The sequence below is a fragment of the Chlorocebus sabaeus genome, chromosome 25, assembly GCF_047675955.1.
Source record: "Chlorocebus sabaeus isolate Y175 chromosome 25, mChlSab1.0.hap1, whole genome shotgun sequence".
NCBI lineage: Eukaryota > Metazoa > Chordata > Mammalia > Primates > Cercopithecidae > Chlorocebus > Chlorocebus sabaeus.
In genome coordinates, this window is record NC_132928.1 from 50,430,446 (window position 1) to 50,857,512 (window position 427,067).

General features: G+C 42.8%; 4 protein-coding genes, 1 long non-coding RNA gene and 4 pseudogenes across 22 annotated transcripts; 4 read left to right on the forward strand and 5 right to left on the reverse strand.

Moving 5' to 3' along the window:
- Positions 1-6,712: 6,712 nt before the first annotated feature.
- On the reverse strand, positions 6,713-73,812 carry SOAT1 (sterol O-acyltransferase 1). 3 transcript variants are annotated; one of them, XM_007989335.3, is made up of 16 exons: positions 73,673-73,812; positions 64,798-64,923; positions 43,870-43,928; positions 31,440-31,591; positions 29,166-29,225; positions 27,154-27,261; positions 25,076-25,358; positions 23,858-23,936; positions 23,070-23,151; positions 22,404-22,449; positions 20,982-21,111; positions 18,398-18,495; positions 17,163-17,261; positions 15,384-15,519; positions 14,377-14,522; positions 6,713-12,065 (listed from the first exon to the last, which is right to left on the reverse strand). In XM_007989335.3, exons 2-16 carry the CDS (start codon positions 64,913-64,915, stop codon positions 12,009-12,011), a joined length of 1,653 nt encoding a protein of 550 aa, XP_007987526.1. In that variant the 5' UTR covers positions 64,916-64,923; positions 73,673-73,812; the 3' UTR covers positions 6,713-12,008. The 3 variants fall into 3 exon arrangements, with proteins under 3 accessions (XP_007987526.1, XP_072867839.1, XP_007987527.1); XM_073011738.1 differs by lacking the exon at positions 73,673-73,812 and adding an exon at positions 65,069-65,089; XM_007989336.3 differs by lacking the exon at positions 43,870-43,928.
- LOC140710312 (large ribosomal subunit protein eL21-like) lies at positions 41,791-42,871 on the forward strand (annotated as a pseudogene).
- Positions 73,813-73,928: 116 nt separating the features above from the next.
- LOC140710279 (uncharacterized) lies at positions 73,929-120,579 on the forward strand. 5 transcript variants are annotated; one of them, XR_012091255.1, is made up of 5 exons: positions 73,929-74,355; positions 86,035-86,138; positions 89,583-89,682; positions 115,188-115,443; positions 119,277-120,579. It is a non-coding gene; the product is annotated as an uncharacterized lncRNA (long non-coding RNA). The 5 variants fall into 5 exon arrangements; XR_012091254.1 differs by having other exon boundaries at positions 115,188-120,579; XR_012091252.1 differs by lacking the exons at positions 115,188-115,443; positions 119,277-120,579 and adding an exon at positions 98,121-99,973.
- An 11,172-nt stretch (positions 120,580-131,751) lies between these two features.
- On the forward strand, positions 131,752-258,864 carry ABL2 (ABL proto-oncogene 2, non-receptor tyrosine kinase). 9 transcript variants are annotated; one of them, XM_037985898.2, is made up of 13 exons: positions 131,752-132,191; positions 223,934-223,996; positions 225,841-226,011; positions 230,804-231,099; positions 235,571-235,843; positions 237,168-237,252; positions 238,703-238,880; positions 239,973-240,157; positions 243,540-243,692; positions 245,834-245,923; positions 248,094-248,267; positions 249,138-249,371; positions 249,681-258,864. In XM_037985898.2, exons 1-13 carry the CDS (start codon positions 132,035-132,037, stop codon positions 250,859-250,861), a joined length of 3,240 nt encoding a protein of 1,079 aa, XP_037841826.1. In that variant the 5' UTR covers positions 131,752-132,034; the 3' UTR covers positions 250,862-258,864. The 9 variants fall into 9 exon arrangements, with proteins under 9 accessions (XP_037841826.1, XP_037841824.1, XP_007987535.1 ...); XM_007989343.3 differs by lacking the exon at positions 131,752-132,191 and adding an exon at positions 217,431-217,582; XM_037985896.2 differs by having other exon boundaries at positions 249,138-258,864.
- LOC103230518 (UDP-GalNAc:beta-1,3-N-acetylgalactosaminyltransferase 1-like) lies at positions 138,777-140,691 on the reverse strand (annotated as a pseudogene).
- Positions 174,998-176,371, reverse strand: LOC119619637 (protein SET pseudogene; annotated as a pseudogene).
- Positions 258,865-261,946: 3,082 nt separating the features above from the next.
- On the reverse strand, positions 261,947-276,197 carry TOR3A (torsin family 3 member A). Of its 3 annotated transcripts, XM_007989346.3 has the most exons (8): positions 275,816-276,181; positions 275,150-275,263; positions 272,023-272,288; positions 269,859-270,037; positions 266,992-267,088; positions 266,110-266,219; positions 263,722-263,846; positions 261,947-262,968 (listed from the first exon to the last, which is right to left on the reverse strand). In XM_007989346.3, exons 1-8 carry the CDS (start codon positions 276,087-276,089, stop codon positions 262,718-262,720), a joined length of 1,416 nt encoding a protein of 471 aa, XP_007987537.2. In that variant the 5' UTR covers positions 276,090-276,181; the 3' UTR covers positions 261,947-262,717. The 3 variants fall into 3 exon arrangements, with proteins under 3 accessions (XP_007987537.2, XP_007987539.2, XP_007987538.2); XM_007989347.3 differs by lacking the exons at positions 261,947-262,968; positions 263,722-263,846 and adding an exon at positions 264,582-266,003 and having other exon boundaries at positions 275,816-276,197; XM_007989348.3 differs by lacking the exons at positions 266,110-266,219; positions 266,992-267,088 and having other exon boundaries at positions 275,816-276,177.
- A 5,468-nt stretch (positions 276,198-281,665) lies between these two features.
- On the reverse strand, positions 281,666-330,858 carry FAM20B (FAM20B glycosaminoglycan xylosylkinase). 2 transcript variants are annotated; one of them, XM_007989349.3, is made up of 8 exons: positions 330,742-330,858; positions 313,202-313,711; positions 307,093-307,179; positions 302,845-302,954; positions 293,692-293,863; positions 293,292-293,483; positions 290,924-290,983; positions 281,666-286,210 (listed from the first exon to the last, which is right to left on the reverse strand). In XM_007989349.3, the coding sequence occupies exons 2-8, from the start codon at positions 313,576-313,578 to the stop codon at positions 285,979-285,981; spliced, it is 1,230 nt and encodes a 409-aa protein (XP_007987540.1). In that variant the 5' UTR covers positions 313,579-313,711; positions 330,742-330,858; the 3' UTR covers positions 281,666-285,978. The 2 variants fall into 2 exon arrangements, with proteins under 2 accessions (XP_007987540.1, XP_007987541.1); XM_007989350.3 differs by lacking the exon at positions 330,742-330,858 and adding an exon at positions 329,923-330,170.
- LOC119619638 (small ribosomal subunit protein eS26 pseudogene) lies at positions 319,736-320,082 on the forward strand (annotated as a pseudogene).
- Positions 330,859-427,067: the final 96,209 nt, after the last annotated feature.

The window sequence follows — 427,067 nt, forward strand, 5'->3', positions numbered from 1 at the left end:
CTGCAACCTCCACCTCCTGGGTTCAAGCAATTCTCCTGCCTCAGCCTCCCAAGTAGCTGGGACTACAGGCACACGCCACCATGCCCGGCTAATTTTGTATTTTGTTTTTTTTGTTTTTGTTTTTGTTTTGTTTTGAGACGGAGTCTCGCTCTGTGGCCCAGGCTGGAGTGCAGTGGTGCGATCTCGGCTCACTGCAACCTCCGCCTCCCGGGTTCAAGCGATTCTCCTGCCTCAGCCTCCTGAGTAGCTGGGACTACAGGCGCGCGCCACCTCGCCCGGCTAATTTTTTATTTTTAGTAGAGATGGGGTTTCACCATGTTGGCCAGGCTGATCTCAAACTCCTGACCTCGTGATGCGCCTGCCTCGGCCCCCCAAAGTGCTGGGGTTATAGGCATGAGCCCCCGCGCCCGGACGCTTTGCATATTTTTCTAAAAACCAGACTCAGGGGGGATGTTGGGTAATAAGAAACTCTGGGTCCCTTATTGGGTAAGCCGTTCAGTGCTTTACATTTCGGTCACGTCTTCGTTGGACCCTTAAAGGCCTCCCTTCAGAGCACAAGGAAGGCCTCCTGGGTCCAGATTTTTCACCCCCTTGGGACCGGGAAGGAGGATTGAAGTTAGGTGGAACCAGCTCAGGCATAATTGTCAGGGCTTCTGGTGTAAAAACCTGACCTCAGGAAAGAATACCATCAGCAGCCTGGCGCGGTGGCGCCTGTAATCCCAGCACTTTGGTAGGCTGAGGCGGGTGGATCACGAGGTCAGGAGTTCGAGATCAGACTGACCAACATGGTGAAACCCCGTCTCTACTAAAAATACAAAAATTAGCCAAGAAAAAAGAATACCGTCAGCGCCTTCGCAGTGAACTGAGGCTCAGTTCGATGAGGAATCGTTTCATTTTTTTTTTTTTTTTTTTTGGAGGGATTTTCACTCTTGTTGCCCAGGCTGGAGTGCAATGGCGCGATCTTGGCTCACTGCAACCTCCATGCAACCTCCGCCTCCCAGGTTCAAGCGATTCTCCTGCCTTAGCCTCCCTAGTAGCTGGGATTACAGGCATGTGCCACCATGCCCGGCTAATTTTGTATTTTTAGTACAGACAGGGTTTCTCCACGTTGGTCAGGCTGGTCTCGAACTCCCGACCTCAGATGATCCGCCAACCTTGGCCTCCCAAAGTGCTGGGATTACAGGCATGAGCCACCGCGCCCGGCCATGGCATCATTTCATATTAAGGCAGAGATTTAGTGCCAAATAATGAACTGCTGGGAGAAGCCCAGCCTCTAGTTGCTTCCAGATGGGGAGGAAACTATCTTACTCAATAACCATATTCCTTAGCACCAAGTACAGTGCCTGGACAAACATGAAAATTGGTTGGACAGTTCTCTTTTGTGTTGACAGAATTGTGCTGTGGTATGGTGATTATGCATAATGTCAGAGGAGTTTGAACCACAGCAACTCCATCTTGAATAGGAGCTGGGTAAAATAAGGCTGAAACCTACTTGGCTGCATTCCCAGATGGTTAAGGCATTCTAAATCACAGGATTAGATAGCAGGTTATAAAGACCTTGCTAATAAAACAGGTCGCAGTAAAGAAGCTGGCTAAAACCCACCAAAACCTACATGGCCACGAGAGTGACCTCTGGTCGTCCTCACTGCTATACTCCCACCAGCGCCATGACAGTTTACAAATACCATGGGAATGTCAGGAAGTTACCCTATATGGTCCAAAAAGGGGAGGAATGAATAATGCACCCCTTGTTCAGCATATCAAGAAAGAACCATAAAAATGGGTAACCAGCAACCCTCAGGGCTGCTCTATGGAGTAGTCATTATTTATTCCTTTATTTTCCTAATGAACTTGCTTTGCACTGTGGACTCGCCCTGAACCCTCTCTTGGGGTCTGAATCTGAACCCCCTTTCCTGTAACAATACCATTTACTGAGACTGGAAACAAAGGAGGAAGACAAGATTTGGAGGAGGACTTTGGAGAAGGATCCGTTTAGGACTTGTGGATATGTTAAGTTTGCAGTAAGATTGAGATATCTGGGTGGAAATGAAAAGTAACTATTTGATTATACATTAATACATGGGTCTGAAGCTCTCAGCAAAGGCCTGTGTTAAAGTTGAATGGATAAGGCAGGGCGTGGTGGCTCATGTCTGTAATCCCAGCACTTTGGGAGGCTAAGGTGGGTGGATCATTTGATGTCAGAGACCAGCCTGATCAACATGGTGAAACCCTGTCTCTCTACCAAATACAAATACCAATTACAAAAATTAGCCCGGCGTGGTGGCACATGCCTGTAGTCCCAGCTACTCAGGAGATTGAGACAGGAGAATTGCTTGAAGCCGGGAGGTGGAGTGGTTGCAGCGCCATCACATTCCAGTCTGGGCGACAAGAGTGAAACTCCCTCTCAGAAAAAAAAAAAAAAAAGTTGGATGAGTGGCTGGCTGGGTGTGGTGGCTCATGCCTGAGTAATCTAGCACTTTGAGAGGCTTAGGTTAGAGGATCGCTTGAGGCCAGGAATTCGAGACCAGCTTGGACAACACGGCAAGACCCCATCTCTACAAAACAAAACAAAAAAAGTTGAATAGATGAGGCATAAACAAAAACAGTACTATCACTATCAAAAAATACAATTGCTACTCATAGGGTAACTCCTCTCCTAATTTTTAATTATACCAAGAGAATCTTAAAATGGAGTAATACTATTAAGGTCTTTGATGGAAAATACCATAGCAAAATGTAAGCTGAGTAGGTAAGAATCTTCCTAAACAGAAAACCTCAAAACGTGTAAAAGTGATGGTCAGAGTCAATTTTTTTTTTTTTTTTTTTTGAGATGGAGTCTTGCTGTCGACCAGGCTGGAGTGCAGTGGTGTGATTTTGGCTTACTGCAACCTCTGCCTCCTGGGTTCAAACGATTCTCTGGAGCCTCGGCTTCCTGAATAGCTGGGATTACAGGCACCCGCCACCATGCCCAGCTATTTTTTGTATTTTTAGTAGAGAGGGGATTTCATCACGTTGGCCAGGCTTGTCTCGCACTCCTGACCTCAGGTGATCTGCCCGCTTTGGCCTCCCAAAGCAGTGGGAATACAGGCGTGAGCTACCACGCCTGGCCTATCAATTCGTTTTCTAAGTGCGTGGGCAGGGATTTATACACACATCTGCAGGCACTTAGAACATGCAAAGCTCCCTAAAGGAATCTGCAGGGGAAGTGGGCCAGTGTTTGTATGTAATGTAGCTAAAAAAAGAAGGTACCAATTAGAAACTTTCTTTTTTTTCTTATTATTTTTGACACTCTGCCACTCAGGCTGGAGTCCAGTGGTGCAACCTAGGCTCCCAGATTCAAGCAATTCTCCTGCCTCAGCCTCCCGAATAGCTGGGATTACAGGCACATGCCACCATGCCCTGCTAATTTTTATATTTTTAGTAGACATGGGGTTTCACCATGTTGGCCAGGCTGGTCTCAAACTCCTGACCTCAAGTGATAAGCCCACCTCGGCCTCCCAAAGTGCTGGGATCACAGGTGTGAGCCACCACACGGGGCCTCCAATTAGCAACTTTTAAAAGCAGACACTGAAAAGGAAATCTAGGCATTACTCAGCCAAACACTTTCCAAGGGAAAGAGTAGCTTCTAGTATTGCTTCCACACAAGAAGGGCATCCCTAAAATTGAATGATGTCTGACTTTATCATTCAGTTCACACATGGGCATGCCTGCAGGAAGAAATATGCTTTTGTCTTGTTCATGTGTCTTCAGTGCATACATAGCACAGTATCTGACAAACGCTTATGCAGTCTGTGAAAATCAATTCATCTTTCTCATTGTATACTAAGTTGGGCTTCTACAGAGAGCAAATTCAATGATTATACCAACCTTGAGTATGCTACTGAGTGATTTCTCATAGTAACTTTACCAAGTTATATGTTTTATAAATCAGGTGCATGAATTTGGTTGAGTTCAAATGATAGCCATGCAAGCCTAAAGTGACAAAACTCTAAGCTTTCATAAATTCATCAGAAAAAATTCCAACACTATTGCTTTGCTTCTAGCAGCAATGAACAACAGCCACTGGGTCCAAGAAACAGGGGCCGAGTTAACTTCTGAAAGGATTTCCCCCTTCCCACTCCTTTGGCATTGCAGAGCCAGGTGGGCATAGCTAGGGCAAGAGTAACTAGACAGTATTCCTTGCTATCACATGTGCTTCCACCAACAAAATGTTGCAATGTCAAGTATTCCTCATAATAGGCTCCTATTATGAGTACATTCTTCGGAGAAAGGGTGTCTTCATCTGAGCTGCTCTAACAGAATACCTGGGACTGGGTAATTTATAAAGAAGAGAAATTTGGCTGGGTGCAGTGGCTCATGCCTGTAATCCCAGCACTTTGGTAGGCCGAGGCAGGTTGATCATTTGAGGTCAGGAGTTCAAGACCATACTGGCTGACAAGGTAAAACTCCGTCTCTATTAAAAATACAAAAATTAGGTGGGCATGGTGGCCGGCGCCTGTAATCCCAGCTACTCAGGAAGCTGAGGCAGGAGAATCATGTAAACCTGTGAGGTGGAAGTTGCAGTGAGCCCAGATCGCGCCACACACTCCAGCCTGGGCGACAGAACAAGACACTATCTCCAAAAAATAGGCTCTGCCTGAATAACAGCACATTGGCAATACCTGAATTTTGGAGGAGACATATTCAAACGATAGCAGGGGGAAGCAACCCTATGTTGCTCCAAAACTGTTTCCCTTAGTCTTTTTTTTTTTTTTTTTTTTTTTTGAGACGGAGTCTCGCTTTGTCGCCCAGGCTGGAGTGCAGTGGCGCGATCTCGGCTCACAGCAAGCTCTGCCTCCCGGGTTCACGCCATTCTCCTGCCTCAGCCTCCGAGTAGCTGGGACTACAGGCGCCCGCCACCTCGCCCGGCTAATTTTTTGTATTTTTAGTAGAGACGGGGTTTCACCGTGTTAGCCAGGATGATCTCAATCTCCCGACCTCGTGATCCACCCGCCTCGGCCTCCCAAAGTGCTGGGATTACAGGCGTGAGCCACCGCGCCCGGCGTTTCCCTTAGTCTTAAAAGGCTTATCTCCTAGCCAACCGCTTTTCACCTTTTGTCACGCACGTCCCTGTGAAGAGACCACCAAACAGGCTTTGTGTGAGCAATAAAGCTTTTTAATCACCTGGGTGCAGACGGGCTGAGTCCGAAAAGAGTCAGTGAAGGGAGATAAGGGTGGGGCCGTCTTTTAGGATTTGGGTAGGTAAAGGAAAATTCCAGTCAAAGGGGGGTTGTTCTCTGGCGGGCAGGAGTGGGGGTCACAAGGTGCTCAATGGGGGAGCTTTTTGAGCCAGGATGAGCCAGGAAAAGGACTTTCACAAGATAATGTCATCACTTAAGGCAAGGACCGGCCATTTTCACTTCTTTTGTGGTGGAATGTCGTCAGGTAAGGCGGGGCAGTGTATTTTTCACTTCTTTTGTGATTCTTTCGTTACTTCAGGCCATCTGGGCTATCACAGGGGATGTGACGGTTTGATTCGGGCTCAGAGGCCTAAAGTCCATTTCTACCCATCAGAGGTAGAGCAATGCTTTCTTAGATACCTTCACAGGTTTTTGTTTTTGAGACGGAGTCTCACTCTGTCACCCAGGATGGCGTGCAGAAGCATGATCTCAGCTCACTGTAGCCTCCGCCTCCTGGATTCAAGCAATTCTCATGCCTCTGCCACCTAAGTAGCTGGGATTACAGGTGTGTGCCACCGAGCCCAGCTGATTTTTGTATTTTTAATAGAGACAGGGTTTCACCATGTTGGCCAGGCTGGTCTCAAACACCCAACCTCAAGAGATCCACCTGCCTCAGCCTCCCAGTGCTGGGATTACAGGCATGAGCCACCATGCCCGGCCCCTTCACAGGTTTTAAAAGGCCAAGAGCAAAGGGAATTAAGCAACAAATAACGGCCTCAAGAAAGAGAGGCAGCAGAAGAATCACTGTCACTGCTTTTCTTGAGGCAAGTACAAAGTCACAATTGATTGGTAACCTTTAACACAGTCCCCTTCATTAGCCTGGACAAGAAAGTCCTGGTCAGTTGTTTGCCTTCTCTTTTGGCTATATTCAGCATATAAAGTTGCCTGGTATCAAGATGAACAGCATTTATGAACATGAACCATAGAGTTAATACTGAATACACTTGAAGTTGCTTTTAAAACAGACTTGGTTTCTAGCCAAGTGCAGTGGCTCATGTCTGTAATCCCAGCACTTTGGGAGGCCGAGGCAGGCGAATGACCTGAGGTCAGGAGTTCAAGACCAGCCTGGGCAATATGGTGAAACTCCGTCTCTGCTAAAAAATACAAAAATTAGCCAGACATGGTGACGCGTGGCTGTAATCCTAGCTGCTGGGGAGGCTGAGGCAGGAGAATCACTTGAACCTAGGAGGCGGAGGTTGCAGTAAGCTGAGATCACACCACTGTACTCCGGCCTGGGCAACAGAATGAGACTCTGTCTCAAAGATGTAAAAAAATAAAAAATAAACTAGGTTTCTTCCAAATATATTTACCACATTCGTATGTGCAGTATTTTGCCGTTTTTGTATATTTTTAAATTTAAAAATGTTTAAGTTAATGCTAATACAACTCATACTAAACAAAATATTGGTACTAGTGATCAGACAAGGACTTGCAGGGGGAGGCAGGAATAGGAATTCAGGAAAATAACCTACAAGAATGAATCAGAAAAGACATCTTTATAGAAAAACCTTTAATAACAACTTCAGATTTACATGACCCTTCCGCTGCTCAGAACACTATGGATTAACACACACACTGGAAAGATACAGACACAGGAATCTGCTTGCACTACCCCAAATGGCAGAGTCTTGACTGGGGCTTCAGCTCCTTTCCCAATCCAAAACTGGCACCTTTGCCCATGGAAATTCAAACTGCATCTCTAAATGATGGGGTGCATGAACTGTCTGCTTCAAAGATATTTAAAAACAAATAGGAAGTACAGCTACCATTTCATTAAGCAGCCACCACCACAAAGCATGGTGCAGTATCTACTAGCTTAAAGTTTATCACTCCATTAGGGCTTATTGACAGCAGAAATGTGAATGTAGTCATGTAGAAATAAGGAAGAGAGCACTTAGGAAAAAAATAGTACAGAGTAAGTTTTAGAGTTTTTTAAATTTTAATAATATGCTTGACTAATATAGTCAAAAGGGATATGCACTCGTGAAATTAACCCATTTTCTCAAGTCCAAATTAGCTATTAAAGTCTTTATATTTTACCAAAAACATATAAGGATTTAGTACACTATATAGATTACATAGTTTTCCTACCAACCTAAAGCTTATCAACTTTATTATTGTTACTTTCAACTAGGCATTAAATTTAGGGTGGGAAAGAAGTGATATACTCTACTATGGTAGTTGCATGTTATCCTCTCTTTAAACCGGGCTTATATGTAAGATTTTTTTTTTTTTTTTTTTTTTAAGACAGGGTCTCACTCAGTTGCCCATGGCTCTGAAATGGAGGGAACTGGGACATAAATGTTTTGAGGAATAAAATGGTGTGATCACAGGTCACAAGTCACTGAAGCCTCCATCTCCTGGCTTGAAGCTATCTTCCCACCACAGCCGACTGAGTAGCTGGGACTACAGGCATGCACCATCACGCCCGGCTAATTTTTGTATTTTTTGTAGTGACAGGGTTTTGCCATGTTGTCCAGGCTGGTCTCAAACTTCTGGGCTCAAGCAATCGTCCTGCCTTGGCCTCCCAAAGTATTGGGATTAAAGGCATGAGCCACTACACCCGCTATATGTAACTTTATTTCAACAAAGGGCCCCAACACTGTATTACCTGATAGAAACTTTAATAATGACCAAAAAAAAAAAAAAAAAAAAAAAAGTCAAATCCTTATATAAACTTCACCCAAAACATTCACCTTGGCCAGGCGCATGGCTCATGCCTGGGAGGCTGACACTGGCGGATCATGAGGTCAGGAGTTCGAGACCAGCCTGACCATCATGGTAAAACCCCATCTCAACTAAAAATACAAAAATTAGCCGGGCATGGTGGCAGGCACCTGGAATGCTAGCTACTCGGGAGGCTGAGGCAGAACTGCTTGAACCCAGGAGGCAGAGGTTGCAGTGAGCCGAGATCACACCACTGCACTCCAGCCTGGTGACAGAGCAAGACTTTGTCTCAAAAAACAAACAAACCAACACTTTATTCCTCAGAACATTTATGTCCAGTTCCCTCTATTTCAGAGGCATAAAGCCCAGAGATAAGATACATAAAACAATACCCAGAACAGACCTTTGTGTGTATACAGTGTACGTATACATACCATATGTAGCATGGGTTATGTAGTACTACATAAATTACATGAAATTTTGCATAATATTAGTTAGCAAGTCACTGAAACTTTATTAACAAAAGTATAGGCCTGGCCTGGTGGCTCATGTAATCCCAAACCTTTCAGCAGTGGAAGGTTTGCTTGAGGTGAGGAGTTGGAGACAAGCCTGGGCAATATGGTGAGACCCCATCTCTACAAAAAAATAAATCAATTAGCTGGGTGTGGTGGTAGGCACTTGTAGCTCTAGGTACTCCAGAGCACTATTTGAGTCCAGCAGTTTGAGACTGCAGAAAGCTATGATCACGCTACTACCCTCCAGCCTGGGTGACAGAGTGAGACCCTGTCTCTTTAAAAACAAAAACATAAAAGTATGAGCTATCTTCCATTAAAATATTGATTCTGGAGCCAGGAGCCAGGAGCTGTGGTTCACAACTATAATCCCAGCACTTTGAGAGGCTAAGGCAAATAGATCCCTTGAGTCCAGGAGTTTGAGACCAGCCTGGGCAACATGGTGAAACCCCACCTGTACAAGAGAGAAAAAAAAACTGGCCTGGCAACAGAGCAAGACTCTGTCTCAAAAAAAAAAAAAAAAAAAAAAAAAAAATTAAGGCAGCCTCAGTTTTCTAATTAAATTCTAACATGAGGCAAGCGACTTTACCTGGACAGTTTTAGTACATGAATCTACCAACAAACAAAACAAAACTCCATTTTGCATCATTATCCAAGATTGAGAATAAAAGGATCTAACAAATGTATCCTCATACATAAAGGTACTAGAAGGTCAAGTTAGAGATCTAATGAGAAAGTGAAATACATACTACATGGTTGTTCTGTTGGTTAATATGCCCAAAATAATAGTTACTATCATTATATCTTACAGAAACAAAAGCTTTAAGCTTATTACTTTAAAATAAATCTTCCTGAAACATTAGCAAGAGATTTTAGTTTTTATTTCTTTAAAGAGTATGGGGGTGGTTTCAAGAAAAGACTTGCTAAAAGCAGGCCGGGCGCGGTGGCTCAAGCCTGTAATCCCAGCACTTTGGGAGGCCGAGACGGGCGGATCACGAGGTCAGGAGATCGAGACCATCCTGGCTAACACGGTGAAACCCCGTCTCTACTAAAAAATACAAAAAACTAGCCGGGCGTGGTGGCGGGCGCCTGTAGTCCCAGCTACTCGGGAGGCTGAGGCAGGAGAATGGCGTGAACCCGGGAGGTGGAGCTTGCTGTGAGCTGAGATCTGGCCACTGCACTCCAGCCTGGGCGACAGAGTGAGACTCCGTCTCAAAAAAAAAGAAAAAAAAAAAAAAGCAGCTAGCAATAAGATTGTGGCTATCAAACCAGTTTCTTTCACAGAAAGTGACCATTCCTTGAAGTGCTACTGTTTTTGAAAGTTTCTTAGAACAGTCTCAGCATTCTAAACAGTCTATAGTTCTACATATTTGTTGTCACAATCTTGGGCAGAAAAATCACTAATAACAGGAAACAGAAGCCAGGCACGGTGGCTAACACCTGTATTCCCAGAACTTTGGGAGGCTGAGGCGGGCAGATCACAAGGTCAGGAGTTTGAGACCAGCCTGACCAACATGGTGAAACCCCATCTCTACTAAAAACACAAAAATTAGCCGGGCTTGGTAGCGTGGGCCTGTAATCCCAGCTACTCAGGAGGCTGAGGCAGGAGAATCGCTTGAACCAGGGAGGCAGAGGCTGTAGTGAGCAGAGCTCATGCCACTGCACTCCAGCCTGGGCAACAGAGCAAGACTCTGTCTAAAAACAAACAAACAAACAAACAGGAAGCAGAGAGCTTTTTGAAAAACAGCCTTGATCAATCCAACAAATACAGTATTCAGAAATACTACAGAGCAACAAAGTCTTCTCATAAGAGTCATATTTAAAGTATTTCTTAATAGAAATATAAACCTAAGAATTCCATTCTTTAGATTCAAAAGATTGGCTTGCTCATAACCAGGCCTTAGAGCAGTCTGTTCCCAATATATTTAAAATGCAGTTATAAATTCAAGAGACTGATTCATTTTAATTTTAAGAAAAATGTCAAGAATTACAAGCCATATTAAAGCAAACTAGTTAGGAGGTTATGATTCCATTATAATTACAATACTGTTGTGCAGAACATTACTGTGGGAACATGCAGAATACTTTTTTAAAAATAACCTCCTCTGAGGTGTATTTGTGTCCACTGAAGTTGGATTTAATGTCTAAAAATTACCTAAACTCATCAGTTGTATCGTGAATAAGATATGTGATTAAGCTGGATACTTGTGGTAATTAAGTTGTGACTATTAAGAAATTCTACTTACCTTCTTGTGAGACTCAAACTGACTTTAAAACAATTCTGAACAATACCAAGAGAGCCTCTCAAGTGGCTGTTCCAGGTAACAACAATCATTTAAATAATTCACAAATCTTACTTTGAGTGGAAAGTTGAACTACATGGTCTCTGATACCTCTTCCAATGCTCAATCTTTACAATCATACCTCATACATACAAATAATTTCTACACACATTGTATTAGAAATGGGCATCTTATAAAATGAAAGTATTACATAGTAAGAGTATATTTCCTTGAAACCAATCACGTATTAATTTATTCCACCTAAAAACCTACTACAGTTAAAAGTATAATAACTGAGCAAACGCAGAAGCCAGCTTCTGGATCCTTAATGATCACTTTAATATGAGTGGAAGTGATTAATACTTATGTTACAGACTCACTAGTCTGCAAAATAATTCAAGATAAGTCAATATTTATTAGGCAATAAAATAATTATTCCAAAGGATATTTCTAAATAACTTCAAAGAAGTTATTACCATAAAGTTAAAAAGGAATATCATCCATGTTAAGTTGGTGATAAAATAATTTAAACACATGATTGACTCTACAAATCTTTTTTACAAATTACTTCGGAAGTTATAAGAGGAAATGTTTTTCTTTTTCCTCTGCTATCTCTTATTTTTTCCTTCCTACTTCTGATCCCCTTAATATACAATATTATTGATGTAAACTCAAGAATTCATGGTAAAGGCATCTTTTTGCTTCACAGAAATCATGATCTATAGAGAAAACAAGGTAAAAACTGAGGAAAATTGAACTTTTTTCAAAAAAATTACAAAATAGGATGCATAACATTATCTTTGGAAAACAGACTTTTTTTTCTACTAGAAATAGTAAAAATCGTTCTACATTTTTTCTTCCCCAATTGCATGTTTAATTAGCATACATTCCAACAGTGTGCATGAAAAAAATTCTAAGCCAGAGGTATTTAAGTGATTTCCTCCTAAGTGTTTTGGCTAATTCAGTGGCCAAGAAACAATGATGTTTATTCTCTGATTGGACGGAGTCAAGAAACAAAACAGATATAATTACCAAGGGATAAAGCTGATATGACCCAGCAACAATCTGTCATTACTTCAGCTATTAGTCTGCCTTCTCCCTTGACCCAGCCCCACAAAAAAAGTTCTGCTCTGCTTAAGTGTACAGGACTCCAGTGAACTTCCAACAGTTTTGCTTCAAGTGACCTAAGAATGGAGTAGTGAGTCATCTGTAAAGCCTGGAGTGGTTCAAATAACACAGATAACTTCAGTAGCAACTGGAAACAGCTGGCTCCAAATCAGGGATAATACTCAATCTTCAGTGACAAGGAGGAAACAAAGTCCAAGCTTCTAAAACACGTAACGACAAGTCCAGGAACGTGGCCGGACATAATCCAAAAATGTGGGCTGCAGTGGGGAAAAATAAGAATGGAAAAATAATTTATTTGTGTACAGAATAGAGGAGGTGTGGAGGTAGACAGGGGATGTTAATATGATACATTGTAATCTCTAAAATGCCTCCCACCATTTCAATAACCCTCAAGGTATAAGCAGCTCATTAATTCAAAAGATGTTCAGTACTTTTATCTATAACACAGATTTATTCAATTTAGATGCTTCACATAAAGCTTTTAAAATCCAATAAACTATACACAATTGTGTGGACTTTGACCAGTTTCTAAATAGGCACTATTTCTTTCTGTATCTTTTATTTTAGCACAGCCCTACTTTTAGTACCTTAAAATCTAAATGGTGGTTAAGGATGACAAATATATATATATATATATATATATATATATAAATGACTAATACAAGGTTTAAAATTACTGAACTATCGAAAGGAGGAGCAAATGAAGCACTACAAAAGTTCAGAAATAGGAAAGAGAGTGAAGCAGGCATTTGAAAAATCATCATAGAAGATGTGGCATCCAAATTGGATTTTGATAGGAGAATAAAATCTGATATGTGGAATCCAGGTGACCAGGGACAGTCGAGAGCAATTACTTCAGATGAACAAAGGGGATCAGTATGAAATAAAGAGGGGAGTTGAGGCAGCCTAACAGACATAGGGTACACAGAAAGAGGGGAAGCTTTGGAGAGGAAACTGATTTCATTATGGACATCTTCAGTTACAGATGCCTATGAGAAATACCCAGGAAACATATCAAGAAGGCATCCCCTCCAAACCTGGAAGGTTGTAGGGACTGAATGACCTAGTAGTAGGGCCACCAAATTTAGCAAATGTAAGTACAGGATGCCTAGATGAACTTGAGACAAATAGCTCTATCTGCCATATTTTTTTGTAATTTACTGAAAAAGGCAGAATATAGGACATTTGGGGTGTTCTAAGAAACCCCATACAGGAGGCAGGACAAAAGTATTAAATACAGGACATGCCCTATATACACAAAAAGCCTGGCAATCTTACTTCTTAGGGTGTTTCCATCATGAAATTCTATCCATAACTATAAGCAGTACTTTCAGCTAGTGCTAATAGATTTAATTAACCAGATCACATCAATTAAATTAACCAGAGTGTTTGCTGGAAAATTCCTAAGTCTATATCCTATACTATGTTACTTGAAAATAAAATTCTTAAAAAAAAAAAAAAAGCCATCCTTCTAAAATCTGTACCCATGTATAGCTAAAAACTAAAGTCCTAAGAATAAATGAAACCTGAATATAATTACCCAAAACCAAAAACAAAAATAGAATCAAGAGTAATGGAAGGCATCTCAGTGTTGTCCAAGAGTTTATTTAGAAGGAAGTAAAAAAAAAAAAAAAAAGAGGCCAGGCGCGGAGGCTCAAGCCTGTAATCCCAGCACTTTGGGAGGCCGAGATGGGCAGATCACGAGGTCAGGAGATGAAGACCATCCTGGCTAACACGGTGAAACCCTGTCTCTATTAAAAAATACAAAAAACTAGCTGGGCAAGGTGGTGGTTGTCTGTAGTCTCAGCCACTTGGGAGGCTGAGGCAGGAGAATGGCGTAAACCCAGGAGGCGGAGCTTGCAGTGAGCTGAGATCCGGCCACTGCACTCCAGCCTGGGCGACACAGCGAGACTTCGCCTCAAAAAAAAAAAAAAAAGAAGATATGTTTTAGGTGGTGGTAGTAGGGACATACATCGCATTAGGAAAACCCTGGAGAATACTTAGAAGGGGCTGGCTGGGTGCGGTGCCCCCAGCACTCTGGGAGGCTGAGGTGAGCGGATCATGAGGTCAGGAGATCGAGACCATCCTGGCTAACATGGTGAAACCCCATCTCTACTAAAAATACAAAAAAATAGCGGGCATGGTGGTACGCTCCTGCAATCCCAGCTACTTGGGAGGCTGAGGCAGGAGAATCGCTTGAATCTGGGAGGCAGAGGCTGCAGTGAGCTGAGATAGAGCTACTACACTCCAGCCTGGGCAACAGAGTGAGACTCAGTCTCAAAAAAAAAAAAAAAAAGAAAAAGAAAAAAATTAGAAGGGGCTAAAGAAAAGGCAGTAAAAGAAGAAAACCAAAAACTAGGAGAGTTAAATGTGAAGAAAACTAAACAAAAGGAAAAACTTCAAGTACAGTAAGATCAGATAATAAACGAATGCTTTTACTCCTCATTTCCCTCTCTTTAACACTAATTCATCATACTATCACTACTATCCTCCTCAACATTGCCCACCAACTCTCACAATCAGAGAATAAACAGGTTCTTTTGCACTCCAACCAGATTGGTGACTCACATTTTTCAGAGGACAGTGCTGACGTGCATACCACTCTTGAGAATAAAAGCAGAGTAAGACTCCATTGCCCAAGAAAAGAGAAGTCCACATCATAACATTCCAAATTGGCTTTTTCCGACTATCATTGACAATGAAGTTGAAAGCCACTAAAGATAGAAAGGCAACAAAGAAATATACAGTTATCAGAGGTCAGAAGTTCGAGACCAGCCTGGCCAACACAGTGAAACCCCATCTCTATTAAAAATACAAAAATTAGCCAGGCGTGGTGGTGTGCGCCTGTAATCCCAGCCACTCGGGAGGCTGAGGCAGGAGAATCACTTGAAGCAGAGAGGCAAAGGTTGCAGTGAGCTGAGATCGTACCACTGCCCTCCAGCCTGGGTCATGACAGTGAAACTCTGTCTCAAAAAAAAAAGAAAGAAAGAAAGAAAGAAATACACATAATTTATCAGAAGATGAGGGGCTTCAGATATATCTGCTGTTATCATTGCATAATCACAGTGAACAACAACTGTTTATATATTTTTAAATTCTGGTCACTGTTTCTATAAAGAAAAATAAAGCTTCAGTGTTAAAATCAGTAACTTACAGGAAATCAGTGTTTTCAGAACATGTATATATATATTTCATGGAATTAGAATATTCATATTGCAATTTTTCCCTCTCTACTCACTCAAAAACTTGTCAGTTTTCTAGGGGGTGCATAATCACAATGTTTATGAATGGGAAAGCTGTTTATATAGATAACTTTTATGACCTACCAAATCAGTGTCATCAATGGTCTTCATGAGGTTACCTAGTTCATTTCTCTACTTCAAAGTGTAAACATCTTGAGACAGAGCTGTGTATAATTATTAAAAGTCAATATTCTGATCATCTGATAAACAAGTACTACCTTAAAATGTTACTACTACTATCTCGTTCTCCTACATTGATTTTATAGTTTCCTTTCTATCTGGTTTTCTTTTTTAGCATAGTACCCAGTACTCACAGCACACCAAGATACTTACTTCCAAAGAACATGAAGAGCACAAAGAGCACGGGATAGAAAAAGCTCAAGCAAACAGCCAAGGCATATTCGTGTACTACAGCAGATACAGCAAAGACAGCCAACATGGCAGCAGATTTGAATCTCTTGGAGAAAAACTAAAGAAAAAGGAAAACATTACAAAGTAATTTTTAAAAATTTAAAGCAAGCATGAATTACATAGGATGTAAAATTATATGCCAAAGGCACCTATTATATTTGTACGTAACTTTCTAAGTCTACTCCTTGGATTAATCTAAATCTATTAAAATAATTACAAATCATATATACTTACAAATACCTATTATTTTTCAAATATGAGTCTATTTTCAGAAATATCAATAACTTATGTTTGTAAGTTATTACAACTGACAAAACATAGTTTTCCTATATAAATGAAACATATTGAATTTCAGTCTTTAGAGTAACACTGTATGGTAGATGGGGCAAGTGTCCTCTCCATTTTTACACATAACAAAACTAAGACTTCAGAAGGAGAAGGGACTTGCCTTATCCATATGTGAAACTACACCTGAATGACAGAATTAGCAATCAAATATTAATACAATGCTATTTCCACCATAAGATGCTGTCACTAAGCCAAATGGTGCCCTCACTTAATAAAAACTGTAATCCAGATACCAGTGTTAATCAACCAGGAGATTCAAGATTACATCTCATCAGTCTAAGTTATTCTGCTCTAAAGACTGTCTGAAAGCCAGGTGTCACTGACTGGAGAGATACAAATGCACACAAAGGTGTTTCTCACTGTAAAGTCTTTCTCAGCTGGGCGCGGTAGCTCACGCTTGTAACCCCAGCACTTTGGGGAGGCTGAGGCGGGTGGATCACCTGAGGTCGGGAGTTCCAGACGAGCCTGACCAACAACATAGAGAAATGCCATCTCCACTAAAAATACAAAATTAGCTGGGCTTGGTGGTGGGCGCCTGTAATCCCAGTTACTTGGGAGGCGGAGGCAGGAGAATCACTTGAACCTGGGAGGCAGAGGTTGCAGTGAGCCGAAAACATGCCACTGCACTTCAGCCTGGGCAACAAAAGTGGGGGGGAAAAAAAAAGTGTTCCTCCACCTTTAACCAAGAAAAACTAATGAAAAAGACCATAGCGGGATTATTTGTTGGGAATGAGATTGATAAGAAACTATTTAGGCTGGGCGCGGTGGCTCATGCCTGTAATCCCAGCACTTTGGGAGGCCGAGGCGGGCGGATCACGAGGTCAGGAGATCGAGACCATCCTGGCTAACATGGTGAAACCCCGTCTCTACTAAAAGTACAAAAAATTAGCCGGGCGTGGTGGTGGGTGCCTGTAGTCTCAGCTACTCAGGAGGCTGAGGCAGAAGAATGGCGTGAACCTGGGAGGCAGAGCTTGCAGTGAGCCGAGATCGCGCCACTGCACTCCAGCCTGGGCGACAGAGCGAGACTCCGTCTCAAAAAAAAAAAAAAAGAAACTATCTATTATTGGTGGATCATTTCAACTCCAACCTCCATGCATTCTTACTTTGTTACATAAGATAAAATTCAGAGCAAAAGACACAGTATTAGACCTACTACTGTACACAGTGGTTTCTAAGCAGCACCATTCAAAGCAGGTTTCTACATGTAAATTTCTCAAAAGAAAACTGAAAATACACTATCACCCTTTCCTCATGAACAATTAAATATAACTTCTTCCAGCTATATAATACTCATACTTCCTGAAAAAGAATCTCCATTTCTTAAATAACATTAACTTAAATCTTGCTGCTTACCCAGAGGAAGTCCTTGTAAGCATAGTAATATAGCCAGTCATGGACCACCACATTCCAGGTTCTGTAATAGTTAGAGTATGACGTGGAGTTCCACCAATCCTGAGGGAAAAAGTAAAGGCATAAAACTATACACACACACACACACACACACACACACACACACACACACACACCACCCAAAAGCAACCCCCCCCGCGACTTTCCCAAAGAACACATGTAACAGAAAAACCAAAGTACACTGTGATAAACTGTTGGTTCATACGCTGATGACAGAAAAATCTTCAAAGGCATTTTGGTTATTAGTGTTGAATATGACATGAATTCTCGTACTATGTATGATTTAGTTCCTAGGTTCATACACAACACACAGAATCATTTAAGTCTATGTCCATCTGAACAGCAATCAGTAAGCCCCACCCCCCTTGCCTTGCTAGAATGTCATGAGAAAATTATACGGTCATGAAGACCAGATAGAGTGCTAACACTAGAGAGCTGTTTGGTGGTTACCAGAAATGGCAAAATTACCCAAAGAGTGAGATGGTGGCCACCCCAAAGTCCTGGTATCCCTATATATATTTCTTGCTCCCAATTTTAAGATCAGATGAATGAAATCAGCTATCTAAAATCTGCAATCCGCACTTAATGTTTGAGAAAAAAGTTGGTAGACTTGGAGTGTTGCCAAAAACAACCAAAACTGAAAGACAGCTTTAGGTAGAGTTAAAGAATGCTATGAGCCATTCTGACTCTAATTTTAGAGCTTAATTCCAACTTTAGAAGCATAAGGATACTATCTGAAGCAAAATTAATACCTTTCAAAACAAAACAGGGAAAAATTTCCCTCGTGAACTGCTCAGCTGTCTTAAATGGAATAATTTGCTGAGGTCACTCCTACAGAACTAGACGGTCCATTTCAAATGAATGAACACTCAGGGAAGTCTCATGGTGTGCTCTGAACCAATAGTTTCCTACTGGAATCACCAATATATCCTCGCAGGATCCAGCAGAAACCATGTGCTTATGATAAGGGAGCAGACATTAGAGACAGAAGAAAACACAAGGTTATGCTAGTTATATCTGTAACTGAATTTCAGAGAATATTGGCAAAATTTGTAGAAAATTATTTCACAATGTTCGTGTGAAAGGCTGGTGACATTGGCACCAGCCAATGTCAAAATACTTAATAATGAGGAAGACAAAAAAATGTGAAAAGAAAGCTAAGTCTAAGTATATACTACCTTATAGAACATCCTGTCGCCAAAGCGTAACATCTCAGCAAAGGCATTGAGCCAGCAGTGCAAGAAGGCAAAAAAAGTAAGGAAGAGAATCAGCACACCTAAAAATACGATTAACAATATTAAGTCTTTCCAAATAGCTCACATGCCAAGCAACTAATTATATCATATCATTTTATTTAGCTGGTATTATTTTGTAAAATATAAGTTATTATTCCAGTTTACCCATTCCAGAGATGATATACTTTTGGAGTTAATTATCTTAATTTTAAAAGAGTAACTTCCTTCAAAGTGGGTTCAACAAATGACATTACCTAGTCTGGTTTTTTTTTGTTTTGTTTTTGAGACAGAGTCTCATTCTGTCACCCAGGCTGGAGTGCAATGGAGAGATCTCGGCTCACTGCAACCTCCACCTCCAGGGTTCAAGCAATTCTCCTGCCTCAGCCTCCCGAGTAGCTGGTATTACAGGCACGTGCCACCACACCCGACTAAGTTTTTGCATTTTTAGTAGAGACGGGTTTCACCATGTTGACCAGGCTGGTCTCGATCTCCTGACCTCGTGATCCACCCACCTCGGCCTCCCAAAGTGCTAGGATTACAGGCGTGAGCCACCACGCCCAGCCTACCCAGTTTGATTTTAAGAAATGCCTAGATATATGGCTTAACCTGGTACCCAAGGCCCTTTAAAAATCTGGCCCCTATACCCCCATCTTCAGCAATTGTTTAAAACTGGGGAGAGACTTTGGCCCCTCTCCCCCACAGGACATTTGAAATTCTAGAGACTTTTTAAGAGACAGGGTCTCACTATGTTGCCCAGGCTGAACTTCAACTCACAGGGCTCAAGTGATCCTCCTACCTCAGCCTCCAGGGTAGCTGGGACTACCAGTGCAAGCCACTGCACCAGTGCTGTGACAATTGGAGGAGAGGGGAGTTGTGCCACTGATATCTAGTTGCTAGAGGCCAGGATGCTGCTAAACAGATTATGCTACAATGCAGAAGACTGCCACTCCAAACAAAGAATTAACCAGTCAAAACGTTAACAGTGACACGGTTAACATAGTGACACAGATAACATTCTAAACATATCTCCAATGATTCTACCCTCTAAGTGTTGTAAACATCATCCACAACTGGATTTATGCCATTCCAGAATGCTCTACTCCCTTGCATCCATCCCACTACCTAGAATGACCTTTCCACCAATTCTCTGCCAGGCAAATACCTACCTATTTTTCAATACCCAGTATTAAATGTTCTCTCTAATATGAAACAAAGGCCATAAGCATTTTGTTTATCCTACTTATGTAGTACATATTACAATATATTGTAAAATATCCATTTATATGTCCACCTCTTTCACTCATTTATTAAAAAATATATATTTATAGAGCATCAACTATGTACCAGACAATATGAGAGAGACTGTGATTGGCTATAAAAGACAATCCTTGATCTCAATAACTTTGCAGCTAGTGAGGAAGACACTCAAGTATGTAACACATATTCTGTTTTAGGGACAGATACAGAGTTCATTCAAATAAGTCTTGGGGCCGGTGAGGGTGGGTTACTGTAAGAGGAATTCAAGAGAAGAAAAGAAAGGGAAGGTGATGACACAAAACATTACCAACATTCAATGAGTAAAGAAAAGAGGAAAAGTAAGGGAAACTATAAAAACTCCCAGAGTGTAAAGATAATACATGTCTTGTTCACTTCTGAGTCCTCTGCACCTGGCATAGTACTAGGTACTCATATATCTTTATAATAGACAAAAAAAAAAACGCAATAAATAAATTTAAGAAATCAAGGTATGGCCAGAAAGACAGGAGGAAAATAAGAAATAGTGGTAAAAGGTCGAGCATGGTGGCTCAAGCCTGTAACCCCAGCACTTTGAGAGGCTGAGACAGGAGGATAACTTGAGCCCAGGAGTTTGAGAACAGCCTGGGCAACACAGGGAGACCCTGTCTCTCCAAAAATTAAAAACTTAGCCAGGTGTGGTGGCATGCACCTGTAGTCCCAGCTACTGAGGCGAGACAATCACTTGAGCCCAAGACGTCAAGGCTAGTAAGCCATGATCACACCACTGCATTCAGACTGGGTGACAAAGAGAGACCCGGTTTCCAAAAAAAGAGCAAGAAAATAGTGACAAGAGAGATTTCAAAATGTGGTCAGCAGCACCCAATGCTTCATGGAGGTCAACTTGGATAAGGGTTAAAGTACGTCTTAATCCATCCACTGGATTAGAATATGGAGGTTACTAGTAATTTCAACAAAGGGCATTTAAGTGGCTTGGTGGAATCAGGAGCAAGGTTACAATGAACTGAATAGTGAACAGGAAGACACAGCATGAATGTGGACTGTCCACTGTCAGAGAAGACACAAATTGAGTGAAAGCCAGAAGATGAAAGACTGACCCGAGACTGGAAGAAAGATACCTCACTTATAAAACAGATGCAAAAGAGGTCAAGATGGGTATAAACATATAGAAGTTTAGATGAAAAAGCAGGCAAACCAAAGGTGCTCATAGGCAATAGCTTTCTATTTACCTTGTGAATTTATGCATGACCAAATTAACAAGGACACATGTTACCTGGCAAGATGGAGTTAAATACACATAGGACCAGAACACGAGCGCTGAAGGGCTCCTGTTTGATATTCCGAAACAAAGGGGCACAAAGTCTTTCAAAGATGTAGTACACATAGAAGAAGCAACCAAAGACCTGGAACATAACAGACAGAATTATAATAACGATGGCTTAATAAAATGGAAGGCGATGTTTTTCTCTCCAAAAGAAAGTGCAGATGTGACCCTTAAAGTAACGTTCGCATATGTATTCCATTTAACACTAGTATAGAAGACTGCTATAATCCTTCAGAGATTACTCAAGCCTAGTTTCTACCATCACTTTTCCTAACCCTTTACCAAATGATATTTTTAAAAGAGCTTACTCTTAGAACCTGTTTTTCCTGCTGCTTAAAATCTGTAACATGGTCGGGCACAGTGGCTCACTCCTGTAATCCTACCACTTTGGGAGGCTGAGGCAGGCTGATGACTTGAGGTCAGGAGTTCGAGACCAGCCTGGCCAACATGGTGAAACCCTATCTCTACTAAAAATACAAAAATTAGCCAGGCATGGTGGTAGGCACCTGTAATCCCAGTTACTCAGGAGGCTTATGCAGGAGAATCGCTTGAACCCGGGAGGTGGAGGTTGCAGTGAGCCAAGATTGCATCACTGCACTCCAGCCTAGGTGACAGAGCGGGATTTTGTCTAAAAAAAAAAGAAAAAACCCTTTTAACGAAAGAACTTATTTCATAAATGGGCATTTGATTGAGACAATGATTTAAAATGGGATCTTCCAGGATTAATGACTCTGATGGAGGTGGGAGGAAGAATGGGGAAGAGTCAGACCATACCCACATACATATACACCTCCCCCGAAAAACAGGAAGGGGGAAATTAATGTTTACTGAAATTACCAACTAGAATTACTTTATAAAATAATACATTCTTTTTTTTTTTTTTTTTGAGATGGAGTCTTGCTCTGTTGCCCAGGCTGGAATATAGTGGCGTGATCTCAGCTCACTGTAACCTCCGTACCCCAGGTTCAAGCAATTCTCCTGCCTCAGCCTTCCAAGTAGCTGAGATTACAGGTACGTGCCACCACGCCAGCCTAATTTTTGTATTTTTAGTAGAGATGGGGTTTCACCATGTTGGTCAGGCTGGTCTCGAACTCCTGACCTCGTGATCCGCCCACCTCGGCCACCCAAAGTGCTAGGATTACAGGCACAAGCCACTGCGCCTGGCCTAATGCATTCTTTTATTAAAGAAAATTACTTCTGATGTTGGCAAAACAAACACCATTTAGTATACTGAAAATAGTTTAAAAGACTGCATAATGTCAACAGAAAGCATTCTTAGTTCCCAATTAGATTTAGGTAGATTATATTATTATCATAAATATGAATCCCCATCTCCTAATCAACATACCTTAGACAGTTACAAAAACTTACCTGTGCAAACTGCATAGCGACATAACCCCATCTTACAGTGGGATTCCTGAAAAAGAAAGAAAGAAAAATAAGGTTTCTAAATAAAGTAATTGAACTTGAATAAAGACCCTCACAATTAATGTTTCTTGGTCAGGCGTGGTGGCTCACACCTGTAATCCAAGCACTTTGGAAGGCAGTGACCAGGAGCTCAAGACCAGCGTGGCCAATATGGTGAAACCCCGTCTCTACTAAAAATACAACAAAACTAACTGGGTGTGGTGGCGCACACCTGTAATGCCAGCTACTTGGGACAGAGGCAGGAGAATCACGTGAACCCAGGGGGCAGAGGTTGCAGGAAGCCAACATAGCACCAACATAGCTACGTTGCAGCCTGGGTGACAGAGCAAGACTCCCGTCTCAGAAAAAAAAAAAAATAAATTAATTAATGGTTTTACAAACAGAACATAATTTATGACCATATGAAATACTTGATTATTCTGTCAAGAATTACTATAACCAAATTAAACTTCTCTACTCACCATTTGAGGCTTCCCAGGTCAGACAGAAAATGAAAACTCATTCTATATTTTCTATGTCCCTACATTAACTGGCCCCTGTTTATCTATCCTACCTCACTCATGCCACACTTTTGGTGTTTACCACATTTCTGCTTCATAGTACCATTACCTGGGATAGCTGTCACGGTAGATGAGGGTAGGAGCAAATAAGAAGTACAAATATTGGTTGACTGTAGGTATTGGAACAGTGCCTAGAAAAGGCAAACTATAGTTAGATCAGAGGTTCTTTGATTTTTCACAGCAAAAATAAAGGGGGGGATACAAGGAAGGAAGCACATAACAGGGAAGAATAAAATGACTTATCAGCTCATGTTCTTTTATCCTGACCTCTAAAATGACTTATTCTTGCACGAATTGAATATTACCAATCTCTTTAAACCAAGTTATTCCTGTGACTGAGATAACTTCTAGAGTGTGAAGCAACAATGTGCAAAGAATATGCAGGCACAGGTGTAATGAGGCTATTAACATTCCATAAAAATAATGCAAAGTTACAAAAGATAATCAATTTTTTAAAAATTGTAGGTCCAAGGGCAAAGCAGGAATAGTCAGGAAACAATGAAGTAGTCCTCAAAATCAATATGGATCATATATATTTGAAATAAAACACAATCTCTGCAATGTATGATGTGACACCCCAGTAAACAACAAAGGGTGAAATATCCAGTCAATAATCCTTTAAACTAATGAAATTACACAAAGAAAAGAAAAGAGAGAGGAAGGAAGGAAGGAAGGGAGGGAGGGAGGAAGGGAGGAAGGGAGGGAGGAAGGGAGGGAGAGAGGGAGGGAGGAAGGAAAGAAGGCAGGGAGGAAGGAAGAAAAGAAGGAAAGAAGGGAAGGGAAGGGAATGGGATGGGGGAGGGGAGGAAGAAAGAATGTACAAAAGAAATTACATACTTGATTTCTCCTTAGCTGAATTTAGTACCCGAGGCACGTTCTCTCTGACAAATGAGTGGGCCTTCATTACAAAACGAATCTACAAAAGCAGGAGGAAAAAGATGTCTGTTCAAAGAAAGTCTCCTGCAAGTGTCCTTTCCATTAGTCAAACACATTATAGACAGCCAATAAAGTCAGAAAATCCTGATGAGTGTAGAAACAAATCAAAATAAAACCTTTATTTAGATAGAAATAGTTACATGACAAAACAATGAATCTGACATTTCAAAAGTGAAGTTTTTAATTACGAAAATATTTTATAATTTAAATGACTTTTTTTTTTTTTTTTTTTTTTTTTTGAGATGGAGTCTCGCTCTGTCGCCCGGGCTGGAGTGCAGTGGCCAGATCTCGGCTCACTGCAAGCTCCGCCTCCCGGGTTCACGCCATTCTCCTGCCTCAGCCTCCCAAGTAGCTGGGACTACAGGCGCCCGCCACCACGCCCGGCTAGTTTTTTGTATTTTTTAGTAGAGACGGGGTTTCACCGTGTTAGCCAGGATGGTCTCGATCTCCTGACCTCGTGATCCGCCCGTCTCGGCCTCCCAAAGTGCTGGGATTACAGGCTTGAGCCACCGCGCCGGCCAATTTAAATGACTTTTACAAAAAGTATTCAGGAACAAAATCTTGATGCATCAAAAGTAGTTCAATGTGGCCAGGCCCAGTGGCTCACACCTGTAAACCCGGCACTTTGGGAGGCCAAGGCAGGCAGATCATGAGGTCAGGAGTTTGAGACCAGCCTAGCCAATATGGTGAAACCCCATCTCTACTAAAAATACAAAAATTAGCCAGGTGTGGTGGCAGGCGCCTCTAGTCCCAGCCACTTGGGAGGCTGAGGCTGAAAAATCGCTTGAACCTGGGAGGCGGGGGTTGCAGTGAGCCGAGATCGTGCCACTGCACTCCAGCCTGGGTGACAGAGCAAGATTCTGTCCCAAAAAAAAAAAAAAAAAAAAAGGGTCCAACGTAATTTATTTTATTTATCAAAATTCAGAGAACATGGAAGCTAGAATGAAACTTAAGAGGTGAGAAGATTCTAGTTTAACAATTTTATAGATAACGGCAAAAGGAACAATACATGAAAATTTATCCAAGCTAATACAGCTAAAAATAATAGTATCAGTATGTCATCATCATTATTATTTTAGCTGAGAACAGCATCGCCTTGGGTAACACTTAAAGCCTTACCTGCTCGAATATAATGATGAACCGGGAGGCTGGTGGCAGTGTATATGCTAACACAACGTATGTTGGTCCAAAACCTAGAATTCCAATCTGGAAGACCATGAAAAGAAAGCCATGGAAGAGAGAATTGATCAGCGGATGAGAACTCTTGCTATAGCCAGTGGCCCAACGTTGAAACAGAAAATAGGGAACTGAAAATGTAGACAGGAACATGATCCACCAGGTCCAAACAACGGTAGGAAATTTGCCAAAAGCATAGGACAGGAGGCTGAACTCAAGCACCAGCCTGGGGAGAAAAGGTACAGAAAAAGAACATAGAGGTGAATTTTTAATATACACTGAGTTCATAGACTTTAAAACTTTCAAACACCAAACTTTCAACCTTATGAAACACCACAACATTAATACACTGAAGTCATGGATGTAATAGTTCTGCTAGTTAGAGATCTGCTTCTAACCATCTGCTTTACAATATATATATCAACAATATATGTTCCTTAGAAACAAGTTTTCTAAAAGTCCTAAGATAAATACAGTCTTCAAACTTAAGATATCTAAGATAATTAGACTTTGAACTTCTGAAAGATTAGATTCTCACATTAATTTTTTAACTCTAAAATATCCTATGGAAAATATTCAAAGAGCAATCATTCTTACATACAAAAGATGATTTTTCAGAAGAAATATGTACAATTAAAAAGATCTGTTAATACACTATACCATTGTCTCCAAATTTAATTTTCAAAAAAAGTACATAATTCAATCCATGATTACCACACACAAATTTGAAGCTACAATTTGAGTTTTGAAATTTTATTTTGAGATCGGGTCTCCTTTGTCACCCAGGCTGGAGTGCAGTGGCACAAACACAGTTCCACTGCAGCCTCAACCTCCATGGCTCAAGTGATCCTCCCATCTCATCCTCCTGAGTAGCTGGAACTACAAATGTGTGCCACCATGCCTGGCTAATTTTTAAATTTTTTGCAGAGATGTTGCCCAGGCTGGTCTCGAACTCCTGAGCTCAAGTGATCCTTCTGCCTTGGCCTCCCAAAGTGCTGAGATTACAGGCGTGAGCAACCATGCCTGGCCTACAATTTGACTTTCACATTAAAAAGAAATATCAAATTTTTCAACCTTCAATTTCAATAAGCTACTTGTTTTAAGTAACCATCTTAAATAAAGACAATCAAAAAGTTAATCAATCATATACAGTTATCCCTCCCTATATATAGGGGATTGGTTCCAGGAAAGTATGCAGACACCAAAATCTATACAAATTCAAGTCCCACAGTTGGCCCCGTGGAACCCACAGATATGAAAAATCTGCCATTTTTATATGTGTGTTTCACATCCTGGAATACCCTAGATCCCAATCTGCCTTTGCTTGCAGATGTAGAACCCATGGATACAGAGTGCTAAACATTGATTGAAAAAATTCCAGGCAGATGTGGTGGCTCATGCCTGTAATCCCAGCACTTTGGGAGGCTGAGGCAGGCGATCACCTGAGGTAGGGAGTTCGGGACTAGCCTGACCAACATGGAGAAACCCCGTCTCTACCAAAAAAAAAAAAACAGAAAATGCACCGGGCATGGTGGTGCATGACTGTAATCCCAGCTACTCGGGAGGCTGAGGCAGGAGAATCGCTTGAACCCAGGGGGCGGAGGTTGTGGTGAGCCGAGATAGCGCCATTGCACTCCAGCCTGGGCAACAAGAGTGAAACTCCGTCTCAAAAAAAAAAAAAAACAAAGAAAAGAAAAGAAAAAGCAAAACTTCCGCGTATAAGTGGACATGCACAGTTCAAACCCACGTTGTTCATAAGTCAACTGTGTACAAAGTTCTCCCATTTGGGAAAATTACCTAGAAACTACTGATTATGGTCTATTCAAATAAACCATTTTGAAAATAAAAGTAATGAAACTTCTAATTTTCTCATCAGTTAAACTTTTCAGGACAGAGGAATATCACCCTCAAATCTGCTGCTTTAGGATTTCCTGAAGCAACTTAATCAATTTACCAAAATTTAGTGAAAACCCCTAACTTCTCATGCATCAACTAGCCAGCCATCTTTTTTGTTATCTTACCTTCCTTCATCAATGTAATCTACTACAAGTGTGCTCAGGATAAAGAGAATGAGGAGGGCAATAAACATGTGATATATTGTTCTGATGTGGTCCACTTCAAGCAGCTCACTGTAAATGTAGTTCAAACAAAACAAGTTAATAATCTATATTCAAATTTAAAACACCATATAGTAAAGTCTTTTCCTAAAGCAGTTAACTTAGAGCCATTGAGAAGGTGCTTAATCCACTCTCCAAAAACATCTCAAAAAAGAATGGTCTACATTCTTTAAAACCTACCAGAAATGGATGTTTTCTACGTAAACAAAGGCCATTCACTAGAAACAGGAAACAAACTATTTCAAATGCTAAGAATTTTTTTAATCCTATGCATACATTCTACTCCCTAAATTTAATATATATTAAGTACTATCTGTTTCCAAAATGTTAAAATTGACATGAATTTCTATAATGTTGATCATGATGATGATGATAATAACCAACTACTACCCTACACGTCTATAAAACTCAACCATTTACAAAGATTTTACCTTCTCCTCATTGACTTTTGTATTTAAGACTGGTCTAATTTTCTTATAGAATGTAACAATGATGTAGATGACTTTTCCTAAATAAATCTTTAATATCTGACTAAAACAGGTTTTTTAACTTGTTTTAACTTGTTTTTGGAATGATAATGCTAACCTTCTGAATGCTTTTTAGTAATCTAATATACTACTACTCGCTCTCTGGACTAAGGATCTTCACAGTCTAAAAAAAACTCATCTGAGCCACAGAAAGCATGTTCTATTTCCTTGGTTAAAATTTTTTTTTTTAAGAGGCCGGGCGCGGTGGCTCAAGCCTGTAATCCCAGCACTTTGGGAGGCCGAGACGGGCGGATCACGAGGACAGGAGATCGAGACCATCCTGGCTAACACGGTGAAACCCCATCTCTACTAAAAAATACAAAAAACTAGCCGGGCGCGGTGGCGGGCGCCTGTAGTCCCAACTACTCGGGAGGCTGAGGCAGGAGAATGGCATGGACCCGGGAGGCGGAGCTTGCAGTGAGCTGAGATCCGGCCACTGCACTCCAGCCTGGGCACAGAGCAAGACTCCGTCTCAAAAAACAAAAAACAAAAAACAAAAAACAAAAAACAAAATTTTTTTTTTTAGTTAATGTGTAATTTTGTTTATTTTTCATGTACAAATTCTATCACTAAAATCCTAATTATAATGTTTAAAATAAATTTTCTTTTCCCTTTTATGTGAAAAACCTGCGTTTTCCCCAGATGTAAATTTTAAAAGATTAATTCCTTCAAACTACAGTGTGACAGAACATTGAACACTATACATTACATGCTTAGAAAACACTAAACAGCACATTACATGCTTAGAAAACAGGTCTTCTTATCTACGGGAAGTAGTAAACATCAATTTGACTCACAGAAAGTAACTTTTGATAAGCATAAGATGTCTTTTTAAAGAAAAGTACACTTCTTTTTTTATTGAGACAGTCTTGCTCTGTCACTCAGGCTGGAGTTGCTGGGTGTTGCACCTGTCGCTCAGTCTGGAGTGCAGTGGCACAATCTCGGCCCACTGCAATCTCCACCTTCCTGGGCTCAAGCGATCCTCCTGTCTCAGACTCCTGAGTAGCTGGGATTACAGGTATGCACCACCAAGCCTGGCTAATTTTTTGTAGAGAGAGTCTTGCCATGCTGCCCGAACTGGTCTTTGGCAAACTCCTGGACTCAAGCAATCTGCCTGCCTCAGCCTCCCAAAATGCTAGGATTATAGGTGTGAGTCACAGTGCCAAGCCCAGATAACCATTCGTATCCCTAACTCCTCTTTCGAAACTAGATACAGAACCAGAAGATCAGAAAGGAACAAGAGAGAACATACAACAAAAAACCCACTAATGATATATATAGATACAGAACAAACTCATTACATATCCATATACTAAGCAATGATTCTGTAAGAATAGCTTTTTTAAAAAATTCAAACATATTTAATTAAAAACAACTAAAAATACTCACTCTAAGAGAGATCGCCTTGCAATAAAAATCTTTCCTTGTTCTGGAGGTGCTCTCAAATCCCTGAGAAGAGGAAAAATTAAAACAAGATATAAGTACTTCAAGTATTATAAGAAATCTAATCACACAGATAAGAGAATATACCAATAACACCATCTAACATTAATTGACCAATGACCTTTTCACTACTAGGATTACAGGTGCCTGCCACCATGCCCGGCTAAAACAGATCCAAATATTGTGTTACAGTTTTTATGTATGTTATTTCATTTACTCCCTCTGAACCATGCTGTGAGGTAGGTACATACACAACTCTTAAGAACGGAAAGTTCGCCACCCCCAGCCCCTATGGACTTTGGCAATCACTTTTCCTTCTTGTAGAGAATGGAAAGGTCGCCACACCCAGCCCCTGTGGACTTTGGCAATCACTTTTCCTTCTTGTAGAGATCCCCTGAGGTCATAGACAGGCCTCCAAGCACCCTCTACTCCAGGTCATATATACTGTTATTGATCTGTCCTCTGAAACTGCACTGATGTTTACCATACCCTTCTTGATATCAAAGTACTTCCAGCAACTCCCAACAGCCTCCTGACCTTAAAGGTTGTTGCAAGTTACTAAAAACTCCCATTTTAACATCTTGCTCATCTTCTTTAGGGCTTTTGGTACTACTACCAGCACTTAACTATAATTGGTCAAAACTATTCTCCAGAACATGAGTCTATGCCTCTGAACCGGGACACAACACCGAGAAGAGCATGGAAAGGCAAGTTAACACATACTAGCCTTTGATAGCCTTCACTTGATTATTCTGGATGAACCATCAATTAGAAAAGCATATACTAATGGCACTGTACTTTATTACAAGTATTGTATACAGTGCAATAGAGAGGCACACAGTGATATGGGTTTTTTTTTTTTTTTTTTTTTTTTTGAGTCAGTCTCACTCTGTCGCCCAGGCTGAAGTGCACTGGTATGATCTCAGCTCATTGCAACCTCCTTCCCCCAGGTTAGAGTGATTCTCCTGCCTCAGCCTCCCGAGTAGCTGGGATTATAGGCACTTGCCATGGCACCCGGCTAATTTTTGTATTTTTAGTAGAGACATGGTTTCACCATCTTGGCCAGGCTGGTCTTGAACTCCTGACCTCGTGGTCCACCTGCCTTGGCCTCCCAAAGTGCTGGGATTACAGGCATGAGCCACCGTGCCCAGCCATGATATGATTAAGAGCAAAGACGCTGGAGCCAGACTCTAGGTTCAAATCCCTGCTCTGTAATTTTGGACATTTAATTAAGTACTCTGTGCTTTAGTTTCCTAATCTGTAACATGTGGATAGTTATAGTTATCTGTCTCATAGGATCACTGTTTGGTTTAAATAAATTCATGATGTAGAACACTCAGCAAGTGTTGGCTATGTTGTTTTATTAGTCAGTCTTTTTTTTTTTTTTTTTTTTGGAGACAGGGTCTCTGTCGCCGAGGCTAGAGTGCAGTGGCGCGATCTTGGCTCACTACAACCTCTGCCTCCCAGGTTCAAGCGATTCTCCTGCCTCAGTCTCCTGAGTAGCTAGGACGACAGGCGTGCATCACCACGTCCAGCTAATTGTTGTATTTTTTGGTAGAGACGGGGTTTCACCATGTTGGCCAGCCTGGTCTCAAACTACTGACCTCAAGTGATCTACCCACCTTGCCCTCCCAAAGTGCTGGGATTACAGGTGTGAGGCACTACATCTGACCTTATTAGTCAGTGTGTGTGTGTGTGTGTGTGTGTGTGTGTGTGTGTGTGTGTTTTGGAGACAGACTCTCTCTCTGGAGTGCAGTGGCACAATCTCTGCTCACTGCAACCTCTGCCTCCCGGGCTCAAGTGATCCTCATGCCTCAGCCTCCCGAGTAGCAGCAATTACAGGCGCCCATCACCATGCCCGGCTAATTTTTGTATTTTTTAGTAGAGACAAATGGTTACATAACCATGTTGGCCAGGCCAATCTTGAACTCCTGACCTCAGGTGATTCACCTGCCTCGGCCTTCCAAAGTGCTGGGGTTACAGGCGTGAGCCACTATGCCAGGCATCAGTCTTAAAAGAGGCATGCATGTATGTTATAATTTATACGTAAAGACAAAACTCCACTCTCCTTCAAACGGTTAAAGAACTTTCCCAACGTAACACACAGCCAATAAAAAGTGGCACCAGGGTGTGAACTCAAGCATATTTGCTGCAGTCCATTTTGACCACTAAACTATACTGAGTAACTGTTTACATTAAAAGAAAATAACACACACTTACTTCGCTCTATGGTTGTTTTTCTCTCCTTCAAGAATAGAAAAGGTTGTGAGAGCACACCCACCATTATCTAATGATGCTGATTTTTCAATGAGATTGGTCACAAAATCATCAAAGTGACTGCCAACTTCCTTCATAAAAAATGGCTTCAATTCCTAGAATTTTAAAACAAAGAAAAACATGGGGAACTAATACATGCTTGTGAGTCATTAGCATTTCTCTAAAGGGCTCCCTTAAACAGAGCTGGATCAAAAGAAAGGCACAGTGAGTTCACAGGAGTAAAAGCAAAAAATCAATTGCTGTATCTGACTTGAAGTTTCAGAAACAGCTACCTAAAGAGCAACATAGTGATTTATACCCTTTTAAAATGTATACCCCTTGTAAGCATAAAACAAAATACCTCAGCCTCCCAAGTAGCTATGATCACAGGTGTGCACCACCACTCCCGGCAAATATTTTATTTTTTGTAGAGACAGGGTCTCCCTGTGTTGCCCAGGCTGAACTCTAGGGCTCAAGCGATCCTCCCACCTCAGCTTCCCAAAATGTTAGAATTACAGGCAGGTGCCACTGTGCCTTATCCCCACGTTATAATTACCATGATTCTAAGTTCTTTTTTTTTCTTTTTTCTTTTTGAGATGGAGTTTTCCTCTTGTCGCCCAGGCTGGAGTGCAATGGCATGATCTTGGCTCACCGCAACCTCCACCTCCTGGGTTCAAGCGATTCTCCTGCCTCAGCTTCCCGAGTAGCTGGGATTACAGGCATGCGCCACCACACCTGGCTAATTTTGTATTTTTAGTAGAGATGGGGTTTCTCCATGTTAGTCAGGCTGGTCTCGAACTCCTGACCTCAGGTGATCCGCCTGCCTCGGCCTCCCAAAGTGCTGGGATTATAGGCATGAGCCACCGCGCCCAGCCCAGTATTGTAAATTTCTTTCACAATCTCCCTCATCTATGACCCCTAACCTCTGACACCTCAGATGGTAGAGAATATTACTTATAAGGTAACTATTTTAATATGATCAATTCATGTATTTTCTTTTCTTGAAGTAACATTCATATGTGAGTAGTTTAGGTATCCATATGTGAGATAAAATAACAAACAAAAAAGCCACATTTACTCATTTCTGCTTGCCAACACAATTTCACAAAGTTCTTGACTCCATGACGATACACAGCTTTCCAAATACTTTTAAGACAAAATAAAACACATACTCCTCCACATCTCTTGCCTAAGTTACTATATTCCTTGAAGATAATAACCCAAGCCTTGCCTTTTCCTATAAATAAAATGACAGTAATTATATTTCTATAATCTATAACCAAATATACTCTTACACCAAACCTTAACATATTTCTACTCTAATATAACTTCTAAACAAACGTAATTTTACATATGCGAAACCCCCACCACCTATACATAAACAGTAGACTAAAATACAGTGCCAGAACAGGCTAACAAAACCTCCTATAAGACTACTCCCAGGCAGTAGGCTCTGTCTGCAGTTCTCAATAAGACTTCTAAATATAATACCTTTAATTCTTAAAAAGCTTTTCTTTAGTTGACAATCACGGCGACTATGAAGGGGCTCAAGAATACACTGCCCAGGGTCGTCTGGAGCATTGCAGGGAAGTGGAGGCTTGGTATAGCACAGGCCCTTTGAACCCAGGCCCTTTGAACCCCTCTGGCTCCGCCATGGTTGCAGACGACCGGGTGAGCTTCTGACCTCCCACTTGGTTGACAGTCCTGAATATTATTCAGCTATCTGCTTTCACCACTTGACAAAAAAGTGAGTTCTTCCTTGAAACTTTTTTTTTTTTTTTTGAGATAAGAGTTTCACTCTTGCTGCCCAGGCTGGAGAGCAACAGCACCATCTTAGCTCACCGCAACCTCCGTCTCCCAGGTTTAGGCAATTCTCCTGTCTCAGCCTCCTAAGTAGCTAGGATTATAGGTATGCACCACCACATGCAGCCAATTTTGTACTTTTATTAGAGATGGGGTTTCTCCATGGTGGTCAGGCTGGTCTCGAACCTCAGGTGATTCACCCGCCTCAGCCTCTGAAAGTGCTGGGATTACAGGCGTGAGCCACCGCACCCAGCCTGAAACTTTTATCTTTTTAAATAGAGATGTGGTCTCACCATGTTGGCCAGGCTGGTCTCAAACTCCTGGCCTCAAGTGATGTGCCCACCTCAGGCTCCCAAAGTGCTGGGATTACAGGTGTAAGCCACTGTGCCCAGCCAAGACTGTGTGTGTGTGTGTTTTATAAAGGGGAATATCCTAGTTAAAAGATACTACAAAGAAAAAGATATGTGAGGCTGTCTGATTGGCTAGGTGGTACAGGTGTTTTCCCTTTCAATTTGATTCTATAAACAAAGCTCGGCAGGATAGAAACTATTACACATGGATAACGGTCTAGAACTGAAAACACACAGGATAGCACCTGACACAGTTACCACTCTCCAGGTATTTGTTGTTCCAACCTCTCCCCTTCAGTCTGAGCTAACCTATGAGGAACAATAAAACAATGTACAATGAAAATTGTAATTTAAGCAAATCCTATCATTTAGTGCTTTTATTGTTAACAGATAACTAAACCTACCACATTCCTTTACATGGCATTATAATTACATGCCTAATGTTCATTTCCTAATGCCCTTCTCCTCTTTCTCTGAGGAATTAAAGTTGATAGAAGGTGCTGCCACCGGGGCACAAGGAAGAAAGAACTCTGCTCTGTGGATGCTTACGTTTCCTGAATCTCCTCCTTTCACAGATCCTAGCAGTGATGACAATAACGAGTGACTGCTTATTATTGTTACTCCCTTTGTAAGAGGGAATATTAAGAAATACAGTATAAGAAACAGTCCACTTCTGCCTTCTATCACATGAAACTTGTTAATTAGAACTCAGTATGTGATCACTAATAAATCTGAATAATGATGTCTGGTATCAGTAACTTGAAAATAATGTTGAGGTTATAGGCTTTCTAATTTGCTTATCTTTTCAATCTCATATCTACTGATATTAATTTCATGCAGCCAGTGGACTCTGACAGCCCTCGCACCATGACAGATGGATGGAGAGAAGGAAAGAAGGGAGAAGAGGAAGAGGGGAGGAGGCAGTTAACTAGAAACTAGAAAAGGTGCTTATTTAGGTAATCTAGTAAACTATATTTTACAGCTTAAGGAAACCTTTTGTATTAAATAAGCAGCTGAATTAGATAACCTTTAAGATTCCAAGAATAAGGATCAACCATGATACAAAGACCCTATGGTTGGAACACATAGTTAAAGAAACAAATGATAATGATCAGAGATAAGGCTGGAAAAGCAAGTAGGGACTAGATCATGGACCTTTAAGCCATTTTAAGAATTTATTTTATCCTAAAGACATCTGGAAGCCAATGACATTTTAAGTACAAGATTTATAAACATGTTCAGATTTGCATTTTAGAAAGATAACTCTTCTACCTAAAAAGGCTTCCAGGCAAAGATTACTTTGGACTGAGTACTGAAATGAAAAAAGGTCAGGGTCATTTATGGGTAAATAACTCTTTCAAAGGTACAGAGACATAAAACAATCTTAAAGTATGCTGAAAGAAAAAAGCAAAGTAAACCAATCAGTAAATAATATTTTCAGTGTCTAAAAAAAAAAAATGTAGGTCCCTTGATCACAATTTCTTCAAAAATGGTTTTAAAGAACATTATAGTCTAACTCCACAAGGTCATATTATTGCTAGTCTAAAAATTATTTCTCTGATTTGCTGCCTGTCTTTGCATAGAGAATCTTTTAATCTTGGTGGCATGGTACCAGAAATCTGACCTTTCTGAGCAGAACAAATAACACAATAGAACAGGTAATACAGTGCTTAGGACTTATACTAAATTGACTCCTCAAAAAGGTCTCCTGATAATTCACTCTAAAGTTCTTCTATTCTCCTCTCTTACCGAATCTCATTCTTTTCCTTCATTGCACTTACTTTGAAATTCTATATATTATTACTTTTTGGCATCTCACTGCCTGCCCCCCACCCAACTGATTTTAAACACCATATCTTTTTGTTAACTGATCACTAATTTTGTATTTTTAGTAGAGACAGGGTTTCACAATGTTGCCGAGGCTGGTCTCAAACTCCTGGCCTCAAATGATCTGCCTGCCTTGGCCTCCCAAAGTACTGGGTTTACAGGCGTGAGCCACTGTGCCTGGCCAAAGAACATTTTTAAGGTATCTAATTAAGTCACTGTTCCCCTTGCTCATGCATTTTATATATAGTGTTCTCAGCATGAGAACAGAAAATACAACTTCTTTAAAATCCCAGCACTTAATGTACTACCTGATAGACAAAGAAACCAAGTAGGCATTCATTAAATCGAACTGCTAAACATTCAAGAGTAACAGGACAGGTACCTGTCTACCTTTTGTAAGTGATGAAATCATAAAGCACAATAAACTGACTTTCCCAAAATTCTTCAAAATAGACTAGAGATTCTTACACTTGTGCATTTAAATAAAATGAGGAAAGGCAGAAAGGAAAATATCAGAAAAATGTATGGCCACACTTGCATAGCAAAAAGGTGAAATTTGACCAGTAGATTGGGGCAGCAAAGAAAAACAGACAGCCATAGTAGAAACTGTTATCTGTCAACCCTATCAGTGCCTACCCCTTTCTTAGTACCAGAATCCCTGATTTCTATCTGGGCACATGACTGCTTAGAATAAATAAACTTCCCAGTCTCTCTTTGCACCTAGGTAGCCAATAAGATACAGGTGGAAAAGGTTTGTCAAAGTCCACAGAAAATTTCCTTAACAGACAGCAGATACCTGTTCCTTACTCCCACTCCTTTCCTTCCCTCAATTTTGCCACTTGGAACTCAGATGAAATGACTAGAGCCATTTGGACAACGAAGAGGACCACAGCCTATGAATGTGAAACTGCCTTTGCAAAAGACTATGACAGTGAGACACGTCTAGCATGTCTGACTCCATCATGCTTCTAGCCTCACAGGCTGGCCATCCTCGCTCATTCCTGAGCAGAGGCCAATCTAACTCTGGGAGAAATTCATAGTTCAACTTTGATGTAAGGAGGTAATAGTCCCTCGTTGGGAACTGAAACCACCTTTGTAACACTAAAGAAATGCCACAAGATTAGGATTATGGGAGGGACCTGAACATCTTCTGAGATGTTTTTCTGATCTTTGAATTCTGGCAACTGACTAGCTTACCCCCTAAACCCATGACCGGTCCTGTGACCCCCACCCAGAGGCTGACTCTGTGCATGAGAACTGTTTTCCACACCCCTATGATTTCAACCCCAACTAATCAGCAGCATCCATTCCCTAGACTCCTGCCTGCCAACTTATCCATAAAAACCCAAGCCTCTGAGTTCTCAGAGGCTGGTGTGTATAATAAACTCCTGTCCTTCCATTTGGCTAGCTTTGCATTAAACTCCTTCTCTACTGCATTACCACTGTCTCAGTCCATTGGTTTTGTCTGTGCTGAGGGTAAGAAGAACCCATCAAGCAATTACAAATGGTGAGGTAGGGAACTAGAAGGAACCAAACCAGGGTCCTTGAGGACCATGGAGTCAGTACCAGCTATGGACCTCCTACCTCTGAATTGTAGACATTAGAAAAAGAAATTACTAATCTTGTATAAGCCCCTATTATTTTGTTCACTATTACAGCAAAACCCATTCTTAACTTATACAATAATCAAAGGATTTCTGAGCAGAAAATACTTAGACTTGTCTCTCTAGCAGTCGGCCAATAAATCAATAGATAAGCACTATCCAAAAACTTTTTTTTTTCCTTTTTGAGATGAAGTTATGGTCTGTTACCCAGGCTGGAGTGCAGTGGTGTGATCTCAGCTCACTGCAACCTCCAACTCCTGGGTTCAAGTGATTCTCCTGTTTCCAGAGTACTTGGGACTATAGGCCATGTACCACCAGACCTGGTTAATTTTTTTGTGTTTTTTTTTTTGAGATGGAGTCTAGCTCTGTCGCCCAGGCTGGAGTGCAGTGGCCAGATCTCAGCTCACTGCAAGCTCCGCCTCCCGGGTTCACGCCATTCTCCTGCCTCAGCCTCCCGAGTAGTTGGGACTACAGGCACCCGCCACCTCGCCCGGCTAATTTTCTGTATTTTTTAGTAGAGACGGGGTTTCACCGTGTTAGCCAGGATGGTCTCGATCTCCTGTCCTCGTGATCCGCCCGTCTCGGCCTCCCAAAGTGCTGGGATTACAGGCTTGAGCCACCACGCCCGGTCATTTTTTTTGTATTTTTAGTAAAGACGGGGTTTCACCATGTTGGTTGGGCTGGTCTCTAACTCATGTGATCCCCCAGCCTCAACCTCTCAAAGTGCTGGGATTACAGGTGTGAGCCACCACGCCTGAACCAAAAACTTTTCTAGAAGGTGTTACTTGAATGACTGAAAAAACATGGCGAGAAACTCTTATTTGCAGACATGACACCTGAGTCTTTTTATTTATTTATTTTTTTGAGACAGTTTCACTCTTATTTCCCAGGCTGGAGCGCAATGCCATGATCTCGGCTCACTGCAACCTCTGCCTCCTGGGTTCAAGCGATTCTCCTGCTTCAGCCTCCCCAGTACCTAGGATTATAGGCATGCGTCACCATACCCAGCTAATTTTTGTATCCTGACTCTTACTCATCACAGTTTGATCATTTAATTGCGGGGCAATAGCATAAGGTACTGATGTGAAAAAACAATATTTGAAATGCTATATGAGAAGCAAACAGAATATGTTGCTACAATTTTTTTTTTTTGTTTTTAAGACAAAGTCTGGCTCTATCACCCAGGCTGGAGTGCAGTGGTGCCATCTTGGCTCATTGCAACCTCTACCTTCTGGGCTCAAATGATCCTCTCACCTCAACCTCCTGAGTAGCAGGACTATAGGCACACACAACCATGCCCAGCTAATTTCTCTATTTTTCTATAGACACAGGGTTTTGCCATGTTGTCCAGGCTGGTCTCAAACTCATGAACTCAAGTGATCCACCTACCTTGGCCTCCCAAAGTGCTGGGATTATAGGTATGAGCCAATGCGCCCAGCCCAAAAATGTATTTTTAAGAAGTTGAAATAGAAAGTGATTTTTTTCATCCTTCTAATATTCACATGAGATCTAACATTCCCTCTATAAAGTTGTGTACATTAACAAAAGTTCAACAAACACCAATTAGTAAAGGCATTCCCTTTGCCCGTCTTAACATACTCATTTTTCTCTGAAAACTACTCTCAGAACCGAGGACAGGCATCTAATGTTCAGGCCAGGGCTATACTATATGACCTTGTCCTTCTGGCCAAAATTCAATTATCTCTCTTATAATAAATCTGATGTTCTGAGCTTTGAAAGAAAGTGAGTGGAAACTTTATTATATTGAAATATCTAAAGTATCTAAACTCTTCCTACTAAAATCCTTACTCTTTCCAGAGCTTGAACGTTCATCTTCTCCTAAGATTCTGTGAGATACATTAATATCATTTGAATATATTTTCTTTTATGCCTTCAGGAGTTTGAGACCAGCCTGGGCAACATAGTGAGACCTTGTCTCTATTAAAAACAACAACAACAAAAGCAAAGCTAATTAAACTGTTAATGTAAGTTGGTTGGGGCTTACTCATATGAATCTCCCTTGGACTGTTCTAAGATCTTTTAAAGTCTTGTTACAACACAATTCTAAGGATTTCAAAAGGTCATAATCAGAGTTACACAAGTTTGTATGACCCCACTGGCATTAGATAAAAAGTACATCCTTAAAACTTTTTTTAACAACCATGTTAGACCTTGAAAAGACCTTAAGAGATTCAGTCAGTTCAAACCACTAATTTCAACACACTCACGTCATCACTTCCCTCACTCCTCTTCCCTTTAGACCAAAAGGTTTGCTCAATGCTTGAGGAACTTCTTCACGCCTGTCCTTAATAAGAGCTCCTCTATCTACACATTTACTTTTTCAGAGTTCTTTGTTGGTTGCCCAATTTGGCAAATAATATAGGACACTATATTTAAATTTAAATTTCAGATAAATAACTTCTTAGTCTGTCTCAAATACTGCATGATTACTAAAAAAGTATTCATTGTTTATCTGAAATTCAAATTGGACTGGACATACTGTATTTTACCTGACAACTCTAGTTCTGTGGAGCTGAAACAGCAGCCAATGAGATTTATCGACTATTTCTTTACAATAACAAGCAGTGAATTCTGAAAAAGCTTTAGTCAGCTACACAATTATGACATAAACCTTGAGAGCTAAAAGGGACCTTGGAGACAACTAGTGCAATGCTCTCACTTTAAAGATCAAGGAAAGATGAAGTGACAACCAGGAGGAACATGACACAAATTACAAATGACCAGAAAGATTCCTAACTTTCAGTTTTTAAAAATTATTTGTAAAAACCCACAACAGAAAAGGAATTAGTATGTGAAAAAACAGACCAAGTTCATGGCTCTGAACAATGTTCACCTACTTATCATCTTGAGTCCTTCCATGTTAGTAAATGTCAAATAAAGCAACAACTAAAAAAAGGGAGCAATTAGAGATCTCTTATAAATGGGATAATTTAAGTAAAATTATGTATATAAAGTACGTAGTATAAAAGCTCAGTCTGTAAGAGGACTTCTTATAGTTCCCTTCTCCTACTGGCTCATCTGTTTCCTCAGTCTAAAATACTAAAATATTACAACAGCTTCCAATCAATTCTGACTGTCTCCAAACTCTATATGCCATCCTGAACTTTCACATCAGAACAGTAGTCCTACTATATCTTGTTCAAAAACATTGCAATTGGCTGGGTGCGGTGGCTCACGCCTGTAATCCCTGCACTTTGGGAGGCCGAGGTAGGTGAATCATTTGAGGTCAGGAGTTCCAAGACCAGTCTGGCCAACATGGTGAAAGGCCGCCTCTACTAAAAATACAAAAATTAGCCGGGCATGGTGGCACATGCCTGTAATCCCAGCAGCTGGGGAGGCTTAGGCAGGAGAATCACTTGAACCCAGGAGGCAGAGGTTGCAGTGAGCAGAGATTGCATCACTGCACTCCAGCCTGGGCAATACAGTGAAAACTCTGTCTCAAAAAAAAAAAAAAAAAAGAAAGAAAAAATTACAATTAATAAACAATGGTAAAATAGTCAATCTCATTAGACAGTAAATAATTGACAATTTTAAAACTTCTAAGTCAAATCACCTAAAGTTCACCAAATGACATTTGGTGACTCATTCAGAATAATGTACGGTCTAATACATATAGAGTATATAGTAGGGGTATAAACTAAGTAGTTAGGAATATAGAGTAGAGAGGACATCATTTCAACTGGAGTGTTCAGAAAACTGTAGAAACAGCAAGATTTGACCTAAAATTTGAAGGATATACATTATTTTGATTGGCGGATGGAGAAAGAAGGAATTTCAGATAGAGCTACATGAATGAGGGCATAAAAGTTGAGAAAAAATGCTTTATAATCTAGCCTCAATTTTTCAACTTTTTCTTGCCATTGTGCCCCAATAGAGACACAGATGCCCATTCAGTGCCCTAAAATATGTACAGTGTAAGTTTTCTAACACCATTATCTTTGTTCAGGCCAATACTTCCCTTAACATCAGGGAACAAGTCTTGCACAACTCTGCAACCCTTATGTCACTTGCACAATACACACATTAATACGAGCTAAACCAAGGTCCACCTTTCTTTCAGCTTTTCCCTTACTTCATTCATTACTTTCTTCTTCTAATCCTCCTAAGTGACCAAGCTAAAAGATTTCATAATTTTATTAATATATAAAGCAGACAAGTAGAATATTCTTTAAAAAGTTTTAACGTAAATCCTTGGAATATCCCCCCATTATCTCTCTTCCTGCCACCCCTTTCTACCCCTTTTCCCTAAAACCTCTACTTTCTACCCCAAACTCCCTCTCGCCTTTCGGTTTGTGATTCTGTATGGGAAAAAGTTCTCCTCCCACTTTAGATTTTTCAATAGAGGAATGACAGCAGAGACAGACTTACTTTTCACCTATTTGAAACTTTCCCTCACAAATAGAACATAATAAGGTTTTGTGTTCTTGATAAGAAGGGCAGGAACAAAAGAGGACAAAGGAAGAATTGAAAAGGGAATAACAAAAATGTAGGTATCCTGCCTGACTAGAGAAATAAGAAGGGTCAGAAACACTCTAGTAAACCACAAAAACAAAATTTATTTTAGGCCAAGTGTGGTGGCTCACGCCTGTAATCCCAGCACTTTGGGAGGCCGACGCAGGCAGATCACGAGGTCAGGAGATTGGGACCATCCTGGCTAATGCAGTGAAACCCCATCTCGCCCTTTAGGCCGGAACCACCATCTTCCAGTAATTCACCAAAATATCGAACACAAAGGGAAAGAGGAGAGGCACCCGATGTATGTTCTCCAGGCCTTTTAGAAAACATGGAGTTGCTCCTTTGGCCACGTATATGTGAATCTATAAGAAAGGTGATGTTGTAGACATCAAGGGAATGGGTATTGTACAAAAAGGAATGCCCCACAAGTGTTACCATGGCAAAACTGGAGGAGTCTACAATGTCTACACCCAGCATGCTGTTGGCATTGTTGTCTACAGCCAGCATGCTGTTGGCATTGTTGTAAACAAACAAGTTAAGGGCAAGATTCTTGCCAAGAGAATTAATGTGCATACTGAGCACATTAAGCACTCTAAGAGCCGAGATAGCTTCCTGAAACGCGTGAAGGAAAATGATCAGAAAAAGAAAGAAACCAAAGAGAAAGGTACCTGGTTTCAACTGAAGCGCCAGCCTGCTCCACCCAGAGAAGCACACTTTGTGAGAACCAATGGGAAGGAGCCTGAGCTGCTGGAACCTATTCCCCATGAATTCATGGCATAATACGGGTTAAAGAAAAATAAAACACCTCTGCGCTGAAAAAAAAAGAAAAGAAACCCCATCTCTACTAAAAATTACAAAAAATTAGCCAGGTGTGGTGGCACGTGCCTGTAGTCTCAGCTACTTGGGAGGCTGAGGCAGGAGCATTGCTTGAACCCAGGAGGTGGAGGTTGCAGTGAGCCAAGATCGTGCCACTGCACTCTAGACAGGGTGACAGAGAGAGACTGTCTCAAAAAAAAAAAAAAAAAAAAAAAAAAACCTAGTATGTGTCTATACATTAAATATTTTTATTTTCTTAGCCAAAATTATAAATTAGTCATCAGAAGAAGTTGCATAACAAATCATTAAACAATCTCTTATGATGGAGAAACAAAGCACTAATTGGAAAAGACATTCACCAGAAATGACCTTCATCACTGTAGTGCTGGAGGCTTACACAGGTAACTTAATGGAATTAGGTAAAATAAAGTTTAACACCCTATTAACTGGAGTCTATACCCACAATTTCAAGTGCAGTAAATAAATCTTTTGAGTACCACTTTATAAAGCAGTACCATAAGCGATTACATTGTAGTCATCACAAATATGCCTACAGGATGATGGAAGGAGGACAGCGTAGATCTCTTAATGTTAAGCAAATATGTTCTTTAACAAATTTGCTGTGACAGCATCATCCTTGGACTCAAACAGTACTGATTTCCAACAAATTAGATGAAAGTACAAATACTACGCCCCTGGCCTTGGATGATAACTGAAAAACTAGTTCTGATAATAACAAAGACGTTGACATCAAAGTGAGCTTAAATAATCTGGCATACATTTCATGAAATATGATTACAAAAATATTTCTAAATCGAGATTATTCTATAATTTTATATGTACATATGCATGTAACTAAATAAATAAAACAGGGCTACTTCATCTTCATCACTGGATGTTTATACAGTCAAACTGGCCAATAAATTTTGCAAGTGATCTTCTCCTTGGGAAAACAGGAGTTTGCTTTGGATTTTAAGTCAACTTACATCCAGGTATTGGATCATAACGTTTTTTCAAAAAAATGTTCTTCGCCCTCCACAATTTCCTGAGGGTACTGAGGAATTCTGGTTTGTAGAACTATTTATCCCCACTTCAAATGATTTCATGATTTTTTTTTTCGAGTGGTTATTTCTATTTCCTTGACAGGGAATCTACTTCTAGATTTAGATTCAACATTTATTGGAGGGCTGCTATTTACTGTGAACCATGACAGATACTTTCATAAAGCACTAATAAAGACATTCAATGCTATCAACTATTAACCATGGGTCACTAAAACCAAGATTTGCTGATAAGTGCCAGAAAATGCCAGTGATAGATGAGATGGGAGAGAAAAAGGCAATCTGGATCCTTATGCAGGATGACAAGTCAGCCGATCTTATTTTCTTGTTCCACAGGATAATGGCAACTGATGAATTGCTTAAATAATTATCTGAGCAATTTAGCATTAAAAATGTTACCAAACGAAACTCTATCTAAAACTCTACATTTTTGTTTCTAGAAGAGGGAGTTACTTGCCTCTGCCTCTGCTGTCAACTTTATCTTCTTTGCTATCAACTGTTTTATGTCAATTCGACCTACGGGAAGAAAAAAACATTCCTTTTAAGTTGATGGATACAGCTACCTAGTAGCACTATCTAAATCATAAAGTTGAAAACAAACAAATACAAAAGTAACTGTGTAAACTATAGTACGACCATAAAACATGACAGCATGGTCAAAATAACTAGAAGGAAATTTATACATAAAAATACAAAGAACAAAGCGAGTAAATGTACACACAGTAATTACAACGATGTTAATTATGCAATGCTATAGATCCAATTCTGACAGCATGGGAAATTAGATTCCCTGAATAGATTCTACAATTGAGACCACTAAGATGCTGGGTAAAATATTAAAAACCAAAAACCTTGTAAAAGTTATTGCCAAGCTAGCATAAATCCAGAGGCAAGAGGCAAGAAGGAAGAAAGGAAGGAAAGAAAGAAGGAAGGAAGGAAGGAAGGAAGGAAGGAAGGAAGGAAGGAAGGAAGGAAGGAAGGAAGGAAGGAAGGAAGGAGGGAGGGAGGGAAAGAGGGAGGGAGGGAGGGAGGGAGGAAGGAAGGAAAGTGAAACTGGAATTCTAGGGGACATATGAGAAATCTAAGTATTCTCGCCAAATCCTAGAAACCTTGAGCTTCTACACGGACAGCAACACAGGGTACAGTATTTTTGCAGAATAGTACACACAGAGGACAATACTTTACAAAATGGCAAAGTCTAGGGCCTGCCCAAAATGGGAAGTCTAACAGGATACTGCCACATAAAGCTAGGGACCACACATAAGGCTACAACTTTAGTGTATAAGAAAGAAACCAAAACAGAAGGAAATGTGTCTGTCTCTACTCGATGCTGTGCAGAGAGGGAAAATTTGCCCCAAGAAATCATAACCCCCTCACTAGAGTTTGCAATCTAAACTCACACTATCTATGTGGTCTGAAAAATCTGAGATAAATATGTTCTAAAGCTAATCCAGGTTGGGTCTCCAGGCTACTGGCAGACACAAGTGAAATTCCTCCCTAGAAGATTACAATATCAATCAAGGCTGTACAGAATTCCAACAGATAAAGTTACCATAAAAAGGAGAAGCTCGTTCCAGCTACTCGGGAGGCTGAGGAAGGAGAATCGCTTGAACCTGGGAGGCGGAGGTTGCAGTGAGCCGATATTGCACCACTGCACGCCAGCCTGGATGACAGAGTGAGACTGTCTCAAAAAAAAGAAAAAAAGAAAAAAAAGGAAAATAGTCAAACTTCATAAAACACACTAGGAAACTAGGCAGAATAAATAGGAAACAGCAGAAACAGCCAAGAGATGCAGAACTGAAAAACTAAAGATAATGGAATTGTTACTTTTAGGACAAAAAAAATCAGAATGATTAATATGTTAAGGGAAATAAAAGTGAAACTTGAAAACACAGAAAAGGAAGGCAGGGTGTGGGGGTGCACACTTGTAATCCTAGCGCTTTAGGAGGCTGGTGGGGAGGATTGTTTGTTGCCAGGAGTTCAAGACCAGCCTGGACAACACAGCAAGACCCCATCTCTAAAAAAAAAAAAAAAAAAAGGTTTTAAAATAAGCCAGGCATGGTGGTGCATGCCTGTAGTCCCAGCTACCTGGGAGCCTGAGGTGGGAGGGTCACTTGAACCCAAGAATTTGAGCCTGCAGTAAGCGTGATCACACCACTGCACTCCAACCTGGGCAACAGAGTGAGACCCTGTCTCAAAAAAAAAAGGAAAGAAAAAAAGAAGGAAAACATAAGCAAGAACAAGAAACCATTTAACCAAACAGATTTGAAAAAAACCAACAAGATTTCTCAAAACAAAAAAAATTGAAGTTTCAAATTCAATGGATAAATTAAACAGTAGATCAAACATGTCTGAAGAGAGTACTAGTAAATGGGAATATAGATCAAAGGAAATTATACAGAAGATAGTCCAGAGAAATAGTGACAGAGAATAATAGAGAGGTTAAAAGACATAGAAGAGGTCCAACGAAACAGCCAATTGGAAATGGGAGCCAACCACAGCTGCACTAGAGATGGAGGAAAGTTCCACAACAAATACTTCTGACTTGGAATTTCTGCCTATAATGGAGGAAATCATTATGTTATACAGCCTTAGGGTGAATATGAATGATCATAAAGATATAATGATTCAGGCTAGGCATGATGCCTCACGCCTGAAATCCTCACACTTTGGGAGGCCAAGTGGCAAGGATCAGTTGAGCTTAGGGGTTTGAGACCATCTTGGGCAATGTAGCAAGACCCCATCTCTACAATAAATGTTTTTAAAAATACAATGGTTCAAAAGAAAATCTCAGAGGATATTCAATGTGCCAAGAACAAAGAAAAATGCCATACCTCAACCAGAAATGATTACAAAGGATGACAAAGATTATGTCCAAGAATATGAGTTCATGGCTGGGCATGGGGACTCATGCCTATAATCCCAGCAATTTGGGAGGCCGAGGCGGGCGGATCACCTAAGGTCAGGAATTCGAGACCAGCCTGGCCAACATGGCGAAACCCTACCTCTACTAAAACTATAAAAATTATCCAGGCATGGTGGCAGGCACCTATAATCCCAGCTACTTAGGGGGCTGAGGCAGGGACAATTGCTTGAACCCAGGAGGCAGAGGTTGCAGTGAGATGAGATCGCGCCACTGCATTCCAGCCTGGGAGACAGAACGAGACTCCATCTCAAAAAAAAGAAAAAAAATTTGACAGGCCGTGGTGCTGTGCGCCTATAGTCCCTGACACTTGGGAGGCTGAGGCAGGACAATCGCTTGAACCTGGGAGGTGGAAGCTACAATGAGCAGAGATCATGTCACTGCACTCTAGCTTGGGCAACAGAGCGAGACTCTGTCTCAAAAAAATAAATAAATAAAACGAAAGAAAATAATGTGAATTCATCGACTTTATAATATGTGATGCAAATAAAAGGTGCCATGAAGAAAATGGAATAAAAATTGAACTAAATAAGTCTAAAGACATCCCATATTCATTGACTAGAAGATTTAATATTGTTAATATGGCAATGCTCCCCAATTCTTCCATACATTTAAAGCAATCCTCACCAAAATTTCACCTGGCTTCTTTGCAGAAATTGACAAGCTGATCCTAAAATCATAGAGAAATTCAAGAACACAGAATAGTCATACAAATCATGAAAAAGAAAATAATAAAGCTGGAAAACTCACACTTCCCAATTTTAGAGATAGACACATAGATGATCAATGGAAAAGAACTGAGAGTCCAGAAATAAACATTCACCTTTATGATTATTAATAACTGATTTTCGACAAAGGTGCCAAGAAAAATGCAGAAAGATTCTTCTTTTCAACAAATAGAGCTGGGACAACTGAATAGCCACATGAAAAAGCATGGACCTGGAACTCACACCATATGTAGAAACTAACTCACAAAGGATCAAACACCTAAAAATATAGAAGAAAACAGAGGCCTTGGACTAGACAATGACTTCTTTCTTTTTTTTTTTTTTTTGAGACGGAGTCTTGCTCTGTTTCCCAGGCTGGAGTGCAGTGGCCGGATCTCAGCTCACTGCAAGCTCCGCCTCCCGGGTCCATGCCATTCTCCTGCCTCAGCCTCCCGAGTAGCTGGGACTACAGGCGCCTGCCACCTCGCCTGGCTAGTTTTTTTTGCATTTTTTAGTAGAGACGGGATTTCACCGTGTTAGCCAGGATGGTCTCGATCTCCTGACCTCATGATCCACCCGTCTCGGCCTCCCAAAGTGCTGGGATTACAGGTTTGAGCCACCGTGCCCGGCCGACAATGACTTCTTAAACACCAAAAGAAAGATCAACATTAGAAAATATAGATTAACTATATTGATAGATTCTATCAAAATTTAAGTCACTTTTGTGCTACAAAGAACACCATCAAGAAAGTAAAAAGACAACCCACAGAATGGGAAAAAAATTTGCAAATCTGATTAGGGACTTGTATCCAGAATACATAAAGAACTCTTACAACTCAACATTAAAAAGACAAATAGGCCAGGCATGGTGGCTCACATCTGTAACCATAGCACTTTGGGAGGCCAAGGTGGGAGAATCACTCAAGCCCAGGAGTTTGAGATCAGCCTGGACAATACGGCAAAATCCCTTCTCTACTAAAAATACAAAAGTTAGCTAGGCGTGGAGATGCGCACCTGTAGTCTCGGCTACTTGGGAGGCTAAAGTGAGAGGATCACTTGAACCTATGAGACAGAAGTTGCAGTAAGCCAAGAATGTGCCACTGTACTCCAACCTGGGCTACAGAGCAAGACTGTCTCAAAAATAAGGTAAAATAAAATAAAAAAGTAAAAAGACAAACAGTCTAATTAAAACACAGGCAAAGTAGGCCGGGCGCAGTGGCTTATGCCTGTAATTCCAGCACTTTGGAAGGCCAAGGCAGGCTGACCACCTGAGGTCAGGAGTTCGAGACCAGCCTGACCAATATGGAAAAACCCCGTCTCTACTAAAAATACAAAATTAGCCAGGCATGGTGGCACATGCTTGTAATCCCAGCTACTCAGGAGGCTGAGGCAGGTGAATCGCTTGAACCCAGGAGGCAGAGGTTGCAATGAGCCCAGATCACGCCATAGATCTCCAGCCTGGGTGACAGAGCGAGACTCTGTCTAAAAAAAAAAAAAAAAAAATAGGCAAAGTAACTGAACAGAACAGTTATTTCTCTTTAAAAAAAAATGCCCAATAACCACACGAAAAGACACTCAACATTCCTGGCCATCAGGAAAATTCAGATCGAAACTACAATGAGATATCATTTCACCCCTACTACAATGGCTATAATCAAAAACACAAACAACAACAAATGTTGGCTTGAATGTGGAGAAAGAAACTTCAATTATCCAGGACATTGCTGGTGGAAAGTGTAGTGCTTTGAAAAACAGTCTGGAAGTTCCTCGACAGATTAAACACAGAGCCAATATATGACGTAGTAATTCCACTCCTAGGTATATACACAAGAGAAATAAAAACATGCCCTCTCAAAAAAGAAATACTAATACATGCTATAATACGGGTGAAACATAAACATTTTGCCAAGTGAAAAGAGGAACTCACAAAAGACTACATATTGTATGATCCTATTTACATGACACTGTCCAGAATAGATAACTCTACTGAGACAGACAAAACGCTGGTGGTTGCCTAGAGAGTGAGGCGTGGGGCAAAAATGGAATAACTGCTAATGGGTACAGGGTTTTGGGGAGGTGATGCTAAAAATATTCTAAAATTCATTTCATTCTAATTTCTCTGTTCTGAAATATTCCTTTCTGTATATTAAGTTACAGTAATGTAGTTTCCTGGTGTTTAACTTAACTAACTGCAGTATTCTGACTGAGAATCTTTTTCGTAATTTTATAACAAAAATTGGATTTGAAAGGTATGACAGTATTTTTTTATGAGAAAGTACTGCTCTGTGTAACTCCTGTGTATGGTACATACTGAGCTTTATTATTATTGTCACAGATTTAGAGACAGTTTCTTATTTTCACACTGAATGATGGTACCACTATAATTTTAAAAGCAGTTGGATTAATTGATATCTGCCCTTTTAATAAAATATGGGTAGAGTTTTTTGGGCCTTTTTTTTTTTTTGAGACAGGATCTCACTCTGTCACCTAGGTTGGACTGCAGAGGCACAATCATAGCTCACTGTGGCCTCTTAACACTTGAGCTCAAGTGATCCTCCCGCATCAGCCACCCCGCTAGCTAGGACCATAGATGTGTGCCACCACCATACCCAGCTAATTTTTTTTTTAAGTGTTTTGTAGAGACAGGGTCTCAGTATGTTGCCCTGGCTGGTCTTGACTTGAACTCCTGGCCTCAAGCAATCCTCCTGCCTCAGCCTCCCAAAATGCTGAGATTATAGGCATGTGTCGCCATACCTGGCCCAGGGTAGAGTTAATTTTGAATGCCATCTGCCATTGTTCACAAATGAGCTTGTGAATAATGAGATACTCAGTATCTTTATTCTATCTTTTTAATAAAGTATCAAGTTATCTGTTACATTACGGGAACCAAGAAACATCAAACAGCATTATGCGCAGAGACCTACACAGATAAGCGAATGAAAAAGAATGGAATGAATGCTGAAAAGTGTGACACAGAAAACTACAACGTCTAGCTTGCTATCTTCATTTAAAAAAAAACAAAACCTATGATAATGAACTATCATTTTGGCAGATGAATTTTTAAAATTGAGAATTTGTATTTTCTCATTTACTCTACATGGTAATAGCTTAAGTATTTTTATTTCAGCATTGACAATTGCTATTGTATATTTTGCCTAAAAAGGATGATTAAAAGCCATTCAAATTTATAAAAGCAATTTCCCAGAAAAAATACACTGAACAGAAATATTTACTTTGCCAAAATGAACTTTGGAGGCATATTTGGGTTAATTAAAGCTTAATAACCCCTTCCTTTAAAAACAAACCATAAAAATATAAAAACAAACTCATGCATACTGCTTTATAATCTGCTTTTTTCACTTAATATATTGTAGACATTTTTCCCTGTCATTACATATTCTTCTATATTATTTTCATTGCACTATTACTCTATTTTTATGGTAGAAATATAATTTAATCTTCTATTGGACGTTTCTTTTCATAGTATGTCACTTGAAAAAAGACATGAAGAACAAGAAGGTACAAAATGCATCTAATCAGAGCTCTATAAGGAGAGACAATATTGAGGTGATTATAGCTGAGAATTGGCCAGAACTATTGAAAGATACAAATTCTAGGATAAAGTCAAATAATTCCAAGCACGATAAATAATCTACTTAGGGCCAGGCGTGGTAGCTCACGCCTGCAATCCTAGCACTTCGGGAAGCTGAGGCAGGTGGATCACCTGAGGTCAGGAGTTTGAGACCAGCCTGACCAACATGGAGAAACCCTGTCCCTACTAAAAATACAAAATTAGCCAGGCATGGTGGTGCATGCCTGTAATCCCAGCTACTCGGGAGGATGAGGCAGGAGAATCGCTTGAACACAGGAGGCAGAGGCTGTGGTGAGCTGAGATCACACTCCAGCCTGGGCAACAAGAGTGAAACTCCATCTCAAAAGAAATAATAATAATCATCATCATCATCATCATCTACTTAGACATATCACAGTGAAACTGACTGACGCAGGGGTTAACAAAAACTAAAAGCACCCAGAAAGAATATCAACTACACAAGTACTGCAATTACAATGCGTGCCTGACTTAACATCAGTGGAAGCCAGGAGACAGTGGAATGTCTTCAATTATCGATAGTGGCAGAGTTTATGACTGGGAAGCAGATTAGAGGTCATATAATAACAAGGGTTTTGAGGAAACTAAGAATTTTATGCAGGAAAATACTGAGCTGATATTGGAAGATGGAAAGGATCACATAACAGAGAAATGCAATAAATATGGACAAAAAGTGATGTTGTAAATGGCAAGGAGAATGGAGAGCAGAGGATTAATTTAAGACATTTACAAATTGGTAACTAAGAAATATAAGGGTAAGACAAATGTCCATTTGATTTTTCAGTAAGTTATATGAATATATTTTTAATTTAGTTCTATGACCAGACCATGGTTTCATAAATAAACTATTTCATAAATAAATGAAGACAAAATGTCAAAAAAAAGTCAAAAGAATGCCTAAAAGCTAATATCCACAGTTTTTTTTTTTTTTTTTGAGACAGGTTCTCACTCTGTTGCCCAGGCAAGGGGCAGTGGCTATGGCATGATCATAGCTCACTGTGGCCTGGAACTCCTCGGCTCAAGGGATCCTCCCACCTCAGCCTCCCAAGTAGCTAGGACTATAGGCACATGCCACCACACTCACATGCCACCACGCCCACCTAATTTTTAAAAAAAAAATTTTGTAAAGACAGAGGCTCGCTATGTTGCCCAGGTTGGTCTTGAATTCCTGGCCTCCAGCAATCCTCATGCCTTGGCCTCTGAAATTGTTGGGATTACAAGGATGAGCCACCATCCCCACCCACATCCAATGATTTGAAGAACTATTTACCAGCACTCAACTCAAGGCTTCTCAAGTTCTAAAACACTGACCCTGAAACAATGATAAGCCAGGACTGAGGGTGATGTAATTTCTGAATTATTTGCCTTACCTCTAGTAACACACTAACTGCTAACACTAGGAGTCAGTTATTTGCTATCTGAAACTTAATAGAACCCCACATAAGTCCATAAGGAAAACTATTCAACATTTTTTCCCCTAACTTTCTGATATCTAAAAAAAATCAGACTTGCAATATTTATCTTCATGAAAAAATGCTACCTCTTTTAAAACCTACTATATTTAATGGGCATGTTTAAAATTTATTCCTTGACACATCAAAAATCTTATTTTAACCAGTTTTGATGAAAATTTTTGTAAAATTATGAATGCTTTGCCACCCTAAAAAAAAAAAAAAAAAAACACCAGACTTCAGGTATACTGGCTCACACCTATTATTATCCTAGCATTTTGTGAGGCAGAGACAGGAGGGTCACTTGAAGCCAGGAGTTTGAGACCAGCCTAAGCAACAAAGCAAGACTCCCATTCTCTACAAAAAATAAAACAAAAATGTACTTTACCCTACATAATCTTCAGGACAAGTAAGAGTGATCCACTGTTGTACTATACTATTACAGTGATACCTTTAGCAAAACCGGAAATGTAGAACGCAATCAGGCCCCACTCAGCCCCAGGGAGCTGTGCCTTTCCACCTAGGCTGCTTCCACAGTGTTCTCCCTAACAATCCTACACTTCTATTACTATAGTCGATTTACTGCCAAAGTTACACAGAAGAAAAGAGACAAATAATCAGGCTTGTTAAATTGGTAACTAATTTACTCAATTTATGTACTCATGCATTAAGTAAAAGCCCACTGAGGACCTAATAGATGCGGGGCAAACCCTCCCTTCAGGATCTCAGGAGAAAACTACAAATAGGGAAAAGGACAATATAGAGAAGTGCTGTGGAAGAACGAGGCGTGTAGGAGGCTTTTGCAGAGGAGTCAATATTTGAACTGAGTCTTAAATAATAAAGAAAAATTATGGTGAACAAATGCTAGAAACATTATTCCAGGCAAAGGAATGAAGCTATGAAGACTTGTTGGATTTTTCTGAGGCCTGAAGCTCAGTCAGATGCCTCTAAATGCCATGCTCTCTTTTCTTGACAGTACTGTATTTAATAGGCTTTTGTCTAATGGAAGTTTATCTACTTACTTTCTAGGCCACCAGTTACATTCCTGATCAGTGTTGTCCTATAAACATATAATGTGTGGCTGGGTGCGGTGGCTCACACCTGTAATCCCAGTACTTTGGGAGGTCGAGGCAGGCGGATCACCTGAGGTCGGGTGACCTCATGTGATCATGAGGTCTAACCAACATGGAGACCAGCCTGACCAACATGGAGAAACCCCGTCTCTACTAAAAATACAAAATTAGCCAGGCGTGGTGGAGCATGCCTGTAATCCCGGCTACCTGGGAGGCTGAGGCAAAAGAATCACTTGAACCTGGGAGGCAGAGGTTGCGGTGAGTCGAGATCGCACCACTGCACTCCAGCCTGGGAAACAAGAGCAAAACTCTGTCTAAAAACAAAACAAAACAAAACAAAATATATATATAAATATATATATAAAAATATATATAAAAATATATATAAATATATATATAAAAATATATATAAATATATATATAAATATATATATGTGTGTGTGTGTGTATATATATATAATGTGAATCACCGTGTATAATTTTAAAATGTTTAGGAGCCACATTAAAAAGTAAAAAGAAACAGGAGCAAGTAAGTCTCTGAAATCTGACATATTACAACTATAGTGTTTCTCAATCCAGACTAGCCACATTTCAAGTGCTCAACCAGACTATATTAAACAGTGTACTTCTAGTGGCAGCCATATTGAACAACGTAATTCTAGATCAAGAGTCAGAAAGCTTTTTCCATAAAGGGCAGTATAGTCTGCAACTATGTAACAACTACTCAACTCCACTGTTGCAGCATGAGAAAGCACTACAAACACAAAGGGATGAACATAGCCACGTTTGCCAACTTTGTTCTAGATGGCCAAGTTTACCATAAATCTGGTTGGCAAATACAACGGACAAGTACAGACACGTTATTTTTTATAATACAACACAGCTATGGTGAACACTGATGGTTGCTTCCCAAATAAGGACATGCATGTCACTGCCTTTGCCAAAAACTGACTTAAAAATGGGCCTGAGTATCAGGTAGCAAAGAGATGACCCACTCAAGCTTACTGACTGGGAAAAATTTAAAGAGGTCCTTTTTGTAAGTGTGGTCAGAGTTTAAGAAAACCAACAAAGGATGGTAAGGATGATACGGAATTCTAGGGCTAGTAATAAACATCATGAAAGCTGTTACCATCCTGAGGCCAGAAAGGGCAAAGGGGGAAAAGGGTTAGTGGAACGCAGAGAGAACTCCCTGGAGAGAAATATTAGGCTCAAGCCTGTAATCCCAGCACTTTGGGAGGCCAAGACAGGTGGATCACGAGGTCAGGAAATTGAGACCATCCTGGCTAACACGGTGAAACCCTGTCTCTACTAAAAAATACAAAAAACTAGCCGGGTGAGGTGGCGGGCGCCCGTAGTCCCAGCTACTCGGGAGGCTGAGGCAGGAGAATGGCGTGAACCCGGGAGGCGGAGCTTGCAGTGAGCCGAGATCCGGTCACTGCACTCCAGCCCGGGCGACAGAGCAAGACTCCGTCCCCAAAAAAAAAAAAAAAAAAAAAAAAAGAGAGAAATATTAGAAAGGAGCGATGGTTACCTACCAGGGAGAGAAACTTAGTTACAGACACACCCACCTTACTCTCTGCTCTTAGATCTCCTGAAGTTCCCCACTGGCCAAGCCTACCAGAACCACACAGGGCATTGGAGACTATTGTTGCAGTTCTTAAGGTTAGTCTCCCAGGAAACAAAGTAGGGTAGAAAAGACTGGAGAAGCAAAAGGTAGAGAGCTAGCATAACTTGTAATCTAACTCTGGCCAATGAGACATGAGAAGTCTGTTGGGGAATTTCTAGGGAAGGTTTCATAGCTAAAGAGAAAGACAGGGAAAGAGACAGTTTCTCTTCTGATAGAAGTCATTGTTTTGGTTTTCTAGTTTTCTCAACCAGAACGGACTTACTAACCCTCTGTCATTACTATTTGTCCCTTATCACTACCACCAATTTCCTGGACCCACCAAGCCACACACTGACTCCAGATATTACTATCTGGAGTAAGGCTATCTGCCTTTCCAAATTGACATGCACTACAGAAAAAATTAGGAAAATGGGCCCATTTTAAACTGCTGTTGTCAAGCCTCAGGCAGGCCTGCGATGAAAATATGCAATCTTTGTCTTTGCCTCTTGTGAATTTCTGTGACATTCCTCACAAAAGTGTTTCGAAACCTTTTCCATTTTCAAGTCCCAGCCCCACCAAGTAACTTTTTAGTTGTTCAGTTTTGCTACCAATCCTTAAATGTCTTCTATGTTTCTTAATTTTCGCTGTCTTTCATCCTCTTCTCCAACATTTCTGTGTCAGAGGAAACAGTAGCCCATCTCTTTGTTAAGACTAACCCTGCAAACTGTTATTATCTTGATCTTTCCCTATTCAAAAAGTTCAACCCATTGAGTCAATAATATTGTCCACATTTACATTTCTGAGACAATTTGTTCTTTAAAAATCATGTTTCAGTAATTATGACATGAATGTCATCAATGATATTGAAAATAAAATCTGTGGTTCTCCTAACACTTACTTATCAAGTATTACATATTAAATTTGTTTTTAAAAAATAAGTAACTGGGCCGGGCGCGGTGGCTCAAGCCTGTAATCCCAGCACTTTGGGAGGCCGAGGCGGGCGGATCACGAGGTCAGAAGATCGAGACCATCCTGGCTAACACGGTGAAACCCCGTCTCTACTAAAACTACAAAAAAACTAGCCGGGCGAGGTGGCGGGCGCCTGTAGTCCCAGCTACTCAGGAGGCTGAGGCAGGAGAATGGCATGAACCCGGGAGGCGGAGCTTGCAGTGAGCTGAGATCCGGCCACTGCACTCCAGCCTGGGCGACAGAGCGAGACTCCGTCTCAAAAACAAACAAACAAACAAAAAACAAAAAAAAAAAATAAGTAACTGAACATCAAACCTATGATTTAACAATTTATTACTTAGGTTGAGAATAAATTTTTAAGTGAATTTTTTAAAGTTACATAGTAATAGTAATATAATGGCAACATAACTGAAATTTGAGAAATGATTTTTTTTTTTTTAAAAAAGTCCTTTTGAAGATCACTTAACCCTCATGACATGCTGTACTTTTCCTTCTAATATAAAATGTTCTGAGAAAGAAGTTTACACTTCTTATCTTTGCTTTCTTGCTAGCCAATATTTTCCAGCTATTTCTGCAACTCTTCTTTCCCTGAAGTCATTACGGCCTCCAAATTTCTAAATCCCCATCCTTGTTAAATCTGCTGCAAATTTTAACATATAGTCTTGCTCTGTCACCCAGGCTGGAGTGCAGTGGTGCAATCCCAGCTCACTGTGACCTGTAACTCCTGGGCTCAAGCAATCCTCCCACCTCAGCCTCCTGAGTAGCTTGGGCTACAGGCACATGTTACCATGCCCACCTACTTTTTTTTATTTTTGTAAAGATGGGGTCTTGCTATGTTGCCCAGACTGGTCTTAAACTGCTGGCCTCAAGCAATCCTTCCACCTCAGCCTCCCAAAGTGCTTGGATTATAAGCGTGAGCCACCAATCTGGCCTTATTTCTATTTTTAAAATAAAGAAACTGAGATTCAAAGAAATTAAACATCTTGCACACTGTCACATGGCCAATAAGTAACTGAGCCTGAAGAAATCCATGTCTTCTGACCCCTAGCATTAAAAAAAAAAAAAAAAAAAAAAAAAAAGGCCAGCCAACCTATGTGATTATACTCCTAAAGATGACTAAGGAATACTAATCAGTGACTAATAACCAATTTTCAAGTTTCAGTTCTTTTAACAAATGTTATCTTCATCTACTTGTGGCAAGAACAGAACTAGCTAACGTGTAGGCACTGACTAGTTTATTGCCTAGAAATTCAAACTCATTTTTAAATCCTGATTGCTTTCTAAAAAACTCTCATTGACCATGTCTTAGAACACCTACATTCCAGCTTCACTTTCTTCTCCACAAAGCAATACAAAAGTCACTTGAAAAATCACCTTTATGTCCATAGTATGGTTAGGCTTGGGAGTATTTCTTGAGTAAATCACTTTTCAATCTTAATAATAAAAGGGAAGATAGTAAAATCCAACTGTAATCGTCTATTGCTCCACTGACCACGAAAACTTTACAAAGTTCTCAACTACTCACATGTCTGCACTACTTCAGAAAAATGGAATCTGAGCTAGAAATGTGGATTAGTGTACGTTCATACAGAAACAAAGACTTAATAGTTAATGTTCAAACAACTAGCTAGCCATTTTGGAAAACTAAAAATTTAGATTCCCCAATGATGAATGCATCACTCAAAAATAAATTTCACGTGGATCAAATATGTCACTATAAAACACCACAAAAGTAAACAAAAGTCGTGTTTTCTTTTTTTCATAATCTTGAATGATTTCTAAGCATGATCAAAAAAATCTATAAGCAGCCAGGCATGGTGGCTCATGCCTGTAATCCCAGCACTTTGGGAGGCTGAGGTGGGTGGATCACTTGAGGTCAGCAGTTCGAGACCAGCCTGGCTGACGTGGTGAAACCCTGTCTCTACCAAAAATACAAAAATTAGTGGGGCATGGTGGCACATGCCTGTAATCCCAGTTACTCAGAGGGCTAAGGCAGGAGAACTGCTTGAACCAGGGAGGCAGAGGCTGCAGTGAGCCAAGATCATGCCATTGCACTGCACTCCAGCCTGGGCAACAGAGCGAGATTCCATCTCAAAAAACAAAAACAGGCCGGGCTCGGTGGCTCAAGCCTGTAATCCCAGCACTTTGGGAGGCCGAGACGGGCGAATCACGAGGTCAGGAGATCGAGACCCTCCTGGCTAACACGGTGAAACCCTGTCTCTACTAAAAATACAAAAAAACTAGCCGGGAGAGGTGGCGGGCGCCTGTAGTCCCAGCTACTCCGGAGGCTGAGGCAGGAGAATGGCGTAAACCCGGGAGGCGGAGCTTGCAGTGAGCTGAGATCCGGCCACTGCAGTCCAGCCCGGGCTACAGAGCAAGACTCCGTCTCAAAAAAAAAAACAAAAACAAAACCAAAAAAAAACAAAAACAAACAAAACAAAAAATACACTATACCAATTAAAAGAATATCTGATATATAAAAACAAAACATGGCAAAGCATACATACACAAGCAAAGTCAAAAGACAAATCACTAGTTAGAAAATATTCAAAGTACACAATCAAAGGATTAATTTCTTTAATATAGAAAAAGCTCTTAAAAATAATAACCACCAGATAAGGAATAAACGTGAGCAAAGGATATGAACAGGACTTTTAAAGAAAAAAAACATGGTCAATAAATATGAAAAAATTTCCATACCTCACTTAAAATTCATGAGAACAAATTTATGCTATACGTATACTGTCTTTCACCCATCAAATCGGGAATTTTAAAAGACTGGTAAGATTATTGCAAAGAGTGTGGTGAAACAGTATAGATAGGAATATAAAGTGGCATAACATTTTTTAAAGGAAATTTGATAATATCTAAATTTTAAATGCAAAAGCCCTTTGATCTAGCAATTTCACTTTTAAGAATGTATCCTGGCCAGGTACAGTGGATCACGCCTGTAATCCCAGCACTTTGGGAGGCTGAGGCAGGCGGCGCACTAGGTCAGGAGTTCGAGACCAGCCTGACCAACATGGTGAAACCCTGTCTCTACTAAAAATACAAAAATTAACCAGGCATGGCGGCGTGCCCCTGTAATCCTAGCTACTCAGGAAGCTGAGACAGGAGAATCGCTTGAACCAGGGAGGCGGAGGTTGCAGTGAGCCGAGATCGCGCCACTGCATTCCAGCCTAGGCGACAGAAGGAGACTCCGTCTCAAAAAAAAAAAAAAATGTATCCTATAGGTACACCAGTACAAGTAAGCAATGATGCTGTTTCAATAATGCTCTCTGTAGCACTGTCTGTAATACTGCAACTCTGGAAACAGCCTAAGTGTCCATCAATAAGGGACAAGTTAAATAAACCACCAAGCATCTGTACAGCAGAAATACTACACAGGTATTTAAAAGAATTACATATACTAAATGAAAAGATATCTGAGACTTACAAAGTACAGAAGAAACAAATTGCAGATGAGATCTTAAATATGATCCCACATGTAAAAAAAAATAATGTTATTTGTGGGAGGAAGTATTACTTAATAACTTTCTGTGGTGTTTGAATTTTTTCAATGAGTATTACTTTAAAATTTAAAAAAATTTATATTCACATTTTAGCAATTTGTTTAATAAAACCAAACTTTTTTTTTTTTTTTTTTAAGACAGAGTCTTACTCTGTCACCCAGGCTGGAGTGCAGTGGCACGGTCTCGGCTCACTGCAACCTCCGTCTCCCGGGTTCAAGCAATTCTACTGCCTCAGCCTCCTGAGTAGCTTGAATTACAGGCACCCACCACCATGTCCAGCTGATTTTTGTATTTTTAGTAGAGACAGGGTTTTATCATGTTGGTCAGGCTAGTCTTGAACTCCTGACCTCAAGCGATCCGCCCGCCTCAGCCTCCCAAAGTGCTGGGATTACAGGCGCCAGCTACCGTGCCCAGCCATGTGGGAACTATATTACTCAACTAGAGTAACTTTGGCTTATTTTTCTTTTATCACCACGTCTGTATCAACTGTGTAGGCTAACTATATATGCAAGAAGATAATTTGCCTTATTACCACTGAACTGTTACATCATCATATTATCTTGTTTTAAATCAAGAGAAAATTACTGGTAGGAATATTAGAGGATTTCATGTAGATTATAATTCTCAGTTGATATACAACAGGAGATTATAAAAGCTACCTTAGGAACTGGGACAGAAGAGTTGGCAGCACTGCCAGTAAGATACCTTAATGAACACAGTGCCATACACGCAGAAAGTGCTTTCATATTGGCTATCCTTGACTTTGCATAAAAGGCAACCTAGCCGGGCGCGGTGGCTCAAACCTGTAATCCCAGCACTTTGGGAGGCCGAGACGGGCGGATCACGAGGTCAGGAGATCGAGACCATCCTGGCTAAGCTGGTGAAACCCCGTCTCTACTAAAAAAATACAAAACCTAGCCGGGCGTGGTGGCGGGCGCCTGTAGTCCCAGCTACTCAGCTACTCAGCCCAGGAGGCTGAGGCAGGAGAATGGCGGGAACCCGGGAGGCGGAGCTTGCAGTGAGCTGAGATCGCGCCACTGCACTCCAGCCTGGGTGACAGAGCGAGACTCTGTCTCAAAAAAAAAAAAAAAAAAAGGCAACCTAAGCACTGGCAAGCTGTAAGATTTGTCCAAAATCATTAACACAGGTAGGTCATCAGTCAATGACAACATATACAGTAAGACTTCGAGTCCTTTTTTTTTTTTTTAAAGTCGCAAATCTTTGAGTAGTTAAGACCATTTTTTTTAAGAGATGGGGTCTCACTATGTTGCCTAGGCTGAACTCCAACTCCTAGGCTCAAATGGTCCTCCCAAGCAGCTCAGACTATAGATGCAAGCCACCACATAGAACATGTCGACATGGTATTTCTGAGAACTGACATCACCTTTACAATAAAACCAAAGCCCCTATTAAGCATCCAGAATGCTACAGTAATCAAACACTGACCATTTCTTTTCAGGTATACAATCATTTCTGACCAGCCGTCTGTTTTGGCAAACAGTGTTTTCACTCACAACTGCCAACTGCACAGATGTCTTCATTTTGAGGTATTAAAGGTAGTCTTTCTAAATCCAGAAAACCTAGTCGTCTTTCATTTAACATTAAGTATGCAAGGCACTGTTTTTAGTGCCAGAGGTTTAAAGGGAGTTGACTGAAGAAGGTTGAGATGTGCTGGTTTTGAAAAGGAAATGTCTTTATTATTTTCTACTACAACAATCCTCTCTGCCTTGTCACACTAGCATTTGTGACTCCTTGAAATACTTGGTCTAAGTCAGCATATGGTGGTGCTACTTCTAACGCTTCTGGAACCCTCATTAACAAATACCTTCAGTGTGTGCCATTTCACAATGAATTTAACTAATTTCCACCACCTGAGCAGCAGTAAAAGAAGGAAATACTGCCCCACTCAGCAAATGTATACCAATTACTGCTTGCTATTTGGCACTATCTGCTTCTATGCTTCACATCAAGTCCTTTGACTTGCTTCAATGTGCATGTATCAAATTTAATGCCACTTTTGTCCTCCTGGGCCCACTGGAGGGTCCCCAGCAAGGGCCACTATCCACCGGCTGTCAGGGCAGTTGGCTGGGTACCGAGAGGCTGTTGGAGCCTTATCTTCTTACTTACTTCTGGCCTTTCCAATTTGCTCTATATTCCTATCCATGAAAACCAACCACAAATCCATCTGTACTACCTACCCCTCATCCTCTCTAAAAGCAAACAAACACCACACACACAACACTGTACTGTCTTAAAGTCTTTACAAACACATACCTCTGTGGATTGAAAGCCCTCTCCCAGTCTTCTTATCTCAAAGGCCAAACTCAAAATCTACTTCAGTGAGACTTTCCTCCATTCTAAAGCAAGGGCTCCCCCCACCCCATCAGTCTCTACTTGGTTACTATAACTCACTTAGCTCCTATTTGTAACAAAGGATTGTTTTCTATTTGGGTATCTTATGCACACCAACTTCAAGCTCCCTATTAACAAACCTGGTACACTGTCTTACATTTAGATCAAAGGTGCTTAACTGACACCAGATTATTGATCTGCTGGCTGGAAGGCTATCATCAAAAGACAGATAATAACAAGTCTTGGTGAGGATGTGGAGAAATTGGAACCCTCATACATTGCTGGTGGGAACATAAGGAGTAGCTGGTTTGGAAAAGTATAGCAGTTCCTCAAAAAGTTAAACACACATTTACCATGACTCAGCAACTCAACTCTTACGTATATACCCAAGAGAACTGAAAACATATATTCCATAAGCTTCTACACAAATGTTCATAGCATTATTCATAACAGCCAATAATTGTAAATAACCCCCAAAATAAATATCAACTGACAGATAAGCAAACTGTATCATACTTATACAATGAAATATTATTCAGCCACACACACAAAAAAATGAAGTACTGATACATCTTAAAACACACTGCTCAGGAGGCTGAGGAAGGAAGATCACTTGAGCCCAGGAGATTGAGGCTGCAATGTGCTATAATCATGCCTGTGAACAGCCACTGCACTCCAGCCTGGACAGTAGAGCAAGATCCCGCCTCAAATAAAAAACCCAAACAAACATGGAAAACATTATGCTAAGCTCAAGCAGTCAGACACAAAGGCCACATGTTCTACGAATCCCCTTATAAGAAATGCCCAGATCAGGCAAATCCAAAGTGACAGGAAGTATATTAGTGGTTGCTAGAGGCTAAAAGAGGAATGGGACTTCTTTCCGGGGTGATAAAAATGTTTTGGAATTAAGCAGCAGTGATGGTTCTACAACCTTGTAAATATATTAGCAACCACTGAATTGTAAACTTTAAAATGATGACTTTATTGGTACGCAAATATATTACTAAAAAATTAAAATGAATGGAGACCTGGCATGGTGGCTTATGCCTATAATACCAGCACTTTGGGAGGTCAGGGCAACCAGATCACTTGCCAGAGTTCAAGACCAGCCTGGTCAACATATTGAAGCCCCGACTCTATTAAAATACAAAAATTAGCTGGGTGTGGTGTCACATGACTTTATCCCAGCTACTCGGGAGGCTGAGGCAGGAGGATCACTTGGGCCTGGGAGGTGAAGGTCACAATAAGCCAAGATTGCACCACTCCAGCCTAGGCGACAAAGTGAAACTGTCTCAAAAAAAAAAAAAAAAAAAAAAAATTAGGAGGAATGGAAGGAAAAAGGAAGAGAAGGGGATGCAGAAAAAGGGAAGAAACAAAGAAGGAGGAAGAGGGGAAGAAAAAGTGCTGGGCACGGTGGCTCACGCCTGTAATTCCAGCACTTTGGGAGGCTAAGATTGGTAGATTATCTAAGGTCAAAAGTTCGAGACCAGCCTGACCAACATAGTGAAACCCCATCTCTACTAAAAATACAAAATTATCTGCGCGTGGTGACGCATGCTTGTAATCCCAGCTACTTGGGAGGCTGAAGCAGGAGAATGGCTTGAATCCAGGAGGCAGAGGTTGCAGTGAGCCAATATTGCACCATTGCACTCTACTCTGGGCAACAAGAGCAAAACTGTCTCAAAAAAAGAAGAAAAGAAAAAGGAGAGAAAGAAAGGGCACCTAGACCAGCCTGGGCACGGTGGCTCACGCCCATAATCCCAGAACTTTGGGATTACTCCCAAAGCACTTACTCCCCAAGGTTAACAAATGTTACAATATGCGAAGAAACATTTTCAAATTAGCATTACTTACATTAAACCAAAGAGGTTGTTATACTTCTTGATTTAAGCTAACCAATTCAATTTTTAACACCTGCACTAAAACCTGGCTTGACTAAAACTTAATGAACTAGGACAATAAAGAACACTGAAAATAACAGAAATTAGAAGAATTTAGAATCTTTTCAAAAACTTGGGACGTAAAGAGAATGATCACGTACAGTGACAGAAAGTTTCAATTAAAATAACTTTTCTGTCCGGAGAACTGGAAGGAACAAACAAGTATGAAGTTTCTAATGTGTGAAAATGCAGGCAAGGGAAACAAGCTGGGTTATCACTAAGTCCCTAAATCATGGAAGGAAAATTCTCCCCAGTATTGGCTCATCCTCCTTTGCATAAATTTCACATTTTATATCACAATAAAACTAGCCCATATGCAATATAAATATGTCATATATAGCTAAGAGCCTATCAATAAACCTCATTATGCCAATTCAAGCAGCAATATTTACATTCCTGGTGGGATCCAGCTGTTGATATTTAAGTTTAATTAAATTTAGGTAGAAAAAACCAAAACTGTTTCTTTATGAAAAGAGATGAAATGCCAAAGACAATCTGTCTCAAAAAGTTCCGCACCTATTTGTTAACTAAACAATCCTCAAATTTCAAATCCTTGTTGCAATCAAACCTTTACAAATGTCACTGCAAAAATAAAATACCCTGATGCAATAGATGACATCAATTAGAGTTGTGTTTACAAGTCTATCATTCATAGTTATAAACCTTGACCTTAACAACAAAGGACTATCGTATTCCTCCTCGTAGTCAGGCATTAAGCAAATGTGGACACAAGAATAAAAACTCCCTAACTACTACTCCCCTCCCAAGATTTATAGCTCAGTATTGAACTGGATTAGGCACCCTGCTAATCACTCACATTTTACTCATTGTATCTATTATGAGAGTAGTTAATTATAAGAGTATTACACTGTGATAAATCTAATTATGTGTATAATTTTGGAGGTTTTCTCATTTACTTAACTTGGAGCTCCATAATGGCAAACAAATCCAAACTGATAACTGCTATAGTGCCAGCATCCAGTGGGGGACCTCAGCAATTACTGGTAGGTTAGGTGACTGAATGAATGGTCTCTAAAACACAGCAGATACCAATAGATGTCCACTGAATTCATTAACAAGAAAGGACGTATTTTCTAATTGCTTTGTTACTAGACATATAAAACTCTATCAATACCCATTTACAATAAAGAATGAAAGAGATGGCAATACTTAATCTATAACACTGTATTTGTTCTCTATTTCACTAATTCACCTAAAAAAAAAAAAAAAATTAAGCCTCACCATTACTAGGTGCCTCTAGGGACTCCTTTGCAGGTTTTCTCTGGTCTTCATCTTCCTCAGGATTTTCCCTGGACTTTGACAGCCGGTTTCTTAGAGACATCTTCTCTTCACCCACCATTGTATTGTCTAGGAAAGAAGGTGTAAAAAGCTTTTGTATTAGTCCGTTTTCACATTGCTATAAAGACACTACCTGAGACTGGGTGATTTATAAAGGAAAGAGGTTTAACTGTCTCACAGTTCCGCATGGCTGGAAAGGCCTCAGGAAACTTACAATTATGGCAGAAGACCAAGGGGAGGCAAGGCATGTCTTACGTGGCAGCAGGACAGACAGAGCAAGGAAGTGCTACATTTAAAACCATCAGCTCTCACGGAACTGCCTCATTATCGCGAGAACAGCATGGGGGAAACTGTCCCCATGATCCAACCACCTCCCACCAGGTCCCTCCCTTGACACGTGGCGATTACAGTTAGAGATGAGATTTGTGTGGGGACAGAGGCAAACCATATCAGCTTTGAACTAAGCATCTGGCTTACGTGAATTTCACAATACCACTATATTTAGGATAGGTGAAATTTGATGATATATTCTCTTTCTTTTGCATTAATCACTTCAAAGCATTTTCTGGGTACAAGATACTCAAGATAACAAATTTGAAGAAATCAGGTGCTGTAAAATAATCTGACTGGTTTCAAAACCCCTTTTTAAACATAGACCACACTCTTAAAGAACAATTTAGTTGAAGAAAGCATTAAGTATGTAAAAAAAAAAAAAAAAAAAGGATTAAATAGTAACAGGTAACTACAAAGATGCCACAAGGTGGAGTATGATTTAATAACAAAGTCAATGGTAAAAAAAATACCTTAAGTTCAGAGACAGCAGAGATCAGCAGAAGATGTAAAGGTTTCACAGAAAAGAAGGTATTTTAGACAGTCTTGAAGAATGAGAACTGTGCATTCCACGTGCAAAAAAGGATTAAAACAAGGACCTTATAAGCCCTATTCAGGGAACCATGACTGAACTGAACTACAACAAAAACAAACTTTTAAGTATCTACAAAGTGCAAGGACCCTGCCAGGTGCTTTAAGTTTTCTCATTTGATCTTCATAACAATTCTGGAAAAAAAAAAAATTATCCTTAGTTTTCACATGAGAAAACAATCATTAAAGTAGTTACTAGCAATGTCCTCCACCCAAGTACCAGGAATACACCTGTAGCTAAACAAGCTGAATTCAAAGGAACGCACACCAGAGCCCCAGATACTAGAGTCTCCTTTTCTTCTCATTACAGTAACTTGCCCAAGACCACACAGCTAACGACAGAGCCAGACTTGAACTGGCATTAGTTGGATCCAAACTACAAAGAGCATTAACTACTGGGGGAAAAATGTTGGTAACAGAGAAATGTGATGAGGGAAAAGACTAGAAAGGAGGACAGGAGTCACACTATAAAGGCCTGAGAAATTAGAAATTTTTCAGGAAGGCAGTGGTGAGACACTTTAAGCACTAAAAAACATGATCAAAGTCACAAAGATCAATGTCAAGACAGTACAAGGTTTATTCTAAAGTCATGTGTTTCACTAGCACGGTGGCAAGCAGCTGTAGTCCCAGCTACTTGGGAGGCTGAGGAGGGAGAATCACTTGAACCCAGGAGTTTTGAGTCTGGCGTGGGCAACATAGCAAGACCACATGTCGAAAAACAATTATTTATGTATTTATTTGTTGAGAAGGAGTATCGCTTTGCCCAGGCTGGAGTGCAATGGCGCGATCTCAGCTCACTGCAACCTCTGCCTCCTGGGTTCAGGCGATTCTCCTGTCTCAGCCTCCCGAGTAGCTGTGATTACAGGCGCCTGCCACCCCACGTGGCTAATTTTAGTATTTTAGTAGAGACAGGGTTTCACCATGTTGGTCAGGCTGGTCTTGAACTTCTGACTTCAAATGATCCGCCTGCCTCGGCCTCCCAAAGTGCTGTGATTACAGGCATGAGCCACTGTACCCGGCCAAAAAAACCAATTTTAAATAAAAAGTAAAGCAGTGTTTCACTAAGTGATAAAGTTTTCAAGAGTCTAAAGCAAGAAGAAAACAACTGTGAAATACTCATTACATTATTCTAAAGCTACATATCATTTCTGAGACTACAGTCTTTCCTAATTTTTATATTAAAATATCCTTTTCTGTATAAAAGGATGAAATATAGTACATGGTGAGTTTGGTTGTTTTTCAACTATCCCAACTTGGCAAAGTAAAAATCTGACAAATCTAGATCAGCTTTCTTCTAATTATTTCTGAAATCAAACAAATGAAACAATTGTGGAATAGCAGATGAATATATCAAGTAGAAATGATATCATAAGATCTAATTAAGAGGAACTGAAGGGATAAGTCAGGGCTAATCAATCACAAGACCATGCCCAACTTACAATGGTCCAATTCTGTGTAAAAGCGACAGAGGAAGTCACAAGAGCATCTCTCTCTTCATCAGAAATGATGAGAGAAGTGAGAACTGAAAACTAAACTTTGAGGGACGGCCTCAAAGTAGAAGAAATCAGAGAAGAAAAAGAAAGATGCAAAAGGAACCAAGATGTTTCAGTAAGAGAGGAATTTTACAAGGAATAACGGGATTTTTTTTTTCTGGCCAGATGATCGGGAATTTAAAGTAGATACTCTTTTAAAGAGCATATAGCAAAAGTTTAAAGCATAAAAGACAGTAAAATGAGGCCAGGTGTGGTGGCTCAGGCCTGTAATCCCAGCACTTTGGAAGGCTGAAGTGGGCAGATCATGAAGTCAGGAGATCGAGACCATCCTGGCTAACACAGTAAAACCCCGTCTCTACTAAAAATACAAAAAAAAATTAGCTGGGCGTGGTGGCGGGCGCCTGTAGTCCCAGCTACTTGGGAGGCTGAGGCAGGAGAATGACATGAACCAGGGAGGCAGAGCTTGCAGAGTGAGCTGAGATCACGCTACTGCACTCTAGCTTGGGCAACAGAGCAAGACTCGGTCTCAAATAAATGCCAGATTAAAGTTTATTACCCAAACCCTATGAAACAGTATAGCACAGTGCAGTATTTCTCAAAGTAGAATACTAACAGCTGATTTTTTTAGTGCTTATGTGTTTTACATGTATTATTTTCATCTCAATAGAATCAAGACAGATACTACTGTTATTCCTCAAACATTCTTTGGCCACCAGGGGGTCCCATATACTCTTCCCTGTCTATAGAAAGCGATTTCTCCTCTGCCCTTTTATCTAGCTAACTCCTACTCAAGCCTTCAAAGAATCACGGCTGCAGCAGTAATAGAATTAATACCAACAGTTCTGATTTAATGAGCACCTATTATGCACCGCCAGGCACTGCGCTGCTAAACTTTTTACATTACATTTAATCTTTACAACCTTAGATAAGTATTATATCCTCATTTTACACATGAGTTTAGGGAAGTGATTTAACTGGTCCCGAATCATATAATTCTCCAACAGCAGAAGTAGAATTCAAAACAAAGACTATCAGATTCTACAACCTGCCCTCCTTCCTAATCACTGGACTGCCTCCAACTCACAGCCTCTGAAGTTTCCTTTACCACTGCCTCTCATCTTACCCTCTCTGCGGTCCCACTACACTCTGCACATCCTGTCACATGTTACATTGTCCTATAATCAGACAGCAATACTCTCTGTCTCTTACATTAGGCTTAAGTTCTCAAAGACAGGGATTACATAGTATTTTCTGTAAGACTCCCCCAAATCTAGTGAGGAGTACCTGGAGTACAACAGGCAGGCATTAAGAGAGAAAGCGAATGTATCAGTTAACATGTAACCAATTATTCTAAGCACAAGACAGTCCCTAACTTAGGATGGTTCAACTTAAAGTTTTTCAACTTTATGATGGTGCAAAAGCAACATGCATTCCGTGGAAATCATATTTAGAGTACTCATACAACTATTCTGCTTTTCACTGTCAGTGTAGTATTCAATAAACTACACGTGATAGTGAACGCTTTATTGTAAAATAGTCTGTGTTCAATGACTTTGCCCAACTGTAGGCTAATATTAAGTGTTTGGGGCATACTTAAGGTACACTAGGCTAAAAATACAAAAAAAAAAAAAAAAAAAAATTTAGCCAGGCGTGGTGGCAAGCACCTGTAATCCCATCTACTCAGGAGGCTGAGGCAGGAAAATCGCTTGAACCTAGGAGGCAAAGGTTGCAGTGAGCACAGGTTGTACCACCATACTCCAGCCCGGACAACAGAGTGAGACCCTGTCTCCAAAAAAAGAAATATAAAAAGAGGGTCCTTGGTAATAAGATGAGGAACCATCAAGCTACTTTAGAGGAAACCTTACATCAAAAGCTAAAACAGGGCTGGGTATGGTGGCTCACACCTATAATCCCAGCACTTTGGGAGGCTGAGGTGGGCAGATCACAAGGTCAGGAGATGGAGACCATCCTGGCTAGCCTAGCACGGTGAAAGCTCGTCTCTACTAAAAACACAAAAAATTAGCCAGGCGTGGTGGCAGGCACCTGTAGTCCCAGCTACTCGGGAGGCTGAGGCAGAAGAATCGCTTTAACTTGGAGGCAGAGGTTGCAGTGAACCTCGATCGCGCCATTGCACTCAAGTTAGATCAAGTCACTTCACAACTCAAACCCCTTCAAACATCATAAGTCCTTACCATGATCTAGTAACTCCTGCATTACCTGCCACTCACCACCAACTCCTTAAATACCATCAATTTTTTTTTTTTTTTTTTTTTTTTTTAAAGATAGAGTTTTGCTCTTGTTGGCCAGACTGGAATGCAATGGCACGATCTCAGCTCACTGCAACCTCCACCTCCTGGGTTCAAGCGATTCTCCTGCCTCAGTCTCCAGAGCAGCTGGGGTTACAGGCCACCATACCCAGCTAATTTTGTATTTTTAGTAGAGATGGGGTTTCTCCATGTTGGTCAGGTTGGTCTTGAACTCCCAATCTCAGGTGATCCACCTGCCTCGGCCTCCCAAAGTGCTGGGATTACAGGCGTGAGCCATCGCGCCTGGCCTTTTTTTTTTTTTTTTTTTTTTTTTTTTTTTGAGACGGAGTCACCCTATGTTGCCCAGACTGGAGTGCAGTGGCATGATCTTGGCTCTCTCATTTTCTCTACTCATTACTTTGGCCTTCCACTGTTTCTTAAGCAAGCGCACTGGCTCACGCTTGTAATTCTAGCACTTTGGGAGGCCAACGTGGGTGGATAACGAGGTCAGGAGTTCTAGACCAGCCTGGTCAAGATGATGAAACTCCATCTCTACTAAAAATCTGAAAAATTAGCCAGGGGTGGGGGCGGGTGCCTGTAATCCCAGCCACTCGGGAGGCTAAGGCAGAGAACTGCTTGAACCCAGGAGGTGGAGGTTGCAGTCAGCAAAGATCATGCCACTGCACTCCAGCCTGGGTGACAAAGCTAGATTCCATCTCAAAAAAAAAAAAAAAAAAAAAGAAAGAAAAGGAAAGGAAAGAAGAGGAGGACAGGACATGGGATATTTCACAATTGGGGGACATGAATAGCTACGATTTGATTACATGCACAGTTTTAGGAGGAAGGACAAAGAAATATAGTGGAGTATGCTGCAAGTAAGTTGAGGAAGTGAAAACAGCGATCATAAGACTAGTCTCTCAAGAGGTCTAGCAGTGAAGGAATCGCTAGTGTTTAGGAAGCAGGTAACAAAGTGCTGAGTGCAGGAGGTGTAGCACATGTCTCATTTAACATGTCCATTTTTAAAGATGCAGGAGATTCAGAAATGCTAACAAACTTATTCAAGGCACAGGTAACATAAAGCTAAGTAGACAGCTATTTATACAACACACTGATTGAACAAGAATTTCTTAAGAATCTAATCTGTGCACGCAATTATATTATCATACAGTGTGATAAGCATCTAACTTATCTTAAGCAAGCAAAACAAAAAGAATTGATTTGAGAAACAAATGAACTTGGAAAGACATCTCAACTTTAGCCTGCTCAGTGTTCCCATTAATAAAGCTTTCAAAAGAGCCCATAAATCTGAATCACAAATACTGAGTGCCCACTCCAGGTGAAGAACTTTGCCACATCACCCTTAGATTCAGTGGGGGAAAAGGGACACAACTGTGGATAGAATTTACAATCCAGAGTAAAAAAACTTTCCCTCTGGCACTCAAAGGTTTGCCCTAACACAGCGCTACAACTTTTACATGTCACAGAACTGGGTCATTAAGTAATTAGCAGAACTAAAGAACAGGAACAAATTCTCATTTACATCTGTATGGTTATTATAATCTCTTAACCGATGTGGCAAAAAAAAAAAAAAAGCAAAACAAAGCCATCCTCTTAAAAAAATGAACTTAGCTAGTCTTTGTTAAAAACTTTCTCCATTTTTTTTCCCATAGGAAAAAGGGACTCTTCCCTGGTTAATACAGTAGTTCTCCCATATCCATGGGGGATATGGTCCAAGACTCCCTGTGGATGCCTAGAACGGTGGATAACAGTGAACCCAATACACGTTGTTTTTTCCTACACATACCTATTATAAAGTTTCATCTACAGGCTAGGCACAGTGGCTCATGCCTGTATTCCCAGCACTTTGGGAGGCCGAGGCAGACGGATCACCTGAGGTCAGGAGTTTGAGACCAGTCTGCCCAACACAGTGAAACCCTCCCAGTCTCTACTAAAAATACAAAAATTAGCCAGGGGAGCCGGGCACGGTGGCTCATGCCTGTAATCCCAGAACTTTGGGAGGCTGAGCCGGGGATCACCTGAGGTCGGAAGTTCAAGACCAGCCTGATCAGTAAGATATGACCAGTCTTTACCAAAAAAAAAAAGAAAAAAGAAAAAAGAGAAAGAAAAAAAAATTAGCCACGTGTGGTGGCAGGCGCTTGTAATCACAGCTACTCAGGAGGCTGAGGCAGGAGAATTGCCTAAACCCAGGAGGCGGAGGTTGCGGTGAGCCGAGATCGTGCCATTGCACTCCAGCCTGGGCAACAAAGAGCCAAACTCCATCGTAAAAAAAAAAAAAAATTAGCCGAGCATAGTGGGACACGCCTGTAATCCCAGCTACTTGGGAGGCTGGGGCATGAGAATCATTTGAACCTGGGAGGCAAAGTTTCAATAAGTTAGGCATAGTAAGAGATTAACAATATATTGTATTAAAATTCACTTGGTCTCTCTCGGAATGTCTTATTGTACTCTTGTTTCCCACCTTAGGTAGCTGACACTACAGAAAGCGGCTAAGCGGGGATCACTATATTTCTCATTCAAAAGTTCCTTCCTCTGTCTACCAACTTACTCATTCTTTCATTGGGCCAAGTGCTGGACCAGACCCTGAGAATTAACAGATAGGCTAAACCAGCATCCATGAAATGTACTAGCAGAGGAACAAAGCAACTAATTCATTACAATTAATGATCAACTTATGCTAAGGAGAATAAAGAGTTCGTGGAGGGCTTAATGGGCATGGGGTGATTTCCAGAGGAAGCGATATGTGGGCTGATATATGAGGCAGGTATGAGTTGGAGGGAGGGAGAGAATATAGCATCAGAGGTGGAGGAAACTCCCAAAAGCCAGGAGATAGGAAAGAAAATGTACCTTTCCAGCAACAAAAATAAAGCCAGTGTGGCATGAACCTGGAAAGCCAGAAGGAAGGTGGGCCAAATGAACCAGAGATAGAGTGTGCTCACTCAGTAGGTCTTTATCCTAAAAGACTGCGAAACCTCAGAGGGGTTCTTAGCACATGATTCACTAAAACACGTGCATTTCTAAACGACAATTCAATGCCACAGAGCTCCTTCCAAAACCGATTCTCACACCCAGACAACACACAGACTTCCTTAACAAGTCATTCACTGACACCGCCCAACTTTTAAAAAGCACACACACACACAAAGCTTCAAATTGAATTCTACTTCAAGGAAGAGGAAAACCAAGTACGCTGAAAAAAAAAAAAGTGGTTTAAATAGGTGGCAGTCACTTAAACATTAAAAAGTGACCAACAGGCCAGGTGCGGTGGCTCACGCCTGTAATTCCAGCACTTTGGGAGGCCGAAGCGGGCGGATCACTTGAGGTCAGGAGTTCGAGACCAGCCTGGTCCAACATGGTGAAACCCCGTCTCTACTAAAACTACAAAAATTACCTGGGCGTGGCGGCGCACGCCTGTAATCCCAGCTACTCGGGAGGCTGAGGCAGGAGAATCGCTTGAACCCGGGAAGCGGAGGTTGCAGTAAGCCGAGATTGCGCCACTGCACTCTAGCCTGGCGACTGAGCGAGACTCCGTCTCAAACAAACAAAAATAAGTGACCAACGAACTTAACCTATATATAAATACAGAGAATAAAGTTTATATAGTTGTTTCTCACTTAGAGATGGTCGTTCAATATACATATTTAAATTACATGGCCATTAACACTTAGGGAAAGAAACTTACCTACATCCTAATATTTTAAAATAAAACATGAGCTTGATTAAAGGTTCTGGTGCCCATACAGATTTTCATGTCTTGCTAATGCCATCCTTCCCTTCATACATTTTCTCTAAATCATTAAAAAGCTGACTTCCTGAGTGCATTTTTGGTTTCGCTTTTTAAAGAATAAAACGTCTTCCAATTCCTAACTTTCTTTACTACCGACTTGAGAGATGCCACGAGATTTCGGGAATACCAAACCAGCGTGCAGGGTTTAAAAGACTTCCCGTGACCCGGGCGCCTGACGGTAACTTTCCCGCCCTCTCCTCCCCAACTCCCCTGCACTCGCCGAGCCTCGCCTTCACCGCAGCACAGCCCAGGACAAGGCCGAGTCGGAGCTGCTGCCGCCACCGCTTCCCCGCGGGCTGAGGCCGGTGGACCCAAGCGGGAAGCGAGGAGCGGCGCAGGAGCACCACCGTTACCTGAGGCCCGCGCCCGACAGCGGGGACTTCAGCCAAGAGGGCACAGCCGGGAAGCAGTCACAGAGCGGCCAGCCGGAAGGTCGGCTCCGGGAAGCTCTCCTGGCGCCCAGCGCCCGCAACGTCGCCTGCTGGGCGGCAGAGAAAGATAAAGCGCCGGACAGCCCGGCCCCTACGCCCCCTGCCTCCGAGCTCCGCTGCGTCACGCGCAGGGCCAGCTCCGGCTGAGCATCCTATTGGTGGTCCCGAGGTTGCCAGGCTCCGCCCACCTCCCCGCCCCTTCCCGGGCGCGCGGGTTCCCGGCGCCAGTGCTCTTAGCTGGCCCTGGCACCCTGCCAGGTAAGCTTCTCACCTGGACATCATGACACCAGCGACAACATCTTGCTTGACACTTCCACCCTAGCTGTAGAAGGTGAAGCCAAAACCGGACTGCGACAACTCCCTGCAAGTCCGAAACGGCATCCTGCGTGGTAGCATGGAGCTGCGGGGTCGTTTGGCTCCTAGGCCGACTGGAATAAGCCACTTCTGGAGCTGTGGATCATTGCAGTTTGAACTGACCATCCAGGAACAACGTAGAACTAGCCAGAAGCAAGAATCGCTGACTTATCTACACACCAAGATTCGTGCTTTATCAGGAGATTCCTTAGGCTTTGAAAACCAGCGTCCTTCAGCAACATTCAAACTAGGTAAGGGGACAAAACCTGCACCAAATAATAAAACACACCAAATAATGGGACAACTAAGTAATATTTAAGGACCCTTGAGTCCGGGCGCGGTGACTCACTCCTGTAATCCCAACACTTTGGGAGGCTGAGGTGGCTGGGTCACCTGAGGTTAGGAGTTCGAGACCAGCCTGACTAACATGGTGAAACCCCGTCTCTACTAAATACAAAAAATTACCGGGCGTCGTGGCGCTCGCCTGTAATCCCAGCTATTCGGGAAGCTGAGGCAGGAGGATTGCTTGAACCCGGAAATCGGAGGTTGCAATGAGCCTAGATTATGCCATTGCACTCCAGCCTGGGCAATTAGAGCAAAACTCTTTCTCAAAAAAAGTTTTAAAAACAAAATAAATAGGGCCGGGCACGGTGGCTCACACCTGTAATCCCAACACTTTGGGAGGCCAAGGCGGGTGGATTACGAGGTCAGGAGATCGAGACCATCCTGGCTAACACGGTGAAACCCCGTCTCTACTAAAAATACAAAAAAAAATTAGCCGGGCGTGGTGGTGGGCGCCTGTAGTCCCAGCTACTTGGGAGGCTGAGGCAGGAGAATCGCTTGAACCCGGGAGGTGGAGGTTGCAGTGAGCCAAGATCGTGCCGCTGCACTCCATCCAGCCTGGGCGACAGAGCGAGACTCTGTCTCAAAAATAAAAAAATTTTAAAAAATTAAATAAAGTAAATAAAGGGCCCTCGTGACTTCATAATCAAAAGAAGAATGATGCAGAGAGATTTGGGACAGAGATTAAATACAATAGTTAATCGCTTGGATTTTGTGAAGGCAGAGGTGTAGGTGAATTTAGGGAGGGTAAAGGTAGGTGAAAAGGCAATGATGAGAGGAGCAGAGACTGAAGAGTCGCACTCGCAGCCTGCAAACTAATACTGGCTAGCCTGGCCTGACTAATTGCTTCTTCCCCACCCCTCCCTAGGACAAAAATCTCCGAAGAAATAGATGAGGTTTAACAGAACTGACTACTTCTGTGGTCCTTTAAACAAAGTGGATTTGTACACATTCCCTTGGCCACCCAGCAGGCTGCACTGTTCACTCAAAGCAGAACTGGCCCTCAGTGTCCAGTCGAGTTTAGTACTGGCTGTCATTGGCAGAACTGCTCCATTTGGCCTCTTCTACAACTGTGATTGCCATGTGTGCCAACTAGTTGGTTACAGGGTCTGGTAGACCCCAGCTGCTTCCCCTCCCCACTCCCACTAGTTATAGAGCAGTAGGAACATAGGGACTCATTTCTGTTGGGATTCTGTTCGCTACCTTTTATACACACCAAGATGACCCGCTTTTTCACTGTTTGATTCATTCATTCAAAAAATATTGATAGTATTCTTGGTGCTAGAAATACAACAGTAAATAAACAGAAGAAACCCCTGCACTTAGAGGCTTATGTTCTGCAGGACTAGGTATGAAAGGAAACAAACAGGTGGCTCAAGCCTATAATCCCAGCACTTTGGGAGACTGAGGCAGGAGGATCACTTTGAGGCCAGGAGTACAAGACCAGCCTGAGCAGCATAGTGAAACTCCCTCTCTACAGAATTTAAAAACAACACCAATGACAACAAAATTTGCTGGGAATTGTGGCAGGCCCCTATGGTCCCAGCTACTCGGGATGCTGAGGTGGGAGGATTGCCTGTGGTGGGGGGTGGGGGGTGAGGGACGGAGGATGCAGTGAGCCAAAAAACCAGACCACTGCACTGCAGCGTGGTCGACAGAGTGGGATTCTGTTTCAAACAACAAAAGCTTGTGTTTCTAATGGAGAACATAAATAATAAAACGAATAGATGAGCTAATCACTGGCAGTGATAAGTATTGAGCAGAAAACAAAACAGAATGATCAGGGAAGGACTTTCTGAGGAGACAATTTCGGAGCTAAGACCTAAATGACAAGAGGGAGCCAGCCAAGCCAACCATGGGAAGGAAGAACATTCTAGACAGAGGATAATGGGTGTGAAGGCCCCGATGCTGAACTGTGGCTAATGCTGAAGCGTGGCTGTTTGAGGAACAGGCCAGGAGGCTTCAGCATGTTAAGTAGGGGTTTGAAGTTGAATTTAGAGCATTAAGCAGGAACCTAATCACGTTTGGATTTGTCTGTTAAGTGCAAGGCAAGATAATGAAGGGTTTGGGTTTTTGTTGTTTTGAGATGGGGTCTCACTCTGTTGCCCAGGCTGGAATGCAGTGGTGCAATCAGGGCTCACTGCATCCTCTACTTCCCCAGGCTCACTAAGCCATCCTCCCACCTCAGCCTCCCAAGAAGCTGGGACTACAGGCAGGCGCCACCACACCAGACTAATTTTTGTATTTTTGTAGAGACAAGTTTCGTTGTATTGCCCAGGCTGGTCCTGAACTCCTGGGCTCAAGTGATCCTCCCGCCTCAGCCTCCTGAACTGCTGGGATTATAGGCATGAGCCACTGTGCCCAGTCATTGGTTTATTTATTTTTTTAATCAACCTATTTTATAGAGAATGACTTGAAGGGAACAGAAATGGAACAAAAGGAGCTGAAGAACAATACAAAGTTATTGGGCAAGTTCATGGGGTATTGTGGTGGTACCTGGACTAGGCTGGTTGGTGTGGAAATAGAAATTGAAAGATTTCAGGATATTTTCCTGAGGTGCAGGTATGAAGAAAGGTAGTAAACAAGATGAATCTCAGGTTGTTTCCTTAAGCAATTGAGAGGATGGTGATACCATTTAGTGCAAGGGCAAAGATGATACATGATTGGAGTGACTCCAAAGCCTCTGCTCAGACTCCAAGCCTCTCCCACCACTGCACTGAAAATCTCACATTACTCAATCCTTGGGAATCAAGATTTGGTTAAATGCAAGTGTTGACTTCATCATATTAAAAAAAAAAAATAGGACACTAATAAGTATAAGCCATTTCAAAACAATGAGATAAGTGTTACAATAAAAGGATGTTAAAGGCCAGGCACGGTGGCTAATGCCTGTAATTCCAACACTTTGGGAGGCCAAGGTGGGCAGATCACCTGAGGTCAGGAGTTCGAGACCAGCTTGGCCAACATGGTGACAATCTGTCTCTACTAAAAATACAAAAAAATAGCCAGGTGTGGTGGCAGACGCCTGTAATCCTAGGTACTTGGGAAGCTGAGGCAGGAGAATCTCTTGAACCTGGGAGGCGGAGGTTGCAGTGAGCCGAGATCGCACCACAGCACTCCAGCCTGGGTGACAGAGCAAGACTCCCTCTCAAAAAGAAAAAGAAAAGATGTTAAAAAAAAAAAAAAAAAATTGTTTATTAGCCAGGCACAGTGGCTCACACCTGTAATCCCAGCACTTTGGGAGGCCAAGGTGGGCAGATCACTTTAGGTCATGAGTTCGAGACCAGCCTGGCCAACATGGCGAAACCCCCATCTCTACTAAAAATACAAAAAATTAGCTGGGTGTGGTGGCAGGCATCTATAATCCCAGCTACTTGGGAGGTCGAGGCAGGAGAATCGCTTGAACCCAGGAGGTGGAGGTTGCATTGAGCGGAGATTACATCACTACACTGCAGCCTGGGCAACAGAGGGAGACTCTGTCTCAAAAAAAAAAAAAGTGTCTACACAACACAGTCATTGTGTGGATTAAATGGGTTAATGCCTTCAAAGCTTCACATATATTTTTTTTTTATTTTTTTTATTTTATTTTTATTTATTTATTTATTTATTTATTTATTTATTTGAGACGGAGTCTTGCTCTGTCGCCCAGGCTGGAGTGCGGTGAGGCGATCTCCACTCACTGCAAGCTCCGCCTCCCGGGTTCACGCCATTCTCCTGCCTCAGCCTCCCGTGTAGCTGGGACTACAGGCGCCCGCCACTGCGCCCAGCTAATTTTTGTGTTGTTTTTTTTTTTTAGTAGAGACGGGGTTTCACCGTGTTAGTCAGGATGGTCTCGATCTCCTGATATCGTGATCCGCCCGTCTCGGCCTCCCAAAGTGCTGGGATTACAGGCGTGAGCCACCGCGCCTGGCCTTTTTAAAATTTTTTTTATTTTTTATTTTTTTGAGAGGGAGTGTCGCTCTGTCCCCCAGGCTGGAGTGCAGTGGCGCGATCTCGGCTCACTGCAAGCTCCACCTACCGGGTTCACGCCACTCTCCTGCCTCAGCCTCCTGAGTAGCTGGGACTACAGGCGCCTGCCACCACGCCCGGCTAATTTTTTTTTGTATTTTTAGTAGAGATGGGGTTTCACCATAGTCTGGATCTCCAGACCTTGTGATCCACCCACCTCGGCCTCCCAAAATGCTGGGGTTACAGGTGTGAGCCACCACGCCCGGCAAAGCTTCACATATAGACGCTGGTATATAGAAGTGCTCAACCAGTTTTAATAGTTATTGTTATTTTATTTTTATTCTTAGTTTTGGAGACAGGTTTCTTGCTCCATCACACAGGTTGGAGTGCAATGGCATGATTGTAGCTCATTGCAGCCTCAAACTTCTGCACTCAAACTGTCCTCCTGCAGCAGCCTTCTAACTAGCTGTGATTAAAGGTGTGAGCCATGAGACCTGCCTAACCGCTGTTATTATTGTTTATGTTATGATCTTCTGAATACAGTGGGAGCAGGTTAATGATTATCACAGCTGGCAGTTGGAGGAGAGGGAAGGGAGAATGGAGGAAGGCTAACTGAGCCCAGTTTTCTGAACCAGTAGAGGAGTTTTTTTGTCAGGGTAGGGAGGAGGAACATTCCAAACAAAGGAAAAAAAAATCAAGGTCAAAGGCCACAAGGCAATAAGGAGACAGAACCATCCAGGAGACCTGAAGAAAGTCATAAGTATCATTAAAGGGGCCAGGAGTAAAGCCGGTGTCAGGACTTAAAAAGTTTGTAGACCATGTTGAGACGTTCTGAGCCATACTCTCTTTTTTTTTTTTTTTTTTTTTTTTGATGGGGTGGGGTGTGGACAGGGCCTCACTGTCACCCAGGCAAGGGTGCAAATCTGGACTCATTGCAACCTCTGCCTCCCAGACTCAAGCAATCCTCCCATCTCAGCCTCTCAAGTGGTTGAGACCACAAGCACCCACCACCATGACTGACTAATTTATTTTATTTTATTTTTGAGACGGAGTTTTGCTCTTGTTGCCCAGGCTGGAGTGCAGTGGCGCAATCTCGGCTCACCGCAACTTCTGCCTCCCAGGTTCAAGCAATTCTCCTGCCTCAGCCTCCCAAGTAGCTGGGATTACAGGCATGCGCCACCACACCTGGCTAATTTTGTATTTTTAGTAGAGACAGGGTTTCTCCATGTTGGTCAGGCTAGTCTTGAACTCCTGACCTCAGGTGATCTGCCTGCCTCGGTCTCCCAAAATGCTGAGATTACAGGCGTGAGCCACAGCGCCCGGCTTAACTTTTTTTTTTTTTTGTAGAGACAGGGTCTCACTATATTGCCCAGACGGATTCATATTCTTATAGATAGTGGGGAGCCAGTGAAGGATGTTAAGTAGAGGGGAGTTATGATTTAGGAGACTGTACTGGAGGAGATGCAACTGGAGGTGGAGAGATCAATTAGAAGGGTGATGTGGTAATACAAGTGAGAGATGATAAAAGCCTAAACTAAGGCTGTAGCAAACTAAGGCAGAAAGAAAGAAAGGGACATATTTGAAAGATAGTTAAAGTGACAATTGACAGAATTAGATAGTGTTTGGATGGTGGTGGGGAGGTATTAAGGATGTATCCAGGATTTATGACTTAGCAGTCCGGGTGGGTAGAGTTAATGCTGACCGAGATAAGAAAATACATCCAGGAAAAGGAGCCAGAATAAGCTTTACCTGGGTTAATATTTAAACTGCGTTAGTTCACCTTCTACTAAAACCTGAAAGAATTGAACAAGACGCAATGAACTTTCGTTCTGTTTTGACAATAAAGTAGCTTTCATGTGTTTTCTATCAACAATGCATTCTATTGGCAGAAAATAAAATCAAATACAGAAAAATACAAAGATAAAAGCCATCTAATACTCTATCCAGAGATGCAGCTAAACGTTGCTGTGGAGAAGAAAAAGAACAATGGCTAAGGCCTAGAACTGAGCCCTACTGCCAGAAGGCACTGGGTTCTATAGGGGAGACAAAAAGAGAAACTGAACAAAAATCAAACCAGCCTTTTTAAAACACAAACAAAACATCTCAGCTCTTCAAAGGACCACAACTCCCTTAGGGATACCAAACAGGCAATAAATCTTTACCCCATCCCAAGTATGTATAATTTCGCCATTGGCGTTCACTCAAGCATAGGGAAAACAGATTAATCTGGAGTTAAGGTTTTGTGATTGAGTAAGACAGTGAGGCAAGGGTGTAAACCAGGACACAGACCTTCACTGGAACGTTTCTGAAAACTCTTGAAGGGCTGGAATCCTGTCTTGTTTCTATCCCAAAGCACCTAACGCAATATCTATGGGTTACCCAATAAAGAGATTGAATGAATTAAGAAAGTAACTGAAAGCATGAGGTCCTAGAGTGTGGGTCAACCTCGAAGACAACAGGGGTCTGACACATTCCTCTTCTCAGTGATTCTCTTCCTTCCTTCCTTCCTTCCTTCCTTCCTTCCTCCCTCTTTCTTTCTTTCTTTCTTCTTTCCCTTCCTTCCTTCCTTCCTTCCTTCCTTCCTTCCTTCCTTCCTTCCTTTTTTTTTGAGAAAGAGTTTAGCTCTTTTTGCTCAGGCTGGAGTGCAGTGGTGTGATCTTGGCTCACTGCAACCTCCGCCTCCCGGGTTCAAGTGATTCTCCTGCCTCAGCCTCCTGAGTAGCTGGGATTACAGGCATGTACCACCATGCTTGGCTAATTTTTTGGATTTTTAGTGGAGACAGGGTTTCACTATGTTGGCCAGACTGGTCTCGAACTCCTGACCTCAGGTGATCAACTTGCCTCGGCCTCCCAAAGTGCTGGGATTACAGGCGTGAGCCATGGCGCCCACCTGATCCAGTCATCTTTCAAGCTATATCATCACTTGTTTTTCTGCAAGCAGAAGTCTTTACATACAAGGGAGAGAGCAATCTATGCTGGTTAAGAAAATCCATCTTGCCTACATGAATTTTCTCTAGCTCTAAATAGCAAAGTACATTCTAGGCACCACCAGAGATGTAATGATAGTTCAAAGATGTATGCACATAAGGAAACAGCATCAAGAGTTTCTCAAGCACCACTGGTGAATGGATTCTACCACCTGACTGTCCCACATAGGAATGGAATAGCTGCCACACAGCTGTGCTTGCCAGTGACCTAGTTCATCTTTTCTGACACTACCAGAATTTATTCCCCATGATTCTTTCTCCAACAGGAAGGGGCTAAGATTATTTCTCCAACAGGAAGGGGCTAATTTTCTTTATTAGCCTAATATGTATTGTTTTTATTTCCAAGAGGAAGACAGATGTATTCCTTATTAGATAAATAACACAAGCTTGGCCAGACACGGTGGCTCACGTCTGTAATCCCAGTGCTTTGGGAGGCTAGGTTGGGTGGTTCACTTGAGACCAGGAGTTTGATACCAGCCTGGCCAACATGGCCAAATCCTATCTCTACTAAAAATACAAAACTTAGCCAGGTGTGGTGGCACACGCCTGTAATCCCAGCTACTCAGGAGGCTTGAGGCATGAGAATCACTTGAACCCGCGAGGCAGAGGTTTCAGTGAGTCAACATTATGCCACTGCACTTAAACCTGTGCAAAAGAGCGAGATTCTGCCTCAGAAGACAAACAAACAAATAAACGAAACCACAAGCTTGCTGAAAAATTCAGAAAACATATATAATTATTAAGGAAGAAAATAAAAATGACTCAAAATGAAATAATCACCTTTAACACTTTAACATTTTGGTGTCCATTCTTTCACACAATTCTTTATGCATACAGACACATTCAAATATTGAATTTTTTCACTGAAAATTTTGCATTTGTGAATTTTTCTTAATACACTCTTTTTTTTTTTTTTTTTTTAAGATGGAATCTCGCTCTGTCGCCCAGGCTGGAGTGCAATAGCATGATCTTGGCTCACTGCAACACCTCTGCCTCCCAGGTTCAAGTGATTCTCCTGCCTCAGCCTCCCAAGTAGCTGGGATTACAGGCATCTAAAATCCTGGCTAATTTTTGTATTTTTAGTAGAGACAGAGTTTCACCATGTTGGCCAGGCTCGTCTCAAACTCCTGACCTCAGGTAATCTGCCCGCCTTGGACTCCCAAAGTGCTGGGGTTACAGGCATGAGCCACCACACATGCCAGGCCTACATACTTTATTTTTTAAAGCAGGTTTGTTTTGTTTTGTTTTGTTTTTTGAGACAGAGTCTTGCTCTGTCACCCAGGCTGGAGTGCAATGGCGCGATCTCGGCTCATGTAAGCTCTGCCTCCCGGGTTCAAGCCATTCTCCTACCTCAGCCTCCTGAGTAGCTGGGACTACAGGCACCCGCCACCACGCCTGGCTAAATTTTTTTTTGTATTTTTAGTAGAGACGGGTTTTCACTGTGTTAGCCAGGATGGTCTCTATCTCTGGACCTCTCGATCTCAAGTGAACACCCAACCTAGCCTCCCAAAGCACTGGGATTACAGGCAGGTGTGAGTCATTGCACCTGGCCCAGGTTTTTTTTTTTTTTTTTTTTTTTTTTTTGAGATGGAGTCTGGCTCTATTGCCCAGACTGGAGTGCAGTGGCACGATCTTGGATCACTGCAACCTCTGCCTCCCGGATTCAAGTGATTCTCCTGTCTCAGCCTCTCAAGTAGCTGGGATTACAGGTGTGTGTCACCACACCCAGCTAATTTTTTGTATTTTTAGCAGTGACAGGGTTTCATCACGTTGGCCAGGCTGATCTCGAACTCCTGAACTCAAGTGATCTGCCCGCCTCAGCCTCTCAAAGTGCTGGGATTACAGGCTTGAGCCACCCCACACGGCTTAGAGCAGTTTTAGGTTTATGGGAAAGTTAAGCAGAATGTATATTTACTACCTACCACCATAAGTGTACATATAGCCTCCCCCATTGTCAACATCCCCCACCTGAGTGGTACATTTATTCCAATTGATGAACTTACATGGACACATCATTATCACCCAATGTTCATAGTTTACAGTTCACTCTTGGTATTGATATTATTTTTTAAGGGCTTTATTGGTGACCTATATATTGGTGATCTATTTATTGGTGACCTATCTTGGTGATCTATATATTAATCAGAAGTAATTAATTTATTACCTGGTAAGCAAAATAGAACTTAATTTTGTTTAGCCCAAGTGTATTCCTCTTTCTGAGTTCACAAAGTATGCCTGAGTCAATTTTCTGTGTTTAGTAAACTTTTGTTATAATTTTATGTACTTTAATTACATTCCTTTTAAACCTTCACCATTTGAATATTGAAAATTCCCAGGCTTTCTGGACTATCATACTACAGCTTCTCTTTTGGCCTCCACAACTAATAAATACCTTGTTTGACCATCTTCATATCTTTAGGCAATTATGTTTTCCTTAAGGTTTAGATGATTTGATGCACCATGGTATAGTACAATGGTAGGGTCAAATTTTTCTGTCTGTTTCGTTGTACCTTTCCAATATTGGTTAACCTTGGGGTCCTTTGAGGCCACAGGAAAATATTGAGCTGTTGACAATGACTCTAAGACATGTTTCTAGGATTATAAATTATATCTCAGAGCCCAACTACATTACGAGTACAATTTTCCCTTCAGTGTAACTCACACTTCTCTATGTCGAAGCTCAGTTTTACTCACTCAGCCAGTCTCTTGAGCTTTTTCCCTTTTTTTTCTTAAGGAAGTTGCTCTCTTGGAAAAAAAAAAAAAAAAGTAGTTATCAACATCATGGGGCCGGGCTCACTGACTTATGCCTGTAATTTCAGCACTTTGGGAAGCCAAGGTGGGTAGATCACTTGAGGTTGGGAGTTCAAAACCAGGCCGGCCAACATGGCAAAACCTGTCTTTACTAAAAATACAAAAATTAGCTGGGTGTGGTGGTACATGTCTGTAATCCCAGCTACTTGGGAGGCTGAGGCAGCAGAATTGCTTGAACCTGGGAGGCGGAAGTTACAGTAAGCTGAGATCGCACCACTGTATTCCAGCCTGGGCGACAGAGCGAGACCCTGTCTCAAAAACGACAAAAAAAAAAAAAAAAAAAAAAAAAACCATACTGAGACTAGGTCTCAATATGTTGCCCAGGCTACACTCAAACTCCTGGACTCAAGCACTTCTCCTGCCTCAGCCTCCTGAGTAGCTGAGATTACAGGTATACACTACGGCAACCAGCTCTTTTTTTTTTTTTATTCCTGTCAGATTGGTATTACTCTACAAAGTGATGTGTAAACCCAGTGTTTTTCCTGTGTATTTCCATGTTCACATTATATGTTAAAATGTTGGATGAAATGCAGGCCCAGGGAAACTTACCTTTTGTTTTCTATTTACAACATTTTTTCTTACCTAGGGAAAAGTGATTTTAATAGCTTTTCCTACCGAAGTCTTGCAACAACTTTTCGAAAACAAATTTTTATCTGTGATCCTCCCTTTCCCAGACTTTTTCATTTTAGGATATCCTTTCTATCTTACATACCACTGTCCTAGTTAAGGTTATTTTTGCTTCTCACCTGTAATTTCAGTCACAATTGCACCCTAACAAGTATCCACAACTTTATTATTTCCTCAGCAACCCGAACAGTCTTCCCAGAACAATGCTAGAATTGTGTGATTACCCTACTCAAAAAACTTCTATAGCTCCCTATATCAGAGGAAATTCCCAGGCTTTCTAGACTATCATACTACAGCTTCTCTTTTGGCCTCCACAACTAATAAATACCTTGTTTGACCATCTTCATATCTTTAGGCAATTATGTTTTCCTTACTCAATATCCATTTTCTCTTTTTCTTTAGTAACAGAATTCTGATTTTATTCTGGACAGTAGCGAGTGTGCCTGGTTAGAAGGCCATAGTGGGCCAGGCATGGTGGCTCATGCCTGTAATCCCAGAACTTTGGGAGGCCGAAGTGGGCAGATCACCTGAGGTCAGGAGTTCAAGACCAGCCTGGCCAACATGATGAAACCCCGTCTCTACTAAAAATACAAAAAATGAGCTGGGCATGGTGGCAGACGCCTGTAATCCCAGCTACTCAGGAGGCTGAGGCAGGAGAATTGCTTGAACCTAGGGGGTGGAGGTTGTAGTGAACCGAGATCGTGCCACTGCACTGCAGCCTGGGCAACACAGCAAGACTCCGTCTTAAAAAAAAAAAAAAAGGGCAGGGTGCAGTGGCTCACGCCTGTAATCCCAGCACTTTGGGAGGTCGAGGCAGGCGGATGACAAGGTCAAGAGATCAAGACCATCCTTGCCAACATGGTGAAACCCCATCTCTACTAAAAATACAAAAAAAATTAGCCAGGCATGGTGGTATGCGCCTGTAACCACAGCTACTAAGGAGGCTGAGGCAGGAGAATCGCTTGAACCCAGGAGGCAGAGGTTGCAGTGAGCCAAAATCACGCCACCGCACTCCAGCCTGGCAACAGAGTGAGACTCTATCTCAAAAAAAAACAAAAAAAGCCAGAATGTCTAGCTTTCCCTATAGTGTGAGGTATCCACTGAAATGTAAATAGAATGTATTAGATGGGTTTTCAGGAAAACTGTAAAGGGGGGATAACTCATCTGGGAATTGCATATTTTTGTGTCTCTACCCCTTTTTCTTTATTTGTCTAGGAAATAAATACAATATTTGGATCCCCAGCCACCATTTCAGATCACAAGGAAACTATGAGGATGAAATTAATGACTAAGAAGAGTAGAACAGAAAGAGAGAATGAGTGAGTGGCTGTGGAGTCTTGATGGGAGTGCTGAGTTGTCTATCTCCAGACTGCTTTATACGACACAGAAATAAATTCTAATTTTGTTTACCCATTTATATGACTCTTTCTTTTTCATGTTTTGAGACAGAGCTTACTCTGTAGCCCAGACTGGAGTGCAGTGATACAGTCTCGGCTCACTGCAACCTCCGCCTCCCAGGTTCAAGTGATTCTCCTGCCTCAGCTTACCAAGCAGCTGGGAGTACAGGCTTGCACCATCACATGTGGCTAATTTTTGTATTTTTAGCAGAGACAAGGTTTCACCATGTTGGCCAATCTTGTCTCAAACTCCTGACCTCAGGTAATCCACCCGCCTCGGCCTCCCAAAGTGCTGGGATTACAGGTATGAGCCACCATGCACGCCAGGCCTATACACTTTATTTTTTAGAGCAGTGCTTTTTTTTGTTTGTTTCATTTTTGTTTTTGTTTTGAGATGGAGTCTGGCTCTGTTGCCTAGGCTGGAGTGCAGTGTTGCTATCTCGAGTCACTGCAACCTCTGCCTCCTGGGTTCAAGTGATTCTCCAGCCTCAGCCTCCTGAGTAACTGGGATTACAGGTGCGCATCAGGACACCTGGCTAATTTTTGTATTTTTAGTAGAGACTGGGTTTCTCCATATTGACTAGACTGGTCTCGAACTCCTGACCTCAGGAGATCTGCCCGCCTCGGCCTCCCAAAGTGTTGGGATTACAGGCGTGAGCCACCGCGCCTGGCCTTATATGGCTCTCCTTTTAATGCAACTGGACCTAGCTCTAACGAACACACTAGCTATTACCTGCCGAATTAGGCACAAATTTTTGAGAACAGCATTCAAGACCCTTCTTACTATGGATCTAAAGTCCAAAGATTAAAATACTAAGCAGATATTTCTTCACTTGTATCTTCCACTATACTCATTCATATACAGTCAGAATGAGAATACCATGATTCCTTGACTCTGTGTCTTTGATAATTCTCTTTTTTATCTTGAATGCCCATGATTTGAATCTCGGATAATTCTCTTACCTCATTTGCAGTTTACCTTTACCCTTACATCTCTGCCTGTTGAAATCCAATTCACTTTTAAAGATGTAGTTCAAATGCCAACTCCTTCTCAAAACTCTTGTATTTCCACAAAATTCTTCATTAGCTACCACAACAAAGAGCTCACCTGAGGTCAAAACAAACCCAAAAGAATGGCTTCAAAATCTACTCCTGCCTGAATTTAATTAAACCTGTTTATGGAACAATTTATGTCCCCGAGAATTGTTGAAAACAATAGAGCAATTAGTGGAAAACAGCAGGCAATTAGTGCAGCCTAATAGCTGGATGTGATAACCAATAAAGCATCCAGCTTTAAAGAGAAATCAAGAAAGAGATAGGATGAGAGCTTTGCTGAAATCACTGTATCCCAGGACAGTCCTCCAAGGAGTGACAAAAAGCTTCACACTGCAGGGAAAATAGACTTCACTAAAACAGCTGTGTTCCTAAAATAAATAAATAAATAAATAAATAAATAAATAAATAAAGACAATAACCGTAATAAAAACAAGCTCTGGAGAAGGGTAAAGGGAGTCAGTATCCGGAGTTGCTGTGGACTAAATGTCCAGTTTTCAATAACAACAAAATTATGATACATTAAAAGAAACAGAAAAGTATGACTCTTGTACAAGGAAAACAAACACAAAAACAGGCAACAGATATACCTGTGTGAGGGCCCAGATGTCAGATTTAACAAACAGTTCAAAGAACAAAAGAAAACTATGCTTTAAAAAGTAAAGAGGCTGGGCACAGTGGCTCACGCCTATAATCCCAGCGCTTTGGGAGGCCAAAGCAGGCAGATCACCTGAGGTCAGGAGTTCGAGACCAGCCTGGCCAACATGGCGAAACCCCATCTCTATTAAAAATACAAAAAATAGCCAGGCATGGCGGTGGATGCCTGTAATTCCAGCTACTCAGGAGGCTGAGGCAGGAGAATCGCTTGAACCCAGGAGGCAGAGGTTGCAGTGAGCCAAGATTGTGCCATTGTACTCCAGCCTGGGCAACAGAGCAAAACTCCATTTCAAAAAAAAAAGGATCCTGCATGGTGGCTGATACCTGTAATCCCAGCACCTTGGGAGGCTGAGGCAGGTAGATCACGAGTTCAGGAGATCAAGACCATCCTAGCTAACACAGTGAAACCTCGTCTCGACTAAAAATACAAAAAATTAGTTGGGCGTCATGGTATTCACCTGTAGTCCCAGCTACTCAGGAGGCTGAGGCAGGAGAATTGCTTGAACCTGGGAGGTGGAGGTTGCAGTGAGCTGAGATTGCGCCACTGCACTCCAGCCTGGGCAATGAGCGAGACTCTTTCTCAAAGAAAAAAAAAAAGTAAATGAAGCTATAAGGTCAATGTCTCATCAAATAGAGAATATCAATAAAGCCATATAAAATATTTTTAAGGAGCCAAATGGAAAGTCAATAATTGAAGGTACAATTGAAATGAAAATTTTTCTGGAGAACCTCAACAGTACATTTTAACTGACAGAACAAGTCAAACTTGAAGATGTATCAATAGAGATAATGCAATTCAAAGAACACAAAGGAAGAAAAAAATGCAGAAAAGGAAACAGGGCCTCAGAGAAATGTGAGACACCGTTAAGTGCATCAATGTATGTGTAATGCGAGTACCAGAAGGGGAGGATAAAGGAACAGGAAAAAAATACTTATTCAAAGAAGTGGTGGCTGAAAAATTCCCAGATTTGATGAGAAACATTCATCTAAACATCCAGGAAGCTCAACAAATTCCAGATAGGACAAACTCAGTCAGGTGCGATGGCTCACACCTATAATCCCAGCACTTTGGCAGCTGAGAGGGTGTGTATTGCTTGTGACCAGGAGTTCGAGACCAGCCTGGTCAATATGGTGAAACCCTGTCTCTACTAATATTACAAAAATTAGCCATGCACAGTGGTGCACACCTGTAATCCCAGGTACCCAGGTGGCTGAGGCATAAGAATTACTCGAACCTGGGAGGCGGAGGTTGCAGTGAGCCGAGATCACACCCCTGTCCTCCAGCCTGGTTGATAAAGCAAGACTCAGCCTCAAAAAAAAAAACAAAACTAAACCAAGTAGTACAAACTCAAAAAAATCTACACCTAGACACATCACCATAAAAATGGTGAAAGCCTAAGACAAGGAGAAAATCTTGAAAGTAGTAACTTATTGGGAAACCCAGTAAGATTAACAGCTAACTTCTCATCAGAATCAATGGGGCCAGAAAGCAATGGGATGATGTGTTTCAAGAGCTGAATGAAAGAGAAAAAAAAGACCTGTCAACCAAGAATCTGAGAGCCAGGAATACTATCTTTCAAATATAAGGGCAAAATAAAGACATTCACTGATAAACAAAAAGATAAATTGTTTTCCTTTTTTTTTTTTGGCTAGCAGACCTACCTTACAAGACCTAATAAAGGAAGTTCTTCAGGCTGAAAGCAAGTGGCTCCAGTAATTTGAATTTATGTGAAAAAAACAAAGAGCACTGGTAAAGGTAATTATGTAATTACAAAAAAAAATGTATACTTCTTCTTCTTTCCTCTCTTACTTGATTTAAAAAGCAATTATATAAACCAGTATATATGTTTTGAATTGTTAGAGAAATGTAACATATTTAGCAATAACAACACAAATGAGGTAGGTAGGAGCAAAGCTATAGCAAGATGGTAACTCTGGAATCCACAGGAACTAATAAAGAGAACAAGAAATGGTAAATAGGAAGGTTAATATAACGACTCTATAAATATATACTTGCTCTCTTTTCTTTTCACAGCTTCTTTTTTTTTTTTTTTTTGACAGAGTCTTGCTCTGTCACCCAGGCTGGAGTGCAGTGGCACGATCTCAGCTCACCGAAAGCTCCGCCTCTTGGGTTCACATCATTCTCCTACCTCAGCTTCCCAAGTAGCTGCGACTACAGGCACCTGCCACCAAGCCAGGCTAATTTTTTTTTGTATTTTTAGTAGAGATGGGGTTTCACCATGTTAGTCAGGATGGTCTCGATCTCCTGACCTCATGATCCACCCATCTCAGCCTCCCAAAGTGCTGAGATTACAGGCATGAGCCACTGCTCTCAGCCACATCTTCTTTAATAGAGATAAAATTCTATAAGGTAACAAGTTAATAAAGATTTATAGGTATAAATATATAGCCACATATAGATATAATTGGTATAACAATATTAATACAAAAAGAGAAAGAGGGAATACTACTGTATAGGAACAGTATTTCTTTTTTCTTTTTTTTTTTGAGATAGAGTCTCGCTCTGTTGCCCAGGCTGGAGTGCCATGGTGTGATCTCGGCTCACTGCAGCCTCTGCCTCTGCATCATTCTCCTGCCTCAGCCTCCCGAGTAGCTGGGACTACTAGGCACCTGCCACCATGCCCGGCTAATTTTTTTGTATTTTTTAGTAGAGACAGGGTTCCACCGTGTTAGCCAGGATGGTCTCAATCTCCTGACCTCATGATCCACCTGCCTCAGCCTCCCAAAGTGCTGGGATTATAGGTGTGAGCCACCACGCCCGGCCAGGAATAGTATTTCTTTATCTCATAGGAATTAACTTGGAATAAATCTAAACAAGACTCTGTTCAGTTAAGATGATACGGTAAGCCCAACAGTGAGCACTAAGAAAACACAAATATAAGGCCGGGCGCGGTGGCTCACACCTGTAATCCTAGCACCTTGGGAGGCTGAGGCGTGAGGATCACTTGAGGTCAGGAGTTTGAGACTAGCCTGGCCAACATGGTGAAACCCGTCTCTACCAAAAATACAAAAATTAACTACGCATGGTGGTGCACACCTGTAATCCCAGCTACTCTGGAGGCTGAGGCACGATAATTGCTTGAACTCATAAGGTGGAGGTTGCAGTGAGCTGAAATCGTGCCACTGCACTCCAACCTGGGCGACAGTGAGATTCTGTCAAGGGAGGGGAAAGAGAGGGGAGGGGAGGGAGGGGGCCACACAAAAGCTTGTACAAGAATGTTCACAGCAGCATTATTCATAATAGCCAAAAAGTGGAGATAACCCAAATGTTCATCCACTAATGAATGGATTGTTAAAATGTGGTATATCTATACAATGGGACAGTATTCAGCCATTTAAAAAAACAAACAAACAAACAAACACGAGGTGCTGACATGCTACAACATGGATGAACCTTGAAAATGTGCTAAGTGAAAAAAAAGCTCTTGCAAAGGGAAGTGGAGGGGAGGCGACAGGAGGGGAGGGGAGGGAAATATAGTAAAAAAAAATCAGTAAAGGAATTAAAATGTTACACTAGGAAATATTCACTTTAAAAAAAAAGTAAAGGAGGAAGAGAAGAATAAAAAGACACGAGAGCTGATGGGGCATGGTGGCTCACGCCTGTAATCCCAGCACTTTGGGAGGCCAAGGCAGGCAGATCACGAGGTCAGGCGATCGAGACCATCCTGTTTAACACAGTGAAACCCTGTCTCTACTAAAATACAAAAAATTAGCTGGGCATGGTGGCGGGAGACTGTAGTCCCAGCTACTCGGGAGGCTGAGGCAGGAGAATGATGTGAATGAACCCAGGAGGTGGAGGTTGCCCTGAGCCGAGATCGCGCCACTGCACTCCAGCCTGGGCGACAGAATGAGACTCCATCTCAAAAATAATAATAATAAAAATAAAAAACACATGAGAGATAGAAATAAAAGAAAAAAAAATTTTTTTTTTTTTTTTTTGAAACGGAGTTTCACTCTTGTTGCCCAGGCTATGGTGGAATGGTGTGATCTCGGCTCACTGCAACCTCTGCCTCCCAGGTTCAAGGAATTCTCCTGCCTCAGCCTCCTGAGTAGCTGGGATTACAGGCACCCGCCACCATGCCCGACTAATTTTTTAAATTGTTAGTAGAGATTTCACCATGTTGGCCAGGCTGGTCTGGAACTCCTAACCTCAGGTGATCCACCCACCTCAGCCTCCCAAAGTGCTGGGATTACAGGCGTGAGCCACTGGGCCTGGCCTACAAAAATTTTAATGGCGGCCGGGTGCAGTGGCTCACGCCTGTAATCCCAGCGCTTTGGGAGGCTGAGGTGGGTAGATCACAAGGTCAGGAGATCGAGACCATCCTGGCTAACACAGTGAAACCCTGTCTCTACTAAAAATACAAAAAATTAGCCAGGCGTTTGGCGGGCGCCTGTAGTCCCAGCTATTCAGGAGGCTGAGGCAGGAGATTGGTGTGAACCCGGGAGGCGGAGCTTGCAGTGAGCTTAGTTGGTGCCACTGCACTCCAGCCTGGGTGACAGTGGGAGACTCTGTCCATAAAGAAAAAAAAAATTTAATGTCAGACATAAATCCAACTGTATCAATAATAATAATAAGTGTTAATTGAGCAATCCAATCAAATCCAATCAAAAGGTAGAGATTGTCAGACTGCATTTATGAAAAAGACCCAACTGTACACTGGCTACAGAAGACAGTTTACATTCAAAGATACCATATAGCCGGGCACAGTGGCTCATGCCTGTAATCGCAGCACTTTGGGAGGCAGAGGTGGGTGGATCACCTAAGGTCAGGAGTTCGAGACCAGCATGACCAACATGGTGAAACCCCATCTCTATTAAAAATACAAAATTAGCCAGGCGTGGTGGCATGTGCCTGTAATCCCAGCTACTAGGGAGGCTGAGGCACGAGAATCACTTGAACCTGGGAAACGGAGGTTGCGGTGAGCCAAGATCATGCCAATGAACTCCAGCCTGGTCAACAAGAGTGAAACTCCGTCTCAAAAAAAAAAAAAAAAAAGATACACATAGACTGAAAGTAAAAGAATGGAAAAATACATACAAAGAGCAACCATAAGAAAGCTGGAGTGACTGTACTCATATCAAACAAAACAGACTTTAAGTGAAAAGATATAAAAATGATACAATTACTTTACAAAAGAGTTTGGCAATTAAACATAGAGTTACCATATCACCTAGCAATTCTACTCTTAGGTACATACTCAAGATAAATAGAAACATTAAGGCCGCACAAGAATGTTCACAGCAGCATTATTCATAATAGCCAAAAAGTGAAGACAACCCAAATGTTCATCCACCAATGAATGGATTGTTAAAATGCGGTATATCTCTACAGTGGGATATTATTCAGCCACTAAAAAAAAAAGAAATGCTGACATGTGCTACAACATGGATGAACCTTGAAAATGTGCTAAGTGGAAAAAAGCTCTTGCAAAGGATGACAAATTGTATGATTCCATTCATATGAAATGTCCATAATGGGTAAATCCATACAGACAGAAAGTAGATTGGAAGTTGCCTAGAGCTGGGAAAATTGGTGGGAAAAGGGGAGTGTTTGGAGATACAGAGTTTCTTTTTGGGGGTGATGAAAATGTTCTAAAATTGTGGTAATGTTTGAACAGCTCTGCTTATATACTAAAAAAAGCATTGAATTGTATACTTGAAATGGGTGAACTGTATATTTTGTGAATTATATCTCAATAATGTTAAAAAACAGGCAAAACTTACCTGGTGATAGAGATCTGATTGATGGTTACCTTTTGCAGGGTTATCAGCTTAGAGAACCAACATGAGGGAGCTTGCTGATGTCTTGGACATGTTAAGTGTCTGATCTGGGTGATGATTACGTGGATGTATACAAGTATAAAGTTCTTCAAATTATATACTTAAGATTTGTGTACTTTATGCAATACCTCAGCTGAAAAAAAAAAATTATTTATTTATTTATTTTGACATGGAGTCTCACTGTGTTGTCCAGGCTGGAGTGTAGTGGCTCAATCTCGACTCAGTGCAACCTCTGCCTCCCGGGTTCAAGTAATTTTCCTGTCTTGGCCTCCCTAGTAGCTGGGATTACAGGCATGTGCCATCACACCCGGCTAATTTTTGCATTTTTAGTAGCGATAGGGTTTCACCATGTCTGCAGGCTGGGCTCGAACTCCTGACCTCAGGTGATCCACCCGGCTTGGCCTCCCAAAGTGCTGAGATTATATGCACAAGCCACCACACCTGACCAAAACATTTCAAAATGTCAGATTTAAATAATTTTGACTTAAAATATTGATATTAATTAGTTATAATTTTATTTTCTACTCAGTTTTAATAGATAAAAATATTGTATAAGTAAAATAACTTAAAACATAAAATAAATCTTTTTGAGACAGGGTCTTGCTTTGCTACCCAGGCTGGGGTGCAGTGGCATCATCTCAGCTCACTGTAGCCTCAACCTCCTGGGCTCAAGTGATTCAAGCAATCCTCCCGCCTCAGCCTCCTGAATAGGTGTGACTGACTACAGGCACATACCACCAGGCCCAGATGATTTTTGTATTTTTTGTAGAAATGGGGTTTTGGCATGTTGCCCAGGCTGGTCTCAAACTCCTGGACTCAAGCAATCAGCCGGCCCCAGCCTCCTCAAGTTCTGGGAGCCACCGTGCCTGGCCAGTAGTTTTTATTTTACATTTTTATATTGAGATTCTTATTTTTTTAAAATTTTTTGAGACATCTTGCTCTGTCACCCAGGCTAGAGTGCAGTGACACAATTTTGGCTCACTGCAATTTCCACCTCCCAGGTTCAAGCGATTCTCCTATCTCAGCCTCCCGAGTAGCTGGGATTACAGGCACCCGCCACCACGCCCAGCCAATTTTTGTATTTTTTTTTTTAAGTAGAGACAGGGTTTTGTTATGTTGGCCAGGCTGGTCCGCCTGCCTCAGCCTCCTAAAGTGCTGGGATTATAGGCATGATCCACGGTGTCCGGTCTACATTGACATTCTTAAAGAAAATATATTCAACATATGCAATGTTTGTGTCCTTTATTTATTTGTTTATTTATTTACTTACTTTTTGAGATGGAGTCCTGCTCTGTCACCCAGGCTGGAATGCAGTGGCGCCATCTCGGCTACTGCAACCTCTACATCCCGGGCTCAAGCGACTCTCCTGCCTCCGCCTCTCAAGTAGCTGGGATTCTAGGCGCCTGCCTGCACACCCGGCTAATTTTTGTATTTTTAATAGAGACAAGGTTTATTCATGTTAGCCAGGCTGGTCTCGAACTCCTGACCTCAAGTGAGCCACCTATCTTGGCCTCCCAAAGTGCTGTGATTACAGGCGTGAGTCACTGTGCCTTGCCTGTACCCTTTAAATTTTACTACATCTATAGAATACAGATAAACAAAAACTTTAATGATAATAACATAATTCACAATTTTGTTGAAATGATAGCAAGATAAAAATTATGGAATAAATATAACGATATATAAATTACACTTTAAAAAATTTTATTTCTCATCCACACACCACTGGATTATCAGTGGAACATCTGGACACATGCAATAATATTTAAATTCTGTCGTTTTTCGACATTTCACTTCTCTTTCCAATCATATAAAAACTATAGCTTTACACACATTTTTCTATTTGGTTGCTATGAAAATTTTCTTGTTGAGGTATGAGGCTATATTTTATTTGGTAGTCTGTGTTAATTTGATTTACAACTTTTATAGATTTTAGTATATGGTATGTGGGCCTCAATTTGTTCTTTTGATATGAATCCCAGAAATGTTATTGGTGGGCCTACACATAGCATGTGTGTTCTGCCTTATATTACAGTTTTCTATGTACTTTTTAACCCCCACTTCATTCTCCCACATACACACAAATAAACACACACATACTACTATAAAGCTCCTGAAGAAAAGAGATGGTCTTACCCATTTTAGATTCTCCTGGGTCATGTCTATCACAGTGATCGTAAACACTCAATAAATAGGTTTTGAATATCACGGAATCATGCGTATGGGAAGTGGGATGCACACCTCAAGAAATTTCTCCTAAATAGAATGGATTTAAGAAATCCAACAGGCAGAAATGATAGATATTGAAACTCAAGTCTTTTTTCCTCAGGGCATATAAAGCCCCATAGGCAACAGAAAACAAGGTTAGCCAACCTGCCTCACTATTGGCGCCGTGGATGATTTCTGTAGGTGAGAGGGTCACTGACTCAGAGCTGAGCTGTCCAATGTGTGATAATGAGACATATGTCTTCTTGGCATATCTTTTAGAATGAGAAATAGGAAGACATTAAACTTCATACTTGGAGGTAAAAAGTCCCTCTGTAGAACTGGATAAATTCCTCTTTACAATATTCTAACAGTCCACCTGTTAGTTCCAGTAGAATGGAATCTAATTGTCTAGATTAGATTGTCCAGTAAAAATTCAAGTAACAGTTGTGGTAATTTTAGCAATATAATGAATTGCCATTTATTGGGAAGTTAAGAGTCCCCCATAGGTTGGTTGGACTGAATAAATTCTAAATAACTATATCTATATAAAGCAACAATTAATTTCACCAAATAGCTATGATCCAGATCTTCAAATTTCAGGTCAGGCAGACTTGCACAAACCTAAGATCATCTTCCTTCTGTGAGAAAACAAAATGTAGGTCAAAATTGTGCTGGTACCAGGCAAGAACAAGTTGGCTTCTCACCTACTTCCATCTTATCAAGTACATTTTGTGACTTCAAAGGTTTGTATTGGAGATAATAGCAGGCGGGGGCAAAAGCATGGAAGTCAGAAGAAACAGAATGTCTTCAGGAAATAATAGTAATCAACTTGACTGGGAGACCCAGAGATTTTCAAACTTTTTTTTTTTTTTTTGAAACGGAGTCTCTGTCGCTCAGGCTGGAGTGCAGTGGCCGGATCTCAGCTTACTGCAAGCTCCGCTTCCTGGGTTTACGCCATTCTCCTGCCTCAGCCTCCCAAGTAGCTGGGACCACGGCCACCTGCCACCACGCCCAGCTAGTTTTTTGTATTTTTTTAGTAGAGACGGGGTTTCACCGTGTTAGCCAGGATGGTCTCGATCTCCTGACCTTGTGATCCGCCTGTCTCGGCCTCCCAAAGTGCTGGGATTACAGGCTTGAGCCACTGTGCCTGACTGATTTTCAAACTTTTTTGTCCAAATAGCCTCTATAGAGAAAGGATAAATTTGAATGCCCCACCTGCCAAGGAATGTAGATATTTGGCCCCATGTCCCCACTTAGTCTGTTTTATCTTTTATTTTTATTTTTTTGAGACAGGATCTTACTCTGTTGCCCAGTCTGGAGTGGCACTATCATGGCTCACTGCAGCCTCAGTCTCCTAGGTCCAAGCAATCCTCCCACCTCAGTCTCTTAATTAACAAGGACTAAAAGTGCGCGCCACCATGTTCAGCTAATTTTTTTTTTTGTAGTGATGGGGTCTTGCTATGTTGCCCAGGCTGGTCTTGAACCCCTGGGCTCAAGAAATCATCTTGTCACAGCCTGCCCAAGTGCTGGGATTATAGGCATGAGCCACTGCATCCTGCTTATTTTATCTTTGGAATGGATGTAAATTTTGCATTCTAGTCTATCGTATCAATGGTACTATAAAAAATGTTTAAAGGTCTATCAGTAGAGGAGAATACAAGTTTCCTATTTGTATTCTTGGTTAATAGACTTTCTAGGGGAAAACAGATTCCTGTTGGTTTTACTGGCTCATATATATGACCAACCCTTTTATTTATTTATTTATTTAGAGACAGAGTCTTGCTCTGTTCCTCAAGCTGGAGTGCAGTGGTGCAATCTTGGCTCACTGCAGCCTCTGCCTCCTGGGTTCAAGCAATTATCCTGCCTCAGCCTCCCAAGTAGTAACCTCCCAAAGCACCAGCCACCACACCTGGCTAATTTTTTGTATTTTTTAGTAGAGACAGGTTTTCACCATGTTGGCCAGGCTGGTCTTGAACTCCTGACCTCAGGTGATCCACCCACCTCGGCCTCCCAAAGTGCTGAGATTACAGGCATAAGCTACCATGCCTGGCCCGCCTTTTATATAAATGTGTATTTTTTTCAAATTTTATGAAAATTATCATAAATATAAGGAAGTATGCAACATAAACATATATTTTAAAGATTAATAACAGGACTAAATTTCTCACCATGTCTTCTCACAAGACTTTCAGGATCAAGTAATTCCTGGCCAAGAAACAAAAGCAAAACTGTCTCATTCCCCAGTGGATTTGGATGAAAACTGGTAATCAGCTACAACACCAAAAGGAGACATTGGAGAAGAACCAAGCTGGATCTATAAGAATTTGCACATGGGATGGCACATACATCCATTCAGTATCAAGGTCACTATCATCTGATCATATCAAGCTGGAAACGTCACCACTATCTGGACAGTTGGACATGTTTAATTGCAAAAATTAGTATTGATGAATATGCTCTGCACTACCAGGCTGGTTCAGTAATAAATATGTAAAACCTTTTGTTTGGGGAAAAAAAGAGATTAGCAATAAACTGAACATAACCAACAGCTGACCCCACTTTAAATTAAAGAGGAGAAAAGGTGTTTGCCTACTTGGAATACTATAAACCAGTGCTTCTCAAACTTTAAAATACATACAAACTACCCCGAGTTTCCCCTATCTTGTTAAAATGCAAATTCTGACAAGTGGAACTGAGGTTCTTATTTCTAACAAGCTCCCAGCTGATTTCATTGCTGTTGGTCCTAGGACCATACTTTAAGCAGTAAGGCTATAAAGCAAACAGGCCCTTTAAGTGACTTGTACCTTCCTAAATTTCCCTGCACTCCCTAAAATTTTTTTACATTGCTATTAAGTCTGTAATTCCACCAATTACATTTCTGTAAAATGAGCTGTAGATTTATTCACAACTTAATATTAATTCTTTTAATCTAATAGTTTTCCTCATCATATCCACTGAGTTGGGAACTTCAAGAATGAACATTGGTTTTTATAAAGAAGAAGGAATTTTAATAATGAGGCACTGTGTACTAAAGAGTGAACAAAACAGTGGGCACAAGGGGGTTAGAAGGAGGTGGGTGTTTGGCAGCTTGCAGAGTATTGTGAAAGCAGAGACACCTGGGGTCAGGGCAAAGGCGCTATGAGGAAGTAGGAGGAGGTGAAGAAAGAGAGGTGTGAGGCTACCTGTACAAACATCACAGTTTTAGAAGCCTTGCCTCGGGCCAGGCTGAGGAAATCTAATGATCTCAATAAAAACAGCAAGCCTATTCCTAACTTTTTATAGAAAGGTAGTAAGATCCATGTGTATATCACTAAGGATTATTGTTTTTTCTAAATTTGCTTATGCAGTTGTGAAATTCACATTTTGCTAAATGCACAAGCCAGTTGAAACTGTAGCAGATGTCCTTTAATAAAAATTAAAGATGTCAAGACAGGATTTAGAGCTCAAGGTAAGACCAGTGAATGACACCATAGAATGATAATGCCTAAATCAGTTAGAGGTCTTTGAACAAGCAGATTTAATTGGATTGCTCAGTGTCATTCAGGTAGTTGATGAAATAGCCTGAACTTGAATACCAGGACTCTTGACTCTTCATCAAGTGCTTTTTTTTTCTTCTATCATCAAGTGCTTTTTTAATACCACACACTAGTTCAAAAGTCTAGGTTAACATTTCCCAAAAGGCTTCATATTTTGGTTTCAGTAAGTTCTTTTTAAAAATGTGTGGAAGCAGACTGGGCACGGTGGCTCACGCCTGTAATCCCAGCACTTTGGGAGGCTGAGGCAGCAGTCTGGAGTTCAAGACCAACCTAACCAACATGGAGAAACCCCGTCTCTACTAAATATACAAAAATTAGCCGGGCATCGTGGTACGCGCCTGTAATCCCAGCTACTCAGGAGGCTGAGGCAGGAGAAATCGCTTGAACCCAGGAGGTGGAGGTTGCAGTGAGCCAAGATCATGCCATTGCACTCCAGCCTGGGCAAAAAGAGCGAAACTCTGTCTCAAAAAAATAATAATAAAATAAAAATGTATGGAAGCATTTTTGTGCTTAGTGATCTTATACTTTAATGGTTCAACTAATTTCCTTGTTGCTGTGTTTGGTTTTTGTTTTTGTTTTTTATGGACTTCATCTGACTGGCATGATATATTTTTTTAAGGGATCTGTTTTCATTTCTAGGAGACCCATACAATTTATTGCATATAAAGTCAAAACAGAAATAAATCAATTTATTTTCAGAACATATTCCAGGTGACATCATGAGCATTTGTTTTGAGAAACAATAAACCCTATTCCCCTGTCTCAAAAATAAGCCCAGTTTTCTTTCGAAATTCCTCCACCTACCATGTGCATACTCTGGATTTGGACAACAAAGGCTGGATTTGGACAACAAAGGCAGATGTGAAATAGACAATAGAGCCAAATGAGATAGACCTGTGAGTCCTGACCTGGGACATTACCCCACCTGCCAGCTTTACCTACTTGGCTAGGACACACCTTGAAGCACCTGGAAGGTAAATATTGAACAAACGAAAGATAATACCATGCCATCATGCAGGTCATAAAGCAGTGATATTTATTACCAGAAATGACACAAACTAATATGTTTCCTTCCCAGGCTGTGTCTTACCCTTTATCAAAAATGCATTATGATGTTATACTTCTACACACCAGTGTGAATTTAACTCAATTTATTGCATTTTCTAAAACAGTTTGGATATTATACCTCAATGCTACTCTAACAGTGATGGAAAGACAAGGTCTCCAGTCTTATCTGTTATTGTAGAGGGAAAGAAAGCTTTGTTTTTGTAGAGAGGAGTTTTCTAGAACCCCTGAAATCACAATGGGTAGAGAACAGAATTTTCTGACATCCCAATTATAGTGTCATAGAAGTCTTAGGCAGATTTGTTACTTCATGGGTGCGATCCTTAAGGCGTTATTAAGAGAATTAGAATCTCATAATTAGGATCTCATAACCTTGCAGTTGAATTTACAAAAGAAAACTGCTCACAAAACATTCTTTAGTGTCAATATTAGACTCAACACTTGCATGGATGAATCACAAATGTTTCCCATAATAGCAAATAAAATTATAGAATCAAAGAGATTACCTAATACAAACTTGCATTTGATAGATGAAACAAATCTTTATGTTCTTGTATACTTGATGTCCTGCCATTAATGAAATAAGTAGAATAAAAAACCAAAATATACAGAAACCATAAGAAAGGAAAAGAAGTCTGAGCCCAGGGAAATATCCCAGTTTTGCATTTCATGCTTATTATATCCCTATAATTGTTATCATCCTATAAATTTGCAGGTAATTTTGTAACCATTTAATGCAAAGACTTTTTTTTTTTTTTTTTTTTTTTTGAGACTAAGTCTCACTCTGTCGCCCAGCCCCAAGACTGTTCTCTTTTTTTCTGGAATTTAGCTTCAGCTGAGCTGAAACTTAAAGCTAAATTTGCTACCCAAAACTCAATAGTGACTCACTGTAGTTAAGGAGAGTATAAATAAAGAAAATAATCATAGGCACCTGCAGGTGCTAAGACAATTAAGAGAAACTATAAATGTTATTCACATTGAAATTCATCAGCAACTCAATACAGATGCATGTATTGTTTCTTAAGAAATCACAAAGTAGGCCAGGCATGATGGCTCATGCCTGTAATCCCAGCACTTTGGGAGGCCAAGGCAGGTGGATCACCTGAGGTCAGGAGGTCAAGACCAGCCTGACCAATAGTGAAACTCCATCTCTACTAAAAGTACAAAAATTAGCCAGGCATGGTGGCGCATGCCTGTAATCCCAGCTACTTGGGAGGCTGAGAGGGGAGAATCGCTTAAAGCCCGGAGGCGGAGGTTGCAGTGAGCCAAGGTCACCCCACTGCACCCCAGCCTAGCCAACAAGAGTGAAACTCTGTCTAAAAAAAAAAAAAAAAGAAGTATAGAATGAGTCAGTGTTCAATAAACAGTAGAAAATAACAGATCTAAGGGAAATTTTCTGTGTTTAAAATTTTTACTTTCTTTTTTCCTCATAAAGGATGAAAATCACTTCTTTTTTTTTCTCTTTTATAAATGCTCTCTTTAATTAGTGTTCAGATAGTGTTTATAGTGCTGACAGTCCTACATTTCAGACACGAATTCAAATAGAGAAGAAAAATGCAAAGTTCTTGCCAATTTCTAGATGAAGTTTCAGCAGTTTTACTTTTTAGGTACAATGAAAATGGTTCAAGTTGGCTCAGGAATATATGTTATGCTGATTAAAGATTTACTAGATTTATGATAAAGAATTTCCTTGAATAATTTAAAAGAAAAAGATGCTAATTTCTAGAAAGTATTTTATATTTAGTCGATCAAATCTCTATGTAGCAAAATAATTCGCACTCTCCAACTGTGGCAGATTGTTACAATAATAACTCCTGAAGTATTATGAGTCTCATGAATCCTCGTTTTCATGACCTGTGACATTGCCTCTCCTTCCTTAAAAGGTAGACTCTATTACTCTATGGCCTAGAATCTAGACAGGCCTTGTGATTTGCTTTGACCAATAGAATGTGGCAGAATGATGTCGTGTGAGTGCTGGAGTCTGAGCCTGAAGATTCTTGGCAGCTTCTGCCTTTGCTGTTTTGGAACAAAGTTTAACTGGCTGCTGGTTGCTGAATGATGAGAACCCACATGGAGAGAAAAATCTCAGCCTTGCAATTATCCCCATCAAAGTCAAGGAACAATGAGCCATGATCATGATCTTTAGACTGCATTTTTTGCTAAATGTGAAATATATATCTTGTATAATACACATGTAAATAGAGTAGGTTTTCCCCTGAGATCTTAGAAGAGAATGCCTATAGTATTTAATAAGCCTTGGTATCATTCTATAAAAACAGCAGGAGGTAAAGGTTAACCATGTTGCATCATTATTTAAAATCCTGACCCGGCACACAACGGCTCACACTGGTAATCCCACAGCACTTAGGAGGACTGCGGTGGGAGGATTGCTTTGAGCCCAGGAGGTCAAGATCAAGCTGGGCAACAAAGTGAGACCCCTGTCTCTACAAAAAAAAAAAAAAAAAAATTAGCCAGGCATTGTTGCGTGCAACTATAGTTCCAACTACTCAGGATGCTAAGGTGGGAGGATCCTGATACACAGTGAAGTCTGAGAACCACTGAGCTGAGAAAATAGCTAGTGTTAGCTAGCAAAATACTCAAGTGGGCAGCCCCAAAAGTTGATGAGTCCACTGTTGCTATTTTTTATTTTTTATTTTTTTGTTTTTTTTGAGACAGAGTTTTGCTCTTCTTGCCCAAGCTGGAGTGCAATGGCATGATCCTGGCTGACTGCAACCTCCACCTCCTAGGTTCAAATGATTCTCCTGCCTCAACCTCCTGAGTAGCTGGGATGACAGGGGCGCACCACCATGCCCGGCTAATTTTTTTGTGTTTTTAGTAGAAATGGGGTTTCACCATATTGGCCAGGCTGGTCTTGAACTCCTGACCTCAGATGATCTGCCCACCTTGGCCTCCCAAAGTGCTGGGATTACAGGCGTTAGCCACCATGCCTGGCTAAAAAAAAAAAAAAAAACCTCAACCTTGGACCTGCGTGTGCCTTCTGCCAGGACGTAGGCTATAGGTGTTCTCATCTTTGCTTTTGGAGTCACCTTGTTTTATCCAGAGCCTACTGTTTGGAAAATGCAAGGCATCAAGAATAGTGCACCCTGAGGCACCTGATCTCCAGAGAAGTCAACATCTTTAATTGTTTCCCATCTTCCTCTCGCCCAAAGAATAAAAGGGCAATTAGACTTATTCTGGCAGGCATTGAGATAGTGGGCAGTTTCCTTGCCCCCTGGGGAAGGCTTGCCTAGCATGAGGCTACCCTGTGCAACCTCACAATAATTATAGAAACTCTAGCCTACAAGACTGGTGATGCTCTCACTTGCCTCAAAGTCTTCCCAGACTCATTAGCCAATACTGTGCTTGACAATCACCTGGCTTTTGATTACCTCTTGGCAGAACAAGGTGGGATATGTGTAGTCACTAACTCTTCCTGTTGTACTTTGGTAAATAATTCAACATTAATAGAAAAAGATATTAAATTTATCTATGACCAGGTCAAGTGGTTGCACCAATTAAACAAAAAGGGCACAAATGCTCGGGGAATATGGGAGATCATAAGATATACCATCCCTAATCTCATCAGTTTTTACCCTTCCTGGGCTCTTTAGCTGCCATTCTACTTCTCTTGATTCTGGGCCTTGTCTCTCAAACTGTCTGATCTCTTTTGGTCCAAGTAAATTGAAGCCAGCAGGGCGTGGTGGCTCATGCCTGTAATGCCACCACTTTGCGAGCCTGAGGCAGATGAATCACTTGAGGTCAGGAGTTTGAGACCAGCCTGGGCAATATGGTGAAACCCCATCTCTACTAAAAATACAAAAATTAGCTGGGTGTGGTGGCACACAGCTGTAATCCCAGCTACTTGGGAGGCTGAGACAGAAGAATCACCTGAACCCAGGAGGCAGAAGTTGCAGCAAGCTGAGATCGCTCCACTGCACTCCAGTCTGGGCGACAGAGCGAGACTCCGTCTCAAAAATAAAATAAAAAATAATAAATAAATAAATTGAATTGAAGTCATACAGGGATATAAACAGCTAGATTTGCATCCAGGAGATAACCAGACCTATCTAAAACTAGTTAGGGAAAAATTTCACTCCTCTAATAAGGCCCCATGTAAACACCCAAATTGAGCTTGAAGAAGTTGTAGAAGACAGACCTTCATTCCACAGCACTCCTCAAGAATGAGGACTGAGGCCAGACACAATGGCTCACACCTGTAATCCCAGCATTTTGGGAGGCTGAGGCAGGCAGATCACTTGAGCTTAGGGGTTCGAGACCAGCCTGGGGAACATGGTGAGAACCCCCCCCCAGTCTCTACAAAAAAAAAAAAAAATACAAAAATTAGCTGGGTGTAGTGACATGTGCCTGTGGTCCCAGCTTTGCTGCAGGATGAGGTGGGAGGATCGCTTGAGCCCAGGAGGTTAAGGCTGCAGTGAGCTATGATCATGCCATTGCACTCCAGCCTGGGTGACAGAGCAAGACCCTATTTCAAAAAATAAATAAATAAAATAAAATAAGAAAATAAGAATAAGGAGTGAATGTAGAGAAAAAGGGAGATTTTGTGTTTTTTGTTTTTTTGTTGATTTGGGGAGAAGAGGCCAATGCAATGGCTAGTCTTTATTGGAAAGACAAGACTTTATAGCACATTTGAGTAACTTAACACAGACGCTCCGTGGGCCCCCTGAAGGGGCACCAGCTTGTAACGGGTTCAACAGTCAGGATATCACTGGGTCTTGCCTTTGTGTAGCCAAAACCAGATATGGCACTGTTGTCCTCTTCATAGATGTAGCCCACTATTCACTTATTTGTGATGATGGGGACCAAATTAGGGTGTTCCCTGTGCCTGAAGCTGTCGTTGGGGGTATGATATTGTATGGGTCCAGTCCCTTCCGTGCAGCCATCATGACCTCCCTCTCCAACCCAGCCGCCTTCTTGTCATCAGGAAGAACACCACCTCCAGACGCCATGGAGTAAACCATGGCCACCCCATTGGAATTGCAGGCCCTCAGGGCCTGTGTGGCCAGCACTCCAGGTCTGCAAAGCAGTCGTGAAAGCCATCACACCTGTGACAAGCAGTAGCACTGGGAGATTTGTCACCTGGTATAATGTGTATGTGACATAGCTGAATTCCTACCGTATCCAAACTCTGTTTATCTAAGAAACAGGACGCCTGCAATTAAAAAGTTCCCTTTGTAACCAGACTGACACTGGTTAGAACCAAGATAGCCAACCAAACGACTTCAAAAAGACCTCAGGCTTCATTATAATCTCATTTCCATGCTAAATGACACTCCCACTAGTGCCATGACAGTTGACAATTGCCATGACAATGACCAGAAGAAGCCATAAAAGATCAAAAAAGAAGGCAGCACTATGGTTCTGGGAAGCTCACCACCCATTTCCAGAAAAAAATGTGAATATTTCTCCCCTTGCTTTTAATGTCCAACCCCTTCATTAGAGAAGCCCTATATTTTAGTCCCCTCACCTTTCACTTGTTGAGACATTGATTTGTGAGCCAGGATTCCACTTCTGGATTCCATGGCCATTGAATAAAGCCTGTGCTGGTTGACACTCACTTTTAGTTCCGTATACTGGCTTCATGACACCAAATAGTAAAATACCACATCTTTACAGGGACCAGCTTTGTTGTTAACAAAACTGGCAACCCAGATGGGACACTGGACTAGATTAGGGAAGGCCTATTTGGGAAAGCCCTTTGCCTCCCTGGAGACCTGGCAACTGGCACCTGACAACTGGAACCAGCTTTGTCAGTAACATTGTGAAGATTAAATGTAGACATAAACTCTTAGAACAGTACATGGCACAGGATAGGAATAGTCTGATTTTTAAATTTATTTATTTATTTTTTGAGATGGAGTCTCACTCTGTCACCCAGACTGGAGTGCAGTGGTGTGATCTCGGCTGGGGCCGGCTCAAGTGATTTTCCTGCCTCAGCCTCCCAAGTAGCTGGGATTACAGGTGTGAGCCACCATGCCCAGCTGAATGGTCTGAATTTTTTTTTTTTTTTTTTTTTTTTTTGAGACGGAGTCTCGCTCTGTTTCCCAGGCTGGAGTGCAGTGGCTGGATCTCAGCTCACTGCAAGCTCCGCCTCCCGGTCCACGCCATTCTCCTGCCTCAGCCTCCTGAGTAGCTGGGACTACAGGCGCCCGCCACCTCGCCTGGCTAGTTTTTTTTGTATTTTTTAGTAGAGACGGGGTTTCACTGTGTTAGCCAGGATGGTCTCGATCTCCTGACCTCGTGATCCACCCGTCTGGGCCTCCCAAAGTGCTGGGATTACAGGCTTAAGCCACCGCGCCCGGCTGAATGGTCTGAATTTTAGCCATTATTAGAGATCTGGGAAGCTCTTTTTTCCTCTATGTGTAGAGCAGTTGGCCTACTGAGGAACTCTACCACCAATCAGGCTGTGCTATGACTGAGTTTCTGGAATCAGTCTACCTCTGAATGTGTTCATAGATCTATCTGAAGGACATAGAGTAGCAAGCATGGCTTCTTGCTACACAAAGTATTTTCATTTCATTTCCTATTGCTGCTGTAATGAATTCTGGAGGCTCTAGGGGAGAGCCTGTTTTCTTGCCTTTTCCATCTTCTGTAGGCAACCTGCATTCCTTGGCTTGTAACCCTGCTTTATTCTAGACCTCTCTTTCCATCGTTATATCTCTTCTTCTCATTCTCAATATCCCGCCTCCTCCCATAAGATTTATGTGATTGCTGGGCGCGGTGGATCATGCCTATAATCCTAGCACTTTGGGAGGCCGAGGCAGGCAGGTTGTTTGAACTCAGGAGTTCGAGACCAGCCTGAGCAACATGGTGAAACCATGTCTCTACTAAAATACAAAAAAATCAGCTGGGCGTGGTGACAGGCGCCTGTAATCCCAGCTACTCGGAAGGGAGAGGCAGGAGAATTGCTTGAACCTGGGAGGCAGAAGTTACAGGGAGCTGAGACCACGCCACTGCACTCCAGCCAGGGTGACAGAGTAAGACTCTGCTTCAAAAAAAAAAAAAAAGATTCATGTAATTACTTTGGGCCCACTGGCTAATGCAGGATTATCGCCCCATCTCAAGATCCTTAATTTAGTCATATCTACAAAATCCATTTGACCATGTAAGATAACATATTCTCAGGTTCTGGAGATTATAAGGTGGATATCTTTGATGAGGAAGTGTCATTGCTTACCATGCCGGACAAGGAGTTTATCTTAGTTGTGGTGGACACATTTCTCTGAATCATACAGAGGTCATGTTAGCCATTTTCTCACTGATGCTCTTTTCCCAAAGAATAACAGTGGGAAAGATAAATGCCAGCCTTTGAAAAGACAGAGAGAGAGAGGAGGAGTATACCATTTTTCTTTTGTGAGTGAAGAAATGGTGATAGGAATGGCTACTTTCGGAAAATGTGCAAGGACTATTTAAAACCCTGGAATGTTAAGGGCTTGATGACATAGAAGTCATAGTAGCAACTCCAGCCTCAGCTGGAGTTGCTATGCTTCCAGATCCCACATGACAGTGACAAATGATCGTGTTATAGCAAAACACAAGAACACAAGCTCTGGAGTCAGCCAAGACCCAAATCCTTGCTCTGCTAGCTCCGCTATTTACTAACTGGGTGACCTTGGATGACCTCTTAACTTCTCTAAGTTTTCTTGACTGTAAAATGGGGATAGTACGAGTTCACAGGTTTGTTATTACGATTACATGAGATAATGTGTGCAAAGTGCTTAGCATAGTGTCTGACACAGTAATTACTACTCAATAAATTATTATTATTATAACTGGAATAAATATGAGGAAAGATAAAGTAGAATTGCACCATCTAACACAACAACATATTCTATAATCTCCTATAAATCTCCCCCCCTCCAAAGTCCCACTCATCATAGCAACTACTCTCCCAAATTGCTCTTCTTTCTCTCTTTGGAAACGCCTATCCTTTCTGGGTCTCTTCTCACTTTTGGAATAATTTCTGTCAGGCATCTTCTGTCTAGCTTCTCATTTAGGCTCATTCCATTCTGTTTCTCTGCCCATTTAACTGACAAGTATAACAAAGGCACAATATTGAGTCATATAAATATCCCTTTAAAAGGAGCTGAAATTGATGGACATTTGGGTTGGTTCCAAGTCTTTGTTATTGTGAATAGTGCCGCAATAAACATACTGTGCATGTGTCCTTATAGCAGCATGATTCATAATCCTTTGGGATTATAATGGGATCGCTGGGTCAAATGGTATTTCTAGTTCTAGATCCTTGAGGAATCGCCACACTGTCTTCCACAATGGTTGAACTAGTTGTGCATATCTACCCTAGAACATAAAGTATAATAATAATAAAAAAAAAAAAAAGGAGCTGAAAGTGGCAGAAACAAGTCTGTGAATACTTACCCTGGTCTCTTTTTGTCCTATCAACCTCTGTTTTTGTTTTTTTGTTTTTTTTTTTTTGAGACAGAGTTTCACTTTGTTGGCCAGGCCAGAGTGCAGTGGCATGATCTATCTCGGCTCTCTGCAACCACCGCTTCCTAGGCTCCAGTGATTCTCCTGCCTCAGCCTCCGAGTAGCTGGGATTACAAGCTCCTGCCACCATGCCCGGCTAATTTTTGTATTTTTAGTACAGATGGGGTTTCACCATGTTGGCCAGGATGGTCTTGAACTCCTGACCTCAGGTGATTCGCCCACCTTGGCCTCCCAAAGTGTTGGGATTACAGGCGTAAGACAGCAAGCCTGACCTTTTTTTTGTTTTTGTTTTTGTTTTCCCGAGACGGAGGTTCACTCTGTCACCTAGGTTGGAGTGCAGTGGAGTAATCTTGGCTCACTGCAACTTCTGCCTCCCGGGTTCAAGTGATTCTAGTGCCTCAGCCTCCCAAGTGGCTGGGATTACAGGCACCCACCACCACACCCAGCTAATTTTTGTATTTTTAGTAGAGACGGAATTTCACCACGTTAGCCAGGCTGATCTCGAACTCTGCATCTCAAGTGATCTGCCCACCTCGGCCTCCCAAAATGTAGGCATTACACGACAGTCAACTTCATTTTTTATCCTCATATTCTTTCAGCTTACAACTTTGTTCAGGTGTGCCAAGTGTTTGGAGAACCATATAAATTGAGCTTATTTATGTTCAGTTTGGAATTCTGAAACATTTATTAAACTATTTCATCTATGTCGACTAGGGAAAAATGCATCTGCTCAACAGTGACTGCTCTGGAAAAGTCCTTGTTAGCTACTAGCTACAGGTTTCCCCTATCCAAGGAGGACATCTAGAGGCTAATTGTGATGTGTAGCCTTTCCAGGAATGCTTTCCAAATTTTCTTCACAGATCCAATCATAAATCATAAATCACATATCCAATAAGTCTAACCAGAATCAATATTAAAGTATAGCTAATCTTAAGGGAAGAAACAGACCTAACGAGGTTACATTTATTTTCCAGGCACAGAGAAGTACATTAAGGGTACAGAAGAACTTTTAAATGTGATGAGTGGGGAGAAGAGCTGTAAAGACAATTTGGGGGCTGGGCGCAGTAGCTTATGCCTGTAATCCCAACACTTAGGGAGGACAAGGCGGGTGGATCACTTGAGATCAGGAGTTCGAGACAAGTCTGATCAACATAGTGAAACGCCATCTCTACTAAAAATACAAAAATTAGCTGGGTGTGGTGGTGGGCACCTGTAATCCTGGCTACATGGGAGGCTGAGGCAGGTGAATGGCTTGAACCCGGGAGGCAGAGGTTGCAGTGAGCTGAGATGGAGCCACTGCACTCTAGCCTGCCAGCCTGCCAGCCTGGTCCACAAGAGCGAAACTCCATCTCAAAAAAAAAGAATTTGGGACAGGTGGAGAAATGTGAGCATTGACTGAATGTTGGTTGATGTGATTGAGTTAATGTTGATATTCTTAAGTGCATTAGGACATTGCGCTTCTGCAGGACAGTATTCCTGTTCTTGGGAGATTCAAGCTGGGATATTTAAAAATAATGTAGAAGGACATCTGCAACCTACTTTCAAATGTTTTAACAAAAGGGAGATGTGTGTACACATATGTAGAGAGACAAAGCAGGTGTGGCAAGATGTCAACAGTTGGTAAATCTAAATGGGGAGAAATGTGAGTATTCATTACACTTTTCTACAACTTTACATTTTTTCCAAATGAAAAAAGTTAGAACAGATCGGGAATGGTAGCTCATGCCTATAATCCCAGCGCTTTGGGATGCTGAGGTCCATGGGTCGCCTGAGGTCAGGAGTTCGAGACCAGCCTGGCCAACATGGTGAAACCCTGTCTCTACTAAAAATACAAAAATTAGCCAGGCATGGTGGTGGGGGCCTGTAATCCCAGCTATGTGGGAGGCTGAGGCAGGAGAATGGCTTGAACCCCAGAGGCAGAGGTTGCAGTGAGCCGATACTGCGCCGCTGCACTCCAGCCTGGGCAACTGAATAAGACTCCGTCTAAAAAAAAAAAGAAAATTAGAACATAAAAGCAATAGGCAAAGTCACTTAAAATATTACCTGAATTTGTATCTCAACCGTTGTGACATCTCTTATCCTGTGTTTTGTTCCTGTGTTGAAATTGGACTTTTTTTTTTTTTTTTTTTTTTGGTGACAGAGTCCCGCTCTGTCGCCCAGGTTGCAGTGCAGTGGCACAATCTCAGATCACTGCAACCTCCACCTCTCAAGTTCAAGTGATTCTCTTGCCTCAGCCTCCCAAGTAGCTGGGATAACAGACGCGTGCCACTACACCTGGCTGATTGATTGATTGATTGATTTTTTTTTTTTTTTGAGATGGAGTTTCGCTCTTGTTGCCCAGGCTGGAGTGCAATGGCATGATCTTGGCTCACTGAAACCTCTGCCTCCTGGGTTCAAGCGATTCTCCTGCCTCAGCCTCCTGAGTAGTTGGGATTACAGGTGTGTGCCACCACGCTTGGCTAATTTTGCATTTTTAGTAGGGGTGGGATTTCTCCATGTTGGTCAGGCTGGTCTCAAACACCCAACCTCAGGTGATTCGCCCATCTCAGCCTCCCAATATTTTTTTATTTTTTGAGATGGCGTCTTGCTCTGTGGCCCAAGCTGCAGTGCAGTGGCATGATCTCAGTTCACCGCAACCTCTGCCTCCCCGGTTCAAGCGATCCTCCTGCCTCAACCTCCCGAGTAGCTGGGATTACAGGCACCTACCACCATGGCTGAGTAATTTTTGTATTTTTAGTAGGGGCGGGGTTTCACCACGTTGGCCAGGCTGGTCTCGAACTCCTGATCTCATGATCCACCCGCCTGGGTCTCTCAAATTGCTGGGATTACAGGCGTGAGCCACCGTGCCCAGCTGAAATCGGAGTTCTTATGTCTTCCAATCCCACTGTATTGTAATCACTCACATAGTTATTCTGTGCCCCTTGTATCATTCAGCATACAGCAAACACTCAAAAATATTTGCTGATGGTAGAAAAAAAAAAGTGATAGAAAACTTCACAGCTCCCCACTGTGCCATGCTCCCTCTGGTCTTCCTTAGGGCGGGGAGAATGCTTCCTTCCTGTTTCCCCTTCCTCCAGATTCCTACGTTGGGGGAAACCTTCCCGGCCCTGCTTCTGTGCTCTTAGATCATTTCCCCTTCTTTAGCACTCATTGCACTGTATATTCTAATTGTCAATTTTCTTTGCTGGATTCTCCAGCCACACTACAATTTCCTTGAGGAGAAGGGAATTTTTTCTGCCTTTTTTACAGCTGTTACCTTAGTCCCTGATACAATAGCTGGTACACAGTAAGAGCTTAATATTTAGTGAATGAATGACCAATGCTAGGATGACCAATGTTTTAAAAAGCCAAACTGGCTGGGCACAGTGGCTCACACCTGAAATCCCAGCACTTTGGGAGGCTGAGGCGGGTGGATCACCAGAGGTCTGGGGTTCGAGATCAGCCTGACCAACATGAGAAACCCTGTCTCTACTAAAAATACAAAATTAGCTGGGCATGGTGGCACATGCCTGTAATCCCAGCTACTGAGGAGGCTGAGGCAGGAGAATTGCTTTAACCTGGGAGGTGGAGGTTGCAGTGAGCTGAGATCGCGCCATTGTACTCTAGCCTGGGGAACAAGAGCAAAACGCCGCCTCAAAAAAAAAAAAAAAAAAAAAAAGAGAGAGAGATAAACTGGAATACAGCCATACTGGAAACTCCCCCAAATACATGTATAACTATACACATATATGTTGTTAATTTAGCATAAAATACGAAAATAGTGTTTATTTGATATCAAAGGGGTTTTGATTATTATGGTAAAACAATTTCTTAGAAAGAAGTTCAAAGTCCTCCTTTTCAGGAGGGACTCTATTTATTGAATTAATCTTTATATTATTATTATTATTTTTGAGACAGGGTCTCACTCTATTGCTCTGACTGGAGTGCAGTGGCATGATCATAGCTCACTGCAGCCTCGTTCTGCTGGGCTTAAGCAATCCTCCCACCTCAGCCTCCCAAGGAGGGAGTATAAACATGAGCCACCACACTCAGCTAATTAAAAAAAATTTTTTATAGAGATGGAGTCTCATTATGTTGGCCAGGCTGAACTTGAACTCCTGAGCTCAATGTTCCTCCCACCTCGGCCTCCCAAAGTGCTGGGATTACCAGTGTGAGCCACCATGCCCAACCAATCTTTGTATTCCTTATTACAGTTTTATACTCACTTCTCATTTAATACTCTTATTTTCCTTCCTTCCTTCCTTCCTTCCTTCCTTCCTTCCTTCCTTCCTTCCTTCCTTCCTTCCTTCCTTCCTTCCTTCCTCTCTCTCTTCTTTCCTTCCTCTCTCTCTTTCCTTTTTCTTTCTTTCTTTCTTTGACAGGGTCTCATTCTGTCACCCAGGATGGAGTACAGTGGCGTGATCTCGGCCCACTGCAGCAGTCTCGGCTCACTGAGGCCTTGACTTCCCGAGCTCAGGCCATCCTCCTGCCTCAACACTCCCCACCGGACTACCACTCTATCCCAGAGTAGTTGGGATTACAAGGGAGCGCCACCATGCCTGGCTAATTTTTATATTTTTTTGTAGAGACAGGTTTTCGCCATGTTGCGAAGGCTGTGATACTTTTTCCCGATCAACTTATTACATATACATGTACATAAAAACATTATATATATGTATTGTGTGTATATATACTTTTTAAATTTTTACTTTTTCAAATTCTATTTCTAACTCATTGCTCCTATAAAGGGAACCTACTACGTTTATGGATCTTTACTTATACCTAGCCATTCTAACTTGTTGTATTAATTCTAAAACTCCTTAGTTGAGCATCTCAGATTTTCTAAATACATAGTCATAGCTGCCAGGCATGGTGGCTCACACCTGTGATCCCAGCACTTTGAGAGGCCGAGGCAGGCGGGTCACCTGAGGCAGGGAGTTCGAGGCCAGCCTGATCAACATGGAGAAACCCTGTCTCTACTAAAAATACAAAATTAGCTGGGCGTGGTGGCACACGCTTGTCATCCCAGCTACTCGGGAGGGTGAGGCAGGAGTATCGCTTGAACCCGGGAGGCAGAGGTTGCGGTGAGCCAAGATCAGGCCATTGCACTCTAGCCTGGAGAACAAGAGCAAAACTCCATCTCAAAAATGTATACATATGTTATATAATATATAGATATATATAGATATATTCATAGCTTCAGATAGTTTCCCAATATTTATACCACTTAGTTTTTCTGTTTTATTACATTATCTAGAATAATGGCCTTCAAATTAATGTATGCATCCCTTTGGGTTACACAAAGACTTTGCCAATGCTATATCAACAGGGAAGCTTTAACAGTCTCCAGATACTTAGGTTATGTGCATTCTTTTTCCTAAAGCTGGTGAGCATGTGTCTCCCTTCCTCATACTTGAAAGGTACTTTTTGGTAATGATACTCAGGATTGTAATTAAACTTTCCAATAGTATTCTAGTTATCTAACCAAACTGTCATTTTACAGTGCAAAAAACTCAGTCCCAGTGAGATTTTCTGATGCTTCAAGGGTGATACAGTTCCATGTTACCTTCCTTTAATTTAGTAGAAAAATTTATGCCAGGCTGGCACAGTGGCTCATGCCTATAATCCCAGCACTTTGGGAGGCTGAGGTGGGCGGATCACCTGAGGTCAAAAGTTTGATATCAGACTGGCCAACATGGAAAAACCCCGTCTCTACTAAAAATACAAAAATTAGCGGGGCATGGTGGCACATGCCTGTAATCCCAGCTACTCAGGAGGCTGAGGCAGGAGAACACTTGAACCCAGGAGATGGAGGTTGCAGTGAGCCAAGATTGTGCCACTGTACTCCAGCCTGGGCAACAGAGAGATACTCTGTCTCAAAAAAAAAAAAGAAGAAGAAGAAGAAGAAGAAAAAAGAAAAATTCATACCAATTATGGGTTCAGAAATTATTTTAATGATTCTAATTTTTAAATGGTGACTGTATCAAGAAACTAAAGTTTATTATTAGCATTCAATAGGCCCTTTTTTCCTGCTGCCTAACTTGCCTAACATTTTAGGATTACTTATTTCTTCAACAGTTTCTTCCATTTCTATAATATAGTCCTATATAAGAGATTCCTGTGTATTAACTTAGATTATTATACCTATTCATTCAGGAAACAATTGTGAAACTGATGGTCGATATTCTCTTCTTAAATTTTACAGGTGACTCTTGTTTTGACACCTTTCAGCTGTATTTCAAGTGGGAGTCTTACAGGTGTTGAAGATAGAAGATGAAAGGTGTTTTATGACGTAGGCTCCAAAATCAGAGTCAACTCTGCCATATTCATTGGTCAAAGCAAACCACAGGGCCAGCCCAGATTCAAGGAAGAGAGAAACAGACTGTACACTCTGAAGCACATTGGATGTCATCATGAGTTAGACCTCTCTTTCTCAGGGGAAATGATTTTAAAGCACAGAGGTAATTTGAACCCGTGAAATTGAAGTTGAATTGCAAATAAGTTACAGTTTTCTTTTGTTTTGTTTTATTTTATTTTATTTTATTTTATTTTATTTTATTTTATTTTATTTTATTTTACGAGACAGGGTCTTACTCTGTCCCTACGCTGGAGTGCAGTGGCCCGTTTGCAGCTCACTGCAGTCTCAAATTCCTGGACTCAGATGATCCTCTCACCTCAGCCTCCCAGGTAGCTGGGACTACAGGCACACACCACCATACCCGGCTAACTTTTTGTATTTTTTGTTGAGATAGGGTTTTGCCATGTTGCCCAGGCTGGTTTTGAACTCCTGGGCTCAAGTGATCTGCCCGCCTCAGCCTCTCAAAGTGCTGAGATTACAGGTGTGAGCCATTGCACACAGCCCAAGTTACAGTTTTAGTACTGAAAAAACTTGGCTATCCTTTCCTCCTGGTGATACTTTTTTTTCTTTTCTTTTCTTTTTTTTTTTTTTGAGGCGGAGTTTCACTCTGTCACCCAGGCTGGAGTGCAGTGGCACGATCTTGGCTCACTGCAACCTCTGCCTCCTGGGTTAAAGTGATTCTCCTGAGTCAGCCTCTCAAGTAGCTGGGATTACAGGCGCCCAACACCACACCAGGCTAATTTTTTTGTATTTTTAGTAGAGACGGGGTTTCATCATGTTGGTCAGGGTGGTCTCAAACTCCTGACCTCAAGTGATCCACCTGCCTCGGCCTCCCAAAGTGCTGGGACTACAGGCGTGAGCCACTGTGCCTGGCCTCTTTTTCTTTTTCTTTTTTTTTTTAAGTTCTGAAGCAGGCTTATTTCCAAAAAAAATTGAGTCATTTTTTTCCACTAACATTTTTATTGCAACCTACATGTAACAGTGAGCAACTCAGGGTGTTCCGTTCATACCCTTCCCCCCTTTAAGGCTACTTAGGCCTCTTTAAAGATCATCAAATTGTTTTGGAGAAATGGCGCATACATTTCTGTTTTACTGTAATCCTTTTCTCTATTCTCATCTTCAGTATAATTTGCAAATTATACTTTGAAAATATGATGTTACGCAAGTCAACATTTTAACAACTTTTCTATGGCAGGCAGCAATGATAGTCATCTTAAAGGCACGTGTCTAAATAGACTACCTTCTTCCATTTCTGTCAAAAGTCTCACTGAGTGTTTCTGCATATTTTAAGAAAACTGAAAACTCGCCAGAAACTTTTATTATTGTCTTAGTCTGTTTGAGCTGCTGTGAAAAGATGCCTTAGACTGGGTAATTTATAAACAACGGGGCTGGGCGTGGTGGCTTATGCCAGTAATCCTAGCACTTTGGGAGGCCGAGGTGGGCGGATCACCTGAGGTCAGGGATTTGAGATCAGCGTGGCCAACATGGTGAAACCCCATTTCTACTAAAAATACAAAAATTAGTCAGGTGTAGTGATGGGTGCCTGTAGTCTCAGCTACTTGGGAGGTTGAGGCAGGAGAATCTCTTGAACCTAGGAGGCGGAGGTAGCAGTGAGCCGAGATTGCGCCACTGCACTCCAGCCTGGGCGACAGAGTGAAACTTCGTCTCAAAAAATAAATAAATAAATAAATAAACAAACAAACAGCAGGTATTTACTGCTTACAGCTCTGGAGGCTAGGAAGTCCAAGATTATGGAGCCAGCAGATTTAGTGCCTGGTGAGGGCTCACTCTTGGCTTCACAGATGGCATCTTCTTGCTCTGTCCTCACGTTGCAGAAGAGTCCAGCAGCTTACTCAGGCCCTTTATAAGGTGTTAATCGCATTAATGAGGGCTAGTCTTCATGATCTAATCACTCCCTAAAAGCACCACCTCTTAATACTATTGCACTGGGGATTAGGTTTCAATGTAGGAATTTTGGAGGACACAAACATTCCAGGCACAAGTAAGCAAATCATACATTGTCTTCGTCCATTTTGTACTGCTGTAACAGACTACCACAGACTGGGTAACTTATAATAAACAGAAATTTATTGGCTCACAGTTCTAGAGTCTGGGAAGTTCAAGATCAAGCAGCCAGCCTGTTGGGAGGGCCTCCTTGCTGCTTTGTCCCATGGCAGAAGGTGGCAGGGCAAGGAGCGAGAGTGAGAGAGCGAGAGGGTGCCGAACTTGCTTTTAAAACAAACCCCCTCTTGATAACTAACCCACTCTCACAATAATGACATTAATTACCTCCTATTAGGCCCTGTCTCTCAACACTGTAGCACTGGGGATTAAATTTACAACACATAAGCTTTAGGGGACACATTCAAATCACAGCATTCTGCCCCTGGCCCTCCAAATTCATGTTTTTCTCACAATGCAAAATACATTTTTTCCATCCCAATAGTCCCCAACATCTAACTTTTTCCAGCATCAACTCAAAAATCCAAAGTCCAGAGTCTCATCTAAATCAATATGAGTGGGACTCAGGGCAAGATTGGTCCTGAGGTAAATTCCTCTCCCATTGTGAGCCTGTGAAATTAAAAAACTAAGTGTTTTCAAAATACACTTCAAAATATATTTGTTTGCCAAATACAGGCATAGAATAAACATTCCCCTTCCGAATTGGAGAAATGGGCAAGAAGAAAGGGGTAACTGGTCCCAAGTAAGTCCAGAATCCAACAGGGAAAGCAACATTAATTATTAAAGCTGGGGAATAATCTCCTTTGACTCTATGTCCTGCATCCAGGGCACATGGAGGCAAGGGTTGGGCTCCCAAGGCCTCGGGCGGTAACGCTCATGTATTGGAGTCTTGTACCTGCAGGTTCTCTAATCTGCAATTGTGTACTGGCTCTACAGTCCTTGGGTTTCAAAAAAATTACTTGAAACTTTTTTTTAAATCCGAAGTCCCTAAGACCTAGGAAGAATTTACTGTTGTTGTTGTTTCTGTGACTCAAGGTATCACTTGATAGACTGCAGAAAGTGTGACTGTTGGTGGCTGGGCGCAGTGGCTTATGCCTGTAATCCCAGCACTTTGTGAGGCTGAGGTGGGCGGATCACTTGGAGGTCAGGAGTTCAAGACCAGCCTGGCCAACGTGGTGAAACCCCGTCTCTACTAAAAATACAAAACTTAGCAGGGTGTGGTGGCATGTGCCTTGTAATCCCAGCTACTCTGGAGGCTGAGGCACAAGAATCACTTGAACCCGGGAGGTGGAGGTTGCAGTGAGCCGAGATCGTGCCACTGTACTTCAGCCTGAGCAACAGAGTGAGACTCCATCTCAAAAAAAAAAAAAAAAAAGAAAGTGTGACTGTTGGTAGGACCTGTCAGAATCAGCTCTCTATGAGGGGCCGACTCATCTATCATCAAATTTCCCCTTTTGTTTGCCAAGACATTTAGTTGCAACCTCAGAATCAGGAGATACAAATGTATTCAGTTTCATAGAGCAATCAAGGAATGCGTGCTAATCCATGTTAGTTTTTGTGATATGCCCAAATCAATTCACCAGCAACTGTTTCAGACTGAGCATTGGTGTCTTTTGAGGAGATGCAAAAGTTTTTCATTGATGCAGAAGTACTTACCTTTCTCATTCTGGACTTGTGAGATTTAGTCTTCAAGTTAGTACTTTCACTGGCCAACTCCAAATTATTTCCTGCAAATTATGTGGTATGCTGTTTTGGTTATTTGCGTCTTACATCCTGTTTTATGGGTCCTTCTATCTATATTGCATTAAAACAACACAGTAGCTTAGTCTTGTTTTGCAATGATATCAAGGTAATGCTGGCATAGGTATTGTTAATTGTTCTTTTTCGTTATCTGAACTTTTAGAAAACATGGTCACAAATATTAAAAGTTAAACTAGTACTATCCTGATACAAAACATAATCGTTAATCCACAGGCAAAGTCAAAGACAGAATATTACAAAACATGTAAATAACCCACTTAAACTGCATCCCTTGGAGTAAGGCAACAATGGAAGATCTGTTCTTGTGAACTGCTAATCAGAGTGACCAACATCAGCCTGGGGAACTGAGCGGGTAGCAGCAACCAGCGACTACAGAATTTATGTCGAATCTACTTAACACTAAAGACAGTGTTGCTTTCAGCCTCTATTTTGGGGGACATCAGAAGGCTTTTGCACTGGGACTTTTCCTGTTGCTGGCAAGGGGCTTCCCAGGACCTGGAATTTTCATGCTCGGCCACTCCTTTCACATAATTGCCTTTCTCACTCTATTCAGGTGCTCACACAAGATTGTTGCTCTGTGGGTACACTCTATTCAGCCTACTTGGACTCTAACATTTCTTCCTCCTGGCTGACCGTCCTCGCAACATGGATTCTCCTTTACCCTGTCTAGGCTGTCCCTCTGTAAGTGTAGTGCTTAATACACAAACAAAAAGATATAGACTAGAATATAGCGGTATATCGCAGTAAGAGTAAGGATTATAGGCCAGACACAGTGTCTCACACCTGTAACCCCAGCACTTTGGGAGGCGAGGTGGGAGGATCCCAGGAATTTGAGACCAGCCTGGGCAACATAGGGAGACCCTGTCTTTAAAAAAGTTTAAAAACTGGCCGGGTATGTTGGCTCACGCCTGTAGTCCCAACACTTTGGGAGGCTGAGGTGGGCGGATCACCCTGAGGTCAGGAGTTGGAGACCAGCCTGCCCAACATGGTGAAACCACATCTTTACTAAAAATACAAAAATTAGCCAGAAGGGGTGGCTCACACCTGTAATCCCAGCACTTTGGGAGGTCGAGGTGGGCATATGACCCGAGGTCAGCAGTTCAAGACCAGCCTTGGTAACATGGTGAAACCTCGTCTCTACTAAAAATACAAAAATAGCTGGCCATGGTAGTGCATACCTGTAGTCCTAGCTAGTTGAGAGGCTGAGGCAGGAGGAATTGCTTGAGCCAAGGAGGTCAAAGCTGCAGTGAGCTATGATCACACCACTGCAATCCAGTCTGGGTGACAGAGTAAGACTCTGTCTTAAAAAAAAATAGGGGATTGTTTCCTGAAATCCATTTTTTTTTTTTTTTTTTGAGACAGGGTCTTGTTATTTATCCCAGGCCAGAGTGCAGTGTCACAGTAATGGCTCACTGCAGCCTTGATCTCCTGGGCTCCGGGTATACTCTTACCTCAGACTCCCTAGTAGCTGTGACCACAGGCACACACCATCATGCCCAGCTAATTTTTCATTTTTTTTTTTTTTTTTTTTTTTTAGACGGAGTCTCGCTCTGCCACCCAGGCTGGAGTGCAGTGGCCGGATCTCAGCTCACTGCAAGCTCCGCCTCCCGGGTCCATGCCATTCTCCTGCCTCAGCCTCCCGAGTAGCTGGGACTACAGGCGCCCGCCACCTCGCCCGGCTAATTTTTTGTATTTTTTAGTAGAGATGGGGTTTCACCGTGTCAGCCAGGATGGTCTCGATCTCCTGACCTCGTGATCTGCTCGTCTCGGCCTCCCAAAGTGCTGGGATTACAGGCTTGAGCCACCGCGCCCGGCCTAATTTTTCATTTTTTTGTAGTGATGAGATCTTACTATGTTGCCCAGGGTGGTCTCACACTCCTGGGCTCAAGCAATCCTCCCACCTCAGCCTCCCAAAGTGCTCGGATTATAGGTGTGAGCCAACATGCCCAGCCTCCAAAATTCTTAAAATTTGTTGTGTGTGTGTATATGTGTGTGTTAATAACTGCATTAACTATATTGCAATGTAAAATGTATTTCTTACTGTTGATAAAGGTAAAATAGCATTTGAAAACCAGTATTTATAGTATGATCCCAATTTTGCTTTAAAAAAAAAGTGAACCAACTCTTAACAGGGTGATGAGGACAGAATAAAGAAAAACTTTTACTTTTTTAATCTATGTTCTACATTTCTTTAATTCTTATAACTAAGATACACATTATTTACTTTAAAAAATTAACAAAAATGGGGGCCGGGCACAGTGTCTCAAGCCTGTAATCCCAGCACTTTGGTAGACCCAAGCAGGCGGATCACCTGAGGTCAGGAGTTCAAGACCAGCCTGACCAACATGGTGAAACCCCATCTCTACTAAAAATAAAAAATTAGCTGAGTATGGCGGCGCATGCCTGTAATCCCAGCTATTTGGGAGGCTGAGGCGGGAGAATCGATTGAACCTGGGAGGTGGGAGGTGGAGGTTGCAGGGAGCCAAGATTGCTTTATTGTACTCCAGCCTGGGCAACAAGAGCTAAACTCTGTCGCCAAAAAAAAAAAAAAAAATTAACAAAAATGGGCTGGGCTTGGTGGCTCACACTTGTAGTCTTAGCACTTTGGGAGGTTGAGGCAGGCGGATCACCTGAGGTCAGGAGTTTGAGACCAATCTGGCCAACGTGTTGAAACTCCGTCTCTACTAAAAATACAAAAATTAGCCAGGTGTGATGGCTCACACCTTTCATTCCAGCTACTGGAAAAGCTGAGACAGGAGAATCACTTGAACCCGGAAGGCAAAGGTTGCAGTGAGCCGAGATCTTGCCACTGCACTCCAGCCTGGCAATAGTGAGACCCTGTCTCAAAAACAAACAAACAAACAAACAAACAAAAACCCACAAAGGCCGGGTGCAGTGGCTCACGCCTGCAATCCCAATACTTTGGGAGGCCAAGGCGGGCTGATCACCTGAGGTCAGGAGTTTGAGACCAGCCTGGCCAACATGGTGAAACCCCATCTCTACTAAAAATACAAAAAATTAGCCAGGCCTAGCGGCACACGCCTGTAATCCCAACTACTCAGGAGGCTGAGGCAGGAGAATCGCTTGAACCTGGGAGGCAGAGGTTGCAGTGAGCTGAGATCACGCCACTGCACTCCTGTCTGGGCGACAGAGCAAAATGCAGTCTCCAAAAAAAAAAAAACCCACAAAAATGTAAATGTGTGTATATGTGCACAAAAGAAAAAAATGCTGAAAGGAAAAAAAAGGAAAAACACCAAAAATACTTATATCTGAGTGGTGAGATTATGGATAGCTTTTTCCTTCTTCTTTATAATCTGCTCTTGTAAATTTCCTAAAATGAGAATTTATTACCTGATCATTTTCCATTTAAATTTTCAAAACAAATATTAGTGTGGCATGTACCTGTAGTCCAACTGCTTGGAAGGCTAAGGCAGGAAGATCACTTGAGCCTAAGAGTCTAGGCTGCAATGAACTATAACTGTGTCACTAAACTCCAGCCTGGGTGACGGAGTGAAACACCATCCCTTAAAAAAAAAAATTAAAGAGAAATATGAGGGAGTCCACCTCAGTGACCTCATTTAATTTGATTACTTCTGTAAGAACTCTATTTCCAATATGGTCACACTGTGAAGTATTATGGGTTAGGACTTCCACATATGAGTTTCGTGGAAGGCACAAGTCAGCCCACTCACGACACCAGGTTTCCTCATAGCATGGTGGTCCCAGATGCTAAGAGAGCAAGAGCAAACGCTGCAAGGCCTCCTGAGTCCTCAGTTACAAGACTCTTACAACCTTACTTCCACCATATTCTGTTAGTCAAAGCAAGTCACAAGGCCAGTACAGATTCAAAGGGTTTAAAGTGTGGGGAAATAGATTTTACCTCTTGACAAAAAGATCAGCAAGGCCAGGCGCAGGTGACAGTGCAAGACTCCATCTCAAAAAAAAAAAGACCAGCAAAATATTATGGCCGTGTTTTCAACCTGCCACAGGCTTTTAATGTTTTTTTGTGTGTGTTTTTTTTGAGACAGAGTTTTGCTTTTGTTGCCCAGGCTGGGGTGCAAAGGTGGGATCTCAGCTTACTGCAACCTCCACCTCCCGGGTTCAAGCGATTCTCCTGCCTCAGCTTCCCAAGTAGCTAGGATTATGGGCATGCACCACCACACCTGGATAATTTTGTATTTTTTAGTAGAGACGGGGTTTCACCATGTTGGTCAGGCTGGTCTCGAACTACCGACCTCAAGTGATCCACCTGCCTCGGCCTCCCAAAGTGCTAGGATTACAGGCGTGAGCCACCATGCCTGGCCTTTAATTTTTTTTTTCTTTTTTTATAATTAACTAGCTATATGGCTTTGGGCTATGACAAAAGCGTAGATTCTTAGAAACAGAAGGGACCAGGCCAATCTGAAGTCCCACTACTTAATACATTTCCTCTGCCCTCTGCCACCCCCAGCTCCTCTTCTTTTCCCATGTGATGAGATGTTCCTGGATAAGCTCATCAAGCCTCTGTGCCCTGCTTAGGCTGTTTCCTCTCACTTGAAAGCCAGTACCTCCTCCCCCTGCCCCATCTTTTTATTGAAGTATAGTGTTCATACAGAAAAGTGCATATGCTTACCCACTAAATATGTAGAATTATTATGTTCCAATTAAAAGTAATCTTAACAGAAAAGTATTTATGTGTGTACATTTGACCCCTGAACAACACGGGTTTGAACTACAAGGGTGTAGTTATATGCAGAGTTTTTAAATCAAAGGCTGATGGCTTCAAGGGATGTGAAATATGCATATACATAAGTTAACTTTTTGCATAGGAGGGTTCTGCAGGGCGCACTGGGCAACTTGAGTATGCACGAATTTTGGTATACATGAGGGGTTCTAGAACCAATCCCTCATGTATACAGAGGGACAACTGTGTGTGTGTGTGTCTATACGTGTGTGTATATATATATATGCATGCATACACACACATATAGAAATCACATAAAATATATATCTCTCTCATAAGTTTACTGCTTGACAGATTTTGCAAAGTAAGCACTCCAGGTCATTAGCATCTGAAAGCAGAACATTACCAATACCTCAGAAGCCCTATTCATGTCTGTGTCTAAATTTCTTCGTTTTAAAAGGGCATCAGTTATATTGGATGACTTCACTTTAACTCGATTACTTCTGTAAAGACCCTGTTTCCAAAGAAGTTAACTTTCTGTGGTACTAGGGAGTTAGGGCTTCAACATATCTTTTTGGGGGTCACAATTCAACCCATCGAATGGGTCACGTTAGAATTCAAGACATCCGAGATTTGATGAAATCATGTTTATAATCCATTTTTTGCTTAAGCTAGTTTGAGCTGATTATCTGGTATAATCACAATGTAACCAATACAATCAATACAAATGCTCTGGTGCAACCATGTTCGCTTAATGCGAATTACTTACACATAATTAGTAAACTGGAGAACGGTGTCAGTAGAACAAGTAACTTGTGTTACTTCACTTGGACTTTTCTCAGCATGTTAATGTTTTGAAGTGATATGTAATAAACATCCTCGCAATCAGAGAAAGCTTTTAGCAATTTATGAAGTCTTAAAAAAAACATAATTGAACCCTGCAGAAGTGCCAACTTTATTGTGAATACAAGTGCCTCCCTTCAGTGTATAAGCAACTAGTTTGGTGGCTTCAGAAACCACCAAACTTTCTACTGAGCTCTTTAGAAAGCTGCCAAGAGCAGATGAAGAAGGTGCAAAGACAATGTCCTGTGTTCTCCTTTTAGAGGGTTTTCCAGACCTTCCTCAGGATCCTAGTTTCCTCTCCACTTCGTAAGTGCATCTCTTGTGACTCTGCTTTCTGCCAAAAACGGCAAGCTAAATTTGTTTCTCAATGTTCCCTAAAAGGCAGTGCTCTTCCCATTTTGCTGAGGTAACTCCTACTTATCTCTTACCTCTTCCCCTTTGCCTGCCCCTGGGAGAAGTTCCACATCTTCTCAATTACCTCACCTTCAAACAGTTGTGTGTTTCCACAGCAACCCCTTATCCCCCCCCCCATCAACACTTATTACACGTTATTGTAATTACTTGTTTATGGCTGTCTTCCTCACTAGAGCATAAGCAGGTTGGTCTTATTCACCAGTGTATCTCCAGTAACTAGTACAGTGCCTGGAATACAGAAAGTACTCATTAAATATGAATTAAATCTGCTGGGCATGGTGGCTCATGCCTGTAATCCCAGCACTTTGGGAGGCAGAGGTAAGCAGATCACTCGAGGCCAGGAGTTCAAGACCAGCCTGTCCAACATGGTGGAACCCCATCTCTACTAAAAATACAAAAAATTTAGCCGGGTGTGTTGGTGGGCGCCTGTAATCCCAGCTACTCAGGAGGCTGAGGCAGGAGAATCACTTGAACCTGGGAGGCGGAGGTTTCAGTGAGCCGATATGGTGTCACTGTGCTCTACCTTGGGCCACAGAGCCAGACTCCATCTCAAATAATAATAATAAATAAAATAGAACGTTAGAAATCTTAATTTTCTATCTTTTGATAATTTGGTTGTAGTAATTTGCTAGGGCTGCCATAACAAAGTACCACAGACTGGGTGGCTTAGACAACAGAAATTTATTTTGTTATAGTTCTGGAAGCCAGAAGTCCAAGATCAAGGTTGGTTTCTCCTGAGATCTCTCCTTGGTTTATAGATGGCCACCTTCTCCCTGTGTCTTCGCAAGGTCTTCCCTCTGTGTGTGTCTGTGTCTAGATTTCCTCTTCTTATAAGGACACCAGTCCTATTGGATTAGGGACCATCCTAATGGACTCATTTTAACTTGGTCACTTCTTTAAAGACCCTATCTCCAAAGACAGTCACATTCTGAGGTACTGCAGGTTAGGACTTCAATATTTGAATTTTGTGGTGGGGGGACCCAATTCAGATCATAAGGGCCTTACGGAGGAGAGCTGAGGCACTCCAACCAGCAGCAGCACCAATGGCCAGACATGTGCATTCAGTCATCATGCCCCTCCTAGCCCAGCCAATGCTATTATGTGAACCAAGGTAAGTTCAGCAGAACCGTCCAGCCAATCCATAGAATTGTAAGAAGTAATAAATCACTCCTGTTTTAAGCCACTAGATTTTGAGGGATATTTTGTTATGCAGCAATAGAGAACTGAAACAACACATCTCACATAAATAATAAACTAGGCCCAGGACCACTGCACTACTACAGTTAGTGATAGGCTACATGTTAAATGGATTGTTTAGTCAGCTATTTCATTACCTTTGAAAGGGAAATGAGTACTAATTTATTAATTTTAAATGAATAGATATTATTGCTACTGGTAACATTTATACAGCACTTGGCCAATTGTTTGAAGTAGTCTCTTAATAATTTATAAGGTTTTAAGGTTTTTTTAATCAAAGAAATGTTGCATCATACACTCTTGGGGCTAAAAGGAACAAGAGGTCATTTAATCTGTCTCCCTACTTTCAAAGAGAATGACTAATTCGGTGCCAGCCGGATAAGAATTTTCTAACTCCTCCTCCCCCTCATTATCTCATCCAAAAAGACTTTTACAGTGTCAATCTGTAAATGGAACTGTATTTGGCACTGTACAGGTCTTTAAAGATTTAATGCAACAAAGCAGAGACAAATCACATAAACAAAGTCCAAAGAACTGCATACATAAACCGTTTAAGAAAAATGCTGGCCAGGCAGCAGTGGCTCACACCTGTAATCCCAGCAGTGTGGGAGGCTGAGGCGGGTGGATCACGAGGTGAGGAGTTCAAGACCAGCCTGGCCAAGATGGTGAAACCTTGTCTCTACTAAAAATACAAAAATTAGCAGGGTGTGGTGGTGCACGCCTGTAATCCCAGCTACTTAGGAGGCTGAGGCAGAAGAATTGCTTGAACTTGGGAGGTGGAGGTCGCCGTGAGCCGAGATCATGCCACTGCACTACAGCCTGGGTGACAGAGCGAGACTCCATCTTAAAAAACAAAAAAAAGAAAAAGAAAAATGTTATACATAAAATTACAACAAAAATTTTTTTCTCTCAGTTTATCTACATAAACATTTTCAGCCCAAGTAAATATAAATAGATAAACATAACTATATAAGCATATGCATATATTCAGGAAAATAAAAGATTTGGGGAAACATGATAGCCTTCAAATATGTGAAGGACTTCATGTAGAATGAAGATTAGATTTGTTCTGTGTAGCTACATGGTAGAATTAGAACTGGGGTGAAACAGGTGGAAGTTTCAGGGGAACATTTTTCAGTTTATCTTTAGGAAGAATGTTTTAATAATTAGAACCCTTTGAAAGAAATGGATACCCTCACTGGAATTACTGCAGAGAGGATTCCAGGAGATTAGCCTAGATGACCTCTAAGTTTCTTTCCAACTCTGACACTTGAGTCATGTGTCATAACAAAACATATCTGAGGGATATAGAGAAAGGTAAGTGAATTTTACAACGAAAGAATTGTTACCAGCTGTGGTTGTTTAAGGCCTGTACTGAGTAGAGTCCAAGGAAACTGTTAGGTCTGTATTGATAAGTCTGAGGTTCCCTTATCAAGGAGGCAGGATCTGAATAGAATACTGAAGGGGACAGGAGAATCCTGTAAGGACGTCACCCGAGACTTTTACTAGGGAGAATATAATTATTGCAAAAGTCATAGCTAAAAGGGATACATCTCAGAAATAGGCTAATTGGATAAAGCATGTATGCCCGCCATAGGAGGGGTGGAGGTTGAAGGAACAGGAGATGGAAGAACATTAGGCAATTATAATCCAGGTTATCCTGGAAAATAACTTCGAAACACTAGGTGAAATGTCTATTTTATTTATGTATTTATTTTTGAAACAGAGACTCCCTCTGTCACCCAGGCTCGGGGGTGCAGTGTCGCAGTCTCCTCTCACTGCAACTTCTGCCTCCTGGGCTCAAGCAATTCTCCTGCCTCAGGCTCCGGAGTAGCTGGGATTATAGACGTGTGCCCCCAAGCTCGGCTAGTTTTTGCACCATGTTGGCCTGGCTGGTCCCAAACTCCTGACCTCAAGTGATCTGCCCACCTTGGTCTTCCAAAGTGCTGGGATTACAGACATGAGCCACTGTGCCCGGCCTGTTAGGTGAAAATTTTAGACTTAGACTTTGTACATAATGAAGGAGAGGGAGAACGTGATCAAAGCAATGAGAGAAGTAGTTTCTGTTGAGTGAGTTGCTTGTTGCTAAAGGTGAGGAATCTCTAGGAAGAAAGGGCTAGTAGCAGGAGAAACCAGCACAGAGATGACTTGAGCCTAAGCTAACACTGTGTCTTACATAATGCTGTTTATACAGATGAAGAGAAGAGGTAGATATGAGAGACACTGTAAAACCGTAAAAAGTATGGCAATAGCCTAGAAACGCAGACCGGTGAAGTCAGGGATTAGTGAGGCATTACTCACAGCTCCTTCCTTCTGAAAAGAGTGGTATTGCTCCTGTAATAAGGATGATGAGGATGAAGAATATCTGTGTCTTCAGCACACCTTGTTGCTGTTGGTGATGTGTCTGATCTTGTATGATGGCCTCTGGCCATTGCTCACATGAGGCTGTCCCTGTGCTATGTGCACCATCCCTGCTACTTTCTTTCCCTGATTTCTGCCCCTGCCTGGAGCTCTCAGCTCTCTCAATTCAGTCTGAGACAGAATATTTGGGATTATTTTAGATGTTGAGTTGTTGTGACAGTAACTGCTGCTTATGGTAATGAACCTTAGGTAATTCTCAGGCAAGTCACTTTGGCTTGGTTATACTGAGGTGAAATAGTTTCCTGTACCTAATTAACCAAGTCTCTCTAGTCTATTTCCCTACTCTCTCTATTCTGAAAGTTCTCTTCACTTTAAAAATCAAAGAGTAGAGCTGGGCGCGGTGGCTCACGCCTATAATCCTAGCACTTTGGGAGGCTGAGGTGGGTAGATTGCCTGAGCTCAGGAGTTCGACAACAGCCTGAGCAACAACAGTGAAACCCTGTCTCTACTAAAATACAAAAAATTAGCTGGGCGTGGCGGCGTGCGCCTGTAGTCCCAGCTACTCCGGAGGCTGAGGCAGGAGAATTGCTTGAACCTAGGAGGCGGAGGTTGCAGTGAGCCAAGATGGCGCCACTGTACTCCAGCCTGAGACTCTGTTTCCAAAAAAAAAAAGAAAGAGTAGAAAACGCTGGCAAGATAATGGATGTAAACTAAGTCTCCACTTACATATTTGCTTTAGTCTATATAGGATCTTAAGAATCAACGGTAGATGAAATCTTCATATGTAAAACAAAGGTATTATGTAATACTTCACATATACTTTGAAGGTGTTACCCAGGTAGGTATGACGAATAAAGGGATTGTATGATTCTACATGTTTTTATTGGTTGGCTGGTGTTTTTGTTTTTAGTTATATACAGGGTGGCAGGTAGAGGGGGCTCACCTGAATAAATACTTTATAATTTGTCCCATGATCTAAGTATATATATATATAATTTGAAAAAGTTAGGCTTGTAAAACCTAAAATCATTAAGTTTTTTGTATTAATAGTATATGCATATATGACACCAGTTATATGCCAAATATTGTTTTAAAGTACTGTATATTTCTATAGACTAATTTAATTTTCACAATATTCCTATAAGGTAGATACTATTTGTTATCCTCATCAGTTTACAGATAATGTACTGAGACACAAAAAGGTTATGTGCTTTGCCCAGATCAAATAGTTCATAAGTATCAGGGCCGAGTGATGAACCCAAGCAGTCTGGCTTCAGAGTCCCTGCCCTTAGCCACTGCACTCTACTACAGGCTGAGCATCCCTTATCAGAAATGTTCAGACTACAAGTGTTTCAGATTTGCAAATATTTACATACACATAATGAGATATCTTGGAGATGCGACCCAAGTCTAAACACAAAATTCATTTATTTTTCATATGTACCTTTATAGACATAGCTTGAATGTAATTTAATACAATATTTAAAAAATTTTGTGCATGAAACAAAGTTTATGTTAAGTACTTATGTGTGAAATGTTCCACCTATGGCGTCATATTGGTGCTCAAAAAATTTTGAATTTTGCAGCATTTTGGATTTTGGATTTTCAGATTTGAGATGGTGAACCCATATATTCACCTATTTTTATATAGTATGCATGAATTAGCAGAGAAACCAAACCATTACCCCCAAATTAAAATTTTCTCCCATAATGAAAATCAAACAGTGAACCATATTCTGGCTCTGTGACATCTTTATCCCTTGTGAATGAATTTTTTTCAGTAGTTGCAAACACTGGGAATTAGAAGAAAAGAAAGGTATTTTAAACACAGGGAAATTTTAATCCAAATGGAAAATTCGTATTTTATCCAGTGTTTACACATAGTGTTTCCGGAAGTTCCCATTTTGGACGTAATTTCAGTTATTTCTGGCCACACCCTGGATGGCAATGGAATAATTTCATAGTGCTTTTATAACAGGCAATATCTACGTCAGTGGATGGTTCATCTAAGTTCAACCTCGTTCAGGAAAGATATGCAAAGGAGAGCTTAATCCACCTCTTCTCCCAACCCTACCTTTCCAGTGGTTGTTTTGTTCCTTCTTTGCAGTGGCTCCCGTCCTGTCTAATTTAAGCAAAATTTCAGCAAAAAAATTTTTTTTTTTTTTAACCTCCATTAACTGATACTTTTCATAAAGCAAATTGGGAAGCCAAAAGAATAACAGGAGAATGATCAAGCTTTTTGAGAATTAAAAAATTTGAATTAACATTAAGATGCAAGTAAGCACCGTGGGAGAGGGGCATGGCGAGTCAATTGTATGTAGTATATGTGTGTGTATAAAACACTTCTTTTCTGCCGCATTCACCCTCTTTAGACCGCATAAGCTAACATGAGTAAGTTCTGACTCAGAAACAGGGTCAAAGATGTATATTTTTTCTCCTTTGTCATCAAAAGAAGACCTGACCACGTGCACAGTGTATAAAGGATGCCAGTGGGAAGATTAACTTTACTGTCAGGCATTGTAAGGGAAACAGAAACTCACATGTGGTGAGATAGGAGTTCAAGAGGAATTCATGGTAATATGAGGAATGGGGCTACAACTGCGTCCCCAATGAGACTATAGAAGGCACACAATCCAGGCGAGTGCGATTTAACATCATGAAATAATCTCCAAAAATTAAAATCAAATAAGGTAGCATTTTACTCTCTTCTTGTAAATTTTATACCATTTTAATTTTTACTGGAGGCCTGCGGTGTTTAAAGGGATCCCCCTGGGCATTTTAGAGATCCTCAACTGGATGGCAAGGACCAAATAAATGCCTTGTGCTTTTCTGCCCCACCTGTGCCTGCACCTGAGGGGCGCACGCGGGGGCACTCAGCCCTCGACTCACTGATTTGACAGGTGGAAGTGGGATGGGGAAGGCCGGAGACCGACCAACCCCAAAGGCAGTAGCGTGTGCAGCCGAACGTGGAAGGGGGTCGGCTGAGGCGGATTGAGGGGTGGGATGCCGAGGTGCGGCGACAGGACTCAGAGGACGAAAGACCTGCAGCAGCGGTGGTCGCCAAATAAGGTGGGCACTAGGGGACCCACCCTGCGAAGAGGCGGGGGCGGGGGCGCGGCGCGGCAGGGCGGGGCGGCAGCCGGGAAGCCCTCCTTCCCAGCGGCGGAGGTGACTGGCGGGCGGGGGGCGGGAGACGCTCTGTCCCACGCTTTCCCAGCGCTCGGTGGTTTAAAGATGGCGGCGGCGGCAGCGGCGGCGTTTGGGGCGCGGAGCCGCGGGAGGAGGAGGGAAAAGCAGAATCTGTGAGTCGCCTGGAGGCAGTGCGGCGGCTGCCGTGAGGAGTCCGGGTGCTGAGCCGCCGGCGCCCCAGCCGCTCAGGGCCAGGGTCTGGGCTGGGAGGGAGAGGCCGGAGCAGCGCCAGGAGCCCGAGGCCGGAGTCAAGGAGGAATGTGACCAGGGGTCGGCGGGGGCGCGGGAGTACGCGAGAGCAGGGATGGGGCAGCAGGTGGGCCGCGTCGGGGAGGCTCCAGGGCTCCAGCAGCCTCAGCCCCGCGGGATCCGGGGCAGCAGTGCAGCCAGGCCCTCCGGCCGCAGGCGGGACCCGGCGGGGCGCACCACAGAGACCGGCTTCAATATCTTCACCCAGCATGGTGAGTGTGTCCGGGAGCCGGCGTGAGGGCGTGCGGGAGGCCGGGGGTGGGGTCGGGGCGGGGTGGGGGACGGACGGGCTGCCCGGGGGGTCGGGGGTGGAGGGTGCCTGAGAGTGGGGGCGGAATCTGCTGCCATCTGGTTCAGTCCTGGGAGGCGAGTCACACCCCTCCCCCCTCGCGTCTCCAGCCTGGCTGGCAGATCCCGGGGGCGGAGAAGGAAAGAGAAGTGGGCTTGGGGACCCTGGATGGTCTGTCCTCTACTCTGGGACGGGACTATGCGGCTGGAGAAAGAGAGTGAAGGGCAGCTTCAGGAGAGGAAAGGATGAGGGGCAGTATGAGCTCAGTCCCAGAGGTGGGAGCATAAACTCGCCGTTAGTGAAGGGGAAATGGGTTGTGTCCTAAGGGACTGGGAAATGGGAACCGAATTTCAGGAGATTGTGGCGTAGAAGGTAATGTGTTTACGTCAGGTGATGAGCAGTGTCAGGATAGTGAACTGTGGAGTGCCCAGAAATGCCTTTCTGTAGGAAAAATGAAGATAGCATCTCATCACTTTTGACATGCTTTTGTGGTTTGTTTTGATTTGTATTTCGTTTTTACTAGAAATGAAAGGCTTTGCCAAAGCCTCTGTACTATGCTTCAGAGTAGGACACAGAATTCTGAGATTGCTGGCAAGGGTTAGAGGTTGGTGGGCATGGTTAGGACTTCAGTCAGTATTTTCCCCCTTGGTAGTGTGTGTGTGTTCGCGTGCCCATGTACATACATACATGTATGTATGCTCCCTGTAGTCTGAAACCTATTATTTTGATCTCATTGTCGACGTATTTTTAGAATAGTTGTCTCCAAACTGTTTTTTTTTTTTTTTTGAGTCAGAGTCTCCCTTTAGTGGCCAGGATGGAGTGCAATGGCGGGATCTCGGCTCACTGCAGTCTCCGCCTCCCGGGTTCAAGTGATTCTCCTGCCTCCCGAGTAGCTGGGACTGCAGGTGCGCACCACCACGCCTGGCTAATTTTTGTATTTTTGGTAGAGACGGGGTTTTGTCATGTTGGCCAGGCTGCTCTTGAACTCCTGACCTCAGGTGATCAGCCTGCCTTGGCCTCCCAAAGTGCTGGGATTACGGATGTGAGCCACCTTTCCTGGCCGCAACTCTTTTTTTTTTTTTTTTTTTTTGACACGGAGTCTCATTTCGTGGCCCAGGCTGGAGTGCAGTGGCACGATCTTGGCCCACTGCAACCTCCGCCTCCCAGGTTCAAGCGATTCTTCTGCCTTAGCCTCCTGAGTAGCTGGGATTACAGGCGCCCGCCACCATGCCTGGCTAATGTTTTGTATTTTTAGTAGAGATGGGGTTTCACTATGTTGGCTAGGCTGGTGTGGAACGCCTGACCTCATGATCCACCCGCCTCAGTCTCCCAAAGTGCTGGGATTACAGGCATGAGCCACTGCGCCTGGCCACATGTCTCCTATTAAAGATGTGCTTGAGTGTCTCTTTCAGGTATATGAACACTTTATGAAGGTGATATATGAGCTAATCTTTATTAAAATCACTTCCTAAAACATAGGATGGAAGAATGGATTAGTAGTTTACAGGGAAGAAATCATCCAAGTAAGCTTCACTTTGTGGGAAGTGTTACTATGCATTAAACTTGGCCTAGTAGGCAGTGATGATCCCCTCCTCTACTATCTTATTCGGTATGTAAGATTTTCCAAGAAAGAGGAAGTAGTGAAGAATGGAATAGGAAGACATTTTGAGGATTTGGATCCATAGAGAGGGAGAACAGGTTGGGCAGAAGAAACAACTTGAGCAAGAACATGGGAAAAGATATAATTTGATGATAGGATAGTGAGGAGACATCTGTCAGGAATGAAGCATCATTATGAGTTGGAAGAAAAAGATCATAGAGCAAAAATTGGAAGAGTCGAGTTCTGGTTCTGGCTCCACTTGGCTGGGTGATTTTAGTCACCATCTTTGGGTTTCTTTATCTGTAAAGTGAGGAGGTTGGACTGGATGATCTCTAAGATACTTTCTGATTTTAAGATTTTATGATTCTAATTAAGAAGCAATAGAAAGAAAATTTTGATAGGCTGGATGGGACTGGGTTATGGAAAATCTGGCAGAGAAGTTTATATTCGTTTACCTGATTGGCTAGTGTTTACCTGGAAGACTGCCTTGAGTGGTGGCAGTGGAAATAGGAGGAGTAATTTCAAGGGGCCTTTCATTCATTCAACAAACAAGGGGTTTTTTTGAGCACCTATTACATACTGGGTTGTGGGAATGTTGCTGTGAACGTAACAGAGTCCCTGCCCTTTGGAACTTAAAGGACTTTATGATTTGATAGAGGATGAAAGAAGAGAGATCACTTTGGAGTATTTGTTAAGGGCATGAACTCTGGACCCATTTTTCCTGGATTTGAAACCTTGCTTGGCTGCTTATGAGCTTTGTGACTTGGGACAGGTTATTTAACTTTTTTGTGCCTTGGACTCTTCATTTGTAAAGTGGTGATAATGATAGTATCTAGTATTAAATGAATAGTGGCTGGGCACATAGCATGAGCTAAATGTGTGTTAGCTGCTGCCATTACTAATACTACTGTTATTATTAAAAATAGGGATAATTCAGCTGGGTGCGGTGGCTCATGCCTGTAATCCCAGCACTGTGGGAGGCCGAGGTGGGTGGATCATGCAGTCGGGAGTTCGAGACCAGCCTGAGCAACATGGTGAAACCTTGTCTGTACTAAAAATACAAAAATTAGTCGGGCATGGTGGCACGTGCCTGTAGTACTAGCCACTCAGGAGGCTGAGATAGGAGAATCACTTGAATCCGGGAGGCAGAGGTTGCAGTGAGCCAAGATCATGCCACTGCGCTCCAGCCTAGGCGACACAGCAAGACTCTGTCTCAAAAAAAAAAAAAAAAAAAAGGTAGGGATAATTCAAAGATGACACCAGGATTTAGAACCTGGCTAACTGGAATGATGATGATTCTTTTGACAAGTTTGGAAGTTAGAAACTGATTGAAAAAATGGGAATAGGGCAAGTTTATTGCCAAAGACTAGTATGAAAAGAAAGGAATTAGCAAATAATATAGGAAACAAAGATGAAGTGAGTACTGTTTTTTAGACAGATGAGTTTTAAAACTTTTTTTCTGTAGATCATAGTTTCTTAACCTTGGCGGCATTGATATTTTGGGTTGGCTAATTCTGTGTTGTAGGGGGGTGTCTTGTGCATTGTAGGATGTTTAGCAGCGTCCCTGGACTCTACTCACTAGATGCCAGTAGCACCCTCTTTTTGCCCCTTACTTGTTACAAGTAAAAATGCCTACAGACATTGTTCAATCTCTTGGGGGAGCGGAATTGCCCCTAGTTGAGGACACCACTTAGAAATGTGATAGATTCTGAACTGAATGAATGAATGAACTAGATTCATAAGCTTCTCAGTGGATGTATCATTTGACATTAACATGGTAAATCTAGATGCTCGAATCTAGTGTACAAATTACTGTCTTGAGTTTGCAATATTAAGGTATTAGCACATAATTTCATATATGAACGTTAGATCTGTTGGACTCCTGAGTTTTTTTTTTGTAGGTTTTTTTTGTAGGTTTTTTTTTTTTTTTTGGAGACGGAGTCTGGCTCTGTCATCCAGGCTGGAGTGCAGTGGCCAGATCTCAGCTCACTGCAAGCTCCGCCTCCCGGGTTTATGCCATTCTCCTGCCTCAGCCTCCCGTGTAGCTGGGACTACAGGCACCTGCCACCTCGCCCGGCTAGTTTTTTGTATTTTTTAGTAGAGACGGGGTTTCACCGTGTTAGCCAGGATGGTCTCGATCTCCTGACCTCGTGATTCGCCTGTCTCGGCCTCCCAAAGTGCTGGGATTACAGGCTTGAGCCACCGCTCCCGGCCTTTTGTAGGTTTTAATGTAAGCCAAATAATACATTTAGTTAATCAGTAAAAAGGTACATGCATTATGGAAATGGTTTGTCAGAGTCCAGGACTTTTCTTTCTTTAGCTAAAATGGTTATTTTTCATTGTTAATAATATGTGGGTAAGCTGTGGTGATAATTGGCCTTGCCAAAAGTGATTTTTGTGAATATACTTTAGAAGGAACAAAATAGAGCCATTTTTGGTATGAAAGGAGTGAGTGCTATGTGACTTTTCTGAGCTCTGCTTTTTTTTTTTTTTGTAAACACTTACTTTTTTTTATGTTTTATTTTAGAGAAAGGTCTTGCTCTGCCACCCAGGCTGGAGTGCTGTGCTGCGATCATAGATCACTGCAGCCTTAAACTCCTGGACTCAAGTAATCCTCCTGCCTCAGCCTCCCGAGGAGCTGAGACTACAGGCACATGCTACCACACCTGGGTAATTTTTTGTATTTTTTTTTTTTTTTTTTTTTGTAGAGACGGAGGTCTCACTATGTTGCTCAGCTGGTCTCAAACTCCTAGGCTCAAGTGATACTCTGCCTCAGCCTCCCAAAATGCTGGGATTATAGGTGTGAGCCACTGTGAGAGGCAAGCTCTGCTATTAAACCTTTTTGGTGAGCTGATGTTTTGTGACTAATAATCTGGGGTTGAATACTTACTTGTCTGTAACATACATCTTTTAACAGCTGAATGATTTTACTTCAGCTTCCGTCTCTCATTTTCTAAAAATTCTATTAAAATTTAATATTAGGCTGGGTGCAGTGGCTCACACCTATAATCCCAGCACTTTGGGAGGCTGATGTGGGTGGATCACCTGAGGTCAGGAGTTCGAGATCAGCCTGGCCAGCATGGTGAAACCCCTCCTCTACTAAAAAAATACAAAAATTAGCCAGGTGTGGTGGTGGGCACCTGTAGTCCCAGCTACTTGGGAGGCTGAGGTAGGAGAATCCCCTGAACCCAGGAGGCAGAGTTTGCAGTGAGCTGAGATCGTGCCACTGCACTCCAGCCTGGGCGACGGAGCAAGACTCCCTCTCTAATAAAACAAACGAACAAACAAACAAAAAACCTTAAATTATGAAGTTTGGAATAACAAAAATTTTTCCTTAAACTCATTATATTAAGTGATCTGGTTTATTTATTTATTTATTTGGATCTGTGTTTTTTGTTTGTTTTTTTTTTTTTTGTAGTGAGGTAGGGTCTCACTCTGTTGCCCAAGCTGGAGTGCATTGGCAAGATAATGGCTCACTGCAGCCTGGACCTCCCAGGCTCAAGTGATCCTGTCGCCTCTCAGCCTCGTGAATACCTGGGACTGTAGGTGCATGCCACCATGCCTTTCTCTCTCTGTCTCTTTTTTTTTTTGGTAGAGAGTTTTGCCATGTTGCCCATGCTGGTTTTGAACTCCTGGGCTCAAGTGATCTGCCTGCCTTGTACTCCCAAAGTTCTGGGATTACAGGTGTGAGCTGCCACACCCGGCCAGTAGTTCATGTGGAATGAAGGCTGTCAGCACCCCAGGTTGAAAATGATATTCTGGAAAGGACAGGAAGGCTGTTGCAAGGAATTTTAATTATGGTGACTTAATATAATAACTAAACTTCATTTTTTATTTTTATTTATTTTTATTTTTGAGCACCAATCCTGAAGACTAAACTTTTAAAAAGAAGTCAGCTGTTAGATTTTTATTAACCTCCAAATCTGTGTAAGTTATAGATGTGTAGTGGGGGTCCATATTTTTAGCAAAGTAGTAAGTTGTGATACAGATTCTGTTATCGTAGCCCACTTGGCAGTAAAATTCCAAGTAAAGTGATGAAGTCTGAAGTTTCTCCATAAGGGTCTTCAGCCTGCTTTATTCAGTAGTTCATTTATTTACTTAGGTGGGTTTTTTTTTTTTTTTTGGGAGACAGGGTCTTGCTCTGTTGCCCAGGCTGGAGTGCTGTGGTGTGATGATAGCTCACTGCAGCCTCAAACTCCTGGCTGAAGCCATTCCTGACTCAGCCTTCTGGGAAGCTGGGACTATAGGTGTGTGCCACCATGCCTGGCTAATTTTTAAATTTTTCTGTAGAGATGGGATTTTGCTGTACTGCCCAGGCTGGTCTTGAATTCCTAGGCTCAAGTGATTCTCCCACCTTGGCCTCCAAAGTGCTGGGATTACAGGCATAAGGCCCTGCATCTGGGGCCTCATTTCTTTTTTTTTGTTTGTTTTTTGAGAGGGAGCCTTGCTGTGTCTTCCAGCCTGGAGTGCAGTGGCGCGATCTTGGCTCACTGCAACCTCCGCCTCCTGGATTCAAGCAATTCTCCTGCCTCAGCCTCCAGAGTAGCTGGGATTACAGGCAGCTACCACCACGCCCGGCTAATTTTTGTGTTTTATTAGAGATGGGGTTTCACCATGTTGGTCAGGCTTGTCTTGAACTCCTGGCCTCGAATGATCTGCCCACCTCAGCCTCTCAAAGTGTTGGGATTACAGGCGTAAGCCACTGCGCCTGGCCTGTTTTTTTTTTTGGTGGTGTTGTTTTAAAGGTATGTAATTCCTCTGAATATCATCTTTAAAGGACCTGACTTGATTTTTGTCAAAATAAATCATAAGGTGTAACCAGTCTGTGGGTTCTTCATGAGTTTCAGGCCAGGCACGGTGGCTCACACTGGTAATCCCAGTACTTTGGGAGGCTGAGGCGGGCGGATGACAAGGTCAGGAGATCAAGACCATTCTGGCCAACATGGTGAAACCCTGTCTCTACTAAAAATACAAAAATTAGCTGGACGTGGTGGCATGCACCTGTAATCCCACCTATTCAGGAGGCTGAGAGGCAGGAGAATCACTTGAACCTGGGAGGCAGAGGTTGCAGTGAGCCGAGATCGTGTTACTGCACTCCACCTTGGGCAATGAGCAAAAATCCCATCTCAAAAAAAAAGTTAGACAGGCATGGTGGCGGGCACCTGTAATCCCAGCTACTCGGGAGGCTGAGGCTGGAGAATCACTTGAACCCGGGGGGCGGAGGTTGCAGTGAGCTGAGATCACACCACTGCACTCCAGCCTGGGGGACAGGGCGAGACTCCATATCAAAAAAAAAAAAAAAGAGTTAAGTGTAAGGCAGTACACTGACCTCCCCATGAATTTTTCACGGTACAAACTTTAATACTTTCCGCAGAATATCCTGTTCTTCTAGGCTTTTCATAGAATGTGAAGTTAATGGCATGTGATGTTACTTAGCGTAATCTGCTAAAAAGTGATCGTCTCCTTGGAAGAAAAGCCGTGGGCTGCAATCACACATCCAAATTGACAGACATCTGAATGGATTCTATATAAAAAGAAAAGATTCGTGTCTTCTGGAATATGACTGTCCACTTTTAATAAATTCAAACAGATCCTGACATAAACATCATGGATTTTACGTGACCCATCATTTCATGGATTCTTGGCACCAAATCTCTGGGCATTGTGTAACCCAACCCACTGCAGTAGGGAGGAAACACCTTGAAAGGACACTCCTGGTAGGAAATACGGGGTTTTTTTTGGGCGGGTAAAATCCTCTATGGGAATAATTATCAATTAGAGGATAACCTGTGAAAAACTTCTCTGAGTGGTTTAAGTTTAAAAGATATTACACTGAATTGCCAGTATTGATGAAAACATAAGTGTCTGTCTTCATGATGTAGTTGACAATGGGGCAAAACTCAGTTACCCACCTGAATGCCATAATAGGTTGTTTTTGTGGTTTGTTTGAGACGGAGTCTTGCTCTGTCACCCAGGCTGGAGTGCAGTGGTGCGATCTCGGCTCACTGCAGCCTCCACCTCCTGGGCTCAAGCGATTCTTGTGCCTCAGCCTCCCAAGTAGCTGGGATTACAGGCACATGTCATCACGCCTGGCTAATTTTTGTTTTTTCAGTACAGATGGATTTTCACCTTATTGGCCCGGCTGGTCACAAACTCCTGGCCTCAAGTAATTCACCCTCCTTGACCTCCCAACGTGCTGGGACTACAGATGTGAGCCACTGTGCCCAGCCAGTTTTTAAGGTCAGGTTTTTGTATGTGTCTAAAAACTCTTGTTGGATTACCTCACCATAAAGAAGATGTTAATCCTCTGAGGACAGTGCTAACAGTTTGTCTTCTCTTTTAGCCTGTTGGCCTAATAAGAAAAATGTAAGAACCTCATATCCCCAACGAGACTTTTTTCACCCCAAGGAACTCTAATGGCCTGTCTGACTTTCACATCTGAGGGGTGGGAGGTCACTAGGATAACCAGAATTGGATTTTGATGAGAGTAGTTTGAATGCTCTCAAAGTGTGAAGTAAAAGCCTCATCTGTAAATTAGCTCATACTTGTAAAAGTACGTCCAGTCTACACATTCTGTCACATTGTAGTGGGGAAGACTGAGAGGTACCACATCAGGAGGAGAGTCAGGAGTGGCAGTGGCAGGAGACCCCATGTGAGAGATCTCAGTGGGAAGGGCAGTCTGGAGAGCCAGGGCCATCCATAGCAGCTCGGAAGCTTGTGAACTGCAAGTTCTTCTTGACTGATTTCTTCTGAGTGAAAAGACCTTCAGTTTCACCAGTTGAACATTCAGCAGTATGTAGTTGTCAAAAATAATGCTACTAAAAACCAGACTTTCAGATTGGCTTAAACTTCTGCCATGTACGGCTTATAAAACACACACCTGTAGAATTTCAGAAGAGATTAAAGCACAAGCTGAAGTTTGTTTTCTGCATTCCATGCTTTAGTCAAAACACTCAAGATTTGCTGTGAACTACTCCATAAATAGAAAAAAAGACATGGTTTGGTAATTTCTTCCTTGGTAGTAGATTTTCCTGACAAAGCAACCACCTCCTAAACAAGGCACTCTCCTGTGTAGCACACACCCAGCTCGCAAGTGGCAGGCAGCTGGTGCTCAACGTGCTTTAAACAGAAAACAAAAACCAAACCAGAAAAACCAGCATCCCCCCACCATTGTATGTTTTTATTCTTCTTTGCTTCAGTCTCTTTCAAAATAGGGAATGATGATAATATTTGTGTAGTTTTTAGAGCTTTTGAGGACCTTTATGTCTTTCATCTCATTTGACCTTTACAAATACTCTGAAATAGGTGAAGCAGGTATTAATCTTCCCATTTTGTAGATGAAGAGGAGTTTAGAAAATTAAGTGACTTCTTGAGGTCACATAGCTGTTAAAGGGTAGAGCTGGGACTGATAGTTTTGTCTCCAAGTCTTGCCATAGTGTAGAGATTTAGAGAATGTGGGTTTTAAAATCAGTTATAATTGGATATAAATCCTGCTTTGTGTCTGACATTGGTACATGGTTTATCCCTCACAACAGATTGTTGCAATAATTAAATGATAAAATTGTATGAGACTCTTAAGGAAGTGCCAGGTACTGTGGTGCTCAATAAATATCAGGTTTTTTTGGTCATTATTTACCTCAAGATGATTGTGAAGATTGTATGAGTTGTATGTGAAAATGTTTTGTAAACCTAAGCACTGCCATTGTTACTTGCGATGGCATGCCAAAGCGTAGAATTGCCTTAGCATTTATATTTATTACTTTATTTTCTCTTCTTATTAAGTTACTCTTATTAGAGGATTTTCAGAAAGCAGTAAAAGGTAAGGGAATTTTGGGGATCTGAAATCACAGGAGAATCCAAAATCACTTTAGGTCTACCTTCCTTGTAAGGTAAGTGATACCTTCTCTAGACCATTTGTCTTTGTCTTAGGGATTGGGTGTCAGTATATGTAGTGCATGGTTCTTACAGACATCTTTTTCTTCCGTCAAATAACTTAAACCAGAAACACTGGCCAATGCAAATTTAAAGTCGATAGAGACTTCATTCTAAGTTGGCCCATTTGTTTGCTGGTTAATAGTTAAATGACTTTTTAAAATGACTTTGTTGTAACCTTCTTTATCTGACATCCTTTAAGACCTTTTTTTTTTTTTCTTCTCTGTTTTCTTCTTTTGTTCTCTTCTTTTTTTCTTTTACCTCTGGATGTAAAGTTTCTTCTTAAAAGCTTGTTTAGGACAGGCATGGTAGCTCACGCCTGTAATCCCAGCATTTTGGGAGACCGAAGCAGGTGAATTGCTTTAAGCTCAGGAGTTCAAGACCAGCCTGGGCAACATGGCGAAACCTTGTCTCTACAAAAAATACAAAACCTAGCCAGGTATGCTAGTGTACACCTGTAGTCCCAGCTACTGGGGAGGCTGAGGTGAGAGGATCACTTGAGGCCAGGAGGTTGAGGCTGCAGTGAACCATAATCATGTCACTGCACTCCAGCCTGGGTGACAGAATGAGAACCTGTCTCAAAAAGAAAAAAACTTGTTTAGTACGATTATCTTCTTGAAGTTGTGAGTCAAATGGGCTTTTTCTTAATATGGCACTGCATATATAGAGACTTCAAAATACTTCAGAACCTTTTCAATGTTAACACATGTCTTCTGGACTAGGTAAATATGTAGCTACTTCAAATCATATAGAACAGTTCTGAAACTTGAGTGTGGAGAGCTTGTAAAAGCAGATTGCTGGGTCCCACCTCCAGGTTTTCTGATTTAGGGCTGAGGAGGAGCTCAATAATATGCATTTCTGGCAAATTTTCAGGTGTTATAGGTGCTGCTGGTTGGGGACCATGCTTTGAGAATCCCCTGGTCATGTGAGATTAAGAAGAGTACTTGGCCTGGCATGGTGGCTCACGCCTGTAATCCCAGCACTTTGGGAGGCCAAGGCGGGCGGATCACAATGTCAGGAGATCAAGACCATCTTGGGCAACATGGTGAAACCCCATCTCTACTAAAAATACAAAAATTAACCGGGTGTGGCAGCATGTGCCTGTAGTCCCAGCTACTCGGGTGGTTGAGGCAGGAGAATTGCTTGAACCAGGGGGGCAGAGGCTGCAGTGGGCTGCAATCACACATACCACTACATACACTACGAGATCATACCACTACACTCCAGCCTGGGCAACAGAGCAAGACTCTGTCTTGAAAGAAAAAAAAGAAGAGTACTTGATCAGAGGTGATTCAATGACTGTCAGAAAACAGGATGTAATGTACTCTCTTCAAAGCTAGTTCAGAAATTCATTTGTTCCTAGCCTGTTAGTGTCCACATGCAAGTCACCACAGTCTTACACCATTTTTTTGGTGGTTTATCTCTATAAGTTCATACATTAGAGGTCTCTTGAGAGACACATTTTTGAAAGAATCTGGAGTTACCAGGGAAAGGGGAAGTAGGAAACAGTTCTGCTGATTCATTCTTGAGCAGATTGGGCTTCAGTTCCTGGAAGAATTAGGTAATGAAATAATTGGCATTTATTGAGGGCTGTGTGCCAGTCATGTTCTAAGTACTCAATATCTGTTTTTTCTTTTAAAACTTGTAAAACCCTAGTTGCTCAAATTAAAAAATATTAGAGACCAAAGAAGATGGGATGTCTATTTGTGATTCTATAGTTTTGGTGTATGATGGTGCCTAGTTATCTTTTAGCATATGTGTGTTTATAGTTATACATATGTATGTATACATACACAAAGATTTTTAGGCATTTTTTACCCCATCTGTCTTGACCAGTGATGAGGTTTTCAGACTGGTAGGCCAGGGTTAGATTGTATGTGGCTATGGATTGAGTCTTAGATATATATGATGGTCTAATGAAGGAGAGGTAGGCACTCACCGTACCATTTGGAATCTCGTGGTAATGTTGAACTACTGTCTTAATCTTTAGGCCTAGTGATACTAATATTTTATTTTATTTTATTTTTGAGACGGAGTCTTGCTTTGTTGCTGAGGCTGGAGTGCAATGGCGTGATCAAGGCTCACTGCAACCTCCACCCCCTGGGTTCAAGCGATTCTCCTGCCTGAGCCTCCCGAGTAGCTGGGACCACAGGCGTGCGCCATCACACCTGGCTAATTTTTGTATTTTTAGTAGAGATAGGGTTTCACCATATTGGCCAGGCTAGTCTCGAACTCCTGATCTCAGATGACTCATCCACCTTGGCATCCCAAAGTGCTGGGATTACAGATTACAGGTGTGAGCCACCGCACCCAGCTGAGCCACACGCTGAGCTGCTTTTTTTTTTTTTTTTTGAGACGGAGTCTGGCTCTGTCACCCAGGCTGGAGTGCAATGGTGCTATCTTGGCTCACTGCAATCTCGGCCTCTTGGGTTCAGCCTCGATCTCCTGAGTTCAAGCGATTTTCCTTCCTCAGCCTCCCACAGAGGTGGGATTACAGGTGTGTGCCACCATGCCTGGCTAATTTTTGTATTTTTAGTAGAGACAGGGTGGTTTCACCCCATTGACCAGGCTGGTCTTGAACTCCTGACCTCAAGTGATCCACCCGCCTTGGCCTCCCAAAGTGTTGGCATTACAGGCGTGAGCCACCGCACCTGGCCTCCAATGATCTCATATTAGAATCTATGTAACTGGCCAGGCGAGGTGGCTCATGCCTGTAATCCCCAGCACTCTGGGAGGCCGAGGCAGGTGGATCAGGAGGTCAGGACTTCAAGACCAGCCTGACCAATGTGGTGAAACCCTGTCTCTACTAAAAATACAAAAATTAGCTGGGTGTGGTGGCACACGCCTGTAGTTGCAGCTACTCAGGAGGCTGAGGCAGAAGAATTGCTTGAACCTGGGAGGTGGAGGTTGCAGGCCCAGATCACGCCACTGCACTCCAGCCAAAAAAAGAAGAATCTATGTAACCACATAATATATTTAGCTTATTATTGCAACATGCAACTTATAAAGACCTTTTCCCCCAAGCAATATGGCAGGAGAATTAAAAAAAAATTTTAGCTTAACACTCCAGAGCATTTTCTGTTTTTTTATTCATTTATTCTATACTAATTGCCTATGTTGATGGCTCTGAGAGAATTTTTAGATACAATTTAGACAGAACTGCTATCTAAAAGATTGTTGCTGATCAAATAGATGTTGATGAACATCCTTACGAAACAACTAAAAAGAGATTTGTGTGTCTGTGTTTGTGAGGATTTTTTGTGCAAAAACTCTTGGTTACCAATCATTGCCTTTTTGGATTGAGTGCATAATTTCAGTATGTAAATTTGTTGTCATTATACTAATTAAAACATTCTGTAAGTATTTTCATAAGAAATTCACTCAAATAAATGCATGGATAAATACACATTAAATATATTACTATCCAAACTTTAAACTTAGTTGCTTAAAAATATAAAAACAACACTGAGCCTTTTTCCCACTTTGCTTGTTGCTGTAAATGTGCTGATTCTGCTGTGATAGAACTGCTGGCTTCTCCATAGTGAACTCTGCCAGTATTGGCTTTTGATCCAGCAGAACACTAAAGCTGGGCAGGCCCAGGCCATTTGTATTCTCGGGTTTGCTTTCTAGGGAGAAGTGTTCAGAAACCTTTCACTTCATGCGGATAAGGTCAAAGAAAATGTTCTGGAGCTTAGTATAATATATAATACGTACACATGCAATTTTGTTAACATGTTTCTCTCTGTGTGCTAATTCCAGCAAATTAAAATAACAATACTGAGTTAGGACTGAAGATTACCACTTAGCATTTTGTTTCTAGGTAATTACTAAGAAAACATTAAAAAAAAAACCTGACAATACTAAGAAGTACAATCTGTATCACTCATCTGTTCCTTATAGGAAAGAAAGGTTGATACACAAAAGTTTTTGTTACAGTAGCCTTCTTTTACTTACTTTGAAATTGGCATTTTTCTTTTCTTCTTCTTTTTTTTTTTTTTTTTGAGACAGAGTCTCACTCTGTTGCCCAGGCTGGAGTGCAGTGGCACGATCTCAGCTCACTACAACCTCTGCCTCTGAGTAGCTGGGATTACAGGCGTGTGCCACCACGCCCGGCTGATTTTTGTATTTTTAATAAAGAAAGGGTTATGCCATATTGTCCAGGCTGGTTTCAAACTCCAGGCCTCAAGTGACCCACCCTCCTTCATCTCCCAAAGTTCTAGGATTACAGGCATGAGCCACAGCGCCTGGCCATGCATTTTTCAATTACATAAAAATATACAAAGGTATCTCAAGGTTAAAAAAATAATAATTCAGAAACATATAGACTAGACATGAAAGTACCCTTTGATATTCTTGGCCCAATACATATTCTCTTTTTAGAAGAAACTACTGTTTGTGGTTTGATAGGTGTTTTCCACACCCAGCCATTTCAGAACTTTCTATGTATTTACATATATATGAGTATATATATTAATACTTCTCTTGCTGTTTCATAAATGGCATTATACTGTATGAATTTTCTCCCTAGTTTTTTTTTTTTTTTTTTTCTCGTAGACCGAGTCTTGTTCTGTCGCCCAGGCTGGAATGCAGTGGTACGATCTCTGCTCATTGCAACGTCCACCTCCTGGGTTCAAGCGATTCTCCTGCCTCAGCCTCCCGAGTAGCTGGGACTACAGACACGTGCCACCATACCTGGCTAATTTTTGTAATTTTAGTAGAGAAGGGATTTCACCATGTTAGCCAGGCTGGTCTCAAACACCTGATCTCAGGCAATCCACCCACCACGGTCTCCCCAAGTGCTGGGATTACAGGCATGAGCCACCGTGCCGGACCCCCAGTTTTTGTGTGTGTGTTTGTCTGGAAGATCTTTCTATTCCAGTATTTGTAGATTACTCATCCTTTTTGACAGCTTTATAGTGTCCCATCCTCTAGCCATATATTTAACCACTTTCTTACTGATGAATACTTGTTTATAAGATTATTTAATCTTCTCCATCTTTCCTGTGTTTTTTCTTTGTATTTATAATTTGAATCCATCCAAAGGGTATATATATTTGAGCCTGGAACCAACTTAATGTTTTTCCATCGTATTAATTTATGCATAGTCCATCAGTTCTCCACTGATTTGAAAAGCCATATTTATCATATATTATATTCTCATATATGTAGGTTGTTTTAAAACTCTATTGTTCCATTGATCTTTGTCTCCTCCTGCATATTGTTAATATACTATTTTAATTATTGTAAGCTTGTATAGTGTATATGTATATCTGATTAGTTCCCCATTCATGTTGTTGTTCTTAAAATTTTATTTAGATGTTGCATCTTTTTTTGTTTTTTTTTGAGATGGAGTCTCGCTCTACCCAGGCTGGAGTGCAGTGGCACCATGTCAGCTCACTGCAAGCTCTGCCTCCCAGGTTCATGCCATTCTCCTGCCTCAGCCTCCCGAGTAGCTGGGACTACAGGTGCCTGCCATGCCTGGCTAATTTTTTTGTATTTTCAGTAGAGATGGGGTTCACCGTGTTAGCCAGGATGGTGTCGATCTCCTTACCTCGTGATCCACCCGCCTCGGCCTCCCAAAGCGCTGGGATTATAGGCGTGAGCCACCACACCTGGCCTAGATGTTGCATCGTATATCTTCCAAAGATCTTTAGGATTATGTTGTTAAGATTTAGGAGATTTTGATGGTCATTATGTCAAATTATAGGTTAATTTGGGGGTCAATTGACATTGTTTCATTATTGTGTTCTTTTGGCCAAGAACATGACATCCCTTTGCCAGTCCAGGCAAATATTTTTTTGCCCCTCAGTAAAAGATTTTTCATTTTCTTCATCTTGTTTTTGGACATTACTTGGTAGGTTTATTAGTGGGCATTTTATGATTTTTGTTTTAAGTGTAATCTTTCCTAATTGCTTATTGCTAACATATAGGAAGCCTTGATTTTGTATGTCCATCTTGAGTCTAGGTTTGGTTGCCTTACTTGTATTGCATCTAATAACTTTGTACTGATATTTTTATTTTCTTAAAACTGATATTTCTAGAGAGTTTTGTTTTGTTTTGTTTAAGAGATAGAGCCTTACTCTGTCACCCAGGCTGGAGTACGGTAGCATGATCATAGCTCCCTGCAGCCTCCTGGGCTCAAGCAATCCTCCTGCCTACAGCATGCCAAGGTACTGGGATTACAGGTGTGAGCCACCATGCCTGAACTCTTTTTAGTTATTTTTACCACAATAATACATGCAGGCAGTTTTAGAAGTCAAAGAATATGACAAGGTTTAAAATGGAAAAAAAAATTAGCAGCACCTGTCCATTTCCTCCCTCTGTTGGTACTGTCCAGGATGGCAGCTAGTAGCCGCTGTGGCTTTTTGAGCACTTGAAATGTCCTTTGTCCTAACTGAGAAGTATTGGCCAGGAGTGGTGACTCATGCCTGTAATCCTAGCAGTTTGGAAGGCTGAGGTGGGAGGATCACCTGAGCCCAGGAGTTTGAGACCAGCCTGGTCAATATAGTGAGACCCTTTCTGTATTTAAAAATAAATAAATACAAATAAGCTAATTGAGAAGTACTGTAATAAAATACACATTGTGTTTCAAAAACTCAGTATGGAAAAAATGAATATAAAGTACTGCATTAATTTTTTTATATTGATTACATGTTTTAAATATTTTAGATAACAGACTAATATATATTAAAATTAATTTTTTGAATTTAAATTTTTGATGTAGTTATTAGAAAAGGTAAAATGGCATTTGTAGCTTGCATTATATTTCTTTTTTTTTTTTTTTTTTTGAGACGGAGTTTCACCCTTGTTGCCCAGGCTGGATTGCGATAGTGTGATCTTGGCTCACCACAACCTCCGCTTCCCGGATTCAAGCGATTCTCCTGCCTCAGCCTCCCGAGTAGCTGGGATTACAGGCATGCGCCACCACACCTGGCTAATTTTGTATTTTTGGTAGAGACGGGGTTTCTCCATGTTGGTCAGGCTGATCTTGAGCTCCGGACCTCAGGTGATCCTCTTGCCTCAGCCTCCCAAAGTGCTTGGATTACAGGCATGAGCCACCACGCCCAGCCAGCTTGCATTGTATTTCTCTTTTTTTTTTTGAGATGGAGTTTTGCCCTTGTTGCTCAGGCTGGAGTGCAATGGCGTGATCTTGGCTCACCAGAACCTCCGCCTCCCGAGTTCAAGCAATTCTCCTGCCTCAGCCTCCCGAGTAGCTGAGATTACAGGCATATGCCACCATGCCTGGCTAATTTTGTATTTTTAGTAGAGACAGGGTTTCTCCATGTTGGTCAGGCTGGTCTCAAACTCCTGACTTCAGGTGATCCACCCGCTTTGGCCTCCCAAAGTGCTGTGATTACAGGCATGAGCCACCATGCCCTGCCCAACTTGCATTATATTTCTAATGAACAGTGCTGCTTTAGATGGTAAGCCCTGTGAGAACAGGAACTTGGTCTTGTTCACCCCTGTAGTCCCTGTACCTTTAATGGTGCCAGTCACTCAGTAGTATTTAAATGAATTGATATATTGAACAAGTAGGATGATATGGTTTGGCTCTGTGTCCCCACCCAAATCTCACCTTGAATTGTAATAATCCCCATGTGTCAAGGGTGGGACCAGGTGGAGATAATTGAATCATGGAGGCAGTTTCTCCCATGCTGTTCTCCTGATGGTGAGTTCTCACCAGGTCTGATAGTTTTATAAGGGGCTTTCCCACTTCACTTGGCTATTATCTCTCCTGCTGCCCTGTGAAGAGGTGCTGTCTGCCATGATTTTAAGTTTCTTGAGGCCTCCCCAGCCACGTAGAACTGGGAGTCAATTAAACCTCTTTCCTTTATAAATTATCCAGTCTCTGGTATTTCTTCATAGCAGCGTGAGAATGGACAAATACATAGGGAAAGAGTATTTTCTTCATTGTACACTCAGAGATATTGTACCTGGCATGTTGCAATGCAGATTTTATTCCACGGAGGTGCTTTGAACCAATCTGAATTTTCTTTGCAGTTATTGATTGGTAAACAGTTATTTTAATTTTTTTTTTTTTTTTTGAGAGGGAGTCTTGCTCTGTCACGCAGGCTGTGGTGCCATCTTGGCTCACTGCAACCTCCATTACCCAGGTTCACAGTGTTGAACAGGCTGGTCTCGAACTTCTGCCCTCAATTGATCCACTTACCTCGGCCTTCCAAAGTGCTAGGATTACAGGTGTGAGCCACCATACCTGGCCTAAATTTGGTTTTATTCTCCAGTATATATTTTTCCTTTGATTACTGTATTTTTAGTTTAATTGCACTTATAAACATTTTATTTTTATTTTTTGAGACAGGATCTCACTCTGTTGCTAAGGCTGGGGTGCAGTGGTACAGGCTTACTGCAGCCTTGTCCTCCTAGGCTCAAGTGGTTCTCCCACTTCAGCCCCCTGAATAGCTGGGACTATAGGCACATACCACCCCACCTGGTTAAATTAAAAAAATATTTTTTTAGGGATTGCATCTCCTTTGTTGCCCAGGTATGTCTCAAACTCCTGGGCTCAAAGCAGTTCTCCCACCTCAGCCTCCCAAAGTGCTGGGATAACAGATGTGAGCCACCAGGTCCAGCCTAATTGCACTTTTAAGTCTTAGACTGGAAACTTCTTGAAGTCCCATCTTTATCACTATATGTCTTGTTTTCTGTTTTATTTTGTTCTTTCATTAACCCTGCTATTTGGAAAAATTCTAATGCTTTTATAAGTTCTTTGGTCTAATTGTTTCAAGTCTTCTGTTTTCTGAAATTATTAACTATCTTTAAAGAGAAAAGTCATCTTGGCTATATGCTGTGGTTGTCAAGGTGGCGTCAGCTCTGAGCAAATATTTTTCCAAGCTTCCAAGCTTGAATATTCTTAAGTCTGAGGTCATGGTCATCTGTTTATATTTAAATATCTGGCAGTATATGGAATACTTTTATTTTTGTTTGTTTATTTTTTTTGAGACAGTCTTGCTCTGTTGCCCAGACTGGAGTGCAGTGGTATGATCTCGGCTTACTGCAGCCTCCACCTCCCAGGTTCAAGCAATTCTCCTGCCTTAGCCTCCCGAGTAGCGGGATTACAGGTGCCCGCCGCTATGCCCGGCTCATTTTTTTTGTATTTTGTTGTAGAGGTGGGGTTTCACTGCATTAGCCAGGATGGTCTCGATCTCCTGACCTCGTGATCCGCCTACCTTGGCCTCCCAAAGTGCTGGGATTACAGGCATGTGCCACCACACCTGGCGAAATATTTTTATCCTTTAAAACTTTTCCTCTTAAAGGTTTTTTTTTTTTTTTTGGTGAGATAAAGTCTTGTTCTGTTACTGCTGGAGTGCAGGTGACACGATCTGAGCTTACTGCAATCTCCACCTCCCGTGTTCAAGCGATTCTCCTGCCTCAGCCTACCATGTAGCTAGGTTTACAGGTGTGTACCACCACGCCCAGCTAATTTTTGTATTTTTGGTAGAGACGAGCTTCACCATATTGGCCAGGCTGGTCTCGAACTCCTGACCTCAGGTGATCTGTCCACCTCAGCCTCTCAAAGTGCTGGGATTATAGGTGTGAGCCACCATGCCTGGCCGGTGTTGCTTTTTAAAATCATTTTTTTTTCTCATTTCAAGTATTTGCTTTTAACATATTTCTGTCCTGGTACAGTGGCTCATACCACTTTAGGAGGCTAAGGGGGAAGATTGCTTGAGGCAGGAGTTTGAGACCACCCTGGGCAACATAGCAAGACCCCTGTCTTTAAAGATAAAAGTTAGCTGTGTGCCTGTAGTCCTAGCTACTAGGGAGGCTGAGGTGGGAGGATTGCTGGACCCCAAGAGTTTGAGGTTACAGTGAGGTATGATTGTGCCACTGCACTCCAGTCTGGGTGGCAGAGTGAGACCCTGTCTCTAAAAACAAAAATTAAAAAAATGTTTCTTATTACTTGAAATCTTTGGCTGCAGTTTAAGAGCTGGCCATTTTGGGTCATTTCTCTGAATCTCTGAATTTCTCTGAATCTCCTGCTGGTTTGGTTTTCTTTTTCCTGAGAGTGAGTATTTGTATGAGGGTGTAGGTTGTTTTTAAGATAAAATTTTTGATTTTGGTAGCTAGAGAGACATAGGTATGAAAATTTAGAACTAGAAGAGACTGTAGACGTCATATATTCTAATACACTTGAATTACAGATGGGTCAATGATACTTGGGTAGTTGAAACAAGTTGATTATGGACCCATAGCTTAACAGTAAATGTATGAGGAGAAAAAGTAGTATCTTTTCTTCATCCATTGCTAGGTTCATGGCTGAGACCACTACGGCAAATGACAGATTAATGAGAAGAACATACAGGTTTATTTAAGTTTTATGTGACATGGAGCCTTCAGAAATGAAGACCCAAATAAACAGGGAAACTTGTGTATTTTTATGGTTAGGTTTGATGGAGAGTGGACAGTGTGTAGAAGTCTGATCGGACAAAGGGAGAATGATGTAATGGTAATAACCTAGGGGGAACTTAGCAAGGCTTGTTTGGTCAGATTCTTCTCAATGTCCCTGTGTCTTCAGAGAGAAGGACATTCCTTTCCTCTGAGTAAAGGGAGGGTACCTCTGGAATTGAGGGTCTTATAACCTGCTTCAGAGAAGATCAGGTAATTCTTGTATGGTCTGCTTCAGAGGAAAGGGGCTGGAGGTCAGAGAGACCTCTTCGCTTCTGCTGGTTCCTCAAATGCCAAGGTGCTGTATTTTGGACTAGTGTGCCCTAAACCCAGTCTTAAAGCACAGAACGACTAGAATCTAACCCATTTTTCTAGATTTAGTTTCTAGTTATTTTTTGTTAGTGTCTATTTTTCGCTTTTGGTAGTAGTATTACATTATTGAGCATTTATGTGCCAACATTTCTGTAAACTTTATCTCATTTAATTCTTAGCTGATAAATGATGAAAACAGTTTTTAGAACGAGGCATGTATAACTCCAAAAGTTACACTCTTAACCATTGTGCTTTAGTGGTAGAATGGTTTAGGGACTGGGTGCTTGTGTGTCAGACACTATCCTGCTATCTCATTTAATTCTCAGAACTGCTTTAAGAGCTGAACATACTCTCTGGCTTTACAGACAAGGACATTTGGCTAAGAGAGATTGTCTTCTGCCTTCAGGCCACACAGCTAGTAGGTTGCAGAGCTTGATTATAAGTTTTGTGGTTTCCCAATTCTCTGCTGCATCTAAGGGGAGATATCCCACGTTGATATTCCAGTCCAAAGCCTTCATGATAATATGATAAGAGAAATCAAATATATACATGCAGCCATAAAAAAGAACAAAATAATGGCCTTTGCAGCAACATGGATGCAGCTGGAGGCCATTATCCTAAGTGAATTAATACAGGAACAGAAAACCAAATACCCCATGTTCTCACTACAAGTGGGAGCTGAGCATTGAGTACAAATGGACATAAAGATGGGAATAATAGAAACTGGGAACTACTAGAGGGGAAAGAATGGGAGCGGCAAGGGTTGAAAAACCTGTTGGGCACTGTGCTTACTACTTGGGTGACAGGATTATTCGTACCCCAAACCTTAGTGATGCACAATTTACCCATGTGACAAATCTGCACATGTACACCCTGAACTTAAAAGTTGAAAAAATATATATAACATATACAATTCACTTTATTAAGGGTTAATATAACTGATTTATTTTGAGACTAGTCTTCGTGTACTATTTTTGTGCCTTTCTCAGATATTTTGTAGACATGAGTCTGAAGTAAATATTTATAAAGGCAAAGCAGGTAACTGCTATTACTAGAAAAATACTTATTCAAAAAAAAAAGATATTTAAGAGATTATTAGAATGATTTTCCTGACCTAGTTTTCTTACACTAATAATTTGTGAAGCATTTAAATTTTCTGATTGTTTTCAGTGACAACATTAGAGATGTAATCATTTATAAGCATGCTGTTAATAGCATGGACTCTGGTGACAGTCCATGTGGGTTTAGATCCTGTGTTAAATTTCTGATTTTGGTAGCTTGACATAGGTATAAAAAAATTTACAACCTGAAGAGACCTTAGAAATAATGTATTCCTGGGCAAGTTATTCATTCTCTATGTGTGTCTTTTCTCACCAGTAAAATAGGTATGCTAATAATACCTACCTCATAGAGTTGTGAGAATTAAGGAATTATTACATGTAAAATTATCAGCGAGTGCAGATGAATCTTAAGTACTCAAAAAGTGATAGCCGTTATTACTTTTTAAACATTAATTTTTAGCATTTTTATTGGTTGACATAGGTTTCAGACAATTGTAAATAAATTTAAAAACAATCTAAAAAATGTTGAGGCTGAGATAATTTTGAGACCTTAATACAGGGTAGTATATTGTGTCAGACTTGTTCTGTGCCTAGGCTTAATTAGCAGATTTCTGTGCTTCTGGACTTATAATGTATAGTTGTTTTTTGCTTTAATACTAACATTCTGATTGGGTATGTCCAGCACTTCACTTAGGTAAATCACAATCTTTCCTCTCTCACAAAGGATGCTTTGAAATGATCCTAAAATAGCTTCTTATTCAGATAGATAGAACAGCTAGTGGTAGAGGCCCTAAAAAGAAGAAGAAGAAGAAAAAAAAAAGGAATGGAGAATCAGAGGAGCTAACTTCAGAAGGTAATGGAAGGGACTGTTGTTATATGGGCATACTGGAGATCACGACACTTCATGGACAGGCATCATTGTACAGCTGTGCCTGATGGAAACTGGAGCTGGCAAGCTATTAGAAATTAATACTGCATATTCTGTCTCTCTCAGGAACTGCAAGGTTTGGCATTTCTTTTTCGCTCTGTACATCTGTTCAGTTTTCCTTTCTTCCAGCTGGCTTTTTCAGTTTCAGCTTGTGTGTGGAGTGTAATGGCTGCTCTGCTCCTTTATCAAGAGAATTCTCAATCTATTCTTTCGGCATTTATCCCTGCTGCTAAATGACTTAGTCTTTTTAAAAAAATTTAAATGATTTGTTTGTTTCTTGAAGGGTCAGTACATTTATGTGGTCCAAAATTCAAAAGATGCAGTTTGAAGTCTTCCTTCCACTCCTTTTCCTCAGCCACCCAAATTTTGGCGATCCAAATCACCAGTTCCTTGTGTATACTTTCAGAGATATATTATGCATATGTACCTGTATCCATGTATATTCTCCCCATTCTTTTTTTTCCCCTAGACCAGTGGATGCTATTATATAGCTTATGTTGGAAATTCTTTCATGTCAGTAAATAAAACTCTTGCTTTTTTTTTTTTTTTTTTTAAATGGATGCATGGCGTTTCATTATGTGGATGAATTATATAATTATTTTGTTTTCAATTTTTGCTGTTGTAAACAGTGTCCTAGTACAAACCCTAATATGTGTCATTTTAGACATGTGCTAGTATGGCTGTTGAATAGATGCCTTGAATTTGGAATTGCTTATGGAAAGAGGATGGGGATTTCAGAATAACTATGTATTGAATAAGCTTTTATCCACCTTTTTGTATGCTAAATCCTGTGTGCATTTGATTCTATTTCTGCACTTTATGTTCTCTTAATTTGCCTGTCAAATAATGTGCCGATATCACACTGTTTTAATTGTACTTTTATAATGTACATGTATACATTATAATGTATAATGGTAGTTAAGGGTATAGACTTGAACTAAACTGCCTAGCTTTGAGTCTTGTCTTTACCACTTTCTTAGCTGTGTGACCTTGGGCATGTTATTCAACATCCCTGTAATTCAATGTCCTTATTTGTAAAATAGAGATGATAATGATACCTATCTAATAGAGGGCTGATGCAAGGATTCAATGAGTTAAGCTATATAAAGTGCTTAGAAAAGTGCTTAGCATGTAGTTGGTGCTGTATAAGTATTAGGTCTTTATTTTTTTGCTGTTATCGGCAGGGCTAGTTCCTCTTCATTGCTATTTTTTTCAGAATATTCCTGGCTGTTGTTGTTTACTTATATTCTATTTTAACTTTAGAATCAGTTGGTCTGTGTAATCAGGATAGACTAGGTGATAAGTTAGTACCCACAGTAACAATCCCCCTTACCCGCCCTCCCTCATCTCAGTGGATTAACATATCCAAAGTTCGTCACTTGTAATACATGTTCCATATGGATCAGGAGGTGGGTCTTACCCCCTCAGACCCCCCGAAGGAGGTGGGAGGTGGGCTATGCCCATTTTTTGTCACCCAGAGACCCAGGCTGACAAGAGTCTTCAACCATCATTCTTGAAAGCTGGCAGTTACCATTGCAGAGAGAAACAGTGCTGAGTCAAGTACTGGTGGAAACTTTAAAAGCCAGAAGGGATGTATATCACTCCCTTTTATATCTCACTGGCCAAAGCAAGTCATATGGCCTCATGTAATGCCGGGGGTCATGGAGAAAGTGCAGTTTTGTTATGTGCCTGGGAGGGCAGCTGGAAATATTTGATGAAGAGTTATAATGGGCCGGGCGCAGTGGTTTATGCCTGTAATCCCAGCACTTCGGGAGGCTAAGGTGGGCAGATCACGAGGTCGAAAGTTTGAGACCAGCCTGACCAACATGGTGAAACCCCTTCTGTACTAAAAATATTAAAAATTAGCTGGGCGTGGTGGTACGCACTTGTAATTCCAGCTACTCAGGAGGCTGAGGCAGGAGAATCTCTTGAACCCAGGAGGTGGCGGTTGCAGTGAGCCAAGGTTGCGCCACTGCACCCCAGCCTGGGTGACAGAGTGAGACTCAGTCTCAAAAAAAAAAAAGAGTTGTAAGGACTTTGCTCTGCTGGTTGCTAAATATTTGGGTCACCTGTTATGTTACATGCAGCACTCAGTCCCTTCCTTAGAGACACTACTCATGTTTCTATCTAGTAACTACATTTATCTGAAACTCTAGAATAAGTGATGTTCAGAGTCTATTAATCAGATTCAGAGGTGGTTTCTCTTGGTCCAGACAACTGTGAATGAAACAAAGAAGTTATCAGTTGGTCTAAAAGAATCATCTTAGTTGTTTTGTTTGTTTGTTTTTTTGTTTTGTTTTGTTTTTTGAGACAAGGTCTTGCTCTGTCACCCAGATTAGAGTGCAGTGGCGGGATCTTGGCTCACTGCACTCTGCCTCTCAGGTTCAAGCGATTGTCAAGCCTTAGCCTCCCGAGTAGCTGGGATTGCAGGCATGCGCCACCATGTCCGGTTAATTTTTGTATTTTTTAGTAGAGAGGGGGTTTTGCCATTTTGGCCAGGCTGGTCTTGAACTCCCGGCCTCAAGTGATCTGCCCGCCTAGGCCTCCCAAAGTGCTAGGATTACAGGTGTGAGCCACCAGACCCAGCTCATCTTAGTATTTTTTTAGGTTCCTTGCTAGGTGGTAGGAGTAGAGATGCAGAGGGAACTTTCACTTTTAACTCTACATATATCTATGTTATTTGAATTTTTTTTTGCAGTGAGCAGATAGTATGTAAAAGGAAATATTTTGCCGAGGGTGGTGGCTTATGCCTGTAATCCCAGCACTTTGGGAGGCCGAGGCAGGTGGATCACCTGAGGTCAGGAGTTCGAGACCAGCCTGGCCAACATGACAAAACCCCATCTCTACTAAAAATACAAAAATTAGCTGGGCATGGTAACACCCACCTGTAATCCCAGCTACTTGGGAGGCTGAGGTAGGAGAATTGCTTGAACCTGGGAGGTGGAGGTTGCAGTGAGCTGAGATTGGGCCCCTGTACTCTAGCCTGGGCGACAGAGCGAGACTCCATCTCTAAATAAATAAATAAGTAAATAAATATGTAAATGGAAATATTTTAAAAGCCTAAAATATTTAATTCTCAAATCAACTCTTTCTATTAGATAGGTATCATTATCATCTCCATTTTACAAATAAGGACATTGAATTACTGGGATATTAAGTAACGTGTGCAAGGCCACACACAGCCAAGGAAGTGGTAAAGACAAGAGTCAAAGCTAGGCAGTTTAGCTAAAGTGTACTCCCTTAACCACCATGCTATGCTGCCTGTTATAAAAATACAGTATTTAAAACAGTGTGATACTGGCATGTAATTTGACAAAAGAATTCTCTTATCCCAATTCCATACTAAATGAAATAATGTATAGTATGTGGGGCCAGAGCTGGAACATGAGACCTGAGACCTAATTCTAACCTCTTGCCTACCAAGATGTCTTTCTTAATGCATGGGCTTCTGTGAATAGCTTGTAACAATAAAAATAGAGGGGTTTTTTTTTTTTCTTTCTTATTTGCAATGAACATAGCCATAAAAAAAGACTGTTTACTTTGAGAAGAATGATCTTTGGGATAATAATACTTGAAAGTGAGGGATGATCCAGGAAAGTTACCTGGAGAGGATGACCTCAGTGAGAGGGAAGTCTGTACTGATAGGGAAGGTGATGGTACATACTAACTGGTTTCCAATTTGAAGATCTTTTCTGGAGTACTTGGTTGTATTTTATTTATTTTGATCACTGAGTTTTGAGGAAACAGCTTACAAAGGCAACAGAAGAGAGGAAAACATTCTTTGTGCAAGTATAAAATGTTTATTAAAACACAGATTTTGTTTTGTCTTTAGGAAAAAGAAAAAATATAAGCCATTTATTTACTACATTCTTACTTTACTTCTCTGATGGGAAATGAAAAAAATAATTTTTTCTTTTTACAAATGCAGTATGTTTTGTTATGGGAAAAAAAAAAGCAAAAACTGAAACGAACAAACCCCATACCCACTTTCCTACTGGGAGACAACAATCTAATAAAAGTTCTGGGGTGTGTATCCTTTTAAAGCCTCTTTCGTGTATATCATTTTGTATTGCTAACCAAAACATATACAAGGCAATTTTTTGTTGTCATTTTTCACTCATATATTTTGAATCTTCTGAACTGGAGATCTTAAATTGAAGGAGAAAGGGTTTTTGGTGGTTGGTTTTTGTTTTTATCTCTTTTTAGAACTTACTTCACATTTATTTCTTTTCACACTATTTAACATCCAGTACTTTTGCCTTACAATTTTTATTGTTATTTGTTTCCTCTGTTAGATTCAGTTCCTTGAAGGCGTCTGTATTCTTCATTCTGTTGAGCTCGTATTAAGTTTACATAAGGACAGGACATATGTTAACAGAAGTGATTGTAGGGGAAAAAGGCAGTTATTTCAGGGTACAGATCAATCACTAATTCACTTACAATCCAGTGCTACTTAATTTGCTGGTGTAACCAAAAACTAAGGAAGTACACATTTGTATACAGGTATTTAAGCTCCTTTCCTATTTTTAAGCTGAGGTAAAGTATTCTTGTGATGTTAATTTTTTCTGTGACCCGTTGAATAGAACATACTCAGTCTAAGGCACTGTTAACTATTGAAAACAAAAATGTGTAGGAGGACAGCAAGGTTAATTCCTTTTAAAATGTCGTGAGTTAATTTCTTTTAAGAAGAGGGAAGCGTGGGTTTCCTGTCTAGTTTTTAGGTGGTGATTTTTAAAAGAATGGCACTTCCATAGTGTTAGCAGCTAATCTGTAGATGTGCATATTAATTGGTAATAAGCAGAAGTAAGAGCCACGTTTTTCTTTTCTTTGCTAAAAAAGTATTGTTACCGATTCTGTTATAGTATAGAAGACCAATAATGATATATATGTTAAATTGTATCAAATGATATTTATCCCAGTGTGCTAAGATTAATTTTTTTTTTTTACCATCTTTAAATCTTAAAAGAATTTTTCTCATAGGTATTCTACTTAAGTATAGACAAATAATTTGACCATCCCATAGTGTATCCACCGTATTTGTGGCTTGTAAAAGTTTTAAAAGTTGGGCGTAAGTAGCTGATAAATTACAAAAAAGATACAAATTTCAGTAAGGTAATTTTAATTAAAATGACAGGAAATGGGGGTGCATTTTGAATAGAAAAACATAGAACTCCAAAAACAAGACAAAAAACCATGTTATTTCCAAAGAGAACATCTCAGTTGTGCAGAAAGAATTAACATAGCAGGCCTGATTGAGACTGATAATCCTTAGCGAGGTCTGCTTGCAAAGTTGACCCTTGGCTGGCATCTAGGAACTTGGATTTGGGGAGGTTTCCTACCATTTCCAGAACCAAAAAGAGTGGCCCGTTGTGCCTAAGCTGTTTGTATAAACAATGTGGTTTACACAGAACACCTTTCTGTCTGGGAGTCCGGAATTTTGCTGTATAGTAGGCAGAGGGTGTTTATGTGATCAACCCCTAAGCAGAACCTTGGAGACAGCATTTTACACATGTTGTTATAACTCATTGCTGGAGGAAGTAAGTGTGTCTTGTGTGACTCCACTGGGAGAAGACTTTTGGGCACTTGTGCCTGGTTTTCTCTGGACATTGCCTCATGCACCTTTTTCCTTTGCTGATTTTGCTTTATATCCCTTTGCTATGATAAAGCACAGCCATGAGTACAACTATGTGCTGAGTTTTCTGAGTCCTAGTGAATCATCCAATCTGAGGGTGTTCTTGAAGACTCCCCGCACAATAGTGGATCAGATAAGTTTATAATTGGAATCTACCGTGTGCATGCAAAGTCTCTACAAGGAAGCTCTCAATGGGTAGGTATCATTTTTTGGGTTTAAGTTGTGCCCAAATAGGGTAGGAGATAGAATATGTGAAACTAAAATTAAGTTTGGGATCTGAAGGAGAGAAAAAAAGCCTATTAATTTGTGACTGACAAACTTCTGTTTAACTTTTATCTTTGTGAAACTATATCTTGGTGTCTAGCTATCTGATAAGGTTCTGTACTGTATAGAAATATATTATTCAGGAAGGAGAACTGAAAGTGAGACAACGTAAATGTAACTCAAGAAAGCATTGTGGGCCGGGCACTGTGGCCCATGCCTGTAATCCTAGCACTTTGGGAGGCTGAGGCAGGAGGATTGCTTGAGCCCAGGAGTTTGAGACCAGCTTAGGCAACACAGTGAGACCCTGACTGTACCAAAAATTAAATGTTGGCTGGCATGGAGGTACATGTCTGTAGTCCTAGCTACTCGGGAGGCTGAGGTGAGAGGATTGCTTGAGCCCAGAAGTTCAAGGCTGCAGTGAGCTGTGATCATTGCCACTGCACTCTAGCCTGGGTGACAGAGAGAGACCCTGTGTCCAAAAAAAAAAAAAAAAAAAAAGCATTGTGATGTAGAAAGTGCATGGATTTTGGAACTAGATAGGTTTGTGTTAAAATTATGGTATTAACTGTGTGATTGTTTGAACTAATTATTTCTTCATTTATAAAATGAGGATAATGCCTGTTGCATAGAGTGGTTTGAGAATTAAATTAGATAATGTATATAAAACTTCTACCACTACATCTTTCATATAATAACTCAAAATGTTAGAGTACATTTTCTGGAAGATGTAGAGAGATTGGAGAAGTTTAAAGGGGGAGAAAAAGAGAGAAGGTAAAGTTTGTGTTTCTCTTCTGTTTGTTGTTTGATGTGAGGTTGCATAGGAAAATTAGTGAGAAGAACATTAAGTTAGAGAATGGAATTTTAAATGGATCTCCACAGTCACCCACTGAAACTTTGTACAGTTTAAGAACTAGGAATATCATAAGTACAAAGTCATTAAGAGGATGGGAGAGGCATGGAAACTGTTTCCATACCTTTACAGTGAGGCTGTCATGAATTATTGACACCTGTGTGTTCGTAGGTTTCAGTAACTGATTTAAACACATCCAATCTCTATTCCCTCATCACGAATGCTTCCAGATAATAATGGGATAATTTGCCAGGCGCGGTGGCTCATACCTGTAATCCCAGTACTTTGGGAGGCCAAGGCAGAAGGATCACCTGAGGTCAGGATTTCGAGACCAGCCTGGCCAACATGGCGAAACCCCCATCTCTACTTATAATGCAAACATTAGCTGGACATGGTGGTGCATGCTTGTAATCCCAGCTACTAGGGGGGCTGAGGCAGGAGAATTGCTTGGACCTGGGAGGTGGAGTTTGCAGTCAGCAGAGATTGTGCCACTGCACTCCAGCTTGGGCAACAGAGCAAGACTCCATCTTAAAAAAAAAAAAAAGGATAATTTGGATAATTTTATAGACATGATACCCTATTACCATTCCTAGAATTCATGTTGAGAAAAGATAGTGGCATCTTGAAACCGAATTGTGTGATTCTGGTATATGTGGCTTTTTTTTTTTTTTTGGAGACGGAATCTTGCTCTGTTGCCCAGGCTGGAGTACAGTGGCGTGATCTTGGCTCACTGTAGCCTCTTACCCCGGGTTCCAGCGATTCTCTTGCCTCAACCTCCTGGGTAGCTGGAATTACAGGCGCCTGACACCATGCCTGGCTAATTCTTGTATTTTTAGTTGAGACGGGGGTTTCACCATGTTGACCAGGCTGATCTCAATCTCCTGACCTCAGGTGATCCACCCACCTCGACCTCCCAAAGTGCTGGGATTACAGGCGTGAGCCACCGTGCCCGGCCTAGGTGGGTTTTTTAAAAATAACTTTTTAAATCTTGAAATAGTTTCAGGTTTACAGAAAAGTTGCAAGAATAGCACAAACAAGTCTCATGTACTTTTTGCCTAGATTCCCTAATTGTCAGCATTTTGTCTCATTTATTTTATCGTATTCTCTCCCTTTTTACCTTTCCTTCCTTTTCCTTTTCTTTTAAACTAGGAGTGTGTATCAAAATCACCTGGAAAACTTTTTTTTTGATGCAGGGTTTCACTCTGTCATCCAGGCTGGAGTGCAGTGGCGTGGCATAGCTCGTTGCAGCTTTGACCTCCTCAGGCTCAGGTGACCCTCCCACTTCAGCCTGTCAAGTAGCCGGGACTATAGGCGTCTGCCACCGTGCCCAGCTAATTTTTATATTTTTAGTAGAGACATGGTTTCACCATGTTTCCCAGGCTTGTCTCGAATTGCTGGGCTCAAGTGATCTGCCCACTTCAGCCTCCTAAAGTGCTAGGATTACAGGCGTGAGCCACTGTACCCAGCAGAAAACTTTTTTTTTTTTTGAGACAGTTTCGCTCTCGTCACCCAGGCTGGAATGCAATGGCGTGATCTTGGCTCACTGCAACCTCTACCTCCTGGGTTTAAGCAATTCTTCTGTCTCAGCTTCCCAATTAGCTGGGACTACAGGCACACACCACCATGCCTGGCTAATTTTTGTATTTTTAGTAGAGAAGGGGTTTCACCATATTGATCAAGGTAGTCTCAAACTCTGACCTCAGGTGATCCACCCTCCCTGGACTCCCAAAGTGCTGGGATTACAAGTGTGAGCCACCTTGCCTGGCCTTTTTTGTTTTTTAAATGTGTGTTTTTTTTGAACCAAGCAGGTGTATTCTGGAGGAAAACCAGACACCCTTCCTGCTTAAGAATTAGTTAACTATAATGTATTGGTGAGTTGAGTTTATAGTCTTTTGGTGGGGGTAAAAGGGCCCTCAAAATCGTAGCAGGTTTAGTTGTACGGCCTTGAAGAGTATTTGATTTACTCTTTAGCTTTTTCAATATATATATATTTTTATTATCCCTTGGGTGCCATTGTTGCTATTGAGAAACTGTTGGTATAATTGTCCTTACTGTAGACAATCTGTCATTTCTATCTGGTGGTTAAATTTTTTTTGTCTTTAGTGTCTTGCATTTTCACTGGAAAGTGACTAGGTATAGATTTCTTCTTATCCTACTAGCAATTCTTTGTGCTTCCAGAAACTATAGCAGTTTTTGGAAAAGTCTCAGCAATTATATCTTCAAATATTGCCTCTTTCTCATTTTTCTTTTCTTTCCCTCTTGAATGGTATGTAGATATGTTGGACATTCTATTCTGTCCTCATGTTGCATAACTTCTGTTTGATATATTCAATTTTTGTATCACCATGCTACATTTTGTGTATTCACAGTCCTCTTTAGCTGATCTCATCTGCTATTTAATTCATCCATTGAACTAATTTCAATTATTGTGTCTTTTATTTCTTCAGGTTCTGTTTGATTCTCTGTAAAATCTGATCTTATAAAAAAATGGTGGTAAAATACATATAACATAAAATGTACCATTTTAACCATTTGAAAATTTTTTTTTTTTTTAGACTTGAGTTTCGCTCTTGCTACCCAGGCTGGATTGCAGTGGTGCGATCTTGGCTCACTACAACCTCTACCTCCTGAGTTCAAATGATTCTCCTGCCTCAGCCTCCCGAGTAGCTGGGATTACAGGCACTTGCTACCACACCCGGCTAATTTTTGTATTTCTATTAGAGATAGGGTTTCGCCATATTGGCCAGGCTGGTCTCAAACTCCTGGCCTCAAGTGATCCGCCCACCTCGGCTTCCTGAAGTGCTGGGATTACAAGTGTGAGCCATCGCTCTTTTCATATTGTTGTGTAACCATACATGACCACCGTCCATCTCCAGAACTCTTTTCTTCTTCCACACTGAAGCTCTGCATCTGTTAAACTATAATTCACCGTTTGCCCTTTTCCTCCAGCCCTTGGCAACCACATTTTACTTTCTGCCTTTATGAGTCTGATTACTCTAGGTTCCTCATATAAATGGAATCATATAGTATTTGCCCTTTTGTCACTGGCTCATTTCATTTAACTTAATGTCTTCAAGGTACATCCGTGTTGTAATGTGTGTGAGAATTTCTTTTTTTTTTTTTTTAAGGCTGAATGATATTTAATGGTGTGTATGTAGCCCATTTTCTTTATCCACTCATCTCTTTGTGGACTACTTTGGTTGCTTCCACCTTTTGGCTGTTGTGACTGATGCTGCAGTGAACATGGACATGCAAGTATCTCTGAGTTCCTGCTTTCAATTCTTTTGAATATATATACAGAAGTGGAATTGTTGGATCATACAGTAATTCTATGTTTAATTTTTCTGAGGAATCACCATACTGTCTTCCATAGTGGCTTGACCATTTTATATTCCCACCAATAATGCACAAGGGTTCCAGTTTCTCCATACCCTCACCAACATTTGTTATTTTCTTTGTTTTATAATGCCATTTTCTTCTTACTATCATTGCCTTCTTTTTTTCTTTAAGCATATTAAACACAGCATATTTGTTGCTGAGTAACCGGTTATCCCCAAATTTAGCAGCTTAAAACAAACAACATTTATTCTGAGTGTTAGAAATCTGAGAGTGTTTTAGCTGGGTGTTTCTAGCTCAGGGTTTCTCACAAGGTTCCAGTCATACTGCTAGCTGGAGCCCTTGTATTCTTCAGTGGATTTTAATTATTTACAGAAATATGAAGTGTTTTGTGTGCTGAGTTTTAATTTGTGTGTAAATAGAATGTTGATACCTTAAAAATGGTTTTTTAGAAATCTTTATTCTATGTTAGCATAAATTATATGATAAAAAAAAAAAAATCATTTTCAAGCCTCCTGGCTTGAAACCCCTGGCTCTTTAGAAAAGCACTCTGCTTAGGCCGGGCGCGGTGGCTCAAGCCTGTAATCCCAGCACTTTGGGAGGCCGAGACGGGCGGATCACGAGGTCAGGAGATCGAGACCATCCTGGCTAATACGGTGAAACCCCATCTCTACTAAAAAAATACAAAAAACTAGCCGGGCGAGGTGGCGGGCGCCTGTAGTCCCAGCTACTCGGGAGGCTGAGGCAGGAGAATGGCGTGAACCCAGGAGGCAGAGCTTGCAGTGAGCCGAGATCCAGCCACTGCACTCCAGCCTGGGCGACAGAGCAAGACTCCGTCTCAAAAAAAAAAAAAAAAAAAAAAAAAGAAAAGCACTCTGCTTAATGTTCACGATTTGATTGTTGACATTTAGCTCAGTGAAGTAGTTTAATTTCCATAAAAACTTCCTTTGCCTTAAGTTATGTCATTAGGAAACTATTAAGGATGATTGGTTTTTCAATTACTAAATTCATGCTCATGATTCAAGATTCTTGAAAGAGGTTATTATATTTGAAACACTGGAAATGGTATTTGCCAAAAAAAATGTGTTTCTACCTTGCAGGACCTTCATTGTAGTCAAAATTATGAAATTTATAAAAACTAATGTTAACTCTGTTTTGACTATGGGAAAAAAGTTATTTAGGTGAGATTATAAAAGAGTGAATTTATTATGACAGAGTTTGATTAAGACAAGAAACTGTTCCTCACCAGTCCACTAGGGGATACTCCAGTACTTAGGAAGAAAATCCAGTTTCTGCTGTAACTTAAAATTAGGCCAGGATCGAGACCATCCTGGCTAATAAGGTGAAACCCCGTCTTTACTTAAAAACATACAAAAAATTAGCCAGGCCACGTGGTGGTGGGCGTCTGTAGTCCCAGCTACTCGGGAGGCTGAGGCAGGAGAATGGCGTGAACCTGGGAGGTGGAGCTTGCAGTGAGTTGAGATTGCACCACTGCACTCCAGTCTGGGCGACTGAGTGAGACTCCATCCAAAAAAAAAACCAAAAAACAAAAAACCACAAAAAAACAGGTCAGGCATGGTGGCTCACACCTGTAATCCCAGCATTTTGGGAGGCCAAGGGCGGGCGGATCACTTGAGGTCAGGAGTTCGAGAGTAGCTTGGTGAACATGGTGAAACCCCGTCTCTACTAAAAATACAAAAAATTAGCCGGGCGTGGTGGCGGGCACCTGTAATCCCAGCTATTTGGGAGCTTGAGGCAGGATAATTGCTTGAACCCAGGAGATGGAGGTTGCAAGTGAGTCAGGATCGCGCCGTTACACTCCAGCCTGGGTGACAGAACAAGACTCTGTCTCAAAAAAGAAACAAACAACAACAAAAAATTAAATCCCACTTGCTTACCGGAAAAAAAAAAAAAAAAAAAACAGACATTTAGGGCTGGTTTGAGTTACTGATTTGACGATAATATTCACCTTTAGAAAGAGCCTACTACATTTTTTAAGTTTAGAAATTTTGTATGATTTCATTGGCGACTTTTTCTGGTAGTGTTGCCTCAAATTGACTTCTTTGAGTACTTTAGAAAAACTGATTATTATATTTTTTTCTTGATACATGAAAATTATGGTTCCTTTTTTTTTTTTTGCAAGTTGTGCCCTTTTTTGGAAATTCAGAAAGGCTGATATTTGGTGTGAGTTTGTTATAATTTTCTCCATCATACCATGTATGCTGTTTAAATGTTTAAAAAAAGTATGAAATATGATATGACCTTTAATATAGACAACACAGAAGATAATTCCTTCAGTTACCAAAGATATTTTAAGAGTTTAATGTTATCTTGATTTCTTTCTAGTAATTTAAGTAGTAATTCAAATAGACATAATGCAGTGTGACTTAACGCTTTAAAGAAAAATATGCAAAAAATTCTGTACTTGAAATAGCAAAATTTTAAGAAAATAATTCAGGCTCTTGTATTTATTAGGAAGAAGTTATCAGACTTAATGTTTCAGAACATACTTTGATTAACCAAAATTTATTAATTTACTTTTCCTAACCTAGTTTTAAAATTTTTTCTATGTGATATGATTGTACAATTTTTCTGCATGCCATGTGTTTCATTCTTTTATGTCTAGCACATAAGTAATTAAAGGTTAAGTGAATTGTCAGATTTAACTCAACCTGCTTGAGTTAATGTACTTGATTTTTCTGGTGCTTACAAGTAGAACAAATGGGTGAAGTTGTGTGCCATTATGACAACATGACTTGGAAAATGGAAATTCAGGCGGTGTGGGACAAGAACAGGGATATTTATTTGTCCAGTGAAAATAAAAGTGGTCTAGGATTTATTGAGAGTTTGTTGTAATTTGAGCTTGAGTGATAATTTTATAGGATGTTATGGAGATAACAGTGTTGGTGGAACGGTTGCATTTGACATTCTTTTTTTTTTTTTGCAACGGAGGCTTGCTCTGTTGCCCAGACTGGAGTACAGTGGCACTATCTCGGCTCACTGCATCCTCCGCCTCCCAGGTTCACGCCATTCTCCTGCCTTAGCCTCCTGAGGAGTTGGGACTACAGGCGTCCGCTGCCACGCCTGGCTAATTTTTAAAATATTTTTAGTAGAGACGGGGTTTCACCATGTTAGCCAGGATTGTCTTGATGTCCTGACCTTGTGATCTGCACGCCTCGGCCTCCCAGAGTGCTGGGATTACAGGTGTGAGCCACTGTGCCTGGCCACATTTGACGTTCTCTTATGTTTTTTGGTTTGTCTCTGTCTCCCTAATGAAATGAAATAGGAAACAGCTAGAGAGTGGTGGGATATTAGTAGTTGTGCATTTGGATAGATTGACTAGCATGCTCAAGATGCCAGCTGTATCTACCTTTGGGAGAGTGAGAGCCAAGGTATTCCTGTGGATAGTTTTTCATAGCTAAATCTTAACTACTGAGTATAGGGATTGTTTTTCATAACTAAATCTATAACTACTGAGTATAGAGTCTCTGCTATATACTGTGACTAACCAAGGAGTGAAATATGATTGGTTCAAATATTTTGTTATATTTTGACTATAGGGGAATGGTAAAATGTCACAAAGTATCAGTTACTCTTCTGCTTTATACTCTGTTTGCAATTAAATGTATTTTTATTAAAGAGAATATAAAAGCAAAAGAAAAACCATTTGTAATGCTTTTGCTTAGGTCCAGCCTTAATTTGTATATGACAGTTTCCAGTTGATTGTCAGATTTTCTGTCTCATTTCTGTTGAGTTAGTAATTGCTCCATCTGTCATTTAATAGGACACAGACTGTTTCTTAGTAATTTTTTGAAAACTCTTTAGTGATTTTTAAAAATCTTAACAGAGTGTTGATTATTTAAATGATAGCAGAATATGTGTATGTAATAGTGATTTCAGAGGCTGGGCACGGTGGCTCATGTCTATAATCCCAGCACTTTGGGAGGCCGAGGTGGGTGGATATCACCTGAGATCAGGAGTTCGAGACCAGCCTGGACAACATGGTGAAACCCTGTCTCTACTAAAAATACAAAAAATTAGCCAGGCGTGGTGGCGCATGCCTGTAATCCCACCTACTTGGCAGGATGAGGCAGGAGAATTGCTTGAACCCAGGAGACAGAGGTTGCAGTGAGCCGAGATTGCGCCTTTGCATTCCAGCCTGGGCATTAAGAGCGAAACTCCATCTCAGACAAACAAACAAACAAACAAACAAACGGATTTCATACAGAAAGGTTAAGGTTCTTATACTATCATACAACATCTAATAATTTAATGCAGAAGAGTTGGAAAAGTATCCAGCCTTATTTGATTTTGAAAGTTAAGTGCAATCATCTATTACCTTACAGCTGGCAGAAATCAGTGCTTATTCTTTCTAACTTTGGGTTTATAATCCTCATCCTTTGTGATGTAGTAAGAATTATAAAGTACTGGGAAGACCATTAGTCTAGTATTGGTCCATGAAGGATTTCATTACTGTCATCATTCTGGGTTTTCTTTTCTGAAAGTGACCTTCTTCCTGTGGCCTTGGCAGTTGAGAGGACCACTGTTTTCAAGAGAACTGGGAGTGGCTTCCTATCTAAATAGGGACTAGCTGTGGTTAGAAGGGGAAGTGAGAATTGGCTGGATTGCTGCTTCTACTTTTTCCTACTCAACCCTTCTTCCGCCCAACTCTATTACCAGGCCTAGGACCTTAAATTCTGGATATAATGGACCATATCCTGGAATATTTTGTTATGGGAACTTTGGTGACAGAGTTTCTTATAACAATGAAACTTTATGTGATATTGTGAAATATATATTTGGTCTTTATTCTGTTTCCTGGCCAAAAAAAAAAAAAAAACCTCCTAAAATTCTAGGACTCTCCCTAGTGATTAGAGCGTCTTTTGTATGCTAATGAGATGACTGGAGGCTGGGGACCCCTAGATAGCTTCAGGATGGGGACTGGGGACTGATCTGAAAGACTGAGGAGAGGCTGATAGAAGGTCGGGACTTTCAGCACTCACTCCTCACCCCCTCATCCCACCCCCACCCCCACATCCCACCCCCACCCCCACATCTCTGTGGAGGGAAGAGAGGCTGAAAGTTAACCTCATCAACAATGGCCAGTGATTTAATCAACTATGCCTATGTAATGAAGCCTTCACAAAACCTGAAAGTACTGGGTTCAGAGAGCTTTGGAAGAGCTGAACACATGGAAGTTACTGAAGGACTCCGCTCAGCCACTCTTCTCCCACACCTTGCTCTGTGTATCTTTTTATTTGGCTGTTCATCTGTATCCTTTGTAATATCCTTTATAATATAAATCAGTAAATGTATGTAAAGTGTTTCCCTGAGTTCTGTGAGCCACTCTTGCAAATTAATCTAACCAAGGAAGGGGTTGTGGAAACCCCAGTTTATTGCCAATCAATCAGAAATGGCATCTGAAGTCTAGGACAGTCATGTGGGCCTGAGCCCTGGACTTGTGGAATCTGACACTATCTCTAGGTAGATAGAATTAGAATTGAGTTAAATTGTAAGACACCCAGCTTGTGCGCTGCTTGCTTGGTGTGTGGAGGAAATAACCCCACACATCTGGTGTCAGAAATATTGTGCTGAGTGGTGAGAGTAGGCAAAAACACTTGGGGATTTTGTTTTTCTTATCCTCAGACTCCGCTTACTGTTTGGTGGCTGTGTCACCCTTTATGAATGAACAAATGAATGTAGGTAAGGACTTCCTACTGACAAGGCGATTGCTAATTAAGATGTAATATGATTACATTAAGATAAGATGTAATATGTAATATGATTGTAATATGATACAAGAGTAGGGAACATTTAAGAAAGTAACATTTAACTTCTTGTGCTCTGAGAAATTCCCGGAGAGTCTTATTAAAATACCCTAGAACAGGGCTGGGCGTGGTGGCTCACGCCTGTAATCCCAGCACTTTGGGAGGCCAAGGTGGGCGGATCACCTGAAGTCAGGAGTTTGAGACCAGCTTGGCCAACATGGTGAAAACCCATCTCTATTAAAAATACAAAATTAGCCAGCCGTGGTGTTGCATACCTATATTCCCAGCTACTCGGGAGGCTGAGACAGGAGAATCACTTGAACCTGGGAGACGAAGGTTGCAGTGAGCCCAGATCACACCATTGCACTCCAGCCTGGGCAACAAGAGTGAAACTCTGTGTCAAAACAACAACAACAACAACAAAAAGCACCCGAAAACAACATGAAGATTGTCATGTTTTGGCCATTAGTGTTCCATATCCTGAGAATGCAGAATTAAATTGGAAAGTTAATGTAATTCAGTCATTATTATAACCTGTTAAATTAACATGTTACATTTTGTTTAATTTTGAAAAATTAACTCATTAATATAGTTCAAGATTTAAGGGGTATACATTTAATCTCCCTGTATTTCTCTCCCTTTAGCCTTGTCTTTAGAGGCAATCAATATTCTCAGTTTAAATATACTTCTAACATTTATTATTTAAAGGACTTCTTTGGTGTGTATGAATAAGTAAAGTTGATAACATGGATTCTAGAGTCAGACATTTTAAATTTTCATCTGCTCAACAGTTATTGAGCACCTATGAGGTAGTTTTTTGGCACTGGAAATAACAGCACTGAACAAATCACAACCTTCATGGAAATTACATTATAGTGGGTGGAAACAGGTACTAACTAAATATTGATTTACTATATAATGAGATGATGAGTGGTAGGGAGGAAGATAGTGCTGGGTAAAGGGAGAGAGAGTGATACAGAAGTGCTGTTTTATTTTTTATTTTATTTTATTTTTTTGAGAAAGAGTCTTCCTCTGTTGTCCAGGCTGGAGTGTGGTGGTGTGATCTCAGCTTACTGCAACCTCCACCTCCCGGGTTCAAACAATTCTCCTGCCTCAGCCCCCTGAGTAGCTGGGATTACAGGCGTTTGCCAGCACGCCCCACTATTTTTTTTTTTTTTTTTTTGTATTTTTAGTAGAGATGGGGTTTTGCCATATTGGCCAGGCTGTTCTCCAACTCCTGCCCTTTGGTGATCCACCCATCTTGGCTTCCCACAGTGCTAGGATTACAGGCCTGTGTCACTATGCCCAGTGAATGTGCTGTTTTAGATTAGATGGCTGGGGAAAGCCTCTGATGGGGTAACGTTCGAGCAGATAATTACTGTCTGAAAGAGTCAAACTTGTGACTTTGAGATAAAAATGTTTCAGGAAGAGGACCATCGAGGACAAAAGTCTGGAGACTGTATTTACAGTAGAGATGTATATCCTTCCAGAATGGCAGAAGAGGCTAGACTGGCTGGAGAGGAAAGCTGAAGGAGAATGGTAGGGGATAATATATAAGAGAAAAAAGAAAGTAAAAGAATTGTGTGGGAGTAGTGATGGGGATTGCTGGTGACTGGTTATGTAGGGTTTGTATACCATAATAAGGAAGGAGGATTTTATTCTGAGTGGGATGGGAATCTTTTGCCGAGTTTAGATTTATAGGGTTCAGTCTAGCTGCTCTGTGGAGAGTAAACTCTGGGGGGCAAGGGTGAAAGCAGAGAGATTAGTTATGACTCTGAAATAGCCATAGAGTATACAACACTGTACTAGATACAGTGAGCTTTATCAAATTTAGTTAGTATTATTTTTCCCCTAGATTTGATTTTTACCTCTTGAGGAATGGAGGTAAGAAGTAAAAAGGAATTCATAATGAACATTTATATTTGTAAATGATAACTTTAGGAATTATAGTTAAAACTCTGGAGGGATTCAGATTTGTACAGATCCCATATTTCAAGAAATATGGTAAAATTCCCCAAAGAAACTCCAATACCTTTTATAGTTATATTATAGCATACAATAATTTTTTTTCTTAGGCCTTCCAAAAAAGGGCTGTGTTGCACAGTTTTGACAAATTAAATATTGGGTGCTATTTTTTCCTCTCCATTTTGACTAGATGACATTTTGAATTTGAAACTTCCTTGGTTTCTCCAATGTATATCAAAGTGCTAGAAAGTATTTAAAAGGCAAAATCCTTAGACTTTAAACAGCCTAGTTGCTAGTGATGAAAATAAATGGAATATAAAAATGTCAACTTGGAAAATTTAAACTGATAGAATAATATGTTTGAATTTGCTGGCAAACCTGCTACATCTGGTATTGCAAAAAGGAGGTGGAACATGGGAAATCTGAAATTTGAGGATCTCAGAACTCCTAATACCTAACTGAGTGAATGAAGTCCCTTGAGTCAGAAATGAAATCACATGTAAGAGAGACAGAGAGACCAGACATGGTAAAGATGTAGAAAATGGAAAATCAAAGTGGACACTGCAAAGTATGCTAAAATATAAATGGTAATGGGGCCGGGCGTGGTGGCTCACGATGGTAATCCCAGCACTTTGTGGGGGCAGGCAGATCACTTGCAGTCAGGAGTTCGAGACCAGCCTGGCCAACATGGCGTAGCCCAGTCTCTACTAAAAATACAAAAATTAGCCAGGCATGGTGGCATGCACCTGTGGTGCCAGCTGCTTGGGAGGCTGACGCCCAAGAATTGCTTAAACCTGGCAGGCGGAGGTTGCAGTGAGCCTAGGTTGCACCACTGCACTCCAGTCTGGATGACAGAATGAGACTCTGTAAATAAATAAATAAATAAATAGTATTGGAAGCAGAAGAGAAATGGGAAATGAAAGTTAAAGGGAAAGCCCGCCATATTGACAATACTTTAAATAAATATTTGCTGGATCCAGTCAGGTTTAAGAAAGAAGTTGAGACCAGGCGTGGTGACTCACCCCTTTAATCCCAGCACTTTGGGAGGCTGAGGTGGGTGGATCATCTGAGGTCAGGAATTTGAGACCAGCCTGAGCAACATAGTGAAACCCCGTCTCTACTAAAAATACAAAAAAAAAATAGCTGGGCATGGTGGTGGGCGCCTGTAATACCAGCTACTTGGGAGGCTGAGGCAGGAGAGTCGCTTCAACTCAGGAAGCGGAGATTTCAGTGAGCCAAGATCACGCCATTGCACTCCAGCCTGGGCAACAAGAGTGAAACTCCGTCTCAAAAAAACAAAAAACAAACAGAAAAGAAGTTGAAATGGCTGGTAAACCCATGCACACATGCTCAAAAAGAATTGTGAAATAAGTTCCAAGGCTTGTATATATTACTCATTAAGTAGTTGTAGCCCAGAAGAGGGCATTGCTGATTTTTTTTTTTTTTTTTAAAGACAGAGTCTCCCTCTGTCAACCAGGCTGGAGTGCAGTGGTGCGATCTCACCTCACTGTAACTTCTGCCTCCCAGGTTCAAGCAATTCTCCTGCCTCAGCCTCCCGAGTAGCTGGGATTATAGGCATGCCCCACCATACCCAGCTAATTTTTTTGTATTTTTAGTAGAGACAGGGTTTCATCATGTTGTCCGGGCTGGTCTCAAACTCCTGGCCTTAAATAATCTCCCCACCTGGGCCTCCCAAAGTACTGGGATTACATGTGTGAGGTACTCCACCTGGCCCATTGCTAATTTTCTCTACTCTCAATTTCTATTAATTTGGTTTGCTTGTCTAGGCTTCCTAAAATAGGACTTATAAAAGTAGCTATTAAGTATTTCAAGTTAATGGTTTAGAAGGTAATTTTTTAAATTAAAAAAATAGTATTACAGAAGTAACTTTATCCAGGGAAAGCATTGTATATTATTATTAAATTTTCATTATATCTCTTCATGAGTTTTTATTATTGCTAATAAAATAATGTATGTACAGCCACCTCTTTTAGTCAAAAACAGTATAATGCTACCTTTAACTCAGACTTATGTACTTTTAATTTCTATTTAAAATAAGAAAATGTAATATGACAACCTCACTTTGGGTCATGGAATCATAAGATGTTTGAGCTGGAAAGTTTTTTCCATTGTGAACACATTTAGTTTTATAGCAAAGCAACTTATACAAAGCAACTTGTACACTTTTAACTTTTAAAACTGAGCATCATCTTTCCAGTGAAACAAGAAGAAAAATTTAAAAAATAAACAGGATGAAAATTACAATAGAGAATGTCAATTCCAAATAAGATACTACAGGTTTTGCTGATTCTTCCATTGAGTGGCAGGGCTCAAGTCATCATTAGGAGAGAATTTATTTTAAAAGTATTACCTTAAACTGCAAGGATGTGTGTCAGACATCTCAATTTAACATGCCAAAAGAGAAGCCATGTTGTCAAAATGCCCACTTAACCCACCCAACCATCTCAAATCCACCCTTTGCTGACCTTCTCTAACCCCAGTTTTTAGAGTTTTCTTTCCCCTTTTTAAATAAGAGAAAGTAGACAGATGCATATTGGTAAATGCTAACTGTCCATATTCACATAGAGACACAGTGTACTCTCTGAGTCCAGTATACAGAGAAAGGAGGAAAGGAACTAGAATTCTGTGCACTACCACACAGGGGCCTAGCACCCTCCAGGTTCCAGAAGAGTGAAGGGAGCAGGTTTTTCTTTTTTCCAACAGAGCTCGGTGGTGGTGATTCCATACAGTTTTTGTTCAGACAGGAAGGGATAAAAATGAATTTGGAACAGAAAGGGGTAGAGACTCTTATCCCATAATATTCTGCTCAAAGTATTTACCCCCCAAATAAGTTGAGAACCATGGTGTAGAGAAAAGAGACCTCAAGAGCAGGGCAAGTGAGCCCCAAGAGGGGCAAAAAAATAAAGACTGCAACTTGCTCCCAGGGACTGGAGAAAATTTTAAAAAGGAAGGTTGAATCCATCAATGTTCTATTAGTCATCTTCTCCTTCATCCTACTCTCATTCCTCCCCTTCATCATCATCATCATCTTCTTCCTCATCCCCTTCCTCAGTATCTTCTAATCCTTCCTCCTCCTCCTCCTTCTCCTCCTCCTCTCCCTCTTCTCCTTCTCCTCTCCTCCTCCTCGTTCATCGTCCATATCGGGAACCAAGTGGTACTTTAATGGGATGGGACAAATGTCATCTTTGATGACCTTTCCTAACTCATCAGCACCCACATCAGAATGGTCAGTAAACCAGGTAAAGAAGCTCTCTGGTGCCTCATGCTGCCTCTTCCTGCTGGCTTTATTCTGTGTTTGACTTGAATGTTTCATCACATCCTTTCCAGATTCCATTTGATTTCGGTGGACTTTGAAGATGGAATACCACTCTCATTCAGATGAAGTTCTTTGAAGAGAACTTTATTTTCAAAGGAAGGATTTTCATCAAACTAAAAGTCTATTCTGTAACCTGACTTAGTATCTTCAAATTCTGTCACTTCAGCTTTGGTCAGATAATGCAGTCCCTCTTCGTCCTTCTCCCTAAGCAGCGCAGACACTTGAGGATGGTTGACAAACGTTGTAACCCCAAAACTTGGAATTTTGGCGATAAATTCTCACCTCTTCTGAAAAAAATGGTTGACAGAGTTTATTTTCTGTTCTGCTTTCAAAATCTCCTCCCTCAGTTCGTTAAGCCTGTTTGTTTCATTTTGTACTTCATCAATATGTTCAGTTGCTTCCTGCTGTTCTTTTTCTCTCTTCTTCGGCAAGTCTAGAGAGGCTGATGATGTCTCTTCCAGTCTCAGAACAGGAGATGGTCTTGGTTTCTTCTTTTGAGGCGGGAGTGGAGACTGGCATTTAGGGGCCATGCTGCTAGGAAAGTTCGAGAATCAGACCACAAGTCTCCTTGCTCGTCAGGAGGAAGCTCAGAAAACTCTGAAATAATTTGAGTGATCTTTTCCCCTGCTCCCTAATTTTACAGATGAAGAAATTGAAACACAGTAAAATTCCCATATCTAGTTATGGCAGAGAAAAGACCAGAACTTTGGTCTTCTGGCTTCTGGTTTAGTGCTCTACGTTTTAACTTACGTTTGTATTATACTTTTTTTTTTTTTTTTTTGTGACGGAGTCTTGCTCTGTCGCCCGGGCTGGAGTGCAGTGGCCGGATCTCAGCTTACTGCAAGCTCCGCCTCCCAGGTTTACGCCATTCTCCTGCCTCAGCCTCCCGTGTAGCTGGGACTACAGGCGCCCGCCACCTCGTCCAGCTAGTTTTTTGTATTTTTTAGTAGAGACGGGGTTTCACCGTGTTAGTCAGGATGGTCTCGATCTCCTGACCTCGTGATCCGCCCGTCTCGGCCTCCCAAAGTGCTGGGATTACAGGCTTGAGCCACCGCGCCCGGCCTACTTTTTTTTTTTTTTTTTATCATTTCAGTTTTACATGAACAAAGACAGGAATTATCTTTTTTTGTTAGATTGTTGCTTTGTGATTAATTGACCTGAGGTGAGTGCTTTATGCATACATAGAAAGATGCGCTCTTCTTGTTGAGAAGGTTAACAGCCTTGTGACTGTCTTCCTTTAAGTGAAAATCAACCTGTACTTTCTAGGGATACATATTTATTTAAACTTTCTAATGTTTTTGTGGTTGTTATAAATTTAAGTGGTACAAGTACAGTTTTGTTACGTCGTGGTGAAGTCTGGACTTTTAGTGGGACCATCACCTGAATAAGTCATACACATTAAGTAATTTCTCATCCCTCACCTCCCGCCCCGCCCTCTGAGTCTCCAGTGTCCTATTCTACACGTTATGTCCATGTGTACACATTATTTAGTTTCCACTTTTGAGAACATGCCGTTCTCTATTTGGGAGGCTGAGTAGGAGATCATTTGAGCCCAGGAGATCGAGGCTGCAGTTAGCCGTGATCTTGCCACTGCACTCTGGCCTGGGTGACAGAGTGAGACACTGTCTCAAAAAAAAAAAAACTTAGTTATTTGTTAAATCAAGAGCCCCAGTGATTCTTACCAGCAATACTATGACAGTCCACTTCCAGTTTTCTGTACCTCAAAAAAAAAAAAAATACCGATATCCTAAAATATTTCTAATATCCTAAAATATTCCATAAATCAGATATCCTACAAAGCCAAACTGGTGTTCTTGTTAAAATTAATAAGTCTATAAGCTGTTAACCAAAAAAGTTTCCACTAACACTGCATACTTAACTCTCCTAAATAAATTTAAATATGCAAAATGTTAAATCAAAATAATAAAACAATAAACACAACCATAAAGCTGGCAATTAAGATTAAAAGGTTTATGAGTGTCTATCAAAGGATAAACGGATAAAGAAAATGTAATATCTGTATACAGTGGAATACTATTCAGCTATAAAAATGAATGAAATCATGTCTGTTTTGGCAACATGGGTGGAACTGGAAGCCATTATCTTAAGTGAAACAGCTCAGAAACAGAAAGTCAAATACCCTGGAAGATCCTCTCTGATTAATTTTCTAAGCCAGGTCATTGGCTTAGTAAGAAAGGAAGCTATTAGGAGTTTGAAAAGAGAGGAGAGCATATAATTGTCTAGAAAAGTGGGAAAGCGAATGGACTAGAGAAATATAGTATGATCACCAGGCAGTGTTAAGGGCTCATTTGAGGCTAAAGGTTCTGAGTTAAAAGTGAGGCCAGTCAGCTTGGTTTTGTGCTTTTTTTCTCCAGCCATCTTCACTTTAGGAGTAGGAGAATAGTTGAATTTACCTGGCTTGTGATTCTGCAAAGTGAGTATGTCCAAGTGATAGAGGAGCAAGTGATTATAATGATGGACCATGGAACTTAAGCTGGTAAGGAGAGGAGAGGACTTCACAGTGTGAGGAACAGTGAAAAGATGGTTTGAAGATAGGCCAGGTGCAGTGGCTTACGCCTGTAATCACAGGACTTTGGGAGGCTGAGGCAGGCGGATCACAAGGTCAGGAGATCAAGACCATCCTGGTCAACATAGTGAAACCTCATCTCTACTAAAAATACAAAAGAATAAAAAAATAAAAAAATTAGCCGGGCATGGTGGCACATGCCTATAGTCCCAGCTACTCGGGAGGTTGAGGCAGGAGAATTGCTTGAACCCGGGAGGCAGAAGTTGCAGTGAGCCGAGATCACGCCGTTGCATTCCAACCCGGGCGACAGAGTGAGACTCTGTCTCAAAAATAAAAATAAAATAAAAATTAAGAAAAGATAGTTCAAAGATAGTGGTCAGTAGATGGGAGATCTGGTGGGGTCGCAAGATTATATTAATTTATGTATTAGAAAGGATGAGCTGGAAATATAAAACGGTATTCAAAAAGAGTTGCATGAAATTGAGATTATTGAGTGGGTGCATTAGAGTGTGCTGATTTAGGGTTACATTTGAGTGTGCTGATTTAGGGTTACATTTAGCTCTTTGCTTGTCACAGCAACACCATGATATAGATGGTGTAAGCATCATTAATCTTGTTTCATAGATGAGAAAACTGAAGCTCAGAGAGGTTGGGCAGTTTTCCCAAGGTCACAAAGCTGCTGATAGTTTAGCTATTTAGGACTCAGACCCCATTACTCTGATTCTCAGTGCTCACTCCTCTACCATACTGTATCAGTTTTCTGAAAGTTAGTAACTTATTTCCCTATCTTTACACCTAGATTGCAATCTCAAGTCAAAACTTTTGACAAATATACATTACCAAAATTATTTTCCTCTTCAGAAATCTCCAGACTCTTAATCTTAGGGCAGTGTTGGAGGGGTTTACTGCCACTATTTTTACCTAGCTGATCTTATTGAAAACACACATGTATTAGAGGCTTAAATATGACAGTTTTGTTTAGACTGCCTTTCATAATGGGGCTTAAGGTGGGTGGAGGATAGAGCAAAGAGGAATGTACTGTTCTTTCAGCAGCATGCCTGGACAGACAGCTGTACTGTTAAAATGTGTCCAAATCCACGTGCATTCTTTTTGGTGGCAGTTTGTACCATTGCAAGTCTCAAGGATAGTTGGTTATTGGATGTTGTCCATTTGGGACATGATTCTCTTCTCTCCCCTAATGAAATAATTATCACACTTTTTGCATTTTTGCACATTTAGCTTTGTGGTAGGGGGCGGACTTGGAAGCATTCTTTAAATGTGAAGGAAGAATGGGGGAATTATTATTAAATATACTCTGAACTGATCTTTATCATTTAAATGACAGAATAGAAAAATGTTTCACCTAAATTTCAGACAGTTTTTTTCTTTTAAAAAATTATTTTAAATTGTGATAAAATACACACAACATAAAATTTACTTTGTTATCAGATGTTTTAATATCCTCTAGTATTATTTTGTTGGTATAATATTCTGTTTAAAGTATGAATAGTTCCCTAGTGGTGACCCTTATGCACCTTGACCACAGGAACTCTCTTTCTTCTCTGTTACTTTTCTGTTTCCTACCTACTACTGGTACTGGACCTTTTTATTCCACTAGTGAAGTCTGATGATAGAACATGGGGGTAGAGAGGTGGTAGGCCTTAGCAGCAGAGTCTCATGCAGTATCTGTGAAATATGGGGCATATCAGCTCCTTCCTCTCCTCTGGAGCCTTCATGGCAGCTTCTCAGAGGGAACATATAAGAAAGCCTGAGTCAGGGAGTATACAACTCTGATCTTTTTGCTTCCTTGCTTACTAGCTTTTATTGATTTCTTACCATCTTTAGAGTGAGGTCCAAACTCCTTAACAGAGCATCCAAGGCTTTCATAATTTGGTGCATTCCCAATCTCATACATGCTCCTGAGGCTGTAGCCATGCTAAAGTACAGGTGGGCCTGTAAATATGGCCTGTCTCTGGCATACAGTAGTAGGTCCAGAAGTATTTCCTTTTTTTTTTTTTTTTTTTTTTTTTTTTGAGACAGGGTCTCGCTCTGTCACCCAGGCTGGAGTGCATGGCTCACTGCGGCCTCAACCTCCACCTCCCTAGGCTCAAGTGATCCTCCTGCCTCAGCCTCGCAGGTAGCTGGGACTACAGGCGTGTGCCACCACACCTGGCTAATTTTTATTTTTGTATTTTTAGGAGAGATAAGGTTTCACCATGTTGTGCAGGCTGGTCTTGAACCCCTGACCTCAAGCCATCCTCCTGCTTCGGCCTCCCAAAGTCCTGGGATTACAAGCATAAGCCACTATGCCCAGCCAAGAAATATTTCTTGAATGAATGAATATAGTATTAATACATATCACAGTTGTACTATTTTACATGCTAACCTGCTTTTATTCAATGGCTAATTCTTGAGATTCCTTTAAGACTCAGGCCAAGAATCCTCTTTCAAGAGGCCTTCTCTGCTTTTGTCTATACTAGTAGACACTCTTGCTATATGATACCAGAAACATTCAGGCCATATCTCTGTATTGTAATAGCTGATTTACTTTTTTGTTTTTCCCATATTAGTACATGAGGTTCTTGAGGGCCAGAGACCATGTCTTACTTATCTTAGTACCCCCTGATTCTGGGCCTGTTCTTCCTAGGTACTTTCGATTACAAAAAAATAGATAAGATAGCTGTTGCTCTTGGTTACTAATATTTACATTATATAATGTTATATATTGAATATCCCTGGCTTTTAAATTTTATTTTCTTGCCTTTTCAAGGTCCAAATTGCATAGACACTTGACTTGTGAAATAATCAGTATTCCAATGAGTGTAAATCATGATAGTCATAATTAGTATAATGTGATTGCCTATTTTGGGATTGGGACATTGGGTAGGAAGCTTAGAATTGCAGAGTTAATCCTCATGTGGAGGAATTATCTGAGCACTTTAAATAATTGGACAACATTATATAAGCCTTACCCTTCTAGGTCTGAGCTTTACACATTTTAAACTGGTGACTCATTAAATTGTATTCCTACTTAGGATGTAACTATGGTTAATGTAGTCGTGTTTCCTAATTTCCACTGTTTTATCAATGCTCCTTTTCTTTTATACTCTGACGTCAAAAGTTATGTAATCTGGGTATTCCTCAGATTTAGTGACTTAGTCAGTGGGTATTAACATTATTTGTTCCTGTAAGAAGGCTTTATTTTAGATGTTCTTCTCTTTCTTGAGACAGCGTCTTGCTCTGTCGCCCAGGCTGGAGTGCAGTGGCGTGATCGTGGCTCCTCAGCTCACTGCAACCTCCACCTCCCGGGTTCAAGCAATTCTTATACTTCAGCCTCCTGAGTAGCTGGGATTACAGGCACGCGCCCCCCCCCCCTCCCGCCCCCAGCCCACCACACCCAGCTAATGTTTGTATTTTTAGTAGAGACGGGGTTTTACCATGTTGGCCAGGCTTGTCTCGAACTCCTGGCCTCAAGTGATCCACCTGCCTTGGCCTCCCAAAGTGCTGGGATTACAGGCAGGAGCCACCATGCCCGCCCTATGTTCTTACTTTTTAAAGTCCAGATCTTGATACTTTTGCCTTAAGTTTTTATTCTCTGTGTTCCTAATTTTAGTTATAAGGTCATTTAGTTGAAACAGTGAACGAGGACACTATAAGCTTACTAAAAATGCCTTGGATTTTTGGAGCATGAATCTGCGTACTCTAAAGATTTCTTACACAAACAATTTTTTTTTTTTTTTTTTTTTTTTTGAGGCACAATCTTTCTCTGTCACCCAGTCTGGAATGCAGTGGCGGGATCTCGGCTCACTGCAACCTCCATCTCCCAGGTTCAAGCAAGCAGTCCTCTTACCTTAGCCTCTCAAGTAGCTGAGACTGCAGGTGCATGCTACCACACCCAGCTAATTGTTGTATTTTTAGTACAGACAGGGTTTCACCATGTTGGCCAGGCTGGTCTGGAACTCCTTATCTCAAGTGATCTACACGCCTCAGCCTCCCAAAGTGCTGGGATTACAGGCATGAGCTGCTGCATCTGGCCAGTACAAGCTTTAATACAGTTGTTACTTTCAGTAGAATTTTGGCATGTTGGAATTTGAACCTTTTATTACCAAAATTTGTGTATTCCATTTTATGTAATTATATCCCTGCAGAAATATTAGTGTAGGCATATTTACATAGCACCTTAAATACATAGCAGAATGTTTTACACATACAATGAGTAGGGAGACCAGAGTCTTGGATCCCATATTGTGGGTATTCTGTTAGAAGTCTATCATGCCCAAATGGACCATAATTCATTAAGGAAAAGAAGTTTTAATAGCAGTTTTTCCCTTGATTACTGATGACTGAGGTATGAGAAAGTTCTTATTCTCCAACCAGAAAGCTACTTTTATACTGGTTCCATAACCTCTTAATACGTAGTCTCTCTAACTTTGCAGAAAAGGACTGTCCACTTTTTATTCTTAAGTATTTTAAAAGTTGATTTTGGCGCCTGTGGTTTCCCAGATAGTCCCTGAAATGCTAGATTTACAAAAGAGGTAACTGTTTTACTACCCCCAATTAAATGAATTAATTGCAGTTAAATCCCAGGTTCCTTAATCTACTGTTTCTTGAAGTTTTGTTGGATAAGGAAGGAAACAGTAATAACAACTGACTGCCCTTCTGAATTCTGCTGTTAGTCCCAGGGCAAGATGCTCCCAGAAACAGTCTCCCTGAGGATGACTGTAGTTGAAGGGGGATGGTATGCCACGACTATTCTTGGAACTTGTCTTGGCTGTTTCTGTGCCTCTTTGGCAGAGGCCAGAAGGGCTGGGTTGAATCTCGGGGCATCTTTGGAATAATCAGGATGCTTAGTGTAGAAGCCTGGCTTGCAACCAGGATTCAGTGGTCTGATAGTGCTTGTTGGCTTGTTTTTTGTTTATTTCTCATATTGTTTTTAATCCCTGTTATCCTTGTCAGAAATAGGAACCTGCTCCTCACTTGCTCATCTCTCCTAGGCTAGGGTGTTAAATCTTCCTCTTCTATTGATTCATTCACTCTCTTAAGTATTAGACATCAAAAGCAAAGTTTTATTTCTTAAAAAGTATACCTGTTTATAGTTATCTCAGGATAAGAAAATGTAACAACTCTCAGCTGTGCATGTTGACTCACGCCTGTAATCCCAGCACTTTGGGAGGCCGAGGTGGGCGGATCACCTGAGGTCAGGAGTTCGAGACCAGCCAGACCAACGTGGCGAAACCCCATCTCTACTAAAAATACAAAAATTAGCCAGGCATGGTGGCAGGCACCTGTAGTCCCAGCTACTTGGGAGGCTGAGGCAGGAGAATTGCTTGAACCTGGGAGGCGGAGGTTGCAGTAAGCCAAGATCACACCACTGTACTCCAGCCTGGGTGACAGAATGAGAATCTGTCTGAAGGAAAAAAAAAAAAAGAATATGTAACAGCAGTAAAAACGAATAGTGACTGCTGCTAATAAAAGCCTTATTATTTTTGTTTTCTTGAATAGCACTTGAATATGCCAGATATTTGCCTTCAGCTCCCAAGGTGAGATAATCTTAAATAGAACTTTATAACGACCTTTTATACATATATTTAAAAAGGAGTGATTGATTTTGATCAATTTCTTAGAAACTTAAAAAAAAAAAATTTTGTGGGTACATAATCGGTGTATATATTTATAGGGTATAGAGGATATTTTGATACAGGAATACAGTGTGTAATAGGGTATCCTATTAAACATTGGGAAAGTGGGGTATCTATCACCTCAGGCATTTATTCTTTGTGTCGCAGACAATCCAGTTATACTCTTTTAGTTATTTCAAAATATATGATTAAATTATTAACTAGAGTCACCCTGTTGTGCTATCAAATACTAGATCTTATTCTATTTTTCTTTACCCATTAACCATCCCCCTCCGCCCCAACTAATGAACCTGTGACTGTAGAGACTGTGGCAAGAATGTGTCTACTTGGCCAGGTGTGGTGGCTCGCACCTGTAATCCCAGCGCTTTGGGGGCCAAGGCAGGCGGGTCACTTGAGGTCATGAGTTGAGAGACTAGCCTGGCCAACATGGTGAAACCCTGTCTCTACTAAAAATACAAAAATTAGCTGGGTGTGGTGGCTCACACCTGTAATCCCAGTTACTTGGGAGGCTGAGGCAGGAGAATTGCTTGAGCCCGGGAGATAGAGGTTGTAGTGAGTCGAGATTGTGCCACTACACTCCAGCCTGGGTGACAAAGTGAGACTGTGTCTCAAAAAAAAAAAAAAAAAAAAGAATGTATCTACTTGTCTAGCATGCAGTCTCCTTTGTTAATTTGCTTCATCATTCCCTTTCATCAGCCTTTAGACTCACCACCTAGGGCATGAGCTCACATTCTCATTTATTAGACTTACAAGACAGTGGCATGCCAGACGGTAGTAAAACCTCCCTAGGATATCTGTCTGCTAAGAGACTAAAATTAAGAGCTAGATATTTTCTCCCTTAAGGACATCCATTTAAGGAGAGTGGTTCCCCCACTATCCTACCCTGAAAGTAGCTCATTTATTTCATTTAGGTAACTCAGACTTGTCTGTTGTAATATTCTAATTAAGCCTTCAGATGTTAACTAAGCTTTTATTATTGTGAAACATTCTTGGCAGTGGAAGTCTGGTCTCTGCCAGTTCCAAGTGACTGGTGGTGGCTTTTCTGTTCTGGGCAGGGCAGGAAACAGAGGACCCATTCAAGGGGACCAGGGAAAAGGGTAAAGTTGCTGGCTGAACAACTATCAGCCTGGTCTAACATCTTGCCTCTCTTTATTTTCTCTCTCTGTCATTGACATCTTATTGCTCTTGTGGCTATGTTTGGTACCTTACCTATTTCTGCTAAAAACATAACTAACTCATATCTTTTCTCCTGTTTTTGAAATAAAAAGTGCTGTAAGAAATTTCAGCTGGACATGGTGGCTCATGCCTGTAATCCTAGTACTTTTGGGAGGGTGAAGCAAAAGGATTGCTGGAGGCCAGGAGTTCAGGATCAGCCTGGGCAACATAGCAAGACCTAGTCTGTATTTTAAAATATATTTTTTTAAAAATGAAAAACTCCATTGGGGAAAGGTACTAAAAGGTCAGGGGATAGGCACCCTTTTATATTTCTCTACTTTGTCCTTTTTGCTTAGAACCAATAGAATTTTTTTTTTTTTTTTTTTTTTTTTTTGAGACAGAGTCTCTACTCCGTCGCCCAGGCTGGAGTACAGTGGCACGATCTGGCCTCACTGCAACCTCCACTTCCCAAGTTCAAGTGATTCTTCTGCCTCAACCTTCTGAGTACCTGGGATTACAGGTGTGCGCCACCACTTTGAGGTCTCAAACTCCTGACCTCAAGTGATCCACCCGCCTCAACCTCCCAAAGGGCTGGGATTATAGGCATAAGCCACCACTGTGCTCAGCCCCAATAGAAAATTTGAGGAGTATAAAAAAGCTGTAGAGGTTTTAAGACTGTGCCAGGGCTGAAGTAATATGAAGTAATAGTCATTCATATGTACATACATATATATACATATGTGTATACATGTGTGTATACACACACATATATATATATTTCAAAGTATTAGGCTCCCACGTAGCTGGGATTACAGGCATGCGCCACCATGCCTGGCTAATTTTTTGTATTTTTAGTAGAGATGGGGTTTTTCCATGTTGGTCAGGCTAGTCTCGAACTCCGGATCTCAGGTGATCTGCCTGCCTCGGCCTCCCAAAGTGCTGGGATTACAGGCGTGAGCCACCGTGCCCCAGCCTTACCAATGTATTTGAAACCATTTTCTTTTCTTTTCTTTTCTTTTTTTTTCTTTTTTTTTTTTTTTTTTTGAGACAGAGTCTTGCTCTTTTGCTCAGGCTGGAGTGCAGTGACATGATCTCAGCTCATTGCAGCCTCTGACTCCTGGGTTCAAGTGATTCTCCTGACTCAGTCTCCTGAGTAGCTGGGACTACACGCATGCACCACCACGCCCGCCTAATTTTTGTATTTTTAGTAGAGATGGGGTTTCATCATGTTGGCCAGAATAGTCTCGATTTCCTGACCTCATGATCCTCCCACCTCGGCCTCCCGAAGTGCTGGGATTACAGGCGTGAGCCACTGCACCTGGCCAGAAACCATTTTCTTTTTCTTGCAAGTAACAATATCATACTTCAGGGTTTTCTTGAGAGGGTAGGTGGCATTGTAATTATTCCTTTAAAAAATTTTTATGTTTTGTTTTTACGTAGTCACATCCAGTCAGTGTTCAAATCTCATTCTTTTTCAGCTTTTTAAATTAATATCCAGGTAAGATCTATACATCACAATGATACATTTAATAATTATTATAATACTTAATAATATGTCCAATGGAATTGATCCATTATCTTAATTCTCTTTTGGTCTGTAGATTCTCTGCCTAAAATAATTAGCTTGGTATTGTTTGGAGCAAAGTAAATTGTTATTCTAAAAAGCTATCAAAAGCCTTTCTGGCTGGGCATGTTGGCTCACGCCTGTAATCCCAGCACTTTGGGAGGCCAAGGTGGGCGGATCATGAGGTCAGGAGATCGAGACCATCCTGGCCGACATGGTGAAACCCCCTCTCTACCAAAAATACGAAAGAGCTGGGTGTGGTGGCGCATCCCTGTAACCCCAGCTACTGGAGAGGCTGAGGCAAGAGAATTGCTTGAGCCAGAGAGACGGAGGTTGCAGTTACTGTACTCCAACCTGGTGACAGTGGAGTCTCAAATAAATAAATAAATAAAACAAAATCACAGCCTTTCTGACTTTAATGTTTGTGACTATGTTATTCTAATTGTATGAGCTATTTCCTAAAACATACTTTCAAAATACTTCTTGATAGTGTTGGAAGAATGTATGTGGAATGAAGACTTTTTTGTTAACTTACGGTTTTTGTTTTTGTTTTTGTTTTGAGGCCGAGTTTCACTCTTGTCGCCCCGGCTGGAGTGCAATGCCACGATCTCCGCTCACTACAACCTCTGCCTCCCAGGTTCCAGTGATTCTCCTGCCTCAGCCTCCCGAGTAGCTGGGACTACAGGCATCTGCCACCAAGCCCAGCTAATTTTTGTATTTTTAGTAAAGACAGTATTTCGCCATGTTAGCCAGGCTAGTCTCGAACTCCTGGCCTCAAGTGATCCATCCGCCTCGGCCTCTCAAAGTGCTGGGATTACAAGCGTGAGCCACTGTGCCTGGCCGAACTTATGATTTTTAATAGTTTATACATATTCAGATAGGGCTTACTGAATCCATATTTTACAGTGCAAAGTACCACATAATATTCTGGGTGGACATTTGTCTAACCCTGTTAATTTAGTATCTTCAGAAGAGATTTGCCACTTTTAGACCATATGTTTTTATAAGAGGGATAGAATAGGCTTTCTTGCATAATTTGGGGAATACCAGCAGTGTCTCTTTGCCTACTTGTTAATGCCTAAAATTCTCTTTTTCGGGGAAATTGCTTTTATTTTTAACTCTGTATCCTATTAAGATATAAATATTTCTATGGTCAGGGAGATTAAGAACCATTTTTTGTGCATTAACATCTTAGTACAAGTTATTTATCAGATTATCTTTAAATTCTAAGGCTCTAGAGTACAGACCTTGCCCTGGATGAATAAACACCCTCAACCTTTAGCTCCTATGTAGGTAAAATAAATTGAATTCATTCTCTTTCTCCTGTTACCACTCAGCAATCAAAGATAAAGTCACTTCAGTCTTTAGATTGAAAAAGACTTAGGACAGTGTGCATACACATATACATTTGCGTATGTGTATATACAGAGAGTGGTAGAGGTATCATGAAGGGTTAATAGTAGGACAAATTCAGCAAGAGATCAGTAAAGGAGGGTGCCTGCCAATCAAGGCCTACTTTATAATCTTCCCTAGGGCAAGACCTAATTAAGGAATTTCCTTTTCTCGAAGTGTAGCATATTACCAACTTTTAATTCTAGTCTTTGCTGTTTGAAAATGCTGATAATCTGTTATTTAAGATTTTTAAAGTAAATTTACTTGCTTTGTACTTTGCGTTGAATTATTTTGGGCTCTAGCTCTGTGACTACCTTCAGTAAGGACAAATGTATTTATTTGTGGTATATATTGGGATTTTATTTCCCCTTTTGTTCTTGGGGAAATATTCTAATGAAGAAGAAACATCTTTGACCAATGGTTAAATGGTGGTTAGGTTTGAGTTTTTTTCTCCCATCAATGATTTTATTCTTTTTCAAAAATGAAGAAATAAATTAGGCAAGAGTTTCCTGGATACATGAAAACATGAACATGAAAAGTCAGGCTAGTTGTGCTGGCTCATGTCTGTAATCCCAGCAGTGGAAGGCCAAGGTGGGAGATTGCTTAAGGCAAAGGGTTTGGACAACAGAGTGAGACCCCATCTCTACAAAAAAAACAAAATAATTAGCTGGGCATGGTGGCAAGTGCCTATAGTCCCAACTACTTGGGAGGCTGGGTCGGGAGGATTGCTGGAGCCTCGGAGTTTGAGGCTGCAGTAAGCCATGATCGTGCCACTGTACTCCAACCTGAGCTGTGATGGTGCTACTGCACTGAAGCCTGGGTGACAGTGAGACCCTGTCTCTTTAAAAGAAAGTCATTCTTTGAGGTTTCACAGAGTTCCTTACAGAATTTTATTTATATTTCTTTATACCTACATGTAGCATAATTAATTACATACTATATTTCATAGCAGTGTAAAATGAACTTCTAGCAAAATCTCTAATGCAGATATTAAGCTCCTTGAGAGTTGTCTCTGTATCTTTTGGTTTTGTATTCCGATTAGTATCTAGCTAACAGTAACATCCTGCTATAAGTGGGGTATAAAATGTGGCATATTGTTATTAATAGGTTAGGGAAATCATCAGTGTGATTTTGCACAGACGGCCAGTAGTAATAGAGACAATCACCAGTCGTATCAGAACTTCAGCCTCCTGGTTAGAATAGTTGCTCAGAGTTTTTTCAGTGAATGAGGATTTCTGTTTTTATTAATTATGCTAATACAAATTATTTAAGTTCCCACTTTTCACTTAATTCTTTGTTATTCTCATATACAACTATGTTGGGGATTATTATTATTTTTTTAAGAAAGGTATTATTGCCAGACAAGGTGGCTCACGCCTGTGATCCCAACACTTTGCTCAGGAGTTTGAGAGTAGCCTGGCCAACATGGGGAAACCCTGTCTCTACTGAAAATACAAAAATTAGGCCAGGCGCAGTGGCTCATGCCTGTAATCCCAGCATTTTGGGAGGCTGATGCGGGCAGATCGCCTGAGGTCAGGAGTTTGAGACCAGACTGGCCAACATGGTGAAACCCTCTCTCTACTAAAAATACAAAAATTAGCTGGGCATGGTGGTGGGCGCCTGTAATCCCAGCTACTCAGGAGGCTGAAGCAGGAGAATTGCTTGAACCCTGGAGATGGAGGTTGCAGTGACCTGAGATTGTGCCACTGCACTCCAGCGTGGGTGACAGAGCGAGACTCCGTCTCCAAATAAGTAAATAAATACAAATACAAAAATTAGCCGGGCATGGTGATGTGGGCCTGTAATCCGAGCTACTCGGGAGGCTGAGGCGGGAGAATCGCTTTAACACGGGAGGCGGAGGTTGCAGTGAGCCTAGATTGTGCCACTGCACTCCAGCCTGGGTGACAGAGTAAGACTGTGACTAAAAAAAAATATATATATTCTTTAATGTTTGGTCACAATGACTAAAATAATCTTCCTTTGTTACCAGACTGCCATGGTTTGATTATGTCCCCCAAAGCTTGCGTGTTGGAAACTTAATTGCTATTGAAAAAGTAGTGGGAGGTGGGATCTTTAAGAGGTAACTAGGTCATGAGGGTGGAGCCCTCATGAATGGATTAATCTCGTTATGGGGGAGTGGGTTAGTTATTTCGGGAGTTGGCTCCAGATAAAAGTGTGAGTACTGTTGAGTATGCTTTCTCACCATAAGATGCCTCCTGCCATGGGTTGACCTTCACCAGATGTTGGTGCTATGCCCTTGGACTCCTAGTCTCTAGAACTGTGAGCCAAATAAGCGTGGTTTTTTTTTTTTGGTTGTTATTTTTTGAGACAGAATCTCTCTGTCACCCAGGCTGGCGTGCAGTGTGGTGATGATAGCTCACTGCAGCTTTAAAATCCTGGACTCAAGCTCCTCCCACCTCAGCCTCCTGAGTAGATGGGACTATAGGCACGTGTTACTGTGCCCAGCCAAATTGTTAATGTTTTGTAGAGATGAGATCTTACTTTTTTGCTGTTCAGGCTGGTCTTAAACTCCTGGCCTCAACTCAGCCTCCCAAAGTATTGGGATTACAAGCATGAGCCATTGTGTCAGCCCTATATTCTTTAAAAATTACCCAATCTGTGGCATGATGTTATTGCAGCGAAAATGGATAAAGACATAGGCTTTTCTGTAGAGTTGGATAGAGTTAAAATGTTGTTCTTAAATAATTCAACAAGAACTACCTCAACTTATTTCCTGTATTTGACTTTCCCCACTTATGTTTCTCATGCCTGTTTAATGTCTCCTAGTCTTAACTGTTACTGTTTCCCATAGTGGCGGTATGCCTGGTGAAAGACTAGTAAAACCCCATTTTTGGGCAAAAGGGTTTACTCCTGTTTGTGTTACACTGACATTTCATTTCTATTTTATGATTTTCATTTCTAAATCTCAACTCTCTGAAAGAATTAGGCAAGCAGAAAATAGGAGAAAATTCTAATTCTGGGGTCTTTTTAATACTCTCCAATATTACTAACCATTTCTGTCTAAAGATGCAGGTAGTATCCAGATGAAATTAGACTATATCATTCTCTGTGAGTATTGTGGAGAAATGCAAGTCTTGACTGCAAGGCACTATGAGTTGCTTATCGAATATTTTTGGCATTACTGATATTACTAAATGAACTAGACTTTCATTGAAAATTTAAAGCCTTAGAAATTGGACTACGAAGTCACGCTAGTTAGTGTCATATAGTGGTGTTCTTCATACTTTTTTGTTCACATACTTCCTAAAAGAACTTCTGAAAGCTATGTATGTGGGAAGAGGATGTGACTCTAAAGAGATAGCAAGAGGGACACGTATCTACTCTGTGTCCTGTATAAGCAGGTGGTGAGTCCATAAATCTGTACATGTATTAAAATTCATAGAACTGTACACAAAAAGAAAGAAAATAGCTATCTTCTCTGTTGCACATGCTTTGCAAGAGCATCTAAGAGCTTCGGGTGACATCTAAAACCTTTTTCACTACAACTTAAAAAGTGCTAATTCTATCATTTTTGGTGTGTTATAAATACAGTCAGTCCTTCACATCTCCAGGTTCTGTATCTTGGTTGGATTCAACCAAGCACAGATTGAGAATATTTGAGGGAAAAAAACAATAAAAAGTAAACAGGAAAAAAATAACAAATACAGTATAACAACTATTTATGTAGAATCTACATTGTATTAGATATTATCAGTAATCTAGAGATGATTAAAAGTATACCAGAAGATGTGCATAGGTTATGTGCAAATACCATGCTATTTTATATAAAGTACTTAAAGATCTGTGGATTTTGGTATCTGCTAGGGGTCCCTGTGGAAACTGTGGTACAATTGTAATGACATTTTTAAATGAAACTACTTCCGCATTATTTTAACTGTATCCAGGAACCTGATATTGCAGGAATTTGTTACTTACCATTATCCATTTAAAAATATACATGAACAAGCTCTTCTTTAACAGCTGAAAGTTGTAACTTATCCCTGTTTTCGTTTGGATTTGTATTTCTCTTTTAATTTTGTTGTTGTTGTTGTTGTTTGTTTGTTTGTTTTTGAGATGGAGTCTTGCTCTGTCACCCAGGCTGGAGTGCAGTGGCACAATCTCGGCTCAATGCAACCTCCGCCTCCCGGGTTAAAGTTTCTCCTGCGTCAGTCTCCCGAGTAGCTGGAATTACAGGTGCCTACCACCACACCCCTCAGAGTTTTGTATTTTTTGGTAGAGACTGAGTTTCGCCATGTTGGCCAGTCTGATCTCGAACTCCTGGCCTCAAGTGATCTGCCCACCTTGGTGCCCAGCCTGTATTTATTTCTGTTTTTAAAAAAATGTTTAATTGTTACATATTTTTACATTTCTTGGGTATATGTGATTATTACATGCATAGAATGAGTAATGATTAAGTCAGAGTATTTGGGGTGTCCCTCACCTTAGATAGTTATCATTTCTATATGTTGGGAACGTTTCAAATCCTCTCTTTTAGCTACCTAGAAATGTGAAATACGTTGTTGGTAACTGTAGTCACTCCACTCTGTTATTGAACATTAGAACTTTTAACCTTCTTACAGTAAGTTTATACCCATTAACTAATCTCTCTTCATTCCCACCTCCCACTCTTTACAGCCATCTACAATTTTATATTCTCGCTCCGTGAGATCAACCCTCACATAAAAGTGAGAGCATGTGGTATTTGTCTTTTTGTGCCTGGCTTATTTCACTGAATGTAATGACCCTCAGTTCCATCCATGTTGCTGCAGATGACATGATTTCATTCTTTTTATGGCCAAATAGATTTCCCTTGTGCGTATGTGGTATATACACCATATTTTCTCTATCTATTCGTTGATTTATAGACACTTAGGTTAATTCCATATCTTTCCTGTTATGTATAATGCTGAAACAAACATGTGAATGCAGGTAGTCTTTTGATATACGAATTTCTTTTCCTTTGGATTAATACCTAGCAGTGGGATTGCAGGAACGTATGGTAGTTCTGTTTTTAATTTTTTGAGAAATCTCCAACTGTTTTTCATAGTAGCTGTACTAATTTACATTCCCACCGACAGCATATGAGAGTTCCCTTTTCTCTGCATTCTTACCAGCATCTGTTATTTTTTGTCTTTCTAATAGCAGCCATTCCAAGTGGGGTAATGTAATATTTCATCGTGGTTTTGATTTGCATTTTCCTAATGGTTAGTGATATGGGACATTTTTTCTTTTTCTCTTTCTTCTTTTTTTTTTTTTTGAGATGAAGTCTCGTTCTGTCGCCCAGGCTGGAGTGCAGTGGCTTGATTTTGGCTCACTGCAACCTCCGCCTTCCAGGTTTAAGCAATTCTCCTGCCTCAGCCTCCAGAGTAGCTGGGATTACAGGCAGGCACCACGATGCCCGGCTCATTTTTGTATTTAGTAGAGACGGATTTCACCATGTTAGTCAGGCTGGTCTCGAACTCCTGACCTCGTGATCCACCTGCTTTGGCCTCCCAAAGTGCTGGAATTACAGACGTGAGCCATCGCGCCCTGCCAAGAGCATTTTTTCTTATACCTGTTAGCTATTTGAGAAATGTCTATCCATGTCCTTTTTCACTTTTTTAATGAGTTTTGTTTTGTTTTGTTTTGTTTTTGTTTTTAAGTATTGAGTTGAATTCTTTGTGTATTTTGGGTATTAGTTCCTTGTAAGATGAATAGTTTGCAAATATTTTCTCCCATTCCACAGGTTGTTGCTTAACTCTGTTGATTGTTCCCTTTGCTGTGCAGAAGCTTTTTGGCTTAATGTAGCTCCATTTGTCTATTTTTGTTTTTGCTGTCTGTGTTTTTGAGGTCTTAGCCATAAAATCTTTGCCTAGATCAATGTCCTAAAGCATTTTTCCTATGTTTTCTTCTAGTAGTTTTCTAGTGTCAGGTCTTACGTTTAAAAGTCTTGAATCTGGGCCAGGTGTGCTGGCTCACGCCTATAATCCCAGCACTTAGGGAGGCTGAGGTGGGCAGATCACCTGAGGTCAGGAGTTCGAGACTAATCTGGCCAACATGGTAAAACCCCGGCTCTACTATAAATACAAAAAATTAGCTGGGCATGGTAGCACGTGCCTGTAATCCCAGCTACTTGGGAAGCTGAGGCAGGAGAATCGCTTGAACCCAGGAGGCAGAGGTTGCAGTGAGTCGAGGTCACACCACTACACTCCAGCCTGTGCAACAAGAGTGAAACTCAGTCTGGGGGAAAAAAAAAAAGTCTTGTATCCGGCTGGGATTATATACTGAGGTAGAAAATCATGATTTAGCTATTATCTCAATGATCTAGTGTGTATTGTGTGTGTTTTTGTATTTCCCTGGCATAACTGTCCCCTCCCCCATGATCCAGAAAAGTAAAAGTACGTATTTATCCAGAAGAAGCGCTCTTGTAAATTGCTACTGTTATGTTAATGGCCTCTCATTGCCAACAAAATAAATCTGAACTTCGTAGTGTGACATTCAAGGCTGTCTGAGATCTGGTCCTTGCTTACTTCTCCTACTTTCATATTCTTAGCATATCATTTCATGTACACATACCCTCAGCACAAAAAACAAATGGAAAATCTGGGGCTGTACTAGTTTTTTCTTTAATTTCCAAAACGTATTACGGAGTTTTGTTGTCGTCAGTCACCCTTTACCTGGAATGCCTTCTTCCTCATTCACTTTACCTGCTTCAAATGGTTGATATAAAAATGACTTGCTGGTGCCTTTAAACTGGAGATGGTACATGGAGACACAGATCTCATCCTTCCAGTTTACTGGTACATACCTGGTTCTTGTTACAGTAGTTGGCACACGGTGGATGTTCACTAAATATTTGAATAATTAATATATTGATAAATTATTGATAGTTACGCATTTATAACTTTTACATGCTGTGTCGCAATGTCTACACCATTCACCTCACCTCATCTCATCATGTAGCTATTTTATCATCTCATCATCACTGGAAGAAGGGTGAGTACAGTGCAAGATACATTTGAGACATAGATCACATTTGCCTAACTTCTACTACAATATAAATGGTAATTATTATATTTATTCTATTTTATTGTTAATCTCTTGCCTTAATTTATGAATTAAACTTTATCATAGGCTTATTTATGTAGGAAAAAAGCATAGTATATATAGGGTTTGGTCCTATCCAACGTTTCAGGAATCCACTGGGAATCTTGGAATGTATCTCGTGAGAGCAGGGGGAGACTACTCTACACAGATACATTCGTATATATTTCATGCCCAGAAACTATAGTGTATGAGTAAGCAGTTGTTGCATGCTTCCATAGTCTCAGGGAAACAGCTGACTGCTTGGGTTACAAAGGATTGTATTGTAGATCTTTAGGAATGATCTAGTTTTATTTGCAAGTCCATCCTCAGGAATGTCAGCTCTGAACTTGAAGTCACTGTACCAGGTGCTAGCAACATTGACTTTGGGAATTCCATTAGGGAAAGAGGATTGGCACATTCCTTTCATCCCTTAGATATTTCATTATCTTTTGCCTAAATAACATAGGCAATGGTGTTTTTCTGAAGATGTGAAGATCTTGGAATGCTGAATTCCACGTATTTTATGTGTTTAGGAAGGACCTTTCACCTAAACTTTTGTTACAATTCTGAACAGAAGGTAATTATATCTAAAATAAGTGTGGAAATTTAAAATTCAAGGGAAGCTGCAAAATTCTCATATGTAGTTATTATTGCAATTTAGTGTCCTGTGATAATGACATTCACGACATGACTTTTTATTATTTACATATAACTGGCATGAAAGTGTGCTTCAACACATTTTCTGCTTTTTTTCTCTTAATGTAAAAAATAATCACACAGTAAAATGGATTTTGTTGGTTTATTGTATGGTTCTATGAATTTTAACACATGTAAAATTTGTATAACCCCACAAACAGCGGAACAGTTTCGTCACCCCAAAAGACTGTCTCACGCATTCCCTCTGTAGTCACATATTACCCCCCATTTAATCCTTGGCAGCCACCGATGTGTTCTCCATCACTGGAGTTTTGTCTTTCAGCAGTGTCATATAGCTCGAATCATATAGTATGAGATCTTTTGAGATTGGCTTCTGTGGGAGACTCAGCATAATGCCTTTGAGATTCATCCAACTTGTGTCTATCAGTACTTCATTCCTTTGTATTGTTGAGTGGTATTCCATAGTATGGATGTACCACACTTTGTTTATCCCTTCATTCACTGAAGGACATTTAAGTTGTTTCCAGTTTGGGATAATTTTCTTTTCTTTTTTTGTTTTTTGAGACAGAGTCTCACTCTGTCATCCAGACTGGAGTGCAGTGGCGCAATCACAATTCACTGCAACCTCTGCCTCCTGGGTTCAAGCGATTCTCCTGCCTCAGCCTCTCAAGTCACTGGGATTACAGGTGCCTGCCACAATGCCCAGCTAATTTTTGTATTTTTAGTAGAGACAGGGTTTCACCATGTTGGCCAAGCTGGTCTCGAACTCCTGACCCCAAGTGATCCACCCGCCTCAGCCTCCCAGAGTGTTGGAGTTACAGATGTTAGCCACTGCGCCTGGCCCAGTTTGAGACAATTTTCAATAGAGCTGCCATAAACACTTGTGTTGTTTTTGTGTGAACTTAAGTTTCCATTTCTCCAGTGTAAATACTCAAAAATGGGTTTGCCAGGTCATATGGTGTTTGACTTTATAACAAACTGCCCAACTGCTTTCCAGGGTGGCTACACCATTTTGTATTCCCCTCAGCAACATATAAGAGTTCCAGTTGGTCTGCTTGCTTGTCAGCACTTAATGTCAGTATTTTCTGTCTTAGCCATTCCAATAGGCATATAGTGGTGTCTTATTGTGGTTTTAATTTGTATTTTCTTAATGGCTGTTGAACATCTTTTCATGTGCTTGTTTGCTATTTGTATAAGCTTTTTGTTGAAATGTCTGTTCAAGTTCTCTTCTGGTTTTTAAATGGGTTGTTTTCTTAGAGCCTCAACTCATTTTTGCTTGGGCTTTGCACCAACAGTAATGTTTCTTGTTACCATTCCTTTTCTTATTTTCTTTCCTTTCCACCCCGTCCCATAGGACTCTCTTTGATATTTTTTTCTTATTAAAAAGACAATATTGCAGGACTTCAGAGACAGACTGTTGGCTAGGTTTTAAATGCAGGTTCTGCTGTAATTCACCTTGTGATCTCAGACAAGTTAATTACTTGATAGGATTATTATAAGAATTAGATAAACTTAAATAATGTATATGAAGCGCTTGACATATAGCTGTATTTAAACCTTTCTTTTTTCTCTCAGTTCTTATCTCAAGAGTCCATTCCCTATAATACTAGTTTTCTGAGATGCTTAGTGAAAAGAATATCTGTGAGAAAAGAAATCTGAGATATGTTACATGCTCTAGCTATCTTTTTGTTTTTTATTTTAGACAGAGTCTCTCTCTGTTGCTCAGGCTGGAATGCAGTGGCATGATCTTGGCTCACTGCAACCTCTCCCTCCTGGGTTCAAGCAATTCTCCTGCCTCAGCCTCCCAAGTAGCTGCGATTACAGACATACATCACCATGCCCAGCTAATTTTTTTGTATTTTTAGTAGAGAAGGGATTTCACCATATTGGTCTGGCTGGTCTTCAGCTCCTGACCTCAGGTGATCTGCCCGCCTTGGCCTCCCAAAGTGCTAGGATTACAGGTGTGAGCCACCACGCCCTGCCTCTAGCTATCTTTTGGATGGTTTCTAGGAATGTGAATGTATTAATGGCTTTTATAAGTTAGCCATTTCTTTATTGTTGGACTTGTTATATTCAGCATTTTCCAATGTTATTTGACTGTGGAACACTTGTGACATCTATTTAGCCTACTTTTATGGAACACACTTTGGAAATACTGACTCATTCAGCATGTGTGTTAGTCCATTTTGTGTTGTTATAACAGAATACCTGAGACTGGGTAATTTATAATGAACAGAAGTTCATTTCTCAGAGTTCTGGAGGCTGGGAGGTCCAGGATCAAGGGGCTGGCATCTGTCTTGCTGCATCATGGCAGGAGACATCACCTGGTGGAAGGGGCAAAGAGGGAGAAAGAGAGCACGAGGGGTAGAACTCTCAGCCTCAAGCTATTTTATACTGCCATTAATCCATTTATGAGGGTAGAACCCTCATGTCCTAAACACCTCCCATTAGGCCCCATCTCCCAGCCCTGTTGCACTGAGGATCAAGTTTCTAACATACAAGCTTTGGGGGACATATTCAAACCACAGCAGCATGTTACCTTAGTACGGCACCTGATAAGTACTCGTTATTTCTTTATTGAGAGAGGGTCTCGCTCTGTCATACAGGCTGGAGTACATTAGCACAGTCTCAGCTAACTGCAGCCTTGACCTCCCAGGCTCAAGCAGTCCTCCTGTCTCAGCCTCTAGTGTAGTTTGGACCACAGGCACGCGCCACCACTCCTAGCTAATTTTGTTCATTTTTTGTAGAGATGAGGTCTCACTATGTTTCCCAGGCTGGTCATAAACTCCGGAGATTTTCCCCCCTTGGTCTCCCAAAGTGCCAGGATTACAGGTGTGAGCCACCACACCTGGCCAGGTACTCAGTATTTATCAAACATATTAATGCATGATGTCATTTAGTTTTTAAATCTGTTTTTCCTTTTTTTTTTTCTTTTCTTTTGAGGCAGGGTCTCACTGTTACCCAGGCTAGTCTTGAACTCCTGAGCTCAAGTGATCCTCCTGCCTGAGCCTCCCAAGGAGCTGAAATTACAGATGTGCACCATTGTGCCAGGCTTAAATCTTGTAAATAAGTTTTCAAAAATACTGTAATTCATACCTTGAGATGGGTATGTAGCTTATCAAGCCTTTTGCTTTTTTTAAAGAAAAAAATATTCTCTGTTAATGACCCTTTATCCCTATTTGTATAGGAAGTTCTAGGCATTTTGGTCCCTAGACTGCTATCATCAGTTATCACCTCTGAATGATATTAGAAATGCAGGCTGGGCATGGTGGCTCACACCTGTAATCCCAGCACTTTGGGAGGCCGAGGTGGGAGGATTGCTTGAGGCCAGGTGTTTGAGACCAGCCTTTGCAACAGAGACCCTGTCTCTACAAAAAAATGAAAAAACTAGCCAGGTGTGGTGGCTTGTGCTTGTAGTGATATCTCATTGTGGTTTTAATTTGTATTTTCTTTCTTTTTTTTTTTTTTTTTTTTAAGACGGAGTCTCGCTCTGCCGCCCAGGCTGGAGTGCAGTGGCCGGATCTCAGCTCACTGCAAGCTCTGCCTCCTGGGTTTACACCATTCTCCTGCCTCAGCCTCCCAAGTAGCTGGGACTACAGGCGCCCGCCAGGTCGCCCGGCTAGTTTTTTGTATTTTTTAGTAGAGACGGGATTTCACCGTGTTAGCCAGGATGGTCTCGATCTCCTGACCTCGTGATCCGCCCGTCTCAGCCTCCTAAAGTGCTGGGATTACAGGCTTGAGCCACCGCCCCGGCTATATTTTCTTAATGGCTGTTGAGCATCTTTTTATGACCCCCCACCTCCCCCCTACCTCACCACACAGAATTATTTGGCTCCAAATGTCAATAGTGTTGTGGTTGAAAAACTCTGGATTAAATGATTACATTTGGAAAATTGTAAATCATCGTATATGGTACATAATGTTTGTTTTATTATTAAGAATATAACTAAGATATTTTTAAAAGACTCGTATCTCAGTATGTCAAACATGAATTTTTATCATAAAATATAGCATATAAGGAAGATGAAGGAAATTGGAGCAAATCTGTACAATCTTGGACAAGTTATTTACCTGATAGGATTATTATGAGAATTAGATAATTTAGATATGTATTAATTATATACATACTAATCTAATAATTATACACTTATATTTGTTCCAAAAGTTTGGAATTCCAACTTAAGTGGCATTTTGATATATAGGAATGATGTAGAAGTACATACTTTAAAAAAAGGTTTTATTTTTTATTTTAAAATGTATTTTATTTTTAGAGATGGGGGTCTCACTGTGTTGCCCAGGCTGGTCTTGAACTCCTGGGCTCGGGTGATCCTCCTACCTCAGCCTCCGAAATAATTGGGATAGCAGATGTAAGCCACCACCCCTGGCTGAAGTAGATACTTAATATTTATGAGTATTAATAGTTGTATGAATATTATGTAAGTTATATATAAGTATGGTATATAAGATATATATATAAAAATACAAGTTATATATGTTTTTGTTTTGGTTTTTGAGGTGGAGTCTCACTCTGTCACCCAGGCTGGAGTGCAGTGGTGCCATCTTGGCTCACTGTAACCTCCGCCTCCCGGGTTCAAGCAATTCTCCTGCCTCAGCCTCCCCTGTAGCTGGGTCTACAAGTGCATGCCATCACACCCTGCTAATTTTTGTATTTTTAGTAGAGATGGGGTTTCACCATGTTGGCCAGGCCAGTCTCGAACTCCTGACCTCGGTTCATACGCCTGCCTTGGCCTCCCAAAGTGCTGGGATTACAGGCATGAGGCCCCACACCCAGCCTATATATGTTATATAGGTTATATATACAAGTTATACGTGTAAGTATACAAGTATTTTTATAAGACATCATTTTGTATTAATATAAGCAGTTTCAGGAAAGCCTGTACTTCATTACATCATTTAAACCCATATTATTTGAGAGAGTAACAAAATTCTGTATTAATCTATATTGGTCAAGTATAAATCAATGTAGCAGCCCATGGCTATTAATCAGAATTTTAGGAAGTCTTCAAGGTAATGATAGTTTCAAAAACAACCAAAAATGACACATTTTGAAGTGACAGGCTACCATATTTTCTAGCTCTTTGTTAAACAGATGTATCTCTTAAATTCATGGTCAGAAAATCAACAAATCAGCTGAACCAGAAATCCCATCATAAACAGCTGTTGCTGATAGTTTATGGAATGATGTCAGTATATTTGAGCCAGTATGCTGACTAGGACTACTTATTCCTTCACCAGCAAGCTGTGATAATCTTCATGTGTTCTGTGACTATTTTACTATGTGTTACATTGCTTGTGGAGCAATAGTGTACACCCTCTTTATGAATTGGAAAACTGATTGACCTTAGACCACAGGTTCTAAGGATTACAGATTAAAGAGATTAACTGTACTTAGAGCATGTATTTTATTCACATTAAATTGAATCTAGGTTACATCCAAGTATCCAGTGCAGTCTTATAGTTAGAAAAGGCAGAAACTTCATTGTTAAGGTCTGAAGATAAGGTCTGGTATATACTCCTACCTAATCTTTTCATCTTCATCAATAAAATAAACCAACATTTATAGAGCCCTTGTTTTTATTTTGTTTTATGATCTTTAGTTGTAATTATGCCTTTAATTGTTATGTCATTTCTGTTAGAGTTAGTATTGTTATACTGTTCACTTTTAGATGAGGAAACTGAAGAAGTGGTCTTAACTTGATCACAGATGTAGTAAGTGGTAGAATTAGGATTCAGACCCAGGGACTCTGGCTCTAGCATCTGTGTTCTTAACCACCATGCTCTACTGCTGATTTATACTCATGTAACAGCTGCCATGCAGCTATTATAATTAAATGAATTTCATATTGCTTCACACTTTACATGTGTTAGGTACTCAATAAATGGGAGATGATATTATTATATTCTCATTAAGCACAACTGGAAAGAGTTTTACAAGGCATGACTCTTAACCATCTCTTTAAAAACTAGAAATTACATATTCAAATCAGGAATACATGCTTTAAATTTTCCCCCACATAATAAGAGTAGGGGCTATATTGAGATAATGATTTTTTTCTGTTAATATGCTATATTATATATTGATTTGCATATGTTGAACTAACCTTGCACTCTAGGGACAAATCACAGTTGGTATAGCAAGTAATCTTATTAACCTGCTAGATTTGGTTTGCTAGTATTAAATAATTTATTGAGGACTTTTGCATCTATATTCATAAGGAATATTGTTCCTTTTGTGTGTGTGTGCTACCCTTGTCTGGCTTTATCTTTTCTTAAATTCATTCTTCACCATCCACTCCCTCATCATGGAAAAGGCTGTTAGTCACTCATTTCTAGCCTTAGGTTGGAGGCCGTTTCACTGCATTAAGTGCAGAGAGACAATCAGGTGGTTGTGGGGGTCCCTTAAACTTTCTGGTTTTGATAGTCCAAGACAATTGATCTGTGAAACAGGAGGCAGAATTCCAAATCCTATTCCAGAATTGTATTTCTACACCTTACCACATGGTCTGTTCATCTGCGAAATGGGATAATATAACCTTTTTAGCAGAGTTAACATGAGGATTCATGGTAATATATGTAAAGCACCTGGTTTATATAACCAAGTTTTCAACACCTGTTATGTGTTATTTATCTCCCATTCTCTATCTTCTAAATTGCTCTTGGATATTGTGCTCAAAAGTCCAGAATTTAATTTTTCCTGTTGTGGAGTTAGTATCTCATTGCTTTTCTCTACCTTTTGCCTGTTCTTTCCTGTCCCCAATCCTAGTCCTCACAATCTGGCTAAGCATTCAGGAAGAAATCTGATGTCTGATTTATATCCTTTCCTAGACTCTCCTATAATCTCCTTTTATTTGTGAACACCATATTCCGCCCTTCTGCCATCAAGATAGAATCAGTGGAAATCTAGCAAAACTGAAAAAGAAAATTGAAATGAGCCATAGTTTTGAGATGGTTTAAATACACAAAGTCATTCCTCTTTTAGCCTGGGCCCAGCTATCCTGGTGAAGAAATGCTAGTAGCTCCTACGCTTAAAAAGTCTGTAATTTGGGCCAGGTGCAGTGCCTCATGCCTGTTATCCCAGCACTTTGGGAGACTGATGCAGGAGGATCGCTTGAGGCCACGAGTTTGAGGCTGCAGTGAGCCTTGATTTCACCATTGCACTCCAGCCTGGACAACAGAGGCAGACTCTGTCTAAAAAAAAAAAAAAGATGGTCTTTTGAATAACTTTAAAGGGTCTTTCCTTCCTACCTGATCAATGGGCTAGTGCACTGGAAAGACATTACAGGTTAAGTATCCCTTATTTGAAATCTTGGGACCAAAAATGTTTCGAATTTTGGATGTGTTTCAGATTTTGGAATATTTGCATGCCAGTTCAGTATCCCTATTTTTTTTTTTTTTTGGAGACAGAGTCTTCCTCTGTCACCCAGCCTGGAGTGCAGTGGCATGATGTTGGCTTACTGCAACCTCTGCCTCCTGGGTTCAAGTGATTTTTCCTGCCTCAGCCTCCCGAGTAGCTGAGATTACAGACACACGCCATCACGTCCAGCTAAGTTTTTGTATTTTTAGTAGAGACCAGGGTTTCACCATGTTGGCCAGGCTGGTCTTGAACTCCTGACCTCACGTGATCTGCTTGCCTCAGCCTCCCGAAGTTCTGGGATTATAGGTGTGACCGTGCCCAGACAGTATCCCTAATTTGAATATCGAAAATCCTAAATGCTACAGTGAACATTTTCCTTGAGTGTCATGTCCACAGAAAGTTTCAGATTTTGGAGCATTTTAGGTTTTTGGATTAAGAATACTCAACCTGTATTGGTAGTGGTGGTGGAGTTAAAGCAGAGTTTTTACTGCCCCATGATTTTCACCTCTCATAAATTAAGCCAGTGATAACAGTGAATTTTATTATGCGTCATTCACTGTTTGATACTGACAGAGCATATTTATTTATTTATTTATTTAGAGACAGAATCTCACTCTGTTGCCCAAGCTGGAGTGCAGTGGTGCCATCTCGGCTCACTGCAGCTTCTGTTTCCCTGGTTCACGCAGTTCTCCTGTGTCAACTTTCCAAATGACTTGGACTACAGGTGCCGCCACCATGCCCAGCTAATTTTTTTGTGTTTTTAATAGAGACAGGGTTTCGTCATTTTGACCAGGATGGTCTTTGAACTCCTGGCCTCAAGTGATCCATCCTCCTTGGCTCCCAAAGTGCTGGGATTACAGGTGTGAGTCACCGTGCCTGGCCTAGTAGAGTTTTATTAACTAAAATATGTAATGAAAATTTTCCAGTGCTTTTGTAACTTTTGTGATAGTCTTGCTTGAAGCTGGAGAAAAATGGTGTTCAGCAGTGAAAGCACAGGGACCGAATCCTGAGCATGCTTTTATAGATTATTTGAGCAACAACAAAACTATATTAGTGTGTCCTAAACCAAAATTTTGTAATTTGAAGTATGGTTTTTTCCTTCTTACTTCTAACACTCATTCTGTATGGACGATCAGAATTCTATTGCTTTGGGTAGCCAGTAGCTGCTGAAATAAGAGTAGTGAATAGGTGCTTTGTTTCTCTTGGTTAAGGCAATTTGAATTCAGCCAGCAGGAAATGGCTTGCAGCCATTACCCAAATATATATAGGGAGTGTATATACATATAGACATACCTCTTCTTAAATATTGGAGGACTAGCTCTGCAGGTCTGAAACAAGAAAAACCTGTTTTGTTTTTGTTTTTGTTTTTAACATCATATGAAAAGCTTGTTACATTAGTACATTATCTATAGTGCAGTGACAGGTGTGCTGAAAGAATAAGGTTAGGGAAACTTTATAAGAAATATTTCCTAATGAATAACCACACATACATTGTCTTTTTTGGTGAGATGTTTGTGAGGTGAGCCATATATTGGGGAAGATTTTTGTTCAGTTCATCCTTTTTTCTGAGGAGAAACCAAAGGGAAGGACACTGTCTATTCAATTTTTGGTCTAAATAAGGTACTTCCAAGAAGAGATGGAAATTGTCCACTAGAGAGAAAGTTACATTTTTTTTGGATGGATTCTAAGTTCTGGCATGAGCTGTATAAATTTTTTTTTTTTTAATTGAGATGGAGTCTCGCTCTGTCTCCCAGACTGGAGTGCAGTCAGTGGCCCGATCTTGGCTCATTGCAACCTCCTCCACCTGGGTTCAAGTGATTCTCATGCCTCAGCCTCCCGAGTAGCTGGGACTAAAGGCGCATGCCACCACGCCTGGCTAATTTTTTTGTATTTTTAATAGAGACAGGGTTTCGCCACATTGGCCAGGCTGGTCTCAAACTCCTGATCTCAGGTAATCTGCGTGCCTCGGCCTCCCAAAGTGCTGGGATTACATGTGTGAGCCACTGCGCCCAGCCGAGCTGTATAAATTTTAAAAGCTATTTTCTGAGTCATTGTGTATCCACTTTGGAAAAAGTTGTGATTACTCTGTTGCTGGGAGTAAATGGCAGACATTTCCAGTTTCCTTTGATGAAATGGATTGTTTGGTAAGCACATGCACATCATTCCGATTAGTCTCTAAGGTTTAACTCTTAAATGTCATCACATGTATAGGCAGAGGAATCAAGATCAGCCCACTTTGGGGCCTGGCTGTTTTCAAAGTCTTCACCAGAAGATAAGAAAAGGAGTTTTTCAGTTCTTTTTGTACCACTCTCTATTGCATTAGAGAGGCAGCCTGGTATAGTGAAAAGAGCGTGGGCTTTGGAATTAGAAAAGACCTAGGGTTTCGAATCCTGGTTTCACCAACTAGCTCTGGGACTTGAACAAGTTAATTGACATTTCCAAGTATTTGTAAGTTATGATAATAATGCCTGTCTTTCAGGATAAGACTGTAGGTAATGATGTTATAAATTACAGTATATCAAAAGTACTTGGGGCTGCTATGTGCAAGGTACAGTAATTAAATACAGAGGAAAATCCGTGATTATACTGTCAAATGCTAACAGCTATTTAAAGATGAGTCTTTCCCAAATGTGAATACTGTAATAATTATCTGAGAACAACTATACCTTTAATAAGGCAAATAATAATCTAATAAATAATGAGAAGGGATGCTGTTAAGGAGATGATATTAAGAGGTTCTTTTGGCCAGAACACAAGAATTCCTATGTTCTACCCTAGGTCAGTCCTTCAGCCAGTATTCTGTTTCAAGAATGAAATCTGCACATGGTACTAAGCAAGGCAGAATTACACTTTCTATCATCATCAGCAGTAGGTTTGGCCTCAAGCCCCAGTGAAGAAACATAATTGGTTAGGACCGAATTGGAGATCTTAGCTTTCTAATTGCATGAAAGGGCCATACTTCTAATAAGAGGCAGGAGGAAGACACAGTAGACACAATATGTGGCTCAGTCAGTTTCCGAATATAATAAATTATAGCAAGTCCTCTATTTCCTTGAGGATAGATTCGAAAGACAAGATCCTGATTGATCCTTGTGAGAAGAATGAAGAGCTGGGTGAGGAGAGAGGAGATGTGGAACATCTCTTTCATAGAGACCAACACATAATTAAGTGTAACATTTAAAAATTAAAAACTCCTTGGAATAAATTTCTGAAGTATTTAAACTTCGAAAACTTTGCTATTTGACTTGGGAAACTTGTGGGGATTATTTATACTTTTGGGCAGTTGCTTTTTGGCCATAATGTGATAGATGAATATTGTAGCAGTTCAGGCAAGGAAATAATGAGGAGCTGAATTAAGATAGTGGTACAAAATGAAGAGGAATGGATGGATTTGAGAGACATTTAAGAGGTATGATTCATAGGATATACTTATAGAGCGAATTAGGGAAGAAAGAGGACTCTAGAATGATCTTGATGTTTCTGGGTTGGATGCCTGGATATGCCATTAGCAACAAAACACACACATGTACATGTGCATAAAACAGAAGAGAAATAAACCAGGAGTAGGAACAAAATGGATTTTTGTTGCCTTTAGGATATCCAAAAGTACCTACTTATCCATAGGCTATAGGAATCAAGCAATCTGTTAATCAGGAAAGTGTTCTGGGCTGGTGACATTTGGGAGCTATGGTAGGTTGAAAAGTACCCCCTCAAAAGATCCATGTACTAATCCGTGGAACCTATGAATATTACCTCTCATGGCAAAAATAAAGTTGGGGGTGGGGGAAATTTGTGGTCTTTACATGTGATAGGGAGCTTATCCTGGATTATTGAGTTGAACCCTAAATGCTGCCATCACGTATGACAGAGGGAGATTTCACACATGCATAGGAGAAGGCAATGTGAACCTGGAACAGTGAGAGATTTGAAGATCCTGGCCTTGACGATTGGAGGGATTACAAGCCAAAGAATATTAGCAGCCACTAGAAGCTGGAAGGGGCAAGAAATGGATTCTCCTTGGAGTCTCCCACTGACACCTTTATTTTGTCCCAGTGTTGCTCATTTCAGACTTCTGGCCTCCCAAACTATGAGAGAATGCATTTCTGTCAGGTTAAGCCATCTAGTATATGGTTATAGCAGCTGCGGAAAACTAATACAGGAACCAGTAGCCTAGAGTTTATAATTAAAAGAATTGGGTGTGAATGACTTCACCTAGGGAGGATACATGAAATGAACAGGAAAGAGTAATGAGGTTAGAAATTTCTGTTATCCGGCACCATCCAGAAATGTATTCTTCTGGATTAGAAAGTATTTCAGAAGTTGAGTATAAAATCTTATAATTATTGCCACTCTTTTCATTGATAAAAATGTTTTTGAATGCTAATAACTTTTTTTTTTCTGTAAAATGTTGAGCGATGTTTAGTACTTCTGAATTTGTATCCTTAATGGAAATACCTCACTTACATTCTAGTCTTGTTCTTGCAACTCTTTCTTTGATATCTGGGTGTTACTTTATATTCTTTTTGCTCCAAACCAGAAATTTAATATTTGTTTCCTTTCCTATATTCTTTATTTCCAGATAATTATCAAATCCCTTCTCCAAAATATTTCTTGAATCTGTCTGTTCTCCATTCTGTGGCCAGGCCCTTATCATCTCACCTTAGTTTTCTGCAGCAGACTTTTAGTTATTCTCTGCAACTTCAGGTGGTCTCTGAGAAGTCTTATAGATCAGTATTGTTTAAACAGCACATTGTGCTACTACTACTCACGAACCTAGAATGATTTCTTATTGCTTACTGTGATAAGTCTGAATTCTTTGGTCTGAATGTCAAGATCATGTCATTTGGCCCACATATATTTCACCTTATTTACTTACACACACACACGCACGTACGCACACAAACACATGCAGTCATCTCTCTAATCAGGCCATATTCATCATGCAAAAAACTCAGTGAGCTGGATTAAGGACTGTACCACCTGAGCTCCTCTTCAGGGAGTTGGTTTCTGAAGGTTCACAGGAAATGTAACAAGGTGAAGAAATGATTTACTAAAAATACTCTCAGAGAAAGTATGTAGCTTTGGGAAATATTTTCATAAGCAGTTTGGGCTAGTGTGTGAGACCACCAAAGGACATGCCAAACTGACACCTGAGGTCAGTAATTCTGATTAACTGCAGGGCTTTTAGCTGAGTCAAGACTCCAAGTTAGGGACAAAGGTGAATTCTTCAGAACCGGAGCAGAGGTATAATGTAAACTTCAGGCTTCTCCCTGAGTAAATGTTGAACACACATTGGTATTGTTTTGAAGAAGTATTAATTATTAGCCTACCCAGGTTTCCACATCTTGATCTGGCCTTGAATTTGGACTACCTTTCCCTACCATGTCTTTGTTTATATTGTTTTTTTCTGCTTAGAAAAATGTGCTCTTCCTTTATCTGTAATAGAAGACTTAGAATCCACTAGGTTGATATCTATGGTTATATAATCAGAAAAGGCTCCTACTCTACCAGGAGCAAATGCATCCTGTTTGAACCTTCAAGTGTATGGTTTGGATAGGTATAGAGCATGCATTTTCAACGGGGGTGATAACAACTTAGATATTTACAATGGTTTGTGATACTCCAAAGCTCAATGCTACGCTAAAAAATTTTATCGTTTCAGCATTTAATTTCTCTTGTTAGGGAGAAATTGAATTAAAATCAATGAATTATATTTACTTAAATTTAATTTTATTCCATGGAGTAATGGTTATGAAAAAAAAGGTTGAGAAACATTGATGTAGAAAAAGAGAAAAATGCTGTTATAGCTTTTACTTTTTGTGGCAAGAAGTCTCATGTACTGAATTTTTTAAATGAGTTAATCCTTTTTTTGTCAATTATTAGCAAAGCACTTTGCTGACTTCATTGGAAGCATTCATTCTGTACCTATAGAAACTTGAGAAAAAAATACATAAAAACAGGGTGTATAAATTATAGTAAATATAGTATAGAGGATGTCCCATATGAGTATAACAATTGCTATTTTAGGCAATGGGTGCTTTGAGCTTAGGCAAAGGAAGAGATTACTTGATCTAAAATGACCAGAGGTCAGGTTCAAGGAGAATCTGGGAACTGAAACTATACCTTGAAAGAAATACAGGATTTGAATACACAGAGGGGGAGAATAAGCATAGTTGTGATTAAAATACCATCTTGATTTTTTGTGAATGTGAGCGTATGAGAGGTAGGGAACTATCCTCTTTAACTATAGTCATACCTTGGAGATATTACAAGTTTGGTTTCACACCACTGCAGTGAAGTGAGTAGCACCATAAAATGAGTCAAACAATTTTTTTTTTTTTTTGTTTCCCAGTGCATATAAAAGTCGTGTTTGTGCTATACTGTGGTCTACCAAGTATGTAATTAGCATTATGTCTATTAAAAAAGGACATGCCTTAATTAAAGAATACTTTATTGCTAAAAAATGCTGATGATCATCTAAGACTTTAGCAAGTTGTTTTTTTGGTGGAAGGCCTGGCCCCAACATTGATGGCTGCTGAGATCGGGGTGGTGGTTGCTGAAAGTTGGGAAGTTGGGGTGGCTGTGGCAATTTCTTAAAATAAGACAACAATGAAGTTTACCAAATCCATTGACACTTTCTTTCATGAACGATTTCTCTGTAGAATGCAGTGCTTTTTGATAGCATTTTACCTACAGTAAAACTTCTTTGAAAATTAGAGTCAATCCTCTCAAATCCTGCTGCTGTGAACTAAGTTTATGTAATAGTCTAAATTCTTTGTCATAATTCAACAGTATTCCCAGCATCTTCACCAGGAGTAGATTCCATCTCACGAAACCACTTTCTCTGCCCACTCACAAGAAGCCACTCCTCATCCGTTCAGGTTTTGTCATGAGATTGCAACAATTGAGTCACATCTTCAGACTCCACTTGTAATTCTAGTTCTCTTGCCTTTTCCACCACATCTGCAATGCCTTTCTCCCCTGGAGTCTTGAACTCCTCAAAGTTACGCATGAGGATTGGAATCAGCTTATTCCAAACTCCTCTTAATGTTGCTATTTTGACCTCTTCCCATGAATGATGAATGCTCTTAATGGCATCTAGAATGGTAGATCCTTTCTAAAAGATTCTCAATTTATTTTAACAGATCCATCAGAGAACTCATTATGGCAGCTGTTACTGTACAAAATGTTTTGTTTCATTTTTGAAATGGGGTCTTGCTTTGCTGCCCAGGCTGGAGTGCAGTGTACCATGGCTCACTGCAGTTTTGACCTCCTGGACTCAAGTGATCCTCCCACCTCAGCCTCCCTAATAGTTGGGACTACAGGTGTGTGCCACCATGCCTGGATAATTAAAAAAAAAAAAAAAAAAAAATTTTTTTTTTTTTTTGGGTGTAGATGGGGTCTCATTATGTTGCCCAAGCTGGTCTTGAACTCCTGGCCTAAAGCAGCCCTCCCACCCCAGCCTCCCAAAGTACTGGGATTGCAGGCATGAGATACCATGCCTGGCCCAAAATGTATTTCCTAAGTAATAAGACTTGAAAGTTGAAATTACTTCTTGATTTATGGACTGCAGAATGGATGTCATGTTCACAGGTATGAAAACAACGTTTCATTAAATGTACCAGGTGACCAAGTGCATTATCAATAAGCAGTAATATTTGGAAAGGAATCTTTTTTATTCTAAGCTGTAGGTCTCAACAGTGGGCTTAAAATATTCACTAAACCATGCTGTACATGGATGTGCTCTTATCCAGGCTTCGTTGTTCCATTTATAGAGCGTAAGTGGAGTAGATTTAGTGTAACTCTTAAAGGTCCTAAGATTTTCAAAATGGTAAATGAGCATTGACTTCAGTTTAAAGTCACCAGCAACATTCACCCCTAACCAGAGAATCAACCTGTCCTTGAAGCTAGACATTCTCCTCTCTAGCTATGAAAGTCCTAGATGTCATCTTATTCCAATTGAAGGATGTTTCATCTACACTGAAAATCTGTAGTTTAGTGTGGCCACATTCATCAGTGATCTTAGCTAGATTTTCTTATTTGCTGCAGCTTCTATATCAGCACTTGCTGCTTCACCTTGCACTTTTGTGTTAAGGAGATGGCTTCTTTTCCTCAAATCTCATGAAACAACCTCTGCTAGCTTCAAACTTTTCTTCTGCAGCTTCCTTACCTCTCAGCCTTCACAGAATTGAAGAGAGTTGGGGCCTTGCTTTGGATTAGGCTTTGGTTTAAGGCAATATTGTGGCTGGTTTGCAGACCACTCAGATTTTCTCCATTATCAGCAATAAGGCTGTTGTTTCACTTTCTTAACATGTTTGGGTTTACTAGAGTAGCACTTTTAATTTTCTTCAGGAACTTTTCCTTTGCATTCATAACTTGGCTAACTTGTACGAGAGATATCGTTTTTTAGCCTATCTCAACTTTTGACATTCTGGCCCACTGAACTTATTCCTTTCTACTTTTTGGTTTAAAGTTAGAGACATGCAACTCTTCCTTTCACTGGAACACTTAGAGGCCATTATAAATTGGTCTAATTTCTTTTCTTTTTTACTTTTTTTTTTTTTTTTTCCCCCCAAAACGGAGTCTTGCTCTGTTGCCTAGGTTGGAGTGCGGTGCAGTGATCTCAGCTCACTGCAACCTCTGCCTCCCAGGTTCAAGCAATTCTACTGCCTCAGCCTCCTGAGTAGCTGAGATTACAGGTATGTGCCACCACGCCCAGCTCATTTTTATATTTTCAGTAGAAATGGGGTTTCACCATGTTGGCCAGTCTGGTCTCGAACTCCTGACCTTGTGATCCGTCCACCTCAGCCTCCCAAAGTGCTGAGATTACAGGTGTAAGCCACTGCGCCCAGTTTTGGCCTATTTTTAATATTGTTGTGTCTCAGGGAGTAAGGAGACTTGAGGAGAGGGAGTGAGACAGGGAAACAGCTCATCAGTGGAGTGGTCATGATTAATTTTACTGTCTCATATGGCGCAGTTTGTGGCACCCCAAAACAATGACAGTAGTCAAAGGTCACTAATCACAGATCACCATAATAAATATGATAACAATGAAAAAATTTGAAATATTGTGAGAATTACCACAAGGTGACACAGAAGCATGAAGTGAGCACTTGATGGAAAAATGGTGCTGGCCAGGTGCGGTGGTTCACACCTCTAATACCAGCACTTTGGGAGGCCGAAGTGGGCAGATCACTTTCAGCTAGGAGTTCGAGACCAGCCTGGTCTCGAACGTGGTGAAGCCACTTCTCTACAAAAAAAAACAAAAATTAGCCGGGGGTGGTGGCCCACGTGTGTGGTCCCAGCTACTCAGGAGGCTAAGGCTGGAGGATTGCTTGAACCTGAGAGGTGGAGGTTGCAGTGAGCTGAGATCACACCACTGCACTCCAGCCTGGGCAATAGAGTGAGACTTTGTCTCAAAAAAAAAAGAAAAAGAAAAAGAAAAAAGAAAAGAAAAATGGTGCCGATAGACTTGCTCAATGCAGGGTTGCCACAAACCTTCAATTTGTGAAAAACACAGCATCTGCAAAGCACAGTAAAGCAAAGAATAATAAAACAACATGTACTTATACTATTATTGACTAACCTAAAGAGAGTTAGTCTTGCAAAAGTTGAGGCCCCTCTATTGCTTTTTTAAAAAAAGTTTATAGATTTGGAGGGTACAAGTGCAGTTCTTCCATGGGCATATTGTCTAGTGGTGAAGTCTGGGCTTCTAGTATAACCATCACCTGAATAGCATACATGACGTGGGACCCAATAGGTAGTATTCCACCTTTTACAGTCTCCAAAATATATTATTCCATTCTGTAGGTCCATGTGTACCCATTGTTTAGCTCCACTTACAATGAGAACATAGGGGTTTTGGCTTTCTGTTTTTGAGTCATTTCACTTAGGATAATGACCTCTAGTTCCAACTGTGTTGCTGCAAAATACATGATTTTATTCTTCTTTATGGCTAAGTAGTATTCTGTGGTATATCTGTACCATATTTTAAAAAATCCAGTCATCTATTGATGGGCATTTAGGTTAATTCCATGATTTTGCTATTGTGAATAGTGCTGCAATAAATACATGGAGTGCAAGTGTCTTTTTGATAGAATGATTTCTTTTCCTTTGGGTGGATCCAGTAGTGGGATTGCTGGAAATATAGTTCTACTTGTAGTTCTTTGAGAAATCTCTTTATTTTCCATAGAGGTTGTGCTAACTTACATTTCCACCAACAGTAAATGAGTGTTCCCTTTTCTCTGCGTCCTTGCCAACATCTGTTGGTTTTTTGTTTTTGTTTTTTTTAAATAATGGCCATTTTGACTGGTGCAAGATTATGTCTTACTGTGGTTTTCATTTGCATTTCTTTGATTAGTGATTTGACCATTTATTCATATGTTTGTAAGCCACTTATATGTCGTTTTTTGGAAAATGTCTGTTCATGATCTTTGCCTACTTTTTTTACTTTTTTTTTTTTTTTTTCTAAGACAGGATCTGGCTCTCTCATGTGGGCTGGAGTGCAGTGGCGTGATCTTGGCTCATTACACCCTCAGCCTCCCAGGCTCAGGCCATCTCTGGGCTGATAAGAGTCTATAGTTGTCACCAGTAAAGGAAAATTTGTATCCTGTATTTAGGTAGAAAAGCAAGAGGATATGGGGAGATTTTCCCCTATTCATTACTTTAGGCTCAAAAATAATTTTTATGTCAGAGACATATTTTGCGGTGATACATCTTTTTCCTTTCCTTTTTCCTCATGGCAGAAGGCAAAGGAGAAGCAGGCACCTTCCTCACAGGGTGGCAGGATTTAGTGAGTACAAGCAGAGGAAATGCCAGATGTTTATAAAAATCGTCACATCTTGTGAGACACACTGTCGCGAGAACAGCATGGGGGAAAATGCCCCCATGATCCGATTACCTCCGCCTGGTCCCGCCCTTGACACGTAGGGATTTATGGGGATTACAATTCAACATGAGATTTTGGGTAGGGACACAGCCAAACCATATCACTTGGGTCTCAAACCCAAGATATCTCATTATATATATGCAAATATTCCAAAATCTGAAAAAATTTAAAACCTGAAACATTCAGGTCTCAAGCGTTTTGGATAAGGTATACTCAACCTGTACTACTGCTGCTTCTGAGTGAATTACATGGCCACCTCCCCAGTTACAGTAAAGCCTAAAACCTGGCAGCCTTTGTTTATTTTCTCCTCCTCTCTTATGTTATATCCAAGTAATCTTTAAGCCCTATTGATTCCCTCTTCAAACCATATCGTTAAGTACTTCCACTTTTCTGTGTCTCCACTGCCACCATCCTATTCTTAGCCGACATGATCCCATTGCTGAACTTCTGCATAGTTTTCTGCTTCTCATTTGGTTCTCAATGTAATTCATTTTTTTTTTTTTTTCATGTAATAATGGTCTTTTAAAAAATGGAAATCAGCAGCCTGGCCAACATGGCAAAACCCCGTCTCTGCTAAAAATACAAAAATTAGTCAGGCATGGTGGTGCACACCTTGTAATCCCAGCTACTCAGGAGGCTGAGGCAGGATTATCACTTGAACCTGGGAGGTGGAGGGTGCAGTGAGCCAAGATCATGCCACTGTACTCCAGCCTGGGAGACAGAGCAAGACCCTGTCAAAAAAAAAAAAAAAAAAAAAGATCAGACCATGTGGCCACCCTGCTTAAAACTGGTCACTGGATTTCCATTGTACTTGGAATAGAATCCTAAATCCTTAAGCACTTGATTTGGTCAGCCCCTGTCTACCTTACTTTGTTTCATGCTCATCTTCTGACTTCCTTAACAGTAGCCACACTTCTTATTTCCTGTACATACCAGGTTCTTTTCCTACCTCAGGGTTTTTGCATTGCACTTGCTACATTCTCTACTCAGAATGCCCCCGCTCGTCCTCATCTTTGCTTAGATTCTTCTTTTGCTTCTGGCCTTAGTTTGTCACGTTCATTAAAGTAATGCACTTTCCTACCTCAACCTATTAGAGATTTGAAAAAACTCTTAATTCTCTTTTGAAAAGTACTTATTTTTAAGTAAAAATATGTTATTAACGTAATGGGTTTATTGTTATTTTAGAATTAATATATATTCAAATTTCTCAGTAAAAATTTCAGGTTTAATTTCAAATATGGTAAATACTGATAGCTATAACAAAAGGCCTTTGGAAACCTTAATAATTTTAATTTTTAATTATGACAAAGTATCACAGAATGTACTATTTTAACTATTCCTAGATGTACAGTCCAGTAGGATTAAATATATTCATAATGTTACATAGCTACCCATTTGCAGAACTAGACTTCCAGAACTAGAAAAATTCTAAATATTTCATGTAAGTAGAATTATGTAATATTTGCCTTGATATGTCTTGCTTATTTCACTTAGCATCATATTTTCAAGGCCCATCTACATTGTAGCATATATCAAAATTTCATTCTTTTTATGGCTAAATAATATTTCATTATATGTATAGGCCACCTTTTGTTTATCCATTTATCTCTTCTTTATTCCAAATTATGATATAAGTAATTGAAAATGTAACTACTAATTATTGGTAATTTAAATAGAAGATTTATTGATTAAATAGTAAATCATATAGTATAGAGTCTACATATGGATGTTGAAGGTCCTTTCCCATACATTTTTTTCTATAATCTGGAGAATGAGATATTCAATCTGGTATTTGAAATTCTTAGTCATAATTGTGGTTACCTTTAGTCATCTAACTCTTTATTTGTCCCTTGATGTTGAAACTACTGGCTTTATAAAGGATAATTTTATTGAAAACATAAGCTTTGTTATTTTAAATAGTTAATAATTACCTACATTAAAGTTATTCTTTCTCTAATAAGGTTAAGTTACCATTTTATTTTTCAATTTTCTCTAAGGCTGTTTCCGTCCTGTCATCCCATTATCTTACCCTGTTACTTTTATTGACCTAGAACGGGCTGGTACATATTAGGTGTTTAATAAATATTTATTGAGTGAATGAGTTCTCAGTTACACAATTAAACACCCTTTTTTTTTTGAGACAGAGTCTCACACTGTCGCCCAGGCTGGAGTGCAGTGGCGCGATCTCGACTCACTGCAAGCTCCACCTCCTGGGTTCACACCATTCTCCTGCCTCAGCCTCCCAAGTAGCTGGGACTACAGGTGCCCACCACCATACCCGGCTGATTTTTTGTATTTTTAGTAGAGACAGGGTTTCACCGTGTTAGTCAGGATGGTCTGGATCTCCTGACCTTGTGATCCACCTGCCTCCGCCTCCCAAAGTGCCAGGAGTGCAGACGTGAGCCGCTGTGCCTGGCCTACAAACACTCTTTAATGTTATTTATGTAGATCATACATTAAAGTCATCTATTATTTGTAGGTTTTGCTAGTTTAATTCTCACAAAGTACTATCATTTTTAGGTTTTTAAATTTTATTTAGCTTTGTTCCTGTTTATTAACAAAGATTGGACTTTTTACTTTAAAAACTTTTAACACTCAGGCTGGGCATGGTGGCTCACGCCTGTAATCCCAGCATTTTGGGGGGCTGAGGCAGGTGGATCACGAGGTCAGGAGTTTGAGACCAGCCTGGCCAACATAGTGAAACCCCGTCTCTTCTAAAAATACAAAAAATTAACTGGGCGTAGTGGCGGGCACCTGTAATCCCAGCTACCTGGGAGGCTGAGGCAGGAGAATTACTTGAACCCGGGAGGTAGAGATTGCAGTGAGCCGAGATCACACCTCTGCACTCTAGCCTGGGCGACAGAGCGAGACTCTGTCTCCAAAAAAATAAAAAATAAATAAAAAATAAATAAATAAACTTTTAACACTCAAAGGTTTTCAACACTGTATTGCTATGTTTTTAACCTTTATTACACTGTAGAGCCAAATTATTAGCAAAAGCAGTTATTTCTTGGCTTCTGTGCTCGTGAATCAGATCACAGCTATTTCTTTGACTTTGGCTTTGTGGTTTCTTGAACTATTTAAGTGATGTAAAGATGAGTCTTGTTATGCGTTTCCTTTCTTTTAAAAGTGTATTTCGTGTTTTATTGTAAACAGGTTTTCTCCAAGGAAACTTTTCTCTATAATCTCACCTCATCATCTCCCTATAAAATAGAGATGTATTAATTTCTACATTATTTTATTATTAGGCTGTTTGTTGTACATATGTATGTTGGTTTTTATTTTACTTCTATTTTAAAAGTATTCCCAGAGATTTTGAAGTAACTCCATTCTGACTCAGTCTTTTGTGGATTACTGGAAATGTTCCTTTAGGTCACTCTCCACCCACTTTGGGAATTGTGAATGCTCTACCATTTTATTGGTTCCCTCTTGGCCACTGAGTACATGAGTAAATGTCACATGCATGTGGTATTGCTTGTCAGAGAATGGAATTCTAAGACTTCCTCTTTACACAGAACAGTTTAACTTTTGTGCTTCTGGGCGGAGGTATGGTCCTTGGGACAGTTCTCCTTCCATCTAATAGTTATGGCAGAGATCAGGACACTTCACTTTGCTGCCTGTGCACTGAGGCCTCAGAGTCTGCTCTACCCGACATGACAGGTATGGTTCAGAGTTGATAGTTTCGGGGAGGCTTGATAACCACATTAATCAAGTGTGAATGAAGATTTCACAAAAATTCATCTTACCTACTACTGTTTTTTGTCTTCATTCTTGGTCAGTGAAAGTTTGTATGGTTTCTTGGGAGAATATCTCATAGTAGGATCTCAATAAATACTTACTGAATGGAAGAATGTATGGATAATATGTAATATTTTGTAATAGTAAGATACAGATGTGAAGAACTTAAGCTATATTGAAAACTGTTGAATAATTTACCTTACATAATTTTTAAAAGAAGTTATTAAAACTTACTAGCTTCTTAGAGAATATACAGTCAGATAAAATAGAATTCTGACAAGATAAATGTTTATAAAATACTTGAAAATGCCTAAACTGAAAATTTTTAATATTAATTTCTCCAATTACTACCTGACAAATTTGTAATTAAACTGATAAAAGTTATTGAATGACTAATTGGTGAAAAGTGTTTTTAATACAATTAAACATTAAGCTTAGGAATTTTCTCAGTTTGAGTTTTATTATTTTGGGTTTTAACTTTTTTAATCATGATAATTTACTTTGTACAAGTGGCTATTCTGTTTTGCTTTATTTTTGTTGTAGCCTGCAAATGTAGCAATAGAAAAAAAAAATGCCTTTTCTTAATTGTGATAATATATTTCTGTTACCTAGGTTCTTTACATGAGTGAAAATCAGTCTTCTCTTATCCCATCTTAAGTCTCTGATCTACCTCTATAGCAGTGAATAATGGAAGATTAGTTAACTTGATATCTAAGTTACCTAATTTATAGTAGTCATTTCATTTTGTTCAAAAATAAACCATTCCCAGCCCACACACTTGCATTTGGGTGTGTACAGTACATCTGAATCATCCAGGCATGTCTGTCTTAATCAGTGAGGAAAGTGACATAGACTATAGCTACTGGGTAACACTGTGACACTTACTTGCTCTTCCCACAGGCTTTTGTTTTCTTTTGTTTTTGCCTTTATCCCTTGTTCCCCCTCATTTAGTTCCTTTACTCTTTATGATTCAAAATATGTTCCTTCTTAGCTTCAGAAAAATGTTAGGATGTTTTTCTCTTTGGAAAAGTTTTCCTTTTGTTTGGTGCTAATGGGTAGAATGGTGTTTAAGTGGATATCCTGTGCAGACAGGTTGTGCAGGAAATTGACCTTAAGTTTGAGAACAAAAGAGGAGTGGGAAGAAGGAAGAAAGGAAGGAAATAAGATCTTTTGACTCAACCGGAAAGACTGTAAAACCAGAGATGGGAAGAAGGGAAATGGGGAATAAAAAGGATTATTTTCTAAGTTGTGGTTCTTTTAGTACTTTGGCCTCAAAAATTACTTTTATCCTATAGTTATTACTTTGCATATTTCAGAAATATATTGTTTGGCCTGTATATATCTTTTAAATTTACATAAAATTGTGCTGTAGATCTCATTCTGTTTTCTCCTTTTGTCAGATAACACAACTTTCAGGAAGTTGACTTGTCTTTAAGAGTCCTCTTTTGGATTCAGAGTTCCCCTTTATTATAAACATGTCCTTGAGTATTGACAGTCTGTCACTCTACTGTCATCAGTGCAGAATTCCTATTAATCTAATTTTTTTTTTTAAAAGCAGGGTTTTGTTCCGTTGCCCAGATCAGAGTGCAATGGTGTGATCTTGGCTCACTGCAGCCTCAACCTCCCAGGCTCAGGCAATCCTACCTCAGCCTCCTGGGTAGCTGGGACTACAGTTGTGTGCCAGTATGCCCAGCCAATATTTAATGTTTTCTTTTTTCCTTTTTTTGAGACTGAGTCTTGCTTTGTTACCCAAGTTGGACTGCAGCAGTCTGATCTCAGCTCACTGCAACCTCTGCCTCCCGGGTTCAAGCAGTTCTCCTGCCTCAGCCTCCTGAGTAGTTGGCATTACAGGCTCCTGTCACCACGCCCAGTCAGGGTTTTGCCATGTTGGCCAGGCTAGTCTTGAACTCCTGACCTCAGGTGATCCACCTCGGCCTCCCAAAGTGCTGGGATTACAGGTGCGAGTCACCATACCCGGCCCAATTTTTAAATTTTTTATAGTGATGAAGTCTCATGATGTTGCCCAGGCTGGTCTTGAACTCCTGGCCTCAAGCGATCCTCCCACCTTGGCTTCTCAAAGTGCTGAGTTTATAGGCATGAACTACTGTGCCTGGCCTGTGTTCATCCAGTTTAAATGTTTATCTAATTTTAAATCTGAAACTTTGCCTGACTCCAGAGTTTTGTTAATTCTGTCCTTTCAGAGCATCCTCTGTGAGTATGTTTACATAGTTCATTCATTCAGCAAATCTTTTTTGAGAGCCTGTTATATGTAGGCACTGTTCTGGAGTCACTGTTCAGTGAACAAAACAGACAAAAATCCTAGTCCTCATAAAACTTACATTTTAGCAGGGAGACTTAGATACATGAATATAATAATAAATAAGTAAATTATATGATATGTTTGGTGGTAATAAGAGGTATGGAGGTAAAATAAATCAGGAAAGGAGTCAGTGGGGGATGTGAGAGTGTTATCAAGAATAGATGTACTTTAAAACAGAATAATCAGAGAATGCCATAACAAGAAGGTAACATTTGGTGAAATGTCATGGGGAAGAGTGTTTTAGGCAGAAGGAAAAGCCAGTGCAAAGGTCCTGAGGCAGAAGTGTGCCTGCTTTGTTCAAGCAGTAGCATTGATGTCAGTGGCCAGAATGAGGTAGAAGAATAGTAGCAGGAGATGCTGGGGAAGACCAGTTGTGAAGGACTTTGCAGGGCCTTTAAGGATTTTAGCTTTTACTGTAAAATGGGGAGCCTTTGAAGAGTCTTGAACGGAGGAGTAGCAATCTGACTTATGCTCTGACAGATGGCTGGTATGTTGAGAATAAACAGTAGGGAACAAGCATGGAAGCATGGAAATCAGGAGTCTAGTGAAATAATCTCCTCAGTGGTTCCAACCTTTTTGGCACCAGGGACCAGTTTCATGGAAGTCAGTTTTTTCATAGACCGGGGTGGGGAGTAGTGGTTTCACATGAAACTCTTCCACCTCAGATCATCAGGCATTAGATTATCCTAAGGAGCATTCAACCTAGATGCCTCGCATGAGCAGTTCACAGTAGGTTTCGGCTCCTGTGAGAATCAAATGCCTCCACTAATCTGCCAGGAGGTGCAGCTCAGGAGGTAATGCTTGCTGGCCCACTGCTCACTTGCTGCTGTGTGGCCCTGTTCCTAACAGGCCACAGACCAATACCTGTCTGTGGCCCAGGGGTTGGGGACCTCTTATCTAGATGATAGTGGTCATGAAGTGGTACTGAATGAGAAGTGGTTAGATTCTGGGTATTTTTGAAGGCAGTGCCAATAGAATTTCTGAATGGATTGGATGTCGTATGTGAGAGCAAGAAAGGAGACATAAAGGATTCCATGGTTTTTGGCCTCAACATTTGAAAAGATGGAATTGCCATTAACTGAAATGAGGAATTCTGTGAGAGAAACAAATTTTGAGGGAAGCATGGATGATAGTTTTGCATATTGAGTCCCAATGGTGTTATTACTGATTTCTCATCTTTATACTCTGAAGCCCAGCACAGTGCCTTGCATGTGGTAGTCACTCAAATTGCTAGGGGCTTCTTTTTCCCCAATAAACATTTAAAATAGTTAAACAGGCCGGCCGTGGTGGCTGGTGCTTGTAATCCCAGTACTTTGGGAGGCTGAGACAGGTGGATCGCTTGAGCTAAGGAGTTTGAGACCAGCCTGGACATGGCGAGACCTTGTCTCAATAATAATAATAATAATAAAACAATATCTGACAGCCATTGGAAAACTCTCCTAAACTGGCAACATTTTGGAGCTTGTAAAGCCCCTTGGGTCATTCTCCAGGGCTGTATTCAAAGTAACTGAATTATCAGCATGACTAATATCCAGGCAGGGGGCAGGTTTCATAGTGAGGTTTAATGCTGTGTGCTTAAAACACCCCAGCTGTTTTCAGAAATACAAGAAATCTTAAGTTGCACTGTGGATTCCCTGAGTGTCCATCCTGAGAGCTTGGGCTGTTCCAGATGCAGCAGGCGCTGACATGGGAGGATCTGGTACCACCTGACACCAGAGGGGTTCATGGAGGCGTCAGTTTAATTAATCATTCTTCTTAAACTTGCTGTTGATGTAAGGCACCCGGTCCAGAATTGGCCTCCAGTCAGTGACCCACACCAGCCCCACAGTGCCCATGGCGCCCCTTATGTCCACTGTGGGAATCCAGTTCTTGGCCAGCTCCTGGTTGTGTGAGCCCAGGAAGCTGCTCAATATTGCATCACCGTCCTCACCTTCCGGGTGATCAAATTACTGTTTTGTAAACTTTAATATACTGAGTTTCACAAAGTAAGGTATAACTATATGACATTTGCTGGTTTTGTCCTGATAGAGGTTAAGAGTTGGCTTCTGCTTATTACTATTTCTAACTTGGTCATTGATAGTACCAAAGTTCTTTTTACTGTTGAGTTTTTATCTTATAATTTCAAACAAGGGGAACTTTTCCTGTACTACAAAGAATTAAATATACTTAAACTGTTTGATAATCATTAAACAGAGTATTTATAAAACATTGTAATATGTTACCAGTGTCACTGGCAAAAAAAAATATATATATATATATATAAGTGTGGATTACGGAGTGTTCAGTAATAGATGCTAATAAATATGGATATTTTCTGTACTTTCTTGGCATTTTTTTCACTTAATAAAGGCTTGGCATTGTATAGCCCAGTGGAAATTCTGCTAGAGTAGATAGTTTTTGCATTGGAATAAAGACCTATATGATACATGCAACCAGTTTGAAGAATGTTTTTTGCAATATGGATTTTTGTTGATTTGATCATCCCAAACTGGCTATCTTGGTATAGAATACAGCTGTTCCCATTCACTATAATTCTGTATTTAAATTAGGAACAACATAACTACTTTAACTCTTCATGATGTCAGAACATTTCTTTAAGTTTATCATAGTGTTCTTAATGTAAAACAAAATTGAATTAACTGGAATTTTAAATATATATTCTTTTAGAGAGGGGAATATGAAACTCTGAAACTGTTTGGAGAATTACAGAGCCAAACTACAACAGGAATTTCTGTGTGTATATCATGTAGAAGTTAAGAAGCCTTTTTTTTTTTTTTTTTTTTTTAAAGACAGGGTTTCACTCTGTTACCCAGGCTGGCGTACGGTGGCAATCTCAGCTCACTATAACCTCCACCTCCCAGGCTCAAGCAGTTCTCCTGCCTCACCCTTCTAGGTAGCTGGAATTATAGGCACGTGCCACCAGACCTGGCTAATTTTTCTATTTTTAATAGAGATGGGGTTTTTCACCATGTTGGTCAGGCTGGTCTCAAACTCCTGACCTCAGGTGATCCACCCTCCCTCCTCGGTCTCCCAAAGTGCTGGGATTACAGGCCTGAGCCACCACGCCTGGCCAAAGCCAATTTTAAAGCATTGTTTAATGTGATTTTAAGATTAAGATACATCTTGTTTCCTGTCACTTATATGTTAGTGTAATTTGGGCATTTGTTTAGCTAACAGTTATTAAACATATATTATGTAACTCTTGGTAGGAAAAGAATACCATTCCAGATACAAGGAGCATGTTATGGTGTTTGGGGAACAAACATACGTAGAATGTATTATTAATACAGAGATAAAGATAGAGTATTAAGGCAGCAACTGTGATGCTTTTGACATCACAGAGAGAAGGTGCAGTATCCCCCATTATCCACAGTTTTGCCTTATGGAGTTTCAGTTACTGGCACTCCACCCCAGTCTGAAAGTATTAAGATATTTTGAGGGAAAAAGAGAGATACCACATTCACATACATTTTATTACAATATAATTGTTCTGTTTTATTATTATTGATCTCTTACTGAGCCTAATTTATAAATTAAATTGTATCATGGTTATGTATGTATAGGAAAAACGTAGTATATAGTGAGTTTGGTACTATCCTGATTTTAATCATCCACTGTGGGTCTTGAAACATATTCCTCATGGATAAGGGGAACTACTATAAATTGGAGCTGAGTATTACAAGTAGAAATCAACCAGTCAAAAGAAAAGTGGGGTGAGAACCCATTCCAGTTAGTCTGGACTGTGTGAACCAAAGCCAGAAGGTGAGAAGCAACATGGTGTATATTAAAGTTTACAATCTGAGGTATGGAGTGGGGAGAGGCAAAGCCGGAGGAGTAGGTAGAGATCTGATCATGAAAGGCCTTTGAAGGCCATGAAAAGGAGACTTTAGCTTGATGTTAAACTATTGAAGAAGCTTAAGAAAAGTGACGTGGTCAATTTTTTTCTTAAATAGATCACTTTGCCAGCTGTGTGGAGGATGGATTTGAGGGAGACAAGACTGGAGGCAGTAGTCCAGGTGAGAGATGTTGAGATGTTGTGGATTTGAACTAAAGCATTGGCAGTAGAGATGAAGAACAGGGAATGGATCTGAAAATAAATGGAACCACAAATTCAAGTTTTTTCCTTTCATATATGATAAAGCCGTTTTTTTATTAAAAATAAGTTGGCCTGGCTGGGTGTAGTGGCTCACGCCTGTAATCCCAGCACTTTGGGAGGCCAAGGCGAGAGGATCACAAGGTCAGGTTCAAGACCAGCCTGGCCAACATGGTGAAATCTCCTCTCTACTAAAAATACAATACTTAGCTGGGCTTGGTGGCATGCACCTGTAATCCCAGCTACTCGGGAGGCTGAGGCAATAGAATTGCTTGAACCTGGGAGACAAAGGTTGCAGTGAGCAGAGATTGCACCAGTGCATTCCAGGCTGGGCAACAAAACAGGACTCCATCGCAGTGGGGGAGTGGGGGGTTGGGGGGTGGGCATGGGTGGGGAATAAATCAGCAGGGTGCAGTGGCTCACACCTGTAATCCCAGCACTTTGGGAAGCCGAGGTGGGTGAATCACCTGAGATCAGGAGTTCGAGATCAACCTGGCCAACGTGGTGAAACCCTGTCTCTACTAAAAATACGAGAAAATTAGTTGGGTGTGGTGGCAGGTGCCTGTAATCCCAGCTACTTGGGAGGCTGAGGCAGGAGAATCACCTGAACTCGGGAGGCGGGGGTTTCAGTGAGCAGAGATAATGCCATTGCACTCCAGCCTGGGCAACAAAAGTGAAACTCCATCTCAGAAATAATAATAATAATAATAATAATAATAATAATAATAATAATAATAATAGTAATGGGAGGAAGAGAGACATAAAAATGTTGTTATATGACATAGACATTTGGATAGTTTGTAGACAGGCACTAAAAACAGTCTGATCAAGAAAATCGATACTGGAAAAACTGTGTTTTTTGTGTAATCGATCTGGGCCGTGAGAAACAGGTGATCTTTAAGATGGTACAGGGATCACCTGTGCTGTGTACTATAAATAAATTTAGAAACTGTAAAGTCTTGAGGAAAAAACAGGTCATAAAAGGCTTGGACCACATTGAGTAGAAACTCAATAAATGCCCGATGATAGTAATATTTTCTAGGCTGTTCAATTAAGTTATTGATACTTACAAAAAAATCACTGCTTAGGAAAACAAAATAGTGTTTAAAAATGTCATTCAGGCTGGGTGCTGTCATGTTTCTTTTGTTTTTTTTTAAAACAAAAGATTATTTTTCGCCATGTTGGCCAAAACAAGATTATTTTTCTAAAAGCACTTTTTAAATAATTTTTTCTATACTTAGAGGGCCTGGATTTATATAATATTACCTAATTCTGAAAAATAATCCCTGTTGTCTTTTCTACAGTTTGTTTTCTGTGGAGAGAGAAAGGGAATAAGGGTAGTTTGGGTGGACTTGTAAGAAACTTATAATCATTTCTTCCTTAAAACTACAACCACCACTATAACAAAATATCCTATATGTTTTATAAAGTTAGTAACCATTTCTCTTTGAGATTCTTTTTTCCATTTTGAGAAAACAGCGTTTCCTATTAGTTTATGTCTGATTTTGGTGAGTGCATATAAATCATGGCTAAACTCTCATTTTGTGGTCTTTTCTCTGACTACCTTGTTACATTTTTAACAAGTAAATTGCTTCCTCATGCTTAGGAGAGACAGTGCCTATTTGCTCATTCTTCATAACACTTTATACTGTGCAGTTCTTTCCTACTCTGGAGCCAGCAGCTGAAATACTGTGTATATACTGAATTCAAACAAGTGTTTTGCTGTTGAACTCACCATGAATTCTCTTCCCTTCTTATGTCTTTCAGAAGCTTTGCATCGTCCCTATGGTTGTGATGTTGAACCCCAGGCACTAAATGAAGCTATCAGGTGGAGCTCCAAGGAGAACTTGCTCGGAGCCACCGAGAGTGACCCTAATCTCTTCGTTGCACTTTATGATTTTGTAGCAAGTGGTGATAATACACTCAGCATCACTAAAGGTGAGGTTTCTATGTAACATGCTTTCACTTTTCAGTTTTCATTATTGATTAAGAGATAAAGGGGCCTGGCCAGGCTCGATGGCTCACACCTGTAATTCCAGCACTTTGGGAGACTGAGGTGGGCGGATCACCTGAGATCAGGAGTTTGAGACCAGCCTAGTCAACATTGCAAAACCCTGTCTCTAATAAAAATATGAAAAAAATTAGTTGGGCATGGTAGCACATGCCTGTAGTCCCAGCTACTCGGGAGGCTAAGGCATGAGAATTGCTTGAACTTGGGAATCAGAGGTTGCAGTGAGCTGAGATCACACCACTGCACTCCAGCCTGGGTGACAGAGTGAGACTCCGTCTCAAAAAAAAAAAAAAATTATCCTGAAATACATTTTCCCCCCCAGCAGTGGTTTTCATACATTCAAAAGGCAAGAATAAGCTTAGGCAGACTAGCAAATCAGTTCAGGTACACAAGGATAATGTCCCCATAATCCTATTTCTTTATCATAAAAGTTACTTTTTTTGCCCTTGCCCTCGCTTGCTCTCTCTCTCTCTCTCTCTCTCTCTCTCTCTCACACACACACACACACAAAATCAATAATGGTTGATTTTATTTGGTCATGTTCTTAATCCTATTTCTTTATCATAAAAGTTCCTTTTTTTGCCCTTGCCCTCGCTTGCTCGCGCTCTCGCGCTCTCTCTCTCTCTCTCTCTCTCTCACACACACACACACACACACACATGCAAAAATCAATAATGATTGATTTTATTTTATTTGGTCATGTTCTTAATGTTCCATTTTATAAGAATTTACCATGGAAATAAACTACCACTCTCTTGAATTACTATAATGGAAATCAAATAAACCTTTCCTACCATTCCTTTCACTGATCTATATAAACACAAACAATAGACATTCATGTTGTCTAGGCCAGTGCTACTCAGAAATGGTCCACAACAAGGTAAGATGCTTATGCCAGAATGTGAAACACTAGACTACTATCTTCATGCAGAAAGCCTTGCTCCAAAGGGTTAAAACTGAACTAAATAATAAATAGCGTGCTTAGTGATGTAGTTGGTTTACATTTGGTTGCAGTTCTTAATCTCACTGTGGACTAGTAATGAATGAACAGTCCTCACATATAGACAGTCAAGTTCACAGACAACATTCTGAGTAGCAATGAGGTCTGGCAACACGGCTCATCTTAGCCACAGTTCAATTAGAATAGGTGTGGCCAGGCACGGTGGCTCACGCCTGTAATCTAGCACTTTGGGAAGCCGAGGCTTTCGGATTCTCTGAGCTCAGGAATTCAAGACCAGCCTGGGCAACATGGTGAAACCCTGTCTCTACTAAAATACAAAAGACATTAGCCATGTGTGGCGGCATGTGCCTGTAGTCCCAGCTACTCGGGAGGCTGAGGCAGGGGAATTGAACCCAGGAGGCCGAGGTTGCATTGAGCTGAGATGGTGCCACTGCACTCCAGCCTGGGCGACAAAACAAGATGCCATCTCTTAAAAAAATAAAAACAAAAGAATAGGTGTATAGTGAGTCTAGCCTTCGTGGTAGTTACATTTGCTGGCCAACTGTATATAGAACAGAATTAAAAGTAAAAGTAAAAGTGCATTATCTCCTAGTGTCAGTTTTACTTACTGCTTTTGGATAGTTTTGGGGACAGGATGATATATGTTATGTATGTAGGGGTTGTGTTTATGCAGTTGTAGGAAAATTTTATGTAAAGTTTGAGGATAGAACAAAAGATATCAAAGAATTTTTTTTTTTTTTCTTTGAGATGGAGTCTCACTCCGTTGCCCAGACTGGAGTGCAGTGGTGCTATCTCGGCTCACTGCAAGCTCTGCCTCCCGGGTTCAAGCGATTCTGCTGCCTTAGCCTCTTGAGTAGCTGGGACTACAGGCGTGCACCACCACACCCGGTTAATTTTTGTATTTTTAATAGAGACAGGGTTTCTCCCATGTTGGTCAGGATGGCCTTGAACTCCTGACCTGTAATCCGCCTGCTTCAGCTTCCCAAAGTGCTGGGATTACAGGTGTGAGCCACCACACCCAGCCAGAAAGTTAATATTGTGTGGTAGTCTCTTTGGGCTACAATATACTTGATTTTACCTTTACTGATTCTTCACTGGAGAAATTTGTGAAGTGATGAGTCGGAAATTCTTTCATAGGTACGTTTTCCTGTTGTTTTTTCAAGATAGCCCAGTCATCAAGGAAACATTGATAAAGACTGTTGATTCTTCAGTTATCAGTTATGACTGGCCTTTATCTTATGACCAACAGTGGTTTCTTTTAAAATCCACAGAATGCCAAATTTTTATATCCGGTTCTCACTAATTTAAAATGATGTCATGCTAAAGCTGTTTTATTATTTTAAAAGACAAGAAAATATATTTTAAAAATAAAGGAACACTTTAGTTTTTGATTGAAAATATTTTGCTTGAATTTTTTTTTTTTTTTTTTTTTTTTTTAAGTTCTACCAGCCAAGCATGGTGGCTCATGCCTGTAATCTCAGCACTTTGGGAGGTTGAGGCTGGAGGATTGCTTGAGCCCAGGAGTTCAAAACCAGCCTAGTCAATGTAGTGAGACCCCTATCTTTACAAAATTTTAAAAATTAGCCGGGTGCAGTGGCATGCATCTGTAGACCCAGGTACTTGGGGGGCTGGGGTCTTAGGATCACTTGAGCCTGAGAAATTGAGGTTACAGTGATCTGTGTTTACACTGCTGCACTGCTACGTGGCGACAGAGGGAGACCTGTTTCAAGACAAACAAAAAAGTTCTCCCTAGGATTGCTCTGTCAGTTTGGCCAATGTTTGAATCCATACTAGTCATCCCCCTGTCATTTTCCATGGCAGTCAAAACTTCCAGGGTAGAAAAATGTTCCTGATAACTGACAAAAAAAGAGAACAACAAACAAAAAATCCTGGGGTCTTTGACTGTATCTTCATTGTGATAGTCTGTCATTACCAATTCTTTTTAAGGAAGCAACAATATTTTAAAAATGTGTATAGATATATATACAAAGTAGTTACAGGCTTTATTTTTAGTTCATGTGGACTAATAGAGAAAAGCTACAGAGCAACAGGTTTTCTTCAGTTTTTCCAGCAGGATTCTTTTTTTTCTTCCTGTAAATATGATTGGCGAGTATTTGTCTGTGCACTTACGCATATCCACTGCTACACCAGACTCCTATCTGTATATATGTATATTTTATGTACCCATAGGTGTATATATGTACGTATACTCGTGTTTTTTCCTCGTTATCTCATATCCACATGTCTAAGGTAAGATGGTGTCTAATAGAAAGTTATTCTATGGAAACATTTCTGAAGGCCACTAAAAATGGACAGATGGTTACAAGGATAATTATTTTGAGTTTTCCTAAAAACTTTTCCCTGGTACTTCTGGCTATGTGCTTCTTTTTTTTTTTTTTTTTTGGGCAGTCACTCTCTGTCGCCCAGGTTGGAGTACAGTGGTGCAATCTTGGCTCACTGCAACCTTAGCTTCCTGGGTTCAAGCTATTCTCCTGCCTCAGCCTCCCAAGTAGCTGGGATTATAGGCATGCGCCACCACGCCTGGCTAGTTTTTTGTATTTTTGGTAGAGACAGAGTTTCGCCGTGTCGGCCAGGCTAGTCTCGAACTCCTGACCTTAGGTGATCTGCCTCTCTCGGCCTCCCAAAGTGCTGGGATTACAGGCGTGAGACACCATACTCAGCCATGGCCATGTACTTTTGATTGACTTCGCTTCCTTCTACTTTCTGACACTGAAGAAGTAGATGTGAATGCTATAGGAAGGGTTGCATCTCTTAGAGATAAGAACCTGAGGCACTACAAGGATTCTTTAGATTAACATTTATTTATCACTAGTGATATTTCTTTCACTTTCTCTGTTTTGCCAAAGAAACCTAATTTGTGCTGCAAGTATCGGGGCAAGTTATATGTTGAAGTCTGAGCTTGATGTTCCCAATTTTGATGAAAAAATTAAGAATGTTGAAGTTGACGGCAAAGATATACTGAGTGACTCGGGTTTTGGTTTCCAGCTTTAAGAGTGAGCTTGCCATTCCACGCACTGATTTTAGTGTGGAATGGAAAGGAGTGATTCTTTCTCTGTGGGAACTAGGAAGGAAATAAGAAAACTGTAGCTATTTTTAAACTTGTATTCTGGAAGGGGTTGTGTTTTGGGAATCCTAACTGCCCATTCCCTCACCCCACTAAACAGTTTTCTTGCTGAAAACTCTGTGGTCTGTGTTTTTTTGTTTGTTCATTTTTTGTTTTTGTTTTTGTTTTACATCAGTGGTTTTGTTGCCTTGGTGCCAAGTGAAATTTAGAAGTCACTTTGTATCTCACATGTCTTATCCCTAATCCTTGATGGTTGTTAACATTGAATCATATATAAGATACATTCCTTGATAAACTGTTTTCAGGGAAAGTGAATTTTCTTCTTTTGAAGAGTGAGCACTGTATCCTTTTCCAGCCATTTTAATAACCTGTCTGCCATACATAGAGTTTCCTAAGGGTATTTTTTAAGTTGTATATAGACTTTTAAAACCCTTTAGTAAATGCCAGAAAACTCTTTCTGACCATGCTTGTGTGGTTAAGCTAAAAGTTAAAGAGAGCAATCAGGATATGATGAACAGCCAAGTTTGTTTTCATTATTTAAAAAAAAATTTGGCATAAAAGTTCGAGATTCTTTTTTTTTTTTTAAATGAGTTTAAAGTTTGACAATACACTGCTTCAGTTGAAATAAAGTCTTAACATCGTTTCTTTCATCCTGTGATGACCTTATGGCTAGGTGAAAAGCTACGAGTTCTTGGTTACAACCAGAATGGCGAGTGGAGTGAAGTTCGCTCTAAGAATGGGCAGGGCTGGGTGCCAAGCAACTACATCACCCCAGTGAACAGCCTGGAAAAACACTCCTGGTACCATGGACCTGTGTCACGCAGTGCAGCTGAGTATCTGCTCAGCAGTCTGATCAATGGCAGCTTCCTGGTGCGAGAAAGTGAGAGTAGCCCTGGGCAGCTGTCCATCTCGCTCAGGTACGAGGGACGTGTGTATCACTACAGGATTAACACCACTGCAGATGGCAAGGTAAGACCCGCTGGTCAGCACCTTTAAGCATGGACTGGCTGCTTTGTGAAATAATATTCAACGTGACTGAAGTGAAGTAATAGGTTTTATGTCTGACATGAAATAAAATATTCACTAGCTTTGTGAGTTTGGGCTTTTTGGCATGTTAGAGCTTGTTCTCTTGGAAAGAATATGGTAATAGAAATTTAAAAAACAGTATTATATTAGTATTTTAAAGATAAGCTAGATTTGAAGGTGAAGAATGAAGGGAACTGCTGTATAAGTTAGCTATTCTGATAATCAGTACACAAATACACACCCAGTGCACTGGTATAGAATTTATCAGTTAACATTGTATCATTGAAAATTAGAATATAGGAGGCCGAGACGGGCGGATCACGAGGTCAGGAGATCGAGACCATCCTGGCTAACACGGTGAAACCCCGTCTCTACTAAAAAATACAAAAAACTAGCTGGACGAGGTGGCGGGCGCCTGTAGTCCCAGCTACTCGGGAGGCTGAGGCAGGAGAATAGCGTGAACCCGGGAGGTGGAGCTTGCAGTGAGCTGAGATCCAGCCACTGCACTCCAGCCTGGGCGACAGAGCGAGACTCCGTCTCAACAACAACAACAACAAAAAAGAAAATTAGAATAATATCTACCAGAAAGTTCACAGAGTAAGAATTTAGACTTTTGAGCCTGGTGTCAATCACTAATGTATATTAACTGAAACAGATCATTCAGTCATTGAACAGTTTGTATATTGGGAACACCAGCCATGTTAATTAGGTAGAATGGGTTTGTTACAGTGTGTTTATACATTATAAACTACAGAACATGAGCTTATGTCTGTTGTTTTTCTGTTGAGCAGTAAATTTAGGTTGAATTATTTCTTGTGTTCTCCTCTATGTGATAGGCATGCTGTGGGGGAAGCACAGGCTTTGGAGCAAGCAGTTCTGATTGTGACCTTACATAAGTCTCAGTTTCCCTGTCTGTAATTAGATCCCACTTTATTGGGTTGTTGTAAGGATTAAATGAAGTAATTTCTGTAAGACATAATGACTGATACAAAGTAGGAAGTAAGTAAATTTTTAGTTTTCTTTCACTTTTGCACCACCATATAGACATAGTATGTTTCCTCTTGGCCAAACAGAACAGAATCAGATGTGTAGTAATGTAAGAGTGACTCAGCAGTTCTAGTTATTTACCTAATAGAAATGAGTGCATATGTATGCCAGAAGACATGTATAGGAATGTTCATAGCAGCATTGCTTCTGATAGCCAAAAACTAGAAACACCCACAGATCTAACAACAGTAGAATGGGTTAATAAATTGTGGTATATTCATAAAATGCAATTTCATTCAACAACAGAAATGAACATGGTACTGCTACACACAACACCATCAGGTAAAACTATGGCCCTCCAGCCATCTGCTTTTTCTTGTAAATAACATTTTATTGGAATACAGCCACACTCATTTGTTCATGTATTGTCTATGGTTTCTATTACTAGGCAGCGCTGAGTAGTTCTGACAGACACACTATGGCCACAGCCTAAAATATTTATTATCTGGCCCTTATGAAGAGTTTGCTGGCCCCTACTGTAGATGAATATCAGCTGACTCAACTTCAGCAAAGTTGAAGGATTAGTATTAGCTGGGGGATGAGGATGTGGGGAGTGGGAAGGACTCCTAATAGGTATGAGATGATGAGAATGTTCTAGAGTTAGTGGTGATGGTTGGACAACTTTGAGAATATGCTAAAACCACTAAATTGTATACCTTAAAATGATGAATTTTATGGTATGTGAAATATAATGCAAGTTTTAAAAATTTTAAAGTTTAAATTTTAAAATTTTTAAGTTGGGTGGAAGAAAATAGACATAATACATACTGTGTGATTCTGTTTGTAGTTCAGAAGCAGAGGCCAGGCGCAGTGGCTCATACCTGTAGTTCCAGCACTTTGGGAGGCTGAGACGGGCCTCATCACTGGAGGTCAGGAGGTCAGGAGACCAGCCTGGCCAACATGATGAAACCCTATCTCTACTACAAATACAAAAATTAGCCTGACATGGTGGCGCACGCTGTAATCCCAGTTACTCAGTTACTCAGGAGGCTGAGGCAGGAGAACTGGTTGAACCCGGGAGGCGGAGGTTGCAGTGAGCCAGGATCGTGCCACTGCACTCCAGCCTGGGCAACAGAGCGAGACTCTGTCTCAAAAAAAAAAAAAAGGAAGCAGAAGCTAATCTAAGGTGTTAGAAGTCAGCATAGTGGCTATCTTTGCAAGGGTAAATAGCTGGAGAGCATAAGGGAGGCTTCTGGGGTGCTGGTCATATTATAATTCTTGGTGTGGGTGACGTTTACATGGGTGAGTTTACTTTGTAAAAATTATAAATTTTCCGTTTATGAATTTTATGTATACTTTTATGTGTACACTAAAACAAAAGCTTCTTTCTTTGTTTGTTTGTTTTTGTTTTGAGACGGAGTCTTGCTCTGTTGCCCAGGCTGGAGTGCAGTGGCGCGATCTCGGCTCACTGCAAGCTCCGCCTCCCGCGTTCACGCCATTCTCCTGCCTCAGCCTCCTGAGTAGCTGGGACTACAGGCACCCACCACCATGCCTGGCTAATTTTTTGTATTTTTAGTAGAGATGGCGTTTCACCGTGTTAACCAGGATGGTCTCGATCTTCTGACCTTGTGATCTGTCTGCCTTGGCCTCCCAAAGTGTTGGGATTACAGGCATGAGCCACTGTGCCCGGCCAAAAGTGTCTTTAAAAAAAATAAATAACAGGCTAGGCATGGTGGCTCATGCCTGTAATCCCAACACTTGGGGAGGCCAAGGTGGGTGGATCACTTGAACCCAGGAGTTCAAGACCAGCCTGAGGAACATAGTGAAACCTTGTCTCTACAAAAAATTTTAAAAATGCGCTGGGCATGGTGATATATGTCTGTGGTCCTAGCTACCCGGGAAGCTGAGGCAGGAGGATCACCTGAACCTGGGAGGTCAAGGCTGCAGTGAGTCATGATTATGTCACTGCCCTCCAGGCTGGGCAATTCAGTGAAATCCTTATTTCTCAAAAATAAAAATTAAAGCTCCCTTGGGAGAGAAGGCCAGAGAATTCCCTCTTACTTTATATTTCTTATTGCTTAGCAAATTAACTATGTTGTAAGCAATTCTGTGAAATCCAATGTGGCTTTTTTTGTTTTTTGTTTTTTAAGACGGAGTCTTGCTCTGTCACCTAGGCTAGAATGCAGTGACGTGATCTCAACTCACTGCAACCTCTGCCTCCCAGGTTCAAGCAATCCTCCCACCTTAGCCTCTCAAGTAGCTGGGACTACAGGTGCACACCACCACGCCTAGCTAATTTTTGTATTTTTAGTAGAGAGGGGGTTTCACCATAATGGCCAGGCTGGTTTCAACTCTTGATCTCAAGTGACCCGCCAGCCTCAGCCTCCCAAAGTGCTGGCCACTGGTAAATTGTGGCTCTTTCTTTAATGGCCTAGACACTCAAATGTACATCGTAATTAAAATTATGAAATATTTGAATACTCTTACCAAAAACATCTAAATCAGTGGTTTTTAAGTTATGTTCTTTACAAGAGGGAGGTGATATTTTGTAAATGTTTACAAAAGACCAAGTCCTTGCTTGCTTACTTTGATCAGGGCATCTCTTCTTTACCTATCTTCTGTAGTTGAGTCCACAGTCTTGTGGCTTAAAAATATTTGAAGACTGGCTGGGTATAGTGGCTCACACCTGTAATCCCAGTAATTTGGGAGACTGGGGCAGACAGATCACTTGAGGTTAGGAGTCCCTGACCAGCCTGGCTAACATGGTGAAACCCCGTCTTTACTAAAAATACAAAGAAAAAAATTAGCCAGGTGTGATGGCGCATGCCTGTAATCCCAGGTACTTGGGAGGTTGAGGCAGAAGAATCACTTGAACCCTGGAGGTAGAGGTTGCAGTGAGCTGAGGTTGCGACACTGCACTCCAGCCTGGGCAACAGAGTGAGACTCTGTCTCAAAAAAAAAAAAAAAAAAACCATATATATATATATGAAAATACATATATATATGAAAATATATATATATTTGAAGACCAATGAGCTTGATGATCCAGAGAGAGATCTTGGAAGGTTTTCCCCAAGACTAATTTAGGAAGAATAGGAAAGGCAGATTAAGTAGGATTAAACTGAAGTTCTGTGTTTACCCTTGCAGTCATCATTTAACTATTTAATTTACCTCAATTAAGATAAACTCTTGCTGGGTATAGTGACGCAGTCTGTAATCTCAGCACCTTGGGAGGCCCAGGCAGAAGGATTGCTTGAGGCTGGCGTTTGAGACCTCCCTGGGCAATATAGTGAGACCCTGTCTGCAGAAAAAAAAATTTTTTTTTTTAAAGATAGCCTCCTATCTTCAGGCCAGTGAAATATGGGCTTTAAAAAAACAATTCTTAATCTCTTCTCAAGTTGTTTGGCTTTTCTGCTTTTCTTACCAGGTATATGTGACTGCTGAGAGCCGCTTCAGCACTTTGGCAGAGCTTGTACACCATCACTCCACAGTGGCTGATGGGCTGGTGACAACATTACACTACCCAGCACCCAAGTGTAATAAGCCTACGGTCTATGGTGTGTCCCCCATCCACGACAAATGGGAAATGGAACGAACGGATATTACCATGAAGCACAAACTTGGGGGCGGTCAGTATGGAGAGGTTTACGTTGGTGTCTGGAAGAAATACAGCCTTACAGTTGCTGTGAAAACATTAAAGGTGGGTTGCTGAGAATTACAGTTTTCAGGCATCTTTTTCTTTTGTGCTCAATCACTTGGAAATATGAGCATGCTCTTCTTTAACTTTGGAACACTTTCCACCCACTGGTGCCAAGCACATCAGCAAATTGTGATGATTAACCCTAGTGCCATTGCTGACAATGCAGAGGTAGATTATTCACTGCAATGCAATGAAACCCACATGTGGGAAAGGTCTGTCTCTGGAGGCTGTTGATGTAGATCTTAGTGGGAGGTTAGAAGCAAATTAAAAGTTATAAAAGCAAAATAAGCTCTTTTGCTTCCTGAGATCGACCCCTGCTGGACAGAATTCTTTGTGCCTTGTCTGAGAATCATGGGCCTCTTTCTTGTTCTGTCCTTCCTCTCCCTTATTGTTGTTCCTCCTGTCTCTTTGCAGTTAGATCACTTCTTAACATTCACAGAAATCTTTTTCCTGGTACTACTATATGTCTCCTTTAAACCTCCCAGTATCAAATTATAAGGTTTTCACTCACTTGATTGTCCCAGACCCTCAGTAACTGTCTCTGGTATATCACTCATAAGGGCTATTCTTTAGCTATAAGTAGTAGTCAGTTCTGTTTCTTAAGCATATTCTGAGTGTAAAGCAATATATAAGGCCTTGCTCTCTAAGAAGATTATGATCTAATCAAGAAGATAAGTATGTAAGCAGCTAAGTGCTAGGTCTCCTCATTCAAAGCCTGAGATATCTGGAGAAATAAATTGTGAGAGAACTGAAGTATCCAATACAGGGCTCCTGTGTTTCAGTTGATTATAGGACATGATTGCTGAATTTTGCTTCTCCTGCTAATTTTTACTCCAGGACATTTTTCTTTCTAAGTTGGACTTCTTAAAATAATAATCATTTCGGCTGGGTGTGGTGGCTTACGCCTGTAGTCCCAGCAATTTGGGAAGCCCAGGCAGGCCCATCACCTGAGGTCAGGAGACCGTCCTGGCCAACATGGCAAAACCCCGTCTCTACTAAAAATACAGAAAGTAGCCAGGCATGGTGGTGCATGCCTGTAATCCCAGCTACTTGGGAGCTGAGCCAGGAGAATCGCTTGAACCCAGGAGGCAGAGGTTGCAGTGAGATCGTACCACTTCACCCCAACCTGGGTAACAGAGTGAGACCCTGTCTCAAAAAAATAAATTAAAATAAAAATTATTTCTTGTAATATGCTAAAATATTCAAAAGATACTTCTGTTCACTGTTAAAGCTGAAGCTTTAGGATTGTGAGATGAATCAAATGATTTTAAGTTGGGGGTTTGTCCCTCTCGTTTTCTTCTTTCTTACCTTTCCCTTTTTCCAGGAAGATACCATGGAGGTAGAAGAGTTCCTAAAAGAAGCTGCAGTAATGAAGGAAATCAAGCATCCTAATCTGGTACAACTTTTAGGTGAGGAACCTTGCCTGAACCATAGATATCCTCCAAAAATGCTTGTCCTTTAACCCCTTCTTATCTCCAAATGCCTTCTTTTTTTTTTTTTTTTTTTTTTTTTTTTTTTTTTAAGAGAGAGGGTCTCACTCTGTTGTCCAGGCTGCTGTTGAAGTGATTTTCCCACGTGGGCCTTTCAGTATGTTGGAATTACAGGCATGAGCCACCATGCCCGGCCTTCCCCTGGTCCCCCAGCCCCAAAGCTTTCTTTTCAGTCACCATGGTGGAAGCTGCAGGTTTAAATCCACTTCAATAAGTACTTATTTTAATCAGTAGGTTCCATGTTTTAAAATGGCCCAAGAAGCAGTGGCCTGATTGATTTTAGTATATAAAACTGCTCAGTTTGTACTAATTGCCCCAGATTCAAAGTTCGGAAGTGTTCAAAATGGTACTGAACCAAAAACTCATGTAATGTTTTTGCAAAATAAAGAGACATTGAAGGACTGTTGAAGCAAATTAAAAACTGTGACCACACCCATCAGTTTACCTTTACAAGCAGGAAATGCTGTACTATGTTAGATTGGCTTTTCACTGTTCAGGTCACAAAGAACTCTTTTACTAAGCTCTTTTACTTTTTAAAAATAGGGCCAGATTTTTTTTTTTTTTTTTTTTTTTAGATGGGGGGTGTTTTTTGTTGTGGTTTTTTTTTTTTTTTTTTTTTTTTTTTGATATAGAGTCTTGCTCTGTCACCCTGGCTGGAGTGCAGTGGCATGATCCTGGCTCACTGCAACCTCTGCCTCCCAGGTTCAAGCTATTCTTGTGCCTCAACGTGCATCACCACACCCAGCTAAGTTTTGTAGTAGAGACAGGGTTTTGCTACATTGGCCAGTCAAGTCTTGAACTGCTGGTCTCAAGCGATCTGCCTGCCGCAGCCTCCCAAAGTGCTAGGATTACAGGCGTGTACCACTGCACCCGACCTCTTGTTGGTTTTTTATAAGGAATCTGCCATATATCAGTGAATTCCTTGACTATGGAAATGATGAAAATCATTTTACAAAGCAGTATTACAGGTGGGGCTCACATAGTCTTCAGCTTGTGCACAATTGCTATTACTTTTGAATAAGTATTGTTAGCCTGCAGTTGAGGAGGAGAATCATGCGCCATGTACAAAAGTCTGGACATGTTGGTTTCCTTGGCCTCTTATAGAATTAATACAAGCACGCTGCTTTTGCTCAAACAGACAAATACTCAGAGGCATATGAATTCCCAGAGAAGAATATAGTGGAAGCAAGGACTCCCATATAAACCATCTTCTTAATTTTTGCTTATTAATTTCAGAGAATGTGGTGGTAAAAAGGGAAAGATTACTGCCGAACTGGACCTGAAAAATTGTCAAATTATTCTTGACGAAAGTGGTTTGAAGTGTTTGAATGTACACTAACAAAAACAAGCACTATTCTTCAATTTTTAGGTGTCTGTACTTTGGAGCCACCATTTTACATTGTGACTGAATACATGCCATATGGGAATCTGCTGGATTACCTCCGAGAATGCAACCGAGAAGAGGTGACTGCAGTTGTGCTTCTCTACATGGCCACTCAGATTTCTTCTGCAATGGAGTACTTAGAGAAGAAGAATTTCATCCATAGGTGTGTAAAACTTACCTCTGACTAACCATGAAGCCATCCTGCTTGACATGCAGATAAAAGGAAGAATGTGAGAACCTTCCCAGAAAATTTCAGATGATTCAAGAAAGTAATTTCGTATTTCACAGGGCCCATTATAATGTCACTTCTAACTTGTAAACAAACCTACTGTACTCTGATTAAAGTATTAATAAGGGGCCTTTGCTATTCTCAAAACTGAGAACTCTCTTTGGAAAAAAAAAAAACAAAACATTACAATAGTGATGGGGTCTTGCTATGTTGACCAGGCTAGTCTCAAACTACTGGCCTCAAGTGATCTACCCATCTTAGCCTTCCAAAGTGCTGGGATTATAGGTGTGGGCCACCATGCCTGGCCAGAGAGCTGTCTTTATTTTGCCCAGCACTGTATCCAAGATCCTTTTTCACCATCTAGTGGCTTTTTTTTTCTTTTCTTCCCTTCTTGAGACAGTCTGGCTCCATCGCCCAGGCTGGAATGCAGTGATGCAATCTTAGCTTGCTGCACTCTCTGCCTCCTGGGCTCAAGCCATCCTCCCACCTCAGCCTCCTGAGTAGCTGGGACTATAGGAATGTGCCACCATGCCCGGCTAAGTGTTTTGTTTTGTTTTGTTTTGTTTTTTTGTTTTTTTGTTTTTTTTTGTAGACAGGGTTTCCCCATGTTGCCCGGGCTGGTCCTGCACTCTTGAGCTCAGGAGATACACCCACCTTGGCCTCCCAAAGTGCTAGGATTACAAGCGTGAGCCACCACACCTGGCCTAGTGGCTGAGTTTTTAAAATAGTTTTCTGCCTTAGTAAATAACTTAAAGTCTTGTAGAAAAGCATCTATTGCTCACCTATCCCAGTGTACTTATAAATAGGGACCCATTTTATAAAGCCTGCTTTATTCTGCTTCTTGATGAGTGCTCTACAGTGATATATCGTGGGCTTTCTAAGATGTTAGTGATTGTCGGAAAATACTACCATATTTGTCAGCACTTACTTAACTCTGCCTGTAACACAAAGAACCAAGAAGAGAGTGTTCATGACCATTTTCCTCACCGTCTGAATGGAATCACATTAGGGTTCTCTTTCCCACAGAGATCTTGCAGCTCGTAACTGCCTAGTGGGAGAAAACCATGTGGTAAAAGTGGCTGACTTTGGCTTAAGTAGATTGATGACTGGAGATACTTATACTGCTCATGCTGGAGCCAAATTTCCTATTAAGTGGACAGCACCAGAGAGTCTTGCCTACAATACCTTCTCAATTAAATCTGACGTCTGGGGTAAGGTTGAAAGGGACTTTTTTTTGTGTCATTTTATTTTTTTTTTAAATGCCTTGATTCTTTAGAGCTTCTCTTATGATGTTCAGTGTCCTCTACCTTTACCTGCCATTCTTCTTCAGTTATTCAGCAAGTATTTGTTAAATACCTCCTAGCTGCCAGGACTGTGCTAAGAACTTTGCATAAACAGAAGTATAGGCCTGGTGTGGTGGCTCACGTTTGTAATTACAGCACTTTGGGCCGAGATGGACAGATCACTTGAGGTCAACAGTTCGAGACCAGCCTGGCCAACATGGTGAACTCCCATCTCTACTAACTACAAAAATTAGCCAGGCGTGGTGGCACATACCAGTAATCCCAGCTATTCAGGAGGCTGAAGGCTGAGGCAGGGGAATTGCTTGAACCAGGGAGGCAGAGGTTGCAGTGAGACAAGATGGCACCATTGCACTCCAGCCTGGGCAATAGAGTGAGACTCTGTCTCAAAAAAAAAAAAGTTTAAAGAAGAAAGTTTAGGGCCAGGCACAGTGGCTCATGCCTGTCATCCCAGCAGTTTGGGAAGCCGAGGCAGGTGGATTACCTGAGGTCGGGAGTTCAAGACCAGCTAGACCAACATGGAAAAACCCCGTCTCTGCTAAAAATACAAAATTAGCTGGGTGTGGTGGCGCATGCCTGTAATCCCAGCTACTCAGGAGGCTGAGGCAGGAGAATCACTTGAACCCAGAAGGTGGAGGTTGTGGTGAGCCGAGATCACACCATTGTACTCCAGTCTGGGCAACAAGAACAAATCTCTGTCTCAAACAAAAAAGAGAGAGAGAAAATAAGTTAGTTTTAAAAAAGAAGTCCCTGCCTTCAGAGAGCTCACAGTCTAGATCTCATATTACATTGGAGTGCTGATAATCCTCTCTGTAAAGCATCTTATTTCCACATTAGGTTTGGTTTGTTTTTGTTTGTTTGTTTGTTTTTGAGATGGAGCCTTGCTCTGTTGTCCAGGCTGGAGTGCAGTGGCACAATCTTAGCTCACTGCAACCTCCATCTCTCGGGTTGAAGTGATTCTCCTGCCTCAGCCTCCAGAGTTGCTGGGACTACAGGCATGCATCACCATGCCCAGCTCATTTTTGTCATTATAGTAGAGATGAGGTTTTGCCATGTTGGCCAGGCTGGTCTCGAACTCCTGGCCTCAAATGATCCACCTGCCTTGGCCTCCCGAAGTGTTGGGATTACAAGCATGAGCCGTTGTGCCCAGCCTCACATTAGGTTTTATCACTCATTTACAGAGTACTGTGACACAGAGCTTTGTTTTTTTTTCAAGGGAAGTGTGATGAGGTTTCTGTTGGGGGAACCCACCCCCAGTATTTCACCATAGATTCTTTCTATTTTCCGTAAGTGTTGGCCGGCTGAGAAATAAAGAGAAAGTGTACGAAGAGAGGAATTTTACAGCCGGGCTTCCAGGTGTGACATCACATATCAGTAGGACGGTGATTCCCATCTGAGCTGCAAAACCAGCAAGTTTTATTAAGGATTTCAAAAGGGGAGGGAGTGAGAGAACAGGGAGTAGGTCACAAGATCACATGCTTCAAAGTGCAAAAAGGAGAACAAAGATCACATGCTTCTGAGGAAACAGGACAAGGGCAAATCAGAAACTCCTGATTAAGGGTCCAACAAAGATCACAAGGCAAAGGGCAAAAGCAAAGATCACAAGGCAAAGGGCAAAGAAGAATTACTGATAAGGGTCTATGTTCAGCGGCGCACGTATTGTCTTTATAAACATCTTAACAGAAAACAGGGTTCGAGAGCAGAGAACTGGTCTGACCTCAAATTTACCAGGGTGGGGTTTTTTCCCACTCTAGTAAGCCTGAGGGTACTGCAGGAGACCAGGGCGTATTTCAGTCCTTATCTCAACCGCATAAGACAGATACTCACAGAGTGGCCGTTTATAGACTTCCCCCCAGGAATTCATTCCTTTCCCAGAATATTAATTCTTGCTAGGAAAAGAGTTTAGCAATATCTTCCCTGCTTGCATGTCCGTTTATAGGCTCTCTGCAAGAAGAAAAATATGACTCTATTCTGCCCGACCCCGCAGGCAGTCAGACCTTATAGTTGTCTTCCTTTGTTCCCTAAAATCGCTGTTACTCTGTTTTTTTGCAAGGTGCACTGATTTCATATTGTTCAAACACACATGTTTTACGATCGGTTTGTACAGTTAACACAATAGTGGTCCTGAGGTGACGTACATCCTCAGCTTACGAAGATAACAGGATTAAGAGATTATTAAAGACAGGCATAAGAAATTATAAAAGCATTAATTTTGGGAACTGATAAATGTCCATATTAAAATAAAATCTTCACAATTTATGTTCCTCTGCCGGGGCTCCAGCCAGTCCCTCCATTCGGGGTCCCTGACTTCCTGCAACAGGTTTCATCTAGAATTTGTCTTAACTGATCTGGTTTCTACTGCTCTGAGAAGTAATATGACTTGGCTTCATAGACTGAAAAATCTGGAAATTTGGATTGTGGACCAATAGAAATAATCATAGGATTCTAAGTCACTTTTAACTAGAAATCTCAAATTCAAATAACTGTGACAAAAATCAAATTTTTTTCTGCTCTGAATTTTATCTGATTTTAAGTGAATCTGTTTTTATTTTACTACTCTTATATTAGCTGACTTTAAAACTATTATACTTATTAGATACAATGGTTCTCCCTTATCCTCAGGAGAATACATTCTAAGACCCCCCCTTGGAAGCCTGAAGCCAAGGATAGTGTCAAGCCCTGGGTATATAATCTTTTTTTGATCTGATAACCGAGAGGTCTTCTCAGTGACTAAGGGGTGGGTAGCATCTGTGTTGTGGATATGTTGAGTAAAAGGATGATTTACGTGTGAGGTGGGAAGGAGAAGCATGGCTTGAGATTTCATCATGCAACTCAGGGCAGCATGCAATTTAAATCTTTAGAATTTATTTCTGGAATTTTCTATTTAATATTTTTGGCCCTTGGATGACTGTGAGTAGCTGAAACTATGGGAAGTGAAACCGTGGCATAAGGGGTGACTACTGTATATCAAAAACTTTTCTAAGAATAGTTGAATTATGCCTCAGACTTCTTAAATGGTCATAGTTTATTTTCCCTCATTATAGTAAAGGAAAGCTAAATAAAAATTGGGAAATTTAAATAAAACTGTCTTGAGATTGTCTGCAGCATTCCTGTTGCAAATATTTTAGAAGGACAAGCCGTGCTATAAGAATTGATGAGTATATTATATATTAATGTTGTTGTAGTAGTATGTGAACGTTGCCTAAAATTTGAAAGAGAATCACCTGATTATCTAAAATAAAAAATAAATCAGAGAAGAAACACTAAGTGCTTATTTTAATTCCTTATGCAGCTTTTGGGGTACTGTTGTGGGAAATTGCTACCTATGGAATGTCACCATATCCAGGTATTGACCTGTCTCAGGTCTATGACCTACTAGAAAAAGGATATCGAATGGAACAGCCTGAGGGATGCCCCCCTAAGGTTTATGAACTTATGAGAGCATGTGAGTATTTTTGCATGTTTTAATTTTGAAGGCATAAGCTAGCAGTTCAGAATAGTTAACAGAATTAGAAACATTTATCCTTTCAGTGTTGTTAGATTGAATCTAGCCTCATGACATTTAAAGAATTTATCATTGATCAGGCAGTTGTCATATCATATACCATTGAATCTTACTGGAATCCTAAGCATAGTTGTTATGGCCTAAATATTGACCCAGTTTCTCAGAGACATTTGCATATTTAATAAGATAAGAAATTGAGTTTAGAGATTAAGGTGGGGAGGACTGTTTTCAACTAGATAAAAATGGTTGCTAAAGACTATGAAGAATGCATAAAAATAACCTCTGTGGTGGATAAACAGAAGCATCCAATTGCTTGCAGATGAAAAGGTAGGAAAGTGAGTAGTGAATTAAATTGCAAGGTTTGTTTGTTTGCTTGTTTGTTTTTGTTGGTGTTATTTTTGAAACAGTCTTGCTTTGTTGCCCAGACTGGGGTGCAGTGACACGATTTCAGCTCACTGAAGCCTCTACCTCCTGGGTTCAAGCGATTCTCGTGCCTCAGCCCCTGAGTAGCTGGAACCACAGGCACACACACCATGCCCAGCTAATTTTACTTTTTTTTCTGAGACGGAGTCTCGCTATGTTGCCCATGCTGGAGTGCAGTGGTGCAGTCTCTGCAACCTCCGACCCCTGGGTTCAAGCGATTCTCCTGCCTCAGCCTCCCAAGTAGCTGGGATTACAGGCACCTGCCACCATGCCTGGCTAATTTTTGTATTTTGGGTAGAGATGGGGTTTTACCACGTTGGCCAGGCTGCTCTCGAACTCCTGACCTCAAGTGATGCACCCACCTTAGCCTCCCAAAGTGCTGGGATTACAGGTGTGAGCCACCATGCCCGGCCTAATTTTTGTATTTTCAGTAGAGACAAGGTTTCACCATGTTGACCAGGCTGGTCTCAAACTCTTGGTCTCAACTAATCTGTCCACTTTAGTCTTCCAAAATGCTGGGATTACAGGTGTGGGCCACCGGGCCTGGTCCCAATTGCAGTTGTGTTTAAATGTAAGTCTGTGTTCTTTCCTCATTGAACATTGACGTTCTCTGTTGCACTTTGTCAAAAATGAACTCTGAACTCCTCTTTTTGATATCCTTTTATATTTCTGAATATATACAGTTGATTATTTGTATGGTTAGGCTGAGTTTGAAGACAGGTTTTACTTCTTTTATTTTCAAGTGGAAGAAAACTTGCCATTTTCTAAACCATCTCCCTGTTTCTCCTCATCCTTTTAGTAGAGGGAATAGGAGCTGAGGCTAAATTGAAGCCCCAGCCTTAGAAAGTGGGTTCATGGCCAGGTGTGGTGACTCACACCTGTAATTCTAGCAGTTTGGGAGGCCGAAGTGAGCAGATTGCTTGAGCTCAGGAGTTCAAAAGCAACCTGAGCAATGTGGCAAAATCCTGTCTATATAAAAAATACAGTAGTTTGATATTGCTGTGTGCGCTCACTTTGGCTGGGCGCAGTGGCTCATGCCTGTAATCCCAGCACTTTGGGAGGCTGAGGTGAGTGGATTGCCTGAGGTCAGGAGTTTGAGACCAGCATGGCCAACATGGCGAAACCCCCGTCTCTACTAAAAATATAAAAATTAACCGGACGTGGTGGCATGTGCCTGTAGCCCCAGCTACTCTGGAGGCTGAGGCTGGAGAATCACTTGAACCCAGGAGGCGGAGGTTGCAGTGAGCTGAGATTATGCCACTGCACTCCAGCCTGGGTGACAGAGTGAGACTCCGTCTCAAAAAAAAAAAAAAAATATTATCCAGGTGTGGTGTTGCACACCCATAGTCCCAGCTACTTGGGGAGCTGAGGCAGGAGGATTGTTTGAACCCGGGAGGTCAAGGCTGTAGTGAGCCGAGATCGTGCCACTGCACTCCAGCTGGGTGACAAAGCAAGACCCTGTCTCAAAGAAAAAGGAAAAAGGAATTTAGAAAGTGGGTTCATTATACCTCTGAGTCTAGAGCTATGTTGCTATCATTGTGAACATGCTGTAACTCTAATAAGTATACATCATGATGCATAGAACTCGTTATTAGATATACCACTGGATATTGAACTTCTGCAAGGAGTTTTTAATATTTTCTTCTTCTGTTACACAGGCTGGAAGTGGAGCCCTGCCGATAGGCCCTCTTTTGCTGAAACACACCAAGCTTTTGAAACCATGTTCCATGACTCCAGCATTTCTGAAGGTGAGAATCTGTTGGATTTACTGTTGGTGACTAGTTCTGGGTAGTGGTGGTGGTGGCGATAATGGTAATTACATTTAAAAAATGATCAACTTTTGTAGTTTTGGACTCTGTTTCATGGTATTGAATTAATTTTTGACCTTTATTATTGCTGTGTTGCTATTTTGCTATTTTCAGTGCATCTTTGTATCTCAAAAAATTGAAATTATATTTTAATTAGAAATTTATTCAGCCTCCCTATCAGTAACCTTAGTAAGTGTGGTAGCTCTTTAAGCATCAATACTTAGAATGTAGGGAAGAAAAAAGGAAAAAATAAGTATAAACTACATCTACAAAGCAGAACCAAGTTGTAAAAACGATAACTAGACATTCCATTTCTGGAAATAGATCTTAAAGAGATAATTAAGAATATAAACAAAGATTTAACTACAGGGACATTGCATCAAAGTATAGTTTATAATAGTGAGAAATTATGAACAACTGAAATATCTACTGGATTGTAAATTATTACATCCATATAGCTGAATATTTACAATGATATTCATATATATATGTGTGTGTGTGTGTGTGTGTGTATGCACACATTTTTTTTTTTTTTGAGACAGATTCTCACTCTATCGCCCAGGCTGGAGTTCAGTGGTGTGATGTCGGCTCACTGCAGTCTTCATCTCCCAGGTTCAAGCAATTCTCATGCTTCAGCCTCCCGAGTAGCTGGGATTGCAGGCGCCTTCTACCACGCCTGGCTAATTTTTGTATTTTCAGTAGAGATGGGGTTTTGCCATGTCGGCTAGGCTGAGCTCGAACTCCTGACCTTAAGTGATCCACCCACCTCTGCCTCCCAAAGTGCTGGGATTACAGGTGTGAGCCACGGCTCCCGGCCTTCTTGGATATATTGACATGGAAAGGAGTTAAAGGTTAACTTAACTTAGTAAACGAGGATATCCAGATGTCCAATAACCGTGCTCAACATTACTCATCATAGAGAAATACAAAATAAAACCACAATGAGATACCAATCCACAGCCTACCAGAAAGGCTTAAATTAAAATCAGACTGGCCTGGCACAGTGGCTCACGCCTGTAATCCCAGCACTTTGGGAGGCCTAGGTGGATGGATCACTTGAGATCAGCAGTTGGAGACTAGCCTGGCCAACATGGTGAAACCCTGTCTCTACTAAAAATACAAAAACTAGCCAAGCGTGGTGGGTGCCTATAATCCCAGCTACTTGGGAGGCTGAGGCAGGAGAGTCACTTGAACCCGGGAGATGGAGGTTGCAGTGAGCTGAGATCGCACTGCTGCACTCTAGCCTGGGCAACAGAGCAAGACTCGCTGTCAAAAAAAAAAGACTGGGCACTGTGGCTCACACCTGTAATCCCAGCACTTTGGGAGGCCGAGGCAAGCAGATCACAAGTTCAGGAGTTCAAGACCAGCCTGGCCAACATGATGAAACCCCATCTCTACTAAAGATACAAAGAATAACTGGGTGTGGTGGCTTGCTTCTGTAATCCCAGCTATTCAGGAGGCTGAGGCAGGAGAATCATTTGAACCTGGGAGGCAGAAGTTGCAATGAGCCGAGATCACGCCATTGCACTCCAGCCTGGGCAACAGGGTGAGACTCCATCTCCAAAAAAAAAAAAAAAAAAATCAAGCCAAAAATAATAACATCAAATTTTAGCAAGCATGCAGAGTAACCACAGCTTTCATGTGAAATAGTATTGCCATTGGGGGACAGGTTGGCAGGGCCTAATAAACCTGAATGCACATATACCCTGTGATCCACCAGTTTTCCTACGTTGTGCCAATCAGACGTGCATAACATTGTGAACCAAAAGACACATAGCAGGATGATGCTAGCAACGTATTCATAGTAACTCCAAACTGGAAACAACCTAAACATCCATCAAGAGGAGAACGGGCGGATTGTGGTATATTCACACATTGGCATGTTACACAGCAATGAGAACCCCTGCCACATATAGCAGCATGGACGAATCTACAGAGCCGGTACTGGGCGAAGGAAGCCAGACAAGAGAGTACATACTTTATGATTCCGTGTATGTATTTTAGTACTCTACTTGCCAGTTCTTTCTCAGTTGTGTGCCTTTTCTGAAAAGAACTCCCTTTTTCTGTTATGAAATTGTACTTTTTATCGGTCCCCTTATCTTCCTCACAGAGGTAGCTGAGGAGCTTGGGAGAGCCGCCTCCTCGTCATCTGTTGTTCCGTACCTGCCCCGGCTACCTATACTTCCTTCCAAGACTCGGACACTGAAGAAACAGGTGGAGAACAAGGAGAACATTGAAGGGGCACAGGATGCCACAGAAAATTCTGCTTCCAGTTTAGCACCAGGTATGGGTCTCTCGGCAGGTAGAATCAAAATAGAAACTGCTTTGTTGAAAGAAGCATGGAGTATGAGGCTTTTATGTTCACTTTCATGCCCGTCTTCCTGGAGGGAAGCATGGCGTCTCTTTTACCCACCCACAAAGCCCTTGGCTCCGCATTGCCAGTGTTGGTCGTCCTGATCTATCCATCCAACATACAACTCTGGCTCCAGTTTCATCTCCTTAACCCTGGGTTCCCAAGTAGGTATCATCTTTACAGTTCCATCAAAAACTTCGCTGAACCTGATAGAGGAGAAGAGGTTGTGCGGTGGTTTTTAAAGAAAGGATGAGTGTTGAGGTAATAACCGGCGGGTTATCTCCTCCCTGGCTTTTTTTTTCTTTTATTTTGAGATGGAGTCTCACTCTGTCACCCAGGCTGGAGTGCAGTGACGCAGTCTTGGCTCATTGCAAGCTCCGCCTCCTGGGTTCACACCATTCTCCTGCTTCAACCTCCCGAGTAGCTGGGACTACAAGTGCCTGCCACCACGCCCGGCTAATTTTTTCTATTTTTAGTAGAGACGGGGTTTCACCGTGTTAGCCAGGATGGTCTTGATCTCTTGACCTCCTGATTCTCCTGCCTTGGCCTCCCAAAGTGCTGGGATTACAGGCGTGAGCCGCCGTGCCCGGCCCCCTGTCTCCCCCAATTTTTAAAACTCATATCACGTTTGGAACACCAGTCACTGTGAAATGATAATGTATTTATTATTTATCTCTGAGTCCTGCCAACACCTGACACTTGATAAATGCTGACAAAACTCTTATAATGCTGCCTCGGTAATTCAAATGTGATAGATTCACTTCTTGTCTTCTAAGTTACTGATCGGCCATTTCTCATCAGGATTCGTCAGAGGTGCACAGGCCTCCAGTGGATCCCCAGCACTGCCTCGAAAGCAAAGAGACAAGTCACCCAGCAGCCTCTTGGAAGATGCCAAAGAGACATGCTTCACCAGGGATAGGAAGGGGGGCTTCTTCAGCTCCTTCATGAAAAAGAGAAATGCTCCCACACCCCCCAAACGCAGCAGCTCCTTCCGAGAAATGGAGAATCAGCCCCATAAGAAATACGAACTCACGGGTAACTTCTCATCTGTTGCTTCTCTACAGCATGCTGATGGGTTCTCTTTCACTCCTGCCCAGCAAGAGGCGAATCTGGTGCCACCCAAGTGCTATGGGGGGAGCTTTGCACAGAGGAACCTCTGTAATGACGACGGTGGTGGGGGTGGGGGCAGTGGCACTGCTGGGGGTGGGTGGTCTGGCATCACAGGCTTCTTTACACCACGCTTAATCAAAAAGACACTGGGCTTACGAGCAGGTAAACCCACAGCCAGTGATGACACTTCCAAGCCTTTTCCAAGGTCAAACTCTACATCTTCCATGTCCTCAGGGCTTCCAGAGCAGGATAGGATGGCAATGACCCTTCCCAGGAACTGCCAGAGGTCCAAACTCCAGCTGGAAAGGACAGTGTCCACCTCTTCTCAGCCAGAAGAGAATGTGGACAGGGCCAATGACATGCTTCCAAAAAAATCAGAGGAAGGTGCTGCTCCAAGCAGGGAGAGACCAAAAGCCAAGTTATTGCCCAGAGGAGCCACAGCTCTTCCTCTCAGAACGCCCTCTGGGGATCTAGCCATTACAGAGAAGGACCCTCCAGGGGTGGGAGTGGCTGGAGTGGCAGCTGCCCCCAAGGGCAAAGAGAAGAATGGTGGGGCACGACTTGGGATGGCTGGAGTTCTAGAGGATGGAGAGCAGCCAGGCTGGCCTTCTCCAGCCAAGGCTGCCCCCGTCCTCCCAACCACTCACAACCACAAAGTGCCAGTCCTTATCTCACCCACTCTGAAACACACTCCAGCTGACGTGCAGCTCATTGGCACAGACTCTCAGGGGAATAAATTCAAGCTCTTATCTGAGCATCAGGTCACATCCTCTGGAGACAAGGACCGACCCCGACGGGTAAAACCAAAGTGTGCCCCACCCCCACCACCAGTGATGAGACTACTGCAGCATCCGTCCATCTGCTCAGACCCTACAGAAGAGCCGACTGCCCCGACTGCAGGACAGTCCACGTCAGAAACACAGGAAGGAGGAAAGAAGGCAGCTCTGGGTGCAGTGCCCGTCAGTGGGAAAGCTGGGAAGCCAGTGATGCCTCCACCTCAAGTGCCTCTGCCCACATCGTCCATCTCGCCAGCCAAAATGGCCAACGGCACAGCAGGTACTAAAGTGGCTCTGAGAAAAACCAAACAGGCCGCTGAGAAAATCTCAGCAGACAAAATCAGCAAAGAGGCCCTGCTGGAATGTGCTGACCTACTGTCCAGTGCAATCACGGAACCTGTGCCCAACAGCCAGCTGGTAGACACTGGACACCAGCTGCTCGACTACTGCTCAGGCTACGTGGACTGCATCCCTCAAACTCGCAACAAATTTGCCTTCCGAGAGGCTGTGAGCAAACTGGAACTAAGCCTGCAGGAGCTACAGGTGTCTTCAGCAGCTGCTGGTGTGCCCGGGGCAAACCCTGTCCTTAATAACTTATTGTCATGTGTACAGGAAATCAGTGATGTGGTGCAGAGGTAGCCACTGTTAGCCTGGTGGGAAAATGCACACATTTCTGAGGGGAGAGGGAAAGGGACTTGTTTTCCTGTGTTCTTGTTTTCAGAAAATGAAAGACTCATACTTGAGTGTGTTTATGTGAAGTACCTCAGATCCCTGAGTTCTCACGTTTACAGTTTCATCTCAAAAATAAGAAGCAAACCACATAAGTATAGGAGAGGTAAATTAAGTGGGGGTGAGGCAGTCATGGACAGGGTTGGAAACTGCACTGGAAAATAGGGAACATGTGTATGTCATAAGGAAGGCAATGCAGCCCATCCCTACCTGGGATGCTGGGAGGTGCTAGGCAGGGCTGCTCTCAGCAAGACTGCAGCAGCTGCACCCAGACCTGGGGCTCTGGTAGGTACCAATGGTGATTATGCTCCAATTTACCTAATGAATTTGGTGGGACAGAAGAAAGGAAAGCTGGGAATATACCCAGAGAAATTTTTGTTCAGGACTGTTGGAAGCAGATGTTAGCCTTGCTTGCTTCCACAAGGCCATTGCTGCTGTAATAAGAACTGCAAATCAGAGCACTACAACACAAAACTGGGAAATGTGGCCCTATCTGAATGCCTCTGTCCTGTTTTCCGCTGGTGTATTAGTGCAGGAAGTAAAGAATGCTGGAAAGTTGAAGCAGGGGATTGAAAACCTTCTGAAATCTTACACAGATTAGCAGAAGTCACTTCTCCCAGTCTGGTATATTATTTCATAATGGACCAGGATGGGCTTCCTGCTTGTTGGTGGCTATCTGTAAACCATAAGTACAGGGGTCTCCCTAGTGGTTCTTCTCTTTCTTTTGCTGGGCAGGCTGTCTTCCTTTATTCCTGGTAGCGTTCAGAGCATTAACCAGTGTTGATTTTGAAAACAGTAGTCCCTACAGAGTCTCACAAGGGAATGAATCCTGTTGGGATACAGTTCCCCTGCATACTGACATACCGGCCAAGGGCTTGAGCAGCTGCGTATTTTTCTTTATTAACTAAAATACCAGGGAGATGGTCTTTTCTTGAAACCCGGTGGCCTGTGACTGAGAGGAAAAGCTGTCTTGGTCCTAATGGCTGTTTCTCTACCTTTCCCCTCCCATATCACCTTAAGCCCAATCTAGGTAGAGAATAGGGAGAGGCATTCTCCTCTGTGTGGATTTGAAGTGAATCACCCCCACGTTATTCTCACGTGCTTTTCTTCTCTCACATATTCCTCCCTACCCCCCACCCAATCATTGTGCTTATTTGTACAGATCTTATTGGGAATATTCTTTATTTATTTTGTCATTTCACTTCTATTTTAAGAATGCATAATTGAAGAGTAGTCATTTTCAGGGAGCACCAGTTAGACCCTGGGAACCTAATGACTTAATCCTTAAATATGTTTTGCCCTTGAAAAATAGACCTTTTCCTTCCCTACTGAGTTATAATTGTGGAAGCTAATTAGGATGGCATGGAAGTGAATCTAATGAGTTAGGTATTATTAATGTTCTTGGTATTGGGTCTAATTCCAATTACTGCTTCATTCTCTTTTTAGAGCTTTATGAATACTTCCCCCATCCTCCCCAAGGAGAGCTCAGTACACACGTATTTTTATTTTGTTCTCTCAAAGGAATATTAGCTTAGGAAGATAGGAATTCAACATTGAGCAGTGAGTTTTCTTCCTGGCTCTGTCACTGATACAGTGTCAAACCACAGCCCCATCTCTTAATCTGTTCAATTAAGGTAATAGTGCATGTTCTCAAGGGTGTTGCAAGTAAGTGTACAGCTATCCCTTTGAGAGCGTCTCTGGAAAGCTCTTTCAGTGCAGTGTTGTCATGCTGAATGGTTTTTCATTCTCTTATTTGCTGAGTAGAAAATATTAATGAAATTAAGAATTGCTGCGATTATATTAATTGGGCTGGAATACTAAGGGGGAAACTGTGTTTTGAATTGAGTTTGGCATTTTTGACCAAGAACAAAATTGAGTTTTCATTGGAAAGAAAGGAAACCTTGATTCTTACCATTGCTGCTCCAAAGGAGGCCCAGGTTAAGAAGATTAGAGGAGACAAGCGGTGCTGGGCATTCCTGGCAGGTGTTGGGTGATCCCCGCAGTACGTCGCCTGCAGCTGCAGCACAGGCAGCTAGTGATTGGGTTCATCTCCTTGTAGTGGTTGGAAGAGAACTCAGATGTGAAAACCAGCCGTCCTTTTCCCACCTTCTTTCCTGCCATTCTCGCTCATCATACTTGTCCATAAACTTGAAGAACTCGTTTTAGCAGTTAGCCTTTTAAGGTCGAGGATGGGAAAGCTAAAACTTCAGAATATTATTATGCTGCTTTTTAGGTTTATCCCTGTTGTTGTGGGATGCAAGTTAAGGGATTATAATTGTTTTTCAGGGTTTTTTTGTTCTTTGTTTTTTAAGCAAGGGCTCTATTTTCCCTTGAGAGTTCTGGAAATAAGCCTTGGAGAAACACTACTGAGTGTATTTAGGCTCCCTGGTTTTCTCGCCCAACAACAATCTGAAGGGTAGGGGGTGGGGGCTGTGTCTTACTCAGGGGCAGCACCTAGCTCTGTCTTGCCTGCAGTAGGTGCACAATACATAAATGGAATTGATTTTTGTCAACACTGTCAAGAGTGGCATTGACTGTTGGAGCACACCCCGTCCACATGATGCTTGAACTATGTAACTTCAGGGGTTGAGGGCTCAAGGTTCAGGTTAAAGAGGCACTGTCAACTTACTGTACAAGCATAATTTAGGTTTTTCCTTTTTCTACTTGAAAAGGACCAGCTTAAACACAAACCCTTATGTAAATTAAAAGGTTTGAATCCAAAGCAGAGAAAACTGCTTCTAGAAACTAAAAGTGTGGTTTAATTTTAGCTATTCTAAAAGCAGTGAGAAAAGGCCCACGTACAAGGCATTGACAATTTTCTAACGTGGTTATGCTGTGTATCTGGATGCATGCCTTTGGGCTGCCACTGCTTGATTCCTTTCATGTACAGATAATATTATTTCAGTTTAGATTTCCTACTTTAAAATGCCGTGATTTGTGTTGAATACATCTTGATTGTGCTTTACCTAAAGTATTTTCTTAAAAGGCTTTGTGTAAAATTTAAATGTATATATTTTCCTGTAGACTTCCATCATGATTTTCAGAGATTAGCCTTAAAAAATTTGGCCCTAAGAAACTCATTCAGTGTTTTTCTAGATGACCTCTATACGTAGAGGTCGTTACAGTGGAGATCCTTTACCAGCAGCATTTTAGGATTTAAATTAGATGGAGAGTTTCTTAGGATTCAACTGAAAGTTGGCCAGTAAAATATTTCCCAGGTAATAAAGCATGCTGACTTTGCTAAGGCACTGCCCATTTTTGTTTAACTAAAGTCATGGAGATTTTGAGTTTAAAGGACGCAGTATAGATAGTGGTTTAGTGTTTAGGCTCTAATGCCGGTCTAAAAGGCAAGTCATTTAACCTTGGGAGCCTCAGTTTCCTCATTGTAAAACAGGGATAATAATAGTAACTACCTCAGGGTTGTTGTAAGGATTAAATGAGATGATATTTGTAAGCTACTTAGCTCAAGTGCCTGGCACACAATGAGCACACTCTATAAATGTTAAACTGCTACTACTATTATTAACACCCAGCCTAGGGATGCACAGCAGGATCCCCTAGGGGGAAAAAAAAACCAAACTGACGGAATAGCCCCACTCCACAGAATTCCCGGTGGACTGGGGTCTCGGCCAGTGTATTCTCCAGTGATCTCACCAGGTGTTTCAAACACCCACTGCTATCTGGAAACTATTAGTACCCCAACCCTTTATAGATTAAGAAACTAGCAGAAGATGGTTCAGTAACTTGCCCATTGTCTCAACAGTTAATTAGTGGCAGAGCCAGGACTAGAATTCAAGTCTCTTGACTTTATGGTTGTGGGGTCTTTCCACCATACCTGCTGCCATGTGAGACACTGCAAAAAAGTGGTTCAGAATGACAATCAGCCTGTGTGGTATTGCACACTTTGTAAAGCACATGCTCCTGACACTCTGACCTTAAGGGATTTGAATGTGGAGTAATGGGAACACGAGCAAAGCAAGCACTCAGTAGAATTCAGTCATTTAAAAAATCATATGGGGTCATTCTTTTGGACAGACCTCAGCAACACAGCAATGTGCACTTTGTAGTAAAGAAAACCAACTTGAGTTTTTAAAAAACCTAGTTAGTCCTACATTCCTTTTTCTTAAAAAAAACTTTATTGTTCACATTGTTTTAATAACTATGAGATAATGTATATGAGAGCACTTTGAGAAAATATCAACTGTAATATAACTATAAGGTGGTAGTATTATCTGTTTAAAAGATAAGACAGTTGATTCAATGTGGATGGACCCTGTGGGGGACCTGAAAATGCAGATATGTAAGAATCACCTCTGTCATGTGTCACAGTTAGAAATATGAAACTGCTTAACGAATATGAGCAGGTGTAGCAAGTGTTTTGCTAAAGTTGTAGTTCAGAGCTGAATTACTTCAGGAAACTAGGGACCAACTTTTTGGTTTAATTCCGATCTTTAAAAAGTAAGAATGTGTACTCACTCCAGAACACAGAAGCTCTTCCAGGGACCTTGACTCAAGAAGGATGAGGCCCTCTTCTCCATTTGTCCACTATATGCTTGGCCATTTATCCTAAATGCGGTGGGAGCAGACTTGTTATCTGTTGATGTTGACAGTGTCTTTTTTAACCTATGTCCTGCATAGTTTTGTTAGGTTTACAGGGGGAAGTGGATGGCCATAAAACCAGTGCACTCTGGGAACTACTTTTCTAGGATTTCCTACCAGTTATAAATGACATTGACATTTGTCATCTATCTTTTTTTTTTCTTTTTCTAAAAAGAGTAGCTGAATTTAATTCACCTATTATAAAATACTTGAAAGGAAATTGCATTGGTGGCCACTTTTGAATGATAGTTACATTTCATAATGACCCCTCCTGCTCCCTTCCATTTTGCTACTGATGTCATTGTTATTATCAGGCTGTGCCCCTACCAGGAGTTCATATTGGGTTGATGGGGTTATCTATATTTTTGTTCTTTATTTTTGAGTTTCATCGTCTTGCATTAAATTGTTCCCCCTGGATTTGGGGTTTATCTCTGTGCCCTAAGGATCTGCTATGACCAATCCTCTTTTTGTAGGTGGGTCTCTGGCTTAAGTATTGATAGGCTTCAGCGGTTTGTATCTCTGTCTTAGCTTATATCAAGCCAGTAGTAGCTCACTTCCTTTGTAAATGCCTACTTCAGTCTGGAATCCGTAGGAGTATGTGAGAACTTCTGAAACGTCTCCCACTCTTAACAGTCAGGATATCTGTATCATTTGGATAGAGTTCCGGTTTTCCAACTACTAGACTTTTGCAAGGCTTGCTTTTTATTCCACCCCCGCAGCAAGCCAGTAGTAATCGTTATTGTTACTTGCTCTGTTCAGCACAACTGTGGTTCACTTGAACTTCACTGTCATTCCCTGTGCTCCTCTCTTACTGGGAAGTGTGGTTAGGATTCAGGGCTGTGGGCGGGCTGCGCCTGCTCCGGAGCGCTCACCCCCAGACTCCTAGTCCAGCCTGTCTTTTGGGAAGTTTATTGCAATGTCCACAGGATGAATTTCTGCTTTTCATGCCACCTCTGTGAGGTATGTTTTCTATCTTGAGTATGTACAAGATGATACCTTTTGGCTGGGCTTGGTGACTCATGCCTATAATCGCAGCACTTTGGGAGACCAAGATGGTCGGATCACTTGAGGTCAGGAGTTTGAGACCAGCCTGGCCAACATGGCGAAACCCCATCTCTACTAAAAATGTAAAAATTAGCCAGGTCTGGTAGTACACGCCTGTAATCCCAGTTACTGCCGAGGCTGAGGCAGAAGAATTGCTTGAACCTAGGAGGCGGAGGTTGCAGTGAGCTGAGATTGCGCCGCTGCACTCCAGCCTAAGTGACAGAGTGAGACACATCAAGAAAAAACAAAAACAAGATGATACTTTCATTTCTGACTCAATATCCTAGATCCAAAGGACAGGAAATTAGGGAAGACTTCACCCTGTGGGATCAGGATAACAAGATCCCATACTCCTCCCCAGGTAGGGAGGCCTTGTGGCAGGTCATGATTGAAAGCTGACTTGGAATGGCAGAAGCTGCTGAGAGGCCACCCTTGGAGATTTGTGCCTTCAAAGATAGGTTCCATGAGTCTTACAGAGGAAACACCCGTCAGCTGGGTTGATTTTGCATGATTATTGAACGAGAACTGGTAGACACGACCTTCTCAGGTGGCAGTGGCCAGAGCCTCCATCTGTGAGAATCCCCCACTTGAAGTGGTTTCCTGAGAGTGCTCACTCAGCAATGGCTGCGTTTCTCAAGGCCACCTGCGGGGCCTCACTGGACCCTTCCCTCCAAGTGCACTTACTTCTTCATCCCCATGTACATCTCTAACTTCGAAATTGTTTACCTCTCCTAGAAAAATCTTACCTTTTACCCTGAGCAGAGTAGCAAAGCCCTGTTCATTCAGAGGGAGCAGCTGGCATGTTGAAGGGGAAAGGCCAGGCACAGCACTGTCCTCAGACCACCCCATATCTGGAGCAGAATTGTGATACATGTCATCTGTGTCTGTTCTGGAAGATTCTTTGTTCATCATTGTACTCACATCAGCAGATTTTCAGGGTCCTCCTTGTCACTCCAGGCTACTGAGCTGAACCCTTAGAAGCTGGGGTCTCCGAGCATGCTAAATAACCTTTTAGGACACGCTGGAGGCAAACTGTGGAATGCTAGCAGGCTTTATGAAAGGAAATATAGGGAGTTTGTGTAGTCGGAACTTGCTTAGATTTGCTTCTGAATCTCAGAGCGGGAGTTTTAAATCATGTAATTAGGCACCATCAACTTTAGCTGGAGAATGGGACTTAAATGTTCACATATATGTATACTTAATTTTCAGCAATTACAACACAACAAAAAATATGCAAATTTATTGTTTTAGAAGGTATTGCAGGACTAGGAACGCTTTAGGGTCATCAACAGTAAACCTCAGATACTGTTCTGCGTGATTCAGAAGTACCATACCAGGTATTGTGAGTGGCAAGAAGGCCAGGAGACAGATGCTTCTGGTAGATGAGGGCCAGAGAAACCAGCTCTCCTCCATTTGACAGCAATTTTTCACTGTGGCCACTTGGACTCCATTGTGTTTTGAGAGGAATTTATTGAGATCTTGAGAAATCACCATGATTAGGATGATTGTCAATTAGTATTCAGAAACTAGAAAGGAACAATGAGATACTCGTTGTATGGTTCTTTAGGGCATGTGTTTGAAAACCCTCTCATCTCAGATCTGTATAGCTGGTATGCGTTTGTGTCCGTAAGTGCACATGCACTGCTGTCGTGCCCATGAAGAAAGGGGGAGTAAGTAAAAGAGGAATCACTCAGATCTTTCCTTGGGTGAACAGCGGTGGCGTGGTTGGTGTGTTGACTGTGAACAGGCTGACTTAGCTGTTTATGCATACTCAGAACCCCCATCTCCTCCCAGACTCTGCACTTTTCCTTCTCTGCAGTCTGATTCTCTAATGACTGTCACTGGACAAACCCCAGTTTTATGCTTGCTTAGTAAAAACAAGTTTAAACATTTCATGGTGGTTGACAGAGCTTTGTCCCAAAACATGCGGATTCAGATTCTTTAAAACTCGTTGAACATTTATACCAAAGGTCCCGCCCTGCAGGTGTGTGTGGTGCACAGGGAGGGGGGTTTGGAGCATCGGGCACTGTGTGCATTGCTAAGGGGACATAGTGAGACAACGTGGGATTTAACTAAAAACACATCAGTCGTGGGCCACGCTACCAGTGTTGTCAGGTATTTGTTCTTCATTGTTGTTGTAATATATTTTCCGTTGTTTTTCTAATTTAATTCTCTCCCTCTGTTGTCTGACTGTGAACTGCTAACAGTGTTAAACTTGATGTAAATAAATGAGGCCCTTGAAAGGGACTGCTCTCTCTGTCTTCTCACAAGGTTTGCCAAGTTGTGTTTTGTTTTAAATAAAGGTTGCAATATTTTATTGGCAAAGTAGGCTGGAGATTGGAGTGTTTCTCCCATGATTTCAGTTGACAGGGAATCTAAGCAGCATTTCTTTCTCTCTACGTAATACGGATGTCTATAAGGTAAAGAAGCTGCTTTTAGCAAGCAGCCCTCCGGCACATTCTTTAGAATGTCCTCTGTGGGGGTGAATACTCATCCGTTGATGGATTACATTTTTGGAAGTGAACAAAAGGCATCATCTGGAGTCCAGGCTGCTGTGCATAAGGTGGGTAATGTGTTTGTATGTGTGTCTTCAACATGAAGCAACTGTCAAGTGAAATTTAATTCTCTCAAAATCCATTCTGAGGACAACTCCAAGTAAGTTCTAAGTGTTTTGAGTCAATGTAGCATTTATAGAGTGGGTGTAGAACCCCACAGGATAACGTTCCATTCTGGTTGATGTGGTCTTCAGTTTTTTTTGAATGAGTTACTGCTTTTAGAAGTAACCTTAACTAGGTATGGGTAGAATATACACAAGTTGTGCATACATGAGGCCCAATTAAACTGGCTGGTAAGTAGCAGTTTATACACCTCCTCACATTCCATCTTCAGTCCTTTTCTCCCACTCATTTTTGGTTGTCTAGAAAGTCTTGTTTTTAGAATCTTCCAAGAATCTCTCAATGTGATTTAACTTACAATTTTTTTTTTTTTTTTTTTTTAGATGGAGTTTCCTTTCGTTGCCCAGGCTGGAGTGCAATGGCATGATCTCGGCTCATTGCAACCTCTGCCTCCCGGGTTCAAGCAGTTCTCCTGCCTCAGCCTCCCAAGTAGCTGGGACTACAGGTGCGTGCTACCATGCCCAGCTAATTTTTGTAGTTTTAGTAGAGACAGGCTTTCACCATATTGGCCAGGCTGATCTCGAACTCCTGACCTCAAGTGATCCACCCACCTCGGCCTTCCACAGTGCTGGGATGAGTTCGCCCATTGCCTAGACACAGCCAGTTTATCAAGACAGAAGAGTTGCGATGGTGAAAGAATAATTCACGCAGAGCTGGCTGTGCCAGAGACCGGAGTTTTATTATTACCCAAATCAGTCTCTCAGAAAATGGGGGGGTCAGAGTTTTTAAGGATAATTTGGTGAGTAAAATCATGGGGAATCGAAGCTGTTTTCTTCTGCTGAGTCAGTTCCTAGGTGGGGGCCACAGAACTGGTTGGCAGGTCCAGGTGGGGCCATCTGGTTGTTAGAAATGAAAAACCTGGAAAGACATCAAAAAGGCCAATCTTAGGTTCACAATAGTGACGTTAACCTTCAAGAGTAATTGGGGAAGTTGCAAATCTTACGACCTCCAGAATAATGGCTGGTAAGAATTCCACTTCCTCTCATCTTGGCTTAGTGGCCTTTCATTTATTTTACAAGAACGGTTTAGCCTTTTTGGGAAGGGCTGTTTAAACAAACTATACACAGAAATCCTTCCCAAAGCTAGTTTGGCCTATGCCCAGGAATAAACAAGGACAGTTTAGAGGTTAGCAATAAGATGGGGTCAGTTTGGTCTGATATGTCACTCATAGTTTTCTCAGTTTATGATTTTTGCAAAAGCGGTTTCATAGGCACTTTATAAAAATGAACTCATGTCATCCAGCGACCCTATGAGGTAGGTACGGTTATGCTGGAGTGGACACGGAGGCTAAACTGCTTTCCCGTGGCCTCACAGTGGTAAGTGGTGAAACCATGGCTCCAGCCCTGGCAGTCTGGCTCCGGAGAATGTGTTTGGAACCACTATATTCTGCTGCTTGTCCTGGTTCCCCAGGTGGGAGGTTCAGATCCTCTGTTTATGACGCCAAACGCAGCTGGCCAGTGCTGGAACGGATGCCACCTGTTCTGTCTCTGAGACTTACCCTTTAACAAGTGTGTTCAGTGCGTTTAGAGCCTGGTGTGCAGTAGCATCGGGTGGCTTGCATCTTCTGGGATGCTCGAGACGGAAAACCTGTAGGTAGCTAACACTGGCTCCATCCAATTGTATAGTTAGGCTGAGTCCACTTTTATCCCTTGAGTGGTATGAAACTAAAACCCTTTTATTTCATTGATTTGAATATTTGAGTACCTAATGTGGCTCAGGGTAGGTACTTTCTAACCTTGAGGCAGTTGAGTAAATGAGCACAATAAACTGTTCAATGTGGAAGAGACAGAAGTGTTTCATTTGATAAGAACTAAAGGAGAGAGGGTTGAGGAAGGGTTTTTGTTTTTTGAGATGTAGTTTCACTTGTCACCCAGGCTGGAGTGCAATGGTGCAATCTCAGACCATTGCACCCACCACCTCCCGGGCTCAAGTGATTCTCCTGCCTCAGCCTCCCGAGTAGCTGCGACTATAGGCTCATGCCACCACACCTGGTTAATTTTTTTTAATAGAGATGGGGTTTCACCAGCTTTGCCAGGCTGGTCTTGAACTCCTGATGTCAGATAATCTGTGAGGAAGGCTTAAATTAAGAAAGGACACGAGATGATAAAAGAAAGAAAAGGCTAGGCACAGTGGCTCATGCCTGTAAGCCCAATACTTTGGGAGGCTGAGGCAGGAAGATAGCTCAGGAGTTCCAGACCAGCCTGGGCAACATAGTGAGCCCCTGACTCTGTGTCTGTGTGTGTGTGTGTGTGTGTGTGTGTGTGTATAATATGCAAAAAACAGGGAAAAAAAGACCTGTGTTATTGGGCATGGGAGAAGAACCAAGAAAAGGGGAAAGGCACATAATGAACACTGTGTTTAGGCACAATGCTACATGTCTACACGGTGCCATTTAATCCTCAAAAATGACTGCTTTTCTTTTTACAGCTGAGAGTACAGGAGTGAACATTTTCACATGTAAGAGCAACGTGCTATGGAAGCCTCTTCAGTAGGAGGTTGGCATGACTTGGTTCCACTGATGTGGTCCCAAAGCAAACTGACTAGATGGGCAGACCAGCCACATGCCCTGCTAGCTCCGTGTGTGCCAGCATCCACCCTGTCTCTGCCAGGCCTTATCAGGATTATCAGGTTTGAAATTTTGCTAGGTCTCAGAAACAGTAAGAAAGTAGGCCAAGGATTTTAGAAAAATCAAAAATTTTAATCTTTACATATAACACGTCAAGACCCCCAATTGTCTTTGAAAAGGTTCCCCCCTCCCCCACCAAAATCTGTAGACCACAAGTCTTGGCCTACACTGACCTGATTTGTAAAACACCTTCCTCCGTGTACTTTTCCCTTCAGCCTCAGGCTCTTGGCTGGTTGCTCACAACAGAAGCAGCCCGGCTTTCCTCTGGGAGTACCAATTTGAAAGCCCACCAGCCCGTAAACCTAGAGTGTACTCGCCACACCTGGGTCACAGAACTTCATTCTCCCCAGCTCTCTAACCCAAGGACTCTACAGCCTTTGAGGCCCAACACCCAAGCTCTTCCTTGCAGAAGAGCTGAGATGCTAAGGAGACCATCTGGAGTGTCATAATAAGCCTTTGGGATTTGCTGAGCTCCCACACGCCTGTCTTCAACCACCTGGCCCACTTTCTTCAACCACATTCCACTTTGGAATGCGTGTCTTTAAGGCACCAAGTGATCTTAAGAATGGGGTCTGTTTTTGAATCCAGCAATCCAAGTTCCTATCTCGGTGGGACCTCAAAAAAAAAAGAAAAAAAAAGAAAAAGGATTGGCTCAGCTTCTAATATAAGGCCTGCCTTTTACACACCAGTTGTGTGTTAGTGACTGCTGAATGCCAGTCCACACCCCCTCAAACAGCTCACAGTCCCAAACAGGGTGCTCCTACAGGTCCCAGGGTCCTGTTAGTGGAAGAAAGGGAGCTCCAGGAAGTCTTCCTCTAGCCTTCATGACAGGAAGTAGTTAATCCTCTGAGAAATAGACTTGCAGCCCTGGGAAGAAAAGAGTTGTTCCTCCTTGGGGACATACACCATCATCTGGGCAATTTCATCCAGTGTCTCTTCTGTATACAGGAGCTCCTGGCTCAGGAAGGCATCCCGTGCACACAGCCTCACGTGATGGTACTCCAGTGGCAGGAAGGGGATGAAGTAGTCAATCAGGTTTTCCTTCACAAGACGGCTGTGGCCAAAGCCATTGTCTGAAATCAAGACCAAAGTTACATGGAGTCTGACCTAGGACTGAACTTAGCTGGAATTTAGAGGGGGGTAGGGGGTTGCTGTTTTCTTTTAAACAGGGGCTTGCTCAACCAGGCTGGAGTACAGTGGTGCGATCTGGGCTCCTTGCAGCCTCCACCTCCTGGGTTCAAGGGATCCTCCCATCTCAGCCTGTGAGTAACTGGGACCACAGGCACACACCACACCTGGCTGTTTTTTGTATTTTTTGTAGAGACAGGGTTTCACCATGTTGGCCACGCTGGTCTAGATCTCCTGGACTCAAGTTAGCTGCCCGCCTCAGCCTTCCAAAGTGCTGGGACTACAGGTGTGAGCCACCGCACCTGGCCCCAACTGGAGTTTTAAGGTGCCCCCAAACTGAAGGGCTGGGTGAGGTTGGATCTCTTCTCTCAACTCTAGGAGTGCTGTCTGCAGTATGTGTCAAGAACTCTACAGCTGTGTCTTCTTTAGGTAAAGTCTTGCAGTGAGACTCAGTCTCAGGCTTCAGAGACCACTGCGCCTGTTCTTGGGGCCAGTGCAAACTACTCTTCCAAGTATTTCCAGAAAAGGAGCTCAGGCACTTTTCTTGTGCCTACCCAAGGTTGACAATGTGAGATGATTATGGGCTGCCCTCTGTGTTCCCAAGTACCCTGTCTACCTCATAAACACACATTCCAACAAACAAATTAATTATCACCAGCTGTGGCTCTCACCAGAGGCATACTGAGTCACTTACTGACCTGTGGTCTCCACAATCTCCGCCTGGAGGTGGGGCTCCAGGTGTTCCATCGTAATTTCTTCCCGGGACCATCCAGCCTTGAGCAACTTTAGGACCACCTCATTGATTATATCGCCCCTGAGATTACTGAAAGAGACAAGAGCTTGTTAACCCATTTCTTTATATTTAGCTTCCATATGTTATCTCACTGCTGAAACCAACGCATTGGTGCCTGGAAGAATAGAGGCTGAGGGGCGTGGACCTCTCTCTTCCAGGAGACCTTGTCACAACCTCACAACCTAAAGGTCTGCACAGAAAAGACACTGTCCAGCTTTGCCACCCATTCTCTCTTGTTCCCTTTTGATGCACACTGAGACTGTGCTAAGTGCAGGGAGCATGAAGATGGTAAGATGTGGTTCTTTACTTCTGTGTGGTCTGAGGGGCATCCATGTATTCGGTTCCAGGACCGTGTGGCAAGCGCTAATGGAGGAGTGAGTGAGTTCTAAGGAGAAGGCTTCAGAGGGAGGACGAGGCTTCTGAGCAAATAAAGAACAATTAGTGACCATCAGACACTTGACAAGGAAGGGATGTGTCCAGGCCTGGGTGCGCCAGAGGAGCATAGGCATGAAAGGTTGGCCAAGGCTAGGGTGAGAGGGCCTTTGTCTGCCATGTACATGGACTTAAGCTTATGGACCATGGAGAAGGGATGGAAAGGAGGATTTAAGAATTACTTATGGAGGCACAATTGAAAAACCCTATAACTGATGGATGTGAGAAGTGAAAGGAGGTCATGAAACAACAAGTGTTAGCTTCAAGCTGCTTGCTGTCCCCCTTAACAGAGGTGGAACATGGAAGGGTAGAGATGAAAGCTTGATTTTACACACATTTGAGTGTTTTTTGCTTGCCTGTGATCTCTCTCAGGTTGTGCTATCACTGGGCAACTAGAATTACGGGTGTGAAGCACAGAAAGCAATTTGGGTTAGAGACAGGAGGGAGAAAGGGGATAGGGAGAGAAGAGCAACAGAGGGACAGAGGTGGTGGAGACGTGAACCTCCTCCGCCCTCCCCAGCCCAGGCGTACTTCTCCCCCACCTCACTGAGCTGTCCTCCCTCCCTGGGCTGCAGCCTCCGCCAGCTCCTGAAACCGAGGCCTTGCCCAGCTCCACATCAGTGCACTCGCACTTCCCTGTGCTTTCTCTCTCTTTGGAGACAGTCTCATTGTGTCACCCAGATTGGAGTACAGTCGTGTGATTTTGGTTCACCGCAGCCTCAACCTCCCCAGGCTCAGCTAATCCTCTCACCTCAACCTCCTAAGTAGCTGAGACTGCAGGTACATGCCACCCTACCCAGATTTTTTTTTTTTTTTTTTTTCTTGAGACGGAGTTTCACTCTTGTTGCCCAGGCTGGAGTGCAGTGGCATGATCTCAGTTCACAGCAGCCTCCGGGATTCAAGAGATTCTCCTGCCTCAGCCTCCCAAGTAGCTGGGATTACAGGCACGTGCCACAATGCCCAGCTAATTTTTGTATTTTTAGTAGAGACAGGGTTTCACCATGTTGGCCAGGCTGGTCTTGAACTCCTGCCCTCAGCTGATCTGCCCACCTCAGCCGATCTGCCCACCTCAGCCTCCCAAAGTGCTGGGATGACAGGCGTGCCTGGCGCTATTTAAAAAAATTTTTTGTAGAGACAAGGTCTCACTATGTTCCTCAGGCTGGTCTCGAACTCCTAGGCTCAAGTGTCTCGAACTACCTCAGCCTCCCTTGCATTTTCCTCAGGTCCAGTAGAATGAGGTAGGGTAAAGGACAGGGAAGGCAGGTGGCAGGTTAAGGAGTGGGGAACCAGTATCTCCATCTCTTTCCCTCCTTACCCGGCTCTGAAAGCTCCCATGACACCCACCAGTATATTAACTCACATCTTTGCTCATTCAGCCTGTGACCACACCCTGTTGTTCCACGGGGGCTCCTGGGGAGTGAGGGGAGCTGTGTGGTTCTCTCCCTCCCTGCCTCCACCATTGGGTAGAGGCTAAGGCTGGGCAGGCATCCTTCCCTGCCATGCAGGTAAGCCCGGACTGCCAAGTTGTCCAACTAGGTGCCTCATCGTAGGGGGAGGTGCCAATGTGTTTTTCACAACCAGAATTTACCAGGGGCTGAGAGCTCCCAGCTGGAGGAGCCCGGCAGGAACAAGGGCCAGCTGCAGTGCTTGCTCAAGGTCAGTTGGTCAGCCAGGCTTCCCCCCGAGAAGCAGCTCACAACACTCTTCCACTTGCCGACACCGCCGCTGCTGCAGGCAGGCCTTCCAGGCACATACCTGCGCACACAGGAGCAGCCACCGTTGCGTCAGCTGAGGCAAGAGCCTGCTGCCAGGGTGTTGGCCCATCCTGCATTCCCCCCAGGAGGCAGGTAGCACTGTTTACCTTGGCAGAGGCTGAAGGCAGGATCTGGGATGCCGTGAAACCCCACAGTGATACTCCCTCACCCCGGCCCAGGGGCACGGACTCCAGGGCCTTCTCCATCCTGTAAGGTGCTGATGCGGGTAAAGAGAGGTCCCATCACATGGGGCAGGAAGCTGGGCCTATTTATTTCTGTAACCCCAGTGCTTCACACATATCAGGCACACGGCCTTTAGCAAATAAAGGGACATCTCTGCACATGTGTCTGCACCAGCTCCACCCTTCTCAAGCTCTCCTGTTTTGTCTCACAGCCAAAGTCCCTTTTCTTCCACCACTTTACAGGCTTTCATCTCACCCACCGACCCATAACCTGGGGCCCCTCTCTATGCGCCACCCCTCCCGTCTTCAGGATCGCCACTCCAGCACCAGCATTCTACCTTCAGACAGACACTGTCTTCCCGGAGCACCTCAATTCCCTTCCACAGCCACCTGCGTCACTGGGAAGTCTGGAGGAGCCAGAAGGCACCTCTCTCAACCAGCCCTCTCCCCTGCCTCCAGCCCCTGCCAGCCTTATCCCTAAGACCCCAAAGGAAGGGGGCTTAAGGCCTCACCAGAGAGAGCTGGGGGTTACTGGTAACAAACCCCATGCTAACTGCTCTGTCTTTCCTAAAGAACAGACATAGACTCGATCATCTCTTTGAGCCTTAGTGTCCTCATTTATAAAGTAAGGAATGGACCAATCTAAGCTGTCCTCTCGTTAGTCAACAGGCAGCCAACAGACACTGGGGGCTGGGGCGCAAGGCCCACGACTCCACGAATAATTTCTATTTGTGTAGTTCTATAATTTTTCAAAGTCCTTTCTTTCCTTTTCCTGACAACAGCACAAAGGAAACAGGCTTTAATTACCCTAGTCACTTTACAGCTCCCATGAGAACAGGGCAGCAGCTCTGATCGCAGAGTTCCACGTTCCTGTCCCGCCGCGTGCGCCCATGCTTGCAGCCTTCTATACTTGGCAGAAGTGGGCGAAGTAATGTTACTTTTCTGATGCCCAGCCACCGGCCCCGATTCCCTGGCCCGGATGAAGGACAGGCTCTGAGCACCACATTCAACTCCCTGCTTCAGCTCCCACCTCCTCTCTCCTGCCACCAGGGGGAGGCCAGCAAAACCACTGGCGACTCACTTCAAATGGCAGGTTTAGGATTTATTTCAGATTTAAACTGCGGCTCTTCCTACAGTGTGACTTGGTCACTCTAGCAGTTTGAATCAGCTGTGCTTTTCTCTCATGCCCTAGAATCCTTATTACAAGGGATGATTAATTGAAGCTCATTATAGAGATCAAATCCAGAGACTCCAATATCAACACAGTGTCTCCTCCCAGCCATCGCCAGACTACCTGAGAACCTCAGAGGTTGAGAGGCTGCCGCCCTGGACAGCCTGGGGACACACTATGTCAGCCCAGCCCTCGGCTGGAGGGGGGGCCTCTGGCTCGTAAAGGCTGGGCACAGGCCCACACCAGAGCCACTAGAACCCAAGGCCACATCTTTTTAATCTGTCCTTTACATCCTTGTCAGTTACGCATCCTCCTCCCTGGAGCTCAAAGGCTCCTGGGAGACCTTCCCACCCTGCTGTGGCATGGAGGAGTCTGGCAGGCGGCTTTCCCGCAGGCCCCGCCCCATGCCGCCCACAATCACGTGGCCTCGGACAGTCCACCGAGGCTGGGTCACGGGGAGAAAGGCCAGGCGGCTGGTGAGGGGCTGGAGGGTGCTGCCATCGGGTCGACGGCCAAAATACTACAAAGGCTAACATTTGCCTAGAGACTGCAAGGTCACCGGGTCGCATTAAGCAATCATGGCCCAGGTGAGGTTTTCCAAGCTGAGAAGTGGGTGGGAGAGTCTGTGTGGCTCGCACCACCTGAAGCGGGGAGACCCCTGACGGGGAAAGGGAGGAGGAAGACACTCAGTGCAAGAGAGATCCCTGTGGAAGCGAAAGGGAGGCCCAAGGCTGGGTCACCACGCTTCGCTCCGTGCCGTGGGAAGGACTGGCTTCCACATCGGTGGTTCAGAGGGTCCCCTGACTCCCCAACCCAGGGCTCAAGGGGAGAAACCACAGAGCACCCAGGTGACTCCTCTGTTTGGGCTCATATGCATGTTGCAGCCTCCACCTGACTCCCTATAACAGGAGGAGGGGTGAGCCCGGCTGCCTCCGGAGGTGGGAAATAAATGGTACAGAACGTGGGGATAAAAACTAATTAGAAGAATGTACTGTCCTCACCTCCTGGTTCTGGGCACTCAAATCATGCAAGAGACCTCTCTCTTAAAAGTCACCCTGGGCGCCCCGCTCCCCTCCCACTTTGCAATGCATTCTAAGTCTCCACAGCTTCACCTACAGACCAGGAAGGGCTGCCCGCCACCACACAGAAATCCCAAGTCAGCAATGGTTTAAACCTGTTTCACTTTTTTTTTTTTTTTCCAGAGACAGAGTCTCTCTTGTTGCCCAGGTTAGAGTGCAATGGCATGGTCTCAGCTCACTGCAACCTCTGCCTCCCAGGTTCAAGTGATTCTCCTGCCTCAGCCTCCCTAGTAGCTGGGATTACAGGCGCCTGCCACTACACCCAGCTATTTTTTGTATTTTTAGTAGAGACAGGCTGGTCTCGAACTCCTGACCTCAGGTGATCCACCCGCCTCAGCCTCCCAAAGTGCTGGGATTACAGGCGTGAGTCACCGCACCTGGCCCGTTTCAGTTCTTCTTGTGAATCCACACTGAAACAAGATCTGCCCTCCACAGCTCACCCCTTCACCCCTCCACACTCCCCAAGCTAGGATGAAAATCAGCATCTCCCCACCAACTTCCCCATCCTCACAAAGTGCACCCTGCAGCTTGGGAAAACCCCCAGCAAGCAAGTGCTGGCCTGGGGAAGGCGAGGCCGGAGTGGAGTTGGGAAGGGAGCACTTGGTTTGACTCCTACCGAGGCTCGAGCTATTGTGAAGCCTTCGAATTGGGTCAACAAGGACCCAAACTCAACTTGTAACAGACGCAGGACTCCCCCAGTTGGAGCCTCTGCAAAAAGATGAGGTTGGACAAGTTATTTCTAAGTTGTCTTCCCGCAAAGACATGTCAACAAAAGCACAGGAACCGCAGTGCCGTGATTCAGTGACTGGGTCCGGCGTGGCAGTGTCACAACTGAACTACAGGTACTCAGAGGAAGCATGGGTTTCTCTCAACCTGTATGCCCTGGATTTTAAGCCAGTGATGACTTCTCATGATCGGAGCAGAAATAGACCTTCCAAGGCTGCAGGAAGAAACGGCCGTGTTAGACTTGATGGGAGACTATGCCGTTCTCTAACCAGGCTTGCCTTGGGAATTTGTTTCAAAAAATCTGTCACCCAGATTGGAGTGCAGTGGCCTGATCTCAGCTCACTGCAACCCCCACCTCCTGGGTTCAAGCGATTCTTCCACCTCAGCCTCCCGAGTAGCTGGGACCACACGTCACCACGCCCAGCTAATTTTTGTACTTTTTGTAGAGATGGGGTTTCGCTATGTTGCCCAGGCTGGTCTTGAACTCCTGGACTCAAGGGACCCGGCCACCTTGGCCTCCCAAAGTGCTGGGATTACAGGCGTGAGCCACCACAGCTGGCTGCTGCTTTCTGTACCAGAGTTTGTGCTGTTTTTTCTTGAGGAAAAGGTTCTGAACCTGGGAGCGTGTGGAAGCCTCCACTGCCAGCTAGTATCTTCCCCTCCCCCAGCCCTCCTGCCTACTGTTCCCCAGAACCCACCTGAGAAACAGAAAGATAGTCCATGTAAACTCGGCCCTGTGGCCCTCAGGGGCCCGGCGTTCTAAGTGTGGCTCAAGGACCTCCAGCAGCCCTGGGTGTAGCTTCTCGGCCTCATCGAAGATGAACAGGGTCTGGTGGCAGAGCTGCTGCGTCTCCCGGATCTGGCCCATCAGCTGCTCCTGCATGGGATATAGGGAGCAGCTGGGGAGCTGGCGACCCCTTCCACCTCTGGCCTTGAGGGCGTGGTTTTCCCCGGGCATGTGCAATGGACTCCTTGGGGCTGGGTTTCACCCCCTTGAACCTATCAAATCCAAGCTCTGGGGGAGGGCCTAGGACATTTGCATCTGACCAGCTCTCAGGTGATTCTCAAGCACCCTGAGGGTTGAAAGCTAAACAAGGTGAAGCCAGCCTGGGGACTAGGAGAGAGCCTAGAAAGGAGTGGGGAGAAGCCCTTCTGCCCTTGAGAAGGGGCCCCTGCTCCAGCCCTGCTCTCTCCTCTCCAGGACTAGGTCCCATCCCGGAGCTAATAATGTCCACACTGCCTGCAAAATTTCATTACTTCTACAACAAAAAAATCCAGGCGCAACTTCCCTGTTTAAGCTCGGGGTCTATTCCCAGGGGGTGGGTAGGAGTTGGGCTTTAACACAGGGGTGATGGGCAAGGAGAGGCTCGTGTGCCTAGAAGCAGTCACAGTCCCCTGCCCTGAACTCCCGGGTGCACAGCACCCACGGGCACCCTGGCTGGCCCGAGATCTCAGGGGGGAAGCCTGCTGAAGGACTCACTGGGCCCAACCAACGTCCGACTTCGCTCCTGCAAGGGGCTGTGGAGGGTTCTTTGTCCCAGGCAAGACAGTAAACCCTCAAGTGAAAAGATGGTTCTTTGCAATGTTCATCAAAATGGGCAGGGAATATATTATTCAGGCCCAGTTCCCACCCCAGAGCCCACACTCCTGTCTACTGGGTGCACCTGTGTGGGGGAAAGTGTGAGGTGTAGGGCTGTGCACATACCAGTTTTCAGAGCGGGGAAGCTGGGGCTGCAGCAGTTTTGCCACAGTCTAAGCCAAATAGTTCTTCCTGGAGAGGCCAGCTCAGCCTGCCCCTGCCCTCCAAAGCCATATGGAAACTGCCAGGAGACGTGGGCAGTCTCTGTCCTCAGACACTGACATAATCTTCCCAGGTGAACACATTCCAGATATCAGAACAGAAAGCCAAAGACAGGTGCAGTCATTTCTGTCAGGCTCTTCTGGTATGTTTTCAATACTACAGGGCTCAATTAGTAGAAGAAACCCAAACTGGCAGAACAGCCAAGGAAATTTCTGTCCATCCACTTGCTGTTATATAATAAGCTGATACAGGAAGACGTGGAAAATCATGTAAGATACGATAGGCCTGTTTTGTTTTTTTTTTTTGAGACGGAGTCTCACTCTGTTGTGTAGTGGCCGGATCTCAGCTCACTGCAAGCTCCGCCCCCCAGGTTCACGACATTCTCCTGCCTCAGCCTCCCCAGCAGCTGGGACTACAGGTGCCCGCCACCGCGCCCGGCTAATTTTTTGTATTTTTAGTAGAGACGGTTTCACCGTGTTAGCCAGGATGGTCTCGATCTTCTGACCTTGTGATCTGCCCACCTCAGCCTCCCAAAGTGTTGGGATTACAGGCGTGAGTCACTGTGCCCAGCCAATAGGCCTGTTTTTTAAAAAGGCAGGATATGCCACTCTCTGTCCAATGTAGTTACAATGACAAAGAGCCTGGGGAAACGTTCCGCACCAAAGGCAGCACATAAAATGATAACTCTCCTTAGTTGACAAGGGTGTGCCCATGTGGACAGTCCGATAGTTTTTGCTTTTCTCTGTTCTACACTGCCTGTGACATTTCAATACTTCTACAACAAAAATCGACATGCAGCGTCCCTGCTTAAGTGCAGCGTCCAGCCTCTTGAGTGTGACTGTTCGGGGGACAGAGCGGTGGGGGGTGTTTGGAACGCCAGTCTCCGCCAGATGCTCAGGGCCTCTGTGAGAAGTGGACCGAGTGAGTGGCTCTGTCACAGGTTCTGCCACCTGTCCCCACCTCCCCAGGCTTCTCCAGAGCCCACTTCCTTGCAAGGAAGGGCTGGCAGAAGGGTCTTCCTCCCAGCACAGAGGCCTCACCCGAGCCCTGGTCGGCCTCACCTTGTACAGGTCCACATATTTGCGGTGAGGAAAGTGGAACGTGGCGATGAACATCCTGACACAGTCACTCATCAGCCCATCCCGATACAGGTTCTCCACCAGCATCCGTGCCACGAAGTTCTTGCCTGTGCCAGACCAGCCGTGGAACGACAGAGCAAGGGCCTTGTCTGGCTGGGGCGTCTCTAAGTAGCCCCTCACTGTTCTTAGGACCAGCTGCCGGACCAAATGCTGGCCATGCAGCCGCACGTTCAGGTCCCACTCTAAGCCTAAGGACGAGAAAGAGGCAGTCACAGCAAAAGTCACACACAGGCGCATCCACCACAGCAGCCAACAGCCCAGAAATCAAGCAACTCTGAATCTCTCTCGGTTGGGATCAGTTACTCCTCCTGTTTGGCATAATAAGCAGCCAGAAGGCAGACTTTGTAGCAGAAGGGACGCAAGGACTACTTTCTTTCCTTTTTTTGAGATGAAGTCTTGCTCTGTCACCCAGGCTAGAGTGCAGTGGTGCAATCTCGGCTCCGCCTCCCTGGTTCAAGCGATTCTCCTGCCTCAGTCTCTGGAATGGCTGGGATTACAGGTGCCCACCACCATGGCCGGCTAACTTTTGTATTTTTAGTAGAGATGGGGTTCACCGTGTTGGCTAGGCTTTTCTGGAACTCCTGACCTCATGATCCGCCCGCCTCGTCCTCCCAAAGTGCTGGGATTACAGGCGTGAACCACCATGCGCAGCCTCAAGGACTACTTTTTGAAGAGTTTGGGAAATAAAGATGGGACTTAGGGAGAGAGAGGAATCACCCTTCCTGAAGATCCTGCACATACCCAGAACAGTTGGCACAGACCTGTCTAGGGAGGAATCCTGTCCCCCATGTCCTGAGGCTGCTCCCATCCCTTGGTTTCAGGGCTCCCTGTTTCATGCAGAAGCTTGATTTTATTCATTCTCATTCAATTCAGTCGACACTTGTTGAGAGCAGCTCCAGTGTGCAAAGCCCTCTGCTAGGCCTAACTTCCTCTCAGACATGAGGTTGTAGGATTTGGAGATGGGGCTACCAGGAGCCACAGTGGAGACAGGGAGGGTGTGCTGCCAGCTGTGGGTGAGCACTCCAAATCCAGGATCAATTGGTTGAACACCTCAAGCCAGCCCAGAGCGTGTATTCTGGAGCCTTGGGAGGTCAAGGTCTATGATAAAACATTGAGGGTATCACACATTGCTCCAAAAGTAGTAGTGACACAGAAGAACATTAACATTTGCCGCTTTTTTCTCTGTATTCAGAACTGGGCTAAGTGTTTTATATTTAGTCTTCACAATTCTGCAAGGCAGGCGTTATTATTCCCATTTAAAGTTGAAGAAACTGGCTGGACGAGGTGGCTCACGCCTGTAATCCCAGCACTTTGGGAGGCCGAGGTAGGTGGATCACCTGAGGTCAGGAGTTCAAGATCAGCCTGGTCAACGTGGCAAAACCCCATCTCTACTAAAAATACAAAAATGAGCCAAGCATGGTGGCCTGCGCCTATAATCCCAGCTACTTGGGAGGCTGAGGGAAGAGAATCGCTTGAACCTGGGAGGCGGAGGTTGCAGTAAGCCGAGATCGTGCCACCACACGCCAGCCTGGGTGACAGAGACTGACTTGGTCTCAAAATAAATAAATAAAAGAAATAAAATAAAATACAGCTGAGGAAACGGACACTTGGGAAGGACTCTGCCAGCAAGGAAGAGGCAAGACTAGGAATCCAGTGGAGGGGTCTCTGATTCCCCGGCCACAACAATTTGGATATCCAGGCCCTTGTCGAACAGGCATGTTGAGGGCAGAACGTAGTTGAGGGCAGAAAGTAACTCACTAATTGCCACCTAGGGTCTTATCCAAGTCAGCAGTGATCCAAATTCAGACTTCCTGACCTGTATATACTCCTATCTTCTGTCCTGAGCCAGACCGTGTCCCTAAAAACACTGCGTTATTGGCATTTTGGCCAATTAAGTGACCTAAATATCTAAGGTGGGCCTCATTTATGGAGACTAAAGGAGCTGGGATCAGAACTCTGGGTAAGAAATTGCTCCTGGGGAAAAGAGAGGAAGCTTTTGCAAATGTCTGAATAGGTTTCAGAACATGGGGCCAAAGATGACCTTGTGAGAGTGAAAATGCAAATCAACTGCAATATGCAAATCAAGTCACCCAAACTAATTAGAAAATACTGGTTGCCGGGTGCAGTGGCTCACACCTGTAATCTCAGCACTTTGGGAGGCTGAGGCAGGCAGATCACAAGGTCAGGAGTTCAAGACCAGTCTGGCCAACATGGTGAAACCACGTCTCTACTAAAAATACAGAAATTAGCCAGACGTGGTGGTGGGCACCTGTAATCCCAGCTACTCGGGAGGCTGAGGCAGGAAAATTGCTTGAACCCAGGAGGCGGAGAGTGCAGTGAGCTGAGATCACAGCACTGCACTCCAGTGTGGGTGCAAAGCAAGACTCTGTCTCAAAAAAAAAAAAAAAAAAAAAAAAAAAAAAAAAAAAAAAAAAAAGAGAAAGGGACACTTTTAATCACAACCCAGAATTTCTGATCAGTTCTCTCACTGGATAGTTCCAGCCCCTCTGAGAGGTCCCTGTTTCTGTTTGGAGTGAAACAAGGTGCTCTGGGCCTGACTCTCCTAGAGATCAAAGGAGATGTTGGATTATGAGTTAATCCCTTTGAAACTCTTGGCACAGTGCCTGGTATGTATAACAGATATTAGGTATTCTCTTCTCCTTGGAAACGCTCTCAGGGATGCAGGAGGACATGGTGGGGGTAGGTGACAAATGAGCAGAGGAAACCCTATTTAGACAGAGGACACACGGTGGTAATGATGGGCCTATTCCCTCCTCCCAGCTTAGCTGAGTGTGATGTGTTCCTGGCATTCCCATGGATCCTCAAGATCCACGAAACAGCTCAGTTTGCCTGGGCTATTAAGCTAGAGGCTAAAAAGGGGCTTCCCTGACTCAAGCATTTGGTACTCCTTCAAAACCTCAGACTGTGGCAGTTCCTGCTTGTGGGGAGGTTGGACAGGATGACGAAAGGTCCCTTGCATCTAACCATTTCCCCTGGACTGCGTCCCCTCCCCAGATCCCTAGTCCCTTGAAGCCATGCGGGGTCCAACCTGTAAAGTTGTTGGAGATTCTGCAATCCCCACCGGGGCAGCAGTCTTGGAAGCTGCAGTACCACGTGGTCAGGAGATCCAAGTACCGCTGGCCCAACAGGGGAAGGCGCCAGCCTGGAAAAGAAGAGCTGTGAGACCGAGAGGAGACCATCGGGCGCTCGACAGTGATGCGGCAACGTTGCCACACAATTTGTCAGGGACAGAGCGACACCCAGAACTCAGATTCCAACTCCCAGCCCCAGCTCAGCCCACTGTCGGTCCTCAAGCCCTGCGTCCAAAAGCAGCAAGGGAGACGGCAGTCACCAGGCATGTCCACAGCGGACGTTCCCTAGAGCTGTCAAGAGCAGCACCTTCGAATAACGCCAGGGTGGGCTGGGAGACGGCACAGGCGGTGCGAGCGAGTCTGGAAAGCGCGGGGATCAGGGGCGGCAGGGGACGGGGCAGCCGGGCCCCAGGGGGCGGCACCGGGGATGTGAGTGGGGCCGGGGCGGTGATGGGGCTCCCTGCTCCGCGGAGGCTGCCCCCGCCCACAGCCGGTACCGGCGGCTGAGCGGAGCAGAACTGCGGGCCCTGACGTCTCCCAGGGCAGGAGCGAGGCGACCACAGCCGCGCCCGGATCGCACTCTGCTCCGCAGCGAACGGCGGGCCGCGGGGACGGGGTCTTACCCAGGGGCCTCGCGGCTGCCTCCTCGTCCTCGTCACAGTCGTCGGGCCACACCTGGCAGCTGAAGAGCGTCCAGTACCGCTTGGAGAGGGCGCCGGCCGCCCTGAGCTGCTCCTGCAGGCGCTGGAAGCCCGGCCAGGCCCAGGCCGAGCCCGGGTCGTCGGTTCCCTCCCACGGCCTGGAGGTGCCGCGGGTTTCAGGCGCGCCCGGGAGCAGCAGCAGCAGCAGCAGCAACAGGAGAAAGAGCCAAAGCTGGCGCCACGAGCCGCGAAGCATGGCCGGCCCCAAGCTGCGGGACCCTCTGGCTGCCGGCCTAGCCAGGCTCCCTTAAGCCCGGGGCTGTCGGGCGGGGACTGCACTTCCGAGGCGGGAGTCAACCCGGGATTGGTGTTGCTCTGGCGACCGGCGGGCCGGGCTGAGTGCGCACTGGCAGCCTCCTTACACGTGACCCAGGCGGGAACCCGAAACCCTGGCGGGGGTCCTGAGAGGCAGTCCGGAGACTGACTTCAGGCTAGGTACAACTAACTGCCTTCCTGGAAGCAGTTTATTCTGGGTCGTGATTATGGTTGCAAAGGTGAAATCAGGCTTTGAAATGGCCACTGTCAATCACTCGGCTAGGACTTTCGGACGGACCTGGTGGCCCATCAGAGGCCTACCGAATAAGGACACTCCTGCTCTGCCTCGCGTTTGCAGATCAACTTCTCGCCAACCTGTTAGAGGAAGCCGGGAAACCGTCTCAGCCAGGACCGTTAGGCAGGCCAGGAGAGTCAGCTGAGTGAAGAGGCCCTGGAAACAAGGGCGCAGCTGGGTGCCTGTCTGGCCGAGGTTGCCCTGGCTCCTCCACAGAGGGAAATGAAACCGCAGCAAAACACCAGCAGGTTTCCACAGTTTGGGAGTCCACGAAAAGCAAGAGGAAGCTGATTGACGGGCCCCAGTCTGGAAGTGTTTGGATTTTGGAAACCCCCGAGTCACGGGTAAATCATAAGGCGTCATGTCAATGTAATTATATCTCATAAAAAGGTGAAGTACTGTGTGCACTTTCTTGACTAGGTTTGCAACTTTCAAGTGCTGGGACTGAGTAGCCCATCCGACACCACTGGCAAAAGACTACAGGGCCTCTTTCCCTCAGCGCTCTCTTCTCCATAGCGAGCAGCTTGGAACAAGGCTGTTAGGTTTCAGAAGAGCTTAATGCATTGTTTAAAATCACCTGGCTTACTTCAGCCAATGGCCAAAAAGCCATCTTGTCTTAGGAGAAAACTGCTGTCTAGAGAGATCAGAGGACTTGGCTAATGTCGTATGTTTAGTGGCTTTGAGGTTGGGCCCTCCAGACAGTAAGGTGAATCCGAGCACCATGTGTCACAAATGTCACAGGCAACTTGACTCATCTCTTCACCCCAGTCTCTTAGATCACACCCAGTGCCAGGTCGGCTCCATTCTCAGCAGCACACCAAATTTGCGCCTTTCATTCAAACAGCTACAGAAACTAGACAGGCACCTTTGCGAGGACACGAGGTTGAGATGAAAAGTAAAATGTTCGTAGTGTCTCAGCCATTCGGTGTGATGTCAAAAACTTTTCAGAGAAGCAGCCATGGCACCAGCCCAGCACTGTGTACATTAAGCTTGTGGAGTCCACCAGAGACAATTAACATCACATACACCACAGTGCTTACTGGAAAACCAAACAAATTAGGCCAGGTGCGGTGGCTTACGCTTGTAATCCTAGCACTTTAGAAGGCCGAGGGCGGATCACCCGAAATCAGGAGTTCGAGACCAGCCTGGCCAACATGGCGAAACCCAGTCTCTACTAAAAATACAAAAATTAGCGGAGTGTGATGGCGCGCATCTGTAATCCCTGCTACTCAGGAGGCTGAGGCAGGAGAATGGCTTGAATCCAGGGCGCGGAGGTTGCAGTGAGCCAAGATCGTGCCACTGCACTCCAGCCTGGGTGACAGCGCAAGACTCCATCTCAAAAAAAAAAAAAAATTAACAAATGTCGCTTGAGTCTGAATGGCAGTCTAGTATAGTGATTACCATTTTCTATTTGTGCAACCCTGGGTGTTACTGAACCGTCCCATGCCTGTTTCCTCACCTATAAAAAGGGATAATAAAATAGTCCCCTCATAGGGCTGCTGTGAAGATTAAATGAGCTCAATGAGCACATCATCAACACTCAATATGTGGTCACTTTTATTTTTGTATCTACCCAGCCCTGGAGGAGGCTCTGGGTGGTCTACACAGGAGGTGAGGATGGCTTTAGTTAATACTGGTGAAGTTTATAAGTGAATTTATGGTGAAAAAATTAATAGTAACAATTGTTTATTAAAACAATCCAAGTTTTAAGATTTTGTGGAAACAATTATCTTTGCTTGGAACTTTCATGTAGGGCTACCTCCTCATTTCTGAGATGTTCTGACTTGGATTTAGCATCCCATGGTAAATAAAGTAGGTTAGCTGGGAAGTTCTTCGACAACCGACTTGATTTCAAGACACTTTTATTATTTATTTATTTAGAGACGGAGTCCTGCTCTGTCACCCAGGCTGGAGTGCAGTGGTGCAATCTTGGCTCACTGCAAGCTCTGTCTCCCTGGTGCAAGCGATTCTTCTGCCTCAGCCTCCTGAGTAGCTGGGATTACAGGCGTTCAGCACCACGCCCCGCTAATTTTTTTTTTTTTTTGTATTCTTAGTAGAGACGGGGTTTTGCCATGTTGGCCAGGCTGGTGTTGAACTCCTGGCCTCAAGTGATCTGCCCACCTCAGCCTCCCAAAGTGTTGGGATTACAGGCGTGAGCTACCACGCCCGGCTGACATTTTTCGTTATAAAAAAAAAAAAAAAAATAGAAGTAAACAGTTTTTCACCAGTCAGTCCCATGTAGAAACAATAAATCCAAACACCAGTTTCTAGACAAGTCTCTTATTTCAATAAATACTCCTTTTGGTCTCAGGGCTTGAAGGCTGTGCTCATTTTAAAGGTCTGGGAGCAGTATCGTGGATGATGGGGACATCTAGAGACTGTTGGGAAAACTACAGACAGCTATGATTCTTTAGCAAGCATTATGGTGCTACTCAAGAGTGGTTCCAGAACCCCAACACTGGCATCACCCAGGAGCTTGACAGAAATGCAGAATCTCAGGCCTCAGACATACTGAATCAAAACCTGCACTTTTAAAGTCTTTCTGTGCAGGAAGCCGTGGCTCATGCCTGTAATCCCAGCACTTTGGGAGGCTGAGGCAGGAGGGTCGCTTGAAGCCAGAGTTTGAGACCAGCCTGGGCAACAAGGCTAGATCCCTTGTCTCTCTACCAAAAATAAAAATAAAAAATAAGCTGCATGTGGTGGTGCGCGCCTGTAATCCTAGCTACTTGAGAGGCTGAGGGAGGAGGATCGCTTGAGCTCAGGAGTTTGAGACTGCCAATGAGCTATGATTGTGCCATTGTACTCCAGCCTGCAACGGAGCAAGACTGTCAATCCAAAAAAAAAAAAAAGCCTAAGGCAAAATTGGCACACAACACCTTTATTGATATCATCTGAGTATGACCTAGCCTTACAATAGACATCTTCCCAACCCCGCTGAAGGCAGTCAGAACCATCTGCCTTGGAAACACTCTGGGTCAAAAGCAAGTCTCGGCCTGGCACAGTGACTCATGCCTGTAATCCCAGCACTTTGGGAGGCTGAGGCACTTGAAGTCAAGCATTTGAGACCAATCAGCCTGGCCAATATGGAGAAACCCCATCTCTACTAAAAATATAAAAATTAGCCAGGCGTGGTGGCACGTGACTGTCGTCCCAGCTACTCGGGAGGCTGAGGCAGGAGAATTGCTTGAACCTGGGAAGCGGAGGTTGCAGTGAGCTAAGACCACGCCATTGCTCTCCAGCCTGGGTGTTAGAGCGAGATTCGGTCTCAAAAACAAAACAAAAGCAAGTCTCCATATTTAAATAACCCTGCATGAGAAACAAACATTACAGGAATGTTTCCCAGCTCATCTATGTTCCTTTAACATCTATACAGCACTCCAGGTGGACTGAGAATGTCCTTAAGAGACAGGGCAGACACACATTTCCTAGAACAATGAGAAACCCCTGAAGCAGTATTTCTGGTGACCCAGGTACTGAAAGTACAGGCCCAGAAGGCCCTGTATTCACTAAGCAAATAGTTCTGCATTTCCGGAGTCAGGGGTTCTATACACCCCTCTTGTCAAGCCTGGATCAATCTCCACTTTTTCAATGTAGGTCCTGCCTAATCTAACCCCTCCCAATCCCCACCTCCATGATCCTCTCCTGTTTCTTATTCTCACTGCAATTAATTTATATAATTCCTGAGGGACTTGGTACCTGGCAAGCAGTTTTTTTTTCTGCCAGGTCTAGACTGCAGGCTTTTTGAGGGAAAAAGACAGTCACTACCACGTCAGTAGTATACCACAGCTCACCGCACAATGGCCCAAAGATCTACTGACAACAGACCAAACATCTCACAAACTGTGATTTAATACCATTATTCCTTGGGGCTTATACCTTACAAAACCCTACCCATGGAAATCCAGTGGTTATGACCATTCCTATTTTACAAAATGAAGGCTGCTAAAAATCAGTCTCATAAGCAAACATACTAGGTAAAATTGCCCAGTAACAGAGCCCCACACTCCCTACTCCCAGCTACCTTTTTCAGGCTCTAATACCAGTTGTTCTGATATGCTTGAGAAGCAAATGAATCCTGAACACTAGCCTGGAAAAGAATGTGTATGTGGTGAGTCAGTGAGATACACAGACCAGGCTCTACTAGCCTCCCACATGTATTCACACCCAAATGACAAAAACTAGCACAAATATGCTGCAAATAAAACTTTTTTTTTTTTTTTGAGTTTCCCTCATCGCCCAGGCTGAAGTGCAATGGCATGATCTTGGCTCACTGCAACCTCCGCTTCCGAAAGGTTCAAGCGATTCTCCTGCCTCAACCTTTGAGTAGCTGGGATTATGGGCGCTTGCCATCACACCCAGCTTTTTGTTGTTGTTGTTGTTGAGACTGAGATTGGGCCTCAAAAACAACAAAACAAAAGCAAGTCTCCATATTTAAATAACCCTGCATGAGAAACAAACATTACAGGAATGTTTCCCAGCTCATCTGTTTCGCTCTTGTTGCCCAGGCTGGAGTGCAATCGCGCAATCTCAGCTCACCGCAAACTCCACTTCCCAGGTTCAAGCAAGTCTCCTGCCTCGGCCTCCCGAGTAGCTGTGATTACAGGCATGCGCCACCATGCCCAGCTAATTCTGTATTTTTAGTAGAGAAGGGGTTTCACCATGTTGGCCAGGCTAGTCTCAAACTCCTGACCTCAAGTGACCCACAGGCTTCAGCCTCCAAAAGTGCTGGGATTAAAGACGTGAGCCACGGCGCCTGGCCCAGTAAAAATCTTAAGAGCTTTGTTCAGTTATCTGGTTGAGGTTTATGATGCTGGATTCCATCTGAAAAGTTAAAAATCTAGGTGTCCTAAGAAGTGCTATTAGGGCAACTGGCCTTCTCTTCCTACTTTTTTTGTAGTATGCTGACAAGTGCTTCAGGATTCATAATCCTTTACCTCTAAGGAAGCTGCAAAAATGGAATTAACTATTAAATATATAAAAAGCACCTAAGAATGATCCCATGAAAAATTCTGGTATAGTTACAATCTAGTATGAACCGTTTGAAGACTGGTGAGGAAATCTGCAGGTCTAATCCACCAGGTACTGTGAAACAATCCCTGTGGAAGTTTAAGTGGTCACAAAAGATGTAATCTTCTTCTGTCCCCTAACAAAACAGGAAGGAAACTGAAATAGGAACCACTGGAAATACCCTGAAGGGAGAAAGAAGAGGAAAAGATCAGACATCATATTTATTAAAATCTTTATTCATTTTCTTTTTTCAGAATTGAAACCCATAGAACACATTAGAAATTTAGATGCATATCTGTCTTGTTTGGTATCTTACCAAGTACAATCTCTGTGCAACAGCTCTGAGAGGAAATCCTTGGCAGATCAAAAGAGAGGGTAGTGGCTCCCACACTTTCCATTTAAGCAAATAAATTAGCTTCCGAGTAAGTTGTTCCCAGTTTCACCCAACATTTTGTGTTTATGAGAAACACCTTAGTTCCTAAAAACCTGTGGTAGTCCAGTACCCAGTCCCTCCTACCTTGTCACCACCCAGACTTGAGGAATTGAAGGGAAAAAAACTGGCCTTCCCCTGTAGAATGAGTTTCCCAAAGACAGGTGTGCCTGGCTCACTAGTAGGCCTGGCCCGTGCTGGCACACTAGAGCTGCTCAGTAGGTATTTGCTGATGAATAGTCTTTATGTTAATTAGGGTCCACTCTCAGAGACTGAGAACCTTTCACTAGCTGCAAATCCTTAGCAATTTAAGTCAGTGTTCCCCTTTGTTAAAATAAATATGTTTTTCTTGCTAGAATACATATACGACTATATACATTACATATACCTTTACTCATGTTTCCTGAAGCTCAAACTCACAGGATGAGGCATATAAGATAGCTTACTGACGATGCTGTTTTATCATCATTGAGGTGTGGCCATTTACTGGTCAAAGAATACACGGGTGAAGAAGAAGAAAGGCTGAAGAAATATGGCAGATGGAAAGGGAAGGGAAGGCAAAAGCATTTTCTTTTTTTAGAAAAAAAAGATGGATTTCTTTGGAAGACAATGCTGGCTTTGGATGACATTGAAAAATTGCCATGTATAGGATTCATCTTTCCCAAAATAATATGCAATTAATGTACCTGAATTCTTCCATTTCTTTCTTAAATTTCATTTGACATATTAATCCTGAGTGCAAACAGGGGGCAATGCCTTATTAATACATTCCTGAATAATACTCTGAGCAAATCAGATCCTATGAATTTGTTTTACACAGAAAATTATTTACACCTCCCCCAAACCCACAATGCAGCCTCATACTAAAGAAAGTTTTATAACAAAACCTTTACACTCAGATTTATCCATTCAAACTTTAGAATAAACATTTTGTAACAAGTGGGAGGAGGGCAGGAAATGGCCATGAGTTCGGATTTTCCTAGTTTTGTAGTATTAAAATGTCTCCACATCTACCTTTGGATGTTTGGTAGGCATACCTTACAGCTGATCCAAACCCTGCAACAACTTGATTGTAACAGCCTTAGATTCTAATAAAGTAGGACAGTGTGACAACGCTTAAAAAAAAAATCCACCTCCTTTTTTTTTTCTTCTTTTTTTTAAGACAGAGACAATTCTCCTGCCTCAGCCTCCCGAGTAGCTGGGACTACAGGCGTATGCCACCATGCCCTGCTAATTTTTGCATTTTCAGTAGAGACAGGGTCTCACCATGTTGGTCAGGCTGGTCTCGAACTCCTGGCCTCAGGTGATCTGCCCGACTCGGCCTCCCAAAGTGCTGGAATGACAGGCATGAGTCACTGCACCCGGCCCCGACCTCTTCTTCCAAACAGTGTTTGAAATTTTAGGGCTTTCTGAATTAGAGCTATAAGTTTATGGTTGGTTTTCTCCAAGATTTGCCTAAACATACTTTTCCAGCTTACTGAAATCCTGACTTAGAACAAACATTTATATTCTCAGTGCCATGTCACACCACTCTATTAGCTCAATTCTAACTTTATGGATTAGAGTTCTAAATTTTATGGATGAAAATTCTAAATTTATGATCAGAATGCCTTTTAAGATCACGAGTCTGAAAACAGATGCGAATAAAATGAAATGATACATTTTCTGCAAATGCTTTCAAGAAAGGATTGAGACATTTTCTTTCCTGCCTGCTTTTTTCCTTAGCAGAATCTCTGCCTTCAGTGTTATGAGGTTCCTAGTTTCAGACTTCTTATTCATTTCAGTGTGGCATACTAAAGGCATCATGTATTTGAAAGACCACAAATCCATAACTTAGTTCAACTAAACTTTACAGGGAGAGCAGAGCTGATATCTCTTTCTATTGTCTCCTCCCAGCTGGCTCCTGGAAGCTTGTGGGTGAGCACTAACCAAGGTATTCTCATACTGAGCTATGAATTTCCCTGGACACACAACAGTGAGTAGCCTTAAAACTGAAATCAATGCTTCCTTTGGTTAACACGAATTCTGTGTTTTGTGCTAGTCTCTGTCTTCTTAAATTCAATACACCCTTTTTATAACCCAGCCCATTGTTCTCTTCATCTCAAAATGTACATAAAATGTACAAAAGTTTCCTAATTTCAAAATAGTTATAGGTTACTCAGTTATCTTTCAATGCAAGAAAACTGGGCATAAATTCTAAAGCTGTTTTTGAGAGTGGGTGCCTAAAACTAGTTTCCAATGGCTGGCATTAAATATATTCAACCACACTGTTTAAATATTCGCCTCTGCTTGACAGGAATGAAAAGCTGGAACACACCTTGACAAGATGCAGGAGCAAAGCACATAGCTCTGAGTCCACAGGTGAGCGGGCACATCAGCCCTGTCTTCCTTTGCCCCTGTGTTTTACTGCAACTACTTACACGTCGACATCACTTTGCCAGAACACAAAATGAAAACTGTGCTTTACAAATCTGAAATTTGAGAGTGCTAAGAGGAGAAAGAAGCATAATATAACATCATGCGTTCAGAACTCCAAACAAGACTGAATAATGGAATTAGGATTTGACATAAATCAAACTCTTAAGACTCTTCCTTTTAACCTCCTCAATTTCAAGGCTCAGAAGGCTTAAAATCTTGGCTGGGTATGGTGGCTCATGCCTGTAATCCCAGTACTTTGGGAGGCCGAGGCAGGTGGATCACCTGAGGCCCGGAGTTTGAGATCAGCCTGGCCAACACGGTGAAACCCTGTCTCTACTAAAAATATAAAAATCAGCTGGGCGTGGTGGTGGGCACCTGTAATCCCAGCTACTCTGGAGGCTGAAGCAAGAGAATCGCTTGAACCCAGGAGGCGGAGGTTGCAGTGAGCCGAGCTCATGCAACTGTACTCTAGCCTGGGCAACAGAGTGAGTCTTGGTCTCAAAAAAAAAAAAAAAAGGAGGCGGCGGCGGCTTAAAATCTTTGTTTCCAGTCTTCCATGACCCCAGATCACAAGATAAGTCCAGCCACCAGTAAGGTACACACTCTCACCTGTAGGAGTGTCCCTTTCTTAGGAGAAAGGGGCAAAAAGGTTGCTGATCTCTTGGGAACAGCAGCTTCAGTGACAAAATACCCTAAAGGCAGAGGTGGAAATTCATTTCAGAAGAGAAATGAGGATGACAGAGACCACAGGCTACCTGTTATTCAAGGTATTATTTCAGTTTGCTTTGTTAATTTGGGAAGGACTGCTTTCGGCAAAAGGGGAAAAAATTAGTCTCCTTAGAGAATCATGCTTAGATTGTAATAGCATTTCTCCAGACAACTTTTTGGTTAATTGGGATACAACTATGAGAATGCAGAATTTACTTAGGTGCGAAGTCATGTTTGCTTTTTACACACCTTAAGATCCTAAATACAAGGGAACCTGTTTTTCAATTTCAATCATATGCCCGATTCTGGTTCTACCAGTGGGTCTCTCTCTCTTCTTCCCTCCTCTAAGATCATCAAAACAATACTACCCAACGGCTTAAAAGCCCAAACACCTTTCTGTTTTTGTCCTTCCCTCCAATTCTATCTGAAACATGTATCTCCTCCAACAGAGTGTGCTATTTTGGCTTGATGGAATGCAAGGTTTTATTTGCTACCACTCTGTAGGACAGTAAGCATTCTGATTTAACTAGTTCTGGTAAAAAAAAAAAAAAAAAAAGACACAAGAGATTGCAAAGTGTTTCCACAAAATCCACAGGCATGGAGAAAGGACTGCAAGGTTCAACTCAAAACACACGCTCCAGAGCCAACCCCAGTATTCGTCTATCCAAATGTCACACCTGTTTGTCCTTTGGCATGGGAATTAAGACTGACCAACTATGATGCCCAGTGCTAAAATGGGCAATTGCCGAGGAGGTCAGAAGGCGATTCAGCAGGAATGTCTCTATGCTCTGAAACTTGTGGTCTTTGCTTTAGTTTCCACTACAGAAAACACCAAAGACATCCAAGGCCACCCTGTCCCCTGTCACCAGAACTTGCTGCTGGCCACTTCCAATCCATCTCATACCATTTGGAATTGATTGTGCTGTTTCTCTATCTTTGTAAAAAGAAGTTTCACTTATTTTGTGTCGAGAATTACAAGTGTGAGAGAGGCATCCTGTCTTCCACCAGTACTGTGTCCACCCCAAACTGGTCGGTACACTGCTTCACGGTGGCCAGGACACTCAGGAGCCGCTGATCCACGGCGTCCAGATGAGGATCAGAGAGCACTGGGGAGATGGGGTCATGGGCCATGGCAGATTTTAAGGCAGACTTTAGCACACCATTCTTTAGGTAGTTCAGTCTGTTCCAGGTAGAAACCCGAATGCTGGAAGAAAAAGTTATAGAACAAGGTACTTAAAACCTCTCATTATCAAATGGAATTTGAAAGCCTGCTAGGCAGACAAAAGTAAAAAAAAAATTAGGTAAAATACTTTAAATCATTTTTGTTTTAGAATTACCCCTACATAATGAGTAAGCAACATTACATGTTTTGATATTGTTTCTGTGTAACTAATCAGAGATATATACAGAGATTTACACACATGTTCACCACAGTGCTGTTTGTAACAGGAAAAATGTTAAACAATCTGAATATCTAATTATTGGGAAATAGTTAAATTATGGTTCATCCATTGAAAGGAATACCATGCAGCCATTAAAAACAATTTTGAAAATTTAGTGGAATGGGAAATGCCTATGGTAGGATGCTGGGTGGGGGGAAAAGGTTGGAGGAAAACCCTGTTTCACTTCAAATCTGTAGGAAAACAAAATACACACACATGGATTGGAATGAAGTACACTACAATGTTAACAAGAGGATGTATCCTTAGACGTTAATGGGTACTATAAGCTTCCTTCTTCTTGTATTTCTGAAGTCTAAAACAGTTTCTCCTATGAAAAAATTATTTTAAGGATACCTATCTGCCTTAATTATTTCACCAACTGCTACCCTTTGAATGTCTGTCCCCTCCAAAATACATGTTGAAATTGCCATTGTAACAGTATCAAGGTGGAGTCTTTAAGAGGTCATTAGGCCATGAGTGCTCTGCCCTCATGGGTGGAACTAATGTTGCTATGAAAAGGCAAGTTCAAGACCCGGAGAGGTGGCTCATGCCTGTAATCCCAACACTATGGGAGGCCGAGGTGGGCCCTGAGATTGGGAGTTCAAGACCAGCCTGGCCAACATGGTAAAACCCCATCTCTACTAAAAATGCAAAAATTAGCTGGGCATGGTGGCACGTGCCTTTAATCCCAGCTACTTGGGAGGCTGAGGCACGAGAATCATTTGAACCTGGGAGGTAGAGGTTGCAGTGAGCTGAGATTGCGCCACTGCACTCCAGCCTGGGCAACAGAGTGAGACTCCATCTCAAAAAAAAAAAAAAAAAGGCGACTTCAGCCCCTTGTTGCCCTCTCTCTTTGCCCTTTTGCCTTCTGCCATGTGACATGACGACACAGCAAGAAGTCCCTTGTCAGATGCTGGCACCTTGGTATTTAACGTTCCAGCCTCCAGAACTGTGAACCAATAAATTTCTGTTCATTATAAATTACCCAGTCTGGCCAGGTATGGTGGCTCATGCCTGTAATCCCAGCACTCTGGGAGGCCCAAGGGGGCAGATCACTTGAGGTCAGGAATTCGAGACCAGCCTGGGCCACATGGTGAAACCCCATCTCTACTACAAATACAAAAATTACCCAGGCATGGTGGTGAACGCCTGTAATCCCAGCTACTTGGGAGGCTGAGACAAGAGAATCACTTGAACCTGGGAGGTGGAGGTTGCAGTGAGCCGAGATCGCACCACTGCACTCCAGCCTGGGCAACAGAGCAAGACTCCCTCTCAAAATAAGATAAAATAAAATAAAACAAGTTACCCAGTCTGTGGTATCCTGTTATAGCAGCACAAAACAAACAAGACACCAACTATAGAGTATCTTTTATTTATCTGAGAAGAAAAGTTCTTAGCTCTCTGTGGGCAAAGTAGGAATTACTAGGTATGCAGAAATGTCTGATTCTGTAAAAGGCAGCCTATTGTGCAACAATTTAAAAGCTAAGGAAGACTGTTGCATAAAGCATGCATGGAAGGGACAAACAGGCACAGACGGAGTACAGTTATTTTTTATTCTGAAATATATTACAAATGCCCAGAGCATCAGAGCTTCCTCTGTGACTAAGTTATCACGTTATTTCCTCTCAGCTCCAAATTCACTCTTCAAAATATGCTCTGCTGGCCAGGCACAGTGGCTCACGCCTGTAATCCCAACACTTTGGGAGGCCATGGTGGGCAGATCACCTGAGGTCAGGAGTTCCAGACCAGCCCCACCAACATGGTGAAACCCCATCTCTACTAAAAACACAAAAAATTAGCTGGGCGTGGTGGCGGGCGCCTGTAATCCCAGTTACTCAGGAGGCTGAGGCAGGAGAATCGCCCGAACCCAGGAGACGGAGACTGCAGTGAGCCGAGATCATGCCACTGTACTCCAGCCCGGGCGATAGAGCGAGACTCCATCTCAAAAAACCAAACAAAACCAAAATGTGCTCTGCTACAATGGATGGGATTCATTTAAGCATCTTTCCCCTAAAGCTTTCTCACTAGAGGGCGCTAGGGGCACACTGCAAGGGGAAGGGGCTCTCCAAATGCTTCTGTGGGTCGATAGTGGTGTTGGGGAGGCACAGAGGTCATCCAGTGAAGCCCTGTCTAGCCACATTCTCAGAAAGTGTGGGTCCTTGATGACCTCAAGCCTTAGCCTGGCCTGGGGATAACTCTCCTGAGGTCCTCTCAACATGGAAACCAGAGATTTGAAGGTCATCTGCTCACCCTGGCCCCAATTCCCTCTGAAGGCCCACATGTGTGCCTCACCTGCAGCACAGAAGGTTCCTACTGGATTCTCTCTCTCCCTCTGCATGTCATGACACCAGCTATGGCTTGAATGTACACCCAGCCTGCACTCTGGAGAATTGCTCTGGCTTGTTCAGCACCTGCAAACTAGCAAACTTCTCTGCTATCTGGTGGGTTGAGCTAAACCTTCTCCACTGAAGTCCAAACTCCAGTCACTGGGAGGGGATCCCCTTCCAAGTTTGTCCTTCCTTGGGTACTCTCCCTCAGCCCTAGTTTTCTTTTACAGTCACTCCTGTTATTGGAATTTAATAATTCTTTATATTGGGTTGGGCTCAGTGGCTCACGCCTGTAATGCCAGCACTTTGGGAGGCCAAGGCGGGCAGAGCACAAGGTCAGGAGTTCTAGACTAGCCTGGCCAACATGGTGAAACCCCGTCTCTACTAAAAATACAAAAATTAGCCAGGTGTGGTGACAGGCACCTGTAATCCCAGCTACTTGGGAGGCTGACTCAGGAGAATAGCTTGAACACGGGAGGTGGAGGTTGCAGTGAGCCGAGATCGCTCCACTGTACTCCAGCCTGGGTGACACAGCAAGACTCCGTCTCCAAAAAAAAAAAAAAAAAAACAATTATTTATATTAAACACCTCTGTTTAACACACTGTGTCTTTTTTTATCTCCTGATTGAACCAGACTGATAAAACTACTACCACAAAAACATCTTCAAAGACAAACGCACAATTCTTGATTGTATATATCACTACTTCCCATCATTAATAAAGACAATTAAGGACTGCCTGGGTAAACTGTTACTTTCTACAGAATTTTGTTGTTATTTAAAAAAAGAAAGAAGAGAAAGAGACTAGTTGCTAGGGCAGTCTTATGTGATATGATGTTGCTGGGAGCTGACCAGTATTAAGTGGTGCTTTTGAACTTGCTTTTCTGTGAAGCTAAGCAAGGTGAATCCCAGCTGATTCTTCATGGGCATGCTCTAAAATTACACCAGGATGGTTGGGCGTGGTGGCTCACACCTGTAATCCTAGCACTTTGGAAGGCTGAGGCAGGTGGATCACTTGAGGTCAGTAGTTCCAGATCAGCCTGGCCAACATAGTGAAACCCATCTCTACTGCAAATACAAAAATTAGCTGGGTTTGGTGGCAGGTGCCTGTAGTCCCAGCTACTCGGGAGGCTGAGGCACAAGAATTGCTTGAACCCGAGAGGCAGAGGTTGCCGTAAGCTGAGATTGTGCCATGGCACTCCCACCTGGGTGACAGACGCAGACGCTGTCTCAAATTTAAAAAATAATAATAATAATAAAATAAAATAATTTCAGGAATGATGAAAAGAAGCTTCTTAGACTTTAGCTCATTTTCTTGACTCATTTTTCAATTTCTCTGTTCCCAGTTTTTTTAAAAAACCAATTACTATTTATTTTCTATTTTTTTGAGACAGAGTCTCACTCAGTCACCCAGACTGGAGTGCAATGGCGCAATCTCGGCTCACTGCAACCTCCGCCTCCCAGGTTCAAGCAATTCTCCTGTCTCAGCCTCCTAAGTAGCTGGAATACTGGTGCCTGCCACCATGCCCGGCTCATTTTTGTATTTTTATTAGAGACGGGGTTTCGTCATGTTGGCCAGGCTGGTCTTGAACTCCTGACCTCAGGTGATCCACTCACCTCGGCCTCCCAAATTCCTGGAATTACAGGAGTGAGTTACTGTGCCTGGCCAAAATCAATTATTATTTATGGAAAAAGTTACTTTTGGTTTAATTTCAAACTGAAATATGCGAACCCCAGGTTACGGTATGTGATGGGTGAGTGAGAGGACTTGAAACCACAAGGTAACCAGGTGTAGTAACCAGGGATGCAGATTTTACTCAGTTTGTTTTTTGGTTTTTTTTTTTTTGGCGGTGGGGTGGGGAGTATGGGTGATTATATTCTGCTATTAAACCAAACATAGACATGTATTACTGAATACATACACTCTTCTATTCATACAAAATTTGAGATGAATTCTGAGCTGTGGGTTATCTGCCTTCACTTTTCCCTGATATCCCATTTCAGGATCTCCAGAGGTTCTAGGTTGGAGAAGTATGAAAAGCATGGCTCAGGTATCAGAAAGTCTGAGGGCCAAGAAAATGGATGTACTGTTACCTGAGCCTGGAAAGGAAGGCAATGCAGGCACATGTATTTGCTATGCACAACTTACATGCAACACTGATAGAGAGGGGCAAGAATGCTTCTTTCATCCAGTGAGGGGTTCCCAAAGCTGAAAATTAAATTAAAACTTAAATTAAAAATTAAATTAAAATGGTGGAAGTACCATTCTTTTCTTAGCATCAAAGCAATAGCAAATTCTATATGAAACTCAACTGTGATCCTAGATAATTTCACACTCCAGCAGCTCAAATCACTTAAATTGAAAACAAGCGGGGCATGACCAATTAGACACAGGATCCCTAACAGCCTGTACTAAAATATCTGACAACAAATATACTCATTTACAAGGGACCTTTTCCTGCCAAGATATTAGAAGGTACTGGAGCATAATTATGGTAAACACAGTGTGGAGTTCACAGACCAAAGGGAGAACTTGAAGACCCCTAAGCCTGCAAAGGTTTTAAGGACCAGAGAGAGAAATACAGGCCATTTATATTAGATTCCCACAAACAAGCAGATGACCACTACTTGTAAAAAGAAGTCACACTTGTTCTACTCCCAAATTACCAATATCCTATTCCCTACAAGTAAGTATATGTACCAATTCAAATTGGAAAAACTGTTCACAGAGGCTGAGGAAACTGATTCACAGCAGATGCAAAAATTACCTTAGCAGCAATTCAGAGTTAGAAAAGGAGAACTGATTCTAGAAAACTGTCAACCTTTCCCTCTTTCCAGAGGTTCACCTTAATAGCTGGAGTCTGGTAGTTCTTAGTACAGTGTAGGTCCTCCAGTAATTCAAGGCAAGGGCAACTGCTATTGTCTGAATGTTTGTGTCCCCCTCAAATTCGTAATCCCTGGTGTAACAGTCCAACAATATTAAGAGGTAGGGCCTTTGGGAGATGATTAAGCCATGAGGGAAGAGCCCACATCAACGGGTTTAGTGCCCTTATAAATGAGGTCAGAGGGAGCATGTTCACCTCTTCTGCCATATGAGGACACACAGAAGGCACCATCTGAGGAACAGGCCCTCACCAGACACTGAATCTGCTGGCACCTTCATCTTAAGAGTTCTCAGCCTCTGAAACTAAGCAATACATTTCCAATGCTTATGAATTACCCAGTCCAAGGGATTTTGTATAGCAGCCTGAAAGGACAAAGCAACTATTTTGATATATACCAAGTAACAAATATCACGTGTATCACAGGATGAGTGCTATGTGCTTTGCTGTAATGGGGTAGAGGGAGAGGCAGTGTTTGCTGGTCTTTCATTTTCTGTGGTCGTCACCATCTTTCACGAAGCACAAGGTGCCTGGTGTTCGGTATAAGATGGTGGCATCATTAGCAAATGCTGCCCAAGCACTCTGCTGAGGAGCCATGTCTTAGCTTATTTCCAACAACCAATGTTAACAGTAGTGACCTAGGGCCTGGAAAATTCTGTACTCCAAGGAAGCATTCTATTTAGTAAATATTTATTAAATGCAGCTAAAAGGGTGGCACTATGCCTGTAATCCCAGCACTTTGAGAAGCCGAGGCGAGTGGAGCACTTGAGGTCAGGAGTTCAAGACCAGCCTAGCCAACATGGTGAAACCCCGTCTCTACTAAAAATACAAAATTAGCGGGTGCCTGTAGTCCCAGCTACTCAGGAGACTGAGGCTGGAGAATAGCTTGAACCCGGGAGGCAGAGGTTGCAGTGAGCTGAGATTGTGCCACTGCACTCCAGCCTGGGCAACAGAGCAAGATTCCATCTCAAAAAATTTTTTTTAAAAAGTGTGGCACTAAACTGGCCACCATGGAGAATGCAGAATATGAAATGGAAATACAATGTGCTCTCCAAATAGCTCAGGCCTAAAAAAATAAGGACATTCTATTCATTCAAAATGAATAAACTTTTCTTATTCAAGATAAAAGTAACTTGTCGTTATATATAAAATCCACACTAGGCAACAGCTCTTCTTCCCATGATAGCAAAAGTATGGGCCTAGACTAACATAAAAATAGCAAAACATCCTATCAAATTAATTTTTTAATTGCAGGAACCTTTGGATAGAATAAATTTAATAACAAATTCCACACTCCATTACATCTGTATCTCTCAAGTTTCTAAACACCAAATATCATAGCCAAGAAAGAATGATGTAGGTAGTAACAAATGAATGACCCTGGTTTCCAGTTGTCTGAGAAGAGGCTCATAGAGTCTTAGACTCCTTGGAAAGAATTGCTTTTCCATTTTTTGAAGTACTGAGATCCCTGAGAGTAGAGAGAACGACAGGTACCAACAGCAAAGACTCCAAGTGGAAAAAAGAAGGACGCCACCTATCAATTGTATTCTGGATGTTCTCCAGGATGCTCTGGAAAATGCCCTTCTTTCATACACAGAAACCCCTCCCTGACAAGGACAGTCCTGCTGGTCTCACCTTTTGGCATTATCAAGAAGGATGAGCATACTAGCGCCTTCATCATCTTGAAAGCTCTCATAGTGATGGCGGTCAGCATTGCCAATCAGGTAATCAAAGACAGCTGTGTCAATGATGTCCAAGAGGCGTGGGCCAGAGTCATAAGGGGATGTTTTCTTCACAGCATCACAGTAGCTCTCGTCATACTCCCACCTGGAGACAAGCAGCATCACCAGCACTGAGTGTCAACACTCTACCTGGCACTGTTACATACAAAGAGAAGACAGAGTTCCTACCTACTGGGTTTGCCCCTGACTCCACAGTTCTTTTTACTCTTGGACAGAAGTGCTGGTTCCTTTACAGAATTGGCACCTGGCTAGGCACAGGGGAGAATTAAGTAATGGCTCATAGGAGCATTTACCTGGCCAATTTGCCTTCTCGGTAAGTCCTGCCCCATGGGTGACGGTGTTTCTGCAGAGGCCACACATCTGGAAGCCAAAGTGTGACAGATCCCTCCATTGTGTCTCCATCAGCACAAGCTGGTTCTGTTTCTCGGCAGTAATAGCACTTCCCATAAAAACAAGTATTGTTTCCTACAGGACAGAAAAGAGCCAAATACACTTAAGGAAATAATGAAGACTCCAAATTCTCTCCCAAATAATGCAGAACAGAGTAGCTAAGTAAATAGGCATGGTGAAAACAAAGACCCTGAGTTTACTACATTTCAAACATTTATTTTCCTGGATAGGTAATAAAAAAGCACACAGTATAAAAAAAAATTCAAAAAGTACAAAAGGATATACACCCAAAAGCAAGTTGCCCTTGCCTCCTGTATCCTTTCTACCCAGTCTCTCTCTCTGGCATCAACTACCATCACCAGGATCCTTCAAATTCACTTTGTTTGTTTTGTTTTTGTTGTTCTTGTTTTGAGACGGGGTCTGGCTTTGTCATCCAAGCTGGAGTGCAGTGGCGTGATCTCAGCTCATTGCAACCTCTGCCTCTGGGGCTCAAGACATCCTTCCATCTCAGCCTCCTGAGTAGCTGGAACTATAGGTGTATGCCTCCATGCCCAGCTAATTTTTTATTTTTCTGGTAGAGATGGGGTTTTGCCATGTTGGCCAGGCTGGGCTCAAATTCCTGGACTCAAGTGATCTGCCCACCTCAGCCTCTCAAAATGCTGGGATTATAGGCATGAGCCACCATGTCCGGCCTCTAAACTCACTAATTTTCTTTTTTTTTTTTTTTTTTTTTTTGAGACTGAGTCTTGCTCTGTCACCCAGGCTGGAGTGCAGTGGCACGATCTTGACTCACTGCAACCTCTGCCTCCCAGGTTCAAGCAAGTCTCCCATCTCAGCCTCCTGAGTAGCTGGTATTACAGGCACATGCCACCATGCTTGGCTAATTTTTGTATTTTCAGTAGAGACATGGTTTCACCATTTGGCCAGGCTGGTCTCGAACTCCTCACCTCAGGTGATCCACCCACCTCGGCCTCCCAAAGTGCTGGGATTACAGGTGTGAGCTACCGCGCCTGGCCTGAACTCAACTTTAATTAAAGGAAAGTAACGTCCTCCTCTTCTTCATTAGGACTGAGATCTTGGCCAGAGTGCCCAGGGGAGGGCAAAAAGGTCAGGTACTAGGCCAAGTGTGGCCAAGAGTTTGGTTACATAGAGGGGGAGGTATAGAGGAAGGGGGGAAGTTGAGCAAATAAGTAGACAGACTGAGTGTAACAGTAACCAGGCTTCTCACTAGTGGAGAAGAGAGTTAAACATACAGAAAGAGAGAAAGCCAGGATAAATCCTGCAGTGGTGAATTAGAATTGGAAATACTAGTTTGAATTGATGGGTTTTTTGTTTGTTTGTTTTTTGTTTTGTTTTTTTTGAGATGGAGTCTCTCTCTCTTGCCCAGGCTGGAGTGCAGTGGCGTGATCTCGGCTCACTGAAACCTCTGCCTCCTGGGTTCAAGCAATTCTCCGGCCTCAGCCTCCCGAGTAGCTGGGACTACAGTCGCATGCCACCATGCCAGCTAATTTTTGTATTTTTATTAGAGATGGGGTTTCACCATATTGGACAGGCTGGTCTCGGAACTCCTGACCTCATGATCCACCCGCCTCAGCCTTCCAGAGTGCTGGGATTACAGGCATGAGCCACTGCGCCAGGCCTGAATTGATGGGTTTAATACACAGATACAGAAAAAGATACGCCTGTATCCTTTTAATGTGAAGAAATAGCTGACTTCAGGCCTGGGTTAGGGAAAGTACAAGATGAGCCTGGACCACAGCGTTATGCTAGTTGCAAGAAAGTGCTTGGAGAATGATGGGACCATTCTAAAATGACACAGGAACTAGTTTGTAGAGGTTCCCACTGGCCAAATGTGGAACAGTTTAAGCATCTGAATAATTATAAATGGTAATAAATTGTAGCTCATAGTGAGTTCACGGTGATATAAATAAACACATGAATGTGTGGAGGCGGGGGAGTTCTACCCTTCAACGGAATGACAACTAATAGGTCTAGAAGCAATGATAGAATGAAAAAAATCATTTGAAGGCCAGGAACTGTGGCTCACATATGTAATCCCAGCACTTTGGGAGGCCGAGGGAGAAGGATCACTTGAGACCAGCCTGGACAACACAATGAAACCCTGTCTCTATAAAAATAAAAGTAAAAACATTAGCCAGGCATGGTGGCGCACGCCTGTAGTCAAAGCTACTCAAGAGGCTGAGGTAGAAGGATTGCTTGAGAGCAGGAGGTTGAGGCTGCAGTGGGCCATGATCGTGCCACTGCACTCCAGCCTGGGTGACGGAGACTCTGTCTCAAAAAAAATAAAAATACAAAAATTATCATTTGGTGATATTGCTGAAAGAGAGCATTAAAAAAAAAAATCACCATTTGGCAACTGTCATAATAAGTGAACTCCTGATCACTTGAGGTCAGGAATTTGAGACCAGCCTGGCCAACATGGTGAAACCCCGTTTATACTAAAAATACAAAATTAGCCGGGAGTAGTGGTATGCACCTGTAATTCCAACTACTCGGAAGGCTGAGGCAGGAGAATTGCTGGAACCTGAGAGGCAAAGGTTGCAGTGAGCTGAGATTGCGCCACTGCACTCCAGCCTGAGTGACAGAGCAAAACTCCATCTCGGAAAAAAAAAAAAAAAAAAATTTGAGAGAGAGTATTTACATCTCATGTCACAAAAGACTATCCGCCCTAGGGATGAACTCCTATACAGCGATAAGACCAATGACACAGCAGAAAATGAGCAAAGGATATGCAAAGACAGTTAACAGAAAATACAAATAGCTCTCAAACAAAAAGATGCTACATATGAAATACACAAAATCAAAAGTTTAATAACATATTGTTGGTGAAGCTAGGAGAAAGAGTCACTCTCATATATTTTTATGGGAATATAAACTGGTTAAACATCTATATAGGATAATGTGGCCACACCTATCGCCCTTTGACGTAGCACTCCCATTTCTAGAAATGCTTGCTCATGTGTGAAATAATACGTATGGGTGTTCCCCAACCATTTTGGCACCAGGGACTGGTTTCGTGGAAGACAATTTTCCACAGACAGGGGTTGGGGGCTGGGTGGCAATGGTTTCAGGATGAAACTGCTCCATGTCAGATCATCAGGTATTAGATTCTCATAAGGAACGCGCAGCCTAGATCCTTCACATGCGCAGTTCACAATAGGGCTTGTGCTCCTATGAGAATATAATGCTGCCACTGATCTGACAAGGAGCTGGTGCTGAGGCGGTAATGCTCGCTCACCCCTCACCTCATGCTGTGCGGCCCAGTTCCTACCATGACACAGACTGGTACTATTCCGCAGCCCAGGGGTTGGGGACCCCTGACATATATACAAGGTAATTCTGGGCAACACTGGTTGTAAAAACAAAATACTGGAACAACATATAAGTCCAATAAAATTCTGGTTATATGAATTATGGTAGACCCAAATAATGGAACACTTTGTAGTGTAAAACAACAAGCTCATTGTACATGATACAGATTTCTAGGATGTATTAAGTAAAAAGAGTAAGATGCAAAAGTATGCATAGTGGGCCATATGTTGTATAAAATGGTAGAGATAGATAAAAATATATATTCATACACAAAAAGACATAAGGAAATTACTAATTAGAGGTTGCCACTCAGAGAAAGGGGAAGGAACTGGACGGACAAGAAAATTTTTCATTGAATTTCACAGAATTTTTTTTTTTTTTTTTTTTTTTGAGATACAATCTTGCTCTGTCTCCCCGGGTAGGGTGCAGTGGCATGATCTTGGCTCACTGCAACCTCTGTTTCCCGAGTTCAAGTGATTTTCCTGCATCAGCCTCCCAAGTAGCTGGGATTACAGATGTGCACCACCACACTCGGCTAATTTCTGTATTTTCAGTAGAGACGAAGTTTCACCATGTTGGCCAGGCTGGTCTCAAACTCCTGGCCTCATGTGATCCTCCTGCCTCAGCCTCCCAAAGTGCTGGAGTTACAGGCATGAGCCACCACACCCGGCCTGAATTTCCTTGAATTTTGAATTGTGTGAATCCATTACTGATTCAAAAAAAATTCAAAGCCCTAAAACAAACAAAATATTGCCTGGTATAGGAAACCTGTTTCCTACAGGATAAAATACAAACTCTTGAGTTTGGTAAATAAGAATCTTCATAACTGGAAGGGAGAATGTGGAGTCTGAGGTCAGGTTCCTGGGGTTAACATTTAGACTAGTTTAATCATGAGATTGTAAGACTCTGGGCATGAAATTTAGTCTCTCTAAGCAACTTCTGTAAAATGGAGACAACAATATTACCTCCTCCACCACTAGGTTGTGAAGAGTAAATGAGGCAATCCATGGCGGCAATGCTTAGCACAGTGCCTGACATATTGTCAGACACCAATTGATGCCAGCTACTTATTTTAATAACATGGTTCAATCTACCTTTCCAGAGTTCAATATCCCCATTTCAGTGCCATGAACTGAGGCTTTGAATCTCTATTTCCTGGATTGCCAAACTTTTAAAAACTGGTCTTCTGACCACCTCAGTCTCCATGCTCTCCTTGGGTAAACTACCAACTGTGACAATAAAATATGTGGCTTCAGCCAAGCCTTTTCTCCTAAACTGTAGGCTTTAGCTCCTAAATGATTAGTCTACACTTACTCCTGGATGTTCCTGTCAAGGAAACAAAATATCCAAAATTAAATTCATTATCTTTCTCTGCTCCACCTCCCTAAATATGCTCCTCTCCCTACATTCCTAAAATAGTTAACAGCTCCACTAATCACTTGTCATCCAATCCAGAAACCTAGGAGTCATTCTTAATTTTTTATTCTCTCTCAATTGCTCTCCCAGCCCAAATGTTCACCAAATTCTTTCCATTCCAATTCCTGAATAGCTCTTAAATCTTTCTATTCCCTGTCCCTGCTTTAGTTTTCTTATTACATATGATTTCACAGCACTCCCAGAGTGCTCTCAGCTCTTGATTCTCCCCTTCCCAATGCACCCTTGACAATGCTGCCACAATTTGCTCCTGAAATTCATATCTGATTTTTCCATATTCGAACTCTTTTAATGGCTTTCTAGTGCCTAAAGAGAAAGTCTCAACTCCTAAGCATGGTACACAGGCCCTCCAGTGACACTGTCCTGACCAGCTGTCTTCCTCACTGGCCAGCCCCACACATCCTTTCCTTCAGCTAAACAGCACAGTCTCCTGAGCTTGTTGCATTTCTCTCATTGCTCATCACCTCTGTCCATGCTCTGTCCTCTTCCTGGAACAGGGTCAACTCATAGGGCCTGTAAGCTCGATGGGAACAAAATTACATCTTTATTTTCACTAACTTCTACTAAAAATTAGCATCTCCTTCTATTATGATGGCAGGGAGCAAACCGTCATGTGACTTTGTCTCTACAAGAAATCACAGATTTTTCATATCATACTAGCATTGTTGCAGATAATCTCAAAATACTGTTTATAATCATAGTTTGAAATCACAATAGTGACTAATCTCTGATAGAGCTTATTTAATGTGTTAAACAACAAAGTACATATTACTGTATCTAAACTTGCTTTTTAAAATTTTTGATACTGAAATTATACTTCAATATTATTGGTTTCATTTATAAGTCTATGTATTTTAATTTATGTATGTATTTAAAACCTTTATTTTTAGAAAGGATCCATAAGCTTCTCCAGACTGCCAAAGGTATCTATAGCACAAAAAATGTTAAATACAAACCCAAAATATTCTTTCCCACTGTATCTACCTAAGGGACTGCTATTTTCCCTTTAAGACTTGGTTAAAATATCACCTTCACTAATTAACTGTCATCCTGGCCATAACTTCTAGGCCACCTCCCTATTCCCACTCCCACCCCCACCACCACAGTCCACAGACTCTTTGTACATGTCTGTCTCCCCCATTAGACAAAGATCCTTGAAGATAGGAAGGTCATTCAGTTTTGCATATTCAGCACTTAGCTCAGCGCCTGTCAAACAGAAGTGAAATAAAGTTGTACTGAATAAATAAAGACTATAAACTAATGAAAGATTTTAGAGTCTTAAAATCTGAGTGTGGATCCTGGCTAACAATTAGTAGTTTTGTGACTTTGGGAAAGTCATTAGCCACTTCTAAGCCTCCACTCTCAGGTATAAAATGTGGGCAACACCTCACCTACTTATTGCATGCTATCATCAAAAGGATCAGATAAAGTAACAGTGTGAACATACTTGTGTAGGTTGCTGGGGCTACATAGATTTTAGTTATTCTTGTATTATATACCAACTTACTTAATAATACATTTTAAAAATTGCAACAAGAGAATGAAATGACAAGTTATACATTTGAAGAAAATATTTTCTTTTTCTTTCTTTTTTTTTTTTTTTGAGACAGAGTCTCACTCTGTCACCCAGGGTGGAGTTACAGTGCATGATCTCAGCTCACTGCAACCTCCGCCTCCTGGGTTCAAGCAATTCTCCTGCCTCAGCCTCCCGAGTAGCTGGGATTACAGGTGTGTGTCACCATGCCCAGCTAATTTCTGTGTTTTTAGTAGAGACAGGGTTTCACCATATTGGCCAGGCTGGTCTCGAACTCCTGACCTCAAGTGATCTGCCCACCTCGGCCTCCCAAAGTGCTGGGATTACAGGCATGAGCCACCATGTCCAGCTGGAGAAAGTATTTTCAAAAGACATATCTGACAAAGGACTGTTAGCCATACTATACGAAGAACGCCTAAAACTGCAGTAAGAAAATGACCAACCTAACTTAAATATGAGCCAAAGACCTTAACAGACACCTCAACAAAGATATACAGATGACAGATAAACATATGAAAAGATGCTCTACATTATATGTCATCAGGGAGATGCAAACTAAAACAATGAGATACACCTATTAGAATAGTCAAAATCCAAAATATGACATCAAATGCTGCCAAGGATGAGGAGCAACAGGAACTCTCACTCTTTGCTGGTGGGAATGCAAAATGGTACAGCCACTTTGGAAGACAGTTTGGCAGTTTCTTACAAAACTAAATGTACTCTTAATATAATCCAGAAATCACACTCCTTGGTATTTACCCAAAAGAGCTAAAAACTTATGTCAATACAGAAAGCTATACACAGATGTTTATGGCAGCTTTACTCACAATTACCCAAACATGGAAGCAACCAAGATGCCATTCAATAGGTAAATGGATAAACTGTGGTACATCAGACAATGGAACATTAGTCAGCAATAACAAGAAATGAGAAATCAAGCCATGAAAAGACATGGAGGAACCTTAAATGTATATTATTAAGTGAAAGAAACCACTCTGAAAAAGCTACATACTGTGATTCAACTATGTAACATTCTGGAAAAGGCAAAATTATGCAGACAGTAAAAAGATCAGTAGTTGCAAGCGGATTGGAGAGAGGGGTGGAGAATGATGAATAAGTAGAACATAGAGGATTTTTAGACCAGTGAAAATACTCTGTGTGATACTATAATGATGTATACATGTCATTATACATTTGTCCAAACCCACAGAATGTGCAACACCAAGAGTGAACCGGAATGTAAACTATGGACTTTGGGTGATTATGATGTGTCAACGTGGGCTCATCAATTTTAACAACTGTACCACTGTGATGTGGGATGTTGATAATGGGGGAAACTATGCGTGTAAGGGGCAGGGGTTATTTGGGAAATCTCTGCACCTTCCTCTCAGTTTTGCTGTGAACCTAAAGCTGCTCTAAAAACAATAAAGTCAAAAACACAACAATAACAACAAGGTGATGCTAAGGTCAGATGATTATTAAAAACTTCACCTCCAGTCAAATCCCTCTACCCGCCCTATTACTTTCCAGTCTTTATGCCCTTGTTCTCATTAATATTCCCATTATTTTGCCAATGCCCTTTCCTCTTTGCTGCCTTGGTAACTCATACTGGTTCTTCAATACTCAGTTCAAGTGTTAATAACTCCTCTACAAACCCTCTGCTTTTCCCTTCCCCACACTTCATACAATGTATGAGTTAACCATACGTGAGCCTTTGAAGAGCAGGTACCCTGACTTATTCTTCTTGGACTCTTTCCCTCAATCCCAGCACCCACCAGGAATTCATGTTTGCTAAGCATAAAATTGAACAACCAAAGGTAATTAGAAAATATCTGATACAATATCTAACACTGTATGCTTTTGGTTATCTATAAGAAAAGTACAGCCCAAGCCTTATAAGTTGAAATTCTGAATGATGAATCTGTCATAAGTCCTTTAAATATTCAGTTTTTCCTCATTTTAAATGTAAATCCACTCACTCTAGCAAAAAGCAAGGTGAAGTTCATCTTGCAATGTCTGTTTCAACAGTCACGCCCTAATGCAGAGCACTGTATCACTGAAAAAGAGTCAAGGTGAAGAGGTAGAAACAAGAAACCACAGCCCTTTTGGATTCTTCCCATTCTCATCTTGCTCACAAGTACACGAGTGAGAATTTTAGCTCAGATCTCTTATCTCAGAGTTAAGATAATGGAAAACAGAGGCCAGGGGCAACATAGCCAGTTCTAGGCACGATGAGTTATAGGTTAACCCTTGAAGAAGTAGTAGGCCTGTTGATCTTCCAGGTCCAAATACAACCTTACAAAAGAATTTTTGAGCCTCCCAAAGAGTTGCCTTAAGATTTCCTCAATTCTAAGGAGATGGAGACAGTTCCCAAGAAAACATATATATACACATATGTAAAAACAACTGAGCTAATGATATACAAACAATAACCAATTTAGGCCAAATTCTGAGTTTGAGACTTCATAGCTCTAAGAGAAAGCAGAAGGAAATAATCACCTGCTTTCACTATCACTAAATTACCTCACTTCCTATGTCACAGACAACACAAGAGTACACAGGAAAATTTCAATTTCCTGCCATCTCCTTTAGATTCATTTTCCCAAATAACATGAGAGCTGGTTGTCTGATTTGCTTTTGTATTCCCTTAAGTTCTTTAATTCCTAAAAGTCAGAAACCAGCTTGCTCAACAATGCGCCATTTTAACTTATTAATCACTCCCCTATATAAATGTCCTCTACAATCTTCTTACCTACAGTTAGGAAGGTGCTCAACAGCTGTTCCGTGGCAACAGGTTTAATCTCTGTCCGAAGATTAACAAATCTGCCAACCACCAAGGGGGCTCGGCGGAAACCCAGAATCCTGGTTTGGAAGATTGAAAAACAGAAGAGAAAAATCTTAGGGGATGTTTTTTTAAGTAACAGTCTTAAAAATTACAGTTCATCACGTCAAATGTGTAAAGGGTTTTAGCTAGTAGGTAAATCTAATTTTTTAGAGGCACATATTTTTAGGAATTTAATGTCAAGGTGTGTGTAACTTATTTTAATATACACTTCAGTAAAAAGAATAAGACAAATCTGATAAAATGTGAACAACTGTTAAATCTACAGAGTGGGTATATGGGCTCATTATACTATTCTTTCTACTTTTGTAGGTTAGAAATTTTTTCATAATAAAAATTAAAAATAGATTTTAGGAAAGCATTAGAAAAAAAATGGAACCCAAACTCACATATGGGTTCAAATCTTTAAATAAAACAGCACATTGATTTAAAAAAAAAAAAAAAAGCAGACTGATCTAAAAGGATAAACCCACAGAGCAAATTAAATAAATAATTTGAAGATACCTCTAATAATCTAAAAGGTTGAAAACAATAATTTATTTTAAAAAAATGAAATTTCCTGGCTAAAAAATATACACTGACTGAACAAAAGTTGGAGAGGCAGAATTTGGAACACACAGAAAATTTATAATGAAGAAAATAAAAATCACCTATAATTCCACAACCCCAAAATAATTACAGGTACTGACATTTTGGCATATCAGCATGTTTTCCCTTTAAGTGTGGGTATATAAACACACACTCACACTTCTGTATACACATACAATTGAGATTACATCATAAGCAGTTTTATATCTTGCTTTTTACTCATCATTGTATCATGAACCTTTTCCCAGTCATTTGAAAGCCTTTACAAATGGGTATTGTTTAGGGCTTCTGATTCTGTCCTAAACCCAGTCTTAGAAAAACCACAAAGGCAAGTCAACAGATTTGTCAAAATAACATAGAAATCCAGAGATTCCCCCTGAGGTAAGGGAAGGTGGTTAAATCTGACTGTAATGAAGAAATAGCAACCCAAAGCAGAAAAGTATCAGGATCCACAAATGAAAAAGGTTGGGAAGCATTTTTCGTGTGTGTGTGTTTGTTTGGTTGGCTGGTTGGTTGGTTTTTGAGTCTCACTCTGTTGCCCAGGCCGGAGTGCAGTGGCATGATCATAGCTCCCTACAGCCTGGAACTCCTGGGCTCAAGTGATCCTCTCACCTTAGCCTCCCTGTTAGCCAGGACTACAAACACATGCCTAGATTGGGAAGTATTTTTTTCTCCCCATTGAAAATTGCCAAGCCCAAGAACAACAGCCAGTTTAGCATTGAGGGGCAATGTTACTGTAGCACTTGAGGCTGGCTACAGTGACACTTAACAAAAGTGACAGGAGGATTGGCAAGAGAACATCTTTCAGACTTTGAGGTAGGGAAGGGCTTTTAAATACAAGACTCCCAAAGCACAAGTCACAAACTGAAACATTATAGTTAGTTAACATCAAAAGTACACAAGTACTCTAAGTTAACAAATAGGTGTCCTGCTGTGAAAAGACAAACTTTGCCAGTAATGGGGAAATACAAAATAACAATGAAATAACAATGAAATATCACTTTACATATATATCAACAAAACTTACTGTGTTGGGTAATACAAAACACTGGTACAGAAATGAGGAATTTTATGCCTGTTGGTGTCCAACAAACAGGATGGGGGGGTTGGGGATGAAGAAAAGAGGCAAACAGATAAGGTCTTGGAAAGCCTGATTCTAGTGTGCCATTAAGTGAGGAGTAGGATTTATCCAACTGTACACCACTAGGTCTTAAAAGGGGCAGCAAAAATTCATAGTATTGTACACATGTATCTAAGCTTTTCCATATCAATAGATATTTAGGTTACAACTACTTTTTCACTACCGAAAATGCTACAACTAAGACTGTTGTATATATATCTTTGAGTTTTGTATTCTTTCTCTAGGGTACTTCCTAGAAATGTCTTAGATATGTGTATAAAAAAGCAGTTATTTGTTCAAACGATATAAACATTCCTTAATGTTGATACATTTATCCTTAATTTTGATATACAATGCTAGGGTTCTTAACAAAAAGACTGAAACAATTAACAATGCCATAAGCAGCATATGAATCTCAATGTATTCCTCCCAATAAAGTATTATCTTTTTTTTAAGCTTTGCCATTTTCAACAGGTAAAAACAGTATCTCAACTGAATTTTAAAAAATTTCTGGTGAGGATGTACTTCCCCCTGCCCCCACATATTTATTAGCAATTGATAGTGTTTGTGCTCTTAACCCATTTTCTAACAGAGTTTTAACATACATATATAGATTTGTATAAACACATATTAAGGCTATTAATACTCAGATTATATTAGATTCAAGTGTTTTCTCCGTTTGTTGTTTGCTTTTAAATTTTGTTTGCTGTTTCTTATGTTCATTATTTTATTTAGTCACGACTATTGAATTTGTGATTTTTATGTTACTGCTTTTATGTTTACAAAATCCTAATTCAGAAAAAGACAAACATTTCCTCTTTTTTTTTTTTCTGGTTTCCTTATAAATTCATTTTTAGGGTGAGCGTGGTGACTCATACCTGTAATCCCAGCACTTTGGGAGGCTGAGGTGGGCAGATCACCTCAGGTCAGGAGTTCCAGACCAGCCTGACCAACATGGTGAAACCCCGTGTCTACTAAAAATACAAAAAATTAGCTGGGTGTGGTGGCACGTACCTGTAGTCCCAGCTACTCTGTAGGCTGAGAAAGGAGAATCGCTTGAACCCGGGAGGTGGAGGTTGCAGTAAGCCAAGATCAGGCTATTGCACTTCAGTCTGGAGGACAGAGTGAGACTCTGTCTCAAAAAATTTTTTTATTTATTATTTTATTTTATTTTATTTTATTGAGACAGCATCCCACTCTGTTGCTCAGGTTGGAGTGCAATGGTGTAATCACAGCTCACTGCAGCCTCGACCTCCCAGGCTCAGGCAATCCTTCCTCCTCAGCCTCCCCACTAGTTGAAACTACAGGCACACACCACCACACTCAGCTAATTTTTGTATTTTTTTTTGAGTAGAAACGGGGCTTCACCATGTTGCCCAGGCTGGTCTGGAACTCCTGGGCTCAGGTGATTCACCCACCTCGGCCTCCTAAAGTGTTGGGATTACAGGCATGAGCCACGGCATCAGTCATAAATTAATTTTTTAAAACAAATATTGTGAGCAATTTCTTTTAAAGTTGGCCAATATGGCCTGATGAAAGAGCTGGTCAGCAGAGTAACTGGGATACCAGATAGTTCAGCTGCAAGGTACCTGACTAGTAACCTGCTGGGAAAAAAAAAAAAAAAATAGAATTTTCCTAGTTAACTTACAAACTTATAATTCACATCTATTTTCTTTCTTTCTTTTCTTTTTTAAAGACAGAGCCTCACTCTGTCGCCCAGGCTGGAGTGCAGTGGCACGATCTTGGCTCACTGCAACCTCTGCCTCCCAGGTTCAAGCGATTCTCCTGCCGCAGCCTCCCAGGTAGCTGGGACTACAGGTGCCTGTCACCACGCCCAGCTAATTCTGTGTATTTTAGTAGAGACAGGGTTTCACCATGTTGCCCAGGCTGGTCTTGAACTCCTGAGCTCATGCAATCTGCCCGCCTTGGCCTGCCAAAGTGCTGGGATTACAGGCGTGAGCCACTGCGCCCGGCCCTTTCCTTTTGTAATTATTCTGGTTTTTGAAGCTGTGCATAGTTTGTATAAAGAACAATAAAACTCATAATATATTTCATGCTATATGTTTCCAGCACATGGGGATAAGTCAGCATTACTTACTTAAAACAAATACATAACAAAACAACAGGATGGCTAGGCCCAATTAATGACTAGTTCAATTCAGATATTTAAGTTCAAAGTTTATTTACCAAGAATATCTTCAGTGATGATAATAACAAAGCAGGCCAGAAATGAAATGACCTAAAGAAGCACGGAATTAAAATACTTTAGTATTCCCAGTGCCAACCAAATTATGAGACTCATACAAGTGTAATGGAACTAGTCAATTAGCTATCTAAAAGGGGCAACAAGTTACTTATTAGTGTTGCATCTTTTTGAAGGAGTCTATGAGTCCTCTTCAAGATATTTGAAAGTAAACAAAATGAACATAACCTGCTGTGATCATACGTACCTGTCCAAGTGAAAGGCTGCTACCTCTGCATTGTGTCTATCATAACCGGCATATGGTTCCCCTTCCACCACATAGTCTCGGCTATACCTGCAAAGTGAATAAGAAGCACAGATGTATACATGGATTACACCAGTAACAGGTGACAGCACAAGTGGTAGAATACAAGCTTTAGCAAGCCTGATTCTGCTATAGTCACCTTCTCTGTCAACCCTGAGAACAACTGTGGATTAGCACGAATTGCCAGTAGATGGAGTGAAGATGAGGTAGAGAAGGAAACTAGAATTCTCTATCTACGTCAGCGATCATTCTAAGAACAAAACACGGAAGATGTCATTTTGCCCCACTAAAGGGCTTTTGATGTAGTTTAAGTACAGATACAAGGTAGTTTTCTAGAAGACAAGGACTGTCTTTGTACCACCAGCACAGTGTTATTAAGCATATAGTTGGTGCTTAATAAATATCTACTAAAACGTTTATTAGACTGACCTGAAGAAATGAAGAAAAATGTGTAATTAAAACTTTTGCTGGCCAGGCACGGTGGCTCACACCTGTAATCCCAGCACTTTGGCAGGCCAAGGTGGGTGGATTACTTGAGGTCGGTAGTTCAAGACCAGCCTGGCCAACATGGTGAAACCCTGTCTCTACTAAAAAATACCAAAATTACCCGGGTGTGGTGGTGCATGCCTGTAATCCCAGCTGCTCAGGAGGCTGAGTCAGGAGAATCGCTTGAACCTGGGAGGCAGAGGTTGCAGTGAGCCGAGACTGTGCCACTGCACTCCAGCATGGGCAACGGAGTGAGGCTCTGTCTCAAAAAACAAAAAACTTTTGCTTACCAGAATGGCTGTGGCAAAGCTTATAAGAGAAATTTAAATTTGGAGGAAAATGGTCTGATATAACTCAATCTTTATTAATGGGAAGGTAATGGTGCTTTTGAAAAAAGTTGTTTGAATAACCATTCTTGTTCTTTTTTTTAAGTTTATGATGTACAAGGAGTCCTGGACTGGCAGTGGGAAGTGGGTATGGCTGCCATTACTTGACCGGGTAAGCTTGAGCAAAACCTTTCTCTTCTCTGGGTCTCAGATTCCTTATTTACAATATTAGGGGCTGGACTAAGAAGTAATTTCTAAGGTCTCTTTCATCTCAAACTGCATTCTGATGATTTTCTATCATATGCATGACATAAGCAAAGGATAATGAAGACTGGCATATTTCTTTCTACTAATCATTTTAAAAGATAGAATTTAAATGTGTTAATTGGGAAGAAAAAAAGCACTTAATTCACCTATGTTCTCTACTGGTCTCCTGCATTTCCTGAATGTAAAGGAGACCTTTTAGACTTTACAATGGACCTATAAAATAGAAATCGATTGAGACTGATATGGAGAAGAAAAGTTCCACTAAGGATAGTTGGCTCTCCCATGCTAAAACAGCAATAGGGAAGTGGAAAACAGTATAAAAGGCAGTGAATCTCAACTTAAATGACCTTAGAATATACAGTGAAATCATCTCCACAAAACATATCTTCAAGGCAAAATGATGAAGCATTTGTTAGAAGACAGCCACGTATCACCATCTGGTTGGGCACCAGTTTCTTCTTAGCATGGTCAATATACCCAAACATATTTGTTTGTTTGTTCTTAGTGCAAAGGATTACTTAGGAATAATTTTTAAAAAGGTTTATATTAGCTACCTCTAAATTAAAAGTCAAATTTGAAATACCACTGCAGCAAAAAGCTGACACTATTCAGGTACTGTTCTCTCTACTACAGATGTAGGCTATCCTTGAATACTTTATTTTTAGTACTCCAGGGCAGCCACAGGAAGGTATGTGGTGAAATGCAGTACGTTCCTTTCAGTGAAACATTAGAGAGCTTTCCAATCCATCTAAAGGCTGCTCAGAGTAAAATGCAAAAGCTTAGAGAAATACAGGAACTTCGGGAGTGGGCAGGAGAGGAAAAGACGGCGGGAAGACAAAAGGAGTAAGAATCAAAAGAACTACATTGAAGTCAGGCCTGAATCCTTAGCACATGTTTTGGTTATGTGAAATACAGAACTCTGGATGTCATTTTTCTCACCTGTAAAATGGACAGTTGAACTAGCTGATCTCCAAGGTCCCTTTTAGTACTTCCTAAGATTACTCATTCACTTCTACGTAGCCGCTCCTAGGCCCCTGCCTTCTTGTTCTTTTTCCAACATAACTGCCGTTTTTGCCTGTGAAAATCAATTACTTCTAGAATGGAAATAGCTACATTGAAAAAAAAATTACCCTTACTTACAATGTAAGGCAAAATGTGTAAATAAAAGTGTCACTGTATTCCTATATATATCATCTACCTATGCTGTACACAACTTGTATCTCTGAGAGTAGGACATGGATAACCAGGCTCCAGAAATGTTAAAACCACAAGTGGCTATTAGAGAAAGGACTTAGATTCTCCTCTTACCAGAGAGTGATCCATCTTAAGCCACTGACAGAGCAGCAAAATTCATACAGTAACTGTCAATAAATCATTCCTATCCTTCTGCTGAAGGACATCAGAGTCTGACCAAGGACATTAATCTGCACTTACACCAGGACAAAATAGCCTCTGAAGCCCTAGGGGTCAGTACAGCATTTTGCTGGGTGTTTAGGGACTAGAATCAATTTCTGCAAGCACTTAAACTTACACTCACTTTCCCCAGCCTGCGATAGTTGCTGATATAAAGCAACACAAGTCAGTATGTACACCGACTAAGAAAGTTAACACCTATGGCAGGGGCCGAAAAAAACCTTGCTGAGTCGGAGAGGAGAGTGCCCTGGAGCTGGGAGTGGACACAGGCTGTTTAGGAGATGATGGGGGAGCACGGGGCCAGAGTTTGACAGAAACAAAGAGCAAAGGTAGGATAATGCTGAGCAGAGAGAGGGAGACCAGACAGTCAGGGGCTTGACCTTAGGCTGTGGAGGCTGGGTTTTGTCTGGTGGGCAATGGGAAGTCCCTGGATGGTTTAAAGCTGGGGAACAAAGTGATAATATGAGTCTTCTGGGGAAGAACGGAAGTGGTTTCTAGGATGGTCTGGAGGGAGGTAATGAGAAGGCTGCAGTGGTAGTAAGAGATATAAGATGAAGCAAGAAGTGACTAAGGTTATGCATTTATCTGTTGCTACCTCCCCTACTCATCAGTCTGGCCTCTCCTCCCTCCACTTACATCTTGTCTGAACATTTCAAGCCTATCCTGCAAAGTACCTGGTTTAACACTGCACACTCTTGGGAATATCTGTCTTCTAACACACTTCCTGCTGTCCCATCTCCCCTTCAATTCCCTAGTGTACAAGTGGTGGGTGTGACGAGGATCTCATTTTTTTTTTTTTTTTTTTTGAGATGGAGTTTCGCTCTTGTTGCCCACGCTGGAGTGCAAATGGCACGATCTCAGCTCACTACAACTTCTGCCTCCTGGGTTCAAACGAATCTTCTGCCTCAGCCTCCAGAGTAGCTGGCATTACAGGCACACGCCTGGCTAATTTTTTGTATTTTTAGTAGAAATGGGGTTTCAGCATGTTAGCCAGGCTGGTCTCGAACTCCTGACCTCAGGGGATCCACCCACCTCGGTCTCCCAAAGTGCTGGGATTACAGGTGTGAGCCCCTGCATCCAGCTGGATCTCCTCTTATTTAAACACAAAATGCTCACAACTCATCTCTTTATTTTATTTTATGTTTTTGAGATGGAGTTTTGCTCCTGTTGCCCAGGCTGCAGTGCAATGGCACAATCTCGGCTCACTGCAACCTCTGCCTCCCAGGTTCAAGTCATTCTCCTGCCTCAGCCTCCTGAGTAGCTAGGATTACAGGCACACACCAAATGCCCGGCTAATTTTTTGTATTTTTAGTAGAGATGGGGTTTCGCCATGTTGGCCAGGCTGGTCTCGAACTCCTGACCTCAAGTGATCCGCCCACCTCGGCCTCCCAAAGTGCTGGGATTACAGGCGTGAGCCAGTGTGCCTGGCCATCTCTTTATATGCAAATTTTGTTTTTGTCTTTAGTTTGCCTTTTTCCATCACTCTGTTTATGCTGCTAATCTCTCAGGCCAAGGAGTCAAAGACTACACTTCAAAGCTAAATGCGATTTTTGATGATGGGTGCTCCACGTCATCACTTATGGGAAACAAACAAACTTAAGAGAATTCCATGTGTGTGGCAGAATACAAGCTGCTTACAACTCTAACAAATCTGGGTTCAAACTTCCGTACCACTGATTAATGTGAGATGACCTTGTCAAGTTAGTTACACTCTCTAAACCTCAGTTTCTTATTCTGAAAACAAGAACTGAAACTGTACACAAAGGTTAAACCTTCCTATAAGGGTTTAAAGGATTAACAGATACAAAACTACTTAGTGTAATCCCTGGCAAATAGTGTGCGTTAAACAGAAATTAGATCCCAGGCCCACATAACCACTTCTTTTCTGAGATAGGGTCTCACTCTGTCACCCAGGCTGGAGGGCAGTGGCATGAGCACGGCTTGTTGCAGCCTCAAACTCTCGTACTCAAGCAATCTTCCCGCCCTCCCACCTCGGCCTTCCAAGTAGCTGAGACTACAGGTGCACACCACCACACCTGGCTAATTTTTTATTTTTTATAGAGATGGAGTCTCATTACGTTGCCCAGGCTCAAGTGATCCACCCACCTCGGCCTCCCAAAGTGCTGGGATTACAGGCATGAGCCACCAAGCCCAGCCCCAATCAAATTTTTATTCTCTGAAAGTCTACCACATTTTTTAACTTTCCTAATTTCCACATCACTGACATATATTTCCCAGTTCCAGACCAATAGCGATCCCTTCGATTTCTGGGCTCCCTATACATTCATGCTCTGACTGCCTTTTATTTACTAATAGTTGGGTAAGAAAGGGAGTTGAACTTTGTACATCTTTTCCCTACATTTCTTCTGCCACTCCAGAAAGAAATCTAAAGTCATGTTATAATTTTTTCAAAAGTTCTACTGAGGAATTAAAATAATGTTTAGTACACAAAAGATTTCAGACATTACAAACTTTGGGAATATTCATTGGTAAGTAACTCCTGGCAAAAGAATACCAATCACCATCATGATGTTAACCTAATTCAGATTCATACACTCAGAAAACGTTTTCAGAAAATTAACTATACCCTCCAAGCTGTCTTGTGTAGAGAAATAAATAAATAAATAAATAAATAAAAATAATTATGTCACAGAATTGTCACATAAATTATCTCTGTAGATCCGTAGGAAGTCTAAAGGGATCATGAACGACATACATATTTAGTTACTAAGGTAACTAAAATGGCCCAATTCTTTACTTAAAACAGGTGAAAGAAACAATGAGAGACATATAGAATAGCTGTGGTCTGAAACACTGACACCAAACCCTGGTGAGGATGTGGAGCAACAGGAACTCTCACGCATTGCTGGTAGAAACACAAAATGGTATAGCTACTTTGGAAGATAGTTTAGCAGTTTTTTACAAAATGAAACGTACTCTTACCATGTGGTCCAGCAATTATGCTTCTGGTATCTATCCAAATGAGTTGAAAATTTATGTCCACATAAAAACCTGCACATGGATGTTTATAGCAGCTTAATTCACAATTGCCCCAAACTTGGAAGCAACCAAGATGTCGTTCAGTAAGTGAATGGATAATTAAGCTGTGGTACATCTAGACAATGGAATATTATTCAGTGATAAAAACAAATGAACTATCATGCCACAAAAAGATATGTAAAAACCTTAAATGCACTTTACTAAGTGAAAGAAGCTAATGTGAAAGGGCTTACACACTGTGATTGCAACTATATGACATTCAGGAAAAGGCAAAACTACGGAGACAGTAAAAAGACCAGTGGGTTACCAGGTGTTCTGGGGCAGAGAGGGAAAAATGAGTAGGTAGGACACAGAAGATTTTTAGGGCAGGAAAACTATTCTGTATGATACTATAAACGTAGATTCATGTTAGGTGCTAGAAAAGACTTTAGAGATCTAGTCTACCCCTCTTATTTTATTGAAGAGACTTCCAAGAGAAGATGATAAAATAAATCTTATATAAATCCCAAGTTAAATCAATCAACCAACTAGCACATGCAGTTTCCCAGATGAAAACTTACCGCTTAGGTTTGAAAACAACTTTCTGTCCTCCTTCAAGTATCAGTAAGGCTTTCAGCTGTGTCCCTTTATAACCCACATCAGCTTTAATGATTTTCTTGGTGGCCATGGCATGCATGATTGCCCCCAGCTCTGGTGTCTCTTCAGGGTACACTTCCCGGGGAACCACCCACTGGGCTGCAATCTCCCAGGGAGACTGCAAGGTATGGTCCAGCTTGGGCGCCAGCTCCACCCGCAAGCCAGTCATCATTCGGTGAAAGGCCCTCTGGTCCTCCCGGTTGGCAGCTGATGTATCTAAGTTGTCAATCAGGAAAACTTTGGTGAAGATAAAAATGACAAGGAGAATTGCTAACAGCACGACTCGCTGCTTTAGCTTCATGTTGACCTCTTTTCCTTCTCCCCTGACCCACTCTTGCTCACTTATTAAGGAGAGCTGGTGGTGATGGTTAGCAAGAAGATTCCATGATTATACACATTGGTCCATTTCTTCACCGATGCACCTTCCACAGTTCCTGCAAGCCCAAATACAAAGCAAAATTTGATCAAAAATTCTGTCCTTCCACCACTGAATCTTTTGCAAGCCTCTAATACATGACTCACCCTTTTAGGCTTGCTAACCTTGAGCTCAAGAAGGTTCAATAATTTAAAATTAACTAGTCTGGAGAGGGACCTAAAGATGGCAGCAGCGGCCCATCTGGAGCAGCTGCTGCAAAGAAGCCAGCTGCAGTGGGAGAGGCATGGCCGGGGCTGCACACTCCATGGAGCTGGCAGGAGCTGGGAACAGGCGGGAGCCCTGCCCTCTTCCAAGTTGTTGGAGCAGGGGCCCCATGCTCCTGGGTGCAGCTGCAGCCCCCAGCCACAGCTACACCCACAGGCTCAGAAATGCCACTCCTGCTGCCTGGCCTCTCCCCACTCCCAGCACCCACTCTGGGGTGGAGCAAAATTGTGGCCAAGCCCAGGTGATGCTGTGACCTGGCCAGGTGTACATGTGGTTGGGACAGTGCTGATACACCAGGCCCCTGCTGTCTCAGCCCACTCTGGACTTTGGGCACCAATGAGCATGGGAGGGAGGCCAAGGGAGGAATGAGGACGGCTCAGTGTAGGCCTGCAGGCATCCCTTGCTGTGAACAGCCTGGGCACTGTGGATGACATGAATGGTGGCAGGAGGCAGGCTCCTGGGCAGAAAGGGGTGGGTTCCCGGTGAAGCCCCACCTTCAAGCCAGGGACGGCCTGAGGCATGGGGGCTGGGCTGTCAGTTCTGGTTAAGAGTCCACAGACCAGAGTGAGAACTTACGGTGCTTTTTCTGGGCCCACCCATGGCTACCCATGGGCCAATGAGCACACACTGCCCCTTTTCTGAGCTCATAAAAACCCTGGACTCAGCCAGACTCAAACAGATGTCGGGACAACCTGCATGCAAAAGGGATCTACCCACTATGGGTCTCCTCTCCACTGAGAGCTAGACACTCATCAGAACGACATGGCTGCAGAAAGAGCTACCCACTTTGGGTCTCCAGAGAGCTGTTCTATTGCTCAATGAAGCTCCTCTCCACCTTGCTCACCCCCCAGTTGTCTGCATACTTCATTCTTTCTGGGCATGGGACAAGAACTCAGGACCTACCAAACGGCGGGACTGAAAGAGCTGTAACGCAAACAGGGCTGAAACACACCCCCTGCTCACCATGTGGTAGGTAATCAGAAAGAGAGAAGAGCTGGGGCCCTTTGGGGAGCTCAGACCTAGGGTCTCCCCGAGCCAGGGCTGTGATGCCCTCTTTGGAGTTCTGAAGTTCCTGGTGTCTCCAAGTTTCTGGATGCCCCCATGTTCCCCTTGTCCGGACATGGGCACCCGCAGCAGAAGCTGCATGTGATACTCTGGTCCAGGTGCAGCCTCACACAGAACCGGCAGCTGTGCTTATGCCTGGAAATGCCTACCCCACCACAGCAGCCAGAGTGCCTGGCTGTGTGCAGCGGCCAGACCCCGTGCTAGCTTGCCCACACACCCCTCGCTGCTCTGCACCTGGCTTGCCCTTGGCAGGTATGGGATCCAGGCTGGTAGTACGAGCTGAGCACAGCCTGCAAGACTGAGTGGACAGAACGAGCCCAGTGGGCATGAGCACTATTCAGGCAGAAGGCGCCACGGCCATGGCCACAGAGGTTTCTCACTGGCAAAGTGACACCCCAAGGATCCCATGACACTAATAAGCAAGAACCACATATACTGAAAATTTTAAAGCAAATATTTCTATTTTAATTGGAATGCAAGCCATCTAGGAGCCATGAGGTTGGCTACACATGCCTAATAACCAAAACAATGAGAAAAAAAACACAACAAAAACAAAAGAGCAAGCTATACATAATTGTTTAACTCTCAATTTTTTTTAACTCTCATTAACTTTCAAAATCCATAAAGGATTTTTGCATATCCCAAACCACCAGTATTTGGTAACTTTCCAATTCTCATTCTGGTAAGACAACAATTCCTAAAAATGCCAGAGGGTGCAGAGGAGAGTAATAGCTGTCTCTGAGTCCAAGTACTCAGCGATCCTGGACGTGTCATATCTGTTGCTCATGTATTTAAATACAACCCCAGACACATATTTCTACTTAGTCCTTCACCAATTATTTTTCAAAATTAAAATACCTGCAAACCATTGATAATCAAAACTGCATACATTAAGCAAAAAAAATATTCCCATACCATCTAGCTATTAGCAGAATATAACCAGAAAACTAATAAAGCCTGGTACTATGGCAACAGTACATCTGGAATGGTCAGGCGTATAACAAGGATATTCATGTCACAGACATAAAGAAGTGCTCCTTCTAGCATGGGGCTGACCACACTTTGGACTCCAAATACAAGATTTTTGCAACGGTGTCAAGAACATACAATTCCGTCTCATTTGCATCCTGAGAGGTTGCTTTCTCCTCCATAAGGCCATTTAAAAACATGCACAGGCTTGCTCTGCTCTGTGCCTACAGACAGCACAGCACTGAGGTAAGACAAAGATGACAAGAAGATAACAGGATGTTGCTTCACTCTCCAATTCATTTAACAACTCAAACCATTAATCCAAAAAATAAAACCAATACAAAAAAATAGAGCAAATGATTCAGGCTGAGACACTCCCCCTTAAACATGATACTGCTCCCCTAATAACAGCTGGAAACACAATCAAAAGCAGCCCATCAGAGCAACAATGTATTCTAAAGGCAACACCTTGCAGTGAGTCAGCTGAATGAAGTTTATTCTCAGTGATTAACCACTCCTTTTCTGTTCATTTCATGACGGAAGCAGAAAGTGAGAGTTAATTTCAAATTCCAATTATCCCGCGCCACCTGTTTTGTTTCATCATCATCTCCCAGGGTAGGCAACACTATTAGCTGAAACAAAGGCAATTCAAGTGCATCTAAAATGTAATTGTGATGATATCAAGTTTGGTGTGGAACTCAGTAAAACAGTTCCCTGTGATTACTGATAACAGCAGTGCAAGCAGAGAAGATTTCAGAGATTTTTGCTAGTTCTAATGCAACCTAAACCACACAACTTTTTCAAGTACTTGTTCAACGGTACACTTCTCGGGTTGCAGAGATAAAAGGCAATATGGAAATCTAGTTGTATTGACAATCATTTCCTCAGCACCTCCAGATGCAACTAGCTACAAATGCAATACAATTGTGGCACAAAGGGGTCAGCTTAATAGGCTTTTACTTTCTATAGAACATCCTTCAGGACTAAAGTCTGGTTAACCCATAAATTTTTTTTTTCTTTTTTTTTGAGATGGAGTTTCGCTTTTGTTGCCCAGGCTGGAATGCAATAGTGCAATCTTGGCTCATCACAACCTCTGCCTCCCGGGTTCAAGTGATTCTCCTGCCTCAGCCTCCCAAGTAGCTGGGATTACAGGCATGTGCCACCATGCCTGGCTAATTTTGTATTTTTAGTAGAGACAGGGTTTCTCCATGTTGATCAGGCTGGTCTTGAACTCCCGATCTCAGGTGATCTGCCCGCCTCGGCCTCCCAAAGTGCTGGGATTACAGGCATGAGCCACTGCGCCCGGCCAACTCATAAACTTTTAATGGTATTGCTCATTCATTTAGAATGAAGAAAATCCTCCCCCTCATGCTATATAAATATATCCAAACATTTTGCACAAACGTTAGAGCTGTGGTTTTTTTGTTTTGTTTTTAATCATCGATGCAATAAGAAGTTCTAACAGCTCGAAAATTCAGATAAGGAAAACAGTCCAATTCCACAATCCAAGTTTGTCCTTTTAAGTTTTGAAACTTATTTCAAAACTTCTCCTTTTGAAGAGGCCTCAGAAGAACACATTCATCAATTCAGGGCCACAAACAATTCACTCACTCAGGTTAGAAATTTACATTAAGGGAACTGGCTGGGGGCAGTGCCTCATGCCTGTAATCCCAACACTTTGGGAGGTCGAGGCGGGGGGATCACCTAAGGTCAGGAGTTCAAGACCAGCCTGGACAACACAAAAATTAGCTGGGTGTGGTGGTGAGCACCTGTAATCCCAGCTACTCAAGAGGCTGAGGCAGGAGACAATCGCTTGAACCTGGGAGGCAGAGGTTGCAGTGAGCTGAGACCGTGCCACTGCACTCCTGCCTGGGTGACAGAGCAATGCTCTGTCTCACAAAATACATAAATAAATAAATAAATAAATAAATAAATAAATAGAAAGACAGAAAGAAATCAAGCAAGCAAGCAAGAAAGAGATTTATATTAAGGGAACTGAAGGATTCAATTGTATTATTTCACTATTTACTTCTGCAGAGTCTAAGTGAGGGCAGCTTAAAAAAAAGTGACTAAACAAGTTTTCATGTTTGTGATTATAGTCACCATATCCTGGTAGAATGAGTAACAGTGCAATTTGTCATTGTTCTTTATAACCAACTTTCATTTCCACAGCCACCAACTTCAGTGCTCATCACCTTCCTTTGGACCACAGAAAGAACTGATGCCTGAGCCTCCAGGTTCTCCAATCCAGCCTAAATAATGCAGCCAAAATCATTTTTCAAATCACTCAGTGACCTCTGATTCTAGATTCCTTGGCAAGGCATTAAAGCTGTATCCTAAATAGCTTCCAATCTAGACATCAATCCCATTGTTCCTCTTCTCAGCTTTAGCCATAAGGGATCAACTGAACGTGCCGTGGTCCTCCTCTTGATGTGTAGGTGCCCTTTGGTTCTGTCATTCCTTACACTGTAGTTCCTCAAAATTCCTCTTTCTCTTACCCTTTCTTCCAATCTCCTCCTCATAAAGTCTAAGCCTCCTTTTAAGGCTTATCTCCAAGGCCATCTCTAAGACAATTTTTGGTCCCTCCTCACACTCTTAAAGTCACTTCTCCCTCCTTTCGGCCAGTACTTAACTACATTTGGCTTTGTATAATAGCTTATTGTATATAGTTCTTAATTCTCCTTTCAGAATCTTGGCTCCTTAGAATGATACCCTTCACTCCTTTATATGTGAGAGAGGAGAAAGTATCCAAGACAGGGTTTTCACGACATATAATCTTTCCTTTTTAATTTGGGACAAGGAGCATACTATATTCTGCAAACTGGACTTTTCCAAAGATTCCGCATTTCAGACACTAAGGAAATAAAAGCAAATTCACTGGGTATATTCAAACTATTCACAAAAACCTCACCAACATTCCCAGAAGAATATGCCTGCTCTATATCACACCCTCAGCTCCTCCGATAAATGCTTCAAACAGTGCAACAATGTCCAGTTATATTACGGTCATTTATTTTAATGTTTCTGTTATGCAGAACAGAAACTACTCAAAGAACAAATAAACTCAAGGTAATAACATAACTTTAAAAGTGTTAAATATAAAAAAGGCAGTACAAATGGCATAACTGTAAATAGTTTTCACATGAAAAGCTGGCATAAACTCCCAACCTGGAGTTCTGGAAAGCAGACCTTTATAAGGAATTTTCCTACTGAACCCTGGTTTCAGCCTTAGCGCCATCAGCTACATGAGGCTTGCTACGGAGGTTAATTTACTTATTTACTTTCTTTTTTTATTTTGAGACAGAGTCTCGCTCTATTGCCCAGGCTAGAGTGCAGTGGTGCTATCTCGGCTCACTGCAACCTCCACCTCCTGGGTTCAAGCAATTGTCCTGCCTCAGCCTCCCAAGTAGCTGGGATTACAGGTGTGAGCCACCACACCCGGCTAAGTTTTGTATTTTTAGTAGAGACAGGGTTTTGCCATGTTGGGCAGGCTGGTCTTGAACTCCTGACCTCAAGTGATCTGCCCACCTCAGCCCCCCAAAGTGCTGGGATTACAGGTGTGAGCCACCACACCCAGCTGGCTAATTCACTTTCATTCTACACACACACACACACACACACACACACTCTCTCTCATCCTTCTCATTTGATAAATATTGTGTAAGGGCAAACTTAAGACTATGAAGTTGTTTTCTGAGAAGAGATATAGATTCCACAGAAAAAAAGTGAGGTCTTAATGTAAAGTCTTCTTTCAAGAATCTCCTCTCCGGTCCATGCCTCCAAGATGACAAAGAAAAGAAGGAACAAAGATCATGTCAAAAAGGGCCACAGCCACGTGCAACCTATTTGCTGCATGAACTGTGCCTGATGTGTGCCCAAGGACAAGGCCATTAAGAAATTCATCATTCAAAATACAGTGGAGGCCACAGCAGTCAGGGACATTTCTGAAGAAGCGTCTTTGATGCCTGTATGCTTCCCAAGCTGTTTGTGAAGCTACTTTACTGCTTGAGTTGTGCAATTCACAGCAAAGTAGTCAGGAATCAATCTCATGAAGCCCACAAGGACCGAACACCCCTACCTGGATTTAGACCTGTGGGTTCTGCCCCACAACCCCCACCAAAGCCTGTGTAAGGAGCTGAGTCCTTAAAGACTGAAGACAGACCATTCTCTGGAGAAAAATAAAATGGAAATTGTACTTAAAAAAATCTGGCTGATGGTGGAGGAACATTTACAGAAAAGCATGTTGGTGTGGGGGTCTACAGATCATGTGATAAATCTCAATGTATGTGGCTGCTGAGGAACATGAGAACACCTGGCCTTAACACTTACTACCTTACTAGAGAGTCCTACAAGCCACCAATGAGATTCCAAGCCTTATTAGAAGTATCCCCTTGAATTGCCCTTTGATTAAGTGACAAGCTCACAATACTACCTCTGAGGTCATAGAGAAGAAATAAATACCAACCTCTGCTCATAGCAACTAAAAGTGAAAGCTATGGTAAAAGTAAACGTAAGTTTCACTTTTTGTGTTTCTAATTTAGATCAAATGAGGTTCTTATGATTTAAGCAGAATGTAACATGCCTTGTAAACATAAAGCACCACAAGGGAAATGTTCAGTAAGAATGTTTTGGCCGGGCGCGGTGGCTCAAGCCTGTAATCCCAGCACTTTGGGAGGCCGAGACGGGCGGATCACGAGGTCAGGAGATCGAGACCATCCTGGCTAACACGGTGAAACCCCGTCTCTACTAAAAATACAAAAAACTAGCCGGGCGAGGTGGCGGGCGCCTGTAGTCCCAGCTACTCCGGAGGCTGAGGCAGGAGAATGGCGTAAACCCGGGAGGCGGAGCTTGCAGTGAGCTGAGATCCGGCCACTGCAGTCCAGCCTGGGCGACAGAGCCAGACTCCATCTCAAAAAAAAAAAAAAAAAGGAATGTTTCAGGCAGAAGACTAATAACAAAGGAGATCTGAGGCAAAGGGGTGGGATTTCCTAACTGGTATAGAATTATATTTTTGCACACAATCTCTTTGCCCTTGATCCTGAGTAGGAACTACAAGGATCTTTTTACAGAATTCTTTGGTAATTGTTGGTTTCAGTAAAACTCTGAAGGTTTGGTGAGTATAGGAGGTAAGACTTGAATTTGAGTTTTTTGTTGACTGTCTACAAAGACAGACACTAACAATTTTTCCTATGAAGAGGTGGAGTCAGGGCCAAACACGCTGGTTTACACCTGTAATCCTAGCACTTTGGGAGGCTGAGGCAGAAGGATTGCTTGAGCCCAGGAATTCGAGACTAGCCTGGGTAACACAGCGAGATGCTCTAGTATTAAAAAAAAAAAAAAAAAAAAAAAAGAAAGAGAGAGAGAGACAGAGAGAGAGGTGGAGTCTGTTTTTCCTCCCTGTGAATCTGGGCTGGCTTTGTAACTTGCTCTGACAACAGAATGTTGTGGAAGTGACTGCGTGCCAGTTCTGGGCCTTGGCCTTAAGAGATCTGGCAGCTTCCACTTTCACGGGATCTAGCTACCATGTAAAGAAGCTCAAGCTAAGACTACCAAATGACAAGTGATCTATATGGAGAGAGAGGTCTAGCCAACCCTTGGCTATCCTGGGCACCCCAGCTGAAGTGCCAGACATGAAGATGATACTTTCAAGGACATTCCAGTCCCAGTTGTGGTCTGGCAGAATACAGTCACTGTTGTGACCCCAGCCTATATGATGTGAGCAGGAACATGTGAGACCAGATGACCTATAAAATTATAAGAAATAACAGGCCAGGCACAGTGGCTCACACCTGTACTCCCAGCACTTTGGGAGGCCAAGGTGGGCAGATCACCTGAGGTCAGGAGTTTGAGACCAGCCTGGCCAACATGGTGAAACCCCATCTCCACTAAAATACAAAAAATGAGCCAGGCATGGTGGCTCACGCCTGTAGCCCCAGCTACTCCAGAGGCTGAGGCAGGAGAATCGCTTGAACCCAGGAGGCGGAGGTTGCAGTGAGTCAACATCACGCCATTGCACGCCAGCCTGGTGACAGAGCAAGAGTCTGTCAAAGAGAGGAGAGGGGAGGGCAGGGGAGGGGAGGGGAAGGCAGGGGAGGGGAGGGGAAGGCAGGGGAGGGGAGGGGAGGGGAGGAGAACGAACAAATCATTGTCTTAAGCCACTGTTATTTTGAGGTAGTCTGTAAACCCAACATTCTCACATCTCTTCTGCCCCCATCAACTCCTTTTGGGGACACTAAAAATACCAGGGGAGAAGACAAAGGGAAATAAATTATGTGACTAAAAACAATTATCTCAGGGAGGGGGTAATCACTAAATTAACCATTAAGTACAAATAAAAATTGACTTGATATATTGTTAGGTCATATTTGTAAATGATTATTAACGGCTTCTGAGGAGCAATATACTTGTTATAAAAGTCATATGTCATTCACATTTTTCTGTCTTCATTGTATATATTTAGAAAGATACATAATTAACAAAGTCTCTTAAAGGCACCACAAGAAGAAATATATTCTCAACTGGATCATTTACTAAAATCCACTTGCATACTTCAGAGCCCTACTTAGACTTGAAGTGCAGAGCAATCAAGGCTAACCTGACACATTCACACATCGACACAAGTCTGGTTTATAAAGCCTAACTTCTATACTTCGGCCAAAGCATAAATAGCAAAAATCACATCTTTAAGTGCAAAAAAGGTTAGACACACACACGCTTTTACCGTGGACTGTCTGGTATACTGTCCTTTTGATTTTTAACTAGCAGTGACAGTAGGGTACTGTGCATATTATTATTAGCCGTTACGAATTTACATCCCCTGTTCCCTAGAAATAAATGTAGTCTCTCCTGACGGTTAGTGGCAGTGATAAGTAAAATTAACAGCATTCAAAAATCTTTTAGTATTGTGTGACAGTCAAGATGTCCAGAAAAGTCAAAACCTCCAATATAAAACAGCATTAAGTGTTTATTATCTCAGTAAATGCTGAGTACCCTGGGAAAACCAGCCCACTCCTGCTTTGCTGCCTGCCACAACAGCACGCTATTCTTCCTTTCATCTTCACATGAGGGTCTTCAACTAAAAATAAAAACTAATACCAAGTAATAGCATTAATCAGTATCTACAGATATTTTTTCTTCCTTTCTCTGCTAATTCTCCACTTAAGAAATAGCATCTTAATTCACCTTTTTATTTTAAATATAAGCTTTCTGTAGCAGAGCGGTTAAAAGCATGTCCTCTGGATTCAGAATGCTGGATGCTTCCTTTACCACCTAACGTGGGTCTTGGGAAAGAGACTTAACTTCTGACCTCTCTGGGTCTCAGTTTCTGCATATTAAAAAAACGAAACAAGAATACTATTACCTAACTCACAGGGTTGTTAAAAATGAATAAGCCAGCTACTCGGGAGGCTGAGGTTGCAGTGAGCCAAGATCATGCCACTGCACTCCAGCCTGGGCGACAGAGCAAGATCCTGTCTCAAAAAAAAAAAAAAAAAGATTGAGATCTCTACATGTATTGTGCTAAGATTAGTGCCTGGATGACCCACAGCAATCACTTGTTAGTCATTATCACCATACCAAAACACAAAGATGACCTCCTGAGAGGAGAAAAATGACAAAGAAAACCCTCATGGGAATCAATACACCATAATGTTGTCTTCTTGGTTACATAGTGAGGGGCCAAATCCACATATTGCATTACTAAGAGTTTAGTAGTAATTAGTAGTCTTGTATTTCTGAACCAAATCCTTGCCTAAATTTGAGAAGTAGATAAGACTACGCAAATAGATATCTTCAGAGTGAGTGTCATGCAAAGCCGAAGACTGGGAGGCTGTCACTAATTTGGCCAACCTGTTTCTCTTCTCTACAAAGTTCAATTCTACCACACTCAATGTAACTGAAACAGATGGGAAGCATGAACTTTTCCCACTTCACAAAAAAAGGCTAAAATAGAATGCCTTTCACAACTGTTTTCAGTTTGGAAAATGAGTTCTGTGTTTTAAAGATGACAGCTTTTCATGTGCTAAAGCCCTTAAGATAAGCCTTAAGAGTAATTTAAGAGTACAGGTATACAAAATCTAATTCTCACATAACCCAAATTGGTCCAAGTGTCAGGTTTTCCTTACTGTTTTCACTTCCATTTAAACATTTATTTACATCTGTAAACTCAGAATCCCTTATGTGAAATTCTCTTTATGTGAAATTCAAGTTCCCTCTGAAGGAAGGCAACTAAGACCATCACCAGGCATTAATGAAGCATTAAGGTAGTCCTTCTTGCTAGATGTGAAAGTACAAATGAAATAGGCAGTAACTGAATAATTTCAATAAGTAAACTGAAAAAAAAAATAAATCCCTGCAACCTGTCCCATTTAAATCTTGATTTAGGGCAACGCTCTTCCGTGAAAAATGAAAAGAAAAAAACTTTAGCTCATACTGCTGGCAAGTTCTGTTCTAAAAAACCCACACACACAGTAATCTTGACACTACGTGGAAATGAGTAACAATTTGCATTTTCCTTTAAATAAACCAGGTATAATGAAACTTCCCAAGTTCCAGGTATTTCACAGCTCAACTGTCAGTATAGAACCACCATTTAAGGCTAGATCATAGAAGGTAATTCCTGCATAGTGCTGAAATACAGAATTACAAATAAAACAACATTTTCCTTCAGCTTTTCATATGCTTTCCATCTTTAGTGTTCAATTCATTACAGTTCTTGGAAAACCACATAAACTTTATACAACAATAGACCTCGCATTTTTAGCCTTATATTCTATGGTATGTCAAGCTGACAGCCCACACAGGAGATCACTTTCAGAAACAGTAGAACCTCAAACAGATCTGTGCTGAAATTACGGCTAGGTGGCTCCAGGCATGATCCCTCTGTTATAATATGAACACACATACACACACACATTTTTTTTTTTTTTTGGCACATCTGTCTCTTTTAATATACTGTGAGTTTTTTGAGGATGGGATAGATTTTATTCATGTTTTGTACTTCCAAGTAACTTAGCACAGTGCAGGGCCTGTAAGAGGTATCTGATAGGTGTTTGTGGAATAAAAGGAGAGAAGGGCAAGGGAGAAAGACCTTTAGGGTTATAAGAATTTCTTCTAAACTGGCAACTTTCTGGTTTAAAGACTGCCTCTTTCAGAGACATGGGGAAATAAGTCCTACAATGAATTCAGGTATACAGTATATAAAAGATGCAGAAATATCGAATATGTATACCAATTATATGCACTCAATTTAAAGTTGCCACCTTCTGTATATCCTGCTTCCACCTTTCAAGGCCACCGCTATTGCCAACCTGGTTCCTAGTATTGGCTGGGATTGAGAGTAAAGACAATTTGGAAATGCTAAAAGGAAGAAAAGAGGTTGTCTAACACACTGCCCAAGGATGATACAAGACAGGGCTGAAGTCAGATCTTCAAGTATTATTGGCAGTGCTTTCCAAAACAAGAATCCACACGAGTAAGTACTTTCATATTATTTTCGTTTTTTTCTACAGAAAGAACTACAGGAACATAAATGCACCTATAGAGAGCACAAGTTCACAATCTACACCAACGATAAGAAACAAACAAAAAAGGTCTCTGGGCAACAAAAACAGTGGTTACAAAGTTCATACCCTAATACTCGGAGAAGAGCAGGTAGAACATAACTAAGCCTATTTAGCTGCTTTGCATTCAATGTCAGGAAGCTCCTACTCCACAGATAAGAAGCTGCAAATTTAAAAGAGGGCAGCAGGGATACTAACAGTAGCAAAAGAGCAGCTTTCCACCACCGAAAGAAGACAGTCTGACAACTGAATCCTACTCAAGTAGATTCAATAATTCAAAAACCAGAGAGGACAACCTACATTTTTAAATCATCTCAGGCCTCACTCAACTACTGCCAGTCTGCCAGTAACAATAACCAAAGCATATAATACATTGTAAAAATTTTTCCACAAAAGGTATAACTAAAAAAAATTTTCGCATATAATACCTTATTTCCCAACAACATTAGGTAAATGAGGCATTGCTATGTATATAAAGCAGAAAGTTAACATTTGAGAGCATGGAATGATAGACTTCACTGCCTCCCTCTGTACTTGGTTCTGTCCTCTTTACACATTCATAATTTCATATTCCTTGACCTGCCTTTATAACATGCCCAAGTTAGCACCCTCTTCTCTAAAGGGGTTATCTTGCCAGAAAGTACAGACCTTAAACATTTACCAAAGTTCAAGATCTCTTTTCTGCATCAGCTTACATTTTTCTTATCTCGTACTGGGATGACAGATGCACCCCCCAGATTCTTTACATCGGAGATAGGCATTTCTTCTCTTGTTTTTGATAAGATCAAATCAGAAGTGAGATCTTTGCATTATGTTCTCTTCTAGGCAGCTCGAGCAGTCATGTTGACATTATAAGTTAGTCAGAAGCTCGTTTCAATAGCAAAGCAAGCTTCTGTTCTGCAGCCCAGGCCTATGTTAATGAATTCATTAGTACTTGGGGTGACAGCGACAGCTGAAGGAAAACAGGAAGATATATGTAGGTGTAGAAGAAGGAACTGCTGGAGAAGTACTCTAAGAAGGGAAAACTCCCCTCTTCCACCTTCAAAATAAGGGACAAGGGCAGTCAGGTCAATGCTATCAGCATGCCCATTACCAAGAGCTCTAAGTTCTTCTATTAATGCAAAAACACTGGGTATCAATCCAACTGCCCAATTAGCCTAGCCAGAACAGACTGCAGGAGCAAGGTTGTGAAGCTGCACCTGACTGGAACCTACACAGGCTACTCCCAGGCTGCAGGTGGCTTAGAACACCATACAATCACAGAAGCAAATAACACACCTCTACAGCATGTTTTGAACAGTAATCTGAAACACATTTTCTAGGCTTTTTTTTTTTTTTTTGACAAAAAAAGAAACTAAACAATTTAGTATATACATTAGAATATTTCCCCTTCCCTCATACTGTTGTCCATTTATTCATTCAACTGACAAATATTTATTGTACACCTTCTACATATAGGCACTGTCAGGTGCAGAGAGAAAAATACACAGATACACAGATTACTGTAACAATTACAACCAACTGCAGGGCCTCATTGTAACTGTGCTCCCCATCCCAATCCACAAAACCACCTGGCACGTAGTCCCAGAAGGACCTGACATTCAGATTCAGAAGACAGTCTCCTTTGTTTTTTTGGTAGTTTTTGAGACGGAGTCTCGCTCTGTCACCAGGCTGGAGTGCAGTGATGCAATCTTGGCTCACTGCAACCTCTGCCTCCTGGGTTCAAGCGATTCTCCTGCCTCAGCCTCCTGAGTAGCTGGGACTACAGGTGTGCACCACCACGCACAGCTAATTTTTGTATTTTTAGTAGAGATGGGGTTTCACCATGTTGGCCAGGATGGTATCGATCTCTTGACCACGATCCGCCTGCTTCGGCCTCCCAAAGTGCTGGGATTACAGGTGTGAGCCACCGCACCCGACCAACTGTCTTTTTATGTATTCTTACAGAATACGAAGAATGCCCTCCTGCTTCTGTTATGAGATTGTGGGAATCACCAAGAGACAACCTCTGTGGTTAGCTTTTACTTTATAATCTTTTATATCATGGAATTATTTTATGTTAAATTGATAATTCCTTGACTTTTAGTTCATTCTCTTGATTTCCATTTGTAGATTCCAGCCCTTTCACACAACCTTAAAGTTTCTGCTTCTTATCTCTTCTGAAATTTAAATTCCTAAATGAAATTTTCTGTTCCTTTACTTTCAGGGCAGACTTCAGTTTCCTACACTTTATGTGTCTACCATTTCACTGGCGTAAAATCCTAAACTAAAGGTTGTCTCTTGGTGATTGCCACAATCTCATAACTGAAGCAGGAGGGCGTTCTTTGTATTCTGTAAGAATACATAAAAAGACAGTTGGTCCGGGGCAGTGGTTCACACCTGTAATCCCAGCACTTTGGGAGGCCGAAGCAGGCGGATCATGGTCAAGAGATCGAGACCATCCTGGCCAACACGGCGAAACCCCGCCTCTACTAAAAATACAAAAATTAGCTGTGCGTGGTGGTGCACACCTGTAGTCCCAGCTACTCAGGAGGCTGAGGCAGGAGAATCGCTTGAACCCGGGAGGCAGAGGTCGCAGTGAGCCAAGACTGCATCACTGCACTCCAGCCTGGTGACAGAGCGAGACTCCGTCTCAAAAAACAACCAAAAATACAAAGGAGACTGTCTTCTGAATCTGAATGTCAGGTCCTTCTGGGACTACGTGCCAGGTGGTTTTGTGGATTGGGATGGGGAGCACAGTTACAATGAGGCCCTGCAGTTGGTTGTAATTGTTACAGTAATCTGTGTATCTGTGTATTTTTCTCTCTGCACCTGACAGTGCCTATATGTAGAAGGTGTACAATAAATATTTGTCAGTTGAATGAATAAATGGACAACAGTATGAAGGAAGGGGAAATATTCTAATGTACATACTAAATTGTTTAGTTTCTTTTTTTGTCAAAAAAAAAAAAAAGCCTAGAAAATGTGTTTCAGATTACTGTTCAAAACATGCTGTAGAGGTGTGTTATCTGCTTCTGTGATTGTATGGTGTTCTAAGCCACCTGCAGCCTGGGAGTAGCCTGTGTAGGTTCCAGCCAGGTGCAGCTTCACAACCTTGCTCCTGCAGTCTGTTCTGGCTAGGCTAATTGGGCAGTTGGATTGATACCCAGTGTTTTTGCATTAATAGAAGTATCTGGCTTTAGGGTTTTACACCAATGAAATGATAGACACACAAAGTGTAGGAAGCTGAAGTCTGCCCTGAAAGTAAAGGAACAGAAAATTTCATTTAGAAATTTAAATTTCAGAAGAGGTAAGAAGCAGAAACTTTAAGGCTGTGTGAAAGGGCTGGAATCTACAAATGGAAATCGAGAGAATGAACTAAAAGTCAAGGAATTATCAATTTAACATAAAATAATTCCATGATATAAAAGATCATAAAAATAAAGATGATAGAAACAGTGATTTCTTTTTCTCTAATCTTAAGAACCAAAAAGAAAAGCAGGGCATGTGTTTTCTAGCTTCCATTAATTCACCAAAACATAGCTATTGTTCTGCTAGTCCTAAAGAAACGAATAGCGCGTACCAATGTCACATTTTCACCAGCCAGAAAAGAAATGCTGTGAACTCCAAGACGTCTTGATCATCTTTAACCTGTATCCATATTTATCACTGCACTTTATCATCAGTGGGGCTGAGAGTCTGAATTATTACACTTGTGTGTGCCTTTTTAATTCTCCTTTGATAAGCAATTTCAAATGGGAAAGGGACTCCTGCTGACTGATTCCATTGTATGGTTCTAGAGGCCAAAGTCCAACATCTTTGCAAACTTTAGAAAAGTTATTAATAGAAAACATTGATTTTAAATCTCCCTGAGATTGGCTATGAGTCTGGGCAAATAATTTAGCATCTTCACCATTTGTACCTCAGTTTCTCAAAGACAGTCGTGATAACAAATCCTATTTGAGGAACTGCTCTAAGCTTAGCTCAAAGATCTTGCATAAACTCAAATGTTTGTAATACATAAGCACGCTGAGATCCCTAACCAGATTTTTAGAAATCAACGCCAGTGAAATTTATGCAAGAATTTACAATGCAAGAAGGATAGGCGTGGCTAATAAATGGCAATCTTAACTTGTACCAGATTATAGATTTATAAAGTCCTACAATTTAAAGGCTAAAGGCTAAAAAAAACCCACATTCCTACTTCCCTTCCAAGTGAGAAATCAAACCTCCAGAGGGAAGCTGGCTGGGTGGGGAAGATGCTGATATCTGGCACTAGACCCAAGTCGCAATACCAAGCAACTCTCATTTTCTCAAATTAGAAACTCCTTATCCATCCCAATGATGGTATGGCCTTTAAAAGGACTAATAATTCCATAAAGACTAACCAAGCCCTGTTACCCCTACTTTCCCTCCAATTCATCCTTCTTACCCCTTCTCTTCCTATCCGGAGACTGGCAGGTTAACAGAAGTCAGATTAGAATGAATCTCTTATCAGAACCCACAATCAAGGACGCAGCTCGACAACTATTCACATTCATCATTAAGGGCAACGTATCGGTCCGCTCTTAATCGCGGGGCCGTCACACCCGGAAATGAAATCTCAAGCGCAGCCCACTGAGGGCTAACATAGCATTCCTTAAGTTGTGCCCTTCTGCGAGCGCCCGGCGCACGACCCCAAGAGACCGCGGGCCCCGGGTACTGTTGCCCCGCCTCCCGCCTCCCGCCTCCCGCCTCCGGCCTGCAGGTCACTCGCGCTTCCCGGCCACGAGGCGGGCCCAGCAAAGACCCCGCGAGGGAGCGTTCCCTGGGCTGTCGCAACGGGCGCTCCGGGAAACACAAGAGAGACACCGGGGCCAATCGCCTCTGGGGACCGCGCAAGGGGACGAGAGACGGTCACTAGAAGGACCCCTAGCAGCCTGAGGCGGCCCCAGGTGGGGCCCGCGCCTCAGGTGGGCCAGGGAGGTGGCGGCCGAGGCCGCGTCCCTTCAGCCGCGACCGCAGGCAGCGACGCGCGGCCCGAGCGGGTCTCCCAGGAAGCCTCGGGCCCTCGCCCGGGACCCGCCCGCGGCCACTTGGGGACGGCTCAGGGCACCGGTGCCCGGCCCCTCAGGGAGGCGCCCCGCCCCCAGGCGGCCCCAGCCCAGCGCGCGCCACGCACCGCGCCCCGCCCGCGTGCGGGTCCGCATTTTCCCGCCCGCCGCGCCGGGGGCGGGGGTCGCGCGCCCTCCCCCGCCCCCACGCCACTCACCTGTCGGGCCCTAGGCTCGCTCCATGGCCGCCCGCGCGGTGCGGTGCGGCGCGGCCCCGGCCGCCCCCGCCGCCTCCGGGGAGGGGCAGCCCCACGCCGCGCTCACCGCCCCCAGCCGCCGCCGCCACTGCGGCTCCCGCCCACCCCCGGCCCGGCCATTCCCAGGCCACCTCTCCCCGCGCAGAGCGGCAGTCCCACACCCACCCCCCGCCTCCGCGGCCCCCGACTGTTGGTACCGTCCTAGCGTAACGCCTGCCCCGCGGCCAATCCCAGCGCTCGCTCGGCGCGGCCCCGCCCCCGCCCCAGTAGGCGGCCCCTACCGGACCCGCGCCGGACGGCCCCTCTTAACCTCTTCAGTACCTGGCCCGTCCGCTTAACTCCCTCGGCGCCGGCGCCGGTGCCGGTCTCTACACCTCTCGGCCGCGCCGCCCTGCCCGCTTACATAAACTGGCCTCTCGCTTCCTTCGCTCTTTCTTTTTTCTTTTCCTTTATTTGTCCTCCATGCCCCTCACCCCATCTTCGCTTTTTCTTTCCTGCTTTTCTTGGGTAGGTAGGCAGCCAAGCAGCAGGACTGGAGAGTTGCGGTCCCCGAGGTCAACTTCTGTTTGTGAGAAGCATTTTCCTTCCTCCTGTTGCCTTTTTAATTTGCCTTGACTTCTGCTCGGAGCTTCTGCCTATCTAAATGTATCCCCCACCTCTTTTGCCCAGAAAAAGGCTAGCCTTCCCACTGAGTGCAAATGGCTCTTCCTTTGGACCAGAGCAGAGCGTCCTGCTACATACTTTCAGGAGTGTCTCACAAAATTATGATTCATTTACTGTAATATTAGTTGTTTTACATCTGTCTTTTGCTAAGGACCGTAAGCCCCATGAGGGCAGGTCAGTCGCCCCTGGGTCGCCAATGCCCGACCGCAGTGCACCCAGTGGGCGCGGATAAATGGTGTGAATGAAAGATTCTCCTTTCCATTTATTTGCTTTCCGCTGACTTTATACAGAGCGCCACTGTGTCCATCCATTTATTCACCATGTACTAAAGCGCAAACTTAGTGTGACTGACCCTGAAATATAATGCAGATTACTCCATGGAATAAGATTCGTGAGGGGGAAAGACTGAGCTGACACCTTTTCCTTCAGGCCACATAGTTCATTTAATCAGTAAGGTGTACTGAACAGAATTCTTTCTTACTGGCTGTATGATATTGGATGTGCCAGTTAACTTTGCTGAGCATCAGTTTCCTTAACTGGAAAATGGGAGTTAATAACTCCACAGGATTATTGTGAGGATTAAGTGAGGAAATGTGAGGGGAAAGTACTCTAAGATTGTTGTGTAGGATTAGCTGTTATTCATCTGTGTATTTACTGAGCATTTACTATCAGGAGATCCTAGAGAAATAATTGGGCTTGACACCCGCTCCAGACAATGTAGTGAGGGAGGCAGTATCAATCTCTGCAGGGGGCGTACAGTCAAATGCAGGCTTTGTATCAGCCTTTTGCTGCGTGTAGTTGAAAAGGTTTGGAGGTTTAGAGGTCGTTTTCTGGCCAGGGAATATACAATTCTTGGGAAAATGAGCTGGGTGATAATGAGAACCTACCTTATTTCCCTGCACAGGAAGATCGGTCTGCCTGCAGTTGGCTAATATCCCTGAACCTTGCTCACTACATCAGGAGATCATAAAGCAAAAGGGTAAATCAACAGTTCCTTTAAGACACTTTACTCAAAAGGATTCTCCTTTCTTGCCTGTAACTCTGACAAGGACAGTGAGGGTGAACGCTCCAACTGTCACTGTTCAGGAAAAGGCCAGCTTATCCTGCAGCCTCAGCTCCCTGTGCGGATGATCCCTTCTGTGTTTAAGGATTTTCAGGTGGGGCAGGGGGCAGTCATTGCCTCTCCAAGCAACCCACTTCAGTGCTTAATTTCGCATCCACCTATCCATCCCACAGACTGCAGGACAGATACACTTCCTCCTTTTCTGTCCTCGGAGAAGGAGAGCCATGGGTTCAGGGCCTCTCTGTGAAAGGCTTTCAGACGACGAAATTGTTCTGCCCCCAAGTTTTCCCTTCTCCGTGCTGCATTACCCAGACCCTTCTCGAGTGTATGCATAGCACCAGCACTGTGCCTGACACTCCACGATGTCAGTTTCTGCCCTCTCCCCCTGTACTGGGTTATTTTCCAACCAATCAACAGTCAATATATTCTAAGTATTATGAGGGATGCAATCACTTAAGAAGGGCGTTTACATGACTAGCACACAGGAAGCAGCTGCAAGGAATAGGGACACTTAAATTATGCAGCACAGACTGCGATCACTGAAAGAATCACAGTCCAGGAAATCAGTGTGGGCTGGTATTGAGGTGAGCAAAATATGGGTAGGAGAAGAGAGGAATAATATGAACCAAAGTTAGGCAGTGCTCTGTGAACTTACAGCTGCCATCTTCAGCAGATATGCATGACAGGAGAATTGTTCATTTGTTTGTTTATTCATTCATTCGCTGATGCATACATTCATTCATTTAATGAATGTCTACCAAGTGCCAGGCACTGAGTTACCAGACCATGCAATGATGAAGAAAGCCTGGTTCCCATTCTTGAGAAGCTGGCAGGAACCCCAATTAAGGAGGTCTGAGCACTTTGTCAAAACTCCTGTGTTGCTCCTTTTACCACTCATACGATGTATGGTTCTACGTGTCTTTATCTAATCTCCTCTTCATCTTTCTTCCTTGTTCCCAAACTGCAAGGATTTTTAAAGACATACACTATTTCATTTTTATTCCCACTTGTAGAGTGCCTCATACAAAGTACCTTCTCCACATTGATGTGTTGAAGCTTATTGAGTTAAATACCAGAGCAGGAATTTGGCTGTCCCCCTCCAGCCAAGGGTGGTAGGCATCCTTAGCAGAAGGAAGGATAGTAGCCCCAATGTGGAACCCCAATCTTGGAATTAGCCTCAGTGTGGAACCCACCAGAAGCTTGTCTGTGGCCTGCAGAATACAATAGGAACACCTGTGCTTGGCATTTACTGCCATAGTCACCTTTTCAGGCCCATTTTCTGTTAATTCCTTATCCTCCACCCTAAGGGGCTCACTTGCTCACCTTTCCCTGCCCTTATGGTTGTGATCACATTGATTCTTCCTCCAGGAAATCCACCTCACTCCCACCTGTAAAAATGTTATACAGCTTTCAGTACTTCTTGTTCATGAAGCCTTTCATAGCCTTCCCAACTGCACATGCTTTCCTTGGCTTCTGAGACCCAGCACTTTATTTGTAACTGTCTTGCGGTGGGGTGTATTGAAATCTTTGGGGATCTGTCTGACCCCGTTCCCCGGGTTGTATTGACATCTGCGTCTTCTGTAACACTAACACGGCACACGGCCCATGGTAGCCATGCAATGCTTGAAAGGAAAGTTTGAGAACAGGTACTGCAGAGCAGGGAATTGAGCCCCAGAGACTTATTTCTTGGTCCCTTCATCATTGTAAGCATTTTCCTTAAACTGTTTCAGAATTTCCAGGTCTCTGCCAATGTGTCAAGCCCTAGGACTCCAATAACAGTCCAGCAATCCCAAGTTAGAAGGAGGATATTGTCTCAAGGTGCTTTTGCATACACGAAGGCAAAATACACACGCATGCATGCACACACAGTTTCTTTTAACCTAGGTAATACAGCCATCATGATGGATCCCTCTGAAACTAATTAAGTTAATTCTACATCAAGCAAGTTGAGAGGAGCCCTAGGAAAGCTCACGCTGTTCCAAGGTGCCAGGAGCCTGGGGAGAGGGTGACAGGGAAGGCTAGTGAGTAAAGGAGCACATGTATCTCTTTGTTTCCTTCCAGGGGCATGTGCCCTGCCTCAGCCGCTTCCCAGGCAGGTTTGTTCTTTGCACTGGGCTGTCTGTGGACAGCTGCTTCTGCATTTCTTTCCCAATGGGGCAAACTCCTTTCTTTCATTTTGCCACCAGCTCTGCAGAGCTACTCCCAGCCCGCCTCTTGCTTATAGCAACGGACTGCCCACTTACCCCATCACGTGGCACCCCTGTCAGTGCCATCTGAGCAAACAACTCACATCCGAGGGACAGCATCAGGAGCCACATACATACACAGGCACACCCAGCTTCTCTGCTGAGACATTCGGGCTGCGGATTCTGAAAGTGGTGGGAATCTTTCGGTTATTTTTTCACTCTAGCAATATTATTTTTAAGAAAAGCTTTATTGAGATATACATACCACAAAACTCACTTACTTAAAATATACTCAGTGTCTTTTAGTATATTTACAGAGTTGAGCAACCGTTAACATAATCTAATTTTAGCACATTTTCATCACTCCCAAAAGTAATACGGGTTGTTTTCTCTTTTATTCTGAAAATATATTTACCTAATTTTCTTCTTTAATCTGCACAGTAAAAGCAAAAAGAAAAATACATTAATGGATATGTTAGATTTCTAGAGTTAGTAAGAAATGCGGGGAAGTTGTGGCTCTCAAAGCTGTGTTTCACTTAACTGTCATGTATGGCTATAGAAATTTGTTTAACTACCCCAAAATGTATACTTTTTTGTGGTATATACGCTTCAGTAAATGTGCAGGGCCACATCTTTGACATTTTCCAGTTTGTTGTGAATTTCTCTAATGCCACATATGACTCTTCAAGGGTTTGGGTGGAGACAATACTGCAAATTCCGCATTGCTAATTCCCACAAGGCAATACTTTTGTAATATGCCTAGGATGGTACCACAGGCATATTGGTATTTAATACACATTGTTTTGTTGTTGTGATGGAAGCTGTTTAATTTTCATTGACTCAATTCAATGCACGAAGTAATTGCAGCCACATGGAAGTTCTGGGTTCCTCAGACTTCTCTTTGAGACCCTGCTTGGAAAGCCAGGAAACTTCTACCATCCATGGATAATGTGGTAAGGAGTTCAGCAGAAGGCTGTCTGAGCCTCTCTCATGGCTGGCTGAGGGATGTGCTAGAGGACAATTCTCAGTCTGGCTGCAGAGGAGCTTTTTTTTTTTTTTTTTTTTTTGACAAAGTCTCCCTCTGTCGCCCAGGCCAGAGTGCAGAGGTGCGATCTCAGCTCACTGCAACCTCTGCCTCCTGAGTTCAAGAGATTCTCCTGCCTCAGCCTCCTGAGTAGCTGGGACTACAGGCGCGTGCCACCATGCCTGGCTAATTTTTGTATTTTTAGTAGAGATGGGGTTTTGCCACATTGGCAAGGCTGTCCTCAAACTCCTGACTTCAAGTGATCCTCCTGCCTTGGCCTCCCAAAGTGCTGGGATTACAGACTTGAGCCACTGTGCCCAGCCCAGAGGAGCTTTTTAAATAGCTCTATGCCTGTCCCCATCTGCAAAGATTTGAATTTAATAGTCTTGTGGTGAGATCCTAGCAAGAGTATTTTTTAAAACCTCCAGTTTATTCTAAGTTGCAACCAAGGCTGAGAACCACTGTCCTACTAGTGACTAAGCCAGGGCCATGTTAATAGGTTGAATCATGCAAAATTGTCATCTTTATAGGGCAAAGTTGAACATGGACAATTTTATATAGTTCAATCTAATATACAGGCAATTGGGTTTTATTCTCAAGGGAAGATAGCTTGGTCTTTTTGGTAACCTTCTATAGGAAGCCAGCCATTTCTCTCCAAGTGCTTATCCTGCTGTGAGCAAGCATGAGAAAGATGTGACAAGAAAGCTAGTGCTCTGTTGTTCAAGATGCTGCCCCTTGGTGGACCAGACCCTGTACATCTTTCCTTCCAGTGGGGCTTAGACATATAGAAGCCTGTGGCTGTCAGGCATGAAGGGAAATGAGCAAAGCAGGCCAAAGGTGAAGCAACCAGAAGGATTGAGGGAACATGACATACCAGAGAGCCTGGTCCCTCCTTCAAAGGCATTTACATTTCAGTGTGTGTGTGTGTGTGTGTGTGTGTGTGTGTGTGTGTGTGTACACACATACACAGAGCAGGCCAAATCATAGACATCTATGGGTTGAAATCTAGTCTTCAGTCCTACAGTTTGTGATCCTCTCCTGGAAGGTAGATGTTTGTGGCACAGGGAGGTGACCCAGAACAGAGGAGGACAAGGTACTCAACACAGTGGGACTATAAGCCCAGGGAGAAAGAACCAGTACCTCACTGATGCCTGCTATACCCCTCTGGGGCCCATGGGTGAAATGGGGAGGCATGGCATGTAGGTAGGGAGATCCCTCAGGCAAGGGAATACAGGGGACCACTGAAGGGAATGTGCTAGGATTTTCAGAGATGTTAGCAAAGCTTTGGAAGAAATGGTAATACCAGGCTGGTATTTCACCACAGCAATGCACAAGAAAGGGTCTCGGCCTGGCACGGTAGCTCACGCCTGTAATCCAAGCACTTTGGGAGACCGAGGTGGGCAGATCACCTGAGATCGGGAGTTCGAGACCAGCCTGACCAACATGGAGAAACCCTGTCTCTACTAAAAATACAAAATTAGCTGGGCATGGTGGCGCAAGCCTGTAATCCTAGGTACTCGGGAGGCTGAGGCAGGAGAATCATTTGAACCCAGGAGGCAGAGGTTGAGGTGAGCCAAAATCGCACCATTGCACTCCAGCCTGCGCAACAAGAGCTAAACTACATAACTCCATCAATAAAAAGAAAGAGAGAAAGAGAGAGAGAGAAAAAAAGGGGGAGGGAGAGAGAGAGAGAGAGAGAAAGAAAGAGAAAGAAAAAAGAAAGGAGAAAGAAAGAAAGAAAAAGGGTCTCACTTAATGTGACCACTACTCATCCTACCAAAACCATCAGTGTCTTAGACTCATCTTTCTCACCCCCACCTCTGATTAGCATGAAGTTCTGCTGACTATGGCTGCTAGAGACTTCGCAATCCATCTCCTTCCTTCCAGCCACCCAACCACTGCTCATATTCAGGCACCATTTTCTCCCCATTGGATTATGACAACGGTTAATTTTATGTGTCAACTTGATTGGGCCATGGGATGCCCAGATAAATATCATTTCCAGATATATCTGTTAGGATGTTTCTGGAAAAGATTAGCATTTGAATTGGTGAACTGAGTCAAGCAGATGGCCCTCCCCAGTGTGGGTGGACTGTATCCAATCTGTTCAGGGTATAAACAGAACAAAAAGGTAGAAGAAGGTTGAATTTGGTCTCTGACTACTTTAGCTGGGATGTGGGTCTTCCCCTGCCCTTGCTACCCCTGCTTCTCAGGCCTTCAGATCTGGACTGGAATCTATACCATCAGCCCTCTGGCTCTCAGGTTATACCACCAGCTTTCCTGGGTCCCCAGCTTGCAGTCAGCAGATTGTGGGACTTCTTAACTTCCATATTCACATGAGCCAATACCTTCTTATAAGTCCCTTTCTGGAGAGATGTATATATATAGATCCTATTGGTTCTGTTTCTCTAGAGAACCTTGACTGATACAGATTTCATGCTATGGACTGTTTGTGTCCCTACAAACTCATAACTTAATGGTATATGATGAACAACTTCTACATTATTACATATTTTTACTATAACATTTTCTTAAATCACACCATTTTTCAAAGATCTTTGGGGCCAGGCATGGTGGCTGATGCCTGCAGTCCCAGCACTTTGGGAGGCCGAGGCAGGCGGATCACCTGAGGTCAGGAGTTTGAGGCCAACCTGGCCAACATAGTGAAACTCTGTCTCTACTAAAAATAAAAAAATTAGCCGGGCGTGATGGCGGGCACCCGTAATCCCAGCCACCCGGGAGGCTGAGGCATGAAAATTGCTTGAACCTGGGAGGCGGAGTTTGCAGTGAGCTGAGATCGCACCATTGCACTGCAGCCTGGGCAACAGAGTGAAACTCCATTTCAAAAAAAAAAGATCTTTGGTATTCCATGCTGAGGTTATACTGAAGTTTGTTTAGCCTGTTCCTTGTAAGTTAGACATTTAGGCTGCTTGCATTGAGAATTTTTTAATAAAGGTCATGGGGCAGACATGCATAACAGAGATGGAGGTGTTCTCCCAGGACCCAGGCACATGTGACACAGAGGGAACTTGTCATGGATACAGCACAGTTCCACTCCAAAGGCTCCTGGAGAATCCATAAGCAGCTGGAATTATCCTCTTTGATGATTCATCCAGATGTCAAGGGCAGAACACCCTCTGGCCTTCTTAGCTAGCTGCCTGCTAATCAGTGGCTTATCCAAGAAAAGGCAAAGTTCATTATCTTTCACATGTCTGCAGTTTTTCATTTTTCTCCTTTCTCCTCTTTCCCCACTTCTTATTTTGGCTCTGATGTATGAACTAAAGCTATTATTGGTTTCCCCTGTATACAAGTAAATGGTGCCGTAATAATTAACCCTGTGTCTTTGAATTATTCTTTGATACTATTATACACAGTCTTTCTGTGCTCATTCTTGGAGCTAAATGGTGTGCTTATTCAGGACCGTGTTCTATGGCACTAACTTCTGGTGGATGCTGTGTGACTGTATTGGCCCATTTGACTCCAGCCCATAATGTGAAGGAAGGCAGCTTTCAGCATCACAGGTTATAAAATGCACCAAAGAATGACATAATGACACAAATAAATATAGAATGCTCAATGAAAAGCTAAGTACTGGAGAAACTTACAAGGAAAATGAAAAATAATTCCAGCCCTTCAAGTCTTACCTTCCTCCATACACAAACACAGACTGGCAATTCACAAGTAAATGCAAGGTTTTCAACATCCAACAGTTTGTAGTCATGAAAAAAAAGTCAGAAGTAAAACACTCCATACAGTGCCTTTCCTTGTCCTTTTTAAAACTCAAAAGAGGCTCAAGCAACAACATTCTCCTTCTGAGTTGAAACCAACAGGAGCTGAGGCTGTCCTGGGACAGTGGTCCTTTTATGAACTGGGCGCGAAGACAGGGCTTATTCACAGGACTTGTGGGGCAGTTGGACCATACCCTTTCTGGGATGCTTGCCAGTGTGTGGTTTGGGCTGGGCCTTGATGGGACTGCTGACCTCCAGAGGGCAACATGAGGTATGCTTTTGAACCAGCCTTCCTTCGGGGAAGCTTTAATGTCAAGTATGAGATGTGTCTCTTGATAGATTTTCAATCCTCATTTCCTGAGCTGCTGCTGTGTGCTGGGCGTGGGGACAATAAGGACACCTTGCTGGCCTGTGCAGGATCTCAGTCCAGTGGGGAGATTGACACATAGGCCCAAATCACAGTAAAATTTTTTCATGCCATCATTTGTATAACAGACATCTACTGGTCAGCTCTTTATACCAGCTCCACGATTCCAAAAGAGGAAGGGTTTCGTAGAGGCTGTCTGGTTGGAAAGGGGTAGCTAGGGCACTAGATGGAAGCAGTTTTTTTCATAGATTATACACTGCAGGCTATAAATATAGCAAAATTTTCCAAAGGTGTTTTTATTCATATACATATGATTAAAAAAATGTTTCTCAGTTTCCATGTCATTACATATATTGCCACACTCTAAAATGGGTTTTTCTTATTTGATTATTACTTGGGGTGGTAGGGGAGGCACTAATAGACATAATAGATAGTAAGAGGCAGATACATTCTCCCTAAACCACTCCTCAGGCTGCATTAAGTACAGAGGATGCCATCTAACACTGCCTCGAAGCAAGCAGGGGCTTGCCATGCAGGAAGGGAGTCAGCAAGCAAATGCAAAATGCAGTACAACTTAGCAAGTGTTGATCATTCATCTGCTTAATGGCTCATTCTTTTAGTGTTTATTGAGTGCCTACTGTAGCCAGCTACAGTGCTGGGCCCTGAGGGTGCTCATTCTTGGAACTCACAGGGCAGTGAGATCCTAGGAGAAGGGTTGCATGATAAAACACAGGTGGTCCCATTAAATTTGAATTTCAAGAACAATTTTTTGGTATAAGTTTGTCCTATGCAATGTTTTTATTTGCTAAGTCTCACAACCCTACCAAGGAGAGACCATATAGAATGCACAATGCTCACGACCGGGCACGGTGCCTCACGCCTGTAATCCCAGCACTTTGGGAGGCCGAGGTGGGTGGATCACCTGAGTTCAGGAGTTTGAGACCATCCTGGCCCACATAGTGAAACGCTGTCTCCACTAAAAATACAAAAATTAGCCTGGTGTAGTGGCGCACACCTGTAATCCCAGCTACTTGGAAAGCTGAGGCAGGAGGATCACTTGAACCTGGGAGGCAGAGGTTGCAGCGAGCCGAGATCACGCCACTGCACTCCAGTTTAAAAAAATTAACCTGGCATGGTGGCACACATCTGTAGTCCCAGCTGCTTGGGAGGCTGAAGTGGGAGAGTCGATTGAACCTGGGAGGTGGAGGTTGCAGTAAGCCGAGATCACACTACCGCACTCTAGCGTGGGTGACAGAGCAAGGCCCTGTCTCAAAAACAAAACAAACAAAAAAAAAGAATGCAGAGTGCTCAGTACACAGAGAGCGAGGAGGAATTCCTCAGGTATCTGCTTACGTGGCATGCCCTCAGCAAGGCTGCCATGAGCATCTTATCGTTGTGTAGTCCTTTACCTTAATCATTCTGAAATTATATAGGATGATAAGCAAGATTATCAGCCTTGCCCGGGTGAATGTACTCCCCAAGAGCAGGGTCCTTATCTGTCCTAATTCCCAGCACATAGGTGGGGCATAACTACTTGTGGAATGAATGAATGTTCCTGGGGCAGATGGACGGCATGGTGGTCAGGAAAGGCTTCACAGAGAGGTGGATTGGAGTAGGGCCTAAAGAAAATGAGGGGTTTACTAGGTGGACAGAGGGGAGGGAGGGACACTCCAGGCAGAGGGATCAGTGTGAGCAGAGACATGGAGGAATGGAAGAGCCAGTGGCCAGATTTTTTTTTTTTTTTTTTTTTTTTTTTTTTTGAGACGGAGTCTCGCTCTGTCGCCCAGGCTGGAGTGCAGTGGTGCAATCTCGGCTCACTGCAAGCTCCGCCTCCCGGGTTCACGCCATTCTCCTGCCTCAGCCTCCTAAGTAGCTGGGACTACAGGCGCCCGCCACCGCGCCCAGCTAATTTTTTCTATTTTTTGTAGAGACGGGGTTTCACCATGGTCTCGATCTCCTGACCTTGTGATCCGCCCGCCTCGGCCTCCCAAAGTGTTGGGATTACAGGCGTGAGCCACCGCGCCCGGCTGATTTTTTTTTTTTTTTAGAGACAGTGTCTTGCTCTGTCACCCAGGCTGGAGTGCAATGGTATAATCTCAACTCACTGCAACTTCCACCTCCCAGGTTCGAGTAATTCTCCTGCCTCAGCCTCCTGAGTAGCTGAGACTATAGGCATGCGCCACCATGCCCAGGTAATTTTTGTATTTTTAGTAGAGAGGGGGTTTCACCATGTTGGCCAGGATGGTCTTGAACTCCTAACCTCAGGTGATCCATCTGCCTTGGCCTTCCAAAGTGCTGGGATTACAGGCATGAGCCACCGCGCCCGGCCCCAAGTGGCCAGGTTTTATAGGAGTGCTGGGGACATGTCTGGGAAGCAGTAGGGATCAGGCAAAGCAGCAAGGGCCTGACCAGGTTCTTGGGAGCCTGCCTAGGTGAGGGAACCAAGTGGGTTTTAGGAGGAGGGGAATTGAAGAGGTGTGGGGTCAGAGCAGAGAGGGCAGCCCAGAAGCTATCCGCCTAGCAATGGTCTGGGCAAGAGGGGCTGAAGGTCTGAAGCAGGCGGGGATGGTGAGAGTGAGGAGATCATTTGTGGGTATTTAGGAGAAAGAATCAGTAGGACTTGGGTGTAGAAAGTTCTATAAGCCAAGGTAACAGATACTGCCACATTTGGGGGAGAAAGGATGACATTCCAGGAGGGCAGGGGCAAAGCCTTGGGAGAGAGAAAGGAATTCTGAGCTCAGCAAGCAGCATGTGCATACAGGCTGAGGCGCGATGGGCATGACCCTGTAGGGGCATGGCGGGGTACTGTATGATCCAGGGTGACCCTGAAGGCCCTGTTCCGTAATTCCCTCTATGTGGATGCATAGCAGCTCATGGCCCTGGCCCCACCAGCTGGGAGGAGCTGTGAGTTATGGGTAAGAAGGATCTAGTGGGTGATAAGTTATCTTGTGTGCCCCCAAAGGGACTCTTCACTGGCTTGATGTCAGCAAATTCTTCCTTGGGGAGTTGTGGCAGCTCCAGCTATTTCCGAGTGGTAAGGTCCAAGGATTAAAAGACGAACACACAAGAATGGACAGTGAGCTAATGGCATTTCATAGGATGGTGGTCATTCCAAAGCCACATGAACAGTAGGATAAGAAATTAAGCTCATGAATGTCTGCTCTCAAACAGGTCTTATCCTAGTTCTCAAAGGCCTCTGCCATCTTTTCTTACTGCTTGCGCTTGGAGGAAGGATGGCCAGAGCCCATGACGGGGGGCAGAGTTTTGTTCTGGGTTGTGTGGTTGATGGCTTTCTTTTCTTTCTTTCTTTTTTTTTTTTTTGCTTTTATTTGAAAATGACAGATTTTTCTTGGTTTTTGGTTTTGGGTTTGTGTGTGTGTGAGACAGAGTCTCACCCTGTCACCCAGGCTGGAGTGCAGTGAAACGATCTTGGCTCGCTGCAGCCTCCACCTCCCGGGTTCAAGCAATTCTCCTGCCTCAGCCTCCCAAGTAGCTGGGACTGCAGGCACCCACCACCATGCCTGGCTAATTTTTGGATTTTTAGTAGAGATGGGGTTTTGGAGTTTTACAATGTTGGCCAGGTTGTTCTCAAACTCCTGACCTCAGGTGATCCGCCTGCCTCGGCCTCCCAAAGTGCTGGGATTATGGGCTTCAGCCACCATGTCCAGCCAAATTTTACTTGAAAAATGTTTTATTTGCATAAAGTAAAATTAACTTTTTGACATGCACTGCATGCATTTTTCACAGGTATAGATTTTTGTAACCATCACCTCAGGCAAGATACAGAACAATTCTAACACCCTAAAGATTTCTCTCATGCTGCCTCTTTGTATTCAGACCTTCCCCCATTCCTAAACTCTGGCAACTACTGATCTGCATTCTGTTCTTATATGTTTTTGTCTTTTTCAGAATGTCATAAAAATGGAATCATATAGTATGTAACCTTTTGAGACTGGGTTTTCACTCAGCATAATGCATTTGAGATTCAGGCATGTTGTTGCATATGTCAGCAGTCCATTCTTATTTATTTATTTATTTATTTATTTTTTGAGACGGAGTCTCGCTGTGTCGCCTAGGCTTGAGTGCAGTAGTGCGATCTTGGCTCACTGCAAGCTCTGCCTCCCTGGTTCACGCCATTCTCCCACCTCAGCTTCCCAAGTAGCTGGGACTACAGGTGCCTGCCACCACGCCCGGCTAATTTTTTTGTGTTTTTAGTAGAGAAGGGGTTTCACCGTGTTAGCCAGGATGGTCTCGATCTCCTGACCTTGTGATCTGCCTGCCTCGGCCTCCCAAAGTGCTGGGATTACAGGTGTGAGCCACCGCGCCCGGCCCCAAGTCCATTCTTTTTCTTTGCTAAGTGATATTTTGTTGTATAGATGTAATAGTTGTTTGAAAGACATTTGGGTTGTGGCCAGTTTTTGATAAGTATGAGCAATGCTGGCATAAATATTTATATACAGGCTTTCATGTCAAATAAGTTTTTCTTTCTCTAGGATAAATACCTAAAAGTGGATTGTTGGGTCAAATGGTAGGTGAAGGTTTAACTTTTTAAGAAAATGCCTGTTTTCTAGAAAGGCTATACCATTTTTCATATGAGAGGGCAGAATTTTGCCAATCTTCCTTTCATTTATTCCTTCTCTTTCTTTCCTTCTTTCCTTTCGTCCTTTGTTTCTTTCTTTCTTTTAAACTTACATTTTTATTGAAGTGTAACTCACATGCCCTCTTAAGTGCACTATCTTAAGTGTACGACTAGATGGACTTTTACATGTATATACATCAATGTAACCACCACCCAGGTACAGAACATTTCCAGCACCTCGTCCCAGTTCATACTTCACAATCTTGCAAAGGATTGTCGTCCTGACTTCAACCACCATAGTTTGGTGTTGCCTATTTAGAACTTCAGGTAAACGGGATCATACATTTGAGATCATGCATTTGAGATTCAGGCCTGTTGTTGCATATATCGTAGTCTGTTCTTATTTATTTATAATAAATAAATAATATATGTATATTTATTAAATATATATTAAATATTTATATTAATATAAATTAAATATTAATATTAGATATATTAAATAGATGTATTTATTTATAAATAAATACTATAAATAAATATGCTCTTACGACTGGCCTCTCTTAAGTCTACATTATGGGAAATTCATCCAGGCTGATGTGTGCTGCAGCATCTTATTCTTTTCTTTATTGCTGAGTTGTGTTGCATTGTATGAATACGCCTCAATATATTTATTCACTCTCCTGGGATGGACATTTGGGTTGAGTCCAGTTTTTGGCTATTAGGAATAAACCTGCTGTGAACACTCTTTTCTGGATGTTTCAACATGTTTTTGGTGGACACAGCTCTCATTTCTGTTGGGTGTATTCCCAGGAGTGAAACTGCTGGGTATGTTTGGATACCGCCGAGCAGTTTACCAAGTGATTGGCCAATTTACAGTCCCAGCAGGCAATGGATTAGATATACAGTTGCACTGCATCCCAACACTTGGTATTGTGAGTTCTTTTCATTTTGGCTATTCTGGTGGAAGTCTAATGGTTTCTCATTGTGGTTTTAATTTTTATTTTCATATGTCAGATAACTAATGCTGTTGAACATCTTTGTATATGTTTCTTGGCCAATTGAATGTCCTCTTTGATGAGGTGCCTGTTTAAACCTGTAGGCTGCTTTTATTTATTTATTTTTTTGAGATGGAGTCTCACCCTGTTGCCCAGGCTGGAATGCAAAGGCGTGATCTCGGCTAACTGCAATCTCTGCCTCCTGGCTTCAAACAATTCTCCTGCCTCACCCTCCCAAGTAGCTGGGATTACAGGTGCGCACCACCATAACCAGCTAATTTTTGTATTTTTAGTAGAGGCAGGGTTTCACCATGTTGGCCAGGCTGGTCTTGAACCCCTGACCCCGTGATCCACCTGCCTTGGCCTCCCAAAGTGCTGGGATTACAGGAATGAGCCACCATGCCTGACCTAAACCTGTAGTCTATTTTTTGATTGAGTTATCTGTGTTGACCTTTCTTTTTTTTTTTTCCTCCCACTTCAGCTTCTGAGTAGCTGGGACCACAGGCATGTGCCACCATGCCCAGCTAATTTTTTGAATTTTTGGTAGAGATGGGGTTTCATCATGTTGCCCAGGCTGGTCTCGAACTTCTGAGCTCAAGTGATCCTCCTGCCTCAGCCTCCCAAAGTGTTGGGATTACAAGTGTGAGTCACTGCACCTGACCAGTATTGACCTTCCTTTGTAGAAGAATGGAGGCCATATGAAGCATCTAACTTATCTGATGATCATCTCAGAAAGAAAATTAGCATTGGCCCAGCGGCAAAAGTTGCTTTTGGGGATGTGAGTGAGGGCAAGGGATGGGAGAGCAGTCCTCTCAGAAATCTTACTCACAGGCCTAGAGTCCTGCAGTGTGGCCAAGGCAGTTCTGGGGAGTTGGCCCACCCACCTCAAAGGCCCTGACACCCCCTTTCCCATTCCTGGCCTTTTTCACAAGTCTCTTTGGTAAATATTGGGAGACTGGGCATCCTGGGAAGCAAACCTCACCTCCTCTTGCCCCTGGGCCTGTGACCATATCTGACTTTTAAAGTTATATCTCTATCCCTTGTCTTTTGGGATGTAGCCTAATTATTTTTTAAAAAATTTACTGGAGGAATATATTTACACAAAAGTTTAAAAGTCATAAGCTTATAGATTAATAAATTATCACAAAGTGAACACACCCATGTAACAGCCATCCAGGCCAAGAAATGTTAACATTACCAGCATCCCGGAAATTCGGACCTAACCCTCCCTATCTCTATCTTCTTTGTCTTTCTCAAAGGTAACCTCTATCCTGGCTTTTAAAAGCAACATAGATGACTTTTGTCTGTTTTTGAACTTTATATAAATGGCTATGTAAATGGATTCATGCTGCTATGTTTTTCTCCTATCTGGCTTTTTTACTGAACATGATGCTTAGGAAAGCTGTGCACAGAGTAGCATGTGGCTGTAGATGATGTATCCTTCTTTTTTGTGAGACAGAGTCTTGCTCTGTCACCCAGGCTGGAGTGCAGTGATGCCATCTCGGCTCACTGCAACCTCTGTCTCCCAGGTCCAAGTGGTTCTCCTGCTTCAGCCTCCCCCAGTAGCTGGGATTACAGGCATGGGCCACCATGCCCAACTAATTTTTTTGTATTTTTAGTAGAGACGGGGTTTCGCCATGTTGGCCAGGCTGGTCTCGGACTCCTGACCTCAAATGATCCACCCACCTCAGCCTCCCAAAGTGCTGGGATTAGAGCTGTGAGCCGCTGCGCTCAGTCCATTTATCCTTCTTTCTTAGAGTACTCCCTTATGTAAATACACCACAGTGTTGTTATCCATCCCACTCTTGCTGGACATGTGGGTTGTCTTCAGTTTTGGTTGTTACCAAAAGTGTTATGATGAACCTTCTTATACATGTCTTTTAATGCACATGTGCACAAACTTTACTTACATACCTAGGCGTGGAATTGCTGGCTGATAAGGTATATGTCCGGTTTAGTGAATACTGTCAAAGATTTGTCCAGAGTAGCTGTACCACCTTACACTCTCAGCAGCAGCGCATGACAGTTCCTGGTGTTCCTCTAGCTATCGTCAGTTTTCAAATTTTAGCTGTTCTGGTGGGAATCATTGCTTTTAACCATTCCAGTTGTGACAACTAGTGGAGGGAGGGGCCAGAACTCCCACCCAGTTCCACCGACATAAGGTTTCCCGAAGGTGAGGGTGGGGATATTTCAAGAGCCAGCCCCTTGGTCCACTTCTCCTTGATCTTCTCCCTGCCATCCAGAAGTCGTGAGATGTTCAACTTCACTTAGGTTAAATACAATTTAGTAATTCCACTTGCCAATCAGCAGGGACCTTGAAATTCCAATTTAATTTATAAATTAAGCACAAGTACAAGCAATATGGCTAAATAGGTTGGAGTCAGAGGTTGGCAGGCTCTCTTAAGCCTTTTAAAGTGAGAGACAATATATAATTCATATTTAAATGGGCCCAACACAGTGATTGGGACATAATAGATGCTCAGTGTTAGTTTTCATTAGTAAAAATCGCATCTTAGATTATCCTGGAAGGGAAATGATAGTTGCTTGAAATAACTGTAGCCCTGGTCTTACAAATGTCACTAAGTAGAGCTGTCCCAAGGACATGCCATTCAGACACTCATCTCGGGGCCCTCCTCCCTTTCTAGCTTCAGGAACAAGGATCAACAAAGGCTATGGAGAAGGAGATGTTGCTGCCTGTGGATTCTGGTTGGAAGGCTCAGAGGGCATGTGTGTGGTCATGTATGTGCATCTGTGTTTCTGTCCACACTCACATATATACACACACCCTATTTAGGGTGGGGCAAATCAGGCCATCTGCTCCCCTTCACTCCCCCAAAAGCTTTTCCTTCACCATTTCAGCATTGCACATTATCTCTTGAGATAGTTTTCCTTTTCTGTCCCTGTGTAGCAGTGTAGCAGCGGGCAAAGTGTATTTTTAGTAGAGGTAGGGTGTCACCATGTTACAATTCCAGTGCTGCCAAAGCATAGCTATGTGAACCTGGCCAAGTTGTTAAATCTCTCAAAGCCTCTGTTTCCTCCTCTGCAAAATGGTCTAATGCTAGTGGTCATTACACTGTTCTGAGGACTAACAGAGTAGGGCATGTGATGAAAGTCAGCCACTGTTGTGGTGCTTATTGTTAGAGCGGCTGCCCTGCGTCCGGCTTGGCCTGTTGAGAGTTGCTGCTTAGAGAGGGGAGTGTTGGAGTGAAGCATCCTCTGTTAGACGTGGACACTCTGTGCATCCTGTTTCAGAAATTCTGGGCATGTTCATTTGTTTAGCAAGAACATAGCATTCCTTTTTGGCTGGGCGCAGTGGCTCACACCTGTAATCCCAACACTTTGGGAGGCTGAGGTGGGTGAATCATTTGGGGTCAGGAGTTTGAGACCAGCAAGGTCAACATAGTGAAACTGTCTCTACTAAAAATACAAAAAGGCCTATAATCCCAGCTAGTTGGGAGGCTGAGGTGGGAGAATCTCTTGATCCCGGGAGGTAGAGGTTGCATTGAGCCAAGATTGTACTTCTGTACTCCAGCTTGGGTGACAGAGTGAGACTCTATCTCAAAAAATAAAAAATAAAAAAGAAATGTGTATATATATATATATTTATCATTCTCCCCATTGGAATATAAGCTGTATGAGGTTAGGGATTTTGCCTATCTTACTGCTATATTCCCAATGCCTAGAACAGTGCTAGATACATATTGAGGGTTCAATAAACGTTTGTGGAATGAATGGCTATTGCTTGAAAGGCACCAGTCTGTTACTGCTCATAGAGTTGAAGTCAATAACCCTGGATGGGAGTGGAAGGAACATGGCTGGGAGCTAGATGAGCAAGTAAGGTCCAGGGAACAAAAGGGGACAAGAGATCTCTGGATGCAGCAGTCTCTGGAAGACAGGATGGGGTAGCTGGCAAAGAAGACTTCATAGGCACATCTGCTAGGTCCCAGGCAGATGAAATCTCCAACATGTAGTTCACACGTAGTGATCAATCCTTCTAGCCCCAGGGTCTTTCCTCACTGCTAAAAACAGCCTGACCCAAACAACAGGAGCCTCTCTTGGCTCTGCTTATTTTGCTGAAGTCTGCTTTGCCCACCTAAAATCAAGCCCTAACCAACCAGAGTCTAGATGCAATTAAACTTCCTCTTAATGGAAAGATGGGGAGGGTCTCTTTCTCCAAGGTCTGGATTTAGCAGAGAGGAGAAAATGTACAAAATTCCATTAATGACGAAGACTTCATGGAGGGCACCAGATGTGAGCTGTGGTTGACTTCCCACAGAAAACAATCAAGTGAAAATTTCCCTCATTACTGAAGCTTCAATTTCCCTGAAGTTTGGGAGAATAAGGGAGTTATTAAATATTAACACAGTAGCCTGGATAGTAATGATAACATGGATATGAGTGAGCTCAATTATTTGTTCTAGCTTGGAGGCAAAGCAAAAATCAACGCCATTCCAAGTGCATTCATCTCTTTCATTGATTTTTTAAACATTGACTCGGCACCTCCTTTGCATTAGACACTGTGCTAGGGACCTGGCATAGAGAAATGAGTAAGATTGAACACAAGGTCGTCAGTATGTGAGTTTTACCAGTCTGGGTCAGGGATGTGCCATCAAAGAACTCCATCACCTTATTTTATTTATTTATTTTTTTTGAGACGGAATCTTGTTCTGTCGCCCAGGTTGGTGTGCAGTGGCACGATCTCGGCTCACTGCAACCTCCGCCTCCCAGGTTCAAGTGATTCTCGTTCCTCAGCATCCTGAGTAGCTGGGATTACAGGCGTGTACCATCATGCCCAGCTAATTTTTGTATTTTTAGTAGAGATGGGGTTTCGCCATCTTGGCCAGGCTGGTCTTGAATTCCTGACCTCAGGTGATCTGCCTGCCTTGGCCTCCCAAAATGCTAGGATTATAGGCGTGAGCCATCATACCCAGCCTACATCACCTTTCTTATTGTCAGCCTCAGAAATTTTGATCTTGCCATGATGCGGCTGTATTCCCTTCATGCAGTGGCTGTCCTGACTCTGAAACCCACTTTGATTTTCTGATTCTGTTTAGAGCTCCAACCTCTGGTCCTGCTTCTTATTTCTTTCTTTATTTTTTTTTGAGACAGAGTCTTGCTCTCTTGTCCAGGCTGGGATACAGTGGCGCAATCTGGGCACACTGCAACCTCCGCCTCCCGGGGCTCAAGCAATTCTCCTGTCTCAGCCTCCTAAGTAACTGGGATTACAGGTGCCCGCTACCACACCCAGCTAATTTTTGTATTTTTATTAGAGATGGAGTTTCACCATTTTGGCCAGGCTGGTCTTGAACTCCCGACCTCAGGTGATCCACCTGCTTCAGCCTCCCAAAGTGCTGGGATTACAGGTGTGAGCCACTGCGCCTGGTCCTGCTTCTGAGGATAACGAGAACTGAAAGCTTGTTGGGGGAACCAGGTGAGCCCCTCTTTTGGTTTTCTCAAGCTTCTCTCTCACTTACATGAAAGAAGCTTCTCTGGTGAACAACCTTGCTAAGTGAACACACTGTGTCTCCTTTGAACTTGCTCTTCCCGCTCTATTTCTCATGACTGTGAATGTTCATCCCTGTTTATCCCATTGTTCAGGCCAGAAAACCCAGGCGGTACTCCCTTCTTCCTGCCGCCTGCTGCTGGTGGTCACCCAGAGATCTCAGAATGTTAAAGCAGTACTGGGTCTGAGCAGATGTGTGTGGGCAGTGGAGCAGAGAAGGGCTCATTCTCAACTCCTGAGGTCCCTGGGGTTGCCTCAGACTGTCACTAGACTGACACCCCGGGTCCTACAAAGTCAGCTCTTTAGCCTCCAGCCCTGAGTTACCCCTTTAGTCCCATTGGGGTGGGGCCTAGATATCTCACCGTCCCGCCCACTTCCCTGTTCTCTCCCCTTTCTTTTGGGGTATCCCTGCACAAAACAAACAACACCCTTCCCCACCCTCCCAAAACCCACTTCTGCCTCATTCATGTGGTCAATATACACAGGCTTCCATTCATATAATCTCATGCAAGTAACTACTTTGGAGAAGTAGTCTCCAGCGTTGCAGGCAAAGCTGAAGCTTAGACAATGAACTGATATTTGGTGATTGAATGAATGACTATTTTCAACACCTTTGGATCACATACCCATTCACCCTTCTCCCTTATACACGGCAGAGTTCCAGTGTCTAAATTTGCTTTCTTCTTAACAATTTAAATGGATTCTCTCATGTGACACTGAATCTTTCTTGGGACACAGTGACTTTTACAGAGGATTCCGGGAGCAAATGCAGCACAGCTCTACATAAGGCGAAACAATATGCGTTGTTTTTTTTTGACATGTATTTTCAGTGATTTGCTTCTTTTCTGCTAACTAATGTAACCTGGCAGGATTTTCATTCAATCATTCAACAAAAATATGTTGAGAATTTACTCTGTGCCAATCACTGTGCTAGGGGCTGGTGTACAAAAATGAACAAAACACAGTTCAATCACAGCCCTTGAAAAACTCTACACTCATGAGGCAGCACGATAAGTGCTATAGGGTGGGGGCGGACAGGGACAGTCACCTAAGGGGGTACATGGGAGAGGCACTTATCTCAGGCTTTATTTTTTTAAGCTTTTTATTCTGGCTAGGTATGGTGGCTAACACCTATAATCCCAGTGCTTTGGGAGGCCAAGGTGGGAGGACTGCTTGAGGCCAGGAACTCATGGCAACTTGGGCAACAGGGGCCTAGCAAGAGCCTATCTCTATTAAAAACTTTTTTAAAAAAGTTTTTTATTTTGAAAACTTCCAAACAAATACAAATATTGAGAGGACAGTACAATGAGCTCTCATGTATTCATCACCCAGCTTCAATGACAATCAAAATGATTGATATTTTGCCATTTTTGTTTCATGTACCTGCTCCCATATATTTTCTTGAGTATTTTAAGACAAATCCCAGCTATCCTATCATTTTATCCATTTCTATTTCCTTTTTTTTTGAGAGGGTCTCACTCTGTCACCCAGTCGGGAGTACAGTGGCGCAATCACAGCTCACTGCAGCCTTGATCGCCCCAGCTCTAGTGATCCTCTCACCTCAGCCTCCTGAGTAGCTGGGACTACAGGCATGCACCACTATACCCAGCTACTTTTTGTATTTTTTGTAGAGGCAGGGTCTCACTATGTCGCCCAAGCTGGTCTCAAACTCCTGGGCTCAAGCGATCCTTGGCCTCCTAAGGTGCTGGGATTACAGGTGTGAACTACTGTGCCTGGCCCGTTTCACCCATTTCTTTCTTTCTTTTTTTTTTTTTTTTTTTTTTTTTTTTTTGAGACAGAGTCTCACCCTGTTGCCCAGGCTGAAGTATGGTGGTGTGATCTTGGCTCACTGCAACTTCCGCCTCTCAGGTTTAAGCGATTCTTGTGCCTTAGCCTCCCAAGTAGCTGGGATTACAGGTTTGCACCACCACGCCTGGCTAATTTTTGTATTTTTAGTAGAGTTGGGGTTTTTGCCATGTTGCCCAGACTGGATTCAAACTCCTGACCTCAGGTGATCTGCCTACCTTGGCCTCCCAAAGTGCTGAGATTATAGGCGTGAACCACTGTGCCTGGTCCCATTTCGCCCATTTCTGTTTGCATCTCTAACAGATGAGACATGCCCTAATCAGTCTCAAAGGGGTCAGGAGTACTTCATGGAGGCAGAAGCACCTAAGCTGAGGCCTGGAGGGGAAGTAGGCTTGCCAACCAGGTGAAAGATACAGGAGGGGGGCTTAGGGAAGTAGGGGAAAAGTTTCAGATCAAAGGAAGTTTGGCTGCGGTCAAAGGTGAGGGGAACGTGGTATGTTTAGCACCTCATTACTCACCTGTGGTCTGTGGCCCTGGAAGATTCATACCACCTGGGAGCTTCTTAGAGCCTCAGAACCTGCAGCCCCAAACCAGTTTGGTGAAACGGAATCTGTATTTTATCAAAATCCCCTGGTGATTAGTTTACCAATCAAGGTCCTCCAGATCTGAAAGGCTGGCTGTTTAGGGAACTGCCTATAATCTCAGCATTTTGGGCGGCCACGGCATGGAACCCAGGCTGAAGTTCCATGTCACAGGAGGGAAGAATGGCAAGTGATGTGGTGAGGGCAAGGGGTGAGGTTAGGAGGCCTGTGATACCAAGACACACATACCATTTTTATCCTGAGACCAGAGAAGAGTTGCTCAGTTTTGAGCACGGGTGATGGGATCCAATTTGCCTTGAGGCGATGGCTCTGCTACAGCAGGGAGAGTGGATTGAGCTGGGGGAGATGGGAACAAGTTAGGCTTTAGTTCCCTTAGAAGCTGCAGGTTGCACTTTGGAGCCCAGTGGCCATGGTGTAATTTTATCATGTTCAAACTCCAGCTTGGCTTTTCACACACTGAGTGGCTGTGACTTAAGACACAGCTATTTAACTTTTCTGAGCCTCTCCTTCCTCATTTGTCCTAGGCATGGCACCTTCTTTTCATGAGTCCTCAATCACAGCGTCAACAAAAAAAATGAATGTCCAGAACGGAATCTGATTTTGATGTGTTAGGAATTCAGATGGAATCAGAAATGCTACAACTGACTGACTCTATACCGACTCCTCTTCCTAGCCCAGATGGCAGAACTCAGGCCCCTTTCCTTCCACACAGCTGTGTGGTCAGAGAAAGAGCCCAGAATTGGGGCTTAGGAATCCAGCTTCTAGAAAATTCAGCTCAATGCTCCACCTAACCTGCAATCTCCGCCGAAAAGCAGCTCCACTCTCCAGTCCTCCAAGTCCGTTCCATACCTGCCTGTCTGCCTCTGCTTGGGCTGTCTCCTGCACCTGAAGTGCACGTGTGCATGCGCGTGTTTACTCCACATTATGTTTGGGACACTGTGCTCAGTGTTTTGGGTGAGTGAGAAACACTCCTTCTCATCCCGTCAAAATCCATCCTGCCCTTTGAGCTCATCTCCTACACGGGTTACCCAACTGAGCTCAAATGGCCTGTGAAGTCATAGCCTAGTAATTGCACAGAGTTGAGAGCAACTGGTGGGGACATTTCGCCAGGGGAGAACGAGTCAGCAGGCCATGATGGGGCCAGGTCCTCTCCCCAGGGTCTTGTGAGGTGAGCAGGGACAGAGCAAGGTCAAAGGACCGTGCTGGGGCCTTTCCTCTCTCCCCGTGCCGCACCTCCAAATATGGCCACACGGGGTCAGCATCTTTTCATGCTTGAGTTGGTGAAAGTGGGGCAGGACAGCCCTGCTCCACCCCACAGCTCTCACTGCCGGGTCTTTCTGCAGAGTTGGAGCTAATTGTACAAAAACTTCCCCGAGGCTGGGAGCAATGTAATCTTTTAGGCCAGAATGACCCAAGGTCAGGGTGAAGAAGAGCAAGAGATTGTTTTCACAGTCATGTGGTTTCACTGAGAGGGGCCCCCAGAGTCCTGCTTGGATGCCCCACGGGCCGGCTCAGAGCTCTCTGGCTCATTAGTAAGCACTCATTCGGGCAGACGGCTGGGGAGGCGGGAAGATCAGCCACAGCAGGGAAGACGTCTGAATTACGCACGCTTAAGTCTCTTAGGAACATTCAGGGGTCCCAATCCGCAGCAGACTATTCCTGCTGGTCCTGTTTTTTGTTTTTGTTTTTGTTTTGGAGATGGGGTATTTCTCTGTCACCCAGGCTGGGGTGCAGTGGGATGATCGCAGCTCACTGCAGCCTCGGCTTCCCGGGCTCAAGCTGCTCTCAGCCTCCCGAGTAGCTGGGACTGTAGGCATGCGCTACCATGCCTGGGTTTTTAAAAACTACTTTTTGAGATAGGGTCTCGCTCCGTCGCCCCAGATGAAGTGTAGTGGCACCATCTTGGCTCACTGCAACCTCCACCTCCCGGGTTGAATCAAGCGATTCTCCTGCCTCAGCCTCCTGGGTATCTGGGATTACAGCTGTGCGCCACCACGCCCTGCTCATTTTTGTATTTTTAGTAGAGATGGGGTTTCACCATGTTGGCCAGACTGGTCACAAACTCCTGACCTCAAGCGATCCTCCCACCTCGGCCTCCCAAAGTGCTGGGATCACAGGCCTGAGCCACCGCGCCCGGCCCCACGCCTGGCTTTTTAAAAGTTTTTCTAGAGGCAAGGCTTCCGTATGTTGCCCAGGCTGGTCTTGAACTCCTGGGCTCAAGCAATCCTCCTGCCTTGGCCTCCCAAAATGCTGAGATTATAGGCATGAACCACTGGGTCTGGTCACCGGTCCTGTTTTTAAAGTCTACAGCAGACTCAGCCTCAAGTACTGCTGCTGGTGGTTGAGACCTCAGCTCAGGCCACAAGGGCCAGGGGCTCGCCCTTCACAGGAGGGTGGTGGGTACTGACACAATGGCCAACCACCCTGTCGGGCAGGACTTTGCTGGGGGAAAAGTCCCCGGAGGTCTAATCCAGCAAGTGCGTGTCTCACTAGCTCACACACCCTCCTGCTCCCCAGAGGAGCCAAGAGTCCCTCAGCCTTAAGTTGGTGATGGCTGTCAGGCCTGAAGTGAGGGCTGGGTTGGGGACTTTGGGGAAGAGTGGGTTAGGGACCCTGGGGGCTGCTGAGGGCTGAGACTATCTGCTGGTATAAATCTCTGGGTCCCACGCCAGAGTCCAGGCACAGATCTAGTTTTGTGAATCTGAAGCTTATATAATTTGGAGATCTCTTCAAGAAAAATAACATAAAATAAAAAAATACAAAATTGAGTATAAAAGTAAATATTTAGAATGAAAAAAATAGATGACATCAAGTTATAAATTTTTAAAGGCTGACAAATACCACAAACATCACAAAATCCAGCAAATTCACATTTTTATTAACTAATACACTTCTATAATATTTTTCCATGTGCTTTTGGCTGCCTACTCTTTGATGACCACTTCAAATGCCAACACTTTTGTAGTGCCATTTTCTATAGAAATAATAGAAACATAATTTAGTGTTTTTTCCAGCACAGTGGATCAAAAATTTCTGTAATATTGCTATAAGTTTATGCTTAACTCAAGAATTTGATACATTCTATTTTTTCAATCCCAACAAATAAAAAAAAAGTATGGTGTGTTTATAATTGTATTCGCAGCAGTGTTAAGAATAGTTACAACAGGTCAGGTGTGGTGGCTCACACCTGTAATCCCAGCGCTTTGGGAAGCCAAGGTGGGCAGATCACCTGAGGTCCGGAGTTCGAGACCAGCCCGACCAACATAGAAAAACCCCGTATCTACTAAAAATACAAAAAACTATCCAGGCATGGTGGTGTATGCCTGTAACCCCAGCTACTCAGGAGGCTGAGGCAGGAGAATTGCTTGAACCCAGGAGGCAGAGGTTGCACTGAGCTGAGATTGCGCCATTGCACTCCAGTCTGGGCAACAACAGTGAAACTCCGTCTCAGGAAAAAAAAAAAAAAAAAGGCCAGGCACAATGGCTCACGCCTGTAATCCCAGCACTTTGGGAGGCCAAGGAGGGCGGATCACGAGATCAAGAGATCAAGACCATCCTGGCCAACATGGTGAAAACCCATCTCTACTAAAAATACAAAAATTAGCTGGGCATGGTGGCACGCACTTGTAGTCCCAGCTACTCAGGAGGCTGAGGCAGGGTAACTGCTTGAACCCGAGAGGTGGAGGTTGCAGTGAGCTGAGATTGCGTCACTGCACTGGCAACAGAGGGAGACTCCATCTCAAAAAAAAAAAAAAAAAAAAAGAAAGAAAAAAAAATCACGGCAAGGGAGAGTATCCTGGAAGAAGAAAATGTTGACTAGACATCAATGAGAATCGAACCCTGCCTTTTACATTTACCATAGCTGAAATAATTTTCTACAAACTAGCTTCCAACTCCATATGTTTTCAACATTCTTTCTGTTCCACTTCCCACCGACTTTCGGTGCCAGGTGTTGAAAGTCACATTTATATTTTGATAGGAACTTTGGTATGAAGTCAATACAGTAGACAACAGAGATGCCCCTAGAAGCCATTCCTTCACTGATGGAGGGGTGCTGCTAGAAACTATACTTGAAAGTGATTGCAAATCACATAAGTAAATGTACTCTCAACTCAATTTCTCCTTAGATAGAGACTAAAAATGCCCACAGCCACTCCAAATACCACCCAACAAGAAAGGAAGTGTGACCGAGGGATGTCAGGGAGGGAGAAGACTGTAGTCTTAATACATATATATATTTTTTTGAGATGAGTCTTGCTCTGTTGTCCAGGCTTGAGTGCAGTGGCTTGATCTCGGCTCACTGCAACCTCTGCCTTCTGGGTTTAAGCGATTCTCCTGCCTCAGCCTCCCAAGTAGCTGGGATTACAGGTGCCCACCACCTCACCCAGCTAATTTCTGTAGTTTTAGTAGAGACAGCGTTTCACCATGTTGGCCAGGTCTCGAACTCCTGACCTCAGGTGATCTGCCTGCCTCAGCCTCCCAAAGTGCTGGGATTACTTACAGTTGTGAGCCACCACACCTGGCCTGTAATCTTAATTTTTTATTTTTATTTTTTTAGAGATGGGTGGCTCACTAGGTTGTCCAGGCTGATCCTGAACTCATGGCCTCAAGTGATCCCCCAGGTTCAGCCTCCTGAGTGGCTGTAGTCTGGATTGTGGTTAATATATCTCACTTTTCCAAATTTTACAAATTTTAAACAAATGCCTAGGGGCCTCTCCCAGGAACTTGGAAGGGTCCTTGCAAGCGAGGGGTGCTGAGGCTTAAGCTTCATTAGTTTCATGCTAAATCCCCCCCTGCCTGGGACCCATGATTCTTCCCTCCCTTTTCCCCTTCCTCCCTCCTGCAGAAATTGCCCGCTTTCTTTGCTCTCTGCTTCCCAACTCCTGTTGCTTCTGGTGTAGGAGTTTCTTCCCTTTCCAGACAGAAGGCAGAGCAGGTCTCAGTCCGCAGCCTCTCTGGGGCTCTGCCCTTCCTTCCAGTAAGCATACCATCTGTCTAAGCTTTCCACTGATTTGACAACTAGGACAGCAGAGAGGGAATAGAACGGATTCTTCTAACATGCCTTTACCTTCTTCTTTCTACTTGGGTGCCACAAAGTGACAAAGTCGCACATAGATGTAAATGACACACTGTTAACTGTGACCAAAGGGCTGACGTGAGTCCTAATATTTCAGAGGAAAACAGATCTGAGATCTCCTGTGAAATAATACAGGGTTACATCGTGCCTGGGCGGCTGTGGGTGTGTGGGGGCCAGGGGACTTCTAACAGGCAGCAACCAGGGCCTAACCCACTGCTTTCACTGCTCCCATGCACGTTCCCATTTATGATATTATTTTGTTTAACAAGATTCTTCCTTTAGCAATCAGGCAAAGATCATGGCCTAGTGTTCCCATGCATGGATTTCTTCTGGGCGTTTTTTTTGGAAATCATATATTTTTTCAAATCCCAAAACCTGAGAAAAGTGAATTTGATAAAACAGGCAAAAGTATGATAATTCTATGAGCACTGAAGTTTAATCAACATAGAGAAATTTCCAATTTGAAGGACTCCATTGACATCAAGTCAAAATTCGGAGCAGGAAAATGCTGACAACTCCAAATTGAAGGTTAAGGTGGACATTATTGGGAATGGGCACAGGAATGTATAGGAGAGACATGGTCACCATATAATCTCACTTGTGTGTAGCTGTTGCAATATTATCAGTGCATGTTTGTGGCTCTACTTGGTGCTATGAGTTGTTACAAATAAAATAATATTAATAGGTTTATGTACTTTTTATACACACTTTTAACAAATCCTATGAGTGGAGTTCCAAGAAATAACAAGTTTTGAAAACAAATATAATTTCCTAAATTGGCAATTTCACAGCATGCTTCTGTGTAGTTCTGTTCACTTTACTAGAAGATTCGAACATTGCATTATTCAGTACAGGCATACCTTGTTTTATGGCACTTTGCAGAAATATTGCACTGGTTTCAAATTGAAGGTTTGTGGTAACCCTGCATTGAGCAAATCTATTGGTGCCATTTTTCCAACAGCATGTTGCTCACTTTTTGTCTCTGTGTCACATTTTGGTAAATCTCGCAATATTTCAAATTTTTTATTATTATTTTATCTGTTATGGTGATCTGTGAGCAGTGATTTTTGATGTTATCAGTGTGATTTTTTGTTGTTGGTTTTGTTTATTTTTTAGAGACAGCCTTGTTATATTGCCCAGGCTGGCCTTGAACTCCTGGGCTCAAGCAATCCTCCTGCCTCAGCTTCTCAAGTAACTGGGACTATAGGCACACACCACAGCGCCTGGCTTTGGTATAATTGTTTTGAAGCTCCACAAACTGCATCCATACAAGATGGTAAACTTAATTGATAAAAGTTGTATGTGTTCTGACTGTTCCACCCACCAGCCATTCCCCCATCTTTCTCTCCCTGTGCCTCCCTCCTCCCTCCTTGGGCCTATTCCCGAAGACACAGCAATACTGAAATTAGGCCAATTAATAATCTTACAATGACCTCTAAGTGTATGAGTGGAAGGAAGAGTCACACATCTCTCACTTTAAATCCAAAGCTAGGAATGATTAAGCATAGTGAGGAAAGCAGGTCAAAAGCTGAGATAGGCTGAAACTTAGGTCTCTTCTGCCACACTGGTAGCCAAGTTGTAAGTGCAAAGGAACGGTTCTTAAAAGAAATTAAAAGTGCTATTCCAGTGACCATACAAATGATTAAAAAGCAAAACAGCCCTATTGCCGATATAGAGAAAGTTTGACTGGTCTGCACAGAAGATCAAACCAGCCACAACATTCCCTTAACTCAAAGCCTAATCCAGAGCAAGACTCTAACTCTCTTCAATTCTATGAAGGCTGAGAGAGGTGAGGAAGCTGCAGAACAGTACTAGGAAACTAGCAGAGATTGGTTCATGAGGTTTCAAAAGCCATCTCCATCACATAAGAATTCAAGGTGAAGCAGCAGGTGCTGATTTAGAAGTTGCAGCAAGTTATTCAGAAGATCCAGCTAAGATCACTGACGAAGGTGGCTACACTAAACACATTTGCAATATAGGTTAAATAGCCTCTTTTTAGAAAAAGATGCCATCAGGGACTTTTATAGCTAGATAAGTCAATGCCTGGCTTCAAAGCTTCAAAGGACAGGTTGACTCTCTTCTTTAGGGCTAATGCCCCTGATGACTTAAAGTTGAAGCCAAGGTTCATTTGCCTTTCTAAAAATCCTAGTGCTGACCCAGCGCTGTGGCTCACACCTGTAATCCTAGCACTTTGGGAGGCCAAGGTGGGCGGATCACGAGGTCAGGAGATTGAGACCATCCTGGCTAACATGGTGAAATCCCATCTCTACTAAAAATACAAAAAAATTAGCTGGGCATGGTGGCAGGCGTCTGTAGTCCCAGCTACTCGAGAGGCTGAGGCAGGAGAATGGTGTGAACCCTAGAGGCAGAGTTTGCAGTGAGCCAAGATCACGCCACTGCACTCCAGCCTGGGCTAGAGAGCCAGACTCCATCTCAAAAAAAAAAAAAAAAAAAAAAAAAGAAAGAAAATCTGTGTGTCCTTAAGAGTTGCTAAATCTACTCTGCTTGTGCTCTATAAATGGAACAGATGGAGCCCATCTGTTTACAGTATGGTGTACTGAATATTTTAAGCCCACTGTTGAGACCTACTGCTCAGAAAAAGATTCCTTTCAAAATATTACTGCCCACTGACAATGCACTTAAGAACTCTGATGGAGATGTACAAGGAGTAATGTTGCTTTCACACTCTGCAGTCCATAGATCAAGGATTAATGTCAACTTTCAAGTCTTACTATTTAAAAAATACATTTTGTAAGACCATAGCTTTTGTAAGGCCATAGTAAAGCCTTTTGTAAGGCCATAGTCCCAGATAGTAATTCTTCTAATGGATCTGGACAAAGTAAACTGAAAACCTTCTGGAAAAGATCCACCATTCTAAGATGCTGTTAATAACATTTGCAGGCCAGGCATGGTGGCTCACCCCTGAATCCCAGCACTTTGGGAGGCTGAGGCAGGAAGATCACTTGAGTCCAGGAGTTTGAGACTGGCCTGGGCAACACAGCAAGACTCTGTCTCTATAAAAAATTTAAAAATTAGCTGGGCATCATGGTGAGCACCTGTAGTCCTAGCTACTCAGGAGGTCGAGGCGGGAAGATTGCTTGAGCCCAGGAGTTTGAGGCTGCAGTGAGCTATGATCACACCACTGCACTCCAGCCTGGGCAACAGAGCGAGACATTGTCTCATAAAAGAAAAAAGGTGTCAACTTCTAAGAACAAAGATAAGTAAGTGATGTCAACAACTGTTTCGAAGACAAAATGGAGTAAGTAGAAGAGGCCTGTGAGACGCAAGGATGCAGAGGCAGGTGCCATCTCCCTCAGAAGGCAGAGGAAAGGGCAGGAAGGGGTGAAGTCTGTATAAGGTACAGTCAGAGCCCACCTCTCCTCCCCTCACCCCTTGTGGGACACAGAAAGTTCATTCTCTGGAGAAACAGGACAGACAGACAGACCTGGATTCCAGGGAACTAAGCCCAGCAGAAGGAGGAGAAAAACGTGCACTGAAATCAAGGCAATAGAGTGAAAGTCCCCATCCTGTGTCCTGAGACCCCAGGGACCCTCTTTCACCCAGTTCTGAGCAGCCCAGCTGCTACTTTCCAGTGGGAGATCAGAGGATTCTCTGGAAAAAGTGGCCAGCCCAGGAGAAAAGACCTATAGCTACTAAAACTGGATTCTCCCAACAAAATAGGTAGGTCTCGGTCTGGCCACTCTGTAGAGAAGCCCAGCAGCCCTTGTGCCTTGTCCCCATGCTCAGAGCAGCCCCACTCACCACCTGGATAGCCTGGGGTCATCAGAGGGGGAGAAAGTCACTGGTAAGCAAACAGCAAACTTCCTGTGTTCAGATTTTAGGGAAAATGTTCAGAAATCACTTTATTGATAACAACCACCAGTCTGCTGCAGCAGTAGGAGAATATGTAGAATTATTCTTATGTGAGAGGGGCATGTGCTGAGTTTTGAAAACCATGCTTTTTATGAAAAAACATCGCTTTGAATCATTAATATTTTATTTTGCTGTAGATTTATGATTATTATAATTATTTAAACAAAATTTCACAAATTTGGTGACTAGTTCAAGAATAGGAGTGTTTAGGCTGGGCGCAGTGGCTCACACCTGTAATTTCAGCACTTTGGGAGGCCAAGGAGGCGGATCACCTGAGTTCAGGAGTTTGGGACCAGCCTGGCCAACATGGCAAAACCCTGTCTCTACTAAAAATACAAAAATTAGCCGGGCGTAGTGGCAGGCACCTGTAATCCCAGCTGCTCTGGAGGCTGAGGCAGGAGAATCGCTTGAACCCAGGAGGCAGAGGTTGCAGTGAGCTGAGACTGTGCCATTGCACTCCAGCCTGGGCGACAAGAGCGAGACTCCATCTCAAAAAAACAAAAAAACAAAAAATAAAACAAAACAAATGAAAAACAAAAGGAGTGTTTACAATGTGTTTCTTATATTGAAAACAAATTTTAATTCAAATGAAGTTTTTACTATTCTTTGGGTGTCAGGCGATCCAAAGAACAGAAAATACAGTGTATAGGAAAATGCAAACTGATTTGGAATTTAAAATTCTACACTAATGAATTTACCCAGCAAAGCACTTTACTGAAAAGAAAACCTCTATTTTCTTCTTCAAGAGGAACATGTATTTTTATTATACTTTTTTTTTTTTTTTTTTTTTTTTTCCCGAGACAGGGTCTCACTCTGTTACCCAGGCTGGAGTACAGTGGTGTGATCATAGCTCACTGCAGCCTTGAACTCCTGAGCTCTAGTGATCCTCCCATGTCTACCTCTTGACTACCTGGGACTACAGGTATGCATCATCATGCCCAGCTAATTTTTTTACTTTTAGAAGACATAGGGTCTTGCTATGTTGCCTAGGCTAGTCTTGAACTGACCTCAAGTGATCCTCCCGCCTCAGCCTCCCGAAGTGCTGGGATTACAAGTGTGAGCAACTGCGCCCACCCAGGGAGGTTTGTTTTTGTGTACTTTTTGTTTTGTTTTGTTTGGCTTATGTATTTTTTTTTTTTTTCCATACCAGGCAGACTCCAATGTTCAAGAGAGGGCCCAAAGCAAATGCACAAATAAACATAACTGCAAAGGAGTTCAGGAAACAAAGATAATGTAAGGTACAGAAAAAAACTTTAAAACAGTTGTCATCATCCTCTGAAAGATAAGATCCATAAAATAAAGAGGATGCTTTTTTCTTTTCTTTTTTTTTTTTTTTTTAAATAGGAACACCCAGGGAACAAGTAGCTCTTGGAAATGAAAAATATGATAGTCACAATAAATTTAGTGAGAGAGTTGGAATATAAAATCCGTGGAACTCTCCAAAGAAGTAAAACAAAAAGAGATGGAAAATGAGAAAGGTCAAATATCATACTGAAGAAGTTTCAGTGGGAGAGACCAGAGAAAACTGAGGAGAGATTATCAATAAACTACTATAAAAAACATTTTCAGCACTGAGGCCATAAATCAATAGTTTGAAGAAGCCACAGAATACCCAACAAGAATGATGAAAACAGACTCTCACCAAGGCACTGAATCTTGAATTGTCAGAGTATCAAGAATAAAGAGATGATCCCAGTAGCCAGGGGTGTAGAGAAAAGAAGTCACATACTGAGATCAGTAATGGGAATGGGATGAGGTTTCTCATCTGCAGCACTGGCAGGTAGAAGACCTTCAAAGTTACAGGGAATGTCTTTCTCCAATTCAATCCCAGCCAAACTTGGAAATCTCATTATTATTATTATTACTGAGACAGGGTCTCACTGTGTTGCTTAGGCTGGTCTCAAACTCCTGGCCTCCAGTGATTCTCTCGCCTCAGCCTCCCAAAGTGCTGGAATTACAGGCGTGAGCTACTGAGCCTGGCCTAAACTTGAAATCTTATAAAGACAGACTAAAGGCATTTTCAGACATGTAAGACTTTAAAACGATTTCCAACCCCCCAACCCTTTTCTCAGGAAACTACTGGAACAGGAGCTCCGCCAAAATGCAGGGGTAAACCAAGAAAGAGAAAGACGGGGAGACAAGCAGCTCAGGAGAGGGATGAAAATCTCCAGAATAAGGTCGAGGGGAAGTTCTGAGATGTCAGCTCTGAGCTCTCAGAGCCAGATAAGAGCAGGAGGCTGTGGCTGGGGGAGGGATATCTCAGAGGAAAAAAGGGGGCCATTACCTGGCCATCTAATTACACGGAGGGGTGAGGGGGCAGTTCTGAGAAAAATGAGTGATGGGTACGTAGAAAAGAAAGCAAACAAAAAAGGCAATTATGTGTTGTCTTTCAAAATTATTGATTATATTGTTTGTTCTTATAGATTTAGGGGTACAAGTATAGTTGTGTTACATGGAAATATTGCCTGATGGTACAGTCTAGGTTTTAGTGTACTCATCACTCAGATAGTGTACATCGTACCCAATAGGTAATATTTCATCCCTCACCCGCCTCCTCACCCTCCCACTTTTCAGAGTCTCCAGTGTCTATGATTCACTTTGTATGGCTATGTGTACACATTGTTTAGCTCCCACGTATAAGTGAGAACATGTGGTTTTTGACTTTCTGTTTCTGAGTCATTTCACTTAGGATAACAGCCTCCAGGTCCATCCATGTTGCTGCAAAAGACATGGTTTTATTCTTTTTATAGCTGAGTAGTATTCCATGGTGTATCTATGTCACATTTTAGGATCCAGTCATCTGTTGATGAACACTTAGGTTGATTCCATGATTTTGCTATTAGAAATAGTGCTGCAATAATCATAGTGCAGTTGGCTTTTGAATAAAATGATTTATTTTCCTTTGGGAAAGACACCCAGTAGTGGGACTGGTGGATCAAAGGGTAGTTCCGTTTTTAGTTCTTTGAGAAATCTCCATACTATTTTCCAGAAAGATTGTACTAATTTACATCTCTACCAACAGTGTATAAGTGTTCCCTTTTCTCTACATCTCTTTTTTTCTTTTTCTTTTTTTTTTTTTTTTTGAGACGGAGTCTCGCTTTGTCACCCAGGCTGGAGTGCAGTGGCATGATCTCAGCTTACTGCAAGCTCTGCCTCCCGGGTTCAGTCCATTCTCCTGCCTCAGCCTCCTGCATAGCTGGGACTACAGGTGCTCGCCACCACGCCTGGCTAGTTTTTTTGTATTTTTAGTAGAGATGGGGTTTCACTGTGTTAGCCAGGATGGTCTTGATCTCCTGACCTCGTGATCCGGCCACCTCGGCCTCCCAAAGTGCTGGGATTACAGGCGTGAGCCATCGTGCCTGGCCCTTCTCTGCATCTTTGCCAACACCTGTTGTTTAACAATGGGAAAAAAAAAAGGCAATTCTGAATATGGGGGTAGGGTAAAGGTGAGAACTCTGTATAGGAAAGAAAATGTAATCTGACATCACAAGACTCAGCTAGGAACAGTGTTTACTTAGCAATAATACAAATACTGAATCTTGATTTTTATATATTGCCATACAACTTACTGTGAGATGGAAGAGTGGAAGTGTGTGCATGTGTGTGGGAGAGAGGGGAGGTTGGTGTAACAGACAAATCCCAACTGGGTGTGGTGGTTCACCCCTGTAATCCAGCACTTTGGGAGGCTGAGGCAGGAGGATCACTTGAGCGCAGGAGTTTGAGTCCAGCCTGGGTAACATAGGGCAACCCCATCTCTACCAAAAATTTAAAAATTAGCCAGGCATGGTGACATGGGCCTGTTGTCCCAGCTGCTTGGGAGGCTGAGATAGGAGGATTGCTTGAGCCCAGGAAGTCGAGGTTGCAGTGAGCCATGATTGCGCCACTGCACTCCAGCCTGGGCAACAGAGCAAGACTCTGTTTCAAAAAAAAAAAAAAAAAAAAAAAAAAAAAGGAGAGAGAGAGAGAGAGAGAGATAAATCCTTATCTTTTATGGTGGAAGTCAATAAAGTCTGCAATAAAAAATAGATCAGAGCCTTTAAATATGAAGGTAAATTTTGAAAATAGATACATAATCATCATACAAGTTTCTGGGGTACATGTCCTATTTTGATACATGTATACAAGGTGTAATGAACAATCAAGCCAAAGTAATTGGAATATCTACCACATCAAACATACATCATTTCCTTGTGTTGGGAACATTTTAAGTATTTTCTTCTAGTTGTTTTGAAATTTACAATAAATTATTTTTAACTATATTCATGCCAGTATGCTATTAAACACTAGAACTTAGTTTTTCTATGTAGCTGTATGTTTGCACCCATTAGCCAACATCTCTTTATCTCCCCATCCTTCTCAGTCTCTGGTATTTATCATTCTATTCTCTACCTCCATGAGATCAGTGTTCTTAGCTCCCACATATGAGTGAGAACATGTGATATTTGCTTTTCTGTTCCTGGCTTATTTCACTTAACAGAATGTCTTCCAGTTCTATCCCTGTTGCTAAAAAGGACAGGATTTCACTTTTTATGGCCGAATAGTATTTCATTTTGTATATAAACCACATTTTCTTTATCTGTTCATCCACTGATGGACACTTAGGATGGTTTCATATTGTCAGTATTGTGAATAGTGCTGTAATAAACATAGGGGTGCAGGTACCCCTTTGACATACTGATTTCCTTTCCTTTGGATAAATACCCAGTAGCAGGACTGCTGAACGAATCATAAGGTGGTTCTATTTTTAGTTTTTTCAGAAACCTCCGTACTGTGTTCTGTAATGGCTGCACTACTTCACGTTCCCATTAACAGTGTATGAGTTCCCTTTTCTCTGCATTCTCATCAGCATTTGTTAACTTTTGCCTTTTTGGTAAGAGCCCGTATTAGGCCTTTTTACATTGCTATAATGTAGCAATGTACATTGCTTACCATTAGGCCATTTACATTGCTATAATGCCGGTAATTTATATTGCTGGCTGGGTAATTTATAAAGAAAAGAGGTTTAATTGGCTCACAGATCTGCAGGCTGTACAGGAAGCATGGCGCTGGCATCTGTTCCTGGTGAGGGCCTCAGGAAGCTTAAAATCATGGTGGAAGGTGAAGAGAACATACCTGTATCAGAAGGTGAGAGCAGGAGCAAGTGAGAGAGGGAGGAGGTAACACACACTTTTAAACAACTAGATCTTGCATGAACTCAGAGCAAGAACTCACTCATCACCAAGGGGACTGAGCCATTCATGAGGCATATTCCCCCATGATCCAAACACCTGCCATCAGTCCCCACTCCACTGGTGATCACATTTCAGCGTGAGATTTGGAGGGGACAAATATCCAAACCATACTGTAGCATTCTAACTGGTGTGAGATGATATCTAATTCTGGTTTGCATTTCCTTGATGATCAGTGATATTAAGTGTGTTTTTGAGCCAGAGTCTCACTCTGTCACCTAGGCAGTGGCGTGATCTCTGCTCCCTGCAACCTTTGCCTCGCAGGTTCAAGCAATCCTCCCACCTCATTCTCCCGAGTAGCTAGGATTACAGGTGTGCACCACCATGTCCAGCTAATTTTTGTATTTTTAGTAGAGATGGGGTCTCACCATGTTGGCCAGGCTGGTCACGAACTCCTGACCTCAGGTGATCTGCCCGCCTCGTCCTCCCAAAGTGCTGGGATTACAGGTGTGAGCCACTGCACCTGGTTGATATTGAACATTTTTTCATATTCAATAGTATTCATCAGTAGTATGATGCCTCCTGCTATTCAATATATATTCTTTGGTCATTTGTATATTTTCTTTTGGGGAATGTGTATAATTCTAGATTCTTTGTCCATTTTTTAGTGTTTTTGTTTTTGGTGTTGAGTTCCTGGTATATTCTAGATGTTATCCCTTGTGAAATGAATAGTTTGCATGTATTTTCCCCCATTCTGTAGGTTGTCTCTTCACTTTCTTGATTGTTTCCTTTGCTGGGGAGAAGCTTTTTAGTTTAATATAGTCCCATTTGTCTATTTTCTTTGGCTGCACTTTTGAAACCTTAGACATAAAATCTTTGCTTAGACCAGTGGGCTGAAGCATATTTTCCTTACGTTTTCTTCTAGCATTTGTATAGTTTTGGGTCTTATTTTTAAGTCTTTAATCCATTTTGAGTTGACTTTTGTACACGGTGAGAATAGGGGCCTAGTTTCATTCTTCGGCATATGGATATCCAGTTTCTCAGCACCATTTATTGAAGGTGTCCTTTTCCCAATGCATGTTCTTGGTGCCTTTGTCAAAAATTAGTTGTCTTTAAATATGTGGATTTCTGGATTCTCTATTCTGTTCCATTGTTCTATGTGTCTGTTTTTATACCAACACTACGTTGTTCTGGTTACTATAACTCTATAGCTTTGTAGTGTATTTTGAAGTCAGGTAGTATGATGCCTCCTGCTATTTTTTTCTATATATATTGCTTTAGCTATTTGAGGTCTTTTGTGGTTCCATATGTATTTTAGGATTGTTTTTCTATTCCCGTGAAGAATGTCATTGGTATTTTGATAGGGATTACATTGAACCCGTAAATTGCTTTAGTTATTTTGATAACATTAATTTTTCTAATCCCTGAGCATGGGATGGATTTTCATTTGTTTGTGTCTTCTTCCTTTTCTTTTATCAGTGTTCTGTAGTTTTAATTGTGAAGGTCTTTTGCATCCTTGGTTAAGTTTATTCCTTTTTTTAGCTGTTGTAAATGCAGTTCACTTCTTGATTCTTCAGTTCATTTATTATTGCTGTATAGAAACACTACTGATTTTTATATGTTTATTTTGTATCCTGCAACTTTACTGGATTTGTTTATCATTATAACAGTTTTTGGTGGAGTCTAGGCTTTTCTATATATAAGGTCATGTCATCTGCAATAAGGAACAATTTTATTTTATCTTTCCAAATTTGCATGTCCTTTCTTTTTCTTCCTATTTGATCTGGCTAAGACTTCCAGTATTACATTAAATAGGGGTGGTGAAAGTGGACATCCTTGTCTTGTTCCAGTTTTTAGAGGAAGGGGTTTCAACCTTTCTCTATTTAGTATGATGTTAGTTGTGGGGTTGTCATATATAGCCTTTATTATATTGAAGTGTGTTCCTTATGCGCCTAATTTGTTGAGAATTTTATCATGAAGGAACGTTAAATTTTATCACATGCTATTTCTGTGTCTATTGAGATGATTATATGGTTTTTATCCTTCATTCTGTTAATGTGATGCATCATATTTATTGCTTTGCGTATGTTGAAACATCCTTGCATCCTTGGGATAAATCCCACTACATCATGGTGTATTATCTTTTTGATGTGCTATTGAATTTGACTTGGCAGTATTTTGTTAAAAAGTTTGAATTTATGTTCATAAAGGATGGTGGCCTGAAGTTTTATTTTGTTGTTGTTGTATTCTTATCTGGTTTTGGTATTAGGGCAATGCTGGCCTCATAGAATGAGTTAGGAAGAATTCCCTCCTCTTCACTTTTTTGGAATAGCTTGGGAAGAATTGGTGTTAAATTTTTAAAAAAAGATTGGTAGGTTGAGTGCAGTGGCTCAGATCTGTAGTCCCAGCATTTTGGGAGGTTGAGGTGGGAGGGTTGCTTGAGGCCAGGAGCTGGAGACCAGCCTGGGCAACATAACAAGACCCTGTAGCTACAAAAAAATTAGCTGGGCATGATGGTATGCACCTATAGTCCTAGTGGCTCAGGAGGCTGATGTGGGAGAATCACTTGAGCCTGAGTTTGAGGCTGCAGTGAGTTATGATCACACACTGCACTCCAGACTGAGTGACAGAGTGAGACCATGTCTCTAAAAAAATTTAACAAAAATTGGTAGAATTTTGCAATAAAGCTATCTGGTCCTGGGATTTTTTTTGCTGGGAAACTTTTTATTACTGATTCAATCTCATTACTTGTTATTGGTCTTTTCAGTTCTATTTCTTCCTGGTGCAATTTGGATAGGTTATGTGTGTCTAGGAATTTATCCATGTCCTCTAGGTTTTCTAATTTGTTAGCGTATAATTTTTCATAATAGTCTCTAAAGATCTTTTGTATCATTATTATTTTTCTTTTTGAGGCAGAGTTTTGCTCTGTCACCCAGGCTAGAGTGCAGTGGTACGATCTTGACTCACTGCAACCTCTGCCTCCTGGGTTCAAGTGATTCTCGTGCCTCAGCCTCCCAAGTAGCTGGGATTACAGGCACCTGCCGCCACACTTGGCCAATTTGTTGTATTTTTAGTAGAGACAGGGATTCACCATGTTGGCTGGACTGGTCACAAACTCCTGACCTCAAGTGATCCGCCTGCCTCAAGTGATCTGCCTGCCTCGGCCTCCCAAAGTGCTGGGATTACAGGCACGAGCCACAGCACCTGGCGGATCTTTTGTATTTCTGTGATGTCAGTTGTAATGTCTCCTTTTTCATTTCTAATTTTGTTTATTTGGGTCTTCTTTTTTTCTTGGTTAGTTTAGTAATTTATTGATTTTGTTTATATTTTCAAATAACCAACTTTTTTGTTTTTTGACCCTTTGTATTTTTTTAGGGTCTATTTCATTTAGTTCTGTTCTGATCTTTATTATTTCCTTTCTTCTACTAACTTTGGGGTTGGTTTATTCTTGCTTTTCTAGTTCCTTGAGGTGCATCACTAGGTTCATTATTTGAAAGTTTCTACTTTTTTGGATGTAGGTGTTTATTGCTATAAATTTCCCTTTGAGTACTGTTTTTGCTGTATCACATAGGTTTTGGTATGTTGTATTTCCATTTTCATTAGTTTCAAGAAATGTTTTTATTTCCTTTTTAATTTCTTCTTTGACTCAGTGGTTGTTTAGGAGCATGTTGTTTAATTTTCATGTATTTGCATGGTTTCCAAAGTTAAAAGTGGAGTGTTAAATTTACCAATTATCATTGTATGGGGGTCTGTCTCTTCCTTGAGCTCTAATATTATTTTATATATCTGGGTGCTTCAGTGTTGGGTACATATGTATTTACAATTGTTATTTCCTCTTGCTGAATCGATCCCTTTATCATTATATAATGACCTTCTTTGTTTCCTTTTAGAGCTTTTGACTTGAAGTTTGTTTTATCTGATAAAAGTGTGGTTACTCCTGCTTGTTTTTGGTTTCCATTTATGTAGAATACCTTTTTCCATCCCTTTGTTTTCAACCTATGTGTGGCTTTTCAGGAGAAGGGAGTTTCTTGTAGGCAACATATAGTTGGGCTTTAAAAAAAAAAAAACCCTATTCAGTCACTCTGTGTCTTCTAATTGGATAATTAAGTCCATTTGCATTCAGTGTTATTATTGACAGGTAAGGATTTGCGGATTTGCTACTACCATTTTGTTACTTGTTTCCTGGTAGTATATTTTAATTCCTTGTTTTTTCAGTGTATCTATTACAGGTTTTTGCTTTGTGGTTACCATAAGGCTTAGCTTTAGCTATAGTAAATTATTTTAAGGGTTTATCTTTAGCTATAATAAATTATTAAGATGACATATTAATTTTGATTGCAAAAAAAGAGACAGAGAAAAAAAAGATACTAACCTCCATTCCCCTCTGTGTTTTGATTTTTTGTTGTCAATTTAAGTCTTTTTATATTGTCTCTCTTAACAAATTGTAGTTATTCTTTTTGACAGGTATGTCTTTTAGTGTTCATACTAAAGATATGAGTGCCTTACATACCACAATTACTGAATTACTATATTATTCTGAATTTGTCCATGTACATACTTTCTTTTCTTTTTTTTTTTTTTGGAGACAGAGTCTTGCTCTGTCACCCAGGCTGGAGTGCAGTGGTGTGATCTTGGCTCACCGCAACCTCTGCCTCCCGGGTTCAAGTGATTCTTGCGTCTCAGCTTCCCTAGTAGCTGGGATTACAGGTGCCCGCCACCATACCTGGCTAATTTTAGTAGAGTCGGGGTTTCACTGTGTTGGCCAGGCTGGTCTTAAACTCTTGAACTCAAGTGATCCACCCACCTCAGCCTCCCAAAGTGCTGGGATTACAGGCTTGAGCCACTGAGCCTGACTATGTATGTATTTTTACCAGTGAGTTTTATATCTTCAAATGCTTTCTTTTTGCATATTAGCATCCTTTTATTTCAGATGGAAGAACTCCTTTTTCACATATCTTGTAAGACAGGTCTGGTGGTGATAAATGCCTTCAGCTTTTGTTTACTTGAGCAAGTCTTTATCTCTCCTTCATGTTTGAAAGATAGTTTTACTGGATACAGTATTCTCATTTGTAATTATTTTTTTCTTCATCACTTTGAATATGGCATCCCACTCTCTCCTGGCCTCTAAGATTTCCACTGAGAAGTCTACTATCAGATGTACTGGAAATTTTTTTTTTCTTTTCCTTTTTTTTTTTTTTTTTTTAGATAGCCCTGCTCTGTTGCCCAGGCTGGAGTGTAATAATGTGATCTCTGCTCACTGCAACCTCCACCTCCCAGGTTCAAGCTATTCTCCCTTCCTCAGCCTCCTAAGTAGCTAGGATTACAGGCACCAGCCACCATGCCCAGCTAATTTTTGTATTGTTCAGTAGAGATGGAGTTTTGCCATGTTGGCCAGGCTGATCTTGAACTCCTGACCTCAGGTGATCCTCTGACCTCAGCCTTCCAAAGTGCTGGTATTACAGGTGTGAGCCACTGCACCTGGTCTGGAACTTCTTTATATGTTTTTTTGTTTCTTTTTTCTTGCCCCTTTTAGGATCCTCTTTTTCTTGTTGAACTGTGAGAGTCTGATCTGTATATGCCTTGGGGTAGTCTTATTTGGTTTCAATCTGCTTGGTGCTCTTTGACCATCCTGTAACTGGATATTCATTACTTTCTTTAGGTTTGGAAAGTTTTCTGATATTTTGTTTTCTTCTCCCCACTCCATGATACTATTTCTTTGAATAAACTTTCTACCCCTTTTTCTGTTTATACTCCCTCTTTAAGGTCAATGACTCTTACATTTGCTCTTTTGAAGCTATTTTTTAATTCTTGTGTTTGTCTCTCCTTTTTCTCCTCTGTGTATTTTCAAATAGCCTGATTCTTTCTTCTGTTTGACCAATTCTTCTGCTGAAGATGTCAAATGCATTTTTTACTTGATCTGTCATATTATATTTTTCAGGTCCAGGATTTCTATTTATTTTCAAATTTTCAATCTTTTTGTTAAATTTCTCTGATAAATTTCTGAATTGTTTTTCTGTGTGTGTGTGTGTGTGTGTGTGTGTGTGTGTGTGTGTTTAAGTTGACTGAACTTCCTCAAAACAGCTATTTTGAATTCCTTGGCTGAGAGGTCACACATCTCCATCTCTCCAGGGTCATTACTGGTACTTTATTTAGTCGATTTAGTGAGGCCATATTTTCTGACTGTTTTTGATGCCTGTGTACATTCATCAATATCTGGGCATTGATGAAGTAGACACTTATTCCAGTCTTCACTGTCAGGCCTTGTTTGTATCTGTTCTTCAGGGAGCCTTCCAGTAATTCAAAAGGGACCACCTGTTGAGTTCACTAAATCTGTGGTCAATGCAGCCACTTTGCAGTAGAGGGGGCCCTAACCCAAGGTTCACTGTGAGTCCTGCAAACTCTAAGATCGCCAACCCTGATGTAGTTCTGGGAAATCGGAGATAGTTCCTGAGTTTCCACACTAAGGTCCTTGCTCACCTCCCTCTTTACTCCAAGTGGAAGGATTCTGTCTCTGCTGTGCACTGTCTGGAATTGGGGGAGGGCTAACATGGACATATCCATGGCCTCTGCAGCTGGCACTGTGCTAGGTCATACCAAAGCCTACAGTCTCCCTGACCAGTGCAGTACCAGGGCTAGCTCAATGCCTGCAGCTGCTACTGCCTTAATACTGCTGATACTTATTCAAAGGCCAAGGTCACTTTGGTCAGCTGGTGGTGAAGCAGGCTGGGACTTGGGTTTTTCCTGCCATGGTGATGGATTCCCTTCTGTCCCAGGACAAGTCTAGAAGTATGTCCAGGTGGGGGTTCAGCCCTGTATTTTGTTTCACTGTGGCAAAACAAGCACTAGATTCATAGGCAAAGTCTCCTGTACTCTTCTTTCTTCCCAAGTAGAGGGAGTCTCTCTGAACTGCACTGCCTGGAGCTGGGGGAAAATGTGACATGGGCACTCTTGCAGCGGCCACCACTGATGTCATACTGTGTCTGGAATTTATTCCTTCTTGTGGGTTCTTGGTCTCGCTGACTTCAAGAATGAAGCCATGGACCCTCGCAGTGAGTGTTACAGCTCTTAAAGATGGTGTGTCTGGAGTTTGTTCCTTCAGATGTTTAGATGTGTCTGGAGTTTCTTCCTTCCGGTGGGTTTGTGGTCTCACTGACTTCAGGAATGAAGCCACAGACCCTCACGGTGTTACAGCTTATAAAGGTAGTGCGGACCCAAAGAGTGAGCAGCAGCAAGATTTATTGTGAAGAGTGAAAGAACAAAGGTTCTACAGCACGGAAGGGGACCCCAGCAGGTTGCTGCTGCTGGCTGGGGTGGCCAGCTTTTTTTAATTCCCTTATTTGGCGCCACCCACATCCTGCTGATTGGTCCATTTTACAGAGTACTGATTGGTGCGTTTTTACAGAGTGCTGATTGGTGCATTTACAATCCTTTAGCTAGACACAGAGCACTGATTGGTGCATTTACAAACCTTTAGCTAGACAGAAAAGTTCTCCAAGTCCCCATGCGACCCAGGAAGTACAGCTAGCTTCACCTCTCAATACTGGCTCACTTTTCAACCCATGGCCTCTCAGATCAGCATAGTACTGGGTCTCGTCCAAAGACCAAGGTTTCTAAAGCCTGCCTGCCAGCCACTGAAGTTTATCTGGGGCCTGATGCCATTTTAGTTTCCTGGTGATGAAGTGGACAGGTACTCTGGCTCCTCCTGCCTGGGCGGTATACTCCCCTCTGGCCTGGGCTAGGTCTAAATTCTCCCTCTGTGGGCCTCAGACTGGAATTTCAGGCTGCAGTAGCTCTGTATGGAGCTTTGTTCCACTGTGGTGGGGCTGGCACTAAGTTCTAATTCGAAGCTCCACACTCACTTCGCTTTCTCTTCCCCAAGCAGGCACTTTCTGTCTCCTACCATCCTGATTGGGGTTGGGGTAGGAATGGTTTAGGCAATGTGAGACTGTCCTTCCTACCTTCTCCAACGCATCTCTTTGGAAGGTGCTTTTTTGTGTGGATAGTTGCTCAATTTGATGTTCCTGCAGAGGGACAATTACTGGGAGATTCTATTCAGCCACCTTTCTTTGCCCCTTGATAGGATTTGGCTCTGTGTCCCCACCCAAATCTCATCTTGAATTATACACCCATAATTCCCACACGTTGTGGGAGGGAGCTGGTGGAAGATAACTGAATCTTGGGGGCCGCTTCTCCTATACTGTTCTCTTGGTGGTGAATAAGTCTCATGAGATCTGATGGTTTTATGAGGGGAAACCCCTTTTGCTTGGCTCTCATCCTCTCTCTTGCCACCACCATGTAAGAAGTGCCTTTTACCTTCTGCTATGATTGTGAGGCCTCCCTGGCCATGTGGAACTGTGAGTGCATTAAACCTCTATTTTTTGTAAATTGTCCAGTTTCAGGTATGTCTTTATCAGCAGCATGAAAACAGACTAATACACCCCTCTCCAAGGTAAATTTTTACAAATAGTTAAAACTAAAAATAGGTTGCCCTTGAGATTGGAGCTCAAAGCTGGATAAGAGTGACAAAGGACTGTTGTTCTAAGGCTTGAAGTACTATTTAACTTTGTTGTTATGCAAATAATATTAATGCCATTGATATGTATTAATTATACTAAAAACAAAAATTAATGCAATTCTCCAAAATTTTGCCCCCTTCAATTTTATACTTCACTCTGACCAGGTTCTCTGAATCTGGTGGGAGTGAATCATGAATCCAGTTTATCATGAATCTAAGGAAGTTTCAAGTCCCCTGAAACCCAACAGAGTTCCCGAAGACAGCCCCTTTACTCTCCTGAGAGAGAGAAAGTTAGCCACTAGCTCACCAGTGGGTCAAGTTTGGGGCTTATTCCCCCACTTTTCTTCTAAATTGCTGGGCTCCTGCCAGACTCGGTTCTTTACTGCATCAAATCAGCAAACCCTAAATCTCCTGCCTGCTCCCCACCCTAATAATGCAATTCAGCCCAACTGACTTTGCAGGAAGACTCATTAAACTGGAGAAACCTACAAAGTGGCGGGGTCGGGGGGAGCGTAGAAACACACACACACCTCAGACCACAAGCATCTTCGATTGCTTTTGTCTCTGGAGGCAGCAGAATGGATGGGCTGCCCTGGGAGACTGAGCAGATGGGAAACTCATTACGGATGTGAGCTTTAGAGGACGAAGGACATTTGGAGACCCATACACTTCGGGAGTTTGGGGGTATTCATGTGTTGCCTGGAAACCAGAGACCAAATAGGAAACAGGAAACCCCAGGAGAGAGAGGCTGAAATATTTCGGCATCATTTCCAGAGGTGAAGGCGGCTCTCCAAGGCCTGAGAGCAGCTCTGGTCCTTATTTCTCCTCCAGCCTCAGATCATCAGAACTCCTTCCCCCTCATCCCTCCTTACCCCTCAATCTCACTTTGCACCTCTTAGAGTACAATGTACAAAGATTGTTGGAGCCCGTGGACACACACACACACACACACACACACACACACGGAGCTGCAAAGCCATTTTCTGGCACTGATTTCTGATGAAACTGAGAGTCTAACAGAAATATCGACTCACACCTCCAGGTTTCCTGAAGCTGAGGCAGCTGCCCGTGTGGAGCATCGACTTACCACTTCCATTTGTGTGACCTGGGTGAGGCTGGGTCTGTCTGAGTCCACCCCAGAATCAGCAGCTGGAGCTGATTGTGGCCAAGCCTAGAGAATTCTCAGGGCACAGAGGAGTCCGGAGCATAAAATCTGAGTGACCTCCACCCTGGGCCCCCTGCTGAACACGCCGTGTCTTTCTCTGCTACAGAAACAGGCCTGAAAAAGTGCATCTCCTTCAATACGCCTTGCTGGTCCCTGGCACTCACGCTTGGTCTCTCTACTGTATCCCTCTCTCTGTCACTCCAAACCCATATGGAACCCCACTCCCTCTCTACCTGAAGACCTCCGCAGGGGCTCCAGTATTTTTGTGCTCACCCCTCTTCCTCCACACCCCATAGCTTTTTTTTTTTTTTTTTTTTTTTAGATGGAGTTTTTGCTCTTGTCACCCAGGCTGGAGTGCAGTGGCACGATCTTGGCTCACTGCAACCTCTGCCTCCTGGGTTCAAGTGGTTCTCTTGCCTCAGTCTCCCAAGTAACTGGGATTACAGGCACCTGCCACCATGCCTGGCTAATTTTTGTACTTTTAGTAGAGACAGGGTTTCGCCATGTTGGCCAGGCTGGTCTCAAACTCCTGACCTCAGGTGATCTGCCCATCTCGGCCTCCCAAAGTGTTGGGATTACAGGCGTGAGCCACCGCGCCTGGCCCCCTGTAGCTCTCTGACTGTATTTCTCATTTGGCACAAGTATCTGCACACTGAAATATTTGGGGCATGTGTATGGTATGAATTTCAAGCATCAGTAGGCCTTGATTTCTGTCATCGATTAGAGTTGGGGCGACCTAGATTTTCTTAGCCTTAGTTTCTTCATCTAGAAAAATGTGAACAATCCTTCCTCTCAGTGGTGCTATGAGGATTACGAGGTATAAAATATCTGGGTCTTGAATAAACTTTTCTCCAAAGAAGATATACAAATAGTTAACAAGTACAAGAAAAAAATGCTCAATATTATTCATCGTTAGGGAGATGAAAATTAAAACCACAATAAGATACCACTTTACACTTACAAGAATGGCTGTAATAATAAAACACGAAAAACAGTGTTAACAAGGATGTGGACGATGTGGACAGATTGGAACATTTGTACATTGCTGGTGGGAACGTAAAATGGTGCAGCACGTGTGGGAAACAGTTTGGCACTTCATTAAAAAGTTAAGCATCAGTCAGAAGTGGGTGGCTCACGCCCGTAATCCCAGCACTCTGGAAGGCCGAGGCAGGCGGATCATGCGAGGTTAGGGGTTCGAGACCAGACTAGACAACACAGGGAAATACCATCTCTACAACAATTTTTAAAAAAATTAGCCAGGTGTGGTGGCACACACCTGTGGTCCCAGCTACTTGGGAGACTGAGGGAGGAGGATCACCTGAGTCCAGGAGGCCAAGGCTGCAGTGGGCCATGATCTGGCCACTGCACTCCAGCCTGGGCTACAGAGAGACCCTGTCTAGAAAAAAAAAAGTAGCATCAGATTACCATATAACCCAGCAATTCTGCTCCTAGAATACCCAAAAGAATCAAAAACAGGTGTTCAAACAAAAACTTGTACATGAATGTTCAAAGCAGTGTTATTCACAATAGCCCAAAGGGGGAAACAATCCAAATGTCTATCAGCGGTTAATGGATAAATTCAATGTGGCCTAGTCATACCAGGTAATATTATTCAGCCATAAGAAGGAAGTACTGATCCATGCTACAACATGGATGAGCTTATGCCAAGCAAAGAAGTTAGAAACAAAATGTCAAATATTGTCTGGTTCTACTTACATGAAATACATAGAATAGGTAAATCCATAAAAACAGAGAGCATATTAGTGGTTGACAGGGACTGAGGGGAGAGGGAGAGAGGGGAATGATTGTTTAATGTGTACAGGGTTTCTCCTTGAGGGGATGAAAATGTTTTGGAACTAGATGGAAGTGATGGTTACACAACAGTGTGAATATATGAAATGCCACTAAATTGTATACTTTAAAATGATTAACTTTATATGAATTTCACCTCAATTTTTAACAATCCCCATCACAGGCCCGTGTTTGATGATGAATAAAGATCTTTGGGTTGCGCATGGTGGCTCATGCCTGTAATTCCAGCACTTTGGGAGGCTGAGGAGGGCAGATCACTTGAGGTCAGGAGTTCAAGACCAGCCTGGCCAACATGATAAAACCCCATCTCTACTAAAAATACAAAAAATCAGCTGAGTATGATTGCACACACCTGTAATCCCAGCTACTTGGGAGGCCGAGAAAGGAGAATCGCTTGAGCCCGGGAGGTGGAGGTTGCAGTGAGCCAAGATTGCACCATTGCACTCCAGTCTGAGTGACAGAGCGAGACTCTGTCTCAAAACAACGACAATAACAACAAAGATCTTTGGTTCTTGAAGTTAGCTGCACATAGGAGTCACCAGTTAATACCGATGTCTGGGTCTTACACCCAAATATTCTGATTTCACTGGCATGAGCAGTGACCTGAACATCAAGATTTGTGAAAGCTTTCTTCCCCGCTGATCCTAATGTGCAACAAAGTCTGGGAACCCCCACCTTAGAGCATTCCCACCAGGCAGATGTGAGAGGAGAATGGAAACAGAGCTCAGTTTCTCTCAGGCTTGTAGAAACAATGGTGCTAGCATCTGTACACTTGAATGTTTAGAGGTGTGTGTGTGCATGTGTGTGTGTTGGAGGGGGGTTTTGGTTTCTACCTTGCAGACCGGGCCCTCTTGGTACCAAGAGGTTTAGTTGGTAAGACTGAGACTTCAACATTCTCATCTCCTAAAGGCCTTGAAGACCAGAGACTTACAATTTCTGCCCAGGTTCCAGGCCCTTACCTTCCAGACGTCCCACCTGGCCTTCCAGGAATAAGCCAGCTGCCAGGATCACCCATAGCCCTGCATCTTCCCTTCTGTTTCCACCTAGTTGGGCACCTCTCCTCCCAGCTTTCAGGCCTGCTGAGGGCTCCTGGCCAGCTGGAAGGGGCGCACTGACTGCCCTAGCAGAGGTTGTGCGTCCTTGTAACTCACATGGGCAGGGACTGACCTTGTACTTGAGTGTGTGAATGTGAAGACAGTGAAAAGCTACATCTGTCTGTGAACACATGAAAGTCTACCCGAGGCCTCTGGAGTGTGGGGTGACTGAGTGGAGTATACCCATGGCCACTTGTCTATGTGGATGAGGGTCAGTGAAGGCTGCCAGGCTCGGCCGTAAAAACTTCTGCCTTGGTGGAGTCCCATGTATTTCCTATGTAAGTCACCTGTGGAGCCAACCCCAAAAGGCTGGATTAAGCCAGAGGAGGTGGGGTGTCTAATTCTTCTGGAAGCAGAGTGTTGGAAAATCCTCAATATGCTTTTCAAATGGCTCCTTCTGGGGGCAGCTACTCTAGACTTAATCCTGACCAAGCACAAAAAATCAGAAAGTGCTGATGGCAGATCTTGTGAGGAGGTGACTATGCCCTCTTAGTGTCCACGAAAACCAGAGTGCACGGCCCAGATTCAAAGGCAAGAGACTATCCAAGGGTGCGCAGACTTCAGGGGCGGGCCATTGGGCCACCTTGTTGTCCAGCTGCCATGCTCAGCATTCATTTCCAGAACTGCCGCTTGTGAGCTCTTCCATGCCGCTCTCTGCACGTCTCTGGCCACCCAATCTCCCCCTCTCCCAGAGTTCCTTGTGTTGCCAAGTAGCACAACCATCCAGTCCCCTAATAGTGAACCAGAGTCATCCCTTTCACTCCCCTCTCCCTCCCCTGCTCCCACCCCCACACACTCAATCACAGAAAGTCCTGCTTCTTCCCCATCATAAGTACCTCCACTCTTCCCCAACCCACCACCATGGTTTCACTCTAGGCCACCATCATCCCATGCATGGGCTACCACAGGACCCCCCTTTAACTAACTAGGCTCCTGGACTGGCCTTGCCAGCACATCCCACACCCACTCCAGAGTGAGTGAGCCGTAGAGTGACTGGGCCCTGTCCTCCCCTGCCTACCGTCCCCTGCGGGCTCCCTGAGTCTTCCACAGGGTCCTGGCCAAGCTCCTGAGTGTGGTACAGCAGGTCACAGACTCCCAGGGCCGTTCCCTGACCACCCAATCCAAAGGGGCTCCCAGGTGTGCCCCATTGCAGGGCTGAGGGTTTTTTGTAGTTGTTTTAAGAGACAGGGTCTTGCTCTTTCACCCAGGCTGGAGTGCAGTGGTATAATCATGGTTCACTGCAGTCTTGACCTCCTGGGCTCAAATGATCCGCCTACCTTAGCCTCCCAAGTAGCTAGGACTACAAGTAAGCACTACCATGCCTGGCTAGTTTTGTATGTTTTTGGAGAGACAGGGTTTTGCCATGTTGCCCAGGCTGGTCTCGAGCTCACGGGCTCAAGTGACCCTCCTGCCTTGGTCTCCCAAAGTGCTGGGAATATAGGTGTGAGCCACTATTTTCTCCATAGAATTTCTCCTTACTATTTTCTTATGTATTTGTCCCCCTCCACCTTGACACTTCTTCTTGTTTCTGCTTCTGTGGTGTATTTTTCACACCTGTAGTTATTTACTTGTCTTCTCTTTACTTACATTGAACTTCCATGGAATTACTGATACTTGACTTTTAGATCTTTTAAAAAAAAAAAAAAAAAAGGCAATTTCAGGAGATTCTGCCCAGTGGATTTTGGGTGACTTTGTTGTGTCTTGATGTTCTGAGCACCTGGCACTGGATTTTAACTAGCCAGTCCCACGCACTAAGCCTTAGGACAGGACTTCAGAAAGTCCAGAGGAAAGGAAGGCTTGACTCCAGAGACAAAGATAAGAAATGTGAGGAGAAAAGGGAGTGCCCAGAGGACACCAGCAATGACCTCCATGAAGGAGAGGGACATGTTTAAATAAACACAACACTTCTTAGAGAGCTCTTAGTGCAAAAGAACCTGCATCAGTCCTGGGACCAGGGGCAGAGAAGCAAAGACAAGCTCAGGAGGACAAGAACTTTCAAAAACAGTGTCAGAAAAGCTAAAGCTGAGCTTTGCAAAAACAAGTGTTTTTGTTTGATTATTTTCTGTATTGGTGGTGTTGTCTATTCATTCCTATTGCTGTGAAAACACATTACCACAGACTTAGAGGCTTAAAACATCACAGATGTATAATCTTACGGCTCTGAGGTCAGAAGGCTGACATGGGTCTCACTGGACTGAAAATCAAGCTGTCACCACAACTGCATCCCTTCCTTCTGGAGGCTCTAAGGAGAATCTGTTCTCTTGAATTTCCCAGCTTTCTAGAAGTTGCCCATGTGCCTTGGCTTATGGCCCCGTCCTCGCATTCTTGTAGCCAGAAATGTTGGGCCATGTCTTTCCACTCTGCCATCTCTTGGGCTCTCCCTCTTCTATTTCCCTCTCCTGCTTTTCTTTCCTTTTGAGATAGGGTCTTGCTCTCTTGCCCAGGGTAGAGCACAGTAGCATGATCTTGGCTCACTGCAGCCTTCGCTTCCCAGGCTCAAAAGATTCTCGTGCCTCAGCCTCCCACATAACTGGGATTACAGGTGCACACCACCACGTCTGGCTAATTTTTCTATTTTTAGTAGAGATGGGGTTTCACCATGTTGGCCAGGCTGGTCTCGAATTCCTTACCTCAAGTGATCTGCCTGTCTTGGCCTCCCAAAGTGCTGGGATTACAGGTGTGAGTCACTACGCCTGGCCCCTTCTCCCACTTATAAGGACCCCTGTGATAGGATCCACCAGAATAACCCAAGCCACCATCCCTATTTTAAGGGCAGCCGATTAGCAACTTTAATTCTCTTTGTGTTCCTTAATTCTATCTATATCTTCTTTGCTATGAACATAACACATTCATTCGTGGATTCTGGAGATGAGGACGCAACATCTTTAGGAAGCCTTTCTATCACAGTTTTGTTTGGAAGAAGATTAATATGAAAGATGAATAAGAAAGGGTAGACCTGCTGCTTTGGGAAGGTGGGAAATCTTAGTAGATGACAGAGCCCACTCAGGTGCTCTCTGTTCCCTGAAAGATAAAACATGATTTTAACAGGACATTGTAACCTAATATAGGATTGAGATAGTGGAGCAAATGAGAATATTGGTTCATAAATTCAAGTGTGCAAGAAAGGTCATATTTCTCTCTCTCTTTCTTTTTCTTTCTTTCTTTCCCTCCCTCCCTCCCTCCCTCCCTCCCTCCCTCCCTCCCTCCCTCCCTCCCTTCCTTCCTTCCTTCCTTCCTTCCTTCCTTCCTTCCTTCCTTCCTTCCTTTCTTTCTTTCTTTCTCTCTCTCTCTTTCTTTATTTCTTTCTTTCTCTCTCCTTCCTTCCTTCCTTCCTTCCTTCCTTCCTTCCTTCCTTCCTTCCTTCCTTCCTTCGTTTCTTTCTTTCCTTTCTCTCTTTTTTTCTTTCTTTCTTTTGAGGCATTTCGCCCAGGCTAGTTTGCAGTGGCGCAATCTTGGCTCACTGCAACCTCTGCCTCTCGGGTTCAAGCAATTCTTGTGCCTCAGCCTCCTGAGTAGCTGGGACTATAGGCATGTACCACCACACCCAGCTAATTTTTGTATTTTTAGTAGAGACGAGGTTTCATCATGTCAGCCAGGCTGGTCTTGAACTCCTGGCCTCAAGTGATCCACCTGCCTCAGCCTCCCAAAGTGCTGGGATTACAGGCATGAGCCACCATTCCCAGCCACATTTCTCTATTTTCTTCAAGTTGACTTAAACTGACTCCAAGTGCCAGCTTGGAGTCTTCCTTGAACTTCCTTGCCAGTTTGGCAGGAAACCCAATTTAAATTATTACCAAAGTTCTCTTTCTCCAAAATTCAGGGGCTGCACCTTAAAACAATCATCATCAACGACATAACCCTACATGCTAGGCATGGTTCTAAGTATTTATATGTATTAACTGATTTAATCCTAACAACAATCCTGACACAAGGAATGCTACTACCCCCATTTTACAGATGAGGAACTGAGGCCCAGAGAGGTCAGGAACTTGCCCAAGGTCACGCAGCTCCAGGCCATTATGGCTGTGGATGTTAGCAGATGACAGAGCCACATTGTCCTGTCCAAACCCAGAGTGGTCCCTTGAAGGTTCTGTCTCAATGTCATGTGTGGGGTGTGAAAATTATTGCTGGGATAGGGTACTCTGCTGCCTGTGCCCATCGCTAGGGCACCACGCAGCCATCAACCCAGTTCTCACCACTTCCTTAGCATTGCCCGGCCTTACTCCCTCCCACTCTGATTGATGTCTTCTTCTTTTTTTTTTTTTTTTTGCCTCAGGGAGCTCTGTCTTACTCTTCAGTTGCCATCAAAAATATTTATCATAATCTTTCAACCAACACCAGAATAGTCAAGTAGGTACTTCTGCTTTTGGCCTTTGTGCAAAACTTCCCCATGGGAAGGAACACATAGGGACCCAGATGCCTTCACCAATCTTGGGACCAGGCCATTTCAGTGAGAAAACACCCACATTAATACTTCGAGATATCATCCTGTTACATAGGAAGGGAGTGCCCTGCACCTTTGAACTGGTTCAGATACATCCCAGAGCACGGAGAGGGGCTGCAAAGATGCCCAAACTCTGCTTGGTCCTGTTTGAAGTATCCTGGAGAAAGCAGGAGGTGCCAGGAGACTGGCAGACATTGAAGCAACTTTCAAAAAACAGTTCAACCATTTTTTAGAGTTTAAATTTAAAAATGGAAAAAGAGGTAGATTCCAAAATTGACAACCAAACCTTGGCAAAATGTTTTGAAAAGATTATTAAATATGTAATTTGTAAGTCTTTAGCAGAGGAAATGGTCTGACTTCCTTTAATAATACAGTCATCACCAGACTGGAGGATCAGTGAGGTTTATATTCAAGGAGACTCTGGAATGTAGCAGGGACCTTAACAAAGACTCTTGTTATATCTTCAAGGTCAAGATGAAGAAATGTTGTCCAGGTGAAAACTTGGTTTGTAGCTGGTTCAACAAAAGTTCTTTAAGAGTGTTTGTCAATGGAATTCTATCAAGGGGGTGGGGTGGGCAGGGATCAGGGCAGTCCTAAATTGATGTGTGTTAGGTGGATCCAGCCTGGCCTTCTCACATTCAATATCTGAATAACTCATGTGATGATGCAGAAGGCATGTTTATGGAAGTGTAGCTTGCACTGCTGAGCTGAGGGTGGAGAGAAAGAGAGCTCACAGTTCAGATAACTGGCTCTTAGCACAGTGACTGCCACACAGCAAGTGGCATCTTCTTTGCGAAGCCTCTACTGACCTGTGTTCGGTGAAGCTGAGTACCCTTTGTATTTCAGTGAAGAAATACAAAGCTGAGTGCTTTGTATTTCTCATGACCCTGTTTGTTGTATACATGTGTGTACACAGGGCCTCTCCTACTAGACATTAGGCTCCTGAGGGGTAGTGACTGCCTTGTTCGTTTTTGTATCAGCATCTAGCATAGTGCCTGGCATGTTGTAGGTGCTTAACAAACATTTGTGGAGGGAAAGAAGGAAGGAGAGAAGGAAGAAGGGGAGAGAAAGGGAAGGAAGGAATTAAGTTGACTGTTGGTCATCTCTTCCCATATGAAGGGGTTGTGATCATTTATATTGTTGTGTAACAAGCCACTCCAACATTTAGTAGCTTAAAGCAATAATCATTGTATTTTCTCATGATTCTGTGGGTTAAGGATTCAGGCAGGGCTCAGCTGGGTGGCTCTTCTTCTCCACGTTATTGGCTGGGGCCATTTACTTGGCTGTATTTAGCTGGTGGCTTGGCTGGCCTGGAAGGTCAAGAAGGATTCATCTGTTTGTCTGATGCTTCAGTGCTCCAGCAGTAGCATCTCCCCCTCCATGTGGCTTGAACTTCCTCTCAGATTGATGGTCATGGGATGGTTAGATTTCTTACCTCACAGCATGTTTTCAAGAGAGAGCATTTCAACTGACAAAAGACTTACAAGAAGCTGTGAATCTCTTAAGGTCCAGTCTCAGAAGTTACATGATGTCATTTCCACTAAGTTCTTTCGGTCAAAACTGGTCACAGGGCCAGCCCAAGATTCACAGACTCACTGGGAGAAGTAACTCAGGTTCTGTGGGGGTGTTCCTAGTGGCTGTGTGATGCGGTGAAACAATCTTAAACTTTAGAGGCAGGAAACCTGGTTTAAATCTCGCCCCCCTCACTTACCAGGTGTCACATCACCTAGCTTCTCGAGATGAGGATAACAGCATCACCTCTTTCAGAGCACTATTGTGAGCCTCGAGTGAGATAATACATTTGAAAGTGCTCTACAAAGGCCAGGCCAGTTATTATGAGTGGCAGAACTAGACACTGGGCCAGACATCTAACCCATGTCCTTCTCATCCCTTCACACTCTCCTTAGGAAGAAGCAATAAATACATATTCATTGAGGACCAGTGGACACAGGCCACCCTCTCTGTGGAGGGATTCTTTCTCATCCTAAATAAGCTGCAGGTTATGACATTGCCTTGTAACTCAATAGGTCTTGGGCTTCTGTTGCTGAGGACAGGGAATAGGGTTTCCAGGAGAAAGTGGAGTTTTTTTGTTTTTGCTAGGGGAGGTGTCTGATTTAAATCCAGGCAAGAAATAAGAGCAGCAAGAAACATTTCTTTTCAAAAGGCTTTAAACTAACAATGTCCTTACCCTGCAACATCCCCCTAGCCACCCCTTACCCATAAGTAGCACGGAATAAATCCTGACCCGACAGCCAGAGCACATTTGCCCAAGACTGTGGCTACAGACAGCCTAGCGTGGAGAGGCCAGCAAGGCTGACCAAGTGCCAGCCATTTCAGGTTTAACAAACAAACCTGCTGCAGAGAATTGGGTCATGTGTGTTCTTACCACAGAGGGCGATTGAACGGCCATTTCTCTCCTAACTGGTCTCCAAGCTTCCCCTGTAGTCTGTTCTCCACACAGCAGCCAGTTATCCTTTTAAATCTTAAGTCAGGGCCAGGCACAGTGGCTCACGCCTATAATTCCAGCACTTTGGGAGGCTGAGGCAGGCGGATCACGAGGTCAGGAGTTCGAGACCAGCCTGGCCAACATGGTGAAACCCTGTCTCTACTAAAAATACAAAAAATTAGCCGGGCATGGTGGCGCATGCCTCTAATCCCAGCTACTCGGGAGGCTGAGGCAGGAGAATCACTTGAACCCAGGAGGCGGAGGTTGCAGTGAGAGGAGATGGCGCCATTGCACTCCAGTCTGGGTGACAGCATGAGACTCCGTCTCACACACACACAAAAATTCTTAAGTTAGAACTCTCCAGTGGTCCTTCAGCACATCAGGGTAGAAGCCCACGTCCTCAGCTATGAAGCCCTGCTGGGCCTGGCCTCTCTCTCACTCTCAAATGCTCACCTTTCCGCCCTCCCTCCCTCCCCTCGTGGAACACACCAGGCTTTGGGCTTTGCACAGGCTGTCCCCCGTATCTAGAACACTCTTCCTCCAGATATCAGTGTGGCTCACTCTCTCATTTCCTTCAGGTCTTTGCTCAAATTTCACCTTCTCAATGCGGCCCACTCTGACCATCCTATTTAAAATTGTAGCCTAGGGCGGGCACGATGACTCACGGCTGTAATCCCAGCACTTTGGGAGGCCGAGGCGGGAAGATCACTTGAGGTCAGTGGTTCAAGACCAGCCTGGCCAACAAGGGGAAACCCCGTCTCTACTAAAAATAGAAAAATTAGCTGGCTGTGGTGATGCACGCCTGTAATCCCAGCTACGTGGGAGGCTTGGCATATGAATTGCTAGAACCCAGGAGGAGAGGTTGCAGTGAGCCAAGATCATGCTATTACACTCTAGCCTGGGTCTCGCGACAGAGTGAGACTCTGTCTCAAAAATAAATAAATAAAATAAAATTGCGGCCTTCAACTTATTACCTTTATTGTCTTTCTCCCTTCACTAGAAGGTAAGCTCTATGAGGGCAGGGAGTCTGTTTTGTTCACTGATGTATCTCAAAGTGTCTAGAGCAGTTGCTGATTTGTGGTGCTCCCTGAAGTTCTCTGCTGCTATTTCCGGTATTCCCCTTTCTGGGCACATGGCAGAATTACACTCTCCCTACTCCTCTAAGACAGCCATATGATTTGGTTTGGTTCCTGAAATGAAAATTAAAGTAACTTGGCACTTTCAGCAGGAATGTTTAAGAACCAATGTGTGACTTGCTCCAATTCCCCCTTTGTCCTGTTATTGATGGGTGATGCCTCCCAGGGTGGTGGGGCTTTGTCAGCCCTCATCCCTCAGTGAGGAGCAGGTGGAACAGAGCCCCTGGAATCTGAGATGGACAGAGAGCATTGGCAAGAAAGGGGCTCTGCTGGCCAGGCGTGGTGGCTCACACCTGTAATCCCAGCACTTTGGGAGGCCGAGGAGGGTGGATCGTCTGAGATCAGGAGTTTAAGACTAGCCTGGCCAACATAGTGAAACCCTGTCTCAACTAAAAAATACAAAAAAATTAGCTGGGAGTGGTGGTGGGTACCTGTAATCCCAGCTACATCGGGAGGCTGAGGCCAAAGAATCACTTGAACCTGGGAGGCGGAGGTTGCCATGAGACGAGATTGCGCCACTGCATTCCAGCCTGGGCAACAAGAGCGAAACTCTGTCTTAAAAAAAAAAAAAAAAGGGACTTTGTTGCTGTCAGTTACTGAGAGAGTGGGGATGTTTGTTATTTCACAATAACCTAGCTCATCCTGATGCAGTAGGCCCTCAATTAATATTTAATAAATTGACAACGAATCCTTTTGTAGTCCTTATAAAATCCTGAGTTAAAAGAGCCCACTCTAGGTATACATATATATATAAAATAAATGATAATAATTATGGCTATTTTTTGAGTGGCAAGCACTTAAAATTTTGCAAGTCATGGATCTAAGCATTTATCATTTATCATTTACTTCCCCACTTAATTCTCTCAATAACCCTATGACATAAGCGCTATTATCATTTCCATTTTTCAGATGAGGAAACTGAGGCCCACAGAGGTTAGGAAAGAGGTTGGTGTCAGACCCACTGGACTCCACTTGAATTTAACCAACATTCTGGAGCTCACAGTGGGTGAACCCAGGCAAGTAGCCCCCAGGGGGCCGCGGTCGAGCTGTGCCACCTGGCCAGTGGAATACCTGTGGTCACCATTTCCTCTGCCAATCGATGTGCAGCCCCTGGGTGGAGAGCAAGCAGAGGTGTGGGCCTAGTTTCAGGGAGGCGGAAGACACTTGGCTAACCTGGCATGTGGGGTGATGGGTCACCTGGATGCCTCGTGTCTGGTTAACATCTTAGGATGTTTTAGGTGCTTTGGCTTCCAGTAAAATTTCCCCAAAATGTACTTTTTGGGGAAAAAACACCCAATCAGAAAAAAAAAAAAAAAATCCAACCCCATTCTTGCCCTTTAATTTTTAAATCCATGTGTATTCTTTGGGAAAATTCAGTCCATATGTTTCTCAGTCTTTTATACATTGAAATGTTTCCTAGGGAGTATTTGACTTCCAAAAGCCTCCGAACCTCCCCCCACTTTCCTGTCCCTGTCTTCTGCATTACCCCATCTCTCCCAACACTTTCAAAACAGGAATTCACATCCTGGCAAAGGCAAACTGTGGGGGAAGCGCTCAGGCTATACTCGAAGAAGTCTGAAGCCTGAATGACCCTGGGCCACTGAGATGCCCAAAGGAGCATCCCCCAGGGCCTGTCACCTCCGAGCCTCACAGCAAGTCAGGCAGGACGCTCTCATCCTTCTCGTGTGTGTCCACTCCACTCCCCGCACACTGCTTTTGGAACAATGGATGCTGGAGTTAGGACAGCCAGAAAGTACAAAGATGCATGTGAAACCAGATGGGGAGTCACATTTTGTTGGGGGCTGGATCTTGGGCGCATGAGAGTCTCATAGCTCTGCCCACTCCTGATGGTGGCTCTTCCTGAGGGCTGGGTGGCAGAGGACCTGTGTGCAGTGCAGCAGGGCTGAAGTGCAGGCTGCACTGGGGCTTTAAGCCAGGCTGCAGGAGGTGGAAGTCATAATAATTATTAATGCTTGCCATTTGTGTAGCACTTCATAGTTTAAAAAAATGCTGTCAGCAGTGTGATGTAGCCAGTTGTTTTGGGGCCAGAAAACTTCAATTTGGATTATTTGTCCTAGCTGTGCAACCTGGACAAATCGTCTCATCTGTCTGAGCCTCAATTTATTCCGCTGTGAAACGGGAACGATAACAACTCCTGCCTCATATGTTAGCTGTGAGTCTCCCGAGGAAACGTCCGTGAACACCCTTTCAAGCTGTGAAGTGCTAACAGCTAAGGTGCTGCTGCGGAGGTGACGCCGCCACTCACTCAGTATCAAACCTTGATGTGCAAGGGCATCACCTACTTAAGGATGACACATGAACTTTCAACCTCCCATTCTTCATTTTAATCTAAAAAGAAAACAGATGGTACCACTGTCTGACTTCTTGGGTGCTCCCCATGGTCAAAAGTATGTGTGGGTCTCCAGATTCTGGACGCTGGGGCCCATTTCCAGGAGGCACCACGGAGCCTCTTTGGGGAGAGCTCGTCCTAAGGGAAGAAGGCAGGGCATGGGTGTCTGATAGAGAAGGGTGGCTTTGAGTGCCTCTGGGGAATCAGACCAAGAGACAAAAAAGATGGAATGGTTTCCGTGGGTGCTCCCTGAGCCCCCAGGAGCACAGGGCAGCTGAGCAGAGGCTCACATAAAGAGGCTGTATTGGTCTGTTTTCATGCTGCTAAAAAAGATATATCTGAGACTGGGCAATTTACAAATGAAAGAGGTTTAATGAACTCACAGTTCCACGTGGCTGGGGAGGCCTCACAATCATGGCAGAAGGTGAAAGGCACATCTCACATGGCGGCGGATGAGAGAAGAATGACCCCCAAGCAAAAGAGGTTCCCCATATAAAACCATCAGATGTCGCGAGTGTTATTCACTACCACCAGAACAGTATGGGGGAAACGGCCCCCATGATTCAGTTATTTCCCACTGGCTCCCTCCCACAACACGAGGGAATTGTGAAAGCTACAATTCAAGGTGAGATTTGGGTGGGGACGCAGAGCCAAACCACATCAGAAGTCTAGCATGGAGACGCCTCAGCAGCCCACCCACAGTGGCCGTGTCCCTCCCTGGGCTCGGTGGTAGACGACTTCGCAGGGAATGGAAGGAGGCACAGCCGGGGTGGGGCGGGCGCCACAGTACTGTCCTGACATGCATTGACACAACCTGAGGACTCTGAGGATAATGGGGTATTGATGTGGGCATCCCATAACAGCGGGTAGAGGCAGACTGGGAAGCAGTGTTGATCCTGCGACGGTGACTTTATTTGGCTCAGGAGCATGTGTGTGGGAAGTTGGGTCCCCAAGACACAGCTCGAAAGCCTTAGCATGGCACATGGGGTGTGGCCGGGTCCCTGTCTGTGCCTCCCCCGGCGGCATCCTGGTCCTGCCTCTTACAGCTCTGTGTCTTTGCCCAGTCTGCTCCTTGGCCTGAAGGTTCTCCTCCTGGAAACTGCCCCTGGCGACACACACGTGAACACATGGTACACGTGGGGTGCAGCCTTCCACGTGTACTGCTGGCTTTTTCCGATCCTTTGCTAAAATGCACCCCCTGCCTCCAGCGAGCCACCTTCCAGCCCAGCACCAACAGCTACACCTGGCTGATTGACAGCAGGCCTTGTGTCCAACTCCTCTCTTTCCCTCAGGGCCCAGCACAGTGCTTGATAAATACTGGTGCAAAGCATGTATAAAAATGAATTAATACGTGGAAAGGATGAGGGACTCACCCAGGATTCAGACCAAGATGAAAATCCACATCTTCTGAAGCAACAGCATTTCTGTGCTCTCGCCCTTCTAGCTGCCTCTGGGGCTCCTGTGGAGGGATGACGGCCTGGGACACACGGCCCCACGAGCCCTGTTTGCAGCCAGCACTCTCATTGGGCCTGGGGTGGCCAGGACAGCAGTCACCCAACCCTCATCACTCCAGCCAGGGCCCGCCTGCCCGCTGCAGGGGCCTCAGCTTTGCAAGCTGCCTCGGGTATCCCTGGCCATCCCTGGCCACTCCTGGCTTTGATTCTACTCAAGGTTCTCAAGGAACGTCTTTCTGAGCAGGAATGAAAGTCTGACAAGACTGAGGAAGCGGCAGCCAATCCAATGCAGGCCTCCTGAGGAGCTGCCTCCAGCTGAGACGTGTTTTTGCTGCACGTGGGGAGATCTCCCCAGATCACCTGGGGAGCTTTGAAACCCACCGATGCCCAGGCTCCCTCGACTTTATCAATTATGTCAGACTCTCTGGGGGTAGGACTCAGGCATCAGTCTTTACAACTCCCCAGGTGACTCCAATGTGTAACTAAATTTGAAAAAAGACGATCTAGGGAACTTTAAAGAAATGCCCATGTCCTGGTCTCACCCCTAAATTAGGCTGTCTCTGAGCTGGGCGTGGTGGCCCATGCCCACCATCTCAGCTACTCACAGGAGGCTGAGGTGGGAGGCTCACTTAAACCCAGGAGTTCGAGTCCAGCCTGGGCAACATAGTGAGTCCCCTGTTTCAGAAAATAAAAGATTTAAAAATGTTCTGCTCTTGCTGGATGTCTGACCATCATTTCCTGTGGTTTTAACAGGTCTCCAGGTGATCCCAATGTGTAGATGAGGCAAGAACTGCCCATCAAGCCTGAAGCATTCATTGTGCCAATGGAATCTGCAGCCCAGAGAGATCAAGGCACTTGCCTGAGGGCATGTACTACACGGAGAGACCAGGACATGAGCTCAGCTCTAGGGTCCTGGATCCTAATCCAGGGTTCTTCCTGTCACAAGGCAGAGGACACACATGGGGACTCCTCGCTACTCATTTCAGTTTAGGTGTTGGGTTGCCACATTTAGTATAAAGAGGTTGCAAAGCCACTCTTGATCAGAGAGCTTACACAGGGTAACCTATCTACTCCCCTCGACTTTTATCAAACCCAAGGGCAAATCCTTTGGAGAGATATTACCCAACTCTGGAAACAGAGTTCTTGTGGCATGACTACTGACACAGATGGTGATGTTAAAATGCAAACTTACACTGGGTAAAACTGGAAGAAAGAACAATTCCCAGAGGAATTTTCTGGGCTGCACACACCCTGGGGTCTCCTGGAACCTGCCTGAGGTTTCTAGTGTCTTTTTTTTTTTTTTTTTTTTTTGAGATGGCGTTTCCCTTGTTGCCCAGGCTGGAGCGCAGTGGCGTGATCTCAGCTCACTGCAACCTCTGCCTACTAGGTTCAAGCAATTCTCCCGCCCCAGCCTCCGGAGTAGCTGGGATTACAGCTGCCTGTCACCACGCCCAGCTAATTTTTATATTTTTAGTAAAGACGGGGTTTTGCCATGTTGGCCAGGCTATTATCGAACTCCTGACCTCAGGTGATCCTCCCACCTCAGCCTCCCAAAGTGCTGGGATTACAGGCATGAGCCACCGTGCCTGGGCTCTAGTGTCTTTTGTCCTGATTCACAGCACTTTTTTCTGTCCTTCCTGCCATGTGGTTCAGTGGGAGCATCGTGGACTTGGAACAGGCTGCCTGGGTTTCCTGCCACCTCCACCAAAAATAGGTGTGAAAGCCAACATGTAGTGCCATGTGCAGGCACTGTACTTGCAGATCCATGACCTCTCTTCACACACAGGAGAATTAATACTCAGGTAGGGATCATTAAATGCCCATTTCACAGATGAGAAAACTAAGATTAATAGTTTGCTCCAGGTTACCTGGGTAGTGATAGAGCTGGGATCTCAGCTGAGGATGCAAAGTCCATGCTTTCTCCCCTAAAGCACCCTGAACCCCAGCATGGGTCCTACCCAGACAAAATCCTCCTTGTCTTTTGTTGTTGTTGTTTGTTTTGAGACAGTCTCACTCTGTCCCCCAGGCTGGAGTGCAGTGGCGTGACCTCAGCTCACTGCAACCTCCGCCTGCCAGATTCAAGTGATTCTTCTGCCTCAGCCTCCCGAGTAGCTGGGATTACAGGCACCTGCCACCACGCCTGGCTAATGTTTTGTATTTTTAGTAGAGAGGGGTTTCCATGTTGGCCAGGCTGGTCTCAAACTCCTGACCTCAGGTGATCCGCCTGCCTTGGCCTCCCAAAGAGCTAGGATAACAGGCGTGAGCCACCACGACTGGTATCTTTTTTTTTTTTTAAGACAGAGTCTCGTTGTGTTGCTCAGGCTGGAGTGCAATGGTGCCATCTTGGCTCACTGTAACCTCTGCCTCCTGGATTCCAGCGATTCTGTGCCTCAGCCTCCTGAGTAGCTGGGACCACAGGCGCACGCAACCACACTTGGCTAATTTTTGTCTTTTTAGTCAAGACAGGGTTTCGCCATATTGGCTAGGCTGGTCTCGAACTTCTGGCCTCGAGTGATCCTCCTGCCTTGGCCTCCCAAAGCGCTGGGATTACAGGCAGGAGCCAACAGGCCTGGCCCCTCCTTGTCTTTTGAGACCTCAGTGACTCGCTTCCTGACCTTTTAACCCACACTGTAGCCTGGATTGAGCCTGGTCTGTCTGTCTGTTCCATGGAATGGGGCAACAGGGGATTGGGTACCATCTCTAACTAACTCTTGACTGCTGGGCATCTGGCCCACAAGGGTAGCCCAGAAAAGTGTGGTGCCTTCTATGGCCACCTGGGCCCCCGGTGCCTGCATTCTCTGCCCTGTGAGGGCACAAGCCAGGTGCTGAGGCAGCTGAGACTTTGCTCCACTCTGCCCTGTCCAAGACCTCATCTCCTAGAGCTTCCTCTTAAATTTAAGAGGTCTCCTTCCCAGGAGGCTTCTTTCAGATCCAAATATACAATCAGGGGAAGGTAACTCCAAGCCATGATCATCTTGACATGAACTTACTTGGAATAGGACGGAGGACTGGCACTTTTATTTTTATATGACATTTTTATTATTAACATAACTTTGCAATAACATTGGAATTTAAAAGCATGCTGTGTATAACCCCTTCTACTCCTCTTACACAATTGTTTTCATTTATCTGCGCCCCTTTCTAACTTTAGTAGGAGAAATACACATTTTTTACTTATTTCTAATCACAGTGTTTATAAACAATCTTACGTTCTGCTTATTTTACTTAGGACCAGCTTATAAATGTGTTTTTAGGCGTTCGTCTTCATGTTGATCCATTCTAACATCTGTAGAGTCTTCCATAACATTTTTATGCTGTAGTTATATTGTTCCTCAATAGTTGAAGATCGAGGCTCATCTTATAAATAATTTTGTGATGAACATCTTTGTACATACATCTTTCTTTTTGGGGGGAGTTATTTATTTATTTATTTTTTGAGACAGAGTCTCGCTCTGTCACCCGGGCTGGAGTGCAGTGGCTGGATCTCGGCTCACTGCAAGCTCCACCTCCCAGGTTCACGCCATTCTCCTGCCTCAGCCTCCCGAGTAGCTGGGACTACAGGCGCCCGCCACCTCGCCCGGCTAGTTTTTTGTATTTTTTAGTAGAGACGGGGTTTCACCGGGTTAGCCAGGATGGTCTCAATCTGCTGACCTCGTGATCTGCCCGTCTCGGCCTCCCAAAGTGCTGGGATTACAGGCTTGAGCCAGCACGCCCGGCCGGGAGTTATTTCTTTAGGTATGTTTTGGAGGGCAGAGAGGCCAGGACTGGTGAGGAGCTGTGAGATTGGAAGGGGTGTGTGAGGAGGAATGGAAGGTCGAGGAAGGGAAGGAAGAGAAACATTTGCTCACACAGCAGCTTCCTAACCACCACCTGACAGGCAGTTACGCGCACCAGACATCACTAGGAACTTCTGTGCCATCTCTGGCTCTGAAAACCTTTGCCCTCTTCTCTGCCTACATTTATAAAAGTTGGCCATGAGGAAAGACCTCACCTGTGAACCCTACTTATTTAGAGCACAAGGCTGCAGAGCAGTGCATGCATCTATGTGTGCTTGAAGAAGAGTACAGAGGCTGGGTGCGATGGCCCACATCTATAATCCCCGCAGTCGGTATGCCAAGGCAGGTGGATTGCTTGAGTCCATGAATTTGAGAACAGCCGGGGCAACATGGTGAAACCCCATCTCTACATAAAATAAAAAATTAGCCAAGTGTGGTGGTGCACACCTGTAGTCTCAGCTACTCAGGAGGCCGAGGTGGGAGGCTAGCTTGGGCCCAGGAGGTTGAGGCTGGAGTGAGCTGAGCTTGCACCACTGCACACCAGCCTGGAGAATGGAAGGAAGCATGAGCTGGTCTTGTTTTCCTTGTGAAGGTTGGGCTGAGGATGGAATGTAATACACGCAGAAATGCCGGCTCAGACCTATTAAGGAAGTACCGTGTGCTGGATGCTAAGTGCTTTGTGTAAATGATCTCACTGCATGCTCCCACGCAGCGAGGCAGGTGTCGCACATCCTCTCCAGGCGCTGGTCGGTGGTGATCACAAGGTTTAATCCACATATGTCTGACTTACTTCACTTCCAAGCCCAAGTGGCAAGGAAGACTTAAGTCATTTCCCAACAACTTCGGGAGGCAGCTGGAACTCTAACCCACACCCCCACCCAGGCTGGAAGAGAGGCTGTGCTGTCGGTGGCGCAGGGCGGCGGTGAGGTGGCAGGCAGCAGTGCCTGGGAGAACTGAGGAAGGCAGCGGCGAAGTTGGCTAGAGGATGTTCTCTAAACGCCGAAGAGGAATTTCTCATCCTTCCAGTTGGGGCCGTAATTGTTAACGCACATGTTCTGTGCCTGTGTCCTGTGTCAGAAGCTGCTGGAAGGCAGGGTCTGGTCGCATTCTACCTTGGTCCTGAGTGGTAACCAGGACCCCGTCACTGTGGGCTGGAAGCAATGGTGGCCGAGCTCCGCTGCGAGGACAGGTGGGGTCCCAGGTGGTGTCAGGAAATGGGAAGGGCACCCCCCGCAGGGGAGAGAGTATGAGCTCAGGCTGGGGGAGGGGAACGAGCCCGGAGTGTGACGGGGCCAGGAGGAGATGGAACTCTCGAGGTTGGGTCCCTCCTGGGGAAAGGTGAGAATGAAGGCTGGGAACAGGGCCCCTGAGCGAGCTTTTGACCTCCGGAACGATCCTTCTCCAGGTCTGATTTTCTCTGGCTCAGAGCCGAGAACAGCGATGGCCCGAGGCGGCTGATTACATTTGGCACTTTCTTGCAATCAGGGAAGGGGAAGAAATAACCCAATGCTAGATTAGGTAAACAACCAGGATCCAAGTTGCCACGTCCAGACCCTGAGTGAAAACAGGCTGCAGTTGAAACAGCACTTCCAGATGAGCACAGTCTTGTGGATGCTCCGAGGGAGGGAGGCGGTGGTGCCTTCTCTGCGGGTGGGGCCCAGATGCAGCCCTGGCCAAGGCAGAGTCTTGGGGGGCAGGTGGTGCTCAGGCCAGACCAGTCCCACAGCACCCCCACAGCACCCCCACGGCACCCCCACAGCATCCCCACAGCACCCCCAAAATTGCTGCATGGGAGGTGGGAGAAGATCTTTCCTCTGCAAACCCTCCTCTATTCCTCACCCCTGCTGTCCCTCCAGAGACTCCAGAACCTACCAGGAAACGCTGGGAGGCAGAGACCATCTTCTGGAATGGCCAGGGCTTGCTCTAGAAGCCTCTGTGGCCTTGGTTCTGGGTCCCCAACACCCTTACCTTGTTCTCTAGAGCTGGCAGTGGGGAGACGTGGTCAGCCCTCTCCCTGAGTCCCACCTGCTGGGCCGTTTGCTAATTTGAGTTGGAACTCTGGTGTTAAGTAAAAACACCAGGGATTCCTGGCAAGGACTCACACAAAATGAGAATGAGAAGTGCCTCCAAGTCTTCCCAAGCCATGTAAGCAAACAACTCAAGCTGTTGACGGCCTCTGGAGAATACTCCTTGGCAACAGACAGTCCAAACCACCTGCCTGGGCTTGGGAGCTTCCTCTGCCTGTGGTTCGTGTTAGACATCCCAGCCCATGCATCCGACAGACCGCTGGATATTTCCATCTGAATGGAGACACCCCAAGCTCAAGGTCAAAACCAAGCTGACTCCAGGCCCCTCAGGTGTCTGTGTCTCCACCCTGTTCTCTCCCTGGGCTGGCACCTCCTTCCACCTGGAGACTAGGGCCAGGCACATGGGATGCACCTTGACCTCCTCTGTCCAGACACCAAATAATCCCCAGCTCCATGCTATCCTCTCCACCTCCACTGCTGCATCCCTGGTTCAAGGCTCTCGTTCTGAACAGCTGCAGCCCACTCTTGAGTGACCTTCCTGCTTCTCCGTCCTGACCTCTGTCCTGTCCTCCAGCCTTGACCCAGCTACAGGGGAGTCCGTGCAAAATACAAAGTTGATCATGCATCCACCCCCACTCCCGTAGAATATACACTGGAGAAAGCAGTTGAAAACCAAATCCTTGTAGGGCAGCCTTCTTACAACAGTCAAGTGGTGGCACAGTCTCTGCTAGTCAGAAAATAATCTCTGCCCAGCTTTCTTCCCCTGACAGGAAGGGATGGGGAGAAAAGGTGAGGGCTGAATTTATGGCTTATTATGTAGGTCTGCATGGAGAAGGTCTTAGTGGCCTCTGAAGGCTCATACTGTGAGAAACGTGGGTGGAACCCGCCAGGCACGCTGTGTTAAATTGGAAAGAGTAGTATGAACACAATCTTACAAGAAAATATTTTTCTGTCTCTGTTACCACCAAAGCAGCATGCTTACCCCATTTCCCCACCTCCCCCGCTCTACCTCACATGCACCCAGCACTCAGATTGTGATCTTTAATAGCTTTCTCCATTAAAAGGAACCAGGATTATTTGGAGGAGAGCTGATTCCATATCTTGAAGCAGGAAACAATCAGAATGGGTCTGGAACATCTTGTTGCCAGGAGGTAAGGATGTTTTCAGGAAGTCAGGTGCAGCACTGCCAGGACAAAGGAGTCAAACCAAGGGTGCTCCAGAGCCACGCCTTGACATTTGAACATTAATTGGAACAGGTTGAGCTAAAGACAGACTGGATTCATTACAATCCTGAAAAAACTTTAAGTGTACAGAGAAGTGATTGGAGATTAAAAGGAGGGTGGATCTAATGGAATATGTTCATTTGTATTGACCTTTTTTTTTTTTTGAGACACAGTCTCGCTCTGTTGCCCAGGCTGGAGTGCAGTGGTACCGTCTCGGCTCACAGCAACCTCCGCCTCCCAGGTTCAAGCGATTCTTCTGCCTCAGCCTCCCAAGTAGCTGGGATCACAGGCGTGCACCACCATTAGTAGAGATGGGGTTTCACCATGTTTCCCAGGCTGGTCTCAAACTCCTGGCCTCAGGTGATCGCCCGCCTTGGCCTCCCAAAGTGCTGGGATACAGGCTTGAGCCCCCATGCCCAGCTGTGTATTGACTTTTATAAGTAGGGCATTTCCTATGAGTAGGTCTTTTGTTTTTTCTGTTAATTGCGTATTTGTATATGAAGATAGATATGTGTCTGCCTCTGCTGTGTAAGCAGGAAAGAAGAAATGCAGGGAACTCTGAGTCAGCCAATTTGGGGAAAAGTAGGCACTGTCCCAGGACAGGGTTTCTCAGCCTGGGGGTCACACATGACAACTGGGTAAAGAAAGGTCCCTCATGTGTTCCCAAGGGGCCTGGAGAGAAGCACAAACTTCACGGACTCCATGCTTCCTCCCTCAGCGGATGAAACTTCACGACGGCCCCTACAAGTCATTATACAACACCAGTGAGGACACACACGTTTTTAATAATCTAACGGTCCAGGTCACCAATATATCATGATGACAGGGCAATGGACTGTGTAATGCTGCCAAGTGAGATGTGAACTCATCTCATTCCAGGGGGAAAATTCAATGTTGCAAAACCCAAACACCTTTCCAAAAGGTGTGGACTTTAAGTCTTAATGAAGTAACAAGGTTTAATGATGAAAAGGGAGCTCCCCTTATTTGAATCGTCTTGGACTTCGCAACCCAGCCTCATATCCTCACCCAGAATCAACTGTTTAACCACCCAGACTCTGCAATCCCAGCAGTTTGAGGTGGTTCTTTTTCTTCTTCTTGTGGTCTGGTAAGATTGTTAAAAACCGTAGGAAGGTAAAAATAGTACTTGGTAAAAATCACTGAAATCCTAGGAAGGTGTCAAAATTGGCACCCCAGGAAGGTGTGGAACTTAGGATAAAAAAGCGAAATCCACTGTATTAGCACTTTTATAACAGGCTTTGCTGTAAGGGTATTAAACAGTTCAGAATCATGACTTTTTTTGAGTTTTATATATTTAATACCTTTAGAGTATATAACCTCTTAAGAGGAGCTGCTCTTTATGAATTTAATTAAATGTTTGGTTGGAGGTGTTTGCTTAACTTTGCAATCAAGCTAAATATTTGTGAAAATCCAATTTGCTAAATGCATGATTTTTTTTAATGGGAGAGGGTCTCACTCTGTCACCCTGGCTGGAGTGCTATCACGTGACCATGGGTCACTGTAGACTCGACCTTCCGGGCTCAAGTGATCCTGCCACCTCAATCTCCTGAGTAGCTGGGACCACAGGCTTGTGCCACCACATCTGGCTAATTGTTTGTTTTTTGGTTTTTAAAGAGATGATGTCTTGGCTGGGCATGGTGCCTCATGCCTGTAATCCCAGCACTTTGGGAGGCCGAGGCGGGTGGATCACTTGAGGGCAGGAGTATGAGACCAGCTTGGCCAATGTGATGAAACCCTGTCTCTGTTAAAAACACAAAAATTAGCTGGGCATGGTGGTGCATGCTTGTAGTCCCAGCTACTCAGGAGGCTGAAGCACAAGAATTGCTTAAACCTGGAAGGTGGAGGTTGCAGTGAGCTGAGATTGTGCCAATAAACTCCAACCTGGGCGACAGAGCGAGACTCTGTCTCAAAAAAATAAATAAATAAAATAAAAAATAAATAAATAAAATAAAAAATAAAAAAGAGATGAGGTCTTTTTATATTGCCCAGGCTGGTCTCAAACTCCTGGGCTCAAGGGATCCTTCTGCCTTAGCCTCCCAAGTGCTGTACTGGGATTGCAAATGTGAACCACCACACCTGGTCATGATTTTTTTTTTCCCCCCGAGATGGAGTCTCGCTCTGTCGCCCAGGCTGGAGCACGATCTCGGCTCACTGCAACCTCCGCCTCCCAGGTTCAAATGATTCTTCTGCCTCAGCCTTCCAAGTAGCTGGGACTACAGGCATGCACCACCACACCTGGCTAATTTTTGTATTTTTAGTAGAGACGGGGTTCCACTATATTGGCCAGGCTGGTCTCAATCTCCTGACCTTGTGATCCACCCGCCTCAGCCTCCCAAAGTGCTAGGACTACAGGCATGAGCCACCACGCCCGGCCAATTTTGTTTTTTAATATACTTTATTTTGTAGTATATTACACATATATAGTATGTAATATATGTAGTATATTACAGTATATGTTAGGTTCATGGCAAAATTGGGCAGAAAGTACAGAGAATTCCCATGTATGCCCTGCCCTCACACACAATCTCCTCCACTGTCAACTTCCCAAATCACAGTGGTACTTATACTGACACAGGATCATCACCCAGAGTCCACAGTTTACATTACCATTCACTCTTGGTGCTGTACATTCGATGGGTTTGGGAAAATGTATAATCACATGTATCCACTATTATAGTATCATACAGAATATTTTCACTGCCCTAAAAATCCTCTGTGCTCCGTCTATTCATCCTCCCCTCGGCCCTAGTCCCTGGCAACCACTGTTCTTTTTTTTTTTTTTTTTTTTTTTGAGACAGAGTCTTGCTCTGTTGTCTAGACTGGAGTGCAGTGGCGTGATCTTGGCTCACTGCAAGCTCCACCTCCTGGGTCCACACCATTCTTCTGCCTCAGCCTCCCAAGTAGCTGGGACTACAGGTGCCCACCACTACGCCCGGCTAATTTTTTGTATTTTTAGTAGAGACGGGGTTTCACCGTGTTAGCCAGGATAGTCTCGAACTCCTGACCTCGTGATCCACCCGCCTCGGCCTCCCAAAGTGCTGGGATTACAGGCGTCAGCCACCGCGCCCCGCCCGGCCACCACTGTTCTTTTTACTCTCTCCATAGTTTTGCCTTTTCCAGAATGTCCTATCATTGGAATGATTCAGTATACGGGCTTTGCAGATTGGCTTCTTTTACTTAGCGATACGCATTTCAGTCTTCTCCATGCCTTTTCATGGCTCTACAGCTCATTTGTTTTTATCACTAAATAGTATTTCATTGTCTGCGCATACCACAGTTTAGCCATTCATTTACTGAAGGACATCTTGACTGATTCCAAGTTTTGGCAATTATGAATAAAGCTGCTGTAAACATCTGTGTGCAGCTTTTTTTTTTTTTTAAATGGACATTAATTTGCAATTCATTTGGGTACATACCAAGAGGCACGATTGCTGGGTCATACGGAAAGAGGATGTTTAGTTTGATAGGAACTGCCAAAGTGTCTCCCAATGTGGCCGCACCATTCTGAATTCCCACCAGCAATGAATGAGAGTTCCTGTTGCTCCTCATCCTTGCCAGCATTTGGCGTTTTGGATTTTGGCCATTCTAATAGGTGTGAAGTGGGACCTTGTTTGAAATACATGTACTAGCTATGTAGTGTGTAAATATTTAGAGCAATGTTCATAGTTTAAGGAGTGATGATTGTTAAAAATGCTTAAGATTAATAAATGGGCATTAAGCCAGGGGTAAACAGTAGTTGGTTTTCCTCTCCATGCCCAGGAATTCTACAGATTTGCAGCGCCTTGAATATGACAGGAACAGTGCAGGACTGTGTGTGGGTGGAGGTGGCTAGGGACCACATTCTCTCCATGGTAGACTAGCAGTATTTTGAGGGGCGTGTCAAGGGAAGATAGGTCAATCAAGATCGGAGAGGGTGGACACAGGACTCGGGGCGGGGGTGGCTAGGGAGGGCCGTGTTGCTCTCCATGATGGTGTAGAAGTATTTTGAGGGGAGTGTCAAGGAGAAAAGGGTCAATCAAGGTTGGAGAGCATGGGGGAAAAAGCAATATGGCAGAAGATCAAAGCCCAGGATTGTGTCAATGGCCGAGGAAAAATTTAATAGGGTGGTTTAATATTTTGTTTGATGTGATTAGCATTGCTGTGATGTGAACCTTCTTTTGTTTTAATAAGTTGGCTACACTATAAACGCCCTACGTGAGTGGTTTTATGAAACTCCAGGAAAAATGTCCACGCCCGCATCCATGAGGGACAGAAAGAATGAACAGCCACGGGCAGGGGAAGGTGAGTGAGACTGAGACACTTGGGGCAACAGCCTGAAGTGACTTCATTAATGTGGTTCCCTCCCTCCAAGGACTGCTTAGGGATGGTGTGCCAAGGAAGTGGGTGAAAAGGTAACAGGTGACATATGATGCAGGCGTGTTCGAGCCAACCCTTATCAGCTTGCAAGTTGATTGTTAAATTTGCAGGAATTTTGGTGAGCTGGACATCAAACCATTGGTAGAGTGAAGCCAACCAAGATGGGAGGTATTCTAATATTTGCACCACAGAAACTGGTACAAACATTACAAATCAGCACTCACTGCCCCCACCCCTGCCCACAGCCTGTTAAACATTGACCAACGCACCACCACATATGAGGCCATTTCTTTTCTTTTTTTTCCTCCCTTTTTAGAGACAGGGTCTTGCTCTGTCACCCAGGCTGGAGTACAGTGGCTCAATCATAGCTCACTGTAGCCTCAAACTCCTTGTCTCAAGCATTCCTCCCACCTCAGCCTCCGGAGTAGCTAGGACTACAGGTGTGTGCCACCACACCTCACTAAAACATTTTTTTTTTTTTTGTAGAGATGGGGTCTTGCTATGTTGCCCAGGCTGGTCTCGAACTCCTGGCCTCAAGCAATCCTCCAACCTCGGCCTCCCAAAGTGCTGGGACTACAGGCGTGAGCCACTGCACCCAACCATGAGTCCATTTCTGATCTTGCTGCCATCCTCTTTCCAGGCTCATTTTGTGTTACTTCCTGTTTTCACTCAGATGCCAAGGCAGTCACAATTTCTACCTCCTGGCCTTCTGCAAATGCACTGCACTTACCCTGGCTCCTTTCCAGTTTTCAACTCAAATATCACCTCCTGGGGCTGCTGCCAGCACAGACAGTGCTTGAACACCGTAGGAAAACGTGTCTGACTCCACGGGGCCCCTCCTTGAGCTCCCCTCCCATCCTCTCCCCTACAGTTCGAGGCCCTTGAGTTGGGCCTGCACATTCACTCACTTCTGAATGAGGAGAGCCTGGTGTGGGCCGCACCCTCTCAACTTCTGCAGAACTAACCTCTCCTGGTGGTTTTGTGCCTCAAGGGCAGCCATGGTGGGACCAAGTGGCGGCTGCTGCCATCTTTGAAGTTAGAGGGAACAGTCTGCAGAGCTTCCCTGGATGAGGCGAGGTGAGGGGCAGCAGCGGTGCATGCGGATGACAGGGAATGAAAGAGAAGACCCCTCATGTGCTGAGGTCTGAAGCCCCGCTCTGGTGTGGCAGGATTTCTGGCCTGAGCCTGCCTCTGCTAGGGAGGGAGGAACAAACATCACAGCGTGAACTGGTCCCCAGGGCTCTGGGATGGCTCCAAGGTGTCCCTGCATCAGGCCACGCTGTCTCTGGACCACCCTCTGTCTCTGCTGTTGCTCCCGGTCACAGCCATTTTCTGACTTGTCAGCAGGACTGGAAATGGCGATTTGAATGAAAAATGCAAGCTGCAGGGAGAATTTTTAGGGCTGCAGAGAGAACTGCTCTTGGGGCTTTTACAAGGCTCTCTTTTCCCAAAGACGGCGCCATCCCAGAGCATTTAAAACTTGTCCCTGCCCTCAGCTCCACCAATTCCTGTTAGAAGGGAGGGGAGGGAAGATGAAGAGAAAAACAGGGGACAACGCCTGCTGAGTCAGCCCTGGGAACCGAAAGACAGAGCCGGCCCCTGCACGCCCTGCCTCCCCTCGGTTCACCAAGGACAGGCAGCAGTCACGAGGGGCTGCCAGAGACTGTGCCCTCTCACCCGCTTCCTTACTCGGAGCAGCGCCCATCACAAACCCTATTGACTTTAGAATGCTGAGTGTTGTTTAAAAATTCGTTTGACACAAGCCAGTCTTCCTCAGGGTGGTCGCTGTCGCCACCCCCAGCAGGAGAGTGCTTTGGGAACCAAGAGAGTAAGCGCCCATGCCCGCCTGGTGCAGCAAAGAGGAGTCCTGCCCAGGTGCCTGGCCTGCCCTGGGCCTGGTTGGGATGTGCGCTTCAGTTACCTTACCTCTCTGGTTTCAGATTCCCCTCTGAGTGGCCAAGATTTCTTTTCCTGGAAAGCCAAGCACCTGTTTTTCCCGAGCCTCTGGTGCCCGAGCCATCACCACTGCTTTCCTGGGAACCACTCCAGGGTGGTTGACTTGGTACCTTGCAGAAACCCTTTTGCTCAGAAAAAAATCTACCTCTGAGCCAGGCATGCCTGCCAGGAGAGACCTGGGAATATGAAATGCCTTAGCAGGTTTGCCCTGAGACTGAAAGCAACTAAATGGCTGAATGGGATCATGTGGAGCTTCTTGTCCTTCTGACCTGAGAAACTCAAGCATCACATATTTTCTTGTGTTTTCTTTCGCCCTTTTCTGTTTATGACTAAAATAAGTGCTAAAATAGGCCACCGTCCTGCTGCCTCCATCGAAACACACTATGGCTCTAAGACGAAAAGATGCAACTCTTTTTATGACTCGTGGACATAGGGTCATCCCTCAGTGCTTATTGTGCTCTTGACATAAATGATGACCCTGCAAACAGCTACTGGTGGTTCCTATAGGCCAGCCTTGTGTTAAGCAACGTACAGGCACCATCTCATTTAATCATTTCAACTACCTGGTGAGGAAGGGAAGTATTATTTTTACCATCATTTTCTAGGTGAGAAAAGCAAGCCTCAGAAAGTTACGAAGTTGATCACACAGCTCATATGCAGTGGTGCTGGAATGTAGACTCAATTATTTCTACAATACTACCTTCCTGTGACTTGTAAATTCAGTCCAGTTGTGAAGTGCAAAGTCTTGCTGGGACTGGTGATATGGTTTGGCTCTCTGTCCTTACCCAAATCTCACCTTGAACTGTAGTAATCCCCACGTGTCATGGGGGGACCCGGTGGGAGGTAACTGAATCATGGAGGCGGGTTTTTCCTGTGCTGTTCTCATCATAGTGAATAAGTCTCACGAGATATGATGGTTTTATAAAGGGGAGTTCCCCTGCACATGCTCTCTTGTCTGCTGCCATATGAGACTATAAGACGTGTCTTGCTACCCCTTTGGCTTCCACCGTGATTGTGAGGCTTCCCGAGCCACATAAAACTGTGAGTCGATTAAGCCCCTTTCCTTTATAAATTACCCAGTTTTGGGTATGTCTTTGTTAGCTGCATGAGAACAGATTAATATAACTGGTCTTTGGACAATAGACAAACTATAACACCAGTCCTCTTTTTTTTTGAGATGGAGTCTTACTTTGTTGCTCAGGCTGGAGTACAGTGGCGCAATCTTGGCTCACTGCAACCTGCACCTCCCAGGTTCAAGCAATTCTCCTGCCTTAGCTTCCCGAGTAGCTGGGATTACAGGCGCCCGCCACCACGCCCAGCTAATTTTTGTATTTTTAGTAGAGACGGGGTTTCACCATGTTGACCAGGCTGGTCTCAAACTCCTGGCCTCAAGTGATCCACTTGCCTCGGCCTCCCAAAGTGCTGGGATTACAGGTGGGAGCTACCACGCTTGGCCTAATCCTCTTTTAAGAAAGCAGAAAATCTCATCCCTAGACAATCTCTATCGATACGTTATTAAAAGGTAAAATTAGTGTAAGTTTACCAGTTGCTGACAGACATTGAACTCCTTTGGCCTGGGTTTTTCTTTCCAAGCTGTGTTTTCCCCCTTCCAAGTTGTACCCAGGCAGTATGATGATGCACCATCTGAAGTCGATGTTATCGTAGTCAGCACAGATAGACTATTAGCAATTTCATGTGACTCAACTTAATCACAGATATTGTAACTTGAGAAGGAAGCCTTTACTATCTTTACCACTCCATCTCCCCAATCCCTCAAGCAGTAATTCTTCCTGCCCCAATTCTACCCTCACTTCAAGTTCCAGCTAGAATAATGCCACCTCCTCCGAGAAGCTGTTCCTGAATTCTCAACCGGAAACAGTCTTTCCTGCATTTTCATAGCTCCTGATTTGTACCTCTCCTCACTATCTTCTGGACAGCTTGGTTATTTGTGCATATGTGTGCATGCTTTTGCCTGGTCAAGGAGCCATATCTAATTTTTGTTTTTTCTTGTTTGAGATGGAATTTCACTCTTGTTGCCCAGGCTGGAGTGCAAAGGTGCAATCTCAGCTCAAAGCAACCTCCATCTCCTGGGTTCAAGCTATTCTCCTGCCTCAGCCTCTAGAGTAGCTGGGATTATAGGCACCCACCACCACACCTAGCCAATTTTTTGTACTTTTAGTAGAGATGGGGTTTCACCATGTTGGCCAGGCCAGTCTCGAACTCCTGACCTCAGGTGATCTACCTGCCTTGGCCTCCCAAAGTGCTGGGATTATAGGTGTGAACCACCGTGCCTGGCCAGCTATGTCTAATTTATCCCTATCCGATCAGCTTTTAGCATAATATCTGGCACATGGTAGCTGCTGGTTAAGAGTTTACTGAGCTCAGCTGTGTGACTTTCTGCTCTTGTGGTGGCAGCGTCTATCCCGGGCCTTCACACTCTAGCTGTAGGATAATCTGAACAGAAAATGGGGAATGGGGGGTAGTCCTCCCAATCTCTCCGACCCCAGCCCCATACCCTCCTGGGAAATGGGTGGCAAAGGTGCACCTCTGGCCCTGCTTGGGTGGAGAGTAGCCGAGGAGCCCTCTCTGAGTGAGATTGAATGAAAGACTCAGGTGAGGATGACTTTAGATGTGCCAGGGACAGGGCGCTTTTAATGTCATTCTACCCCAGAGAAACATCTCCCGAATTTGGCTGATTGACAGAGCCACAGCCACAGTTTCAGTGCTTGCCTCATGTACCGTCTCAGGAAGTGATCTGCTGGCGGGCGAGTCGGAAGGTGGGGGCTCTGCATTTTCCCCCCCGACTACATTCTGGAAAGGATCCCCTGGCAGCGCTTCCCTCCCAGGCTTGATTAGAATGGAAGGGATTAGTGAATTTGCATTTCCTCCAGAGAGGTGAAATCCACACAAACTGAGTCGGCTTCGTCTCTAGAAAATGTTCATGGTAGAAGACTGCATGCTCTTGAGTAGCTCATCTCAAGAGCTGTGGTTTCCTCTTTGTATCTCCTGGCTTAAAAGCATGACAGGAAAAGGGGGAAGCCAGGATTTGAAGTGGCTGACAATATCCATCTCTTTGTGGGCAACTACCCAGTGCAGACTCCAGATCCAGCACAGTGGAGCCGGCATATGGGAGACATGGGGCATGGGGGAGAACACAGGCGGAGATGGAGGGCTGCCGGGTCTTCCAGGCACCAGCTGTGTGACCTGGGCAGCAGGGCCCCTCCGGGTCACGCTGCACCTCACTTTCACCGCCTCTCCTGCCTGCCAGCCTCAAGTGAGAATGCAGATGGTGCAGGCAATACTGCTGAAAACAATTTCAGGGGCACAAAACCCAACCGCAAACACACATAAGAATGTACTTAGAAAAATCATAAAGAGCTGCATGAATGTAAAGAATCAATATTGTCCACTCAGTCCTTAACTCCCTTACTGAATGGTTAGGAGATGCTAGGCAGTATGGGCAGTGCCTGGACACAGATGGAAGCTCCTGGCCCTCGAGGAAGTCAGACAGCAGTGGGGAGACAGACAAAGACAAGAGGAATCACCAAGGCTAAGCAAAGACCCAGGCATGAAAGCATGCGGGAGCACGCAAGAGACTGTGTGTTGAGGAGCAGGTAAAGCGGCAGGGGTGACCCCGGGGAAACAGCATGGGGAAGGCAAGGGCTTCCAAGCATGGGAGCAGCACAGGCAAAGGCCCTGGGTCAGGGAGACAATGATGCCTGTGGGGGTCTCCAGCTGTCACTCATGGTGGGTGGGAGGGCGCAGGGCAAGGGCTGCAAGGCCAGAGCCTGTGAAGATGGGCAGGGTCAGATCATGGAGGGCCTTGGAAGCCATGCAAGTTGCTCCAGTGTGCTCTGGAAACGAGGAGGCCGCTGCAGGTTTTTATTTGTATTTATTTATTTTGGAGGCAGTCTTTCTGTGCCGCCCAGGCTGGAGTGAAGTGGCGCGATCTCACTGCAACCTCTGCCTCCCGGGTTCAAGCAATTCTCATGCCTCAGCCTCCTGAATAGCTGGGATTAGGCGTGCACCACCACGCCCGGCTAATTTATTTTTGTATTTTTAGTAGAAACGGGGTTTCACCATGTTGTCCTGGCTGGTCTCAAACTCCTGATCTCAGGCAATTGGCCCACCTTGGCCTCCTAACGTGCGGGGTTAGAGGCGTGAGCCACTGCGCCCAGCCCCCTGCAGGTTTTTAACAGGCACGTGGCAGGAGCGCACGTGGGGTTCAGGGAAGATCCCTGTGGCTGCAGTGTGCCCACACGGAGGCGGAGAGCCTGCCGAGGAGCCAGCCTCGCCCCATCGGTAGGAAGCAAGGTAGTGGAAACCCAAACTGAGATGCAGTGGGCGTGGCACCTGTGTGAACAGCAGACAGGAAATGTAAGTGTGAAGGAAGCTGCCTGTGGAGACTTGGTAAGTAATTGGATGAATGGGTTTAGGGAAGGTAGGAGGCTGGGATGCCTGTGGGACATGGGCTGGTGAGAACCTGGTGCTATTTTCAGAACTGGGGATGCAGGGGGAGAGTCAGGTTAGGGAGGGAGATGAAGAGTTCTGTTTTGAGTATCCTGAACTAACTTCCTGTTAAGTGGAAAATAGCATTTCCCCTGCTTTATACTATTAATTTGTTTCATTGCAATGTCCTTTGCTGCAGCAAAGGACATTGCAATGAAACAAATTAATAGTATAAATTCAGGACATCCAGAAAAATGTATCAGTGAATAAAACTTTTTCAGAACACCCAGAAAAATACATAAGTGAATAAAAATTCTTAATTCTGTTACTTGGAGATAGTCAATTAACATATTGGTGACTGTTCTTCCAAATCTTTTTTCTCTGCACATGTAATTTTAAAAAACATAATTAGGGGCCGGGTGTGGTGGCTCACACCTGTAATCCCAGCACTTTGGGAGGCCGAGGCAGGTGGATCACCTGAGGTCAGGAGTTCAACACCAGCCTGGGCAAAATGGTGAAACGCTGTCTCTACTAAAAATACAACAATTAGCTGGGCGTGGTGGTGTGTGCCTATAATCTCAGCTACTAGGGAGGCTGAGGCAGGAGAATTGCTTGAACCCAGGAGGTAGAGGTTTCAGTGAGCTGAGATTGTGCCATTTCACTCCAGCCTGGGTGACCAGAGTGAAACTGCATCTCAAAAAACAAACAAAAAACAAAACACATAATTAGGATAGAGTATAATACCTTAAAAAACTTTTGGTGCTCAGGTGTAGCCTAGATCAATACAATCAGAGTCGCTGGGGGTTGGAGACCAGTCCTCAGTGTTTTTAAAGCTGTCCAGATGATTGTCTGTGCAGTCAGGGTCGAGCACCAGCCCCTTAGAGATGAGGCAGTACAAGGAAGGAGAGCACAGACAGCCTGTGTTGATGCCACGCTGCTTCTGCCTTCCTCCATGCTTTCCTTCAGAAAGGAACCAAAATCTATGCAGTAACAAGAGTCATTGACCCTAGGCATTGTAGACTTCCATCCAATAGAATCAGACCCAGTCATGATTCAAAGACTTGAGGAAAAGGCAGGACTTTTGGATAATCTTCTCAAGCCCAATGGAGGCTTTGCCTTGGGTGATGGATGGTGAGGAGCCACGTCAGCGGCTGAATCATTGCATTAACACGTCAAGACTCAGGCTTTCTAGCTGGCCATTGGAACTGAGGATGTCATTCGTCTCTTAGCAAGATTAACTTTGGGTAATATGAAGAAAAGGGATTATAAACTCTTGGAATCAGCATTCACCTTCTTAGAGAAAGAAAAAGAAGGCAAAGAGGAAAAAGAGTGCCTCTGATTCGCATTAGAGCTTCGAGTCCAAGAATTGTAAACATGTGTAGGCTGCCAAATCTCACTCTAAATATATTCCAATGATCTCATGTTTTCATATGCAGTGGAATAAAAAGAGGCATTTTTATTCATCTCGGATGACAGCATCTTGAGCTTTTATGGGAGTGTTGTAGGAGTATTAGTTTAACCAAGGGCTGCAATCAATATTTCAGCCATTCAGAGTCACCGCAACAGGCACATTAGACACTGAATGGCAATCATCTTGTCATTGCAAGTTGGACCCTCAAAAGTGTTCCCAAATATCAACGGCAAATCCCCCACCCCAGGGGGAGAATCCCCCCTCAAAGATCCTCCGAGGAGAGCCAAGACAGGCACTGGAGAGAGCAGCGCACATATTTCGAGGTGATTAACATTTCAGTTTTGGCCTCCTCATCTGCAAGGGCTTCGTCTGTTACTCGTTTTCTCTTTGGCCAAAGAGACCACATCCAGTGTCCCGAAGGAGAAGTCTGGAAATTTTTCGGAAAGCCCTTTTAGGAGAAGCCCAGTGAGAGGACAAGCAAAGCTCCATTCCTTTTATGGCCAAGATCTCACAGTGTGAGACACAAAAAAGAGCAAGAGCGAGAGTGGAGAACACGTTCTCTCTGATCCTCCGCTCCCGGGACTGTGGAGCCCACAGAGTCTCCCACCTTGAGCTGAACAGAGTTGACACAAAAACCAGGGACCCTTTCAGTGGCCCCTGGGGTGACGGGAGGGTCCAGCACCCCACTTTCCCTCACCCCCGGGGTCAGCCTTCACCCCGCTCTGGCATCTTCGTCCCAGCCCTGCGTGCACATAAATCAAGCAGCAGGGTAGCTCGGAAACATGACGAATACCTTGGCTGGCTGCTGCTTGAAAAGACAAGGGGGGGAAGAAGAGGGATTCTAAAGTAACCCAGCCTTGGCTGGAAACACGGCCAGAATTTAGTGTTCCTGGAGCTGGCCCCAGCTGCTCAGACAGGAGCTGCCAGGGGAGCCTTCCCTGGGGGCAGCCCCAGCCCTCCACGCTCTGGAGGAGGAAAAAGCTTTGGTGTCTGTCAAGAACATTATTCAAAAATTCTTGGACACTTCTAAGCCCTTGCTGTGAGCATGGAGACAGGGGGCTGAGGGAAGCTTTGCCTAGGCTGGGATGGCCCTTGGGTTTAGCCCCAGGTTAGAGTGCTGCTGTATTCATGGATACTGCCCCAGAGGTAGTGTGATGCCTGTGTGTGCATGTGCATGTATGTAGGGGACCGGTGAGGTCAGAGAGCCCACTTAAGGACATGGCTTTTAAGTACACTGCCAGCTTTCAGTCTGGGGGCCTGCGAGTGTTGCGGCTGTTGGCGTCTCCCTTTCTCTGTTTCCTAGTTCCATAGCTCCCAGTGGCTCTGGTCTCTCCATTCATTCTTTTCAGTGGAGCAGGCCCCTGCTGGAATGACTCTTGAAGAGTCTGCTCTGCCCACCCTGACCAGGGCCTCCCAGCAGGGAAAGCCAAGGGTTCTAGGAATTGCCCTCCTGCCTCCTCTGCTGCCGGGCCCACTGCAGGGGCTCCTGAGTGTCCTGGCTCTCCCGTGAGGTGCCACAGGGGCAGGACCGCACAAGGGACTAGTTCAGCCTTCAAGGAGCTTCAGTCTATCTAGAGATTCTCTTTGTTTTGTTCTTGAGGGTCATGAAGAGATCATTCCAATTGCCACCGACAAGATTCGGGGAGGCACCTGAACAGTGGAGGCCACAGAGAGGCTTCTTCCGCACAGAACTCTGTAGGGATGAGGCCTCAGGTGTGACAGGCTCTGAGCACAGGAGCATTACAGGCTCAGAAGGGCTGCCTCCCTAAAAAACATTAATCGCATTAAAATATTCACTGCCCTCTCCAAAATCTCAACACTTAAAAGCATTTTTTATGTTTCTTTTCTTTTTTTCATTTATTTACTTATTATTATTATTTTTTTTTTTAAGGGAAGAAGCACCATGGGGACTCTCACTGCGAAGAAGACAGACCATTATCACCACTCCTCCCCTCTGTTTCCCCAAAGCCCCCTCCTGACCCCAGCGTCAGTCTTCCACGCTGGCTGGTAATTAGCTTTCCTCAGGGCAGGGGCGGATCACCAACTCAGGCCTCCATCCAGGGGTTTCCTGTCACCAAAGTTGCACTAATGCAAATCCATTTTTCATTAGGAGAAAATAAAACTCACAAGTGACATCAACTGAAAAATGTTCTTTGAGAGCAAGTTATTTCCATTTAAAGCTAAGCACATGACAGCTGGTGACTTTTAATGGAAAGTAAAATTTGCTGGGCTGAATTACTATCAAACCACTTGAGAATTTGTTTTTAATTTTCCTTTTTGGAGAAAGGCAGTGTTCTGGAGTCCAGCAGAGCAGATGAGGAATGGAAAGGTCTGGTCTCGTCTCTAATTGCGGCCTCAAAAGACCCTGGACAATCCTCAGTAAAGTCATGTCCCAAGATTTAGTTACATTAATTTTCTTTACTCTGTACTTGAAACTCATTTAATAAGCTGGTTAGAAAACAAACTTTCTGTACCACCTTTCATTTGGGCCCCCAAAACCAAAAGTTGTATGTATACCTAAAACTATCCACATTTTCCCCACTTAATTGAAAATATCTGGTACAGCAGAACCTGGTGGGCATTTGCTATGGACTGAATGTGCCCCTGCCATTCACATACTGAAGCCCTCACTCGCAGTGTGATGGTATTTATTAGGCGGCGGGGCCCCTGGCAGATTTAAATGAGAGCATGAACGTGGGGTCTCCATTTTCTGGATTAGTATCCTTATAAGAAGAGGACGAGACCAGAGCTCACTCTCCCCACTACGTGAGGACACAGGGAGAAGGTGGCTGTCTGCAAGCCAAGAAAAGAGCCCTCACCCAAACAGAATCTGCTGGTATCTTGATGTTGGATTTTCCAGCCTCCAGGACTGTGAGAAATAAATGTGTGTTGTTTAAACCACCCAGTCTATGGTATTTTGTTATAGTAGCTGGGGCTGACTACAACAGAAGTGGGCTAGAAGGAACTCTGTTATCATGAGCTCCAGGGATGAGCTGTCTATACACTTGTGCTGCACCAGACATGAAAGAGGAGTGGTGTGAGACTTGCTGTTCTGTGCAACCTGTTTCAGAGCAATATAAATTCAGTTCTCTTGTCTTCCAGAATCTTCTAGCACTTCTGGAATCTATAACATATGTCCATATGGATAATAGCACCTCTGGAATTTGGGGACAAGGTCAAAGTGTGTCAGGATTTGAAGGGGAAGCCATAAGAATCTTCACAATATAAATTGAGATTAAACACGTGCAGATGCAACCCATCCTTGGGGTGGTTTTGCAAACGCATTGCTGAGGATTTCATGGTTTGCTACATCAAGATTAGATACCCAAAGTTTGTTGGAAGATTAAATTACAAAAAGTAATGACAAGGTAAGATGTAATAAGTCATGTGATTTGATGAGAATTAAAGGCACGAAAGAGTCTGTAAAGAGCCTAGAAGAAGAGAGGTGAAGAGTAAGAGTCCAGTTGGTGTTTCCCCAGGGGGGTCAGGAAATGGTAAAAACATTCCAGACTCTGCCACAATCTGAGCCACATACCCTTGAAGACTTCTTTTATCCTGATTCCCGTTTAACAAGCAATTTTCTAAATGCAAGTTCAGTTTTCCTGGTACACAGCGGAAAGGGGTCCCCTGCATAGTAATTAGAAAGGTGTGTCTCTGGTTGTACATTACTTCAACTGGCATGCCAGTTTTCCCATCAGTCTACTATGGGAGTTTGGTTGGCAAGAGTCCATTCCTTGAGGCCTGGTCAACCTTATATGGGCTGATTACAACATGGGGTTTTTGAAACTTCAAAGTTAAGGGCCAGATCTGGACCCAGGCCTCTACCAAGCCACAGATGCCCTTTGAGGCTCCACTTGATGAGGCAGCCAGCCATGGAACATCATCATGTGGCAACTCCACACCCATAGCTATCACGGCTGCCACTTCCAAACACGTTACTTTGTATGTATTTTGTTTTTCTTAAACAACTCCTTCCTCCCATTTCTCCTCCCTCAAATTGTGGGATTTTCTGCTGCAGGGTCTTGTCTCTCCTCTTTCATACATTAATGTGTAAGAACTTGACCACAGGGCCACTCAATATATTGAATGACTTTGTTGGCAAAGATATTTGAAAAGATGATAGGTGCAAATATAATTTATTTATTTTCTTTGGAATCCAGCTGTAAAATACATAGTTAAAATAGAAGCTAAAATGTTCTGTTGTTTGATCTCAGTTTCTATCTAAATTGAATTGACTCTCCATTCCATCCTACTTGCTTAGAGACAGACGAGAAACTCCTGTCACCATGCCTTTCCGTACTCTGTCCTATGGCTTTGCTTCCATTTAATCTGTCCTCTACTTGCCATTAAGATGTTATTTGGGACTGATCAGAGCTTGCACCTGTTTCAGTTTATTCCCAATTATATAGTTATAGGTAATCATTATAGCCAGTTCTCCATTATGGAACTACAAACCTCTCAATCATCCTATAACAAAAATTTGCTGGACTGGAAAGTTATGGTAACAGGCCAGGCACAGTGGCACACACCTGTAGTCCCTGCACTCGAGTGGCTGAGGCGAGAGGATTACTTGAGCCTAGGAGTTCATGTCTGCAGTAAGCTACAATCGTGCCTGTGAATAGCCATGGCACTCCAGCCGGTGCAACAGAGCGAGGCTTCGTTTCATAAAAAACACATTGAAAAAGGAAACTCAAAGTAACAGAGCAGCAGGCTTACCATGTGGTCTCAGCAGCCCTGGGAGAAGGAGTGTATGCAGGAAATAAGGAGCTTCAGGCAGGGGCACGAGAGGCAGAATGTTGGCTGCAGTGATGGCTAGATGTGTGAGTGTGGGTAAGGCCCTTCAACCGAGACTGTTTCCTTATTTACAACAATGCAGGTATCCATCCCTATCTCATGGGACTGGTGAGGGTGATGTAACACGACATGTGTCAAATCCACAGCACGCTGTCTGGCATGGATAGAGCTAGTTAAATGTTAGTTCCTCCTCTCTTTCGATGTTCAGGACATACAGGGATGGGATGAGGGAGCTCTTGTGTGAAGGCCCTTCCAGTATTTCCAAGACTTGACCTCTATGAAAGGGGTCCAAAAGCATCCTAAATTCCTATCCAGGGGCTCTGCTGTAGCTTGGCTCCAAGATATCATAGTATAAACACAAAAGGGAAGAAAAGTCTGTCTGTACCATTTATAGAATAAGAAACTATGAAGTCATGCTTCACCGTCAGATGGAAACAACTTCTGGCTCTTTTTTAAGGAAGTTGCGTATGTCCAACTTACCTGGCAAGGATCCCCAGAGAGACAGCACACTTCAAACTTGCTTGATTTCACCTTCAGCTATCTGCTGGCGTCTAATGTTTCACAGAGAAAGAGAAGAATAGCCACTCTCAATAGCGAGTCCCAGCTGACCAAGGGTGCAGAATATTCATACTGGCGGTTCCCATCTGCTGAGTGGTTACAACCGCCAGGCCCTGTGCTTTGCATCTTCCACGCATGATCTTATTCAACCTCACAATAAACTTAGGAAGGAGGAGCTTTCTCATGCTGTTTTTGCAGACAAGGAAATACACTTGGGAGGGTAAGTGTGGTGGACAGGAAGAGTCGAGTGATGTGGGCAGCTGAACATGGAGGGAGAGGGGGCCAGAGTCCCACTCTTCTCCAAGAAGGGTGCTGTGTCATCAGTGAGGACCAACGCATCCACTGGCAGACCAGTTAATCAGCATTACTAGTCCTACTGCCTAGCAGAGGGCAGGGCTCCTGGGCAAGGAGACAGAGGAGCCTTCATCCTTCAAAATGCCTCTCACTCGTTTCCTACCTGTGCTCCCACTTTGGGAGAGACGCTTGCTCTCTCTCTCCTGAAACATAGCTGCTTCCTGCCTGGTCTCCCAGCTTCCATTCTCTAACTCCTCCTTCTGGCACTTAAAGTCCTGAGCAATTTGGCTCCAACCTACTTTTCCAACTTTATGTGTTCCCCCACTTCTCAATGTGAGCTCTTCCCAGCCTCAACTGTATACTTCCAGTTCTTGCTTGCAATTCTTCTCCTCTGGTCCTAAATCCGACCCACCCATGAACTCTCCTCTTCCACTTGGCCTTCCCCGGCCTCTCAGGGCCACAGTGTTTCTCCTGAATATGAAGAACTTTCCTAGTGTAGCATGTGTGTCCAGCACATTTACACAATTCAGGATTGCTCGTGTTAACCACTCTGTTTTGTGTTTGTAGTGAAGCTGTAAAACTCCAGGGACCAGATGCAGCACAATGGAAGGCCTACTGGGAGGCTCTGTCCCGGGAACAGACGTTGGAAAAAAAGAAAAAAAAAAAAAGGTTATATTTACATGTTGACAGCACACGGATTTCTTCAGCTGAAAACTGTCATTAGCAAGGAAAATTAAAGTAGGAAGCTGCTGGGTTGTTCTTTCTTTCAGTTTCATAATAAATCACAAAGTCATTTGTGGAGCTTTTGTGCGGCTGGTTCTGGGCACCAAAATTGCAAGTTACAGCTCTGAAAGCCAGTGTCCACCAGGGCCGGGAATCAGACCAGAGTTTGAATCCTGGCTCCACCTCCTTACTGGGTGACTGCAGGCAAATTCTTCAGCCTCTCCAAATTCTCTGGTTGTAATTCATGAAGAAGTATCTCTACTGTATAGCGTTGTTATAAAGAGTAAATTAGACACAATGTATAAAATAAGCTTAGAACCAAGACATTAGAACCAATGACTATATGATGAATCGAACTGACTTTCACAAAATGTGTTGAGAGCTTAGAATGGTATTGGTAGGAATGTAGTGAGGACCTGAGGTGGGGTGAACAGGAGAACAGCTGCCTGGTTGCCTTTGCTTAGGATGAGTTTGGGCTCTGGGTGCAGGGATTAGGTGAGGGGGAGGTAGTTGCCACTGGACAGGGAAATGTGTTACTTCTTCCCAGCAGCCTCAGGGGACACTCTCCTCGCTGACTGTGAGATCCCCTTGGTCAGGGACTGCCTCCCCTTCCCGAGAACCTAGCACAGACCAGAAGTTCAGCACATACTGGTTTTCACTGAACATTCCCAATTACTTACTTTCCAAGAATAAAAGAAGCAGCTCTTTCTAGACTGACTTGCTAAGCAAAAAATGGATAATTAAGATGTTGCAAGGAAGTCGCTGGCAAAAGTTCAAGGAGCTGCTTTTCTTAAACCCTGCACAGAGGTGCAGGGGTGACATATTTTGACAGCTATTACACAGCTCAGGGCAGATGGAAGAACAAGTACAAAAGAGAACTTGACTTTGGCTTTGGCCAAAGAGAACTTGTGGCTTTGTTTGGCAACTGTTTACTGGATACCATAGTAGCATGCCTTACCCTAGTGTGGTGTGAGAGCTGCCCCTCAGCCAGTGGAGAACGAAAACACTTGAGTAAAAGCCTAATTATTTAAAAACACATCAAAACAAAAGCAAAGAGGGAAACAATCTGGCTTCAACATTTATGAGATTCCAGAGTCTCTGAAGAAGCTGGTACTGCTAAGGAAGGGAAGACAGGGCCCCAAGGGGGCTGAGGGCGTGGCTGCGTACCCAGGGCCTGCTGAGGGGGCCAAACTGACCCCAAGAGGCAGTGTGTCAGCCTCACAGCCGACTTGAGCACCAGCAGGGCCCTGGATCTGGTTTACCAAAGTAAAGGAAGGAAACGTTCCCCCTCCAGCAGAGCTGTGGGGTTCAGGGCAGAGGCGGGTCAGGGCCCTCCGAGACGGAAGGATACTGCGTTTTTCTGCCAGTGAACTCTGGTTTGGTTTGGGGGTATTTCATCTTTAAGGACTGTGAAGGTCCCATTTGTTCCCTGCTTTAATAAAAAATAACACAAGAAACAGGTGTTTCTCTCCCTTATTTTGAGACCACTAATCAACACCATCTGATCATAGTTTTAAAAATTAATACATTGGGCTACACAAGCAGAAATGTATTTTTTAAGCTGTATTATTCCTTACCAGCACATGTAAAAGTCTTCAAGGTGGCTGATTTTTCCCCCTTTCTTCTTCCTTTTTTTCCCTCCTTCTCTCCTCCCTCCCTCTCCTCTCTCCCTTCTTTTTCTCCTTTCTCTCCTTTTTTCTTCTTCCCCATCTTTCTCCCATTTTTCTTTTTCCTCTTAAAAGCCCAGAAGTAAAGCTCTTTTAGGGTTAGTTCAGCAGCACAAGAAAATCATTATGGGCCTAGGTTCTTTCCATCTCTCCCTTCTGTTCTCTGAGGACCAGCTTTGCTCAAGGGCCAGCCTTATCTTGGTCATAAGATGGGATGCCCAGTTCTAGGCACCACATGACAACACCTGAGTTGGTAAAGAAACATCAGACAGAAGACTATAGGGGCCGGGTGGGGTGCATCATGCCTGTAATCCAGCACTTTGGGAGGCTGAGGCGGGTGAATCATCTGAGGTCAGGAGTTTCAGACCACCTTGATCAACATGGTGAAACCTTGTCTCTACTAAAAACACAAACATTAGCCAGGCATGGTGGTGCATGTCTGTAATCTCAGCTACCCAGGAGGCTGAGGCACAAGAATCACTTGAACCTGGGAGGTGGAGGTTGCAGTGAGCAGAGATTCTGCCATTGCACTCCAGCTGAGGCAACAAGAGTGAAACACGGTCTCAAAAAAAAAAAAAAAAAAAAGGCTATAGTGAGTGGTGGGGACTATAGTGAACTGGAGGAAATGGCCCTATTTAATGCATTCAAATACAAAACAATTTTTTCTTTCTGTAGTTTCAAAATATTTTGTTATTGTTAGGGAGGGGGACAGAGAATTATGGATGTTTTCAAATAATCCTTTTGCGAGTAACTACATTGCTGCAAGCAGTCAAAACATTGTTAATGTTCTAATTTTGCAGAAGTCAGCATGGAACTTCAGAGGAGGTTAGGTGATCCGCCCCAGATGGAACTGTTAGAGGAAAGGGGTCCTGATCCAGACCCCAAGAGAGGGCTCTTGGATCTTGGGCAAGGAAGAATTCAGGGCCAGTCCATAGAGTAAAGTGAAAAGAAGTTTACTAGGAAAGTAGAGGAATAAAAGAATGGTTACTCCACAGACAGAGCAGCCTCAACGGTTGCTGGTTGCCCAGTTTTATGGTTATTTCTTGGTGATATGCTAAACAAGTGGTGGATTATTCATTATTCATGCATCCCCTCTTTAGACCATGTACAGTAACTTCCTAACGTTGCCATGGTATTTGTAAACTGTCATGGCGCTGGTGAGAGTGTAGCAGTGAGGATGACCAGAGGTCACTCTCATTACCATCTTGCTTTTGGTGGGTTTTGGCCGGCTTCTTTACTACAACCTGTTTTATAAGCAAGGTCTTTATGGCCTCCTGTATCTTGTGCCAACCCCCTATCTCATCCTGCGACTTAGAATGCCTTAACCGTCTGGGAATGCAGCTGCCCAGTAGGTCTGTCTCATTTTACCCAGCCCCTATTCAAGATGGAGTTGCTCCGGTTCAAACACCTCTGACGGAATGGGAGGAAAGGCATTGTCAGTCCCAGGCTCTCTCAGCTGCTTCATGGCTGCTCAGCAAACTCGTTGCTGCCCAGGTGTGAGCTCTACCTCCTTTGCAAGATCCTGAGCTTCCTAAGGGTTGAGTAGTGTCTTCTTTTTTGCCCTCTAATCCCCCACCTCATATAATCATGATATTGAAGGGGCCCCATTCACATTCACGCATAGCTCAGGATGGACCCTCTGATGCTTCCCTTTCTAATCCCATTTTTAATTTCTGCATTTTAATAAGGCCTCCAGGGATTCTGTTGCCCTCTAAAGTTTGAGAACCACTGTCCTAAAGGCTCTGTAATGCTTATAGACCAACAATCTAAGTATTAGTTCTCGACCTGAGCTAGATATTCAAGTCACCTGGGGGAGTTTCAAAAATTACTAACGCCTGGATCCTGGCCTGGCCTCCCACCCACAGATTCTGATAGAACTGGTTTGGTGTGCGGCCTGAGAACTGGGACTTTTAAAAACTCCCTAGGTGATTCTAAATTGCAGCCAAACTTAAGAACCACTGATCTAAATAAAATATGAAGGGAGACAATGCACTGTAAATGAAAGATTAAGTAGAAATCCAAAAGTGAGACACACACTGACAAAAAAAGAAAAAAAAAAGGCTAACATGAAAGATTAAACTCTAACAATAGAAGTATAAGGGAAGAGAGATTATCTGGTTTAGGCACTACTGGAGGTATTTCCCTTCCATATTTAAAGGAGCCTGGAAAGCTCGTGACCTCCTTCAGGAACAGGTGTATGCACTGATGGTTTCTAAATTCTTGTGGGTTAGTGTTACTGGAAAAATCCTCTTCACTGCTTCAAAATGCACAGCTCAGTATGTTATGAAACACTCTCTTCATTTGATATGTTCTCTTAACTGTCCTTTTCCCTTTCCTGTGAGTTGAGAGAGAGGGAGTGGGTAAAATAAGCTTGTGCTGTAACAGGGAACCTCTTGTCACTTTCAAACAATAGTAAGATGTGGCCCTGGAAGTTCCATGACTGCAGAACCCTTCTGCTACCAGTCGGCTCAAAGAACAAAGAGCACTCGGAGACTGCTTTAACCAACATGAACACAGAATAAAAGGCTCTTTTTAGAGAACAAAAAACATAGAGACAGAAATGAGTTCTCCTTTAAGACGGGAATCAGTTTTAAGTAAAAGCAAGGAAGCACATAGAATTTGTTACTCAAGTGCAGTATTTTGATTTGGAATGAGACAGAACTTCATTAACTGTACCCTAGCAAGTTAGTCTAGAATCAGAGCTCTCAATTCAAATTGCACCAGGCCATATCTGGATATTTTCTTAGGCTGTCTAACTCAAAGATCCAGGGAGATACAATCACCCTCAAAAGTGTAGTCATTTCTCTTTTAAAACGGAAATTCTAACCCTATGTTTTCACGGTTAAAATTTGTTAAAACATGATTTAGGTTACATAACGTCATAAAACATGGCTACTAGAGGACTTACGGCTGGCAGGGGGTTCATTGATTGCACCTATTGTTAATTGCTTACAAATCTCCAGGTTTTTCTTCTAACTCAATTAAAAAATGTCCACTTTTCACATTAAAATCTCAGAATAGTTTCTGGCAATAAAAATGACGGCCTGCTTGTCTTTCTCCCACAACAGCTTAACACAGATGCCAATGGTTTCTGAAAAGCTTGGGTCTGACCATCAGGCAATAATAAAGCAAATTCAGCAGCTGTTACTTCCAGTTTAACTTGGGCTGTGGACAAGTCAGGTGCAAATTTTAGTGTGTAGCAGGCCCTGGCCTCAGATTCTGATCTGGCTGGTGGGGTGGCATTCAGAAGCCTGCATTTTATACAAGGCCCTCCGGCGATCTAACCCATGTGGCTGAAATACTCCTCTTAATAATCAACAATAGGCTGGGTGCAGTGGCTAATGCGTGTAATCCTGGCACTTTGGAAAGCCAAGGCGGGAGGATCACTTGAGGCCAAGATCAGTCTGGGCAACTCCCTGTCTCTATAAAAACAAAACAAAACAAGGCCGGTGTGGTGACTCACGCCTGTACTCCAACAGTTTGGGAGGTCGAGGCGGGCGGATCACTTGAGGCCGGGAGTTTGAGACCAGTTTGGCCAACATGGTGAAACCCTGTCTCTACTAAAAATGCAAAAATTAGGTAGGCATGGTAGTGTGCACCTGTAATCCCAGCTACTCAGAGGCCGAGGCATGAGAATCGCTTGAACCCAGATGAAGGTTTCACTGAGCCAAGATAGCGCCACTGCAGTGCAGCCTGGGCGACAGAACGAGACTCTGTCTCAAAACAAAAACCCAAACAACTGCACCCCCTCCCTGTCACCCCCCAAAAAAACCCCAAACAATAAATGGGAATTTTTATTTATTTTTTATTTTTTAGACTCACTCTGTCACCCAGGCTGGAGTGCAGTGGTGCCATCTTGACTCACTGCAACCTCTGCCTCCCGGGTTCAAGCGATTCTCCTGCTTCAGTCTCCCGAGTAGCTGGGATTACAGGTGCCTGCCACTACACTTGGTTAATTTTTGTATTTTTCGTAGAGATGGGGGGGGGTTCACCATGTTGGAAAGGCTGGTATCGAACTCCTGACCTCAGGTGATCTGCCCACCTCAGCCTCCCAAAGTGCTGGGATTACAGGTGTGAGACACCGTGCCCGACCATGGGAATTGTTTTATAGGTAGCTTTTCTTTGTTTTTCTCTCCTTGCTAGTTTGTTCATAAGGAATATGCCTCATTTATTTCTATATTCGATATACAGGTGAAGATACTCCTTAGTTCACTGTGACTTAATTCATAGGTAACTGCAAAGACCTGACTCTTGTGACTAGTTTTATAACTGTTTTGTAACTGTTCCATGTAGAATTTCCCCTTCATTCCTAATCTCACTCCCAGTGCCTGATTCCAAGAGCAGCTAGCAGGTTACAGCGTAACAATGACACTAACTCTCCCCCCAGTGACCAAGTGTTTCCTATGCACTAGTCCTGCTCCAGTGCTTGAGATTTATCAGCTAAACCCATGTCATAGCCTTACAACTCTATGACATGGGTTCTGACACTGCGCACATTTTACTGATGAGGAAATTGAGAGATGAAGTCACCTGCTCCAGGTCCTGCTGCTAGTTAAGTGACAGAACCAGGCAGTTGAATTCTGGCATCAGAATCCTTAGTCCTGTGCTCTATACACATACACGATTTCCCTAATACTGCCCAGATGTTCTTTGGCATGGCCTCACCAGTTTGTACCCTCACCTGAGTGCATTGAGGATTCCAGTTTTCCCCAAACCATAACCGGTATTATCTGGCTATTTTTCACCAATTTGATAGAACATCTATAACATGACAGCTCTCACCTTGCACTTCTCTACTAGTGAGGTTGAGCATTTTTTTCATGATTTAGACTTCCCTTTATAAATAGTCTATTCATATCCGTTAGCCCATTTTTCTCATTTTGCAAAAATGTCCTGTATCTTCTTGACATTAATATTTTGCTCTTATAAACTCCAAAAGTTTTCTTCCAAATTTTCACCAGTCTGTTAACTTTGTGTTGTCAATTGAACAGAAACCCTGTTTTTTGTATTTACAGAAGGGCTTTGAGGGATTTAAGTTCTTTCCCATCCAGGTTCACAGAGATTTCCTTTTACTGTCTTTGTAGCTTTACCTTTAACAATCCAATCAGGTCTTTAAATTTCTCCACATCCTCACCAAATACTAGTTTACTTATTTTTGGATAGTAGCCATCCCAATGGGTGGGATGTGGTATCTCACTGTACTCTTGATTTGCATTTCCCTAATTATTACTGATACTTAAGCATTTTTAAAAATGTATTTATTGGCAGTCTTCTTCAGAGAAATGTGTATTCAAGTTCTCTGCCCATTTCTGAATTATTTCAGTTGCTGAGTTTCAGTTCTCTATACATTCTGGGTATTAATCCCTTATCAGCTAGATGATTTGTGTATGCCTTCTTCTGTTCTGTGGGTGGCTTTCTTACTGTTTATATTGTCCATGACACACATCTTAAATTTTCATTAAGTCCAATTTGTTGCCTGTGCCTTTAGTGTCATATCTATAAAGTCACTGCCAATTTCAATGATGTGAAGCTTTTGCCCTGTCATCTTCAGTAAGACTTATAGACTTAGGTCTTACATTAAGGTCTTTGATTCATTTTGAGTTAATTTTTGTATACAGTGTTAGGTAAGCATCCAACTTCATTCTTTTGCATGTGGATATACAGTTCCCCAGCGCCATTTGAAAAGACTCCTTATGGATGTCTTGGCACCCTGTCAAAAATCATTTGACCATATATGCGAGGGTTTATTTCTGTGCTCTCTACTCTATCCTGTAGGTTTATGTTTTTACGCTAGTACCACAGTACTTTGATTACTGTAGCTTTGTAGTAAGTTTTGAAATCAGAAAATAAGTCTTCCAGTTTTGTTCTTTTTAAAGATGTTTTGGTCATTAGGGGTTCCTTGAGATTCCATATGAATTTTAGAATGGGGTTTCCTATTTTTCTATTTCTGTAAAAAACACTATAATAGGGATTGCATTGAATCTATACATTGGTTTGGGTAGTACTGACATCTTAACAATATTGTCTTTCAATCCAGGAGCAGGCGATATGTTTCCATTTATTTGCCTTTTTTTGGGCAATGTTTTACAGTTTTCATTGCACAAATATTTTACCTCTTTGGTTAAGTTAGTTCCTATTTTATTCTTTTTGATGCTTTAGTAAACAGAATTTTGTAATTTTCAGATAGCTCATTGTTAGCATATAGAAATGTGACTGACTTTTGTGTTGACTTTGTATCCTGCTACTTTGCTGGGTTCATTTATTTGTTCTAATAGTGTGTATGTGTAATCTTTAGGGTTTTCTACATATACAATCATATCATCTGTGAACAGAGATAATTTTATCTTTCCCTTTCCAATTATGGCTAGAACTTCCAGTACTATGTTCAACAGAACTGGTGAAAGTGTACATTCTTGCTTTGTTCCTGATCTCAGAGGAAAACCTTTCAGTCTTTCACCATTTAGTGTATTTGCTGTGGGTTTTCCATATATGGCTTTTATTATGTTGAGGTAGAATCTATTAGTTTGTTGTTTTTTTTTTTAATCATGAAAGGGTGTTGAATTTTGTCAAATGCTTTTTCTGCATCCACTGAGATTTTTTTCCTTCATTCTGTTAATATGGTGTATTACATTGATTTTCACGTTGAACCATCTTTGCATTTCAGGAATAAATCCCACTCAGTCATGTTATATAATCCTTGTAATATGCTGCTGAAAGTAAAACTATAGTGTTTTGTTAAGTATTTCTGCATAAATTGCTCATAATAGATATTGGTCTGTGGTTTTCTTGTAGTGTCTGTGTCTGACTTTGGTATCAGGATAATGCTAGTCTCATAGAATAAATTAGGAAGTGTTCCCTTAGCTTTAATTTTTTGCAAAAATTTTAGAAGGATTGGTACTAATTTGTCTTTAAATGTTTTATCATTCACCATGAAGCCATCAGGTTCACGGTCTTTCTTTTTTGGGAGGTTTCTGATTACTGATCTATAAGCTCCTTACTAGTTATAGGTCTCTTCAGATGTTCTTTGTGATTTTATCTTGGTACATTTTGAGTTTCTGGAAATTTGTCCATATTTCTAGGTTATTCAATTTGTTGGCATATATTTGTTCTAAGTACTCTCTTATAATCATTTTTACAGCTAATTCGACCAAATAAAAAATAATGTAACCACTGCATCACAAGTCTATGTGGAGTAAGGACTATTATTTTTATGCTTTTAGCTCTGACAGCACTAGAGTATATGTTAAGGGTCTTAGATTGGGCAAAGGTTTGAGGGAGGTGAAAAATCAACCTTCCGAGCCTGAGACTGAAAGAAACTAGGCTAGAATTACAGGAATTGAGTCAAAGACAGATGTTTTTATTAAATTTGGAGATGGGAATTTGATAGGTGAGACATGCATTTTTTACTCTATAGTTATTCTGTAATTGAACTTTTTATAATGTGGATATAACACTATTCTAAGAACAAAAAGTAAATACCTTCTGGTTTAATTAAAGCTCAGATTAGTCAAATAAACAATGCAGCCTGACATATTGATAACCTATTTTTGTCCTACTGCTATTGGGGTTATCTTTTCAGACTTGGAATAACCACACAGAGGTAGACAAACGTATCTGCAGGTCTGCACTCATTTAGAATGTCCCCTAAAATCTATTTTAGGTTGAAACATGTAGCTTTTAACTCAACAAATACTTGAAGAATAGCACATTATGGTCCAGGCCATGAATATATTCCCATTCTATTAATTTATCCCCTCTGGCCAGTAGGTTAAACTTCTGTAAGAAAGGTTAACTTCCAGGGAAAAGTTAACTGAACTCTTTCCTACAACCAAGCTCAATATATTCAACTTATGAGATACAGTAAGTCACTCACATAGAGCAGGATTTCACAACCTTGGCATTATTGACATTTTGGAACAGATAATTCTTTGTTGGGGGGTAGCCGTACACCGTAGGATGTTTAGCAGCATCCCTTACCTCTCTAC

Coding starts and splice junctions, on each gene's coding strand:
- FAM20B (XM_007989349.3), bottom strand. CDS start 313,578: ATGAAGCTAAAGCAGCGAGTCGTGCTGTTAGCAATTCTCCTTGTCATT. Junction 307,180..313,201: donor GTTGTTTTCAAACCTAAGCG/GTAAGTTTTCAT, acceptor TTCACTTTGCAG/GTATAGCCGAGACTATGTGG. Junction 293,484..293,691: donor CGAGAAGGCAAATTGGCCAG/GTAAATGCTCCT, acceptor GCTTGTCTCCAG/GTGGGAGTATGACGAGAGCT.
- SOAT1 (XM_007989335.3), bottom strand. CDS start 64,915: ATGGTGGGTGAAGAGAAGATGTCTCTAAGAAACCGGCTGTCAAAGTCC. Junction 18,496..20,981: donor ATTTAACTCCATCTTGCCAG/GTAACATGTGTC, acceptor TCGTATTTTTAG/GTGTGCTGATTCTCTTCCTT. Junction 12,066..14,376: donor AGCACTGTCCTCTGAAAAAT/GTGAGTCACCAA, acceptor TCCCCACTGCAG/CCCACATTTTTGGATTATGT.
- ABL2 (XM_037985896.2), top strand. CDS start 132,035: ATGGGGCAGCAGGTGGGCCGCGTCGGGGAGGCTCCAGGGCTCCAGCAG. Junction 223,997..225,840: donor GACTGGAGGCAGTAGTCCAG/GTGAGAGATGTT, acceptor TATGTCTTTCAG/AAGCTTTGCATCGTCCCTAT. Junction 231,100..235,570: donor ACACCACTGCAGATGGCAAG/GTAAGACCCGCT, acceptor TTTTCTTACCAG/GTATATGTGACTGCTGAGAG.
- TOR3A (XM_007989346.3), bottom strand. CDS start 276,089: ATGCTTCGCGGCTCGTGGCGCCAGCTTTGGCTCTTTCTCCTGTTGCTG. Junction 272,289..275,149: donor AATCTCCAACAACTTTACAG/GTTGGACCCCGC, acceptor TCTCGTCCTTAG/GCTTAGAGTGGGACCTGAAC. Junction 270,038..272,022: donor AATATGTGGACCTGTACAAG/GTGAGGCCGACC, acceptor TATCCCATGCAG/GAGCAGCTGATGGGCCAGAT.